This window comes from Rattus norvegicus, chromosome 5, assembly GCF_021556685.1.
Source record: "Rattus norvegicus strain SHRSP/BbbUtx chromosome 5, alternate assembly SHRSP_T2T, whole genome shotgun sequence".
NCBI lineage: Eukaryota > Metazoa > Chordata > Mammalia > Rodentia > Muridae > Rattus > Rattus norvegicus.
The window spans coordinates 11,384,701-11,961,416 of record NC_141538.1 but is presented as its reverse complement, the minus strand read 5'-3'; the positions used below and the strand labels follow the sequence as shown (position 1 = coordinate 11,961,416).

The window sequence follows — 576,716 nt, the reverse complement described above, 5'->3', positions numbered from 1 at the left end:
GGGTGTTTGGGATTTTAGAAGCTAGGGGCTTATCAGGGTTTGAAGGACTGGTTAAGGTGTGACTCTGAGTAAGCTGGGGGAGGTACCCTCCTGCCAAACGGTTTATGAGTCAATCCCGATAACTCGGGCTGGTTCCTGCATTCCTTTTCTTTATCTTTATGGTCTGTTAGTCCGGGCGGGGCTGCCTGGACTTGCTTTTCACAGTGTTTAGCCCTGAGTCTGTGAATTTTGAAACTTACTCTTTTAATTTTATATTTTTAAACCTTAAATCTGTATAATTTCCCTTTCAAGGCAACAGTCTTCCTGAAACCTGTTCTTTGAAAAGGTCAAGCCCTTCTCAGGAATCTGCTCAGGGCAGGGCTCTAGCTTTGCCTACTCCGGCAGTCTGGTCCCTGACACCTTCGGACAGATGGTCTGCTACCCGATAACAATGAACATGTAGGATTGTGTGGGACAGACCTATTATGCCATCTGAAAATTCTCTTTTCTGTGAAGATGTTTCCCCATAGAAACATTGCTATTTTTTATAATTCTAATTCTGTATAACCTTTACTAAAGAAATAAAAATGTCATTTAACATCCATTCATGGATCCTATGTGACAGTTTATACAGTTGTGATTGAATGCTTTGGATCTCATAGACTGTACCATAAAAGAGTTTGTTTAATTGCAATTGTCTCCATGGTAACTGTGCAATGACCCATGAGAACTGACCCTCTAGGTCACAGGGGAAGATGTTATGATGGCATTTTCAATAGAACCACTAAAGTCTTCATAAATTCTGTTTCCAAGTTCTTCCAGAATATGGATGAAGGAATCCATAATGGAAAGAACAACCAAAAAGCAAATCAATTAACACCTATATAAAATAAATATCTGGCTCCTCACAAAACAGAGAAAAGCAAGTGACTTTGTCAATGTTCTATTGCTATGAAGAGACACCATGACCATGGTAAGTAAGCAAGGGTTTAGTACAGCATCCTCTGGGCAGGGAGGATGGTGGCACACAGCCAGAGATGTTAGCTGAGAGATCTACATCTGAATATAAAGGCAGCAAGGCGAAAAGGACACTTCCCCTGACTTGAGCAAATTCCAAAGAGTCCCCCAAAGTGATATACTTCCTCCGTCAAGGTCACATCACACCTCCTGAAGGCCACAATGCTAGTTCTTTCAAATAGTGCCACTCCCTAGTGACAAAACATTTCAATCCATGAGCCTGGGGACGGGCAGGGAAGGGGGGTGGGCAGGGAAGGGGGCATTCTTATATTTTTGGTTGTGAGTCTAGCCTTCAATAGCTGAGGCATCTCTCCAGGCTGGAGAGTCCATCTTATTCAAACCACCATGGAAAAATTAACAGTAAAATGGAATGATTTTCACTTACATATTTTCCCAATAGTTAGCTGTGCAGTATTTATAGGATGCACAGGAGAAGCAAATCTCTAACACTAGGATACCATCATCAAAGGCACATGCTTAGAACTTAGCAAACAGATCTCAAAAAGACTAACACCTTTTAATTCATAAACATATCCTTTAGAAGTCATTCTTACACCAAAACTTAAATGTGGAAAGAAAGAAATTGAGATAAAATATGGTTCATTAATAATGATAGTGTAAAATCTGAAATAATTCAAGGCCCAGCAAGAAGTTGATTAATCTTATTCAGTAAGTCAATAAATTGAGCCAGGAACTGTTCTTAGAACACACAGATAGAGTGATCAGCAATGCAGGCCCTACAGCATAAAATCTGAGGAGGACAAAAAGAACCCTACAAATAATTACACAGACTCACATTCAAAACTTGTAGCACACGATAGAACAAGATAGCCAGCAGATTTGAAAAAGGTGAAAACAAAGTTTTTATGGGAAATAAATTCCAAATGTGTCTTTGAGATGACAATAGTTAAATTAAGACTCGGTGAATATGGACACATCAAAAGGCAAAGAACAAAGAGAACCTTGGGATTGGAAAGATGGCTCAGCAGTTGAGAACACTTGTTCTTACAGATGAAAGGGGTTCCCAGCACCTAATGGCAGCTCCCAATTATCTTTAAGTCCAGTTCCAGGAGATCTGATACCGTTTTATATCTTTACTGGCCCCAGGCATGCATGTGGTTACATAGGCATACATGCTTGCAAAATATCCATACACATTGTTGTGGTTTGAATGGGCTCATTTATTTGAAAGTATGGTTTTTAGTAGAAGTGTTTGCATTAGGATGTGTGGTTTTGTTAGAGGAGGTGTGCTACAGAGGGCAGGTGTTGAGGTTTCCAAAGCCCAAGTCATTCACATTCAGTGTTGTCTGTCTCTGTCTCTGTCTGTCTCTGTCTCTGTGTCTCTCTGTCTCTGTGTCTCTCTGTCTCTGTGTCTGCCTCTCTCTGTCTCTCTCTGCTTCTCTCTCTGTCTCTCTCTGCTTCTCTCTCTCTCTCTCTCTCTCCCCCTCTCCCTCTTCCTCTCTCTCTCTCTCTCTCTCTCTCTCTGCTCTGCTCTGCTCTGCAGCGTCTCAACATATAAACTCTTAGTTACTGCCCTAATGCCATGACTGCTCCCTGCTTTCATGCTCCCCTACATGATGGTCGTAGACTAACCTTCTGAACCTATATGAAAGCCCCAATAAATGCTTTCTTTTTGTAAGTTGCCACTGGTGTCTCAGCCAGGAGTTTGAGTTGGCTATTTAATCATAGATATAATGGCAATTCACCGAAGAGTAACATTTATATGCTTTAAAGAATGATATGGTTGACTTAATTATTCTAACTTCATTCTTATGAGGTCTTTTACGTTTTTCTTTGTTATCATCTTGCCTGAACAAATACCCAGATAATGCCACAGGCTCCGCTAGAGTAGAACAAATTTTATGTTATAAAAAAGTTTCCCTGGGTTCGGTCCCCAGCTCTGAAAAAAAAGAACCAAAAAAAAAAAAAAAAAGGTTTGCTGTCCTCTGGGGGTTCACGGTCTTACGCTTATCAAAACATAAATTATGAAAATATGTAGTGTCAAATGGTAAAGGAGAAGCAAGTATTGTCAATGACAGAGGATGATGGAGGATGTAGAGTGTGGTGGTTTTAACAAGAATGTTCATCCTAAGCTCATACATGTTAATGCTTGGTCATCTGGTAGTGGTACTACTTGACAGGGATTCAGAAGTCTAGCCTTGTTGGAGGAAGTGTGTCAGAGGGGTGGCCTTTTAGCTTCAAATGCTCAACCAAGGCCCAGTTTCTCTCTCTTCCTGCTACCTGTGAATCGAAATGTAGAATTCCCAAGGTGCTTCACCATGTCTGCCCACATATTGCATGCTTCCCTCCATGGTGACCATTTGAACTAAAACCTCTGAAACTGTAAGCAAGTCCCAGTTAACTGTGTTTCTTTATAACAGTTGGCTGTAGTCATGGTGTCTATTCCCAGCAATAGAACAGAGACAGAGGTGGTAGATGGAGCAAAGTATTACTATGATCAGGCTGACCATGCTGCTTATGGGCAGAATGTGGACTATGGGACCTTGAGTTAGGAAAGCAGTTGAATGTTTTAGTTGGGAGATTAATGGGTCATACTAGTGGAAGCATAGAAGACAGTGGGCTGAGGATGACTTGAATTGTAATGGCCTGGCTCACAAAGCTTCCAAGGAGAATAATATCAGTATGTGGCCTAGAAATTATTCTTATTATATTTCAGTGAAGAATGTGGCTGCTTTCTGCCCTTGTCCAAAAAACTATGCCTGAGGCTAAATTGAAGAGTTTTGGCTTCCATTGTTGGCAAGGATTTCGAAAGAGCCTAGTATTCACTATGTCATCTGGTTATTAGTGGCCAATCTTATGAAAATCTATGGAACAAGATGACCAAGAAAAAAATATAAAATGTACTTTTTGAGGAGAAAAGAAGCACCAGAAGTATAGTAGAAATAAGAACTAAGTCCAGTGCTCAAGAAGATAAACAGGGTTTGGATTTGTTTTTTGTTTTATTTTGTTTTGTTTTGTTTTTGTTTTTGTTTTGTTTTGAATTGCTTGTGTTGTGGTTGTTTCTAACTTTTTTAAAAAGCCTGAGCATAAATGGAATAAAGGGAACAGGAACTTCAGGGCAGGACCCCACCCAGCTAAGCTTCAAAGTTGTGAAAATGATTTTAAAAGCTTATGGGTAGGCCTCTTTAAGCCTAGCACTCAGGAAGCAGAGGCAGATGTATCTCTGAGGTCAAGAACAGCTTTAGACACAGAGAAAGTTTCAGGAGAGCCAAGCTTAGCTAATGAAGAAAACAACTGAAAACAGAAAGCTGGTATAAACGTATTTGAATAAGGGGGCCCTGTTCCAGCCCTAGCAAGCAGAAAACCATGGCAGCTTCAGCCACATGATTCTGGCTTTAGAGCAAATACACACACACACACACACACACACACACACACACACACAAATGGGTTATAGAATCTCTTTCTGCAACCAACAAAAGCAACTGAGGCCTTCAGTGTGTGGCGGGAATGTCCCTGCATTGAGTCCCAGAGAGGCCTTTGTGTGAATTTGTAAAGGAGAAGGCTGGATCATCTTAGAGAACTCAAGATGTTGAAGACGCCAGAGTTATAGGACACCTACCGAAGAGAGCTGCTGACAGGGGTGGAATCAGCCCAGGAGAGAGAAGTGTGTTACACTTAGCAGAACTGAAAGGAGTTGGAGATCTGAAGAGCACTTTGGTAGAAGACATGGAGATGCAGAGTTTGGAGTTTGCCCAGCTGATTCACCATCTTGCTTTGGCCCATTATTTCTTCACTATATTCCTTTTCCTCCCTTTTAGAATGGGAATGTATAGTCTATGCCATTTTATATTAGAAGTATGTGATTTGCTTTTTTATTTTTAGTTTACAGGGCAGTACTGTTAAGAGAGCGCCATAAGCCACAGAAGAGACTTTGAACTATGGATTTTTAAACCGTGCTGATACTGTTATAAACTATGGGGACTTTTGAAGTTGGACTGAATGCAGTTTTGCATTCTGATATGGCTAAAGGCCTTTGGGATCCAAGGAGTGAAATGTGGTGGTCTGAACAAAAAATAGGCTCATGGATTTGAATGCTAGGGAATTCAGGATTAGTGCTACTTGACAGGGATTAGGAGAAATGGCCTTGCTGGAATTCTCACTGAAGGTAGGCTTTAGGGTTTCAAATGCTCAAGCCAAACCTAATGTCTTTCTCCTCTTGCTGCCTGCAGATCCACATGTAGAACTCTCAGCTACTTCTCTAGCACCATATCTGCTTATGTGTCAATACGCTTTGGGCCAGGATGATAATGGACTAAGCCTCTGAAACTGTAAGCAATCCCCAATTAAAAGTTTTCCTTTATAAGAGTTGCTTTGGGCATAGAGTCTTTTCACAACAATAAAATATTGACTAAGACATGGAGTTATGAGGTACATGGAAACTGCAAGTTCTAGTAGTCTATGAGACTAGAAATAAGAGGAGCTATCTCAACGAAATAGGGGAGACAAGGGACCTTGCAGGAATACAGCAAATGTAGAAGAAAAAGTTCAGAGCCTTCATGAATGCAATAACACACATGCTTTCGTTTTTATTTCAGAGGCTGCTTCCATTATCATGCTATCAAGATGTGAGTAGCATGGAGCTAGACGGCCTCTACAGGGTGTGCAAGTTAAAGCATGATCTTCAGTCAGGGGTGCTATGAGGAGGAGGGAGGAAGAGGAGAACCTTGAAGATGTGAAGCCTATTAATAAAAATTGAGGTTGTGATAAGCCTGGAGTAAGTACTGAGACCCTGACTGCTTCCTGTCGCAGGATCCTGGTGGTCTGCCAGCCAAAAATAAAGACACTGAGACCCTTTATATTTCAAAGCTTAGGCTTTAGCTGGACAGACGCTCAATTAGTTTGTTTAAGTTACCACGATCACCTAGCTTTGTCCCACCAAGTGGCCAGCTATGACTTCCAACCCTGTGATTACGTCTCTTTCCTTCATGTCTCCTGGAAAAAAGGATCTTCCTCCTTCTTCCAAGAGTTCCTTTCTCTGCTGGACTTCTACTTCCTGCCCTAGCTGCTCTTTATAACAACCAATCAGCAGTGAGATACATCTGATACAACTCTTGGTCTAGGGACAGAGGACAATGGGACCTTCTCTTTAGTGTTTACAAAACTGGAGGCTGGTAATGGGTCGTTGTAATGACTATAGCAGAATCTGCTAGCATTTTAGCTCCCTGTGGTTCAGCAATTAACAATTGGATATACAGAGATATACCACAATTAGGGAGAATGAAGGTAACCTCTACAGCTTTCTCTCTTCCTCTGCCTCCCCTGAGTGGAAGTGAGAAGCTCTGCCGTGTGCTACCAGCACAATCTTCTACGTTTTACAACAGGTCAAAAGCAATAAGCCAAGCAACCCTGGACTGAAACTCTGAAACCACAAACCAAGTAAACATTTTAGCTTTTAAGTTGACTCAAGCTTTTTCTCACAGTGATGGAAAGCACAGACAAAAGGTTCTCTGGGTAAATGATGTGAATGGACTCATTTTTTTTAAAGAATCATTCTGTCTGCTTTCTGTGTCAAGGCAACAAAGAAGTGTATGGTTTCCCTGTGGTGAAAAAACAGTGGGATCAAGACCAAGCCTCACAGGGAACCAGGAAGGGTTTACAGCAAGCATCCAAGACAGAGAAATCAGAGCAAGCATGGCCTTGCCTAGACTGCAACAAGATTCATGGACCAAACTTCTAGTGCTCCAACACTAACAGTTATGACTGGTTGACTGTCACTGATGCTTTTCATACCAGCTCCCCATTAATCACCATTGTCTCTATACGAACTCTCTTCAAAGAATGCCAGTCAGGATCAGGTGCCCAGACTTCACTCAGATCCAATGAAAGGTGGGAGCCTGAGGTAGAAAAAATACAGTCTACTGGATCGGAGAAGCAGCCAGCTTGTCCCTCCAGCACATTTTGGAACCATTGCTTCTAAGCAATATAGGACCACACTCTCCATTATGGATATAGTCATAGTCAGCCTCCTCCCCTTGAGCTGCCATCCAGCTGTCTCTGCGCAGCACTGCAGACTAGCACATGCCACACTCAATGTGTATGTTACTTTCCTACTGCTGGGATAAAATGCTGTGACCGAGGGAGGCTACTAGAGGATTAGAATCCATGACAGCATAGAAAGAACATGACGGCAGAAACAGCTGAGAGTACAAAGAGCAAACAGGAGACAGAGAATACTCTGTGGGTGGCATGAATCATTCCAAGCCTCAAAACCCACCCCCAGTGACACACCTCCTTGAAAAAGGCCATTCACATAAGCCTTCCGAAACAGATCCACCAACTGGGGACCATCTATTCAAACATATGAGCCTACGGGAGCCATCTTATTCAAAGCACCACAGTGTGAAAATACAAACTTAGCCTCAGAAGCTCTAGGTGCCCAAATTCTGCATTTCTATCTAATTTCCCTCCAATGTCCAAGCTGCTGATCCACAAACTGTGGTTAGAGAGCATCAAGGCTCTGACAGCTGTAACATATCAAGCCCAAATTACCTAACAAGCCTCTCTGAACCCGTCCTTCAAGAAAAATCACAATAGCAAAGGAGGCTCTCAAGTTCTTAATCCTAATTCCTCTTTGTGTGTGCCCATGCAAGTGTATACATGTGTTCATATTTGTGCATTTGTGAGGACAAGAATGTATGCAGTGATATGCATGGGTGTTCCCCTGTGTGCATGGGTATCTGTGCACTGTTGTATGTGCACAGATGTGTGTATGTGTGAATGTGCGTGCATGTGAGTGTGTGTATATGTATGCACACATACACACTCATTTGGAGACCAGAGGTCCATGTCAAGTGCTAACAGTTTCCACTTTGTTTTTGTGATGCAGAATGTCTCATTGAAACTGAAGCTCCCTGGTTCAGTTAGACTGGCTTCCCAGTGTTGGAATTACAAGTACACACTATTGTGCCTAACCTTTCCAACATGAGTGCTGGGGATCCAAACTCAGGTCCTCATACTTGTGTCAGACCTTCTTGGGCCCTCCAGTCTTGTTGGATCCTCCTAGACCGTTGGGTTTTGCCCCCTGCTGAGCCTTGCTGATTGATGCATGTGAAAGCCTTTGTTCCTCTGAAGGAACAACCCAGCCTTCCTGAACCCTAGATCTTTTGATCTTAGCCCTAGTTTCAGTTTCCCTGCTGAGAATGTAAATTCATTTCTCCATTGTGCTTCCGCTCAGTGGTTGGGCTATAAATTCTGTGTACTCAGTAAAAGTTTGGGCATTCATTTTCTTCAAACACGAGTGACCTGAGTCTGTGTGTTTCTTTTTAAATCCTGCAGGCCTGCATTCCTTATGCTTGCACTCTTCACATGCTAGTCATCCAAAAATGTTTACTGAATCAATTGAATGTGTTAGTTTTCTGCAGGGTCCAAACATTCCTCTTTTGTTGTTCTTCTTTGGTCACTTTCTAGAGCTAGCCATTTTAAAGAGCACAGAAGCCAGATGTTCCAACATAATGCTGACATGAACAAGCAACATGAAGTCATTGTCACCCCATTGCATTCATCGCAATCCACAACTGTGCTAGTCAATTGTGGGAGACAGAAGAGTGGGATGGCATGACATTGTACTGTCACTGGAGAGCTTCATGTGATGACCCCATAGACACCAAATTGTCACACTTAACCAATGTGGCTTTCTTTCTGTAAATGTCCCCTACGTCTTCTGCCTCCCGGGATGTCTTGAGCTTAAAATAGTTTATTGAAGCTGGATTGATGGGCAGTGAGGGAACCTTCCAGGGCCTGATCTGCAGATCCTTCTTGCTCAGTTCTCCCTTATTTAGCAGTCTGGATGTCGTTTGATTTGTGCCAGGCTCCTGGCACTCCCTCTGTTTTTCCATGTGCGCTGACAAATTTTACAGGGTACGAGCTGCATAATTGCCCTCCGCTTTTATGAGCTCAGTCATAGAATGGCTGGGGCCAGGTGCTTTCCCCTGCTAACGTTCACTATGGATTTTAGACGGAGTTTTGATTTCTTCCCTAAGGCTTTGGAGACAGGCGGGGTTTCTTGAGGTGTATTTAACTGCCCCATAATTGATCATTTTCCTTGGAATATTTAACATCCTTTGCTTGAGTCTGTGTGCTTGAACCATTGTCTCAGATATTTTCTTTTTGTATATAAATGCCCCGTTGCCTTCAGACACAGCACTAGTGTTGGGTAGAATCTGAAAATCCACGTGTCTGGGAGGAAAGCCATCCACTCTGAGAAGGTCTTGCTGAATTCCCTCTGAACTCAGAGAAGCAACCTGAAAGGGACAGTTAGATGAGCTTGGGAAGGTCATTTCATTGCATTTTGGTGGTGGAAGATTTTCTGATTGGTGTGGGTAAGCATATGGGCTTGAAAAATGGGGGAAATAGGTTTTCTTTCAAATAATTATTTCTTCTAAGGACAAAATTATTAAAGAACATCTTCACCACTTTTGAGCTAATCATTTCTCACACCCTTCTCATTGACCTTGAAATAAACACTTTTATGCAGTACATAAGTCAAAACACATGGACAGATGATGAGTAAATTTGGAGTGAAAATCAAGGGCCATCAGAGCTGCTAACGACACTCGTCTTGGTTCATTTTAACAAATTGGTCTGAGGGAAAGGTTTATGGTGAAACTTATAGTGAACATGGAACCACTCTTGAAGAAGGTAGTCTTGTTAATATGCCCTAATTCACTGGGTCAGGGTGAACCCGAAATGCTTCAAATGACTAGTGCAAATGGTTCCTAGTCTGTCCATTCAGGAGCAAGACATTTAAAGCATCTGTTCTAAAGGCAGAATGAACAAGTAGAATTTGTTAGAAAACTTAAAAAAGAAACCCATACCTCCATGGAAATTAATTTAGAATTAGTTGTGTTGGAAAATAGGCAGGAATGTGTTGTTAATCTCCTTGTATGACTCTAATGTATGATCAAGATTAAGAGTCACAGTTTTCTTATATCAGGAAAAAAAGTAACTCAAAACACGTTAAAAGAGGCAAAAATTATCTAAGGAAGTTCCTGAATGACAAGGTGCAAAGTAATGCACCTAAGGAGACACATTCTCTGTCATGTGGTCAATGTGGCAACAAAGACTTAAGAAAACATGTGCCCTTTAAAGCTGCAGTGCATGGATACTTACGTGAATGATAGAAATAAGACATGGGGAGCCCGGCACTGTGATGAAGAACTGGTTTGCAATGAATGAGAAATGGATTGAAAATATATGACATTATTGCAAGCAAAAGACCAGGTAGGACACTTTTGCTGTTGTCTAGAAGAAAATTAGCCATACTACTTGCTGAGGTTGTAAAACTGGACCAATATATTTAATTTTGTAGTTATAGTGCATGCAAACAGCAAACCTTTGACAGTTGTGGAAAAGAAAAGAAGTAATGGGCCAACAGTTTTCATGGCAAAATAAAGCAAAAGAAGTAAAGTCCTTGGAGGAGATGTGATTGGTAATGGAATAAATACAATTCAAAACTGTTGACTCAAACACATGGAATCAAAGCTCTGAGCCTCCCATTTCCTTTGTTGAAAAAACAAGTAACTGTACATTATGGTTGTGTTGTTTACTGTTCTTGTAGGGGTGCCTCTGACTTTCTTGCCTCTTCTTGAGACCCTTTACTCATAGTGTGTCCTCTTGTCCAGTCTTGATGTGAGGCTTTGTGACCAGTCTTACTATATCTTGCTAGACTGTGTTCTGTTAATATCCCTGGAAATCCTGCTCTTCTGTTTGAAAGGAAACAGAGAAGTGGATCTGGGAAAGGGACTAGGAGTAGAGGGAGGGGAAACTGTGGTCAGGATTAATATATGAGACAAGAATAAAGGGGAAAATGGCTTACCAAATAAACAGTTAGGAAAATAAAGTAATTGATAATCGAATAAAATAAAGTATTGCGTTAGCTCATTATGTAACAAGTACTCACTGTCCAGCAGGTAGTGTAGGCTGAGGGCACTCAGTGAAAAGGGCTAAGGTTGCTCTGGGTTTGGGTTTGGGTTAGTTTGGTGTGATGCAGTCTTGAGAGACTGAGGTCACAGAGGAGAGCTTCTCTTAGGTCTCTCTATAGCTCTTTTCCTCCTCAGGATGCTGGATCGTTTTTACACTTTCAATAGTGCTCACTGCAGTATGTCATGTAGTCTGAGGAAGCATCTCAGGCCATCATTCCTCTCAAGCCTGGGCAAGCCATCCCTCTTCCATTCTTTTCCCCAAACGCCTGCTGTCTCTGTATAGCTTCTACACTGTACCACTAGGTCTCTTTTGTGGACACAAACTGGGTTTTGATTACTATTAAATCCTAACTTTCAATGAGACACTTAAAACACAGGAGGCCCAATGGAGAGTTTTAAAATTTCCCCCAAATTTTAATAAATACTTTCTGAGGGTCTCCATGGAGGCAAGCACTGTGATAGATAACTATGCTACAATAAAGAAACCGGACAGCATCCAATCCCAGTGGGGAGATGGCAAAAGGAGGATAAAATCAGCTCAGTAAAGAGGGAAGAAGCCATTGAGTAGCAAAGAACACTGGGCACAGTCATGTGCTAGACTGGGTGACCACATCAAACTGAGTGAGAACTCATGCAAAGAAAAAAACTGAATGATAAGGAAAAACCAGAAACGTGACAATCCCGAGGACTTTGTGTTGGTGTTAACAGACAGAAAGAAGCCCAGTGGTCAGTGAATAAAAGTCAGTGACCTAGAAAGACAGTGCTCAGGGGATATGACAGGCAATGGGGTCAGCTCATAGCTGGTGGGAAGTCAGTGTCTGTGGGACTCTGTAGGCTGCAGTAAGAAGTCTGCATTTTACAGCAAATGCAACAGAACACCATTCGCTGGGTGGCTTGTCTCTGGGAAGGACATCATTAGTTTACAATTCCCATGGTACCACTAGTTATTAGCTTTGCCTAAGATTCTAGAAAATAGTTTCTGAAGGTCTACTCAGAGGCAGGCATGAAGAGAAAAGTGTGTTACTGTGAACAAGGAAGTTTGACGACCCCCACCCCATTGGAACCAAGGCAAAGGAGACAATAAACAGCTCAGTAAACAAGGGCAGAGAATCCAAGCCAGGTAGTATGCTAGAGGGTGATGGGGTACCCCTTAAACTGAGGAAGAGACTGAAGAAAGAGACAATTAGAAGATGCCTACTGTGTAGAGGAGAATAGCATGCTGTTTCCTGAGATATATGAACTGGAGGAATAAACTATGAGAAAACCAAAATCAAGAGCCATGATTTGATTGTTATATAAATTATATATTCCACCATAATATTAGGGTCGAAGTGCATGTTTGCTGACAAACAACAACACCAAGAGAGTTTCATATACAAAGTCTGCTAACCTGGGAATGTGGTAGGCCCAGAGGAAAGTATTTGACAGAAATTAACTGATAGCATTGTAAGTCAGGGCTCAGTACAGTGAGTGCACAGAAGGTATGTATTGATGGGTCAGGGCAATGGGCACAGAGAAAGTATGCATAGAGGTGAGAAGGACAAAGAGAAGAGGTGCAGAAAGGGAAAAGTTACAGGAAGGAAGGACAGGACAGTTCAGGAAAGGACAGAACGAGACAAGACAGAACAGGTCAGGACAGGACAGGAGAGAGAAGACAGGAGAAGACAGGACAGAATGGGTCAGGACAGGACAGGACAAGATAGCACAGGGAAGGACAGGACAGACCTCCAAGCTGAGGGCCTGATGATGAGATTTCCAGGTAGAACATTAGTGGTATGGTCTATGAAAGCAAAACTTGGTGGAGGCTGGAGGGGTGGCACAGCAGTTAAGATAATTTACTTCTTTTTTCCAGAGGATCGCAACTGCTTACAATTCTAGCATCAGGGGGTCTTCTTCTGACCTCCATGAACACACACACACACACACACACACACACACACACGAGTGCATAGCACAGCATACTCAAAAATAAAAATAAACATCTTTTTAAAATGTATCTGCTTTGTTTTATTAAAATTTAGAACTATTGCTCATTGAAAGGCAATTTGGAGAAAATGAGACTAGAAACCACTGGCTAGGGGGCTGGGACACATCTGAAAGAGTACTGCTGCACAAAGCACACAAAGATTTCTGAACATCAGCTCAAAGAGAACACAAAAGGCCAACTAGAAACTGGGCCACAGTCTTTAACACTCAAGGAAGTACACAGATGACAAAGCACATGAAAAGATACTCCACAGCACATGTCACCAGGAAAACAAATTAAAATGGCAGAGTCGTGTTGTAAACACTTACTAGGAAGGACAGCGTCCAAAGCACTGTATGAAGTCACCCCGAAAGCAAGGTCCAGGAAGAGGCTCTTGTTCAGGGCAATGCACAAATGCGCTTGGCCACTTACTAACAGGCGAACTCACCATGTGACCGGCCATCACACTCCATAGTAACTCTAACCTTAGTATCGCACCCACTCAAAAGCAGTCACAGACCAAGCTCCTGCCTTGACTTCCTACCTTGGCTTCCTTCCCTAATGGACTAGAGTCTACAAGTAAACAAACCTGTCCTCCTCGAGTTGCTTTGGATCACAGTGTTTTTTACAGGAGAAGGCAAGTTAGAACAGCCTGCTTATATGCTATGATGTACTGGGCTGGGCGGGCGGAGCTGGGTGGGATGGGGCAGGGCAGGGCTGGCCTGGGCTGGCCTGGGCCTGGGCCTGGGCTGGCCTGAGCTGGGCTAGATGGACAGATTTTCACTGTCTCAGCTCACCCTGACCATTGTTACTATTATTCTCTTTGTTTGCAAATTTTGAATCTTGAGTTGACATGAAAACCCTATATTTTATACCCAATTCTTTCCTGTATGCCTCCAAAGTGTAAACTCACCTGGTTTTTAAGGAGGGAAACTCTTATTACCTAAATTACTTTTCACTTTTCTACACCCCTAAATCATAATTATTTACTATTTTAGCTCATGAAAATAATGTTTTGAATGCTGTGTTTGTGTGCATGTGTGTGTGTATGTGCATGCATGTGTATATATCAGAGGTATTTGTGTGTGTGTATGTATGTGTGTGTGCACGCATGTGTACATGTCAGAGGTATTTGTGTGTGTGTGTATGTGTGTGTGCATGCATGTGTATATATTAGAGGTATATGTGTGTGTGTATGTGTGTGCACGCATGTGTATATATTAGAGGTATTTGTGTGTGTGTATGTGTGTGCACGCATGTGTATATATTAGAGGTATTTGTGTGTGTGAGTGTGGGTGTGTGCATGTGTATATATTAGAGGTATTTGTGTGTGTGTGTGTGTGTGTGATGCATATACATGTGAAGTCCAGAAGAGGGTGTCAGATTTCCTCCTGTATCTCTCCCCAGCTTTTCCTTCTGAGCATTGCCTCTTGTTGAGCGTACAGCTCAGACGGCAGCCGGCAAGCCAAACATACTCATGTCTCTGTGTCTCTCGATATGGGGATAACAGACACGCACAGGACCATGACTGGCTTTTTATGTCAGGACCGGGATTCAAACTCCAGTTTTCCAATGGGCAGTGTATAAGAGACCTTGGGACACTTGGCCCTAAATGGAAGTCTTCATCAAAGCACGTTCCTAGGTGTCAGGAAACTATGTAGAAGAGGCAGAAAGATTGTAAGAGCCCGAGGGGATGGATGATACCAAAGAAAGGTGTCTTCCAGACACTACAGGACTGACACACACATGAGTTCACAGAGACTGTGGCAGCACGCACAGAGCCTGCACAGGCCCAAACCAGACAGGCTCTAAGTGCTGACAGGGTGAGTGAAAACAAGCTTGTTCCTACCCCAGAAGCTGCCTCCACTTAGCAGGTACTCACAAAGGAGTAGGCACACAAACCACACTTAAGGTGAGGCTCCACGGCCTGCTGTAGATGGCCAACGCAAAGCAAACTCAGCGGTATTTGTAGAGATTTTTTTCTCACATTGTTTTCTTTGGGCATTTTTTTTAACCTTACTGGTTTTTTACTTGTATATTATGATTTCTGATTTTGTGTTTTTATGGTATGCATGTGTATCAGTGTATGTGTGTACATGTATGAATGCGTATGTATGCATGCATATGCGTGCATGTGTGTATATGTGTGTATGTGCTTGCATGTGTGTCTGCATGTATGTATATCTGTGTATGTGTGTGTATGTGTGTATGTGTGTGTACATGTGTGTGCCTGTATATGTGTGTATATTTGTGTGTGTGTTGTTTCTCATGCTCTGATTTTTTTCTTTTTTGTTTTTGTTCATTTTATTTTATTCTTATTTATTGTTTTATTTTCCTGTCTGTTTTCTTAAGAGAGAGAAAAAGAAAACACAGAGTTATGAAGGGAAGGGAGATGGTGAGGATCTTGGAAAGGATGAGGGAGGGAAAACTGTGATCAGACTATATTATATGGAAATAGCTTTATTTTCAAATTTCAAATTTAAAAAGCTAGAAAGCTCTCCTCATTCATGCTGGCTCCACAAGTGCCCTTCAGTCCTCAGTGATCACTCCAGGTCTCGGTGGACACTGTGGATTCCCGATGGCTAAATGCAGACATTTAGAAGTCATTGGAATTCTTGAGTTTTATGAGATGATCCACTTATGGCCATACTTCAATATTAATGAAAAGTTCTAGTATCTTTTTTTTAAAAAGTATATTTCAATAATATTTAGGAAATAATTTCATATCTATTGTTGGCTGCTGGTACATTCACCTTTATTATACACACCTGTCATTTCCGATTGTCACTCAACCAGCAAGCATTTAGACTGAAAAATTTTACTAAACTGTTTCGTACAGGTAACTATCTACTAAAAAACAAAAACACCAAACCAAAAAAAAAAAAAAAACTTCTTATGGGTGTTTAAATCTCACCAGATTAAAGAGCTACAATTTTAAAATACCCAAAGTAGATGAAACTTTGTCCATGGTAAATCTAAAACATTTGTCCAAATCTCTCTATGAACATTTGGCTTGAGAACCCTTGTGCGACACCCTGCTCTGTAAGAGTGGTTGGGGCGGGGTGGGGTGGGGGGCGTAAGGAGAGGGACGGGTGCCCGCCCGTGCGCTGTGAAACTGACTGGATTACAGAAAGTCCCCTGATGCCCTTCACATAGCACCTGAAGAATGAACGCTTTCCAAAGGGAAAGTTTTATGATTACCTTAACTCCAGTGGTGTTTGAAAACTTGATGTAAAAGGCGCTGTCTTAAAACGGTCTTCCTTTTGGGACTTTGGCGAAACAGACCGGTAAGAGAGATATTGGATTTGTTTTACTTGGCAGAGAACCACCAGCTGGACTTCTTTCATCTGAAACTCTTCACCATCCTTAGAATGCGAGCAGCAGAGATAATGGCTGACTTGTTCATTCTCCAAGGGACCAAAAGGAAGCTGGAGTCATGCCTGCAGAGACGTTCTGCAAGAAACTCCAAGGGTTAGGGGTGGGAGTGCAGAGGGAGGAGTATCTGGAATATTGTGTGTGGAGAGAAGAGAAAAGTCCCCTTAAAATACATATTGACTTCTAAAGGTGTCCCACATAAAGAATCAACAGGCATGAATTAATACCAATCTGTTGTTAAAATTATGAATTCACAGCTAACCGCAGTACGCCCAACAGGGAGGCAGTTGATATTTTACAGTCTTACGGCAAAATGAGCTGAGCCAGGAGTCGAGTAAATCATATGGGAAATTAAACAAACAATGACCTAGTTGAGATCTTGTAATTTGAGAATCTCATTTTGTCTACCTAATTTACCTAGACATTGATATTCTTACATTTGATTTTTAATAGCGTTTTGCATGATGGCTGGACCGATGGCAGATCTTGAAGAAACCGGGTATTAGATGCAGCCTTTCAGAAGGCTCTTCCATAGAGTGTGAGAGACTGCGTGATCCAGGAAGGAGATTATGAAAATAGACTCTGGGCGAGCAAAACCTCTGCATAGCGTCTTCTGCTCTGTAGTAAGCACACAGCATCTATTCAGTGCAGTGCTGCCCGTGGGCAAAGCAGGAGTTACTATCATTAGTAAATGAAAGCCACTGTGGTGTAAGTATGCTCAAGACTTTCTCAGCTTCTTGGAAACACTACTCACTTTAAATTGGAACTGGTGTGTGTGTGTGTGTGTGTGTGTGTGCGCGCGCGCGCGCGCGCGCGCGCTCGATGGGAAACAATAGAACATATGTCAGCTACTTTACTAACAACCATCTAAAAAGTCTGGGAACTGGCAAGAACAAGAGCATCTTTTGAAATAATAGGAATTACATGAAAAGCTAACCCCAGCCTTCTGACTTCCAGGTTTTGGCAGATGCTAAGGGCCTGGGAGAGCGCACAAGCTAGCACCTGCAGGCTTGCTTCCTGATCCCCCCCCCAACCCCCTTCCACCAGCAGCCATCACAGCTGCTGGGAATAACTTTGGAAGGTCGCAATAAGATGTATGTGAGAGCCTCTTGGACATCATATGTCCTTTGGATGGGACATAAAACAATACAGTTTAGTATTCCATGCCTTGGAGACACTGGAAGATTTTAAATTATCTTCGGCATAGATTTTTGATTTTAAAAAACCTATTCAGATCTCTTGTTTGATAGAGACACATGGCTTAAATATAAAAAAGGACAGGGTGAAGACTGGCTTATTGTTCATTCTCCCTCCTGAATATATTGCTCTATGAGTGATATTCCATGCATTTAGTGGATGTCTTTTGTTGCCTTAGACTCAACTCAAATGTGCTCCCCGAGGCCTTCAGTGGGGACCGAGGGACTGGGTATACTTGACCACACCAAATCTTCAGGATGCTTTATGACACCGAGGAATAGTAGAAAGGGGACAGCAGGTCTAAAGTAAGACCACACATCCTAAGAGACTATTATTAAGTATAACTCATAACCTGCACCAGTTTGGCAGTGTCCGTTACCTTGAAGATTTCATATACTCAAGTCTACAGAAGTGAGAGAGACGCAACCAACCCCAACAGTCAGAGAGACGTGTGTCCACAAGACTGCAGCATGCTCTTACACTTTCGGAAGCTTGGTTCACATGAGGCAACTCAGTATAGTGAAGCAGGAGAAATGGAAAAGTGACAAGCCTAACTCAGTTCTGTCTGTGGCCATCAACCCAAGCTACCCCACATGCTCATTCCCAGCAGCACATGACTGCAAAGTAGAACAATTTCTCATGACCATAGACTCTGATCTGTGTAATTAGACCTCTTTAAGTTTAGTCAAGAATGGCACAATTTTTCCATTTTGCTATTAAAAAAAGATATTTTTTCTCGACATATATTAGAAGTGTTCCTCGATAAATTTTTATAGTCTTGCCTCAAAAGCCTCTCTGTAAACAATGTACAGGCAGGGCAGAATTAGAGATTCCACTGGCTTTTTTTCCCACAAAGTCCTCTCAGCAATTGAGATTTTTATGTCTCTAAACATCTGCATCTCATTCACTCCTTCTCCCAAGTAGGAAATATGAGGCAGGACAAGAGAGCTGTTCTTCATCGGCAAACCAGGGGCAGTGACTCCACGGGCAGCAGCGTGTCTTAGAAAGCCATGCAGTGGAAGGGAAATTTTCAACAACCGTCACTGGTTTAAAGTACTGGGTGCCTCATGCTACCCAGTAAGCTTCCCAGCAACTGCTTACAATTTTCAATTTGGTAATAAACAGTTGCCATCTAGACCATTTCCTTTTGCAGACACACAAACTCTGGAATAGCTGAGTAGCCCCCTTCCTTTGATGGCCTGGCCCAGGGGCTGCGTTAGCACCCCATAAATCCTGTAATTGTAGAGGATCCTCTGGCAGTGTGTGGGTTTTTTCTGTTAAATCACAGTGGGAAGACGATCAGGAGGAAAGTGGAAAATGAAGCTTTCTGAAGCATTAGAGGATTCACCGTGGGAGCCAACAGCACCAGCACAGCCCCAGCCAGACTTCCCTGCTGGCTGGTAGGCACAGGACACTGCCACCACTCGTGTGTTAACAGAGGGGGAGAAGAGTTAGATCTGGGTCTTTCTCCCTCTCTATATTTCTGTCATGAAGGAGCATATGATAAATTCCAAAGGAGGACTTGGACCAAGGATATCAACTAAGTTATGCCCTTTTCTCTATATAGTTGATAGACATATTTATCATATGGAGAGGGGAAAGGCAAACCAAGAATACAGAGAGGTATATAGGGGTGTGTGAGTGTGTGTGTGTGTGTGTGTGAGAGAGAGAATGTGTGTGTGAGAGTGTGTATATGTGTGTATGTGTGTGTATGAGTGTCTGTGAGTGTGTGTGTGTGTGATGTCGGTGAGTGTGTGTGTGAGTGTCTGTGTGTGTGAGTGTGTGTGAGTATGTGTGTATGTGAGTGTGTGTGAATGTGTGTGTGAATGTGTGTGAGTGTGTGTGTGTGTGAGTGTGTGTGAGTATGTGTGTGTGTGTGAGTAAGTGTGTGTGTGTGGAAGTGCGTGTGTTTGTCTCAGCAGGATTTCAGTCATATTGGTGAGGAAGAAAAGCCCTTATAGAATCCTGCCATTTGGGGTCTTACTGTTTTTAAGTCCTGAATTCCTGTGGAGTAAGCCCAAGTCCTTGTATAATCATGGGCTCCACTATTTAGGACCTTAAAGGCACAAATGATTCAATTTCACAGTCATCTGTGAATATTCTCTCTGTGTCTCTCTGTCTCTCTCTCTCTCTCTGCCTGTCTCTGTCTCTCGGTCTCTCGGTCTCTCTTTCTCTCTCTCTCTCTCTCTCTCTCTCTCTCTCTCTCTCTCTCTTTCTGTCTCTCTCACCTTCTCTCCTTCTCTCTTTCTCTCCATGGTTCTGGAACATCACTTTTTTTATAAATTCCATTTCCACATCCCAACAAGATGTCAGCATGCTTGGAAGGGTTGAGTGTACTGGACTGGGCTGGGCTGACTGCAGAGGGGAGGTTGACAGTTGGTTGGAAAGTCAAATTATACCTCATTTAATAAAATCTATGCTGGTGTCTGGATAAGAAACCCTAACTGCTGTGTTTATAATGCCCTGAGAACGGAGAGGCATAAAAAGACACGTGAAACATTTCCCTTAATGCTATCAAATTTAGGTGTTTTCTAGCATGTTGAAACCAGAATAAAACTACAGTAATTAGCAGATTAAGACTTATCGACAGACTTCTCACATCAGAAATTAAAAGGGAAATTATGGGTCTCTTAAAATTCTAAAGCTTCTCAGAGAGCAATGGCAGAAAAAAAAAAGAAAGAAAGAAAAAAAATCACTGCACACCAGTACTGAATTGTATGGGATACAGAATTCCAAACTCTGAAGCTTTGCATTTTTTAAAAAATGATCAGTGGGCATAAGAAATGTGTTGAAAACACCCAGTAACAAACATCAGCACTCTGGGCTTCCCTGAGACTTTCTCTGAAGCCAGCTCCTTTCCATCTGTGTTTGCTCTCCCTGCAGAAGGGGCACTAGAGGATTCACAGTGGAGGCCAACAGCTCTTCATGTCATGAATGTACCAGTGACTTCCAGATTCCCTGTTCCACTTGGAGTCCATACCTAGTTTCCAAACAGCCGTGCTGCATGGCCTGCCTGGCGTCCCGTGTCTACAGTGGCATGCCTCTCAAAATGATGTTCAAAGCCAACATGATTCTCAGCATCACTACATACCAAAAATAAATAAGGAAAAATGGAATTCTTGCCATCTTGGCAGTCCCTATCCCATTAAAACTTATCATTTTCTCCCCAGTTACCTAGACTCAAACGGAGGAATTTCTCATAATTATTCTATGTCTCCTCTCTCATATACAATCCTCTAGCAATGTTCATTGCTTACACCTCTAAATTAACTCAAACACTGCCACTTCCTTTACTGCCCTGTTACCTCATGGCTCCATTGTCTCTCTTTAGTGCCACAGAAGTTCTGCTTCTGCTCTAGAAGTGGGCCTAAGAGGTCAGATAGGGATAACGCCCCCTAGTGATAAGGAGCCAGGGGGATGTGTATGAATATGGGCACAGAAATTAGGCAATCAGTAAAGTGATCTGGCTGAAAAGAAGGATATTGGTACTTGGGGCAATTGAGAAAGGTGTAGGGAGGTGTTAGGGATTTAGCTCAGTGGTAGAGCACTTGCCTGGCAAATGCAAGGCCCTGGGTTCGGTCCCCAGCTCCGAAAAAAAGAAAAAGAAAAAAAAAGAGAGAAAGGTGTAGGGAGATGGGGGCCAATAGGATTGGTGAAATGCTATGCCAAAATAATTTAATTGGTCATTATCAGATATTTTGTCATGGGGTCAAAACAGCCTCCACCTACTTAGATAGAAGTGGAATTTTATTAGGAGCGTGGAGTACAAGGTGAAAGTCATGGCATCTATAGACTACTCTTTTCCAGATATTTCTTAGCACAAGCAAAGAAGCAAGTGTTCAAAAATCACACTAAGAGCTTGTGAATAGTCAAGACCCTCCGTTTGCTGGGCTTACACTATGTTATATGATACATATCAATTTGTGTAAAATACAACCATCCTACTGAATAAGCACTAATATTCTTTGTACCCACCGAACACAGGGAACTGACCGAGGGATCCTTGACGCCCTATTTAGTTTCTGTGGCTGCTGAGGCCATTGCCATTGCCTAGAATGGAGGTGAATTCTGATCAAGAGACAAGAAAAACAGAATCTAAGTACTGATGGGCCACACTGAGCCGAAAAAAATCCTTGTTTGTTCCTTTTGCCCTTTGGCATAGAGTTGTGTCCCTTCAGTTTATGCTTCCAGAATGGTAGAATGTGGACAAATTAGGGGGATAGGTGAAGGGACCTCCATTCAACTACTACTGCTGCCGTCAAGAATCAGAGCTGGCATTCAAGACCAAGCCATGTGACTTTAGGATCTTACAGAGTGAGTTCCAGGAAAGAAATAAAACTGTCTATAGTATAAAATGCTTAGAACAAATAACTTTATGATTGACTTTAAATTTTTTATTTAGAAAGATGTTAGAAGTCATTTTGTCTAGCTAATTGTAGGTTCTTTTTCATTTTTATCCCCCCACCCCACCCCACCCTCTGTAGTGAGGGACAGAGGCCAAGACCTTGGGAAGGCTGGATAGAAGTTCTACCACAGAACTATACCCTCCCCCTCAGAGAAGCATGTAGTCCCTTGCCAACTGCACTACTAAAGAATACAACCTTGAAGGAAATAATTTTGTTTAAGTATTTCTCTTTCCATTGAGGTCTATGCCATTCTACTTCACGTTAGCAATAAACTTCAAAGAAAGAGTCGTCTCCAGAAATCTGCAGACAACTGGAGATAGATTTGGTTATGTTAGTCAGGCTCTACAATGCCAGTTCACTGGAGAAGAATTTCCTCATCCCTTAATTGTCTTAATATTTGCTGGGAAACTCCTAAGGGAATTCATCTTCTAACATTACAAAATAATTAGTAATGGTGAAATTCAGAGCAATAGGTCATTTTCAGAGGTGGGTGCTCACAATTCTGGGAAGTCTGACTGCGTCATTGATAACACAGTTGTAAGTTGCTCGAGCATTTGCATGAAAAGTCACAGATTCCTGGAACTGTTTTTGAAGCAGGACCTCACTGTTTAGCCCTGGTTGGCCTGGAACTCACTGTGTAAGCCTGGCTGGCCAGAAACTCATAGAGATTCCCCTGCTTCTGTCTCCTAAGTGCTTAGATTAAAGGTGTGAGCTGCAACACTCAGCCTTGTAAATATTTAAACTCTTTTAATGGTTCAAATGGCCTTGGTTTTGCCTAGAAATACTATTTTGAAGAAAAACACAACTTGAATGGATGTATATGCTGAAGTATGAAGTTTTCATATCTTAGAGCAGGAATACTGATTTCACTGAAGTCTGATGGCCAGTCTTAGGAAATGGCTTGTTTTCCTTGCCAACACCATTGGAAAAAGATACTTAACGGGATAGTCATGAGTCTCTACCATATTGAACTTAGTCACAGAAACTCAACAACAGCAGTTTTTAAACCTGAAAAGACATATTTAACCTTCAAATGACATAGTGAGACAAAAACAAATCCTTTGCCCATTTCCTCTGGAGTACTCAGAATTTTGAAACTCAGTCTGAGAGAAACAAGGAAAGTACAGGTCAGCAAGACCATGAATATTCCTTCAATCCTAGAAACTACTTCTAAGCAATACCTGCATTCTTAGAGTGGGGGCCTTCACCAGCTAGGCCTGGCAGTGCTCAAATGCCCAGCAGAAGAGAATTCACCCTGAAACATGCTTTATTTCCGAGGAACCAATTCCCTCCTTAGTCCATAGGCAACATCTGTCATTTCAACACCTTCTTATTTTAAACCTTTTATTTTGTTGAGTACGTCACCCAGCTCATCCTGAGAACTTCCTTCCTCTAAAATTAACTTCCAGTAAATCTTTCATCCTTCCCCACTCACCCCTCCCACAAAGGAAAGAGGCAGAGCTTCAACACTCACTTGCTTTCCAGTTTCACTGAAGAGTACCACCCTGTTTACATCTGGAGGGGAAAAAGATCGTGTCACTATTATCTATAGATTAGACCCATAATAAAAACACTATGTATGGTCCTATGTTTCCTTACAGAATATATGTTCCCTGAAATGAGATTTAGCTCTTTATACATAAAGCAGCATCGCAAAAGGAGAGGTTACGTTGCAACACATAGCTTTCTACCTTCGAGACACAACTCTCTTTAAGAGCTAACATGTTTTGAAATGGGTTATGCAGGAGCACAGAAAGAAGAGCTGTGCACAGTGAATTTGATAATGGAAGCTGTCAGGGAGCCATGAAGGCTGCTGTGGTCATGGAAAGAAGAGGAACTGAGATGGCCAAGCCCCGGGTTACGATATGAGCAGCATGCAATCTGCTTGTCTTATCTCTTCCAAATGACCATAATTCTTTGTGCCTCTATTTTATTTTCTGTATTAATTAGGTCTGATAGGATGTATGCCTCGGTGAAGGTATGGGAGGGGTGTTTTCATGTGTGGTGTGTGTGTGTGTGTGTGTGTGTGTGTGTGTGTGTGTGTGTGTTGGGTTGTGGGGGAAGGGTGGTATTTGTGAATACATGTACACAAGTATGAGGATCCAGGGTTCTACTTCAACTGCCATCCTGGCTAATCTCTACCTTGTTTTTAAAAAAAGTCTTTCACTGAAATTGGAGTTCATCAAGAAGCTAGATTAACTGGCCAACAGGTCTCTGGCACCTTCCTGCCTGTCTCCTCACACACATGCACCCTCTCCCAGCACTGGAATTCCAGGGGCTGTCCACCGTATGTGCTGAAGATCCAAACTCAGGTACTCCTGTTGTAGAGCAAGCACTTTACCAACTATGCCACCTCCCCATTTCCAATGCTCATATTTTTAAGCCGAATATTATTCACTCTTCCTGTAACTGTTGTAACTGGTAGATATTAATTCCTCAGAATACTCCTCCGTAATTGGCTTTTGAAATATTACTAATTTATTGATGTCATCCAGATTTTCAGAGAGTTTATTCTCCTACCTTTAAAGATGGGGATTCTTTGAAACACTCTTTTACTCTTTGGTTGGTTGGTAGGTCGGTTGGTTGTTGATTGGTTGATTGGTTTCACTTTGCTTTTTTTTATTCTCAGAATAACATTATCTTTACACACAGTCATCTTTACTCTATAGTCATTATTCCCAACTTCATAACTCTAGCTTAGTCGTCCTCTCTACTCCACCATTCATTCTCTCTCTCTCTCTCTCTCTCTCTCTCTCTCTCTCTCTCTCTCTCTCTCTCTCTCTGTGTGTGTGTGTGTGTGTGTGTGTGTGTGTGTGTGTGTGTGTGTGCGTGTTGATGGAGACTGAAGTCAAATCCTATGCCAGCTAGGCAAATAGTCTACACTGAGATACATCCTCAGCCCTGCTTTGTAAAGCAGTATGTATTTATTGTGTATTGCCTACATATACACATGTGCACCATGTGTATACAGGAGTTCAAGGGCATCAGAAGAGGAGTTGAGGAGTCAGAGCAAGAAGACTGGAGTCGTAGACAGTTGTGAACCACTATGTGGGTGCTGGGGATTAAACCCACTTCCTCTGCAAGAGCATAAGTGCTCTTAACTACTGAGCCATCTCGCCTGTCTCTACTCCTTAACACACGGAGCCTTGATCTTTTGCAGACAGTGTCTCTCTTTCCTCTGGCTGGTCTTGAACTCATGGTCTTCTCACCTTACCCTCTCATATGTGGAGGTTGTGCCTGGCTTTATGCAGACTTATTGAACAATTCCACTGAACCAAGCACACCATTGCACTGCATTCACAACTGCCCTCTTCTCTTCCTGCAAATCCATTTCCCCTCGAATGTTCCTGGACTCCATGAAAGGAATTGCCATCCGCTCAAGTGCTCATTTGTATTCAGGGACCTCAGGAACAAACCCTGTTTCACAGATTCCCACGGAGGATATGCAGAGCTCAGGAAAGCTGTGCTGGTTGCTGCTTAGTTTACTGCAGAGAGTGCCAACGCTCATCTCTCCAGCCTTCTGACTCCATGTCCTTGCTTCCCTGTAGCCTGTCCTGGAGGACAGTATCCCCACCCTTCTCTAAGTTGTTTCTTGCCAAGTATTTGGTCACAGAAAGGACAAAAGTAACTGACACAAAGGCCTTGCTCCTAAATTACAAGAGGAGCCTGGCATTCTAAAGTCAGAAACAATACAAAACATTGCCCCCAATAGTAAGTCACATTGTTAAATAAACCAATCCAAACAAAGCTACAAAAAAGTCCATTTTAAGAGCCTTCCAAAACAGAAAAACATTTGTATTGTTTTTCTCCGGGTTGTGGGGTCTACAGTTGATGCCATGTGTTTTAGTGATGTTAGCAATTTTACTAATAGTAATAAACTTTTGTCATCAAGACAAGAAAATGTATAGATCTGTTTAGTGGGGGTGTGAAAATTTTTATTTGCCTTACAGCCTCTTTAAAAAAACAAAACAAAATAAAGTTTCTGGTTTAGTTTTATTGGCTGTCTGGTAGAACAGTAGTCTAAAAGTCAGAACAAAGAAAAGGAGTGACTTTTTGTTTTCTTAACGTACAGATTAGTATTAATTACCACATAATGAGTTGGAAATTCCTGCCAAGAAAGTCTAGTCCCTGAGTCCTTTAAAGTACATTTTCTTCCTTCTGGGTGAAGTAAAAGTTTGAAAGTGTGAGGGATTTGCGCTTGGGAAATGTCTCAGAGCTATTTGTATAAGCAAGTCAATAGTAACAGCACATTTTCCATCCACAGCCTTTGTGGCCTCAAGCCCTGCTAGCCCTGCTATTTCCTGCAGTATTGTCAAGGATGGTGGTGGTGTGGAGCAGTGGCTATGGGCAGGGACGACAGCTGCCAAGTGCAGCATCCACACTCAGCAGCCCTAAGCTGGAGTCAGCTAACTTTCAAAACTTCAAAAACCCACACAAGAGTGCTAGCTAACACTCGCCTCCAAAACAGACTGGGCTCAGAGCAGGCACCCAGGTATAGGAGAGAAACCCACGACATGATATCACCAGGAGCAGAGCCTGGATGGTCTTGTCCCACATGGTCTTGTCCCACATAAAGTATTCTGGGACACTCTACCATCAGTGACATCTCTAAGAGTGTGTTTGAGGAGATAGCCTCTGACTGCCATGAATGCTGGACCAACGTTCCCAGCATTGAGAACAGGTTCTAACAAATGACCATGGTTTCTGTACACTGAACCCACCAACAAACCCTTGCCTAGGATCCACACTTGGACCTGCTGCAGGCCCAGCCCAGGGACACTAAGGAAGCCATGCCTGCAGACATGGTGACACTGCAGACCCACACTCTACCCGTCCAGACTTCCTTCCTTCCTTCTCTCTACTCCAGGACTGGACTGGAGCACTTCCTCTTCCCCCTATCACTTCCACATGGACTTTCCTCTAATGGCTTATCTGTATGTGTAATCCTGCCTTGATGTCTGTGTCTCTGACAGTTCAAACTCATGTGCCATTGGATAGTATTCCAATCGATGCTGTCATATCCATTGAGAATGTTACCTTGAATATATAGAAAACGCATAATAAACAATCACTGAGATTATGGAATTCCACTGTTCCCTCAAACCCAAAAATAGGATTTTCAGTTCTGGTATAAGGGGTAAGATTTCCTTTTTCATTGCAGCACCATAATGTTATCTTTGGGCTTTGTGGTCTCTTCCTGGTACAAAATAACTGACTGAGATTCAGCCATACCATCTGCATAAGACACCTGGCAAAACCAAAGGGAAAGGACAGCAATAGTGTTTCCTATAATAATCACGCACTTTTTAGGAGTCTTCCTGCCAGCTCCCCTGTTGTTTCAAAAGCGAGGACATAATCCCAGGTTGATGGAGAATACAAAGATGACCAGTAAGCTACAGCCCTAACATCCAGAATTACAACAACAACCTTGTCTGTGACTCCGGAGCTAGACAACAGCCTAAATTATGGGCAGGGTAAATGATCTTTTAAAAAAACAAAATAATTCCCATTGAACTATACAGGAAGCACATGTGGTCAGATTCTCAGTCTCGAATATTCCTACTGTGAACTATAACCTTGCAGTACAGAAAAGTCACTAAAGAGACACACGGGGAAGATGACACACAGGTGTGTACACATCTGCACTTCTAGCCACAGAATCACATGGACATCTACAAAGTACAAATGTTCTTCCAATCAAGCAACTCCCAAATGGAAACATAGAAATGGATTTATTTAGGTTTAACCCCATTCGCTTATTTTTTTTATTCTTCTAGATGTTTCTAAATTTGGGGGCAGGGTTCCCAACATTACACACAAGACAGAGATTTGCTTAGTACAGGATAACCACTATTTTTCAGTCCATCAAATAGGTTTCTTAGTGGAGATTTTCAACAATATTTTACAATAGTCATCCACTAATTCAGAATGCTGTCTTTCCAATTCTGGGGTCTTTGTGCTGACTTCTGACTTGTGCTCACGTTACTAACTAGGCTGCATCACCAGTTCCCAATGGGATTTTTATCCTCTATTAAGTAAACTCATTAGGAAGCAAGACTTCTACTCATCATGAAACTAGAAGAGAAACATGGCTCATTCAGTCTTTTCTTTGGAGATAACACCTGTTTAATGTTTCTCCAACACTCATTGGCCGGTCATCTTTCCAATGTCCAGTACCAAGCTAGACTCTGGAGTGACACAGCTAAAAAGTATGAGAATTTTCATTTTCATGAATCACAAAGTCAGAAGGAAATACAAGCCAACACCATTAGTAAAACACAAGGATTAATATTGGTATAGTGCAATAGGTAGCTACCACCATAACCTCTATAGATGGATACAGGTCCAGCAAATAGGGCGGCAGAAACCTTCAAGGAATTACTCTTGTGTAGACTGGCTTTTCATTTTGCTAGGTGCACAAAGATATTTTTTTAACAAAATTTAACAGGATGCACAGGAAAGAGAAGTCGGGAGGCATGCCTGAGCACAACAAAGAGAGCCTTTTCTGTGGATACAATGGACATTAACCCATTTCTGCACGTTCTCACATTCACAGGCCACAGTGCACAATGTGCTAATGTTGAAGTTTAGAGATGTGGGTGAAATGATTTTTTTTTCAAGTGCACAAAGTTGTGTGGTTACAGAGGAGAGATTTTATACTAAAACCTTGGGCTATGCAAGCGGTATTTATTTGTTCATTCATTCATTCATTCAGTCAGTCAGTCAGTCACTTTGTCCATGCTGGAGCGTACACAGGACTTAGCACGTGTTCAACAGACACTCTACAACAGAGCTACATCATTAAGCCTTTAAAAGAAAAGTTTAATTCTTTGGCTGCCTTGTCCCAACAGCTAATGTAGAGTAGACAATTGCTGGGCCATGTGAAGACAGAGAAAGAACTTCAGAATCTTAGGTTAATTACCAATGGAGGATTGGCTCAGAAAACAGGTCTGAATATATCTACTTATAGTGAAAAAAAATCAGTAAGAGCTCTCTACGGCTACTAGGAAAGAAACATTTTTAAAATTTCTAATGAAAGCTGGGGCTATATCTCAGTTGGTAGATTGTTTGCCTACTAGGTATGAAAAAATGGATTCAGGAACCAGAAACAAACCAACTAGGTATGGTGGCACGTACCTGTAATTCCAACCATCAAGATACAGAAAATAAGATCAGATTAAGGGGCATCTTCAGTTACACAAAGAGTTTTAAGCCAGCATGGACTAAAATTTCACCCTGACTCAAAAGAATAAAAAAGTAACATAAAATAAAGCTCCTAATGAAGAAAGAGTAAATATAATCCCCTGTTAATTAACATACTAATTTGTACTATTATATTTAGGCGTTCATCTTAGTAGCAGTGGATATTATTTAAAAAGAGAAGTCATGTATTAATTTTATTTGATGTTCTTTCTTGTGAAGGAAACTGCCAGTTTCTTCTGTGTTTAGGTGATTACAAATATGTGTGCATGTGTAGTCTTTGTTTCTTCACTGACATATTTATTTACTTAGTTATTTTTTATTTGTATATCTATGTGTATGAGACCATACATGTTTCGTAGGACAGCTTGCAGAAGCTCTTTCTCTCCACCATGTGGATAGGAGGACAGAACGCAGGTCATCAGGCCTGTTATCAAATGCTCTCTTCCACTAAGCCATCTTACTGACCCTCTGCCCTAACTTTTAAAGCCCCCTCTTGCCAATGCCAACTTGAGTAAAATGCCAAGATCTTTCCCAACCTTACGTAGACCATGTCATCTAAAGCCTTTGGGTTTGCAAAATTGATATCGGAGTATGGGATGAGTAGATGAGCATATCGTAAAAGAGCCAAAGTATTCTGGAAGATACAGTAGCTGATTCCACATAACTCGACCATGTAGTTGATTTCTATGGTCTGGACCAAGGTTTGTTGGCAACCTTAGTTGGAAACTAGGAGCCCGAAAATGTTTGCATGGGTGCTATCTAAGGTCAGGAAGAGAAGACTTCATTCCCTCAGAGTGCAATGAACAGGGACATCCCTGATCTCACACCCCACTGGGAGAGGTACATGAGCTGCTGGGTCAGGACCTCAAGGTTGAATCCCACTGCAAGCCTGAGCGTGTGGCTCAGTGTCAGACAGACACACAGGAGTCGGGGTGTATGAGAAGGACCTCTCCTGACATCACCCTTACACTTACTTTCTTGGCTCTTCTGAGGAGAGTGTCCGATAGCTGCTTGATTTTATTTTAAAATTGCTCAGCATATGAAGTAACAGTTTTTCCTGTAGTATTTTCATAGCTACAGAGTTTGTGGATGCTACTCCAAGCTCCCCCTTTCTACATTATCCTGACACTCTCCTCACCATTTCTCAGTCCAGTATTTTCCTTTCTTCTTCAATGTCACGTGTCCTCCATTCACACCCTTAAAGCCTCCCCCACACCTGTCATGGAATTCCTGCTAGTTTCCTGAGCTCTACTTACACTCATTTTCAGGTATGCATTTATATAAAATACATACACACCACATATATATGAAACTAGGACCCTCATGTAACGGAGAGCACATATTATCATCTTTTTCAATTTGAGTTATCTCACTTAATGTATTTTCTAGCTCTACCCACTTCACAATTTAATTTTTTCACGACTGAATAGAATTCAACTCTGTATAAGTACCGCATTCTCATTATCCAGTCCTCTGTTGATGGACATCAAGACTTAATCCATTTCCTAGCCACTGTGAATAAAGCAGCAATATCTATGGGTGTGCACGTACCTCTGAGATAGGACAGACAGTCCTTGGGGTATATGCCCGAGAGTTCTGCAGCAGGGAAGAGGCACTTCTCTGGATCCAGAAATGATGGCTTAAGTTCTCCATTTGTGATTTTCTTTTCTATCCACGGTCATGATCCTTCCTCCAATCCACTGACCCCTTCCCTTTTCATTCCAGTTTAATTAACTTCAACTGCCTCCTTCGGGGTCTCAGCTTTGGCATCAGTTGGGGCTACAAAAGCTAGCAGTGAAGTGTTGCCGAAGACAAGAGGTGGACAGTGGAATGGACCTGTGACCTCCTCATTCCTCACATGTGGTTTACTCTGCTGGTGTCCTGTGCTCCCTATGAAGAAACTAATAGGGATGAGTTGTGCAAACATAGCCATCCCGAGGCCTTTTTGCCCCACCTTATGACAGACATAGCAGGCAAAGATACAGAAAAGAGTCCCACGAGATGCCACTGTAGTCCACAGTGCAGTTTCTGCTCTAGCTCCCCTGTCACTAACCCAAATCATTTACAGCAAAATGACTGAACCCCAGACAGGAGCATGACCAAAGAGACATCAGGAAGCGTTTCCTGACTCTTGTTAAATAGTTCCTTGCTCTCCCCCTCAGCTGGAAGCCACGGTACCTCTTGGCCTCTACACTCCTCAGACATTACCCCTGCTCTTCATGAAACAGCATCAGCTCCCCGCTCAACAAAGAAAATGAATTTCCGATGTGAAAGCAGGAAAACACTTCACATCCAATTTTTAAATAAAATGCATAATTTTAGCCAGGCTTTTTATAAGCAAAAGACACACAAAAACATTCATAATTACATGAACTCACAGATGTTAATGATGCAATAAGTAGAGCATTTGTTCATCAACTCCGTTGAAGTCACTGAGAGAAACAGATACAGTACTGGATTTTGACACTCAGCATATGTCCATGTGTTTTTATGATCGTATGTTCATAAAGCCCAAGTATAAATTACAAACCTATTCACCTTGGAGGGAAATGGTGACTGTTTGAAAATGCTATGTGAGTTGACAGGGCTCTGGACTAAGCACGTTGTCACGTAAAGGACAAGATGGAAATAATTCTATGTCGGAAGGTCTGCTTTGTGTTGAATAGTTACAAGAATTCCTTCTCTGCTTTCTAAATCAGTTGCTTAATTATCATGCTTGGTTCCTGGAACCCAAGCCAGTCTGTCTTTTGTAGATTTTCTGGAGCGAAAATTATATGCTGTACTTTTCCATTTTTCACATATAATATCAAATAATAGGACAAAGTTATTCTGACAGTCCTGAACTTTTTAGACCATCCCAACTTGTTATTCATCGTCTTTTTTTAGTAATGAAGCTTTTTCTCCTCCAGGCTAAAATCCATCTTTCTAAAACTTAAACACTAAATTCTGTTCTAGCAACACACATATATATATGCAAACACACACACACACACACACACACACACACACACACACACACACACAACTTCCTTAGATATTTTTATCCAGAAACATTTCATTTTCCTAACTGGATCAATGCTCATAACATAACATACTCTTAACCATGAAAAAGAAGAAACAGACTCAAAACATTACATCAATTTAGACTAAGAAAGGGATATCTATTTCCCAATGTGCTTGCCAAAACTTCACTTCACATACTTATAGAATGAACCAAATAGGGAAAAAATGTGGAATCTCCTGTGAAAATAAAGAAATCGGTGACAATTGTTTCTCATTTGAAATATTTCAGAAAATGGCAGTTTCTAAAAGAACAGCGTGGTGAGGTCGGTGCCACCCTCCGACCAGGTCAAGGGGATCAAGGGTCTTACACAGCTCAGCACAGCAGCCTGCGCATAGATGAATGTGTAAGGAAGGAGGACACTGCCAGCGCTCAATGCACAACACAGTCTGTGAAGCAGCAGGAAGCTGAGGGTTAAGAACACAGACCAGCGGGGAATGCAGGACTTGTTTTGAAGCTAGTTCTGATTCCCTAGATGTAATTTTCCCCTGCAATCAATGCCAGGCTCCCACTGTACTGTCATAACCTCGGAGTTAAAAACAAGTTGTCACCAATAGGGCTGGCTCCAGCACAGCCCTCCCCGTGACTGACACGGTCAGTCATCTTACCCTATGTCTACCAACTGAAATGCGACTGTGGCCGCATGCCATGCTAGTTAGATACCTGTCAGTTCAGAAATAGATCTTTCTTTGGAATCTGGGGAAGATTTAATTGGTGGAACATGTTAGGTACATAATGGCATAATAATAATAACAACAACAACAAAACCAATAACAACAATAATTTACTCATTAAATCCTTCCTCTCTACCAGCCTTGATGCAATAAATTCTTCTGTTTTTCTGACATCACCATGATGTCTACCCAGTATGCATCACATTCTGTAGCAGGTGAGCAAGGCAATCAATGTCACAAAAGCCTCCTTGTACCAGAAAGGAAACACAGCAGAATTTAGTAGAACAATGGCATGATTCTTTTTTGTGGAGAATACTTAAAATTAAAATATTATCACCACAGTAAAGACAGATGAGCCTAAGGTGATTAAAAGTTTCTTTTTAATGAAAGGAGGTCAATGCAATGAAGTCGTGCATAGGGAACCTTCATAACTTAAATAAAAATAACATAAATGAGTGACTTTTTAAAAAGAAAAGAATGTTTTGGGCTTTAAATTCCTAATACTTTAAGAATCACGTGCTTCATCTGAATCTTCACCCACCTCTCCATAGACTGTCAGCAAAACATTTAGCAGAACTCAAGAGTAAACTAAATTATCTTTGTCAGCTCCCAATTTTAGTCATATTAGTAGAACAATTGGTATATGGATTTTATTTTATAAAATTAAATCATGTTTTTCAAAATAGGAAGCTAGAACACATTTTATTGAACATGTTAAAGTTTGGCTCATAACTTTAAATCTCTAGAACTCTTATATAATTGGATGTTGTTATTTAACATGCTATTTCTAAAATTGCTTTTCAATGACATTGCACATTGTATTTGCTATGCAAAGGGACAAATTACTCTTCTGTATGAAAATATTGTTAATTGTCAAGTTTTGTGACTATAAATACAATCTGATTATTTAAGACGATCCTTATTTTCCCACTATCAAAGGAATAAAACATTATTGCTGACGATCAATATAGTCCTTTAGGTTTTTCCATCAAGACTATTTTCATAGGTAAAACCAGATTAAGGAACTTTGAAGGCAGTTGGCAATGTTTGCACTTTCGTGAGATCTTCAGATTTTCAGCCCTTCTCTCTGGAAGAAAAAATAATTTACCTACATGTTGGATCTTCTTAATAGACCTAAGTTCAAATCAGAACAGTATTAAATAAATTATTTGAACACATCTTCTTCAATCGAAGATATCTGATCCAAAAACTTAAGGAGAGTGGGTCTGTACACACATACAGTGAGTTTGGGTGTCATCGTCTCAGGCATAGCTTACAGCATGCCCTGGGCCTGGATGCTTGCTGAGTTCTGCTAACCACTGTCAGAATCCACGAGCAAGCACCAAGCACATCTGCAGAATCCAGCGTCAACACTGAATCCCACTACTTCCTACATTAAACAATGTCAGCACCTTAAAGGTGCATCTATCCATTCTGCTACATTTGTACTACAGGACGCTGAAGGCGCAAACTCTGTGAGCAGTCTAAGCGTTTACTCTAGGGATGCGATCTGATCTGAAGTCATCCAAAAAGTCTTGTTTTCTGAAAAAAAAAAAACTCTAATTCTACATCTCAAATTCACACTTGGCAAAATTTAATTGAAATTTTTCTCCCATTGGTCTTCTAATATAAAATTAGAAGATCAATCTCTTTGGGAATACAGGGACAATAGGACCAAAGGCTGGTAGTAAGCTAGATGCAAGACAAAGACAATACTGTTTCCCAGTATCTTATCAGAAATTGTTCTATGAGCGTGCAGTTGGTGACAGTAAATAAACTATCTGCCAGAACTTCCAAATTTTGTCACAATGAACTTTTTTTAGACTTATAAATGACAACATTTAATTGGGCTGGCTTACAGTTTCAGTCCAGTATCATCAAGGCAGAAACATGGCAGCATCCAGGAAGGCATGATACAGGACAAACTGAGAGATCTACATCATCATCTGAAGGCTGCTAGTGGAAGACTGACTTCCAGGTAGCTAGGGTGAGGGTCTTAAGCCCACGCCCACAGTGACGCACCCACTCCAACAAAGTCACATCTTCTAATCCTGCCATTCCTTGGCCGAGCATATACAAACCATCACATTCTACTCCCTGGCCCCCATAGGCTGTTCAAACATATGGGGGCCACATCCAGCCATAGCATAATTTTAAAAGTACATTTAGTCCAACTATCAAAGTCTCAATAGTCTATAGCAGTCTCAACAACGTCCAAAGTCCAAAGTTCAAAGTCTTTTCTAAGATCCATCCAATCACTTAATTGTAATCCCTGAATCAAGACAGGAAATTATCTGGGCAAACTCCAAACTGCATCTCCATGTCTGATGTTAAAGCAGGTTTCAGACCTCCAACTCCTTTTTCATCTTCGTTGGCTGCAACAAACTTTTTTCTCCTGGATTGTTTCCACCTACTGTTAGCAGCTTTCCTCACCAGATAGCCCATGGCTCTGGCATCTCAAACATCTTAGGGTCTCCAAGGCAACTTCAGTGTTACAGCTTCCTGTTTCAGTGTCTGGGATCCACATACATCTTGGCTTCTCCACAGAGTTGACTTCACTTCAACAGCTCTGCTCTCTGTAGCACTGAAACCTCAGGTTGATCCACTCCACTGCCACTGCTGTTCTTGGCCAACATCCCATTGGCATCTCCAATATGCTGGAGTCTTCTGATGCAACTAGGCTTTACCAACAGCCTTTCATAGGTTCCCTTCATGGTGCCAAGCCTCAAATCCTTTGCATGACCCCTTCAGTCCTGGGCTTCAACTACAATTGAGACTGCACCTTCACCAATGGCCTTCCATGGCCTCTCACAGTGCCAAGCCTCATCTGTTCTTCATGATGCCCGAATGCCTTCAAAACCAGTACCGCCCGGGTGACTCTTACACATTACCAAGTACAAGTTGCAGCATGAGGTACAACCTTGGCTATCTCTGGAACATAGCTTCTATGTGCTCTCTGAAAACACTTCCCAGAAGATTTCACCTCAGTGATGCTGGTCTCTTCTTAATGACCATTGATTTCCAGCTAAACAACATCAATTGTTCCAGTAGTCTCCTTTTATTCTGAACTCTAAAGCTAGAGTCACATGGTCAAAGCTGTTGAGTTCTGGGGCTGGAACATGGCCCCCTTGTTTTATTATATTTCCACCAGCTTTCTGTTTTTCAACTCCTTTACTGCCTAAGCTTGGCTGTTGTGGAACTTGCTCTGTAGACTGACTTTGAGCTCAGAGATCTGCATGCTTGTCTCCTAAACAACAAGATTAAAGGTGTGGTCCACCAAGCCCGGATTTAAGTTTTTCTTCACCTAGAATTTGCTCTATTCTAGACTGGCCTTGAACATAGAGATCTATTTGGCTTTGTCTTCCGGGATTAAAGATGTATACCACCATGCCTGGATCTAAATTTGGCTGAGTAGGACTTGCCCCAAAATCCCTTAATCTGTTACCTCCTAGAACAATAGGATTCAGTTCCATTTCACTTCTTGGTGCCCCCTTATTACTTGAACCATGTATTTTTTATTTTTCCTTTCTAAGCTTGCTATGCTTGTTCAAAATGTTCTTCATGAGACTTAACCAGAGAACAAAGTCTCTGCTGGGCTTTTTTGAGACTTCCTTTGTCAATGCAATTAATATTAATCTCTTTACCTTAGATTCTAGTAGACTCTTCAGACAAGAGCAAAAAGAAGCCACATTCTTCACCGAAATACCACAAAAGCAGTCTCTAGGCCATATACTAAAGTTCTTCTCCACTAAACCCTCTTGGGCCAGGTCTGCACAGTTCAAATCAATCTCAGCAACAAAGCCTTTCATATTCTTACTAGGAGAGCCCATTGAATCCTATTTAAAGCATTCCACTGCTTTCCAAATCCAAAGTCCCAAAATTCACATTCTTCCAGACAAAAGCATGGTTAGGCCTACCACAGCAATACCCTAGTCCCTGCTACCAATGTCTGTCTTAGGGTTTTACTGCTGTGAACAGACACCATGACCAAGACAAGACTTATAAAGAAGACCATTTAATTGGCTGGCTTACAGGTTCACAGGTTCAGTCCAGTATCATCAAGGCTCCCGCAACATCCAGGCAACATCCAGGAAGGCATAGTGCAGGAGAAGCTGAGAGTTCTATATCTTCATTTGAAGGATACTAGTGGAAAACTCAACTTTAAAAAAATATATTCATTTTTATTTCACATACATTGGTGTTTTGCCTGCATGTATGTCTATATGAGGGTGTCGGAACCCCTAGAGGATGTAGGAACTAGAGTTCCAGACTGCTGAGATCTGCAATGTGGAAGCTGGGATTTGAACTCAGTACCTCTGGAAGAGCAGCCAATGCTCTTAACCACCAAGCCATCTTTCCATCCCTAACAAGGAACTTCTGAAAAACAGATAATAAGCTTTGGACGTCATAGCACCTCAACCCAAGATGAATCTTAAATACTCTGTATTTTTGTTTGTACACTGCCATCATATACTATATGGTCTTTCCTTCCAGATGCAAAGATGTCAAGGGAGTCACTCTTGATCCTCTGCACTATTCTGCACAAATGTGCAGGTTGAATGGGGCGTTGAGAAAATGCAAGATATAGGCTATCTGTTGGAATCTAAACAAAGGCAAAGGTGAGTAGACACTGATCAAATCAGTGAGAAAAAAATGAGAAGGCTCTGTGTCTTGCATGGCCTGGGAGAGTAGGAGTGGATAGCCTGGGAGAGCAGAGAAAAGCAGAGTGTAAAACAGATTATCTCTAGGTATGTAGGTTAAAATATGCATCTATCTCTTTGCTGAATTTGTGGATTAAATCTCATTGGGTTCTACTTTGTCACTAGGTGGTGGAACTGTTTTAGAAGGATTGGGGGGAGTGGCCTCATTGGAGATGTAACTGGGGCAGGCTTTGAGGTTTCAAAAGATTCATGTCAGTTGCAGTATCCATCTCTCAGCCTTGTGATTATAGATAAAGCTGTGACCTCTCCACTGTTCTTGCATCCTGCCATCATAGACTCTAACCTCTGAAACTGTAAAACAGATTAAGTGTTTTCCTTTACACATTGCTTTGATCATGATGTTTTATTATAGCAATCAAAAAATAACCGAGACACAGTCTATCTGCTAATAGTTGTTGCAAATGGAGTTGATCAACTATTTAAGGCAAAGTCATTAGAAACTCTCTAGGCATGTACCACACATAGTGGGTGACAAATGTTTTGGCCAACAATGATCCTAGTGTTACTAGTGGGACTGGAGTTTCTTGTAACAGGACTAAAATGAAAATTCAGATTGAAACTGACTTCTGGTGGAGAAACAGTTACAGCCATCTATAAGGAGGCTGTCCCTTTGATAGCCCACTTATCGATTTCTTAGTTCCTCTTTGATTTGCTTCCTGTTATAGCATAGTTTTTTAGATTGCCTCAAGTCTCCAGAGTGACCAGAGTGATCAGGAACAGAAATGTTGAGATCAGGCTGATTTTTCTCTGTCTCTCTGCTTGCTTCATGGCAGCAAATAATCTGTGAGATTGTATTGTTCCTTAGCATAAAATTCTAGATTACAATTCCAATCACAGATACAAAATCTTCCAAAATCTCAGAGGCCATGAATACACAGTTATACCGGTAAGTTTCCCAGAAACACTCCATGTGCTTGAGAAAAAAACAGGAGTTAGAAAAGGTGATTTGGGCAAGCCGCGTGAATAATGAATGTCATTCAAACCTAGTTTCTGTGTTCTACTCTTCCCACCTTATGTCACATTTGAAAATACAGACCTTCCTTCATGTTAGAGACTCCTGGGAACTTTGTTTCTTGACTTTCTCATTTTAATAACTGACCTTAGACCTGAGGCTTATTCATCCAATAGCAATTAATCTTTACATTTATCACAACTGTGTCATTCCTTATTATTCAGAGGGATTATGAAGTCACAGATGGACTGGGCTAATAAGATCCTGTTTCACAATCAAATAACAGAAAAATTTTAAGAATAGTGTTCCTGAGTGAGAGTCAAGTGTCAACTTGTTGGGGCAAATGGATGCTGGTCAATGTGACGATAGAACAGTGAAAAGGGACTGGACTGACTGAAGAAGGTCTCTCCACTCTAGTGTGAACATCAATCAACCCTTCAAGGACCCAAACAGAACACAAAAGAAAAAAGACAAAGATGAAGGAAGAAAAACTTCTGTGAGACATTTGTCCACTCCTATCTTCCAAAGCCGTTGTCCAGGGATTTCAAGAATTTTATACGGACCATCTCCCCTGGTTCTCAAGTTGACCGGTGTCATATTTTAGGACTTATCAACACCAATTGCTGTTTGCTCATTCCCACAATAAACCTTTTCTTGTATCTCCACAGATTTTTTCCACTTGGGTTCTTCATCATTTAGGGATCCAGGAGAGTAAAAGCCATGTCACCTTCCCCGAGTCTGTCCTGAAGGTTGAATGACTCAAACATGCACAGATGAGGTGCTGCTTCACTTTCCAGATTACACAGGACATTCCTGGTCCCTTATATTTAGGAATAATGTCCCTTTAAAAGAAAGTCTTAAGTCTATAAGTCTAGTGTTCCCTTAGGACAATCCAGAGATGATCACCTTTCCCTTTCACTGTAGCCAGGGACAAGAAGGGTGTCCTTTATTCCTACAATCTCCCTGAAGACGTTCTCTCTCCACTGACCTCAACTAGCCTCCTCACGTAGAAGCTTATTTTTCTTGTGTCCTAAATGACTACAGAAGCTTCTGTAGCCACAGCCAGGAGGGGAAGAGGCTCCTGAGATCCGAAACAGCATGTATGGTAAAGGTCACCTACCTATGACTTTGAAATACATCTAATTATTCTGAATTTATCCTGTCATTTTCACAATGTCTCTGGAGAGACGATCCAAAATACCACTCCACAGAAGCTTGAAGTCCCATGCATATTAATGGCTGTTCTCTGAAAGCTGTTTCTTCATTAAGCTTGAGAAACATCATGGTAAACATCACAAGGGCATCTTGTGTCTTACCGTGTGTTTGTGCCTCTGGAGGTGGATGGGCAGGGTATGCCAAATGTTTACCAAATTCATCTGACCAAGGGGGACAATTTGCAAAACAGCGGCTTAGGCTTAGCATTTGACCGACATAAAGTGAGTTTTACGTGTCTTGCACATTTTAAGAATTAATAAAATTTTAATTCCTAAACAAATACTAGCTTGGTGATAAATGGATTATAGCACACCATTTGGTCAAGTAGCAGACTGTTTGGAACTGAAGGGCAGACTCAATCTTAGCAAACCATACCAGGAGGAGAATTAATCTGCAGTTACCACATGAAGAATTAATTGTCAGGCTTTATACTCAAACAGATGCTACTCACAATTATTCTGCTAACTTTAACTGCTGGTAGGTTAGTAATTTAGCTAAGAGAATTAAAGTGCAATTTTTTACTATCTTACCTTCATATTTGCAAATAAAACCAAGTATCCAAAAAAATGTAATTCACTGGTACTGTTGCCTCTGTGTGGGAGGATCTGCCTATCCACAATCATTGATTCTTGTTACTTCCAATAATTCTGAAATGTATCATGTCTTTGCATCATTTTAACACTTAAAAACCTTACAACTGAGCTGGAGAGATGGTTCAGTGGTTAAGAGCACTGACTGCTCTTCCAGAGGTCCTGAGTTCAAATCCCAGCAACTATATGGTGGCTTACAATCATGAGTAATGAGATCAGATACCCTCATCTGGTATGTATGAAGACATCTGCAGAGTACTTATATGTAGTAAATAAATAAATATTTCTAAAAATTACAACTATGACTTTCATGAGCACATATAATATTCTAATGTTAGTAGTAATATCAGTAAATTTTAGGGCAAGTAAGATTACTAATTCTTATATTTTGGGTTGTGATTTTTCTTTTTTTATTTATATTTATTGGATATTTTATGTATTGACATTTCAAATGTTATCTCCTTTTACCCCTCTCCCATACCTCCTCCCCTCCCCCTGCTTTTAGGAAGATGCTCCCATTTCCACCTCAACACCCTGGCATTCCCCTGCACTGGGGAAACAAGCCTTCACAGGAGCAAGGGCTTCTCCTCCTACTGATGCCAGACAATGCCATCCTCTGTTACATATGCGACTAGAGCCATGGGTTTCTCCATGTGTACTCTGGCTGGTGATTTGGTCCCTGGGAGCTCTGGGGGGGTGGAGGGGCCTGGTTGGTTGACATTGTTGTTCTTTCTATGGGGTTGCAAACCCCTTCAACTCCTTCAGTCCTTTCTCTAACGCCTCCATTTGGGTTCCTGTGCTCAATCCGATGGTTAGCTGCAAGCATCCTCATGTGTATCACTAAGGCCCTGGCTAAATCTTTTTGTCTATTTGCTTGCTTGTTTTGTAAAGATAAAGCCTTCTGGTCATAGTTGATGATGACATAAATCTCTAACATATAAATATTTATGCTCTTTGATATCATTAGTTACTCAATGTCTATATGTTAATGGTTTGGTCCTGACCTTGGATTTAGTGAGATTATGGTAGAAACACTAAGAAGTGCCATGAAAGGGATAGTGAGATTTCACCCCTCCCCCTTAGCTTCTTAGAGGCCAAGTGGTAAGCAGCTTCCTCCACTACGCTGAATGAAAACTAAACCCTCCAGTACTGGGCCAAAACAAGCATCCCCTCTTTATCAGTTGCATCAGTGGAATGCTGACCAATGCTCTTCTTTCTTGTTAGGTAAGTTCTTGTTTTGGGAGTTAAAAAATTCTTCTATTTTACAAACATTTGTGATATTCGTGTTTTGCTGTGGGACCGATTTTGTATCCATTCAGGAAAGCTGACTGTTTTAAACATTAGCACTGCAAGGCTAGGAAAGCTTTGTTTATAGATAGCTGATTGATAAATAGATAGATGATGATGGTGATGAAGAAGATAGATAGATAGATAGACAGACAGACAGACAGAGAAAAAGAGATATGTCTTCAGCATCTGAGTTTTAGTTTTCTATGCAATAATTCAGTGACTCATCCCAAATAAAGTAAAATTCTTCGAATTGGCACTTTGAGTGTATGTCCCTATTTTGCATAATATACTATTTCTATTTTCATCAGTTATTATGTTTAACTGGCTGAACATCAATTTTCTAATTACCACCCCACATTATTTTTAGAATGACGCTAGCTATGAATAGGTCCATAAGTAAACAGAACTGGTACATATTCTTTAATTTTTTCCTGTTAAAACATTTTTCAACCAATCATGCAACTCTCCTTCTCTCTATCTAACCAACGTTTTATGTTTGTTTTTAGAAATCTATAAAAACGTAATTTAAAAAAGCAAACATGAAACACTCCACTGTAGCCTGGCCCAGATATTTTCCAGAGGATGTGTGTGAACTCCTACATGTGGCACTCACTTGTGCTATTAGCATGTGTTTAGTTTCACCAGAAAGGATTACCTCCAGGTCTGACTCCTTGCATTTTATCGTTTTCTTATCCATTTTCTGTTTATGTAAGAACATGCTAATGAGTGTGAGCATTATAATACTTCCATGTGTCCATCATAGCCCCGGTTACACTAGTCACTCTTCCTGTTGCTGTGATAAATACCATGACCCAAAGTAACCCAAGGAAGAAAAGGTTGATTGCAGCACAGCTTTGGGGAGGGGGGGCTGGAGTCCATAATGGCAGGAAAGACATGGAAGCACACCGCAGGAGAAGGAAGTTGGGGGTCACATTGTCATCCACAAACAGGAAGCAGGAAGCAAAAAGGAAATGGAGTGAGGCTGTGAACACTCAAAGCCTACCCGAGTGGTGCACTTCTTCCTGTCAGAATGCACCTCCCAACCCTTCCATAATCTCCCAGAACACCACCAACAACCAGAAACCAAGTGTTCAAATACACGAGCCTACAGGGGAACAGTCCTTGTTTAAACAGCCACATGTGTATTCTTACAATTCTCAAGACAAGTTTATGAGGTAGACAACAAAATTATTTTATTTTATTTTATTTTACTTTACATATAAGGAAAATAAAGCTATAATGAGGCTTTCCTAGAATTACCTAACTTCAAAGTTATGGGACCAGGACTTGAGTCCCTGGTTACAAAGAACACAGGCAGAACCCTAACCCCTAATGAGTCATATTACCACAATGACTGAAGCATCAGTAAAAATACTTTTTACACAATTGCTTATAAAGACTTAAGTTTAATTTTTAATAATTCAAGGATAGGATGCTTGTCTACTGCAGCATTATAAAATTCAGCTAATATCTATAGACTCTGAGGAAAACATTTGTTTTAATTAGAGACCCTTTTACGAAAGAGGGCAAGTTCTCTTACCCATAAAAATAATAATTGCATTGAAAGTTTACCTTCCCATAAAAGATTATGATTAAAATGACTCACAAAACTTTATTAGTACATTATTAAATTGATGGCTAAGATTTCTTTAGTTCCACAGAGAACTATTTAATTTGTCCACCAAACATGAATGCAGGGAGAGCTTGGGCTCTTTCCCTTTGGTGAGGGAATTAAGTTAATTGCAGTAGTCTTAGGATTTGGCAATAAGCAACTCAAGACTATGCCTGTGGTAGGCCCTTTAATTTCATTTAGTAATAGAAGAAAAGGATCCAAGACAGTATGATACAGAAAACTCATCCAAATAAATGTTTATCAAGAAAGTAAATCCCAACTACATAAAACAAAACTCTCTATAACTAAAAGATACTACAGTACATACTTGGTATTACAGCATTTGGGGGTTGAGACAGGAAGACTGGGAGTTCCAGGCCAGCCTGAAGTACATAGAAGAAAGATTAGCCAGGCCCGGTACTATGCATCTCTACTCTCAGTGCTCTGGAGGCAGAGGTAGATATATCTACCTCTGGGATGGTAGTTCACATCCATCTCTGTTCACATACCAAGTTCCAGGCCAACCAAAATTATCTAGTATAGCCCTGGGGGGCAGGGTAGTGAGGAAAGAGCAAAAGTTTCAAATCCTCCGAACCACTAAGTGAAAGTCCTTCACAACTGTGGCCTTCCTTCCCTGTCTTCACATCTCCACAGATGGTGCTGTTTTAGCACTTACAATACCATGTCTGCCACCAGGTATAAAGTCTCATGTCAGAAACCCCAGTGTCAGAGAGGCAGAAGCAAGGGACTGAGGCAAATCTGAAAAGTTTGAGGCGAATATGACTATGTAGTAAGTTTCAGGCCAGCCTGAGATAGAGTGAGCCCTCTCTCAAAACAATGACTATAACAAAATTGTTTCTGTCATTCAGAGACTTGTGCATTTTTAGACTTCAAAAGAAAATAACAGAAATGAAAGTCATTAGACTATAATAGTTTAATAGATTTGTATTCAGTTCCATAGCATTACCAAAATGTAGTTTCCATCACTGATGTCTTGTCAGGGGTTCTGGAGTGTTCTAGAATTTTTAGAAGTTGTGACAGTGACATTTGACAATGTTAACCACTACCTTGCTTTCTAACAGCAGATGCCTTTCCTGGTCTGAAGGAACTAAATGCCCAATTCCTAATTTTATAAGCAAACTTATTCTTATCAGTCTCTGCCTGTCCTCTCTCTCTCTCTTTTTCTTCCACCCCACTGGTGTAACTTTCTCCTTTTTCTTGAGACAAGATCTCACTGAGCTGTTCAGACTGGCCTTGCACCCACTCTGTAGCATAGACTAGCTTTGAACTCACAAACCTCTACCTTCAGGCATCTGCTTCCACATTATCCAGATTCATACAATTCTAGAGGCATACTTTGTCCTACAAGGTCATCCCTCCCAAGCATCTTCAGATAGCACCACCAACTGGAGCACCACTGTTGCAGAAAAAGGAACGTTTCCTATCAGTTCCCTCCAGCCGGATCTGGTCACTCTGGCCCTGCTACTCTATCACAGGGTCGGAAAGCTGCCCCCTCCCAGCTGTCTCCCTTTTAGCCTCCTTCTCCGTGTGGTCCCCTAAGCAGTAGTCTCCATGCTTGGCGCGCGCACACACACACACACACACACACACACACACACCTGGTTCTGGGGGCCCTTGCACACATCCGTACACTCCAACTGCCTTTCAGCCATTTCTTTCACACACTGTCCTCTTTAGCCCAGCAAAATTAAAGTTCCAAAATCTTGCAATTTAACAATTAGATTTATTGTTAAATTCCCAATCCACCATACATCCACACAACAAATTCCCTGCCAATTGATTAAGATATAAACCGCCCACCTAGACAAGGTAAAATTGATCTAGTTCACGTAAATCTGAACCATCTTCCTCCGTAGACTCCATCCTGATCTTTCCCTTCCTCCTCTCTCTTGCCTTACAAAAACTTTGTCCCCGCCCCACTCTCTACTGTCCAATCATGTATCACCTTGACATCAACCTACACACCACAGGCATTCAAATGCCTGAGACTATGAGGGGCATTTCTCATTCAAACCATGACACTAAAAGAACCTATACAAATTAAATAAATTAAATAAAAACAAGGTATGCTCATCAGGCTGAGGATGGCAGGTTAGAAAGACAGGACTTACTGCACTTATCCAGGACCCCAGGTTCCATCCTTAACATTGAAAAAGAAATGTACTCTACACCCAGAGCCCTCCCTAAGTACTGGCTACTGCCATTTTGGGTATCCCAACTTTACCAAAATCCTCAAAGTATGATCATCTCCTTCAAGTGAACAAGATGATTAGAGAAAAAGGCACATCCAAGCACAGATGCTGTAATCTTAAGATGTATTTACAATACTCACACTGGATCCCCGGAAACTGCAGATAGCAGATCTACACAGTTCCTGGAAGGTTATGGAAGACTAGCCTATTTCTGCCATGTAGGTAGGCACCACTGTGCATTTGGGGATTTCCACTCCTATTTATGCAGTAGGTTTATGAGGGCAGTGGAACACAAACTGGACACAGACATCAGTTTATCAATAGAGCTTCCTATTCCCAACTGTGACACACACTCACCAAGCTGGAAAGTCTCTCATCAGCAAAAATAGAAAGATTAGCAACTATAATTATGGTATTTCACAGTTTTGTAATGGTTCAAACAACAAACATGAAAAGTTATAAATTATAAAGCACTACAGAAATTTTAAAAATTAAGATCATTCAAAACTTTTAGGTTTATTTGCAGGAGTGTTCTCTGTGTGTGTGTGTGTGTGTGTGTGTGTGTGTGTGTGTGTGTGTATGAGTGAGTGTGTGTGTGTGTGTGTGTGCGTGCACCATGTGTATGATTAGTACACTCAGAAGCCAGAAGAAGACAGTGGACTCCCTGGAACTGGAGAAACAATTAGTGATGAGCCATCATCTGGGTACTGAGAACGAAATTCACTCCTCTACAAGAATAACAAATTTTCTTCATTGAGCCATCTCTCCAACAGCTTTAATATTTACTTTATAAAGTTCAGACCAAGAAGAATAGAAATTTTAATTGTTGAGCAACTGTTTGACGCCAGTGGATGCAGAAATGAAGCTACATCTGGTCCTTGCTTGGAAGAATACACTGATCAGTAGACAACAGCTCACCGTGGCACAAAACAGGGACAAGGGACACATGCATCCAATATTTATAGATTTTGATTTGTACAATACCATAACTGAAGCAGATAAATTCTTCTGCATACATATAACACAAAAGGAACAGTTTCATTATAGTATTAAAAATTGTACACACACACACACACACACACACACACACACACACAAAGTCAGCTCCATGTTTTGGAAGCCTGTAAAAGCTGCCTGAACACAAGTATACTTCACTGGTTTTTAAAAAAACCAAGCTTTCAAAATCTTTCATTATAAGGACTGAAATTCTTGTTTCCTAGTGTCATAGGATGAACTGTGTTCTCTCTCAATTCACATGTTGAAGAACCAACTCCCAGTGTGGCTATTTGGAAATAAAGTGAAGAGGTGATGATTAACATGACTTGAGATCATAAAGTTGGGGATTGGTTCAATAGGATTAGTGTCCTTATAAGAAGTCATCAGAGACTTTGTTCTCTCCTCTTTGTGAAGAGGTCGGGCCTTGGAAAGGAAAACACCACATCAGCTAGAACCCTTGGTGCTGATTGTAGCTTTTCAGAAGATTGAATTGTGAGAAAACATATCATTTCTGTTGTTTAAGGCACCAGTCTATGGGACTTAGTTATAACAAGCAACTAGAACAGTCAGACATGAGACAATAACATAACAACCAATAGCCAGTGGCAGAACCCTGAACAAATGTGTGTACCCAAAGGAAAAAATGAGGAGACATGAGTGGGCAGTCACCAAGCCCAAGCAGCAAGAATCAGGCTGGAATCTGAGAGTAGATGACTGTGAAATCAGAGAGCCCAGTCTCACGTACTGAAAGTGCTGCTGCACTGGTAGTCTTCTCTGGACCCTGTCTGGGCAAGAGCAACACAGGAAGAGAGACTATGTGCAGAATCGTGGCTAAGCTGGCAAGAAAGCACATTGATGACTTTGGGAACTCATCTGCTTCTGGACCCTGACATCTCAAGATGGGAAGGGAAGAACCTGAGACACAGGGTCAGAGACTTTGCATAGGTAGCTCAGAGTTGTGAAAGCTGAAAAGTGTGCTGGGACTGTGCGCACAGCTGTCAGGTTGCTTTTGCAAAGTCACATGACGTCCACGTTCTGGCAGGGCACAGTGGTCAGCATGCCTTCACTGCTCTTGTTACCATCACCATTTCTGGCACTGTGCTCCTGGGCGACAAGAAGTGATGTTGAACAGCATTCAAAGATATGTCTACTCACATGTCCTGTGGCAGAAAAGGCACCATGGGATAGAATCTATCCAACAACCAAGAGGAGTCATGTGATCTCTGTCTGTGGAGTTCTTCGAACACAGCCTACAGCTATTCCACAGATCAGGTGTGTTCCTGGGAGGGATGGCTTTCCAGTTTCCTCTCATTTTCCCCAAATTATATGCACATAATATTTTCTCCAGAAAAGGTTTGTAGAACTTTTCAGTTTTTTGCCAATCTTTCCGGAGAGTAATTAGAAGTAAAATTTCATTTATTTATTTACATATATATATTATATGCAAATTATATATATGCATGTATGTATGTATCTGTATGTGTCACACACACACACACACACACACACACACACACACTAGTAGTGTTTGTGTTGACCATTCAAGCCCCAAAAAGAATCTTTTTTTTCCCCTTCAAATTTCAAGAGACATCAAGTGAACATTGAAGACATCAGGGGAACTTGGAAGCCTACGGAAAAATGACCTCAATTTACTGCTTCCAGATGTACACAGAATCGGGGCATGAGACAACCGACTGAGAGACTCTTCCATGTAATTACGGTTTCTGAAAAGACAACAGAAACAGCTCAATCTTTATAAGATGCTTAACTATCTATGGAATGTGGGAAAACTAAATGACAGAGTTGCCCAATGAGGAGTTAAATATGGAGTCCTTCCCTTATCTAGGTTATATGAGCTGTGTATTGTGGTAGTAGTAAGAAATTACCATGAATGGCTTAGTTAGGGTTATCATTGCTATGATGACACACCATCACCAAAAGCAAGTTGGAGAGGAAAGGGTCCACTTGGCATATACTTCTACATTGTACACCTTCACAGAAGGAAGTCAGGATAAGAATTCAAACATGGGAAGGAACCTGGAGGCAGGGCTGATGAAGAAGTCATGGAGGGGTGATTCTTGCTGGCTTTCTCCCCATGGCTTGCCCAGACTGATTTTTTTTTATAGAATTCAGCATTAATTACTTAAAGTCCTACCCCCACCTTAGATCATTGAGCTCCCAGATGTAAGAAACACTCAGAGCTTTTATATTTACAATAACCCTTAATCAGCACAAGAGCTGGGCAGCTGCCTATCCTCTGGGCGGATGCAATCTACTTTCCTATCAATATCACAGGCTTATTACTTCCTACTTACTACGTTCCATCTGGCCTGATCTTAGCTCCAATTGGGCAGCCCTCAGAGCCATGCTTTCTTGACTCTTAACCACGCTGGCTCTCCTGCACATCTTCTTCCTCATGGTCCTTCTCTTTGTCCAATCCCACAAAACCTAAACCCTACCTGTCTCTTCTGCCCAGCTATTACCTGTCGGCATCTTTATTTACCAATTAAAAGTTACTTGGAGATAAGATCACTCAGTGTCTTAAATGTGGACTCTCATCTCTAGGGCAACCAGTCTTACAGGCGCCAAATTAGCATTAGAATACAAGCATCATTAGGCCAACCCACTACAATCATCACCACCAGCACCAGGAATGTGGTCACCCAGAAGCACCAGCACACACGCACACACACACACACACACACACACACACACACACACACACACACACACAGTCCCCGTCAATCATTAGTTTTAAAAATGCCTTACAGCTGAATTTATGGAAGCTCTCTTCTCTCTGATGACTCTATCTGGTGTCATGCTGACATAAAACTACCCAGCACAATATACTTAGGGATTTGAAAAAATAAAGACAGGTCCATGGACCGTTTTCTGGGTTTTGATGTTGTTTATTTGTTTGTTTGTTTGTTGTTTTCCAGCTTTAAGAGCCCATTCCCAGTCCTTGGCTTGTGTCCCCTTCCTCCATCTTCAAAGTCAGAATAAACAATGGCTTGAGGCTTTCTCCCACTGCATTACCGTGATTCTCCGACAACAAATATGAAGACTTGGCTGCTCCAAGGTACAGTTGAGGAGAAGGCTTATTGTAGATTTGAGGAAGAGCAAAGCCAGAGGCACCTGAAAGGGTCCAAACTGACCCAGACCAGTAGACTGAACCCAGTCAACAATAAATGAGTTTTGGGGGGTGGAGCACAAAGAGAGAGAGGAGCCAGGAGACGTAGAGGCTGGAACATGTAGTGAAATGGCTGGGTTATATGGAAGTGAGAGAAGCTGAGGGAAGGGAAGCAAGGCTCGGGGACTGGAGACGTTTAAGGTAGTGAGTAGGATATGCCTGCCAGGATGACTCTGTAACACTGAGATGCTGAGAGCCTGGCTGCCAGCACCCACTTCAACAGGTTAAATAGGCACCTTGGATAGCCATTTGTCCACAGTCTTTTGATTCCAGATGCCCTCTCCCAAGACTAGCAGATAGGGATGCCCAATCTTGGGCTTTGCATCTTTAACTGTTAAATGGGTCTTCTTGAGACAGGCATGATGGTGTACACCTAAAATCACAGCCCTTGATAGGCAGGAGGATTTGAGTATAGGGCCAGCTGGACTACACAGAGAAACAAAAGGGGCTGGAGACATAGGCCAGTGGGTAAAATGTTTATCAAACAACCATGAGGACCTGATGTTGGTCCCCAGAACCCACATAAGGAAGCTGAGCATGGTAGCATATGCTAGTAAACCTAGCACAGAAAGGAGAGACCAGCAGGTCCCTAAGATTTGCTGGCCAATGAACCTGGCCTAATTAACATGCACAAGACCAAGGAAAGAACCTGTCTCAAAAACATCCAAGGTGGATGGTAGAGAGATGACCCCTGAGTTCACACACACACACACACACACACACACACACACACACACACACACAAACATACACACCTTGTTGTTTGATTGATTTCCTCAAATACCCAGCCCCAAGTATTCTGTTATGGTAGTAGAAAATTAAGACCTTACTTCAAGTTTTGTAGTAACTTGACTTTTATAGGATATTCCCCTCAGCTACTTGAAAGCTTTTTCATCTCATTTTATAGCAACAGGATAGTTTACCCATCCTCAACAGTTGATTAAACTTTGATGCCAAACTCATTCTTATGACACCATTTCTGACTCGGGTATAGTGGCACATACCTGAAAGGTCAACACTTAGAAGGTAAATGCAAGAAGAGAGGTGTGCATTCAAGGCTAGCCTAGGCTACACAGCAAGTTGAGACCAGCCTGGAAGTCCCTGTCTCAAAAAGAAAAACAAATAAGTGTCTAGATTTAAACATTCTCTATTCCACATACTTGAAGCCCCATTTTAAGATATAATTTAGCAAATAAAATTCGATAGCATTTCTTTGAAAGGCATTATTCAAAGAGAATCTTTAGTTGTTTTTAAAAATCTACCAATAAAACTATGATCTGAATAAAATTTATACACATGTCTTGTAGTTTATGTGTATCTTATAATAAAACTATGAGCAAAAACTTGTAGATCGTTTTCTCAGTTGACTCTCAGTTGAATGATTTAACATATTTTTGGTCATTGTTATATGTTCAGTTACAGGTCTTAGAATTTTTACACTTTTTGTTTTCATTTGTCCTTGCTTTTATTTGCAGCAGTTTACTATGCTGAGCAAACACTTCTTAGTCTTTTTAGAATTTTCTCTATTGAATTAAATACAGACACATAGCTGTACACTTCTCTACATACCAGTTCAATTTTAGAATCCATGTATCAACTATACTTCGCTCCTTTCTTTTCAATGCAGACTAAAAGTGTGATAGACCAAAGTATCATTCTATGCACAGGAACTTTCCAGGGTGAGGCATCTGAGTATTGAGTAAGTCAAAAGGAAACAAAAGACGTTCCATGCTATTGGCATAAAAGCCTAAGAGCACGGAGATCCAGAATGACCGAGGAGATCTCTGCTACAAGACAGACTTTGAAGAAGACACCCGCCCCTGAAGAAGGGTCCAAGGGATAAGAGGTGTTAGAGACAAGAACATTTTCCTGTTGAAGAGAAGAAAATGAAAAGAAGAAAGATGGATGGTGATAATGGAGGTGGTGGTGGTGGTGGGTGGTGGTGGTGGTGATGGTGGTGGGTGGTGGTGGTGGTGATGGTGGTGGTGGGTGGTGGTGGTGGTGGTGGTGGTGGTGGTGGTGGTGGTGGTGATGGTGGTGGTGGTGGTGGTGGTGGTGGTGGTGGTGGTGGGTGGTGGTGGTGGTGGTGGTGGTGGTGATGGTGGTGGTGGTGATGGTGGTGGTGGTGGTGGTGGTGGTGGTGGGTGGTGGGTGATGATGATGGTGGTGGTGGTGGTGGTGGTGGTGGTGATGGTGGTGGTGGTGGTGGGTGATGATGATGGTGGTGGTGGTGATGGTGGGTGGTGATGGTGGTGGTGGTGGTGGTGGTGGGTGATGATGATGGTGGTGGTGGTGGTGGTGGTGGTGGTAGGTGATGATGATGATGGTGGTGGTGGTGGTGGTGGTGGTGGTGGTGGTGGTGGTGACGACAATTGGAGAAGAAGGAAGAGGAGGCAGAACAGCCTCATTACTTCCAAGAAAAATTAAGCCAGAGAAGGAAACGATAAGCCTAAAGTAAGACAGAAAGAGGCTGGAGAAGGCAGGAGGGAGATCGACATTGCACCTAACACTTCATCATCATCAGATTGCTTTGGATTAGAACTCGGAGCTCCTGAAACGACTCCGGGATGACAGGCCTCAGCCAGACTGAATTAAGGGATGGTTCACATCCCAGAGGCCGTAGTCTGGATATGTCAGTGTTGAGTGGGGAGGCCCTCTGGGGTGTAGGTAAAGGTGACATGGCCTGGTTTGTGCTTTTTAAAAGCCATGCTTACTGCTGTGGAAAGGGCAGAAAAGGAGAGAGGGAGAGCAGAAAAGGAAGACCAGATCTGGAACACGTTCAGGCAACCATGAAACTGACTTGGATAAAGTACGACAGCGTGACTGGAAAGAAAAGAGAGTAGCTTCAATGTGGCAAGTGACTGGGAAAGTTTGCCATTGAACGCACTGTCCGTGATATTTCTTCAGTTCACACTCAGAGTTACCCAGCACAGGTGGGTATCAGTCCCAGCTCAGGGGGAACGCTAAACATGGGCACATAAACAACTTCTAGCTGCTGTTCAATATCCTAGCATTGCCAAAAATCATGCAGAGAGAAAAACTAAGCAAACAAGCAAACAAGAGAAGCTGGAGGAGAGAAGGGAGAAAATATTATCCATTACAACAACCAAAAATATGCTAAATCAACCAAGAATCAACTGAAAAGGGATTTGTAAGTTTCTACTTGCATTTTGATTATGAGATACACATAAACTACATGACAGGTATTGATATAATTTTTAATTCAGATCATAATTTCATTGGTAGATATTTTAAAAATTACTAAGAAGTCTCTCTGAATTACGCCTTTCAAAGAAATATTACCGTTAAGTTTTATTTGCTATCAAATTGTATCTTAAAAGCATGGGAGGCTTATGTATGTGGAATAGAGGATGTTTAAATTCAAACACATTTTGTTTATTTGGGGTTTTTTTTGTTTATTTGTTTGGTTTTTTTTTTTTTTTTGAGAAAGGGATTTGCATTATAATCCACGCTGGCCTCAAACTTGCTGTGTATCCTAGGTCATCCTTGCCCTCACACCTCTCTTCCTGCATTTACCTTCTGAGTGTTAGCCTTGGAAGAGATGAATGTAGTTCTCATGGGAACTTGTTTCTCTGGACTCCTGCCAGGACACACGTGTGAGGACTTTCTGAGCATGCTCCTGCCAGTGTTGCCAGACTCCAAACGATAAGCCTCTACACCAGTCTCATATATTGGATCAGAATTTCGACAAATGAATAATAATACACAAATGTTGTCATTTGCATATGCAAATGGCTGTTTCAGAGAACTAGTTGTGTTTCAGTTTGCTACATTGACATAACAAACAGTAGATTAAATGGCTGAAATAAGAGACATTTTCTCCTGGTTCTGGAGGCTGCACAGCTAAGATAAAGGTATTAGTAAGAATGGTTTCTTTGTAGACCAGAAGTTCTCCTGCCTCTGCCTTCCAAGAGCTGAGGTTAAAGGCATGTGCCTCTTCTGTTACTATTGTGTCCACAGCCAGAAGTACTGGCAGCTCAGTATATGGCTTTAGAGAAGCACGATCTAGTCCACAATAGTAAGAAATGATACACCTAGTGTTCCTGGTTGGTCATGCTTTTTTAGAGTGGGTTCTAGCAGCTGATATTTGGTCCCCATGCTCAGCTGTAAACACATCACACTCCTACTCTCCTTGAGTCTCACTAACTCTCACACAGTGTGTTCCTCTGGAGTTCTGTGCTCACAGAGCATTAACGGGGGCTATATATAAGCAAGACTGCATGCTCCTTCTGATCGTACTCAGGTTCTGTGGGTAGCAAGCTTAGAATAGAAGACAGCCAACTGCAGGCATATAGAATATTTATGGCTGAGATAGGAAAACATTAAAACAAATTTGATTTCTTCTGCGAGCAAGGACCTAGATATAAGGTAAACATACTTTGGGGTTCACTGAGCCTAAGTGAAATGTTGTGCAAATGCTACATTCATTTGAATGAGCAAGAGATCCCCACACCACTCATATCACTCGTTTATTTACCATTGGCCTCTCAAGCTGCACTTCGAAAACATAAGCTCAAAAGCAAAATTATTAAGTGTTGCAAGACGGTAATGAGATTGTTCCAGACCAATTGCCCCTCAGCACAAGACTCCATGTATCCACACAAAATTTTCCTCCAGGGAGCATCTCTTGAGACAGAGATGACCACCCACAGAAAATGTTGGCCACATGGATAGGAAGCCTTCTCTAGAAGCCTCCACTCCGAATTGACCCAAACTCATGTCATAATGGAAAAATCTCTTTTCATCTTAAGATTTCCACACATCAGCAAAAATACCAGACACACCTGAAACACGAGTGAAAGCCATAATGCATCTACAGAATATATAGACCAAGAATATTCAACTCAAAGTTCACATAAAGAGCCGCTCCTTATCACATCTCCTGTATAAAATGCTCCATTACAGATTATAAATACACCTTATAGGCAAAGATGTTTGATAAAATGAAGAGTTTATTGCCTGGCGCAAAATGTTAAGTCACGTAGTTATAAGGCTATAAAATGCTCTGAATCTTTGGAAATATTCCTTTTTTATTTCTCATCTTTATTTCATTAGCCTCTTACAGACAGCTTCCAAGTGGGACACCTGGGCGCCCCAACCTTTTCCTGTCTGGTCCTGCTCTTCCGTTTCAGCAGTTTCAAAGCCTGTGTCAGCCACTAATGGCTTGTCGACGCGGCCCCATCTGGGTTGTGGTTAATGAAGTTCTTCTGCATGTCTAGCAGTCTGTTCTGTGACAGTCCTGTGTTTAGTGTTATTGGATCTCTGCACCAATTCTTAGGCCTCCCAAAGTTCTCAGTGGGAGGGGCAGGAAGGACAACCAGTGAACTGCCTTCAGAGCCAACAAATCCACCTGCTTCGCTGCCAGTTAGTGAGGAAAATAGCCTTGTGTTTTCCAAAGCCAAATAAAACAAGTGGCATAGAACAACTTCTGCACGTGGATAGGCACACAAACACACACACACACACAAAAACACATGCACATGACACACATGCTCACATGCGCTAACACGCATGTGCACAGGTGAAGTAAGGAAAATGACTCTGATACAACTAGGATTTCACACCATTGACCTCCCTCTCTAGTCACGTTGGGCTCTGCTCTGTCTCATACGGCAAGAAATAATAATGAACACTTAAATGCATTACCAAGAGATGTTAAGTGTTATTGAGTATAAAAACCGGTATGGGTTAGAGAATTTGGTGAAAGGAGATTAACAAGGGTGCTATTAGATCAGTAATTCACCATGGACGTAATTGCTGATGATGTGACATTTGAGAAGACACCTGCAGGAGGTTAGAACACAATTGCGCAGCTATCTGAGGAACTGTGATTAAAGGCAGAAGCTTCACAAGTTTGACACAGACAAGAAAGCCAGTCTTCTTGGAGTGCGCAGGAAGAAGATGATGCTAAGATTTCCTTTAATGGTAAGATAAGAATCTGCTCTTCCATTTGCAGCAAGGAACGGTCTGAAACCGTCTGTGTGGCTACTGTGTGGTGAATAGTTCTAGAAGATTAAGGGCTGGGGCAAAGAGGTACTTATGAAGGCATTGCAGTTATCCCGCAGACAGGTAATAGAGGCTCGCACCAGGGAGGGAAATCATAGAACAGTGAATTATAGTCAGGGATGAGATGTAATCTGGTGGATTTTCTAGTATTTTAGCTGAAGCAATTAGGAAAACGAAGTTGCCAACTGTAACTGGACAGGGGCCGAGGGGTGCTTGCTTCTAATCCTAGCTACTTGGGAGGTTGAGTAAGTGACAGGGTACGTGTAGTCAATTTAGTGAGACTATGGGTCGAAATAAAAACATTAAAAGTGCTGAGCATGAAGCTCTGTAATAAAGTGCTTGTCTAACATGCATAAGGCAGTAGGTTCGTTTCCTAGCAGTGAAAATTACTAGCTGTAATTCCATAATTAATAAAGAGAGTAGAGTATGATAAAAGAAGTAAATATTTGAAATTACAAAGAACAGCAAATTTGTTTCGTCTTCCTAAACAAAAGAACATTGAACACATTGCTTGTCTTAGCTATAAAATAACTATCTCACAACTAAGAGTTCTAGTATAGGAGGTTGGGGATTTAGCTCAGTGGTAGAGCGCTTGCCTAGGAAGTGCAAGGCCCTGGGTTCGGTCCCCAGCTCCGAAAAAAAGAACCAAAAAAAAAAAAAAAGAGTTCTAGTATAAAACCCTGCATTCGGATTCTCTGCATAACTCTTTTGAAGTCCCCCAAAACAGTGAAACTTCCACAGGTCCCCAGATGCAAGCCCACCTTGAGGCTATTATTTGAACAGGAAATTATACTGGAGAACTCCAAGTATTACCTTCTTTTTCTTTTTCATTTGCTTTTGACACAAAGTCTTGTCTAGCTCAGATTGGCCTTGAACTCCTGATCCTCCTGACTCTCTCTGCCTCCTCAGTTCAAGGATTGCATGTCTGTACCAGTGTGCCCACTTTTGAATGATGCTAAGGACTGAACACAAGAATTCCTGCACATTAGGCAAGTTCTCTACCAAATGATGGGTTCAGTCTCAGGTTCCTACTGGACAGATTGGTTGTCAGGCATGAGTTTGTTTAGATTTTCCATATTAATTACTGGGTTACCTAATCCTCTCCTTATCCTGCCTGGCCCTTTGGGGAACCTGTCTCCAGCACTCTCTACACAAGTGCTTACTTCAGAGCTGTGAGTAAGAGTGAGTAGTGATCATCACCCACCCTGTGCTAGCTGGTTAAGCAGAAAAGCAGTGACAATAGCACAGAAGACAAGTGAGGGGCACGGCAGCAGGAGCTCTTAGGCAGAGGCTGGGGAAACCCTGTGGTTTTAGGAAAGCATCCAGGTTAGTGCAGTACCATGTGGATTGTGGAGAACAGAATTACAATATCAGGGTCTAGCCAAGAAAGCAGAGATTTGGGGCATGGTTGTCATAAGGCAATATTCAAACTCAGAGCCCTCATGACTGTCCTTCAATCCCACGAGGATCCATCCCTCTTGTGGCTTAAGACAACTAACAACTAATTGCTGAATTACTGGGAGTGACAGGATTCTTAGGACTCTAGCCATTCAGTATTGTAGCACTCTATGTGTCCTGCTCCACAAAGGCTCACCCATTTGGACAATTGGTCCCCAGCTGATGGCACTGGTTAAGAACACTGGAACCTTTAGGAGGTAGAGCTGCTCTGGAGGAAGGAATCAGGAAGGGCTGGCCTGAGACTTTGTAGCCTGGTGCTGCTTCTCACTCCTGCCCTGCGTCTTCCTGCCATGATGGAGGCAAAAGAAACTCTTCCTTCCCTAAGGTGACTCTTGTCAGGTATTGACTCACTAGGACAAGAAAAGTAATTAATACACTGTTGCTAATATGAGCCTTGAAGAGTATTGAAGCCCTAAAGAGGATTAATGCCAGAAAAAAAAGACTTCCCTCTATGTAATTTTGCATGAAAGGAAATGACAAAGCATGGGTTTTAAAAAATAATCAAATGCATCAAAGGCTGATAATCAGCTTTGATATCAGAGGCCAGATGAAACTTATATTATGGAGTATTCTCAGAGACACACATAAAGTTAAATACCTGTGTATTTGCCTATTAACGTGACCAAATCCTAATATTCTGTAATTTTGCTTCAAAGCTTTTCATTTTTGGAAATAAAACATTACAGAATGGAACTAATTTGTATTCCCCACCCATTTCATGACCTTTCCTCCATATTCAAAATAGTGTGGTTCTTGTTCTAGCATGGACTCCTTGGTGGTGGTGGTGGTGGTGGTGGTGGTGGTGGTGGTGGTGGTGGTGGTGGTGGTGGTGGTGGTGGTGGTTGCTTTCTCTAGATACAAATTGTTGTACACCACTTTTCCTGTTGGGGACATGAACAAACATCTACTGACCCCAGACAGGGAACTGACCACAAACCAAAGTGTGAAGCGCACCACCGTCCCGCTTAGTGAACCGAGGAGTTTTATTAGGTTACTTAGTGAATGGGAGTGAGGGGTCACTTACCATGACTCAAGATGGAATCACTAAGGGCTCACCCTGGCAGGAGTGACAGCTCATAAAGGGGGTTGGGGGTGGCACACACTGATGACCGGCAGGCAGATCAACAGCTGAAGAGCGCCCTTTCCAGGTAGCTCAGGTGGTTTAGCCCTCTTGGGAGAGGAAGGAGCCTGAAGAATCTTGTCAGTTTCAGGGACTTAAGCTATTTTGCATTATTTCCCGTGGATGAGCTTCCCTGTGGGATGGACTATTCCACCTCTCCTGAGAACATCCTATTGTTTCCAGCTCCTTGTCAACCTTCTGCCTGGAAATAGCCTGCCGTTTCACTTCTCCATTACATCCTATGATCTCAGTTTCTCTACAATCTTGGAGGAAACTCCTGTCCAACACTGATATATGCATTCAAATACATTACAGTTATAAGTTTTTAAATCCTATTTAAATAATGTCATAATGTACTTGATACTCTGCAATGGTTTTGTCTTACCTCATTACATTTACATTTTAGACACACTTTTGGCGCTCGGAATTCAAATTCCTTATTTCAATAGCTGAAATTGGGGCTGGGGATTTAGCTCAGTTGGTAGAGTGCTTACCTGGGAAGCGCAAGGCCCTGGGTTCGGTCCCCAGCTCCGAAAAAAAAAAGAACAAAACAAAATCAATAGCTGAAATTTCATTACACAAACACAGCACTATGTATATATTATAGTATATGGGCATATACAGATATGGAGATAGGTAACAGAGGTAGATAGTATAGTATTCATTGGTTTATTGATTGGTTGTTTAAAGATGTGCATTGATTAAAAAATGTTGTCTAGGTACTTAAATTGCTTCCAATTACATACTATTATAAATTATATCAGCAATAAGTGAGATTTTTGATTGCTCTCCTTGCTTGCGAACTCCTGGATTTTTGCTCTAATATCTATATTAGTCAGGCTCTGCCACAGGAAACCAGATAGAAAGAAAAGCAGCATGTGGTTAGTTGTTCTGTCTCTGGTTCCCAACAGCGCAGACACTGAAATCAATTTCTCATGCTGTGGGACTCTCAGGTTCTGGAAATCTCTGGTTCATGTTCACCCACTTTTCTCCAATGGTTTTGATATATTGCAGATCAAACTGGTTTTTCGCTTTGTGCTTCACTAATGTCCCCCACTCCCTGGAACACCTTGTCACTTTAGTTCTGACACCCTTTTGTCTATTAAAGGATGACAATGTATATTTAGCAAAATAATCAGAGTAAGCTCACCCCTAGGGCCAATCCCCACTCCAACCACAGGTTCTTGGCGAAGGATGAGTTTCGTACTGGGAAGAAGGCCTTAAATCCAATCACAAAGCAACTATTTGCCTCAAAACATCCGTGCTGTGACTGCACCAATGAGCTACTTGCCAGTTACTGTCCCTCAGAATTCACAACTGGCTGAGACTAGAGATGCTAGCCAGCAGAGCCTCCTGGGCGGTACCAGCTTGATTTCTCCATATTGCATGACCAATGTGTGTGATATCTTCAGAAATAGGACCTGTCATCACGTTATGGTGGGCAACCTACAGCAGCAGCAATGGTCTACATTGCTTTGGGTGCTCCGGGTCCTCGGAAGAACCCACACTTGGCACTGCCCTGCCAGTTTGAGCCTCTATGAAAAGCACCCATTCTTTTAACCTTTGTGTGTTTGTCTTCAACTCAGCTGGCATTTCCTGTTGGAGTGGGGATGAGGTTGGAATCTCACTTCAACTGCAGGGTGATGGGAGGTCCTTTATCCTTCCTCCCAGCTCCCCTGACACACGTAGATGGACCTAGTCCTGGAGTTTCTTTTCTGTTTCACCTGTTCCTTTTTCTAGACCAGAACTCACATCGTGCCCTTAGAAGCTTCTTGAGAAGGACAGCGAGTTGGTGGGACAAGATCTCCGGTGTTTTCACTGTGCATCCCTAAAGCTGTCTACACCACGTTTAATCCTTTCTGTTGGTGTTCTACATTAGTTTCAAGGTCATACACTCAAATCTCAGAAGAAAAATATACAGGAACTTTGATCTAAATTGCATAGCATTTGTAGATGAATTTAGGAGAGTTCTTCTACGTTTACTTTAGGGCTTTCCATCTATGCATTTGCATCCTTTTCCCCTTTTAACCAAGGTTTCATTGAAGTGGCTTATTCTGCTATTGTACACCCCAACAAATTCCTTTCTTTCACGGCAACAAACCTGCCTAACTTCTAGTAGGCATTTAGTGAATAGCTGCTATTTAGTCAGTCTCCCTAAGTACCGTAAGGTCCATCTCCCCTCAGTCTCATATTCCCTAATCAAAGTAAAACAATAGCTAATTTAGGAAGTAGCTGACTCACACCCACTTCTTATTATTATAAGGCAAGCTTGTACTGAAGGGTAGCCCTGCTCATGCTTACACACCCATAGCCACTTTAAATAGCCCCAGCAAAGCAAAGCGGCTGTGACAGATACTAGCTATAGATGGCCACCACAGCCTACCTGGCCCCACCAAGGAGAAAGCTGGTCAGCTGGCTGAGACAGAATTTTCTGCCAGATGTTAGATTGTTTGGTTCTATTCCTCTTTGCTAGACGCTTTCTGTTCATTCTTTCTCGACTGAAGCCATCCATGGGGCCCAGGGTTAGCGAAGCACTTGTGGAAAGCTTGTTAAATACTTCATAAAAGCCAAGGCTGTGAAAGAGTAGCATATGGTCGCCAACTCCCCCACTCCTTTCCTGCCTCAGCTACAAGGCTTGATGCCTCAAGTTTAGAGGGGTGTCTTGCAATTTCAGGGTGACTGGTATGGAGGAAGGGCTAGAGGGTAAGCGATAAACTGAGGTGAAGGGCAGAGTCAGCTGTATAATTTACATAGTTCAATTCAAAGAATGAAAATGTTGGACCTGTGCTCAAAAATGTCAGGAACAGGTTTTGTTTAAATGAATAAGATGTAGATGGAGGAGGGGATTAGGAGAAGGGGCAGGGGAGGATGCCATCAGGATGGAAAGTAAATAAAAAAGATTTGAATTAAAAACATAGTAAGGTACAAAACTTTTCATTTTTACTGGGTCCTTTCTTTATATATCATGGTATTTTATTTTCTATTTAAGATCTTCATGAAAGAAAAATTAAGTAGCAAATTGTTAGAATAAATTTCATCAATTTTCCCTCTGATGTACAATGCCAGTTTGTTTGTTTGTTTGTTTGTTTGTTTGTTTGTTTGATTTGTTCTTTAGTCTTTGCAATCCTGCAGACTGAACCCAGGGTTTTGACGTAGGAGGCAAGCATTCTGTCTCTCAACATGGTGCATGAGGATGTGGTGAATATGCAGAATAAAAGTTGCATTTTTCATAGTTCCCAGCTCCTGCATGTGTACCTAATTCACTGTGACCAAATTGTAGAAACATTGACCAACACTGACACCATTTAAAGCTTTGATTTGTACAGATACTGACCACACCCTCTACCTTCAAATCACTGACAAATGGCAAAGGACTGGAACTAAGTTAGCCTAGGACTTCCTTTCTTCCAGGCCATCTCTTTCTCCTGTGGGGCTGTGGGTGAGAGTAGGTGTACGTGCTCTTGTGAGCTCTTATGTGGAGGTCAGAGGAAAGCTTAGGCATTCCTCTGTAAGGCAATCTACCTGCTTGGAGACAGCGTCTCTGCACATAGGCAATTATACGGCTTTCAAATCCCAGGAATTCTGCCTCCATCTCCCTAGGGCTGTGACTACAGAGCCACCACCATGGTCACATTTTTGCATGAGCTCTGGGTGGTCAAACTCAGATCTTTCCCTCCAAGACAAGAGCTTTTACTGACAATGAAAGAAAAGGTGGGGCATGAAAGCTTTCTTGCTTGTTCGTATTTCTTAGAATGGTATTGCCTTCTATCTGAATTCAAAACAAGTTCTGGTCCACAGGGGAAGTGTAGCTTTCCTGAGCTGTCACCTCCAGTCTTGAGAGATGCAACACCCCATTTAACTCCAGCTTGTACTGAGTCTCCATGCCTTCCAGGGCCAACAAACTTCAGTGCTCAGGAGACCACACAATGACCATGCAAATGGAGCAGCAGGGAATGATGGGTACCCACACTACACATGTAGCCTCTGCTCACACACACTTCCTCATCTCTTCAAACCACATGTACCAAATCAGCGTTCAAAAATAAAAAGCCAGCCTCGACATCAAAGTTTCTACACACATCCCAGCCAAACATGCGTTATCCTTGCAATTTAAGTATCTTCATCCTAAGGGCTGAACTCTACACCCCATAGTTCTGATTATATTTATTCCTGGGTAAATATATTGCACTATGTGTCACTACTATAAGATACAACCTTTCACATTATATTCTTCCTATTTTTGTTACAATGTGTGAATAAAATAAACCTTTGTGTAGTAATACTTTGTTTCAATTCTACTAAACTCTCCAAATGGCCCTAATGAATCTCTTGTATTCTCTCGGAATTTCTTGGGTTTTTAAATTTTATCACAAATTTGTATCTTTATTAACATATTGATTATTATTTCTTTTTTAATCCAGATGACTTTTTTCTGGTCTTACCACACCTACCTTTTATCTCCAACATGTTATGATTGCTATTCCTGACGTCAGAAGGAGTTCTTGACACCACCCACTCAGGACTTGCTGTACAGTTGTTCTCAATCACTTTTATCAAGTAAAAGAAGATCAGTGAGGGGCCAGTGAGATGGCTTAGCAGATAAGGGCCAGGACTGATAGCCTGATTTAAATCCCGAACACTCATAAAGTAGAAGAAAAGAATGAAACTCTACAAGTTGTCTTCTGGACTCTACATCTGTATACACACACACACACAGACACACACACTCACATATATACATACAAACATACCACATACTCATAAACACACATACATACAAACATACCACATACTCATAAACACATACATACATACATACATACATACATACATACATATGTAGATGAAATTTAAAGAAAGGAAAAATCATAAATATTCTAATGTTTCTGAGGGCTTTCATAGTGAGAGAATGTAGCATTGATCAGATAAATTTTCTGTCTCTGTGGAGATAATCAAATCTTCAATGATATTTACTGTGTATTTATAGAATTCCATAGGAGTTACAAATGCTAAGCATCTCCATTTTCTAAGCTAAACCACTGTGATTGTAATGCATTACGGTATATAGACATGCGTGCATACTCACCAGGAAAAATACACGTATGTGAATCTAGATCACAATGTTCCTGTGATATTCCTATCTGGTTTTATTTTATTTATTATTTTACTTGGATGCGTATTTTGCTTTTGTGTATGTCTATGCACCAAGTGCACACAATGCCTATAGAAGGCAGAAGACGACACTGAGTTCTCTGGAAAAGGAGTTACAAATACTTTTGGGCCCCCCAATCGCTGCCGAGAATCAAACTTAGGTCCGCTGAAAGATCAGTAATGCTCTAAACTGCTGAGCCTCAGCTCCAGCCTTTCTAGCTCATAAATGAGATGAGACGAACTTTATCTCTGTTTATTCATCTTATTCAATGCCCCATTTATCTAAATAGTATTCATTCGGAGCATGCTGTCAAACTCAGAAATTATCTGTCATATAAATAACGTTATTTATAACATATAAACACATACAGTACATGTATACAACATGCAACGTATATGACAGATAATACAGTGTGTATGCACACGTGTGTATGCCAGAGCATGTGATCACGTGCAGCCGTACATGTTGGTGCTCATGTATCCATCTGCACTTCTGTGTGGAGGCCTGAGTTTCACTTCAAATGTCTTTCTCAATCACTCTCCACCTTACTTTTTAAGGTAAGGTCTCTCCCCGAATCTAAACTTGGTAATTTGGTGACATTAGTAGCCTCTGAGTCCCAGGGATCCCCCATTCTCTCCTCCTTAAGCCAGTGCACTGTGCCCAGCTTCCAAGCCAGGTGTTGGTGATTTAACTCAGATCTCCTGTTTGAGCAAAAGGCTTCTTGTCCCCTGAGCCATTCCCCTCGCTTCTATTGTGTTTTTAACTCACAATGTCATGTGCTTACCTTTTGCTTTTTCTAAGTTCAATATCAGCAAACTATATTTTCCCTAGAAATTGTCCATCGCATTTAAGTTTTTAATTATTGCATATCTGATGTTTGACTTCGTTACAATAAAATTATTTGTTCAATTTTGTACAGTTTTTAAAAGAATAAATAGGATCTAGACGTTAAGGCAGAGTGGCCAGGAATTCAATGCCAGTCTCAGGTCCACGACAAAAAGCAATGTAGCCTGAGTTCCAGATGAGATCCTGACTGCAAAAGAAAAACAAATAAATAAAAAGTGAATATGATGCTTTGATATAAAAGTCTTGTTAGACAGACATATACACCGGCAGGCATGGAGACAGACAGATGGACATAGTTAAGATTTTCAAATGTGCGAAATAATATTTTCTATCCTGTGAAAATATTATAATTCTCCTACTTCTAAGCGTATACATTTGAATTTTCCCAGATTCTTGTCCCCGCCAGCGGGGACCCAGTTATTCAGGGTCCCGAAGAGGCTTTCTACCTGTGGGCCAAAATGGGGGTGAAGAGAAGAAGGAGACCAAGCAAAAGTTCTGTTGTCAAGGTCTCGTTTATTGAGAAAATGTACAGCATTTAAAGCTCTGAGGCAGGAATAGAAGCGGGAACTGAAGCTTAGGGTGGGGGAGTTTGGGAGGTGCCCAAGGATATAAGGTGAATCACTACACTGCAAGATATCCTCCTATAACAAAGAGGCAACAGTTTTCTGGGGACATGTTCTTTGAAAAGGTGGAACCCTTCTTAGGAATCTGCTCAGGGACATCTGGTGTTTTGCTCAGGCTGAAACATCCTGTCATTGCTCCCAGGGTCTTCCTGGGAGAGGCTCTTAGTTCAACAATCTCAAGTCTGTATGGCAGTCATTTCAAGGTTAAACCTCTGTGGCCATGCAGCCCAGAGTCAAGTAGCCACCTTGAGCTATGCAGTCACAAAGCGGCTAGGCCCAAATCCAATACGGCTCACTACAGATTCTAACCCTTATTGATCCACAACTGCACCCTTCCGCCCCCTATGATGGAGACTTCTAGGACTCAAGGAGCAGCAAGCAAATGACAGAAACTTCAGGGCACTGTGCTGGCTCTCCATGGCGTAAGACGTTTGTGTACATGCTCCAACCTTCTTCTTCTATTTCAAGTATTAAAGTATTAATAGTAGAGCATTAAAATTGTCACGTTTAGGAAGCAGACTCATGATGAATCCGTGTCACTCTAAGGAGTGCTCAGATCTCTGTAGAGGGTTGTTTCGTCACTTTTTATTTCATCCTTTGAGTGACTTAATATCCCCAAAGCAAACCTCGCTGCGCTGTGCTCAGAAAGTTTTCTTTCTTTCCTGAAATTTGAACCTTTCTAACCACGTAACAGTTGCTAAGCAATTTGGAATGGAGATTAGCTTAGATCTGGGCAACACAAGCGATCCTTTGTGAGCAATAAACAGTCTACTTTTCATTTAAAAAATTAATATCCGTGTCTGTGATGCTCGCTAAGACTGTTTTGAAAATAAGCTAGATCTAATCCTCCTCTCTTTAATTTCTTGGAGACTGGCACCACTTGATCTGATTATGTAATGTCAGAATCGTAAGTTTTATCAGCTGAGCACACAGCCTGGCAGCGTCCTGCCACTATAGAAGTATTCAGCAATTAATAAAGCATCCCTGTCTCTTGTTCGTTTGTAACATTTGTTTATTTGGTTGTGCATAGGGAGCTGTTGGTATCTGGTCAGAGGCCAATTTTCAGAAGGTCCAGGGTCTAATCCAGGTTGTCAGTTTGACAGCAAGAACCTTCTTACTTATAGGACCATGTCACGCACCCAAGCTTCTACCTCTTGAAAGGTCAAGTAGACCAGGAAACCTTGATGTCGAAATAATTAAGCTGTGTTTCCTGAGACTTTTGAAAGTCAGTCTGATTGGTTTGTTTTCTTATAAATCACCCTCCCATTTTGTTTAACAGAACCTTATATTTATTTCCCATCAAGAACCTTCAGTTAAGACAGTCAGTGCCAGGAAACTTTTCTTTGGACACTTATGTTCACTGTATACGAATCTACTGATGGGCTCTCAGGCTCTGATTTACCAAAGGAAAGTTCCCAATGACCTCAGCTCCATGTCTAGGAGTGGACCAAGGTGGATGGCCCCCAGCATTTTTCCTGAGGTCACCTGCCTAGGGCTCCATGAATTTGTCTGACTGAACTCATCCTGTGAATTCCCAACCTTACCACAAGTTTCCACCTTAGCTTTTCTCTTTAGAAATATTCCTCCAGGCCTGTGCTAGCATGACCACCAGGCATGCCACGTGAGCCGTGGAACTTCAGGAACCACCAAGAAAAACTCCTTCCTTCTAAGATGCAGACCGAGAGCTAAGAACACAGAGGGAAGAAAGGATTATTCAAAAGTGAGTTGTTAGAGACACCATGGCTAGTATTTCACATGAGTACATACCAACATCACTGGAGTGGGTACAGATATTAAAACACCACAGCTGGGCAGTTGGGATGCTGTGGCCACTAATGGCTCTTCCTGCCCGTGCTGGTTACATTTTGTCAACTTGACACAAACCTATCCTGCCTGGGAAAGGGCACCCTAAACTGAGGTCTTCTCTCCAGCTAACTAGCCTATGGGCGTGTCTGCAAAACATTTTACACATTGCTAGTAATGGATGTAAGTGAGTCCGGACCATTGTGGGTGTGGCAAGCTGAGACAGCAGGTGCCTGGAAGATAACTGAGCAAGACACGAGAAGCAAACCAGCATTTCTTCTTGCTTTCTGCCTCCAGACCTCGCCTGGTGCTCCTGCTTTGGTTTTCCTCCTTGGTGGACTGTAAAGTGTGGTGTGTGATGACACAGAACCTTCTCTCACTGGGTTGGCTTTGCCCAGAGTTTCTCATAGCAACAGAAAGGCAAACTGGAACATGGGACGTGCCTGGCAGCCCGAGTTCGATTCCCAGAACCCACAATGGTAGAAGGAGAGAACCAGCTCCTCGAAGCTGTGAGGTGGCCTCCACATATGTGCACAGACACATGCACGCGCCATGCAAAACAGTTCCACACACAATGGTTGATTAATTCATAACTTTAAAATCTGTATCTTTTCAAACTTTGAGATTAAGAAGCTTTGCAGGATTTGTGGAGCGTGGGCTCCATAAATTACATTGGTCTAGTTCTTGGGAAGAATATAAAATTCATATCCCTGATGAGGTCAACATCTATTAAAATGGTACAAGACATTCTATTATCTTATTTTAAAATACAATCTGAGATTAGGAATGTAGCTTAGAAGTAACATACCTTGTAAAGGCCCTGGATCTGACCCTCACTCTCTAATAATTAATTAGAATTATTCTGGAGTCTACTACAAACTTACAACAAAAAGAATTACATACACTTCTGTGCACTTCACCACTCCTAGATTTTAAGCTTCCACCTGGAGGGAGAAGAGGGGATTAAATTTCTCCTAAAATAAACCCCAAGCAAATGAGGCCATAGAAGCATCATGACCAGCTAGGAGCCAAGGGACAAGACACGGGCCCTCTCAGAAGAGACTATAATGGCAGGAGTGGGCCCACTTGTAACGGCAATATGAAGCCACTTGTTCAAACACAGAAGTAAGGGACATTAAGGCACAATTCTGTCTCTTTTCTTCCACATTCTTTATTTTGACTGTTGTTGTTGTTGTTACTGTTGTTGTTGTTGTTGTTGTTACTGTTGTTGTTGTTGTTACTGTTGTTGTTGTTACTGTTGTTGTTGTTGTTACTGTTGTTGTTGTTACTGTTGTTGCTGTTGTTGTTGTTACTGTTGTTGTTGTTGTTTCTGTTGTTGTTGTTGTTACTGTTGTTGTTGTTGTTGTTGCTGTTGTTGTTGTTACTGTTGTTGTTGTTGCTGTTGTTGTTGTTGTTGTTGTTGTTACTGTTGTTGTTGTTACTATTTTGAGACAGAGTCTCATTATGTTGCCCTGACTGACCTGGAACTCATTAGGTAGACCAGGCTGGCCTCAAACTCACAGATATCTGCCTACCTCTGCCTTCCACATGCTTGGACTAAGGTTGTAAAACACCACAATAGGATGGCAATGAAATAGAAGAATTTTTATTTTTCCCACTAGAATTATCAGCATATTGGGAATGAGTCTTTAAACAAGTTTCATTATAATGGAAAACTGGTCCCTGTTAAGTTTCTTACCAAACTTCTAATTACAGCAGTATTGTTTGAGAAGAAAAAGAAGAACTGGGTATAAAGGGGAGGGGAGGGAAGAAAAGGGAAAAGGAGGGGAGAGAACGGAAGGGAAGGGAAAAGGACAGGAGGGGAAGGAAGGGAACTAAAACACCTAGAATTAAACAGAAAAAATATTAAACCAAATGTTATATAATGAGGCAATGAATTATGAAACAGCCATTCCCCAAAACAACCACCAAAGGTCATGGCTATATGGTTTGCTTTCTTCTTATGTAGTGTAAATATGTAGGTCAATCATACAGTCATCTCTTGTGCGTATGTATATTGGCTAAGAAAAATCTGAATAAATATCAATTAAAATGACAACTGTACTTAACTCTAGGATGTAAAAGTAATTATAAGTGTTACGTTTTTGCTTTTCCTGTTTCTATTTAATTTAAATATGATATATTATATGACATATATGACTAGGAATACGATAAGGTAAGTTAGCAGATTTTTATTTATTTAAAGATCACTTAAATTCACAGATTAGTTAGCCATAAATATGTATACTTGCTTTCTCCACCAGAAAAATAGGAATGAAGTTTATAAATGCTTTTCTCTCTTTCTTAGACATAAATAAGGATTTTGTGCTTTGGCCACAGGTTAATATGGTCTATACTGTTACAGGTATTTAGGGTGTGTCTCAACTCTATAGTATTATTAGGTTATGTGCAGTACTATAACCTATAGCTCAAATTAATATGGATTTTCCTGATTCAGTTTCCCGGCAAAAATCACAGTCAGAGAGCCGTGGGTAAGACATAGTCAGAGAGCTTATGATTTACTTTGCTAAAAGCAGGAAGCACCAGTCCCAGGGTCTTAAACAGGACTGATTTCAATCAAGGTCTTGCTATTGTTCCCAAAGATGTCCTTATTCTTTCAGAAAGAGATAAATGGCGGCAATTGTCGCTATTAGGATGGAGAATAGTAAAAAGGAAAGCACTGCCTTGCTAATTCCCATCTCCATGGAAACCGTCCAGCTCCCCAAGCCTCTGGTCCCTCACATCCGTCAACAGAGTTTTCTGATGTTAGGAGGTTGGAGCCAGGCGTCTGCCTTCTCATACTGGGATACCTTGAAGGATGAGTTGAAAGAACAAAAAGACTTGTGCCAAATTTAAAAGGCCCACTGCAACACATTTAAGCCCTTCCCGTTTTGCCTGTCTCGTGTATCCAAGGAACCGTGTTTAACGGGAGTTTCAAAGGCGCATGTGAAACGAGGCTGTTAGCAGAGGGCCCTAGATCCTAGGGACCCTCCCAGTCCTCTCTATTATTCACACTCAAATAGTGCGCCGATAAGGATTTCCTGTCCCTACATTTTACAAACATGCTGGTCCTTACTGAGATCTGAGAGGGCGGCTGTGTCGGGCTGTGCTGTGAGGCGGACCCTTACCTGCTGACTTAATAAGGTGCTTTAATGTAGATGTGGTGGGTGCGGATTAGTCACTCCCCTCCCCCTTTGTTCCAAGTCAGATGGCAGGCTGGGGGATGTTATGGTAAATAGTCTGTTTGAAATGTAATTTAACTCAGTAGCTAATTGGATTTAATAATTACACCACAGGCTAAAAATGCATTGAGAACCATTGGCCTGAAAAAGAATTATCAAGCTGAACATCTAGAGTTTTGCATTGATAGAACTTTAAAGCCTGGATTTTAAAGATAATCTAAATGGACCTCTAAGCCTAGCCTGAGGGGAGGGGGGAGGGAAATGGGGGGAGGGAAGAAGTGATTTGAATATACATGAATGAAACTAAAAATTATTATATTTTAATTATATTTTAGTGAACTGTATTTGGGAGCTAGTTTTCCAGTGACAGACGTGTGGATGTTTGACTCAGAAAATACAGACATGGTGCCTTCAGATGAATGAGAAATAACCCAAAAAGCTGGGCTAGACAAAACAAGCATGGTTGGGACAGTGGCCACTAACACAGCTCATGTTTCTTCAGCGGGCTCAACTCTGACCAAAAATGCTCTGGTAATGTCCAGTCTCATCATGCATTTTGCAGGCAAATGAAGGGAACTAGAAAATACCATCCTGAATGAAGTAACCCAGACCCAAAGAGACATGAATGGTGTGCACTCACTTGTATGTGCATGTTAGCCATAAACTACAGGATACCCACACTATAATCCAAGGAGGGTCCAAGAGAAGAAAGAAGGGGAAATAAAATTGTTGGATGGAGGGAGGGAACCAGGTAGTCGAGGGGATGGGGATAGGAACAGGAAGAGCGGGCAGGAATCCACTGTATTGAGAGCAGAGGAGAACAGGAAATTGTGTGTGGGTGCTGTAGCATCTCTAGGAAGGGCCAGAGACCTAGGCCAGTGGGAGGCCTGAGGGAGTCTATGGGGGTCACTCTAGCGGGGGAGGGGATCTGAAGCCTGAAGTAGCCACCTCCTGTAGCCAGGGAGAACTCTCGGGGATAAGGACAGACATCAACACACAAAACCTTTGACCCAAAGTGTGTCCTGCCTATAAGACAGAGCAGAGACTGAGGGAATGGCCAACATTAACTGACCCAAAATGAAAACCATCCCATGAGCAAAAGCCAGTCCCTGATACTATGAATGATACTTTTCTATGCTTGCAGACAGGATCCTAACATAAATGTCCCCTGCGAGGCTCTCCCGGCAGCCTATAGAGACAGAAACCGAGACCCACAGCTAAACATTAGATGGAGCTCAGGGAGTCTAGTAGAAAAGTTGGGAGAAGGGTTGAGAGGATAGGGACTCCACAGAAAACCAACACAGTCAAACAACCTGGACTCTTGCGGGCTTCCAGAGACTGAACCACCAACTGAAGAGCATACATGGACCTAGGCTCCCTGCACATATGTAGCAGAAGTGCAGTTCGGTCTTCCTGCGTGTCCCCCCGATCACTGAAGCATGGTCTGTCCCTTAATTTGTTGCCTTTCTATAGAACCCACTCCCCTGACTGAGCTGCCTTGTCTGGCCTCAGTGGGATAGGATGTGCCTAGTTCTGCAGAGACTTGATGTCCCAGGGGAGGGGGACTCCACCATCTCAGAGGAGGAGAGGAAGAGGATAGGGGGAGGAGCTATGAAACAGGAGACTGAGAGGAGAAGACTGGTGGATGTTGGGATGTAAAGTGAATAAATAAACTGATTAATTAGCGGAAACATCTAGTCCCAAATCAACTGACTGTCCTCTTTGTAACCTTTCAGAAGTCACTAGAAGTCAGCATCTGAGGGTGCAATTGTCTGGTATTCTAAAAACTACAGGGAAAGCAAGTACAGTAACTAGTGACACTAGTATAGACACTAGTTCCTAGTGTCACCTTCTCATCCCTACAGACATGGCTTCCTATAGGGTCATACAGACAACACAATTCACCATTAGAAAATAATCAGGACTACTTGAGTCTCTAGACACAATGGCTACCTCTATCATCGTTTCTGATGGCTTCAAGCAAAAGCAACATCACACCTGTGGTTTTACCCTCGCCTGGAGCTCTTCTTCACAGTGATTTCCCATAAAACCCTTGACAAGTAAGGTGTCCCAGTAAGAGACATACAGGAACATACGGGAGACTTCTTAGATTTATGCCCTCTACAGCTGATCAACAAAAAAAAAAGAGCCAGCTCAGTGTGCCTTTTCTTTATGCTTGTCATCTAGGAAAGGTAAAAATAGCAACTTTTTCAAGTGTACCTCAGCAATGTTGATATTATGCTTCCGGGAAAATACTTATGTGCATACTCTGAATGGGTTTAACATCTAAAGCAGCAGGAGGCCATTTCCTACCTCTCTGCGTGACCATTGCAACTGACTCTTCCCCCAGCAGGTCTCCAGGCAACAATACCCCCTCCCCTGCCCCATTTTCCCTGCTTCCTGAGGCAACAGAGCCGAGTGGAGAGTCCATGAAAGGGCCACAGGATAACATTATTTTCAGGAGACAAGAAATTCCACACTTCACTTCCTGTGCATTCCCTAACATTCTTCCCCTTAGAAACGCAACCTGGTTCAGGTGCTGACTCCTTGGGGACAACACCCCACCGCTGCGAGAGGACAGCACCCTAGGGTGGATTTGTTTAGCAGGCTGCTTTATCTGAAGCTGGTGAGAACCCACTTGAGTCACCAGAAGAGAATGCTGAGGGAAAGGATCCCAGGGAGCTGGGTCATCTTGGGTCACAGGTTAGTTGAGACTTAAAAGGTTAAAATATTTCAAGCTTCTGATTCTGACAGACAAGATAAGAAAGAGAACAGGACTTCATTTGAGTCCATCCTGTGGAAGAACTAAAATCTGACCCAGCATTGTTGTCCACCATATCAAAGAATTTCCCAAGTCCTAAAATTCGGCTCTTTTTTTTTTAATCTACGTACCCCCTCCTCCCCCAGTCAATCACCTATTCATCAAGAATTGGTAATTACTTTTCAGTCATGTACGTTTAAATTCCCTGACAGCTACCAGAAGTTGGTTTTCAGATCATTAAAAAGATCAGTTATGGTTTTTCCATTAAGATTCAAACCAAAAAAAAAATCCTTAAATTGATTTCCCAAGCGTGCCTAATTCACTTTTTAATTAGTTAATGATTTTTTTTCCCTAAGAAACGTCTCCATATTATTGATACCCAGCAGGAGAATGAAAAGGCTCTCCGCTTTGTTGTTTTAATACCGATAAATGTGGACGCTACGATTCATAAAAAGTAGTTGGCCTCTTTATTTTAGAGAGTCCCTTCTTGTCCTGTGTGCCAGCACAGCCTGGACTAAAACTTCACAGAAATGTTCTCCTGGAAGCTGTGGCCAGTCCTGTTCCGTCTTTTCTTTTGTTAAAATTTTGTCTAAGCTCCGCCCCACAGTTACCTGGCAACAGCCAGGTATGCTCCACCCCAGCTGCCTGGCAATAGCCAGGTATGCCTGACTCACTATAAAGGGGACTCTAGCTTCCCCCCTCCTCTTGCTCTTGCTCTCTTGCTTGTTTTACTCCCGCGCTCTCTCTCTGTTCTCTCCCCCCTCTCCACGTGCCTATGACTGGCCTCTACCTCTCTACTTCTCTTCTCTCCACCCCCCTCGTCCCTCTGTCCCCCTTACTCCCCCCCCCTTTCTCTGCCTTACTACCCTCTTGACTCCCCTCCCCATGCCCTGAATAACCTCTATTCTATACTATACCTTCCTATGGCTGGACCAGGGGCTTGAGAAAGACAGGGAGGGAGGGAAGGAAGGACAGAGACTGAGACAGAGACAGACAGAGACAGACACACAGAGACAGACAGACAGAGAGAGGAGAAGAGGGGAGCGGAAGGGAGGGGAGGGAAAAGGCAGAAAAGTGGATGCGGGTCATGAGCACGTGAAAAGAGAGGGAGAGGGAATTGGGAGAGAGCAGGAGCAAGAAGAGCAAAAGTGAGAGGAGGGGCTAGCAGCCCCTTTTATGGTGAGTCAGGCATACTTGGCTGTTGCCAGGTAACTGTGGGGCGGAGCTTAGACACAATGCTAACTTGTTTGTTGGTTGGTTTTTGGTTTCATTTTGTTTTGGTTTTGCTGAAATAACTACAGACTTGTCTGTTACAGGGAAAACTAATTTGGAAGGGGTGCTTGGTGTGCAGTCATGGACACAAGCCGCACTACGAGCGGCACTCACATGAACAGTAAAGAGCAGGCCTGGCTGTTCATACCCGACATCCTAGGACTGGGAAGCAGAGACAGCTGGATCCTCGAAGCACTCTGGCCTTCTAGCCTTGTGGAATCTGGGAGCTCCAAGCTCACTGAGAGACCCTGTCCCCAAAAATGAGATAGAGAGGAATAGAGGATGAGCCCAGCATTGTCCTATAAGAATATCTCAAAGTTTTTTGTTCATTTTGGAATGATAGAATCAACAACCTGTTCTATCTGAGGGGAAACAGAGTGATAGCTCACTCACCCATGTAAGACTACAGAGAATTCACGAGAGTCAGAGCAAATTGCATGCAAAGGGGAAAAAGAGGACTGGGGTGTAAGCTCCGTTCTAGAGTGCTTGCTTACCATGAACAGCTCACTGGGATCTGTCTACAACCACAAGGAGGAGGGTGTTGGCTCCTGGGACTATATTGAAAATCCACAGGCAATGTAAAAGGTGGGTTAAGATGGCGGTTGGACCCTAAGAAAAAACTGGAGTTCATGGCCCATGACGTTCATGCTAATATATTTGCAATTGCTGAAGAGAATTGGGAGTCTTAGGCAAATGGTGACACCAAACCATATTCTAGAACGTTCTTTCTAGTGCTCAGGCATGAAGGTGAGAGGAGACAGACTGAAGGTTATCTGTCACATTTGTCTACCTCATATTCTTGGTTGTGAGCCTAGCCTTGGTAAAGCCACCTCTCCAGCACAGCATTCGTGTATATTTCACTAAAGATTTCTGAGGAAAGTGAGACTTGCTCAAGATACAAGTCCAGAGGGAATCAAAGCAGATCCTTGAATGTGTGTGTGCTGGTCCCTGGACTCTCCTCAGGGAGCAGTGGCACACAGGGCCACTCAACAACTGGCCTGGCACTGCACCCGTTGCTTTCCATTCATTTACTCTGCAGCTGTAAATCAAATTTGCAAAGTAAAAATATTACAGATAAGATGACTGAGGCCTTAAAAGGGCAAGCAACTGTGCGTGAATGAATTCTTCATCTTCTAAACCTGAGCCTGGAAGCCAGCTCCATGGGACTCTGAAGACCTCTTTTAGTTTACTATGCCAAAATTTTTTGCAACATTTAAGAAAAAGAAAAAAGAAATGCAGCAGCTTGTCAAATGCCTGCCACAGGAGAGGGGCTTATACAGGCTGCTAAAGACTCAGTGGATGCTCATGTCACTTAGCAATTTAGTGGCAGGACTGCACCTAGAAAGAAAGCAGGTCCCCCAGCAACATTCTTCCCATGACTACACTTGGCAACAATGTTCTTAGGACCCGACTTAGACAGATGAAGTTGTCAAACTCTGGCAGAGAAAACTTCCAGAATGTCTCCAGATATGTTACAATTTTTTGTCCCTGGATTCAATCTTTCCACAGTTCCTAGCCAGGGCAGTTGGGTGGCATGGGTAGGGGCTGACCTTTTAAAGGACCTAATAATCAAACAGAAGAGAGTCCAACAGTAGCACTGAGGGCTAGATGAGATGAGAATGGTGACCTGAGACATGGCAGCACGAAGCCTGAGTCACAGAAAACCAAGCTCAGGAAAATAGGCCAGAAAAACATCTGGCAAAAATGGCTCTTGTTCCATAACTTCTAACATTACCTAAAACACAATTTCTCCTGAAGGGGGAAAAAAGTCTAGAAAAATATGATTGCATAAGGAAAATGAAGGTATATAATGAGGAGACATTTGTCTTGTAGGAACTTAACTACAAGATAATTAAATTCAATGGGTTGTGTAATTACACAAAGAACGGAATCCAACTCCCTGGCAATCTCCCCTCTGCTACCTTGGGGGAATGAGCTAGACCCCTGGCTTTTTTCTTGCTGGTGTTTTCCGAATTAATCTTGGCAGTATTTCTAACAAAAGAGCTGTGTTTTAGCCTTCAAGATGGTTTCACATCTTCTGGAGTTTCCATGCAGGGGAAACGCCTAGTCTGTGAGTGGATAGAACTTTCCGGAAACTTCCTGCAACTGGAACTGGAGTTTTTCCCGTAACCCACACTGAGCTAGGAGAGCTACTGACCAAAGGCTTTTCTAGATGAAGCTGTTAAGAATGACCTTTTTAAATAATTCTATAAAGTTCCGATAAATCTCTTCAAAATGCTGTAATGACAAAGGGTGCTTTTGAGAAAGCATTGTTTTGTGAGCAGCTTGTTTCATTAACATTTAGTAGCTTACTAAAATTACAAAACAGTAAGGGAAGGAAGGGTGCCCTTTCAGGTTCTGTCTGAATTTTTTTCTATTCTCTACATTTTATGATCTATATGTTTATATTTTAAAAGTAATTTGGTGTGCTTGGCCTTTCACAATGTTACCAGCACTTTCAGAGAGAGAATCAGTATGTTATGTCAATAATTTTCACGAACCTAGTTCTGAAACCTAGTATCTATAGGTTTATTGTTTAATACTTAGCAATGGTCCAGTTGCTTGTTTTCTGGCTAAACTTTCAATTGTAAGATGTATGTAGCAGCAAGTAAGGACTCTTAGGGACTTTTGTTTTGTTTTTGCTTAAGTATTATTTTTAATTATGTGTAGATGTGTGTGTGTGTGTGTGTGTGCATGCGTGTGCTCACACACACTCATGCATATGGGCATGAGAGACCCTGAAGCTGGAGTTATAGATGGCTGGAAGCCACCCTGTACAGTAGATGCTGGGAACTGAGCCCAGGTCCACTGGAAGATCAGCGAATGCTCATAACCATTCTCCAGCCCCAGGAGCTGTCTTCTGTGAAGGGATAGCAAGGTTTCCAGGAGCAGAGAGACTCAGAGGTGTTGCCTGTGGCCAGTTACTTCCCTTACTATTTCGCAGCACTCTAAAGAGAGAGACCATGAGGGGGGAGGGCGGCAATGGGGGGAGGGTTGGGAGGGGAACACCCATAAGGAAGGGGAGGGGGGAGGGGGATGTTTGCCCGGAAACCGGGAAAGGGAATAACACTCGAAATGTATATAAGAAATACTCAAGTTAATAAAAAAAAAAAAAGAAAAAAGAAAAAAAAAAGAGAGAGAGACCATGAAATACACAGCACAGTGACCATGGCAGCAAACAGCAATGCTCACACCCTGTATCTCCTGTTGTGATCACCAGAACTGTCTTTGGCCAGGAGAAGATGCTGGTGGAGCGTGGGAACAGTTACTGCATGGCTTTGGGATGGGTAGCTTATAGCAATGCAAGGATCCTCTCGGCTGCTGCTCGTAAGCTGACATTGTCTTCCCACACTCCCCTGAACTATGAGTCAAAGGGCTTCTGGGACATTTAGGCTGAACCCAGACTGTGAATTCAGCAAAGCTGAAAATTCCATTCTCGCTCCCTAAGATGAGAAGACAGAACTGAATAGTATGAGTTGAATGGCTACATGCCTTAGATGCTTGTTGAATCCTTAAGATGAAGATGGTGGTGATGGTGGTGAGGGTGGTGGTGATGGTGATGCACTTAAAAGTTTTAAATTTTCTTAAGTAACTAAATAGAAACATGTCAGATTAAGACATGTATCAGAGGGATGTTCAGATTTTTATTGGCATTCATTGAACTAAAGAATTGATTTCAGTAATTAGAGATGTGCTTCTTGGGCAATGACTTTCTGTTCCCCACAGGACGAAGGAAAGCCTGGGTTAGCCTGCCTGGCTGCAGAGCTGTGTGGATGCACTCTGCTTTCTCTCCTCCGTCACGCCTTCTGTCGTCCCTGTCCTGCGCTTTCGCTCAGGCCAAGGGCATGACAGCAAGTCACGGAACCGCCATTTGTGTACCTCATTCATTCACTTTTTTTTTTTACATTTTTTTTATTAACTTGAGTATTTCTTATTTACATTTCGAGTGTTATTCCCTTTCCTGGTTTCCAGGCCAACATCTCCTTAACCCCTCCCCCTCCCCTTCTTTATGGGCGTTCCCCTCCCCATCCTCCCCCCATTGCCGCCCTCCCCCCAACAGTCTAGTTCACTGGGGGTTCAGTCTTAGCAGGACCCAGGGCTTCCCCTTACACTGGTGCTCTTACTAGAATATTCAATGCTACCTATGAGGTCAGAGTCCAGGGTCAGTCCATGTATAGTCTTTAGGTAGTGGCTTAGTCCCTGGAAGCTCTGGTTGCTTGGCATTGTTGTTCATATTGGGGTCTCGAGCCCCTTCAAGCTCTTCCAGTTCTTTCTCTGATTCCTTCAACGGGGGTCCTATTCTCAGTTCAGTGGTTTGCTGCTGGCATTCGCCTCTGTATTTGCTGTATTCTGGCTGTGTCTCTCGGGAGAGATCTACATCCGGTTCCTGTCAGCCTGCACTTCTTTGCTTCATCCATCTTGTCTAATTGGGTGGCTGTATATGTATGGGCCACATGTGGGGCAGACTCTGAATGGGTGTTCCTTCAGTCTCTGTTTTAATCTTTGCCTCCCTATTCCCTGCCAAGGGCATTCTTACTCCCCTTTTAAAGAAGGAGTGAAGCATTCACATTTTGATCATCCGTCTTGAGTTTCATTTGTTCTAGGCATCTAGGGTAATTCAAGCATTTGGGCTATTAGCCACTTATCAATGAGTGCATACCATGTGTGTTTTTCTGTGATTGGGTTACCTCACTTAGGATGATATTTTCCAGTTCCAACCATTTGTCTACAAATTTCATAAAGTCATTGTTTGTGATAGCTGAGTAATATTCCATTGTGTAGATGTACCACATTTTCTGTATCCATTCCTCTGTTGAAGGGCATCTGGGTTCTTTCCAGCTTCTGGCTATTATAAATAAGGCTGCGATGAACATTGTGACCATCACTCTACTTAAATTCTACCAACTCTAGGAAGAGTTTCTGTTTCCTGAATAAAGAAACCACAGTACGGAAAAGTATGGTTATCTGACTTAGGTCACAGTGCAAAGAAATAACAGGATGAAACATTCCTTCCTAAATGCAATGAGCATCGTAATTATGTACATAGCACTGCTGGCTGGTGAAGAAAGGAGGAGGCACTAACAGAGGTGTCTCATACACAGGAGCCAGGGACAACAGCTTGCCCTGAATCTCAGCTCTGGGCCTCTGGAAGATCACTAGTTCAAATCCACTCAGTGCTACAAAAGACTTGTTTTCAACAAAAAGAAATGACAGTAGCGAAACTTTGATCCCTAAAAAAGGAAGAGAAACTGAGAGTTTCCGAAGTCTGAGTTTCCAAAGCCAAAGCAGTATGGACGCTTGACTTTATTGTCACTTTTCGAATCTGCTCAGATTGTACTTTGTCCATGAAAACCTGATGATCACCTGTCGGTGGCACAGTTGGACACCTATCATTGTCAATTTAACTGGTGACTTTCCCATGACTTTCCCAGAATACTGGATCATTGAAAGGCATGATCAGTTCATGTGTTTGCTCCTATTTGTACGTATCACTCACCAAGCATACAACAATGTTCTAACATTTTATATGCTCCATACAGTATACCCTCTTGAAGAATGTTTCAAAACAGTGTATGTCTATGTGCATGAGTGGGTGTGTGTGTTTCTGCATGCAGGGTATTCAACCCAGGCCCTCAGGAATACCACAGAGCTACTCCCAACTCCAAGTAATAGAATGTTATATTAAGCCAGACTCAATGGTCTTGATTAAAGACTTGATGACAAGCCCAACAGTGCACCCCCTACTACTTTGTAATGTCTCAGTTGAGACAAGGAAGGATGTTAATTTCAGAGATATCTAAATATAAAAGTACGGTAAGTAATCAAATCAAATAAAACAAATATACAAAGGTAATATGGTAATCAAAACAAACAAACAAAAACTAAGAAGCCCGTACCAGATCTGATACAGGTCTCGGATCTCAGTACGGATGTGGACACATGGACACACAGACACATAAACAAAGGACAAGTGATGTTTTCAACAAAGGTGTCAAGGGAAATCTTTTTTCATTTGATTACAACTTCTCTGCCTCCCCACCATCCCTCAGTCAAGTGAATTAAATGAAAAAGAAGTCATTATTTCAATAAATGTACAAGGCTAATTAGATATACACAATTTTAAAACAGCATGATGTCTCACAAAATAAATTCCAAATGGCTTACTTAAATCTACAACTAAAAGCCTCTAGAATAAAATAAGGGAATGCTTATGGACAGGGCCAAGTAAAAAGATTGCCTAGAGAATGCAAAGTCTAATTTTCCTGTGTATGGTAACACCAACACTAGGACGCTGAGGCAAGAGGACCAAGAATGCCAGCCTGTGATCTACAGCAAGATCTGCTTTCAGGAAAGGGGACATGGATTCAAACAATGAAAGAAAAGAAAAGACAGATATAACATGATAAAATCTTAAGGCTTCTGTCTACGTAATACAGCTATCAGGGAGGTGGGAGGGGGAGTTGCAGGCCTAGAATCCCAGCATTCAGAGTATTCGAGTCAGGGAGATCATGACTTCAAGGCCAGTTTGAACTACATAAGTTCTAACCTAGCCTGCACTACATAGTAAGATCTTGTCTCACTGAGTAAATAGAGGCATATAGACAGACAGACAGATAGATAGATGATAGAGATAAGCAGACAGATTTGTCTCACTTAATAAACAGAAAATAAACATTGTTGTAGACTGATGTGTATGTGCAGGTGAGGGCTGACACTCTAGGTCAAGGCCATGATTGGACATTAAAAAAATAAAGTGGGGCCAAAGCTTTTGTAAGGAAAGAGAGAAGGAGAAGGAAGGAGAATCAAGATGGAGACGGAGAAGGATGGCCCAGATCCGGGTGGTGTTGAATTGCCAAGATAGTTGGGATGGATTTCTGTAGGCAAATTTACCTTATCTGGGTTGGTGACTTCTATCCCTGTCAATTGGTTATGAATTTATTGTGTGGATGTATTGTGGATTGAGAATGTAACATACAAATCTGATTGTTGGGCTCCAGTTTGTTAAGTCTTTATTTTAACAGGTTGTTGGGAATGTATATGATGGCTATTAGGGGTGGATGTTGGGAATGTAAACAGAGAAGCAGCAGAGTATGACGAGAGGGTAGCTGCCGCTGGGACCAGGGGTTAGATACAGGAAATGTGAACAGAGTCCACAGTAAGAGAGCCTCGAGATAGGTGGTCTCTGTATGAAACTGGCGTGGCAATGACCTGCCTGGGTCAGAGAGTACTTGGGGGCAGTTTGGAGCCACTGAGAGAAATTAACGCTGGTTCCAGTGGCCCGTTGGAGCCAGAACTAGCAAGAGCACAAGGCTACAGGCAGGAACTGTTCCACCCTTTTTATTTTTTATTCCAACATATTGTCAATAAATTGAGCTACAAACATATGAATTGAGATATTTCCAATGCGCAAAAGTAACAGAACTTGTTACTTTGTAACTGTATGCTATAGGGAACTCTTAAAAGAGTAAGAAAGACAGGGAAACCAACAGTAAAAATGGATAAATAATAAAACCAAGAAGCTGGAAGGAAGATACACAGTGGAAACTTCCAGAAAGATAACTTCACTAAGCATCAGGAAGCTGCAAATAAAGTAACTCTGTGACACCATCATGCACCTATGGAATGGCTAGAACTATTAAAAACTCTCTACAAGAGCTGAATGAAAGCAGAATAATACCTGGGGGAAATGAGAAATAATCACTTTGGAAAAGTCCAAGGTTGATTAGTTTGTTTGTTTTACTTTATATGTCTGAGCATTGTGCCTGCATGTGTACCAGCACATACATGCCCGGTGCCTTGGGAGCCAGAAAAAGGTATCAGTTCCTTGAAACTATAGAAGATTATAAGCCATTGTATGGGTGCTGTGGACTGAACCCATGTCCTCCGTAAGAGCAGAACACTACAAAACTAAATAAATAAACAGTAAAGAGCCGCTTATTTCAGGACTACCTAAAAGTTCTTCAGCTACGGAGAGAATGAAAAAAACCATCACCACAATAGCCCCACCATAAAGTCTTGTACTTACGGCGATGACAGATCTCAAAGCAGGGTGCTAAATGGAAGAAGAGAGTCGTGAAGGCTTCATATGGTACTAGTGCATCTCCATGTGACATTCTGCAAGAGAAATGCTTAGCACATGAATCAAATCGGTGCTTGTGAGTAGTCAGGGTGGATGGAGGGACTCACCACAAGAGGCAGGAAACATAACCATGGAATTTATACCTTACTTAACATGAGAGATCTGGTATCCCAAAGGAAGATGTAAGGGTTGAGATTAGCTTAACCTAAGCTACTGGACTACAGCATTATAGCTGTCATATAAGGCATCTGTGAGAATCATTCCTTGGCCTAGTTCAGGCTAACAACAGCCCTATGCTGCCCTCATGCACCAAGACAGTGTGAATGGCTAAAGACATCACTTCCCATAGATCATAGTTATACTTCTCAAACTCCAAAAGCATGTCAGTGCTAACCAAAGGGCATTGGGCAAGTAACTGAACTTTTGGACAAAAATGTTACACTTATCAATGCTATTGTATTATTATTATTATTTGTAGTTGTTGTTACTACTTTGTCTGTGTGTATTTGTGTGCACATGAATGCTACAGAGCACTTGAAAGTCAGACAATGTCTAGCATCTAGCAACTAGTTCTATCATTTTATCTTGTTTATCTCTGGTTGTTTCTGCCATACTGTAGACTCCAGACCAGCAAGCACGATTCTCCTGTCTCCACCCACAACAGATGTGCACTGTCACATCCAACCTATCATGTGGGTTCTGGAAATCAAACTCAGGCTGTTAGACTTACATGGTAAGTGCATTTACCCCAGAAGTCAGATTCCAGCCTCTACACTGCTATCCTTCCTAGACACAGGCTTATGATACATGTAGCAGACACACAGTTTTAATTGTGTCAAGTTCAGTTCTGTGACAAGAGGAAATTATCACTGTTTGTGTTTCCAGCAAGACTGCTTCCTTGTCTCTGTGGTTGTTAATAATTATCTGTAACTCTTATTAATATTATGAAATGATGGTAGTGTTAACAACAATCCAGTTGCAGGTTGGCCAATCAGATCACATGGTAATCAGACTGCCAAGTGTTCGTTATAAATTAAGAATGTTTGTGGCCAACATTGGTTCTCACTTGTGATCCCAACACTTGTAAGTTGAGATGGGCAGCTCAAGAGCTCAAGGCCAGTCTTTGGTATAGATTATATTGCTGTGAATTGCTTCTAATGCTTTGTCTTAATCGAGCTCCCAAAACCAGCTTCCAGACCTCAGGGTCTTTGCCCCCAGCTGGCTTCAATTGGTAATAAAAAATTGAACTTTTAGAGTGTGCTGGAGAGGGACCAGGAGAGAGGAAGAGGGAGAAGGAGAGGGAGGGGAGGGAGAGAGAGAGAGAGAGAGAGAGAGAGAGAGAGAGAGAGAGGAAGAAGAAAAGAATTACCATGTCTCTGAAGCAGAGAGATCAGATTTTAAGAGCTGCAGGAGAGAAAGCATCCAGCAATGTAGGTGGAAAAAGAAAGCAGCCCTGGGACGGGGGGGGGGGGTGGTGGTGGTGGTGGGGTGTTCAGAAGGTAACAGAGCAGCAAAGATAAAATTATAGATTTAGAAGATGTTAAGCCAGGAATACTGGAGGGGTGTGTGCTAGCCACAGGGAGGATTAGAAGTGCCCAACTATTGAGCTAGTCAAGGCATATCAAAATCAGCTGTTGTGTGTGTGTGTCTGTGTGTGTGTGTGTGTGTGTGCATGTGCACACTCATGCATATGCAAGTGTGTGCATGCACACTTGCATATACAAAGTGAAAAATTACTAGGTAACTCACTTCAAATATTCCCTTCTGTTTTAATGCTTTGAGTGTTTAGACTCTAGAATTCATTGCATATTGAGAATCATGTACAAGAAAGAACCCAATTATCTAAAAATAATAAGAAAAATATGGTGGGAAATAAGAGCAGTCATTCCACATAAAATTTTTTAAAATAGGATAAGTTTTGCTGTAAATAAAGTAAGAAATAAGCGATTTGGGGGAGGAACCAGGTCGATTCATAGATCAGTGGAATAATATTCTAAAATCATGCTGGTCTACTATATCAAGGTTCACCATGAAGTCATGATTGAAAAGTGTTCACTACATATCCAATGCCACCACCAGGGTAACATTTACTCAGTCTAATTTTTGATGAAATGTAGAGTTTAAAACAGCATTGCTTTAGAAAAAAATGGTAATTATTGCAATAAACCCTCCCAGAAGAGTAGGGAAAGGACTGAACTGTAGCTAGAGAAAATACCCTGGTGAACAGTTGATTTTCAATATCAACCCTTGAGGAAGCTCCTGAACTTGGGCAACGGGCAAGCAAATAGCAAGAGGTTACAGATACCAAGGGGAGAGAACAAACTGCTTTAAACGAATCGCTTAGAGAAGGTAGACAGATGGGTTGAAATTGAGTCAAAAGCAGATGTTGCACGTGTATATATATACACATACATGCATACATACATACATACATACATACATATATACATACATATATATACATATATACATACAGATGTATACATATATACATACATATATATACATATATATGTATATATGTTATCTCATTTAGACTGGAAACTCCTTGGTGTCAGTTTCTTTACATAACCTACATTTTGGAGTTCCATTTAATTTAACTATCATGTTAAGTTGGTGAACAGGCAGCAGTCAATTAAAGGAGTCCCAGTTACCTGACCAACATTTAGTTACTTTGAGGTCAAACTTAGTAAATTTGAAGTGAATTTAGATAAAAGTCTTCATTTAACCACCTTTCAGAGTGATAGTCACGAATTGTATGGGCTCTGCCTTTCCATCCCCTGAAGGGTAAGCGATGTCAAACATGTCTTACCTTCTGTGGAAACTTTTCAGTGGGCCTTGCATGTGAAGGATGTTTTATTTGTTTCTGAAATCTCCATACCTACTTGCATTTCTACCTGCCTTTACAAAAGAAAGACTGGGGAGACAGAGACAGGCTCAGCATGTTTCAGGCCAGCCCGGGATGCATAGCAAGATCTCTTCTAGAAACAGAGATTAATCCCTAAGCTGAGAATATCGTATCTCATCCTTACAAAATTACGACTCAGAAGAGCAAAAGTGGGTAAGCTGAGCCAAGCCAAAAAGATAGCTTTCTTGCCATTGTCGTTAGTGTCTTTAACATTTTATGTTAAAGTTATAAACAAGTCTTTAACTCACTTGATCTTATCCAAATGTGAACTTTCCCTTTCTAATGGGACTCTCCCAAAGCAAGCAGGTCTTTCCAGTAAACCTTCCTTCCATGCAGGTGCTGTCAACTCAGGAAAAGAAATGCTATGCTCGATCAGAAACAAGGAAAAGAAGCCTTTGAAGTGTTGACACACACCACAGGGGAATGTTTCCATCATCCTTTCTGTTTCCATGATCAGTATCTACCAGCAGCGGCAGCATGGACTCCTGACACGGCCTGGGTTTGACAGCTCTGTGTCTGATGAATGCTGTGCTTATGGTTGACATGGAAAGCAACAAGAGACTGCTTCCTAATGCCACAGGGGATAAATCACATTTGCTCTCTTATTGTCCACTGTTCAGAGGGGTATAAGAAGGAAAGAATCATTTCCTCTTTAAGAAGTCAAAGTAGCTTTGTCCTCCGGTTTCCATTCCAGTTATTAAGAGTGGGTTAGATGACAAGCGTAAGACTGACCTATGACACAGTACTAAGAACTAACACTAATCCTAACATACAAAGTTAATATATGAAAATCAATTGCCTTCTGACTCACCAGAAATCCAGAAAAAGAATTTGCCATTTAAAGTACAACAGCACCCAAATGAAATAATTTTTAAACTTATTTTATCTGTACTAGTGCTTCACCTGCAAGCATTTATGGGCATCACGTGTTTGCTTGATGCCTACATAGGTCAGCAGAGAGTGTCAGATCCCTTGGAATAACAGACATTTGTGAGACACCTTGTAGGTGCTGGGAGCTGGTCCTAGCTTCTCTGCAACAGTCTTAAGTGCTCTTAATTAATAAACTGTTTCTCCAGCCCCAAAATAGATGATAGATTAGATAGATAGATAGATGGATGGATAGATAGATAGATAGATAGATAGATAGATAGATAGATAGATAGATAGACAGACAGACAGACATGCATATGGCAATTTGATGAAAACCAAATTCTGCTGAAAGAAACTAAATAGATTGACAGATGCTCCATTTTCATGGATAGGTAGGCTCAATATTATAAAAAGAAATTTCCAACTTCAGCTACATATCAGATATAATCCCAGTCAAAATTCTACCAGGTTATTTTGTATGTACCAACTCTCTAACTGAAACGTGCATGGAGAATCAAAAATAACAAAATGACCAATTCACTGCTGAAGAAGAGCAAGTTGGGAGAACTAACAGCACCTGACTTCCAGACTTGATGCAAGGCTAAGGGCAGCAAGGAATTTCAGAAAAGAAACAAAAAGATCAAGGAACTTAACAGAACACCAGAAATAGAGCCACCAACATGCAGTCATCTGAGCTGTGACACAAGAGCCCAGACTACACAATGAAGAGAAGATATCTATTCAACAGGTGGTGCTGAGATTGCTGGCCATTCATGTACCCAAAGGAACGGCCAAACACAGAATATCTACACAAAAACCTTAAACCCTCCTCAAAATCATCTCAAATGTTTCACAGACCAAAGTGGTGAAAGGAAAACTGTAAGGCCCACGTAGAGGACAATCTGGACAACGTTGGGTATGATGAAAGCGTGGTTGCTGCCTGTTAATTTATAATAACGGGTGTCAAATCTGGGGTTGTGTGCATGCTGACAAGGGCTGTACAGTAATTCATACCCTCCCTCCTCTCTTTGCTCTCCTCAGTCAAAGTCTCACTAAGTTGTCCCAGGTTGACCTTGAATTCACCTTGTCCCCAGTCTGGCCTTGAATCCGGGATGGCTTGCCCTGCTTTGTTGATAGCTGAGATGACAGTCCTGCCAGCACTCCTGGCTTTCAAAAACTCTTGAAATCCAACACCAATCACAAGATCCACGAAAGAGCCATTGATAAGCTTGAGTTGGGTAAAATTAAAAGTGTGTATTCAGTGAGGAACAAGGAGATAAGCCAAAGACTGGGAGAAAGTGCTGACAAGGCTGACAAAAGACTGTTATCCAAAATTATACAAAGTAGCCTTAAAATCTGTGTTTAAAGTCACAGAATGGACAGCACCACCAGTGAAGTCAAATGTAAGCTATGAGCTCTGAGCGACAGTGATATTTAATATGGGGCCATCAGCTTTAGAACATCACATCCAATCTCTAGTGAGGGATTTTGGTAATAAGGAAACTGATGTAAGTTATGGACACATGGAAGACCTCTGTTCTTCCATTATTCAATAACACTAGTCCTGGGGAGACATGAACAGCAGCTATCTATTCAACCCATGTAGGGAACCAATGATAGCCCAAAGACAGTCTACCGCTAAAACCAAACATGTAAACCAATTACAGGTATGGCCATTCCTTACAAAAATGGGTACAGGAGCAAAAATGATTCAAAGACAGATGCATCACCTAAAGCCCACCCTAACACTGGTGACAGCTCACAAATCGAGGAGCCTAGAGCACACTGCAGGCAGCTCTGGAGACAGGCTGGAGAGTGTCCTAGCCAGGCAGTTCAGTTGGAGCCTCCTACCTGCAGCTTGGCATGGTGGATCTGGGGAGCTTGGCTTGCCTCAGACTGTCCCTCAGCAGCTCTTAATGCTTACAACAAGCTGCCGTATAAGGGTCAAGTTTTTAATTAGAGGTAGTGAAAGTGCTTACCTAATAGATTTGAACAAAAAGAAAGCAAAGGCTTAAAACTAGACAGAATGACCGGAGAAGTAATGAAATCCTGTAGAAAAAGACAAGAGAGAGAGACAGAGACAAAGACAGAGACAGAAAAGGAGGAGTGAGGGAAGAACTAGAAAGATAAGAGGACTACATGCCTGCAGTTTGTACCTTCACCTCACACACACATACACAGTCAGTGGAGAAGCCCATGAGGCGGGAGTAAGGGTCTTAGTAACACCACACTAACTCTAGCCATACTCCATCCCACCATTATTAGAATGCAGTCTTTGCCACTCTCAGACTGGATAAATGGTACATGCGCAGTACTCATCTCATTTAGCCTATGAGCAACATCCCTTTTACATAGTCACATTTTTTTTCCTTAAGACTTTTTTATTTTTAATTATGTGTACATATGTGCATGAGGGAGCTGACTAGTCTTAATGTCAACTTGACACATGCTAGAGTCATTTTGGAAGAAGAAACCTCAATTGAGGAAATGAACCCAGCAGACTGACCTGCAGGCAAGCCTGTGATAGATTTTATCGACTGATGATTAATATGGGTGGGCCTGGCTCACTGTGGGTAGAATTACCCTTAGGCTGATGATCCTGGGTGATATAAGAAAGCAGGCTGAGCACACCATGGAGAGCGAGCCAGTAAGCAGTGTTCTCCGTAGCGTCTGTTTCGGTTCCCGCTCTGAGTTCCTGAGGGAACCTCATTCGATGACGTATGATAATTTAGACATAGAAATGAAACAAACCCTTTCCTCCGTGACCAAGCTGCCTTTAGTCATGGCATTCTCTCACAATGATAGGAACCTCTAAGATGTGCTTGGGGAGGGAGTATGTGCATACATGAGGTGCCCTAGGAGTCCAGAAGAAAGCATTGGCTACCCAGAACTAGAGATGCGGGCAGTTGTGAGCCACCAAATTTGGGTGCTGGGGACTGAACCAATCCTTCGTAAGAGCTGGAATGATTGTTAACCACTGAGCCACCTCTCCAGCCCTGGTCACTCTCTTCTTTTTCTACTTACCTTCTTGTGTCACAATTTTCTCCTCTTGTGTCTATGTGGCAGTTCTCCCTGCTTGTCCCTGGTCTCCAATTATTATAGACCACAGGCTTATTCTTTAATTTCTTCTGTTGCCTTCACATTCTTCTGCTCAGTGACCTCATTTGAATTTTTATCCTCAAATAGGGGGCTTACTTCCTTATCGCCAACCTTCCTGTCTGATTCAGTCAGGCGACACGTTTTAGAGAGCAAAATTTACCTACTTCATTGAAACTTTATTGAAAGATTTATTAATAGTTACCAAATAGCATAAGGAATATTTTCTAATGAAAAAAAAAAGAAGGGAGAATGTAGGTGTATGTTCCTCAAAGTTATACTATCCAAAGCAAGAAATCATTGACGATCTAGGAGCAACCGGCAAGACTAGGAAGCCATGAAGATTGCTCTTCCATGATTCCCAGCTGTGCCTGGGTGTCTAAGCCTACAACCAGGCAGCCCAGCCTCTTTGTGGGCGGGCCCAGGGATCCCCGAGCCAGCTCTGACTGTACTTCCCCACCTATGGAGGGGTGTCTTGGCGGCTTCCCTGCAGCCCCTTACCCGCCCAGCGCTGGGGTAAGCTAGGTCAACTTCCTGAGCGTCCTACCTCTCCGTGCGGCCCATGCCCTGTGGCTTGGCAGAGCAGACAGGGGACCCCACAACCCTATAAGCAGGGCCTCCACCATCTTGGCTGCCACATAAGAGCAGAAATCATGTAGATGGATGCCCTGCCTAATTCCCTGTTTTTTTTTTAATTATCTGACGGACTGGGAAGATGGCTCAGTTGGCAAGTGCTTACCTCGAAAACCTGAGGAGCCAAGTTTGGATTCTCAGCCCCATGTTAAAAGCCAACACATAGTGGCACACACAGGTCTGGAACCCCAGAGTTGGGGTGGCAGATGCAGGAGGATCTGTAGAGCCGTCTCTTGCCAGCCAGTCCAGCAAAATCAGGGTGAGAACCTGACTCAGGGAATAAGGTGGATAGCTACTGAGAACGGTACCTATCGGACTTTTAAAACAGAGTGGATGAAGGTCAGAGCATCTCGAATTGGAAACTGTGTAAAAGACACAATTTGCATATTTATACCTACTACAAAAAAATGTTCATGTGCATGGAGATCTAGAAGCAAAAGCTCAAAACCTTAGGAAAGGGGTGAAATTATTTGATCACCAATTATACTGTTCCTTTACTCCTGGTTTTGTGGAAACAAAATAAGTGGTTATGTTCTCACTTTTGTTCCTGAGTGTTTCTTCCCATAGTTCACCAAAGTACAGTAAAAGCTACAAGGAAGACAACTGTCAGAAAAGAAAACAAATTAGTTTATTCATTATCAGACAAGGAAAAAGACAGAACATTGACTGAGTACATACATTCCATAATACATCCTTTACACCCACAAAAAAATTAGTTAAGTACACAGAGGGAAGCAGGCATAGCCCTGCACATTAGTAAGCCCAGCAGTTAGAGGCAGAGGGAACCCTGCAACTAGGACTACACAGAAAGACCCTGTCCAAAAAAAAATGGAGAGAGTGGGGATAAATGAGGAAAAGATAGGACCATGAGTGACCATTGTATTCTGAATCTTAGTATTTGGTTTACTTGTCTGTACTAGAGCTAATTTGAGTTCAAGCTAAAGCTACCTTCACCAAAGAAGGGATTTACGGTTGCCTTGACTTTGCTATGAACTCTGGCTGCTGGTTTGACCAGAGTCTGAAGAAGGCAGATGCTGCGTCCCTGCTGGCTTAAGCCTCCAGGCTTCTTCCTCATGCATGCGCCTCTGACTCCTGCCGACCTCCAAGACCCAGCACTGTCTTCCTCTTTCACCTTAGCCACCACTGGCTAACCTGTCCTGTGACTAACACCTGGGGCACAGCCAATACTTGCTGATAAATTAGGAGGTGGTTAGAAGGAATACTCAAGCCTCATGGGGGTTTGCGGGTTTTATTGTTGGTTTGGTTTGGTTTTTATTTTCTTGTTTGTTTTATTTTGGTTTTGTTTCTTTGTTTTGGTATTTCACTATTCTCAAAAGTGAAGATGTATCTTTAAGAGATTAATATGTTGCTTTAGGATTGGTACCTGAGGAAGGAGCCCCAGGAGCCAGGATCAGCCACAAAGGTGGCAAGACCCTCTGAAACCAGTCAAGAGGCAGGGCTAACAGATGGATGGGGAAGATAAGGCTTCAAGCAGAAGAAACTCAAAGCAAAAGCAAAGGTCATCAGGAGGTCCCCTGGCCACAGGTGGGACTAAGAAACCCTGCGAAAGTAAGCTGTTGTTCATGTCTGAGATGACAGTCACTTTCTTCTATTCCTTTTAAATATCTGGATTACCAGCTGTCATATCTTTGCTACCTATAGTTAGGACAAAGCGTTGCTCTGGAGCTTGTTATATATTGTGATAAATTTATACTTTTTAAAAATCATAAAAAAATAAAAATCGATGTTTAAAAAGTATGCCTTATTATCATGAAGAAATAAAACTTCTTCAGAATGTCAACGCTGTTGTTGCGCTGCTCTCTAATTTCTGAAACTATTTATTTCTTGTTATATTTTTGTGGTGCTGGAAGTCAAACTCAGGCATTGCCTGTGTCACTAGGTAAGGGCTCTGTCACCGAGCTACATCTCCAGCCCTAATTTCTGAAACATCATTCATCAGCCGGGACGCAAGAAGTCTCAATGGGGTCACACTGCACAGATTCATTTCCGGCCGGCACACAGCCGAACCAACACCGATGTAAGGCTGGAAGGGAGCCTCGAGTTAAAGAAGGCTCATTGATCCCTCCCTCCAGAGTCTTGCCCTGAGCTTCAGATCTCCTCGTACCAACTGACAAGACACTTACCTCACCCTTCACTGACACCAGCAGTGACAGTCACTGGGACAAAATGCCACTCTTCAGCAATGCACACAACGAAACCTCTCATTCTGCAACCTCTCAGGAAGTCATCCTAACTTTTCCCAGTGTAGCCTGAGCATCCTCAGCTTCGGCCTGTGAGAGGAGAGGAGAGAAGGGGAGGGGAGGGGAGGGGAGGGAAGGGGAGAGGAGAGGAGAGGAGAGGAGAGGAGAGGAGAGGAGAGGAGAGGAGAGGAGAGGAGAGGAGAGGAGAGGAGAGGAGAGGAGAGGAGAGGAGAGAGGAGGACAGGTGCCATGCAACCTCAGCATCTAGATTCTAAAAGATGGCTCTGCATCGGCAGGAGCCTCTCTCGTTACTTGCTCTTCAAACTCAGGTTGTGGTACAGAGACCACATGGAGAGGCCAGGAGTGTTTCCGGTGGAAAGCACCTCAGTGAGGTCCCAGCCAACGGCCATTTCCAGTATTATACAGGAAGGCAGATGGCCCAGGCTCTGCTCTTTGAGTCACAGAGCCTTTGAAAAGCTATCCCTTCTGTAGCCTGTCCAAATCCCCAATTCTCACAATCTACGAACCAAATAAAATCACTGCTGTATGCCACTAAGCTGTAGAGAAGTCTGTACCACAGCAATGGTTGTTAGAATAACCAACCATGCGCCTTTGAGTTTCTTGAAGGCATATTGAGTTCCAAAGATGGGAGAGATGTGGATTTTTAGTTTCTATTGATTTTTTCCTACTGAAACCGTCACAAGACTTGCAGCTGCCTCTCACTGGTCTAACTCTCCTTTGGCTCTCCTCAGAAAGCCTTTCCCTTGGCTGGGTCCTCCGCGACTGTGTGTTGTTTGTCTGAAGCACAATAGCTGTGTGGTTGCTAAGGCTGAGTCCACCCTTCAGGGCTGCTGAGTTTCTCCACCTACTGTTCTAGTTAGCTTAAGCCAAGCTCCTATTGCCGTTCGGTCTAGATGGTGAACTCCCCTGCCAGGCGTTCATCTGTCCGGCTTGCTCTCTCCCCAGCAGCTCTGACAGACAGCCCTTCTTCACTACAAGACAGACACAGTTACAACTCTATTATACAGCTATTCTGGCAGATCAGCCCCGAGCACTATGGGTATCAATGCATAATAATCTTCCCCCAATCCTTCCTCTTCATCAGCAAGTCTTGACTTCCCACTGGATAGCCTAATACATTCTTGTTTCTAGTCTGAGAAATGTCCTAAGTTGGAAATCCATTTCCAGAGCCAAAATTATTATCATATGCTGTGGCTAATGTTCAAACGGAGTGATGTTTTAGCTGGGAGGATCCTCAGACAAATTTTCAGGAAACTACACACTCAACAATATTTTCATTGTTTCATTTTCGGCACCACAATGATCCCACAAAGAATGTTTTTTTTTTTCTGTTTTTTTGTTTTGTTTTCCAGTATACATGTGAAATTCTAGAAGGTTTTTAAATTTTTGATTTTAATTTTTCCAGTTGTTATTTCTGCTGTAAGGGTCAAGACTCACTTGTTCTTGAAGGAATTGGTTGTTCTGTGCTTGCTGCTGCTGCTGCCGGTTGTCATTGTGTAGAACGTACTATCTGAATTCATCGGAAACCAAGTTTCAACTCTGTGATTCCACAAGTCCAGGGTATACTTGGACACAGAGGTTCATCGATTTTTAGAGCTGAATCACATGTTGCTTCTGTTGGTTCTCTACAGTCCATGACTCTGTCAAAAGAAAAGCACAAAACAAAATGTGACAATGGAACCTCAGCTTCAGATACCTTGTGCTGTCCTACACTTGACAATAATTCAGATAATCTCCTGTGATATTCCTGGCTTCTTAAGATAGGTGTTCACTTCTCTCTCTCTCTCTCTCTCTCTCTCTCTCTCTCTCTCTCTCTCTCTCTCTGTGTGTGTGTGTGTGTGTGTGTGTCTCTACCCCTCTCTCTCTCTCTCTCTCTCTCTCTCTCTCTCTCTCTCTGTGTGTGTGTGTGTGTGTGTGTGTGTGTGTGTGTGTGTGTGTCACATGTGGGCTGCTGCCTACAACAGCCAGAAGAGGGCGTCAGATCCCCTGGGACTGAAACAGCTGTGGTTGTGAACCTGAATGAATGTTAAAAAGCACTCCTAAAAGCTAAGCCATCTCTCCGGCCCCTCTGGCTTGCTCTTAAACAGAAGGGACCTTGCTTCAGGAAAGTCTACCAACATGCACATCTTTTCAAGAGCCCAAATGTATCATTTTAGTTCACATGAGGCAGAGAGAGAGGTGGGCGATAAGAAGCACATAAAAGTTAGTGGTTCGCTGACATGATAATGAAAACTGTGTGCGTGGGGAAATTTACAGCCATTAAACTGCCAGAGGGTGTGGCTCTGAACTAAAACCTCATCACAAGCTTTCCCAAATAATGGACGCAAGTCCAAAATCTAGTCTAATTTCCTTATTTCAGAAGTGAAATAGAGGAATGTGTGTCAGGAAATACCTTATGAGAGCACTGTCCCTCCATGGCAGACAGAATCACAGACAAAACCTCCCTGCAAAACGCACAGAAGTGATGGCGGCAGACTTTCAGAAATGGTGCTTACTGGGCTGGAGTTGGAGACAAAGGCAGAGTGCTTGCCCAGCATGTGAAAGGCCATGTTTGATCTCCAGCAACACACACACTTACACATGTACATGAACACATGTACATACATGTAGGAAGAGGAGCTGATAACTAAAATCTGGTTCCCTAGTTATTTCTTGATTATGCTAATAAAGACAGCAAAAGGCAATCGCTGGGCGAAGATAGAGAGGTGGGAATTCCCAACCAGACAGGAAAAACAGGGAACAGAGAGGGATGGGACCTGAACTAGGATGCAGAACAGACAGGAAGTAGCAAACGTGTAGCGCTCAGGGACCGATGGTTTGTAGCCTCCCCAGCCAGCTTCGAAGGCTAAGGAGGATGGGGCAGGACATTCTTCACCCAACGGTTGTGTTATCTGGCTGGTTTTAAAATATTAAGGCTGTCTGGTGTTTCCCATCCACGGCGACTCAGGTAGGCAGGAGAAAGGGCATGGCCGCTGGGAGGTCGTTAGAGGTTTGGAGCAGCGGTGGAAGCCACCATTGCCAGCACCAGGCAAGGAACAGCGTGCATTTTAAAATTTTATGCAGCACATACACACTTGCACATGTGCACACACACACACACACACACACACACACACACACACACAGAAGGAGCATCTTAAATGGAACTAATATTCGGTACATCTAGATACTATCTTTAGTTAAAGCGTTGACTTGGATAACTAACCTCTCCAGAAAATGGATATGTATACCCTAGACAGAAATCAAGTAACATCTCTAAAAAAACACACAAAAAGGTAATCAAGGAGCTGAGGAGATGGCTCAGGGCCTGCCTAGCATTCAGCATAAGGACCTGAGTTCTGATCCCAGAATCCTGTAAAAAGCCATGCACCGTGGCACCCTAGCACTGTGGCAAAAAAGAAAGACATGCAAACCCCTGGAGGTCACTAGCTAGCCTACCCATTGAAGTCAATGCGCTGGAAGTTCAGTTAGTGACCCTGTCTTTAAAACGTAAGGTGGAGAGCAACTAAGGACGACACATACATGAATACGTTACATGCATGCATACACACACACACACACACACACACACACACACACACACACACACGTGAACACACATATAGACCACATACCACACACTAAATATTTTTAAACGTACCCATAGTATGCCTAAAAAACAGCTCAGGGCATTTACTGCTGGAGACCCAAGGGGCTGAGCACGTGTGTGGAGGGCTCTGTGATCCCATACTTTGGATTCTGACCCCTGACACAGCTCAGTTTGCCTCTTGGGCAACTCCTTGGGCCAATCTAAATAGTGCCAGTAAATTCCAGGAAGGAGATCAAATGTTTGCCAGAGGAAGGCAGATGACATCGTAAGGCAAATGTAAAAGGGTTCCAGCTTCACTGAAACCATTCCATGAGAGATGAGGAAAACATTCCCTTCCCCTTAGAATCAAACACTGACAACAATAGCCCAGCTCTGAAATAGCATGTCAGTCACCTCTGTCCCTCAGCTGGACAGCATCCATCAGGGTGACGCGCACGCTGAGCATCGACCAGGGTGGCGCGCACGCTGAGCATCGACCAGGGTGACGCGCACGCTGAGCATCGACCAGGGTGACGCGCACGCTGAGCATCGACCAGGGTGACGCGCACGCTGAGCCTATTAACGTCAGTGGGCAAATGCTGCCCTGAGGAGCCCTCCCGGAACTCCTCGTCCGTCTTCTCAAAATCATGGCTAATCAAAAGCATAAATTGCTATTCAGCACGATGACTCTAATGGATATATCACTTGCCTCTTGGCATCAGCTTAATTCATCAGCCAAGCACACACCCTGACGGTCGTTAATAGAAACTGGGGCTTCTGTTGAAGCAGCGTTGGATTTAACCATGATAATACAGGTGGTTAACTTCCAGCACTAGCTCAAGCAGAAAACACATGCCCCTGCCTCTCCGCCAACCCAAACATAGCTTTATTGGATGCACCTGAGTTTAAACCTCGTTTTAGCGTTCCCTTTAAATAGTTTAATAAAAACCAGTTATAACCCAGGCCGTTTATGTGCGTATGTTTAAAACTCAGAAAATGCCACCAGACAAGCTATTCGGTTTACAGAAAAACCAGAGGCAGAGTATCATAATGTGAGGACCCCCCAACCCCCAGCAAAAAAAGTACCCTCGATTGCTTCGTCCTTTATTGTGAATTATGCTCACAATCCACTTAGAACATCTAAGGCCAGGCCTATCAAGGCTTTCTGAAGGGCCTTCATTCAGGCCTGGCTTCTCTGCTCTCAAGCCCAGGCTGCTTGTTACAAGGGCACTGGGATTAGAACTAAAGGAGATCACCTAGCAGTAAGCATTCTTCCCAAACATCTGCAGTCATTGAAGTGGAGACCTGCTCTGAGGGCCCAGACGCAACCCATTGTAGCCTGGCCTCTGCGTCCTGTCTCTCAGCTGCCACTGCACTCAAGTGCCAGGTGCAGAAGCCTCCTCAAGAGGAGACCGAGAAGGGAATGCTCACAGAGATTATGAACTTGTAATTAGAACTCCGTTTCCTTGTTGCAGTCAATGGGTGCTTCCCCGTTCTTTTCTCTATTGCTGAAAATGCTAGCCTGGGGACAGAGGCTGATTATTTAATCTTTCTCTCAAGCAAATTTTTGTTTCAAAATTGTGTAGTTTGTTTGGTTGTGCTTCTTTGCCACAAATAAGGGGAAATTTTTATAGTGGAAAAGTGAAGCGCCAAGATTTTAGACAATGCCCCCTGAGCAGTGCATGCTTCCGCTTGGTGCTTTATTTTTTGACGGAGTGTTGCATGAGTGAGCTCCTAAGTCCTTTTCCGCTGCTCCCCTTATGCTCCCTGACAGACTTACAAAGCTGTGCTTTTTTCTGTGTGCCTCCCTAAGTGCACCACCTTGCTTGCAATCACTAATATGGCACATGTTTCATATAAGACAATGAGATAACTATTTTTACAGGAGCTCGTGATATGACAAGATACTAGTTAAAAGCAGGAGAGCACGTTGATTCCTTTAGCAGAAGTGAAGTCTAAGGTGTTTTAACACAATGGTTTCACTGCTATGCCATAGTTACCGAAGGCTGTCTGGGCAAAGGAGACCCTGCAAGGCACAGAGGCGACTCTGGGATGCTGGTCTCTGGGAGCCACTGTCTTCCAAAACTCAGTGCTGCAAAGGAAAAACAGGACTTAGATGCTTAGGCATGAATAAGCGAACTAATCATAAACCAGGCACAGCGTTTGGCTTCAACTGATCACAAATCATTTCACTTAGCTTCTCAGAATTCACCACTAATGCCAAGTTTTCATTGGTATCGGAAAATGCCAGGTCCTAAGGTTCCACATATGACTACCATCAACACCAGTAACATCTTAAGAAGAGATCTAGCATTTCTGGAAATGTAGAAGCATGAGAGAAAAGTATTTCCATCTCTTTGTTCTCCTTCTCCAAGAGAAGGAAGGAATGAATGAAGGAAGGAAGGGAGGGAGGGAGGGAGGGAGGAAGGAAGGAAGGAAGGAAGGAAGGAAGAAAGAAAGAAAGAAAGAAAGAAAGAAAGAAAGAAAGAAAGAAAGAGAGGAAGGAAGAAAGAGAGAGAAAGAAAGAAATTTAGAGGGCCTACAAAAATCATGCAAAGAGCCAAGCGTATCTTCTAAATCTTTGTTCCCTTATAAATATTAATTACTCTGTGGAGAAATTGGCTTGCTTGTAAAATTATCACATGTATATTACATTTAAATATGAGTTCTGTTTAAACAAACGTTACAGGTTACTTATAAAGTTTCTCTTTTAAAACAATAAACAAGAAACTGATATTATAGAATTTTCTGGATTCCGTGCTTCCTTTCGAAACGTTTCTAAGTTAGGAGAAGCCAACCAAGGCTTAGAAGAATCAATATTTGTGAAAGTCAGGCTGTGTCATGGATTTGGAAAGCACGTTTTACTTAAATATAATGTTGAGGGCGAACTGGGGAGAGACAGAAACCCCACTGACTGTCGGCCATCATATGAGACATCACCTAGCTCTCTGCTTTGGACTGGACTTCCATGGAATGCTCTTTCGAAGTTGCTTTCTTTTTTGCATTGTGGAACTATTCCTCTCTGTCAGAAGAAGGTCTCCTTGACTTTCCGAAGGGAACATAGTTTGCTTTATTTAAGCAGAGTTCTGTGATCACTAAACAAACACCCGGTAGCCGACATCAGCAATAGCAGCAATTGCTCCTACCCCAGAGACAAGGAAACCATCCTGGCTCCCCAATGTTTAGGCCCTTTCTCAGCTAAAACCAGCTTTGGAGATGATTCAGATCATGCCCCTTTGTTAGGGACCACGCCAGGATTTGTGTGTAAGTCATGAAACATCTATTGCCAAATCAAATACCTATGTTGTGACTATCTACTTCACATGAATTAGTTATGGTTCTACAGTTTTCACCCATCTGAGGTCAAGAATGATTTAAAAATGTGCCCAAGGCACATTTTTCTTTTTAAAATTAAAGCCAGTGCATTTTTCAAAGACAATATTTGTTACCAAGACAGAAATAAATGATTTTCCCAATTTCAACATTTGCTCTCTGTATTTTCTTTACTTCAGTTTCTTCACCTTAAGCAAGGGGAGGCAGCAGCGATGTGCACAGAAGTTCAGGCAGCAGGGCAGAGAGTGTCAGAGTCCATGGAGCTAGAGTTACACGTGACTGTGAGTTCCGGGCACCAAACTTGGTTTGCTTCCAGAACAGTACGCGTTCTCCACCGCTGAGCTATCTCTCCAGCTCCTCCATCTCTGCACCATTTGTTCCTTTCTGTCTGTCTGCCTGTCTGTTTGTGGAAAGGTCTCATTTTGCAGCCCTGGCTGACCTCAAACTCACGCAAGGTGTGTGCCACTGCACCAGGGTCAACTTTTCATTTTAAATTTCTATCCTGACCATTTTGAGCAAACAAGACCATGTTTTCAAATTCTAATTTCTACAAGAATATATGCTTTCCATACATCTGTGCCCTAAATTCCTGCTTCCTTTGCACAGGGCTGCGGAGGGTCGCATGTAGGTAATAGACACCTTAATCTCTATTCTTCTGCTGCCACTTATAGAATACCACATTTAATTCTTGGGAACCATGACTTATTTAACAGCAGATTTCCTGTGCACGCCATACTAGGACATTTGAGGTGCTGTAACAAAAATCCTTTTATCAGTAAAGACATAAATAAAGACATTTATTCAACCCTCATTTCTGCAGGTTCACAAACAGGTGTAAAAACCCTGTCAGAAATAGCAGGCCAGCTCTGTACCAGCTAAGAGCTGGACTGAAACCTTCCCATGACTGCCTGGGGTAAGGGCAGATAAGGAAATGGCCTAAACAGGGAACCACCCTGCCTAGGGTGAGGACAGAGAGAGAAGTGACTCCAAAAAAAAAAAAAAAAAAAAAAGACAATGCGAGGAAATACCACAGATTCCTCAAAATGGGCAGCATAGGGCCAAATGTAGGAAACAACCTTCCCATTCGAGTTGACCATTAATTTTAAAAGTTGCTCAGGGTAACCAATCGCAGTCGTTCAACTCAGGTGACTGCTGAATTTCCCGCCAAAATGTTTATAAAAAGTGTGTACTTTGTGAGCTCAGGGTCTCCTCTTGCCTGCGTGCTGGGGACCCCAACGCACGTTGGAACAATAAACCTCTTGCGGAGTGCAGCGATTCCAGTCTCTGTGGCCTTATTAGTGGGGGTCTTCTGACGGACTCGTGTACAGGATGAGGCCCCTCTAGCTAGGATATAACATGGCAGAACAGAGAGAAAATTGCTGAAGTGAGCAAACATTTGAGGTGCGCTTGCTTTTTGGTAACTTGGTGTATCATCTGTTCTCTGCTGCTGTGATATGACAATGTGATCAGAGGCAACTTACACAAGAGTTTGTTTTTGGCTTATGGTCCAGGGGGATGGTCCATGGGGGATGGTCCAGGGGGATGGTCCAGGGGGATGATCCATGGGGTATGGTCCAGGGGGATAGTCCAAGGGAGATGGTCCTGCAGGATGGTCCTGAGGGATGGTCCAGGGGGATAGTCTAAGGGAGATGGTCCTGAGGATGGTCCAGTGGGATGGTCCAGGGGGATAGTCTAAGGGAGATGGTCCTGAGGATGGTCCAGGGGTATGGTCCAGGGGGATGATCCATGGGGTATGGTCCAGGGAGATGGTCCAAGGGAGATGGTCTTGAGGGGTGGTCCAGGGGTATGGTCCAGAGGGGTGATCCATGGGGGATGGTCCAGGGGGATGGTCCAGGAGGATGATCCATGGGGGATGGTCCAGGGGGATAGTCCAGAGGGATGGTCATATTGGTGAGGGAGGCATGGTAGCAGGAGGAGGCCAGAGGAGGAAGCTGGCTGCTGACATTTCTATCTGCTTGCAGAAAGTGGAAAGAGCAATCAGGAAGCAGGGAGAGCTATACACTCATAATCCTGCCTCCAGTGATTCTTCCTGCCCCCACGGCTTCACCTCCTAAAGGCTCCACTATGTCCCCCAAACAGCACACTAACCAGAAGACCATGTGTTCAAATATAAGAGCCTATTGGGGACAGTTCTCATTCAGATTACAATACCTCCTCTCAAGAAACCTAATACACTTTGTGAGAGCACCATTGAAACCTTCTGAGGGATGCCCCGGACTTTGCACACAGCTTTCCCTGTTAAAGGCTTCATCAGCCCCACACTGCTATACAAGGGATCCAGCTTTTAGCATAGGAACCTTAGAAGGGCACATCCCCACGTCCAGTGCTAAGCCTTTCACACATCACTTGTTTTCATCATCTATTCTCACTCCTTTTGTCCAGTTTATGGGGGGGAAGGTATTGTAGCCTTCTTTGTTTTATTGGCACATGTTCCTCTATGCCACCTTAATCTCTCATTGTAAACCACATCTAACAGAATAACAGTGAGTCACTTCACTTTAGGGATCTGGGATATAGCTGAGTATCCCTAGTAAGTACTTAACATGTATGAAGCCCTAGGCTCTCTCATATCAAGACCTCTCTCTCTCTCTCTCTCTCTCTCTCTCTCTCTCTCTCTCTCTCACACACACACACACACACACACACACACACACACACAAAACATGGGACGCTGACTGTAGAAATGGGGTAGAACCACCATCGTGCCCATTTCAGAACAGTTCATATTTGTTAAGTGTCTTCTAAGGAACTCCTGCCAGGAGGGCCTCGTGCCTCTATAAGCAGGAAAAGGGGAATGAAGGGGAAAGAAACACACCCTGTCCTTGAGTGTAGCTAAAAGGTCTACTATTTCCAACAGAGAGTGTTACTGTTAATCTATGGAATAAAACCGTGTGCTGGGAACAGGAAGTGTGAAGCCCATCCATTGATAGACAGTTCGGGCGGGAACTCCAGCTAACCGTCCTAGCATTCGCAGTCCCTGTCTGTAGGATGCTGTCAGCCCCCTGATTTGATGCTATTCTCAATCTTTGATCTCTCAATCAAGCTACCATAGCTGTCTCTACTCCATAGCTGTCTCTACTGGATGGTGTTGCCTTCTGATTGCATGATGTTTTACTCTGTACCTTCTACTACTTTCTATGTATGTATGTATGTATGTATGTATGTATGTATGTATGTATGTATGTAGGTATTATCTGCTCCCTGGCCTTTTTCCTTTTTATAGGCTTACTAAATTCACTCATACACAACTAAATAGCGTAATTATTATCCTCCAGACCACACAGAACATCTCGCAAAAAACAAAAACCGCAAGCACCAATGGTCATCTTAACATCACCCTAAAACACCCATGTTCCTGGTACTTAGCTGTATAAATAGAGGGAACATATATATATATATATATATATATATATATATATATATATATATATATATACATATATATATATATATATATCACTATCTATTTTTTTTATTAACTTGAGTATTTCTTATATACATTTCGAGTGTTATTCCCCTTCCCGGTTTCCGGGCAAACATCCTCCTCCCCTTCCCCTTCCTTATGGGTGTTCCCCTCCCAACCCTCCCCCCATTGCCGCCCTCCCCCCATAGTCTAGTTCACTGGGGGTTCAGTCTTAGCAGGACCCAGGGCTTCCCCTTCCACTGGTGCTCTTACTAGGATATTCATTGCTACCTATGAGGTCAGAGTCCAGGGTCAGTCCATGTATAGTCTTTAGGTAGTGGCTTAGTCCCTGGAAGCTCTGGTTGCTTGGCATTGTTGTACATATGGGGTCTTGAGCCCATTCAAGCTCTTCCAGTCCTTTCTCTGATTCCTTCAACGGGGGTCCTATTCTCAGTTCAGTGGTTTGCTGCTGGCATTCGCCTCTGTATTTGCTGTATTCTGGCTGTGTCTCTCAGGAGCGATCTACATCCGGCTCCTGTCGGTTTGCACTTCTTTGCTTCATCCATCTTGTCTAATTGGGTGGCTGTATATGTATGGGCCACTTGTGGGGCAGGCTCTGAATGGGTGTTCCTTCAGTCTCTGTTTTAATCTTTGCCTCTCTCTTCCCTGCCAAGGATATTCTTGTTCCCCTTTTAAAGAAGGAGTGAAGCATTCACATTTTGATCATCTGTCTTTCTTGAGTTTCATTTGTTCTAGGCATCTAGGGTAATTCAAGCATTTGGGATAATAGCCACTTATCAATGAGTGCATACCATGTATGTCTTTCTGTGATTGGGTTAGCTCACTCAGGATGATATTTTCCAGTTCCAACCATTTGCCTACAAATTTCATAAAGTCATTGTTTGTGATAGCTGAGTAATATTCCATTGTGTAGATGTATCACATTTTCTGTATCCATTCCTCTGTTGAAGGGCATCTGGGTTCTTTCCAGCTTCTGGCTATTATAAATAAGGCTGCGATGAACATAGTGGAGCACGTGACTTTTTTATATGTTGGGGCATCTTTTGGGTATATGCCCAAGAGAGGTATAGCTGGATCCTCAGGCAGTTCAATGTCCAATTTTCTGAGGAACCTCCAGACTGATTTCCAGAATGGTTGTACCAGTCTGCAATCCCACCAACAATGGAGGAGTGTTTCTCTTTCTCTTTCTCCGCATCCTCGCCAGCATCGGCTGTCACCTGAGTTTTTGATCTTAGCCATTCTCACTGGTGTGAGGTGAAATCTCAGGGTTGTTTCGATTTCCATTTCCCTTATGACTAAAGATGTTGAACATTCTTTAGGTGTTTCTCAGCCATTCGGCATTCCTCAGCTGTGAATTCTTTGTTTAGCCCTGAACCCCATTTTTTAATAGGGTTATTTGTCTCCCTGCAGTCTAACTTCTTGAGTTCTTTGTATATTTTGGATATAAGGCCTCTATCTGCTGTAGGATTGGTAAAGATCTTTTCCCAATCTGTTGGTTGCCGTTTTGTCCTAACCACAGTGTCCTTTGCCTTACAGAAGCTTTGCAGTTTTATGAGATCCCATTTTGTGGGAGCTGTATTGGATTTGGGCCTGGTTGCTTTGTCACTGTGTGGCACAAGAAGTTTACATTCACAGAATGTTGTCAGCCTGAGCCAGACCCTTCTGGGTCTCCAGCAAGGTTTGACCCCTGCTGAGCCCTGCCCTTACATGTGGAAGCCTTTTGTCCCCAACTGGGAACAGTCTGGCCAGGTACTTCTCACCTGAGTCAGAATTAGGCTGGCCTTCCTGGTTATTTCCCTAATTTATTCAGGCCACATAGTAGGTCCTTTGTTACCGAAGTCTCAGCCAGGGTTCCCCACTGTGCTTGACAGATACCTGCTAAGTGGTGTTCTTTGGATATATAGTTTGGTCAATAAAAAAACCAGAGGCTCTCTTCCTCTTCTGGCTTGACACGAATAACCTGTGTGTGTGTGCTTCTTTCATCCCGCAGGCTTTCGCCCGATTCTCGGTACCCTGTCGGTGCTGGCACCGACACCATTTGTTGATTCTTGATCTTAGAGCATAAGCCATTGGTGTTTTGTTCAGGAAATTTTTTCCAGTGCCCATGTGTTCCAGATGCTTCCCTAGTTTTTTTTCTATTAGTTTGAATGTGTCTGGTTTGATGTGGAGGTCCTTGATCCACTTGGACTTAAGCTTTGTACAGGGTGATAAGCATGGATCGATCTGCATTCTTCTACATGTTGCCCTCCAGTTGAACCAGCACCATTTGCTGAAAATGCTATCTTTTTTCCATTGGATGGTTTTGGCTTCTTTGTCAAAAATCAAGTGACCATAGGTGTGTGGGTTCATTTCTGGGTCTTCAATTCTATTCCATTGGTCTATCTGTCTGTCTCTGTACCAATACCATGCAGTTTTTATCACTATTGCTCTGTAATACTGCTTGAGTTCAGGGATAGTGATTCCCCCTGAAGTCCTTTTATTGTTGAGGATAGTTTTAGCTATCCTGGGTTTTTTGTTATTCCAGATGAATTTGCAAATTGTTCTGCTAACCCTTTGAAGAATTGGATTGGTATTTTGATGGGGATTGCATTGAATCTGTAGATTGCTTTTGGTAAAATGGCCATTTTTTACTATATTAATCCTGCCAATCCATGAGCATGGGAGATCTTTCCATCTTCTGAGGTCTTCTTCAATTTCTTTCTTCAGTGTCTTGAAGTTCTTATTGTACAGATCTTTTACTTGCTTGGTTAAAGACACACTGAGGTACTTTATATTATTTGGGTCTATTATGAAGGGTGCCGTTTCCCTAATTTCTTTCTCGGCTTGTTTCTCTGTTGTGTAGAGGAAGGCTACTGATTTATTTGAGTTAATTTTATACCCAGCCACTTTGCTGAAGTTGTTTATCAGCTTTAGTAGTTCTCTGGTGGAACTTTTGGGATCACTTAAATATACTATCATATCATCTGCAAATAGTGATATTTTGACTTCTTCTTTTCCGATCTGTATCCCCTTGACCTCCTTTTGTTGTCTCATTGCTCTGGCTAGAACTTCAAGAACTATATTGAATAAGTAGGGAGAGAGTGGGCAGCCTTGTCTAGTCCCTGATTTTAGTGGGATTGCTTCAAGTTTCTCTCCATTTAGTTTAATGTTAGCAACTGGTTTGCTGTATATGGCTTTTACTATGTTTAGGTATGGGCCTTGAATTCCTATTCTTTCCAGGACTTTTATCATGAAGGGGTGTTGAATTTTGTCAAATGCTTTCTCAGCATCTAATGAAATGATCATGTGGTTCTGTTCTTTCAGTTTGTTTATATAATGGATCACGTTGATGGTTTTCCGTATATTAAACCATCCCTGCATGCCTGGGATGAAGCCTACTTGATCATGGTGGATGATAGTTTCGATGTTTGGATTCGGTTTGCCAGAATTTTATTGAGTATTTTTGCATCGATATTCATAAGGGAAATTGGTCTGAAGTTCTCTTTCTTTGTTGGGTCTTTGTGTGGTTTAGGTATAAGAGTAATTGTGGCTTCATAGAAGGAATTCGGTAGTGATCCATCTGTTTCAATTTTGTGGAATAGTTTGGATAATATTGGTATGAGGTCTTCTATGAAGGTGTGATAGAATTCTGCACTAAACCCGTCTGGACCTGGGCTCTTTTTGGTTGGGAGACCCTTAATGACTGCTTCTATTTCCTTAGGAGTTATGGGGTTGTTTAACTGGTTTATCTGTTCCTGATTTAACTTCGGTACCTGGTATCTGTCTAGGAAATTGTCCATTTCCTGTAGATTTTCAAGTTTTGTTGAATATAGGCTTTTATAGTAAGATCTGATGATTTTTTGAATTTCCTCTGAATCTGTAGTTATGTCTCCCTTTTCATTTCTGATTTTGTTAATTTGGACACACTCTCTGTGTCCTCTCGTTAGTCTGGCTAAGGGTTTATCTATCTTGTTGATTTTCTCAAAGAACCAACTTTTGGTTCTGTTGATTCTTTCTATGGTCCTTTTTGTTTCTACTTGGTTGATTTCCCCTCTGAGTTTGATTATTTCCTGCCTTCTACTCCTCCTGGGTGTATTTGCTTCTTTTTGTTCTAGAGCTTTTAGGTGTGCTGTCAAGCTGCTGACATATGCTCTTTCCTGTTTCTTTCTGCAGGCACTCAGCGCTATGAGTTTTCCTCTTAGCACAGCTTTCATTGTGTCCCATAAGTTTGGGTATGTTGTACCTTCATTTTCATTAAATTCTAAAAAGTTTTTAATTTCTTTCTTTATTTCTTCCTTGACCAGGTTATCATTGAGTAGAGCATTGTTCAATTTCCACGTGTATGTGGTCATTCTTCCCTTATTGTTATTGAAGACCAGGTTTAGGCCGTGGTGGTCTGATAGCACGCATGGGATTATTTCTATCTTTCTGTACCTGTTGAGGCCCATTTTTTGACCAATTATATGGTCAATTTTGGAGAAAATACCATGAGGAGCTGAGAAAAAGGTATATCCTTTTGCTTTAGGCTAGAATGTTCTATAAATATCCGTTAAGTCCATTTGGCTCATGACTTCTCTTAGTCTGTCTACGTCTCTGTTTAATTTCTGTTTCCATAATCTGTCCATTGATGAAAGTGAGGTGTTGAAATCTCCTACTATTACTGTGTGAAGTGCAATGTGTGCTTTGAGCTTTAGTAAGGTTTCTTTTACGTATGTAGGTGCCCTTGTATTTGGGGCATAGATATTTAGGATTGAGTGTTCATCTTGGTGGATTTTTCCTTTGATGAATATGAAGTGTCCTTCCTTATCTTTTTTGATGACTTTTAGTTGAAAATTGATTTTATTTGATATTAGAATGGCTACTCCAGCTTGCTTCTTCCGACCATTTCCTTGGAAAGTTGTTTTCCAGCCTTTCACTCTGAGGTAGTGTCTGTCTTTGTCTCTGAGGTGTGTTTCCTGTAGGCAGCAGAATGCAGGGTCCTCGTTGCGTATCCAGTTTGTTAATCTTTGTCTTTTTATTGGGGAGTTGAGGCCATTGATGTTGAGAGATATTAAGGAATAGTGATTATTGCTTCCCGTTATATTCATATTTGGATGTGAGGTTATGTTTGTGTGCTTTCATTCTCTTTGTTTTGTTGTCAGGAGGATTAGTTTCTTGCTTCTTCTAGGGTATAGCTTGCCTCCTTATGTTGGGCTTTACCATTTATTATCCTTTGTAGTGCTGGATTTGTAGGAAGATATTGTGTAAATTTGGTTTTGTCATGGAATATCTTGGTTTCTCCATCTATGTTAATTGAGAGTTTTGCAGGATACAGTAACCTGGGCTGGCATTTGTGTTCTCTTAGGGTCTGTATGACATCAGTCCAGGATCTTCTGGCCTTCATAGTTTCTGGCGAGAAGTCTGGTGTGATTCTGATAGGTCTGCCTTTATATGTTACTTGACCTTTTTCCCTTACTGCTTTTAATATTCTTTCTTTATTTTGTGCGTTTGGTGTTTTGACTATTATGTGACGGGAGGTGTTTCTTTTCTGGTCCAAGCTATTTGGAGTTCTGTAGGCTTCTTGTATGCCTATGGGTGTCTCTTTTTTTAGGTTAGGGAAGTTTTCTTCTATGATTTTGTTGAAGATATTTACTGGTCCTTTGAGCTGGGAGTCTTCACTCTCTTCTATACCTATTATCCTTAGGTTTGATCTGCTCATTGAGTCCTGGATTTCCTGTACGTTTTGGACCAGTAGCTTTTTCTGCTTTACATTATCTTTGACTGTTGAGTCAATGATTTCTATGGAATCTTCTGCTCCTGAGATTCTCTCTTCCATCTCTTGTATTCTGTTGGTGAAGCTTGTATCTACAGCTCCTTGTCTCTTCTTTTGGTTTTCTATATCCAGGGTTGTTTCCATGTGTTCTTTCTTGATTGCTTCTATTTCCATTTTTAATTCCTTCAACTGTTTGTGTTTTCCTGGAATTCTTTCAGGGATTTTTGTGTCTCCTTTCTATGGGCTTCTACTTGTTTATTTATGTTTTTCTGGAATTCTTTCAGGGATTTTTGTGTCTCCTCTCTATGGGCTTCTACTTGTTTATTTATGTTTTCCTGGAATTCTTTCAGGCATTTTTGCGATTCCTCTCTGTAGGTTTCTACTTGTTCTCTAAGGGAGTTCTTCACGTCTTTCTTGAAGTCCTCCAGCATCATGATCAAATAGGATTTTGAAACTAGATCTTGCTTTTCTGGTGTGTTTGGATATTCCATGTTTGTTTTGATGGGAGAATTGGGCTCCTATGGTGCCATGTAGTCTTGGTTTCTGTTGCTTGGGTTCCCGCGCTTGCCTCTCGCCATCAGATTATCTCTAGTCTTACTTTGTTCTGCTATTTCTGACAGTGGCTAGACTGCCCTATAAGCCTGTGTGTCAGGAGTGCTGTAGACCTGTTTTCCTGTTTTCTTTCAGCCAGTTATGGGGACAGAGTGTTCTGCTTTTGGGCGTGTAGTTTTTCCTCTCTACAGGTCTTCAGCTGTTCCTGTGGGCCTGTGTCTTGAGTTCACCAGGCAGGTCACTTGCAGCAGAAAAGTTGGTCTTACCTGTGGTCCCGAGGTTCAAGTTCGCTCGCGGGGTGCTGCCCACGAGCTCTCTGCAGCGGCAGCAACCAGGAAGATCTGCGCCGCCATTTCGGGGAGCTTCAGTGCACCAGGGTTCCAGATGGCATTTGGTGTTTTCCCCTGGCGTCCGAGATGTGTGTGCAGAGTGCATTCTCTTCTGGTTTCCCAGGCGTGTCTGCCTCTCTGAAGGTTTAGCTCTCCCTCCCATGGGATTTGGGTGCAGAGAACTGTTTATCCGGTCTGTTCATTCAGATTATGGTGGTGTCTCAGGCGCAGCGGTCCTCCTGCTCCTGGGCCCTCCCCCACGGGAACCCAGAGGCCTTATACAGTTTCCTCTTGTGCCAGGGATGTGGGCAGGGGTGGGCAGTGTTGGTGGTCTCTTCCGCTCTGCAGCCTCAGGAGTGCCCACCTGACCAGGCGGTGGGGTCTCTCTCCCACGGGGTCTGGGAGCAGAGAGCTGCTGCGGGCCGTGATCCGCGGGTATCGGACTCCTGGTAAACACAGGAGGTGCCCAGTCCTAGAGGAATTCTGCCTCTGTGTGTCCCAAGTTCACCAGGCAGGTCTCTTGCAGCAGAAAAGTTGGTCTTACCTGTGGTCCCGAGGCTCAAGTTTGCTCGCGGGGTGCTGCCCACGAGCTCTCTGCGGCGGCAGCAACCAGGAAGATCTGTGCCCCTCACTATCTATTCTTAACATCCTCCACTCAGACTGAGCAAATTTGGCTCCTTTTGCTACCTGTAATGTGATACCCCAGTAACTGGAAAGTCAACCAGGTATGTTCCTTAAAGCAATATATGTCAGTCCTCACATTGTGAGACATGATTCTTGCTGCTTCTTGTCATCCAACTGACGAGAGAGTTGGAGAGCACTCAGAAGTTTATGGGAAGCTTTAGAAGGGAAATAATTTTTTCCTTTCGTGCTGTGGATGAGTTAACTAGCAAGAATGTCTGGAATTTGGAAAGGATTCCCAATCTTTTTGACAAACTTCTAGGCGTAAGAGAGTTAAAGATATTCAGTTACAGGTGTCCAGTGCAGTTTAAGAACAAACACTGTGGCTGTGGACTTGAGATTGCTGGCCTTTAAAGGGACAGTGTTAGCTGGCAACTCTGTGTAATCTCTCCAAACTTCTTCCTCTGTCTGACTTGCAGTTCTCTTAGTCATAATGATGTCACCACATATTTTTGCTCTAAATTCTCAAACTCACATGTAAAATTAAACCATAGGATTTCCTCATTCCACCCAAGAAGAATCTATGATTCAGCTGACTTGTTTTAAAAAATTATTTTACTCGGGTTTTACACTACTCAGTAACTCAATGTCCCTTTTTTCTACATTTTTCTCTGGAAACACAATTAGTTCCTCAGAGCTGCAAGACTTTTGTTTTTCCACAAAACACTCAAAGACGCACTTGTTTTTACATTCTTAGAGAATTTGGTTTTGTTTTCTCTTTTCTGTGGTTAAACTTAAAATAAGTGTAAAGCCTGAAACTGTGACCTGACAGATACCTACCTACGGCACTTACGGACCAGCACCCTATTCTCCAATTGTTCAACAACTACAACTTCCCGAACCACAAGGAGTATAGATGTAAGGCAGTCAAACCAACATACACTCACAGCTGATTGGTCCAGAAAGAGACCTGACTCCCAAAGCAGCCAATCGGATTCCTTCCTCTGGTCATTTTGAATTGAATCCAACACTGAGGGGTTTTCTTTCTCGAGTAGTAGATGCCACACAGTGATGAGTTCCAGCACACCCTGGTTTTTAGTGAGCTTTTTCCCTGCTCCGTAGAGGACCATCAGAACATAAAACTGAGAGGGAGAGAGAGAGAGAGAGAGAGAGAGAGAGAGAGAGAGAGAGAGAGGTGGGGAAGGGAGGGAGGGAGGGAGGGAGGGAGAGAGAGAGGTGGGGGAAGGGAGAGGGAGAAGAAGGAGAGGGGAGAGAGAGGAGGGGGAGGGGAGGGAGAGGAGGGAGAGGAAAGGGGAGGAGAGAGAAGAGGGGAGGGAGAAAGAGGAGAGGAGAGGGGAGGGGAAGGGAGGAGAGGAGAGGAGTGGAGAGAAGAGGACAGAGGAGAGGAGAAAAGGCTAGAAAGGCAATAAAAGACTCAGCATTTGGGTCTCTAGTTCCCACTGTTCCTAAAGCAAGGTATATCTTCATCCACGTTGAGATTTTAGCCTCTGGTAAATGCTTCTTCCTATACAAATGGCTTGTTACTCACTACTGTACATACTCAGTAATGTTTGGGCCAATTCCTAAATGTATGTTTTAAAATCTGAAAGCTGATCAAAACAGAAGCTCAATTCTCTGCACTAGTGTGCATTTTCATCTACACATTAATGAAGGGAAAGGTTATGGACAAATTCCAGAATTTTCCAGTATTCTAGTTCTCTCTACCCCTACCTTCAAAATTCTGCTTTTCAAAAATAATGATCAACAACTCAGCAATCAGCTGTACTTTCAGTTTTCCCAATGCTCCTAGGCACATGAGAGGAGACTAAATCCGGTCCCAGGCGTATCCCCTCACAGTAGTACAAACTCAGAGGTCACAGCTTCAGTGATGTGGCTAACAGCAGCCTGGTGTTCCGTTGAAACAATTTTAGTGCAGGAAGTTATCTGTTCAAAATTCAGGCTATTAAGTTTGTTTAAACCAGCAGCTATACATTGCCTGTTTCTACCCAAAATATTTCTATTTATTTACCCCTGCCCAACAATTTCTATTGACAGATCTTTTGACCTAAAAAAAGCTGTAAAGAATCAGATAATAGAACTCGGTCTAACCTTCATACCAACCCAGCAATTTTAAGCCTTGTAGGACATTCTGAGAACTGAATGCAGAGAGGGAATTGATGGACATTTCAGAGAGAGCTGCAGAAACCGTGAACCTTTCATCCTGTCTGTGTGAAGACTCAAGCTGGAGCCTTTCAACTCGCTCTTCCTGCCTTGGCCTCAGCAGTGTCCAGGGTCTGGAACACTTGTCTTAGAGGTTGTCCTACGCTTTGTCTGATCTCTTGCTCCTGGGGAAATGCAGGTCGAGCATTTGAAATCATGCTGTCTTGGTGGTCCTGCCTGATGCTGCCCTGCAGTGTCAGGAGGATCTGTTCCATTCTCTATTCCAAACTACAACACTGCCGTATCTGATTCCGTGGTTAATGTAGCTTCTGTCAGCTCTTCCATTTAGAGACCTACTCACTTCTCTGTAATTAATACAGACTTTTAGGCTCAACTGCTTACCATGGTTTGAACCAAGTGATACACTTGTGGCTGTAAACAGCAATTTTCCCCCTTCTGGTCCACATTGAATTAGCTGGGATTTTCCTGAACATTTTTGTATCCTTTCTTTTCCCTCGGATTTCGGTATCGACATATTAGCATTGAGAGACAGATACCCTTTAACTGACTGACTCATTTTGATGTTTGAACGGGTACAGCTTGGGTCAGTGCCTGCTCCTGAAAGCCCAATCTGTGTCCCTTCAACATACCCGTGCTTTTCCTTGAGCTCCACAATAGCATCATCTGGGACCTGGAATCAGCAACTGTTTTGTTCTTGGAGCCTGGGAGAAGCAGGGGGTGGGAGGTGCCTCCTCCTGGAAAGGCATGAGAGACTAAAATACCTTTGCTGAAAGAGCTCATTTCTCCTTGGCCATTCTTGCTTTAAGCCCTTGCAGCACAGCAGGCTATAAAAATTAACTTTTTTGAGTGAAAATTCAATTTACACTTCTTAATATTCCTGTCAGGATTTTCCTTCATTCCACCACACATTTATATGTCTGTTTGTCCTGCTTCACTTATGTTGGGCCACAGTTTCCTCAGAGATGGAAATACTCCACCCTGGAGGGAAGCTCTTTAAACAGGAAGAAGATGAACTACTCAAAATAGCTTCAGGATGTCCCTGAAGCGGACCAGATTCACTAGACCCTGCCAGAGCAAGCAATAAAAGCTAAGAGTCCCTCTCAGACCAGATAAGCTTCAAAGAAAACTCTTGAGACCAGACCAGCTGTCTGGAAAAAGCAGAAACCGGCTAAGCTGCCTGGAGAGGTTTCAGACCCATTGAGTCACTTCAAAAGGATGCTTTCCAACTGGATGAGCTGCCTTTAGGATGTGCGGTGTGCTCCAGGCTTCTAGCTGTTGTGAGTTGTCACCAGTGCTAGGGTGGTCTTTAGCGACACAGCTGTCTTTGAATCAGTTCTGCTCCTGTAAGTAATCCTTCACCCAGATTCCTGTAAGAAACCACAACAAAACTCACTGGCTCACCAAGTTGGACTTTACTGGTATCTGAAAGACTCTAGCCAGCCCAAGTCTGGCAAACGTGGCTTTGACAGGCTTTGCCCTTCTCCCATATTCCCTCTGCCTTGCTTAAAAAAAACCCATTAGCTAACCACCAAGGGCTATTATATTCCCTTATTTGGCCACTTCCTCCTCCTGAGGCTGACTATCAAGGCCCAGCTATCAGAGTACTGAAGTCAACAATCAAAAGCCCACCTAATTAACACACCCAATTACAATCAAACACCTCATCCTTACCCAGGGTTTCCCCTTTTACCTTTATAAACCACCATTTTCCTGTGTGTCTCCTTTCTAAAATCCAGAAGCAGTCCTTTATCCCACTCTGGGACGAATACCCCTGCCTTATCTCCCTTGTTCCCTTCCCCTTCTCTCTCACCCTGTATCTCCTGTCTTAGTCTCTTATTTCCCACCTTCTGTCCCCCTGGGCCAAATAAATCTTCTTTGTGCTGAGAACTTGGTCTTGGAGGTCCTGTGCCATACCCATCTCTTACCTATACTTAAGTCTGTTGTGGGTTTCCTATCTGAAGTGAGTAGACACATGGTTTCACCTCCCAGAAAAAGTTTTGTCACATAACAACTTCCTATTGCTGTAATAAAGGCCATAGCCAAACGTCAGGTGCAGTGGCACACAGCTTTAACCCCAGCATGTGGGAGACTGGTGTATCTCGTGACTTCAAGGTCAGCCTAGTCTATATAGTGAGTTCTAGGGCAGCCAGAACAAGATATTGAAACTCTGTCTCAAAAACAACCAGTAGCTAGGGGAGGAAAGGGTTTATTTGGTTACACTTCCATTATCACTGAGAGACGTCAGGGCAGGAACTCAGGTCAGAATCATGGAGGCAGGAGCTGATGCAGAGGCTTCACAGGAGTGCTGTTTACTGGCTTCTCATGATTTGCTGAGCTTCCTCAGCTTGCTTTTCATAGCACCCTGTGCCCCGCACCATGGGGCAGTCATATCAATTTTTAATCAAGAAAATGTCCAAAAACTTAATCTACTTTTCACTTCTTGTCTTATAATTTTCTGATCTAGAAAGAAAGAGTCGAGGACGGTGTTGTATATTCTAGGTAATCCTGGGACTTAAAGATATAGTTAGTCTCCATTACATACCACAGCTTCCTCCTTCTCTGCTTTTGTTTTTAATCTGTGTGAGGCAAGCACACACAGGCCCATCTGAAGACATCCATCAAAGGTCAATCCTTACCTTGTTCCTCGTTTTGCTGTTTCACCAACAAATGTACCAGGACAGCACACAGGATTCTCCATCTCACCATGGGAAGTTATAAGAGGGCACCACTATGCCCAGTTTGACACAGATTCTGGGCACTCAAATCAGGTCTGAAAACTTCCACAACAAGTACTTATCTCCCTGAACCATCTCTCCAATCACTTAATCTTAAATTCTTCTTTTTTAACCTCTTTAAGGAAACTCTGATTTTTGAGAATGGACCATATCCATGCTTATGTTTGGAGGGAAGAGACATGTTTTATTTCTGAAATTTTAAATGCCATTATCCTCTTACCAAATTTATTCTAAATATCCTATAAATTTATGATTTTGCTAGATAAAATTTCATAACATTACCTTTCAGGCTAAAGTAGATTTCAGCCTATGTATTTTAGAAAGGGCCATTTTGTTAAAGCATCTCATAGTTCAATTGTTTTTCATCTGAAAATACAGAAGCCCCTCTACTTTACAAACAGCTTTATTTTCAAAAGTTAATGTCAATCCCCAAGGCTAGTTCAGACTGACAACACACAAGCAATGCTTGAGCCTCTGGTAAGAATGAACACATGTAGGTTTGGATAACTGAAGTCAGTCAACGTAGACAGAGCAACATAGAGAGAGCTGAATGGATGTGTGTTATACCTATAGAAACAAAGTCAGGTACAAATTCTAGTGAAAAAATAAAATCTCAAAATGAATGCCAGCTAAAATTAGCTGAAGTCAATTATTTAGTAGAAACTGCCATGAGTGGATTTAAGATAGCAAGCAGAATGCAGGGATTGGACCCAGACTCCCCACACATTTCTAGCAACGTGCAGCTTGGTCTTCATATGGGTCCCTAACAATGAGAGTGAGGGATGTCTCTGACTCTGATGCCTTCCGTTGGACCCCATCACCCTACCTGGACTGCCTGGTTGAACCTCAGTGGGAAAGGATATGCCTAGTCCTGCTGGGACTGGATGTCCCAGGGTGGGGAGGTACCCAGGGGGAGCTTCTTCTTCTCTGAGGAGAGTGGAGGGAGTGATGAAGACAGGGATTTGTAAGGGTGGGACTGGGAGGAGAGGAGGGAGGTGGAGCTGCAATCGGGTTGTAAAGTGAATTAAAATAAATAAATGATTGGAAAAATAGCAAGCTGAAAGTGGGCTGAGACTTTCAGGTACCTAGGCATACTCTTGAGATTGGCATTAAAGAAATGCGGATTTGAATCTAGAGCTGATGCTCAGTGGTAGATTGTGTTTAGTAGAAACCCTGAGATAAATTTCCATACACATATGTTGTGCACATGTGTTTATATGTACATTAAGATATACTGAGGTATGTATATATTTAAGCTCCTTCAACCTCCACATAATATCCAAATGCTAATGTAATCCATATTTGGCATATCATAGAGGAATTTGTAATTCTGCTACAGAAAGCCAGCTAAATATGCAGGATGAGTGAAAGCCATGAGGTGGTTAAGCACACATAGTATTTACGAAAGCAACTCCCAAACACGGAGAAAGCGCTCTAGATGGACTAATGGTGCATAATGAGTAGGCAAGCGGCTTCAGAGATCCAGGCACAATACCGCAAGAATTCTTAAACACAGAGCACTTTAGTAACGTCTAAGACACACTGAATATAGTAAAACACATGGAATCTGTGCTGGAGCAAACACAAACAGTGCTTAGATAGAAAGTGATAAAAAAGAGCAAGAGTCAAACCCCAGATCATGTTGACTGGAACCCGAAAGCTACAGTCTTAGCTAACCATTTTAGCAACACCCGCCATGTTCTTGTTCCAGCCCAGATTATGCTTGGCTCAAAAACTTTCAAGGAAGCCTGATGCCATTCTCCAAGCCACTTGGCAGGTCCCAACTTTCAGCAGGCATATTAAATGCAACTCTTGGGTTCAGAAAGTGGGTGCGTTGTCATTAGATAAATTTCTATCTGGTTGGATTTTTTTTTAAATAGCCATATCATCAATCGAAAGGGTTTATTAATCAGAGAGAAAAAATGAGAAATCTGCCCTGTTTGAGCCCATCCCAGGAGCCTCCTGAATCTTATAGCATCTTACTATCTGCTTTTGAAGAGTTTAATGAACCATATGATTTAGCTTGTGACGTTTTTCATGACAAAGAGCACCACTCTCTGTCTGAGCCAGTTTCTATGAACAGTGAGCATACGTTCTAAGCTTGATACCTCTTACTCTACGTTTTAATCTTAGCCAAAAAGTTTGGAGAACTATACCTCTGTTTCAACATAATAATGTCTCTGGGCAGTTAAACCCACTGTGGGTCACACATCTACAATAGGACACTACCCACATCACGCATCACTGTGAATCTAACACAAAGCTCCCTATAGTTGGGTGGAGTGGTGATATTTAAAGAGACAGCAGTCAGAGGACAGGGGTTTTAGAGAGATAGCTCAGCAGTTACAAGCACCTTCTGCCCTTGAAAGGACTCAGGCTGGTTCCCAGGACCAGGGGTGGATGACATCAATCCAGTTTCAGAGGATCTGACACCCACTTCTGATCCCTCCGGGTACCAGCATATAGGTTGTGACCTACATAAACATAGGCTGTCTGAGTTAAGGTTTCTGTTGCAGTAGTCAAACACCACAGGCAAACTCAACATGGGAAGGGAAGAATTTATTTGATGTTCACATACACATGGCACTCCATCATCAAAGGAAGTCTGGGATGGAATTCGGGGCAAGGACCAAGAGATAGGAACTGAAGCAGAAGCCACCAAGAAACACTCCTTAATGGCACGGTCCACATCTCTCTTGCTTTCTTATAGCACTCAGGACTGGTGAGCCTGCAGGTGACACTGACCACAGTGTGTGTCACACTGCCATATTAGCCAACAATCTAGAAGTACCACAGCTTTGCCTACAGGCCAATCTGTGGAGGGTATGAGAGCTGGTCTTGGTTGTTAATTTCACTACATCTAGAATTAACTTGAGTGGCTAGATATGACTGTAAGGGATGGTTTTTTTCTTCGTTAAATTGTATGAAACGGGAAGACACACTTTTAGTCCAGTACTTTTGAAGTGTGACAATCTATCTTTACTCGAGGCCATATCTTCTGCTAGCTGCCTATGGGAAGGACATAAAAGGAAGCCTGCTCTTACTGTCTACTTCCTCTCATTGGCAAGTTCACTCACTCAGTGGCATTAGAGCCTACTTCTGTAGGATTGCACCATACACGGAAGACAAACCGAGACATCCAACCTCACAGAGTGAACAATTACTGCAGTCATGAACTTTTTGTTGGTAGACAGCCATTGTTGGACTAGCTAGACCATAGCCTGTATGTCATTCTTGTGTGTGTGTGTGTGTGTGTGTGTGTGTGTGTGTGTGTGTGTGTATAGTCAGAAATATGTTTTATATAAATATATAATAAATATACAAAATATATTTTATAACAAACACACACATGCACACTCATGTGCACACAAATGAATTTATTCTGCTGGTTCTGTTGCTCCTCAGAGACCTGACTAATACAGAGGGCGCTTTATCAATTGAGGTTTCGTCTTCCCAAAAGTCTTGAGTTTGTGTCAAGTTGACATAAATCTACCCAGCACATACACAAAACACTCATAAATAAAAAAGTAAAAATCAATAAATGTCTTTAAGGAGAGGGTTAAAAAGAAAGAAAGATTGAGATACCAGTGGAAGTTTAGATCATATACTCAACTCTACTGTGCTGGATTTGAGATGATTTCGAGGTAGAAGTGAATGTAGCAGTCATCTGTTCAGTTCTGTCTCATGTATTCTAGCATTCCACTGTCCCAAATGTGGTCCTAATGCTATCCTCATGGGTACCTCAGATTCCATGCATCAAACCCCATACATATACATATAGATATTTCTTGCATTAGGACTCTAGATCGAGATATCTGTGCTTGCTCTTGTTTCAAGGGACCTGAGTTTAGTTCCCAGTACCCACATCAGGCAACTCACAACCATCTACAGCCAAATACTACAGAATGTTGGGGTTTGGGTAAGCTAATTGGTAAGTACACAGGCGTTTACCTTTCTCTCTCCCCCTTCCCCCTCCCCTCCCTTCCCCTCCCTTGCTCGCGCTCTCTCTCTCTCTCTCTCTCTGGGGTGTAGGGTGTGTGTGTGTGTGTGTGTGTCTTCGAAAATACTCCATAGTGTAAATTTCATCTGATATCAGCCTTTGGTGCATTTTATTATTTTTTAAAGCTCATGCTTAGCTTTGCGCAGTGGCAGTATCATAGCCAATGAGGTTTATCCAAGGCGCGATTATTGCTAATTGAAAACTTTTCCTAAAGCTCATGCTTTGTCATTTCCTTTCATTACATAGAGGGAAGTCTTTTTTTCTGGCATTAATCCTCTTTAGGGCTTCAATATTCTCAAGGCTCATATTAGCAACAGTGTATTAATTACTTTTCTTGTCCTGGTGAGTCAATATTCTGACAAGAGTCACCTTAGGGAAGGAAGAGTTTCTTTTGCCTCCATAATGGCAGGAGGACACAGGGCAGGAGTAGGAGGTAGCCAGAAACTCTGCACCTACAGTCAGGAAGCAGAGGGCAGACAGGAAGCAGCACCAGGCTGCAAAGTCTCAGGCCAGCCCCTTCCTGATTCCTTCCTCCAGAGCAGCTCTACCTCCTAAAGGTTCCAGTGTTCTTAACCAGTGCCATCAGCTGGGGACCAATTGTCCAAATGGGTGAGCCTTTGTGGAGCAGGATACATAGAATGCTACAATACTGAATGGCTAGAGTCCTAAGAATCCTGTCACTCCCAGTAATTCAGCAATTAGTTGTTAGTTTTCTTAAGCCACAAGAGGGATGGATCCTCGTGGGACTGAAGGACAGTCATGAGGGCTCTGAGTCTGAATATTGCCTTATGACAACCATGCCCCAAATCTCTGCTTTCTTGGCCAGACCCTGATATTGTAATTCTGTTCTCCACAATCCACATGGTACTGCACTAACCTGGATGCTTTCCTAAAACCACAGGGTTTTCCCAGCCTCTGCCTAAGAGCTCCTGCTGCCGTGCCCCTCACTTGTCTTCTGTGCTATTGTTACTTCTGCTTTTCTGCTTAACCAGCTAGCACAGGATGGGTGATGATCACTACTCACTCTTACTCACAGCTCTGAAGTAAGCACTTGTGTAGAGAGTGCTGGAGACAGGTTTCCCATGGGCCCAGGCAGGATGAGGAGAGAGGGCATTAGTAAACCTAGCACTTAATAAGTAAAATCTAAACAACTTCATGCCTGATAACTGATCTTTTCAATAAGAACTTGAGACTACATAGTTCAGTTGCCTAACATGCATGAATTTGTCACACAAATAATGATTTATTTGTAAATTCTAATATATCTTAAATGATACTGCCTTTTCTTTCTGATTTTTAACTTGTTAAAAATGCAACCATATTTGAAAGCCTATTTAGTTAATAAATAACACTGGTTTATGAATAATAATAACAAACAGAGTGGTATAAATGCATCCTATGACATTACATGCATCAAGTCTAAATAAAGTAGCATTAGGAAACATTACATGTGTTCAAGTGGCACATTTTTAAGTAGTTTAAGCTATTGCTTTATGTATATTAAGTTCTTGGTACTTAGTAAATGTCAAAACATGACAAATTAATGAATGAACAATTATATTGTTTTCAGAAACCATATAATATATTTTGCATCAAAAATGGTGATCGATATTGATTCTTAAAGAGCAGTCTGATGAAAGACCAGACCAATAGAAAAATATTATTTGCTAAACAATGGAACTCTCAGGATTTGGTGAACAGCAAAAAACAATTGATGTTTGCTGACTTACTATTACAACCCAGTAACACTACTGGTTACCAGTCCCAGCTGCTACCTAACCATTCTCACTTCCATTTATTTTTCTCCCATTCCCCTACCAACTGAACAAAACCAAGTTAACCCAATATCAAATCCCAAGGCAGACCCCTAAGAACCTGAGGTACTCAATGTGTGGAATGGCCATGGAAACTATTCTGGAAAAAGAAGGCATGTCAATTAAGGGCAACAGGCTAACCAGAGATTCTGAATCCTCAGTTAGAGAAGCTTTTCTCTTCCTCTCTTTGAGCATGAAGAAAAAAGAGGCCAATTTTTTGACCTTGCTTCCAGCAGAAAGCCAGTCTCATGACTTCCAGGAAACCATCCTTGGTCCAAAGAACTAACAGAGCTACTTGTGGGTCCACGAGGGTGTCAAAGCCAAGAGTTAGAGTCTTCTTCATGATTGCTGACCAGCAAACCTCTGCCACTTCTTGAGCTGAACACAATATGACCCCGCGTTTAGACTCCCTTAAGCAAGGTATTTCTTTCCAAATGGAAGAAAACTAGCATTAATTTCAATTATTTATTAGACACTTACTACTGCAAGATTCCTAGGCAAACTGGAAATTTCTCTCTTTTTTCCTTTTCACTTTTTAAAAACCTTTTATTGATGCTTCATGGACTTCACATCATCTCCCATCCCTTGTATTCACCCTGCACCCTTGCAACCTCCCCACCAAAAGGAAATAAAACAATAAAAATAAAGAATAAAAATCAAACAAATGAAAGTCTTTTTTTTTTTTTGGTTCTTTTTTTTCGGAGCTGGGGACCGAACCCAGGGCCTTGCGCTTCCTAGGTAAGTGCTCTACCACTGAGCTAAATCCCCAGCCCCACAAATGAAAGTCTTATCATGGAAGCTGTGTCACAGTGTGTCACACAACATACCTTTTTGTTCTTACAGCTTACTTTTTACTTGCAAATTGCACATTTTACTTGCAAATGCTCACTGCAATAGCCATTGGTCTAGTCCAGGGTCTCTGGCTTCTGCTATCAACATGGGATCCTACTAGGAATCCTCTGAGATATTCCAAGTTGCTGTCCTATGTCATGAAGATCCTGCAGCTTTCGTCTGCAGGACCTAAGCACTCCAGCAGTTAGTTCATAGATGGCTGGATGTTGGGCTGGGCCAACTCAAAGCCCTGGATCTGAGCCTAGGTGGTAGTTGAGGTGGTCGGCCTGCCAACTCTCCCACATCCACACCATCAGAGCCAGTGAGCTCTACATCACTGCCCCGGGTAACTCATCCAGTGCCACAGCCAGCAAGGGGCAGGCCCAGCTTTCCTGCATTCACCTTGTCAGTGCCCGCTCACCCTCAAGAGCACCATGAGAGTCAGTCCTACTGTGCTGTCTAGGTAATCACAGGGCCCATTCTCCCAAGTGCTGAAACCAGTGAGGGTCAGGGCCAGCTCAGCACAACTGTTGGACACTAACGTGGTCCCTGGCAGCAGCCCACACCAGAGACGTCCACGTGGCCTTTGGTGGTAAAATGAGCCATAGACTCCACACAGACACTAGACATGGCCCTCAGTGGCAGCATAGGCTAGGACTTCACCATGGCCTCTGGTGGCAGGACCGGCTACTCACACCAGGCTGTTCTCTCCAGGCATCTTTCTTTACAATACTCAAACAATACTCAAATACTTTACAATACTCAAATTCTGTTCTCCCATCCCTCCACCACACACTCGCACCCTGAAATGGCTCCCACTGCAGGCAGGTCCAAGCTGGAATCCTCTAACCCTTAGAGATTCTCTGATCTGAAATGCATATAGTCAACAAAAATGAGAATGGTTATTATTCTACTCTGAGTCTCCTTTTGACCAGTGGGTGAGTTCAGATGAGAAGCTGGGATCCTCTTGCTAAGAATCTGTTCTACAAGGAGAACACTGGATGTGATGTGGAGAAAATCCGTTAAGTTGCTGCTTATGTCCACTGCCCTGTCACTGTGTTGTCCCCTCTTGGCATTCTGTTTGCTGTAATTACAAGCAAGCCACTTCATGCTCCCCTCTTACAAACACAGAAAGGAAGCGGAATTGAGTTATGTGCACATGTGTGTGACTAAGCATGTATGTCTGTCTACCAAGAGGATGAAGAAAACAAGTCAACCGCATCTCGAGAGTTATAGTGAACCTCAGCTAAATAGGGGCGTGCAAAGCACATTGGGAAAACCAACCAAACTGAGCCTACAAGAAAAACAAAAAACCAAACCGAGCAAGCAAACAAAAAACACTGGGATGCGCACTCTGAAAGTGTTATGTAGGTACTTGAATTGCTAACAATTAGCATCAGCATTGCATACAGTGATGTCATATTACTGCTTTAATTTGCATTTCCCTGATGGCTTGCAGCAGAGCAACTTTTGCATCTGTGTTGCACGGCTTCTGTAGTGAGGGGTCTGCTCACACCATCTGCTCACTTCTTACTGTTTTATTGTTAAATTTTTACATACTTTGGAGACAAGCTATTTATCATACATGCATACCACCGACTTGGCTCTCCAAAGGGATTCTCAACCTGCAACTTTTCTTCATGTGTGACTTATCCTTTCTACTAATACGCTTCATTTGTAAGAGTCGATTATATGCAGTTTCTACATTAGGTTCTGTATCACTGTGGTAGACAGAACAGCACAGGCCTTCAACAAATGCCCATTAAAGTCGAGGAGCTTAACATCAATAACGGTGTCATTACAAGTTCAGCGATGTAGCAGTCTGCAAGTGTTTATGCAGTATGGTTTCGGAGTGACTAAAAATACTGTTTCACCAGGAAAGGGATACTTGTGGAGGTGTAAGACATGACTGGTACGGGACATTTGTGACTGTGAAACATGTCTTTCCGTGTGTGCAGGTGCATTTGTGCACATGTGGGTAAACCTCTGATGCTATTCCTGGGTTTGTCTGCCTTGTGACTCAAAGCAGGGTTTCTCACTGGCCTGGAGTTCACCAACTAGCTCAGGCCTCCTGGCTAGTGAGCCCAGGCTTCCGCCTGACTCTTCCTCTCCAGGGCTGGGACTGGAAGCCCACAGGACATACCCCACTTCGGGCCCTAAGGACTGAGCCCAGTTCCTTGTGCCTTTTATCCCCGAGTCATCTCTTCAGCCCAACTTCTGCCGCATGATATCCGGCTGCCTGTAGAACATTTGAAAAAAATCAAACTAATGTCTCTCAGCTAGACGCTTGCTTTCATGTTTATCAAAACGCAAACAGGACTAACTTCCTGATTTACTCATTTATCTATAGAAATAATTAATGACTGTCAACACTGAAACAGAACAGCAGTGTTCCCAGCTGGAAACCACTCTAGGGTTCAGAAATGTACTTGCAATTGCAGTGCAAGGTCATTCCAACATTACAAAAATAGGATTTAATTGAGTTTGGGTAGAATTATTCCCAATAAACGAATCCAGTGAATTCAAGATTCACAGTGGGAATAAACAGTAAATGAATGTTTCTTCAAAGGGCTTTTTCCCTCCAGCCTCAGCAGTGACAGCATTCAGTCTGCCTTCTGCAAAGTGGTCCTGGCCAGGAGAGACACTGACTATGGCCAGTACTGGTCTGACGTAGAGATTGTCTTTCCTACTTCACACGGATTTCCTGGTCTGTGCACACATGTGCGGGTGAATAAAGTGCTTTGCTTCTGTCATTAAGACATTGACATAAATACCCCTGAAGTAAGGAAGAAAGACTTCAGAATTCAATTGAACCCCTTTGAAGTTTCCATCCTGGTCTGATGGGGATTCTTCTCTCATCAGCCCCCTCCCTCTTTTAAATGGAGACTTCACACAGCAGGGGACTGACAGACCCTGAAATCAACAGGAAATGAACTCTTTCTGCAACACGACTGTGTGCTGAAGCACTAAGTTCTAGAGCCCTTGTGAAAGAAGGAGGTGTATGAGACCCAAAATGAGGGAGAGGCCATTTAGGGCTGCTGGGCTGGTCCAGTGTTTCCCGCTTGCCTCTACCACGGCTGTAGCTACCATTGTTTTTGGGCTGTTTGGTGATGAAAGCAGTCTCAGTTAAGGGAAGACGTTTTCAACAGATTTCCATTGAACTAGAGAAAACAGGAACATTTTCATTTGTTAGAGTAACTTCTCAAAGAGGAGCTGTCAGTATCTGTGACATGGTGTGTTCATTGTGAAACTCAACAGTGTGACTTGAAACTTTCCGCTTTGTTTTTCTCTGTCTTCTTCTGTTCCAGAGTTTCATGATAAATATGGCTGTTGTTCTTTTTAATTCACTCTTTGAATTGAGTTTGCTGGCAGGTATTGTGATTCACACCTTTAATCCCAGTACCTCTGAGGCAGAGGCAGGAGTTTGAGGCCAACCTGACCTTCATATGACTTCCAGGTCAGCCAAAGCTACATATGAGAGAAGCAAGATCTCAGACAGACATAAAAAATAAATAAATATTTTCTTTTAAATTGAGTGTGGATAGATTTTTGTATGCAAATGTATAATAATACTTTAATAAACACATTTAAGTGCTGGAGAGATGGCTCAGTGGTTAAGAGCACTGTCTTCTCTCCCAAAGGCCAAGAGTTCAAATTCCAGCAACCACATGGTGGTTCACAACCGTCTGTAATGAGATCTGATGCCCTCCTCTGGCGTGTCTGAAGACAGCTACAGTGTTCTTATATATAATAAACAAATAAATCTTTTAAAATATAAACACATTTAAGCTTAAAAACCCCAAACAAGGGGTTGGGGATTTAGCTCAGTGGTAGAGCGCTTGCCTAGCAAACGCAAGGCCCTGGGTTCGGTCCCCAGCTCAGAAAAAAAAAAAAAAAAGAAAAGAAAAAAAAAAACAAACAAACCTGGCATGGTGATGCACACCTTTAACCCAGATACTCCAAGTAGAGGCAGAGGCAGAGGCAGGGTGATCTCTGTGAGTCCAAGACCAGCCTGGATTACTCAGTGATTTCCAATCCAGCCAGGACTATATAATGAATCCTATCTAAAACAAAACAAAACAAAACAAAACAAAACACTACAGGGATTTCTATAAGGAGATTTGAAGCAGTTGCTTTTAGGGGAAAAGAAAGTCGTTAAGTTGTTTCATTTTGTTTCTTTGTTTTGCCAATTGCTCTTTTTAACTTGAAAATGTTATGGATATTTATAAATTTCAATTAGGGATTCTTTTAACTTTCCATTGCCAAAACTTTCAAATATGTACAAAAGTGTAGAAGGTTGCCCAGTAAATAATAACAATATGCCCAGAATCAGCCGAGAAGTAGCCACTGAAGGATAGTATGTGGGGAGTGGAGGGGACAAGCTCAGCGAGCATAGTGCTTGCTATATAAGCATTAGGACCTGAATCAGTTCTCGAACCCACAGCCTATAATCTCAGGTTTGGGGAGCAGGAGAACCCCCAGAGCTGACTGGGGGAAGGGAGAGAGAGAGAGAGAGAGAGAGAGAGAGAGAGAGAGAGAGGAAAGAGCAAGGGAGGGAGGGAAGAAGGGAGGAAAGAAGGAAGGAAGGAAAGTAGGAAGGAAGGAAAGAAGGAAGGAAGATTCAAAACATTGCAAACAGTGATAATTCACAATGTTACCACCTTTGCCATTATCCGCAGGCCTTAGAGGCTAGGAAATACCTTTTTAAACAAATTTTCAAAAAGATATATTTCAAATGTCTTATGGCTGCATAGACTCATTTTAATACAATACTTTTATTAGTTCTTTGATGATATTATACATGTATGTGATGTATTTTGAATTCGTTGCTGCACATACTTATGGATCCGTAACCATCTACTACCTGATCTACCAGAGGTCAATCTTTAAAGCAGTGCTTCTCAACCTTCCTGGTGCTGAAACCTTTAATACAGTACGTCATGTCATGTTAACCCCAACCATGGCTACTTATAACTCTAGTTTTGCTATTGTTATAAGTCATAATGTATGTGTCTGATTTGTGGCCTCAACCTACAGGTTGAGAACCACCGCCTTAAAAGACACAAGCTAACTCTCTCTTCCCCACAAATTGTCAACTCTCAGTAACACCTCTTTGGGAGGTGGGTCTTACAAGCCTCTTCATGCTGGAATGTGGACTTGCTTTACTCAGGTCACAGCAGCTGCTTTGAGTTTGAGTGTAACAGTCTGTTGATATTCAGAAGACATTGCTTTGCTCTGGTCCTGTGGGCCCCTCAATCATGGGTTCATAGACATATTTACAGTACTAATATCTGTAGAATAGGTCTTAAGTGCAATAAGAAAACAGTTAGTTGTTGCATGTAATTTTAAATGCACACTTGCTCCTTGCTTGGTGCCTCGGTCCAACCTGTGGCTGATCAGCGGTTCACCCAAGCCCTATGACTAGCTTCACCAACACACTTCGGTCTCGCTCAGCTCCACCAAACCGCCAGCTCTGATGCTTTCCCGAGAATGCCGATTAGTGTTAGACTGCCAACAGCCATCCTTCCCGAAAATGCTGGGACCTGTTGTTTGAGTCCTACAGGCTAACCGCCCCTGTGCCCCACTCTCTTCTCCTGCCCTCTTTAACCCCAAGGAAGGAAAACACTAAAGACTTCATTATTTTTAAACTGACCAGATAACTCAATGGCTGGGTGAAGAATGTATAGCCCTAAACTCATCAGTTAGCCTATATTAGAATTCTGCTGGAGGTAGAGGCCTCCACCAGCTCTAGTAGATCCCAGATCTTCCATGGTTCATGCTGCTCTCTCCAAAGCGTGACTGAAAAGCCCTTTAACTCTTCCCTCCTCTTCTTCCTGGACCCGGAATTCCTACCTCTTTACCTTCACCCAACAATTGGCTTCTGACATCTTAATTGACATAATCAAGAAACAATTAGGGAACCAGATTTCAGTATCAGCCCCTCCCTCTACATTTAGTTACCTCCATAACAACCGTGCCACTATTGCACCCATTGGTATATCTTGGCATGCCAGTTGTTACTATAGTTCACAAGGTTCATGGCTGTGTGAGGCTGTTGATGACTCTTGCCCCAGCAGCCTGCCTTCTAGCATTATGAAAGCCAACACAGAGGAAGCTTCCTGGTCAATACCAATGATTCTTTCACATCCTGTGACCAATGTGTGTAGCGTCTTCAGCAATAGGCTCTTACCATCAGGTTCTGGTGGGAACGCGCAGCCACATATCCTGGACGTCTACCCCTCTGCTGGTTGATATTTTGTGAAGCCGTGAAACTTTGTACTAACTGGTCAACTGGCAGAAATTAATATACACTAATGTTGTATATTAAAGATTGCAGGCCAACCCAGGCTTCATCCAAGCTCTCTGCTTCCAGTCTGCCTTGATCTGAACAGTTCTCTTTCACACACAGCTCCTGGCACCGAAAGGACTGCCTCTGTACACTTGCCTCGGCACAGTAAACTGAACTCTCTGAAATCAGGAGCAAAAATAAACCTTTCTTTTTAAGCAGATTTCCCCAGCGCGTGAGGTCAATGACATGAAGATAATACAATATGTGGAGTATAACTTAAAATGAAGACAAAGTCTTTATTACATTAGCCTTTTATTACACCATTGCACATCGAGCCTCTGTTCTTAATATTAGTCAGTTTTCCACACTCCACCCCACAGTGTGTGCAGGGGGGTGGAATGGAGACAAAGACAATCACCAATGATAACTGTTAGAATATAACACCAAGGTCATACTTGTTCTGTGTGTGTGTGTGTGTGTGTGTGTGTGTGTGTGTGTGTGTGTGTATGTGTGTAGTACAGGACTTAAACCAGGATCCTGCAAAGGGCAGGCTAACGAATAGTGAACTGCACTTCGGGCCCTTGTTCTCTGTCTTTTAAGTGACTCCCACTCTTCATAAAAGTAAGGGTTTCCATGTTCGTTTGTTTTAAATATATTTAAGTTGTTATTTATTTAAATATACTTACATATGTGTGTATATAACCTATATTTATATGTATATTTATATGTATATGAGGGCAATAGAGCATGTATGTGTGCCAGAATGTTCATATGAAGATGAGAGGACAACTTCAAGAGCCAGTTCTCTCCTCCCACTGTGGCTCCTGTCAGGTGTATCACAAGGACTTTTGTCATGAATTAACTCAATGGACTAAGTTTCTGAGCTTTAAAAGATGTCGTGTAGGCTGAGTGCAGCAATGGATACACAACACTTCAGAGGCAGAGGCAGGAGGACGGTCAGGAGTTTGAAGCCATCCTTGGCTACATAACAAGTTTGAGTCAAATGAGATGGAGTCTTGTCAAAAAAAAAGAACAGAACAAAACAATCACCACCACCGAAATTATTATTTCCACACTGTTTTAGTCATTTCAACAATCAGTCATTTGTTCCACTTGGGCTTGAGTGTTTGATCTTTAGGAATTCTTTAACATTGAATTTTTTTCTATAATTATATAAAATGTTAACAGATTTTGAAATGTAACAGGAGATCTTCAGAGAATTTTATCCCAGACTTCTCTGAAATAGTTTAGTTTTAATTCTATTAACTGCTGAAAAGAATAGCTCTAAATGTAAGTCTACATTATCTGAAGACTTCTCATTCGTTCTTGGGACAGATACTGTTTCCTTGCATAACAACCAACCTCTCTTCTATGCCAGCTATAGGTCTCTCATTCTCCGTGAGCATAATTGATGTAAGGTCAAGAGTAAAATCCAACCCTGGCCAATAAAACCAGGGTAATTAATAAAAACTGGATCTCATCTGAAAAACCAGACATATAACTTTCCTAAATGTTAGCTCTTTCTTCTACAAACGATACCATGAACAGTAATAAAAAGCAAGGCGAGTATAAGAACTAGAAATGAAACTCAGAGATAAAGCCCTGATGTCGCATGTAGTTTCTACTACCCGGCTTTAAGCTCTGGGTGGATGGTGCTAGAAGCCCTGCCCAGGTTCCCTTGGAACCACGGATGAAAGACACACACATTAGCTCATTTTTAACCTCCCTTCTGAGCCTTCCTCGGCTAGTGTGCCCTTCTCTTTACTCCTTGCTAAACACCTCAGAATCTGCCCTCAACTTAGTTGCCCTGTTACCTTCTCCTAGCTCAATACTGCGAAATCTGCCCTAGTTTAGCTATGTTTCCAATCTCCCACCTGCTACCTCGGGCCCAATCAGGGAAGCAGCCAATGGCCCGCTACCTGAGATCTCAAGTGTCGGGTGGCTCTATCTTCCTGCTAAGCACAGCAAATCCATTTCCTCCTAGCCTGCCTGCGGGAACATGAAGTGCCAATTCTGCCCAGCCATTGCCGCTGGTATCTTTATTGATTGACCAAGAACTAATTGGAGAACAGAACCTTCAGCGTTCACATGCAGATTCCCGATCAAAGCATCAGAAGCACCCCCTACAACTTCACACAGTATATGCAAATTGAAGCTGCTTAGATGCTGAACACCGTTTATTAAGTATATAGAGAAGACAAAGTCAGGCCTGGGCGTGGTAGTGTGGCACAGGCCTGCAGTCCCAGCAATGACTGCAAGTTTGAGCTTCCTCTGCACTGCACAGGAAAACCTGTATCAAAAATTAAAAAAAGTATTAACTCCTTAAGCATAAGTTGGGATATACAATGTAAATAGAAGAGCTTTACCTCTACCCTCCTTTGTCCTTCTCTTCTTAGGCATGGTATAAGTGCCATTCTTACAGTAGTATTCATTCTTACCTGTATGAATGAAGGAAAGACACTTTACTAACCAATGTCTCACTTTGCTCATCTATAAAATGGAATCATTGTAGCACTTACTTCACAGAGCTTTTGAGAATACATAAACAAGTGCAAAAAGCTTGGAGAACCATCTGGAATGTAATAAACATTGAGTGCTAAGTAGTACTGTTAACTGCAACATGGTCTTCCCACTTTCTTATTCTTGTGCTTTTCCTCCAACGATAGAATTCTCCTTTACTCACTTTATTGAAAATAGACTTTTTCCCTCCCATATGATATCCTGATCACAGGGTCCCCTCCCTCTAACCCTCCAAGTTCCTCCCCACTTCCCTCTCATCCAGACCTACTCTCTTTCTGTCATTAGACAACAGGTTTCTAGGGGATAATAATTAATATAATACAATGTAAGACAATATAATATGAGAAAAACTAAAGAATTGAACAAAACAGACCAACAGGAGAAAGAATTCAAGAGAAGGCATAGAACCAGAGGCTCACTTGTTTGTACACTTAGAAGACCCATAAAAACGCTAACCTGAACACCTTAATCTGTAAGCAGTGGATCTGATGCATCACTGTGCAGACCCTGCATGTGCTGCCCCAGTCTCTGTGAGTTTATATGAGCTATGGTTTAGTGGACCTTGTTTTTTTGGAGTCCTCCCATCCCTGGTTTTGAGTGTCTGCATTGTTCCCAACTGGCTGAGGAAGGTGCCAACCTATGAATATAGCAGAAGGCCATTTTATTGCTACATTTTTTTTTCTTAGAACGGTGCTATTTGGTTTTGCTCTAGGTCCCTGGATTACTAGTCTTGAGATTTCAGTGTCAGGAATGGGTTCCATCTCATGGAGTAGATCTTAACTAAAAACAGATATAGGTTGGTTACTTCCACAAGCTTTCTGTCACCATTGCCCTACCATATCTTGCAGACAGAACAGCACTGAAGATCCGAGGGGTAATGGCTGTTCACACTTCTCTTTTGGTGGCCTGCATACTACCTTCATAAGTCAAAGACTCTAGAAAGTAGGGGAAAGGGCTATATGAAGGCACCAGTTCAACTTCTCCATGTTCAGTGAGTCATGTAGGTCTGTTGATGTGAACTTGATGTCTGTGGAGAGCAACCTATACTCGTGGCCACAGCTTGATTGGGAATTCCCATGAGACCTCTTTGGAGACCAATTCAATTAGATGAAACCTAATCACAGAACTGGAAGGTTCATTTGGTCACAAGACATGGCCAGTTGGGACTCTGACCCCATTATTTGGCAGTTTCATTTGATTGCCTTCATAAATGTATTGTGAAGCTTCTGTATTAAGTTTCTGCACTACACCTTAAATGGTGCTAAGTTTAAGGTGTCTCTCTTGATATTCCCTGGCCCCACTTCCCTTTCCTCCTCCTGTTCCAGCAACTCCATCCATCCATAATTATCAATTTGCTTCTCCTTTGCTGACAAGATCTCTATTTATTTCTAGGCCATTACTTTATATCTATCTAACCTCTATGATACTGTAAATTGTAGCTCGGTTATCAATGACTTAACAGCTGATAACCACCTGTGAGTAAATGCAAACCACATTTGTCTGTGTCAGGGATATCTCACGCAGGTTGACTTTTCCTCTAGTTGCATCCATTTACTTGAAAATATTACAATGTCATTCTTTAACACATAAATATATGCCACTGTGTTCGTGTACCACCTTTACACATCCATTTGTGAACTTTTAGGATGCTTCCAAATTGTGGCTATTATGAATAGATCAGCATTGGACATAGTTGAGCAAAGGTCTCCAGGATAGCCTGAAGCAGTATTTAAGTCTATGCCCCAGGAGGAGTCAACTGGATCTTGAGGTAGATCAATTCCCATCTCCCTAAGAAACTGTTGCACTGATTTCCACAGTGGTGAACAAGCTTGGGTTCCCACCAGCAATGGAGGAGAGTTGAACTTCCCCCATACTCTGACCAGCGTGAACTGTCACGTTTTATGATTTAACCATCGTGACAGGTATAAGATGGCACCCAACATAGTTTTGCTTTGCACTCTCTGGTTGCAAGGATGTTGAACATCTCTTTAACCATTTGAGTCTCCTTTTTGAAAATGATTGTTTAGCCCTGTACCCCATTTTTGCTTGGGTTATTTGTTTATATTATATACAGTTTTTTGAGTTATCCATATTTTTGGGATTACCCCTCTACCACATACATAGTTGGTAAAAAAAAATCTTTTCCCATTCTTTTTTTTAATTGGATATTTTTATTTACATTTCAATGTGATCCCCTTTCCCATAATCATGTCCATAAACCCCCAATCCCATCTGCCATCCCCCCTCTTCTACGAGGGTGTTCCCCCACCCAAACACCAATCCCTTCCTGCCTCCCAGCCCTGACATTTCCATACACTGGGTTATCTAGGTTTGGCAGGACCAAGGGCTTCTCCTCCCATTGGTGCCCAACAAGGCCATCCTCTGCTACACATGCAACTGGAGCCATGGGTCTGTCCATGTGTAGTCTTTGGATGGTGGTTTAGTCCCTGGGAGCTCTAGTTGGTTGGTAGCATTGTTCTTAGGGGGTTGCAAACTCCTTCATCTCCTTCAATCCTTTTTCTAACTCCCCCAATGGGGACCCGGTTCTCAGTTCAATGGTTGGCAGCAAGTTTCTACCTCTATATTTGTCATGCTGTGCGAGAGCCTCTCAGGAGACAGCTAAATTAGGCTCCTGTCAGCAGCACTTCTTGGCATCCACAATATTGTCTTGGTTTGGTGACAGTATATGGAATAGATCCCCAGGTGGGGCTGTCTCTGGATGACCTTTCCCTCAGCCTCTGTTCTATACTTTGTCTCTGTATTTTCTCCTGTGAATATTTTGTTATCCCTTGTAAGAAGGATTGAAGCATCCACTCTTTGGTCTTCCAACTTCTTGAGCTTCATGTGGTCTGTGGATTGTATCTTGGGTATTCCCAGCTTTTGGGCTAATATCCACTTATCAATGAGTGCATACCATATATGTTTTTCTGTGATTGGGTTACCTCACTCAGGATGATAGTTTCTAGTTCCATTCATTTGCCTAAGAATTCCATGTAGTCATTGTTTTTAATAGTTGACTAGTACTCCGTTGTGTAATTATACCATATTTTCTGTATCCATTCCTTTGTTGTAGGGCAACTGGGTTCTTTCCAGCTGCTGGCTATTATGAATGAGGTTGCTATGAATATAAGGGAGCATGTGTCCTTGTTATATATTGGAGCATCTTTTGGGTATATGCCTAGGAGTAGTATAGCTGGGTCCTCAGGTAGTACTGTGTCCAATTTTCTGAGGAGCCTCCAGACTTATTTCCAGAGTGGTTGTACCAGATTGGAATCCCATCAACAATGGAAGAGGGTTCCTCTTTCTCTACATCCTCACCAGCATCTGTTGTCACCTGGACTTTTTATCTTAGCCATTCTGACTGGCGTGAGGTGGAATCTCAGGGTTGTTCTGATTTGCATTTCCCTGATGATCTAAGGATGTTGAACATTTCTTTTGGTGCTTCTCAGCCATTAGATACTCCTTAGTTAGGAATTCTTTGTTTAGCTTTGTACCCCATTTTTTAATAGAGTTATTTGGTTCTCTGGAGTCTACCTTCTTGAGTTCTTGTACACATTGGATATTAGCCCTCTATCAGATGTAGGATTGGTAAACATCTTTCCCCAATCTGTTGGTTGTCATTTTGTCCTAATGACAGTGTCTTTGCCTTACAGAAGCTTTGCAATTTTATGAGGTGCCAATTTTCGATTCTTGATCCTAGAGCATATGCCATTGGTGTTTTCTGTTCAGAAAAGTTTCCCCAATGCCCATGTTTCAAGGTTCTCTCCCACTTTTTTTTCTATTAGTTTGAGTATGTCTGGTTTTATGTGGTGGTCTTTGATCCACTTAGACTTGAGCTTTGTACAGGGCAATAAGAATGGATCAATTTGCATTCTTCTACATGCTGACTGACACCTTTGTCAAAGATCAAGTGATCATAGGTATATGGGTTCATTTCTGGGTCTTTAATTCTATCCCATTGATCTGCCTGCCTGTCTCTGTACCATACAGATTTTATCACTATTGTTATGTAGTACAAATTGAGGTCAGGGATGGTGATTTTCCCCCAGAAGTTCTTTTATTGTTGAGGATTATTTTTGCTATACTGGGTTATTTTGTTATTCCAAATGAATTGTAAATTGCTCTTTCTAACTCTATGAAGAATCGAGTTGGAATTTTGATGGGGATTGTATTGAATCTGGAGATTGCTTTGGCAAAATGGCAATTTTACAATATTAATCCTGCCAATCCATGAGAATGGGAGATCATTTCATCTTCTGAGATCTTCAATTTCTTTCTTCAGAGACTTGAAGTTCTTATTTTACAGATCTTTTGCTTTCTTGATTAGAGTCAAACCAAGGTATTTTTTATTATTTGTGACTATTTTGAAGGGTTAGTTTCCCTAATTTCTTTCTCAACCTGTTTATCCTTTGAGTAGAGGAAGGCTACTGATTTGTTTGAGTTAATTTTATGCCCAACCACTTTGCTGAAGTTATCAGGCTTAGTAATTCTCTAGCAGAACTTTTGTGGTCCCTTAAGTAATACAAAATAGTGATATTTTCACTTCTTCCTCTCCAATTTATATCCGTTTGACCTCGTTTTGTTGTCTGATTGCCCTGGCTAGGACTTCAAGTACTATATGGAATAAGTAGGCAGAGAGTGGACAGCACCCTGATTTTAGTGGGATTGCTTCAAGTTTCTCTCCATTTAGTTTGATGTTGGCTACTGGTTTGCTGTATATTGCTTTTACTATGTTTAGTTATGGGCCTTGAATTCCTGACCTTTCCAAGACTTGTAACATGAAATGGGGGTTGAATTTTGTCAAATGCTTTCTCAGCGTCTAATGAAATGATCATGTTTTTTTTTCTTTGAGTTTGTTTATATAGTGGATTATGTTGATAGATTTCCTTGTGTTGAACCATCTCTGTATCTCTGGGATGAAACCTACTTGATCATGATGGGTGATCCTTTTTATGTGTTCTTGGATTTGGTTTGCAAGAATTTTATTGAGTAATTTTGCATTGATATTCATAAGGGAAATTGGTCTGAAGTTCTCTTTCTTTGTTGTGTCGTTGTGTGGTTTAGCCATAAGCATAATTGTGGCTTCATAGAAGGAATTGTATAGTATTCGCTCTGTTTCTATTTTGTGAAATAGTTTGGACAGTATTGGTATTAGGTCGTCTATGAAGGACTGATATGATAGGATTCTCCACTAAACACACCTGGTCCTGGGCTATTTTTGATTTGGAGATTTTAATAATTGCTTCTATTTCTTTAGGAGTTGTGGGACTGTTTAGATGGTTTATGGGATCCTGATTTAACTTTGATACCAGGTATTGGTCTAGAAAATTATTCATTTCCTCCAGATTTTCTAGTTTTGTTGAATATAGGCTTCTGTAGTAGGATCTGATAAATTTTTTAATTTCCTCAGATTCTGTTGTTATGCCTCCCTTTTCATTTCTGATTTTGTTAATTTGGATATACTCTCTGTGCCCCCTGGTTAGTCTGGCTAAGAGTTTATCTATCTTGTTGAATTTCTCAAAGAACCAGCTCCTGGTTTTGTCAATTCTTTGTATAGTCCTTTTTGTTCCTACTGGATTGAATTCAGCTGGGAGTTTGTTTATTTCCTGTCATGTGCTCCTCTTGAGTGTATTTGCTTCTTTTTGTTCTAGTGCTTTTAGGTGTGCTGTCAAGCTGCCAATGTATGCTTTCTCCAATTTCTTTTTGAAGCCACTCAGAGATATGTATTTTCCTCTTAGCACTGCTTTCATTGTGTCTCATGTGTATGGGTATATTGTGCCTTAACTTTCATTAAATTCTAAAAAGTCTTGATTTCTTTCTTTATTTCTTCCTTGACCAAGTTATCATTGAGTACAGCATTGTTCAGCTTCCATATGTATGTGGACTTTCTGTTGTTTTTGTTGTTATTGAAGACCAGCCTTAGTCCGTGGTGATCTGAATCTCATAGGATGCATGGCATTATTTCAATTTTCTTGTATCTATTGAGGTCTGCTTTGTGAAAGATTATATGGTAAATTTTGGAGAAGTTCCAGGAGGTGCTCAGAAAAAGGTATATTCTTTTGTTTTAGCAGGAAATGTTCTATAACTATTTGTTAAGTCCACTTGGTTCATAACTTCTGCTAGTTTCTCTCTGTCTCTGTTTCGTTTCTGTTTGTATGATCTGTCGACTGATGAGAGTGGGTGTTTCAATCTCCCACTACTATTGTGTGAGGTACGAGGTATACTTTGAGCTTTAGGAAGGTTTCTTTTATGAATGCAGTGCCCTTGCATTTGGAGCACAGAGATTCAGAATTGAGAGCACATCATGCTGGGTTTTCCCTTTGCTGAATATGCAGTGTGCTTCCCTAACTTTTTTGATAACTTTTGGTTGAAAGTTGATTTTATTTGATATTGGAATGGCTACTCCAGCTTATTTCTTGGGACCATTGCTTGCAAAATTGTTCTCCAGCCTTTTACTCTGAGGTAGTTTCTGTCTTTGTAGCTGAGGTGTGTTTCCTTTATACAGTAAAATGCTGGGTCTGGATGCATTCTTTTATGTACAAACATCCAGTTTGACCAGCACCATTTTTTGAGGATGCCATATTTTTTCTACAGTATATTTATACCTTCTGTATACAAAAATTATGGAATTATGTCTCAGTCTTCCATCAGGGTTCACTGATCAATCTGTCAGGTTTTTTGTTTCTTTTGGTTTTGGTTTTGTTTGGTTTTCAAAGAGGTTCTCTTTGTAGCCCTGGCTGTCCTAGAACTCACAGTGAAACTCAGGCTGATCTTGAACTCAGTGATCCAATTGCCTCTGCCTCCCGAGTGCTAGGATTAAAAACATGCACCACCACCACCCAACTGCTCTGTCAGTTTTTGAGCCAATAGAATGCTATTTTTATTATTACTATTGTTGTGTAACATACATAAAAATCTGGGATGGTGAATATCTTCATCAGTCAGTTCTTTTATTAGTTCCATATGAAGTCGAAAATTTCCCTTTCAAGTTCTGAGAATTGTATTGGAACCTTAGTGGGAATTGCTTTGAAATAGATTACTTTTGATAGCATGGCCATTTTTACTATATTAATCCTACAGATCCATGAGCCTGGGGGATCTTCCCATTTTCTGAGATCTTCTGCAGCTTTTTCTTCATTATCTTAAAAGTTTTTGATCATACAATATTTTCATTTGCTCTATTAGGGTAATCCCCATAATATTAAATATTATTTGAAGCTATTCTGAAATTTTCCCCGATTTCTTTCACACTCTGTTTGCCATTTCTATATAGGAAGGCTACTGATTTTTGTGGATTAATTTTTATACCCTGCCAGTTTGCTGAAAGTGTTTATTAGCTGTTCAAGTTTCCTGGTGAAGTTTTTAGGGTCATTTAATACATACAATCATATCATCTGCAAATAAAAATACCTTAATGTCTTCCTTTCCAATTTATATCCCCTTATTCTCCTTCAGTTGTCTTATTGCTCAAGCTGACACTTCAAGTAATCTATGGAATAGAGAGTAGACCACCTTGTATTATTTCTGATTTCAGTAGAAATGTTTCAAGATGCATTTAAGAAGATTTTGGCTATAGCCTTTCTATTAGTTGTCTTTATTATATTGAGGTATGTCCCTTACATTCCTAGCTTCTCTTGAAGTTTTATCATGAAGGGGTGTTGAGTTATGAAAAGGCCTTTTCTGCATCTAATGAGGTGATAATGTATTTTTTTCTTTGTTTTTGTGGTGGATTACACTTATCAATTTTCATAAACTGAGCTATCCCTGCATCTCGAATGAAGCCTATTTGATCATGGAGGATGATCATTTGTATGTGTTCCTAGATTCAATTTGCAAGTTTTTTGTTGCTTGTTTGTTTTGCAGTATAATTCTGGTTTTATTGGTATGACTTGTTCACAGTACCTCCTTCTGCTGCTCAGGGAACCAGAACCAAGACCCAGTTAGCCCAGGGAGGGGAGAAGGAAAGAAGTGACAACTGTAGAGTGTGGAGTGGGCTCTGTTCTTCACAGCAAGAGATGTAAGAGTAACCTAAAGTTCTTTATTACAGGCCTACAAAAAATGAGAGACTTATACGTTACTCTCTTTTGTTATGCTTCTGGTCTTCTTTTCAATCAGAGGTAGTAGAGGAAATGTGCACAAGACAAATTTGTGCAAGTTCAGATCAGAGGACCACAGAGATGGGAACTGGGCAACCGCCTGTAAGGCAGGCTACAGGCTGGCCCAGGCTTTTTCAGCATCTAGGGGGAAAGTGACAGGCCCTAAAAGGAGCACAGAGTAGGAGGTGCACAGAATGCCCCCCAATACCAGTGGCAACATTGCTCCTCTGCTGGCCACCCTGGCTGAGAGCTGGCTCAGAGCACTGGTGGCTTCTACACTTGGAGGTCTGTGGCCAAAGCTCAGACCCACAGGGACAGGGCAGGAAGGAGGACAACTGAGGGCAAAAGGTTCTACGAGGCTCCTCCTGAAACAGGCTACCAGCCTGAAAGGCAGCCAGGCCTCTTCTCTGCTTGTCAGTCAATCAGCCTCTTTAGGAAGGCTTTTATCCGAGCTTTGTCTTTGATGCCCTAGAAATTGTTTACCGTGTCCCCATTCTTGATGGCCAGCACAGTAGGCACAGCTAACACCTCGTACTCAATGTCAAGGTCTGTGTGGTCGTCAATGTACAATTTGGCCATTACCACCTTTCTATGCTATTGGGCCACCATCTTCTCTATTCACGATCTTAGGGTCTTGCAGGGGCCACACCACTGCATGGAAGTCCACAATGGTATCTCACTGTTGACAACTCTGTCTTGAAAGTCAGGTCCATCCTGTATGTTAAAGGTTAATGGACAGACTCTGGCATTGTGTACCATGTGGGCTAGACTAAATGTTCCTATCAAACCACCAGCCTTGTACTGCAGCATCCTAGAAGTGAGAGAAACCCACCAACCTTGAGAGAGCTTCCTAGAGATGACTGAGTTCATGGAACTCCTCAGGAGAAGCTGCTGAGCTATCTACCAACATCACAAGCAGAGGGATGAAGAACCAAGCAAGCCCGTCTGCCTTTCAAGGCCATTCTTGTACCAATTTGCAGGTATTTTAACAAGAATTTTTACATCAATTTTCATAAGAGAAATAGGTCTGTAATTCTCTTTCTTCATTGGGTCTTTATATGTTTTGGATATTGGGGTGACTGTATAATCAATTGAGCAATGTTCCCTCAGTTTGTATTTTGTGAAATAATTCAAGGAGTATTGGCATTAACTCTTCTTTAAAAGTCTGGTAGGATTTTTTTTAATGTAGGCACTTAATACTATGAACTGCCTCTTATGAGAGCATTCATTGTGTCCCATAATTTTGGTAATATCATGTATTCATTTTCATTAAATTCTAGAAAGTCTGATTTCTTACTAATTTCTGTCTTGGCCTATGTTTTGTTCAGTAGTGAGTTGTTTAGTTTCCATGAGTCATAGGCTTTCTGTTATTTCTGTTGTTGAAATCCAACTTTAATTCCTAATGGTCTGATAGGATACAGAGTTTGTTTTTCCTTTATTTGTTTGTTTGTTCTTCTATTTTTTTTTTATCCATTGAGCTTACTTTGTGTCCAAGTATGTTGTGACCAGTATATGGTCAGTTTTGGAGAAAGTTCTATGAGGTGATAAAAGGAAGGTACTTGGGTGAAATGTTCTGTAAATATCGGTTAGGTTCTTTTTGTTCGTAATATCAGTTAGCTTCAGTATTTCTGTTTGGTTTTTATCTTGATGACTTGTTCATTGGTGAGAGTGAGTTATTAAAGTCTTCCACAGTCACTGCATGAGGAGTAATGTGTGATTTAAGCTGCAGTGGTGTTCCTTTTAAGAAATTGATTGCCCTTGTATTTGGGACAAAGATGTTAAGAATTGCAATATCCTCTTGGCAGATATTTTCTATGATAAATATGTAGTGCCCTTTCCTATCTCTTCTGATTGGGTTTGGTTTGAAATTTATTTTGTGAGATATTAAAATGACTATACTGCCTTGTTTCCTACTGTTCATTTGCTTAGAATATCTTTTTCCATTTTTTCCCTGAGGTGATATCTATCTTTGATGACAAGGTATGCTTCTGGATGGAGCACAAGAAAGATCCAGCTTTTAAAGTCATTCTGTTAGTCTGTGTCTTTTTATTGCGTAATTAAGACCACTAATGTTGAAAGTATTATTGAACAGAATTCATGCATTCTTGTTATTTTGTTATGTCGGTATGGGTTTTTTGTTTATTCTTTTGCTTTGCTGGTCTAATAATATTTATTCCTTGTGTTTTCTTGCATATGGTTAATGTCTTAAGTTATGTTTTTCTTTTTGCTTCTAGCATCTTTTATAAGGGTAGCCCTATAAATAAATATCCCTTGTATTTGGTTTTTATCATGAAATGTCATTTATTCTCCATCTATTGTGATTGAAAGCTTATTTGAATATATGTACTGTCTGTTTTATGTCAACTTCACACAAACTAGAATTATCACAGAGAAAGGACCCTCAGTTGAGGAAATGCCTCCATAAAATCTACCTGTAAGACATTTTCTCAATTAGTAATCAATAGGGTAGGACCCTGTTCATGTAGTACCATCTCTGGGTTGGTAGTCTTGATTTCTAAAATAAATCAGGCTGGAAAAACTATGTGAAGGAGATCAGTGAGCAGTACCCCTCCATGGGCTCTATTCTGCATCACCTCCTGCCTCCAGGTTCAAACCCCGCTTGAGTTCCTGTCCTGACTTCCTCCAGTGTTGGACTAGGATCTGGGCGTATAAGCCAAATTAGTTCTTGATCATGGTAGGTTGTTTTTGGTTTTTTGTTTGTTTGGTTGGTTGGTTGGTTTGGGTTTTTTTGTTGTTGTTGTTGTTGTTGTTTTGTTTTTTGGTTAGTTTAGTTTGGACTTTTTTTGGTTTATTTGTTTGGTTTTTTAAGATTTATTTTATTATTTTATGTATCTGAATACTGTCGCTGCCTTCAGACACACCAGAAGAGGGCATCAACTCTCATTACAGATGGCTCTGAGCCACCATGTGGTTGCTGGGAATTGAACTTGTCACCTCTGAAAGAGCATCCAAATTTGGGTATTTTGTAGAATATCCAAAAAGCATGCAATAAAAAAGATGGCAATGAAATATCTGAGTCTTCTTTGGTCCTTCCCAAAATTATCCTTTAATAAGAATAAGAAATCTTCTTTAACATACAAACCAGAAAAATTGTACAAGGACGGGAAAGGAAACAAGAATAGCAGAGGTTTAAACCTGGAGAATAGACAGGTGAGAGAGCTGCAGCCTTATCAGGGAACACAATGATGCTGGAGCCAGTGGAGGGCAAGGTGGAAAGAGAAGCCACATTACCCAAGAAGATTCTCCTAAAGCCTCTGATGTGTTGATATGGGAGACTTTTGGAAGTGGGATGGATGGAGATAAATGCAACATAAGTAGAAACAGTTGAAATCCCAGAAAGAAGCTGAGTCACATGTTCTCCCACACCCCACAACTGATGGCTCCACTCCATTGCAGCTGGAGACCAGAACTGGGTTCTTCAGAAGGCCCCAGACAAGGGGCTGAAGAGCAGCAGGCCCAGATGGTTGGAGAGGAACCTAGGAGCCCAGATTTCCTATCTTCTACCCACTTCTGCCCCCAAACCAGAGCAAGGATCTGGAAGCTATCTCCTAGATTCTAAGTAGCACAAGAGGATGGGGATTTTATATCACAACTACTCATACACATAAAAGAACCTGGCCAGGACACTAAAGGTGACAACGGTTGGCAAATCGCTCCAGACTCTACACTTGCACCACTCACCATTCAATATATGATAGACAACTCAAACATGTGAGATTTCAACACCAGTGATGCCACAAGACCTAACAGACAAACAGAACAACTCGAAAACAGACACCTAGAAAGGGAAGGTTTTTTAAAAAAAATTATACTTGATACTTTCTTTCATTTTTTCCAGTTGGTAGTAGAGCATGCCCCTAATCTCAGCATTTTGGAGGCAGGTGGATTTCAGTGAGTTTGAGGTCAACCTGGTCTACAGAGCTACTACATTCAGAATGCCCGAGGCTGAACAAAGAAACCCTGTCTCGAGAAATCAACCAACCAAACAAATAAATAATAAATAATTTTGAGACAGTGAATCACTGTGTAGCCTTAACTAACAAGAAACATATTGAACAGATCAGACTGGCCTTGAACTCACAGAGATCTGCCTGCCTCTGCCTCCCATGTATACACCATCTTCATACTTGATGTTCTCAATGAAATCGCATAAAATTTCCTAACTGTATAATAAGAACAGCATGTTTTTTTGTTCTCCCCTCCTTCTCTGTTTTTTGTTTTGTTTTGTTTTGTTTAGTTTCAGGGTCTTTTTAAAAGGGATTCCAGTAACACACAAATTATGTCCTCGGTCTTTTATAAATTAAAATGTCTGTAAATATAAAGAACATATTTTCAGAAGAAAAGAAGACAGTTCTCAAATAAGGGAAAGTTGAATGAGGTGGAAAACATGTACTAGAATAGATAAATACAGGTATATATGGAATATATATAGGTATAGGTATAAAGAACTGTATATAGTTATAAGTATATATGAAATATATACAATTATGTGTATATATTTATGAGAAAAAACGTGGATATCTGGATGATGTACAGTTATGGGTATATATGTACTAGTCTAAGAGATCCAGAAAGCAAAACTAATTAGCAGCATAAAGAGCTTCAGTATAAAAAGATTTCAAGAAAAATGGAGGTGTTGCTTAGTTAACAGTATGCTCTAGGCTTGAGTTTGGTATATAGGATTATATAAACTGGGTATGATGGTGTAATGCTATAACCCCAGCACTCTGGAAGTAGAGATAGAACAATCAGAAGTACAAGATCAACCTCAATAAAACAGCAAGCTGGTAAATGCTTCAGAGGAATGGCCGCAGGCCAATGACACTGAAGCAATTCTTCAGCTAAAGCTTCCTCTGCTACTGTGACAGGTAGCAAAAGAAGATTACTTCTAAACTGGGAAGTCGGAAGGCTTAACTGACAGTACCACCCCCATGACTCTTTTTCTCCCAGTAGCCCTACAATTACTAAATTGATGCCTGCTTGTAGGTAACACTTGGAAAAAACATTCAAATTCAATGTTTTAAAATAACATAGGCAGCAGGAGGAACTGGCCTCATGCATGGCCAAGGGTAGAAAAGAAACTTCCCAGTGTCGGCCAGAGGGCCCTTGTATGACAGACATCTCATCTCTCTTTTTAATGGTAGAAATGCAATAGCTCACAGCTTAGTGGTTCCATTGTGTTGTAGAATGTATTGGGACCTCATTGTCTTTGCAACTGAGTAATATACCCTTTCATAGGTATACGACATTTTATTGACATGCAGGTTGACCCCACCCTTGGTAGACCATGTAAACAATGCTGCTGTGTCTGAGGTTCCTTGAGACAGAGGCTGAATACAGCTTGCCAGGGCTGAGGTTGAGAAATACAGGTCATTGAGTACTTGCTGGGTGTGAGGAATCCTTTGGGGATGATGAAAGTTTTTTGAAAGTAAAGGAACTGCACAACATTGTGAGTGGCTTAGTATAATTTACTTGTGTACTTAAAAATGATTAAAATTGTTTCAGGACAATGTGAGCTGGATCTTATCTGAACGTCTCCTTCTTGCAATCTATCTTAGTATTAGAAAGTACTAAGCAAGCTGCCAAGGGAGGGAAGCAATTAATAGTCCTACCCAGTTGTGATGCTCATGAACCACCATGACCAGCAAAATAGGATCCCCCTAAAGACACAGTAACTGGTGCTCACGCATTGGTAGTAATAACACCTGTCTAGTTGGACTTGAAGCGCACTCAACAGGAAGGAATCTTTCCTTTACTAGAGACCGAGCCAACTAAGGATTCTGTGCTGATGAGGTCAGATCTCAGAAGAGAATCTACTATCTTCTCTTTGCTAGACCAGCATAATTTCTAACTATAGTCTAAATCTTTTGCTTATACCTACAGATAAACATAATTTTAATCCTCAGCAAAGAGGCTTCTCTTTTCAGCAAATGGAGAAAATCACAGAAAACCATAGCTGGATACCATGTGAAGGTCAAATCGTGGGGACTCCACTCCTAGTGGATACATCTACTTCATGGCTCCTGCATCTCTGACTTTGGACATTATTGCAAAAGAGGGGCAGAAAGATTGTAAGAGACAGGATAACAAGTTCTAAAGAAGGACAATATCAATATACATGCTAATAGAGAAAAGGAAAATCTCACAGGACCCCACTCCTTGATAATGAATATTTTCAGAGAAAGAAATAATCTCTCCCAATGCACACCAAAGCATACATGCATGCAAAGCCCCTGCTTTGTTAGCAATGCAAACTTGTCAGCTTTGAAAAAGCATAGACACCCCATTTAATGTTAGGGGGATCTCATTCCTTGAATATTAAATGGGGTGATGTTGGTCCTGAGTATGTCGTGGAGTCTACTGGTGTCTTCAGCACCATGGAGAAGGCCGGGGCCTACTTGAAGGGTAGAGCCAAAAGGGTCATCATCTCTGCCCCTTCTGCTGATGCCCCCCCATGATTGTGATGGGTGTGAACCACAAGAAGTATGACAGCTCACTCAAGATTGTCAGCAGTGCTTCCTGTACCACCAACTGCTTAGCCCTTCTGGCCAAGGTCATCCATGACAACTTTGGCATTGTAGAAGGTCTCATGACCACAGTTCATGCCATGACTGACACTCAGAAGACTGTGGATGACCCCCTGGAAAGCTGTGGTGTGATGGCCATAGGGGTGCCCAAAACATCATCCCTTCATCCACTGGTGTTGCCAAGACTGTGGCCAAGGTCATCCCAGAGCTGAACGGGAAGCTCACTGGCATGGCCTTCCATGTTCCTACCCTCAGTGTATCCATTGTGAATCAGACATGCTGCCTGGAGAAACCTGCCAAGTACAATGACATTAAGAAGGTGGTGAAGCAGGCATCTGAGGGCCCACTAAAGGGCATCCTGGGCTACACTGAGGACCAGGTTGTCTCCTGCAACGTCAACAGCAACTCCCACTCTTCCACCTTTGATGCTGGGCCTGGCATTGCTCTCAATGACAACTTTGTAAAGCTCATTTCCTGGTATGACAATGAATATGGTTACTGCAAAAGGGTTGTGGAACTCATGGCCTATATGGCCTCCAAGGAGTAAAACCCTGGCTCACCCACCGCAGCCGAGCAAGGATACTGAGAGCAAGAGAGAGGCCCTCAATTGCTGAGGAATCCCCATCCCAACTTGGCCCCTAACACTGAGCATCTCCCCCACAATTTCCATCCCAGACCCCCATAATAGCAGGAGGGGTCTAGGGACCCTACACTCTTGAATGCTATCAATAAATTTGCTGTACTCCCCCCTCCAAAAAAACAATAAGGAAAAAGAAAAAATAAACACATAAACAACAAAAATGGAATCTGTAGGATAAAATTTATATATTTCTGAACATATGTGTGTGTGACAATAATAAAGAAAATGACAGGAGTTTGAGAGTCAGGTTAGGAGGGCAGGGGAGGATTGGGAGGAGAGAATGTAGGAGAAAACTGGAGGGAGATGGCTCTGGGACTTGATCACTGGCTCTTCCAAAAGACCTGTGTTCAATTCCTAGCACCCATTAAGTGGCTCACAACAACCTGTAACTCTAGTTCTAAGTTCTCCAAGGCCTTCTTCTGGTCTCTGTCAGCTCTTCTTCTGGTCTCTGTGAGCTCTGTATGCATTTGGTGCATGTACGTGCAAGGAGAAAGAAGAACCAAACACATACAACACTTTTTTTGTACTTTGCCAGAATAGACAAAAGCAAACAGCTCACTTTTGTATCTCTGTCAAGGGTCCATTTTCGTTTTGTGCCCACTTTCTCTCTGCTGCCCCGGCACAAGTTTATAGTAAGCACCTCTGTGGAGCCTCAGCTCTGAGCGTACTAACATTCTAGCAGAAACTATGAAAAGAACATGCCTAAAACAGTTGAACAGACATTAAAGTTCACGGCATCTGAATCCTCTGCACAGGATCCCAGCCCCATCCACGCCTGTGTAGATCCCGGCCCTATCCGCGCCTGTGTAGATCCCGGCCCTATCCGCGCCTGTGTAGATCCTGGCCCTATCCACGCCTGTGTAGATCCCAGCCCCATCCACGCCTGTGTAGATCCCAGCCCCATCCACGCCTGTGTAGATCCCAGACCCATCCGCGCCTGTGTAGATCCCGGCCCTATCCGCGCCTGTGTAGATCCCAGCCCCATCCACGCCTGTGTAGATCCCAGCCCCATCCACGCCTGTGTAGATCCCGGCCCCATCTGCGCCTGTGTATTGCTCCTTATTTTTCACTCCTGAAACTTTCAGTCTCTATTAAAATGGCTCCCCAAATATAAAGACCCCTGTCCTTAGTGTCAGTCTCTGACACGTGTGTGCTGTGTGTGTGGAACAAAGATAGAGAATTCTTGAAATGGATTTTCTTTCAGCCCTAATAATACCTGTTATAAATAATATCTCATAAACACCTGTTCAGCTATGCTTCCTGACTGTTACAGGGGAAAATTTAATTTGCCCCCTATTACCAAACTTTCATTTTATTCCCTCCTAAATAATTTCTTTTGTCCTTCATAGAACATTCCAGAAATATATTCCCTGAGTCACTGTTGACTTACAGACATTTTTAGATGTGTTTGTTTTATATGACACATTCTTTGGAGACTCACCTAGAAGCTGAATGAGTCACAATTCTGTTCTCTGTGTCTTTCAAAATAGATTTGTAAAGTAACTGCTGTACTGAGATACAGTCCACAAACCACGGACATTCCCATTTGAAATGTGCACCATAAAAGGGTCTAGTATATTCACAGAGCTGTGCAAACATCATCTCAATCAGTTCTAGACCGTCTTCATCAACCCCAAGAGAAAGCCATGTCCATTAACAGTCAGTCTCAGCCAGCTCATTGCAACTCCTAATCTACTTCCTGTCTCCAAGGAGTAGCCCATTCTGGATATTTTGTATAAATGGAACCCTACCATATTCGCCCATTTGTGTCTGTCTACCCACTCTCAGAGATGTTATAGTATGTGTCAGTTTTCCCTTCCCTTTATAGCTAATTAAAATTTCATTGTATGGGTATGCTATTTTTTATCCCTGTTAATGGACATTTGAGTTGTTTTTATCTTTTGGATATTTTATGATCCGTATTTCCATTACTGTGACAAAATACTAAAGATAATCGAGGGTGTTGTGGTACACACCTTTAATCCTAGTACTCAGGAGATATAGTCAGGTGGGTCTCTGTGAGTCTGAGACCGTTGAAGCCAGTTGGTCTACACCCTGAGTTCCAAGCCAGTCAGGGTACATAGTGAGTGAGACCTTTCTACTCCCTGTGCAGGTGCCTTGGACTATATAGCATATGTTTTGGGTAAGCAAGCCGCATTCCTCCCTGGCTTCTGCCTTCAATTCCTACTTGAGTTCCTGTCCTGACTTCCCTTAGTGGTAGAATGAAATGTATCAGCAAAATAAACCCTTTTGTCCCCTAAATTGTGTTTGGTCATAGTGTTTGATCAACTGAGAGCCCAAAGGAAAAAATTGCTTAATAAATTGTTAAAAATTAGGAACTTAGAACCAAAACTTTTTTAATTAATTTATTTATTATATATGAGTACACTGTAGCTGTCTTCAGACACACCAATAGAGGGCCTCAGATCTCATTACAGATGGTCGTGAGCTACCATGTGGATGCTGGGATTTGAACTCAGGATCTCTGGAAGAGCAGCCAGTGCTCTTAACCACTGAGCCATCTCTCTAGCCCCAGAACCAAAACTTTTAATTTAAAGTATACATCCCCACTAATCAGCATTGAATACCATATTCAGATGCATATATTTAGAAAAAAATAAAATGTTAATAATCCTTTTTTCTTTTATTAAAAATGTGGTTTTTTCATACAAAATATTGTGGCCCCCTTCCCTTCTCCTCCCACTTTCTCATCATTCCCCTCCCATCCAGACCCAGACCCTTTTTGTCTCTCATTAAAAAACAAACACATGGGCTAGAGATATGGCTCAGTGGTTAAAAGCACTCATTACTCTTCCAGAGGCCCTGAGTTCAATTCCCAGCAACTATATGGTGTCTCAAAAGCATTTATAATGGGACTGATACACTTCTGGTGTGTCAGAAGACAGTGACAGGGTACTCACATACAATAAATCTTTAAAAGACAAGCACAGACATCAGAGGAATGGCAATGAAGTAAAATAACATACAGTAAGATAAGAGAAAAAAAATCAAGTTAGAGTAGCACAAAACAACCATACAGGTAAATAAAATACAGAAAAACACAAGAAACTTATATGGACACACGTGTTCACAGACACGTGGACCCATGTAAACTCAAAGCCAGAAGCCATAACATAAAAGCAAAACGCCTCAGCACTGATGGTGTCTCCTTATTCCACATCCTGGCCAGCACGAGCTGCTGTTTGTGTTACTGATCCTAGCCATTTGGAAAGGTACAAGATGAAATCCTAAAGCAGCTTTGATTCACAATCCTCCCCCCCCCCCCATGTCTAAGGGTGTTGAACATTTACTTCTCAGCTACTAAGTTTTCTCTTTTAAGAATAATCTATTTCCCTGAGGCTCTACTGACAGCTAACTGACACAGATGCAAATACTCACAGCCAACCACTGGTTTGAGGTTGGGGACTCCAATGGAAGAGTTAGGGGAAGGACTGAAGGAGTTGAAGAGGATCGCAACCCCCATAGGGAGAGCAGCAGTGTCGGGGATGGCAGGATACGCATCTGATCTCTTATTATTTTGTGTTGTCTTTCCTATCCTACGTTCTTTTGTGATTCTGTATAACTCTGAAAACCCTTTTCCACGTCTGTGAAGAATTGTGTTGGAATTTTAAGGGAATTGCTTTGAATCTGTAGAACAGTTTTGGCAGGATGATCTTTTTTACTATACTAATCCTGTTGGCTCATGAGCATGGGAGATCTTTCCATCCTCTGATGTCTTCTTCAACTTCTTTTTCCAGTTTCGTAAAGTTTTGTCACACAAGTCTTTCACTTGCTTTGTTCAAGTTACCTCAAGATATATAATGTATCATATATTATATTATATATCTTATATATAATATATATTAATATCAAGATATATAATATATGAGGTATCCTTAAAGTATTGTTTTCCTGATTTCTTTCTCAGTCCATTTGTCGTTTGTACATAGAGCAGCTGATTTTTGTGAGTTAATTTTGGCTTCAGCTATGTTGTCGGAAGGATTTATCGGTTGTAAGACTTTCCACGTGGATTTTTTAGGGTCCCTTATGTATACTACCATATCATCTACAAATAAGGTTACTTTGGTTTCTTCATTTCCTATTTGGATCCCCTTGGTCTCTTCAGTTGTCTTATTGTTCTAGAAAGGATTTCAAATACTATATTAAATAGGTATGGGGAGAGTGGACAACCTTGTGTTGTTCCTGAGTTTAATGAAATTGCTCTGAGAATCTCTCCATCTAAGATGATGGTGTTTTCTTTATTGATTTTATCTCTACTTTCATATCTTAAACTGTTTTTCTCATTTCGTTCCCATTTGCGTTTTTACAGATTTCTTTAATGGATTTATTTAATTCCTCTTTAAGGACCTCTAACGTGTGCTTCAGCGGCATCACCTTTCTCAGGGCCCGCTGTGATAGAATTACAGAGCTTTAAAATGGAGACGTGTTGCCCTGGCTTCTTTGATTGTGTTTTTACACTGACAACTAGGCATCTGGGTTTGTGATGATTGTAATTCTAGGCACTAGAATCTGGTATTGTCTTTGTTAGGTGGTTGTTTCGTTCTTTGGTTTCTGTTGCCTTTGGGGGTTCTTAGAAGAATATGGTAGCTGTGGGTCATCTGGTAGGGAGTCCTTCTTAGATCCTGCTGGGTGTGGCTTCTGGGTGCTCTGGATGGAATGATTTCCTTGGTGTTGGGAGCCGACACGTAGGGATGGAGATAAATTAGAAGGAATCTGTAGCACAGAAGACAGAAGGATGTCCCACCAGGATCTGCTTAGCTCCCTGGGAATGGGAAGGAAGGAGTGGGAGCTATGGCAGGTGCTCTGCTCCAGAGCTGAGGAGGAGACTGGAGAAGTGGGTTTGAAGGAGAGGAGGGAGAGTGGGGGTTTACAGATCCTCTACCTGCTTCTCCTCTTGTTTATTCGTTTAAGTTTGGGATGAGCTAAGATTTTATTTCCCCATGAGCACAAATAGCTCCTCCTGTTTATCCAAACCTCCTCTCTTTCTCCATGTGCTAAGTGGAATTTGTTACCTAAGTATCGTATTTACTTTTTAAAATAATCTCACTTTACAAATTCGGAAACAAGGTTTTTTTTTAAAGAATTACATCATTTTATACATAATGAACACTGAAGCCAGAAAGGTGTGAGTGTGCCCGGTGCTTCTCGAGTGTTTGTTGATGGAAGTTGGAAACGCCCCTTTGCCCATTTCTCCCGTCCCCCCCACACCCCAACTGCTGTTTCAACGGAGTCTGAGTCTTTAACAGTCTCCCAGTGCAATGATTGTAAACTAGGAACATCTTCTGTAATGACACTCAATAAAAATTTGAAATCAATCCATTTCTAAATAAAATAGTATATGTCTTTCTCCATATGTATCAGACCAAGTGACAAATTATTTCCTTTTAAACCCAGATAGAGGAGCGCATTCTAAAGTCTAAAGTAAATTACTGGCAAATGTTAGTGGTTAAGGTGCGCCATGTTAAGAATGTGGAAGGCTGGACCAAGCTCACAAGACTGTATTTTGTATTTCTGGAATAGGGGCATGAGACATGTGTCTGTCTTCCCTACATTTTTTTTTCCAAAATCCCCTTATCAAATTGAGGGCAGTAGAAACTGGTTACCTGTGCGCTCCCTCTAAAAGCTATTTCTCCATCCATATGACCCCTTTTGTGTGCATAGAACTAAGATCAACGTCGAGTTGATCAAATGCTCTCCACCTTACATTTTGAAAGAGCTTCTCCCTGAGCCTGAAACACAGCAATCACAGCTAGTCACAGGCTAGCCTGGCTGACCAGCCAGCCCTGGGGACTCTCTTCTCTGTCTTCCCAGTGATGAGATTACATGTTGTACCTCCCCCTGTCTCTCTGTCTCTGTCTCTCTCTCTCTCTCTCTCTCTCTTTCTCCTGCCTCTCTCTTTCCTTTGTTTTATTGCATGCCAAGAATCCTAACCCATGCCCTCATGCTTGAGCAGCAGCAAGGGCTGGCCTCACTGAGACATTGCCCCTTCCCCAGAATCACTCTCATTTTCCTTTTACTAGAAAAAAGTCTTTATCATCTCATTTAGTGTATATTATAGTTAAATAAAGAGAGACAACAGAAAATCAAGGGCTGAAACTACTTTGTATCAGATAAGAGTGATGTCAATAGCACACTTGAATTCAATGGTGACCAATTAAATTAGTTCTGCAGAGGGAGGCTTCTCTGGGCACAGCTGGGTGGCCAAACGAAGTTCATGAACTAGTAGTATATTGACCATATTTTACAGGCTAAAATCACAACACGTAATAATAATTTAAAGGAATGACTGGATTTATTGGTATTTTGCAAAAATATTAAAATTAAGGAGCATTCCAGGAATTTTAAAATGAATCACCTTTGCTTAAAAACTATATACAATTATAGTAGATTGCATCTGGGAACGAGCCCAGAAAATGGAGGACTGCTGGTTTAAAGAGCAGGGGAAAAAGTGTGCAGTTGCTACTCTGTGATTTCTCCACAGGAAAGTCCTTACAGCTCTGCCAGAGCTGAGGAGCTCCTGGGACTGTGCCCCTCCCTTAGCCTCTGGCTGAAATTCAGAGGTAGGAGACTGGACTGTTCAAGCCAAAAACAAACATACATTTTACTCCAGAATGAGAGAGTTTTCAGAGCAAACTGTTTCTAGAAGCAAGAAGAAATCACTCCTCGAATTAGCTTTAATTTCAGGGTCATTCCCATGGCGATTCTAGGCTTTTGCCCTCGCAGCTGAGATTGCCGTCCTCCAATCACTTGCTCGCGCTTCAGTGGAGGGCTTACTTCCGGTTTAGTGTCTTCTGTGAGTTAGGCAACCTGCTATTTTCATGAGTGTCTGGGAATTCTTCAGCGGAGTATGAATTCTTCCAAATTCCAGGTCTATTGTCCTTGCCTATGACCTTTAGCCCCGGTTTAAGACTTTTCAGTCTCCTGTGTTTAGCTTCGGGACATTCTGCCAGAGCTAATGCTTCAAAGCCTTTTGAGCGTTGGCATGAGTAGTCAGCCTTACCCCTGGAGGGCCGTTTGCTCTTTTTGCTATAACTAGTAGAGATGAGAGTAAACGTGCTCCTTTACCAAGGCAGAGTGTTTACCAAGGTAACCCGCTACTTACTCCAGTGCCCCTCGGGAATGTGATATTTGTGCTTAAGGGTTAATCGACCTTCCTGGCTCCTTCATTTGTTCTTTCAGACTACATCGAAAATCATAATGCTGGATTTGTGACGTCACCCTCAATTGTTTCCAGATGGCTTCTCCGGCTGATCAAAAAGAAGACGAGGCCAGTGTATGCGCATGGGGAAGTAGATCTTCAAACAGAAAGAGGGTTCAGGAATAAAAACTGTAATAATAATATGGAGATCACAAAATAACCGTAGGTAAAGTAAATTGCCTTTTCCCTCTGTCTCAAAACAGGGTCTTTGATCAATTGTGTGAGTGTATAAAAATTTGAACTCTAAAGAAGCCAGGCAGGCTTCTAAAACCCAAACATCAAAAGCTTTGCTTCCATTAGAGAAATTTAAAGCCATGATACTCTGAATGGGTTTGAAATTCTCTAAAATGAGTTCTAATAATAACCTTCATGGACAGAAAGAAAAAGAACAGTAGGTGACGTGGCTTCATGCTACCATTTTTCTCTGGTACATTAGTTTTCCAAAGATGGCATTTTGGTTTGTACCAAATAAGAGGGCAAAGGTTACCAAATGCAAGCACGGGGAAGCCAGAAACCAGAACAGCCCTCACAATGGAAGGGGAAATCCAAGCTGTCAGCTCTGAATAGAGAGAAATTGTATGTGTGAAATTGACAACCAGCAGCGGCCTGGCACCATCAGAGAGGCCAGGAAATTAGCTCAACCGGGTTCCTACTCACTGTCTTAGGGCTGGGGTTGTGCTGTGATGTGCTCAAGATACACACCCAGGCCCTTGATCACATTGGCAATGTCAGGTTTTAGTCGGAAAGCATTCTAAACAAATAAAATATTGAGAACAGACTTCCTTAATCGGACAGAACAAACATAAAGAAATGCAAGCTACCCCTTGAGAGCTGTTAACAATGGGTGCATCTGTCTTTGGTCCTGAGCCCACTAAAGGACCTCTTTACATTCTTTTGCCTTTTAAAAACCGTTGGATGCTTTATATTTTCTTAAGTTATATAAGTTTTCTCGGTTATATAAAGGCGATTTCACCGGATTGTGCTGTGCACTTCGAGCGTATCTCCTCATTCCCCATCCTTAGCCAGTCTAGATGGTCTTTGTGCCCATCCACACCTTTCCATCCTCAGTGCCAACCACTGGATTCAGGTTTTCAGGACCTGAAACACTCAGTGCTTGTGACGGCTGCTCTCTCTAGACCAGCTTGTACAATGTGCTCGCCCCACCTTACCTGAAGCCATAGCTCACATCTATTCAGAAAGGATTTGGGGGGTTGGGGATTTAGCTCAGTGGTAGAGCGCTTGCCTAGGAAGTGCAAGGCCCTGGGTTCGGTCCCCAGCTCCGGGGGCGGGGGGGGGGGGGGAAGAAAGAAAGGATTTGGGAGGGAGGTCATCAACTCTGTTGCCCTGAATAGAGAGGATGTGAGACCCCCAGAATCCTCTGCCTGCTGCCCCTGCAGTTCCCTTGATTGTCACGAGTGGGAAACAGGGCTGCAGAGATGATTGAACAGCTAAGAGCACCGGCTGCTCTTCCAGGGAACCTGGGTTCGACTCCCAGAATCCACAAATGTAATTTCAGTTCCAGGAAATCTGTTGTCTTCAGGCATTTGTGAGCAGACATAAGGCATATGGTGCACCAACACACATACAGTTAGATACTCATATACATAAATTAAAATTTAAATTAAAGCATTGAAAATAAGTCCGGTGATGGTGGTGCACATCTTTAGTCTCGGCACTTAGGAGGCAAAGGCAGGCAACTCTCGGTGAGTTGGAAACAGCTTGGTCTACATTGGTCTTGATCCAAGACAGCCAAAACGGCACAGCGAAGTTCTGTCTCAAACAAAACAACAACAACAACAAAAACAATATGATAAAGTCAGGGGTAAATTTGTATATAATCATAATTACCCTCACAGGTGACTGAAAGACCCCTGGAGCGGGGAGACCCTCACTCAAGTCTCGGGATGATGCGACCCCCCAAGAACTCACGTGAGACTGTCCTTGCTGTAATAAACATGAGGTTTATTGATAGGAACCAGTGCACTGGGGTCGAGACTCATATCCCACGCAGGGGCAGTGGAGTTCGACCCCCAGTAACTAAGACAAGGGGAATTTAAAGGAAGAAACCTCAACCCCAGTGGGTAGGGAGGGCGTCATTGGAAAATGTCGAGAATGCCAGTGAAAAATCACAAGGAGGAGCTTCCCGCTTCTCAAGATTATTCTCTAAGATTTTAATCTAACTTTATGATCAGTTAGTACAGGTAGAGGGCAGGGTCTGGAATTTGAGGTATTTAGGGCTTTTTTAAACTTCTGACTTCTTAGCTGCATTTTTTATTCTTTCAGTGACCAACCATAAATATAATCCACCAACATCTCAACATCACAACAGGAAACTCAGTATAATTCACAGCTGGAGCACCAAACATCTCTATATATCCCATCACTCTACGTAGCCTAGGGTGATCCTGAGCTTGCTTCAGCCTCCTGGGTGCCTGCTCAAGCATATACCACCACACCTAGCTAGAGTCTGAGTTTTAAGAGCCAAACCTCCTTACTCTACTCTGTGAGACATCAAACTAAAGAATGGATTCCCCTCAAACCGGAGGCTTCCAGGCTGATTTCTGGTGATCTGGAAGATAAGTTTGATTGTAAGTGGAGGTTGGGTCGGGGTGGGGGCTTCGAGAGCTGTGAGAAACAGCCAGGGTGTGAAGTGAATGGTGCTGTGCCAAGCTACTGACTCAGGATCAGTTAACCACTAAGAGCAGAAATAACACTAAGGTGACCTGTTTCTCAGAGGAAAGCACTCTGTTTCCCCACAGGTCTTACAGCCATCTCTCTAGGTGTGATGCTTTCAGGAGAGTAACGTTTGAAACCCACTAAAGGAGCAGAATCATCCTCGAATCCTGCCACTCTCAGGGACTCAAGAACAGTCCTCAGGCTTCTGAGCTCGTGATCCTCCAACTCCCCACATGTGGAAGCCAAGGTGGCCGTTGACATACAAACTACTCAACCTAAACCAGTAGTACCTGATGTGGCCTCGATAGTGTGTGTCCCAGACCTTGACCATTATGCTCTTACCAGTTAAATAACTGAGGTTTGAAGGAAGTAGGAGCATAGCTAAAGGAACCGTGACTATCTCTACATGAGCAGAGAGCAGCGTTCTTGTGGGTGACACCTGAGCAGAGATGTAGGGGACCAAAGAAAGCTCTGTAGACAGGATGTGTGCCATTATCTGAATGCTGGGCATCGGAGGGCACCTGGAATCCACGTGCAGTAACTGGCCTTCCCAGGAGAAAAGGATACATTCTTTTTTTTTTCATAATATTTTTATTGATTATTTGGGAATTTGATATTATGAACCCCAGTCACACTCACTTCCCAGTGGGGGAAAAAAACTATAAAGAGGCATGTGTCCCTCTCTTTGGCTCTCAAACTATTAAAACAATGACCCCCAAGAAATTAGATCTTCCTTAAGAATCACCTACTGGAGAAGAAAGGTCTGAAGCTGAGGGATGGGGGATGGGGATGTCAGCCAGAAGAGGGTCGGGGATGGGCTGTCAAGAAGAGGAGGGTGGGGGTTGGGGGTCTCAGCCAGAGGAAAATGGGGGATGGAATGTCAACCAGAGGAGGGTGGGGGATGGGGTGTCAGTCAGAGAAGGGTAGGGGATAGGGTGTCAGTCAGAGGAAGATGGGGGATGGGATGTCAACAAGAGGAGAGTGGGGGATGGGGTGTCAGCATGAGGGTTGGGGGATGGGGTGTCAGCCAGAAGAAAAATTTTTCTCCTGCAGGAAGATCTTCAGCTTGTCGATGACCTAGGAGACTCTTGGATGAACCATGATGAGCGGGACACACTCTTGCAGGTTGCTGAGTATTGCCTGCCGCTTAAAGCTTACCCTCAAATCAAAACAAAAAGTGGACTAGGGGAGGGGCACAACGGATCTCTTTATCCCTCTTCACAACATGAACACACTGAAAAAAATGTCCTTGCTCTAACTTTTCACTGTTAGTATCATTGACTGGGCCAGTTGAGGACAGGTGACTGAACCTGGGTGAGCACAGGCTGAGGCCTAGTTACAATAGTAGAGAATGGCTCTCGCTGCCCTATTGTGAGGCCCATCAGACAGAATTCCCGAGCCTTTGAGTGCTTATGGCCACTTCTAGGAACCTGTTTTAAAGCAGAACAGAAAAAAGAGCCTGTCTTGACGATTTTCACAAGGCCTGCACGTCTGCTCCAATCTGTGGTGTTTGTTTGCTTGCTTGTGTAAGGCTTGAAGTGAGTCTTAACTACCAGAAAACCCCCCAAGTGAGACACAGGAATGGAGTTCGATGCAAACGAAAGAGGTTTATTGTTCTGGTGCGTCCACGTGGACCTTCATCAGCCCCTTATGGCATTTCGAGTGACTATACGGTGACCCCAATGGCTATAACAAGCAGTTTTTATACTTTTTAGGGGTACAGGTTACATCAGCAAGGTTACAGTTTAAACTTATTGGCTAGCATATGACATGCATTTGAACTCTATCTGGGACCAGAGGGTCAGGTGACTATCAGTCAGTACATTCTGCAGTTTTTCAAGAATATCCCTGCTTCTCCGAGAACTGTGGGTGGAGAACGGAACTTGGCCTAGCCTTGACTCAAGGCCGGAAGCTGGTACTTGGCCTAATCTTGACCTGAGGCAGTGTGTGTAGGGGCAAAAGCCCCTAGGGCCCTTCACAGGAACCCCGTAGCCTTCCTACTTTCTACCAGGCCAAGCTTCTTAATAGCTCTTAGACTTCAGATAGAACTAGGGTCCTTCGCTTGCTTGCTTGCTTCTCCAATAATCATGATTGAGCCCTGCATCATGATGGTATCTGGCCTCTCCCAGTCCAATTGAACTCTAAATCATTTCTAGTTAATGGTACCTCCCTACCTCCCATCCTGCCTATGTCTAGAGGCCTGATGAATCAATTGCCTATCTTCTCATCCTGACCTCCCCCACAGGTCCTTTTCCATGACTGTAAGCCATCTGTTCTGCATCAGACCCAGACTTCTCCAACCACAAAAAGACCTATATTTGGATTTTTGTAGAACACTGATCCTTTGTGGATAGATTCTCTATCTGTATGTTCAATTAACTACAAAACAGAAATATCCCGGAGACAAGTCGGTAGATTTTGTTAAATGTCACTCTCTAAACAATGTAGCACACACATCAGTTAAGTTGTTCTAGATATGGTGGTGTGAACGAAAACTCCCCACAAGATCAGATGTTTGGATACTTGGCCCCCAGTTGGTAGATGTGACCTTGCTAGACAAAGTTGAGGGCTGGCTTTGAGGTTTCAGAAGGCTCATGCCATTCCCAGAGTGCTTGCTCTGCCTGCTGCGTGTGACTCTCAGCTTGTTGCTCAAGCCACCATGTCTGCCCGATGCCGTGTTACCTCACTGTAACAATGTTGGACACATCTCTCTGGAGCCACGTATCCCAAATAAACCCTTGCTTCTGTAAGTTGCCTTGGTTCTGGTGTCTCGTCACAGCCATAGACAAGTAACCAAGACACTGGGTGTACAGGAAGTCCAGAAATAAAGTAATGTTGGTCAGTATTTATAGGTCATCTGCAAATGTTATAGCATTTGATTGGCACGTGCGAGTTTAGTGTCTACGGGTATCCTGGAAACAGTTCCAGTGGCTACTGAATATGAATGTACCTTCGAATTTGATTCCATTAACTGACCCAAAATCCTCCAAAAGAATTGAAAACTGGTATTTCTCATTCTTCTTAAATATTTGCTGTTTGCAGACCATGGTTGTGGTATGTGCCAAAAATAAAAAGGTTTGATAGACTTTTTAATTTTAGTGTGAGTGACAGGTCTGTCAGGGTAACAAAGAAACTTAGGACAAATGACCCTGTTATCTATTAGCGCACCAAAGTGTCTGCTTGTCCCCTAGGCTCTCCTGTGGCTCCTGTCCACTTTTCTCACCTTTTCCCCCAGTGGGTCCTGGAACTCACTCTACAGACCAGGCTGGATTAGAACACACAGAACCACCTGCCTCTGCCTCCCACCTGCTGGGATTAAAGGCCTGCACCACCACCACTGAGAGCAAGTCACCTCACCCTGTTTCCTAAGCCTCTCTAGCCTGGGCTTTGTTTCCCTTCCCCCATATCCTCTTCCCTACAAGTCTGTTCGCCCACGCCCACGCCCACGCCCACGCCCACGCCCTGGGTTCTCTTGGCTCCTCTCTTGACTCGATAATGGACTCTTTGACCTCTTGGCTCCTCCTCTCTTGCTCGCCCCTCCTCTCTCTCGTGGCCTGGTTCAATCTGGACTCTTTGTGACTATTTCATCCTATAATATGCCAGAAATTCTGCATGTCTATCTTCTCCTTGGTAGTATTACCACTAGCAGAGATGTCCAAGAACTTGGTATCCAAATACCACTTCAGAGATGAGTGTGAAAAAGAAATTTAAGAGAAATGTCTGCATATTTCTTTTAAGTTTATATAGGAGGATGTAGGGACTGATAAGTTTTTTAAAAAAATTAAATGCATAGCCAACTTATCATTAGGTTAATTCGTGTTTAAAAGTCATCTATCAGTAATAATAGAAACATGCTGGGCTTGGTTCTTTTTGGGCTCCTAGTGTCCAGACACAAGAAGCCTACTCCCAGTGCTTCTAGGACAGTGCTGTCCTTACTGTTGAGACAAGGGTGGGAGGCCTAATTGACCTAAACAACAGCAAAATCAAACACATAACCTCCTAAGTCAGATGAATTCCAACAGAGAAACTACAAGCGACCAGCTCCCTACACGAGCTCAGGGCTTCCAGCAGGATACGGTTCCTTAAATCTCCACTTTAGAGCGTTCAAAGTAGGTGTAACTCCAAAGTTTTCCCGTTGATTTTTACGTCCATTTCAAATCAGGAGTCGTGCAGTTTAAACGAGGACAAGAGTCAGGTGTGCTTTGGACACTGAATGTTCCTGAATTGATCACTCTTCCTGTCCCTGGCGTCTGGACTGCCTGTTTTATTTTATTTTATTTTATTTTATTTTATTTTATTTTATTTTATTTTATTGAGTTATCACTCACTTGGCAGTAATGGCTGAAACCTGGGTCTTGTCGGAGCTGGGCATGTGTTCTTCCCACTGCACAAACCTGAGCTGCACCTCCAAACCTGAGCTGCACCCCAAACCTGAACTGTGCCCCCAAACCTGAGCTGCACCCCAAACCTGAACTGCGCCCCCAAACCTGAGCTGCACCCCAAACCTGAGCTGCACCTCCAATGCTGAGCTGCACCCCAAACCTGAGCTGCACCCCCAAACATGAGCTGCACCCCAAACATGAGCTGCACCCCAAACATGAGCTGCACCCCAAACATGAGCTGCACCCCCAAACATGAGCTGCACCTCCAAACCTGAGCTGTACCCCCAAACATGAGCTGCACCCCAAACATGAGCTACACCCCAAACATGAGCTGCACCCCCAAACCTGAACTGTGCCCCCAAACCTGAGCTGCACCCCCAAACATGAGCTTCACCCCAAACCTGAACTGCACCCCCAAACTTGAGCTGCACCCCAAACACGTGCTGCACCCCCAAACCTCCACTTCTGTTTTGACTTTGCTATGATCCTGAATTCATTTCTAGTGAGGTTCAAACAGCCTAAATGGCGCCGTTTGCATTTTCCTGCTTATTTCTTTCCACTGCCATCTGGCAGCTATGGCTTCTTACATGGGCTTGGTTTCCGATGTTTGCAGATAATGGTAGCATCTCAAGGAACGATGCAGGACTTTGCGCTTTAACAGAGTTTGTTTCCAGAACAAAATGCAAACACTTGCTTGTGACTTGTTGGCTTGCGATCTGGGGAACTTTCTACTAGCTGACCCGTTGGAGACCCATCCCCCCAAACAAAGTTCCCCTGGATTCAGATCATTGACATTAGTTGATTTTAACTAATGTCATCCCCCAGTCCCAGTTCTGAATTTAAGCAGAGTCCATTTTAACCAATTTAACTCTTCAGAAAAATCTTCATAACTTCATGGTCAATTGCAGACTTTCTTAGATTCAGTGGATACTTCGAAAATAATTTCCCATGTATATTTTCTCTTGAGATTTTTTATATGATTACCCAAATATTTTCCTTAGGAGAGCTTAGTTACCAATAAATAAATGTAACCCATTTCCTAAGAAATGCAGACAGTCAGGCAATAAAAGTGGTGGCACAGCACACATCAAACTTTCTTTAACTTATTTTGGAAAACCATTCAAAAAATATTTCAGGGGGAAAATTAAAAACCCATAACGTTTTTTAATGCTGAAACACTTTCTATTTCCCCCTTGGCATCCTTTAAATCTAATTCCTAATCCAATAATTGGGTTCTCAGTGGTTTATAATGTTATCAGACATGTCTTAGATATTAGAACTCAATCCTGGTTCAAATGAAGCATCAGGAAAGTATGCTTGGCATTGTTCTGAGAAAATAAGGCATGTCAACTTAAACTCCCCGGGGGCCAATTAAGGAAGTTGGAAATGACTGATTAGGAATGCTATTTAAGGACTGCCATGGGGATATTTGCCTTATTTTTAAAAATCAAAAATACATGTAGCTATTAGGCCCCACAGAAGATATAGAGGCCGAGAAAAAGGAAAGGCACTGAGGTCACTCCCTAGGCAACTGTCGGTAATAGGCAGACATGCTGGTTTCCCTGCCATTCAATGCTTCTGTTAGCTGATGAGGGGACTTGATCTTAGTCCTGAATGCAAAACACAGATCACAGGGACCATTTCGTTCTCCTCTTCCCCCCCCCTCCTCCCCCTTTTCTATCCCTCCCTCTCCCTCCCCCTCACCCTCCTCCTCTCTCTTTCTCTGTCTCTGTCTCTCCCCCCACCCTGTTTATTTTTGGAGTTTTGTTATTGCTGTTGTTGCTCTTGCTTGTTTATTTGATTGCTTGGTTTTTCGCTTTGTTTTGTTTTTAAACAGGATCTCACTGTGCAAATGTGACTGGCTTGTGACTCTCTAGGTTACCAGGTTAACCTCGAACTCACAGAGTTCTGTGTATTACAGACCATTCCTTGAGGTCTCACTGTAGTCTCATCTCAGTGCAAAAAGCAGAAATCACTTCTACAATTACAGAAAACTTCTCTATATATCATGAGGGCAGGGAGGCCAGAGGACTGTGAAGGAGACTTGGGATGAATGACCCTAAGCCCTTAAAATCCTCACGAATAGAATGCAAAGCTCTGGGAAAAGGAGAAACTCATTAGTGATATAAATTCTGGAGGTAGGAATTTAAGTCTAGACCCTCCATCTTTCTAGATGTTTGAATTTTTCCACGGCTCTTAATATTTCTTGTCTATAAACCAGAGCTAAAATTAGGACCTTCCTCCTCATGGTTTTTTGTGATGCTTAAAATACTAAGCTGAGTAAATACAACAAAACCTGTACTTCCAAAAGTATTACCTATTACAATGCTGAGGATAGTAAGAACTTGGAAAAACAAGCTTTCCTTTTCGGTGATTGACCAGGTGGGAAAATGGTTGAAATCGAATAATGTTATCTTTATCATTCATTAAAATATGTCAGCCTTTGCAGGGCCTTCCTAAACAGGAGAACGTTAAATGAAATTTTTAACAAGTTACATAGTCTTTTGGAAGGAAGATTGTAGTAACTAATTTTGTTTTCAAAACAAATAAGATGGGAGGTAATGATCCTTGAAGAATGTTGTCTTAGGACCTCTGGCTTCAGTATTGTAGTGGATGATATTGGAAGTAATTAAACCACTAATTAGAGATCCGTCTTGGTGCAAAACAAGGAGAAGGAAGCTGCTTCCATGGTAGCTTCTGACATATTCCCTTGAAAGCAAAGCTTTTGTTAAGTTGAACCAGAAAGCAGTGCTTAGCATAAGAAAGGGTTAACAGCTTAGGGGTGTCCTCATTCTTTTTTAAAGAGAGATTTGTCGGAAAATACTTGACAAATTTGCCTTTAAATGCAAAAATATTGTGACTGTCCTTTCTGCAGATTCACCAGGGAACTTAGCCGATGGGGAGAAAAAGCTGTGGCTGTCAAAAGAATAAGCCAAGACATTGAATAACTATCGAGAGGAAAGAATCCGTTTTTTATTATTTTACAGAGGGTTCTTTTTTCATGGCCTATTGTGAATGACTAAGGATAACTTTCCTATGAGTAAGTCAACAACAGATTTGTTGAATATCTTTTCAAATGAATCTAATAGAAATCTAAATTTTTATTTAGCCTATGGATTCACAAAACAGCCAAACACTGTCACTTGTTGAAAAGAACAACTAAAAAATAAAATAAAATAACAACAATAAAGAAAATTTAGAACCACTAAATAGTCATAGTCAGGGGCAATTTTTTGCGTCTGTAAGCTCTGTGTTCATCGTGAAGACCATCATAATTAGCAAGTTTGTGTGGGCAGCGGTTTTCCATCCGCTTCTCACAAACTTCTGGAATGTTCACTTTCCAATACTGGTGAGTGCAAGACACATTATTTTCCTTTTATATGTATTTTTAAGTTTCAGGTTTTTAAAAACAGGCTCTGTTCTAGACAGCGGCAAACACTCCACCAACTGAATCCTACGTCCTAATTCCCAAACTTCCACTCTTGGGGTGAGAAGAGCAGGTAGGCCAAACTACCAAGTCCACTGTCCAAGGGCTGTGTTCTCAGCAGGTAAGTGATTTCCAATGCTATCTAATCTCAGGCAGATGGGGCCCTGCTGTGGTGCTAGAAATAGAGTCTACATGTTCTATAAGATAGGTACTGAAAATTCTTATATGACTTAATTTGTTGCCCCAGTGGTAGCACCTTGTAGTCATTCCAGCACTTGGGATGTAGAGGATGAGTTCAAGGCTATCCTCTGGTACATAGAGACTTGCAGGTTACAGGAGATACTGCCTCAAACTCCCTCAAAACTCTCTCTCTCTCTTTCCTACCCTCCCTCCATTCTCCCCTCCTTCCCCACCCCTCTCTCTTCCTCCCTCTCTCCCTCTCCCTACACCCCCCTCTCTTCCTTCTGCCTCCTCCCTCCCCTGCCCCCCCACACACAATGACTTACCACGTAACACATGTGTGCTGTGTCTGAAAAAAAGAGATGCAGAGGACAAATTAGTGTCTCTTCTGCACACTGATACGACCTGGACGTTAATTGGTTTGGAGGCCTATGAAAAGGGCATTTCATAGTCAGTTCTCAAATTCCAGACCCTCCTGTCTCCACTTCCCCTGTGGTCGGATCACAGGCATGTCCTGTTTTACTCTTCTTGCCCTGTGTGTCCAGTTCTCTGTCCTCTCGGCTGTATTGCTTGAACGGTTATTGGCTGGACTATCGTTTTCTATTTTTCTCCTCATATGAAGCTCAGCTCCATATTTTAAATCTTTCAGGCAAGCCGTGAACTCTTCATTTTTGTATATGTGTCCCTGGATGAAAAGCTGCAAACCTTCTTAAATTTCTCAGCCATTAAGCAAGAAACTGGGGCATATTCTTGCCCTACATTCGAGTTGCCGTGTGACCCAGAGAAGGAATCGTTGTAGCCCAGGATCAGATGCCTATTGCTTCAAAACCGTCTGTGTAACATCTATCTCCCTGATATAGCCCCAAACCTCTAAACCCATATATGAAAAGTGCACATGAAAGTAAGGCAAGATGAGGTCTCTTAGGCTCTGCCCCACTTTTTATGGTAAAGCATGGCTGGCCATAAGAAAATACCACTTTGCCCAGTAATCGTGAAACAAAGCTCTCTTGTCCTCACCTACATAACCCATACATCTGAATCACTCCGACACGCTGATAGCTTACAGAAGAAATACCACATAACTGAAAATACTCTGTGCATTTGAATTCACATTGACTCCTTCAGTAATGTAATACAGCCACAGTAAAACATAATTATTGCAAGGGAATATTTGCAGTTTTGAATTTTGTGCCTTGCTTTTTAGAGAGAAATGTGTGAGTTAATAGATTAATTCTTGAAGATCATTAGTGTTCTATCCATGGCTCAGAGACTGCCTTTATGCCGTTGTGGGGTGTGTTTTTGTCTACTGTCCCTTCCCTTCCAAAAAGCTCCTACTACGTATTCCAGACATCGACCAATGCCCACGGCTGCACCCAGGTTTCTCCCTGTCCCAGTCTGCTGAGATGGAATCTGGCAGCTCACAATGGTTGGCCTCTGATACTAGGTCAAACCCATGGCCCATTTGTCTGCTTTCATCCACATTACTGGCATTGATTAGGAAATAAATATATTATAAAGCAAAGATGACAACCCGACTTTCCAGACTTAGCGTATGTTTTGTTCCGTTTACCCACAACTATACCTGCAAGTCAGTGCAATCAAACCTCGGGATCCTATTGCTAAAGTCCCATTTGTTTCCTCTCACACATCTAATACTCTGCTTTAATGGGAACTGAAGCCCAGGGCCCCAACACTACTGTGGCGGTTTGTATATGCTTGGCCCAGGGAGTAGCGCTATTAAGAGGTGTGGCCTTTTGGTAGCGGGTGTGTCACAGTGGAATTGGGCTTAAATACTCTCATCCTAGCTGCCCATAAGGCAGTTTTCTGCTAGCAGCCTTCAGATGAAGACGTAGACCTCTCAACTCCTCCTGCACCATGCCTGCCTGGATGCTCCCATGTTCCCACCTTGATGGATACTGGACTGATCCTCTGAACTGATAAGCCATCCCCAATTAAATGTCCTTTATAAGACTTGCCTTGGTCATAGTGTCTGTTCAAAATAGTAAAACCCGAAGATAACCACTTTCTGTGAAATGGATTTTGAATTGATTTCTAAGACATTTAGGGTTGTATTGTCATAATTCTATGAAATCCACCATTTTGGACTAAATTATCCCATATGTGGGTCACTCTTCCCTAAGTTGTTCTCCACTTCCACCTCACCCTCGTCCAATAATTTAAAGTTTATCTACACACACTTTTCAGTCTATTTAAGGTTGTGCTGGCGGAGAAGCTTTGCTTCATTGATAAAACCCTTCTCTGTATCCAGACATGGTAGTATACGCCTTTAATCCCAGCAGAGGCAGAGGGATCTGTGAGTTCTAGACCAGCTTGCTCTACAGAACAAGTTCCAAGCCAGTCAAGGCTACATAGAAAGATCCTGACTTGGAAAACAAAGACAGAAACCTCACCGTTTGATGTGACAACTCCCCCTGGCTTGAGGATGATCTAGCAAGAGGAAACCTTACAGCCGCTGCAAATCTGAGTCCAATGCTGGTCTCGCAGCACATGTATTCATATGGTAAGCAACCATGTCCTCTCCTCATACTGTGGAAAGGGCAGTAAAGTTAAGCTGAGGTGGATGCAGGAAGTCCCAGGGTTGTGCAGTCTTGCGTGATTTAGAACTGTAGGCTAATCTAGTTGCAAGACGTAAAGTGTGTCTGTGGACACATTATGATATCAATGGGCTAGTTGTTATACATGTTTCTAGTGGCATGAGACTTTACGTGTCTCTGCCATTTGCTTAACACACACATTTTCAGGAGTGCTTTCAGCAAAGCAAAGATTTCCTCAGTGTAAGGTACGCACTGTGTTTCTGCTTCTGACACTCAAATTACAGGGGCTCTTAGGAGCCAACCCCATGCTCTGTTTGGTTCTTATTTTGAAACAGGATATATCCCAGACTGCCCTGATATTTGTATGTATTCCAGGCTAGCCTCCACTCACACTTACCTTGTCCCGGTTCCCAGATGCCATATTTGGGGTGTAGCTCACTGTTAGACCATGCTCCCAGAATGCTGAAGCCTGGATTTGATGTCCAGAAATACAGAAGTAGGGGGAGGGTGTAGAAGAGAAAGAGAAGAGATTACTTTAGATTTGGGAACATTTTATTTCTGATTATTCTTGTGTATTTATGTACATATGGAGGCCAGACATTGACCCTGGATATCTTCCGCAGATGTTTTTCTCTTTCTTTCTTCCTTCTTTCTTTCTTTCTTTCTTTCTCTCTTTCTTTCTTTCTCTCTTCCTTCCTTCCTTCCTTCCTTCCTCCCTTTCTTCCTTTCTCTCATTCTTTTTTAAAGATAGGACTCTCGCTGCAACCAAAGCTCACTAATTTTGCTAGACTGACAGACCAGGGAACCCCAGAGAGTCCCCTGCAGTCCCTTCCCAGTGCTGGGATTACAAGTGTTTTCTACAGGGTCCAACAGTTTTTATATGGGTTCTGGAAGATCAAACCCAGGTGTTTTAGTTACTTTTCTAGTACTGTGATAAAACACCATAACCAAGGCAAAAAGATGGGTGTAATTCGTGTAATTCGTGGCTTAGGGTTTCAGAGAGTTAGAAGCAATGACGGCAGAGCATAGTCAAGGCAGGAACAACTGCGAGCTTTCATCTTGACCCACAAGTGGGAGGCAGAGAGAAACACTAGGAGTGGCATGAGTCTTTTGAAACCTCATAGATGGCCCCTAGCAACACACCAATCTTTGACAAGGCCACACCTCCTAATCCTTCCCAAACAGTTCTAGCAAATATTCAAAGATATGAGCGTTTGGGGGCCATGTCATTTAAACTACCATACCAGGTTCCCATGTTTGCATACCAAGCACTTTGCTCACTAAGACATCTCCCCACTTCACATTCCTAATTATTCTCTTTTTTTTATATTTTTTTCTAATTATTCTTTTTATGTCAAAACCAGTGTCAGAAAAAATGTTGGGACAGGGAGAAATATAAAACTTCCACTCTGGTCGTCACAATATTAAACATGGCCAGTACAAAAGCCAGGCTGCTAAACTGTTTCTCTAACTCTAGAAAAATGATTATCCATAGAAAAACACTAAGTTAAAATTGACCTTGAAGCTGGCAAGAACAAGTAAGGTACTCGCTATGTAAGCTGATGACCTGAGTCTGACTCCTGGAAAAGGAAGTATAGAATGTACTCTACAAAGTTGTCCTCTGACTTTCATACTCTTAGGCACTCAAGCACAAATACTCTCTCTCTCTCTCTCTCTCTCTCTCTCTCTCACACACACACACATACACACAGAAAGACAAATCATAAAATAATGTTTTTAAAAATTATTTTTTAGTCTACTAATTATTTTATTCATATAATTTTATGTCCATGAATGATTTGCCTGTGTCTATGTAAGTGTGCCACATATGTGTCTGGTGCTGGTGGGGGTCAGAAGGAGGAATCATAGTCCCTGAAACTAGAGCTTTGTGAGGTTGAAAACCACTGTAGGGGTACTGCGAGAGCAGCAAGTGCTCCTAACTGCTGAGCCATCTCTCCATATCCCTTAATACAAAGTTAAGTTCATTTTTAACTGAGCTGTGTCTAAAGAAGATAAGCAAGCATAAACTAGGAATGTTGTGGCTTGCTGAGTTCTCACAATCGGAAGCACTGTTGGGAGGTCTTTTCCTTCTCCTTGTCTGACACCAACCTGCCCAGGTCCATCGCACATCCGGATCTTTTAGCTGCATAGCTCACTTGTAGCACTCTCTCAGAGCTGAGCTGCTCTGCAGATGTCACCTTCCTCCACACCTGGGACATCTCTCTCAGCCTCCCTGATCACTGGGTCAGTGTTCTTGGCCAAGTGGCATCATCAGGGGAAAAGACACAGGATGCTCTGTGTGACCCAAATCCTCATACCAGGCTCTGCCCCCTCCCCTCTCTCCCCTTCTTCCCCTCCTCTCCCCTCCCCTCTCCAGTCCCTCTCCTCCTTCCCCTCCTCTCCCCTCCCCTCTCCAGTCCCCTCCCCTCCCATTGGTAAACTTTGATGCTGGCTTTGTTCTCTTTTTCTCAAGCAGGACAAACAAGTGGTTTTTCTTGTTCACTTTAATGGTTCTTTCAATAAAACGGGGTGGCGTAGGGCTTTCTGATAGGTGTTTCTGTTTAATGAGGTTTTTATTTTACTGTATTGGCTTCTCTGAAAGGAAATTATGAGCAGCAAACAGCTGATAATGGAACAAGAAGGGGAAGAAACAATAACCAAGAGAGGCCAACATTAATGCAGCAGCAGATGCGCTCGCTGGAGCTGGGGGATTAAAAGCCACTTCCCTTCTCCCTTGGCCACCATTGTGTTAGCAAAAACGTGAGTGTGGGCCCTCATGTGCCAGTTGCGTGTGTGTGTGTGTGTGTGTGTGTGTGTGTGTGTGTGTGTGTGTGTGTGTGTGTGTGTGTGTGATATGGCTATAGATACAGACTCGTCTAAACTACCATCTGTGGAGGAAGAAGGGTGGAGAGCCCGGTCTAGACAAAGATGAGTGAAGCTTGGAGTGCCGGGTTTACAAGGGCTGGTCGGTTACCATGGAAACTAATTGGAGCTAATAAGTAAAGGGACGTTTTAACTGTGGGAACAGAATAGGAGAGGCTGTTCCTCAATATCACCGTTACCTATTAATCTTCCATTTTAGGAGCGTCCTGCCTCAGTTTCCAGGATGAAGCAATTCGTTCTGCACGGAGCTCCCCCATCCTCTTCCTTCTGACTTTACAGTGCTCGATATCATCTTAAAACACAATGTATTTTAAGTTTAGATCTTTCAAGGCAGAATCAATTTCACTTTTTATTCCCCTTAAAAAAAATAAACTGTTTGCAGACGGCAAGGAGAAAGCGAGGGAAGTAATGGAAAATTCTTCTAAACAGGCACTGCGCCGGGCAGGCAGGCAGGCTGCAGAGACAAGGGAGCCAGGACCTCAGCCTGCAGCCCCAGACTCAGGGTTGGGGTTGAGCTGATTTCCCCTAACAAAAACATTTCAAAACAAGAAAAAAACGCATCCTTGTGATTAGTTTTACTGTCCACCTGAAAGGTATCACAGCCCGCCACTACAAAGGGACACAGAACAAGCATGGGCCAGCATCTACAGCAGCCTTGAACTTTTTACTTAAAACAAGTATTAAATGGGATAAATAGCTGGAAAAAAAATCAAGAAAAGAGACGGAATCGCCAAAATCTAATGAAAAGCTCTATAGTGGAATGTAGAATGAAAAGTTCGCGTTGAAAAGCGTCTCAAACAATAACGTAAGTCAGAGACAGGACCCCTTGGGAAATGTCTCCTGGAAGGGAGGTTGCAAGCCCAGGATGGATGAAACATATTGATTTAACACCTTGACGGTTTCTTAAGTTTTACTTTTGTAACTCAACTTACAGTTTAAGAGATTGCAAACTGACTTAATAATGTCTCCCGGGTCTTTGCTTCTATGCCGTTGAGGCAGTCCAGATTTCCAGCCTGAGGTCTGGCTGAATTAACTATCACCCACTCCTCCAAAAACAAGACGGAATAAAATTGCCCGACAGTAATTGGCACTATTAAAATTTTACGGTGCCCCAGGGAAGCGTTGGGCCTGTCCTGCCAATTGCACTGTTGACAATGTCTGTGTTGCTTATGTATGTGGATGTGGGTGCCTGGAGTCCTGGGTAGCTTAGTGAGTTTGTGATACATTGTAAAGCGGACACCTTATAATCACTCTGGGAAGATAATAAGCAAATGAAGTCAGAACTCCCACCTCCCCACCCGCCTCCCCTTCCTTTTTCCTGAGGACACAGTAGGGGAGATATCACTCCAGCAAGCTCTCCTTTCCTCCTCTCTGTGCTTTGTAAACTTGCATCGGGAGAAAGTGATATATAACATCACAGAAACAGGTGAAGCAGAGAGAGCCAATCAGCCAATGTGGCTTCTTACTGAAAAAAAAATCTTTTTATGACATGGATACGCCAAATATCAGCTACCTATTTGTAATCTGGACTTCTAAACCTTCCTCCCATCCCCTCCCCCACTCCCATAAGTGATCGGTTTTCTCACCACAAAGCTCAAAAGGTGTAATATTTAAATGTTAGCCTCCAACAGGCACAGCTAGGCAGTAGGTGGTATTTAAAATTCCTCTTTACTCTTTAAGATTATCCAAATTCCTTGAATGTCTGATGGAATTTTTGAAAGGATAAGATTTTTTTTAAGTAAGGAATTTATTTCTCAAAATCGTCTTATCTGTAACAAATGTAATACTTTTCTGAGTCAGGTTATCAATGTAATTACTTTTATAAGAACAATTTTCAGAGAAACTACCTTTTGAGAAAAAAAAGTACACAAGAAGGATGTATTAAACACCCCCAAATTGAAAACACTTCAAGGCAAAATAGTTAATGAGATGCTCGGGCTACGTGGATGTTATAAGCACAATTAACTAGAAACCAATAAAAATAATTGCTGGCAGAGTGTAGCCTTCTAGTTCCAGGAGCTGTGGTCCAGAGACGGCTGTGGATGTAGGAAGTGATTAAAAGCCAGCTTTATCTGGGAAAGCGTGAGCTGCTTTGGAGAAGTAGAGCGAAATGGTTTTCATTGGCCATCTCTGCTTAGCCGGAGAGACACGTGAAGAGCCCAGGGAGAAAAAGAAGTTTCGGCTCAAAGCTGCGACACCACCCCCCAAGCCCTTCCAGGAATGTTGGAGGCTGCCGCCCCCAATCAAAGGGAGGTAGGAGTTTAGATTTCAAAATGTAGATGTCACATTTCAGTGCAAACTACTCCCACATTTAACACTTTATCAGCATGACAAGAAGAATCTTTTATCTCCCGTGGAGTGATGGGGGGAGCGGCTGGCTGAGGACATTGCCCTCAATAGACGGGCTGTAAAAGATTTTTAGTGTTCCTGGGCATCCCACCGAGAACCCCCTCCACCCACCGAGGAGCACAGAGACTTGTGAAAAGTAAGGCACAACTGGCCACCAGAATAATTCATCCGCTCTACCTTCCCCGCCGCACCTCCCACTCCTCTTTTTGTAGCAGTCCTTTCTCTCCGAAAATCTCAGGTTACTTGGCTGGGGAGTTCTCCGACCTCCCCGTCCCTGCCCAGCCCTCCGCCTCCAATCGGTGCGAGACTCTCAGTCCCAGCAATTGGATTGGGCAGCCTGTCTTGACACAGCACTGTGCTGAGTGCTTGAGGACGTGTTTCAACAGATGGTTGGGGTTAGCGTGTGTCATCACATTCGAGTGGGGATTAAGAGAAGGAAGGCTGCCCTGCTGGAGCTGTGTGGTCTTCTCCAAGTGAGAGTTGCAGGCAAAATCCAAGTACTTGGCTTTGGGGAAGAGGAGGAGGAATTCATTTGCAGCAGCCACAAGAAACGCTGTGTTTTCAGGTAAAGTAAAAGACACCAAATCAATTCTCTCTCTCTCTCTCTCTCTCTCTCTCTCTCTCTCTCTCTCTCTCTCTCTCTCTCTCTCTCTCTCTCTCCCCCCTTCCTCCTCTCTCCCTCTCTCCTCTCCTATCCCCTCCCTCTCCCTCTCTCTCTTTCTCGCTCTCTCCCTCTCTCTCGCCGTAGTTTGGAATGTAATGCTAGCCCAGCACACTTGTCAAAGCCGGTCCTCGCCGTTCCATCAATGCTGCTATTGTACGGCTGACAGATAACAGTGCTCATAGCTCCGGCTCGGCTATCTTTGTAGCGCTAACGCTTCTCGGACGTTGCTTTGGAAGGTGTAACGAAGAAACTGTCTTTGGGAGCCTGGGTGCCATGAGGTCCCCGTTATAGTCGCAAAAAAGTAGGTGCGGATTGCTCATCAAGGATGGGCAAGGCCAAGAAAGCGTTTGTTTTAGCTCTCACCATTAAAGAGTTCACTTTGAAGCTGTTGCGTTCCCCTTCTCAAAAAGGAAAGATTCTTAGGGTCTATGGTCAGCCGACAGAGTCGGAAACGCTTTGTTAACCGAATTTGTGCAAGGTAGATTGGGTCGATTTGGGATGGAGCCCAAATGGGTTTTTAATCATTTTTGGAAACTAAGTCTGGTTGGGGCTGGCTACCGTCGGTGCAGCCTTTGGGTCGGCTCTGAAACCCAAATGCTCAGAACTGGAAGCAAAGCAAATAGGGAGGTAGGAGGAAGTCGCTCTCTAACGTAGCCCAGTGCCGCTGCAGAGGGAGCAGATGGATGTAATTCACTTGCAGATCTGTGTGTGAGTTTTACAAGTGAGGAAAAACTGAAGGAGCCTATCTGGGATGGACCATTGAAGTCGATGCGTTTATAGGCTTTAAACAATGTTAATTAAATGTAAATAGATGTTCAGCTCTGCCTATAAACAAATAAACAAAAAGATTTTAATTACAAATTAGTCATTGGAAATTAATGGTCATCCGGGTGCCCAGCAACAGTAAGTGAGTTGTCATCTGATGTGCGGCTAACTGCTCTGCCAAAATCACCCACCAGGATTTAATTGAATGGAATATAACAAGGGACATTACATGCTACATCTTGTGTCATTAAAAAAAAAAGAGCCTTTCAAATTGGTGCCTTATTTTCTGAGGGACTGAAAGGGTATTTTTATTTTTTCAAGTGTTTGAGCAGGATGGGTGAGTCTGGGCTACTATTTTCACTGCACTCAGAGACTGACTTGCTCCCTGAGAAACCTACTCTTGTCCTACAGGGATTGGGAAATTGGGTAGAGCAATGCAACCTGGTCCTTACACTTGCAGGTGACAGATTTTTGTACAGAGCACTGCAGGTAGGAGCTATGTGATAGGCAGAGACGCCAGGGACGCTGTGATTTGACTTGAGGTCTCTAACGTTTGGTTTCAGTCTCATATTTTTGTAATCATAGAACTGATTTTTAAAAAAACCATCTTAAAAACAAAAGTTAAGACAAAACCAGTATCCCAGTACAGTGCTGAGGTGTCTGTTGTCCGGATGTCCTGCAGTCAAGGTCTGAACATCTTCAGTGAAGAGCATTGCCCCACAGTGATTCTGAGCGCTATCTGAGCCCCAATATTACATAACCAAAGGGTAATAGGACCTAGTTCATGAGCTGAAGCCGTTTGGAATTCCATTCATTCCTTATTAGTTTTGCTATGGAACTGAGGTTTCAAATGTGAATAGGGAAAGGGAGACAAATACCTCCCATCGTATCAGCATCAGTGCTCCTTACAGCAAGGAGCAGGTTCAGAGCTTACTGACCAGGCCATTTTGGTACCCGTGTAGCATTATTTCATGACAAGGTAGAGCCCCGTTGTTGGGCTGGCTTTCACCCAAGGAGAGGTCCCACAATGGTATTCTAACAAGGGCAAGGACGAGCTTCTGCTTATGAATACAAAGTCTCAGGGGCCCCATGAGCCTCTGCCTGGAGACTGAGCATCAAGCTGGCTGGTCGGGAAGCAGATAATATGGAAGACTTCTCTTTTCCCACCCCAAAGAACCACCTGTCCAAGGCAGCAGGGCGTTAACCAGACACAGTGCTGGAACATAGGAGTTCATACCTGGAAGACACACGCTTCGGTTCCGGCTCCCTAACAAAGCAATGTAAAATAACTCACTGAACAGAAAGTGCTAACTTAAAGGACAATGCCCTGTGCGCAATCTCCATTTCTTGTCAAAATCTGGATCTACCCAGTCCAGATGGCGAACATTGACTTATTTGTGGTGACTTCTACATCCCTCAGTGTGACATTTGGTCTCTTCCTGACAGCACTATGTGCTAACACGAGGAATTCCTATTAGTATTATCACAGCTGTAGGACACACAGGAGTCCCTTAGGGCAATAACCTGAGTGGGGTGAGGTTCTGCGTGTTGTGTAGTTGTGCCCTTCTACCCAGATTTGAATTAAGTTGAAATTTCTGAGAGATGGATGGAAAGCTTGATTCATGAAAGTTACAGAATTCACTTTTTATGATGGAGGGGCTTGCTGGAATTCATTAATTAGGGTCTTTGTGGATTGGATGGGGACCTCCATCGAGATACTAAAATGAGTGTCTGTATTCTGTTTCCGTCTGGAGAACTTAATGGGCCATGAGACAGATTGTTGTAGCCTTTCTATTGTCACGGTTCAGCCAAGTGGTAAGTGTGACACTTCTCTTTTCCTAACTCCCTGTGCATAGAATAAGGTTTGGGATTTGAACGTTCTGCTCTTTCCCGTCCAAAGGAGAATTTCCTGTGCTGAGTCCTGTATAGTATTGGATAGCCCCAACCTTCGCCATGTGAATCAGGCCACCTAATGGGTCCAGTCAGGACATCTGGTCTTTTTTTTTTCTGCATGCGAAACCATGCATAGCCAGAATGAATTTAAGGGGATTTCAGCTTTATAAACTGCTCTAAATATTCCTATTTTTGTCATTATTGACATTGGGACAAAGAGGCTCTTGTCTGAAATGAAGTATGAGACCATACGATTAACTCACCTTTATGTAAGATCCATGGGAAAAAAAGTGGAAAGAAGGTATCTTGCAGGAAATAGTGCCGGAAAATGATTCCTGTTTAAAACTATTTTCAATTCATGCTCACAGTGTTGGGGAGGAAGGGGAAAGCCTGTGAACTTCCCTCTCAGCCTCTTCCCTCCTCCCTCCTCCCTACAGCCAATCTGTCATCAAATCCTAAGAGTCCTTCCTTTAATATATCTTCCACATCTGGCCTGCAGCTACTGCCCCAATGCAATGATTCTCTCACAAGTGAGCTGTCGCAACAGTCTCCTAACCGGTCCTCTTTGTCTCCATTTCTCTCTGTGAATATGCTGGCAACTGAGGCCTCAGGCACAGAGAGCTACGTATTCCTCCACTGAATTGTACCTTCATATGCTGGCCCCACTGATTTTTTTTCAGTCATATTCCCACCCATCCCACAAGGGCAAAAGCTGTGTTTTGCTTGCAAGGACAGCGACCAGGTCAGTGTCCACACCTTCTGAATTTCTTCATCCTGATCCTTTGCAACTTGCTTGAGTGGTGAGCTCATTTCATGTATGTTGCTCATCTAGGGGCCTAGGAATGGAACCCAGAGCCTCTGTGCTGAGCAAGTGTTCTCCACTGAGCTATACACTAAGGCCACGTGGTTCTTTCTGGCTCTACATTCACAAGCCTATGTATGAAAAGGATCATTTCAGTCACCCACATCTACTTAGCATTCAGAGTTTGAACTTGATCTTACATTCTCCCAAAGGCCACCAACCACTCCCACTGATGGCAGCCTTCCGTCTCTTGATGCTGGCCCTTAGCGAGTTAGTACCCACTGTACCTAGCACACTTGCTTTATTTTATATCCTGCTTTGGTGGTTTGCTTATTTTATCTTGATGCTCCTCAGGTAAGGTGACAGGGACTAGCCTGTTTTACATTCTTCTCCACAGAGGACACAATGTGTGTTCACCAACTCACAGACACGCTCAGACGCTTAAGGCACTTTCTAGTAATCCCCTTCAGAGCCATGAGCCAACGTTTAGTGCTTCCTCCTCATCCATTCATTATAAAGGAGGAACAGGCACGAAACTCAATTGGTTTTATTTTAGGAGCCCTTAGGGGAGGCATCACTTTTAGTCAAAATGTGAAATTATTGTCCCAAGTCAAGATTGTTAGGCAAAAAAAAATCCCCATTTATTTCAACATCCCTTGATTACTCTGCCCCGATCACTTAAAATAGCAACTGTGGCTGTAGATCTGGGTAGTCCAAGCCCGTGTTCTAATCCAGAGATGATATTGCTTGTCTATGCAGCCTTGAACAGGGAACGAACAGCGGTTAAGTGTCTATAAGATGGACACACAGGTATTCACTTTAGAATGTTGTGAACAAAACATCTCGTCTACAGAATACATCACAGTAGATCTACTGTTGGATGATTAGTAACCATGGGAGGTGGACGGGTGCACTCAAGGTCTACACCCACCATGTAGGAAGGAGCCGCCTCTGTCTCCTCACTGGTCCTTCGGTCTCGTCCTGCTCTGCTCAGTGAGCATTTCCAAAGGCAAGAGAAGTGGAGACGGGAGGGGACGTTAAGGGAAAAGGTAGTTTGGGCTGGGAGGGATTTGAAGTAACTGCGTTGATGAATCTCTGAGGTCCGCACTGAGCCAGTGCATGCTGCTTGGAGGAGCCAGGTCCTGAGTTCAGCACTAAGGATAAGAAAGAGCAGGGACAGCCAAAGTGGACCATCCTCCAAGATCCCTTCTCCTCCTCCGGCACACAATCTAGAAAGGAACCAAGAGGGTTTAAGAAACGGTTCAGGAGTTAAAAGCACTAGCTGCTGTCAGAGGATCCAGATTCAACTTTTCTGTATGTACACGGTGGCTCATACCATCTATAGCTCCAGTTTTAGGGAATCCAGGGCTATACTCTGACTTCTGCAGGCATTCAAGCAAGCAAGTGATTTACAAACATACAGGCAGACCACGCACGCACACACACACACACACACACACACAGAGTCACATATACACACACTCACATTCACACAAACACACACACAAAATATACACTCATACACACACACTCTTACACACACACACAAAATATACACTCATACACTCATACACTCATACACTCATACACTCATACACACACACACACACACACACACACACACACATATCAAACCAGACCAAAGAAACAAAGGATTTAGGTCAGACTTCCAGAAGTAATTGGTTAAGAAACACAACATATAGCTAGGCAAGAGAGAGAAGGGATCATTACCTCTAAAACAAGTTTAGCACAAAACTAATGCAGTCGGCCTGAGTCCCTCGCTTGCTGCCAAACTCCATATCTACCAGGGAACTGGAATCTTCCATTGGTACCTCTTTTCAGGAAGTACAACTGAACGAGACGTTCTCTCACATAACCTTTGTGGAAGGACACTGGCCGTTTCACCCATTTTCAGGAGCTGGAAAGGTCAAAGGGTCTTCTTCCCACTCTGATCACCTGGGCTGCCATGCAGTGGACCAGGAAAAAGGGAGAATCAAAAAACGTCGCCCCCAACACATCCCGCCCCACTAAAAACTAGAGACTCTGCCCTGCAGACCCCTTCCCCTTCAGACTTTAGAACTTTGAAAAAGCATGGACTCTTAATTGCCTGGCTACATTTTCAATTGCAGCAGCCAAGCCCTTAAAATATGTGGCTTCTGAACTCCCAATTAATAATGTACCAAGGTCTTACTAATTTATAAAAGGTTCTATTTTCAAAGTGAAAACCTCGCCTGGTTTTGGTTTCCCTTGAGACGATTTTATCGTGTAGCCCAGGTTGCCCCGAAACTCAGGATCTTCTGGTTTCCACCTCTCAGGCTCTGGGATAAGAGAGATATGGGCTCCCACTGTCAACATCCACTGTAATATCTTTTCTGTTTCTGTTTTTGTTTGTTTTTAACAACGCAAGTGCCAACATAGGAAACAATTTCCATGTTTCTAAAATGCGGATCTAAGGGACAGAGCAACACACCTCTGTCTCGCTGCAGTGGGTTCAGAAATTGGTTGGTTGAGACAGGTCCGTTCAGACATCATGTGTCTGGGTGAGGAGTCTTCATTGTCAAAGGTAGAGTCTCCCGAAAATGTGTCTGTAGATTCATGTTGTACAAATTCCAACATGAGGTTAATAGTCAGAACCAGGAGGAACCTGGGAACCGCCAAGAGCCAGGTGGCTCTTGTTTAAATAAAGAAGGCTGTCCTGAGGTGGCTCAGTGGGTAAAGCATTTGCCACACCAGCCCACGTAAAAGTAGGAGAAAACCAATTCTCAAAGACTGTTCTATGACAGCACACTCGTGCACATGCCAGCGCATGCACAATAATAAATTTAAAGGAAAGATTCTCCCTGAGCACACCCTTGGGAGGCTGAAGCACTTAGATTACTACACGTTCCAAAGGCTAGCCTAGGCTACATACTGAGTTTTCTGAGGTTGCAGTGACCTTGGGGTTTTAAGGAGCTTTCTAAAGAGAACTGTGTATTTTAAGATTGAGACTCAACAGCTAAGGGCCTAATTATAGATAATTTGAAGGTTCTAGAGATAATCCAGTGAGTAAAAGCCCTTCCTGCTCTGACAGAGTGCCTGGGTCCCAACCCCTAGACAGCGGTTGCAGCTCCCTTTAACTCCAGTTCCGGGGACTTAATGCCCTCTTCTGGCCTCTCTGGGCATTGCATGCCCAGACTAAGAGACATCCTCTTACACTATAAACAGAAATAAAACTAATAGTATATATTTTGAAATCAGAGAGATCAGCCCTGATATTTTCCTCACCTTATGAGTAGCTTTACTTTTGTTTTATTTCTTGTGCTTTAAGCTTTAGCCAATTCTTACGTTACCATGGGCCCAATCTTCCCCTGATATACAAACTGTAGTTGTGAGATCCTGAGGTGTGAGCTTCAGAAGAATCCCACGAGCTAGAGGAAGGGTTATTTGGATTCAGACTGTGTCCATTTTGATGATCCTTTACAAGTGTGACCCTGTGACTATTGTCTTCAAAATGTGTCCCACAAATATGGCTTAGCACTCCTTTACCTTTCTACGACACAGCATGTTTCTTAAACAGGCTTCCTGCCTGTGTAGCATACCTTAACCTTCACCTGCCAACAAGCAGTCATCTAGTGAGCACAAAGAGCGTCCCGGAGGACAGAAGGACTAGGCAGCATCCCAAAATTTGGGTAAATTCAGCATTCATTTTACAGGAAGCACATCCCAGAAGGAGAGACCCCACAAATCCTGTTCTGCATTTCCCTCCTGAGAGCTTTATACTAGCCAAAGGAAAGGAGGTGTTTGCAAAATGACAGATGTAGTAAAGGACATGTACTATTTTCTATTTGGCACATCCCAGGATTCCCACAAATTACCAATTCTTTTCTCTGTATCTCTGCATTTATTACGGGAATTTAGGAGTGAGTTCACCAGGAACCAGAGCAGAGTCCACTTTCTAGTTGAGGCTTCTGTGTTGTAACGAAGAGCTGTGCTGAACCTCCTAAATGAACAGGAACCAAAAGGGACATTAGCAAGAAAGCAAAGCTTTGGCTCACACACAAACGCGCGCGCGCACGCACACACACATGCACACATACACATGCACATACACAAACACACACGCGCAGACACACACATACACACATGCACACACGCACACGCACATACACACACACACGCAGACACACACATACACAATCACACACACACACGTACACACGCACACACGCACATACACAAACACACACACGCAGACACACACATACACACATGCACACACACACACGCACACACACATGCACACACACATACACACATGCACACATACACATGCACATACACAAACACACACACGCAGACACACACATACACATATGCACACACACACACGCACACACACATGCACACACACACATGCACACACACATACACACACATGCACACATACACATGCACATACACAAACACACACGCAGACACACACATACACACATGCACACACACACACGCACACACACATGCACACACACACACACGCACGCACACACACATGCACACATACACATGCACATACACAAACACACACACGCAGACACACACATACACACATGCACACACACACGCACACACACACATACACACACACACACACACAGACACACACACACCATAGCAGTGCAGAGAATTTTGTGGGAAAGTATCTGTTATTACTGCTAATTAAATAAAAGGGGTGCCAATAGGGCCCTCTGTTGGAGAGCTAATATGAAGTTGGCTGAATATAGACATGTGCAGATGGATCAGAATATGATTCAGGTCCAAGATTTCGGAACTGCCATCTAGGGGAAAATTTACCCACCTTCTCTTTTCCTCAGTTTCCCTGTCTTTAACATGTGAAATGACCATCGCACATCGTGATATACTGTAGCTGCACAAAGGTCTGTGTTTCCCTCTCACTGGGTGTGGAAGAGAATTGTTCGTCAAACACCTGCCCTTCTTCAGTACTTGTATTTGCCTATTTGCACCATAAATGGACTCTCCGTCAAAGTGAAAGGGAAGGAAAACAGAAGCAGTGATGGAGAAAAGGAAGAGAGGAAAGAGAAGAGGCAGTTATGGCTGGCCCTCAGAGCACTCTGAGCACATCTACAAATGTGTCAGGTCCTATTAAAATCACCAGATCGCCAGATTCCAGACTCTTGATACATAGGGCAGAGATGCTGGTGTTGCCGTTTAAACCAACACTTTAAAAAGGAGAGATGGGTCAGGGGAGATGGCTCACTAGGCAAAGGCAATTTGTGTTCTGTCCTGAGAGCCCACGTGGTGGAAGGAGAGAACCACTTGGGCGGCTTTCCTCACCCTCTGCAGAGCGTTGTGACGCACAAGCACAAGCACACACACACTCCTAATAAAATGCATTTGAAAGGGGTTGGGGGAGATATGGCTTGGTGGTTAAGAGCACTTTCTGATCTTCAAGAGACTGGGGGTGGAGTCCCAGTACCCGCAACCACATGTAACTCCAGATCTAGCAGATTCATGCCTCTTCTGTTTTCCGTGATGCCAGGCATGAACATATACATACATACATACATGCAGGTGGAACTCCTATAACACATAAAACAATTAAAAGTTTAAAAAGAAGGGGGCTGGAGAGATGGTTCAGAGATTAAGAGCATTGACTGCTCTTCCAGATGTCCTGAGTTCAATTCCCAGCAACCACATGGTGGCTCACAACCATCCATCATGGAATCTGATGCCCTCTTCTGGTGTGTCTGAAGCAACAGTGTTTTTAGAGGTTATTATGTGGTAGAGGTTTGTTTCATCCAAACCACATTTGAAATAACTTCACAGTGGAAATATGGGTAAAATCTGTAAACACAGAATTATGAGATGGCTCGGCAATTGATCACTTATGGATGCCTCCCTGCAGCCACCACACACACACACACACACACACAGATACACACACACACACACAGATACACACACAGACACACAGATACACACACACAGATACACATACACACAGATACACAGACACAGACACACAGACACACACAGATACACACACAGATACATACACACAGATACACACACAGAGATACACACAGATACACACACAGACACACACACAGATACACAGATACACACAGATATACACACACAGAGATACACACACAGATACACATACACACAGATATACACACATACACACAGATACACACACACACACACACAGATACACAGATACACAGAAACACACAGATACACACACAGATATACACATACACACAGATACACACATACACACAGATACACACACAAATACACACACAGATACACACATACACACACAGAGATACACATACACAGACACACACACAGATACACATACACACAGATAACACACACAGACACACACAGACACACACACAGACACACAGATACACACACACACACAGATACACATGCACACAGATACACACACAGATACACACACACAGATACACACACAGACACACAGATACACACACAGAGATACACAGATACACACACAGATACACACAGATACACACACACAGAGATACACATACACACAGATACACATACACACAGATATACAGACACACACACAGATACACAGATACACACACAGAGATATACACACACAGATACACACAGATACACATACACACAGATACACACAGATACACATACACACACAGATACACACACAGATACACACATACACACACAGAGATACACATACACAGACACACACACACAGATACACACAGATACATACACACACAGATACACACACATACACAGATACACACACAGATACACACCCACATACACACCCCGAACACAGACAGACAGACATAGAGAGAAAGGGCCAGAGGGAGGGAAGGAGGGTGAGGGGGGGGCAGCCTTCTCTTCCAAAGGTCCCAGGTTCAGTTCCTAGCACCTACATGGCAGTTTACAACTGTCTACAACTCCAGGTTCCAGGGAGCCGATGCCCTATCTAGCCTCCCTGGGCACTGCATACATGCGGTCTACTTATGTTCATGAAGACAAAATTTTATACTTACAAAAATAAATACTTAAACTATGTGAATGTAAATTAATTCCAGTAGAGTTCAAACTGACAAAATCTAACTCTGATCATTGATAGATATGAAACAGGAATCCAACTCATGTTTTCAGAACTAAGACATTTCCTCTTAGACTCAAAAGAATCTTTTCTAAGATTAGAAAGAAGAGGGGCAAGGAGCAAAAGGGGAGACGGGAGACGGGAGAGGAGGGGAGGGGAGGAGAGGGGGAGGAAGGAAAGGGCATTATTGATTGGCCAAGTAGAATTCTGGTATTTCTGAGTTTGGGAACGTAATGAAGTTTCAAGTCAGAACACCAAACTACTTCTGCAAAACATCCATAATTCTCTTCTTTCAACTAAGATAATGCTGGTGGAAAGGAATGTAAAATTTAAAGAGAGTCTAGAGGCAAAAGAGATGAAATATTTAAGTTGCTTCTGCTCATAAACCTTCAGATTTTCCGTGGAAGAGCTTGATTGATAGCCTCTTACAGAATGTATAAATGACATGTTGTACAAATGATATACTCTCACAGACTCCTTTCTTCCCTACCAAAAAATGTTAATTGGTGCATGGTAATTGGACAAATTTGTGGAGTCGAGTGTGACATTTGACACATATTTACACTATGCAATGATGCAATCAAGGTAATTAACATTCGGCATAGTTCTGGATTTTAAGATTTGGGAAAGGTTCCGGGATGGGCTGGAAGTTTCTTTGCACCGAAGCCTGGCCCTGAATTCTTCCATCTCCCATTTCTAGGTCCTCAGAAGTATGGCTACCTCATTTTATTAATTTTATTTCAATCCTGTAATTGCCTCTCTACAACAGAGGAAGCGGTCCTTAGGGGAGCAGCAGCCTAATGCAGTAGGTGGTTTCCAGGCGTAGGTATTGTTTCCTTTAAAGAGGATGAGCATGTCAGTCATTTCAGCCCCTCGAACTTTATCCTGGGGGGGCACTGTCACCAAAGGAACATGGAGCTTGAACCGGCATGATTCGCAATCAAAATATATTTCTCTAAAAACTTATTTTCTTTGTAATTATGTGTGCTCGCATAAGTGTGCAGGCTTGTACAGGCATTTGCAGGTGCCCATTGGAGGACAGAGGGGGCACCAGATTTCCTGGCGCTGGGGTTACAGGTGACTGTCAGCCCGTAATGGTGCGCTGAACTGAAGGGTGGCCATCTGAAAGAGCGGTATGTACTCTTAACAGCCAAGCCATTCTCCAGCCCTTAAAATGCATTTTCTAGTCCATGAAAATGTGTGGAAATAGCAATGACCATGAAGACTAGACAGCATTTTGGTTCCTCCACAGGGACCTGGGTTCCAGTCAAGTTATTAATGAGGACTTTGGCTCGGATTATAATATGCAGCTGAGTACTCTGAAGCAGCTACTTTGGTTCCTCCGGGAGGTCAGCCAACTAGAGTCTCAGAACCTGTAATCTATTTCTCACTCGGAGTTGCCGGGCATGAGGGAATGATTGACACGAGCCAGTTTATATTTGAAAACCATTAATGGCTGATAACTGGGCTGATGAGACATCAGCACAAGGAAGGAAGACCTAATACCCAGACTCTGAAGTCGGATTGAGAGCGATCACATGCAACAAAGCATGGGGCTGGGCTGCATAGCTTCCAGTTTCCTCCCGCACCCACCTAGCTCAGTAGGATAATGTCCGTGAAGGAAGGTTCTTCAGTGAGGTCAAGGAACAGGAGCTACTATTCAGGAACTTACATTGAAACAGGATCTTACGTAACTCAGGGTGGCCACGACCTCACTGTACAGCCAGGGATGATCCTGAACTTTAGACGCTCCTGCCTTCTTCCCAGAAGGGCCAGGATGACAGGTGTGCAGAGCCTCATCCAATTCTCTCCAAAGCTCCATGTCAAATTCCAATTCTCAGATGTGTTTCCGCAGGTTAAGTGTCCAGGCCTGTCTTGGCATCACAAAGGCTTCATGAATTGGAGAAGTTCAGAGTTCTTAATAAAAGAAAGGGAAGCAATGAAGTAGAAGGAAAAAGAATACCCATGCAGTCAAAACACATTTTGTCATAGACTCACTTTCTTGACACAGATACAAGGACAGAAAACAGAGAAAAAATAAACAGGAAAGCTTTAATGTTGGGCCGGGGAGGTAGCTCAACTGTAAGTGTTTGCTTTGCCAAGTATAAAGTTCAGCCCCCAGAATCCACATTAAAATAAATAAAGAAAAAAAGAAAGAAAGAAAGAAGGAAGGAAGGAAGGAAGGAAAGAAAGAAAGAAAGAAAGAAAGAAAGAAAGAAAGAAAGAAAGAAAGAAAGAAAGAAAGAAAGAAAGAAAGAAAGAAAGAAAGAAAGAAAGAGGGAAGGAAACCTCAGGTGGCTGCCTGTGCTTGTAAACCGGAGAGGCAGAAACAGCTATGTCCCTGGATTTCATTGGCTGAACCAACTAGCTCGGCCTACTCACTGAACTCCAGGCCAATGAGAGGGCCTGTCCCCAAAACCAAGGTGGATGGTACCTGAGGAAGGACACTCAAGACTGTAATCTGGACTTTACATGCATTTGCGAGTGCGTGCGCGCGTGTGCGCGCGCGCGCGCGCGCGCGCGCGCACACACACACACACACACACACACACACACACACACACACACACGAGTACCAAAAAACATGTTTAACAACTGTTTTTGCTCCAGGAATATCTATTAATATTCCACTACCAGTCTAGTTCAGTCTACAAGTGAATCAGGAGCAGAAGCATGGGACGGTAGAATAGCTGAACCCTGGCTGCCTCTTTGGTTCCTGTGAATTATATTTCCCAGCGAGCAAATAGTAAACTAAAATGCACGTTTTGTTGTTTCCTTGATAACTTCTCAAGACAACGCGCTGATAACTGCAGTGGTCACCGCACAGAAAAAGAAGCAGGCGGTGCTGTGGGAAACCTCAGAAACAGTGGGAACCCGGGGCTGCAGCCAATAGCGAGATTAGGAGCAAACTGATAGTCTTTAAGGAACTCGCTGTTTCTTTGCCTTTGTTTCCATTCTCCATCTAGATCAGTTTCTTTTCTCTTTCATTGACAAGCCCTTCTCTCTCCTTAAGCCTGCAGGGATAAACTGTTGAGCGGACAGAATGGCCCATGTCGGCAATCTCACACTTGGGAGGTAGGGACTGGAAAGTTCAAGGCTGCCTGGTCTGCACAGTAAGTTCCAGGCCAGATAGGACCTATGTGGCGAGACTGTCTCAAATCAAACAAAATAAAGATAACCTTGCAACTAACTCGGTAGACGATAGAGGGACGGGAACAGTCTGCAGCGTTTAAGTTTCTGAATTGAGTTCCAAACCCTCTCTGGTCTCCACTAAGCTTGCGACCTCTCTTGGATGGGTCTTTCTTTCATGTCATCTACTTGAGGTCAGCTCATTAGCAGTTTTTACAGCTTCCCTTATGGACATCCACACCCCTTCACGTCTCCCTACCCCACCCTCCCTCCATGAACTTTTAGCCTCTTGATGAAACTGGTCTCAGGCATCCTGAGCTTACACCTTACCTCAGTGATAAACCAGTTGCTCACACTGCATTCTGGACTGAGCCTGACTCCCGAAAGGATTCCACAGACCATAGCTCGCCCACCCATCTTGGTTTGATGAGAAAGATTCCTGCACCCCAACCCTGGTACTCACCCCTATACCTCAATGAAACTTTCTTAACCAACCCGTTCCAGCCATCAATCTTCTTTCCTGTGTGCTCTCTTTCCCCTTAAAAGGTTGTCATCATTTCAGCCCTTGGTTATGCACAAATCTGCATTATTGCCATTCCTCACAGATTTTGCTTCCTTATCCTTGGGTGATTAGACTCTGTGACTGGGGTGAGGTTTAAGCCTGTGTTGTTAAGCATGGCTTGGAGATCATATGTCCTTCCGTGCTCCAGACCCTCATTACAGTTAGAGTGGTCAGAGGAAACTGGGCTAGAAATTACACTTGGTCATTAAGACTTTCAGGACACTAATCAGCGCAAATCCGCTGCTACCCCGGGCATCTTCTGACAACATAGAAGATACTCTCACAGACACTGATTGTCTACCTCAAACAGTTTTCCATCTTCTGCCCACATCACTCTCCAGGGCAGCTCAGAGCCAGCTGGATTCCAGCCAGAAACAGATTCAGAGAGACAATAGGCCAACTCTGATCCCCATCTTTCTTGATTAGATGTGAAATTGTATAGCTCGGTGTCTTTCACATGCCAGCCACTTGGAGCTCTACGCTGTCAATTAATTTCTCTTGAGAGTTGAACTGAGGAGGCCGTGACAATTACGGTTTTGAAGACCTGTAAAATTAAAGCCAGACCAGATTCTTAAGGAAGGCGCTAGGGGACAGACCCATCTATCTGCTGCTCGAAGTGAGTGGAAATACCTATAAACTCCATGGAGAATCTCCCTCCCTTTCTCTCTCTCTCTCTCTCTCTCTGTGTGTGTGTGTGTGCGTGTGTGTGTGTGTGTGTGTGTGTGTGTGTGTGTGTGTGTCTTTCTCTACACACACACACACACACACACACACCAAAATTGTGGTTTGATTATAAGAGTTACTTGTCTAGGCATGGAAATCTTTGTAGGACATTTAGAAAGCACATGAGAAGATATGGCTGATATATTCTGTAAAGAGAGTGAATCTTGTGTGCTGAATTATCCCCAAATAATTTAAAATCGGAGGTTCTAGGAAGTTACTGAAATAGAGAATGTTAGTAGAACGAATATCTTGGAGCATATCTAAGGAGCTTTAACCTCTGAAGAGAGATGATGGAACTTGTGGAGAGAACTGCCAGAAGCCGGAGACTCTTTCCTTCCCTTTGCTTGCTTGCTTGCTTTGGTTCTCGTTTCCCAAGACAGGTCTTCTCTGTGTGGTCCTGGCTGTTCTGGAACTCACCTTGTAGACCAGGCTGGTCTCAAACCCAAGATCTACCCGCTTCTGCCTCCTGAGTGCTGGGATTAAGGGTGTGCGCCCTACTTTCCTTCTTGTAATGAGATAAACCAAGGACCTTTTGTATTAGGAAAGTACTCTGCCACAGTTATATTCCTAGTTCCCAGAGAGAGAGAGAGAGTTTCTACAGTGAGAACTCCACAATGCAGGTATTATATTAGGGTTGGGGTTAGGGTTAATGTTAAGTCCAAATTAAAGCTGGAGAGGTACCTCAGTGGTTAAAAGCACTGGCTGTTCCTGCAGAGGACGGAGCACCAACTCACAACCAGCTGTTACTCCAGTCCCAGAGTGATCGGACACCCTCTTCTGGCTCTCAAGGGCACTGCAGTGCACGCACTCATTCACACATAGAACAAAATAAATAAAATGTTTAAAAACTCCAAATCTCCTGGTTACCACTGGGACTGATGTGAGTTCATGTTCAGATCCACAGGAAGACCTAAGGGCATGAAATTCTTTCTTCCTCGACCATGGACTCTCTGGCTAAGTTTCTAATTGAAAAACTGAACAGTACGAAGAATTATAGAGAAAAATGTCTTTTTTGGGTATATTTATGGCGAAAAACCTATGCCAAAACAAACAATTAGCATTGTTGCTCTGAAGAATGTGTGAACCTCTGTGCTAAAGAACTTTGCTTTTCTGTTCATTTGTTTCTCGTAGTGTGTGTGTGTGTGTGTGTGTGTGTGTGTGTGTGTGTGTGTGTATGAGTGTGTGTGTGTGTGTGTGTGTGTGTGTGTGTGTGTGGTTTTGGTGGGGTTCTTTTAGAGACAGTCTGGATACAAAGCCTAGTCTAGACTCAAACTTGCTAGAGTCCTCCTGCCTCCTGGCTACTTCCCAAGTGCTCAGACAACAGGAGTGCACCCCCACACTCTTTATAATGGCATTTGGAAAACACCCACTGAACGCTATTCATCCTCCTTCTAAAGATCTTCATTGAGCTAAGCCATGGGAAGTTAGCTATATTTGAGGAAGCAAAGAAGAGCTGCCACTGCTGAGCACTAGAAAGGCAAAGTTGAGGGAACACAGCATTTCTCTGATCCTGAGGCTGGAGGAGGAGCAGCCAGTGTGAGAACCCAGGACTTTTGGTGGGACTGATGGACATTCATTACCACAGCCCCCATTAGAAAGCGACTGAAGCCTCTCCCTACCCATAGAACTCCTGATGCCTACTGTTTCGCTCTTCCGTTTAAAATTTTTCTTTTTTTTCGGAGCTGGGGACCGAACCCAGGGCCTTACGCTTGCTAGGCAAGTGCTCTACCACTGAGCTAAATCCCCAACCCCTAAAATTGTTTTTCAAAATATAGCATACTTTGTCAGTAGTGGGCAAGCTTATTGAATTGAGCAGCTGAACTGTCACCCAGCAACAAAATGTCATTTGTAAGATTTCCTTGTAATGGGGCTTTTCCAAAAGAAACAGAAGAGCTACGTTTTCTGTACTACAGTGAAATTCAGGAATGTAGATAGAATTATGCATCCACATAAGTTATGCTTAAAGCTGATCTATATGCAAGGAAAACACAATTACAATTGGTTAACAAGCGTATATATGCGCCTTATTTTATGCTTCTCCTTTTGCACCATAAGAAAACAACTTAATAATCTGAAATTAAAAAGATCTCTTGTCAAGGAGCAAGTATGGTTTTTTGGTGTTTTTTTTTAACTTTTTGAAAATTGCCTTTTTGTTTAGGTTCCATATTTCTTCTTTGTTGTTGTATCTAAAGGAAACCATTATGATTTTCAGAGCGGTGAAAGATATATGTCGTAGGACAAAGAGTGGGTTTGGTGTATTTTGTTCATGTTCTAATTCGCTAGAAAATGTGATGACAAATCTGGCTAGGACTATGCAAATGTTGGGCTTACCTAGATTACAGCTTCTGATGGGTTATTTTGTTGGCAGTGTGAAGATAACGTAGCAGAGTAACCCATTTCTGTGCGCAGGAAGTGCGTTACACAGTGAGTGCTAGAAAGAGTCTGCGGTCGGCCATGCCTTCCGTGTCCACAAGAGTTGTCCTCACGCCATCTATCACCAAGTAAGCCCTGCACCTCATCAGTCTGCGGGTGCAGACTGCTCACATCACAGTAGTCCATGGGTGGGAGTGAAGGGAGAGCACACACTGTTGTCTTTGATGGAAAAACCAACGTGCGTGACGGAAAAACCGTGCGTGACGGCAGCGGCGGCGGCTGCAGAGAAGCTCTCCTGTTCTGCTAAGTCAGTTCCGTCCTTTCTCCTGTCTTTTCTCAAATATGTTCAATTACCACCACTGCAAAACACACATGAAATGACAAAGGCGCCAGGCTTATAGAAGGACAACTCAAAACGATGAGCAGGAAACTTCCTTTTGTTCTCCCACCACCGAGACACATTGGGCCCAACCATCAGCTAGTTGCACAGCGAGTGGGCTTCTTGTCTGCACTGTGCTACAAGTTGTGAGCCCTCTGGGCATAGTTTAATTTTTCTCCATAGTCAGCTACCTACTGTGAAATTGACTTTCGGTGGGTGGAGACCAATGTGAGTATTCTGAGATTGTTACACGTGTCTAGGTAATGATGTTTGAAAGGGTACACGGACCAAATGTATCTTCAATTCATGGTGTTTGTCGTTTTCAACATCCCGATCTGGCTGTAACCCCACCATAAGTTGAGGGATATGTGTCCCTGAGAATGTTCTTTATAAGGCTAGCCAATTAAGACGATTCATCAACCACAGATTCATCTGAGTAACTGACTTCTTGACTAACCATTTTCCATTAAATTTGCAACTCTTTTTAGCTATGCGGGTTTTAGTAAAGAAAGACAAGCACAGGAAGGTTGAGCACACACAGCAGAGCTGACAAGCCACAGGGTGAGGACACAGATCCATTTCACTAGCTTTCTGTAATCCATCTGTGCAAACTGAAAAGTTAACGTCCACTTAAATGTCCTTAGAAACCGTCTTCCAGTCAGTCGCACATGCCTGGGCCACCGGTCAAGGACAATTCATAATTTAAGTTTGGATTTCTTTGTTTTTTCTTTTTGAGATGAGAATATCATTATGTTGTCTAGGACACGCCTTAAATCTGACTGAAATAATCCTGCCTCTGCCTCACACACTATGTAATGTTTTGTATTCTTAGGTAAAACATTAAAATTAAGTCTTGTATCATGTAATATTTTTATTCTTGAGTAAAACATATTGAGATATTAATACTTACTGATATAGTACCATGATGTGTACAGGTGAATTCCAGTGCATTTAGAAGGGATATATTTTCCTTTTCTCAGCACTCCTCTCTCTCTTTGGTTTCTCCCCAACTTCCGAGGAGAAGAAGCTGAGATCTAGAGTTGGACCCCTCCAACAATATGCCAACTATACACCAAAGCAGGATGGGCTGCCAGGAAACTAGATACTACACTCCCTCCCGCCCTTTCAGTCGTGCCTTTATTCATTTGTTTATTGAAGTTGTTATTACATTTATTCGCTTGTACACGCCATCACAGATATGTGGAAGTCGGAGGACATCACTCAGGAGTTGCTTCTCTTCTTCCACCACGTGGGTCCCCGGGATCAAACTCGGGTTGTCAGGCTTGGTAGCAAGTGCCTCTACCCACTGAGCCGGAGCCCTGGCCTGCAGTCCCTCTTCACTCTTTGCACTTCCCTTTCAGTCTCGTTGAGAGTTTAACCACGTTCTTTTCCTTCTATATGGTAATTATTTTAACCCTGCAAAATTCTATTCCAGAACATAGTTTGTAAGAACATATATTTTCATTAAAAGGCGGGTTGAAAAATCTTATCTGAATCCACAGCAGTCCCTGGCCCTCCCTAACTTTTCAACAATTGCTCATTTAATGAATGGGTGCTGTTTAGAGTTCTCTATTAAAAAGCTTTTAAGACATTATGGTCTAAATACTTAAACACAAGACCTAAAATTTAAGTTGGCTCAATTCACCAAACCTCAGCTTTATAGCAAAACGTAGTTTCAGAGAGAGAGAGAGAGAGAGAGAGAGAGAGAGAGAGAGAGACAGAGACAGAGACAGAGACAGAGACAGAGACAGAGAGAGAAGAGACAAATTATACCTTTAAATGATTATGTCAGCCCTTGGAAAGTTGAACTGCGCTCCTGGTAATTTGACAGATGCAGCCTTTGACTGGATAACTTTATTAGATTACAGTCACTTGTCTGTATGACAAAAAGAAAGGGGGGAAGAAAAATGATTTTTCCTTCCTTTTGCTCTAAGAAATAAAGAATTCAAACCTTTGGCAAAGGCCAGAGCAGGATCACAGCCTACTGTAGGAGACAGAGCACTTTCCTACCAAGCAATGAGTCGTGGACGGACTGTGGTGATAAACACCTTTCACTTTGCCTCCTCCTCTTCTCCCTCCTCCTCCTTCCCTAAAACCCAACCCAAAACAGAACAAGAAAACAGGGTCTCATAATGCAGCCCAGACTGGCCAGGAACTTGCTAAGTAAACCAGGCTGTCTTGATGTCACAGATCTGCCTCGCCCTTTGAAGGCACACTTCCAGTGGCCCCTTCTATGGTGTCTTCTCACTCTGAGCTTTCACGTGACAATCATCCTGATACTTTTTGCCCGAGAAAGACAGGTGAACACAGAGGCCCACGTTCACCCAGCTCCAGTTGCTTCTGAAAAGCCACCATAGCTTTAGTCCGGATGTTCCTGTTCAACACAAACACCTCAGGACTTTACGGCTGTGTGAGTGAATTGTGGGTAAAGTCTGCTTCGCCTGGAGTCAGGCAGCCTCTCTCAGGTTACTCAGCTTGGCCTTGCCTGCCCGTCGTCACTTCCATTCCTGCCCTGGCTCACACCTCAGCCTCTGCTTCATAGCAACATTGGCAGTTTTCAGCCCCAGACAGGGGGCTCTTGCAGGTTATGCCTGCTGAGGCCTTTTCTCTCTGTGTCACTGCACATCCTTATCAGTATCTCTCGGTCTGCGACCTCTGCAGTGGATCGCACCCCAGGTCCCATCTCTCACAAAGCCGGCTTCCTCTTTGGCCTCCAGCCTGTCTGTTCTCCTTGCCTCTGCCCAGCACCTCATCCTCGGCACCACATTAGCATCTACACCTCTATTTGCACACAGGGCCAGGTGGCAAACCTCATTAGTTTGTACTCAGTGTCTCCTCTGTCAGTTTTCCTTCCCCTAGTGCACCTTCGATTAAATCTTAACATTCTAACAGTACATGAAATTGGGAGCTCAGGCCATAGTTCAGTCAGGGAAGTACTAGAGACCTTGAATCCAACCCCAGAATCCATATGATGAGGTAGAAAGTGGTAGATCCCAGAGGCTAGATGGAAGGCCAGGCCAGTAAGAGACACTGTTTCAAAAGTCCAAGCAGAGAGCATTTGAGGTGTGTCAGAGGAAGTCAATCTCTGGCATCTACATGCGTGCACACACAAACACACATATATACTCATGTGAAAAATTTCATCTGCTAGGCCATCAAAGGACTCTTTATTCCTTGGTCTAAAGTCAGAGTAGCAGTGATGTTATTATCCTTCTCCATCTCTTTAACAAGGTTCTTACTGGTTTCCTATATACATACGTATGTATGTATGTATGTATATGTATGTATGTATGTATGTATGTATATGTATGTATGTATGCATGAATGCATATATGTATCACAGTTGTGTTTGGGGGGTTATCAAGGCTTGGCTCATGGTTCTGTCATAGAGGTATACCATCAACCCATGCCTTCTATGAGCATGTTTAAATATGAAAACCCAAGTGACTACCAGAATCACCTCTCAGCCAACACTCCATGGAAAGATAAAAAGTTTCCCATTCCCTAGAAAAGGTCTCATGGAGCGAGTGCCTACAGGACACACAGACTGTAAGATTTCCTGGGGAGGAGCATCTACAAGTGAAGTGTTGGCATCAACTACAAGGGTTCAGTTTACATTTTCCGACAATTTACACCTTTTTCCAGACCAATTATACTTCCTGGACGGCTAGAGCGCTTTTTCTATAATTCCCTAGGTTTTCTGAATAAGTAGGTTTTAAAAAAGAGTTTTCTGTGAAACTTTGGAGGAAAAGAACAGTGAGATTCTGGTAAAAGCTTGTTAGCTACGGTGCAACTCCATTGCAAGTGGAGGGGGTGCTCCTGCCGGACACAGACCCAACACTCACTGGTCCTTCAAAGGCAGCCCTGAGAGGACTAGACCAGTGCCCAGCGGATACTATAGACTGTTTAGAACCAGGCCCTTCAGGGAAGGAGGTGGTTTTGTGATGTCCTACTGCTGTTGTGAGTAGGGGAGTCATCTGCCTGCTTACTCGGCATGTTCTCTTGATTTCAGAGTCTTCCTCGAACCACTTCCAGGTCTTAGTAGGTACAACCAGAATTTGTCTAGTGAATGTGTTGTGTTCCTCCTACAGGATGTCAGTTCTTTTCCAGATCCTTCTGCATCTCATGATGACGTTCAACCAACTTGAATCTACGTGTCCTCAGGAAGCTATCGGAAGCCAATTTACTCAGTTAATTCATATCATTCTAAACGATTTCTCCTGACAGACTACTTCCGTTCTAAGCCCCAAGTACATTTTAATCCTAGGCAGGTTATTGGCTGAGGATAAATGATCTCGAATTTCTCATAAAGATGCCAGTCATTAAAGATATTAACACGCATTCTTTCCCCTTGGGTGGAAGGGAGCTGTGGCTTTAGCAGTGTTGGGCGCGCCGGCCTTCTATTGTCAAAGGCAGCGAATGATGAGAAAATCAATTTACTCCTCAGAATTAGTGAGGAAGTGAGGAAGCCTTTGAAGTGAGGGGATAGGCAGGGTCTCGCCTGGCTTCAGGAATAACATAAAAGCTCAATGTATACGTTGATAAAACGTTATGAAATTTCACAAGAGCTAGTCCCTACCCCCTTAGTAGAGGTTTGATGAAGAACAGATAGGGTTTAAATGAGTTCTTGTTCTAATATCGTGTGTTCACATGTAGGGCACAGCACCTGCAAGACAAGGCAGTGTGGTAAGGCAGAGCCCCAGTGTTAAAGTCGGTTGGGAGGTCTTAAGATATCTGCTTATTTTGTATGACAGAATCCAAGCGAACTTCATTACTGAGGTTTCCTTTTTTGAAACAAAGACTGGCCGTGTAACCCAAGTTGGCCTTGAACTATGTATAATGGGAAAGGGAAAAAAGGCACACATTGCTATTGCATTTTCCCTCTGACTTCCACAGCAGGAGAGCATCGTGCATGCTGCTCAGAGAACACTTCACATCTTTATTTTATAGACAGAGATGTGGAAGCAAGCATTTCAGGTCTCCTCATAGCCCTCCAAGTAATCCATGCCCTGCCAATGGTTTCCTGGATCCCTTTCTCCACCCACAAAGGGAAGATTAGGTCGTTGTTCAAGAATGACAAGCATTTCATATTTGGAAATAACTAAATAATAAAGTGCCTGGATTCTATAGAAATACGGGAAGAGAAGATTAATTTCAAACCAAAGTCTAGTGCAAACATGACCTTTCCATTGTAAATCTCACGGACAGGAAAGAAATTACATCAGAAGGTTTGTTTCTGGGGCTGAGAATTTGGAAATGTATTAATAATAGGATGTCTCAGATGAAAAAAACCTGTTTATTATAGTCTGCCATCCATGGAGATGAGAAGAATTCCTTCTGTTGCTTTTCCTGGAGGAGTGTAGTTAGTGACTTTAAATGACAGCCATGAAAGGGTCACCTTCTTATCCTTTGCCTGTAAGCAGTGCTGAAGTTAAAGCTCTCTAAGAAACGGACCATGCTACCGACGTCCCAGACCTCTAGGTGAGCAAAATAAAAATTAAAAACAGCAGATGGCAAAGCTCAGGGGTATAGAAATTAATAAAGGTTAGGCCTGGTTGACATTATTTGGGCTAAAATTTATTTCTACTTGTGAATAGCATGACGCTTAGCAAAGGTCCTAAGATGGCCTGTTTGGCAATAGGTCTGTGTAATAAATTCCTTTTAGTATTAGTATTAATATCTGCTCATTGTTTTGTTCTCTCAGTTCCACCCTAGAGCTCTGGGGACATTAGAGCTCACAGCACCTGGTGCTGAGCAGGGAAGATCTACTTAGTCACGTACTCATCGCCTGGGGGAGGAGGCTCAAGGCCGCTGTACTCTGGGACTGGGCCCACAGTGAACTGCAGACCCGGGGAGGCTGGCTTTTTGTATCCAAGATGGAGTTGTCTCTGTCTAGCTGGGAGGGCTTACAAGGGAGAGCAGGATTGGCTCCGTTGACAAATTCCCTGGCAGGACTGAGCTGAAGCCCAGGAAGCTGAGTTGGGTTGATGATGAGGTGTGCTGATCTGACTGACAGGGGACCAAGCCAAGTAGAGAGTCTTTCCTACTGGCAGGGCTGCAAACTGGGGGAAAAAACAGAGGAACTTATGGGTTTGGCCCTTAGAATGGTGCAATGAGGCCCCAAGATATCAGGCAGTATGTCAGACCTAAGTCACCTGTACCAGTCATACCATGGAATGATGCCCATTCAGAACCAAGTCAGCGTGGGCAGAAGTCTGTGGAACCAGGATCCGTAATGACTCTTCCCTCCTTCATGATTGCTTCCCTCCAGGATTGTGTTCTACAGATGAAAGATGGGTTACCACAGCCAGATTTGATTTTCCTATTGCTAAAATAAAGATAAGATGCCTATATTTCAGGGTACTGGCAGGTTAAGAATGCTCATTAGGGCGTGGGGTGGTAGCTCTTTCCCAGAGCTGGATTCTAGCCCCAGCACCCATATGGTGGCTCACAACCATCAGGTCCCAGAGGATCTAATGCCCTCTTCTGCCTTCTACGCACACTGCACACATGTGGTGCACAGACACATTATGCGGGCGAAACATCTATAGATACAAAATAACCAAAACAATAATAAGAACATCTTTGTAAAGGACACTCACTAGGGCTGGGGCTATGTAGAGGTCCTGGGTCTCTAGCCTCACCCTCTAAAATATAAAACAAACGTATATGAGCATAGCTAGCCCTGAGGTCTAAACCCCCAAACACTCGAGTTAAGGCTGAAATTCTCTAGAACCCGAATTGTATTTGATTGTTCCGAATTAGAGGGGGTGGGAAAATTATTCTAATTCACTGAGCATTCTGTATTCGATGGAGAGAGTTTGCTGTGTAGAAACAGCTCAAGTCTTTTAGATGACAGGATGAAGGTTCCAGACACCGGGTGTGGAATTTAAAGCATGCTGCTTTAGTCAAAGAACAGCAGAGGAAATGTCACCTAATACATGTTAATAAAAGCCTCAGGAAGACAGTGGTCACCCCGTGTGGTAACCCAGAGCACAGTTGCTTTTTTCTGAAGGCCCATACAGTTTCCATAAACTGTAGCCTCTAGCCTGTTAGTGCTGAAAATGCCACTGTCGGGGGATTATATGAAATGAGCTGTACTGTACTTCTTTTTAATTACACTGACTTATTTATACACGTTAGGCGTAATGCAGAGGTCAGAGGGCAGCTTGCTGGAGTCATTTCTCTCCTTCCTCAATGTGGGTCCCCGAGATCGAACTCAGGTTGCCAGGTTTAGCAGCAAGCCCTTTTACCAACTGAGCCCTCTCACTGGCCCATAGGCCATCCTTAAAGGACACCTTCTGTGGGTAATGGGGGCTTTCATAGGTGTTAGAAGTCCTGCTTCTCTGCAAACTTAGAGTTATGTTTGAAAAAAGACCACCCAAACTTAGCATCCCATAAAGGCTGTGCCTCAGCTTTTCCAGGTTCAAGGATGGATCCCAGGGTCTCGAGCACGCTAGGAAGCATGCAGCCTACCAGCACGGAGCATTCTCAATCACTCAAACATGGGAGGAGTACTGCAAACCCCTTACAGGTCTACTACATATCTACAACAACCAACTTCTCTGTTCATACGCAGGCTCTTCCTTCACTCAGAAGACACAAGTGAGGTCCAGTCAAACTGTAAGGTATTTCAGTGCCATCCAGACTTGGCGGCACACACCATTAATACTAGCAATGGCGAGGCAGCGCAAAGACAGGTAGATCTCTGTGAGTTCCAGGACAGCCATGGCTACAAAGTGAGACCTGATCTCAGAGTTCAGCAAGCTTACTAAGCTTCTGCTGTTCGGAGGCTAACACAACGGTTCCCAAGCACTCGAGGAGGGAGGCTTGGGTCATAGTAGCGAAATACAGTAAGATAAGAAAGAATTGGAGTGAGCTTTGCAGGGGAGCAGAGTTTTGAAATGAGCCTGAACACGGGTGTGAGTAAGGTCCTAAATGCAAGGACTGTTAAATCCACCTTTTGAGAGTGATTCGCTCTCTAAGATGCTGCCAGGAAGGTGATACTAGAGGGTGGGGCTGGAAGTACTAGGGTAGGAGTCATCATACCAGGAGGGGAATGCTAAGAGCAGGCAATAATAATAATAATAATAATAATAATAGTAATAATAATAACCTTAAAGAAGATACAGCAGCAAGCTAAGAGATGAGGACCATGACAGTTAACTTTCTCAGATGACCCTGTCTTGGGGGTGGGGGAGGGGACCTGTTGCTCTCACAAAGGAAAAAGCAGAGACCCAGTCAAGTTTCAAACAGAACTCCACAGAGCACAGGAGATTCCCTGCAAACTACCATTAGGAAAAGAAGACCAGGAATAAAGAGAACAGAGCACTGGGTCCGGGTGTAAGAACGATCTGTGTTTACTAAGTACTTGGCCCGATCGCCTGACTTTCCAAAGCCCACATCTTCCTCATCCATTCCATCCTGCCACAGACAGCTACTGTACTGAGCTCCAGGCGCCAGAACCGCATGCCTGGAAACCTTGACTCCCTTCCCGCCCCCTCCCCTCCCAGCTGGCCAGCTGCGACGCAGTTTGTTTGCCGAGGTTTGCATACTCCTATTGGGTTGCCTTTTTTTTCCAGTCAGTTCAGCAGTGTCCCGAAATTCACCCCCAGTGGAACTTGTGCCTCTGCTCCTCCTCTTCTTGGAACTGCCTTTTGTTTGTCTGGCAGAGCTGGGTCTATGGGGGTGTGTGATGATAATAATACGCCGGGCTTATATAACTGTGTCTTGCAAGCACTTCGCAGACAGTCCCTAATGAATCTTGGAGCTGGTGTCAGGCCGGGCAGCTTTATCTGCGAGTTGGAAATCCGAGGCCCAGAGGCCAGGAGAGAGGGCAGCTGGGATCAGAGGCCAGGCCTCCCTGGCTCCTGGAGCCTCTCAGAGGTCAGAGCGATAAGGAACAATGACTCTCCCATTGTGGAGGCAGAAGGAAGTCCCGCTGCCACCTAGTCTCTGCTCCTCTGCCCCTTCTATGCTCCCCGAGCCTTTTCTCTGGAGAAGACTTCCAAGGCGTCTTTTGTAAGTATGATAGTCTACTTTTGCTAGAAATAAGGCAAGTTTCCCTTCCTGCCTCTTGTGCACTTTGTGTTTTTATGATCCTACTCCTATTTGAGATGCTTAGATGATGGAAAACGAGTCTCTGGCCAAAGTTCTCCACCCTCCCAGTTTGGTCTCCCTTTAGGATACTAGAAGAGAAAAAAGGTTTCAGATGATAATTCACTTGACAAAATAACGCTCGGAGGAGGTGCTTAGCTTGACTAGTCTCAGTGCATGCTAGTCTAGCCTCGCCTGGCTCCATGCAGGCTGGCTTGCAGCCCTCTCAGGAAAGAGCCTGGTTACTCACTTGGTTTGCTGGGCAATGCAGAAATTGTAACTGTCTTCCTCTTCAGTGTCTCTGTCTTGGCTACTCACAATCTCAGGTAAATATAATCGCTGGACGTTTCTTTTTACACTATGAAATAAATTCCAACTTCCATGGGAGGCTTGAAACTTTCGCCGGCTTCTGTAAGCTGTGACAAACAGGGTGGCTTCAGTGGGCATGTTCGCTTTCATTAGTTTATTTTCACTGTAGGACCAAAGGGTTTAATATTAAAGAGGCATGGACAAAAGCTACTTAAGTGCTGGCAAAGCCCAGAGCCAAATTATTAAGCTTGCTCTCCATAAAGAATGCAGCGTTTGTGAAAGATTCAGCTTGGGGGTGTGGTGTTTGGCCTTTAGATGTCACCTCTCTACAAGTCAGTGGAGCAACAGAAGCAGGATGCAAGCTCTGAACAGGTAAAACTACTGCGGTTAATTGAAAGCCACAGAAATGAAGTTCTGTTGGAGGTAATGGTATAAATTGCATTTGTAAAACCATGACTGTATCTCCTCGTATCCTGAGAAATGGAAAATTATTATGGCTCGATACTGTTTTGAGAAAGAAAACTTAGAAATATACAGGGATGCCTGAGGTTGAATGCTCTAAGCACTGCGATTAGTCCACTGATTACATTAGTGAGTGATCAATTAGTTTGCTATATTAGACAGACTTGTGTCCTGTATGACAGTTTTGTGTGTGTGTGTGTGTGTGTGTGTGTGTGCGCGCGCGCGCGCACGCGCGTGCCTATCTAGATATCCACCCCCTCTGTTTTACATGCAATATGGACCAAATGGAGAAATTTTTTATCAAGTTTTAAAGATTTTCTTTAAGTCAGATGTGGTGGCCCATGCCTGCCTGTAATTCCAGCATTGAGAAAACTGAGCCAGGAAGATGGTGAGTTCAAGACCAGCCAAAGATACATAGGAAGCTCTTGCCACAGAAAAAACAAATAAGTAAATTGTTTAAATTAAATTTAAAAATCATATTTAAATTATATTTCTACTTAAATTATCTGTGACTATCAAGAAATTTTAAGATATAATTGCAGCTAAGCCCTAGTTATTTTACCTCTAAATTTGAATGGGATTTATCAACACTGTATGTCAGTGTCTACAAAGACCAGCCCTGTTATCTCAACCTTAGCCTCAGTGACAGCAGAGGGGACACAGACAGATAAGATCCAGATTGGAGTTTGTGTCACTGTCACCTGAGGACCAGCAGCAAGATTGAGCATTTCTCTATGAAATGAGTCAAAGCTCCACATCTCCAGGAGAATAGTGTTGGTAAAACAGGAAGGAAGTAAAAGAGCAAAGTAACAGGAAGTAATGTAGTATAGAAGAGTATCCAGCACAGGAAGTAATGTAGTATAGAAAAGCATCCAGCACAGGAAGTAATGTAGTATGGAAAAGTATCCAGCACAGGAAGTAATGTAGTATAGAAAAGTATCTAGCACAGGAAGTAATGTAGTATGGAAAAGCATCCAGCACACAGTCTGAACCCAGCACTATTTTAGTACATATGAGACTTTCCCATTTCTCTTGCTTTCATCTTTTTTAAGATTTTATTTATATGTGTGCCTGCCATGGGTTTGTGGGTGCCCATGGAGTACAAAAGAGGTGTTGACCTCCTGGAGCTAGAGCTGCAAGTGATTATGAACCACCTAATGTGGATGCTGGGATTTGAACTTGGGTCCTTTGGAAGAGCGAGCAGTATGTGCTTCTGCCTAAGCGTTGAGCCATCTCTCTAGCCTCTGTTTTGGCTCTTACTTCGCTAGTGAGCATCTACTGTGGATAGATGGCATGCTGTGTTAAGCAGTAGCAATACTCAGGTGGGTAAAATGTCTTGTCTTTAAGAGTTGTTCTGAGGAACAGACCAAAACAACAAATAGTTCTGTAATAGTTAGATTTTATACCTGAAAAAGAAGCGGGTTCAGGATTGAAAGAAGGGGCCCAACTCAGAGTGTTACTTCTGCCTCAGGAAGCCAGGAACTTTTCACAAGGTGATGGTGATGGGCTGGGTTTCAAAGAATAAGCAGCCGACAGGAAGAGCACAGAAGGGAAAAGCACTGCTGAACAGGACAGGAGGGATAGACAAGGCTATGAAAAGGGACTAGGAATTGAATCCAAGAGAGTTACATCAGTACAATGGTGAAACGCGTTAATTTTGGTGAGACGCTCACCCACAGCCCAGCTTCTCATCCACAGTTTATAGCTCCACCAGAGTGTGTTATTGGGGTTTTCATTTATTTGTATTTTATGTGCACTGGTGTTTTGCCTACATGTATGTCAGTAAAGGTGCCAGATACCCAGGTACTGACCGTTGTCAGCTGCCATGTGGGTGCTGGGAATTGAACTTGGGTCTTCTGGAAGAGCAGCCAGTGTTCTTAACTGACTGAGCCACCTCCCCAGCCTCTGATAGTGATAATTCTTCTGTCTGCTGTTTTTTGCAGCAAATGCAAGTCAGTGATGAAAGCATCTGTGGGCCAGAGCCCCTATTCCTCCATGTCCACTATTTTGGGGTCTGCTTTTCACTCAAAAAGAGACAAAAGAATTTTTGTAGAGCTGAGAAATGGAAAGCAGATGTGACTCATATTTCAGAAATATTCTTGCTTATTTGTATTCTCAATACGGGGCATCAATGAAGTCTATGACCTTCTACATGCTAGGCAAGGCCTCAACCCCAGAACTATACTTCGACACGAGTCCTAGAAAGATTTTATCCGTGTCTCCTTGACCATATGAAGTGTGGGCTGTGCAAAAGCAGTAAGTAGAACTCTGCAGACTAGGAGAACCGAGAAGAGACCATTGTGTCCAAATGTGAGATGCTGAGGCCTGGGCTGTGCAGGTAGACAACAGACTAAGATTCTAGACGTGTTCAGAAGGTCTCACATTCGTAACGTGGGCCTGGATGAACAGAATGAATGGACAGGAAATTTCTAATGTAGGTTCAGATGCAGGCAACTAAGTAGTTAGCTAGAGGAGGACACAGGGGAGCAAAAGGAGGTGCAAACAGAGAAGAATAGAATCCGCTGACGTTGGCAGTGTCGGTAGTAAGGAATTGTATCACTGAATAAAGATTAAAAAGGTGTTCGTATGTATATGTTTTAAGATGTGTATTTACATGTGTAAGTGCATGTATTTAAGTGTGTGTAAGTGAGGAGTATGTGAATAAGTATTGTGTAAGTGTATGATGTGTGTGTGTGTGTGTGTGTGTGTGTGTGTGTGTGTGTGTGTGTGTGCTAGATTACAGCCTGGGTTGTTTGTCATTCTTAGGCCCTGACTGTTTTGTTTTGTTTTTGAGACACTGGGACCTGAGACTCACCAGTTAGGCTAAGCTGGCTACCCAATCAGCTCCTGGGATCCTCCCAGCACTGGTATTCCAAACTCACACTCCTGCCATGCTTTATTCTGAAACCTGGGGCAGGGGTGGTGTGTGTGTGTGGGGGGGGGTAATCCCAGGTGCTCACACCCAAATGGCAATGCACTTTCCTGACTGAGCTACTCCCCCGCCCCACCTCAAGAACAGATTTTTACGAGTGTAAAACTGACAGATTTTCCTCTCTGTGATTTTGAAATGTAAAGACTAAGCCATCTTATGTCTTAACGTATCCTGGCTCACTGAACTTACTGCTTGACTCTTGGTCCCTGCTGTCTTCAGTCTTGGGTCCCTGCTGTCTGCCTGGCAGATTGTGATCTCTTTAGCTTCACCAGAGGAAGGCCATGTCTAGGTGACCTTAGTTTAGCCTTACAGTGAGCAATGCTTGCCATGAGCACTGAGCAGAGTGGAGCACTTTCTGGAGCATCATATATTCAAAGTTAGTCCTATTTGCCCAAAAAAGAGAAGGCCTCCCCCTTAGGCAGTTTGCATTTCACTTTGGGGGAGGCACCCCAAGACCAGAGCTTGTCTTTCCTTACCTGGCCCTGAAGAGGACTGCAACCCTTTCTTCTAAATTCCACCAGCCAGTCCCTGTCGCTCCTCAGTAGAGTGTGAGAGTACAGAGGAGGGCTGGGCAAACAGAGAAGCCTGCTTAACAGACAGGAAGCTGAGATTTTCCCAATCTTGGGGGTCTGATTACTTGATAACCTTGGGTTTCTCAAACCCTTTCACTGTTTCTAGGCTCAGCACTTAATCTTCTGTGGCAGAGCGTCTCGGATTTCCTGGATTTCTGAGCTCTCCCCCCCCCAGGTGAACATGGCAAAGTAAATGCCATTGGTTATGAAAGAGACTTAGCCCCAGACGTTGTTGCTCGGCTTGTGAAGATGTGTAATGTTTCCTCTCAGGAGGTAAACTGTATTTAAGCACCTATTTTAAAATGATTTCTACCTCTGACATAAAAATTTTAAAAACCATTTCTTAGATTGAATTTGACTATAAAATCAAATTTCTGATGGGTCATTCCCACCCACCAGTGACTAAAACTTATCTTTGACTTTGAGGAAAGTCAGGGGCTGGGGTTGATGTATCTCAACTTGTCTGGGTTTTGATTTGATGAAAATGTTCCTGCTTTTGCCAAAATGACTTGTCACTGCATGGTGGGAAGACTCAAGTCTAGTGGGAAGACTCAAGACACAGGCTAGACGTGTGGCTGTGGAAGAGACTTGTCTAGTTTGAGTGAAGCTAATCCTTTGACAGCGTGTCGTATGCATATAGGCACATGAGTATACATGGGTACACAGACATACACAGAATAAAAAAATCTACTTAAAAATTTAAAAAGAAATGAACAAATGTGAGGCAGGTGATATATACCTTTAATTCCAGTGCTTGGGAGGCTAAGGTAGAAGTATCGTGGACTCCAGGTGTATTCTGGTCTCATGTCATCGTATCTGAAGCAATCCTCTCATGCCTCACAGGCCAAGACTTCAGAAGTCTTTCTGTCCCACCTATAACCCCATTCTAGGAACAGAACAACAGATTAATGAACACAGGTGCATACATACACACACACATGCATACCTCATACAACACTTGAGTCTTGGGCCAAGAGATTGCTTACAGAAATTGTCTAATTTGGTAAAGGGAAAGGAACAAATGTCTCAGATCGAGACTACCCACTTTCTGGTCTAGTTTTCCAATGGGCTAAGAATTAATTCTTAATTTTACATCTTTTCAAAAAAATGCATTTGTTTATATTTTATGTGTCTGAGGTTTCTGCCTGTGTAGATTTTCATGAACCATCTGTGAGCAGTGATGACCAAGGCCAAAAGAGAACACTGGATGCCCTAGCACTGTCGTTACAGACAATTTGTGAGCCAGCATGTAGATGCTAGGAATTGAATCCAGGCCCTCTGCAAAAGCAGCCAGTAACCATAACTGCTGAGCCATCTCTGCAGCCACTAATTTTTAGTTTTTAATACCATTAAATTTATATTTTTAACCAAATATGAACAAACTCTAAGCTAAAGCAAGGATCACTTGCAGTTCAGAACCTGACCGCCTAAGTTTATGGTAATGATCAGTTACTGGGGTTACCCTGTGACGAGAGGGTAAGATGGAGATACAGGAATATGACCTGTGCTCCATGAACAATCTTCAAAGCTGACAGGAGAGACAAGATGATAACAGTGCTATATTACATCTCGGGTTACATGTGCTGACAGCAACAAGTGAAAATAGGGGTTGGCAAGAGGGAATCTGTGCTGGTGCAAGGGATGTGGAGTATGCTAGAGTGTGGAGTAGAGAAAGGAAGACATTTTAGGCCAGGAACAGTCAGCATGAAACCTGGGAGAAGAAAAATGATGTGGTGGTTTGAATGAATGAGTGAATGAATGAATGAATGAATGAATGAATGAATGAATGAATGGCACCAATAGGAACATACTTGAATACTTGGTCTCCAGTTTATAAAACTGTTTTGGATGTATAGGCTTATTAGAGGAGGTCTAACATAGCCTTGGGGACAATGTTGAGGTCTCAGAAGCCTTATTTTCTAGTATCTCTCTCTGCCCCCTTCTTGTGGATCAGGATGTGAATTCTTAGCTGTTGCCATTACAATGCCTTTGCTCTGTTGTCATGGACTCCAACTCTCTGAAACCATAAGCCGAATGAAATGTTTTCTCTAATGACTTGTCTTGATCACGGTGTCCTATCATAGTGTATTAGTTAGGGTCTTATTGCTGTGAACAGACACCATGACCAATGCACGTTTTATAAAGGACACCATTTAATTGGGGCTGGCTTAGAGGTTCAGAGGTTCAGTCCATTATCATTAAGGCAGGAGCATGGCAGCATCCAGACAGGTATGGTCCAGGAGGAGCTGAGTTCTACATCTTCACCCAAAGGAAGCCAGGAACAGACTGAGCACCCTCAGGCAGCTAGTAGGAAGATCTCCAAGCCCACCCCCACAGTGACACACTTCCTCCAACAAGGCCATACCTTCTAATAGTGCCACTCCCTGGGCCAAGCATATGCAAACCATCACACATAGCAATAGAAAATTACTAAGACAACAACAAGCTGAGGAACTGGTGCCAAGGAGATCTTTAGTCATCTTGGTTCATGTTAACAGACAAAATTATCAAAACTAGGATACAGGTGTCTATTAACTCAGCGTTTAGGCACCTAAGAAGAGACAGCAGAAAAGAGCTCAAGGCCACCTATAGTTGGCATAGCAAGTGAACTACAGAACGATACCCTCCTGTGGGTCTCCATTTCCTTAGGGGCCATTGGCCACCAGCCTGTGGTTCTGTATTTCCACCTCACTCCTGGGACTTCAGAACACTGCTCAGGTTGATGAAACACAGAGGTAGTAGGCTACGTTCATTTCTCTCCACTGGGGTGCTGGGCTTGTGTGATGCCACCATGCTGCTCAGGGCAGACGAAATGCAGTGTAAGGTACAGTCATTACCTGGGTATCTATGCCTGGTGTTTGGTTCTGAAGATCAGTCTGAATCCTCAAGACTTATATAAAACAGCATGCATGGTATTAAAATGTAATGCATACATATGTTTCTGGACACTTAACATTACTTGTAGATTAATTGTAACAGAAATCTAATGTAGATGCTATGTAGATAACTGTTATCCTATCTAATTTAATGTATCTAATAATTATCTAGAATCAATGAAAATGGAGACAGTCGATATATGTTGCTTACACTGGAAATTTATTTTTCAAACATTCTGATTCTTGGCTGGTTAAATCTGAGGGTGCAGGCTCTACCAGCTCACTGCATATAAATATCATTGAAATAAAAAATACTAACTAAATATGAATAACTATAAGCCAGCATTCTAACCAATAATATCAGCTCCACTTTTTACAGGTGGTACTTACTAGTTTAATGACTATGGAATAAATTTGGTTTTTGTCAGGAACTCATTAGCAAACTTTAAAAAAATAATTTCATTATTTATTTTACTTTATGTGTTTGAATGTTTTGCCTGCATCCTTGTCTGTGCCACATGCGTGCTGGAGCCCAAAGAAATCAGAAGGGGGCATCAGAGGCCCTGAAATTGGAGTTACAGATGGTTGTGAGCTGCCATATGTGTGTGAGAAATTGAACCTGAGTCATCTGGATAGACAGTCAGTTCTCCAAGCCCCTAAGCCATCTCTCCATACCAAAAAAAAATATTTTTAATATATTTCTATTGTAGATGTAGTGCTGGGTGTGCCTATAGTCCCAGCTGTGAACTGGCAAACCAGGAAAAGGGTCTGTGGCATATACTTCCTGGCGAAGTTCTCACAGCCTGGGTACTGTGACAGTCACAGCCTGGGTACTGTGACAGTCACAGCCTGGGTACTGTGACAGTCAGGTTATCCTATCACCTTTCTCAGTTCTGCAAGTAAACAGGTCTCACTACAGGGTGGGGGCAGGCATTTGACTCTGCATGTGTGTGGCACAGGCGTAGGTCCAGGTTGTCTTATTTTTTTTTTATTTTCAGCTGCCTGTAATAAATTACTAAGTTGACACTTTAGGCATTAAAAAAAATCAAGGCCTATATCGATGATAATGCTTTTAAAAACACTTGCACATATTTTTGCTCAATCAAGAGCGAAGGTATGCAGAAGTCAGGTTTATAGAGTAAAGAAAGTTGAATCTCCCTGGGTTTTTTTTTATTTTTTTTTTTATTAACTTGAGTATTTTTTTATTAACTTGAGTATTTCTTATATACATTTTGAGTGTTATTCCCTTTCCCGGTTTCCGGGCAAACATCCCCTTCCACCCTCCCCTTTCTTATCGGTGTTCCCCTCCCCATCCTCCCCCAATGGCCGCCCTCCCCCCAACAATCTAGTTCACTGTGGGTTCAGTCTTAGCAGGACCCAGGGCTTCCCCTTCCACTGGTGTTCTTACTAGGATACACTGCTACCTATGAGGTCAGAGTCCAGGGTCAGTCCATGTATAGTCTTTAGGTAGTGGCTTAGTCCCTGGAAGCTCTGGTTGCTTGGCATTGTTGTTCATAAGGGGTCTCGAGCCCCTTCAAGCTCTTCCAGTTCTTTGTCTGATTCCTTCAACAGGGGTCCTATTCTCAGTTCAGTGGTTTGCTGCTGGCATTCGCCTCTGTGTTTGCTGTATTCTGGCTGTGCCTCTCAGGAGCGATCTACATCCAGCTCCTGTCAGCCTGTACTTCTTTGCTTCATCCATCTTGTCTAATTGGATGGCTGTATATGTATGGGCCACATGTGGGGCAGGCTCTGAATGGGTGTTCCTTCTGTGTCTGTTTTAATCTTTGCCTTTCTATTCCCTGCCAAGGGTATTCTTGTTCCCCTTTTAAAGAAGGAGTGAAGCATTCACATTTTGATCATCCGTCTTGAGTTTCATTTGTTCTAGGCATCTAGGGTAATTCAAGCATTTGGGATAATAGCCACTTATCAGTGAGTGCATACCATGTGTGTTTTTCTGTGATTGGGTTACCTCACTCAGGATGATATTTTCCAGTTCCATCCATTCGCCTACGAATTTCATAAAGCCATTATTTTTGATAGCTGAGTAATATTCCATTGTGTAGATGTACCACATTTTCTGTATCCATTCCTCTTTTGAAGGGCATCTGGGTTCTTTCCAGCTTCTGGCTATTATAAATAAGGCTGCAATGAACATAGTGGAGCACGTGTCTTTGTTATATGTTGGGGCATCTTGTGGGTACATGCCCAAGGGAGGTATAGCTGGATCCTCAGGCAGTTCAATGTCCAATTTTCTGAGGAACCTCCAGACTGATTTCCAGAATTCTCCCTGGGTTTTTGTGTTGAGTTTGCTCCTCTGCCACTTAGAGCCCAGATTCGAGGCTTTTCCCTGGCTGAGCTTTGCCTTTGACCATGGCACTCAGTGATGGAGATGTGCAGAAACAGATTAAGCACTCAGTGGCTCTCATCGAACAAGAAGCCAATGAGAAAGCTGAAGAAATAAATGCAAAGGCAGAAGAAGAGTTCAACATTGAGAAAGGTTGTCCTGTGCAAACCCAGAGATGGAAAATTCTGGAATACTATGAGAAGAAGGAAAACCAGATTGAGCAGCTGAAGAAAATTCAAATGCCCAACTTGATGTATCAAGCAAGGTTCAAAGTTCTCAGCAAGAGATGACCTCATCACTGATCTGCTAAATGAGGCAAAACAGAGACTTAGCAAAGTGGTAAAAGATATGACCAGGTACCAAGTGTTGCTGGTAGACTGGTCCTCCAGGGCTTGGAGCAGCTGTTGGAGCCTCAAATGATTGTGTGCTGCATAAGACAAGATTTCCCTTTGATGAAGGCTGCAGTGTGAAACGCAATTCCTAGGTATAAAATTGCCACCAAAAAAGATGCTGACGTCCAAATTCACTAACAGGCCTATCTGTCTGAGGAGATAGATGGTGGAGTTGAAATCTATCATGGGGATCGAAAGATAAAGGTTTCCAACACTCTGGAAACCTAATAGCCCATCAGACAATGCCAGAAGTCCACAGAGCCTTGTTTGGTGCAAACGGCTGTACTCCTGGAGAAGCAGGAGTGTGACTTCCTCTTTCTGTTCTAACACTGGTAACCAATGGATACCTCTACCTCTAATGCTCTTGGTTCAGTGTCAACAGAATGGTCTCTTGGTGTGGGCGAGAACTCAGAGACAGCTCGTCTGACATCACAGCTGTGCACTGGTTTGGAGCAGGATGAATGGAATCAGATGTGGTGTGCAACCCTCACCAGGGACCCATCCTCTCCCTGTTCCTGCTCTAGTCTAGAGCGAGTTGTGCATGCTGTCCCCTGCTCTTTGGGACAAAGAGCAAATGTGGGGTGCAAATTCCTCCAGGAACACTAGCGTCACTGTGTCTATTTAGTCTTCCTTGTCTGCAAATGTAATTTAAAATCTATACCACGAATATTCTTTATTTATTAAAACAAAAGGTTTATGTGAGGGAAAAGGTATATGTAAATAAAGTGCAAAAAAATCCACTTTGCAATAAGAATTCATTGTTCAAATTACCCAAGTAATAATAGCTTGTGGGAGAAACTCTTCATGGCCTTTTAAAGGGCGTCCTCATGTAACCTTCACATTGGACCTAGGGAGTTCCCACACTTTTAAACCCTTGATCTTCAAAAGGATATGCTGAGGTGGAGGCTAAATAACTCACTCCAGGTCACATAGCCAGTAAGTGCTGTCATCTGGAATCCCACCATCCTCCCACAGAAGTATGGCCAGATCAGTGTCAGAAGACACGTAGGTTATCCCGATGCTATACTATGCTAGCCTGACTACAGCCATCATCCTGCGTCATAGCAGAGAGTGGATGCTCAATGCTCTGAGGGTGGAGCCTGGAACTGCCCATACTTAACCTGAACCCACAAAGCCAGTCCAGAGCAAGAGTCTATGGAGGTAAATAATCTACACCCATGGCCTCTGAGCGTCCCTTTGTTTAGATCAACATACAATTGCACTGAGCTGTGGGAAGGTAAGAAAGCTTCAAGTGCTACATAAAAATCTCTCTTAAACACTTGTTTTCATGAGAAAGAGGAAGACTTTAAAAGCACAGGATGTATTGAATTGTTAAATTGCGTGACATTTTCCTATTCTATCCTATTATTTCCTCATCTTAAACATTGTTCATACGGACCATGTACATGTTAAAGTGTGATGAGATGTGTTTCATGGAAGGCATGGAGATTTCTTCTTGGGTGAAGTGTCTGCATTTATTGTAGACACATTTCCACCGGTTGCAAGTACACAATGGAAACAAGCTGAACCTCTTGTAAAGGCTCGATTTGCTGCTCACCAAATAACAGCTTTGGAAAGATTCTATGATTCAGCGCATTTTCCTTTAAAATAAATCCCACAACCTGAAATTAGACGTCCCTCAACTTTTAAGTGTGAGACACACTGTAAGTCTTTAAAAAAGAAACTCTCCTTTATTAGATGCATGAAACCCAAGCAAAGAACATCATGAAATGGTACAAATGGAAGCCGTTCCCTTAAAGAGAAGGCAAGGTGGAAGCTTCTAGAACAGGGCTGAATTACCCGGTATGTTTCAGAGAATTAATGTGTGGTTGTCAGAAGATTATACCTAATGATACTCTCCTTTGGAGACTGTGAAAGGGTGATATCTGAGAGATGAGAGAAATTGCTGGCAAAGACACAACTGACAGAACCTTTGTTCTCCATCACAGGTGCTGAGGGCCAGCCGCCAGCTGCTGGAGAAGGTGAATTTGGCAAATGACGTGAAGATTCGTCAAGGCAGAATCATTGCAGGGAAGCGTCAAAGGTATTCACCAAAGCTTTGTCTTAACGCACTGAACGAGGGACCACTGCGGTACTGTGTGCCACTTTGGCTAGTGGATGGGGAAGCTTAAGAGCTGATGAGAACCAAAGTCCATCATCCAACCCATTCCTATGCCCTTCCCCATCTTGGTGAAGAGAGTCAAGACAGGCCTCAAAGGTGGCAGTCATGTCTTGATATCGGCCCTCAGCAATGCCACAAACAGTACATGATAAATAGGACTCCAAAGAGACACATGACTTAACGTCATATGGTATTCAAAAACTAGGTGGATTTCTGCCTCGCAAGAGTCAGGAAATGAACCAAAGGCCAGCCAGCCACCTCAGCCAGCCACCTCAGCCAGCCACCTCAGCCAGCCACCTCAGCCAGCCACCTCAGCCATCCCAGTACGCTGCCATGTCAGGAGTACACAGATGTCACTCGTCCTGTCCATGGCTCATCTTCACACTTTCTTATTTAGAGGGATAAGATTAGCACCTAGAATGGTGTGGGTGCAGAAAGAACTGAGGAGGCCAGCCAGAGCATTGGTCCCAAAAACACACTGAGGAGTTGGATTTCCAGGAGTCTACACCCCAACGAATTGTTCCTCAGATGTCCAATTCAAGACTGGCCCTTGCTTACGCGGTATAAACTGCTGAGTTCTGTTGGTCTCGGATTTCTCTTTAGCTCCCTTCATCCATTCTTTGGTTTTCCTTCAAAGACTTGCATTAGCCAGGTTGTCTTGGAAACAGTCCTCTAATCACTAGAAAGTTCATGACTCTCACACAGGAAGAGAAAACAAAACAAAATCTTCCATTCTGTCTGGATTTCAAGTCTGTCTTCTGAGGGACATTTTTTATTTCTTTTCCCTATACATGACGAGTGAAGAGGGAACGCTGGAAAGGTTCTTGGCACCCAGGGTGACTTGAGTGTCTCAGTATTCAATCTCAGACACTTCCCACCAGTTTCTCTGTCTGGGACATCACTATGACAGTCAGGCTACTCCGCCTGTCAACTGCAAGTGGAGTCATAGAAAGTAGAGTTGTTGGAAAGGAGCCTTCCGTGTGTCAAAGTTGGGAACAGCTGGGAAAGGTGGCTCACGCCTGCAATCCCCGGATCCAGAAGATGAGGAAACATTGTATCCATAGCACAGGCAGGGCTACCCGGCAACGCCTGGTCTCAAGAAAAGCAGATGCCCCTGCGTGGGGGGAGGAGGGGGATCGAACAGAAAAACACATGCTTCCTCCTAAGGCATGTGCTTAGGAGAAAGTTCTCTCCTTCATCTCTTTGTGAACCTCGAAGCCAATGTGTCTGCATTTCTCTGAGACCAAGGTTGGATCGGGTATGATGGCACTGCAAATTAACTACAGAGGAGATGGAAACCTCAGCCTTAAGCATTGCTCTCCAGAGGGACTGCTGAAGCCCGCTCTCCAAAGCATCTTAGGTTGGCCCGTATTGCAAAATGGCCACACTTTTGGAATTCTATTGCTTTTTATCTGAGCAGTGACTTCTCATTTCACAGTTTCCTCTCTGATGAGAAATTCTCCCCTTTATGTCTCATACCCTTTTTGGTTTTCAGCAAATTCTTTTTATGAGGAAGTCGATTGTTTTCTTCCCTGCTAGAGCAGAGTTGTTTGCTCAACTTTAATGTGCAGGACATACATTTCTCAGCCACCTGCCGGCTCCCTGTAGAGCTGGTTCCAATCTCCTTTTTCTATCTTTGGGCAGAAAAATTCAAACATCGGACTGGCTCTCCCTCCTGAGCCATATCTGCATTCACATACCCGATCCTCCTGGGCATGGAGTTTTGTAGAAAGAAATAGGTCCTGTTAGAGTAGATCTGGAAAACTGGGAATGTTTTACTGACAAATGTGGCCTGTGCCATTTTCTTTGCTTCTCTATTCATCCCATCCTTGGATAATGTCCCTTTGCTTACTGTCGCTGAGCGTTAAGAGCTACTTGTTCAGAATAGGGAGGTGCCTCAGCCTGCAGAAGTGTTTGCCTCTGAAGCCCGATGCATGAGTTTGGTCCCAAAAACCGTGAAAAGGTGAAAGAGGCCATTCTACAAAGTTGTCCTCACACCTGAAGCATATTCTTGCTCTTCCTACTAATAAGGTTAAATACATGTGTACATACAAACACACACATATGCACACACATGTGAGTGCTTATGCATATGTGTGGGTGTGGGTGTGTGTGAGTGGGCCCCTTCATGCATAGCTAGAACACACTCCTAGGGTGAACCAGGCCTCTGTTCATTCTCCAGCATCACAAAGTAAATCTGCTTCTCTAGTTTAGGAGTTCTCGTTACCGCCAAAATACATAACTCAACCAACAGAACCAGGAACTGCTGTAGGCAACTTCAGGTACCTCGCAACTTGCTGTATTAGTTACTTGGCTAGCCATGGTGGTGGCATTCTTGACAGCAACAACCTATGGGAGGGCAGGGACTCGACTCACAGTTTCTGGGCTGCAACGACCAGGTATAGTGGCAGCAGGGGCTTGGTCTGTGGCAGCGAGAACTCAGAGAATAACTCATTCACGTGGTGGCAGTTCAGGAAGAATGTTTGGGTGACAGTAGAAGCAAATACCATCATCAAGGGTCTGTCCCTAGTGGCTGTATCAACTGTTAGGATGTACGTTCTAAGTGTTTACAAGCCAGACAGCGTCAGCAATTTGGACCAAGTGTTCAAACCCAGGGGCCCGGGAAGGACTTTTCACACTTAAAACTCTTCGTCCGGGTTGCTAGAAGACTTAAAAAAACAATTTTCATTTTTATTTTATGGATGTGGGTATTTTGTATTGAATACAGGCCCTCTGCAAGAGCAGCAACTGCTCTTAAATGTGGAGTCATCCTGAAAAAAACATTTAAATTTGTTTTTCAAATTGTTTAGTAGTAGCTGTGTGTGTTTGCGTGCTTGCATGTGTGTGTGTGTGTGTGTGTGTGTGTGTGTGAGTGTGTGTGTAAGAGAGAGAGAGAAATAGCCAGAGACAGAAAGAAACAGAGGGTTTTTGTGGTACTACATAGATGTATCTTTCTAGCCCCTAGAAAGCTGGCTCTTGCTCTAAGGACAGATACATTGTGATGTGAAGTCACCAAAAGAACACTGAGAACTGTCTCAGGACACTTGGGAACTTCAGGATTAACATAGAAAGTACTGTTCCCACGTGGGAACAGATAGGTAACTTTCGTTGAGCACAGTTTCCTGATTGTCAGAATAGAAACAATAGAATATTGTCCCTTCTGGGCTCTGCCAAAGCACTGTTGGACAAGGTTGGGTGTACCTAGGCCGGTTAGCTTTTGAAAATGGCTATGTTGTCTGTAAGGAAATGAAGGCCTGTGTAACCCTGTTGGTGGCTGCTTGCTTTTGTTTTGAGCCAGGGTCTCTCATAATGCAGGTATTGAATGCACTATATAGCCTTGCATTTCTGACCTTGTACTTACCCCTCCCAAGTATTGAGATTTTAAGGCCATTGAGCCCAGTTTTAAAGATTTGAGGATTGAACCCAGGGCTTTGTGCATGTTGGAAAGCGCTATATCCACAGTCTTGAAGATACCTAACTGGAATTGAAATGTAAAAATATATTTTGTTCTATTTACTTTGTGAGTGTGTGGGGTGTGTGTGTGTGTGTGTGTGTGTGTGTGTGTGTGTGTGGTGTGTGTGCATATACATGTGGGAGTCAGTTCTTTCCTTTTACCATGTGGGGCTTGGGGCTTGGAGAGCAAAATCCTGGCTGTGAGGCTTGGCAGCAAGGGCCTTAATCCCGTTGAACCACTTTGTCACCAAGGTAGAAATTTTTTTCCAAATTATTTAATATTTCTGTGTGTATGTATGTTTGTGTGTGTATATGTTGGTGAGAGAGAGAGAAAGAGAAAAAGAGAGACTGACAGACATACAGAGACAAGACAAAGACAAGAAACAGAGAGAGAGAGAGACAGAGCCAGAGGCAGAGAGAGACAGAGGGTATTTACAGATACCACATGGTGCATGGAGGCCAGAGGGTGTTCTTAGCTCCCTTGGAATTTGGGTCACAGAGAGGTCTTAGTTAGGGTTTCCATTGCTGTGAAGAGTCACCGTAACCAGGGCAACTCTGACAACATTTAATTTGGACTGGCTGATAGGTTCAGTCCATTAACGACATGGCGGGAAACATGGCATCATCCAGGCAGACACTGTCAGAGCAGAAGCTGAGAGTTCTGCATCTTGATCTTAAGGCCACTAGAAGAAGATTGAATTCCAGGCAGTTAAGAGGAAGCCGTCCCTACAGTGACACGCTTCCTCCAAAAAGGCCACACCTATTCCAAAAGAGGCCACACCTCCTAAACCACCACTGACAGTTTTGAGCCATCGTGTGGATGCTGAGAACCAAACCTATGTCTGTGGAAGGAGCAGTACCCACTTAACCTCGGAGTCATTTCCTGTCTTCCAGCCAGGATGCAAATTTTATCCTCATAAACATGCCTCTGTGCTTTGACACTTTAGTCTATTTGATATTTAAAGTCAAATATAATGTTAATTTATATTCGAGTGAGTTTAAAATTGTTCATCAACTGCACTACTAAAACCACATCTTTTCTAGAAGGCTGTATTTAAGGCAGACCCTCAACACTGTTAAGATCTTTGTATCCAGTGAGCATTTAATGCTTTTCCCAAATTCATGGCGATACACACTGTGGGCTCTTGTCTTATGAGGACTCTTTCTCTGAGCAACTGAGTGCTACTATTAAAGTGTGTATTAATTGTTGGCATAATAGCTGACTACTGTGAAAAGCTTTAAAAGAAAACAAATATTGCACAAACCTCGAATGCATCAGCCTTTTCTGTGTGTGTGCACATTTAGTAAATAATAGAAAATTGGCGCTGTGTGGCTGCTTTTTAGTTTGATGTTTTTGTTTTTAGTTGTTACCATGCTGGGGATTGAATTCTGCCCAGGCACTCTACCTTCCTCCATGCAGCAATTCTGCATGGTCGTGTTCAGTATCTCCTAGAACTGCACACGTGAAAGACGGAGGATTTTATTCTAATTGGCCTTCTCTTGCTAACAAACACCTTAGAATTCTCTTCTTAGTACTTCCTGACTTGTGCATAATGCTCTCTTACATGGGCTAGGATACGTGAGTGGCTTTTGCTTTTTCCCTACAAGAAACAACATGGCAGACGCACAGTAGGTAGGAAGTCTGTGTGACTGTATTCCAATGCTGTTTTTTATTTAAACACATTTTATTCATTGTCCTTTCACCCTTTTGAGGCTAAAAGACTTTGTCATGTGTCTCCAATAAAAGCCTATGCAGTGAACAAGGGCCAGTAAGGGAAAGTCACACATCCTTGTACATAGTTAAACAGGTCCCTTTAGATAGCACATCATCAAGTCTAGTGAGTTTGAGAGGTTTACTCGGTTTTGTTTGTGGTGCTGAGGATGCAACTTGAAGGCAGATCTCTCTACTCTGGACTCCACTTCCAGTCTGGTGAGTTTGCATTCAAAGAATATAGCAGATACCAATGGGATGAGAGACACAGGTTCGTCAGCTTGTACCATCTCTTGATGGCACAACCTCTATTCTCATTCAGTCCTGGCCTGTCCCAGCACTAAAGAAGGCAACAGCTCGGCAGCTCTGGCTGCCAATAGAACAGTGTTGTGTTGTACAGGAGGAAAAAGCCAACTCCAGGGACCTCGATGATTAAGGAAAGCCTCTCTCTCTGCCCTCGACATAATGATACGATCAGATGGAAGTTAGCAGGAAGCAAGCTATTTCCCTGTTGAGAGAATGTAGTCCAATTATGTTGAGGGTTGGGACTGTGAGACTTTCACAAGTGACCATCAAGGAAAAAAGAATGGGATGATGTCATTCTTCAGCCAGGACAATCACTGAAACGAAATCAGGTCACACAACAATGGTCTTATTCTGTGCTTGGAGCCAAAAGTTGAACAGATTCCTGTGCTGTGGTATTTCTCAGAAAGGATCTCAGAGCTGCTATTCACGTGATCCTGTCACCCCCTCAACCCTGGAGGCATGCAAAAAAGCAGAATCTTTTCATCCAGTGCAGAGACAACCTACACTGATCACTTGTTTAAGTCCACTGTGTCCCAATTCAATATAAAAGTGTCTTGATTCTTTCTTACAACGCATATTCTATTTAAAAACAAACAAACAATATAGTAGTACAGCTTGGTACCTGATCTGATGTGTTCAATCAGTATTCCAAGTCAAGAAGGAATTTATTCCTCTGTGTACCTTTCAGGGAGTTACTTTCTCAAAGGGAGCCCTGCCCTATGCCCTGAACAATTTGATTTGTGTTGGCTGATCCTGTGTTTCTAGTTCCAGCGACAAGTATGCTGAATGCTGAATGTCTTCTCTCTGAATCCTATATTTCTTCTCTTAGGAATGGTCCAATTTGACCTCTTTTATCTGCTTAAATTTCACAAGAGTGCGTGAGGATTACAAGAGAAGGGTACACTTTCGAAGAAGCTGTCCTCAGAATAATCAGGCAGAAAGGTCAAATCTGCTGTCACTGCTTTAATAGAGCTTCAAAGAGATTTGCCATTGGCCAAGCCTTTTTCTCCAGGGTTTTACTAAGAAACTGAAAGACCATTTCAGGCTCTTTACGGAAACATCTGTAGCTTGCAGACTTGTAGGAAATGCTCATTTTCGGTAAATCAGTTGTCTTCAAGGACGGGCATGCATCCAGAGTCCATGTATTTCTCTTAGACTATGTGACAATGAGAGCAAAGGTATTGTCTTGGGAATTCTCGTGAATCTCGTTATTCTTGAATCACTAGGAAGTCTGGTCTTCTGTCTAAGGTATGCCACACGTGGGTCTGAAAGCCCTTTTGGCTACTGCTACCAAAATACAAAGGAGAGCATTTAGATAGAATCCTGCAGGGGTGGCGTCTAAAGGAAACCACGACGTCTACCACCCTTATTTAGAAATGAAAGGTAGATTCCATAAAGGGCGTTTGAGAAAGGATAATTAATTTTTAAAAGATTAATTTTATTCTTATTTGTGTGTATTGTGTTCAAATGCCCAGAAAGGCCACAAAGGGAACAGATTTCCTAGAGCTGGAGTCACAGGTGGCTGTGAGCCCTCTGATGCTGGTGCTGGGAACTAAACTCAAGTCTTCCGCAAGAGCATCTAATACTTTAATTGCTAAGCTTTCGTTCCAGGCCCAGGGTAATTATTTCATACTTAAAAGGAAAGAAGTATTTCTGCACAAAATGCCAGCACCATCATAAGCTCCCAGGTTTTCATTTTCCTTCCTATTTGTTTGTAAGGGATACCTAAGTCCTTTGTCTAGTGTCAGTGGACACCAGCATTTAAAATCCAGTCGACTTTTAAAAGCAAATCCATTCACAAACCAGGTGACTCAGTCCTGGCATATTACAATGAGATCCAAAACAAAATTAATTTCCAGAGCTATTAGCTTTTGCATGTTTTACCAATAAGGGAGTTAAGTGAGTTGATGGGTTTTTGTATACTACAGAGAGAGGGGGAGAAGCAAAAGTCCAAATGCCCCAGGCATTTAATTAATTAGATCTGTCCACATCCTACAATTCATAGCAACCTAGTCCAGCCAGGGGTGCATATGTGATGGCACTTAACACTTGGAATGACTGTCATTCCAAATAGCCAGTGCTGTGTGCTATAGGTTCCAGGGGCTTTGTCTCCTGATAAGAACTTGGGGCTGAGAACCAAGAGCTAAATGCTGGCTCTGGTGTTAGGCACTCAGCCTGTAACTTTCTAGGGAATTAGAATGTACTTGTCTCATTTTTCCCTCACTGGGATGTTGTAAATCAAGAATGCAAAAGCACTTTGTGGGGGGCGGCCAGCTAGGAAGATACTCAAATATAACCTCTTCCTATTGTTGTAATACGGAAAGACCAAGGCATTGTGTGGGATCATTGTTTCCCATCAGACCGTACTATTCCCAGCACCTTCTTCTCCCTCATTATTCTTTTAGCTTGATGTGTATCTGCCAGTAAACGAATCCCAGTGTGTGTTTTTGATGGTTGGCGCGTAGTCAAAACGGTTTTGCAAAGAGGAGAAGCTGTAGAATCCCCAGGGTTTCAACTCCACGTACAGTGCTAGAAAACCGTGCGTCGATCTAAAACACAGTGAAGACCGTTTATGAGCTAAAGCACTGGAAGCGAAGAGAATTAGTGAGAACATATTGTGGTCATAGTTGACGTTCAGCTCTGGGCTGGCTCTAAAACCCAGACAATTAGAAAGAAGACCATGGCCAGACCAGCTCCCAGGGGAGGGGTATTGCTGCTTTTAATGTTGATTGGCTCCTGCCATGCCAAAATAGATGAGAGAGTATCTTTATTGAGATCCTTCAGGCAGAAGGCAGGGACACACTGCAACTCAAAAATGGCATCCACTGCTTGCTGTCTGTGTGTGTCATGGATTGCTTTGTCTCCAGGGAGATGTTCAGTCTTCCTGTCAGCCTTTTCCCACCCTCAAGCCTTAATTTATAGAACTTATCTCAAGTATGGAGTCTCAGCTTAGCAGTGCTGAAATACCCCTTCTGGGTGAAAAGACAGGAATGTGGTTTACATTTCTCTTTTGGGAAGTCCATCTGGTTCAAAGAATTTTCTCCCCAGGTGTGGAAATAGTAAGGCAGAGATCATTTGGCATGACTTGTGAATACATGCATGAGTGTCCATTCTCTCTGTGACTAACCCCTCGAGGTGACAGACAATAGTTCTGACTATCAAAACATAGGGCTTTTGTTGAGCAGCAGCTGAAAGCAGGCGGGCCATTGCAGTCGGCCTGCTGGTAACTAACTACACTGGCATGTTGGCTTTTGTGGATGTCTGGAAATGCTGCCCACTGAGGTGATCTTTGAAGGACCTTTCCTACATTGGGAGACTTTGGGAAGAATGGAGGGGTTACCAGCAGCAGAGGTGTCTGCCTTGAAATGCAATTCCTTCCCATTGTCGCTTATTTATTTGGTCTGTGAGCAAGATGAACAGAGATTGGGAATACAGATGTCTGCCTGTGTTCGGATACCGTGCTGTTTTCTAATTGTGACTTCATTTCTGTGTTATGGGTCAGTTGGGAATGTCTTCCCAAAATGTATTTGCTGAAAGTCTGTTACATCCTCAGTGTAGTGCTCAGAGGTGGGAATCACGAGAAATCTATTAAGACTAGCCTATTAGTGGAATAGTAATCTGAATGATAACATTGAGAAACTAGGTCACTAGGGGTAAGCCCTTGAAGGAACTAGGTCACTAGGAACTAGGTCACTAGGGGTATGTCCTTGAAGGGCAGACATCATCCCTGGCCCTTCCCTTTCTCTCTCCTCATCTCCCCACTCAATCTCTTCTCTTGCCCTGCTCCCTGGTGGCCTTCACTGAGAGGTTTCCTCCATCACTGTGTTCCTGCCTTGTCAGGGCCTAAAAGAGAGAGAGAGACAGAGAGAGAGGTAGAGAGGCAGAAGCAGGCTGATCTCTGAATTTGAGGCCAGCCTGGTCTACAGAGTGAGTTTCAGGACAGCCAGGGCTACACAGAGAAACCCTGTCTGGAAAAACAAAACAAAACCAAACAAACACAAAGAGCCTCTACTTCTGCTCTGTTTTATCCCTGTCAACTTCTGTTTCTTCCTTCCTTACAATGGTCAGCTCAGTCATCTTGATTCTGGTAGGAGAGAAGGCTTCAAGGTTGTTTAATAATGTAGGAGTGTGCATAGGGCAAATACACACACACACACACACACACACACACACACTCCATGTTCGACATGCAGTAATTATCCAAAATCTTTGTGTGTAAATATTTCAGGTTTTAGGTTCTTTTGTTGTCTTTTAGATTTTTGAATAGTTACTTACGTTTATCATGAAATCTTAGAGATGAGACTCAAGCTGAGTTTACATCTCATGCGACCCTTGAACATGGCCTGATGGCGCTTTTATGCAGTCTCTTCAATGACTCTGTCCAGGAGACGATGGGTTGAGTTTCTGCTTGTCATGCAGTGTGGGCACTGAAAGTGGACGATTCTGAACTTTAAGTCTATCAAAGGCCTATGGCATGTCAGTTTTGCTTACGGCATTCACTACACTGCCCTCGTCATGTTGGTGGTTACTTGAGCCTTTGAAGTCCTTTCCCAGTCATTCTTCCTTCCAATATGTAGCCATTTCTACTACTTTCTCGCCGACTGCCACTATGTGTGTCACCGTCGCTAGTGTCAAAATCACCTCCCACCCCCAGTTACTGAGACAGAATCCACACTTTCAGCCTTCAGTAGTGAAGACTGGCTTCACCATTGTGGTTTTCCTCTTAGTATTTCTCTTTGGTTGTCTTTGGTTTTCTTTTCGTTTTTCTGCTAGTTGCCATCACTTTCTTATGGTCTAATTTTTCTTAAAATTTGTTGTTTGACACAGGGCCTCACTATGTATTCCTGGCTGGTCTGGAACTCACTCTGTAGATCTGGCTGACTTGTCTGTACCTCCCTAGTGTCAAGATTAAAGGCCATGACCAACCTTCTTGAAATTTCTTTTTCTTTTCTTTTTTTAAATTGGATATTTTATTTATTTACATTTCAAATGTTATCCCCTTTCCCAGTTTCTCGTCCACAAACCCCCTATCCCATTCCCTTATCCCTTCTGTGAGGGTGCTCCCCCTCCCACCTGCTCACTCCCCCCTCACTGCCCTGGTGTTCCCCTACTCTGGGGAAATCAAGCCTTTACAGGACCAAGGGCTTCTCCTCCTATTGATGCCAGACAAGGCCATCCTCTGCTACATATGTGGCTGGAGCCATGGGTCCCTCTATGTGTACTCTTTGAATGGTGGTTTAGTCCCTGGGAGCTCCTGGTGGGGGGTCGGTTGATATTGTTGTTCTTCTTATGGGGTTGCAAACCCCTTCAGCTCCTTCAGTCCTTTCCCTAACTCCTCCACTGGGGTCCCATGCTCAGTCCAATGGATGGCTGTGAGCATCTACTTCTGTATTTGTCAGATTCTGGCAGATCCTTTCAGAAAGACATCCATATCAGGTTCCTGTCAGCAAGCACTTCTTGGCATCAGCAATAGTGACTGGGTTTGGTGGCTGCATATGGGGTGGCTAAGGCTGGAAACATGACTCAGCAGTGAAGAGCACTGGATACTCTTCCAGAGGTCCTGAGTTCAATTCCCAGCAACCACATGGTGGCTCACAACCATCTGTAATGGGATCCGGCATGCAGGTATACGTGCAGATAGAGTACTCATATACATATAATAAATAATTTTTTAAAAGTTCTGAACAGATACCCAATTTGTATAACATGGAAAAGCCTTCCTAGGCTAATTCTATCTTTCCTATTCATTCCACTCGCACTACATCTTTTCAGCCAGCAAGCATCCTGCCCCTGAGTTAAGTTCTAAGTCTTGTTTCTTTCTTTTCTTTTTTCTTTCTTTTCCTCGAGTGCTGGAAATGAAAGCCAGGCCCTCACAATTTGTAATACTTCATCCGAGCTACATACTCAGCTTTTCCAACCCTTTCAAATTTCGGTTTAAAGCAATGCTCACTGCACACATTAGGCTGGCCATGCGATTTGGAATCTCCAGCTCCCCAAACCTGAGTGGCCGGGGTTAAAGGCCGGTACAGCATGTTTCATGTTCACATCTCTGCTGACTTCCCCAACTGACATTCAGCCAGAGCCATCATCTTCTGTTTGTCCCCACTGGGCACTGAGGTCCTTACAGGTCCTGATGGGCTCTCACTGAGCTCTGTTTTGCCAATGGGAAGTGAGGCTTCAGCATGTGTCACACACTGTAGGAAAGATCGGATGCAGGACCGAGAAACTGTTATTTTAGCCGTCTGCCATGGTTAAGGTCTGAGCACGGAGAGGAGACTGATGTAAATGCCTCTGATTTTTGTAGCATTTGCTCACTTTCAGCAACGGAGAAGTCAATTGAGAAACCAGATGCACGTAAGCAAGATCTCGGTGCTGGAGATGAACTGGTTCTGTGCTGAGCTTGCTTGGTCCTCTTCACGCTTTAGGATTGCGTCCAAAGGGACAAAAAAACATGTTCCAGAGGCTATAGGGTAAGGATGACACGAAGCTTGTAAGTGGAGTGTCTACCTTCACGGGTTTCTGTCTCTGGGCACGAATAGCAGGATTAGAACTCCTAGAGTCTTCCCAAGTACTCGGGTGGCTTTTAAATTTAGCCTGAGATGTCCTTCGGACTGTGTGACCTGCTCCCTTCCTATGTAGAAGAGTTAACTCAAAAAAAGACAGTCAAAGTGCCGTGAAAGACAGGAAATGGGAGGAAAAATCCTCCATTTTCATGTTTAAGATTTTTTTCTCCTAAAATCTCTTTTCTTTTGTGTGTAGGAGTGTTTGACTGCATGCATGCATATGCACCGCATATGTATCTTGTGTCTTGCAAAGCCAGAATAGGGCATCAGATGTCCTGGATCTAAGAGGAGCTGAGAACTGAACCCAGGTCCTAGAAGAGCAGCCAATGTTCTTATCCCCTGAGGCATTTCTCCTGCCCCTCTAAAATCTGAATTCAATATCTTGAAAGCAGATATAATATGAAATAATATTCATAAATAAAAACTGTAGGACTTGTAGAAGTCTCTTAAACCGTGGATGTTAAATCTATTCGTTGGCTACATCTTTCTTACCTAGCGTAGCTTCAGTTCATTACTAACAGACTAAATGGTCCCTAAAATTTAGAAGTAGTGCAACTGTATAACACGGAAACACACCACGCCTACTTTGTAGTTCAACTCTGGTTCTCACAATATTGTTATTATCAATATTACACAGTCTTCTAGTCCTTTAATATTTAACCTTTCTTTACATCTATAACAGTAGTTCTCAGCCTTCCTAATTTTGCAACCCTTTAATACAGCTCCTCATGTTGTGTTGACCCCCCAACCATAAAATTATTTTGTTACTACTTCATAACTAATTTTGCAACTATTATGAATCATAATATAAAAATCTTGTCTGCAATTCAAAGAGTCAACAGGTTGAGAATCACTGATCTACAGGATTCTCAAACTCATTCGTCCCTTTCCTTCTGCATTTCTTGCCTCTTTAGTTAACAGCAGTATTTTAGGTAAAGAAGCCCTGAGTATGATGTCCAGTCTCTTGGTTTGTTCTTTAGTTGGCTTTGGCGAGTCACCCTTTAACAATGTCCTTTGATTACCCAACTAGTCAGGTGGAAATGATACCTTGACCTCTGCATGCGTGATGAGGACCCCAGTAGAACAAAAGCCTAGTGTGTTATTGGGGCAAATATGTCAGTGAAGTGACTGTTCTGTCTCTTGTCAGATAAGATGATGTTAGAAGAGCAGAGATTCAAGTTGGTGGTTGAAAACCTGTTTAAAAGTATGGGTTCAGTTTCACTTTGTTTTTTGGTTGTTTTTTTTTTTCCCCAAACATTCTCCCCTTGGTTTACATTGCACAGCTAAGAATTTAAATGGAAGCCTTTGCCAAAGCCTCAGGTTCCACCTGGTTTGGTTAAAACCACATAAAGCCACTGCATTTTGCATACTTTCCATTTGAAAAGATCTACCAGCCAGGGTTCTCTTTCAGGGTGGGCCAGGCATCCAGGAAACTTGGCCAACCCTTTAGATAACCTGCTGGAGGTTGTGATTTTTATATCCAACCCTCAAATGAGGCCACTCATCCAGTTCCACCTTTCAAAAGCTGCCATTGTAATGTCCCCAGAGTGCGTATAGCCATTCCTAAAGGGTGAGGTGGATTGACACCTTGCAGTGTAATATGGGGGAGATTTTTCAACCACTTGGCATTTGTTCACTCTAATTGGGAAACCAGACAGGCTGGGGAATAGGGGCTCTGGTGTCAGGCAAAGTATTTGAGGAAGGAATTTCTTTTGATGTCTCAACAAAAGGATTTTCAAGTAAATAGCTTGGAGACCTATTTGATTCATTTTTTTGGCTTTGTTTCTTCTTTTACTTAAGCATTCATCAATGCAACCGATATTCACTGAGCATTCCTACCTGCCAGGTGTGTTTTAAATGCCCATCACTGTGACAGAGTACCTAAGCAAATCAACTCAGGAAAAAGCTTTGTTTGAGCTAATGGACCTGTCTCAGGAGAATGCTACGAGACCGAAGTGTGTGGCAGAGAAGACTGCTCACTTCATGCATGAGACGAGTATCTCAATATTCCCTTCTTAGGCAAGCCACCAATGGTCTAACTTTCTTCCACTAGACTTGACCGCCTAAAGGTTTCACTCACTACCTCCTGTGAACACCTGGAGATGGTGAACAAAACCTCCAATGAAAGACCTTTGGGGCACATCTAAGAATCAAACTATGGAGCCAATCAGGATGCCATGTGCCCATAATTTTAGCCTTCAAGAGGTCAGTACAGAAGAGTCACAAGTTCAAAAGTGAGCCTGGGCCACACAATAAGACTCACTATAAAATACAAAACAAACAATTAAAAACAAAAAAATAATCAAACTATAGAATATGCCAAGCTTCATTCTAAGAATTTGAAATGTGTCAGTGAGCAAAATATTTAGAGATCTATAATTCTGTGGCTATCACATTCTAGTAAGAGGAGAAAGATTTACATTTACTCATATCTACCAAGCTTCTATAGTCTACTAGAGCAGAGAGCAACAAACAATCAGGGTACACTGAAATGCTAAAAAGGACTCAGCAGGGAAGGTTTGCTGAGAAATGGTTTGAACTTGAAGGAAGTAGAGAAGTTAGAGCTGGGAATCTTATAGAAGACCCGTCTAGAAAATTGAGGGATGGTTCAGTGGTCAAGGGCACCCACTGCTCTCAAAGAAGAACCAATTTCAGTTCCCAGCACCTGAGTTGGTACTGACAACCACTTGTGACTCCATCTCCAGGGGAACTGTATTCACATGCGTATACATCCCCCATACACACGCAATAGTTAAGAATAATGAAAAACAGTTTTTAAGAAAGAAAGTACCCCAGGGAGGGAAAAACTAACATGAAAAGCCCACCATAAGAAGTGGTCTGATGCAATATAGGGACCTTGGAGAGTCTGTGATGGCTAAGTAAAATCAGTGCACAGCAGTGTCAGGAAATGACATCAGAGTCACCACTGGCCAATATATGACCTATAGGCTACAGAAGATTAGGGCTATTTCTCTGGATAAAAGGGAAACTGCTATTGATGTTCAGACAAAGGAGCAGTGCTTTCTGACTTCTGCTCCCAAAGGTTTTCTTTGCCATGCTGGCAGCAGATGGCAGATGAACAAGAGCACCAAGAAGAGACGCACTAAGAAGCTATTACCGATAGGAAGAGAGGCTGCAGGAACAGACACAGACTATCTATACAGGAAGAGCTGACGGTATTGCCAAATCAGTTGGATATCAATTTAAAAGCATTTGAAGAAGGCAGGAGGAGTAGAGGGAGAAGGGAGGGAAACAGGGATGGGGTACTTACCTCAGGAGTTCAGTGGTTTCAGTAATTGAGTTGGGGATGTCTATTCGTCCTCCAAGTGGAAATATCATTAGGCATTTATATCTGCACTATTGGAAAGGATGGTTGCACTTGGAAATCATTAGCGTGGTGTCTTCTGTAATGGGTTTATATAGAGAGGTGTCATCCTCTCCCTATAGCATCCGGCATTCAGAGGTGGAAGAGAAGAGAGATGGAGCCTGAGGTGGTGAAGAAACAAGCCAGCAGAGCCAGCGCTGAGGAGACTGAGGCAGGAAACCATGAGTTCAAGGATAGCCTGGTCTCAAAGCACTGTAAACATGGCCCAGTGAGGAGGGGAACCTGATAAAAGCGTGAGGTGAGGAAAAGCACAGAAGCAGAGACAAAAGTGTGGTGGCATTCACGAGAATTTCATTGTCAGTAAACGGGAAGCGGGACAGGAGGGTTAGTGTTTAAGAGGAGGAATTAGAGCAGCAGATCAGCAGTTAAGAGCTCCTGCTGCTCCTCCGCAGGACACAAGTTCAGAGCCCACAATAGAAAATAAATCTTAAAAAAAAAATGCAACAATTAGAGAACTCACAGCATGTTTAGCATGTTTATACAGGGATGGAAATGGCATTGTTTTGAGGCGAAAATATGGCAGTTTAGACAAAAGAAGAGAGTGTTACTGGTGCTGAGGTTTCGAATATGTCAAAGAGGTGGCACCTAAGCCAAAGATAGAAGAATCCATTTCAAAGCATGAGAGCTGTGAGAGCTGGAGAGATGGCTCAGTGGTTAAGAGCACCGGCTGCTCTTCCAGAGGACCCAGGTTCTAGGCTGTAGGGCTCTCCTTCAATATTCTTACTCAATAAAGTGTGAGGCAAAGTTGTGTTGAAGGTCAGATAACAATATGGGGGGAAAGAAGCTAGAGTGAGGTAGATGGCTGAGGGGATGAAAGAATAATCAGGAGAAATGAGAACAATTACCTGGCATTGGAAGGGGTCATGTCTTTCTAATGCGACCTGAGAACATTCAGCATGGATTTGTGATTTTTCTCCAGGTGTGCACCATACCAATGCATGAACAGACTAAGGAAGATGATAAAATGACTCTGGTTAGGCTGTGCCAAGTAAGAATAATAAAGTAGTTGGCCGAGTACCAACCAAGAAGAGCAGGTGACAGAGCAGGAAGGGAGCTGAGAGTGTGTGATAGGCCTGTGTGTAATTTCTGACTGGAGTTGAACCTCACAAGGGAGAGTGAAAATATCAAGGAGCCAGGGCAAGGCAGATGACAGTGGTTTGATGAAAGGACTAAATAGGCAGTCGTGTGAAAGACTTGGAATTGACTCTGAGAAGGAATGACCAGAAGAGGCTTGGAGACCTGAGTTATGATCCTCAGCAGATAAGCAAAAAGCTCACCATGGCGGTGTGCAGCTATAACCACAGTGCGGGCGGAGATGAGAGAGCCCTGAAGTTCTTCAGCCAGGCAGTGTAGTGGAATCAAAGAGGTCTTGGTCTACTGAGAAATGGTGTCCCACAAGGGAAAGAGCCACTGAGAATGATACCGGCCTCCAACCTTAGCCTCTAGCCCCCCATAAGTGCACACACACACAAACACACACACACACACACACAGATACACACACACACACCATACACACACACACACAGACACAGATATACACACACACGCACACACAGAGAGAGAGAGAGACACACGAACATGAGAGAGAGAGAGAGAGAGAGAGAGGGAGAGAGAGAGAGAGAGAGGATCTGAGAACGGAGTGTGTGAAGTTCTGACAATAAGAGTCAGCTATTGTGATCCAGAGAAGGACGAGGGGCCTCTGGTAGAAGCTGGGAAGAGAAGTGGTCTCAAAGAGTCAGGCAAGGGTGCTGTTGCTCTCACAGCCAGTTTAGCATCTGCAGGCACTCAGGCATGAGTGACAGTGAAAGTGAGGCTGGGACAAGGCCAGCTTAGCCCTCAAGAGCCCGTCCTGGGGTCAGCTGACCACTTGAAGTCCTAGGCTGCAGAACCTGATGATAGGAATTAATTTTGTGTAAGATGAGAACTAGAGTAATAGAGTTAAAGAGAGTGAGGGCTGAAGAGGCTAGGCTGGCAACTGTGGGGAAGAGTTAGTTTGCATGTTAGTTATGGGCGCACCCAACTTCGCATCCAACGTTCTAGGTTATTTAAAGATGGTAGAGTACAGCAAAGACCTAGATAAGTCAGTGCACTGTCTATAAAGTCACAGTTGGCTAAAGTGAAGTGCCCAGTAACTATTTCTTCTAGTTATACAGGGAAACAAACAGGAAAAGCCTTTGAAAGATGCCAAGTGTCCGCACATGAGTCCAGCACAGACATGGGACGGGTAGGCTTATGGCAAAACAAAGCAACCACCTTCCCTGGGAGAAAGCAAAGCTCGCTGAGAGGTGCTGGAGACGGTAATTTCTATACAGAACAGTGGCTTGGTTCCTCTTAGTAGCTTTACATTGTCTCTTTGCTTTGACAAAAGATCATACAGGACGGGCTTCGTCAATGAATCCCACGCAGGCTTTATCCTCACAAAAGCCATTCATATTATTTATCCTGTAACTGCATAGAGGATAAAATCGATTTTTTTTGTATTTTTGTAGTTGTGCCATGCTCCACTCTTGATGCCAGAGAACTTTTATTTAATTGTCTGGAAACTGTGGGCAGGCTCTGCATAGGTCTGAAGCTGTATTTACCCAGAAAATACTCAGTGGGACTCAGCCCTCAGTTCAGTTTCTTAGTGGCACAGAACTGTGTTTCCATTTAGAGCAAAATGGAGAAAGGTGGCCAGGTAGGATTTCCTTGGAGTAAGTTTTCTTTTCATGTTTATCTGTTATGTCCTCGCCTGTGGTGCGCAGAGACCAAATGACAGCAGGAAGCTCCTTTAAAAAAATCAATAAGACAGAGGAAGCCATTCTTGTTCTAGGAAAGCAAGGTAGGGAGGGGGAAAGATATTCAGATGCGGAAAGGACGTTAAGCTGCTAATTTACTAAAGTAGAATCTTGCTGTGTGCTTCCTTATAAATGGCAATATTATAAAAGCTGCAGTGGACTTTACTGGTAGGCGACACGCAAAGCAGCGTTGGTGGACTTCGTGTCCCATAAGGGCTCATTCAGTCAACACACATTTTGTCTAGTGGCCCATGGAATGGGGCTGCCCACAGTTAACATGGGAATTCCTATCTCGCCTAACTTAAGGTAGATAATCCCTCACACAGATGCCTAGAGACGGCCACTTGGTGATTCTCAAGCCTGCCGACTTGACAACATTAACCGACACACAATGCATGCTTCCTTTTGTTCTTGTTGCTTTGGGGTGTTTTGAGATAGGATCTCGTCACATAGCCTAGTAGGGCTTGGGCTCCCATCAATTCTCTTTTCTCAGCTTTTAAAGTGCTGCCATTACAGACGTGCACCACGCTTAGCCTTCTGTCTGTGCTTCCAGGGCACTGGGCATTGTTCTGGTGCTGAGACCTGGAGTAAAGCATATTCTATGGGCTCTGAAGCTGACATACTAAAATACTGTGTGGCTACCATGACGTGACCTAGTGTTGTCACTGCACAGGACAGGCATGGAGACCCTTGGTATTACTGCTAGAGACTGTGAATGATTTAAGGAAGGTGTTGTGAAAATGAGGAGCTGTGCACACTTGTCCTGAGTTTCCTTATGCTCCCCACTACAAGACAAGCAAGAATCCTCTCGTTCATTTGCATATACCTCAGAAAGATGATTAGTTATTAGTGTGAGAATTAGTACAGTTTCCTCCCACAACCGGAAGCTTGAAAGGACAATTGGTACGGAAGTGCTTGGCTTCTGCAGTTGCCTCTAGCTTTTGATATTTGAACAGTAGCAGTCAGTCCTGTGAACCTTGTCCCCAAAGGCTTGTAAATACAGTACTCTTGAATCTGTGAGGGTGACCCTAGCTAAGACTCCTAGCAATGGGGGATAGGGAGCTAGAACGGGCCATCTTCTGCCACCAGACAAGACTTCCAGTGAAGGGATTGGAAGACCTTCAACCTACAGTTTGTCCTGCCTACAAGATGTGCTGGGGTTTCTCACCCTCCCTAAATCATTCATAGTCTCCTGTAGTCACACCAAGGGCTTCCATGCCTATCTTGTGCAGTGGAAGAGAAACTGAGGACATGGACAATGAAGAACCGGCCCAGCTTGAGACCTGTGCCATGAGAGGGAGCCCACCCCGACACTGTTAATGATATGCTGTTATACTCTCAGACAGGAGCCTACCATAATCTTCATCAGAGAGCTTTCACAGATGCAGAGACCCACAGCCAAACATTAGGTCTGACTTGGGGAATCTGCCAGAAGAGGGAAAGGAAGGATTGAAGGAGCCAGAGGGGTCAAGGGCGCTATGAGAAAACCCACAGGATCAACTAACTTGGGTCCATAGGGGCTCACAGAGACTGAACTGCCTACCAGAGAGCATGCATGGGACTGACCTAGGCCCTCTACACATATGTTCTAGTTGTGTAGCTTGGTCTTCATGTGGAACTTCTAACTGTGGTAGCAGGAGCTGTCTCTGACCCTGTTGCCTGCCTTGGAGACCCTTTCCTTCTACCTGGCTGCCTCATTTAGCCTTAGTAGGAGAGGCTATGCCTAGTCTTACTGCAGCTTGATGTATTGGTGCTGATTGATATCCAAGAGAGGCCTCCTCTTTTCTGAAGAGAAAAGGTAGAGAAGAAGTAGATGGGGGAGTGGAAACTGTGGCCAGATGAAAATTTAATTAATTAATTTAAAAATGTATTCTTTGACAATTTCAAAAATAATAAAAAATAAACACTGCAATCCATGGGTGGCTGAGTTCAGGATATAGAAAATTCAATCTTAAAAGAAAGAGAACGTCTTTCCAAAGGCTAGTGACCATGCTCAGCTATAAAGGAATGTTTAAATCTGTGCACTTTGAGCCAGTTGCCTATAATCCCATTTCCTATAGGGACTGAGGCAGGATGATCCAGAGTTTGAAACCAGCCTGAACTACATAGCAAGACACATCTCTAAAAGCCTATTAGACTTGTGGACTACTGCTCACAAAGATTAATTCATCATTAATTGGTTTTTGCTTGTCTTCATTGACTGGTCTGCTGGTTGCTATTTCACTTGATAACCATTTCTCGACTAGTTGAATTTGTTGTGTAACAGTTTCTTGTGTGTATATAGTGCATTCGGGATAGCCCCTAACCCTCACTGTCTCTTACCTCCTGATTCCTGCTAATGTCCTTTCCCATATCCACGTCTTCTCGCTCTGTGACACACCGAGTTTAACAAGGACTATTCGTGTGTCTGTACACTTGGAATCATCCAATAGAACCTTGTGGGCTCACCAGCGGGTCCACAACTAAAGGCGGTGACTGCCTTTTCTAGACGTTCAGCAAGAAGCAAGTAGGTCCCCGTGAGCTCTTCCGTCCATGTCTGACTACTAAGGCCCAGTCTTGCCCAAGTGTGAGTATGGACAACCACAGCAGCTGTGGCTTCATGATTGCTAGAGTTGTGTCTTGTCTAGAAAATAACATTTAACAGCTTTTTCCTTATCTTCCTGCCCTTACAGTCCTGAGATGTGAGTCCATGGGTGCCTCAATTCATGTGCGGAAGCCAAAAAACAACTACCATCATGTGGCTCCCCGGGGGTCAAACCCAGGTTGTCAGGCTTAGGTTCAAGCACCTTAATAACTGAGCCGCAAGCATCTCCCGGCTTGCTCTATCGGCTCACCTAAACAAGAGTTCTGTATCACTCCCTAGGCGTTATTACCTCCCAGCCATGGGTCTTTATCAGATTTACAGTAGCAGGCATGGTTTCTTTCCTGTGGAGTGGGAATCAAATCCAGCCCATAGCAATATTGCTACTGTTGCCCCAGTGAGCACTGCTTGCTTGGCAGGTTGGTATTTAGCTCATAGAGTTCAGAGCTGACAAACTTTTTATGTTTCCATTTCAACACATCCGTTCCAAGTAGCCCATTGAGAGCCTACCTGAGTTTTACACCAGCTATTAGGTTCGCTTCACAAGAAAGCTAGTGAAAAAAAAAAGTAATAACAGACTTGTGTGTCTGTAGACTAGTTCAAAACAGTTTTAAGCAGTGATAGACTTGTGCCAATAATCCCTGTTCATCTTCTGCTAGTGTCTCCATGCCCTGGCCTCCTCCTCGTGTTTGCTGACAGCTGTCTTCTTTATTGAGGTTGCTTCAGCATAGGCATCGTAAACCCCAAAGTGCAGAGCTTGATTTTTGAGCTTTGTCATTGTATTATCATCATGTAATTGTGTCTAAAAAATTGCAAAGAGAATATTACAATAGGAAAACAAAAATTCTAGCTAAGTGATTGTCCCATCAAAAGCCTTCAGGCAGAAACCAAAAGAATACAACAAAACTCTTACCGTCTCGTGTCATTGAGAGACAAGTGAAATGGATAAGACAAGTGTCCAGTGCAGCCAGAGGGAAGATGCAGAGGTCAGCAAGTACCAAGGTTCTGCAGAGGGGATGAAATTCCACCTCTACACTCAAAGATACAGGCTGGCCAGTGTGATGGAGTCAGCAGGGACTTCTGGGCAGCTTAGGGGCTAAGCAAGCGTGAGCTTTAATTTCCTTCAAATATCACTTCTGCAGAACCCAGGGCTGCAGCTGTCTTCACAGCCAGCATTTCTCCCCATGGTGCTTTATAGTAAATAAAGATTATGTGGAAAGATGGACACACAGACAGACAGAAGACAGACAGAGTCAGTGGAAATTAAGCAGCCATCATTTATACTATATTACAGGTTTAACAATAAATGAGGATTGTGCTGTGTGATTTCTGTGTGTGAGCACACGTGTGGCAGAGTGTGTGTGTGTGTGTGTGTGTGCGTGTGTGTGTGTGTGTGTTCACATGTATACATACACTTTAGATTCCTTTCTCCTTTAGAATTTCAGAGGAAATGATGCTTAAATAACAAAATCCTGGATTATGGATGTTACTTGGTGGAAGGGCACTTGCTTTGCATATGAAGGGCTGTGGGTTCTCTCCAAAGCACAGCAATAATAAGGAAACAAGGAAATAAGCTGGTTAATTAACAAGTTTCCCCAGAGGAAGGACAAAGCAGAAAACGATGCGGTGATAGGTAACTTGATGGGACATTAAAATTTTCTCCTACACTTTCCTCAATACCTTGCCTCAAACTGAAGGAAATCTATCTTTTCAAGGATTTTATTTTAAGGTTAAGAATTTTAAGTGTGTTGTATCTGGCCTGTTTCTTGCTTTCCCAGCAACTCCTTTATGCCTGCAGCCTCTGCCATTCTCTAACCCTTTTCAACCCTCTTGACCTCTGCCCCTACATGACCTTTATAGTACACTGCCTCCTGACCTTAGAAGTGCAGAGTTCAGAATTTTTCAGGGAGTTTTTTGACAAAACCACCAGCTGTTTGATTCTGGTTTTGCTCACCAGACAGAACAAAGTGGATGTAAGTGTGCTAAGACTACCCCTCCCCCTAGCTCAGCCATTCCTGTGACATGGGACAGTCCCTCCTCTGACCACATAGGGATGGAAATGAGAGATAGTGAGTGGATTCTGATTTTTTTTCTCTCACAAGGGAAGAGGGAAATGAAGGCAAATTCCTAAAATCTCAGTACTAAGCTTTTCAGCTGGAATGACTCTCGATTTACTGCCACAGAAGTAAATTTTTCTTAATCCTAGACTTGTAAGCCCTGAGAAGACAACCAGAATATCTGATGATACAAAATTTGACTAAAACAAACAAACAAACAAACAACTTGGGGATATAACTCATAGAATAAAGACTTAGCTAGTCATGTGACTCAAACAAAGCAGGGTGGTGTGCAGTCATGGGAAGGAAGGGAGGTCATCAGTGTGTGGCTTCTGAGCTCTTCACCCTGGTGTGACATAATCACAGCTGGAGAAACAGAAACAATAAGACAGCTGAGGAACCACAAGTTATCCAACTAGTTCCTTCTTGTCTGTTTCAAGTTTCAGAGTCAAGCTGGACGCTGGGTGAGTTGTTAGATGAAGGGGACATGCATTCAGAGGTCTTCAAAACACAGAAACCACCATGGTGTTAAAATAGTTGAGGCTGTCAAAATAAAGAATAAAAATAATACTCAGCTGGGACATCCCATGAGCCAGCTGGACACCTAACACTTTGCATATGCTGGTCATTTAGAACCAACAAATCCCAGGAGCTAGGCACTATCACCTAACTTACTAATAATGAAACTGGGATTCAGAAAGGTTAACTCATCCAAAGTCTCACAGCTGCTAGCAAGTGGCCAAGCCAACACCGGACCCCAGGTTTTCAGACCTCCCAAATCCTGTGGGTCAACAAACCACCATGCTCCTTGCTAATGTAAGAAGAGAAGCATGGAACTTCTTTCTTCTGAGAGAACCATTAAGAAGTTTCTTTGCACTCATGAGATTGATGTTTGTCAAAGGTTTATTGTATGATCTACATAACCACTAAGTCCAAAGATAGCAATAAACATTGATCATCTGGTACCCCTTACAAAGGTTGTCCAAAAACTTACAAAGTCAAAAAATTGTGAATAGCTCATAATTAGATGGTTCTAGTTCAGAGTCTTTGAGAATATAGTCCAAGGTGTAGAGCAGTGTTAGAGGGTTGGCTGAGCAGGAGGACCCTCTGAGGTCATTTACCCCAAGCTGGGTTTGATGGCATACAGTTGTCATCTCAGTACACAGGGGATTTCAAGTTGGAGGCTGGCCTGGCCTACATAACAAGACCCTATCTCAAAGAAACAGAAATCCAGAACCCCCAAAATGGATCACTCCAAGAGTTGATGAGGTGGTGCTGGCTGTTCACAGGATGCCTCATTTCCTTGCTGTATAACTTCTCCACTTGGTCTCCTCATGGCAGCATTTCCTCCAGAGTGGGTGACCCAAGAGAATAAGACAGAGACCATAAAGTTTGTTAGGACTTCCCTTCCAAAACTAAGTTGTATCACGTCTTCCACAGTACAGCCATTGTCTGTATCCGATGATACTCTGCAAAGCTATAGAAACATGGAGGTATTGTTCCCTGGGAACCACACTGGGGGCTGCCTACGGTACCTTCAGTTTACCAGTGGTTTTATTTCATGAGTTGGAATGATAGCTCTGCTTTGGTACAAGCTCAAGAGAGATGAAACGTCTGCTATATTATATTCAGTAACAGTGGTCACTGGCTGTGGGCATCAGTGTCTGTCCCAAGGAAGCTCTAGCTGAAAAACTGTGATAGATTCCCAGATTCAGTTGTCCACTTGCTCTTCTGTGACTGTGATGTTGAACGGCGGGTCAGCCTGTAGGTGTTATGCAGACACTGTCACCATATTCGTTTATTTGATAAATACTTCTCAAATACATATTAATGAGCATATTATCTGCACAAAATCTAATTCACAATAGACGGTCCCTTCTATTCACTGAGCCTTATAGATAATTAAAATTATCTAGAAAATTCTTAGATTTATTTTACATGTTTTTCCTGTGCACACTCATGGTGTATGTGTGCGTGTGTGTGCGTGTGTGTGTGTGTGTGTGTGTAGGGGGGGTGTGTGTCTGTGTGTGTGTCTGTATGTCTACCATGTGGATGCCTGGTATCCATAGAGGACAGATAAGAGCATTAGATCCCCAGGCACTAGAGTTATGAACGGTTGTGAGCTGTCATGTGTGTGCTGAGGAACCAAACCCAGGTCCTCTCCAAGAACAGGTGCTTATGTGTTACCCACTGAGGCAGGTCTCCAGCCCCAAGGCTCAGTCTTGTCAATGACGAAACGGAAATCTCCAGAAACTTTAAACTTGCTTATCAGTGTATGGTAATGTCTGTCCTGCCATCACTTTTCGCCGGTAACCTCACACACAAGAACTATCCAATGCCGTTTCCAGTTGCTCTCGATGAATCAAGAAGCCAAGTGCCCTGTTTGACAGCTTGAACCTTTGCCCGGGAGTCAGCACAGCCAACTCTGCTCAACCCCTCTGTGAGCACATAAGCTAGTGCTCGTGACTTAGAAGACAGAATTTAGTTAAACCATATCGTGCTCATTGCTCTCCCCCAAACATCCATCTCTGCGACTACACGTGCATCTTTTACTTCAGATGGCAGTGATTAAAGTGGGAACTGAGAAGCTGGTGCTGTGCTGAATGAAAGAGACCTGCACAGGGGCATCATGGCTACATTCTCATTTGATCATAGAGGAATATTTATGCTTTTTGTTTTTGTCTTGGAATCGCTTTACAAATGTGCACCCCTTATAATCACAACCCTCTCTCTTTGTCTTTCTCATAATTGCCACTTAGACCATTTCCCTCTTCACTTCTGTTTATGTAATGGTTCCATAGCTGGGCACCATAACAGGAAAGAGAGCCTGCTCTAAGCTGATTAAATGTATTGCCACCCTTAAATCACTGGGGCCAGTTGAGAGAGAGTTCACATCCTTGCCAGAAGTGTTCTCCAGAAGTGTCAGGCTCTAGCTGATGGCTTTGATTGGTTCACTCACAGCTTTGATGCGATTCCAGGGACAGAGGGTGAGGCTAGTATAGGAAAAAAGAACGTATTTCTCTGAGTCGAAAACATTGAGGACCAACCCCGTTACAGTCAGTTTTCCATTAAATTTGCATTTTCTTTTACTTTTACTTTTAATTATATATCTTTTATTTATTTTTAGTGTATGAGTGTTTTGCACGCACTATGTCTGTCCTCCATGTATGTCTGGTCCCTGTGGAGGTCAGAAGAGGGCATCAGATCTCATAGAACAGTAATTACAGATGGCCGTGAGCCACTGTGCTGGGAATCAAATACAGGCCTTCTGCAAGAGCATCCAGAGCTCTTAACCTCTGAGCCATCTCTCCGTCCCCTCCTTTCAATTAAGAATTACCCTCAAAGTCTTTCATATAACCACATACTTTATATCACTTCAATGAAACATGTTTATATGTTGCGTGAGCATCTCTTAGATACTTGCTTCTAAACAAATAGGCACATGCAAAAAGTTTAATCCTTCCTGGGTCTTAAAAGAATTTTCAATATTTTGAGGGGAAAATTCTTCAATTCTTTAGGACAGTCATGTGTATTAGCATTCTGGTCAGTGACAGGCAAACAATAGCTCCATTAGCATTGCAAAGAATAGGTCAGTGGCCCCTCCTAAAACAACCAATTCCTCTCTGCTTCTATTAACTCTTGGGAAAATTTGCTCTTAAAACCAGAAGGAACAGATGTCTCCAGCTCTCTCTAAAAGAAGACAATGCACAGTGTGAGCCTTAGATGCATTCTGCAGTTATAGAAAGGGAGGGAGAGGGAGAGGAAAGAAAAGGGAGTATAAAAGCAAACTAATACAGTCTAGGAATATGACTTAGTGGTAAGGCTCTTGACTAGTATATGTAAGACCTTAGGTTCAATCCCCAGCACCACAAACCAGTCAATAGATGGAAGGGAAACAAATCCAAACAGCTAACCACACCTTTGTCCTTTGACCACCCTAAGTTTATTTCTAATTAGAATAGCTTTGAATGTATATAAAATTTACAGATGTGTAGAGAGCGTTTTGGGGACACTTGCTTCACTTCTAGACACTTGGTAGGAATTTGACATTACCAGCACAAAAGAAAGAAGCCCAGGGCAGAAATCTGGCTTTGGGCTTTGGGCTCAGGAAATGGGCCCTGATTAAGAACATTTGTATTTAATGCAAAGCTCAGAGCAGGCTCAGGGGAAGCATGTGTGACAGTCCTTTTGTCTTGCTCATCCTGAACAACCCCTAGAAAGGTGTCTACAGGATTTGGTTTATCACCTTGCTTCTTTCTCAACTCAAAACTGATCCTATCATTCTGCATGCAATTAAAGTGGTATAAAAGCAGATTGGAAAATAAAACATCAGCTTCTGCCTCAGAAATGGCTAGAGTCAGGTTATGGTTTGTCTAACTGTCTTTTTTCTTTTCAATCCTCACTCCTGCCCTGGAGGACCTGTTGACTGACTGAGCTGGCTTGGCCACAGATGCAAACTGATGACTCAGGATCTAATAGTAATAACATGGTTATGAATTAGAACCTAGGTTGGAGTGATTAAGAACATTTGCTCGCCCCTTATTTTCCATACTCCAGTCTTCTGTGTGTACCATTGTTTACAAAAACTCTTGAAATATTGGTCTCTGGACCCTCAGTCCTAGCCTGGCCAGAGGCTGTAGACAAATGCAGAATGGTAGTGTCCAGCTCCTAAGACATTTGGGTTACTCTTTCCAAAATCGAACAAGTTGGAAAGAATGTGTTTATTTATTTCTTCAGTTTGTCTCTACTGTAACATTAAAGATTTCTTAGGAACAGACCCAACCTCCACTCCCACAAAAGGAAGGAAGGAAGGAAGGAGGGAAAGAAGGAAGGGAGGGAGGGAGGGAGGGAGGGAGGGAGGGAGGGAGGGAGGGAGGGAGGGAGGAAGGAAAAGAAAGAAACAAAGAAACAAAAAAAAAGAAAACAAAAGGTTTAAATTAAAGGCAAACAACAGGCTCAGAGAAAGTATTTGCAAGAGTGGTTTTCAAAGTCAACCATTTTGTGTGGTTTGAAGGAGTTTTATTCCAAGTGGTTATAATATTGACAGAAACCCTGGCCTGGAGGAGAATGAGGCAGGCGCTGTGGATGGGTGGGGCAATGTGTGTTGGCGCCATTACTGAGTCTTTCGTGATGGAAGATCACGTGGAGGCCAAGCACTTCCACTATTACATCTTCAGTTGTTACTGAGCTCTGAGGTCTGCTTGCTTGCGATTCTGGCAGGAAGCAGCTGCTAATTAAATAGACAGTCTCTAAAGACCAGACGAAACCAGGAAAATTCGGGAACATTTAAGTGATGTGTTTAAATGTCTTTAGAGCCAAACCACTGTTTGAGATAGTCTTTTAAAAGTGTTAAATGGTTCTGAGGCAAGGTTTCTTTTTCTGGATGATCTTGATTAGCTTCATCTTCGAGAAATGTGTGTGTGTGTGTGTGTGTGTGTGTGTGTGTGTGTGTGTGTGTGTGTGTGTGTGTAAAAAGAAATGCATCTTGGTCCACTTGATGCCAACAAGAATGGGGATGTGTCTCTGGAGACCTAACCAGGCATACAGTTTTATAATATCTAGTATTTCTTCCAAGGAAGGCAGGGATGTTATATCCTGTTCCTTTCCCCAGTTTCTTACCAATTCAGAAGAAATACTGATGGAGTTCTTTGATCTTCTATGTGTCATAAAATGCACCTCCTTGACAAACGAGTGACTTGTGTGTAGCTGCATTTCCCCATTCACCTGAGGCTTAAGAAAATGAGTCAAGAGAGTAGCATACCGAGGCAATTTGCAAAGTTCATTAGACCACATATTTCTCAGGCCTGTTACGTTGATAAAATCAAGGCCACACATATTTTTAAAAGAATTGCATTTTAAAATAGCCCTAAGAAAAGTCATCAGTCCATAGTTACACGAGTGAGAATTTTTAAATCATTCATTTGAAGGGCATGAAGATTAGAAATACACAGCTCCCTTCAACCACACAACAAAAATTAAAACTAAATTAATGTGGCCAATATAGTCCATTGCTATGTAGAAATAAGTGAATAATATATATTTAGAATTTATTTGGATGAAAAAAATTTCAGTCCAAATCACCCTAGGCCACAGAGAACCCATGTTTGGGTTTAGTGGTGAAAATACCAAGGAATAGGACATACTGCCCTTAGGGCCCATGCTGGAGCTCAGCAAAGGCACCTGTTCTGTGTTCTCTGAATCTCCTGGATGGCAGCCACGGGAAGCCCCAAGTCTGTGTTCCTGTGTTTACCTGTGGCTACTGCATCTCCAGTCTCACTTCCTCCCAGCTTTAGATCAATCGAGAAGAGAGAATTGGCATGCTCCACCACACAGACACCAAAGCCTCGGGAGTAAATCTCACTGGTCCGGAGTGATCCAGCTGTGGGCATTTATCAGCCTTTGAAGCTGTCACTTCTGCTGGGAAATAAGAGGCAAATTTACCATGAGTCATGTTTCAATATGAAGTGGGAGTTGGGGAGAGACGTGGGGATTTCAAGAACATTGAATACCAAAAGGAAACAAATGGTCCTCACAAAACAAAATCTGAAAGCCAGGTAAGGGGCACACATCCCTGGAGAGCCAGCTTGGGCAACATAGCTACATGCATGCCCTCCTACTACAAACAAAAGTAAGTAAATAAAAATCAGCAACAGCTACAAAGGAGTATGACCAATGCACAGGCAAAAGGCAGATGCTAGCATTTTCCTCTCCTGCATTATCATCTCTAAGGTGCTAGCCTCATAGTCCTACAAACACAATAGAAATACAAATACAGCAGAAATAGCTGGTTGGCTTAGATATGATGAGGATTCTAACTGAAAAGCCAAAGGGGAACAGATACTAAGACACACATGCAACTGCCAGGGAACTGCTCTCATCCCGTGACAGCAGGTCCCTGCTCTCACTACCAGCTCCTCCTAACCATTCCTTCTTACTAAAAACATTGACTAGCTTAACATCCATGTCTCATAACATCTAAACCCTCCTAGCATCAGTGCCCATGTGCTTTGTACACAGCGTGTCACCAGTTAGGGACTCACTGTACCTATTTCCTATATGGTACAGTCTCCGTGTGTGTGTGTGTGTGTGTGGCTAACCTGGCCTCTACACTGAGATTCTGCCTCTAAAACATTTTTTTAAACACAGGACGGAGCTACAAAACATAGACTTCCACAGATGTTTTTCTAGGAGTCCATTCACCATTCACCAACTTCTCTTCGTAAAGCAAAACACATTTAAACCAGAATGCCAGACTCACAAGCCACAGAAACAACACAGAGAAGGTGGGGCTGAAAACCCTGGTGTGATGGTGGAAAGCCCCTCCTACCCAGCCTGGTACTCCAGGGATGTTGGGAGGCTTCTTGGGGAGGGGCCCAGCATGTGACTGTCTGAACTGCCTGGCTAGTCCTGCACCTACTTACCAAGTGTGTCACCTTGGGAAGAAAAGACCTTTAGTTCCTCTGGGTAAAACATGGAGGAAACAGTCCTACACTTTCAGTTAATGCTCTGTGCCAGGTCACATCAGGTTTTGTCATTAGAGGCTGTGCTTCATACTGCCCTGTGCCCGTCTTTAAGAGCACTTGAGAAAGGAGGGGATGAACGTACTTCTCAAGCTCATCTTCTCTGTTTCTCTGGAGAAGGAAGGCTATTAGCTCCCAAAGCAGGTGCAGACACTTGATGTCTGTGCATTCCTCACAACCTTTGGCATACACAGTAAGGCTCCTGAGAGGTTTGTTGAATGAATGTTAGTTAATACCCTAGCTGAAAGCTGCTTCTTATCCCCAGGGTATCCATAGCTACGTGCATCAAAGGCTTCTCTTAATGGCTCATCCTAGGAGCCTATGGAATGAAGCACTATTGAGAGAAAGTGTCATTAGCTATGTGTGACTCCCTATACACCTTCTGGGAATCCCTGTTAAGTGGAGATACAAATACCCAGCTTTTCCCTCTCTCGGGATGAATGTGGGCGTCAGAGGGGTACTTCAAGAGTGAGTCATTCCAGAAGCTTCTACCTTGAGGTTAATCTAACCCTTGATGTTAAAGGTAACATAATCTCTCTCTCTCTCTCTCTCTCTCTCTCTCTCTCTCTCTCTCTCTCCCTCCTTTCCCTCCCCTCTCTCCCTCTCCAAACACAGGATTTCTGTGTGTAGTCCTGGCTGTCCTGGAACTTGTTCTGCAGACCAGGCTGACCTTGACCTCAGATATCTGATACCTCTGCCTCCCAAATGCTGGGATTAAAGCATGTGCCACTAATATGCTCAGCATACGGGTGTTTGGGATTGAATTTAAGTCCTCAAACTTGAATGGGGTACTCTTGAAGCACTTACTGAGTTATTTCTCCAGCCTCCTCTTTTCCTCCTCCTCCTCTTCCTCCTCCTCCTCTTCTTCTTCTGTAAATGCCTGTTCAGCTTGCTCTTGTATGGTTTCCCCTTGCTTTCTTTCTTCTTTTAACCCTCCAACTGTTGGCAAAGGCCTATGCTTCTCGTTCATCTTCTAACAAGATGTCAGGCAACAAAACCCTCCAGCAGGTTTGTGAACTAGTGCTCTCCATGACTCTAAAGGTTAAAGAATTCTAGCTTCAGGCTGCTAATACACTCAGGCCAGAGCCCCAATCCAAAGATGTCGCTCAAGAGTCCACCCCAGCTCGACACAGGGTGTTGCATGAGTTCTGCAAGTACCCGTCTAGGAGGGAAGGGTGGGACGCTGAGGCGTGTGTCTTTGGAGAGGAGCTTGGAAACAAGAGATAGAGCATGAGACCAGAAGAACAAATCTGTTTCTCTGTGAGCTTGAATTTGTCTCCAAAACAGCAGCAGCCAGCTTTAACCCTGCAGCTGGATACCTCACGACATCCGGGCAGGCTTTGGAAAGACGACAATGGAAGTGAGGTCCTCCTTCTGCCCTGGCACCTCAGCCGACACCCTACATTCTGGAAGGCCGAGAGACTGCTTCTGAATCAAATACCTTAGCAATTGCTCAGGGAGAGGACAGTTTAAAAGTTAAGAAATGGCTTTCAGTATGATTGATAATAAAATTCGACTTGCTCATTTTCTCTCCTTCCTTCCTTCTCTCCTTCCTTCCTTCCTCTCTCTCTTTCTTTCTTCCTTCCTTCCTTCCTTCCTTCCTTTCTTCCTTCCTTTCTTTCTCTTTTTCTTTCTACTGAATGCAATCGTCTTGAATTTGAGGCTCAGTGAGAAAAGAAAAAGACTTCTAAAGATGAAAGATCTCATACTATTTGAAAAAGTATTTAAATGTCCCAATCTTCTCACAGCCTACAATGATATGCAAATAAGAAAAGATCTTGTCTTCAGGAGCTTAAAAACCGACAAGCATGAAAGGCTGACGTAGTCAATTCATTTTGTTCCTTGTGATGCTGGTACCGGACCTCGCGCATGCTGAGCGAGTGCTCTCCTGCTGAGTCCTACCCTCTCTGAGCAGTCAACTTACTTTTCAAAACACATTACAATTAGGACAAGGAACTAACCCTAAAAGATGGTATATCGCCACCTAAGCCAGGGTTTTACTGCGGTAGAGTTCACGAAGCTTGCTTCCAGATTCCAAGTGACCTTCAGAGAGGAACAGGTTGTCCATTGGCGGAGGACTGCACAGGCAGTCCCAAGAGTCCAGAGAAGGAACACAGAGTTTCTACGGAGTTGAGATAGATACTTAAGAGACAGAAAGAAGTTAAAGAAACGTTTACTGAAGTCTAAACTTTTTTGGCACACCATAAAGAACCCATCATTTTAGTGGAGGTGAAATTCGTTGGCCAAATATCAGGAAATTCTTCCAACCATAAGTGTTTTAACACGAGAGCCAAAGGTGAGAAGGCATTGGAGTTTGAGCAGAGAAAAACACGGTTACGTCAGCATGGAAGAGTGCCTTAGTGCCTGGATGAATGAAATATTATTTGTTTTCTTTGCCTGTTTTTTAAGGCTGTGGATTGAAGCCAGGTACTCTCCCGTGCTGAGTTCCTCCCTCTGAGCTGCACCCAGAGCCTTCGGGAAGAAAGATCCTTAGTCTCCTGATTTCAGAGGTTCATGATCTGCCTACTGCATGGGACATGCGTGGCGACGGTTTGTCAGGGCAAGACTGTGTTGAAAAAGGAGTGTTCGCCTCTTGGCAGCAGAAAGTAAAGGGTTGGGATCCCAACTCGATTCAGAGGTCACGGCTCCAATGACCTACCGTCCTCTCACCATAGATTCCATAACTTCCCAGAGCATGACAGCTAGTGATCAAAGTTCCAACGCCTGTGGGAGACACGTAAGGCATATACCGACACCTTCCTAAGAGTCATGTGCTTGTCTGCCTATCAGTCTGTCTGATTGTCCGTTTGATTTGAGACACGGTCTCACTCACTATGAGGACTTTGCTAGTCTTAGATTCACAGAGCTCTGCCTGCAACTGCCTCCTGAATTCTGGGATGAAAGATTTGTGTCATCATGCCCAGCATAGTCCCTCTTAATTTAGCCAGATTAGTAGGGACTGAAAGTGTGTGTTGACTCACATAAACATTTAGCCTTTTCTACATGACACCACTAAAGATTTCATGGGAGGGTGAAAGGAAGAAGCAAGTAAGTATGTGTCTCTGGAAAAGAGAAACAGAAAACAATTGAGCAGGATGTTGGGAGGGGTAGAGTCAGTAGGGAAGAAATGAGAAAGGTTGCAGGTTTGTACATTTTTACTGGCTTTGTCAATGTCAACATCTGTCATCTATGTACACGCAAGTAGAAAGGTAAAATTCACCATCGATCCATGGGAGGAGAGCTAAGCTAGTCTCGGGGAAGAATGACCTGACATTTCCATTGAAAAGCAGGATAGATGACTAGATCTATCTCTTCCCCAGAGAAACCAAAGCAGTACAAGTAACAGAAGTGTTTTTGCCTTCTGTAACACTAGATTATGTTAGCACACTGATCCAAGACTGGCTATTACTTCTCTCATGAGAAAATGGAAATACAGACTTGGCCTTAGTGAGGTAATTTTTTCAATCAGCTATCATGACTGTGTCACACACAGGAAGGAAGGAAGGAAGGAAGGAAGGAAGGAAGGAAGGAAGGAAGGAAAAGAATGTAGAAAGGGAAGATAACATTTTAACTGTTGCCTCAGTAAAGCAAGGGTACCTATCACCAAACATGTATTTGAAAACAAAACTCCGAAGTTCTCCCAGGGAGGCAAACTTACAAAGAATGCCTTCAAGAGAGTAATGAACGAATTTGCTTCAAATTATTTGTGAAGAAGAACAAGCTATTTGATTAAATATACAAGAATGGTGAGGATGTTTGTGCGGATATCAGTAATGATGTCAGAATTGTACATGAGAGTACCTACTTTTAAGGGGGTTTTATTTTAAAATGTGTGTGTGTGTGTGTGTGTGTGTGTGTGTGTGTGTGTGTGTGTGGTACCACCTATGTATAGAACAAGTTTATTCTACTTTTGTGGGTTCTGGGGATCAAACTTGAGTTGTCAGGTTTGCATAGCAAGGGCTTTTATTCTCTGAGACATCCCATCAGCTCTGACCTTTACTTTTTTAATTAAATGTAAAAGCAAAGAAACAAAATACTTTATGATTAAAGCTTTGGGCCCACCAGTTTGTAGAGGAGAGATGTCAGAAGTAGAGAGAGCCTGAGGAGGAAGCATCCCTTCTTATAGGGCTGAGGCACCCAGGGCTGGACACTCTCGTGACTCTGGCTATTCACTGGATAGGATGACGGCCTGACACGACTGTGGACACCATTTCTCCTCAGCTGAGACCCGCAGGCAAAGCCTTCCTCTCTCCCTCCTAGTTCATTTATGTCCTGTCTCCCTCCCGAAGCCTCTACTTGTAGAGGTCAAAGGTTCTATACATACTGGAGAAGGTTGAAAAGGGCGTCTCAAAGTTAAGTTCTGTGTGCTACATTTCCTCACAGGAGAAATGCACTTTGTTTATTTGGCGAAGTTTCTCAGTTGGAAACAGAGCAGGCATTAGTGAAAAATAAAATGCAGTAAAGAAATAAGCGTGGAAGGACATTGCTCTGAATTACGTGTGATACATATCACCGTTGTCATCACACCATGCATTCTGGGTAAAGTCCCAGGCAAGGGGCTGGCAATGCCCTTAGTATGTACATGGTTCTACTCAAGGCCTCAAGGGTTCAGTTCTAAAATGAGGCAGGAAAACTATATTTAGTCTCTTCTAGCTTTTACTCTAGCTTTTTCTCTTGGTCTTTGGTTCTATGAGGCAGAGATTTCAGTGATCAACCTGTTGATCCTTGGTGTTGCCCAGTCAGAATATTTCTGTTTTATTGAGAAAAAAACACACTGACTGAGTGAAGATGTAGCTTAGTGGCAGATTATTTGTCTTATCTGAAAGCCCTATGTTATATGTCTAGCACCAGAAAGAAAAAGAAAATAGAACAATTAAGGCCTTGAAGAAAATCTACCTCTAATACCTTAGTCTTATATTTGCACATTAATTGTCAGAGTACTTAAAAATCAATGCGGCCCATCTGATTCTGGACCATAGCATCCCAGCAGGTGCTCTACTGACGGTGAACTTTAAATAGGTGGAAGTGTGTCAAGCCATACACACATCACAGGTGGGTCAAGATCTGTCCTTTCTCTGCCTCTCTGGAGGACTTCGTATGGGTACAATGGCCATTGGTAGTCATGTCTGCATAGTCCAAGGACTTGTGTCACCACTATCCTTCTTTTCTGTGACACCGTATGAAATGGTTTGAGAATCATAGTCTAGACGAGGTAGAATTACCAAATGACTTAAATTTCACAGTGGTTAAACATAAATCCAATTAAATGAGCTATTTTGGCTTGTGGATTCATATGTTTTTTTCTTCTAAATTTTTCTAGCTTATCAATGATTACTTTAGATTTTAGTAAGTGACAATGGATTTTGTTTCACAGGTCTAAGAATAGAATGCCAACTACTTATTCATTTGAGTTTATAAAATCTTAGTTGAAGGCAAAATAGAGACATGCAAAACAAATTCTTTTTCAAATTTCTATAGAGCATAGAAATTTTGATGCCCCTCCTTGAGATTAAATTTTTAAAAATGCAATTTAAGCAAAGGCAGTGTTCCTATTTGCAACTGAAAATTAAATCAAATAAGATTTACAATAGTCAAAAGGGAAAACAAAAAAATACCCACAGATGTAATGATACATTTTAAATATTTTATTTATTATTATTATTTGTTTTTATTTGAGACAGGCCCTTACTCTGCAATGCATGTTGGCTTAGAACTCATAGTCCTTCTGCCTCAACCTTGTGAGTACTGATAAGTTTTTCTAACCAGTAAAAAAAATATAAGGCAAGAAAATAAAAAAAAAAGAAAATGTATCAAAATTCATGAGTAGGTGTTACTGTCTTCCTGCTCAACATTAGGTAAAACAATGGTATCAGTATTTTCTGGAAATGCTGGTATTTTTCAGAATCCTCATGTGGACAGAGTTTTCCTATCTTTGGCTGTAGACCATGACCATCACCCCTGGAAGGAAAACTCGAGAAGAGTTGACCCTGCCTGAGCCTATTGTTCTGTCATGGTAGACTAGGATAAAAGTTCCCTTGAATCTGGGGTTATAAGGAGTCCATTTTTGCTTTTCATTCCCATGGTTCATGAATGATGGCTAACATTCTTTGACTGATTCAGAAACCTTAAACAACCTTAAATGTTAGTTAAAGGTAGTTGAGAACTTATCATACGAAAAGAGAGGTTCAGATCCCACTGGTCCCTAAGTTGTAATTACCCATTATCCCTGCATTTCTCTATACATTTATTTTATTTTGTATTGGTATTTTGTCTACATATATGTGTGTGTACCACATACATGCCTGATGCCCGCAGAGGCTAGAAAAGAGTGTTAGATCTCCTAGAACTAGGATTGCATGATTGTGAGCTATCGTGTGGGTACTGAAAACTGAACCCAGGACCCTCTGGAAGAGGAGCCATTGCTCTTAACTGCTGAACCAGTGTGGGGCTCCAATTCTTTATTTCTCCAAATCTCTCACTAAACACAGGCTGTTGTTTGTCCTGTTCCAAATATAAACCAAATGCCTCTGTTTGGGTTTGAAAAACAAATGTTTTCCTAACATTTTAGAACTATAATGGTTGTTAAGTGAGGGAAAGAAAAACATCTTTTAGTTAAGAAATGTCATTGAGATTTTGACTGCACATAAAAGAGATCAAAATAGGGCCTACAGAAAGGAGGCAGGAGTCTAACATAGGACGCTGAAAGCAAAGTTTGGAACAGTAGTCGCTGTGGAGCCAGTCCTCCTTTCTCTCTGTCAATATCATGGCACAGTCCACCTGTGACAGCGCTTGGACCCAAGATGGCTGCCGACGCTAAAGCTGTGGTCCTTGCCAAACAGCCACTATGCTCTCACAGAGCCAGTAATCCCAATTCAACCTTCCTTCACTATACCTCACTGGAAAGCACTCAGGCATGCAAGCTATCACTCCTAGGGAAACAGAAATGCCACCGAAAACTGGGCCTGTAACCACTAACTGAAACTGCGTTTGTGTCGTGAATGGGAACTATATAAATGACAGGTTAGGCCATCAACAGTTGGTGCTATGTCATTTACAACTCGTCTAGGTTATCTTCAAAATGTGTTTTCTTCAGCAAACAGGAACAGAAATGGAAAGAGGTCCAGATGTGGAGGAAAGTAGGTGTCACCATTATAGAAAGCACGGGAAGCCACTCAGGGAACTCTGCCTGGTTCTGCTTTGTGTCCTGTGGCCTTGCTCCCGGGTCAGACAAAACAGTGATATGTGGTCAGATTAATTTCCAGGAAAAAAAAGCGATTCTTACCTCCCTCTCCTCTATGCTTTCAACCTAGAAAAATTACGTTTTCCAATTTCTGTCCAATGGGAGAATGCTTCCCCCTAAGTCAGTCCTTATCTCTTTAAAATTTTGAGTGTGTGTGTGTGTGTGTGTGTGTGTGTGTGTGTGTGTGTGTGTGTGTGTTTATGCACTGTTCTGTGGGCTGATCAAGCTTCCCTGCTTATTTTTGTCAAAATACTGTCTTAAATGGTAAAAATCAGCATACTCTTGAAGCTTCCTCCTGTCATTATCTCTCATTCATTTTGGGTGCATTTCCCCTGGAAGTTGTTGTTCATGATTCAGTTAAAGGGTTCATCAGAAGCAGAACTTCACCATAATTCACCAGATTGCCACGTCAAGGACAGTCACTGTTTCTGTGTGTTTTCCCTGAATTGTTCATGCAGACGAGTAAGGAAGTCTGAAACTAGCATTTCGTTGAACTATAGTGAACAGAGCCAATGACAAGGTTGAAAATTAGGCCAAGGTGTGTCTCCTCTTTGCTTCTTTGTGTGTTAAATTCATTTGTGCACTTTTAACATCTGCGTTTGAATGCTTGCTCTGGTAACCCTTTACAAAAGAGCATACTAAAGTGGAAAGGATCTACTTTGTCAGGAGAAATTGCCACCGACTTCGGGAGACTCTAATGTGAATTTCAGCTTTGGCTTTCTCTGGTATCCTACAGGGGCAAGGGGAGGCAGAGCATTCCCTATATTGAGTTGAAGACATACAGTTGATTATCTGTGCCAGGGACCTGTGATAAGTTGTGAACATGAAAGATGCTTCATCTGTGGGAAGAATAAATTATCTTTACCAGAATATAAGTATATCTTATAATATCTTATAAATGTATCTCTACTACTGTATAAAGTATAACGAATCATTTGACAATCTGGCTAGGTTATTATCAGCATAGAGTAAGCTTTCAGAAACTTGCTGGATGAACAGCGCAGGGGAGCGCTAGCTAAGATATGGCTGCCAAGTGACCACGTTGGACTCTTCTTTGACTTGACTGTCAAGTATAGTTTTTACCTTTAAAAGACAGACATCCGACTCCACTGTGGTGCCCAGTGTACTAGAGTAAAGGACATATTCCAGGGCACCATGCTGCTGCTCAAAGTGAGTGTGCCCACCCTTCAGGATGAGAGCAGCTGCCTGACACTTTGAAACTGTGCTACATCCAGTGTTCTCCGTAAGTGTCCACTCAAAGGGAGCACTTGTCCTGTCATCCACCATCTCCCTAGGGCCTAATGATTACCTCATGCAGGTGCTCAATGAACCGAAGGCCGCTCAACTACGTTTATGGAAATTAGAAGAAGTGGAAGTGAGCAAGAAATAGCCAATAGTGAGACGGCTTAGTCCAGTGTCTGGGGCGGGATTGGGGCTTCTGCTAGGTGTGAAAAATGGCAAAGCAGGAACGTAGCAATGCCTCCCTGGAGCATAAGCCAACAGGCTTTCCTGACTTCAGTATTCACTATCTGGCAAAAGTAGGCACACACGAGAAACCCAGTATGGATTCTCTAAAACCCAAGAAGGATGCACATCCAAACATCTGTCCAGACGATGCACTGTTGACCTTCCTAATGCTGGCTTGAAATGTCTCTTCCTGGTCTGAAGCACCGTCCCACAATGCCTTGTCTGTCATCGGTCTGTATCTCCCGAGCATGTTAGAAGAGATGTGCAGAGGCATGTTGAGAAGCAAGTGTGCCAACAGTAAGAAGTGATCATAGACAGCAAAGTCCACAGAAGAGCAGTGCCCAGAGACCCCGCAGAGCATCTCAGTCCATCCACACCTGCCCTCTGACTCCCAGTGTCCTACGAGAGCTTGAGGAACTTCGTTAGTGATGACAGTGAGGAAGACCTACATCCTCAGGATAGGGATTCCATCTGCAATGTTCTGTGAAGATTCGGAAATGTGTAATCAATTAATTTCAAGGAGGGCATGGCCAAGTTATATCCCTGTATGCATTGGTCCCTATCCTCTTCTGCCAGAACAATATGTCCACCCAAAGAAAGAAAACTTCTCCTCAACCAACTTGGGTGCTGGACCAGTGCAGGTGAGCAGGGGTGGGTGCTGGATGCGCAGCCCGGCAGATACATGTACTGCATTTGCAGTTTCTATCAGCAACGACATTTTGTCGCACAGTATAAATCGAGAGTGACACTTTCCACCTGTGGTCTGCTGCCTCCTCTGGAGTCATTCAGTGAGAAGACACAGTGGAAGTAACACAGCCTAGATCAAGGCCGTCACCACACACAATGGTTTCTATAACAAAATAAGAGATCATTCTCTGTTGAACAAATTCTGCTTGGAAAAAAAAAAGGTTCCTTTCTAAAGATGGTTCCTTTTTTTGTTTGTTCTGAGTTGGAGCCCTTAAATAGTTAACAGAAGGAATCATGGGAACTCGTGTGTTTGAAGCTCCTCCTTCCTGCTGTTGTGATAAGACAATCAAGGCATTTCTGAAAACAGCCTCAGTGAAAAACCTCACTAGAGATGGTGGAGAACGGAGGCAAGCAGCCAAGTACAATATCCTAACTAGACTTAGCCTCCTCCACCCTGCACTAGGAAGCCAAGCCTTAGGAGGGCTCCCATGGGTGTCCCTGCTTGGGTTAGAGGAACAGGATCTACTGAGAGCTGTTGGAACGGGGTGTGTCAGTAGATGGGATTTCCATAGACTGGAGATACTGCAGATGATGTCATTAGGGTATGAAGTAAGGACAGCTGGTAGCCACCTGCCTCATTTTGACAGTGTCAGGGACTGTGGGGTGAGGCGGGTAGATCACTAGACTCAGCCTCAAAAGGAAAAGTCAGGTTCTGTCTTCTCTCAGTCTCTGGGTAGGGAAGTGCCCTGACACTAACACAGAGCCTGAGAATGACTGAGTCTGTGGCTGTGCACAAATTATTTCACCTTCTGCCTGGGCACCAAGGATTAATTAATCATGGCAAGTTGTCTCGAGGCTCCACAATGCTAAATACAAATACAGGAGACCCTCTGATTCATGGAGTTGTGACTCGTGGTCCTGAATATTCATGTTTAACCATGCCAGTCCACTCCCTTTCCCAACCACCCTGCTTTATTTTACTGAGCTCAGAGTAGTCCCCTTCTGCTTACGAGGCGGGCTCGTCTTGTTGAGTGACTGCCATGTGGATGCCCAGTTTTGCTGCCTTGAGACCTATTGGACAGCTCCGTGCAGATGCCGAAAATACCCCTAACACCTGCGGCTCACACCCAAGTCTCTTCCCATCAACTTTACATGTTTAGATACACAGGATCTTGAAAGTAACAATGTACTTCAAGAGAAAACACACACACACAGAAAAAAAAGAACATTGACAGACACTCTACTGTGGGGTCATCCAGTTTCTTCTGTCTCTGTAATTTTGGACAAGAACCCTCTCCTTACTCAAGGAGAGATTACTAATGTCTACTACAGGTGTGTAATGTGGCATGGCCCACGTCCTGACTGGGAAAGGCATTTCCTTTCTCACCACGCATTAGTGACGAAGTAGCAGCACAGTGCTGGAGAGATGGAACTCTAGAGAGTCAAGGGCAAGGGGAAAGGCGCTTAGATAAGTCAAAGGTCAGGGTCAGAGCCGTGGAGGTGAGGAATGAAGGAGAGACAAATGTCAACTGTTAGCTGGGGGTTCAGTGAACAGAGGAGAAAAGGCAGCTGTTCACTGTAGCTATGCACAATCCTCACCCTCGCCCACCTAGTGCTAGAAGCTCCTCCCTGAGTCAAGTACCTGGAAAATCCAGGCTTCAAATTATATCTTCTTCAATGAGATCCAGTGGGTCCTGCGTCTGACAAGCAGCCCTAGAAGTCACCACTGCCACAGGAGTTGGGCTAGACAATGCAGCTTGTGAACCTGCAAGCCTGACTATAGCTTGCACCATTGAACTTGGACGTACCTGCTCAGCTCCCTCTGTCTGCCCCCTTTGCCCTACTCAGAGGGCTCTGAGGTTACTAATGGTGCTTTGCAGACCACGACAAGTTGCTTTATTCAACTGATTTCAAGAGTATGTTTTCTAAGGCAACCGTATTCATCTGATAGCCTCTCACAGTGGAAGTTGCGGGTGAAGGAAAGAACCCAGGAGTGAATGACAGAGACAACTGTACAGGGTTGGAAAACGGAGCAGGGAGCTGTGCAGTGAGTGGCATTCTCAAGGCCGAGGCAGGAAGGTGGCTGCAACCGTACAGCCAGTCTAGGTTCCACAGTGAACTCCGGGTTAGCGGAGTTGGATTGTGGAATGCTATCTAAATAAAAAGGGCATGGGAGAGAAAGCTGAGAAGGAAATGCCATTAAGACGCAAGTCACCTATTCTGCCTCTAACCTCTAATAGTACTTAACCCAAAGGCATCGTGGTGTACAGCAGTCATTTAATAAACATAGCCAATTTCTACATCATTCTGGGCCACCGCCAGATTCCATTAGTCCACTTAAATCAAGTACTTGAGGAAGAATATGGAGAAGAGGTGTCAGACAATGTTGAAACACGTTCAGAAGACGGGTTGATATTTTCTGGAGCAAATTTAGTGTTTTCCAGGAGTCGCTACGTTATTTCTTGCTGTGAAGAGGGAATGTGCCCAAATGCTTGCCCTCTCAAAAAAGTCGTCTTCCAAAACAGCCCTGTCAGTGTGGCATCAGGTCAGTTGCAAGCCTCCTTGTGATCCCCCAACTACCTTAGCTAGCGTTCCAGTCTGAGAAACCCGATCTCATGAAAAAGAGCAGGGACGTTTCCATCACCTGCTCCCCCATGCAGCAATGTCGACTTGATGGCTATGCTGTAGACTAACATCCCTTTGGAATGTTCTAGGTCCGTAGGTAGTACAACCAGTCAAACTAAAATAATTATCCAAATTTCCACGTGAGCTTCCCGAGTTACGCACTCGGCCTCGTGGCCCTTGTTTTATGGTGGAATAGTTGATCTCCTGAACAGCTCCACTGTAGCATCCAGTGCTTTGAAACTAAGAGCCAAGCACGGTGGAGTGATTTCTTCCAGGGACGAAAGCTTCGCTCCACACAGCCTAGGAGCTGGAGAGAAGTCAATAGCTTAGTTACCAGGAAGTGAAAATGAAAGCCAGTACTTGGACTATGAGTCCAGTCTGACTCGTCAGCTTTTCTCTCTGGCTCTACTCACCAAGAAAATGAGTTAGCTATGTAAGTCTGCAAATTCTGGAAGGTTTCTGATTTGGATCAACAGGAAAATAAAGGCACATGCAGCAGTTTTCCTCCACGATTTTGGAAATATCTGATTTACAGTAGCTTGGCCTCCCATCCAGAAACCTATCAAATGTGATCCTGGATACTTTTATCCAATCAAGAAACAGAAGGCTCACAGGAAACACGCAAACATCCTGAGCTTCAGCAGAACTGGAAACGCTGGTAAATGCTGGGGCCCTGGGAAACTCGGTAGCCAGACTCAGTGGCTAAGACTCCACTTTGGCTCCTGGTGACTGTGAGCTTGTCAGATGTCACTTGGCACATTTGCTTCTGTGGTAGTGGGCCAGAGGAATGGTGTGCCTGTGATTCAAACTTCACAAAGACTTCCTTCTTAATGGCTCAAGTTCCTCACGATTCATAGCTATTAGGTTTCCAGTTTTTCTCATTTACCCATCAGTGAGCACTGTTTTACTTTCTTCTCACTTTTACATACAAATTTATGTGGAGACCCAATCCAAACTTGCGGGAGCTTTGTTTAATTTTGTTCTCCTCAAATAGCAATTCTGTGTGTCTCGAAGCTTACACATATCACTGGAAGTTGTTGTGTGCTTTCAAAGCGTGGACGCTCCAATCAGTCCAACCCCAATGTATTATAATCTCTGATCTCAACATCACATCAGGTTTTAATAGCACCTCCCTTTCGTGGAACCAAGTCGGTAGAAAGAAGAGAGTTGGGACTGCTTTGAAATGCACATTGTTTGGAACGGCTCCTGGTGACCAGCTTTCGTGAATGTCTGGTTTTACTTTTGGAGCACATCAGCTGGTTTAATTAATTACATCAGTTCTTTCTGTGTGTGTGTGTGACAAGAACTGCTCGTGTGTGTGCTGAGAACTGAATGTTGGAAAACAAAGTAGAAGCCTTAGTGAGAAACCAAGTTTTAGGACTGGAACACTACTGGGTGTGGGGCGCTGAGGAGTCCAGGCGAATGTTAAAGACTATTATCACTCCAGTAAGTGTGCATTTGTAAATACTCCAGGGATGATAAATAGACACTAACTTAATCAAACATCCACGAGCAGAGATCATAGTCTGTGCCAGAAGCCCAGGAAGGCTTGTCTTATGCACAAGACAAGTATCAACTTTAGGGGATAATGTGAATAATATATTTCTACTTCCTAAAATGTTCCCCATCTTCTGTTCAGGCAGTAAATCAAGACATTCATGGGGTAAACTTCAAGTTACTACAGGTCCTAGAGTCAAGCAACATCCTTTGAACCTGTAAATGCCAGTGAGTTGATGGCTATAAACTCCTGCCCTGGTGGAGTTCCTCAGTACTAATCTATTCCTGTTGTGTATTGAGATTATCTTTTTTTTTTTTGGTTCTTTTTTTCGGAGCTGGGGACCGAACCCAGGGCCTTGCGCCTCCTAGGTAAGCGCTCTACCACTGAGCTAAATCCCCAGCCCCCGTGTTGAGATTATCTAAGTAGATCGATGAATTAGATGGGAAAAAAGTGCTGTAAGTCAGACAAGCGTCGATAAGAATAGGCAGATAATTTGCATTCTTTCTGTGCTTTATGGAGAAGATGAATGAGTTGACTCTCCTACTGGCCTTCCACTCACTTCTCATTGGGTCTACCATGACCATGTTGTGACTTCAGGGCATGCTTGAACTCTCCTTGGCATGTATAGCTATACTTAGCAGTCATCGGGGTAAGTACATGGCCACAACGTGGCAAGCATGGGGGTCTAGCCATGAAAGGACTTCGAATGATGATACATTGAACCAGTGGGATAAAAGATGAAAATAACATTTCAAATATTTCTAACTCGTGAGGAAGACTTTTTGAACTAGCTGTATACAACTAAGAATTTTAAGCATACTTGAAAAATGTCTCAGAGCAAAATCTCTGACTTTAATACTTTAATATGGGCACTGGTTTATTTTTTTACATTTTCCTATGAATTATAAGTATTTATATCCTGTAAATAATAAGTGCTTTCCTGTAAATAATAAGTAAGAGAAATGAAGCTAACTTCCATGATCTTCCCTGGGCTAGGAGCTAGAGTTTTCTGACGAGAGTGGGGATGGGGGTGGGGCAGCCTAGATTCCTTCTGCCTCTTTTGAAATGTTAGCCAATCTTTGAGACCTCTGTCTTGGTGACCACCCAGTGTTACCTAAGTGAGCCTTTATTTCCACTTTGCCCTTTTTTAGCCCCTGAGAGCAGCTACCCCTGTGAGGATCTTGATGCCTCAGAAAGTAGGTCAAAAGAGTTCACTCAGCTGTGGCCTAATATCTTATAGGGAGGTGAGATGTTTCTTGCTCCTGTGGACTTTGACTGTGGGATAAGGATGTGGAGAAATGCTCTTGAAATAGAGGCGCACCATCGTATTCTTTTGAAAATAAGTGTTTCTTTCCACAAGTAGATCATAAGAAACAAGAATAGCAATCTGTGTTGTGCTACATTTATGTACATTACAGAATCCAACCCAGGTGCAACATGCCTAATGAAATAATTCCCTACGTCTGAGCCGAGTGATGGTGCATACGGTAATCTCAGGGGCTGAGCTGAGGCTAGCCTTGGCTACATAGTATGTTTCAAGGCAATAATCTCTACCACATAGCAAGGCTTTGTCTCAACCAAAGAATCCTATATTGCTTGTCTGTAGGACTAGGATTTGATCTCTGAACCTTAAAGCATGCCCTCTATAACTGAGCTACAAGTCTTTGAAAGGCATGTTTTTAGTGCTCAAGATTAGTTAATTGTTAACCAGCGATAATAGTTTTACATTACTTGGTATCGTGAATCTATGTGTGAGTACATTTCTTCATTACTTAAGATGCTGTGTTCTGGGTATACATAGATTTATACATAGGTCTTAAGAATGCACATGTCAGTGTATGCACACACAATGATTAAGCATGAAGTATTCGTGGACCTAGCCACATGTGGAACAGACCCTGCAAAAGCCCCTTCCTCACCAGCGCCCCTGCAATTCCGTGTGGCCATACCTCTCCTTGCATAGAACCACTGAAGTGTTTAAAGTGTCCTGGGTACCTTGAAAGCTCCGTGCAAAATTCTCTAGTTTTTTCCTTCCTTGCTGCTCTGTCCAGTTTGTAAAGCAGTAAGAGAACACTGCTTAGTTAGCACACATCCGTGGGCAGAGCACAGCTACCCACAGAGAGGCTGGTGAGATGGCTCAGCAGTGCTCACAGCCCTTTCCAGCACCCTACTGGGTGGTTCACAATCTCCTGTAACTCCAGCTCCATGAACTCTAATGTCTCTTCTGGCCCTCAGGTACCAGCACATGCGTGCACACGTACACATGCATGCGCAAATATTTTAAATAAACAAATTGACTGCATAAGTATATTTTAAAAACAGACAAAATTTAATAGGTACATTATAATTTTTGAACCTAGCTAAGATACCCAATACTCTTTTATGTCTTTTTATCAAAATCACTGCCTCTGTTAAAACTACTTTAATTGAATTCCTTCTCCCTCCCTCTCTTCCTCTCTTTCTCTCTTTTTTTATTCTTCTCACATACATTACATCCCAGCCACCGTTCCTTTTCCTTCCACACCTCCCAGTTCCCCACTCTCTCTTTCCCCCAGATCTACCTCTCCTTCTTTTCCCTTCAGAAAAGAGCAGGCCTCTCGAGGCTGTCAACCAAACATAGCATAACAACCTACAATATGAGTAGGCACCGTCCCTCACGGCAGGGCTGGCAAGGCAACCCAGTCGGAGGAAAAGGGTCCCAAGACACATCCTCCCACCCGAGGCCTGTCCTGGGATCTCTCTGCCACCTCTGTCTACAGTGATGCCAGTTCCTTAAGATACTTTGTAACACCCACTTCAGAAATTTTAAGTTACTTTTGGTTCTTTCCATAATATTTAGGTGTCCTTGCTTTTCAAATTCTTAATCCAAGGTAATTGGACAAACAGTGTTGATCCCAAATTTTTGCATTCTCTAAACTGCCCATAGTTAACTCCCTTATTTTTGTTTGTGTGTATCTTGGGAATTAGGCCCAGTTCTTCGCGCGGGCAGGCAAGCATTCTTCCACCAAGCTGTAGCCTACCTCCCATTAAAACTGTTTCTGTTGATTTTCGTTTTTATATTATAAAATTAAGGTTCAAAGTGTGTTTGTTATGCTCTGTGCGTGCTTGCTTTTGTGTGTGTGTGTGTGTGTGTGTGTGTGTGTGTGTGTGTGTGTGTGTGTGTGTTGGGGATCAAGCCCAGTGTCTTGTGCATTCTGTGCATACCTCTAAAGTACGTTTTTTTGGTTATGATCTCTCCTCTAAATTCCTTTCTAATCTTTTAGTCCACGGATAGACAAAAAGCAAAGTCTAAAAAACTTACATTGATGGGTTTCACACATGCAGCAGACTGCTGAGAACACCCTATACAGCTTGAATAAAGTGAAAATGGCCCCGGGCCGCTGGCTCACCGCACTGCAGGAGTACCGAATGATACATGTATTGTAAATTTTGGCACATATTATGTATCAAAGTATATTATCTTTTGTTTTTACTAAAATAATTATTGCGATTGTCATCACCAACAAGATTGAAAATAAGCTTTGCATTCTGCTTTGCATTCTGCTTTGTATTCTGAGCTTCCGGTCTTAGGTTGAGAGATAATAAGCCTTAGTTCTGTCATCACTGACAAATAATGCCTCGTTGGGTCCTTGAAATTGTAGGCCCATTTCACTATTTGGGAAAATGTCTGCAAAATGCCCACATACTAATGATTGTGTTAAGTAAACATTGCTACTCCGTGGATAAATGAACAGCGAGTCTACCCTGGGGCTCAGAAACCCAAGTGTTTTTCCCTGGAAGAGTAGATGTGTAGGAACAGGGGCTTCTGTGTGCCTCTCAACTTACCCTCAGAGTAGTAATAGGAAAACGTGTGTGCTTAAGTTCAAAGGTTAATAAAATTAATCCATTTACTGCTTCAAGCGAAGCTGGCACGTTTCAACTGGACAGAGACACTCGTTCACTCATACTGAGGCAAATACAACTTTCCTGCCATTGTTCCTACAGCCTGGGGAAAAAATCTCACCAAGGCAGAGAAGAAAAATAATAATGTCTCAGTATTCTTATCAACACAGTTCTGACCTTGTAGACCTCTGACAAATACTCAGGGTCCTCCCCCAAAACTCACAGACGCCATAGAAAATTGCTTTTGTGAGCATTAGCAAAGCTCTGTAAGCATTTTGGCTCCATTCCTCTTTAATTTAATTTTGTGGTAATCCCGCTTTAATCTGGAAATCAAACTTGGGGCCTAGTGCATTTGAGACAGATGCTCTACCACTGAACCTTTAAAGACCAGGGTAAACGCTCTACCCAGCCTCTTAAGTCCCCAGCACTAATTGTCCACACTAAGGGCTTTGGGATGCCAGAACCCCTTAAACCTCCCGGGAAGACGGGGGATTCAGTTCAGTTTGAGGTTCTGTTGTGCATACCCCACAAAACCAAACTCTCTCTCATTGGCTTAAACACCCCTTTTATTTTATAGCCAACTTCAAACAAAATGCCACATGCATAGTTTCGGTTGATTGCCCTAAACAAATCCCTGTAAACTCCAAGCACCAAATAATGGCACCCGCACTTGTGGTTTTCAATCTTACGGTTCGGAGAAAAGGCAGCGTGTATCTGGTCTTAATTTGAGAGTGCAGCAGCAGCAGCATCCCTCAAGGACACTTGTCATGTGTGAGAGAAAGAGGCAAAGCCTCCTCTACACGCCTTGTTTTCAAGACAAATCGTTAGTCTCTAAGGACACTTGTTATGCACTGCAAAGCATCTAATTTAAGCATGGTGTCCCGTCTCTGTTAACAAGTCCTGCATTGTTTTTTCTTGTGTTTTTGTTTGTTTTGTTTTGTTTTTTCCAATCTGGATTCTTTCTTTTTCCCTCCTCACTTTATTTCCTCTAGAGCTGGAAGACGGAGAGGAGAGGAAGACAGGCTCTGAGAGATTGTCTTTGAATAAAAAACTGTCTGTGGGTAATGTTGACTTTGCCTGTTAAAACTACTTCAGACCGGGCATGGTACTCAAGTCTCACACTTGCTGGCCAGTGCTCCACTGAGGAGCCCCCGTCTTGACGATAGGCTTGGTATTTTTAAAGATTTATTGGGTGTGGGGGGGTGGGTAACTCATGCACCTGCACAGGTGCCTCCCGAGTCCTGGAGCCTCCACTGGCTCCCCTGGAAAAAACTCAGGCGCTCTGAACCACTCAGCTGTCTTTCCAGCTTCCCCATTTTTATTTTAATATCACGAAGCTTTGCTATTTCTCCAACCCTGTCATGTTCTTAGGGTGTGGGTTGTTTTTTTTTGTGTGTGTGTGTTTCTGGACATTGACAAAGGACCCAAGGAGTTAGCTGTAGGTAGATGTGTTTCAACATTCAGTATCTCTTAACTACTCTGCTTGTGTGCTTAGGCGTGGATTTCCTGAATCTGTAATATCCCGGGAGTGGGGTGGGTGCTGACAAGCACAGAGTTAGTTACACAGAAAGAGTGCAGATTCTAGTTCTACCTCAGCAAGCAGACCACTCACTGCTAACAGAGCATTGTGAGCTGGGCGTGGAGGCCTTCATACCTGTTATCCCAGCACTAGACAGTCTAAGGCCAGCGGGGGCTGCACAGCAAGATCCAGTTTCAAGAAAACATACCAATAACAGCAGTAATTGTAGGACTCAGAGGAAGACCCGAGTGAATGTGTGCTATTGTCATGGGCGCAGCTAAGTTAAGGATCCCAAAATCTTAGACCCTGGGGAGAATGGCAAAGCCACCATAGTGAGGCTCAGAGAAATGTCCAGCTTAGCTCAGGGCCTGAGTGCGGCTGCTGATAATGAATGCAGAAAGTGTCCCCTAGAGTGTCTTCTCGTCACCTCTGGATATTGATGGCCTGAAGACAGTCCCCGCCAGAGATGTCTACTACTGACATTAGCAAAGCCAGCTGTATACCGTAAACCCTGCCTCCCTGTTGATCTGTATATGATAGACACACATCCTGAGCTTCTGTGATGCTGACATTTCTCCATCCGAGAGCCCAGACCACCCAACCCCAGGTTTCTGTCCGTGGGTCTGCCTCCCTGTCTTTTCCTCATCCTTCTACCACCTGAGTCAGGTCCATCCCTGAAACTGGGCTAGCTGTGGCAAATACCCATAATGAGTGACTAATGGTGAATTTCAGAAATCGCTGAGATGCCATTCTTCCCTAGAGCTGGATTCCGAAGCTTGCAGGTGCTGAACATAACTGATTGATAATGCACACATATGCCCAGGCATCACGTCACGTACCCCGCATGGATGTGAAAATTAGGATTCAATTAAAATATCAACTAAAGATAACACTTTCTCATTCTATTCATTTATTTGGGGGGCAGACATGCACGTGCCACAGTGAGTATGTAGGTCACTAGACAGCTTGTTCAAGTCACTTCCCTTTCCGTCGTGTGGGTTCCAGAAATCAAGTCCCCTTGTTCACCGAGCCGTCTCAAGGAATCTTACAGGATAGGTAGGAATTACATTGCTGTGCCCTCCCTGTTCTTCATGAGACCATGGTTTCCGATGCAGCTCTTACAAGGTGTTGATTTTCTGTTTCCCGAAGGAAGAGGTAAAGGAAGTAAGATAAGGGAAAGAATAGCTAGCCGTCTTGCCTGGGTTCCAGGAGGGTTATCGGCATCTTAATTGTCAAGAGTCTTCCGCTCCCTGGGAGCTAACCTCCATCACAGCCAGAGTTGTTTCTACCTCACCCCTGTTAGTAGAGGGTGGGTTACACTGTAGCCAAAGCAAAAAAAGCCAAAACCTGGCTGGCTTTCTTCACACACCCTTGCAGCCTCTGGGAGGTAAGAAAAGTCATGGAATAGGACCAACCCTGTAGGCTTGAAGGTCTATATTGAACAGTGAAGCCTGACCCCACAGTTCATGTAGACTGCTCCTTGCTGTCTAGTTTCTGTTGCCGCCCCTCTCTTTCTTTCATGCTCACACCGGGCTTCTTGTGATTTAAAGCAAGTGCACAGAAACCAGGCAGCCAGTGCAAAATAATTGCAGGTCGGAAGTTGTTAGCATGCACTGCGATTGCCAGAATTACCCCGAGTTAAGGGGGAAAGCAAGAGATGCTGCTCATCGACTTCCCAGAACACAGGATCAGTTGGAAGCACCTTACCATTGCCCTGCAGACAGTTAGCTACCTAGGACAGGCTCGTTTGCAGACAGCAGGTTCTTATTCAAAAATCTATTTGTTTCTGTTGAGACACATACACACAGAGGACTCATAGGCTGCAGAGTGAGAGACATTGAAAGTGTATACAAAACAGTTTTGTAAAATAATAGGGGCACAAGCGTGCATATGTTTGCACAAAACAAGCCACCTGGGTGATGGGATGAGCGCATTCATTCTCTGGCTGCCTCTTGTCCATCTCTAGACTTTGGAACACGGCTGCATGAGGACACCCCCCCCCCGCTTTGTGATGCTTGCGCCTAAGCACTCCTGCCCGTTTATCTTGTGCCAGTTTATTGTTACACATCAAAATACAGATCCTCAGGTGTGGAGTGGAGTGGCTGATGAAGCGGGCCGCCATCTAATTAGTTTCATGAAAAGCTTTTGTGGCATAACAGAGGAGGGGAGAAGAAAAGAGCCCCTCGCTGTCTTTCAGAAGTCTGAGAGATGAGCTTTCTGCAGATTAGCGTTCCGAAGTGGAGGGACGCTTTCCCAACCCTTTCTGAAGTCTCTTCCCCGTGCAGCTTTGAAAAGATTTCTGCTATGCCTACCTCAGGTTTCATTTATTTATTTCCATTTGCTTCCAGTCTCAGAGCCAATCAGGCATCTCGTTCTGCAGCTTAGTTAGCCTGTGCTAGCTGCTCTAAAGCCTGTCCTGACAACAGTCAGACTGGCGACTGACAGCAGGAGGGGACTCTGTCATCCAAGGTGCCACTGGGAGAGCTCAGGACTGAAGAGGATCAACCTGGCTGTGCCTTTGATCCTTTGGTGACGGATGGGGCAGTTAGGAGCTTCTCTGGGGCTTGGCAAGGTGCCTCTTACTGGGTAAGAAGTCTTTGTGAGCAGAGATGACTCCCCTGGCTAGTGAGTGACAAGAAACACCTTTGCATTTTACTCTCCTTGGTAGAGAGTGAGGGATGTGGCGATCAAGGCTCCTCTCGAATGTCCCTCACCAGCCACTCCGTGCAGGGGACCTTCCCAGAGGCTGATTCCCCTCCTCCATTAGTGTTCCTGGGGATTTTTAAAGATGCCCTGACCACTGTTTGTGCAGCGCTTAGGAAGTAGAGATGCTTATCTGAGTCCAATCAGCAGTTCTGTGTGTCATCCACTCTGCCCTTTGCAGAAGAGAAGGGAAAAATATCCACATGTTTCAAGACTTTACGTTAGATCAAAAGCCTGTTTTGAAACCCTTAACTGATGCTGTCTCCGTATTTTTCCTCTCTCCTTTCTAGGACAGCATCTGCAGACGTTCTGAAAAACCTCTGTGCCTAGAAATTGATTATTCGCCCAGGACACCTAATTCAAGGTATTAGCTCGTGTCAGAAAGCATTTACGTTTGGATCTCGGTGCTGCAAATTACACTTTGGCAATGGGTGGAAATGGGAAAGTTGGATGGAGAATAAAGGACAAAAGTGATTTTGCAAAATAATCAAGCACTTAAAATCTCCCGGTGGTAGTGAAGGCTGCTACCTGTGCCTCACACAGCTCTGTCCCACCAGCTGCCTGTCAGCTCTGGCTTTATTTGCAGACCTTTTGCTAGAACCGTGTTTGTGTTTGTATTTCATTCTCATCCCCCCTTTCCCTTTTTCTCTTGACACCTCCCCCCATTCCCTACACCCCAACTCCCAGAACTCAGCGACCAAGGCATTTTTTGCAACTTTGCAACCTTGGACCCAGTACAATGAAGAATTCCTGCTGGGCTCTGCTGCTGGCTGTGCTGGGCGCAGAACTTCTGGGAGGCTTCTGCTCCACAATGCGGTCCCAGAGGTTCCGAGGACGGGTGCAGCAGGAACGAAAAAACATCAGACCCAATATTATCCTTGTGCTCACCGACGACCAGGACGTGGAGTTGGGTGAGAACCTGACTTTTTGACTTTCCAGTCTCTTTGGATTCCAATCTTTCCAGAGCCTCACCCATAGCACAGGCATCAGTGGTTCTTTAGAGGACGGGTGCTTTGCTAGCTACTGCTAACAGTCATCTGGGTTACTCACTGAACTTGGTTCAATACTGCTTCTCTGTGTGTATATGTGTATACACACATATACATATACATATACATATACATATATATATATATATATATATATATATATATACTGGCATGGTATTAAAGAACACTTTCAAACATTTTTTTAAAAAGGAACCAGGAGAAGACAATGGAAGCCTAGGATAAGCCTAGGAAAGCACAGAGGTCGAGGGCTTGATCTTGTTCTTTAACTCTGGACCAAGGGAATGGTGTCTCGCTCCTGTAATCTAACTTGGAAGTAGATAAGAGAATCAGCAGTGTAAGGTCATCCGTAACTAACTGCATAGTGAGTTGGAGCCAGCCCAAGACATACAGCCCTGTCTGTATCAAAAGGGGGAAAGTGGAAAGAATGAAGTTAATTTGTGAAATCATGAATGAAGTGTATCAAAGTTCATGGGAGTGCGACTTTCTGAATGTATGTAAAAGATTGAGTCAAGGAGTTTTCAGTGGTTACGTAGAGAGTGATTTGCCCATTCATAGCTTGCTGAAGTAACTGTAGAACTGTAGGTGACTGGGCTCAAATATTCATTCATTCATTCACTCATTCATTCGTTTGAGACAGAGTCACAGGGTATAGCCCTGACTGGCATGGGACTCCCTATGTTGACCAAGTTGGGCTCAAACTCAGAGAGGTGTCTCTACACCTGCCTTCTGAATGCTGGGACTAAAGATGTGGACCACCATGTGCAGACCTGATACACATAGTTGAAATGTAGCTGTGCTCCACATATCCTTGCGGTAACTCACATGCTTGGGCTTGCACTTTCGGAGCTGTGTCTCCTGAGTTTATTCAAGAGCAAACAAATGAAGTGATCCAAGGGTTAGTGGTTTCAGCTTACCTCTAACCTCTTGCTCCTACGGCCTAGCCCTGGGCCCTTAGCTTGTAATCCCATAGCCATGATCTCCCTGGGTACCCTAAGATGGACACAAAGTTCATCCTGCAGTCTGTCACCGCCTCTACCCAGCTCCACTGCTGTACCCCCATTCTTGGCTCCAGAACATTGATCAGATGAGTCGACCTGTGCTGCTTAGTCTGTCGTGGGGAGGATTTTGTGGGGAGCTCCCAAGGTTTGGTCTTGAGGATCAGACCCTGGAGTCACAGCAAAGTTAATTCTTGCCATTCGGCTGGGAGTTAATGTGCTAAAGGCCGACAGGCCGGAGGCACAGGGAACCATCGTTGAGTCTGCCTCTCGTTTCATATTTAAAAAATGCAAATGTATATTGATTTTTCTGGGTATTGGCCAGAATGAGAGGTTTTAGGATGGATGCTCCTGGCTGTTCGTTCATATTCAAAACCTGTTTGTTCACTTCCAGGAAAAGAAAATGTAGGGCTCAGGTCTCATGCCGCCTTCCCTAACCCCTAGACCACTCTTGTTTCCGTGGCATCCATTCTCTACTCAACGGCTGCAGTTGCCTTTGAGTGACTGTGGTATAGTCCATTCCAGTATACCACATGAATCTGTGAAACCCCAGTGCTTACTGTTGGGAATTTGACTTGTTTCCTTCTCTCATAGAAGTGACTAATACTACTATGACCACGTGTGTGCAAGGATCTGCAAGAATCTTTCAATTCTTTTGCAAAGGAAAACATTATACCGGGAAGTGAGATTAATGGCTGGGTTTTTTAATTTTTAATATTTTATATTATTTTAATATATAATTATATCGTATTTTAATTTCATCTTCTGTATGGTGGGAAATAACAGCACCTTCCATAGCAACCACCCTGTGTTTACATTCCTTACAGCTGTGTGCAAGTGTGAAAGTCCATCCAGGTCCTTACTGACACGTGCCGTTTCTCTGTCAATTTACTTCTGTGTGTGTTGTCTGTCCATTGTGCGAGACACTATCTCACTGTGATGTCCATAAATTGGGGGTTATTTTGGTTCTTACTTTTATGTGTAGTTTGTCAAGTCAACTGCTTTAGTACGCCATTGCTTCGGTAACATTCTTTCCCTGGAAGGCTGCAGGCAGTTGGCTGCTGAGCCTCCAGAAAAGCTGCTCCACACTTAGAAAAATGCTTTAAGAATTATGAAGTTTTCAATAGACTATTTGTCTTATTGGGAAAGAATGAGACCATCCTGCGCCTGTCTGGAAAGACAAAGGCTGAGCTGGGCTCTAATTACGTTCTAAGAGCAAAGCTCAGAGGCAGAGGCACTCATTCACTTTGTCCTCAACTGTAAGGGCAAATAAATAAACTAGCCCTTCGTCAAGGGCGGGAGACACATGAGGAATCCATTAAGGAAAGTGCTAGAACCTTACATGTGGTTCCAGAGAGCACTGGTCTACACTGCTGTGAATGAATCTTGTCATCCCACCCACGGAGACAGGACAGACAGCAGTCAGCACCCCAGGAGGAAAGGACCTGAGGGGAAGGTGCACATGACTCAATTCACACCCCCTGACCTGGCATCTGCTTCCTCCAGAATTTAAGAAACCCCTGATTTTACTTTTAACAGGACAGGTCCTCTGCTTAAGATAAGGACTAAAAGACATTTATAAAAACGGCAAACTGTGCTGTCTGACAGCTTCTTGCAGTGTTTTCTGCCTGCTCTGCCTCCATCCTCTCTCATCCTCTTGCCACCACCACTGACGACACACCCCTCCACCACCAACACATTCCCTGGAATATTTTACACATCAAAAGAAAGACATTTTGAAATACCTGAGAAACTCTTTGCTTTCTTCAACTTGAATTAACAAGATGGAGAATGGATGGTCACCCTCTCCTGAATAGTCCCTTGGCCCCACTTTGAGAAGTAAACCACCGTGGGCCAGTCCACACAGATCTCAGTCTGGCATTTCTGACATTCTTAGGACTTAAGGTGACCCTACTGTACTGGTTCCTACTTTCTCTTAGGTCACAAACAGAATTAAGCCATGAGTGTGTAGTGAGGCTTTGCCTATTTAAAGCAGAGAGCTGTGGGGTTAGTCTGTGGGTCTGTTTTATTTGTCCATTGCAGTAAAAAAGGTAGCCAAGCCAGCCAAGATGCCACATGGATTTAATTCCACCATTCAGAGGCAGAGGGAAAGTAGATCTCTGTGAACCTGAGGCTAGCCTAGACTATGATAAGTCCCAGGCTAGACATCGCTACATAGTCAAGTGTCAAGTACTGACCTTATTCAAGACCAAGTCTTTAAAATACTGGTCATTTCTTTCCCTTCCTTTTCTGTTCTCTTCTTAAATTCTAGAAGAAGCTGATATCAAGTCAGAGGGTGCTGAGTTGAGTCAGGAGTACGCTCCTCACAGGTCATTTTCTCTCTTTTAATTCTGAAGAGTGAGAACTGCACTCCTCTGAGGTAGTCCCAGGCTACCTCCCAAGAGGCACTTCAGTCACCCCCTTAGGTGAGATTTGAGTCCCCAGGACAGCTAGCTCCCCTCACCTGTACCAAGAGCCCTCCACTCTCAGTATTCTCACACTGTGGCCTTGTGCGGTTAGTAGAGAACTCTATAAACCCAGGTCTCTAGTGAGTGTAAAATCTGAAAAGACAAAGGCCAGGCGCTCTACATGTGAGTCAGTGTAGCCCTGCAGGCATACCTCGAGTCCCACAGGTCTCAGTGTCTGAGGGTCTTTTGCTCTTCTATGCTGGGGGAAGGGAGCTTTGGTGACCTGGAAACATTCCAGACAGATTTATTATCTTTCTTTTTCCCTCCTTCCCAACTTGTTTTTCCTTTTAGGTTTTAGCTGAAAACATCCCGGTTTTCTTCTCCCTCCCCACCCCACTGAATAGTTTTGGCAGAAAAAAAAATCTGCTTTATGATTTTTCTTCCAATCTAATGTTTTTAGATTCAAATAGTCACTGTACCAATACATTCTTATTTGATATGGGAGTGATTAGTTTTGAGTATCCCTTTCTTTGCCACAGAGGTAATAATGGTTAGTATGAGAAATCATGTTGCACTAGAGAGACTACACACACACACACACACACACACACACACACACACACACATACACATACATATACACACTACATACACACACACATACATATACACATACACATACATATACACACTACATATCTATATGTTTAGTACGAACTTTCCCTAATCAAAAAACTATGACACTGGCAAGCATGTGTGCTTGGGTTGAAGTTTGCAGAGGGCAGTTGCTATCTGCGGGACACTGAATATGAGCCCTCCACACCCTGCTCCAGCCGCCATGCCTTCTGCTTCTCCACCACACTAGGCTCTTCTCCCTCTGGAAGCCTAAAAGGAAATAAGCCATTCCTTCCGCAAGTGCCTTGGCCGTATGCTTTACCTCAGCAACAGAAAAGTAACTCATAGGACTCCAACAAATAGCAAACATAGAGGGTACTCAAATCCCGCATATAAAATGGGGTGCATATTCTGGCATTTACTTTAGATTACCCATAATCCCCAATACCATGCAAATATTTTGTTAATACTTGTTATTTGTTACTTGTTATTCTGTATATAGTTTGGGGAATTAAAGCATCTTTATATGTTCAGGATACAATTATTTTTTTGGTCTACTCAAATTTTTGGAACCTTTTAATATCTTTGAGTGCTTTCAATCTGCAATTGGTTTGAAAGCCCCAATGGGGAACCCACAGATAGGGAGTGCCAACCGTGCAGCCATAGCAACGACTTCCCTGCATCTAGGGAGCCCATCATAGCAGCAAAACATTTGGTTCCTGACAGCCCTGGGAATGAGTGGGGAGCTCTCCTCTTCACAGAGGAGAAAGACAAACCCAGAGAGGTTAAGTGAGTTGCTCGGACCAATCTGTGGCAACATCTGGATGTTGTTGAGTTGCTCAGGCCAATCTGCAGCAACATCTGGATGTTGTTTGTCTGTTTTTGAGGTAAGAGTCTTGTTATGTAGGCCAAACAGTCCTTGAATTCACAGCCCTCATACCTCTGAGATCAACAGCGGGAACTCCCAGCTTTGTTACAGGGAGTGATAGATAGGCTTTGGTAAAAATTGCGAACAACACTCATTGGGACGATCCGCAGAGGTAGATAACAGTGTAAGTCTGTGTGATTGGTGATCATTAATCTATGCACAGCTAAAAGCAAGAGGAAAATGCTTGGCGCTTCCCTCGAGGAGTGTGCTAGCTGACAGAAGGAGCTTAAACCCCTGTTTCTATCATCTACATATTCCCAGAATCCACCCTATAAGAGGCAGCCATTTCTGGGCACATGCCTGTCAGCTATGGAAGACCAATCTACAAGGTTCCCCCTAACCCTCAAACCTCTGCTGCCCCAGTACTAATGACTCTGGAGAGGTAGGATACAGGTGCTGGGATCTGCTGCTTTTCCCTCCAAGGCCAGATGAAGCAGAAAATAAGAATGTAGGTAGGATTTTGCGTTTCAAGATCTTGAAAGAATCCATGCCGTAGCCAATATTCAGGTCAGCTGGAAATTAAGAGCATGGCTTCTGGGGCTGAGTGCTTGGGACTGGGTAGCCCTGGGTATGTGGCCTAACCCTGTATGCCTCAGCAGTGTCTGGGTCATCACTGACAGCCACAGCACAAATGGTTCCTGCTAGGATCAAATGGGCATGAAGTGCCTAGAAGGAAGATGGCTGAGCTGACCTACCATTTTTAGTCCATCTTGTAAGTCTTGGAGTTGAAATGGCTTAACTCTTGGGTCACCATAAGGAGGATGCCTTCCAGCTCTCCAAGTCTCTTCCAGCTCCTGGTTTCTTTGGTTCCCTGTCTAGCCCGGGCCAGCACCAAGTAGCATACAGGAACTCTTAGGTGTGAGTTCTAGTCCCCGGATCTGCTAGCCACTTGCTGGAGGAATTGGTTAGGATGGCAACACAGCTCAGATGATTAACAAGACAATAGAGCTGAGAGAAGAGTGCTGGCTGAGAAATCCCACTAACTACAACCAGGCTAATGAAAATTTAACCCCAGTTTTTATAATATTTGGACTTCCAATCAGATTCCCATGCCTGCCTCACATTTGCAGTCCAAATGCATCTTTAAGCGGGAGGTGGCCACTGGGGGTTCAGGACCTTGGGGGAATGGCCTCCAGCTGTGGTCTGATTTTTGTTTTTTGGGTTTTCTTTTCAAATTTAACAAAGGCTTATAAAGGAAACTTTGAGAGCTGGTTCTTTGAAATAGACTATTAGGCAACATTTACTGTTTTTCTTACCTGAGAATGAGTACCACATACCCCTAAAGAGTCTGAGAAGAGGAGGCTGGGGTGCATCTTTAGAAGTCTTTCAACTTTCTCATCTCTATTCATAAATTCGCGTTGGAGACATTTCCCATCTATGATCACCCAACACGAACGCAAAAGGCAACCCTTCTGCCGTGGATTTCTCTTTGATCTTTTGTGAGGCGCATTCTTTTCCGTTACTTCTGCATCATCAGTGAAACCAGTCCCTTTCCAGATTCCTTCTTAGTGCTGGAAGTCTGAGCCATTAGTCAACTCACAGCCTTCTCCGATGAATGACAGCCTCCCTTGACTCTGCTTCTGGAACCCTGAATGCTGAGCCTGGCAGGGCAGGATGGTGTCAGCAGTGCTTTGGCTGCGGTCTCCATCGCGCACACCATCGCTGTTGCTCAGACCTCTCAAAGCTTTGCTCCTCACATTCCTCGTGCCTGTAACTAAGACCCGACTCTGCCTTTATTGTGTGGCTGTGATCAGACCCCAGGATGTCTGCCTTGCATCCCAGCTGCTCTCACTGCTTCTCTGGTCACACTTCCTCAAGCAAATGTTCTATGTTCCCTTCCATGATGTTAACAGAGCTCTTACCACCATCAGAGCCATGCTGCCCTCCCCATGTCCCCAACAACACATTGCTCCTGCCTATCAGAGCTTCAGCCATGCTGTCCTCCCTGTGTCCCCAACAATGCACTGCTCCCGCCTACCTGACAGTCCTTCCTCTTTTCATGTCATGTCATCGTCTCAGACTTCCTCTTAAGCATACACTCAGGGAAATGATCAGAGAGAGGTGAGACTTCTAAAATGTTCAGCCACGTACTGACTACGAAAAGGTGCTTGACATCCAGAAGATAACCAGAAAGGAGTAGCAGTCAGAAGCACTCTGCACAGAAGCATATTTAAGTTCTAATGAGACAATGCAAAGCTCCCCACTAGCTGTGTGAAGAGAAAACACTGGGGTGAAGGACTCCAGCAAACCTCAGCCTCTCTTTAGTTACCTCTGTTCCGTTCCAGTTTCTCTCCTTGCTGGAAACCAAGGACTCCCCCTTTCTTTGAAGGGGTGCCACCTGTTAGAAATCTGAGGCTCCAGGATTCAGATGCAATGGGCTTGGCTGTAGCACACTGCAGTACTTTTCTTGATGCGTCCCAAAAAGACTACGGCATTTGACCTGTGACTTTCTGTGGGAGGTGGCCATGTTTCATCGGCAGTCAACTCTCGAGTGGGGCAGATTATTTTTCTTCCTTAGAAATCTCGTTGCACCATTTCACCTCACCCTTAAAGCTAGAAGAAACTATTTTGCGTTCATGAACACACTTTTGAGCAAGAAGACAACCTCACCTTAAAAACTGGTGTGTAAACCGTCCAAGCGGTTACACAACGGTCCTATCCAGATAGAAATGCAGGCAGACGTTGGTTAGCCTGCTAGAGGACACCAAGTTTACCCTCTCTCCCTCCTTACGATCCTGTTGCTGCTTACAGATATTTTGGAGGATTTTTACTTTATAGCGTTATTTTTTTCTGCATTAGGACTAAAACTAAATGCTGTATCTGCTAAACTCTGGTTTCATTAAGTTTCCCTGTGTGTGGCCAAGTTGTTTCACTGTACCAAGCTATTGTCCTCTTGTGATCTTCAAAGGCTCCTGACATTGGACTCTTCCTCATATCTAAAAGTCTGGCTTTAATTACATGATTATCCTGCATGCTCTTTCCTTTGTGGTTAAAGAGGAGAGAGATTGAAATACGCTTACTATTTATTCTACAGAATGCCTGAGATGTTCGGATCCCAAGTGACTTGTTTTGTTCTAGAAATGAGAACTGATTGAATGATAGACTCCTTCACACTGAGGAGGGAAACTAATACATGAGGGGACAGAGATACCTGACTGACACGTGGAAGTGAGTCCCCACAGGGTGAGTTTTGCTGACCAGTGCCAGAACTGTGCCTTTCAGGTTCCCTGCAAGTCATGAACAAGACGAGAAAGATCATGGAACACGGTGGGGCCACCTTCACCAATGCCTTTGTGACCACGCCCATGTGCTGCCCGTCACGCTCCTCCATGCTCACTGGGAAGTACGTGCATAACCACAACGTCTACACCAACAATGAGAACTGCTCTTCTCCCTCGTGGCAGGCTCTGCATGAGCCTCGGACCTTTGCTGTGTATCTCAACAATACTGGCTACAGAACAGGTAAAGCATGATGCTCCTCCCCCACAGTCTCAGATGAGGGAAATTGGGCTAGGGATGAAATGTATGAGAAGTCCCAAAAGACTCAACCATAAAGAGGCTAGCTTCTCTCATCTCTGCCTTGGGCCGTGTTCTGTTGCTGTAACAGAATGCATGAGGCAGGGTAACTTACTGAGGAAAAAGGTCTAAGGAGCACACAGTCAGGGGGTCAAAAATATAAGAACGTGCTGGCAGCTTCTAGGAAAAGATGTTTATTCTCTAACATTAATGGCAAGGAGTGAGAAAACAAATGGCCTGGGAATGCAAGGGTACCCTCACTTCCTAATAACGTTCTCGGCAGGCGACAGCCACTCCTGGTAAAAGCACTGAGTTCCTCTTAGCAACCTAATTAGGTCTAAAACACTCAAACTTTAAAGAACCTAACCCACCAGAGCAAAATGTGATTCTACTCAGGAGAATGTACAAATGTGATGTTTCTTACTAGGACTTGGGCTGGAGAAACTACATAGTGGTTAAGAGCACTGGCTGCTCTTCCAGAGGTTCCGAGTTCAGTTCCCAACAACTACATGGTGGCTCACAACCATCTGTAATGGAATCTGATGCCCTCTGTTGGTGTGCCTGAAGACAGTGACAATGTACCCACATAAATAAAATGAGTAAATATTTTTTTAAAAAGTAGAAAAGAAAATCCAGAATTCTCAGTGGAATTCTCAGTATGAAAATAATCCCAAGAGGAGGGCCCCTAGTGGGTGGAATATTCCAAGGTAGCATTGCCATGAATGAGGTTGTATTCCATTCACAAATCTCAGGGAGCATGAGAAAACTTGGGGGTTTTCTTAGATGTGGGTAATTCCTCCTGATTTTTCAGGGGAAATTACCAAGTGTTGTTTTGAACTGCTCAGTGCCTACCCCAGAGCCCCAGATCCAGAAGGTGAGCCAAATGACTTCCAGAATGGATAAGTAAGCCAGTCTTTGTGGACACTCCTGAGATGTTCATTTATTCACACGTAGTTAATGGGGCTTGAATAGTGACTGAAGCTGAAGTCAGGGGCACCAACCATTCACCCTTCCCTACGGGAGAGAGGCTTTCTTTGTCTTCCCAGCTCCCAACCCTGAACCCGCACAGAGCAAAATGAGGTTTATGATTAGCTGGGATTTTGAAAACTGGGCTCTTGAGAAGGATTCTGAGTGTCCCATTGTGGGCAGGAATGAAGAAGAATGGCTTCCTGGGAACATTGTCCTCAAAGGCCTTATTCTCCAGCACTGGGTACTGCTTCCAGTTTACTTGGCATTTCTTCCTGGATGCACATGGAGGGTTTGCCAAGGAAAAGGTAGGGTGAAGATCTCCGCCTCAAGACCCACTTAGATTCAATCATGAGAATTGAAGATGTCATCAAAAAGGCTTATAGGAAATAGTTTTCAGGCCTCCAGAGTATCTGTTCTCAAAGCTTAAAACTAAAGGATTTCAGAAAAATACTCTCTTGAATCTTTCTTTTAATCTCTCCCAATAGACTCGGGAAATACGGAGTAATTTGCCTTTTTACAGCGAACCCCATGGGCACTTAATTCCTATTATTAATGGATGGGAGCTCCACCACATAGGCATTAGAGGATCCCTATTCACAGAGGAAACCCCCTCTGTTATCTCAAGGGTGTTTGCTTCTGGTTAGTAGGAGTTTACAGAGGGCACCTTCTCCTGGTGTGTCTTCTCGCATTAATGGTTTAAATTTATGGCATCTTTCTTCTGAGGGCTCTCAAGCAATTTGCAAGTCCACCAAGCATCTGTGCCGGGATCCAGGATGGCAGATGTGCTTGGCTGTGCTTTCTGACTGGAGTAGGGGCTTCTCATGCTGTGTATGGTTAAACCTCTAACACGTGGTTCCTAAGTAACCACCAAATGTGTTTTGCTCGTGGGAAGCGTGTGAAATCAGTGCCCCTGCCTTTCCCGGGGTCCCTGTAGTTTAGGCTCTAGTGGAGAATGTGGGGCTGGGGAGGAAGACTGGAACTGTCAGCGCATCCAGAGCATGTGGATGGTGTGTGCAAAGGAGTGGAGCCTAGCACTTAGAGCAGAACCTAAGGCGTGTTGATTTGTTTCAGGGACAACCTAGGAAAATGAGGAAGAAGTGAATGGGCCTCTATGGCTTGCCCACTCTGTCTTGGGCACTTTAGTTATGTCACCTGGTCCTTACAAGAAACCTTGGAGGGAGGCTATAGTACCAAGGGAGAAACCAAGATTATAGAGTACTGGTTGTCAAAGAACAACCATCCATTCCCCGATGGTACAAGCAGTTTCTGGATCTGGATGCAGTTTCCAGGAGCCCTTTGTTTGTCTATTAAGACAGAGTCTCCTATAGTCTAGGATCAGCTCAATGAACTCTTTTTTTTTCTTGTCTCAAGTTTATTTGTAAAACCAGCATAGGACACTGGTCAACTGTAAGTAGTGTGTAGGTGGATGTGTCACAGCAGTCCATCTGTCTTCACATTGGCAAGAGCCTTGTCTATGGGGCCTTCACAGGGGCCCAGGCACCTTTAGGAGTCTGAGCTGGAGCTGGAACCTGGGCCTTAGCTGGACCTTTGGCCTCTGCCTTGGTTTGAACCTGGGGCTTTGGTTGGCAGAGCCTCCGACCCTTGGCCATGTAGCTTCAAATCCTCTACCCAAGATTGGGGTGAGCGATGAAAGCCAGACGGCTGAGTTTGCGGCTGGAGCCCTTTGGCATCTTGGGCTTGATGGCCTAAGGCTTCACGAGGGCCTTGATGGCCTCGGCTCGTGCACTCACTGCCTTGGCATTGTTGGCCTGCATTTTCTTCAGGCCTTTCTTGTTCTGCTTCTTGGCAAAGCACATGTTCCTCAGGAACTTTGGGTCAACCCCCTTAAGACACTCGTATCTTTGTGACCCGGATTTCTTGATGCCATTGGCTGGACTGGTTGTGTGTGGTTCATGGACTTGGCCGTGTCTGCACAGTAACCCGCAGCTCCCGAAGTGCCTGGGACTGGAAAAGCTACTTTGCACTTTCGATCGTCCTCTACCTCCTGAGTGCTGGGATTACAGGCATGTGCCGCTACGTCTGGCTTTCCCCGGGATCACAATTTTGTGCATGTTATTCTCTCCTGCCTTGTTCCAAAGTGCCTTACAGACACAGAGCCCAGTAGGATGCATACCAGAGAGTCCCCCAGCAGGCGGAAACAAACAGTAACTCCCACTTAACCGCAAGGCAAAGGTTGGCTCACAAAGTACTCATGCTGTGGATTCATACGGAATAGCTGTGAGGAAGAACCAAACTTTCTAAGAGCAGAAGCAAAAATGTAAAGAATCCCTTGTAAAGTTCACTGCGTCCCCAGCATTAGAACCAGCCGTTTGCTTGTAGGTATCCCAGCGTCTTCCAGTACGGTTGTATTGTGTTGGGTGGGCTAAAACTAGAGAGCTTTTCATCTAAGACTTTTTCCTGTTTGTTCTAAGGCACAGGTTGACCTGTAACCCCTCAGCCTCTAAATGCTAACATTACAGGCACGTGCCGCCTTATCTGCTCGTCAGTGAGTCTAGTCCCTTATTTTCCCAGCAGTAAATTTACTTGGAGAATTGAGCAGTCAGCAATGTGTAGGAGGGCAGGGCTCAGTTTGGATAGTGCCCCGAATGCAGAGGTGCGTCTGTGATAAAGCTTTGAGAATCACCCACACGGTACCCCAATTAAGACTGTGTGATAATCTCTGTAGCCCTGATGTCCTGCTTTGCCTCGGGATGATTTTTCTCCTGGAAACAAAGGTTGAGTCTAAAGCCAACATCTTTCCAAAGCTGAGACACATAGGTAATGACAGAACTCACAACGAGCGGTCACCCTCTCATGCGTACAGAATTCTTTCAGGGCAGCCAGGGCCCATCCAAATTCATAAAGTAGCGAACACACAATATTCACTCAGGAGCTGGGATTTAGGTCAGTAGGCAAGTGTTTGTCTAGCATGCATGAGATCCTAGGTTTGAGCTCAGCATCACAAACGGGGCTAGAGAGCTGGGTAATTTAAAGTTCTATCTGATGAGGAAGATCTAGGTATCTCGGAAAATTGGGAAACAAGGCTGTTATTGTGACAATAGTCACTGATGTAAGCATGAATCATGGCTGCAGAATGAAGGGGGTAGGGGAGAAGATTGTAAAGTGGAGTAATTATTTACAAGACACTAAACTAGTGAGGGAAAATAACGTAAAATCGGCTGCTGCTTTCCTAATTGTGAACATACTATTTGGAATATTTAACTGTAGACTTAAGAATAATAGGGGAAACTGAAAAAATATAACCCATAAATCTCCATCTAGAGCAAAACGCAAAGCAGCCATAAGTCTTAGGAAAAACAACTCCAAGAAGACAAATTACTAAGAGGCTTATTTTGGGAGGCATCCAGAATACATGGATTTAAATGAAATGAATTGATCCAGTATTATATTTACCCTTGTATGACATGGCTTTCCTCTTCAGAACTTAGGCATATTTTTGGACTGGCTGTAGCCTAAATGTTTCTAACTTTACTCATGGAAAATATGAGTTCACGAGAGCTTAAACGTCCAAGAGGGAAAAAACACAGCACCGCATCTATTGGGCCCTGTCCTGGGGAATGAAGTGAGAAAGGCCACGGCCTGTCTGTCACAAAAACGCAAGTGTTCTGCCTGAAGTCTGCTAAAAATTATGACGGGATAGATGTTAGTATAAAACTGAGCCCAAAATCATAAGGTTAAAAAGAAAAATCCTCCGTGGTGGAGAGGCTGCTCTGAATGGAAGGGAAAGAAGCCAAAGCACAGATGAAGGCCGTAGCCATGGCTCGCTCTGCCCTTCATCTGTGTGAAGAACTCAGGCCAGTTTTCCGACACACGGCTTTCTTTCCTGTCCAAAATTACACTGCAGGTCTGCTACGCTTGCTGAAATTACCTTGATCCTCTCAATTGTGTTGTTAAAAATGCAGTTATAAACAATAGGAAATCACACGAGCTAAACTTTGGACAAATCTGTTGTTTCATGCTATAGGTGGAAGATACGTGCAATGGAAACTTTCATAATTAACTGTGCGCTGGTATCTCACTGTGCTCCGTAGGCCGGTCTTTAACTCCCATTCTCAGGCTGTCCTCCCGTCAGCCTCCACGACAGACACTGGAGCTAGCTCTGAAGGCAATAGCAAGAACTAGGAACACACTTGAAGGCGCCGTTTCTAACATGCCTTGGCTTTGCTGTACATCTCTTTCCTGTGATAAATTAATTTACATGAAGTTACCTATTTTCTCATCCTGTCTTTACAGATTTGTTTTGCTTGTAGCGAGCTTGTTTATTTACTCTCTAGTAAAGGAATGAATTATTTTAGAGTTTTCTAAGGTAAGACAAGCTAATGTTCCCATTTGTATGGGTGGTGATGTTATAGATTTTTGATAGGTGCAGAAAAGTAAAATGTTACATACGTTGATTGGACCACGGCATCCTGGGAACACACTAGAGCCTGGGGTGTAAAAAGGCAAGAGTCCCTTCTTCAGAATGCTTCTGAGTAAAGCAAATTCATAAATATAGATGTGTACACCACAATTTAACACAGTTCTCAACTATGTCATAGTCACTACAATGAAACACCGCCACAGGCATTGTGTCCAAGTGACACCGTTCACTAAATAAGAATCAATTTTTCTAAGCACCGTATCTGTCATAGTTTCTATGATGTAACAAGGGGAAGGATTTTCTTCAGACAGTGAATGCATTTTTTCTAATGCAATAGGTTATCCTAGGCAGAGGTTGTATCACACACACAGTTAGAGCCTAAGCTTTCTTACCTCTCTCCCCATCTTTCAGCTTCAGCCACCACTGTAAACAGCTGTGAGGACCAGTGGTGATGTCTAAAGGGAAAGAATGGTTCAGAAAGTCAGGTCGCCGCACGGTGACTGATAGCATTAGTTGAGCTGAACTGCCATCGCTGAAGGAGGAAGAAAATTCAGTACTCATACCCAAGCCATTGCCTAAAAAGCAAGTTCACTTGAGACAGACAGGTAGACAGACAGACATAGGTGAATCGTACGCAGGAAACTGAATGATCGGGAGCCTAGACTGGCGATTGTAGAGCACTGCCAAGAAATGCAGTCTCCAATGCAGGGGATGGTTAGAGACGAGTCTTGATGGTTGCAGGCTCCAGTGTGAGGAGAATAAGTGGTGCTGCCAGTTCCATATGCTGCATCCTGGGCCTGGGCTCGCTTGCAGTGAATGTGGTGGGCGACAGCACATCTGGAATCCTGAGTACATTTTTCACACTCCATTAGCACAAAGACACCGAAAACCTGGAGGCAGTTCTGAAGGCCATAGCAAAAGCTATTAACCGCCTTAAAGGACTCGTTTATAAGGGCAGGATTAAGGCGAAGGGCAATCGCCATGGTGATGCTAGAAATGGTACAAAGTAACCCGAAGAGTCCAGCCGTGAGGGAAGGGCAGGCACGACTGGGCATGGCTATCCGGAAGGTGGGGGCACAGAAAGTAGCAGGAGAGGTTTGAAAATCAATTAAGGAAAATGCAAACCACAGGAGACTTGGTTTCTACAAAGTAAGTTATAAAGCAAGGTGTCCTTCAACCACAAGACGGTAAAGTTTTAAAGTGTGGGGTTGTGTGAGAAGTCCCAGTATCTGTCAAACATTGTTTCAAGTGCTTTACCTCTGGATCGGCCTCTTTGGCCCACACAACACGCCACGACTATGCTTCTCCCAAGCAGGTTCTTCAGAGCAGTATAGGAAGGAGGATATGGGAGCCAGCCCGCAGATGCCTGGGAAGCCTGCTCTCAACTGCCGGTCCAATTGCTATGCTCTTTTACGAAACTCTTTGAAAGCCAAGGAGAGCAGGGCAGGTTTAGGCACAAGCTCCGAGAGCAGTCCCTTCCTGGACTCAGAGCTGGCAGGAATGGGGCTCTGGTCTGCTTCTCATGTGGAGTTATACTCTATCTTTTTAGAAAAGGAAAATCATCTTGTAATTCTAGCCTGGGGAGGAATCCAGAAGTGTCATACCAGCAAAGACCAGACATTTTGTCCTGCACTCAACAACCTGCTTGGGAACTGGGCAGGATCATCAAACCATTCCCTTGCTTACAAGTCTACAAGAAAGCATTACCCCAGCAATGAAACTAGCGTACTCTGCGGTTTTCTTCCTTCCTTGATGATTTGTTTATCTATTTTATTTTATGTGCATTGGTGTTTTGCCTGCATATATTTCTGTGTGAAGGTGTCAGATTCCCTGGAACTGGAGTTACAGGCAGTTGTGAGCTGCTATGTGGGTACTGGGAATTGAACCTGAGTCTTCTGGAAGAGTGCTCTTAACCACTAGGCCATCTCTCCAGCCCCTGAGTGGTGTTTTTCTCAGACTCAAGTCCAGATTGTTTTCAAACAAAGTGAGGCTTTATAAGGAGTCACGTAAACTAAAGACGCCTTAAGGAGTTCTATAGACACACGTTAAAAGGACAAGTCAGCTTTTAAATTTTGAATTAAAGTGCAAACTTTTTTTTTATTAAACCCAGAACTTATAAACTCTTTGGGATACACTCGGTTCATGAGGCTCAGGGTAGGAAACTGTGGTGGAGCCCTGTATTGAACAGCATAAGGCAAAGGTGAACGTGGAGGTTCATGGCTGTAATCTTGTATTTTAGCGCTTCAGAGACAGAAGCTGGGAAAATGACAGTTCAAAGCCAGCCTGGGTCATATAGCCAGACATTGCCTCATAGATAGATAGATAGATAGATAGATAGATAGATAGATAGATAGATACATACATACATACATACATACATGCATACATGCATACACACACACACACACACACACACACACACACACACACACACACACATGAATATGTGGATAAATAGATGACCAAGTAGAAAGATTCTATCAAGAGGGACAAAGCTTCCTCATGAACCAGACTACATCTCCAAGAAAAGGGAACGTGCATTAGAACTACAGGGTACAGAACTCTGGGTTCAAAACAAGTATTTGAGGGAAGCAGAGTCTACCCTGGCCTTGATTCAAGACCAGACTCGGATGACAAGCCAGTGGCAATGGAGCACCTTGCTGAGGTGCTCCAGTCGGTGAGGGAGGACTTGGAAGCCTAGGACAATGTTTACTCTGTGGATATGTGAAAAGCAAGGTGAACTTCTCTGAGGAGTTTTGTGACTCATTGCTCAAATAAAAGGCAAGAAAATGTAATTTTGTCACAAACAATGTCTTTCCGTGCCTGGTCCTCACACAGCCACGCCAGATCTCACGTGGCGTGCCAGACCTCAGTCTGACTTTTTCCCAGTTGACAGAACAACGGGATACATTCTGCTTTTACTCCAGGATGGCCCCAAGAAGCAGATCCCCAAGAACACTCTGATCAATACGATTTACGTATTTCAGTTCTACCTACATTTATTGAAAAACCGAGGGTGCGGTGTCACGCTGACCAAGCCTGAGGAACTGTGCGCAGCGGAGTGCAGGCAGCACTGTCATTTGATGAACTTCTATCTCCGTCACCCTTCAAGTCCCAACTCCCCATCTCTGGGTATCTTTATGATCTATCCTCTCACAGGAGAAACTAATCTTCCATTTCCCATTGCAGCCTTTTTTGGAAAATACCTCAATGAGTATAACGGTAGCTACATCCCTCCTGGATGGCGAGAATGGCTCGGATTAATCAAGAATTCGCGTTTCTATAATTACACTGTTTGTCGCAATGGCATCAAAGAGAAGCACGGCTTTGATTATGCAAAGGTAATTTTCCAGCGTAACCTGCGCCTGTGCATAATGGGGGGAAAGACACTTCCAGGGAGGTAAGCTGCTGCAAGATGGGCTTTCTGTGTCCTCGAAATGTCCCAGTGAGAAACGAGAAGGCAATTTCCAACTCCAGACAGGAAGGCTAGAAAGGACCTGTGTGTTTGTCTACCGAGGCTTTCTCCCTCCCCCTCATTAGGACGAAAAGCAATCAGTCTTTAATGAAAGTGCCATCAGGAAAATCATACCTCCTCCTCCCTCATAATTTTTGTCTGTCCCCCTCTCTCCCTCTTGAAAGCTTGTTCACATAATCAAATGCACATTTTGTGCCATTTCCACATGAAACTAAGAGCAGTGCGGTGCACCGGAGAAGTCTGGGATGCTGTGTTACTCGCTTTCACTCCCATCTGACGAAGCATAGTAGTTGTGACAAGGACATCTGCCCCAGGCAGTGAGACTTCACAACAGTCTAAGGCTGTCAGTCTTAGGGGTATCCAAACCACCCTAGAGAAACTGCCCATGGTTCCCAAACACTTCGGTCCTAGATTTTAAAATTTACACAAGTAAGCCAGATGCAGTTTTGTGTCTTAGGATGCCATCGGCTCTTGAGAGGCTAGGACAGATGGGTGGACAGTTTGAACCAGCTCCATAGTGAGTTGCAGCCAACCAGGAGTGCTTGGTGAGACCCCAGGAAAAGAATAGCAACGCACAAAGACGTTCATCTGATTACAAACTTGATGTTTTTTTAAAATGAGATTCTAAAAGCAAAGGGAGGAATGGCTCTAAATTCAGCTTAGAGATTTTTCTAAAATATTTTTTCCTTCTGGACATGTCCATCTCATTCCCCAGATATGCCAAAAGCTGCAAGATCTAGCACCTGATTGACAGGTCCAGCTATTGAGTAGAAAGACAAGGGGCCTAGACTGCTGTGACTGGCATGCCGGTGTCTTTGTGCCTGGTCTGATGCCAGCCCAGTGCACCAGAGTGAGATAAGGTGTAGGTTTGGTCTTTTCTAACCTCCTGAAGACAAACAGATTCACCCACACTACTGATGGGCATCTCAGCATCAGGCTTCACAATCCAGTCAGCAGGGAACTCGAAGGCGGAGTTGAGGGATGTCCACATTGTAAAAGCTAAGAAGGCTCAGCTTGGACTGAGCGCACAACCACTCATGTATTGCCTGGCTTGGAACAAAATCACTGCAGCCAAACGATGCGAGCCACGCACACAGGCAGTCGCTGCTATCACTTTCGATCTGTGAGGATGCTTTCCTGCTCCTCGTTCAAGCCATTAACCTTTTATTCCCTGTTGTCCGAAGGAGAGCAAAGTAATCACGATTCTCTCCAAATACTAAATCAGTGTGGCCTCCTCATTATCACGGCTGATTAGGTGCCAAAGACCAGTGTGTCGTAAGGGAGTGTGTGTGTGTGTGTGTGTGTGTGTGTGTGTGAGAGAGAGAGAGAGAGAGAGAGAGAGAGAGAGAGAGAGAGAGAGAGAGAGAGCACGTGTAAAGGAATTAAACAGACTCCCACATGGAAAGGCAGCCTTTGGACTTGTCCTAACAAGGACATGTGACATAGATTTCTTCCCCCAGCTTCTCTTGCAGCTGTTCTGCTCCTTAAACCCACAACATGTGACCAGCTGTGCCTGCAAGTCTTTGACATTGTGACCATTGCCTAGGAGTTTCTGACAAAAGTTTGCACTAGAGTTTTGGGCCAGTGATACACACAGAGGAAACAGGTGGCTTAATGAAAGTTTTCATCCTCTCTCTCCTCTTCATTCTGTTTCCTCCCTGTCCACTTCCAAACTTGTATCACGCCCCGCTCTCTGAACTCCGGCTGAAGTCATTTTATTAGCAAGCCAAACTCAAATCGGAGCAGCTTCTTCACTTTCTTTGTATGATTAACACAGAGTAAGCTGCAAAAAATCAAATGCCCCCATATTTAAGTCTTCGTGGTGAAAGACTCGCTAAAATGTTGCAATTTGTCCGTGTGCCTGCAATTTTGACAATGTGAAGGCATTTGATGGCGGTAGATGAGGCAGTTCAAAGAAAAGAGCCTTTCCTGGGCTTGCACATTTGTATGTGTGCCCCGTGTGTGTGTGTGTGTGTGTGTGTGTGTTCTGAGGCTGTGAATCTGGAGTGGGTGTGGGTGTTTTCTGCCCTTGCAGTAATTAAATGTTTTGCCAACGAATTACATCAATGAAATCTGAGAGTAAGATACGTATCCGGTGTTTCATATGCTGTTGAATTTGTATTGCCAGCTTTAATCATTATCTTGGGCAAACAGGACTTGCCTCTTTTCCTCCTTAATTGCTAAATGGTACATGTCTCCCCACACCCTTGTTGTTAAGCCAGCTGCCCTAGAAATGAGCAGCTACCTATTTTCTCTCTTCTTGGAGGGAGGTGGTTGGTTCTGGGGGGCTCCTCTAGCTCACCTTAGCCCTTACCTCTTGACTCAATGGGTAGATTGGAGGGGAGCGGTGTTCAAATGTGATCTTGAATGTTACCGTTTGTAACTTTTGTTTTGTGTCAAATGTATGTTTCAGGATTACTTCACAGACTTAATCACTAACGAGAGCATTAATTACTTCAAAATGTCTAAGAGAATGTATCCCCATAGGCCTGTTATGATGGTGATCAGCCACGCAGCGCCACACGGCCCTGAAGACTCTGCCCCACAGTTTTCAAAACTGTACCCTAATGCCTCCCAACACATGTGAGTAACACATTAACAACGCACCCTGCCGGACTCGGCCCTCGCCTGTGCTCCCCAGCTTACCCTCCTCGTCACCCTCTTCCTTTGCACTCTGTGTAGCCCCAAGGGAGAACTGCCAGCCTCTGTGTGTCAAAATGTGAGAACTGAGGTAGGGAGCACTGGACAGGCAGAGCTGCCAAGCAGGCTTGCAGTAAGAGAGAGAGTGCTGGGGCTTCTGATTGGGTATCACATCCTGCGTCTGCATGTCAGGGAAACGGCGGCAGTTTCCACCTATCGTTCCTTTCATATTGTTCGTGATATTCTGGACTATGACTTAATAGCACTAATAATGTAGGAGCGCTTTGCTTTTCCTAGCTGCAGTTCAGCCCGGCCCCTATCTGCTCTGGCTATAGAAACGGGGCTTTATTTTCTCTCCCGGGGAACCCAGGGGCAGCTTGGCTGCAGATGTTCAATTAGGCTTGTGCAAACTGCATCGAGAGTAGCTGGCCTGAGAGGCCCTCTCAGGTCACAGCTTTAAAATAACCTAATGTTTCATCTTGAGAGGAGGAGAGAAGGGGGTGGGGAGGTACAGGGGGCCCTCAGAGGAGCTGAGGGAGAGAAGAGAGCTGCAGTGTGCTGATATTCCTCCTTGGCCCAGGATGGAAAAGACTAGGTGCCTTGGCAGCAAAGAACATGATTTTGTTGTTGACTCTGTCAACACAGTTGCTCCCGACCTTCATGCCCAATATGCAGTCTTCCACACAGAGCAGCCGGTACTGGGTCTGCTAAAAACACTCCCATTCAAAAGGCCTCTTTATCATAAACCTCTGAAATTGGTTCTTGCTCTAGCTGTGCTTAAATACCACCCCTGTCTGTCTCTCCCCCCCCCCCCCAGTTTCTAAGATCTCAGACAGAAGGAACCTTGGGGAAATTGGGAAGTAACTACTAATAAAATTGCCAGGTGTTAGGCATCCCCTATACAAGTTTGAGTTATAGTCTTACTTAGTATCTTTCCGTAACTGTCCATCCGGAGTCACATGACCAAGGCTAACAGGAAAGAGGTCAGAGTGACTTAGAACAGGAAGCAAAGTGGGTCACCTACCAGATGTGCCCAGGAGAATGCAAGTATGCCGGAGACATCCAAGACAGTTGCTCCGGCAATGGTGGAATCTGGTGTCCAGGAGGGACCATTTTGGACTCTACTATAGGGACAGAATCCTTCCCTTATTACTGACTCTGCAGATGGATTTATGAACGAGTCTTCTTAGCAGGTGTCTCCATGGTGTGGGTCAGTTACAGATTCAGTGAGCAGCCGTCCAGTGGGAGGAGCTGCTCTCACTTCCTTAGTGAGGTCTGGAACTCACTTTTTCCCCTCTCTTTCGAATCATAAGTCACTTGGTGTAGCTTCCTCTGTTGACTTAGTGTGAGCATCATCCTATCCTACGATGACTTCTGCAGCCTTATACCTAAGGGACTTATCCGTTTGCAAAGAAGGGTTGATAAGATACGGCAGTTCATGTTTCTTTAGAGGTCAGCCTGCCTTTGAAGCTTCAAGGCTAGGTCCTAAACCTCTATACACACCAGCCACACAAGACGTCCTGACAGCTAGGTTGAGCGTACAGGCAACACTTGCACATGGAGAGGAGTCCAGTTGGGGATTGGGGGCAAGGGGCTCTCAACAGTAGTTTGGAAGAGTGAATCTTGGACTCTGAAAATTATACTTTATAAGGTTATCATACAACGGAAACTGGTTAAGGAATAACCAATGGGTACCCCTTAAAAACTAATAAATTATGACAGGGGTCCAAATCCAGCTTGCATTAATAAGGTTTCGCTGAAACCCAGCCATGCTTATTTGAGATCCACCAGCCAAGTGGAGCTGTGACACGGTCTGTAAAACTTAAAAGATTCATAGTAAATTCACTCAGACCCAAGTTTCACGGGGAAGACAGGAAAGTGTGCAGAGAGAGTCATCACACTAGCAGGGCCAGGGTGTCTAGCACAGAGCAGTAATCGCAGCAGCACAGAGCTTTAGGGAGAAGCATTTTCATCCTTTGGAGGAAAGGACTAACAGATGTTCAGAGTGAACAGGGAAGGGCAGGGGGACATGTTTATTACAGAAGACGCTATAGCCAGGAAGGTAGATGATTTTGGGGACAGAATATAGCACATGTAAGAGAATCTAAAACAGTGGTTCTTAACCTGTGGGTCGTGACCCCTTCGGCCAACTTCTATTTCCAAAAAATGTTAAATTACTGTTCCTAATAGTAGCAAGATTACAGTTATGAAGAAGCAACTAAAATGATTTTGGGGTTGGGGATCACCACAGCATGAGGAACCACAGTAAAAATTTGCAGCATTTGGAGGGTTGAGAACCATTGCTCTAAGACATGGACCAGGCCCTGAAGAATGGGGTCCACAGAAAGTAATAAGAAATAACGCTTAAAGGGAAATGATTGCAAAATACTGAGGACCTCATTGAGTTTTACATAAGTAGGGTAATAAGAACACAGGAGCTGACTCATCCCTTCCACATGGGAAAGGGTAGGGCTATTCCTTTCTACGTCTAACGAGCCAAGTGGTGCCCTTCCCATTGATCCAACACAGCAACACCTCTGCCAGGCTTGTCTCGCCTGTCCTTCTTAAGGCTACAGGCAGTGTATTTAGCCTTAGAGCCTCCAGGGGTAAATGGGATTAAACAAGGCACATTGAAGTGATGTGAAAAAACCAAGCCTCAGAGAGGTGGCTGAGGTCACGTTCCAGGCGAATACATAGAAGCCACACTGCTGGTGATCATCCTTACAGACCTTTTCTAGTAAGATCAGCCTTGTGCAAATGTCAATATGATTGACCCACAAATAGTACAATTGCATGCTGCCTAACTTACAGTTTAAAGAGAGCCCGCAGAGAAATAGGTCGCGCTTGTCCCGCTTGTCCTTGACAAGCTAAGAGCTCACTGCAGCGGACCTCACACACCTAGCCATTCTAAAAAGAACAGATCCAGACTGTCGTTTTTTTTTTTTTTCTAGTTGTACATTTTTGCTCTGGGCCAATGCCAGGCCGGAGAACATTACTAGCCATAGAACAGGAGCGTGTGTGCAGTCAGTGAATGATTCTGCTTCTCTGCTTCTCTTGGGTTTTTGTGTGCCCAGCACATAGAGGTCCCCATGCCTCCAACAGGCCTTGGGTTCCTGCATGCCTTGCTGCAAAGGTCTCCCTGGCTGCTGACTAGAAAGGGAGGGAATGGGTGCACAGGTTCAGAGTTCACTCCTCCAACAAAAGGAGGGAGACAAACTGAAGACAGGCCGCAGATTGTGGAGTGTAGAGCCACTGAATAGCTGGCTTCCTTAGTGAAAACATTAGCAGTGCAGTCAAGCAAAGGGGAGCAAGGAGTGAAGTGCTCTGCAGAAAGATTTGGCAGGCCCTGCGGACACTGCATAGAGCTGAAGACTCTCTGCTCGTGGGGGAAGCTAGTTACGGGGACGTTTTGCTTTAGGTCTTCCTAGGTGGCCAAACATCACCCATTCCCTTTCATCCAGCCCTGGGCTGTGGCTATCTGACCCTCTTAGACTGGAGAGAGTGAATCAAGTTTCCATGGTTTTTGCTTCTTTGACAAAGAGAGAGGCCCATTCAGTATCGGCACGCTGGCTTTACAAACCGAGAGAAGAGGTTATGCCTCCCAACTAAGAATAGGAAAGGATTATGGCTCCCTTGTTCACATGGGGGTCCTGTTTAATCAGACAGTAGCTCAGGCTGTCTTGGCCTCTAAGAAATACAAGAAAGGCTCCAACATGGAAATCCACATGAAAGTCTTATGAAACCCTTCACCATGGCAGAGCCCTACTAAGCTTTCAGGAAGTAAGTCTGGCCTCACACTCCCCAGTGCATCCCGGCCACCCACTGGACCCCATCAACTCTGGTGGTTGATTTTCAATTGCTTTGTTTCAATAGTTGTTTCTTCCATACTTCATAAACACACACGCAATTCTCCTATCAGCATCCTTTTGCTTGGTGTTTGCAACCAAAAAATAAATGAAGAAAACAGACGTCCAATGCATCAACAAAAGAAATATACTTTCACTGGAATGACAGCAAAGGCCATCAATATTCCAAAGGAACCATAGAGTTCATGATTCCCCAAAATGAATTTAATAAACAACACATTTCTTGAAGCTATTTCTTGGCTACTAAGAATCATTCTTTAAAAAAAAAAAAAACCTACCCACCAAAGAGAAAGGTGGGGTTGATTTTTCAGAATCCTTTGTCCTACTTTTGTCAAAAAGTAACACCAGAAAGAGACTCAAACCCCCAAAGAAAGTTAGCATCCCGTGGAAGACTGAACTTTAATGGGCGATCAGGTGTGTGGGTGTGGTGGAGTGCTGAGCAAGACACCCACAAAAGCCAGTCTAGGGGAGAGCAGCATGCAAGGAAGTCTCATGAGGTTTTCAGCCCAGGAGTAGTCAGCGGAAAGCAGCAGTCGAGCTTCTGAGATCTGCAGCTGTCTGAAACCGTACTTTCACAGGCAGAAGTTGTTACCAAGCCGGAGACAATGATACTTCTGGGGTCATTTTTGGCTTTGTTTTTTTGTATTGAAGGAAAAGAAACTCAAAAGAACCATGATCTGATCCTTTGTCCTCAATTTTAAAGTAACAATCAGTGACGCCTGCTTTTCTGTGATGGATCAAATGAGCCAGACTCTGTGTGGCAGCATAGACTGACCTACAGGGATCCCTCAGTAGGGAGGAAAATCCGTTAAAGATGGGAGGATTCCCTTTCCACAGGGAAACAGCTCACCTGCTCTTGTAACAGCTCAGGTGAGGGGACCTCTGTGCCTGGGAGCTTGGGTCAGTGTGATACCACAGAGGAAGCAGTGGCCTGGAGCTACTAGCCTGAGCACTTTGCCAAAGGAGAGCAGGATACCCAAGTGAGCTCTTGGCTACCAGTAATCGAGAGTAGAACGCAACCCCGAAGCTGTGTTCAAGAGTCACAGAAATCTCTCAGCCCTCACAAGAACCTCTGCAAAGTCATTATCCCCATCATACAGATGAAGAAACTGAGGCATCACCCCAGACTCCTCCCCAAAGACCTGCCCAGAATCACGTCTTAGCATATCAAACTGGGAGAACAAATGAGATCTGACTCCCAAGCATTTTGGACAGCTGAAGACAGTTTCCCTGTCCTAAGGAGTGTTCTTTCAGTGGAGCTGTCCCTAAGACCGTTCCCAGCCCTCTTTGAGGAGGCTAAAGGCAGGCAAGCCTTAATTATCACTGGGGGACAGAAGGCTACATCTTCAAGGAATTTGGCAGATCTCAGCAGGAGGCACCCACGGTCTTTGGCAAAGGATCACTTTTCAACAATGTTGTCAATTCCAGCAACCCGGACCTTCCACCTGGGGGTCTCTGAACAGCTGCTGTTCTGGGAGGTGGGGGGAGCAGCGGCTGCCTGTCTTCCTTTAAAAAGCAAATGTGTGCCCCGGGAGCCCTGCTCCCCGCTGGGATCCCACCTGGAATGTCCTCTTCTAAGCTAGAGGTCATCTCCCATATTGAGGAAGTTAGAAAACTACAGGGGGAGGGTGGACAGCTTTGACAACAGGCCCTGAACTCTCCCTTTTAATATAAGCCAGATTTAACATATGTCATTTGGTAAATCCAGGAGTCCAATTTGAGGCTTGTAATTTGCTGCAAGCTTCCCGGCTCCTCAAAGTGAGGTGGGGCTGCGCCAAGCACATCAAGGTAACTGGTGGAAGATGTAATTTCCCCGCGTGAGCCTGCATGTCGGTTGCCTATTGTAATTTTTATTTGCGCTGAGGTTTTGTGGTTTTAAAAAAGTCAACTAGATTTATTTTTAAATTAAGCCGACCTAACTTCAAAGGCAGTGAGGGAAGGATGGGTATTATGCAGAAACCCTGTGTAATCTCTTACAGCTGTATTCCCTTTGGGGCCACAATTGGTAAAAGGCTAGGAGACCTTTCATGACCACTGTGCTGTCTTGCTCTGACCTCATAGTCCCCCCCACGTGCTCCCCCTCCCCCGGCCCCCAGCACATGAGTGCAAAACCTTTGCTTGGAGATTTTCAAGCCTCTCTGTCCTTCTCGGCTTCTTAATCTAATCCTGTTTGTACCGAGGCATGCTGTGCAGACAATGGGAGAGGCAGACTCCAGCCTTCCCCCCCCCACCTCCATACCCACTTCCCACCACAGCCCATTTCTGGAAAGGAAGAATTCTTCCAAGTCAAAACTTGGGACCACTTGGCTCCAGAATCATTTCTCTGGCAGGCAGCAAACACTGATGTTGAAGGTTTCTTTTTGACGGAGTCTTTTCAAGAAAAAGAAAATTGGGAAGGGATGGTTCACTCGAAAAGAACAGCAGACGGTTCTCAGAGACTCTGTATTTAGTGTCACAGGACTGCTTCGACCTATAAATGTATATGAAAAGAATTTGCTTATTGAGTTGTAGAAGTCCTAGAGGAACCCTCTGCACTCCACTCATCCATGTGCAAACTCAGGGTGGCCTTTTCCTCTTCAGTTGTCCCTTTAGTGGGAACTCATGTTCTCTACCAAGCAGCACTGTACCTTCAGCAATGGCGTCTCCAGAGCTTAGCTTACCTAGGTCATGAGGGTAACCAGGTAGCAAGATGACGTCTGCCTCCACCTATGATTATCTACTATCTGAATGGATCCTCTGACAGGAGAAAATGTGAGCATCAGGTGCCATTTCTGTGGCTCAGTGTGCATGCCCACATCCCCATGTACAACCATGCAAGCATTGTGTACGGAGTTCAGTGTTACAGAATTGGTATGGTACCCCAAGAGGTCTCCTGAAATTACCTGGTTCATAGGGTTGCAGGCTCCCTGTCAGACTTCCCACAATCCTTCAACTGTACAATTCTACCTACAAACAGGGACAGATAAACGGATCCCTCAGTCAACAGAAATGGTGGCTTGCTCTGGGAGACTGGCTATTTGTAAAGCTGTGGTTTACATTAAAGGCGCTCTCAGACAGAGGAAGCATCCTCTGTGCATCCCTTTGTTCATGTTAACACTTGTGAGCTTCAAGACCCAGCCTTGATTCCACTACCTTTGTTCAGCTATGTGACTTGTCTGCCTGCCTTGGTTTCTGCACATGTAAAATGGGTATAATAAACCTGTTAACCGAAAGAGCTGAGACAGTCAAACTGGTCAGAACGTACAGAATAAGCCAGTGCTGCTTTACAGGGAATACTCCCTCTGTGAGCTCTTAATAGCATGTGAGCAGAAGGCTTCAGTGAATGCATAATAGTGTCCTGGTAACATAGGTCTACACTTCAGGAGCATCTGATGGTGTCATCTAATGGAAATTAGGGAAGACTTTAATGAGAAGGTAGCCATTTTGAGTTTCCAGGGCTGTGTAGCTGATCTCTGTGTACCATTGATCTCTGGAACCCTTGACTGTAGGTGTGAAAGAGTCTGTTCCACAGTGAAACCCACTTCTCTACAGTTAGCAAAACCCTTGTCCTCTACCCCTATCAATTTCTCTACCAGGCGAGTATTTTACTGGTAAATTTATAAATGGCAGATGCAGTCTTGGTTAGAATCCCAGCAAATATAGTTGAATTAATGTTTTTAACCTACAACATGAACCAAGGACAAACCCCATGACAGTGTGAAAGTAAACGAACAGATTATTTAAGAGAGTCAAGAGAAAGAAGTGTTGAAAATTGTGGTCACCATCGTCCCACGTAATGTCCTGGTGGCCTTACCAGGGCAATTAGCAGTAAACACCTCAGGAGTTGATGTCACCCCAAGAACATTCCTTTCTCTATGTCTGTGTGTAAATCTGAAATAACCATCTTCATCTTCATATCTGTATTATGCATTTTATTCATAGTGCCCAAATGAACTTGAATTAATTCCATGCTCAGTCTGAGTATTATCTGAGTGCGCATGTCTGCAGAGGATGCCCACTGTTTGGAACAGTGAAAACGGCAGACAGTTTCACAAACTCAAAGAGTTCTCAAGACGTTTGAGAGAAAAACACTTCAGCAGCGACTAAATTATCTTTCAGAAGTGACTATTTTACAACCTTTAACTTGAAATGCTTCCCAAATGACTTAAGTTTTTCTTTTGAAAAAAATGTATATATGATTATTTTCTGCACGTTTTCAGAACTCCGAGCTATAACTATGCACCGAACATGGACAAACACTGGATCATGCAGTACACAGGTCCCATGCTGCCTATCCACATGGAGTTCACCAACGTCCTCCAGCGCAAACGACTACAGACTCTGATGTCGGTTGATGACTCTGTCGAGAGGGTAAGGCCATCCATCCCCCATCTTGGTGGCACTTTTTACATCAAAAAAATGACTATAGACACATTCCTGTCCACCCATCTATTGTCTCCTAATACTGTGTTAAGAGAGGCAAGTGTGTTCAATGACATCCTCATCCCTGTCCCCTTATCCTGTTTCTTCAAGTATGGTTTTTACAGAGCCAGTGACAAAGGACAGAAAATTAAAAATATCACAAATCAGAGTCTGTACTCTCAAATGCCTTCGGAAATTAAATTATGTCAGTGACTAGAGAGGGTTTTATACAATGAAATGGAGTAGTGGTGATTGTGACAAAATAAAACAAAGGACCCTACCTAAAGCAGCAACTCCACTCCAGTTGATCTCAGCAGGTCAAAAATAAAAGTCAAATACAATTGCATTTTCTGGCTTTTAAACAAAGACTGGCTCTGCCCAGATGGGTTCTTTCTTACTTTACAGTTAAGTAGGAGAGTGAAGCCATTAAAATCTGATTTAATCCTAGATTTTCAAAGTGAAAAAATCTACTGAGTTTGTTGGGAGAAGTAGTTTCATGACTTGTTTTGTTGTCTGGGTTTTTTTGTTTGTTTATTTTGTTTTTGTTTTTGCTTTTGCTTTTTAGCAAACAATAATTCTGTGAGCAGAATGTTCTAAATAAAGAAAAAAAAGGACAATTTGACTGTAGTGCTGGATATTCCCCACCAGAATCATATGCATTTCAAAACTGTGGATAATGTCTTTATTTGCCAGCCTTACTGAGGCAACGATTGGCTTTTGGAAAATCATGAGAGTCAGGCATGGTGATGTGATAGGGAGTTTTAGGCAGACCAGCCTGGTCTACATGGGAAGTTTTAAGCCAGCCAGGGCTTTGTCTTTAAGAAAGAGAAAGAGATTTGGGGGAAGTTGTGGCTGTGCCATAGCAGACCACCTCGCCCTTACTGTCATCGCTCTTGATCTGTTTCAGCTCTACAACATGCTTGTGGAGACCGGGGAACTGGGCAACACGTACATCATCTACACTGCGGACCACGGCTACCACATTGGACAGTTTGGACTGGTCAAGGGGAAATCCATGCCCTACGACTTTGACATCCGCGTGCCTTTCTTCATCCGTGGTCCGAGCATAGAACCAGGGTCGATGTAAGTATTTCCCTGTAGTATGGAGCTGTCCCAGCTCCCGTACATGGAAAATAATCTAGGTCTTAAAGCATCCAGAACTAAAACCTAGGATGCATGGGGCAGTGATTTACTGTCGGTGCCACCTAGTAACTAAAGTATATTGCTTAAGAGAAGGGAATGATAACAGTTACAATGAACGATTCCCTCAAAATGAGATGAGTCTGTGTCCTTTGCCCTTGGTATGCGGATAGCATGAACTCTTGGAGAACACCATCCTGAATCAGGAGTGCAATGTCACCTCTTACAAAGTCCAATGTTACCTCCTTAACTTTTAATTTTTGAAAAGAAAATTAAGGGTTAAAATATCTCATATTTTTAAGGTGTATTTGTTTTATGTATATGAGTACACTGTAGCTCTCTTCAGACACACCAGAAGAGGACATCAGACCCCATTACAGATGGTTGTGATCAACCATGTGGTTGCTGGGAATTGAGCAAGATCTCTAGAAGAGCAGACAGTGTTTTTAACCGCTGAGCCATCTCTCCAGCCCCGGAAGAGATTGGAGCTTCAATCCAGTGCCTTAGACCACTTGACCACACTTTTGTTTAAAAGAAAAGAGACTTAGATGTTCCTGTCCCTCTCTCTCTGCCGATCGCCTCATCAGAGACGCAGGTGTCCATGCCCTCCCTCTACAACTTCAACTTGCTTTGTAGGAAATGGACAAAATGTGTATAGTGAGCTATGGAAATGGTAGAAGACAGAATTGGGAGTGAATTTTCAACCAGCATCCTCCATGGACTTAGGCAAATCAAGAAGCCAGACAGGTAGAATTAGGTTGTGTCTGAGAATCCTCAATGCTGGAGGTGGTATCCATGGAGCCCAGAGCCCAGGATTCTGAATCTCATATCTAGGCTCTCCTGCTGCTGTGCTGAGCTTATTCTGGGATGAGCTGAGGAAAGGAAGAGGTTCTTTGAAGAAGCTTCATGTCCATTACAATCACTAGAGGGACAGTGATTGGAATATGTTGCACAAAAGCAGACAGGAGATTATTCAATCACCAGTGAGAAAGGAGAAGGGGGGTTAGGATGGGAAATCAGAAAAACAATATGAAAAGGTCATAAGGAGACCTATTTCTTTGTATGCTAACTTAAGAGTTGATTTAAAAATTCATTACTAACTGAGAATAGTTCTGTCTGTAGTTAGCTTTTTACATTAAAGGTCTTAGTCATGAGACAAACTAAAAACTGTAAAACTGTGGTTTCTCACAATGTTGACTTCATAGCTTTAATGCAAGTGGAGTTCTGAACTATCGACTTTTAGAAAACATGTATCACACACACACACACACACACACACACACACACACACACACACACACGATGGGCCTGGAGAAAGGGCTCCATGGCTAACAGCATTTCCTGCTCTTGTAGAGAAGCCCACTTCAGTTTCCAGTGTGCATATTAGATAGCTCATAACTGCCTGTAATTCCAGCACCATGTACCTCATATGCATGCACCCATATACAAACACACACCCCACACACATGCACTTGTGTACATACATATACACACACCACATATATACATATACATTATTAAAAATAATAATGAAAACATTAAAAGTATCATGTTCTGATACACATCCTCCCTTGCTCTGTTTTTGAGACACAACACTTAGGGCCATCTCTCCAGCCCTCACCCCTTTGAAAGCCAGCAGTGTTACTACCATCTACTACTCACCCCTCCCTAGAGCAGATGAGAGGGAAGGGAGGTTTGAAGGCCAATGAACCATGGCTGTGGGGGGTAGGGGAGCAGCTCTGTAGTCATATGCTCCCTGCTTTGGGTCTAGCCTGGAACCGTCTGTCTCCTTCCAGAGTCCCACAGATTGTTCTGAACATTGACCTGGCCCCTACCATTCTGGATATTGCCGGTCTTGACACTCCTTCTGATGTGGATGGCAAGTCTGTCCTGAAACTTCTAGACCTGGAAAAGCCAGGTAACAGGTATGCCAACACGTCTTCTGTCAGCCAGCCCCCAAGCTCCAGCTGGTGCCCAAGGTCAGCCAGTACTGAAAACCACGGAGGTAAAATAAGTTTTCCCCACGAGGATTCCTGCAAGCTGAGCCTTTTCTGGCTGCTTGTGAATTGCACGTTGATGGATGCAGCCGTGGTCAGTGGGAAGTGGGAGGTGTTTCTTTAAATAAACTTGTGAGCGCGAATCCACTTGGGAAGACATTCAGATGCTAACAGTAAATATTATTATTCTGCTTTCAGGTTTCGAACAAACAAGAAGGCCAAAATCTGGCGTGACACATTCCTAGTGGAAAGAGGGTAATTATTGGATCCTGGGGCGCTTCTGGGAACCAGTCCTAGTGGGCAGTTTTTTGCATTTCCTATTTTGGTTTAGTAAGCCCAGTTGTGAGTTTAATTTTATTATTTTATCTGATTTTATGTATAAGTTGTGTGTATGTGTGTTCACAGAGCACATATATGAAGGTCAAAGGGCACGGTTCATGAGTCAGTTCTCTCCTCTTCGCATAGGTTCTGGAGATCAGACTCAGCTATCAGTCATGCCTGGCAAGCACTTTCATTCACTGAGCCATCTCTCTGGCCCCATAGTTTGAATCACTGATTGTCTCTTCGCTGCCAGTCAACAATGATGGCTACAGTAGAACTATAATAAATGTTGTCATAGATGGGGGTGGAGCCTGTCTCTGTGGGTATAGATTCCCCTTGGCACTTCTCAGCCTGAGCTCTTAACAAGTCACCTGATTTTCTCAGCCATCCCTCCCCAGGCCTGTGAGCCACCTTGCTGATGCCCTGTCATTGTCTTTTTCCTGTGTTCTTCTCATACTATTAAATTACATACACTAATGGCATTGTGATTGTTTCCATGATCACTTCATTGCTTTGCTTTTCTCTTTGTGTAAATTGAGAGAAGAAAGGCATTAATACAATTATTAATTTATAAAGAGAACCTTGAGTGGTGTTTTGTTTTAATTATGGTTTTACAAAGCAAGGTTTATTTGTGTAACCCTGGCTTTCCTGGATCTCCCTCTGTAGTTTAGGCTGTTCTTAAACTTACAGATCTATTTGCCTCTGCCTCTGCCCCTGCCCCTGCCCCTGCCTCTGCCCCTGCCCCTGCCCCTGCCCCTGCCCCTGCCCCTGCCCCTGCCCCTGCTTCTGCCCCTGCCCCTGCCCCTGCCCCTGCCCCTGCCCCTGCCCCTGCTTCTGCCCCTGCCCCTGCCCCTGCCCCTGCCCCTGCCCCTGCCCCTGCCCCTGCCCCTGCCCCTGCCCCTGCCCCTGCCCCTGCTTCTGCCTCTGTATCTCTGCTTCTCAAAGTGCTGGGACTGAAGGTATGTGTCACCACCGAACGGCAAACCTCGAGTATTTTAATCACTTTCTGGGAAGAGTGATGGCTCTCTGCTGACTTTCACGTCTTCACAGCGCCCATCCTGTAATGCTCACAAAGGACTTAGCCTGTGTTGGTCTCCTTATAGACAGCAACAGAGTCTGTAGGCTGTGTGGGAATTGAGAAGGCAGTCAGGTGACTCTTCAATAAGATGTTTTCCCCTTTCTGTCAAAGGAAATTTTTACGAAAGAAAGAGGAATCCAGCAAGAATATCCAACAATCAAACCACTTGCCCAAATATGAGAGGGTCAAGGAACTGTGCCAGCAGGCCAGATACCAGACAGCCTGTGAGCAGCCTGGGCAGGTAAGTGCAAGAGGTGTTCTCTGTTGTCCTCCCGTGTTCCCCACTGAATTAAACAACACTCAGACATTCGTGAGCCCCTAAGGATTCCACACGGTTGTGAGGACAAACTCAGGGACATTTCCGCACTGCAGGTCTGTCTAGCTGTCCAGGAAGCCTTGATCTTCTCACCACTACCCAGGCTTCCTCTGGTTAACAAAGATGGCTCTCAGAGGGACAGCTATGCCAAGGGCACTGGCTCCATCAAAGCAGGTGGCTGCGGAGCCTCTGAGCAGGGAGCCACTAGTGGTGACATGGGAGGCCCTTCCATCCTAAGCAGAAGCAGGAGGCCATCTTACCCACGTGCATGGTCGGATGTACACCAGAGCTGACAAAGAAAAACAGCCTGAATGTTCACTTTTAGCTCACAAAGCTTTTGGTATCAGCTGTAGTTGTGAAATCTAGGCTTGGCCAACCCGTCAGCTGTTGTCACTGAGAGTGGAAAACGCAATACAACGGATTAACAGCCCTTAAAGGAAAGCTGGGCTGGGTGTGGTGACGTCCACCTTTAATTTCACTGTGAAGGCCGGAGCAAGTGGATCTCTGTGAGTCCCAAGCCAGCCAGGGCTACATTGTAAGACCTTGTCTCAAAAAACAAAACAAAACAAAGCAAAGCAAAACCACAAAGAAAAGACAGGCGTGGGAGGATGGGGGTGGAAAGAGAAACAACAGAGAGGAAAGACATGTGGCCACTAAAGACTCTTTAATTGGAATGTGTGCCAACCAAAAGGAAATCTGCACAGACTAAAGGGAAACTCCGTGTCCCACTGAAAAGATAAATAGCAAAATCAGCAAAACATGGCAAAAATAAATAAATAAATAAATAAATAAATAAATAAATAAATAAATAAATAAATGAGGGAGGGAGGGAGGGAGGGAGGGAGGGAGGGAGGGAGGTCAGGCCCAGCTGCCACTGGTCTTGGTTCAACGTGGAGGCTTTGTATACCTACTGACTGTAACCCGTGAGATTTCTAGTGTGTAGCCATGGGAATCTCCATTCTACATCAGACGGCTTGTCTCTTAGAAATCAAGTATGTAAGCAGGAATTGTCTAATTAAAAAACACGGGCCCAAGGGCTGGAGGGAGGGCTCAGTAGTGAACAGTGCATACTGATCCTTCAAAAGCCCCGAGTTCAGTTCCTAGCACCCGTGTTGGGCAGCTCTTAGTGGATCTGAAGCCCCTGACCCCCTAAAACACCTACACTCAGGTGCACACTCCCAAACACAGACTCATACATATGCACATAAGTACAGAACAAAAATTAAACCAAAAAAACTACTACTGCTGAATGATGAAGATGATGATGATGAATAAGAAGAAGAAGAAGATGATGATGATGATGATGATATACACTTACCTTGCCTTCCATGCTATGTTATTGTAGCTAAATAAAGACTTTTAGTCCTGTGGGGAATTTTTCCTATTAGTAACCTGGGGCTCAGCCAGAGAGCATGCGTGAGATGGACCTAGGCCCTCTACACATATGTAACAGTTGAGTAGCTGGGTCTTCGTGTGGGACTCCTCACATGGGAGCAGGGCCGTCTCTGACTACATTGCCTGCCTTTGGACCCCTTCCCCCTAACTGGACTGCCTTGTCTCAACAGGAAAAGATGCGCCTAGTCTTACAGTGACTTGATATGCCAAGACTGGTTAGCATCCATGGGAGGCTCCTCTTTTCTGAGGAGAAGGGGAGAGCAGAGTGGAGGGAGGAGAAGCTGCAATCAGGATATAAAGTAAATAAATAGCTTAATACAAAAAAACAAGAACAAAACCAAACAACAAAACCCAAACTTCTCTGACCCTTAGCTCTCCATGCACTTATCCAGTGTTATTTAAAGGCTTTAAGCTTGAGAAGTGGGCCACCTGGGCTGTTGTCTAATGCCACATCCTTATGCTTCTGTTATAAAAGGTCCCCACATATGAAATACAGAGTTGTAACTGACAGTGTGATTCCTCGCCTCTCTTCTCTCTCACTTTCTTGTTTGTAGAGGTAAAGTATGAAAGGTCAGGGAGACAGAGGGCTTCAAGGAATAAAGTCAGACATGTAGTGTTCTAGCGCCTTTGCTTTAAGTGTTTCACAGAAAGACTTCGACCATTTAGCACATATTAACTCAATGTCTTTAAATCTCTCCCCTGGACACTCCTAAATACTATTATGAAGAAGCCTGAGGATCCTTTGGTAGTTGGCAGACAGTTTGTAGAAGCAGCCTCAACAGGGCAGTGTACTTATTTGGGAGTTGGAAACGGAGGGTACTGTTTGCCTTCTGCAAATTGCTAAGCTTGTTAGGATTTGAGCCCTCTAAGTGGTGCACAAGATGTCGATTTGCAAATAAAGCACACTGCTTGCCTACCTTCCAGTCCACCATTCTGCAAATTTCTCCATGTGGCTGGCACCGAAACTCAGTCTGTGCCCTGGAGGACCACGGAGCCTAATACAATCAGATTATATTGCCGTAAGCCCCAAGCTTGCCCACTGCGTGGCAACTACATTAAAAATCTAATTCTGCTTTTGTCACAGTTTTCCAAACTTGATTTGCTCCCATGAAATATGTTTATGGCTGTCTCCCTAGAAGACCCTTCCGATGCTTTCTTTCTGTGTAGAATAATCTGAACTTAGATTTTTTCACGTGGACATCTGAGAAGGTTTTAGAAACACCCCCAATTAATGGGACAAAGAATTAGGCTCTGCCTGGACGATGAGCTTTTTCCTGTAGAAATTCTTTACACTGGACAGAAGTAGGCTCTTGAAGATGGGATGTGAGGGGATATTTGGCTGCCCCAAGCATTGCTGTCCCCGTGGTACCAGTGACTACTTCCTGGCATCTCATGGTTCCTCCAGTGCGGTCTGTGAGTCAGCAAGGTCAGCCTCACGTAGGAACTAGTCAAAATGAAAACCCTCTGCCCTTTACCCTCTGACTAGGTCCCAGTGGTGGAGCCTGGTAGTCTGTGTATACAAGTCTCAGGCCCCACTGCTACTGCTCAGTCTTTAAGAGCCTGAGTGTTAAAAAAGTTCTAGAAACTGAGGTCAGCTCTGGTGTTCTATGGCTGTCTTAACCGCCTCCCATTTCGTTTCCCTTTTTGTCCAGTTACACAGATTACCTTCCTCAGAGACAGTATCACTGACTTCAAAGAGAAAGAAGAGAGGTTGTGTTGCTTGGGACCTGAGTGACAACTCAGGTGTAAGCTCAGGCTAGAGCTGACGTGTTTGGATCTGTTCTTCTATATTTAGGATGGAGTATTGAGCCAAAAGCTTCACACCTGCCAGGCACATGCACTACCAAAAGCTTCACACCTACCACACACATGCACTACCAAAAGCTTCACACCTGCCAGGCACATGCACTACCAAAAACTTCACACATGCCAGGCATATGCACTACCAAAAACTTCACACCTGCCAGGCACATGCACTACCAAAAGCTTCACACCTACCACACACATGCACTACCAAAAGCTTCACACCTGCCACTCACATGCACTACCAAAAGCTTCACACCTGCCACTCACATGCACTACCAAAAGCTTCACACCTGCCAGGCACATGCACTACCAAAAGCTTCACACCTGCCAGGCACATGCACTACCAAAAGCTTCACACCTACCACACACATGCACTACCAACTGAGTTCTTTCTGCAGCCTTGACATCCACACTGGGCCTGTGCCCTCTTCCTGCAAATTAACAGCCTTCATCCTCATGTGGGTGCTGAGGAAAACTCAGCACCGTTAGCTCTATTCTCTTCATTCACGGCCCAGGGAGAGTGTGTACCCCAGAGCCACACCCCCACCCTTACGTGGTCACCTGGGTAATTACAGTGAACTCACGAAGCCGCATAATTAAAGGAAAAGTTTTGGGTTGGTTACCGTACCTGCTACTTCCTGGTTGTGTGTCCCGATCAGTTTAACTTCTCCAGGCTTCAACTCTCTGTCTCTAGAATGGAGAGTGTTCCCCTCTGCCTGGTGAAGAACAGAGCTTCATATGCATAAGTGTGACAGTGTCGGGGAGTGATTTCTTCAGGGTGTCACTGTTGTTCCGGGGACTCTCACCTGTTGTTTGGGTTTCTACGAAGTCAACAGGGGATAAAACCCAGGGGATAAAACTGGCTGGAACCCCAGACACTTGGCATGACTCCTTGACTGCACAGAGCCACCAGCAGGGATTAATTATGACAGCATGGACATATGTGTTTGCACTGCTCCCATGTTTCTGCATTAATCCAAGACAAAGTGTGAATTCCCACCACCCTCTCAGCTAGGAATTCTACCCCAAGCACACTCCTCCTCATAAACACATGTGTGCTCCTGTGTAAACTCTGAAGGTGAGCTCTGAAAGCTATCAATGTATGTCTTCCCAGAGAGTAGCCAGGTGAAAGGTGTGTGGGTGACACCGAGGCATCTGGGCGATTTCTCATTCTCTCATTGTTCAGAGCTCTTTTGCTTTGTTTCTGTTTGTTCCACAGGACAAGGTCTCCACATGTATGTAGCCCTGGCTAACCTAAACTCTGTCCTCTTACCTCAACATCCCAAGGGTTCGAGTTATGAACCCCACCCCCATACACCGCCTCACTCCCCATGCACTGCCTCACCCCCACTCGAGTCTGCCACACCCCCAGGGGCCTCCACCTTTGTGCTTTAGTTTTCTTTTTGTTCTCAGTTGTTCACAAACCTTGGGATTGCGTTGCTGTCTACACACCCTTGGGCAAGTCACTTTTCTCTCTCAGTGCTTTTGCTGTGCAGACATGGCTGAGCCACCCACAGCAAAGGTTATGTGGATTTAGGTGTAAGCTGGCGCCTGAATTTGATGCCTTGGCCCATGCTAGCCCTGCACGAATGCTTTGGTCTGTTCAGTCTTCTGCTTGACCTAAGTGCTAGAGCTTTCCCCACTCTCAGCATTGCCTCAGACAGATGATTGTCTATGTGGAAATTGCCCTTCTCTGTTTCTCCTTCCTTTCTACCTCTCCCCTTCCTCCACCCATCCCACCTCATCTCAAGACAGTGGCAGCTAACTCTTCTTGGTAAATGACTCTAGTTCATGTTCCTGAGAAATGTTGTCATTGACTTGAGCTAAGTCGTGATTTGGAAAGAAATATGTATAGGATCTTTCTCTTCCCAACATTCAGTTTGAAACTTTCGGTGCACTGCCACCAACAGGTAATTAAGTTATCACAAAACTACTACATTGTCACTGTATCTCAGAGTACATGATTTGACCTGTATTGTGATACGTATTAAGACACACTTTAGAAAATTAGCTTGTGTATATAAAGCCAAGCTTTTTATCTAGTCAGGCAAGCATATGCTGGGGTGTAAATCAAGGCAATCTGAGGGATATATGAGGTCCAGGACGTAGAAACCAGGATGATTACCTAGTGATTACTCCAGCAAAAAGTAACCAGAGTCACAACATTGCTAAATATTGGGCTAGGTGTTCAATGCCTAATTTACATACAGCGAGACTGAGGCAAAGAAGGAAAAGTCAGTTGACCAAAACAGAACTGGAAATCTAAGTTCAACCCAGATCTGTGTGAATTAAGGCCATACACCTCTCTGGCCTGATAGCCCAGCCCACCAGTGCCAGCCTCCGGGAGCCTGAGATAGGAAGGTGACTGAGTCCAGGAATTCAGGAGTATTGGGGGGTACACGTTAAAGCCTTGCCTTTTCATACATATGTGGGCCAGTGAGCTGGGTCAATGAGTGAAAAGAGCCACCACCCTTCCCAACATCCCCAGTTCAGTATCATGGAAGGGGTGCTTTAATTCCTGCAAGTTATCCTCTGACCTCCACACAAGTTCTATGACACATACATGCGCACAGGCGCGTACACAAACACACACACACACACACACACACACACAATCAATTAAAAATTGCTTTCCCCACAAAATAATAATTGATATATTCCAGAGTTTTAGCCAGAATATAAGTTAGCCAGTGACTAGATCAGCTCGTTTTGAAATCGATTCTGCCAACATTGGCCTGGCTCCAGGTACCACATCTTCTCTTTAGAACCCAAAGCACTCAGTAATTTTTATAACAAATCATCTCACTAGGAGAATCAGATATTATTTTACCAGATATAGACTTTGGAAGGAAACGGAGGTGCTGTCATTTGCTTAAAGACATAGAGTTAGGAGCAAAAGACAACTAAAATTGATTTTTCAGACACCCAACCTGATAGTTAACTCTATTAAAAGTGGCTCCCACTCCTCGAGTGCATGTTACTTCCAACTGTGATAAGAATGACACATCAGTCACAAGATGTAGCAGCAGCCTTAGCTGAACTGAGCACCCTTCCCGTCCTTCCCGGGTGAGCGGTTCCTGGGCTCTGTGTTTCCACTCAGCTCCTGAACCAACCCAGCTCCCTCACACTCACAGGACAGCAGGGCAATGGCATCCCGGCTTCTCTAACTTAGAACTTTCTGTCCAGCTACTCTGATGTAAAGAAAACGGTCCCTAGTCCAGCACAGACCATAGGTAACTGAGCAGAGGCAGCCCACTGCGTACTTGTAAGGATTGCGTGACTCCGTTCATGGGAGCAGCTCCTAGCCTCCCAGAAGCATTTGGCAGCGTAGACGGTAGAGATGATGAATGAAAATGTTTTCAAAATGTCTGTGATGTCTTTTGAATTTGATTCGATTCTTCCAATCTAGCTGCACACAGTGCCCTTGTGCCAAAATAACCAGGCCATCTTCTTCACTGAGCATTTACACACAGGCAGATGCAAACAACCCTCAACCTGAATTTGTGATTACCAAACCCTGTGGTGCTCCACTGGGATAAGTGTAGAGGACAATTCCAGAGCGTGACACGTGGTCCTTGCCCTTAATTTCCAAGTTGATAGAATTGGCGAGGCTAAAATAACAATGAAAAGAGGGATTTAACAATAATTTTACCCAGTACATTGCTGAGTATAAGTATCAAGAACCCTTGGGGAGGGGCAATGATAAATTATTGACACAAACTTACCAGTCAGAAAATAGAATGAGGATTGAAATGGTCTTACTCCAGAAAGCAGGGGTGATGTCTGAATAGCCGGTATAGTGCTGAACTGATTTACCCAGAAGCCTCAGGAGTAGGTCAAAGCTGGCCAGAAACAACCAAGTGTCTGTGGGGATGCTTGACGAACACAGCAGACACCATGTTCCCTCGGCCAGTGCCTCTGCCAGGTTCGAGCTGGGGAAGGGCCATGGGGCAAACACCTTCTTCTTCTGACCATTACACAGCTTGCAGTCCTCATTCCAGAATAAGTCTCTTAAGTTCCCTTTCTCCGATTTCACCTATAAACTCTCCAGGTGAAGCCCCAATTTTATTGGCAGCTGTTTCAAGGTTTTATTGCAGTCATAAAAATTATCATGATAAGGAACACAGAAGTGGTAATTTTGTTTCATTAAAATTCCTGGTATGCTTGCCCTGGGATGCTTCCCTAAGCCTCTAGCTCATTACTCTACATAGCAGGGTCTGTGACTTCTTCAGACAGTCCGTGGGAGAAAAGACAATTGAATTTTTGTCAATAGATATTGCCTTATCCAAATGTATGTATAGATGTATGTATGTCTATAGCTGTGGTGTATAGAAGTTCAAGAGTGTGGTGTGTGTGTGTGTGTGTGTGTGTGTGTGTGTGTGAGAGAGAGAGAGAGAGAGAGAGAGAGAGAGAGAGAGAGAGAGAACATTCAATACATGCAGATATATATGTGTATGTGTGTGTTTGGCTTTGTATGATATATTTTGTCTGATCCAGAAACAGTACCAGACAGTAAAATTCTTCAATTCACTCCTCAGGAAGGAATTCTATTCCTTTTTCACTGGAAATCCATGAGGAATTTGGCTGATGGCAAAATGGGCTAGATTCCAAATCTACGCGGTCACTAGAAATTCTACACTCACCTTTGTGCTCTACAAGAAGCTGCTTGTACCATCAGCTCCTCTCAGTCAGAAAGAAAAACGAAGGCAGAAAGCCTGTAATGTGTTGTGGCTGAGAAACCTTGAGGAAGTTCGTACCACAGTCCTGGGGTTCAGTTGTTACTATCTGACCAGGTGTGGCGGCATACACAGGCAGCCCCAGTTGCAGGAGGCCGAGGCAGGAGGATCACTTCAAAACAGGAGCCGAGACCAACCAAGTCTCGGAAATGATTGCTGTTTGAGCAGAGATGGTGTGAATTGGAATCCCAGACAGACCTTGCCTTTTAGGAATAAACCCAGCCGTGTTTTTCAGTGTCAGATGCTGGAGCATTCCTCTGGCTGGTCCTTGGCTGTGAACAGAGCCACTGCCCACTCCTTCTGCTCCTCCAGGCCTTAGGCATTTGCAAACGCTGGGTGTGGAGACCGTCCAGATGGATTTAAGACAGAAACAGACACACTGAATCACTATCCTCAAATTTTCAAAGTATGAAAAGTTATCTCTTTTGGCTGTACTTACCAATGATAAGAACTCTATATAGTGTGCAGTCATTTCATGGTGAACGTGTCTTTCAGCTTTGGAAAACTTCTTTGTGCTCCCTATTCACGCTCCATGATCCACCCTCAGAGTGCCACCAAGCCCTGCCTACAAATCACTGAACTCTGCTTTACATGTGGAGTTCTGGAGCAGACTCGGTCATCTGTCCACTAACCGAAAAGGCAGGCAAAATGATTCCCTATAAACAGAGCACACATCCTGACCTGCAGACGTGTCCTGCCAGAATCGTTTTTGAACCAATTGCATCTGCACATTTTTAGACACATCCTTCCATGCTTATACATCAAACCCCAAATGTCTGTGTCCTCTTCACAGACTTAAATAGTTCCCTTTTGCTGATTCCCCCAGCAAAGACTCCAGGGGCAACGAGGTCCGTGAAAGGCATTAGAATCGTCTAGGATTCGAATTACAAGTACCAGTATTGTCTAGTCAAAGTTGCCACTCACAGCTTGGTGGCATAGTTGAATTGGGCCTAAACAAATTTATCTCATATTTTTGTTTGTTTGTTTGTTTGAGGCAGAGTCTTACAGTTCAAGCTGCCTCCAGACTTAAAATCCTCCTGCCTCAGCTTCTTGAGTGCTGAGAATACAGGCACCAGCCACCAGACTTGCTGGTTTTGTGTGTGTGTGTGTGTGTGTGTGTGTGTGTGTGTGTGTGTGTCTGTGTGTGTGTCTGTGTCTGTGTGTGTGTCTGTGTCTGTGTGTGTGTCTGTCTGTGTGTGTCTGTCTGTGTGTGTGTCTGTGTCTGTCTGTGTGTGTGTCTGTGTGTGTGTGAGTCTGTGTGTGTGTGAGAGAGTCTGTGTGTGTGTCTGTGTGTGTGAGTCTGTGTGTCTGTGTCTGTGTGTCTGTGTGTCTGTGTCTGTGTGTGTGTGAGAGAGTCTGTGTGTGTGTCTGTGTGTGTGAGTCTGTGTGTCTGTGTCTGTGTGTATGTGTGTCTGTGTCTGTGTGTGTGTGAGAGAGTCTGTGTGTGTGTCTGTGTCTGTGTGTGTATGAGTCTGTGTGTGTGTCTGTGTGTGTGTGTCTGTGTGTGTGTCTGTGTGTGTGTCTGTCTGTGTGTGTGAGAGAGTCTGTGTGTGTGTCTGTGTCTGTGTGTGTGAGTCTGTGTGTGTGTGTCTGTGTGTGTGTGTCTGTGTGTGAGTCTGTGTGTGTGTGTCTGTGTGTGTGAGAGAGTGTGTGTGTGTGTGAGTCTGTGTGTGTGTGAGTCTGTGTGTGTGTGTGTCTGTGTATGTCTGTGTGTGTGTGTCTGTGTGTGTGTGTGTGTGTCTGTGTTGTGGCTCTATGAGTTTGTGTACAACACCTGTGTGCCTGGTGTCTAGAGAGGACAGAGTGTGGGATCCCCTGAGACTGGAGTTCTGTGGTGGATGTGAGCTGCCTGGTCCAGGTGGATGCTGGGAACTGAACTGGATGTTCTAGAAGAGCAGAAAGTGCTCTTAGTCCCTGAGCCCTCCTCCAGCCTCAACTCCATCTTCTGCAACTTGGTCCTCGCATTGCCGTGGCTCGTGTTGCCCTTTCCTGACTTGCTTGGGTCTTGGCTACCATTGCTTCAGCAGCCTGCTCTTCTCTGTGAAGACCTTGAAGGTTCAACGCACTCCAGGCAAAGCCTGAAAAGAGACGAAGCTGACAGGGCTCGAAATAACTACTCGGAAACACCAGAGGTGTGGCGGGCTCACTGGGAACATAGCATGAGTCTAGATCCTGGGGCGTGGGTGTAGAAGGCCCGGTGTGGCTCAAGTATTAAACATGTAGCACAGACATGCAACTTGCCCCATGAAAATGGATGGTTACGCAGAGCCCTTGTCCACAGTGAAGGCTTGTGTGTGATTTACGACCCATTTCACTTATCTGCTGACAGGGCCATCATGTTCCTTGGTCAAACTTTTTTACATCAGAGATCTATGCTTCTGAGACACCTCCTAGTGGTATTGGCTTAGCAGAGGGAGTGGGAGATATGAGATCCTCATAGACGGTACTACAGTGGGAATCCTTTTTACACATGACTTTTTTTGGGTTTTGAGACAGGGTTTCGCTATCTGTTCTGGTTGTTCTGAAACTTACTCTGTAGACTGGTCTGGCGTTGAACTCAGATCCACCGACCTCTACTTCCCAAGAGCTAGGATTAAAGGTGTGTACCACCATTAAAGACGGGACTTATTTTAAGACATCTGAAAGCATGGGTGGCACAAGCAGCATGGATCTTTAGAATGCAAGCATATTGCGCTGGCCTCAACTTAAAAACCTATGCCTTGAAATCCAAATACTATCCCACAGCCTGCATGCCGGAGGGAGAAAAGGATTCATTTAACAGTGCTAGTCCTTATCAGTGCTCACTCTGTTGTCCTGCTAATACAGCTTCAAATGAAGGCTGGATTCTTCCTACTGACCAATGAGTACTTTAGGGCTTGTGAGAGAGAAATGCAAAGACGTTATTGGTGCTTTAGAATGGAGAGGGCCTTCTGAGAGGCCTCCTGGGGTGAAGAGACATTGTTGGAACCAGAACTGTGAACTTGCTGCTTTCCCACAACTCAGTACAAAACAGGAGCTAGGAAGCCCAGTGCGACCCCCCACCCCTACCCCCACCCCCTCCAACCTCCAACCTGCGGGTCGCATTTTTGGGAAGGTGGACTCCGTCTCCCTGGGGTGCACCGCATGCTGTGGGCCGGCAGAGTTTGTAGGAGAAGAAGGAAAATCAAAAGAAAGCCGGATGAGTTTACCAACGTCTGGGGTACCCAGAGCTGGCTCTGCCCAAATGGCCCCAAATTAAATTCCTCTCTGTCTTGCTCCTCTGCCTCTCTGCCCAGGCTCACGTTAGAAACCCAGAGGCAGAGAACAAAGCAGGCAAGTTTGTTTTTCCAGAACAAATGGGGCGGTTCCGGGTCCTGGTGGAAGCAGCGCTGACAGCTGGCTCCGTGTCAGGACACTAAGGGCTTTAACACGGTTCATTCAAGACTGTTTAGTCTGGGGGCCGAGGATCCATTTATCAGCTCCCGTGTCATCAAGGCAGTTCTGATTCCCAGTGATGTCATTGTCATCTGTATGTGCCTGCCACAAACGAAATAGAACTGAGAGCAGGGTCACTTAAAAGCCGTCTCATTTATGCTCCTTAATGGTATTACCAGCGAGGGACAGGACCGGGTGGGTGTGGGGGATGGGGAGGAGAGGGTGGGGGAACAGACAGACGGACACCTAGTTAGTGCTAGGGTGCTTAATAACACCTGGCTCTGGACTGCCAACTGCTCTTACAGAACTGGCAGTGCATCGAGGACACATCCGGCAAGCTTCGAATCCACAAGTGTAAGGGACCCAGCGACCTGCTCACCGTCCGACAGAACGCACGCAACCTCTACTCTCGAGGATTGCAGGACAAAGACAAAGAGTGCCATTGTAGGGAGTCTGGTTATCGCCCGAGCAGAAGCCAGAGAAAGAAAGAAAGGCAGTTCCTGAGGAACCAGGGAACACCAAGTAAGCCGAACCTCTCGACCTCCCACAGCGGCAGGCGGATCCCTTTTCAAGACAAGCTCCCCTACTATACACACACACAAATTAGATGCTATAGGTGCTTGGAGTTCAGGATAAAAGCAAAAATCACTGCTCAAAGTAAGATAGAAAAGATCGGCTAGAAATTCTACTTTGCAAGCATTTTCACTTAGCATAGGATAAAATTACACTTTGTGACGTCACAGGGCCCGGAGCAGCCACACACATGAAAGGGCTTCAGGGGGTATTTCATAGGCCAATGGCGGAGGTTTAGATCCATTTGACTTTACCTTCATGGTGATGTTCTGATATGCCTGCCTTACGTTGCCTTAAAAGTTAAATTTGAGGTATCAGATCGTGTGTGTTTAAACTTAGAGGGAAGACGAGAGCAGTTATTAAATGCATACTGTTCATGTTTTAGACTACACGTATCTTTAAAGGTTGTCACACGGTTGTATCTTGCTGAGTGGCAGTACCAAATTTGTTGAACCCAGTACAGCATATACTTAACTGCCTAAAATTTCTTTAGTAAAAATCCTCGTGTAATTGTGATTGACACATGAGGTTATAGACTTCAGAAAACAGGAGGACCGTCTACTGAAGGATGAGTGTCTGCTGCCACCTAGTGGTAAGCTTTAGAAGTGGCTCAAATCTGTGCCTTTTCTGTGTTAGGAAACAAGTTGAGTTCTGTTTAAACTTGTGTCCAAAAAGTGAACCCAAATCACTTAAGGGAATCAGAGTTCCTTAGAGAAGAATTTTTGTGCTGAACAGAATGGACTTTGGGATCATGAATCCCTTATCTGTAACCACAAATTCTTAAAGTGGTTCATAGCCAGTGCCACAGAATTATAGGATTGTTTTTCCTCCTGGAAGGATATTTCACATTTAAACTAGACAAAATAATCAAAGATAAAATTAATAAGGGACAAGGTCCCCTGATACAAACATCCCACTTAGCAGCAGGAATAGTCTCCCCTGCCAGAAAGTTTTCAAACTGTGTCCTAGAACGGGAGCAGGTTTCCTCCTTTCCTGACGTGATGTCATGCCAGCCACTCCCTCACCTGGAAACCAAGGGGTCCTGTAGGGAGCAGGCTGACAGTCGCTATGCCCCCATCTCCGAGACTCTTCTTCCTGACTCGGGAAGCTGGAGAGACAGGACGAGGAGTGTACCTGACAAAGCCCAGGCCGTAAACAGGGGTCAGAGCGTGCACCCTTACGCAGGACCTAGTGAGCATTAGGCAACATCCCGTAGTCACGGGTGAGTGTTTAAAATGTTACATGGCTGAGGCAGACTATCACAAATTTAATAGTTTTAAAGCGCTGCCCTGTACTTGTGTGAACATGAAGTGTTTAGAGGGGTTGTCTTTTTGAAAAAACAGCTCAAAGCAGTGATGAAGCTGTAAGGTGAGACAGTGACTCCAGGCTCTAGGACCCAGAGCATCCAGGCTCTAGGGAAGGGCTCGCAAAACTCAAGGCTTCAGTTCCCTCACGAAGAGAGGATGACAGAACCAATTCATGTTTCATAGCTCATCCTTTTTTTTTTCCAGTGCAAAGATTACTATGACAATACTTGCATTTCAAGATTATGGATTCAAGATAGATATACGGTATACAAAGGACAACTGAAGCTAAGGAAAAATGACCATTATAAATAGTGACAGGCACTCTGTAGTTCTATGCTATCTGCCTTAGCCATTCATACTGAAACCTAAATGTGGCAGCTTATAGCCTGCTAGCGCCCCTGACAAAGGAAGGGCCTGAGACCAGAGAAGTGTGGCATCTATCACAGGACACAACCAGGACCAAGGTGCCTGATGGCCATGCAGCCTGCACTGCATGTCCCTTTGTAAGATTCCATGGTGACCGGTGATGCTGTTCCCTCCCACCCACATCTGCTCCTCTGTGGTAATGGCCTTCCCTCTCATTCCAGAGTATAAGCCCAGATTTGTGCACACCAGGCAGACTCGGTCCCTGTCGGTTGAATTCGAAGGTGAAATATATGACATAAATCTGGAGGAAGAAGAATTGCAAGTGTTACCGCCAAGGAGCGTTGCTAAGCGCCATGATGAGGGCCACCAGGGCTTCGGAGGCCACCAGGCTGCTGCTGGTGACTTCAGGAATGAGATGCTGGCAGACAGCAACAGTGCTGTGGGGTTACCCACCACTGTCCGGGTGACACACAAGTGAGTCTCCTCTTGGAGTTCGCAGGGTGGAGGGCGCTACGACTTCACACCCTGTACAGTCACCATTGCACTTTGAAAAACAACACAGTATCACTCGGAAATGCAGTGCTCAAAGGCTTGCGTGCACAAGGGGCGCACGAAGGCAAGGAGGAGCTGGAACCCTCAGAGACCTGCACTATTGCAGAGCGATTCTGTCAGATCTCCACTTAGCAAGCATAGGTGGAATTTCCACCCCCAAGTCATTGCCTACAGAAGACTCTGCAAATAGCAGGAAACAATTTTGAGGACTTCTGTGGGGTTCTTCGCTGCACTGTGGTCCTCCTGATTTAGAGCATTACAGAATCAGGCCTCAGAATTGAAGCACACCTTAAAGTAGATCAGTGGATGCCAATGAATCTTCTAGAAAATGATTGTGGACCCAGATTAGACATGTAAGATACAGAACAATCTGACCTGCTTCAGGCAGAAACAGGGGCTTTTGGAAATCGGACAGACAGAAAACAAACACCAATATCATAGGTCAGAACACTCACATGGCTCTTCAGTGCCTCCTCAAACGTATCTACTCTTTTTTTTTAAAGATCTTTTTTATTAGATCTCTATTTTGTCCCCAGTGGTATCAGCATGGGGTGCCATGGAGTGGAGTGAGTGCTCCCAGATCTAGGTTTGTCAGAGTTACATGCCCATACCCACCCCTATGTATCCATTGGGCTGTTATTTTGTTGCAAAGCTTAATGGTGGGAGGAAAAGCAGCTGGGTTTTCAGAACCTTTACCTCGTTTGCAAGAAGCCAAGAGTAGGGGCTGGGAAGTTGGCTCGGAGATTAGGAACACTAGCTACTCTTCTAGAAGAGCCAGGTTTGGTTCCCGGCACCCACGTAGAGGTTCACAACTGTCTGCAACCCATATCAGGGGCGCCAACACCCACATCTGAATTCCACAGATACCACATGTACCTGAGGCACAGACATACATGCAGATAAAACATGCATGCACATAAGTAAAACTTCATAAGCAAGTAAATAAGCCCTGGAATCTGGAGTTGTTCCCAGCACCATTTAAACTAGACATCGTGGAGCAGATCTATGATCCCGGTGCCCAGTGTTCAGCAGGGTCGGAAGTTCAAGTCCTGCCTGAGATACATGAAAAGAAAAAGGTGGAGAATCCAAAGGTCTAGTGCAGCCCAGTGTAAAGCGCTTGTCTAGCCAGAGCCCGGGTTAGAGCCTCAGCCCAGCAAACAGAAGCGAAGCACCAGAGTGTTAGTGCACTCTTTGAGGTTTTTCTTTCTTTAAAGCGAATGATGGACTGATATATTACTTCTGAGATGCCATTTTGAATTTGAAAATCTATATACACATACACACACATGATAACGCACACAAACACGCATGTGCATAAACATGCACATTTTATTTTTCCTGTGTGCACTTGCTGGCACTTTAAAAGCTGGTTTGGGGAGTGGATCCTGTTCAAGGGAGGATGAATGTGAAAAGGTGTGGCAAGGTCCAGCCAGTGGCCAGGACCCATTCTCATTTATCCTTGAGCTCAGTGCTTGTATCTACAGGAAGAGGGTGAAGGGTACTGAGTGGCTCGCTACTCTCTTGTATTTATTTGCTTGTTGATATTTAAGCATAACCCTGTTTCTCTGGGTACTCTTTGATTTTGCAGATGCTTTATTCTTCCAAATGACACAATCCATTGTGAGAGGGAGCTGTACCAGTCGGCCAGAGCGTGGAAGGACCACAAGGCCTACATCGATAAAGAGGTCAGCCTTGGGGCTGGGTAGAGCTTGGCAATTGTAAGCAAGGGGGTTCCATGCCATAACATATACCATAAACATACAGACAAACGGCATGCTATCCACACGGCTGTGTGCTCAGTTCCTTATCCCTCTGTGACTGAAGGGACAGGCCATTTTTGTAATTGCCTAAATACTTAAAAGTCCCCCCAAGAGATTGAATCTTCCTCCAGTGACGTATTGGCAGCCCTACCAAAAGCAAGAGTGGGGAGTGGGAGGATGAATCTGACGTCTTTCGCATGTTTTAAGAAAATTATTTAATTATAAAGAGGTATCTGTTAATGTCTCCGAGGCACACTTGTTGGAATCTAGAAATCTGTTCCGAGACTCGTTGTTCCCAGCTCTTCCAGAAACAGTCATAATTACCGAGTACAGCCAACAAGGTGAAAGGCATTCTGTTAACAAAAGTCCTGATCTTAGAAGGTCGTATGATTATATGTTTTCCAGATTGAAGTTCTACAGGATAAAATTAAGAATTTAAGGGAAGTGAGGGGACACCTAAAGAAAAGGAAGCCTGAGGAGTGTAGCTGTGGTAAGCAGAGGTGAGCATGCTCCCCAGGGCGCCTCCTGACGCAAATGAGCTGGACACAGGAGCTCAGGGCCGCCTGTTTCATTAAGCTGTGTGTGAAGGCACTGCCTTGAGGCATACTGGCCTCACCCACTTAAGTCAAATTAAACATGGCGCCCACTGAAGTAACAGCAAAAGAATAACTTCCTGTCGTGCATGTGAGTGTTTCTGTGAGTGTGTGTGTTGGCGTGTGTGTATTTGTGAGTGAGTGTGCGTGTATGTGTGTGTATATATTTTTGTGTGAGTGTGTGGGTGAGTACATGTGAGTATGTGTGTGAGTGTGTGTGTATGTGTGAGTGTGTGAGTGTTTCTGTGTGTGTGTGTGCATGTGTGATGAACCATTTAATACAATGAGAGGTTACATATATTAGATTCATGTTCTAACCCTCTGACTTGCAGCTATTACAACAAAGAGAAAGGTGTCAAACGACAGGAGAAGCTGAAGAGCCACCTTCACCCCTTCAAGTGAGTGACTTCCTGTTTGTCTGTGTACTGGGCCCGGGGCTGTCCCTGGGGATGGGAGGGATGACTACATTCCACATAGGATGGTCTGTGGTGGGACTTGGCCGAGGGTAACAGACCCCTGACTAAATTAGGGAGTTCAGCAGAATGACTTGTGGTGGTGCTGGCCTCTCAAGATGTAAGGAAGCCCGCGGACATTTAATCAATGGCAAAAGCTGTTTGTGTGAGAAACTTTGTACTTGAACATCCACATTTAAACTCTGTGGAAAAACAGACCCACCTGCCAAGGCTCAGGGAATGGGAAGGAAGGGGAGAGAGTCTGAGGGTGGAGGATGAGGAGAATCCTTTGAACATGACATTGCTGTATGCTCAGGAGGTGATTGTGGGCATAAGATCGAGCCAGCCACAAAACACTGGTGAGGGTGGAGTTCACAGGGCCCACCCTAACCAAGTTGCTGCTGCAGTTGGCGGCTGTGGGAGGTTGGAGAGTCTCTCTTCTTCAGGGCTGCCCACGCTGCAGCACCAGACTCGGTGGGTTATTAAGGAGAAAAGGAAGGATGTGGAGTTGGAAGCAGCATGTGCAAAGGGAGCTCTGGGGTGGGGGGATGGTGTGAAGGGGCATGTAGTGTGGGAGTGGGGTGTAAAGGGGGCAGATGAGGGTGGGGTGGGTGTGGGGGTGTGGAAGGGGCATGAGGGGTGGCTATGATCATATCTCATTGTACATACAAATGGAATCCTCAGAAAATAAATATCTTAAAGAAACATGATAAAAATCTTTATTTTAAAATGTTATCATGTATAATTTGCCAAAGGATATTTGAACGCACACATTGCAAGCCGTCCAGTCCAACCAACCGTTCACTGACTCTGTGGCCGCCTGATGTGTACCGAGCTATCGGGAGAGCACATCGTTTGTCCAAGGGTTGTGGCTGGCAAGATGGCCTGACTCCTGTGACAACCTTTCTTTCGATGCTTTAGGAACAAGTCACGGTTAGGCTTAATGAAGTTCTAGAGAGCTGTCACCGGGCCAGTTCGCCTCCATGACACGGGCTCTGTTTGAAGCCCTCTGTGAGAAGCAGAGGTCACCCGTGCTCATGTGTCAGTGCAAGGCTCAGAACAACAATCCCTCTTCTCATAAAGTACTTTCTGGTCATCAAGAACATTCCTCGTCTTGGTCTAGGGAGGCTGCGGCCCAGGAGGTGGACAGCAAACTGCAGCTGTTCAAGGAGCATCGTCGGAGGAAGAAGGAGAGGAAGGAGAAGAAACGTCAGAGAAAAGGAGAAGAGTGCAGCCTGCCTGGCCTCACCTGCTTCACCCACGACAACAACCACTGGCAGACCGCCCCGTTCTGGAACTGTGAGTCTCCAGGGGTACAGTCACAGGAGTGCAGTGGGAGCACTGTTCTAACGTAGGCTGAGAGCCCCACAGATAAACCAGTGAGTCCAGGAGGACCCAGATGGGAAATGTCGCATTCTGTGCCCCAATTCTGTGCTAGAAGAAAAAATTACTTGTCTTTAGAAACTTGTGGGGGGGAAGGGGGGGTGTTTGTTTCTTTGTTTTGGTTTGGTTTTTTGTTTTGTTTGGGTTTGTTTTCATTTTTGCTCTGATTTTTTAAAAATTTATTTTATGTGTATGAGTAAATGGTAGCTGTCTTCAGACACACCAGAAGAGGGCATTGATCCCATTACAGATGGTTGTGAGCCACCATGTGGTTGCTGGGATTTGAACTCTTAACCACTGAGCCATCTCTCCAGCCCTTTGCACTGATTTTTAAAGATGTGGTCTCTGTCTGTATTCCAAGCTGGCTTCCTTTTTGCAGTCCTTTAGCCTCAGCTTCCCAAATGCTAGGACTACAGTTTTCTGGCTTTTATTCCTAGAAACGTTGGTATTTTTGTTTAAAGATACCAAATCTCTCCTTGAGGTTTCACAGAGGCTTCCTGAGGCAGATTGTGTTAGGTCGGTAGCAATAAATGCCTGGGACACTTCGTTCCAAAAAAGATTGAATTCTGCTTTAATTCTTTCTTTCTTTTTAACTTTTTCTTGTCTCATATATTACATTCTGATTCTCTTCCCCACCCCCATATCTCTCCTTCATCTACCTTTCCCCAGATCCATCTTCTGCTTTAATTCTAATACGGCTATCTTCAAAGGAATAAAAACACAGTAAGGATTCAGTAAGCCCAGGGCCCATGCCCTCCTTATCCTGGTCCCCATTGATGGAAGACCATTGGGTCCACACAAGTGTTCTGTTTTGTTTTGAACAGCACAGGATAGGGACTAGTTGTGCCTTTTGAAAAGAGTTCGTTTGCTTTCCCTGGTCTCTGCATGCTGTTCCTTCCCTAAGCAGTGGAGGAAGCATGTATGCACTAAGCATGTGCACTAAACAGGGCACACCACCCAACTGAAGGCTTACTGGGAGCACAGATAAACCCCCAGCCTTGTGAGGGTCAGTGGAGGGGACCCAGGTAGCTTCTCAAACTGGCCTATGGAGCTTCCCCCAGAGCATTCAGGAGAATATGGAGGGCCAGTCCTGGGCAGCTTGTGCCTCTCAGTCCTGCCACTGTGTGAGTTGTGTCTGTGTTTGCATGTGTGTTCACAATCACAGTGAGGCCAAGTGGGTCTTAGCCACAGCATGCAGCTTTTAATGTGGCTCCTGAAATGGAGTTTGGAAATCTCTGAGGCCTTCTATATTTCAGGGAGGAGGGAGTCTCTCCTTATCACACTTTAATTCTAGTGAGAAGGGGGAAGCAAGCAAGAACACAGTTATACTTTGTTGCTCTGGAGTGAAATTAAGTTTCTGTAGGGACTCTAGAGATAAGGAAGGTGTGTGTGTGTGTGTGTGTGTGTGTGTGTGTGTGTGTGTGAGATCTTCCCACCACTGTGACAAAAATACATGATGTCATCAACCTAAAAGAGCAAAACACTCATTTCTGCCCAGAAATTTAGTTTCTGTTTGGCCAACTATGGACCCTCTTACTTTTGAGCGTGTGGTGAGGTGTCGAGGTAGAAACACATGGTAGAGAGGAATCTATCCACTTCACGGTGCCTCGGAAGCAGAGAGACGAAAGGAAGGCAGAGCCCTACAATCCTCATAGAGCTTACGCACCAGGGACATAAGCCCTCCTCTAGGTCACGCTCAGAAAGGTTTGATGCTTCCCAATAACACTGCTGCGGGGCCTTGAGGGACACTCATCCCGACTGCAGCAATGGGTCTCTCTGAAAGGGTGACAGTTAAGCTGAGAACTACAGTCATAGGAACATCGTCCAAATGGAAGCGATCAGCGTTGCAGCAGCGTGAGCCCGTGAGCAGGGGTCAGAGGTGGGAATGAAGTTGGTGGCGATGTCACGAGGAAGGAAGCCCTGTGATGCACGGGGGACTGGGAAGCCCCTGAGAACAGGGCAGGATGACTTACAGCCTGTCTATTTTAGGAGGTCAGCTGCCATAGGCCTGCCTAAGCCAACGCCCCAGCCACTGCCAAACCTCCTGTGTGGTCTCCCACATCCTCTCCTCATCTCTGCAAACCATCCTTCAGAGTCAGAGTGACCTCCTAATGACATCTTGTTTCCTCTTAAAAAGCAACACACTAGCACAGATAGGAAAGACCCACACAGTATGCTCGGTCCTGTTCTGCCGTTTCCTCCTTCTCAGTTAAAAAATTTAAATTATATTTATATGTGCGTGTGTGTGTGTGTCTGCATGTTTCTGTTGCTCTATGGGTCTGTCTGTCTAAATGTACATATGTATGGGGACAGAATAGGGTGCTGGGTACGTGGGACTGCAGTTAGACCATTCAAGAGACGCCCACTTTTTTACATGGGTGCTGAGATCCAAACTTCTGTCCTTTTTTTATCATGTGCCCACAAGTTACACAAATGAACACATTGACCATATTTAATTAGGCTCTTCTTACATTATTACACTAACTTGATCTGTGTATTATAAAAAACTTAACTCATAATATCAAAGCCATCTTAAGGGTAGTTTTCATTTTAACCTTTGGAGGTCACAAAAAAAAATGTGGTTCCTTTTTATAAGTCTCAGTCCCACAGCCTGTCATACCAGGCACCAAAGGACACAGGGTGTCATAGTTATGTAAGGAAGGTAGACTCGGTCAGCTGCGGATGGACCGGCTGCATCGTAAGCATGCTGAGGCAGTGACGATCTTCAGTGTTTAATACCTTCATTAACTAAACGGTCATTTATTGAAATTAACCGTCAAATTTCTAACACCCTTGAGATTTATCAATTATTTGTGCAGAGCCAAAAGAAGTTATTATACTCAAATGGTTTATGAAGCAAGCTCAAAACCCACTTAGATTGTTGATTTGGTAAATTTCTACATAAGTTAAAAGTGTTCAGCTGCCTGGATTTCAATAGGTAGACATGAACTAATGTTCACATAGAAAGAATATAAATTATGAATGACATACTGAGAGCGCTTTCTATGCACAAAAAAAAAAATCAAACAAACGACAGTATTCCCCATTTCCCAGATAGCCTTTTGTAAAAATGTTTCTGGACTGGAGGAGAGGTGTACATGCAGAACCCAGAACACAGGGGACTTTGGATCAGCATGACCACTGTCTGTGTGCTTTCGTAGCTGACGCATCACTGTCCAGACTCTTCTGGCACTCAGGGGGATCTGAGGCTAGCCTAGGCTCCATGGTCCAAGCCCCTATGCTGGGCAGCCGAAAGCTCAGAGTGCAGATTCACCAGCTGAAACCAGTAAGCCCTGTTGAGGGGGTCGGCACGGGAAGTTGCAGCCCTCGGTGGTGGGTAAAGATCTGGTCTGTTAAACTATTTGAAACTGTGATCCTCTTCTCTGTTGGAAAGATCCGTTGATCCCCTTTTAGCTTGGGGACCAGATCTCGTGTGTCTAATATGGCAAAGGGCAGTAGTCCATCTTGACGTTAACCTCGCTTCCAGCCAGATTCCCTTGCCACCAGTTATCATCTACTTGACGCTGGCCCTTAGGTTTCCCATCTGTCTACATGTGGACATGGGTGCAGTAAGGTGTCTAACAGTCCCCAGAGATCTAAATGAGGTGAGATATGCAAACATCTTACATCAGAAGTCCATCCCATTTACTGTACACGTACCCTAAATGTTTTAAGAAATATTTGCTAAAAAGCACATCATTAACCCCCTACACACACACACTTTTACAAAAAGAACAAATGGCTTGTTTTAAATTTTGATGTATCTTTCTTTGATGTAACTTTCTACAAGCTACCTAGGGAGCCTATGTGCAAAAGATGTTGACAGTCAAATCTCGTTGCATATTAGAATACTGTAGCGAGAGGTCTTGGGGAAATTTAAGAAGTTAAGTGTTTGCCATGTAGATATGAAGACCTGAAATCATGCCCAGGACTCATAAAATGCTAGGCCAGGAAACATGGTTGCAATCTCACTGCTGGCGAGAGGGAAACAGGCAGCTCCCTGGGGCTTGTGGCCCACCAGTGTAGACTGCTTTAGGGAGTTCCAGACCAAAGAGAGATCCTGTTTCAAAAACCTGAAATGACACCGAAAGTTGTCCTCAGTCCTCTCCATGTATACACATGTGTACCTACACACACACACACACACACACACACACAGACACACACACACACACACACACACACTCACACACACACACACTCACACACACACACACAGACACACACACACACACTCACACACACACACACACTCACACACACACACAGACACACACACACACACACTCACACACACACACTCACACACACACACAGACACACACACACTCACACACACACACACTCACACACACACACTCACACACACACACTCACACACTCACACACACACTCACACACACACACACTCACACACACACTCACACACACACACTCACACACACACACTCACACACACACTCACACACACACACACACTCACACACACACACTCACACACACACACACACACACACACGAGAATACATATGTAGAATCTCTTGAGTCATATATGGAAGCAGCATTTGTCCATAAAAAGCTGATATCTGGTAAGCTGAGGCAGGATTAGAGGGTGAAACGTGTAGCCAGAGAAAGGAATGCTGGGAGGTAGTCAGGTGGGAAGGCTTGTCACCCTGACTCTGAGAGGACAGACGAAACTGAGTGGAGGTAACCAGTCACAGGCCACACAGGGAATAGGATAAATGGGCTGTATCAGTTATGAGCTAATCAGGGAACAAGCCCAAGCTCACAGCCCAGGCACTACTAATAAATGCTAAGTCTCAGAGTTGTTATTCGGGAACTGCAGTGAGGGCAGAGAAGATCATGACTACACACACACGCTCACACGCGTGCTTCTGTACACACAAGAGCAGTGCAGTCTTCTGTAATTACAAATGACATTATCTCCAAGTCCATCAAGATGGCTCCACCCCATCTAAGGCTGTCTGTCCCTCCATATGTGCTGTGACCCTGAGTCAGGGCAAAGGCATTCCTTCTGTTGCTTTATGAAACAACCATCTTGTACTCTTCCCCCAATACTCTAGCCACTTGTCCCATTTTAGAGGCCACTGCCTTTGAGAGTTATGGAGGGTCACTTAGTCAGCAGCCTGAGACTTGACCATGTTTCAGCCTGAGTGAGGTTTCAGATTTCACAGGCAGGTTGCGTGAAGGAAAGGCTGTAGTTGTTTTTGACAGACAACCCCAGTACTTAGAAGACAGAAACCAGAAGCTTGTAGAGAAATATTGGCATAGCCAGCCTGTGAAGCCTTTCACTCTCCCCTTTGTGCTTTCTTTTTTTTTTGCTCTTCTCCAACAGTGGGATCTTTCTGTGCATGCACGAGTTCTAACAACAATACCTACTGGTGTTTGCGTACGGTCAATGAGACGCACAATTTTCTCTTCTGTGAGTTTGCTACTGGCTTTCTGGAGTATTTTGACATGAACACAGATCCTTACCAGGTAAGACAATATGTTTCATTCCATGAGGGTGGCTGGGAATGAGATAAGCAGACACGAGCTGAAGTCCTCTGTCCTGTCCTCTTCGTCTACAGCTTACAAACACGGTGCACACGGTAGAACGGGGCATCTTGAATCAGCTACACATACAGCTGATGGAGCTCCGAAGCTGCCAAGGGTATAAACAGTGCAACCCAAGACCCAAGAGCCTTGACGTTGGTAAGAAGAAAAATCCCTTCCATTTAGAGTATCGTTTTGTATTATCAGTATTTCTCCATTTGAAGCATTTCAGGGTATAAGCATATTGTTTAGGCTACTTGGACTGTATGTTATGAGAAACTCTGCAAACAGTTCCAAATGTAATTTGATCTCTAAGTCTCTCCCTCTGGGTACCGTTCCGAGGAACTGAAATTACTGAAAGACTGAGTAAGTGCGTCCCTCCAATGTCTTGCATGTGTCTGTCTGTTCTATCAGAAAGTCTTTATTTTGACAGAAGCATCTGTGGAAAGGTGAGGCTGAGGCTTTCGAGAGTCCTTACCATTGCCCTGAACAGTGGGGACAGCAGAAGCTCTTCTTGTTACAGTCACGTGGTAGACATACAGTGTCCTGCTCCAGCCTGTCATTCGTACCGCCCCACCCTCATCAGCCCCATACCTGGGATGGCTACCTTTTTTGCCGCTGTTTCCAATTTGAAAATAGAAAGTATTTAGGAAGCTCATTAAATTAGAGTCTGAATTGGCTCTGGGAAGATGTCTGGCCCTGTCCTGCTGTGTGTGCCTGATGCCTTTCTCCTTGAGCTTATACAGATGTGGCTCTTTGAACTGCCCATCCAGCCTGTGCCTGGCTAAGGAAAAGAGTCATAGTCTGTATCATTGCTATAAAAATGTAAATGTCAGCTCACCGCAAAAGGGAGAAAGGAAAAGAACTGCAGATGGCCCTGACATCCCTACAGGATGACAAACCGAAGTCACTGGCATTGGAAAACCATTTCCAGGAGCCCCATATTGTTAGTGACAATTCTTACTGTGCATAGCTGAGGCTGACCTCCATCTTACTGTGTATGGCCAATCTCTCAAAGACTATGGGTGTGAGTCCCAAGACCTGGCATACATGCAAGAACCTGCCCTCCCCGTCCCACTCTGGTTTTGATTATGTGCACAGGTCTGAGTCTGTATTTGGGTTTGTGCACATGAGTGCCAGACCAGAAGAGGCCTGGGTTATCATCCCCTAGAGCCAGAGTTACAGGCAACTGCAAGCCACCTGATGTGGTGCAACAAGCCAAATGCTTGTCCCCTGGGAGAGCACTATGCACTCTTAACCGGTGAACCATTTTTTCCCATCCCAGATGAAAACCACATTAATGCAGCCATGTCTCATCCCGTGCTCTGAGGATCCTGGTGTAGAGCCAGTGTCTCATCCTGTGCTCTGAGGATCCTGGTGTAGAGCCTTGTGTACAGCATCCTGTGCTCTGAGGATCCTGGTGTAGAGCCTTGTGTACAGCATCCTGTGCTCTGAGGATCCTGGTGTAGAGCCTTGTGTACAGCATCCCGTCCTCTGAGGATCCTGGTGTAGAGCCTTGTGTACAGCATTCCGTGCTCTGAGGATCCTGGTGTAGAGCCTTGTGTACAGCATCCCGTGCTCTGAGGATCCTGGTGTAGAGCCTTGTGTACAGCATCCCGTGCTCTGAGGATTCTGGTGTAGAGCCTTGTGTACAGCATCCCTAGAGATCAAACCAACAGCCTTTTGGTTATGGCACTTTTTGCTGGTTACTTTTTTTGTTGCTGTGATAAAACACCATGACCAAAAGCCACTCATGGAAAAGTTCGTTTCCATTCACAGTTCCAAGTGGGTAAGAGTCCATCATTGTAGGGAAACGTAGTAGTGAGTGGTAGGCAAGGTGGATGAAGCAGGAAACTGAACCGCACGCAAAAATCAGAGAACAGCATGTGAGGTGAGACTGTAAATGCTCAGAACACCCCCAGCGACACCCCCAAAGCTTCCGTACCTCCCCAGATTGCTTCTCCAAATGGAGACCAAGTGTTGAAACATCTCAATTGACGCGGGAGGGGGCTGTCACAGACTTGAAGGGAGAAACGAGGTTCTTCTCCCAAAAGGATCAACCTGCTCACTGGTCATTCCCACGTCTGTGGGATCCCAGATCAAGCAATGAGAATCCCACGAGGATCACACCTCAATTCCCCATTAACTAACACCTCAGGAAAATCAGCCTGCAAAGTAGGTATTTTGGCCGCTTACTTTGTTCGGTCTAAAGCTTTGGAAATATCGTACTTTTATATTGACCTTTCCCAGAAATCAAAGAAAGAAAACCAGAGATGAATGGGGGGAAAGCCACCTTGTGTAGACCTGGGATCTATGCCAAATATTACACGCTGCTTTCACTCCCAGAAAGAGTGGCTCCTTAAGAGCTCCACTGTGAGAACCTGACAGGATCCTCAATGGGCAAGTGACAGTCCCGGTCAGGCCTTCCTACTGACTGTTCCTACAGGAGATCATTGTTGGCCTGGTTTTTCAAGCACCCCTCTCCCCTCAAATTTAAAATTTACTCAGAATTACATGAACACTTGTCTCTCCGCTTTCTCTTCGTAATCCAATTTTTTTTCTTTTTTACATTTTTTTTTGCCTTAAACCTTTTTATTCTCAGAACTCAGTCTTTCTGAAAATAATAAATAAGACTATCTCCGATGGATTTCAATGCTGCCTGTATTTAACACAGCCTGTTTCTTTCTAGGATTTATTGTATTCGAGGAAACTGCATACTGAAAGTTCTATTAGTTCTAAAGCTAACCAATTCCTCTTGTATTTCCTTATGTCAGGAACTAAAGAAGGAGGAAACTATGACCCACACAGGTATTCACACGTTTTTGGTTTTGTTTTAATTTTCAGCAGCTTTTTTCCCATAATTGCATGATCCATCATTTCAGCTAGTTTGTTTCTTACTAGCTTGCACAGAGCATAGGTCATGGTGCATGTGTGTTCTAACAATGTCCTTCTTCCCACCGAGTCCCTGGTTCATGGCCCATCATTCTGCTGTCAGTAAATGCATCTGCCCCCCACAAGATGCCTCTCTGAGCATGGACTCTCTCTTGTGCATGCCATGCCTGTTTGCTTGTCTGTCAAATGATGCTTTGAAGCAAGGAATGCCATGACCAGAAAGGGGAGGTGGCCTCGGGGACATCCAGGGATTTCCCTTCGTTCTGTTGGGCAGAGAGGCTACATAGGACTAAGTGGGAAATATTTTTTCCATTTAAGAATATTGCTAATACTTTTACAAGGGACAGAGGGAAATTTGAGACCACTCTGAAGTCGAAGTCAGAGGAGAACAAAGAATTTCCTTGTGAACAGTCATTAATCAACTTTGTTGGCAAAAGCAATGGTCATAGGGAGAACTCTGAGGAATGAGGGGGACTGAGAGAGGGTGCCAGGGGTTAGGCACAGGGTGTTCTGGGTCAGATCGGAAGTTTCCAGAAATCACCAGAACAAGTCCAGACACATGAAATCTCATACATAGCCCTCATCTTGAGATCTTTACCCCTTTAACCCTCATCCTTCTCTCCCACATGGAGGAGACCATATACCTAGTAAGTTGCCCACTGATTGTCCAGAAATGTCAGAATGTCACCCAGTGCTGTTTTCCTACCCTGAGCCTCTGCTTCAGGGAATTGACCTGGAATGTGTCGTGTGTGTGTGTGTGTGTGTGTGTGTGTGTGTGTGTGTGTGTGTGTGTGTGTGTGTACTATCTTCACCATCAGTGATGCTTTGGTGTGTCCAAACTCTGATCTCATTTAAGTTGCCACTTCCTACCAAAGCAGTTGAATTACTTGGCACTATCCACACTGATACCTTCTCAGAGAAGCAAAACAATGAAAACAGGAATATGGCAAGGTGTAGGGGCAGATGGAGGATTGAGGAATGGCGGTAAAAAGGCCCCAGTATCCCGGCTTTGTTTTCTTTCTCTCTGCCACCTTTTCTGATACCATTTAGCATCTCTGAAGCAAAGGGCTGCTTCTAAAGGGAAGTGTGGGACATGCTGGCCCCGGAGGTTGGTGGAGGAGCTGAGAGGTGTGATCAGGGTGCCTTTCGATGTCAATATTCTCGTCAAAAGCATAAGCTCTGACTGTGACGCGGTGTGAGGTAAGGATCGGTAGCTCTGGCAGGACGTTTCTTTTTCCCTTCGTGCATGAACATCACTTCCGCTGCCATGCTGTGATGTTCACGCAGAGGACTTGGCCACGTGGCCAAGAGGCCAGTGACTACGGGGCTGCTGAGAAGTTCATGGAGGCTTTATAGTGCAGGTCGGCTGCCTGGTTCTCTTCACTGAATCCTCTAGGCCACAGACTACAGTAAGAGCCACCCTTGGCCTCTGTTCTCTGTCCACAGTGGGCCTGATTCCTCTTCCTGCAGAGCAATAGCTAGTGGGATGGTTGTGGGTGGCATAGCTATTCATCTCCATGGTAATACCAAGCTGCCTACAGTTCTAGTCTAGGCTGTGTGCACGCTGGCTGGGTGTGTGCACGTTTGCTGTGTGACAAACTCCACAGACTGAGAGCATTTGTTAGTAAACAGAATGCAGGATGTAAAGCAACTTGTGTGAATGAAGCAACCTGTGAGAGGGAACAGTGTGTGGTATTCAATCTTAAACATAAGCTAAAATATTTTACAAATATCGTCTGGAAAAGCTGTATTGTGGAAATTCTCCTAGTGGTTTTATGACCTCCTTGTTTCCAAGGTGGGGTGAGACTTATCTGTAACTTAAATCCTTTACATTTATTCTAAAGATTTGCTTTTCAGAACAAAGCCAGCCACATGTTTGCTCTCTAAATAGATGGTCCAATAGAGAAGTCTGGTTCTGTGTGCTGAGAAGTGTCAGAGGCCAGACCAGGACACAGGTGATGAGCATCCACACTGGCCTTGAACTCATTAATCAGTGCCCAGAGGACTACCTTGCATTTACGATCCTCCTATTTCTTCTAAGTGCTAAGATTCTGGGCATACGCCACCATACCCTGTTTATATGATACTAGAGATTGAACCTGGGCGTCTATGTCTGCTAGGCACACACTCCATCAACCAGGATACATCACCCGCCACCCTAATGTCTAGTAATTTTTAATGTTCTGTCTTCATATGATTTAGCATTTGCAGAAAGGCTATTGGAGTAGCTCCAAGACCTTTCACCCTGTTTGCTTCTTGTCTCTCATTTCCTCTTTCTCATACAAACACAGCTTCTCCTTCATTTCTGAGTCATTTTCAGTCATCGAATCCCTCTGTGTAGAAATGTTTTACTATGTACTTCCCAAGAACACTTTTGCACATAACTGTTGTAAACTACCTAACATCAGGCCATCAATATCAGTCAGTGTCTTTCTAATCCACATTCGGCAGCCACATGTTGCCAACTCTTCTAATAAGGTCATGCTTATAGCATTTTGTTTCTGGCCCAGGATTCAATCCAGAATCATACATCATATAAATTGTCACCTTTCTTCAATGTCATCTCTACCAGAACAGTTTCTCAACTTTCCATTGTTGGTCATGACATTCTATAGGCCACCAGCCAGTTGATTAATAAAATGCTTCTCGACTTGAAATGCCTCTCGGCTAGTCCTGAGTTCTCACAACAAGACGAGAGTTGTCTATTTGGAACAGGTCTATTATAAAAACATGCTGTCTGTGCCTAGGGCTATCGTCTCTGGAACCTTGCTTTTTGGCTAATGTGTTGTTTGCCAGGCTAGCCCACTATACAGCATCAGTAATGCAGGTAGCCTCCTAGGTTTTGCTGGCAGTTGTGAGTTTTTGCCTGATTGCTCATTGTGCTTGTCTGGTGTTGGAGTGAGTACGCCATCCCTGAGTCCCACGCCAGCCTTTAGTTATTCATTACTAACGTGATGGCTGCACATGGAGGTTCCCCAGCTCCATCATTTCTCCTGTGTTTCTCAAGTCATGTTCTACCATGAAGAACTCCTTGCCCTCCTCACCTACATAGCCATTTGTGTGAGGACAGAGCAAAGCTTCTCCTTTTTCCTCTAGATATTCTTTTGCTGTTACTAATGAAGTGGCCGTGGATCGGTCACTAGTGTCTCTTTAAGATCTCTCTGTTGTTTTTCTGGAAAGTTTCCCATTGTTCCTGAATACCTCGCTGCTGGATGCCCTAAAATATGTCCAGTGTCGTCTTATATTTTTGACACCCAACATTCAGAAGCAGCCATATCTGGGTACCAGGGTTTTTTGTTTGGGTTCGTTTGTTTGTTTTGTTTTTGAGAGGTCTGGAAAGAAGCCACAGATCTGGACTTGAAATGTTCACAATAGCTACAGAGCTGTCTGGGCATCAGGTCCATTCTTTTACCTGTGAAAAGGTGCCTCCCAAGGGGATTAATTCTTCAGTGTGATTTCACTTTGTCCTTGATCCTAACAAGGCTCTTTTAGGGCGCCCCATTGGGAGATACACTTTGAAACCAAGTTGTATAAACCATCTTTATGCTAAGGAACAGTCAGCGGCTACTTTGTTAGTACTGTTGCCATTCGTGAGAATTGAAATTGTCAAACTCCATCTATGAGATACTCGGACAGTTGTTCTCTGTAGATATACGAGTAAGTTACATTAATAGATCTGCTTTAAAAAAATAGATAATGGAGAAAAATTTATTTAAACTTATCCCCATCTGGCTTACAGAACAATGACACTCGGACTGTGGTTTATTTATGTGCCTTTAGCAATCACTAGGGGGACCCCAATCTGTTTTTCTAACTGCTGAGCTGGCTACTTCTCCAGCTGTGTACCCCCAAAACTTGCTGTCTGACTCCTCCTGGGTTGTTTCTGTTCCAGCAGTCTGGCGTCCTGGGAGAGTATTTCACTTGGGTGCGTGCCGCTGGTTCACATCTTCTCTAAGCTCCTCCTCCTCTCCTCCTTTTTCCCTTCCTTGTCATCCCTACTCTCTACAGACAGCGGGGTAACTGAGAACCTGCCTACCTTAATCCCACCAGTAATTGGCCGTAGCCATTTTTATTTAACCAATAGTTTTTAAATTCAGTCATATAACCAATAGGTTTTTTAAAAAGCTGGCATATGAAGGAATTCGTTTGTCTCAGGACAACTAGACCTTGAAACAGAATTTAGCATTTCAATACACAGACCAAATCCAACAAGACAAACCTTTGATTCCCAGACTAAATTCCTTTGGGCTGCCTTCATGCTTTTCTAACATAGCATGGAGCTCTTTATAGTAGTTATAAGGGGCTCACATTTACCAGCAATGGCTGCCTATCGGCTTCCTTCTGTTGGTGCTAGCACGACTCTTCAAACATGGTTTTAGGCTCTTAGGGTTGCCGTAGCAACTTACTGACGTATCTCTAGCATGCACTTATTCTCTTGAGTTTCTAGAGACAAGACGTCTAACATGACTCTTCCTGGCCTCAGACCAGCGTGTCCATAGGCTTGCATTTATTCAGGGCTTCAGAGACCTCTTTTTCTTTGTCCTCTCTGGTTTAAGTGGCTTCATTTGTTCCTTATCCACTGCCTCATCTTGGAAGCCAGTAACATAATCATCTATTCTTTCTGCCTCCTCTCCTGTGCACTCCAGAGTCCTATCTCCTGCTCTTACTACCCTACCTCCATCTCCTTCCCAAAGGACCCCAGTGGTTATCTTGGCTTTACCTGGTCATTGCGCTGTCGAGACACATGACTTGGCCACACTTGTAAGACTCCTTTTGCTTCCTAAAGAGGCAATCCCAGAGCTTCTGTGGACTTGGATGTGGACATTTCTGAGGGTGAGGGGAGACACTGTTCTGCCTTACTGTACTCTGAGTTATACTTGCTTCATCAAATGTTTTCTCTTCCTTGTGGTTTCCTAGAACAATTTGCAGAGCTCACAGCTATAGGTGGGCAACATCTTCCGGAGAAACCACATGGGCCAGATACTTTCTTACTGAGTGGTTTTCAGTAACGTCTTTGGCAGAAATGGCTCTGTTTCAGCTTTCTATGCCCGCTGGATCAGCTTCAGTTGCTTCCAGAGCAGTTGTTAAGCATTTGCGTGTAAAGGGCTGGATGAAGAGAAGCCTGAGGTGACCTGAGGAATCGCACAGTTGCCCCAGCATCTTTCCCTGCTCAGTCTTCTTTATACAGCTTGAAAGCCGCCCAGTGGGGACCCTCTTTTAGCCTCCCTTGCTGGAGGTGACACTGTGACCAGTTTCTCAGGTCATTGCCTTCTCCCACTGCCTCATACAGCAGCGACATGAACTTCTCAAGCCAATTCCCTGTGGAACCAGGACTCTGAATGTGCGATGCAGTGGACTGTGTCCATTTAATACAATGTATCCATTTAAAAGGTGAAATGGCCGCTGGATGGTATGACGCAAGCCTTTAATCCCAGCTCTCGGGAAGCAGAGGCAGGTGGATCTCTTTGAGTTGGAGGCTGCCTGGACTACAGAGAACCAGTTTCAGGACAGCCAGGGCTGCACAGAGAAACCCTGTCTTGAAAAACGGGATTTTGTTTTGTTCTTGAAATAAAACAAACAAACAAAAAAGAAATCACTGCTTGTCCCCAGAAGCAGAAAGTTTCCCTGGTTTCAATTCTGTAACTCAATAGCATGGTGTTTTCTGTTTCAAACCTTTGATATTTTGAACATTTCGTGTACCTGTAGGGCTAGAAGCTCAGTCCGGAGGGCTCTGCTTCTGTCCAGACCCATGAGACACCTTGATCCCTGTGTGGTCCACCTGCTAGCTGTGTACAAAGCCTTCTTGCCCTGGGGACATCTTCCCCATGACCATCTGGACTCTTACCTCTCTGGTTGTCCTACAGGACAGCTCTTACATGACTGAAGAGTTGTAACTTTAGATTTGGGCCATCTCCAGTGGTCTAACCCTGGCCTTGTCCACTCATGTCATGCACATAGCTCGTGCCTCAAGAGGCACACCTAAAGGTCCAAGTAGTATCCTTGTTTCTGACATCTGAGCTGTCTGGGGTGAAGGGCTTCTTCTGTTACCTGTCCATGAACTTCACCTTGCATCTTCTGTGCTGACTTCTGTACGAAGAGAATTGTTCCCCTCCCCATCTCTGATGCCTGGCAAGGGGTTCATTCCTTCAAATAGTTGCCTTGTTTTCTCCTGGTTTCAAACTGTTTTCCTACAGCCTTGGGGACCTGAAGAAGAGCTGGACTGGCTGTAGGACTCTTGCTACCAACTTGATTTTCTTACTGCAAATGGTTTCACACCCCTACCGAGCATGGCCACACTGTGGGTTTTGCCAGTTAATGGGTCAAGATTTTTGGCAGGGACATTTTTCATGAGAATACTTTTTTAAAATTCTTGTTTCGTATTTTCTTTCAGTAATTTTGTGTAGGTTCTAGTTTGCTTTTGTTTCACTAATTTGGGGATTTTACAAAGATTTCTGGGCTGGGGGGTGTGTTTCCTGTGAGTATAGCCCAATATAATGTAATCTTACCATTGAATTACTAAGGGCTAGAGTTGGAAGTCCTGGGTCCTCCCATGGACCTGAAATGCCTTCCCTTTACTTCCCTCTTCCTCTCCCACCCACTTCCTGGAAGTGTCCTCCTTTCCTTGTTTCCTTTCTCCCTAGAGCATCTTTCCAGCGACTGCCAGCCTGAATCCCTTGCAGTACCCTCCCGTGCTGTCAGGGCCATGACTCACCAGGATTCTGGACAGTGTCTCGTGCACGGGGTGACATTTTCTCCCAGGCCACTTCAAGTCGGCCTTAGCTTTGTCTCCACATCTCTTCCCTACATTTTCCCCAAGGCTTGTACCAAAGCGTGGTTCACAACTCTGCCGGGGTCCGGAATCTATAGTCTTTTTTTTTTTTCTAGCTTCCAGGTGACCTGAAAACTACAGATCCCTCTCTTACAGTTTCATCAAAGGTGTGGATTTTTGTATTGGTCTTACTGATTTCCTTTATGAGGAATTCATCTCACTAATCTAGGGTCCCCTTTTCTAAATCTCCTCTGAGCCCAGTGTTGTACTGTCAGAAAGGAAGCTGGTGTGCTCTGTGCATGTAAAACCTGCTCACATAGACGCTTCCTGGAAGTTGTGCCCACGCAGGACCGTGCCCATGAAGAAAGGTTTCTGAGCAGCTCACTTGCAAAGCTTAAGATTTGTTTTTGAACTGTGCCCATGAAGAAAGGTTTCTGAGCAGCTCACTTGCAAAGCTTAAGATTTGTTTTTGAACTGCGTGCCGAGAAATGCAAAATAAAGACACTGCACTGAGAATTTTCCAATTAAATTAGAACATCTTGCAGTCTGTGCATTGCCTGGTATAAATGGCTCTGTCTTGTGACTGTTATCACACTGAGCACTAAGCAAGCCCGGTAAGCAAACTGTCCCTGCAGTGGGCAGAGCAGTACCACTCCCATCTCCACACCAGCGGAGCCAAAGGCGGTCTTGAGTTTCTCATTCCCCTGCCTCGACCCCCTGAGTATCGTGATTACAGGAGTGTCACTGGCTTTACATGTGCGAGGCATCAAACCCAGGCTTTTGTACATGCCGTGCACCACTTCCCCAACTGACCTCCATCCCCAGTCTCCCCTGTCTCTGGTTTTTATTGTCCTCCTGTCACCTTCGTATGCAAAGGTCACTCTTGAACAGTCAGCTCCTGGGGGAGATTACTTTCCATTTCTACAGTTCAGATTAACCTATATAATAGTTACAGTGCTTGTCTGGCTAAGTCAAAAATGTTTTGTTGCACTAACGAGGTCCCTTGGTTTCTCTTCTCACAGAGGACAGTTATGGGATGGATGGGAAGGTTAGTTGGTCCAGTGTCGCTTCAGACACCAACTGGCAAGGCCTGGAGGAGTTATCCGGTGCAAACGACATCAAAGAGGACAGATCTAACCCTAGACTGAGGCCGGAGGCCTGGACCAATTACCTGAGGGATGTCCACAGAGCCTTTGCACTGCTGAACAGTCACCCTGATCCAAACCAAGTAAATGGGACTCCAACTGCACCAAGCGGTGGCCTCCCAGTCACCTCTGCTGAGCTCTTGGTGCCGGCAGAGATGGCTTCTGCAGAGTCAGGTGAAGACCCAAGTCATGTGGTTGGGGAAACGCCTCCTTTGACCTTGCCAGCCAACCTCCAAACCCTGCATCCGAACAGACCAACGTTGAGTCCAGAGAGAAAACTTGAATGGAATAACGACATTCCAGAAGTGAATCGTTTGAATTCTGAACACTGGAGAAAAACTGAGGAGCAGCCAGGACGGGGGGAGGTGCTTCTCCCCGAAGGTGACGTCAGTGGCAACGGTATGACAGAGCTGTTGCCCATCGGTCGGCACCAACAAAAGCGTCCCCACGATGCGGGGCCAGAGGACCATGCTTTTGAAGATCAATTGCATCCTCTCGTCCACTCTGACAGAACTCCCGTTCATCGGGTGTTCGATGTGTCCCACTTGGAGCAGCCTGTTCACTCCAGCCACGTGGAAGGAATGTTGGCCAAGATGGAGGGGATGGCACAAAGGAGTGGGCACCAAGTCTCGAAGGCAGCGCCTCCTCTCCAGTCACTTCTGCTTAGATTACATGTTGCCTAACAATGTTTCTTTCCATGTTTTGATTAGTAAACTAACTCGTGGTGGCAATCATGACTCCCAACCTTCTGAGCTCCCCCGGGTACGCTTGCACCGTAGACGCTCATGTGCGCACGTGCGGGTGATGCTCACACACAGACTCATTGTAATTCACCGTTTTACCGAGAAGGGGGGGGGTGCGAATTTTCTGTGTTGATGCTTTGTTTTTGGTACTAAGACAGTATTATCTTTTGAATATTGTAGGGACATGAGTATATAAAGTCTATCCAGTCAAAATGGCTAGAATTGTGCCTTTGTAAGTTTTAAAAACTTGATGCCCAGATGAGTCTGTGAGCACATCTTCCCCGCCTGCCTAACGGAGTTGGAATTTGTTTCTAACCACTGTAATTCTTCAACATCATCACCTTTGGTTCAGTGATTTTGCACTTTGAGTTTGGATACTGTGTCTGCTTGGTTGGTAGTGTTAGTATTTTTCTTTTAAACAGGCTTATCAGAGTTGCACACTTTGTCCTAGGCAGGGCAAAGGAATAGACGCCCAGCAAGGACACACAGTATAGGTAACATACTGCTTATCGTACGCTTTTCCCACAAAGCATTGCATGTGTTTTTACCTCGACGTGCTAAAGTTGATTAGCAGAAAGGCATGACTCACAATTTTGGTGGTAAAAAATAAACCCTGAGGGAGCAAGCAATAACTAAAACAAGATTGAGCTGCTCTCTCTGTGCTTACTAAATAGATGCTCGCCCTGCTAATGCTTGCCCTCTTGAAAGAAGAAACAGGATGCACACTGCTTTATTTCAATCTTCCTCTTTTTTTCTTGGTTTCACCAGTGAGCGTAAGCATTGGAAAAATATGTGTAGTCTTATCTTTCTATAAGACGATTTTAATAAACTAAAATCACAAATGCTGTAAAGTTTGAGTGCACCAGAATGGAGGCTAACTTCATAAACATTGTGCTGTGCGAATATTCCTAAAATGATCCCCAAGCTGTGGTTTTCTAGAAGACATAGTTCAGAACCGCTTTTGAAAAATCTGTCCTCGTGAGCTCACTCAGTTTCTGTCGGACTTTTAGAGACAGTGGAAGGATTACCTCATTGAGACGTTTCCGTGTCCTCTTCAACTCCACAGGGTCTTGACGGTGGCTTTGTTTTTCCTTCTAGACTATTCAAACATGTAGATAAGTTATATTTTTCTTTAAGTGTTTAAAGTAAACACTTTTCAAGAAAACTTGATGTGGTCGAGTTGAGTCCTTGCTAACTTTCCGTCTGTATACAAGAGTCTGTACATGTGTTAAGCCTAACCAGCTGTCAGATGCGGATGTCATCTGCTGAGTGACAGAGTTAACATATTTATGGTCCTGAATGTTGTGCTTTGTAAAGAGATTGAGATACTAGGAAGCATACTATGCTCCATTTTTTTTTAATCCTATGTAATACTCTGTGATACTTTTTATAAAACAATTCTGGCTTCAGGAAAGTCTAGAAGCAACATTTTCTGGAAATAAAAGGTGTTGAAACTTTTTACCCGTTTCAGAGAAATGAACTTAAGCCAGCTTTTGGGGTCACACATCACTTTGAAGTTAGCTGAGTCTAAGTCTCACCTTGCATGACTGAGTGGTAAGCACACTTGTCAAACTGCCCGCAGAATCCACATGCTGTCAGTCACTCCCTGGTTAGTACCTTTCTGATTTTGCCTCATAACGGCCCAGAGGAAGAGGCAGAATGTCTCCTTACACAACCCGAGAAGGCTGCAGAGGGTCCAAACTTTCAGTTTCACCACGAACAGCACCTCGAGTTCACAGGGAACTCTGAGCTTTGAGGCAAGTCTAGCTGCCCAAGACCTCACATATTTGATAATGACAAATCCCAAATGCTTTTGTGAAAAAAAACTCTTGAAATGGCCTAAGGATAAGAAATTAAGAGTGTGTGAAATGTCTAGATTAGAGGCTGAAAGAAAGAAAGGAGGAGGAAACAGCAAAGGGTTCAAAGACTTGCCCATTGGTCCTGGAGGAATCCACACAGAGCATCGTCCACAGCAAGCAAGCTCTGGGGGGCATCTTGTTCAGAAATGTATCTTCAGTCCATGCTTCTTTCTTTAAATAGTGCAAGTGAGTTGTGTATATGAGAGAGAGTCTCTGTGTGGTTCCACATGTGTGTGCCCTAGCCAGATATCCCTCTGCCTCCACATTTCTTCAGCGACCTTTCAGGCTTCCGTGCTCATTGCCCTACCTTCCCATAGACATTTTTTTAAAATTTCCACGTGTGACAGAGACCCTGCGGTATCTTCTTCTTCCTTTCCTGTAAGATATTTCTGAGGCCACATGTCTATTCTACTGCAGTGCAGTTCAGTCAATAGTTGTGCAGTCTCCCCCATGCAAAGAGGGCGTATGTCCGCAGAACTGCTTCAAACCTGCTTCAAGAGGTGGAAGGACCCTTAGAGACTACCTGCCCCGGGGTAGCGTTTGATCTGTGACCTCATGAAGGACTAAGCTGACCTCTGTGTTCCAGTCCCTGCTTACCCTGGACTTAAAAGATGAAGAGGACCTGCTGCTCTATGCTTCTCCCATTTAAACACAACGTGTGCATCATATAAGCATTCACACAACACACACACACACACACACACATACACACACACACAGAGTCAGGGAAGAGAAAATGAGTAGTCTACAGGGCCCCACTAGATAAAGCCATGTTTGGCAAGAAAAACAGTGAGCATGACATTAAAGGAGACCTACACATCCTGGGGGTGTAGTTCAGGGGCCAGGGTGCGTGGCTAGCATACACAAAATTTGGGGTGAGTGTCTAGTGCTGTGCAAGTGACGTGGTGCCGAGAACCCACAATGCAAGCACTTGGAGGTGGAAGCAGAAAGAGCAGGCGTTCAAGGTCCTTCCTCAACTTCATAGTGAGACTGAGGGATCCTGCTAGAAAGAGACAAGCAAGCTACCCCAAGTTCATTTTGAACTCTAACGTTTATAATTACTGTGACCTTAGAAAAGCTCTCTAAGCCCATAAACCTGTGACAATCGTTTACAGAAACTAACAAGGACTTTGGATTAACAATGACAAGTGCTCAGCAGATGCACTTTCTTATCCCAGACTGTCCTGGGAGATATCAGGACTCTGCTGAGCGTTTGTGGCCTTCAAAGGCCCATCCTAGATGGTTTCTGCCAGCTACCAACACAGTTGAGCAGATGTTTGGCATCTGAGTCAAAAACACCACCACCAATCTCAAACTACACCTGAGACCTTCTTGGTCTTCTCTGGAACGGGGAATGGGCAGGGCTGGAGGGTGTGGCCTCTTCAATTTCCCAATGGAGTCAAATTTTGTTGGGTGTTTACAAAGTCTAGGTTTGTAGACAATGCATTCTTTTTTTTTTTTTTACATTTTTTTTTATTAACTTGAGTATTTCTTATATACATTTCGAGTGTTATTCCCTTTCCCGGTTTCCGGGCAAGACAATGCATTCTTGTATATCGAGTAAGATCCCCTAACAAAGCATGCCCCACCCTGGGTCTCTGGGGCCCCTGTGACCCACAAAGCTGCTGTTGGGAACTGTAATAGTCCCCTAAGGCCCTCTTGAGACTTCTCCAAGTTCCCAGTCCCATCCCATACTCAAGAACCATCCTACTGTGACCTCACTCAGTGGGCCATCAAGACACCCATGACACTGTGCACTCAAGTAAAGAGAACGACCTTTAAAAATTAGACTCTTATAATTAGGGAGTAGAGACATCACACAAAGACTTCAAGCTGCTATGGGAACTATGACCAAAAATACCACTTTCTACTGGATCTCCTAGCCCTCATACCAGAAAACTTTTCAAACCCTCAGCTTGGAATCTGTACCTTCCTTCCCCTCCACTCCCCCACATCCATGTTTGTTAACCCGGTTCAAGGATTGAGGAGAACTAGTCAATTCTAATAGCTTTCCCCAGAAGGAAAAAGGTCCAAGACTTTCCATCTAAAGTCAGGAGCATAGTAGAGCATGTGCTTTTCATAATGAACACTAGGTGGCGATCGAGTACAGCTAAAGACATTTTCGTGTCCAGACCCTGCAGCTTGCTTGTGCTTGCTCTCGTGCATTGCGTGTGACGGGAACATATCTTGACCCGCGGGTCAAGCGTGCCCTTTCCTCAGTACCTGAGATCTCAGTCATAGCAGACCCAAGTGCTGTTTCAGATCGCTACCGTTTGCGTTGCTATCATACATTGGAACTGTGTCAAACACTGGCTCTTAAAATCAAAGGTGAGCAGGGAATCTCACGGCTCTGCTGACTTCGTGCAGTTAAAAGCGTGTCTTCAGCTCATATGTGCTGAAGCCTTGGAGACCATCTTCGCTGGCAACTTTACAAAGAAAAAAAAGAACCTAGATGCTTTTTCAATAACACTTAAAACTCCAAAGCTGGAGTTAAAACAAGAAAATGAAGTAGCCAAGGTCTATAACCCTTCTTACTGCTCATTTCTCAAGGTCATTCGTGTGTGTGTGTGTGTGTGTGTGTGTGTGTGTGTGTGTGTGTGTGTGTGTGTGTGTTCAGGTTACAGAAAATGCAAGAACTCCTGTTGCCGTACTCTGCACACACCATCGCCATTTTGAACAGCTGCTAAAATCTTCTAGAATCAAAGTGGTTCCTTGAACCATCGTCGTTGGGCCTGTGGGTTGGAGAAGGAAGATTCCAAACCTGGGAGTTTGGGAAGTTCCCCTGTATGAGGGCTAGGAAACCCAGTAGACAGTAATGTTTTTGGTCCTAGTTCACAGTCACTAGCTTCAGAGTGAGGCAGCATCCCTCACTTCTGTGTGAATGGTTTTCCTGGTGACTGTGGTGCAGAGGATCTCCCAGTTGCACATGCACACTCATATGCCAGCCAAGGTACTTGGGACCGTTGTGACCCCTTCAGCATGCCATGAGGTGTGTAGGGGGAGCACGGAATGGAACAATCATCCTTCCAGCGAGAGTGCTCAAAGCAGACTAAATATATCTACTCAGGGCTTCAGCCCGTGACTCATGCTGCTGTTTCCGTCTCTTTCACCTCCCGCATCTCACCCAGAAATTTCAGATGCCAGCACATTCGGGGAAACTCCTGTGAGTCGGGAGAGGCATCGAAACCCAGTGTTGGTTGGACCTGGAGGACCGTGTTAAGTGGAACCGTTTGGTGGACACAGAGAGACAGCTAACACATGCTCTCACTCCTGTGGGAGAGTTCGGAGTTTTAGTCTGATTAAAATAGAGCACCCACTGAGGATGAGCGGAGGCTGGGAGGGGTGTGTGGGGGGGGGGGAGGCGAGGTGGTGAGACTTACGAGACACAACCTCTGACCTGCAGTAAGGTAGGGCAACTATTTGACACCTGACTGTATATCTCGAATGCCTGGTAGGAAAGAGTTTGGATATCCTCAATACAACGAAATCATGTCTGAGCTGAAGGACAAACCAATGACCTCAAAATACATTGGCTGTCCTCTGGGCGCCATAACTCTGACGCAGGGGTTATGTGGGGTTGGACAGTTTTAGGCACATGTACATTCTGGCGCCTTTTCTACCCAGGTGAAGTTCGAGCACAAAATCCGTTTCAGAGACTGAGTCCAGACTGTCTGGAAGCAGGGCGGGGGCAGGGCTTCTGACTCATTCATTGGCAGAGGTTTGCTCATCTCACCTTAGGAACTTCTTTGCTTGAAGCCTTCTCAGTATTTGCAACTCTGTGGAAGAGTGAGCGGGGCGCCTTTGCAGACTTCTCAGCAGAGCCAGCTCTGCTAACAACAGGCAGAACATGCTAACCTTAGCCCCCACCTTCTTCTCTGGAGCCCAGGAAGTTAGGCAAACCTGGACTAACTCCATCTAGTGGCACAGGTTGGTGGTTTACTTCCGGGACTCTTCTTGCCTTAACCCAGAAACTGGGAACAGCAATAAAAGTTCCTCATGGTGCGGATTCAAACTGGGGCCTCTGGCCTTCCATCCCTGAGGGACATGTGCACACAAGCATTAAAATTATATCTGAGTGTTGTGAAGCCAGAGAGGAAGAGGTAAGCACCCTCTGTCAAGTCACACAGGATAGGATAGAGTTCCGCAGTCTAAAAGTCTGCTGAATTTGAGTAAATGATAAACTACCTAAAAGAAATCTCTTAGGAAGTTCATAAGGAAAAAAAATGCTTTAATGGGCTCCTTAAACTGTGGTCATAATAATTTCTGCACAGAACATTCTGCCTGTAGATACAGTCAACATCGGGCTGATGTATGGGCCACTCTGGTGCCTCGAGTCACGTCAAACAACAACAAAATTTAGAGACAACCAAGTTTCAATCCAACACACTTTATTTTTTTTGAACTTTTCCCCCCCTTAATTTTCAATAATCAAGTATTCATGATGTTGTAAACCCAGGTTTATTAGTCCTTTGACAATCAGTTTCATTAGACATAAAGAAGTAAGTCATACGGCCCTTACCATAGCAGATCTCCAAATAAATATTTGTTCTAAAAACCACAAAAATGAAACTCTACATTATGACTCAAAGCAGCCTTTCATCACAAACATGCCTCTACAGAGAAGCACATAGACACACAGCCAGAAAGATACACACACGCACACACACACACACACACACACGCACATACGCACACTCCACAGATATCCTAATACCAGTTTGACACAGTTTCACATTTCCTTACACTACAAAGTAAAGGCTGGCCTTGGACTTCATTCTCTAGATCATCATTTAAGTTTGGGGTAGAGGTATATACTGAAGACAAATGCCCACTGGGGAGTCTTACTCCTCGGTTTACTTTAGAACAGCCTTACCATTACTTTTGTTTTCAATAACATTAGTTTCTTTACTTTCCATATATAGAGTAAACTACCAGTCAGAGACAACAGCATCCAACCCAGAGCTGAAGAGCAGCTCCCAGGGCTTGAAACTTTCCGTAGAAGATAGAAGATTATCTAAATGTGTTTTTATCTCTCTGAAATTATTTTTTAGCATCTGATCATTCTCCCACTGACCTTTGTGTAGAAGAGGACTCCCCAGTACACTTCCCAGTTTTGCATTAGAGTTTCTGGACTGTGGAAATGAAGTCAGCGGGGTTTGTCCTCTCGGGGGAACCCCCAGATTTCCAAACGCAAAGCACTGAAACACTGACTTCAGAGAGGAACATGCGTCTGCAAACACTTTAGCACCGAGGCATTTTATATTTAATGTTGCCAAAGCCAACAGCAGTAAGGTGAGTTTCTGGTCACATTTGACCCTCCATAAGGCTGAGGACAAATGAACTGCTTAAATTAAACCTCTTCAGACAAACACAAATCTGGTTGAAGCAGCACAACAGGAAGTCTGGGACAGACAATGCCAGCAGTATCTTCTTGGCCTTCGACAGTCAGGTAGACCACAAACTACCAGTAAAGGTGAGTTGACAGAAGAGGGAAAAGGCAAAGTACACGAGGCCACTAGCCTCACCTGCCAGCCATCCCTCCTGACCGCGGAAGGCTACTCACAAGTCTGCAGAACAGAATTAGCGAATCTGGCTTTTCAGGGACTTACAACATTCTGGTTTCTATCTGCTACGTAGAATACTCAGCATGTACCTATGTAGCAACAGATACCTTCACACTCTGCACCTCTAGACACACACACACACACACACACACACACACACACACGTACTGTCACAAGTTATTATCAGCTAGCACCTTAGGCAAGTGCTTGCCTTGCTACAGAGCTCATGGGAGAGTTCCCATGGGGGCTTTGGGTCCCTCCACACTGTAGTGATGTTCCTTGGTGCACACAGGGTTCTACGAAGCAGCCTCAAAAACAAAACAAAGAAGACACTTCCTGGCTAGAAGTTCATCAAAGACTGTGAGCTAGAACTGTGGACCGAACAGAAGTTTTGGATGGTTGGTGAGACAGGATTTCTGAGACCTCTGGGAGCCCCACTCTAGCAACTCCTGTGGGTGCTGGCTTCCCTGAGTGCAAAGATATAGTTTACCATCACAGTCACCTGAGGTGACAGACGGAGTCTGTGGTTTGTAGTCCATTTTCTATGTTCTTTTTAAATCTTCACTAAGACTCTGAAAACCCACGGCTGTCTATGAGTTAGCAGAAATGTTAATCTACTGACAAGAGAAAGAAATAAATAATACACCTGAAACACCCAAAGCTCAGATTCAACCAGCCAGAATTAACCCTTTCTTCATAACATTTCACTTTAGGAAATTCTGCTAAGATCCTAATTAATAACCAAACTGGGTGTGTTCTCAATTAAACTCAACCCATAAATAAACATTTGAAGTAAGTTATAATGAATGATTTTAGTATTATACTTGGCTACATAAATAACATTTACTTTGAGAATCTAGTTAAACATGAAGTGTGGGTGGTTCACACGGGCGTGTGCTATGTTTCCTCTATTCATACAAGGAAATAAATGTCTCTAAAGAATGTCTCTATAACTTCAAAAACAATAGTACATCAAACAGTGATAGGTGCTAACCTATTTTACAGTGGACATATCACTCATCCCCTGTCACTGCTACTCTGAGCCACCCGAAGAACTGGCTTCAACTTTCTGAGCCTAGGGTTTCAAATCTGCTTTTTAAAAAAACAAATAAAAAATGCTCTCCAGAGAAGACTGGGGTGCTGCTCAGGGAACATGGGCCTGAGGTCATATGCAAGGTCCTGAGCTCAGGCCTGCGCCACTGAAGGAAACCGTGTTTCCTCGCCCGCTCTTAAACTGGAAAATGCAGTGGGTGTTGAATGCTGGGAAACCATCCTGCAAATATTCACCCCAACAAATGCTCTCTTTCTCCCCATCCTCATGGTGTTCCAAATGACTTTTAACTCTCTTCAACCTGTGAGGGCACCTCCACAACACAAGAACCTCATACTAGGAAGAAAATCAAAAGAAGGTTCCTCCACCTCCTTCCTCCCTCTGCCCTTGGGAGTTTCTAAGTCCATAAGCTTCGTATTAGATTGGCATACTGAAGCCAAACAAGACAATTTAATTTATAGAGATGATACAAGAACAACTTGCCTTTTGTCAAAACAACCCAAAAGCCTATGCTCAGAAAGCAGTTAGTTTCTGTTACGAGCTGCGGCCACAAGGAAAGCAACCAGTTTGCCAGAAACGGAAGACCTCTTCTATCAGCACAATTGAATGGCACTGCCTATGAAATACTCACTCCGTGGCTATGCAATATTCAGATGATGCTACTGGAGCTAAGACATCTGGGGAGCAATCTTTAACTGATATAGAATGCAGAACTTCATTCCCTCATGACTTTCAGGACCTAGTGTACAATCACCACTAGTACATTAATGATACACCTGCTACTTAATATCAATATTTAATATTTGCATGCTGTAGTGCACTTCCAAGGTCTTCGAGTTCTGACCTCTGCATCCCATAGGATCTCAAGGAGCAATGAATGGCATCAACACATAACCAGTGCTCAGTCAGAAACTGCTGAACTGAATTCAAGGTAGAGGAAGGGACCAGAAGCGTTCTAATCACCCTTGGTGAGCCCATCAATCTTAGTACCAAAACAGGACCAATTCCACCAGAAGTTTCTTAATAAAATATCTTAATATCACAGAAAAAAATTAAGAAAGCACCACCTCTCTACAACCTAATCAGCTTAGCATCAACACCAAAGGACACTTATTATCCCTTCTAAAGAATGACAGTCACCCACAGAGGCCAGTGAGGGACACCAACTCCCAAGAGTACACCGTGGGCTGACCTGCAAGACTTTATGAAAACCTCTCATGTTTGTTACTCTGGTCAAAAATCTGACACCCAGCATTCACAATCTATCCTAGCTAAGCATCCCACCTCCATGGCAGCCAAGCCCAGGAGTCAAAGAAGATTCTTTTCACCTAGGCACTAGCTCTGCCTCTTATAGACATTACCCAGAAAACCACTTGACTTGTGGGCTTCCTACACGGGCAGGAAGTCAATTCTATACCAGGAACTGTAATAAGAATATTCATAATTCTACCTGTGTGCCCTGCCAAGATTGAATGGATCATGGCCCTTCTGTCAGCCACCTCTCTTCCAGACGAGGAAACATTTCCTGAGGTCACCTTACATGACATGAGTTCTTTGACAGAGAGGCTATAATTTTATGGTGCATTGGACATCTTGGTCCAGTGTAGCCAGATCCCATGAGTTACCAACTGTCGGATGCACAAAGGTTTGCCAAGAGGCCTCTGACGTAAGAACACCATACAGAAAGCATCCTGAGCAGCCTAAAGCCGAGAGACAAAGATAAACAGCTGTCAGTGGACCTGAGGTGCCTTTAGGAAGGGAATTATCCTGTCTCAGAGCCACTTGAGGAAAGACAGAAGAACGGCCATGCAAAGGGCACCGTGAAACGATGAATCCTGCCATACAGGATTCAGTATGGCAGACTGGCTCGCCTTACATTCCAACTCGTTATTTAAGTATGATCATATTCTGTGTTCAGCTGACAAACCTCCCGTCTGCTGGGCAGTGATTTTCATATCCACGGTACAGCTTTCATGACTGAATCATTCATTCTCCAAGGCAACCATGACCACCTTCCACACAGAGAAAACAATCAGTAGAGATTTGCCAGTATGTTAAGAGAGAAGTGAAGTTCCCTAGTTGGGACTCCATCTTACCTCAGGATTTTCTTTATCAACTACTTTGTATGTCAAAGTAGCAGTAACTCTTAGCGAGTTTCAGTGGGCCCTTAGAGCTGCGAGAGTTCCTCGGAAGAGAAGATCATCATTTCCTCCCCATCGAGCATCTCAGATTAGTTTTCAGCGGTACTGTTTAGCACACTAGTTTTAAAGCCCCTTAGGAAAGAATACTGTAGTTTATATATTCAAGCCAGCAGACGTGCGACTCAGCAGCCTCTTGGTCTACCTTAAGATGGAGTGAATGGACTTAGAGAAAATACTTCTCAAGAAACCCTTCCATTGCACAATAATACAGTTCTTTGAAGCATTGAAGCATTTGAAGGTTTTTTTTTTTTACCTGATTGATAAGTCTGTTATGGCTTAAATTGCGATTAACAGTGCTTTAGGGAACATTCAGCTTCCACTAAGGAAAAACGTTTCTGCTTTGCTCTCTGAAAGCCAAAGGGACATGCCACACTTTTCTATTTCCAATCAAATTGCATAGTTGAGGCAAATTCAGTTGTGCTTTGCTGCAGAGCTCACAGTAGGTGCTCAAATCTAAAAACTCTTGACTTGCAAATGCAAAGTCCTGGTGAAGCTCACCTTTGTCTGGAGTGTATGCTAATGATATGTATGGTCATAGCCTTTCCCGCGGTTAACCGTGGACCTCGGGCTTCTACCCAAAGGGACTGTGAACATTAAGTGAACCTAGCAGACATGGCGGCAGATCCAGCTAAACTCCTCCCTGGAGGGGGAAGCTGTCCGTCCCGTTGAGGTACCGAGCCCTCAGCAACAGTGGCTGTGTGTACTGAGTGTTGTTGGTTTGAGGATTGTGTCTGTGGAGGTTTACAAAAGGAAAGAAGGCACAGGTGTTTCTCAACTTGCCGTGTTCAACTCAACCAACAACACAAGTCTTCCTTCTCCAGGCTCCAGCAGGGATGCTACAGAGCGGCATCGAGGCTCTCGTCCAGCCCTCGGTCTGCAGAGGAACTTTCTGCTTCTGAGAAAGGTCCAGGATATGTCTGTGTGGTGCCCGGGAATCCCTTCTGCAGAGCAGTTTCCTCGTGGGATTCCCCCTGGGTGCTGAAGGCTGGGCACGATGTAGTCCGGGAGTATTTCTCGGCTTTGCTGGGCCGGCCCACATGCTCGCTCACAGTGCTCAGCGGGAAGTCTCTGCACCGCCGCCTCTGCAGCTCGTCCTCTTTGTACTTGATAGAGTACCAGGCCAGGAAAATGAAAATAAAGCCAACAAACTTGAGGCCAGCCGCCAGGCCAAAGTAGACGAAACGAAATGACGTCACGTTGTACTCCCAGCAGGAGCCCTGCACTCCGCACTCCTGCTGCCAGAGCATACAGGTGGTGTCAATCACGGCTCCAAAGTAAATCGGAGTAGGAATGTATGCTGCCATCATGGGGAGAAAGGAAAACACAGAGATATAGCACAGCTCGTAAGAGAAAACCATCTGTAATGAGCAAGATGCTTGTTTGTCAATGCCAAGAGAATGATTTTCATTTAATTGAATTTTCTTAAAGACGTTTTCCTCTAATTGCAATTTGCTTATGGAAATAAGCACCAGAGACTTAGCGTCTTTCACTTTACAACTCAGAGTGCCCTTGTGCTTTTTAGGTTGATATTAGTAGCTTCCGCTTTCTCTGGGTGCCAGGTCCTTACACTGGACCCTTGATAAAAGTTTTCACGATGAGACTTGAGTTGAAAGAACTGCCTAGTGCCCGGAATGCCAGCACAAAATCCTCTCAAACTTAACGCTGGACCTTGACACCCTTAAGTCAGACTGGAGCAGGATAGAAAGACAGAGAATGTGAAGGGCATCCGGGAATAGAAAGAAGTCGGCCCTAAGTCTTTTGAAGTTGAAAGTCAAAAATTTTACAATGAACGGCTGGGGAGGTGGCTCGGTGGGTAAAGCGCCTGCTCTGTGTCCGTGAGGATCAGAATGCAAATTTCCAGAACCCACATGGAAAAAGCTGTTCATAGCCAGCACATGTCTAACTCCAGAGCAGCCCGAGGGCTCCCGAGCCAGCCAACCTAGGAAAACATTCAGACTAGCTCAGGGTCAGGGAGAAAGATAAAGATGAGCCAGCTATGGAGGTACGAATGTTTAATCACAGGACTCTGAAGGTAAAGGTAAGAGCTCTGTGAGCTCGAAGTCAGTCTGGTCTACATAGTGAGTTTCAGATCAGTCAGAAGTAGATAGTGAGATCCAGGAACTATAAATATATAATTAAATAATGAGTTAGAGAAGCCCAGATGTCAACCTCTGGCCTCAACAAAAGTCTCACACTACCAGCAGCTAACACACACACACACACACACACACACACACACACACACACACAGAATCTCAATATAATTAACAAAATTCACTATGATTGCCCACATCAAAACAATATTTCTTTTTTAAAGAGGTGTTTTAAAAAAGGATGTTGGAAGAACAGGAATAAAGTATGCAGGAGGCCCGCATCGAAGCCCCTCCCCCTTCTCAGCAGCACCCTGCTATTGCTTGTCACTGCCACTATCACGGACAAGATAATCAAAGCACCTCTGAACTCCATGGTGATCTAGGCCAGTGAGGTTTGTTCAACCCTGTGATGTGTGGTTTTATGAGTCTATCACCCCATCCACTAAACTTCAAAACCACCCTCTGATCTCATTTGCTGAAAAAGCCATTAATGTTTCTTAGAATCCCTTTAAACCAAGTTCGGAGGCTACTAAAATTGAATATATGGCTGCTGTAAGACACTAGTTAAAACTCTCTCTGAGATGGCCAGGACCACACATCGGTGTGCACTGCCTCTGTCCAAAGGGCCTCCCAGCACGCTCAAGTCTAATCAGTGTCTTAGTAAACGCCTCTGAACTTCTTCCTGTTCACGCTGACATTCTTTCCTGTGGCCCAGTGAGCAGACTCACCTCTCCAAAGCAGAGGTCCCTGACGGAGCCCGCAGTCCACCAAACGACCCCGCTGAGGGCTGTGGCTTCCATTCTGACCCCACTGCAGCTAACAAGACACTTTGAATTTTAACCTCACAAAGGTACTTGGTGCGTGGAGATAACCAGGGCCTCTAATCCATCTATGAAGCTTCTGAAAATCCTAGGAGAAGTTGAAGGTCCCTTGTCTGGGCTCTGTATAACAGACGTCTCTTCCAACTCCACGGGAAAGCAAGCTGACTGCATCAAACTCCAGCACACACTCTTTGCCAAAAACATGCCCCCATACCTAACTCATTCACTTGCCTAAGACCCGTTTCTGTCACTCCCTGAATCTCTTGGACACCACTCTGCCAACATTGTGTCTTGCGTGTTCCTCTACTTTATCTACTACCAACGAGCACTCAAAGCCTTGGCCATTTTGTCACCGCATAAACGCCTTGATACAGAGCCTATTCCTTTTTATGCTCTGCGTCCTGAGAACCTTCATAACAGTCCGTGAGTGCTCAGTGCACAGAGGTAAGAGCCAGCTACGTTAAAGCAACAAGGAAGGAGGGAAGGGAGAGGGATAAAATGAACGCCTGTGAACGGGACTTTGTGAGTAATCTGTACTTGTTGAAAATAAGGTCTAGGGGCTGCAGTGACGGCTCAGCGGCTGAGAGAGTTGGGTGATTTTCCCAGTCCTGAGTCAGGGTCCCAGTACCCACGTAGGCAGCTCACAGCCACCCTCGCTCGAACTCCAGAGTGTCCAGTGCCCACACCTACACACAGACACACATACACACACATAATCAAAAACAATAAAAGCAAATCTTTAACATGAAACCTATAGTAAGATTAAATGGTAGGTTGCTTAAAAACCTGAGAAGTCTTTTTTTCCCCTAGTCTGGTGAAATTCAAATGTGGATGGTTAGCAAAACTATACTTCCGAGCACACGACATAAATGAAGACCACACTGAGCTGAGTATCGTTCCCCATGTGCTGCTCTCTCCTGGAGCATCAGCGATTCCACAGATTCCTGGAATTCTGTTTGCAGTGGCTGTGGGTTGATGACCCTGAGGTCAAAGCTGGCTACTTTCAATAATCAACACCAGGAAAAAAAAATCCTGGTGTGGTTCGTTTGGTGTCAGTAAGACCTGGAAGTGTTTTGAAGATGCTTTTGTTAAAATGTGCTGGTTAAGGAGGGTTTCAGATACATTGTACACAGTGAAGAATCATGATTTCTGCTTTTTGCCATGAACTGAAAGGTGCTACTTTTGTTGTTGTTTAGGACGCTTATTTTATTTATTTATTTATTTATTTATTTATTTATTTATTTATTTATTTAGACTGGGTATTGCAGTGGGCATGGCCCTTGCAGGCCTGGAATGTCTTAAGTACACACTTTCGGCGATGCCCTGCCTCCTCCTCACAAATGTGGAGATTACAGGCGTGCTCACCATATTGCTTGGCTAAAAAAGATGTTCTCAAAAACAGGAGTTTGTCAACTTGATGATTGAGTTGAAAAGGGGAAAAAAATACTTATTAGGGCTCTACTCTCTCAAGGGAGCTGGGTTATTTGATATGAATTTGGGGTAAAGACGAACCAGGAATCTGTAGAATCGCTGATGCACCAAGAGAGAGCAACGCCTGGGGAACGCTTCAGAAAAGAGGACATTTAAAGGCATTTCACCTTTCAAAACTGAACTGTGAGTGAAAAATAAACCAGTTTCCCCACCTTGTCCCATGAACAATGGCTTTGATTAGTCAAGGGAAACAACAGTTGAGGAAAATGAGAGACTGCCACTTAAGAGAAAATGAGCTGGAGGAAGTCAACTGATGGGCATCAAACTCAAATAAATCAGTAGCCTTTCTCTACACAAAAGAGAAACAAGCCGAGAAAGAAATTAGGGAAATGACACCCTTCATAATAGTCCCAAATAATATAAAATACCTCGGGGTGACTTTAACCAAGCAAGTGAAAGATCTGTACGATAAGAACTTCAAGAACTTCAAGCCTCTGAAGAAAGAAATTGAAGAAGACCTCAGAAGATGGAAAGATCTCTCACGCTCAAGGATTGGCAGGATTAATATAGTAAAAATGGCCATTTTACCAACAGCGATCTACAGATTCAATGCAATCCCCATCAAAATACCAATCCAATTCTTCAGAGAGTTAGACAGAACAATTTGCAAATTCATCTGGAATAACAAAAAACCCAGGATAGCTAAAACTATTCTCAACAATGAACTCTAGCAGTATTACAGAGCAATAGTGATAAAAACTGCATGGTATTGGTACAGAAACAGACAGATAGACCAGTGGAATAGAATTGAAGACCCAGAAATGAACCCACACACCTATGGTCACTTGTTTTTGACAAAGGAGCTAAAACCATCCTATGGAAAAAAGATAGCATTTTCAGCAAATGGTGCTGGTTCAACTGGAGGTCAACATGTAGAAGAATGCAGATCGATCCATGCTTATCACCCTGTACAAAGCTTAAGTCCAAGTGGATCAAGGACCTCCATATAAAACCAGATACACTCAAACTAATAGAAGAAAACGTGGGGAAGAATCTCGAACACATGGGCATTGGAGAAAATTTCCTGAACAAAACACCAATGGCTTATGCTCTAAGATCAAGAATCGACAAATGGGAATCTCATGAAACTGCAAAGCTTCTATAGGGCAAAGGACACTGTTGTTAGGATAAAACGGCAACCAACAGATTGGGAAAAGATCTTTGCCAATCCTACAACTGATAGAGAGCTTATATCCAAAATATATAAAGAACTCACGAAGTTAGACTACAGGGAGACAAATAACCCTATTAAAAAATGGAGTTCAGAGCTAAACAAAGAATTCACAGCTGAGGAATGCCGAATGGCTGAGAAACACCTAAAGAAGTGTTCAACATCTTTAGTCTTAAGGGAAATGCAAATCAAAACAACCCTGAGATTCCACCTCACACCAGTGAGAATGGCTAAGATAAAAAACCTCAGGTGACAGCAGATGCTGGCGAGGATGTGGAGAAAGAGGAACACTCCTCCATTGTTGGTGGGATTGCAGACTTGTACAACCATTCTGGAAATCAGTCTGGAGGTTCCTCAGAAAATTGAACATTGAACTACCTGAGGACCCAGATATACCACTCCTATGCATATACCCAAAAGATGTCCCAACATATAACAAAGACACATGGTCCACTATGTTCATAGCAGCCTTATTTATAATAGCTAGAAACTGGAAAGAACCCAGATGCCCTTCAACAGAGGAATGGATAGAGAAAATGTGGTACATCTACACAATGGAATATTACTCAGCTATCAAAAACAATGACTTTATGAAATTCGTAGACAAATGGTTGGAACTGGAAAATATCATCCTGAGTGAGGTAATCTAATCACAGAAAAACACACATGGTGCGCTCTCATTGATAAGTGGATATTAACCCAAATGCTTGAATTACCCTAGATGTATAGAACACATGAATCTCAAGAAGGATGACCAAAATGCGAATGCTTCACTCCTTCTTTAAAAGGAGAACAAGAATACCCTTGGGAGGGAATAGGGAGGCAAAGTTTAGAACAGAGGCAGAAGGAACACCAATTCAGAGCCTGCCCCACATGTGGTCCATACATATACAGCCACCAAACTAGATAAGATGGATGAAGCAAAGAAGTGCAGGCTGACAGGAACCGGATATAGATCTCTCCTGAGAGACACAGCCAGAATACAGCAAATACATAGGCGAATGCCAGCAGCAAACCACTGAACTGAGAACGGGACCCCCGTTGAAGGAATCAGAGAAAGAACTGGAAGAGCTGAAGGGGCTTGAGACCCCATATGAACAACAATGCCAAGCAACCAGAGCTTCCAGGGACTAAGCCACTACCCAAAGACTATACATGGACTGACCCTGGACTCTGACCTCATAGGTAGCAATGAATATCCTAGTAAGATCACCAGTGGAAGGGGAAGCCCTTGGTCCTGCCAAGACTGAACCCCCAGTGAATGTGATTGTTGGGGGGAGGTTGGGGAGGGGAACGCCCATGTAGACAGGGAGGGTTAGGGGGATGTTGGCCCTGAAACCGGGAAAGGGAATAACAATTGAAATGTAAATAAGAAATACTCAAGTTAATAAAGATGGAGAAAAAGGGGGGGTGAGGCTGTGCGTGGACAGGAGGGGAGGGGGTGGGGCAGACGGGGGCAGGAAGCCACAAAGCTTGAAGGAGTGATGAGTTTCCTAAGGGTTACCCTCTTCTGGGTTCACCCCGAAACCCAGAACTTTTCTTGTTGGTGTGCAGTGCCTCTGTGAACTTTTGTGACCTCTCTATTTTTGCTTTTTAAGATCTTTGCCTCAGAAAACTGTACAAGATGAAGCCAATAAAATTACCCCAAAACAGTAAGAACCTGAAGGTACCCAAGTAAAACGCACCCGGTTTCTCTCACATTCCTGTCAAGAGACCTAAAAGTCAAGATAACAAACTCCTGACTTCGATTTCTTAAAATTCAAAACTCTGGGGGAATTTTGTACACCTTCGTATTCAGAGTCAAAAGGAAACTAACCATCTTTTGTTTTGTCCCAGGAGCTGGTCAGCTTTTAGTTGAAATAAAAAAGAAAAAGAAAAATAGGGAAGTGTCCTCTGAACTTGTCAGATTCTTTGGCAAACATCACCAAGCAACTTCTGTTTTTAAAGTACCATAGCATTTGCCTGCTGTAAAGAGGAATTAAGGGCACACTGGAAATTCAGGGACGTACCAAGTGTTCGCAGCAGAACAAACTGCATCCCCAATGCGAAGGGCCTTTCCTCATCTTCCACGGACCTACGGGGAAGAAGGAAAAATGGTTTAGAACTGTGGCTCCAAGGAAACGCCTGTCAGACCAAGCCCGCCCTAGGCAGAACCATAAGCTAAGCAGGTACGTTCCCAGAATATTCGTCCTGGAGAATTTACTAACAGTGACCAACCAAGATTCCCTTCATAAATCACCATCAGAGACTGGCTAACTGTGTCTGTGGGAATAATGGGAGACGGGTAAGGCTCTTGACTGAAGGGGGAGCTCCTCTAAATGAGCAGCCCAAATCCCTTCACTAAGAAAAAAATGTAAAAATTGATCCTAACCATTGCAGTCTCATTTTCTCTGTCTGGCAGAATGTTCCAGACTGGAAGGTGTATCCAACGAAAACCACTCTCATAATTCTTTCGAGATTGGGGGAAAGTATGTGCTGGCTAGTTTTATGTCCACTTGACACAGCAAGAATTATCTGAAAGGAGGCAACTTCAATAAAGAAAACGCTTCCATAAGATTTGACTGTAGATTGTTTTCTTAGTTGGTGATTGATGGGGAAGGGCCCGTCCAATCATGGGTGGGGCCGTCATGGACTAGAGATCCTGAGTTCTATAAGAAAGGAGGCCTAGCAAGCTAACAGAAGCAAGCCAGTCAGCAGCACCCCTCTAGATCTCTGCTTCAGCTCCTGCCTGCAGGTTCCTGCCCTGTGTGAGTTCCTGTCCTGACCTCCTCCAGTGATGGACTGTGATGTAGAAGTGTCAGCCAGATAAAACCTTTCCTCTGCAACTGCTTTTGGCCATGATGTTTCATCTCAATAGAAATCTTAATTAAGACCCGAGGATCCCGGCCCGCAGCAGCTCTCTGCTCCCAAACCCCGTGGGAGAGAGACCTCACCGCCTGATCAGGTGGGTACTCCTGAGGCTGCAGAGCAGAAGAGACCACCAACACTGCCCACCCCTGCCCACATCCCTGGCCCAAGAAGCAACTGTATAAGGCCTCTGGGTTCCCGTAAGGGAGGGCCCAGGAGCGGCAGGACCCCTGCGCCTGAGACACCGCCGGAACCTGAAAGAAACAGACCGGATAAACAGTTCTCTGCACCCAAATCCCGTGGGAGGGAGAGCTGAACCTTCAGAGAGGCAGACACGCCTGGGAAACCAGAAGAGACTGCACTCTGTGCACATCCAGACGCCAGAGGAAAACACCAAACGTCATCTGGAACCCTGGTGCACGGAGGCTCCCGGAAAGAGCGGCGCAGATCTTCCTGGTTGCTGCCGCCGTGGAGAGGACTTAGGCAGTACCCCACGAGCAAACTTGAGCCTTGGGACCACAGGTAGGACCAACTTTTCCCCTGCAAGAAACCTGCCTGGTGAACTCAAGACACAGGCCCACAGGAACAGCTGAAGACCTGTAGAGAGGAAAAACTACACGCCCGAAAGCAGAACACTCTGTCCCCATAACTGGCTGAAAGAAAACAGGAAAACAGGTCTACAGCACTCCTGACACACAGGCTTATAGGACAGTCTAGCCACGGTCAGAAATAGCAGAACAAAGTAACACTAGAGATAATCTGATGGCGAGAGGCAAGCGCAGGAACCCAAGCAACAGAAACCAAGACTACATGGCATCATCGGAGCCCAATTCTCCCACCAAAGCAAACACGGAATATCCAAACACACCAGAAAAGCAAGATCTAGTTTCAAAATCATATTTGATCATGATGCTGGAGGACTTCAAGAAAGACATAAAGAACTCCCTTAGAGAACAAGTAGAAGCCTACAGAGAGGAATCGCAAAAATCCCTGAAAGAATTCCAGGAAAACACAATCAAACAGTTGAAGGAATTAAAAATGGAAATAGAAGCAATCAAGAAAGAACACATGGAAACAACCCTGGACATAGAAAATCAAAAGAAAAGACAAGGAGCTGTAGATACAAGCTTCACCAACAGAATACAAGAGATGGAAGAGAGAATCTCGGGAGCAGAAGATTCCATAGAAATCATTGACTCAACTGTCAAAGATAATGTAAAGCAGAAAAAGCTACTGGTCCAAAACATACAGGAAATCCAGGACTCAATGAGAAGATCAAACCTAAGGATAATAGGTATAGAAGAGAGTGAAGACTCCCAGCTCAAAGGACCAGTAAATATCTTCAACAAAATCATAGAAGAAAACTTCCCTAACCTAAAAAAAGAGATACCCGTAGGCATACAAGAAGCCTACAGAACTCCAAATACATTGGACCAGAAAAGAAACACCTCCCGTCACATAATTGTCAAAACACCAAACGCACAAAATAAAGAAAGAATATTAAAAGCAGTAAGGGAAAAAGGTCAAGTAACATATAAAGGCAGACCTATCAGAATCACACCAGACTTTTCGCCAGAAACTATGAAGGCCAGAAGATCCTGGACAGATGTCATAGTCATACAGACCCTAAGAGAACACAAATGCCAGCCCAGGTTACTGTATCCTGCAAAACTCTCAATTAACATAGATAGAGAAACCAAGATATTCCATGACAAAACTAAATTTACACAATATCTTTCTACAAATCCAGCACTACAAAGGATAATAAAGGGTAAAGCCCAACATAAGGAGGCAAGCTATACCCTAGAAGAAGCAAGAAACTAATCATCTTGGCAACAAAACAAAGAGAAGAAAAGCACACAAACATAACCTCACATCCAAATATGAATATAACAGGAAGCAATAATCACTATTCCTTAATATCTCTCAACATCAATGGCCTCAACTCCCCAATAAAAAGACATAGATTAACAAACTGGATACACAATGAGGACCCTGCATTCTGCTGCCTACAGGAAACACACCTCAGAGACAAAGACAGACACTACCTCAGAGTGAAAGGCTGGAAAACAACTTTCCAAGCAAATGGTCAGAAGAAGCAAGCTGGAGTAGCCATTCTAATATCAAATAAAATCAATTTTCAATTAAAAGTCATCAAAAAAGATAAGGAAGGACACTTCATATCCATCAAAGGAAAAATCCACCAAGATGAACTCTCAATCCTCATCTTCGGTTGGTTTATATACAAGTGTGCAATTTCTAGGCTTGAAAGTAAAATGATGCTATCTGGTGCTGGATAGAGGAGCCTTATTTTTTATTATGGCAGCTTGCTATTTTTGTAACATGGTGATTTGGTTGAACACAATAAAGTACAGTAGTAACTGAAAAAAAATTATTGATTCAAGAGTGCCCAGCCTACTGTGGTATAAGAAAGCAGGCTGAGGGGTTGGGGATTTAGCTCAGTGGTAGAGCACTTGCCTAGCAAGCGCAAGGCCCTGGGTTCGGTCCCCAGCTCCGAAAAAAAGAAAAAAAGAAAAAAAAAAAGAAAGCAGGCTGAGCAAACCACAAGGATCAAGACGATAAACGGTGTCCATCATGGTCTCCGCATCAGCTCCTGCCCCTGGGTTCCTGCTTTGAGCTCTTGCCCTGGCTTCCCTTCTTGGTGGTCTATAAGCTATCCAATAAAATAAACCTTTCCTTCCTCAAAAAAAAAATACTATTTAATGAGTTTTGTTATAATTGTATGTGCTATAATATCACAAGGCATTTATAATGTAATGCTATTTATACAAATAAAATGCACATGACTTGTAACTGAAAAAAAAAGAAATCTTAATTAAGTCAAAGTAAAGGCAGACATTACAAACATACGCACACACGTGCATACACACATGCACATGCATACATATGCACACACAACAGACACATGCACACACACAAAAAGCCAGAGAAAAAATAAGCTTCACCAAGCCACGCTCTCCTCTGAAAACTGATGTCCTAGGTAAGTCCCATGTGGTGGAAAGACTGGAACTTATGGATTTTGCAATTAGCAGAGATTAAATGACCCCTCTTCAGAGATTTGGTGTTGTTGACTCACAAATTTTCTTTTTTTTTGACCCCGCCCTTGCCCCAACTCATAAATTTTCATGCTCAAACCGAACATCGGTACAGTGAGGTGGCCTTTCTAGAGTCTACCTCACTCCTTACAGAGTTACAGTGGGAACAGAATGAGATGTTTCAGGTAGGTAAATTTACTAACAGGTCACAGAGTGTTCACACGATGAAGTACTTTATGCTTTTTATCTCATGCACACTAGTTCTAGACATGGAGTGGAACATTTTCCGAGCCTGGGACCCTTACTTTCACCCTCATATTATCTGCGCCTCCTACCCATTTGCTGGCTCTGCCTACATGACGACTCCACCAGGACCTGCTGACAGTGAGTAAACCCATGAGCCCTGCATGCCTTGCTTCCTCCCATTCAGGAATGTCTATCTCAGGGTCCAGTGAGGAAGAAGTCAGCATGTGATACAGGCTGACACTCTCAGCGAGCATGTTTCTCACCCCTTGCCCAGCATTGTGGGGTTAGAAGAACTGAGGGGAAAGGAGCAAGGGTGGACTCCCTCAGGCTTCTGCTGTACCACATCCCTGTTCCCTGCAACCCACAGTGTGTCCTTCAGGCTTCCCAAGTGTCCTTTCCTAGCTGGTCACGTGTGCACAGCCTTCAATGCAAGTAATAGCAAATTGAGCTGAATGCAACAGAACAAAAGGAGCTTCCAAGTCCTCTCCTAGGAGAAAAACCAAACCAAACCAAAACAAAACAAAACAAAAACCCAACCAGGATCTGCAATACAGCATGAAAGCACAACCTGACCGACCGAAAGCTCAGATTCCAAGTCTATCCTTCCCTTGATTCGGAGCCAAGACTTTATACAATGGTAAAATTAAGGAGCTCAGCAGTTTGAAATGCAAGCTCAGCATAGTTCCTCGCTGATCCCAAAGGTGCAGTATTAAGTATCCACGATGCCAGAGATGATACCCTTTGCAATGTTCACAATCCACTCACTTTGCCAAAGTATTTCTGCCCTCCTCAAGGGTCTGGCTTCTTGACATTAGCATAGAGATGGCTCTCTCTCTCTCTCTCTCTCTCTCTCTCTCTTTCTCTCTCTCTCTCTGCATCTTTTGCATGCCTGCTGCCTTTGACGGGGACAGGAAGGTGTCAGATGTAACTGGAGTTACAGAAGGTTATGTGCGTAGGTACTGGGAATCAAACCCAGGTCCTCTGGAAGAGCATCTAGCGCTCTTAACCACAAGCCATTGCACCAGTCCCGTAAATCTGGCTTTCAACTCATGATGTCTGACCTCATAGCACAAAGGCTTCAGACACTAAAATCACTGGGAAGAAAGTTTAATAAATAATCAGAATAGCGCCCCGCTGGAAAAAATCTAGAATAAACAATGTTTCAGCCATCTTGCATGCAACCTTAATATCCCCTGTGTTGTTTGGCTTCTGTCCTCCTGCAATACGCTCTCTTGAGTACTGCCTGGTACTGTTCTTACCTGAGTGTCACTATAATGGCTGACGGTTGAGCACACGCTGTGATGAAGGTAACTATGAAAAGGAAGACCAAGAAGGGGATGAGGGTATTGCAGGCTCGCTTGCATTTCCCAGACACAGCGTAGCCGTTCTCATTGAGATAGGTCTTCACGATGACCACTCGAAGTTGGCTGCGCTGCCCCACTGTGGGCGGGGTGATCACTTGTCGGCTTTGGACACAAGTGCACTCTGTGTAATTTCGGACCTGAGTAGCAAATAAAGATAAGTCATATACTGGTCAAAAATAAAGCCTGTCACTGGAATATTGACAAAGTAAGAATGCTTGAAAATAACTATAGGATTTTAAACAACGTGAGATCTTTCACACAAAGCACTTTCTTAACAGCACTACTGCACTAAAGGGTCAACGTTTCCCTTGATAATATCAAAACCTGCTAGTCGGACTGTTTAACCAGAAACTTCCCTAAGAAGTGTCAAACCTCAATTGTATGACATGCCACATGCTCGGTGCGACTCACAAACACACTTGTTAAACTTGTAGACTCCCAGTTAGTGGAGCCTTTAAAACAGAAACTGGCTTGATTCCTATGTGTGCTCACCAGAGCGCCTAGCACACACCTGAGCACACAGCGAATCCTGAAACAAGCATCTGCCAAACTCCTAACAAACATGATGGCTTCCGCTGTGGCCTAGGGTTGCCGGCTTCAGTACCGGTGATGAGAAACTTCCCATTGGCTACTCCCATTTACCATCCTTTCAATCCCCTCAACAGGCTGGTGACCTCCACATGGAAGGATGAAGTTGTCAGTGCGTCCGTCTGTACTGTAGCCTTGGCCCCGGTTCTGGTCTCTGACAGACTCCAGCCATCTGAAAACCCTACTGTGCTCAACAGCCCTTGTTCATTTTCTCCAGCACATATCTAAGCCCTACTGAGTAGGACATCCTGTTAGAGGGCACTGAAGAGGGGTGAGGGAGGCCAAGTCTTCTCCAGTAACCACCGCTTGTATCTACTGAGCAGACACGATGATCAAAACAGAACTCTTCTGGGTGTTACTCAATGTTACCAAAACAAGGTAAGAAACGCTAAACTGAACAATTAGTCCTATGCCTATAGTGTTACTTCTTACTAGATGGAAATTGACCAGACTAGTTCTCATGGTAACTGCTTAAAACAGTACAGGTTAGGTGGAGGAGTTTGACCATTTAGACCATTAAGGATGTCCAGTCTTCAACAGGGGGATCACTGCAAAGAAACTATTTCGTGCCTTCAATACAGTCACACTCCAGAGCTTGTCAGCAATGTCATTGGGAACCAGCAATAGTAATTTCCATGTTGCCCTCTGGTGTCAAATTCAGAAAAAAAAGTGACACCCCTAAACTCTAGGTCAATGGTATAGTCTCTAGATTTGCACAGAAGAAGCAAATGCATTTTAACCTTTAAATTAGGGCAATCACCTCCCATCTGTTCTCATGCTAACATCCAAATTGGGCTCAGTAACGAATAGAGTAGAATATAAAAACCTTCTCCCACAGTATTAAAGTCTATTTATAATTCACAGGGAAGAGAAGTCTCAGAATAGACTATTCTTCAGCTGACAGAAATATCTTTACTCTGGATGTTAAGGGGTGGGGGAGAAAGTTAAGTGACAGGCTTATGAAAAACGGTCACCGCCCATCTTCACATCCACCACTTAGCCTCTAGTCTCTTTTCAACGCCAAGTGTGGTAACCTTGACCTTCAGATCCATTACAAAGAGCCTGGCAGAGGGACGAATGGACCGAAAGCCTTATCAGGTTTCCCTGAGTTGGCCTGAATGTAAAGTAGAAGCCAGCTCTTGAGGACCAGAACACCACACCCACATCCTCGCAGGAGGTGTTTTTCCGAGATGCCTGCAGGGCTATTTTGGAGCCTCATGAACAAGGGGAACCGAAGTCATTGTGGATCCCTGGGGTCCCATCACCTATCTCGTGATGCCAGTCTCACAATAGAAGAGCTGCTTCTGGTGTCTACTCACCCCCGTGGTAAGATTGCCACTGTTAATGCAGCCAGCCAGACAAGGGTTGAAGTACGTGATCCCATCTGATCCACAGACTGGTTCATATTCATGTATTTTACAACCACAATTAACATTACAACTTCCTGTCAGATTCCTATGGGGCATGGTCAGAGACGGTCTGAGAGAGAGAGAGAAAGAGAGAGAGAGAGAGAGAAAGAGAGAGAGAGAGAGAGAGAGAGAGAGAGAGAGAGAGAATTTAAAAAAAAATGAGTAAGACCGAGAATGGAATTATAAGGAAACAATCTTGACAGCAAGCGAATTGTCTATTTTAGAGACAATATTCCCATGAATCAGATGTATGACACCATGAAGTAGCCACCTTCTGTTGTTATTTCTACAAATTTACAACAAAGCCTAAGAAAAATGTTTTCATTAGATGAAATTTATTCAAATTATCTGTGCTGTCTCAACCCCAATGTCCACCTTCATCAACAAAACGAACTCATGTCTGAGTCCAGTGACTTGAACCCTCATAGAACTCTTTGCTGGGAAAACACTTGGCTCTGTGTCTTAATGAGTCTAGATCATGACTTATTCCATTGGACTTGATTTGGGGCCCACTGGGGATTAAACCCAGCAATCAGTGCACACAAGGCATGAATTCCAGCACTGAGACACACACCCTACCTTAGTTCATTTATAATTTCTATATAATACTCCTATACATTTGTGGAGTGTGTGTGTTATTTCAATATATATTACATGATAAACCAATCAGATTAATTACCATGACTTTTACCTCAAACATTGCGTTTTTGAACTATGAAATAGAGAAAGCACATTTCATTACTGAATCTTTAAAATTATTGTGAGCACACAGACATGGAATCTACCCATCAGCCACCGTTACCAGAGTAGGTTCTATTTATCAAAACTTTGAACTGTTCTAGAGTAACTTATTAAAGGAACAGAGTAAACTTAGAAAATCAAGGGTAAGTGATTTGCAATGGTGGCCAGTTAGGAATCCTATCACTAGCTTGACAGAAATAACTAAACAAGAAAGATTAAGCAGAAATCACTAGAAATGCCCAAATGCAAGTCAAAGTCAAACAAGGTCGGCCTTGTTTCCCAATGGAGTCACAGTGCCAGACGCAAAGAAGTGACATAACATGTAAGTCCAAGAAACTCCACCCAAGGCAAATCCATTCAAACCATAGCTATAAAGATGATATGATGATATGAGAGATGATATGTAAAGGCACAAGATGGGGAGGAGGCGTAAAATGGCAGCGAAGGAGGGGAAGGCAGGGACTTTTGGCAGTGGTGGGAGACAGCTTTGGTTGTCCTAACGGAGAGGTGCTGTGGACATCTGTTAGGGGTTACGCAAGCAAACACAGCACAACACTCAGGAGAGCTCTGCCTTCGACAGGGAGCAACAGGTACCTAGCCCAAGTGTCAACAGTGCCTGAAGATGAGATGCCCAGCCAATAAACTCATTCTGAAGACGGTAAAGTGGGGCTTTCCAAGCCTGGTGCCATGATCACTACAGGCATGTGGAAGTGTGCAGTGTGATACAGAGCCACCTCACTAACACTTCAAGAACCAACCTGCGAGCCATGACAAGTGAGAGGAGCTTTTATTAGTCTCTGTGCTTAGTCACTAAGATTGACAGAATTTAATTCCGGGCCAACAGTTGGTATCGCTGCTATTTAGAAGCTGCTCGGCATTTCCTTCTGACAGCCTGCTCCACCTTTGTGTGCAACAGCCTCACATGGCTGGTGCCTGCCAGTTATGAGACTGTCCACTCAAAAGGCACGACCTGAACCCAACATCAAGACACGCTCCAATCACACAGTCAGGAGTGTCCCTCTCAGGGCTGTCTTGTTGGTCTTGATTTCAGAAAAGCATTACAGTAGTGAAAACTCAGTGAAAAGTGAACTTAGGGGCCTGGAGGGTCGGCTGGGAAGTGCACGTGCTGCTCTTCCAAAGGAAGAGTTCTGACAGGTCCACGTCAGACGGCTCACAACCCCCTCAAATTCCTACCAAGGAAGATGTCTACTGTCCTCTGCAGGGACCACACCCATGTTACACACACACACACACACACACACACACACACACGTGAAAATAAATATTAGTTCTAGCACTCAGAAGACTTGGGTGGTGAGTTCAAGGCAAACCTGGTCTACATAATAATTTCTAGACTGCCGGGACTGTAATCCTTTCTCAAATAACGACAACAATAATAGCAGCGGTGGCAGCAGTGATACTGTTAAAAAGGAAAAAGCAATTAGATGAAGGCAGCAGGTAGAATTGTCAGGAAAGGAGGTAGGTGTTCATAAAAAGGTCGTTAAGAGGAAAGGTCATCACAGAATGCAGTAGGAGGCACCCAGCATGGTTCACCTCTGCAATGGGGTGATTTGCAAACAATCTTTTTTTTTCTTTATTGTAAACAGAATTTTTTTTCTCACATAATAGCCTGATTATGGTTTTCCTTCGTCTATTTCTCTCAGTATCTCCCCACATTTCCTCCCATCAGGATCTGTCTTTCATTAGAAAATAAGCAGGCTTCTTAGGGACAATTTAAAAGTGAAATAAAATAATAAAACAAAGTCAGCACATCTGAATAGGAAAAAAAACACACAAGCAGAGGGGGGAAAGCTTAAGAAAAGGCACAAGAAACAGGTGGAGGTGCGGGACCCACTCGTTCGCACATTCAGTTATTCCATAAAAACATTAAACTGGAAGCCAGAATATACCCAAAGGACCTGTATGGTAAAGAGAGAGAAAATAAGATAAAATGTTCAGCGTGGTACAGCCATAAGCCACACTGAACTCTCGCAGCGGTGCAAAGGCACATCTCAAAGCACTAAGAAATCTCTCATTTGCCAGAAGCGAAGCCATGATAGGAAGGAGAGATATACAGGGACATATTACTTACCAGCACGAAGATACCAGCTACCATCTTTCAAAACTGAAAAGAATTCCAGGCAAGGCAGACTTCTACACGAGCTGCCCCTGTTATTCATGAAGCAGGTAGGCGAATCTTGTTTTGTTGGGGTTTTTTTTGAGCTTGTATCTCACATAGCCTTGGTTTCAAACTCACTATGGAGCTGAGGATGACACCCTGACCTCCTTTCTCCACCTCCCAAGTGCTAGAAGTAGAGGTACACCGTCTCTGTGCCCAGTGAGTCAATATGACGTAATTTCAAGTGGAGCTCAGGACCTTATGATCAAATATTTTACAACTGAGGCTCCAAATGGCTGGCATGAGCTACAAAAATGGAAGAGGGCTCTGAGATTGTCTAGCAATGTTGCTCAATGTAAAAACTAAGAAACTGTGAGATACAATGATCTGCCCAGCATTACCAAGACTCTCTTTAGGAAAACCAGCCCTAAAGAGTCAAGAACAAAATAAGTAAAAATATGTGTAACTGCATTGGCTAATCTTTATCAATCAATGCACAATGAACAGCGTTTATTTAAAGTGATATATAGCAACAAGGCACATCATTGTATGATATGAGTTGGAAACAAAACCCTGCCCCCTCCGGGTGTGTAGGAAGACAGTGATACATTCCACTCTCATGGGCACTTTGTAGCACAGCAAGCTACCTCAAGCTCTGAAGACCACTAGTAGGCCTTCCATTGTCACTGCCACAAACAGAAACCTGTCCTTTCTCAGACATCTGGGAGCTCAGGAAGTCGCCTCTGGAAACAGCTTCATCCAGACACTGAAGTCACAAGAAGGTGGCATAGTAGATGGCAAGCACAAAGAGATGACATCCGGTAGACGAAAGAGCTATCATCTTTCATGCTGGAGCTATTAAATGATATGTCAAGAGACAGTAGTTGTTGGAAGTGCAGTTGGCCATCATTTAAATCAACCTTTAGAGAGTATTTGAAGGTAGAGGGAGCAGGGAGGTGGTCGGTCTCGTTATGCAACGTGTTTACTTAGAGTCTTAAGTCATGACTTTCATAATGGATGCCAACTTGACTACGAGACGGTTAAGATACACCTGTGCTGAGTAGAAGTCGCTAGCCACAGAGGGGGATCCAAACACACTAATTAATTAAACTGTATGGAAAATCCAGGTATCGGGATGGAATTGCTTTAAGTGGAAATGGATCAGGCTATCAACTACAGTTCCTAGAATCTTCATGCTGAAAACACATCAACTTCTCAAATCTAAAGTTCCCTTTACATCCTATTGCTACTTTATTGTCGTTGGAACACTTTAACAGATCTATGTGCTGAACCTGAAGGGTGCTGGTTATTGGACATTAATATGTATGCCACTGGGCTATAGCCTCAGCAGATCCTTTACAATGTTAAGGTCCCTCTCCCTTATTTATCTCTTTACTGACGTCATAGAATAAAACACTAGAATGTGTGCTGGGCCCAATGGCATATCCCTTTAAACCTAGCACTGGGTAGAGGAGAACAGATCTCTGTGAGTTCACAGTCAGCCTGGTCTACAGAGCAAGTTCCAGACCAGTCAGGGAACCCCCATCTTTGAAAAGAGAAGAAGTATAATTTAATAATAGGTAGAAAACTAAAGTTACTAAGGTAAGCATCCACATGCCACTGAGGAGCTTGTACACTGAGGAAGAAAACCGAGCCAAGGCAGTAAGGATCTCACTGTACCTACACTCTGAAAGCGGCATGCCAGAAAGGCCCGTTCTAATCCATTCGTGGAGTAGCTTCCTAAAACCAGGAGGAAAGCCAGGGAAGTTATCAATGAAAACTGATGATTTCTTTTGCTAATCCACAAATGTCACTGAAATCAGTTTGCAAAGCGCCAGGACACCTGGTTCCCTGCTGCAGTAGCCGGTGTTCTGAGATAGAATGATCCTTCTCAAGTGATTCCAGTCAGATGAAGTGTCCCGAAGATGCATTTTTGTTTGGCTGGGTTTTGGCTTCTGCTTTTCAAGACAACATTTCTCTGGGTAGCTCTGGTTGTCCTAGAACTGACTCTGTAGACCAGGCTAACCTTGAACTCAGAAATCCACCTGCTTCTGCCTCTGCCTCTGCCTCTGCCTCTGCCTCTGCCTCTGCCTCTGCCTCTGCCTCTGCCTCTGCCTCTGCCTCTGCCTCTGCCTCTGCCTCTGCCTCTGCCTCTGCCTCTGCCCCTGTCTCTGCCTCTCTGCCCCTGCCCCTGCCCCTGCCCCTTCCTCTGCCTCTGCCTCTGCCTCTGCCTCTGCCTCTGCCTCTGCCTCTGCCTCTGCCTCTGCCTCTGCCTCTCTGCCCCTGCCCCTGCCCCTGCCCCTGCCCCTGCCCCTGCCTCTACCTCTGCCTCCTCAGTGCAAGGATTTAAGGTGTGTGCCACCGCCTCTCACTTCTAAGCTGTGTGTTAACATGGAGCTCTAGAGAGGTTCAGCAACACTGAGTAACTTTCCTGTGCACAGGCAGAGGCCTGGCATCCACTTGCATTCTAGAACGAATTGAGTTGCTTTGCATGATCTTGAGGAAAGAGAAGAGGGACAAGAAAGAAATGTAAGGAAACATGAGTCCTAAATAATCTTCATAAGAAAAACAACTATCATTTGCTTAACAATAGCTAGATGCTCTACACTGGACATGGGAGGAGGTAGCACCTCCCTTTCTTCCCTCTGAGTTATTTTAACTTCTCAGCACGCTGAGACTGATGTCTTCACCAACTATACACAAAAAATAGCCAAGATTGTTAGTGTGTGTGGTGGGTAGTGGGAAGGTCACCCAGCTAGAAAACAATAAAGTTAACACTTGCCTTTGAGAATAATACTGTTTTAGACAAGATGGCTTGGGTGGAAAGAGGGGTAGAAACCTCACTTTCTCACTGACATGGAGCTGATTGCCTACTAAGAAAAACAAAACTAAAGATTTAAAAGACTTGAGGAAATGGATTACAAAGCACAAAAAGGAAGCATCATTGTGAGTTTGGGGAAGAAAGCTGACCTTGGCTAGGAAAATGGGTTGTTTACAAAGATGAGGGCCTGCAAAGGTTGGAACGCATGAATCTGTTATGGAGTCAATGAGCACAATGACATAATCTCCCCTGGCAATGCTAGGGGACTACAAAGCAATTGATTGGGGTTGGCAGGACACAGTGGTATTAAGCGAGTCTCTAGGAGACTTGAGGGAACCTATAGTTCTGATGCAGGTAAGATACAGACTCTGGCTTTCAGGTTTTCTAAAAATATATTTGAAATAAATATAGATTAGATGTAAAAGGAATAAAATCATGTACTATTGAAGAAATTAAAAAAAAACTGGCAGCAAACACCATGACAGTTGCAAGCAGACAACCATGAGCTCATTGATCTGTGGAGGAGAACACAATGGGCCCCACTGAGGGAGATAGGCCATGAATGGTTCCTTCCACTCCTCTTACCACCAGCTCCAATTCGGAGCCCAGAAAAGCATCAGAAAGCTGTGAGGGAAGCTGTAAGGAATTTAAGAAACTAAACTTCTCTAGATGTTGACAACCTCGACTAACCCGTTCGTTCTTGTACTGAGGATGGCATGGGGAGCAGGCATACCCAGAGAGAGGCTGGCCCGAGGGCTGTCAGTCTGGAAAGATGATTGTCAGTAAATAGAGAAAGAAAAAACCTTTAAAACTAAATGATAAGATGCAAGGCACAGAAGTAGAGGAAAAAGTCCTAATCGTAAGAGATCCAAGGAGACCTTACTTTCTAAAATATCAGGATGCTAAGAAAGGGGCGGGGGGAGGGCAATCAAGAGTCAACAAGAAAAAATAATCCTCAAATCTTTAGAAACTATATGAAGAATTTAGAACAAGTCCTTTGGAAAAAAGCTCTCAGAGCAAAATGTACAAAATTATGAAATATGGCGGAGTAAGTTAACAAAGAGAAACCCATTTCGTAAGTTCTAACAGAAGAATAACAATTGCCTTGGAAATCACAGGACAAAAAGAAAGAGGCTGTGGAGGTTTGAATAAGATTGGCCACCATAGCCTCATTAATTTGAATGCAGTTACCAGAAAGAGATACCATTTGAAAGGATTAGAAGGATTAAGAAGTATGTCACTTGGGGTTGGCTTTGAGGCTTCAACCCCATGCCAAGAGCAGAGTCTCTCTCAATCTACTTATAGATCAAGATGGAGCTCTCAGCTACTGCTCGAGGGTCTGCCTGCAGGCCACCACCACCATGATGATAATAAACTAAAACCTTGAACCTGTAAGCAATCCCCCAATGAAGTATTCTCCCTTATAACAGCAAGTTGGTCATAGTGTAGTAGTAGAACAAAACTAAGACAGAAGTTGGTACCATGAAGTGGGGAATTGCCATGGCTTACCTACCATATTTGTTGTTGGAATATGGAAGCTTTATGAAATTAGACCAAAAAAAAAAAAGCAATTGAACATTTTAAGTAGGATTTTTGCGCCATCCTAGTAGGATCATTATTGTTGTAAATATATATATATATATATAATATATATATATATTATATATATAGTCTTTTACCCACTCTAGGTCCAGCACTGGGGTGCCCCAAGATATCTTTTAGCTATCTTGACAGAAACACATCTCGACTCCGAGGCAGCAGACCAGTGTCTCCAGCCACTGCACTTTCCTACACTCAAACTGTCAATAAAAGAACACACAACACAATAAATAACCTTTGACCCAACTGATAAGATAGAATTGCCCACCTAACCATACAAAGCCCTGTACACATCCGTCCCCTAACAACATTTATAACAACCTGTAAAGGCACAGCGTGGAATCCTAACATCAGCAGCCATCTTGTCCTTCCCGGGCTTCTCCCTCTGTCCCTCCTGTCTCTTTCTCTTTCCATTCCAGTCTCCCCCTCTTCCTTCAAACCTTTCTCCCGCCCATCCTTCCCTCTCATCCAATGACATCCTGTACCTGCCCTCACCTGCATTTTACAAATTAAATGGGGAGAAGGTTCTGGTGAGTCATGTGAGTCCTGAGTACTCCTCCCCAGTTCCTGGCTGCTGGCATCTTTATTCACCAGTCAGAACCAACTGGAGGCAGGCTCCCCAAAGCTACATGTGCAGACATTCTCGTGTAAGCAGGTTTTTTTGGAACATAATTAGCATTCACAATACAAGCAGCTACAATGGCCTAGGATCATTCTTGTGACATTTTGGAGAAAACTGGCTGCTTTTTGCCCTTGTTCCTCTTCTCCTCCTCCCCCGAAAAAAGAAATCTGTCTTGGACTAAATTGAAGAGTGTTGGATTAATGACATTGGCAGAGATTTCAAGACAGCCGAGTATTGATTCTCGTCCTGTGGTTATTAGTAGTCACTCTTATGCAGATCTATAATGAAAAGGAACAAACTGAACAAGGAAAATTGCAAAGTGTACAGTTTGGGTAGAAAAAGAGCATCAGGAAATATAATGTGGAAGACAAAAAGCTCCAGTACTCAAGGAGATAAAAAGAAAAGCTTGATGCTAAATGGAGTAAAGGGAACTGTGTCCTCAGAGCAAGACCCCACCCACCTATGCTTCCAGCTTGTGAAAGCAAATGAAAGTTTGAGTGGTGAAGAAAACCACCAATAATAGAAAACGGATACAAATCTAATTGAACAAAGGTGCCAAGTTCTAGTCCCAGCAAGCAGCAGGAATGGCAGCTTCAGCCATGGCTCTGGCTTTAGAGTCAAGGGTATAAGAAAGGGGTTGTAGAATCTCCCTTCATGGCTAAGGAAAGCTGCTGAGGCCAGACATGTGTCAGGGTGTGTGTGCATGGAGGCTCAGAGAGCATTCCATGGAGCTATGAAGGTGAAGCCTAGATTGTGTTAGAGACCCCAAGATGTGGGAGATGCCAGAATTGTGTGGTCCTTGCCAAGGAAAGCGGCAGACTGGATATAGACACGGCCCAAGAGAGATGTACGCTACAGGCAACAAAGTGGAAAGAGGTGGAGATCTAAACAATTCTTTGAAATCAATCATGGAGATATAGAATTGGGAGTTTGCCCTGCTGATTTTCAGCTTTGCTTTGGTCTAGTATTTCCTCACTATGCTTCTTTCCCTTCCTTTTAAAGTGATAATGTATATCCTGTGCCACTGTGTGTTGGAAGTATGTGTTCTGCTTTTTTTTTATTTTGATTTTACAGTGATTATAGTTGATAGATCACCATGAGTCCCAGAAGACACTCTGAATTGTGGACTTTTAAACAAGGTTGATACTGCAACTATGGGTACTTTTGATGTTAGGTTGAATACATTTTTACATTATGATATTGTGATAAGCCTGTGGGGGACAGGCAATGAAATGGGGAGGTTTGAATAAGAATGGGACCCATAAAGATCATATATATATATATATATATATATATATATATATATATATATATATATAAATGTTTAGTCACCAGAAAGTGGAACTATTTGAAAAGATTAGAAGGACTAAAAAGTATGGTCCTGTTGGAGAAAGTGTCACTTTGAGGTTTCAAAAGCCCATGCCAAGCCCAGAGTCTGTCTCTGCCTATCAGTTAGGATGTAGTTCTTGTCTCCTGCTCCAGTGCCTGCTGAAAATAGCCATGCTTCCTGCCACAATGATAATGGACTAAATATCTGAAGCTGTAAGTAAGCCCCAATTGAATGCTTTCTCTTATAATCAGTGATTGATCATGTTATCTCTTCACAGCAATAGAGCAGTGACTAAGATAGAGGCCAAAAAGGGTACAAGTATAGTAGGAGAAACATTTCTTAAGTTAAAGGGGGAAAAGATGTTTTTAATTAAAAGAGTTCATTAAGTGGGCAGCATAACAAATGAACAAAATCTTTTGGAGATATCCAGCTATTCACCCCTACCTTTCAACCTTCCAGCTACCCATCCACTCATCCATCCACCCATCCACTCATCCATCCACCCATCCACTCATCCACTCATCCATTCACCCATCCATCTATCCACTCATCCATCTATCCGCTCATCCACCCATCCACTCATCCATCCACCCACTCATCCATCCACTCATCCACTCATCCATCCATCCGCTCATCCATCCGCTCATCCATCTATCCACTCATCCATCCATTCATCCATCCACTCATCCACTCATCCATCCACTCATCCATCTGCTCATCCACTCATCCATCCACTCATCCACTCATCCACTCATCCATCCATCCACTCATCCATCCATCCACTCATCCACTCATCCATCCACTCATCCATCCATCCGCTCATCCACTCATCCATCCACTCATCCACTCATCCATCCACTCATCCACTCATCCATCCACTCATCCATCCATCCGCTCATCCGTTCATCCATCCGCTCATCCACTCATCCATCCGCTCATCCACTCATCCATCCGCTCATCCACTCATCCATCCACTCATCCACTCATCTGCTCATCCATCCACTCATCCATCCATCCGCTCATCCATCTGCTCATCCATCCATCCACTCATCCATCCGCTCATCCACTCATCCACTCATCCATCCACTCATCCATCCATCCGCTCCTCCATCCATCCGCTCATCCATCCATCCGCTCATCCATCCATCCGCTCATCCATCCGCTCATCCATCCATGCATCCATGCAACAAATCTTCATGCATTGCTTTAGACATGAGAGACACCACTATTGTGTACAACAAAAGAATTTATCTCAAGGACCTAGGTCAAGAAGGTTATCAAAAAGGAACTAATTAAACAAAGTAGCTTCAGGGGTGTTGAATGCTGTGGAGAAATGAGGAGGAGTAATATACCCAAAGTGAAGAGGGAAAGTCTTGGTGAGAAAGTAACATGGCTAAAACTGAACAAACGACCGATCACCTATAAATTTGTGGTAATAGTATCTATATAACAATATTGTAGGTTCTCACAAGTTAATAAAACATGTAAGCCACATAGAAGAATGTTTGACGTTCTGGGTTGAGAGCTCACTCACTATGTTCCATAATTTTTTCTAATAGTATAGAAATATCCGAACACATTGGTACATAATAACAAAGCTCAGAAAAACAATTGTCAAATGCTAAAGCTAAAGTGTAAAACAGTAAAAAAAAAAATCAAAGCAGATGTTCTTAGTATTTGACATATAAAGAAATTTTGGAAAGGTACACAAAACTGAATGAAACTACTAGCCAGGTGTGATTACACACACCTATAATCCAACAATTAGGAGCAGAAGAAAATAGAGTGTCTCTGTGAGTTTGAGGCCACCCTCATTTATGTCATATAGTGAAAACATTATCTCAAGAAGGAGTAGGAGAAGGAAGAAAGGAAGGAAGGAAGGAAGGAAGGAAGGAAGGAAGGAAGGAAGGAAGGAGAAAACAATATAGATTACTAAAAGATAAGGAAGAAACTGAACTAGGTAGTTTAAATAATGAGGGAGTGGAGGACAAGTTAAAGAGGAAATATAGGGAGGATAATTAACACAAAAGTTCTTTTGAAAAAAACTCCAGAAGCCAACTACTGTAGAAGCGCCCTAAAACCTGTACATAATGTAAGAATTTAAATGAAATCACCATATAATGAGGTAAACAATGCCCCAACTGATCACCTTACGCCACCCAGGAAAATCTCCAGTTACACAGTCATTCCTCCATCAAACTTCACAGGCTATTTTCAATGCTATTGGTCTCCACGACCTGAAGACAGCATGTACTTATATATTGAGTGTAGAAGGACCTAGGTGGTGCCCACCTACAAGCTTCACTCTTATTGACTAGTGTTCATGATACTGGAAGGCACACTGCATGCTACCAGAGAGGAAAAGTAACCACTAATAAGTCTATGACCTAAAACAGCCATCTGCCTGCAACATCCACTGGTGCAATAGTGGCACGGATGTCATGGCAGTAATCAACCACTTTTCAAAATTAGGTAGAGAGATGGCTCAGCGGCTAAGACCACTGACTGTTCTTCTGGAGGCCCTGAGTTCAAATCACAGCAAACACATGGCAGCTCTTCACTTTGGTTATATGATAATGAGACCCGATACCCTCTTCTGGCATGCAGGCATACATGCAGGCAGAGCTCTCATACAAAAAACAAAAAAAAGGTCAATTTTTAAAAATTTAAAACAAATAAAATAATATTGGATTTTAAGGCCCACTCTATGAGATGGAACCCATTCCTGACACTGCTAAACTGCCCAAGAACCTGACACTAGATAGATCATGGGCCTGAGGGAAACTTAAGACTATTATTCTGATAAAGGAAAATCGCAATGAAATTATTCCAAATGAAATATTGCTATACCCATTGGTCAGTATTTCTGTAAACCCTCAGCAGAGAAGTTTCTTCTTGCAGTAGATGGCAATTAACAGAGACCCTCAAATGGACACTGTGCAGAGTGAGCATTCAATCCTAAGTGAGGTGTCTTCACCAAACCCTCCCCTCAAGGCTCTGGGATCTGTGTAAAAAGGGGGCAAAAAAGACTTTAAGAGTCAAAAGTTGATGGGTTGCTTGAAGTACCCTGCATCTTCCCTTTACAGCAGGGCTGACCACCTATAACCTCACCGAAACTTTCAGCACACACAGAACCTTACAGGTTCAAACAGACAAAATCTCAGCACCAAGAAGAGGAAGTGGACACAAAGTCCCATCCCTAACCAAGAAGCTACGTGCAGTTGCCTGCTGGGAGAGGGAGCTCAGTTCTCCTCGGTGATGGCTCTCTAGGTCTATGAGGCACAGTCCAGGGCAGCCCCATGCTCAGGAGCAGTTGGACACCATAAATCGAACTCCATAGTTTTTGGTTTGTATGAGATTTTTGTTTTGTTCTGGAATTTTTGTCTTACTGTTTCATTTAGTTTTTAATAGCAACTACATGAAATTGGCTGAGTAGGAAAGTGAGAGGATCTGGGAGGGGTTGGGGGAGGGAAAACATAAAGAAAATGTACTCTGAAAAAACATTAAATGAAAGAAAAGTATTATCTAGTTTGCAAAAAGTATTATATTAGTTTGCAAAGGCGGGAAGAAGTAGGCGAATGGGGGGACTCAAGACTTTCCACAGTGGATTGAATTTCATAAATTTGATGGGTTTGGGTGTAGGTTCATGTGGGTGCATGCATGAACATATGCATGGGCACATGACTACATGTATGTACACACTCATGAGCACACACGCTCAGGTGCTTCTGCTCGTCAGGAACTTTGCATTCTGATTTTTGAAATGGTCCAGCATTAGCCTAGGGCCCACAGATTAGACCAGACTTGCTGGCCAGCCGCAGGCACCTTCTCCCATCCAGCTCCCCAGCACAGGGGTTACAAGTGTGTACCCCTGCATCTGGCACTTTTACATGGGTTCTGGGGATCCAACTTAGTTACTGGTGTACTGACCTCGTTCCTGGTGGTGAGCTACCTCTCCACCCATTATGAACAGTGCACTTTAAAAACATTTTAATCAGTACAATAAGTGTCTCCTCCTCGTCTCCTATAATTAAAAGGCCATGGAGGTGACTTTGTGAGGACCCAAGGGGACGCAGACAGAGATGACACCCTCTGACCTCCACCCTCTAGGAGCATGAGCTCCAGAGACACACACAGAGGAGGGAGGAGAGACAGTCCGGCCCACGTGTGGGATCACACAGTGCTCGCACTTCACTCCCACTGACGCAGGGGGGATGGTGGACAGTGCTCCAGAAAGGTACTCACCCCGTTGTGTAAGGGATGTTTATGCCTCCCAGGTTAATGCTTTCACATCCAACAATGAACAGGGTTGAGAAGCACAGCAAAGACACCCCACTGCAGATCATTGCGAGTTTTGCAGATTCCCTGGCACCGAGCTTCAGTTTTTTTATGATGTAGCCTCCCAGGACAATGCCAACACCAGCGCTGGGGACAATGATGACACCTGGGGAGAGGAGGAGGAAAGGGTTCATTTGTACTAGCCTCGACTGCTATTGCCTCCTCTAATTGTTCTATCTTTGTTTGCTCATCAGCACTAAGGTAAAGAATCAGAATTCCTCTAATTCATAAATACCGCGTGTATAATTTTACAGTATACTACTCAAAAAACATTGACGAAGGAGTCGAATCCAAAAGGTACAACAAATACTTTTACAAAGCAGTAAAATAAGAAGGAAGAATTTGTTAAAAAGGTGAACAATTCATGAAAAATTTAAATCGGCCCTTCACCAAAAAGAAGATCCAAATGTCCTATGCACATGAAAAGATGCGCTTTCATTACTGAGCTAGAAGCATGGGTTAAAACCACGGTGTTGTTCCACCACGGACCATTTTAAACATTTTCAAGTTTGGTAATGTCACATGTTGAACAAGATAAAACTACTGGAAACTCTCGGCAGTGGAGGACTAGAAACAGTAGGACCAACTTTGAAAAGCAGTTTGTCATTACCTGGTACAACAGAAGGTAGACACACCCCGTGACAGGCAGTTCCATCCCAGATTTATACCCCAAAGAAACTGATGGTGTCTACTAACCATCCTGGTAGTTCCTAACTGAAAATAAGCCAAATATCCCATCACAGACAGTGTATGAGGAATATTCCTAACACAAGGGAAGACCTGTAACCACACGTAATGTGGACAGCTCTCATAAAGACGTCACAAGGAAACGAGTGCAATAAAATGTGCACATGTTCACACGTGTGTCAGGATCAAGACCCAGGAGAACCGAGCTGTAATGTTCTAGGATGCACATGTGGTAACGTGAGTGTAAAGGAAGGGTAGTTACCATAAAAGCCAAGATAACTTGTCAATGAGCAGCTCAGGACACAGGGGTCCTGCAGTACTGAACATGCTCTATTCCATAAAGTGGGCCTCAGTTACTGCCATTGCCCTAATGCTCATGTCTCCCTGAATTCATTTGTTAACCTCCTAACTCCTGAAGTGTGGCTATTAGGGAAGTGGACACCACACGAACAAGATAAGGAGACCTGAGCCTTCCCTTTTCTCTCCACCACATAATGGGCATATTGAAAATGACCCATCTATGAGAAGCAGACCTTCACCAGACACCAAATCTTCCAATACCTTGATCTTGGAGTCCTTCCTTCTGGGATTGTGAGAAACCAAATCCTCACACTCACGAACCACTCCGTGCATGGTAATCTTGCCACATGAGCCTGAGTAAACTAAGCGAGTCTTGTGTTTATTACTCATTTCTAAATTCTGACCAGTGCCCTCCTGGAGGTGTTCCATGACACTGTAGAAAAAGACATGGAGTTGGAGGTACGGCTCAGCAGTTAAGACAGGGACTCTTGCAGAGGACCCAAGTTCAACTCCCATGACTCACAACGGGCAGCTTACAACCATTTGTAACTCTAGCTCCAAGGAGACCTGGCCCTCCAGACTTCCATAGGCATCTGCGTTCATATGCATGCACGAATAAACATAATTAAAAACTAATAATAAAATAAATCTTTGTTTAAAAAATGAAGAACAGCTAGGCAGTGGTGGCACATGCCTTTAATTCCAGCACTCCTGAGACAGGCCGGTGAATTTCAGAGTGTTCAAGGCCAGCCTGGTTAAAAGAGTGAGTTCCAGGACAGTCAGGGATACACAGAGAAAGCATGTCTTAAAAAAGAAGAGAAAAAGGAGGAGAAGGCTTGGGAGGAAGAAAGGAGGAGGATGGGGAAAAGAGGGGCGGGATCAGGTATGGGAGGAGATGGGGGAGAAGTACAGAGGGTTAGAAAATTGATCAGAGGTGTGTAGCAATGGGGGATGGGGAGATGGGGCTAACAACCAGAAAGTCCCAGGTGCCAGGAAATCAAGAGGCTCCCAGGGTCCCTCGGGGATGACATTAGCTGAAATACCCCACAAAGGGGAGGGAGATCCTGTTGAAACCAGATCCAGAAGTTAGGCATGGCCTGCCGGTTGAGGGATGAGCCGCCCCCCCCCCCCCCGCACCCCATCTTCAAAATTTTAACCCAGAATTGCTCCTGTCTAAAGGAAATAGAGGGATAAAGGGTGGAGCAGAGACTGAAGGAAAGGCCATCCAGAGACTGCCTCACCTGGGGATCCAGCCCATCTGCAGGTACCAAACACAGACAATATTGCTGATGCTAAGAAGTACATGCTGACAGGAGCCTGATACAGCTGTCTCCTGAGAGACTTCGCCAGAGCATGACAAATACAGATGTGGATGCTAGAAGCCAACCATCAGACTGATCACAGGGACCCCAGTGGAGGAGTTAGGGGAAGGACTGAAGAAGCTGAAGGGGCCTTATCTGGCATCAATGGGAGGGGAGGCCCTTGGTCCTGTGAAGGCTCGATACCCCAGTGTAGAGGAATGCTAGAGTGGCGAGGTGAGAGTTGGGGGGAGCACCCTCATAGAAGCAGGGTAAGGGGGCATGAGATGGGGGTTTGCAGAGGGGAAACTGGGAAAGGGGATAGCATTTGAAATGTAAATAAATAAAATATCCATTTTTTGAAGGAGAAGGAGCAAGAGGAGGAAGAGAAGGAGAAGGAGGAAAAACATAGAATACCTGCCCCCCCCCCACCCTGTGTACCTTACAAACTAAAAGACAGACATACAAGCTAGCAGAGAATTTCAATAAAACAATCCTATAAGTTGCTGGAAAAACACGGGGAAAGGGGAAGCTGAGTGCTCCCTGGAAGAGATCTCACAGTGGCTATTTTCAGCTGACATTCAATGGACGAGGAAGAATGTATCGAACGGCCCGGCACAGAGACCATGCTGAACAAAGGAAATGCACGTGAAGACATGAGGTCATGGTACCGGGTGTTCACAGAGCTTCAAAATACCCAGGCTGCTCAGTGTACGATGATGGGAGGTGCCAGGGTGCAGGAGGAGGGGTAAGAGGGCAGGGAAAGAAACTCAGATTGCATCTCTGAGCAGGGAGAGGCCGCTGGAGACTTCTGAGCTGGCTCAGATGAGAGTTACACCTTATGAAGAGCATTCCGAAGTGCATTATAGGCAGTAGCGTAGATGGAGGGATAACGTGAGTCTGAAGTGGTCAGAAGAAGTGAATTGCAAGGGTCCCGGTGAGCTGCAGGAAGTCACCACACTGACAGCACAGTAAGTTACATAAGGAAAGCCAGTGTGTGGCACTCACTGAATGGGGATCTGAATAGGAGGACAACGTACGGACAGCACAGACAGCAGTGTCACCATCTCCACTACAGCCCGGAGTGTAAGGAGCCTGAAGAACCTCACACTGGGGCCTGTGAGCTCTCAAAAGAGTCATGCTGAGAGATTTGAAAGTTACACTTGAATCTGAGGGATGGGATGTTCTCTGAGAGCACAGTGAGAAAAAGAGGAAGCCCTCTGAAGAGAATGAGTGTTAATGACAAAGCCAGGGACGAACAGTGTTAAAAACAGATTGAACTCGGGCTTTGAGCTCAGCTAGCAGCCGAGTCATTAATTACGCACACGCAGGTGGTCACATTACGTGTGAGAATGGTCCCACCGACTTCTAAGTAGATCTGGCTCCGGATTGTCTTGGGGCTGATGGCCCAGTTTCCCCAGCACCAACACACTACCATCTTGGTCTCTAATGGTGCCACTCCCTTATGAAGGGGATATAAAAGAGGGTCCTCCAGGCTGAAGTTACTGCTACCAGCTCTGTCTTCGTGTTCTTTCCTGGCACCGCCCTTCCCCTTCCTGAGACCCCAGACCCGAAAGAGCCAAGACCCTATCCCATAGTGCCCCAGGTTTATCCTCTGATGACACCACCTCTCATCTAACCCTCGAGGAGACAATTCTGTGGTCCCTAATCTCCTGATCCAATCACTCCCCGGGCCCATGATACCTAAAACTCAGGGTACCACAGGATGTGGGAGAATGCATCAGTATACACCAAGGAATGCATCTGACATTACTGAGGAGAGGGGGAAAGGACGAAATGGACGGGGGCGGAATGGAAACGCCACTTGCTCATAGCCCAGGACCCGAAGGCCTAAGGGTCGGATTGGTGAGGGAAGACGTGTCATTTCCTGGCTCCTGAAAAGTGCAAGGAAGACAAACCCTTCCCTGCCACCTGCAGTGTGTTCTTGATAAGTTTCTGAGCTTTCCAGGACTCCTGTGCACAGTGGTGAGACTTGTAAGAAGCCAGTGAGGGAAGACATTGGAAGAAGTTAGAACGGAGTCTGCCCACCATACGCATTCAGTAAACACTGGCTGTCACTAGCATCACCATTTCTTAAGATATGTTATTGTATTTGTGTGTGTGTGTGTGTGTGTGTGTACACGTGTATATGCGCATGTATGCACACACACATGCATGAGCATCACAGTGTATATGTGGAGGTCTAAGGACAACTTGTGGATGTTGCTTCTCTCTTTCTACTATATGGGTTACAAGGATCAAACTCAGGTCCTTAGCCTTGGTGACAAGCATCTTTGCCCATACAACCATTTCACTGGCCCATCATCATCATCATCACCACCACCACCATCATCATCACTACCACCACCACCATCATCATCATTATCACTACACCACCACCACCACCACCATTATCACCATCACCACCACCACCATCATCACTACCACCAACACCATTATCATCATCACCATCACCACCACCATCATCACCACCACCACCATTATCATCATCACCACCACCACCATTATCATCATCACCATCACCACCACCATCATCACCACCACCACCATTATCATCATCACCATCACCACCATCATCACCACCACCACCATTATCATCATCACCATCACCACCACCATCATCACCACCACCACCATTATCATCATCACCACCACCACCACCATTATCATCACCATCACCACCACCATCATCACCACCACCACCATTATCATCATCACCACCACCACCATTATCATCATCACCACTACCACCACCATCATCATCATCACCACCACCATCATCATCACTACCACCACCACCATCATCATCATCACTACCACCAACACCATCATCATCATCACCATCACCACCAACACCACCACCATCCCCACCACCATCATCATCATCACTTTAACTGTTTTGAATATCTCTGTGATATGCCTAATATTAATGAATTGGATACATTTGTACAAACAACCTAGGATTAAAACAGCGAATTTTAAGGAGGATTGAATTTAAACAACCTATATGCGGCCCCAACATAAACTTGTATGTGTTCTTTAATAAATAAGTCTTTGATACTTAGCCATTGTGTGCTCTTAACTGTAACACTCACAAACTTAGTGATACATTTATATTAAATTAATAGAGCCTGAATATAAGGCACTCACTAAAGTGTTCAATATTGGCAAAAGGTTCTGCTTCCAGCAGAAGAGTTCTAGAAATTCTCTGCCATCTTTAGGTGGAAATCTTGGGATTCTCGTTTTTCTTAGGAAACTGATGTATTAATTGTCCTGCTTCCTTTTTCCCTCAGACGTATCCACAAAGAGACCTTGAAGATTCTCCTCAGGTTACGATCTTGCTGACCCTTTTGTGAAGAATGGTGGTTAGTTAATCATCAGGTATTTTAGGAACAAGATGAACTTTTTCTCTTGTCCCCACTTTGAGGCATTGCCTGTGTTGTAAACAGACGTAAGATGTATGTCTAAACTGACTGACAGCATGCTTAGCATCTCAGAAACTGAAGGGCAGGGAGAGAAAAGGAGGCCAACACTCATCACTAAGAATGTCCCAGATGCAGAGACCTTCAATGCACTGTCACTGTTGTTAGTATTAAGAATGATGGACTCAGCGGCTAGAGAGATGGCTCAGTGGTTAAGAGCACTGGCTGCTCTTTCAGAGGCACTTAGTTCAATTCCCAGCAACTCGTGGTGGCTCACAATCATCTGTAATGAGATCAGATGCCCCCTTCTGGTGTGTCTGAAGACAGCGACCATGTACTCACATACATGAAATAAATCTTAAAAAAAAAAATGATGGGCTTTTATAGCACCTGGTGCTAGCCCTGACTTGCTTGCCCCTGGCCTCTGTGTCTATTTCTGTCTTTCCAGCAGGACACACACACACCACACACACACACACACACACACACACACACACACACACGCACGCACAACCTGTTGGGTATTACAATAGCTGCCTTTTCCCACAGCGATTCATTTCCCTCTCAGCTTTATGAATTTAACAGTCTAGAATTAGAGCGGCTCTTATAAAAAGCACAAAGCCCTCACGTTTAGGGCTTAGCTTGTCTAGAAGCATTTCTTCCTCCCCACAGGGATCTACGCAGTTTGAATGAGACGTCCCCCACAGTCTGAGGCATCTGACGCGGGATCTCCGGTTGGCGGTGCTCTTTGGGGTGTAGGAGGTGTAGTGCGTGGGAGGAAGTATGTCACCAGAGGCGAGCACTGAGAGTTGAGAGCCTCACACCGGTCCCTGTGCCCTCTCTGCCTCATGCCCCTACCACAAGTCCTTGGTGCTTGTTGCCATGGTTACACTCTGACACCATGGACTCATCCCCTTGGAATGATAAGCCAAAATAAACTCGCTCTTCCGTAAGCTTTGCTTGAAGTGTTTTAGCACAGCAACCGGAAAGCAAGCAATGCATCAAGTACCCCATCACCCACGGTCTCTTAGATGGGAAGGGCAGGGTGTTGTCTCCATGCCACACCTGCCTGTGGCAAAGCAGACAACTGGGCTAAGTTAGCTCTATAAAAGCCCGTACTCCCGACTCTGTGATGCTCCTTTCTCTTGCCGGGATGAATTATCCTATCATCTCTTGCAAGCCTCTTCTTTCAGAGAGTAGGTACCCCTACCATCAGAGTAGAACTAAAGACCCAAGGATAAAGGACACGGTAAGTTCATCTTCGCCCAGACTGCACATCAGACTACAAATAATAGTGGTACCTCTCATTTTTTTAATGTCTTTCCCTCACTGTTGGGAAAATTTTCAGGAGCCCCTTCAAAGGCAATTCAGCACATGTAGCATCTGAATTGCTTGACGGAATCCTTCCCTGAGAATCCTGTGGCTGTTTGAAGACAGAGAACAAAACATTGCTTTGCATACCTCATATTCCATGATATGACCTCAAACCTCTTTGGACCTCAGACAAAGAGAGGCTGTGTGCGTGTGTGTGCGTGCGTGCGTGTGTGTGTGTGTGTGTGGCTGACTTAGTTTCCCGTCTTGATCTCCAGTCTGAGAAGACAGCGTTTGAAGGAGTCTTCATGGGCCTCCATTTTCTGCTATGACAGCTACTGCATGACTCAAACAGGACCACCCAATCAAAGCGACAGAGAAGGCTCTTGAATTCTGGCATGGCCTCGCTGGAATGATTTAAAAAGGCTCAGAAAGCTCGGCTCCGCACTGCCTTCAGGTTGAAGATTCCTGTAGGCAGCTCATACGTTACTCCTCGTAGGCCCAACAGATCTCATTACCCATCACACATTTCGGCCATGCTAAGACTGCACCGTAGGAGAGAAATATGAGAAGCCTAATCTCAGGGACTCAAAGACTTAGACACCGGAGGAGAGGTGACACGGAGGAACATTCCGAGAGAAAGGAACCCTGTTTTCACTGCAGAGTTGACAAATTCAGCTGAAACGTCACAAGGGTTTGCATGCTCAGCTGTGTCACATGGTGTCACATGGTGTCACATGTGTCGTGATAGGGACTCCAAAATCAAACTGAATAAATACGGTTTGACCTTCTATACCTTACGCAGCTAGAGCAGCTTTCTGCATCCGTGCAGTGAAACCACAGAGCAGCTGCACTTGCAATGGGAAAACGCTTAGGTATCTCCTTCATCTCTGGCTCTGGGAAACGGGAGGGAATGAACCTTCAGCGAATGACCGCAGAGGTGGGGGCTGACCTGGGCCTTTTGTAGAGGAAATTTCACAGACAGTAATGGGAGCTCAATAACGTTTTCAGTCATCAAAACTAAGCTGCAAGCAAAGACATTAGCATCAGGTTATCGCACTCAGTTCCTGTTCAGGGCACAGGTTTGGGCCTGTGCCAAATGGAAAGCTCTCTGTGGAGGCTCTTCAGGCAAGATCTACTTTCGGTCAGCAATTTCCCGCCGTTCTCCACATCCGTGTTTGTCCAAGTCCTGTGTCTCTCAGAGCTTTCTCTTCCAGAAAACTGACCACCTCCCCGCCCACCAGGAGCTCAGCTGAAAGACCTGACAAAGCCTTCCTTCTCCCCGGAGGACCAGAGTCCTCAAACTCTGCCCATCAAGGGCAGCAGAGTGGAGGTTTAAAAAAAAAGTTGACACACCTAAACCACGCCCACTTAAATGCCCCATCTCTCACAAAGACTAATAAAAATATTTTTTGTTCAAAAATATATTATTGTATTTAATCTGTCGGATCCATGTGGGAGACCAGAGTTGTCATTTTGGGCTAAAGTCTCAATTAGTGATTACTAATTGAATGTATTTTAATTTTTCTTTCTTTTTTTTTACTATCTTTTACTTTATGTGTATGAACGTTTTGCCTTCAGATATATTCTGTCTGCCTATTTACTTCCCTTTACCCCCTGGCTTCAGGAAACAGTAGGGAGGAGTCTTAAGCAAGTTATTGCACATGTGGGGCATTGTCGGTGGTCAGTGGCGTTACAAGCAGACGTGAGCCACCATACAGGTGCTGGGACACAAACCTGGATCTTCTGCAAGAGCAGCCAGTGCAGTTGCCAAACCATCTCTCCAACTCCTCGTTTTTTTTTTTTAAGACAATTTAGCACACTATAGATTTGCCTATGGAACATGCAGTTCCACATGGGGATGGTGGGACTTGAACACAAGGCCTCACATATGCTAGGCCAGCTCTTGACCACTGAGCTCCAGCTACACAGTCCCCAGCCCGGCGCATGCACAATACACCCCAGAGATGCAACGCCACCATTTTGTAACATTTTCATGTCACTCCATCAACTGTCCCGTCCACTCCAGTGTCCTGCCACTTTGCTGGTTTTCAGGGCTTTGTTCTTCATTTCTCCTTGGGGCCAAGCAGTCTGTTCGTACCTTGCTCTTTATTCTCACATCACGTGACGGACTCCTGTGGCTATGTCCACACTGGGGGTATTATGAATAACACTGTTGCGAGAGTTCACATATGTATCTTGTTTAATGTGGCGGTAAGCTTCATTCCTTTGGAAGCAGGCCTAGAAACGGAGTTTCCAGGTCATGTGTTTGAAGATGCATTGAACCGTTGTTTTCCAGAGGGCTAGATCTCTTGACGCGCCTGCCAACAGTGCCTTCCACATTTGTACCAACAGTTCTAGATGGTAATATTTGATGTAGCCCAACACACAGGTGTGCTATAGGATCTCATAGTAACTCACTGTGGCTTTGGTCTGTTTCTCTGGTAACTAACTGGATCAGGTGTCTGTCCCTGGGCTTGTTTTGGTCATTGGTGCCCTTGGCCATTCTCTGGACAAATGTCTATTCATAGCTTCTCCTCATTTCCTAAAGTTGCCTTATTTTTCTGGAAGTTTTGAATTATTGTAAACACAGCTGATAGACGTTTTAAAAATATTTCCCTGGCCCTATGTGGCATCTGTTTTTAATTTCTTGATGGTGCCCTTTGATACAAAAGTTCTTAACACTAATAAAACCCAGTTTCTTTGTCCCCCGCCCCCCATGGCCTAGACTGCTTAGCCTAAGACCCAAGTGATTTGTGTGCATGCTTATTTCTAGGAATATTATAAGCCTTTTATGTTATACTTTGAGCCATCTTGTATTTATTTAATATGATATGGGGGTAAATTTAATTCTTTCCCATTAAGCTACCTGCTTGTTCCAGATTCGGTTGTAAAAGAAAAAAAAAAAAAAAGCTATTCACTTTTTCCATTGAATATTGTTGGTGCCCTGATCACCTACATCATGGTTGAGCAAATAGTTCAGTGGATAAATTACTTGTCACACAAAACTAAGGGCTGGAGTTCAGATTCCCCCACCTCCATATATTGGGTAGACAGGCATGGCAGCCCTCCTCTAGTCCCTCAGGAGACATGGGATCTCCAGGGGAAGGTGACATCTGGTTCTCAACCTGTGGGTCGTGACCCTTCTGGCACACCTTTAGCTCCAAAATATATTTACATTACAATTCGTAACAGTAGCAAAATTGTAATTCTGTAGTAGCAATGATAATAATTGTGTGTTGGGGCTCACCGTGACACAAGGAACTGTATTAAAGGGTTGCAGCATTACGAAAGTTGAGAGCCTCTCAAACCAGACTGTCCAATCCTCAAGCTCTAGGTCCAGTGAGAGACCCTTAGTAAACAAAGTGGAGAATGATCAAGGTGGACACACAGAAAAACCAACTTCCAGCCAACAGGCAATGTATATGCATGTGAACCCACACACATGAACACACATGGTGAACACACAACACATGGTCTATTGATCATGTGTGTAAATTTGTTTCGGGTTCTCAATTCTATTCCTTACTATTTCTGTCTTCTTTAAGCCAGTACCATACCATTTTGATGATTAGGAAGTTTTGATGGGGTCTGCACTGAATCTAGAGGTCACTTTGAGGAGTATTAACACCTAAACAATACCAAGTCCTTCAGTCTTTGAGTATAAAGTGGATTTCTCCTGCGATGTACTCTTTTTAACTTTTAAACAGTCATTAATTGTCTAGATTACTAAGTTGTATACATTTGCTATATATAGCATCTTGTCTCAAAATATGCATATGCTGTTCAATGGCTAAATTAAGCCAAATAACATACAGTGTGTGACATGTGTTCTGTGGCGAGAACACAAATTCTACCTCCTAACTTCCAGAATCTGGTGTGTTGTAACTATGGTCAGTTTCCGTTTGGCAAGAAAATCTTTTTCAGCTCTGCCCAGGTGACATCCTTTCTCCGACGAATGCTTTCTTAATATTCTATACTTTCAAAATGCAAGCTTTGCATACATTTGTTGAGCACTATTCCTAAGAACTTCACTCCTGCTGGTGTTTGTTTTAGGATCTCTTTCTCCTCTGTCTTGCTACCCTACTTAGAAGCACAGTAAGAGTAGCTTTGCTAATGGATGCCTTGGGATTTTCTCCATTAAAAAAGCATGAAACCTGTAAACAGAGGTCCTTTTCCTTCTTCATTCCCAACCTGAATGGTCTTTATTTCCTTTTCCTTCCCCATGACCTGACAAGAATCCCTAGCAGAATAAGGTAGCAAATGCAGATATATTTGTCACTGTCTGGTCTTAGGGGGAAGGTGTCCTTAGCCGGCTAGCTATGGCCTCCATACATCTCCTTCAGCACAGTGTGTCTCTAATCTCTAAACTAAAGCAGAGCTTTACGAAAACATTATTTGTGCATTATTTGCAGGAATATTGTTAAGTGAACTTTTAGAGAACTTGCAATATTATAACTTTTAATTTAGTCACTTCATAAACTTAATAAATTGTTTGCTATTTAAATGTTTACTAGAAACCCTTTCTTGAACACCAACTGTGCACTATTCTAAACTGGAGATGCATGGTGAATAGATCTAGCACGAATTCTCGCCCATACTGATTTTACAGTCTAATGTGGCAAAGTAATAAGTTAATAACTAAGTAGATTGTCCCAGATGGTAGAAGGAGAAAGGAACTCAGTGAAATTGATTCTCAGCCCAGGAAGAGAAATGAGTGTGTGGAGAGCAGAGGCACACTTAACAGGCTGAAGTCCTACTGACAAAGGGTCATCCCAGCCAAAGCAAAGGAGGAAGGGGAGAGTAATTCTCATGAGGATTAAGTCACGCCCCACTTAGACCTCCATCTTACCTATCCCTGAACAGAACCCAGAGGTGCCGCAACTCAGAAAAATTCATAACTGAAAGGAACCTCAGGGGCTGGGGATTTAGCTCAGTGGTAGAGCGCTTGCCTAGCAAGCTCAAGGCCCTGAGTTCGGTCCTCAGCTCTGGAAAAAGCAAAAAACAAAAAAAAAGTAAAAGGAACCTCAAAAATCACTCATCTTTCTTTGCTCTAATGAAACCAGAACACATAAGAAAAAAAAGAAAGAAAGAAAGGAAGGAGGAAAGAAAGAAAGAAAGAAAGAAAGAAAGAAAGAAAGAAAGAAAGAAAGAAAGAAAGAAAGAAAGGAAGAAAGGAAGGAAGGAAGGAAGGAAGGAAGAAAGGAAGAAAGAAAGGAAGAAAGGAAGAAAAGAAAAGACTAGGCAAGGCAGAAACAGAAGGGGAAAACCAGACCCGATGGGTATCCATTGAACTGTAGTTTGTTTGCCCTGCATAATTGCACCAGATAATGGAAGCTTCACTCTAAGGTTTCTAATAACAAAGCTGATTCGGAACAAAGACGTATTCTAGAAACCCCATGGTCTGAGCATCCATCCATAACCACGTGAGAACATAGCTTGCAGGTCTTAATGAATTCGTCAGTCTTACAGAGTAGCCATTGAACAGAAAGCATCAGAACCCGTCTGCCATTTCTCAGCTGATGGCCTTCTCTTCTCCCCTTTCTCTCTCTCCTCCCCTGTCCTCTCTCCTCCTCTCCCCTCTCCTCCCCTCCATTTCCCTTCTCTTTCCTTCCCTTCCCTTCCCTTTCCTTCCCTTCTCTTCCCTTCCCTTCTTTCCTCTCCTCTCCTCTTCTCTCCTCTCCTCTCCTCTCCTCTCCTCTCCTCTCCTCTCTTCTCCTCTCCTCTTCTCTTTCCTCTTCTCTTCTCCTTGGTTCCATTATTGCTCTGACCTTGTCTATCCTTAGTTTTGGGGCAGACAAGCCAGAGCCTCATCTTTAATGTTAGACCTTTGTAAAAATCATTCCTTTATCAGGTAACTGGCTCAGGATTTTGTTATTTATTTGATTTGTTGACTATTGGTTTTTATTGTTCATATATTATTTACTTATTTATATTTTCTTTTAAAAATTATGCCTGGGAGTGGTATTGCCCACATGCATATCTGAGAAACACTATGTTGCCCTCAGAGGCCAGAAGAGGGCATTGGATCCTCTGCAACTGGAGTTACAGACAGATGTGAGCTGCTCTGTAGGTACCGAGAATCACACCCAGGTCCTCTGGAAGAGCAGCCAGAGTTCTTAACTTCTGAGCATCTCTCCATCCTCTCTTGTTTGTTTTTTGTTTGTTTTTTTAATCATAGAATTTGGAAAGAAGTTATGACAAAGATCATATCTAGATCTCTGATGACTACTCTTCTTTCTTCTAGAGCAGGACTCAGGAAGCCAGGTGTGGACTTGGCTATCTACCTCAGCAGCTGTAGAACTAAAGCACTGATGGGCATGTGTACACAGGGGCATAACTACATTCTTGTAAAGTTTGGCTCACAAAAACAGGACTAGGCTGAGTATGGCACTAGACTCCTTATGGAGGAGTAGCTTGACTTATGCTCGCCTGCAATGCTAGCTCTATCTCCCAGCCTCCCTTACAACTCGATGAGTTTTTAAGTTCTGATCAGTATGATAGAAAGGAAAGTATATATCCATGTATGTTCGTTAGTTTGATTGTCTGTTGTTCAAGGCAGGGTTTTTCTATGTGTCCCTGGCTGTCCTGGAACTCACTCTGTAAGACAGGCCGGCTCCAAACTCATAGAGGTTCATCTGCCTCTGCCTCCCGAATGCTGAGATTAAATGTCTGTGCTGCCACCACCACTGCCACCCAGCTCCATAGCTTTCTTCAATTCCCCCGTTCTGCTACTGAGAATGCAAACACACTCCCGGAAGCACTAGTTTATGAGATCAACAGTCCACACGGGGACAGGGACTGGGAGCAGTTTGAGTCAGCATGGAACTCAGTTGAAATCTCTCCTGTTCCATTTTTCTGATGCCCAAGAATAAGCAAACGAACAAAGGAACCTATGATCCTAACACAGGACCAACTCCCCAATATGTTCAGTTTACAGAGCATGAAACAGAAACTCTGAAGTGTTGTAGTTCTGACTGGAAAGTGACAGTGACAGACTTGCCTGTGTAGCTCAAACTGGCCTAGGACCTGGCAGCCTCCTGCCTCAGCTCCCAGGAGCTAAGATACAAGCACCTGACTTCACACCGGCTTCCCACAATTGAGAGTCTAAATCAGTATGTTTTCTGCAACATACTGGATGTTACTACTGTTCTATATAAAACAAATATATACGAAGTATCCTACAAGAGAAATTTATACCTATAGTGTTTCGAAAAGTCACTTAAGTCAAAACACAAACAAATCACATCATCTTTCTGCAAATAGAGTTCTGAGAGGACTTTCAGTACAAAAACTTGAAGAATCTATAAGTAACATAGCTACTGACTTCTGTGCTTTGCCCCTGGCTGATGGAATAAACAAACAAACAAAAACAACAACAACAAAAAAAAAAAAAAACCCAGCATGCTCAGAAACGGAGCCTGCCAGCAAAGTGGTTTTCCTGTGGTCCAGCCTGCCCTGGTTCAGGTTACAGCAGAGCATTGCTTCACTTTCTAAAAATGGCTTGCCGTGTTTTATTATTTATATAAAGAGGACGGGTACTTCCTGCCTGTGGGGTAACAAGCATTTCTTGTCTACTCTTAAGAGCCAATGTATTTGTTAGCCATGGACATGGTCTTTATGTGTCAACAGATATCACTTCTGAATGAGAGATGTCTGGACGAGATGGAAGTGAGGACAATTTGCCCTTAGTCCTGTAAGGCCAGCACTGTAGACCAGATGCTTGCTGAACACCTGCTTCTTTATTGACTTGTCTATAACTGCGATATTACATTCTATCCTCTACAACCTCCTTTTCTCTAATCTGTGTGTTTGATGAAGGCAGAAAGGGGACCGTGAGAAGACAGAAAGAGACCCTAAGGGAAGAGAAAAAAATAGAAGCAGAAGGGGAGGACATTGGGGGATCAGCAAGAGGGGGATAGAAAAATGGGAAAAGAGAGTGGGGGCAGGGTGGGTAAGGACAAGGTGAAGAGTGCATGGAAATGCCATCCTGAAGCCCAGCACTCGGTTACCTCAAGTATCAAAAAATAGTCTACGTTCAAGCTCCCAAAGGAGGAAAGCCAGCAACTGTCCTACCCAGCTCTGACCCTGTGAACCACGATGATGGCCAGGGTGATACAATCCTAAGGGTGCAGCAATGACATGCATGCTCTGGCAGTAACCAACAACTCTCTAACTGGACTTACGACCTGCTCCACGAGGAGAAAAACATTCCTGGTTCTAGAAGCCTAACCACTTACCCAGAGCTAATGAAGCAATGGTCTCAGAGGAGAACCTACATCACTAAAACAGCATCACTCCTAACTACCTTCTAAAGACTTGTTCTTATAACCCCTTGTCAAGGAAACTCCTCTTTACAATAGATGGAGACTACTACATAAAATCATAACCAATCAAAATGCAGAGTCAAAATGCCCCGTCCCACCGAAACACCTACAAAACAATTCCTAGACTTCAGGCAACATTGCAGAAGAGGCGGATAGATCTTAAGAGCCAAAAGACCAGGGAGTTAGAGATGAGCTTGTAAAATCAGAAGTAACACCCTTTGCCACACCCACAAAGTCTCACCAGCACAACTGCTTAGCAAGGGTGACACCAACAGGAATGCCAACGTGGACAGGGAAAGCTCGTGAGGCCTCAACTCTGCACAACTTAGGGATAATGCAGGCAGCTAGGGAATGCTGGGAAAAAGTTGTGGAAAAAATAGTCTCCCTCAGGGAAGAGCACAACAGCTGGTTATCCAGTACCAAATGACTAGGCCTACGAACATGCATATGAGTGACATTATACCGAATGATCATTTATACTTAGGAATACTATATATTCCTAGTGAAAAAAGAGGCCATGAGTTTGAAAGAGAGCAAGGAGAGGAACCTTGGGAGTCCAAAAGCTTCTTCTGGTTTTACTTGCTTATTGTACTGAGAGTTGGCACTCGACCTGCTACATACATGTGCACACGTGGGTGTCAGTACACACTTGGGCAAAGTGACTGTGTTAAATTCATTAGGGAATGTGATTTCCACTATGGAGGAAAGACAGTGCAATGTAATACTGTATTAATTAAAACAGTTATTATTAGTTATTATATACAATAGTGTACTGTCTCACTGCTATGTTGAATAACTGATGATATCAACTTAAGGAAGAGGTTATTCTGGGTCATAATCTGAGAGTACAGAAGTCACATGGCAGGTGCTCGAGACTACGTTATTTCTACAACCGAGAGATGAAGGCTCACGGGTGGCTTACTTTCTCATTTAGTTGGTCCAGGATTGCAGGCCAAGGAACGGTGCTACCCAAATTAAAGTGGGCACTCCTTCCACAATTAATCTAACTTAGAGAGCCCCTTGCAAGCATGCCCAGAGGTTAATCCTACCTGACTCTGAGTTGACAGCATTAATCACCACGAATATCAAGGAAATGAGGTAATTCACTATGCATAACCTCAAACTAGATAGGCAAATGTCATGGATTAGTTATTGTTTTGAGATAAGGTCTCATATGTCCCAAGCCAACCTTAAACTTCAGATCACTTCGCTTTTGTTGCAAAATCACAGGCATACTATGGCAAGCATGGGCTGTCACACTCAGTTTATACAATATGGGGACTGAATCCATGAGGAGCACTCTAAAATCTGAGCCACACCATATATATATACATATATATATGTATGTATTGATATATATATATATGTGTAAATATCACCATAATATATATATATATATATATATATATATATATATATCACTGTGCCTGTGATTTTGCATATATAGGCAACCTCACAGCAATGAGCAGACTTCCTGTTCAGATAGATGGCGGTTTCCAAATACCACGTTCTTTTTTTTTTTTTTTCTTATTTTTTTTTAATTAACTTGAGTATTTCTTATATACATTTCAAGTGTTATTCCCTTTCCCGGTTTCCAGGCAAACATCCCCCTCCCCCCTCCCCTTCCTTATGGGTGTTCCCCTCCCAACCCTCCCCCCATTGCCGCCCTCCCCCCATAGTCTAGTTCACTGGGGGTTCAGTCTTAGCAGGACCCAGGGCTTCCCCTTCCACTGGTGCTCTTACTAGGATATTCATTGCTACCTATGGGGTCAGAGTCCAGGGTCAGTCCATGTATAGTATTTAGGTAGTGGCTTAGTCCCTGGAAGCTCTGGTTGCTTGGCATTGTTGTACTTTTGGGGTCTCGAGCCCCTTCAAGCTCTTCCAGTTCTTTCTCTGATTCCTTCAACGGGGGACCTATTCTCAGTTCAGTGGTTTGCTGCTGGCATTCGCCTCTGTATTTGCTGAAATACCACATTCTTTAAGAGGCACTAGCATTCCCTGAAGACATCTAACAGGTCTAACCCCAGGTTGGGCTGGAAATACACAAAACAAAAGTCATCATTGTAATGCCAGAAACCATGAAGATTGCTGGGGTCATGCAAAAGGGACACTCGGCGCCCAAAGACGAGGCGATGGGAGACTCAGAAGGAGGGGCAGCTGCAAGCTGAGCAGAGAGAACGCATCAAGCATAAAAGCCAAGAGCTTCTATAGCAGTACCGTTTTAACTTCCCGGTCAGTGTGTGAATTTGCTAGCATGTACGCTTTGATTCCAAGATCTAGTAATGAAGGGAGAGGAGTGTATACACAGACCGACAATTAATTAATTAATTGGTAATTTGGTAGCCTGACCACCCAGAGACTACAGCAGGTGACCTGAGGAGGAGCCATCAAAGAGACACACGGAGAGAACCATAACCCACTGTAAGCAGGTGCGTCTGTCCACAGACTCCTTGTCTCCCACCACCAATGGCATCTGCTGCTCTACTCTAACGGTCAAGTTTTGTTTGTTTGTTTTTTAAGCTGGAAGGATGGCTCAGTGGTTTAAAGCACCAGCTGCTCTCCCAGAGGACCTGGTTGAGTTCCCAGCACTCATTGGCTGGTTCACAATCATGTCTAACACCAGTTTCAGAGGAGGACACTTGTCTGGCATCCATGGGCACCAGGTACACATGGTGCATAGACACACATGCAGGCAAAGCACCAATACACATAAAACAAAATTTAAAAACTTATCTTCAGGCATGCCCGGAGACCTAGATCCCTTCCCAGGCACACAGGTGAGGATTAAAGCACTCCCTTTTTACAGTTTAATTTGCAAGCGCTGCTTTCCTACTTGGCTGGCAATGCGGTTTTTTAAAACATCTACTAGAGCCAGCGCTGTGTCACTGAGGAGGTGAGGCAAGAGGATTGCCAGCAGCTTGAGACCAGCTTGGGCCATGAAAGTGCCAAGGGTTACACGGTGAGACTCTGTCTCGAAAACTTTGAATTCACTATGTTATAGAAGTACAACTGTTTAAAGTTAGCAAACCCGAAAACACCTTCTCCTGGGAATTTAAATATAACAAAAGTGACAGACTAGAAATAGAAGACAAAGCAAGTTTTCCTGAGAGTGTACTATACGCCAACTGTGTCAGGATGAGGTCATCTTTTTTGCTTGTTTATAGAAACCCTGGGGAACGGAACTCACAGTTTTACAATTGGAGGGTTTATCAGCATCCGGAAGGGTCTGTCTACGGATGGCACAGGACTGCCCCCGACAAACAAAAGCTGGTCACAGTCACAGTGTGCAGGTATTTGCATTGCCATCAAGGCCAGAGTGATGAATCAGTTAATAAACCCACTTGTGTAGTAGCAATAGACTGTTCTGAGAAATGGGTGAGCAGGTGTCTAAATAGTACACAAATTGTTAACCTGGCGGCCTTAGAAAAATTATCACATCTACATTTTTACAGCAGAAAGAATTAAAGAGACCGTTCCAGCTCGCGCCGTTGTCTTCTATGTTACAAAATAAACCCCGAGGTAGAGGTCTCCTAGTCCGAGCAGATCAACGCGTCTGCAGTGGTTTGGATCTCGAATATTACCCGGATTTTCACATGTTGAAGGTGAGGTTCCCAGTCTGTGGTACTGGTGGGAGGTGGAAGAATATTTAAAACACAAAGTCTGGTATTAAGCTGGGAACAGTGTGTCCCTTAGGGGACCTTGGGGCCTGATTCTGCTCCTGTTTTTCTGTTTGCTGTCTGGCCTTCACAGGCAAGCACAGTTAGCTCACCACATGTGTACTCCCTCACCACACATAAGCCATGAGCCACACCAGAGCTGAGACCTTTGAAAGCAGGAGCCTGGACAAACCCTTCCTCCTTAAAAGGCAATCAGTTCTCTCCAGGATTTCCAGAGACACGACACTGCCTCCCCTGGGCCGGCTGCACGGTCATGCAGCCAATGAATGCTACGTATGCTAGTTTGCCAGCACTCCATACGGGCACCTCCTAAGATGCACGGACAGCCCTGTTGTTGAGGCTTAATGTATAGAAGGGATTTAGGGGAGCAACAAAATATAGAAAAAGTAAAATATTTCACCACTTAACAAGTATTTTAAAAATATAAAATATTTCAGTCAGGACACCTCTTTTTGGACACAGTGGTTGCCAGATGTTGCACGCAGGACAGCAATGGTGCTTCAAGTGGGGACAGTTGGGACAGTGGGGACAGTTCAAGTGGGGACAGTTGGGAACAGTCTTTTACTAGGCAGTAGGAGAGGCTGCTGGGCACACATAGATTATAGCTATCACCATTCTTTCCTCCACTCAACATGACCATGTCTGCATGCCACTCCGGCCTCCTCAGTCATGTTTAGCAAACAACATATATTGAGCTGTCATCATTTGTGCACCAGCTAAGTACCTGTCATGTGATCTGCCGTGTGGTAAGCAAGCCTTCCCTCATTTAAGCAGAAAGTAAAGAAAATGAATATCCTAGTATTTCCTACTATAATCTTTTACAAAAGCCCTCCTGATGCCCGTGAGACGGCTCAGCAGGTAAACGTGCTTCCCACACATGCCTAATTCAGGATGGACCTGAGTTTGACCCCTGAGATTCTCATGAAGAGGGAAAGAAAGAACCAGCTCCAAAGCGTTGTTCTCTAACCTCCACACATGTGGATCATGACATTCGTGCTTCCATAATCACACATGCACAGAGACACACACACATTAGTGCATGCATGCACACCCACAGACATATACATACTCCCCCACACATAGACACATATACACACACAGACACACACATCCACACACATATATACATGTATACAATTACATTCACAGAACACAGAGACACATGCATGCATGCATACACACACATGCACATGCACACAATTACATGCACAGGAACACAGAGACATATGTGTGCATGCATATACATACATGCATACAATCACATACACAGGCACACGCAGAGACACAAACACAAATATACATACAAACACACAGAAAGACACGTGTGCATGCATACACACACAAATATACAGACACACAGACACACAAATACACATACATACACACCAAACACACATGCACTCAATTACAGAGATACACACACACAAACACATGCACATATGCACACACACATACACACAAGAACAATAATATTTAAATTTATAAAGCTTTCTTGAGCATTAAAGATGAGTTTATCTCGGTGTCATGAATGTCTCATAACTGTCGTTTATAGTTCCCGGCAGCACACACTCCTCACAACAGGACTAGAGTGGCATTAGCGATCAGACGTGAGTGGCTGCTACAAGATGCAGGTTTGTGAGCACTGTCCCTTCCCTCTCTCTGCATGCAGCGCTCTCTCTGCATGCAGTGCTCTCTCTGGCATGCAGCGCTCTCTCTGTGGTGCCAACAAAGATCTCTGAGTCAACGCCGCCGTTGCTTAGCCTTGGAAATGGGAAGGCGTCTGGAGCCATCCGCATCAATGTCAGAAAGAAAATATATGCCGATGTTTATAAAAATTGCAACAAAACTGAATTTTCGGCTGTCTTTATAACATGAAAGAACTGGTTTTACAGAGGCTACAAATGCACACAGAAACGTGACATGAGTCCGTGCAGGTGCATGCTGCCCTGCATCTAAGATGCATAGCAAAGTTAAAACAAACAAACAAACAAACAAAACCATCGGCACCTAGTCCTCTTCCCACAGAAGAGAATTTGATTAATCTAGACTGGAGAGACAAAACAATTTCCATGGCTGTTGTAACATGCCTTTGTGTCTTAACTGTTTGTCACTATTTGCACCTAAGGGTAGGATCCCCGGTGACACAGAAAGGTCACAGAGCTTTGAAGACAAATGCCTCTGACCCAGTTCAGCAGCACAGGCTCCTGCAGAATGGGACAGGTGTAGGGTACCATCGGGACATGTCAGACTAGTGAAGAACCGAGTGGTCAGAATGGATGACAGTCGCACGTGCCTCTTCACTGCTTCAGTTAACACAGCGGATGATAATCACAGTCTCCGAGAAACACACAGCTCTCGCATCTACTCCCCTTTGAGCGAACTAGTTAAACCTCCCGGATGCTCTTTCCTTCATTGGAAAAATGGCCATAGTTAACAGTGCCCACAGCACAGGCTTCGATCACATGGATTAAACAACGCCGTCCACTGAAAATGATTAGCACTTTGTACACAGCAGGTGCCACATGTGGGTCATGAGAGTAGAGGGGGGCATAACAGAGAAGGAAGAGCTCTCAGGGCAGGGGCAGGAAGCGGTGGATGTGTGTGATGTGGAAACAGAAGGGGAGAGACTATTAAAAGGTCACAGCATCCAACTGGTGATTCTTCCCATCAAAATATCAACTTCACCATATTTTATTTAAGTAATGTGACACTGGCTGGGTTAGCAAAGAGGCTGAGTACCTAGGAAGCAGGCCCTGGGGCATCATCCTGCATCTGGACAGAGGCCCACAGGAGAGACTGCTGTAAAGTTGAGTGCCCTGCCCTGATGATGACATCCTCACCAGGGACTGACGTCATCACCTCTGCCAGAGTGACCATAGTGAACTTAAGTACTGCTGACGCTCCCTGAGAAAAAGGTCAGGCCCCATGCCTATGTGCCTGGCTGGCTGGCTCCTCTGTTTCCAACCTTCCCTGGAACTACTCTCCTTTCCTCCTCGTTTTTTTCCTACTAGAACCAGCCTTATCTCATTCCTCCCAACTGCCCCCAACCTTATCTCATCCCTCCCCAACCCCCTCCAGCCTTATCTCATCCCTCCCCAACCCCCTCCAGCCTTATCTCATCCCTCCCCAACCCCCCCTCCAGCCTTATCTCATCCCTCCCCAACCCCCCTCCAGCCTTATCTCATCCCTCCCCAACCCCCTCCAGCCTTATCTCATCCCTCCCAACCCCCCTCCAGCCTTATCTCATCCCTCCCCAACCCCCCTCCAGCCTTATCTCATCCCTCCCAACCCCCCTCCAGTCTTATCTCATCCCCTCTCAACACCCCCCCAGCCTGCCTTGCTCACTTTACTCCTCTGACTCCACATAGACAACTTTGACTGTTAGATAAATGATCAATAGATGATAATAAATAAATTAGATGGATAGAAAGATAGAGGATACATGATAAAAATAGATGCTAGATTGATAGGTGATAGGTAGATACATACACACATAACGCATACATACATGCATACATGCATACATACATACATGCATACATACATACATAGCCTAATTGCATTTTGCCATGAAAACAACTCGAGCACCATTATCTTGCCAGCCAAAATAATCTCTGGAGCCAAAATCTTTTATCGAAGCAGCCTGTGGAGGTTGAGTGGGGTGTCTGCTTTTAATTCTTTAATTTTAATCAACAAAAATTATATATGGGGTACAATGTAATATGCCCAAATATGTATATACTATGTACATTTATTAAGTGAAATATAATACCCATCACCCTACAGTGTTCTTTCTGTAGTATGAACATAGAAAGTTTACTTTGAGCAAGGGGATGCCCTGTTTAGGTCTTTATGTTTCTGTGTCCTGTCCAAGGCAGAAAGCCCTGTCCAAAGCTGACGTAGAGGGACAATATAAATGAGTCACTGTTCACAGACTTGTCTCCAGGACCTGTCTGGGACATTTTTTAACCCTATGACACATCACAAGAAATCGTGTTGAAATAGTTATCCAATATTTTCAAAAATAAGTGTTAAGTCTGGCGTGTAGCTCAGTGGTGGAGGACATTTCGCCACACGTGATGCCCTGGGTCCAATCAATCAACTATGAAAGGATAACTTAATTTTGAAAAATTTGTTAGTTAAGAAGTTAACACTTGAACTGGAGAGATGGTTTAGAGCATGGTCTGCTCTTCCAGAGGTCCTGAGTTCAATTCCCAGCTACCACGTGGTGGCTCACAGCTAATAATGTATGGGATCTGGTGCCCTCTTCCAGTGTTCATGAAGACAACTACAGTGTGCATCCATATAGATAAAATAAATAAATACATTTAAAAAAAAGAAGTTAACACTAAGGCTAGGGAGGTGGCTTACAGATTAAGAGCACTGGCTGCTCTCCCAAAGGTCCTGAGTTCAATTCCCAGCAACCACGTGGTGGCTCACAGCCATCTGTAATGGGATCTGGTGCCCTCTTCTGGCCTGAAGGCATACATGAAGGCAGTACACTGGAGACATGATAAATAAGTCTCAAAAAGAGAAAAAGAAGAAAAGAAACAGAAAAGAAAAGAAAAAGAAAGAAATTAACACTATTGTAAAACAATTTTTTTCCAGGAAAATTTCATGATTTTTCCATTTCACTTTACATTTATAGGAAGGGCTTCAGAGAGCAACAACATCGAGGAATCCTCAGTCTTCCAAAAAATTAAAGTCTGTGTCCACAGGGTAAGAGGAAAGTGATCCTTAGCAAGGCAAAGGCCTGGGAAGAGCTTTAGAGAAATACTCTGCTTTTCAATCTCACTGGGACTTAGTAAAGTACCTCTGCTCTCGGCCAACCGGAGTATTTCTGGAATTTGCTCCTGGTCTATGAGTCAAATGAAGATGATCAAGAGAAAGTACCTTCTCTTTCCAAAGCCACGGGGAACATGGGAGACTGTGAACACTGTGAAACGCACAAGCTGTATTTAAAACAGATGAGAAAGGGCGGACACTGGTGGGCGCTGTGACCAGAATGGAGCTGCACTTAGTCACGTGGCTTCCCTCGTCCCTCGTTGTGTCGTGGAGGAGGTGTAAACAGCCTCTGTGAGCTGGCCTCATTCAGACAAGTGTCTCAACCCTGCTGCTGGGGCTCCATACCCAACCCTCTAGACCACACTGTAACTTTTCTCCTCCATTTTACCTCACCGAATTGTCTAGCTAGCCTCTTCTCTACCCTCACTGAAGAGATGGCCCCATCGGTCCAAATTCAATTCTCTACAGCTGCAGACTGCCCTGGAGCCCTGGTGTGAAAACCGATCACAGGAGGGCCACGGGATGACCCAGACAGCTCTGCCCTTTCCAGTGTGCCTGAAATGCAGACACACATGACTGAATCCCCACATTTTATGAAAGAAAAAACAGAAAGACAAGTTTCTGTGAGATGTAACGGCTCCCATACATATACATAATCTCTACACATAGAGGCCGAGGCAGGAGGATCATGAGTTGCAGGCTATCCTGGGCTGTGCAGTGAGATCAGATTCAGAATAAGTGGAGTGAAATGCTGACACAGTGTCATGTACACAAACAATAAATACATAAACAACAACGGTGTCCTATCACAATGAGTGATAAACAGGGTTGATTTTCGTAGTCAAATCAACCTGGAGATAAAGCCTTGAGTCTTCCTCTGGGGGTTTTAGAGCTGACTTAGTAAGGGTGTTTGAGGAAGGAGGGCTGTGGTAACTAGGCCCACAGCACTTTGCTCAACACAGCAAGCACCAGATTCGCTTGGTTATGAACCTCCTTCCTAGTCACACCTCTCTATATTGAAACTTAGTCTGGGCGATGAGTGCAGTGTTCTTCAGCTTCGAATCCAGTCCCAGAAGCTCTTGGTTCCGTGAATCACTGGTCAACAAAGTAAGAATTAAACCAGAAACAAGGGCCTTTGATTTCTGTTAGCCAAGCTGAAACACGATCTGGGGATGTCACATCGAGAGAGGAAAGCACTTTCAAAAGCAAGAAGAACGAAACAGATGTTAACTCACAACTTACAGCAGTCACAGCCATACAGCATTTATTAAACAGTTTATAACCAGGAGCACAGGACCAATTTGGATGCCTTTCTACACACAAGATAAAGCAAACCTATTTTAGATCACCTTCTCTTCTTACAGGATTTATTTTTTTCTGTTTCTTTTTAGATAATTCAAGCATGCAGGGTTTAAGTGCAGGAATAGGAAACCAAGCTATATGAAAACTTACTACTTATTCAAAACTTACTATTATTCAAAAATGTTTAATCGTCTGCTATCGATAAATTAAGCTCTCTGTGGATGGAGTCCTTGGCCATTTCTATCACCACTAAGGGAGTAGTCGTGATATTACACAACATTGCAATTCTCCCAGAATGGAGAATTGGTTATCCCACATTACTAAGTATCATACTTACTATCAAATAAGGTTTGAGCATGAAGTTCTACAAGTACACACATCAAAGACTTCTAAAAAGTCAGCTTGACTGGACACAAAACAACTGAAATAAAGTTCACAAGGCATCTCCTTAAATGTCATACATCTTCAGGAACTCAACTGAAATCTACTCAGGTTTACAGGTGGAAACCCTGAAACCATGGGACTGCTCCGGATTTTGAATCACCAACTTACTCACTTAGCACTTTAAGATGCTAATCCACAAGCAGACCAATCCAGATCTAAATCTGAACCTCACCACTTACTCCATTCTGTGTAACCAAGACCCACAAAACCCCATAAACATCCAATATTCTCCCTTTTCCAAACATAGATAACGGATATATCAGATGAATACAATCAGAATGAAGGAAAGCACATCCCATCACAAGCTCCGTCGAGGGCAGCAGGAGCTGGCAGCGCACTCTAGACCATCACCACTCCCTCCATTCCGACCTAGGGACACAACGGCCATGCTTACGAGCAGCCCTAGCGGCAGTGCCTTACCAGTGTAGATGCTGGCATTGGAAGCTGGGATACCAAACTGTGACTCGATGAACTTGGGGATGAAGGTAATGAAAGCGGTGACAATGGCACTCTCGGCTGTGTATGACAGACTCACAAAAAGGAATGTCATGTTGCTTAAGATCCTGACAGCTGCTCTCGGTAGGTCTACAAAATGACAGAAGTGATACATGAGTGTTACAAACGAGGGATGGAAAACAAAAGAAAACTGAGGCTCTTAGTGCTTTAATGAACTGAAAATAGTTCTCTGGTGACCTTCTCTGCAACAAAGTAAAAACAGAAAGCGATGATGACTGGGTTTGGCTTTGGCTGGGTTTGCTTTTTGTGGGGGTGGGTCGGCTTGAGACATGGTTTCTCTGTGTAACCTTGGCCATCCAGGAATTCACTCTGTAGACCAGGCTGGCCTCAAACTCAGACATCCACCACCTTTGCCTACCAAGTGTTGGGACTAAAGGTGTGCACCACCACCACCCCACTTCTGAAGATGCCTAAAACTATCCTGGTTCTTCTAACTCCAAACCAAATATTGAAGGAAATAGCATCTAAAAGCATACTCAGATACAAACATCTTCATAAACATTATACAGCATATGATTCCTACATTTTAAAAAAGTTTCAATTAATTATTTGCTTTTTTCATTAATTAAAACACATTTTGTTAAGACCCCAAAGTTTCTTTAATATACAAAGTAATTGTGAGTTAGTCCTACATTATAGTTTCCAATTCTCCCAGCTACCTCTTTCCTGAAAAGAGACATTTTTCTTTTTTAAAATTCAATTTATTATTTATGTTTGTGTGTGTGTGTGTGTGTGTGTGTGTGTGTGTGTGTGTGTGTGTGTGTAGCGGGGAGTTTTTAGGTATGCATAGGTGTGTATCTAGGTGCTCTAGGAATTCAGAAAAGTACAATAGATCCCCTGGAGCTGGAGTTACTAGGGTTGGGAATCACTCAAAATGAAAGCAGGAAACTGAACTTGGGTCCTCAGAAAAAGCAACAAGCAGCCTTAAGAGCCGAGTCATCTCTTAAGCCCACGATGCATTTCAGAGTTGGCACGTCTTTGGTCCCACACTGCAGATGCCCAAAGCAGACAGGTAGATGATGTTGGGCATCTGGTCTTTGAGCCTTGCTTATGAAATGAAATATTCATAGTTAAAGGTGTGGCAAGGCATGAGAACACCAGGTCAGGCACCCCCAAGTACCTTGGATTGAAAAACTAAAGGCCATGAGGGAATGAGAGCCCAGAGATGAGGTTCAGTACACACTAGGCAGCATCTCAAGAAAAATCTCATTCTTAGGTCTAGGTATTTACTTAATAGAATGTGCTACACATATGACATCATTTATAATACTAAAATGTGGGATATCTAAATAGCCATCAGTGGGAAATGCTCAAACAAATTATGGTATAGCCATATAATTGAATATAAGGTGATCATTAAAAATGAAACAGCTATATATGCTAGCACAAAAGAATTTTAAAGAAAATGTATTATATTGATAAGTAAAGCAAGCTACACTATGCGCATATGGTCATATTAAGTAAAAATTAAACAAGCCAAAAGAATGCATCTGAGGATCAAATGAGAACGTCTTAATACATTAATACCAAATTCCCAAGGGCTTAAGTTGTGGAACCCTGATGAAGGCTGCGAGGGGAATAAAAGAACATTCCATGTCTTATAAACTTCTGTATTTCTCATTTTTACAGAATGAAAGATACACATTTGAATAATTGTTGTATCTCCATGGAAAATATCACCTTGGAAAACACTTATCTCTTATATTACAACATAATAAAGTCACTCCGTTAGGATTGGTCCACTTTTATTGATACTCTAATTCATAGCCTCCCACTCACCACAATCTGAAACTTTAGAAGTAGAGAGCATTAGCAAACATCATTTCAAAATGTAGTTAAATGGAATGTCTAGGTCTTAGCTAAGCTTATGAGCTTTGAGACTTTAGGGGGAAAATTAAAATGCATACTTGACCTTTAACATAAACACACCAAAGAAAAACAACTAAACCTTTCACAAGTCTTCCCTATAAACCTTAAAACATCATATTGTAAGTTGGTACGTTAAGATTACCAGCACTCAAAGATTCTAGTTCAGTTTAGCTGGCATGTTAAAAGGAAATACTGAATCTAAACCATTTAGGAGGGAGGTTTAAAACACAGGTTGATAATATTTGTATCACAAGGATAGTTTACATCATATTTGTGATCTCAAATTTGTTTTTCATCTTATATGTTTGTTTTTGATTGTGTGTATTATGTATGTCTTTGTGTGAGTTTATGCTCATGAGTGCAGGTGCCCTTGGAGACCAGCAGTAGCAAGATCCCCTGGACCTGGAGCTACAGGCGTGAGTTTTCACAGGGGCTGAATGTTAGTCCTCTGTGTGAGCCATGTACGTTTGCAACCCACTGAGCCATCTTTCCATCTTTAGATGCTTGCAACCCACTGAGCCATGTCTGCATCTAAATGTCTTTTAGAAACATTTGGTTTGAAAAATGGTCCTTTAGCTTCAAAGGTAAGAAAGAAAGAAAAAATTATATATATATATGGGCATTATATATATATATATATATACATATATAGGCATTATGTATATATAAAATTATATATATATGGGCATTCTCTCATATCATTAAAAATTTACTGGATAAATAAATAAAACCAAAGTTGGTTGTTACTTAAGAAGAACTGACAAGGTTTAGACTTTCAATAAGTAAGTCTTCCTTTCACCCTTCACCCTCCATATCCACTGCCTGGGGCTTAGTGTTTTGCCCAAATGCCCTGAAGGAGCCAGAAGATTTAGGGCTATTCTTGGGCTGGTACCACTGAGTATTTTTTACATATAGAAACCAAGCTAATACTTACATTAAGAAGGATGGAAATCAGAACACTAACTGCCGGAAAGGAAGTTAGAAATGTAGAAAGAAGGAACAGATAAGTACTAGATTAGAACTAAGGTACTCATATGATCCAATTAGATGAGCAGATATATACGAAAATGAGAGATACATTAGATGATAATAGATGGATGGTGAATAGATATGATAGATAGATGATTGATCGATCGATTGACAGGCAGATATGATAGAACAGATTGATTGATAGGTGATTTATAACAGATAAATAAAAGATATAATAGGTTGACTGACAGGTCTCAGACAGATGCACACACACAGGTGCAAGAACGTGTTTGGATGTATCCATGTTATTTGCAACATTATTGCACACAAGACTGACATGAGGATACTGCAGTAAGAATGGGTCCACCCATCACGCGGTTCTTGGTTTCTAAAAGTCATTTTCTACTATAAGGAACAGAGAAATGTCTGACTTCAGAGTAGGGAGTCAGAGTATACAAAATATAATCAGGAAATACTGGCAAAGAAATCACTTCAATGGACTGGGATTTTCTGAGCTCGATGGATGCCAAAAGAATTTTGTGAAAATCCAACAAGAACAATGTGCATCCAATCCTCATTATTTGTGGATTGTACTGGCTTTTCGCGAAAATTTACTTGTAAGCCTGAAATTAACACATGACGCACTTTCACAACCACACTCAAAGCTGCAAGCTGTCCACACTCCCCTTTCCTGGCAGAAGAAGAAAACATGTCCACTCTGAAGTAGTAAGGGTGGGTCTTTGTCACAATAGTTTGTCACAGTTTTCTCATTATGTGTTTTGTTGGTGATCTTGCTTATTTAAAATATCCCTAATATCAGGCAGGATGAAGGCATTATGTAACCTATAAAACAAGTACCCAGGAGGCTAAGACACAGGAACCATTAGTTGAGGGCCAACCTCGTCTATACAACAAAGCTTTGCCTCCAAAGCATAAAGGGTCAAATAAGAAGCTGCCAAGGAGGTCTCCCATGGTTCCCTAACTGCATGTGGCTGGGATGAATGAGCATAGGAGAAAATGCATACGGCCATGATGCTTCCCCCAGACATGAGTTACAGGCCTTTGGCATGATGTCCAAGTTAATGAGTCAACAGCAGCCAGTATGTGCAGACATTCAAACATGAAGTCACACACAGACCACATTGGGACAAAACCTACCCCATGGATCTTGTAGAAACTATTTCTGTGTTTGCTCACGTTACATTGTGATGTCACAAAGCATGATGACTATGAAGAATGGGAGTTCACTGATCTTATGTGGCCTCAAAAGATTCCCCTATGAGGCATTCATAAATTATGTACTGATTTATCCTACTCTACTAACTTTTGCATGGAGAAACCTAGCAAATGCAACCTTATCCAGAGAGCAAAGGGTTAATTAACCAGATTAATGGGCAAATTAATACTATGTGCCCAGTTAGGGTATACTTAGCATAACATGGTTTTTGTGCTAAGCCTTTAAAAGTACATAAATGAGAAGACAACATCGAACCCCAACTAAGGGATATCCTACAAAGATAACAGCCTATGCTTTTGAGAAAAGGTTACGATCATAAAGAACAGAAAGATGAGAATCTGACCAAGACAGAAGGAGACCCAAAAACTGAATATATGTGTTCCTAGGTTAGACCTCGAATATAAAGGGCTTCACTGAGAAGACAAGCCCGTGGTATAGATGGTGAAAACAGTTCACTGCGTATTTCTGAGTTTTGATGGCTGCCCAGCGGTCCTGCCAGAGAACGTCCTTGCTCTTAGGAAAGCTGCATGACAATGTGAGGTTCCAGCAAGCATGTGTCTGCGACTTCCAAGGAATTTTAATTATTGAAGACTTATCACTGGTCACCAAGTCACCAGGACTCTGTGTGCCTGCCTGAAGCACATAAATGTATATTATGTATGTCCAAAACTATTTCAAAAGCATAGATTGAATAAACAAATTGGACAAGAAGTTGCTAAATCTATAGGTTTACAACCCAGTGTCTGTTGTTTAATGCTATGGAATATATTCTAGATTCATTCCTTGGTGCCATGTATAATGTGTCACAATACAATCAAAGACGCAGTGAAGATCAGACAGATGCATTGAATGATGATAACGATGATCAGGGTTTTAATCATTTGATACTAAAAATAAATTTCAATTTCAGGGCTGACAAGGCAACCTAGCAGATCAGGAAATGTGATGGCCACCAAGCCAAATTCAATGTTAAGAAGACACCAACGTAAGCCGAGAGACGCCGTCTACATTACAAAGAAGTCATGTGGGAAGAAGTGTGCAATGTGAAGTATCCAAACTCAAGAGAACGTAACGTAAGGTGAATGACACTCAGAAAACACCTGTTGCCGGGCCTGGGGTGTACACCTTCAATCCCAGCACTCAGGGGACAGAGCGGATCTGTGTGAATTCAGGATCAGCCTGGTCTACATACTGAGTTCCAAGTCAGCCAGGGATGTATAGTGAGATGTTGGTTTGGTTTGGTTTTAAAAAAAAAAAGGAAGGAAGGAAGGAAGGAAGGAAGGAAGGAAGGAAGGAAGGAAGGAAGGACAAAAGAAGGAAGGAAAAGAAAGAAAGAAAGAAAGAAAGAAAGAAAGAAAGAAAGAAAGAAAGAAAGAAAGAAAGAGAAGGAAGAAAGAAAGGAAAACACGTGTAAAAGACCTGTTAATAGTGTTGGCAGGTCCTTTGCTTCAGACCGTGCCAATGGCAGACCTGCTGGCCCTGGACCACACACCTCCGGATAAGGAAATCAATGGCATTCAATTCACAAAAGGGATATGCTGCAATGGATCTGTCGTCTGCTTCTCAAAGGCCATGCAACTCTTTAGTTAAAGTTTTAGAAAGTCTGAGCTATGGAATGGTAGTGTTCTTCTGGAAATTGGCAAGGGATGTATATTTATGAAAGGCTGATCAGTCTCAGTGCAGGTGGGACCACAGCTGGTTCTGACCAGCCCAAGAACAGGTGGGACCACAGCTGGTTCTGAGCAGTCCCAGGGCAGGTGGGACCACAGGTGGTTCTGAGCAGTCCCAGGGCAGGTGCGACCACAGCTGGTTCTGAGCAGCCCCAGTGTGAGAAGGGCTACAACTGGTTCTGACTAGTCGTGGTGCAGCCAGGACTACTGCTGGCTCTTCTCTGAAGCCTTGTAGACAGCAGATATTGTCATGTTTGTCGTGACCCAACCATTAGGCAAGCAAGCTCCAACACATGAATGCTTTAAGTAAGACTGTGGCCTGAAGAAACGGTCAAACTAGCACGTTAGAAAGCAGCAAGCATTAAATTACAGTCGTCCCCAGCAAAGACAAAGGCACAGCATCTTTTCGAGGGGAAGAGAAGTACCTACTAAGAACTTACTTTCAGTGAGAAATACATGCCGTCAACAGAACTATATGCACATGCCACACTAAAGTCCCTCAGTGTGGCTGCTCCTGCTGAGGCTGCAGCAGCTCCTATCACGCGCCTACAGAGGCACTAAAACGTCCTCAGAATGTATCTGTTCACTGGCAGTCTTTACTACATCACAACAGCAATGGATACTGAAAACCGTATCTGTGTGTGAGAAAACACAATGAATGGCATGGATACTCCATTTCCTTATGGGACCAGCTAAGCTCACAGAGCACGAGACCCAAGGTGAAGGGGTCCACGGTGCAGACGCACAGACCACACGGAGAGCTAAGGAGGGCTGGTCCATACTCATCCGAAGGACAGCTCTTTGAAGCTGAAGAAACCCGCCACTCTCTACGCTAGCCTACCAAATTAATTTTAAAAAGTCAGGAAGAAATAAATGTAAAACAATTCCTAGCAGATTTAGATAAGATTACAAATTAAAAGCCCATTAAGGAATAATTAAGATGTTGTTAAGAGAATACAGTATTCACGAACACAGTGTTTTGTTGCTACAGCACATAAATGGGGAGGGGTCTCTGTAAGCTTCAGTTGTAAGTAGCTGAGGAGCAGCTCTTTAAGCAGCAGCGCAAGGACTTTGATATGCCAGCTCCTATTGCCAGACCATACATGATTTAATTTGACATTTTCCTCAAGATTCCAACTCCTTTGTGTGAATGCTAATCACTTCATGCAGCTTTCAGCGTATTTTAACCTTCCACTTAGATCCTGATTTTTTTTCTCTTTTAGTTGCAAGAAAATTTCTCCCGTGTGTGTGTGTGTGTGTGTGTGTGTGTGTGTTTCCTCCTGTTGACATTCAGCTTCCAAGTCGATGTTCCTCTCACATTTTTCTAAAACTAAGTATAACCCATCAATTTTATTTTTTCAGTATCTTTTTAAATTTTCACTTTCCCAAAGAAATCCCAGTGACAGCTCTGATCTAACTTCTGGCCTTAATTGTATTTCTGCACCTTGGTCAAGCCTTCCCTGCCCAAGGGCTCTGCAAGGTCCGACATTGGCCTCTCTGTCGTCATTCAATATCTCTAAACACTAAAATCAAGTTAGAGCAGCTTTGTTGAGCATTCCTTCATGAAAACTCCTGGATTCCTCTTTGGAATCGAGTGCTGCACCCATGACCATTTCCCCTGATTTCATTTGGACGTTTGGACAGTGAGCTAAAAGAGAAGGAACAACGGGCCTGGCATTGCTGTAATTCTAAATCCATGGGTGAGTCAAAAACATGGTAGAGACACCAACCAGCATGACACCTTGCACTATGAGACAAATACTAGCCCTACTTCCTGTGCATTATCCTAGAAACCAATGACCCCAGGGGCTGCCCAAAGATGAGATCCCCACAAAAATACTCTAAGTCCTGAAGCCCCACCCTCCCCCAGGCACTGTGCACGGCACCCCCTGCTTCATTGCAGCGACCTTTCAGCCCAGCCGCAGAATCTCTGAGCCACTCAGGCCCAGACACGTGGACAGAAATGGAAATGGCACTACCGAAAGGGGTCAGGAAGAATCAGCAGGTCATGCTCCCCTCCCCGTGCACCCCCCTGTAAGGCATCAGGAAAAATCAGCAGATCATGGCGCTCCCAAAAGGCGCCAGTAAGAGTCAGCAGGTCATGGCACGCCCTTGCTTGCTTGGATTTAGCACTCGAGTGCATGGCCATCCAACTTTCTGAATGGAGATTCTTCATGCGAGTAACGCCACAGCCAGTTTTCACTGGGTATAAAATGTAGAGCTCTCTCTCATCCCTAGGACTCTCTGTCAGCCCCATTGTTACTTGTTATTGTTACTTGACCATCCCGATGCCCCGATAAAAAAGGGTAGCCTGCCACAAGAAAACAAAGAAAGGCTCGAGGAAATGAAGGCGAATCAGAAATGAAACAAATCATCAGAAATGAAGAGAACTTACACAGAGCATGAAAAGCAAGGGAGACAAACATGACCATAGAGTGAGTCTCCTGATCAGCAAGGTAAAAAAGTCCTCCTCTTTCTCCATCATCATCACCACTACCACCACCACCACCATCACCACCATCACCATCACCATCACCATCACGACATCACCATCACCATCACCACCACCATCATCACCATCACCACCACCATCACCACCACCATCACCATCACCACCATCATCACCACCACCACCACCACCACCATCACCACCACCACCATCACCACCACCACCATCATCACCACTACCACCACCACCATCACCACCACCACCACCATCATCACCATCACCATCACCACTATCACTAACACCATCACCACCACCACCATCACCACCATCACCACTATCACCACCACCACCACCACCATCATCACCATCACCATCACCACCATCACTAACACCATCACCACCACCACCATCACCACCATCACCACTATCACCACCACCACCATCACCACCACCATCACCACCACCACCATCACCATCACCACCATCACCACCATCATCATCATCATTATCATCATCATCATAAACACTCTAATTTCTGTGTAGAAGGCAAAGCCTTTCTCATTATTGTATGCTGTAAGAAGCAATGGGTGTTTTGTGCGGTCCCTCAACCCATAACATCAGTGAGACCTGGATGGTGGTTTGAAATGCTGAGAGCCAGATCCCCTGAAGTGGGAATCCTGGAGCTTCCTAGTGATGCTGATGGAGGATACATTTGAGTCTCATTGTGCTGAAGGAGGCTTAGAAAAAGGGCCTTGGGAAGGCATCCTTGAGCAAGTCCTGGGAACCCAACCACAGCCTTCAATGAAAGGTACAAAACAGAAGACTACAGTGCATCCCAGCAAAGCTCGCACACAAGAGGGCCAAGGCAGTGTGGTTCACAACTACAGCTTTTGGGACCCACATTGCTGAGTCAAAACCTTGTCTTGATATTCTAATGCTTTACTTTCTTGGCAACACATAGCAAAGGCCACATACACTGAGGCTGGGTAGTTTTTGGAAATTCCAAGTTGATTCTGTCCTTGTGCCTTTCTCTGCTAATTCCTGGGTCTGTTATCTGAGCTTCAGACCCAAGTACATCTTTGATGGTCAATCATCACTGCCAGCATGACCGGATTTAGACTTAAACTGAAAGACAAAAGACATATCCCAAGCGGATCGTGATGCTGTTTCCAGAGAGGCTTGGCTGAGTTGAGAAGACCCATCCTGAATGAGATTCACTTTGAAGAGTGTGGATACTTTCAGACTGTAAAATAAACGCTAGGTTGAGCAATCATCCATTAAATATTTACTGAGTTCCACTCGGTGGGGTTAGCTCAGCGATGTACATGGTGAGCAGGGTGGGTGAGGGACCCTTACCTCAGTGGGGCTGCGCTAGGGAGACAACAAAGATTTAAGGACATTCCAGTCAGCCCTGAATCACCCTGGGCTCTGCATCTGTGATCTCAACCAACCACAGAGCAAAAATAACAGAAAAAAATGCCGTCTGCCCTGAGCATGTGGGGACTTTTCCTGCCATTAATCAAAAACAAAACCATATAGCCTATTCGTCTGGTCTTGATGTTGTAAAGAGTGTAATCAGAAATGTAGACATGACCCAAAGCCTAAAAGAGGGTGTCAAAGGGTATCTGCAAACACTGTGTCTCTTTATATAAGCACCTTGAGTCTTCTTGAAGGTACCAAGGGACAACTGTGTATCATAGGTGTGTGAAGAGAGCTGAGGGGGGATAGGGGAAGGTAAGAGCTCAGCGTTAGAAGGTGAACTGGAGGTGTTTTTCAGTAGGCTGAGGAAGGCCTCAGTGGGCAGCATGCTGAAGCAAATGAGGAGCTTTGGGAAGGAACATCTTTAGCATAGGAATGGCAGCAGCAAAGGCCTTGGGGTCAGCATATGTCTGGACCAGCAATGAGTCCGATGTGACTGAAGCATGGTTTGTAGATGAGACTGTAAGAAGATAGGATAACAATACAGCCGTGGATTAGATCCAGGAAGTCCTGTGGGAGAGGATGGAGATGCATTTACCAGACTCCTCTGGCAGCTGAGTGAAGAGTACCCACGCAGGCTGGGAAGATGAGAGCTCACAGAGCAGGCTGGCTTTTCCTTGTGTTCCAGGCAAACCTCACCTAGGCTCTGTCCACAACTTTCTCGGTGGGTTCCTCCCTCCATCCCACTCCTTCCCCTACTTAACCTCAGAAAGTTTTTGGCAGCTCCCTGGGAGGGAAGAGTTCCAATAAAGGTTGGGGCGCCTGCAGCCAGGTGCTCCACAATACGACCCAGTCCATGCACACCTGCAAGCACGCATGCGCACACACACACACACACACACACACACACACACGCATGCACACATGCATGCACACACCCCTCCAAACCTTACCATTCAGGAGTCTACCACCTATGCTCAACAATGTGTCAAGCACAAGAAACCTATTCAGTGTTCCTGAACCCATCTACCATTTGTACTCGATTCTCCTGGGATTATTGGCTACCCTGACCTCTACAGAGATCAGGTGAGCTGCCATGTATCACCTTTCCTGATTCTTCCATTAAGTGCTGAGTCTCCCGCCCTCAGTCAGTCCCATCCTCTTTATGGCTCTTTTGTGGTGCTGGGGATCAAATCCAGAGTCTTGTATATGTCAAGCAGATGTTCCACGGCTGGGGCGCATCCTAGCCTTCTTGTGATTCACGACGTACTCTCTTTGTACTGCTCCAGTCTCCCTCAGAGAATTCTCCAAATCACACCTCACTCGTTTCATAATAGCTACAACCAAGTTTGAAACCTTCTATGAGATCCGCCCCATCTTTAACCCAACCCCACCACAGCCTGCCCCACGGCCAGCACTGGGTTGAGTGTGAACTGCGTCGCTTGAGTTTAACAGATTCTGGGGGTCCAAACCTAGATCCTCCTACTCACTCAGAAGGCCCTTTACTGGCTGAGCTGTCTTCTCAGACCCTGACATTATCCTTTAATGACAACGACAACAACAACAATTATAAAATTACTTTGCTATTTGGTTATTATTATAAACATATTGTACACTGGCACAGACAAAATGCTAGCTAGAAGAAATTTTATTCTGTGTTAAATTAATAATAGGAAACAATTAAGATTAAAAGTAGGCACAAAGGAAAGTCAGCTGCCATCCTTTTTTTTTTTCTATGCAGAAAGATACTCCGTTAAATGGGAAAGGTCTTAGAATTGTAGGCTCCAAACCACACGAACATTGATCCACTTAAATATTTTACGTGTTTATTTTTGTTTAGTTTTGGAAGGAATCAATGTTAATCTCTTTGTTGAAAGGCAACACAGACACACTTAAGTTTTGACTTTCTTCCTTGTGGTGTTTTGCATCAACCTCATTCTACATAATTTATGAGAATCTAGAATCCCGAGTCAGATTTTCCCAACGTCTGCATCAAAATGGGGAAGCAAAAAGTAGAGAGTGAAATGGGTTTTCTTCTAGCAGCCTCAGCAAGAAAGCCTCTAAAGGAGGAGCCCTCTAACCAGGTGTGGTGGCATGCCTTGCTAGGCCCAGTCATGTGGAAGGCTTAGCAAGGGGCCACTTAAACCCAGAGGTTCACAGCCAGCTTGGGTGACATAGCAAGACCCTGTCTACAAATAAAACAAACCAAAAAGGCACCACTCTGTAAAACCCAGATCCTTTTCTTTTCTTTAAGGAAATTCAAAGGAGCTGGTATTGATGGTTACACTCGGGACTCAAACTCCCATTTATCTCTGAATGAAATCTAAACCCTTCCCCAGGAGCCTCGGTTTTGTGATGCAGAACGCATCAAGCCTGAACTCCTACCCAGAGGCTCCAATTGACCTTCTGCGAGCTGGGTTAATATTAGAATGTCACTCCCGATGGCTGCTGTGCCGTGAGTACTGTAAGGAGCAACGGTGTGTGCAAGATGAATGATGTAAATACCTCAGTTAAGCAAGAGATTTTCAGTATTTGTTTTCCATACTGCGTTCAAGAGTGTTTCTGCCGAACAAGTAAACCAGGTTGGGTGTGGTGGAATAAGCCCATAACCTGAACATTCAAAGACTAAGGCAAGAAGACCAGAGTTCCAAGGACAGCTTCAGCTACACGGTGAGTTCAAGGCCAGCGGAGGCTACCCAAGATTCTGTCTTCAACTTCCAGTCTTCAACCAGCTAGAGAGTCCATGCATGACTAGAGTTAAGAATTAACAGTGTCCCAGCTAGGAGGTTTATAATCATAATCCAAAAGGAGAGTAAACATGAGAATTTACCAGAAATATGAGCAAGAAAAGTCAGACTGGAAACTGATTTCATAAAACAACTACCCAACATGTTCAGAGTCCTCTCATTCACACACACACACACACACACACACACACACACACACACTAGATGATCCACACCTGTGCAGAAAAGTCGGAAACCCACAAGGATTCATAAGAAAACTAATGAATTAGCATGTAAAATTCCACAAACAAGTCTTAAATTCAGAAGAGATTCTTCTCATTCTGACATGATGATAGAACTCCACTCCCACCCCCAAAAGCTCTGGAAGCTTGGAGAAGCATGGGGAAGAGAACATGGCAGAGGCCATAAAAAGAAAGGGCAGCTCAGAAAAAAAAGTATCCAGAAAAGCCTTGGGGCCTGGAGAACTGGATCAGCAGGGAAAGGCACTTTCAGCTCTCGAAAGGGACCTGGGTTTGTTTCTCAGCACCCAAGTAGCAGGCAAGTAACAACCTGTTATTTCCATTCCAGGGGGTGTGGCGCCCTCCTCTGGCTTCTGAGGCGGCGAGCATGCAAGTGCTATACAGATAAGCATGCAGTCAAACACTCACACACATAAAATGTGATACCTCTTTAGAAAGAACTTCAGCAGTCGTATGGACCTTAGCACTTGATATTAACATTTCCTTCTACTGCTGATACATTTCACAGTGAAGTCCTGATTTATAAAATATAAATACTTCTAACCATGCCTTTATCTCTTTCCTTGAGTCTACTTTGTTTTCAGTTTACTTAGTACCAACTTTATCTCGATTAAGTTGTAAAACCAATTGTGGGGGCTGGAGAGATGGCCCAGTGGCTAAGTGGTACTGATGTTGTAGAGGTCCCCAGCACCAGCATCAAGCATTTCACAGCCCCTTGTAATGGGAACTCCAGGAGACCCAGCGCCCTCTCCTGGACGCCAAAGGTACCTGTATCTGTACAGGAGCATGCGCATACATAGATAAGTAAAAGGGAAAGAAATCAGTTTGTGTGATCATCATGGTGGTCGAGAATGAAACTGTGAAAGTGGTGGGCGGGTCTACAGGAGAAGAGCTGGGCCAGAGAAACCCTCTGTACCACAATAGTGTCAGAACTCATTATAGTAGTTACAAAAGAATACATTGTCACAATGTCATAGGGAGGAAGGAGATCACATCTACAACTTAAATGGAAAGAAACAGCTTTTTCCCAAGCACTGATGATTGCTTTTAACCAGTAGTCTCTGGCAATGTTCTTGCTCATCATCCTTCTTAGGTTGTAGGGACAACTCCAGGACATATTAGTGACTTTCTCACACCCGTCTGTCTCACTGGGTGCATAGTTAAAATGCCGGAGTCCTTTCATCCTGAGCATTTGATAAGCACCATCCTGTACAATTTATATAAAAGTTAATTCAAAGAACTCAGGAAGTAAAACTGAAAACACTCATACGCTCCTTAAACAAAGGTGGCTAACTGCCGTTCTATCAGTCCAAGACTGCCTACTTAGAAGCCATTTAAGTTGTCCAGGTTTTACATCGTTTAATCTAACTTTAATGAACTAGTTATCATTGTGTATTGCTACCACCACCACCATCACTTTCTGAAACACTGTCTAGATCTGGCTGGCTTAGAACTTAGAAACCCAGCTGGCCTCAAATTCACAGAAATCTCCCTGCCCTGGACCCAACCCTGGAACCACCCCTGGATCCACCCCTGGGCCCACCCTAGGATTAAAGGTGTGCTAAACTCATTGTTTTTAAGAGAAATAAAAATGAAAAAAAAAAAAAAAGACCAAGATAGTCCCTTCTACAAACATCTTTCTACCAGCACCCAGGGACAACTGATGGAGTCACCAAAGAGTAGTTAGTATTCCTTTCCAGTGAATTTTCATACTTACACAAGGATCGCCCTATACTACTGCTCTACTGCTTCCCTAGAACAAACTCTCCATTACACAGTGTAATTGTGGTGTTAGAATCAGACATCAGAATCTACAGCAAATGCCACATCCAGTTGCATGTGTCTTTGTGACCTAGAGCAGTAACCCTCAAACTTCCCAAAGGGTGGCCATTTCTTACATTATTTAATCTTGTTATCTCCTAGTAATTTTTGCAAAACACACTTGAGATGAATTGTTAGGGTTTTTGTCTGTTTTGGGGCTTTGTTTTTATTTTTCACTCTGTGTGTGTGTTTGTGTGTGTGTGTGTGTGTGTGTGTGTGTGTGTGTGTGTGTGTGTGCGCGCGCGCGCACATGAGTGTCATGTGCCTCAAGGTAGGAGGACAGTCCTTGAGAATGTTTCTCTTCTTTCACCATGGGATCCAGAAATGGCTCTCTGGTCCTCAGACTATCCCTCCTTTTAAAGACTTGCAAAATATAAGCTTAACTTTGTCTTACTGTTGTCAAATTCAACAGCTAAAACCACTAACTTAAGTTTCTTTCTCAAAACCAGCTCACAGCACAATGAGTTTCGTGGCAGCTGGTCCAACATATCTGTCATTTTGTTTCGTTCTTATTTGTCCTTCTTCTCAACTGTCACTCTGTGTCACTGCCTCACCCTGCACTTGCTGTCCCACACCATCCCTCAAAGAGGTCATTCTCTCAAGTTTCTAAAGGGACATTTGCAGCCCTTCCTCTCAAATGCAGTCCTTATCTGGCCATCGAGCACCAAACACCTGTGGGGGACACTGGTGTGGAGTCACAGGGTTTGTGTTTTGGGGCCCGCTGAGAGTCAAACTCAAGACCTCAGCCCTCTATCGCTGAACCACACCTCCTTGGGCCCACACTTGGTGAGCACTGGCCTGAAGAACCATGCATACACTCACTCACACAAGAGAAATACTTTACCTCTGACATTCTTTCCAAAGCCCATTGAGGAAACTTTTTTGTTCACTTGCTCGCTTGTGTTTGATTTCTCCTTGATGATGTCATCGTCGCTAACAACATCGGCAGAAAATTTTTTCTTTTTCTTGTGTCGAGGTGGAAGCTTTTTTGGAAAAGTAAACATTGGGAATATCACAAGAAACATTGCAATGGCACAAAGAAGGAATCCACTCCACCTAAAAAATTGGGAAATGTCAGTTGTATTTATGGTTTCAGTTTGGGAGTTAAGAACAAATCAGAGAACGAGGGTTGTCAGGATAAAGTGCAGAGAGGTCATTTTAGCTTCATCAATTATAGGCAGAAGGAAACTGAAAAAACTGAGGAAGCAATGGTCACTTGCATTTCTGCGGTATGAATGGAAAAATTCATAATTATACTAGGACTATAGTGGCTGATATACCCAACAGCTTGATTAGGATGTCACACAAGAAATCTGAACAGCTATGGATCTGCTAACATGGTTATTTCTGCTATAGCATGCATTTCATACAGTTGGTTTTTTTTTTATTTTATTTTGCTTTCCTTTGTTTAAGCCTGAGTCTCGTGTAGCCCAAACTGGTCTCAGTTGGTTATTATTTCAGGGTGATGTTGACTACACTCTCTGCCTTCCTCTGCCTCCCTAGTGCTAAGATGACAGGCTTGAGCCACCACACCTGGTTACAAGAAATTTACCAGAACAGCAATGGACTGCCTCACACAACGCAATAGGCACCAGCACCCATTTTCTGAGACAGGCTTTCTCTGGGTAGCCTCGGCTGTCCTAGAATACATTCTGTAGACCAGGCTGGCCTCAGACTCACAGAGATCTGCCTGGCTCTGCCTCCCAAGTGCTGGGTTGGCACGTGCCCAGTTCACCTCTTTTTTTTCCTTAAAAGAAAACAAATAACTCATAACAAAGGTGGTTTGTTTTTCCGTCTTTTTGATGCTGGCAATTGAAGCTATAACCCCCAACTGTACGTCCAGTGTGCATTTTTTATTGCTGATGGGGTTCAAATACTTTGCAAGTGCTTAAGCATGCATTGCTTATCCCCATGTATGCGGTCCTCACAGTCTTTAACAAGCATGTTGGACATCAAGACTTTCAGAGTTCATCATTTTACATGAAGGACTTAAAACCCGTAAGCCAGAGATGTAAGAAACAACCTTCCAGGAGTACAACAAGGTATACAGCCGAACTTGGATCTCATTTTGTGCTTTGTGTGCCAGACAGTTATCTAAGGGGTGTATAATCGCCAATCTGGTGCTTGGGTCAGGGTAGGGAGTCAGAATTTTGCTCAATACATAAAATGAAAGAAATGGGTTTAAAATGGGTGGTGGGTATCAGTGTTGGGGAGCATAGCTAGGTCAACATGGCTGCGTCAGAGTCTGGCTGCTTGCAGGCCCTCATCAGTCACTGCCCACAGCACGCTCCATTCACCCTCTAGCCTTGAGTTCCCCAAGCCTCTCACATGGTCCCTCAGGGCAGTCATGAGTTGTGGCTTAGACACATGTGGATTGGACCGTTTTCACCACATATTAACTAAGGAATCTCAACTGGGGAACGCCTCCATCAGACTGATGTGTGGGCAAGTCTGTGGCCATTTTCTTGATAAATGATGAATGTGGAGGACCAAGCCAACTGCCGATGGTTCCTCCCCTGAACATGTGGACCTGAGTTAATGAGGGGATGATTTTTCTTTTCAGTTGAATTTCTCATCTGAAAACAAGGCTTCAAAATGCTTCTGGGAGTCATCAAATATAAACAAGATGGTGCTTCTAACAGACCTAGTGAAACACCCACTCCAATCCAGCAGATGTGTGCAGTGGCCGATTTGGTTTTGTTCGTCATGTAGCTATGCTCCCAGACTAGATTCCCAGCCTTCCCTTAGGCTTGAATGGTGTGAGATTTCATGCAACCATTCAAGGAGCCCTTGTTTTTAACTCTTGAGAGGTTTATTTAATACTAATGTGCTGTGATACGGCATGGGTGCACATGCGTGGAGAGGGCGGAAAACAACTTTGTGGCAAGAGCTCTCACCTTCCACCTTTCTATAGGGAGTGAATTCAGGGAGCTAGGCTCGCTCACCGAGCATCTTTACCCACTGAGCATGTCAGCCAGAATCATCCCTCCATGGTTTCCGCTTCAAGCTCCCACTTAAGAGTCTCTGCCTTGGCTCCCCTAAATGACAAACTATATACTCTGCAAACTGACATAAATCCTTCGTTCCTCCAATCCTTTGGTCAGTGTTTTATCACAGCCACAAGAGAGAACAGAAGATATTTTCTGGGTCACAGGTGCCCTCATCCTGCACTCTGCTTTGGACACGGTGACCCAGACGCCTCTGTGTTAGGTTCCTGTTGCTGCTCTGACGAGCTGTCACACATGGAGTGACTCACTCCAACAACACGCTGAGTCAGCTCCTGGTTCCGAGCCGTGGGTATCTACTGCACATCCCATATGCAAGCTGAAGGAGAAGCTCTCTTCCCTCCCTGACTTTCAGAGGCCCTGCCTGCATTCTTTTGTCCACAGCCCTTTGTCCATCTTCAAAATGAAATGCCAGGATTTCCTCTTAAATCAGCAGACCTCCTGAATCTGGCCGCCTCCCTCCCCCTTCACCTAAGATACCCTCTCCCACAAAATCCTCAACTTTAACCCTCTCTACAAAGTCCTCTCATCACATACGGCCCCATGTTCATAAGCTCTGGGGAAACTATTCTCCCTACTATCTATCACAGGTAATGCCCAGCAAGCTTCTGTTTCCCTTTTTGCTGGGGAAATTGTAACTGTGGAGTAGTAGTGACTGGCCATCTCTAGTAAGACGTGAAATAGAAAATGTGGGAAACACTCACCAGTTTCCGATGAAACGAGGGTCATTCTGATCAAGGAGAATGGGATTTCTGGGATCCACATAAAAGCCAATGAGTAGCCCACCTAGTAAGTATCCCACTGCAGGGCCAAGTGCACCCATGACGTACATGATGGCTGAGGAGACAGAAGGGGAAATGGGACAGATAGCAACGTTCCACAAACCTTACATGTCACCGCCGTACTCAGTGGCTATCTTCTGAGATCTCATGCTGACAATTGTCTTCAGACCTTGCCCTTACTGCAGGGCCCCCCTTGCCTTCCTTCTGCATCAGGGCCACTTGAACAAGCTCGAAGTTGCTTCCGCTTTGGATTTCAAAATACGAGTATCCAAGCCACACCACTAAGTTAAAGCTTCTCTTTCTATCAGCATACGTTGATTGTATATAAGAATGTGTTTCATTGTGGCACTGTCACCCACATGTATGATATGTTTATATCATATCCGTAGCCTTAACTCGCTTCCTTTTATGACATCCCCCTCCTCTTCCCACGTAGTCCCTCCTCTGCCTTCTTGTCTTTCATTTTTTTATGATTTAGCAAGTTTCATCATGGTTGCTGCGTGAAAAATTTAAATCCAATTTTTGGAAAACCTAGGCTAGTTACTGAGGCCATAGTGACTAATCAAAAGAAAGGAAAGGAGAGGGGAAAGGAGGCAGAGGAAAGGAAGGATTCTCCAAGAAGAAAAACAGTGGGTGTCATTTGTCACAGCTGGGACATTCTAGCAAGATGACAAATCTGGGGAGAGGGGGCAGAGTTATCCTGAAGGCTTGATTCAGTTGAACTAGCAGGCAACGGGCAGCCATTGTTCAAGTGTCCACCACCAATGTTACTAACTACCATTCCAGAATCAAATGAGGTTTCAGAATGCATTTGGTTCGTTGCTAATTGAGGAAACTTACTTTAAAAAGGGTAAATATCTGTAAATGACATTATTCGGAAGGTCTATGTGGAAGCCGTCAACCACAGAAAAGAGTTTGTTAAAACCCGTCTACAGAGCTGGGTGAGGATGTCTCACTGTACACAGATCAAAAAGGCAGTTTCTGGATTCAAAAAAATGTTTGCCATTAGAATGGATTTGTGGCACAACAACAAAAAAGAACAAGGTTATTAGCATTATTTTGCTAGGGTTGTGAGACAGGGAGGTACCCCAGGCTAGCCCTGACCTGGTGCTCTTCTTGCACCAGCCTCCAGGCTCTGATGGCACCAGAGCATGCCTCCGTTTCTGCCTCTGCTCCATCTACCCACATTGCTCTTTTCACTTCTAAAATCTAAAATTGTGAAATGCCAAATTGGAAGTCTTGAAGTGGGATATGGAATTCCTTGAAAGTCACTGAAAACCCCGGACCCATTTTCGCCTGCTAAACTTCATCTTTGATGACAGATACATTGACATTTTCAAGTCACTGCTGCGTGAACAGACACCGGTGTTAACCATTTCTCACTTTACCTCTGTCATCCATGTGTAACCACCAGAGAGATGGGATGTTTAAGCACCTAACCTTCAAACAGCGTGTCAGATAATTATCAGTGGCTTTCTTGACTCCATGTCGACACCTGAAGGCATTTTGATCCCATCACTACTCTTAAAGCACGGGCACGACCAAGGCTGCAATTTAATCCTTTCCCTCACCTTCCACACCGTTACAAATGTACGTCATGGTGCTTGTTTTACAGAGTCGTCCACTATTACACACAGGACAGCTGTGCCTCCGTTGCCCACGCAAGTCCAGAATAGAGGCAAGCCTCGTGTAAGTGATACCTTCCCAGAAGCATGTTTCTCGTGTATAAAATTAGGACTTTGACAAACACTTGATAACCTCCCTGCCTACAATCTCCTGTGTCAAGCAAAGATGCAAAGCCCTTCTTTGAGGTATGGGTACTCCAGTATGCACAGGAAGGGAAAAGGTTTACAGTGCTGAGCAAGCCACACCCACATAGAACTTAACCCTGTAATGAGGCCGAACTGGACATGAGCCATCATCCCCAAACAGATCTTCTGGCGTGAAAGAGACTATCTTTTTCACACAGACCTGGAAGGGGTACTGTGGTTCCGAGGTTTACACCTGGGCACAGTGGCATGTGTGTACAGCAACCCCACACAGTCACCCAGCAGATGGAGCACTCATCAGACAACACTCACCAGAAAACCTCAGCTACTTTATAAACTAGAAATGAAACTTTCAAAATTCAGTGATATAATGTCTCTCTGCCCCTCTTCCACAATGGTTCCTGAGTCCTAGAGAAGGGGTGATGCCCCTTCACATTCGTTGGTGGCTGAGCACTCTGAGACCTTGGAGTAAGCTTCCCTAACCCTGTAACTCTTGCAGTCTACATGACTTCAACCAAGTGCTCCATGGGAGATGAGGCCAAGTTCTCCTATCAACACAGGATGGAACCTGGTCCCTTTCACAATTGTTGTGGCCTTTGAGTGTCAGGGTTGATGAACCTGGGAAGGCACTGCTGTAGGTGTGGTCTTGTTGGGACATGGAGGCCCTGAACTCCCTACTTAGGCCTCTGCTTTTCAAGCCCTTTCTTCCTAAAGGAAGGAATTCCAAACGAGTTCCTGTTTTCCAGACTGAGGTTTTTCAGGAGAGAGGTCTTGGCCTCCAGGTACGTCTCCTACTGCCCCAGTACAAAAGGCAAGGTTTGTCTTCATTGTGCAAAGCTCTTTAATAATTACCTTGACTTTGTCCTCAGCTACCTCCAACTTCTGATTGGCTCATGCTGCTTTCTTTGCCAAAGTACACACTTTTCACAACTCTCTGTTCTACCCCCTGTACGTTTGGATTGAAACAGTTTTACCTCAACAGATTCCAAAGTTGTATTGTCTTAAAACTTCCTTTGTGGGAGGTAGAACAAAGTCTCAGCAATTAACTGCTCCCATGGTGGAGGGGTTAAGTAGAATGGTGCTTCTCTCCCATGTTGCCCACTAGGGGAACAGCTAACTTCTAAATCTAAGGTCTCTAAAGAGGACTGATCATCCAGACACTGGTTCACCTGCTCTTGCGTGGCCTTGGAGACCTCAGGAGAGACTAGGGAAAGAAGCACCATCACCTGTGGCCACACCCTCCTGAACTTCCTCAACCCCTGTCCAGTTGTCATTCCCATTTCAAGAAGAATTAAAAAAAAATCCCTCCTTCATCACAAAACCCCTGGTCTGCATTGAAGGAGTCGCAGACAAGGTCGTTCAGGTGAGTTGATTCCAAATCTGTGGTGTAGCTCTTGAATTCTACAGCTCCTGTCAGATTCTTCCGCCCACCTCTATACCCAGTCCTGAATCACAGGAAGTGATTCCAGAGTTCCCGGCAGCAGTTAGCTATCTAGCCATACACCTTGTGGGGTATGGGAAACTGAGTCGTCCAAGCACAATCAAAAAGATTCCAGCACCATGTCGGCCTTCAGAGGAAGGCCCATGGAAGGAAGATTTTCTGGCTTCATACCTTAGTACTGAATAAGTCACTCCTTCGGCTGCTTCCTCTTTGAGAAGGCACTGGGGCAAGCCAGAGCCATTTGACAAAGGGTCTCCCAGTGAAGAAACACATAGAACTGATTCAAGGTGCATTAAATAGACGGGACATCAACAATATGTTGAGGACTGGAGAGGAGGAAGGATTTGTTGTAATAAGTCAAGAGAGGAGACTTTTTGAAAGGGTGACTTTTGGCCTAAGCCTCTCAGGATGTAGGCAGGACCATGCATGGTTAAAGGCACAGAAGTCCGGAAGTGTGCTTGGGAAACTGCAAGTACTCGTGGTACTTTGTCTGTGGCAGATAAAACTGGAAACACCCAGAAGACCTGAGAATAAGACTGAAAACTGTGGTAAGTTCATACACTAGAATACTGCTCATCAGTCTTAAAGAATACATTACATGCCGAAACACGGAGACATTTCAAAATCTCAAATGCAAGATGGTGAATACTACTACCTATCCCAGGCCTCATCCTTAGACACAGGCAACAGTGAGAGGAAACTGACAGATCCTCTCCCCTGAGGGCAGTGAGAGCTACCCGTGCCAGCAGCAGCTTCTTCAGCTGTGCAGTGTCCTGTGGAAATACGATTTCCATTTGACTCTGGAGGAGTAAGTCTCTTTCTCTGGGCAATGGAGAGCAGATGTCAACACCTAGGTAGGGGACTCAGACATAGTCCATGGCATCTCCATCTTTCCCTGCTTTGCTATGTGAAGTCTGTGGAATTCTGAGAATCCGGAGTACCATGTGGCTGCCAGAGATCTCTCTGTCCAACTCGTTCCTGCAGCGTCCAGAGCCTGAGCACTCAAGGACACTTTCCCTTTCCCTCACACTCGGCTTGTTTATGGGCAGAATTCATCAAGAGAACCATTACCCTCAGCGAGGACATCCTTTTCTCCTGCCTACTGAGTCTCTACAGCCTCTTCTTCTGGTCAAAGCAAACCCATTTCCTTCCAGCACACACACCCTACTCATCCATCTGATCATCCCAGCCTGTCCTACACTAGACCATGTCCTGCATGATTCACTGGTGGCAGGTGACCAAACCAGGCCAGTCAGATGCTGTCTTCAGCCCAAAGATTCCCTCCATGTCCATATGACTCAGTCCCAGACTTCTCCAGAACGCCATTTAAACACCACTCTACAAGGCAGCCACGGCTCCCAGTAGGGTCTGCAGAGTCTGATGGCAGCCCGAGCTATTGCCCTGCCTTTCAGAATTTCCTTCAACACACATACATGTGGCATGTACTTGTTGATCTCTTGGCATCTGCCTCTCTCTCAGGAATGTTCTATGGGACCAGGGTCTATATTCTTCATTTCCAATGGATGAGGAGTACCAACCATAAACCAATAAAGATGAGTTGAATGGAGACAAGAGGGACACTTGAATCTTGAGTGAGTAAATATAAGCAGTTGGACGCTCACCCTTACGACAGAGTCTGTTTTCTGGGGACCCCTGTCTGTCCTTGAACACCTTCTAGTTCTCCTCTCATCCCAGAGTCTGTGACTTACAAAGTTGGTCCCTGTTATTTACAGCCACAAAGCCCTCAGTTTTGCCTTTGCCTGGCACGAGTCATCACCCCCGTAGCTGGAGTTTCTTGGGACCTCACAGCCTCCTTGTAACTGGACTGGATTGCCACACAAACACCTGAACTTGATCTTTTATTTATCAGTGTTCACATCTAAGCTGACCCCTGCCCCCAATATCCCTCTACCCTCTGCATACGTCTCCCTACAATCCCACGAACCAGAACTTACTTTCTTAGCTGCCCCCTAGGACCATCGCTAACCTCAGGAACTGAGACAGACAGTGGATTAGCTATAAATGTGAGTTGGGTCCAGGCTCAGAATCTAGAACCATGCCATGGACTTGTGTTCTATATGCATGCCTAAGGTCCCCAAATGCCTATTGATCCTGGCATGGGACACAGTGATGGGAGAACACATGTCATATGTACTTAGTGGCACAGCTACTGAAGGTAGGACACAGGAAAAGTAATCCACACTCTACTCCAATATCACAGTATAACAGCTCTCGTTCCGATTACATTCAAGTTCCTGGAAGACTGCCAACATACTTCATTGTACCAGAGTGCCAGATTTAAAGAGAATATCCCTTCCCTCATCCCTTCCCCTCACCAGTACAGGGATAAGGGCCCTTTATTCTCAGTTATTTTGAGAAGTGATTTTTTTTCCTTTTAGAAGATTCAATTACTTTGACACAGGCCTGACAGCAGAAGACCAGCTGCCACAGCAGCCGGCAACAGTCTGTCACCTGCTAAGGCATCCAGGGAGCATCTCAGGTCATGAAGGAGAGGGGCATGGGCCTTAAATAGATTCCTTGCTTTTTCTCCTAGCAGCAACCACTGATTTGCATTAAGAATCAATCATTCCATACCCATTTCTCCTACTGGGTCGCCCTTGTCCAGCCTTGATACGAGGGGAGGTGCCAAGTCTTATTGTAATTTGCTATGCCATGGTTGGTTGATATCCCTGGAAGGCCTGCCCTTTTCTAAAGGGAAACAGAGGAGTGGATGGTGGGGGGTGGGGAGGCTGGGGGAAAAGGACTGGGAGGAGAGGAGGGAGGGGGAACTGTGGTCAGGATGTAATATATGAGACAGACAGACAGACAGGAAGAAAGGAGGAAAGGAAGGAAGGAAGGAAGGAAGGAAGGAAGGAAGGAAGGAAGGAAGGAAGGAAGGAAGGAAGAAAGGACCATCCTATAGAAATATTTTCAAAGAAATCTGAAAATTACTTAGGGTATAACTTGTCCTCTCAGAAAGAATGTACAAGTGCATACAGGGAGATCCATTTGCCTTTAATTAGTCCTGGGGCCTAGAAGGAGGCTATTTCACGCACTGTGACTTTAAAGTATTAATGTGGCCACCTGCGAGTGTGCACAATTAGTGTCCTAGGACAGCCCCCAAGGATGGCTGTCAGGAAGGTTGAGAATTGTTAGCCCACACGGAACTAATCAAAACACTAGTGAGAAACATGACCACACATTACCAAAAGAAGAGAAAAATCAATAAAGTGTGAGGCTTGTCAGTGGCCTGCAAAGAGTAGGATATGTCAGCATTGAGGCACGTTAGAAACATCAGTGGACTGGTGATTCTCACAGGTTACTGGTGCAGGGTCAAGCTTTTAATGTTACTCACATAGGTAACGATAGATAGATAGATAGATAGATAGATAGATAGATAGATAGATAGATAGATAGATGATAGATAGATGAGTGGGAGGCTGGGTGGGTGGATAGATGGATGGACAGACGGATTTTGAGATAGGTCTCATGCATCCCAAGCTGTCTCAGTTCGCTGGAGAATTGAAGATAGCTTTGCAGTTCTGATGTTTGTGCTTGATTCACGCTGTGCTGAGGACTGAACCCAGGAATCCATACATGCCAGACTAGCACTGTACCGACTGAGATCCTTTCCCAGCCCAAAGACAATGTTTATCGGTGCATTCTGCATTTAGAAAGACAGATGACAGTAATAACAGAGAGACTGACAAAACACAGAGACATTGTGTGGCTACTAATTTTAATACTTATGAAAAAAGCTCTACACCTTGGGAAAATGCCTCCTTCTAAAGTGGGAATGAAAACAAAAAATACTTTGACAATGGGATCATAATTTTGCCAAAAACATACATTTAAATAGGAAAAATTGCACTTTTTAAAAAAAAAAAGCTCATAGAACTAATGAGCAAGTTTGGAAAGTGTGAAAGACATAAGATGGATATTAAAAACAACTATAGTCAGCCCTGCCCCCTCCACTCGGCCTGGGAGCCATAGACAGAGCCTTATCTCCTGCTACATAGCACAGCATGGAAGGAGAAAGACAGACAGAGACCTGCCAAGCCCCAGACACCACAGACCTGCCCTCCGCAGCTCAGCACAGCACAGCACAGAGGACACACAGAGCCCCACCTGTCCCCATGCAAAGCTGCGTGCTGTGTGGGAGAGGAAGGAGGTCCACAGACTCGCCACCTGCCATGCCACAGCACTGTCATGCCACACCAGCAGGCAGTAGATACCTAGAGGGCCACTGGACACCATGGCGTGAAGCCCAGACAGAGGAGATTGGGTCCACCAGACGCATGGCCCGCCTGTACTGGGAGCCGCTGAAATGTGCAAGCATGTGGTGGGCAGATGGCAGACAAAGAGAAGTAGAGCAGCTCAAGCTTGTGGAGAGAGATGGAACTGGAGAGGAGAGGGTGGAGGAGAACAGCCTGCTGTGAGTAGCGCTGCCACCCGAGGCCACGGCGAAGTCCCAACCCTCTGAGGGTCATGTCTAGGTTCAGGGTTGTGTTAGTGTCCATGGCTCCTATTAGAACATACAGAACATGGCATGTCCCTGGTCTAGGCAGCTACCAGGGACCATGTGGATGTCTAGGCGCAGTGCAGAACTGTCTCTACCCCTCACTGGAAGGCAGCACTCAGGAGACCACACCCTGCACCTCGCCTTGGCAGCAGAGAACTGTCTCTAGTGTCAGGGGTGTGATGAGTCAGCCCCAAGGAGCCCACCGCTTTACCATCTGCCACAGTCAGTAGAAATGGCCACAGGGTCTAGAGAGCAGGAGAGCTGTCCCTGCTCCTCCATGGCTGTAGCACTCAGGAGAGCTGTCCCTGCTCCTCCATGGCTGTAGCACTCGGGAGAGCGGGCCCTGGCCCTGGAGCTGGACAGTGGAACTGGCCGATGGCAAAGGTGCTAGGGAGGCTGTGAGAGCAGGAGACCTTGCCCAGCTCCTTACCAGCTGCACTTGGAAAAGCAGACCCTACACCTTGACTCTGTGGGTTCAGGGGAGACAGCCACACGGGCATAAGAGCACGGGAGCTGACCCTGCCCTGATGGCATTGGGTGGCCTGGCAGGGACAGTGCTGAAGAACTCACCCTGGTGTTGCAAATACGGAAGAGCCGGTGGGCTGAGCCGCTCAGCTCCCACTCAGGCACACATCCAGGGCTTTGAGTTGGCCCACTCCAAAATCTACATCACCTGTGAACTGTTGGGACACATGAAAGGGCTGTCCTACCCCTCCAAAGCTGCAGGATCCCCATGACACAGGGCGACACAGGATAATCAGGAGGAATCCTAGCAAGGATCCAATACTGATGGTGTCACAGAATCCAGAGACCTCTGATTCTCGAATCACACCAGTGACTCACTCAATGAAACTGTGCAAGGCAAGATGTGTGGGCAGAGGGGTGAACAGTGGGACAGAGTGTGACCATAGTACAGCTTCCACAATGAAATATTTTGTATGCTCTGTTTTGTTTGTTGTGTGTGTGTGTGTCTCTGTGTCTGTGTGTGTGTGTGTCTCTGTGTCTGTGTGTGTGTGTCCGTGTGTCTGTGTGTCTGTGTTATATGTGTTTATTTTGGAGAGCGAGTAGCAAGGGCAAAGGGCAGACAAAAGGGGCTGGGGAGATGAGTGAGACTGGGGCACATGATGTGAAACTCACAAAGAATCAATTAAAAGTTTAAAAAGACACCAACTGTATTTCTATATATACACAATGGTTCGGAGTTCAAAACAATACTGTGAACAAAAGCATCAAAGATATAAACATTCAAAGCATATTGGCAAATGTGTGCATACATACATACATACATATGTATAAAATGATATATACACACATATATATGTATACACAGCCATACACATGGGGGTGAAGAGATGATCGATGGGTAGAATTGCATTCCGCACAAGCCTGAAGACCTGAATTCGAATTCCTGGAACCTGATGAAAAGGTCAGAGGCAGTAGCATGCTTTTATACTCCCAGCACTCTACAGTCAGGTGGGAAACGGAGACTCGTGATCTGGCCTGAATTACCTAGCAAGAAGAAACCAGAGGTATCCTGCTCAAAACCAAGGTGGAAGGGGAGAAACAACTTCTGAAATCTGACCTCTGGCCTCCATGTACCTACACTGCCACACACACACACCATGTATACACATAATAATAACATTATAGTAATAGGAAATCTATAAACACAGACATACATATAATGTAGAGATAAAACATTTGCAACATCTTTTTGTTGAAATGTACAAACACTTGAGAGAATTTAAAGAAAATTCAAGCAAGTGGAAAAGTCGTACACCTTATTCGTGGCTTGGAAAGTCCAGTGTTGTTAAGCCATAGATTCTCACAAACTTGCTATCTTGGTTATGATGAAGACGCAGTTCTCACCTCAAGGGAAATAAGAGATGTTATTTGGAAGCCAAATGTAAGCATCATGGACTTAGCTTACCCCAAGTTCTATGCTCCAACATTAACTTACGGTAACGAACAATAAACTCATAAATCAAGACCCTTTCAAATATACTGGTTATACATATAGGGGGCCTATAGCAAGAAGGGGAGAACTCTGCTATAGGCCTTGGGTGCTGTCTGACAGAACTCCATCCCTTTGATTAGTGGGAAACTAAGGTTTTGTTAATACACCCCAAAGGGTTTCTTTTGTTTTGTTTTTAAATGTTAGCCATAATGCTCAGCAGGATTTTAGGTCCAACACAGAGTGGGAAAAATAATGGCTAGGTTAAAGATGGCCCCAAATCCATTGTAATTAGGCTCTGGAGCTGCAACATTCAACCTCCCCACATCACTGCACTCTGACCAGTCAAACAACCTTGCGGACAGCTCCTCTTCGGGATTCCCACTCACAGGAAGAACAACCTTCACTGGATTTCTGGTGTGTCCTTTATTATTTCTCACAGTTTTAGTTTTTCAATTAAAAAAACCAAAGACCCTGAAACTGTTGCCTATTTTCAGCCATGTGAAATGCGGCCTCTTCTCTGTGCATATGAAGCCTGTCAACCTAGTGGCCTCATTTAACCTGTAGCTCGGCAGAAGCCCGTGGCACACAGTGGGCGTGCGCTTGCTCACTGGGAAGCGAGCAGACAGTATTTGGAAAGCAATCCTCCAAGTTTCCGTATCCACCGAACAATCATGGGGACGTCTCTCGGGCCAAGCCATTACCCTAAAGCAGGAGCTGGCAAACTACCAAACAGATCCAGCAAGTGGAGTTGTACTGAGATGCAGCCATACAAATCCATTTGCATACTGAGGTCCCTTTTCCATATCACAACAGCGGAACTGGGTAGTTGTGACAGAAATAGGGTAGCCCACAAAGCCTTAAATAGTTGCTGTCTGTCCCATTATAGAAAGCGCACGCTGTCCTTTACAGGGAAGAAGAGCATCCAATGAGCGTCTGCGGTGCTCTCAGTATCAGCTGTGTTTGCACTCACTGCTTCTTCTCAATTTGGCCTCCAATACACTTGTAAGTTGTGGTTATAACTCACGGGGGTTTGAGCAAACGTTCTCTACATGCATTACTTAAAACACCCCCCCCCACACACACACACATGTACTTTTCTATTTTCGAAAACGTTTTAAGACATAGTCTTACTACATACAGCCCTAGCTAGCCTGGAGTTCAATATGTAGATGAGGTGGCCTTGAATCACAGAGAGATCCACTTGCTTCTGCCACCAGAGTACTGGGATTGAAGGGTTATTCCTCCACACGTAGCTTACTTGTTATATGTTTAATAGGCAAACTCATGTAGGAGGAGAATGTCTACATGTGGCCAGCCATGGTGGTGTAAGCCTAAAAGCCCAGCACTCACTCGGGAAAGGGAACCACACAGAGGACATGGCCAGCCTAGGCTGCACTGTAGGAGCCTGCCTCCAAAAAGAACTATAATTGTAAAATGAAAGGCAATTTGCATAAAAAGAAAACTCATTGGTTAATTCAATATTTACAGGGGTAGCAATTTCTCTAACGTTCAAACTTATACTCCACACGATACCTTCGAGCTGATCTAAACAGCAGTTGATAACGTATCATTTCTATAGGAGTGATATGATAACCACTGCTCAGAGATCGTCTTCAGAAGCTTCACTAAACACAGCCCCATCCCAGCCAACACCTATAACTTTTATGGAAAGGGATTATTTTTCCCAATTTAAAAATTTTAAAGATCAATTCCTGTCTGAGGAATAATAATAATAATAACAACAACAACAACAACTGATAGTAACCAGTTACCACAGCTAGAGGGCTTGCCCAGCACCCGTGAAGTCCTGGGTTCCCTGCCCAGTACCCCATAAAACTGGGCATGGTGATGTATGCTTGCAACCCCCGCACGGCACGGAAGAGGTAGGGCTGAGTGATCAGACGTCCAGAAGATCAGATCATGGCACCAAGCCCTAGGGAAGTTGAGACAGCATATAGCGAGTGGTACAGCCTTAGAACTTGGACAACTCCTCTCCAGACTCCATTTAGGACCCAGTGCCTTCGAACTGTACAGAAAGTGACAGAACCTTAATGCAAAGCAGGCTTCATGTCTGTTTGACTGAGGAAAGTATGAGAGATGGAATTTTCTAAATATTTTTGGAACTGCGAGCAGAAGAACTAATACGAGCATTCTCAAGGGAAAGGAAGCTCATTCAGGTTGCTATCTCCCATTCCATCACTAATTGGCTGCCATGGGAGGGCAGGAAAAGACACATTAACTGAAAAATGCATTCTAAGTATGTTGTGTGACATTTTCTCTGGTAATTACAGGGAAGTTGCAGCAGCAGCTCGCACCGGCTGTTTAATTTATCTCTTGGGAAGAGTAAGCCACTGCCAGGAAGCTCCTTCTAGGTAAACAGGCACAGAGTGGCCCAGCAGTCCCCTTGGGCATCTGAAGAAGCACCATCTCCATGGCAACACCTAAGCACTAGTGGCATGAGGTCATATGCAGGTGTTGCTACCTAAGGCAGGTAGTCAAAGTCTGCAGCTATTGCAGGGATGCAGTGTGATTCTAAAAGGGAATGTTGGGCTTTATAACTTAATAAAGATAATCAGACTTTAGATGTATCTTCTCAGTTAATCTTCAGAACAGCACATGTGAACGGTGCTTTAACTATTCCAAACTGAAGCACTTTCCTGTGTGAGCACTTCTCCGTGTTAGGATCTAACAGTAAGAGTGATTTTTTTTTTTTTTTGGTTCTTTTTTTCGGAGCTGGGGACCGAACCCAGGGCCTTGCGCTTGCTAGGCAAGCGCTCTACCACTGAGCTAAATCCCCAACCCCAAGAGTGATTACTTTTATATACAAATTTGCCTAAGCTAACACTCCCAATTTTTTAGCATTTCCTAGTGATGGAGTAAAGCAAATATGGCAAATGACCGAACTAATACCTGGGATTTTATTTTAAAGTAAAAGATAAGGGTAGGAAGGTAGCTCTGCTGGGCGAATGCTTGCCTAACATGTGCAAAGCTCTGATTCAATCCCCAAGTTCATTCTTGTACACACAGTAAGTCCCCAGTCAGCCTGGGATACATGTCTCAAAGATGCGTGATTAAAATATCGTTCAGTATTCTAGGGTCAATGACCACTCAATCCCATATTTAGGTGGCTCATAAGAACGCAGATGTCCATGTAAGTCTAAGATGATCGTGTCGGTCTCTTTGGGAGACTAGCTCTGTGATCCCAGAGAAGTTACTCAATCTCACCGATGTCCCTCCTGGTCTATTAATGCTGGGTTATGATTTATCTGCTTCTGTTAGAAGCAAAGCACAAAAGAACACACAAAGTGACAGTGATGTGGTAAGGCCATTCTTTTCGTAAAAAGGGTGTGCCAAAACTCACACGAGGCCTTCCACACTGTCAGCCAACATGGTCCCCATCTTTTATTCCTGATCTTGGTGGTGAACTTGCTCACATCCTATTGGTGGAATGGTTGACTTCACAGTCTAACATGATTGGCTAATCGGTGTGAGGGAAAGTTGAGGAAATACGAGTTAGTTGGACCAACTATCTTAAATTTAAAAAGCAAGTTCATTCCTCACACTTGCAACAGGTACAGATGCAAGAAAGTGGCGTAATGGAGAGGGGGTCCTGAACATTCACTATGTGCTCAGTCAGTATCATAATGATTGTTTCTGTTGCGGCTTCAATTATCACCCCAACTCCACAGTTACTGTCTGGGTCTGTAAACAACCTTAGAGTATGTTCAGGGCCATCAAAGAATGATGACAATTGTGGCGGTTTGAATGGTTAGCCCATAGGAAGTGGCACTGTCAGGAGGTGTGGCCTTGTTGGAAGAAGTGTGCCACTGCGGGGGTGGGCGTTGAGGTCTCATATGCTCAAGCTGTGTCCAGTGTGGCTCATTTTTGCCCCCTGCAGATCAAGATATAGAACAATGGGCTCCTCCAGCACCATGCCGCCTGCACACTGCCATGCTTCCCACCATGATGATGATGGACTACGCCCCAATTAAATGTTTTCCTTTATAAGAGTTGCTATTGTCATGGTGTCTCTTCACAACAATAGAAACCCTAAGACAATAAACAATGGCATCTACACATTTCAGGGTCAAGTGTATTTCATCATTACCAAAGTCTGTGGATGTGGAAATTACATATCTGATTGTGTAGAGGGAGCATTTTGCTCTGGTCATAACGAGATGCCATTCTCAGACCATGCTCCTGTTGCCATAGCAACTAGACTGGGCTAATAGAATAGTAGCCAGGTCTTTGATAATGGTAATAGGGCTATAGACTCTCCCTAGGGGAAGTCAGGAGACCCTGCCTGGGATTCCAGCCTCTCCTCCCCCGACCCCACTGCAAATGATCCAGGAAATACAAGTAGAAGACTGATTAAAAGCTGGATTCCTTGAAGCAGTTTCTATGCAACCACAGTCTCAAAGGGCTGAGACTTTACCATAACATGCTTCTGTAAGTAATCCCTCACCCATATGTAAGAAAAACTCACCAAGAAATTTGGTTAAAAAAACGTTTTTGGTCTGTTGTTGAAGCCCATCTGTGGTGACATTTTCTTGTGTTGACTTAGGAAAAGTTAATGCAGCATCTGTGTGATAAAGTAAGTCATGCTTTTTTGGAGAGAGAGAGAGAGAGAGAGAGAGAGAGAGAGAGAGAGAGAGAGGAGAGAGAGAGAGAGAGAGAGAGAGAGAGAGCGCTTGTGGTCTATGTACATACTCAAAATGAATGTCAGTCGAGTCTGGGGAAATGACTCAGTCTGTAAAGAGCTTGCCATGCAGGTGCGAGGATCTGAGTTCAGATCTCCATGACACACACACACAAATTAAATATAGTGGGTTGTGCTTATATGCCCAGCACTGGAAAAGCTGAGACAGAAGGAGCTCACTGGCCACTCAGGAGAGCTAATTGGTGAGTCGAATATCCTGCCTCAAACAAGTAAGTTGGAGAAGCAATTGGAGACTGAAGATCAACCGCTACACGCGCGTGTGCACACACACATACAAACACACACTCACACACACACTCACACACACTCACACATGTACACTCACACACACACTTGTACTCATACATCAGGGAATAATCTTATAAGCTGTGTACTCTGAATGATGATCATACCTCTGGGTGTGACCCCGGTGCCTAAGTCAAGCCACGTCTCTCTACAGCTCTCTGATACAGAAAGGCAGCAAGCAGTCTGTGCTGTGACTTACCATGTCTCAGTATTTGTTACCTGACCACTCCATGTTCCTTGTCACATGCATTATGCTAAGCTAAATCACATGTTGTGAAACTTTTTTACATCCCTAAAAGGTTATAAAAAATAAATTAAACTATAGAAAGAACCCTAGATACTCTTTTGTTTTAGAGATCAGTCTTCAATTCCTCAGGGAGACCATTTGGAGATTTGATTCAGCAATGAAGGCTGTTCATTGAAAAGGCTCCTCTGGTTGAGCCTCCCCCCTCTCTCTTTGCAGCCAGCTATCTATCTATCTGCCTTTCTCTCCCCTCCCCCCCACTCAAACTTTCTCATTCTCACTCTTTATTAATTTTTCCTTATATTACGGTTAGAAGTTTCTCATGTACATGCATGCTTGTGTCCCATATACATGCCTGCTGCCTGTAGGGGCCAGAAGAGAGCCTGGATCTCCCAGACTGAAAACCTGTCATATTGGTGCTGAGAATTGAATCTGAGTTCTCTGAAATGACAGCCAGTGGTCTGACCATTGAGCTTCCTCTCCAGTTCCTCATCACTCTTAATAAAGTTTCTCTCCAGGCTTTAAAGGAATGCATGCCTTTGCTGTTGCTGCTGCTGCTGCTTCCTCCTCCTCCTCCTCCTCCTCCTCCTCCTCCTCCTCCTCCTCCTCCTCCTCCTCCCCCTCTTCCTCTTCTTCTTCTTTAGACAGGTTTTCTCTGTGTAGCCTTGGCTGTCCTGGAACTCACTCCATAGACCAGGCTGGCCTCAAATTCAGAGACTGCCTGCCTCTGCCTCCCGAGTGCTGCACCCCTGCCCCTGGCATGCTCCTTTTCTTGAGGACCCCATCTTTGTTGTGTTGTTTCCTCAAATGCACTCCTCCCACCTGTGAGGTCCAGTCATGGCTGAGAGACACTCTCATTCTCTTGGGGAATTTATGTCTCACACGGCTGTCACGTGCCCTCCAGACACACCGCTGCTGTTATTTTCTCTTCTAATTAACAGTGCTGAGGTTATAATATACGGGTTAGCCAGGGATAACAAACCTCCCATTCTGATGGAAGGGGATGCTGGGGAAGCTGTGTTTGGGAACAGCCCTTCTCCCAACTTTGTAGGAACCCAAAATTCTTCTTAAAAATTCTTTTTTTTAATTGGATTTTTTATTTGCATTTCAAATGTTATCCCCTTTCCCGATTTCCTGTCCATAAACCCTCTATCTCCCCCCCCCCATTCTTCTATGAGGGTATTCCCCGAAACATCCACCCACCCCCTTCGAGCCTTGGGCTTCTCCTCCCATTGGTGCCCAACAGGGCCATCCTCTGCTACATATGCAGCTGGAGCCATGGGTCTGTCCATGTGTACACTCTTTGGATGGTGATTTAGTCCCTGGGAGCTCTAGTTCATTGTTGTTCTTATTGGGTTGCAAACCCCCTCAGCTCCTTCAATCCCTCCTTTAACTTCTGCAATGGGGCCCCATTCTCAGTTCAAGGTTGGCTGTGAGCGTCCGCCTCTGTACTTGTCATGCTCTGGCAAAGCCTCTCAGGAGACAGCTATATCAGGCTCCTGTCAGCATGTATTTCTTGGTATCAGCAATATTGTCTGGGTTTAGTGACTGTATGTATATGGGATGGATCCCCAGGATAGACAGTCTCTGGATGACCTTTCCTTCAGTCTCTGCTTCAAACTTTCTCTTCTTATTTCCTCCTATGAATATTTTTGTTCCCCCTTCTAAGAAGGACTGAAGCATCCACATTTTGGTCATCCTTCTTCTAGAGCTAAAAAAGAATTCTCAACTGAGGAATATCAAATGGCTGAGAAGCACCTAAAGAAATTTTCAACATCCTTAGCAATCAGGGAAATGCAAATTCATTTGGAATAACAAAAAACTCAGGATAGCAAAAAATACCTCAACAATGAAAGAACTTCTGGGGGAATCAACATCCCTGACTTCAAGATGTATTACAGAGCAATAGTGATAAAAACTGTATGGTATTGGTACAGAGACAGGCAGGTAGATCAGTGGAATAGAATTGAAGACCCAGAAATAAACCCACACACCTATGGTCACTTTATCTTTGATAAAGGAGCTAAAACCATCCAGTGGAAGAAAAATAGCATTTTCAATAAATGGTGCTGGTTCAACTGGAGGTCAGCATGTAGAAGTATGCAAATTGATCCATTCTTTTTTTTTTTTTTTCGGAGCTGGGGACCGAACCCAGGGCCTTGCGCTTGCTAGGCAAGCACTCTACCACTGAGCCAAATCCCCAACCCCAAATTGATCCATTCTTATCACCATGTACAAAGCTTAAGTCCAAGTGGATCAAGGACCTCCATATAAAACCAGATACACTCAAACTAATAGAAGAAAAAGTGGGGAAGAGTCTTGAACACATGGGCACTGGGGAAAATTTCCTGAACAAAACACCAATGGCTTATGCTCTAAGATCAAGAATGGACAAATGAGACCTCATAAAACTGCAAACCTTCTGTAAGGCAAAGGACACTGTCATTAGGACAAAACAGCAACCAAGAGATTGGGAAAAGATCTTTACCAATCCTACATCTGATGTACAAAGAATTCAAGAAGTTAGACTCCAGAGAGCCAAATAACCATATTTTTAAAATGGGTTACAGTGATAAACAAAGAATTCTGAGCTGAGGAATATCGAATGGCTGAGAAGCACCTAAAGAAATGTTCAACATCCTAGTCATCAGGGAAATGCAAATCAAAACAACCCTGAGATTCCACCTCACACCAGTCAGAATGGCTAAGATCAAAAACTCAGGTGACAGCAAATGCTGGCAAGGATGCGGAGAAAGAGGAACACTCCTCTATTGTTGGTGGGATTGTAAACTGGTACAATCATTCTGGGAATCAGTTTGGAGGTTCCTCAGAAAATTGGACATTGAACTGCCTGAGGATCCAGCTATACCTCTCTTGGGCATATACCCAAAAGATGCTCCAACATACAACAAAGACACATGCTCCACTATGTTCATAGCAGCCTTATTTATAATAGTCAGACGCTGGAAAGAACCCAGATGCCCTTCAACAGAGAAATGGATACAGAAAATGTGGTACATCTACACAATGAAGTGATACTCAGCTATCAAAAACAATGACTTCATGAAATTCATACGCAAATGGATAGAACTAGAAAATATCATTCTGAGTGAGGTAACCCAATCACAAAATATCAAACATGGTATGCACTCACTGATAAGTAGATATTAGCTCAAGAGCTTGAATTACTCAAGATAAAATCCACAGACCACATGTAGCTCAAGAAGAAGGACGACCAAAGTGCGAATGCTTCAGTCCTACTTAAAAGGGGGAACAAAAATATTCATAGGAGGGGATATGGAGGCAAAGTTTGGAGCAGAGACTGAAGGAATGGCCATTCAGAGCCTGCCCCACCTGAGTATCCAACATATATACACCGCCACCAAAACTAGATAATACTGAGGAAGCCAAGAAGTGTATGCTGACAGAAGCCTTATATAGCCATCTCCTGAGAGGCTCAGCCAGAACATGTCAAATACAGAGGTGAATGCTAGCAGCAAACCACTGAACTAAGAATGGGGTCCCTGTTAGAGGTATTAAAGAAAGGATTGAAGGAGCTAAAGGGGCTTGAAATTGGAATAACAGGTGATTCCGAATGACCATCCTTGTGCTAGGAATTGAACCTGCATCTTCTGGAAGAACAGCCAGTACTCTTAACCACTAAGCCATCTCTCCAGCCTCTCCAGTTGATTTTTGATGGTCAATCTTCATCGTCAGTTTGACAGGATTCAGAATCACCTGGGCCATGCCTCTGGGAATGTTTCCAGAGGAGTTTAACTGAGGAGGGAAGTCTTGTTGTAAGACCCCATAGTGGCCTTACCTCAAGAGCGCAACCCACAGAGCACAGATTAACAAAGTGACCGCTACAATAGCATGAGGTTTTTTATTCCACATACATGGGGTTGCTCATCCACTCAGGGAGAGGCAACCTTGAACCCAAAAACTTTTATTTAACACACAACTTTTATTCATTACAAAGGGCAGACTTCAGCAACAGGGTTAGCTGGCCATTCTCATTGGTAGGTAGTACACAGGACAAAGGATCTGGTCAGGTATTGGCTGGCCTGCTCAAGGGGCTGTTCTTGGCTCAATTAGTCACTTTTCTTGTCCAGCCCTACACCTGGCCTTGGAGAATCACTGGGAAAGGGCTAAGTTGGCACATCCCTTAGAGGGGGGTGGTGAACTGGGTGGTCAGGCAGGGTCAGGATGACAACTTGCGGTTGTTCTCGGAATTTACCACAGGGAGGGGTAGGGGAGCTCTTTCCGAGAACAGTTGTTATTGTTTTGTCTTAGTCAACTTAGTCAGAATCTTGATCACCAAAACTTATTTCATATCGCTGGACATCTTGACCACCAGATGTATTTCTCAAAACCTTGTTTACAACTTTGTTTCTCATATCTATGAAACTATATTTCTTCAGTCTCACCCTGAACATCATCCCCAGGATAAGATCCCAACCTAATAACAAGGGGGAAAGGAGACTGCAGGCTGAGTCCAGTGCTCACCTCTCTTTGCTTCCTAACCAAAGTGTAGTATGGCCTCATGGTCTGACCACCATACTTTCCCCACCACCCTCAGACTGTGAACCAAAATAAACTGCTACTTTTCTTTTCCTCACGGCAACAAGAAAAGCAAATGTCGTACTGGATAACTGACAGCCTAAGGTGTCCTGTGGTCACTGCCAAATACTGGTTCTAATAATACCTAAAGGCAGACTTGGAGGCAGAGCAAAAGGCAAGGCATTAGTGAGCACTTATGAAGTGCCTTCACCACCATTCGCATTTTCTTAATTTATGTTATGTTTTTATTTTTTATGTCACATTTATCTATTCAATGTGTGTATGTGCGTGTGTATGCATGTGTGTATTGAGTGTGTAGGTGCACAGGTACCATCATGCACATATGGAAGACAGAAGTTCTTTCACTCTGTCAGTCTTGGGGAAATCAATCATTTTTACCCCAAGGCATTATACTGATATATTATAAATGTAAGTATTCACACTTCACCATGTTGCCTTCTGTGTGGTCTGAATACATCCATGAATGAGCTAATACCTTAAACCCAACAAATACCAAAATCAAATGATAAAAAAACAATCAGCCAACCTCCCAACAGGAAGAAACAATCTGTACAATGGGCAAATCGCACATGAGGGACGTTAACCCTAAGCCATTGTCTTCTGTACAGAAAATCCTAAATTATCACAGAAGCAGTTATAATCGTCATAGCAAAATTATCTTAGGGGTGCTTTTGTGAATTTGTGGTGTTAACATTTTCCAGTTCGCTCACAGGCTTTCTCAAGCTCTTGGGGACATTTCCAGAATAGACTGAGCGCAAAGCATTAATTCTGAGAGCTGGTTAGAGAGAATAGAGCTGTCATGTAATATTTAACAGTTCAAAATGGGACATTAACAGTTCTAAAGGTGCCTAAAGAGCGTATAAAAATGTCAACCGTGAGCACCAGGGTTTGCTCCTGGGAAGAAGCGCCAAGAATGGCCTGAATCAGGCGACATCACTGACCAAGGTAGCACCTCTATCCATCTTAAACATTTGTAACACAGAGATGCTCTCTGTTTCATTAACTCCTCAACCCAGACAATCCCCTTCAGCTACTTTCAACAAACCTCATCAGCGGCAAATATGGCGCCAAAGGGTGGGGGAACACTTACTACAGGGACTTAAAAATAAGTCTAAGCCGAACATGATAGGAGGCGGAGGCAAGCAGAGGTCTGTGAGTTCGAGGCCAGGCTGGTCTACATAGTGAGTTCCAGGACAGGCAGGGCTATATAATGAGGCCCTGTCTCAGGAAAAAAATAATAATAATTCTAAAATGTACCTGGCAGACTTCAGTACTTAAAGGCAACATTGAACTCACATCCGAACCGGCTCTTTCTAGCTGTCATGTGTCATCACAGCTCAGTGAAAGGAGTTTTAGCAATGTGCTCTTCAGCAAGAAATTCTGGAAACAACCAATTATTCATGCCCCCTCCGCAAAGTAGCCTTGGGACAGCAAGATTACTCAGCAGTGAAGGTACTTGCTGCTATGCCCGACAGTCTGAGTTGAGGAGTCTGGTCTCCACCCGCCGTCTTCTCATTTCCCCACTCGTACACGGTGGCATACAGAAACCCACACACCCACCAAATAAATAAATGTACAAGAACCAAAGAAGTAAAGAAAGAAGAGGGGTCAATAAGACGTCTCAACTGAGAAAAGCACCTCATCAAGCCTAACGACCGTAGATATTCCCTAAGCTTACATGGAGGGAGAGAGCACCAACTCCCTCAGGGTGTGCTCTGACATCCACACATGTGCACTACAATACATAAATCTGCATACAAATAGCTAAATAAATGCAACAAAATATGTTTAGAGCAAGTGACCTTTTCATAAATTTTCAAGTTTTCACACAGATACACAACAGTAAGAAAAACAAGAGTAGAAAAGAGGAGAGGGGGTCCTTGTGTGTGGTTGGTGGGAATTGAAATTAATATAGCTATTATGGAAAGCAGTACAGAGATTGCTCAGCAAATGCAGAGAGAGTAAGTATATGACTTGGTGATCACGACACTGGATATTTAACCAAAGGATTTATGATCACTATGACAGGCGAATTTTTACGCTCATTGCAACATCGTTCATAAGAAACGAGAACTGGATTCAACCCGAGTATCCATCGGTGACTTAGAGAGGACAGTTATCTTTCCTCACAACATCAGAGATTTCAGCTTAAGGTCGGTGGGCTCCACTGCTTTTGAGGATGTCATGAAGCAGAATGTCACGGAGGGGAGTTTGTGGAAAGAAAAGCTGCTCAATCTGACAGCTGGGAAGCAGGCGAGGAGAAGGAGAGAGGAGGAGGAGTCCCCAAATATCACAACTGTGATGAACTGACTTCCTCTGCTCAACTCAGCCTCTTAAAAGGTCCATCACCTGCCCCCAGTGCCACGGGCCGATGGCCAAGCCTTCACACAAGGCCTTGGGAAGACGCCAGCATCACATTTTGACTGAGTTGTGCCCAGCCCCTGACCCTTAGCTTCTCAGACAGCCTTCAGTATGACATGTGCTTCGATGCCAGCAGAGCTGACTTTGTAGTTGTCTACACTACCTAATAACATGAAGTCATGTCTACAGTCCCTTAGCCTAGACACTGGGAGCCAAATGTGTCCTGGAATTCATGCTTTCTCCCATTTTCAAGTGTAATGATTTAGTGAGCCACCCCGGAATGAGCTTGGAAGACACGAATGTTGAAAGAAATGCAGACAATGGCAGCCGAGTTCCTGAGATTTCAGACGGGAAAAAACTCTACCAGGAACGTGACCTGAGGTATTTTATCCAAGAATCTGGCTTTATTTTGCCCATGTCCTGGGAATTTAACGGAAGTGGAATTTGAAGAAAATGGAGTAATTTGTTTGACAGAAGAAATTTCAAGGCGAGGGGGAATTCCGGCTGGTGCTGAGAAAAAAAACTGTAATTGTTAAAGAGATCAGAACCACGGAAGGCCCAAACTCACTAGAAGGGAGGGAGCCCAGATCGTCAGGATAAACAACTGTAAAAATAGAAAAGTCAAAGAGAAAGTCAAGAAGGAAAGCATCCAGAGCAAGGTCCTCTCTTCTCGTTTCTTTTTAAACAAAACAGAGGTTTTGTTGGATTATTTTTTATCAAAAACCCCACCTATTGCCTCTCTCAAGCACTTGGGTGTTTGAACAGGTAAGCCTCATCAGAAACACTGTAATTTAGTTAAGGAAAGGAGGCAGGAATGAAAAGCATGGATTAGTATCATTTAGATCCCAGAAAATCACAAGCTTGCCTGTGCTCGCTGGCCAACTGAAACAGACTAATGTTTCTGCAATTTGCCAAGAAAGAAAAACCATGAAGATTTCAACAAGCATGCTCCTAAGCGAGATCTTGAAGGATGAGTAATGTTTGAATTCAAAGTGTTAGGAAAGCAAAGAGACTCATACAAAAAAAATAGTAGGAAAAGACAGAATAAAGAGTAGACTGCTTAGGAGAGCGGAGAAAGAATAAAAATATGGGAGCCTTCAAAGCAAGACAGGAAGCTGAGTTTTACCCACAGTGATGCGGAGCCCAAAGATCCCCAGAAAAGGCTTAAATACACAGAGATAGAGCTAGAGCTAGAGCTAGAGCTAGAGCTAGAGAGAGAGAGAGAGAGAGAGAGAGAGAGAGAGAGAGAGAGAGAGAGGGAGAGAGAGAGGGAGAGGGAGAGGGAGAGGGAGAGAGAGAGAGCGAGAGCGAGAGCTCGCAGGATGTAGTGATATGAAGGGGAAATGGAGAAAACAAGGAGAGGGTTAGCTGGGAGGAAAGGGTTAGCTGAGAGGAGAAGGTTAGCTGGGAGGAGAGGGTTAACTGAGAGGAGAAGATTAGCTGGGAGGAGAGGGTTAGCTGGGAGGAGGGGGAAGAAAAGAAAGTCACACACTGGATATTTGAAAACTCACAAGAAATTATATTATTCTTCTTTTTATATAGTATATATAGGCTTATATGTACACATATGTATATGTGTATATATAATGAATTTATGCCATTTGGGCCAACAGTGCTCGCTACAAGAGCCATTGACTATCTAAGAAAAGCCCCAGTACTAAGCATAGGAGGAAAAAAGACTTTTGAATGATTGATCAGTGAAACAAAAGGATTCCCAAAACAACATAGGCTATTGCTACTGCCCTTTGTTGTTGTCTTAATTGGCATTTTACTGCTGTGAACAGACACTGTGACCAGTGCAACTCTTGGAATGGACAACATTTAATTGAAGTTGGCTTACAAGTCAGAGGTTCAGTCCATTATCATCAAGGCGAGAGCATGGCAGCATCCAGGCAGGCATGGTGCAGGCAGAGCTGAGAGTTCTACATCTTCATCTGAAGGCTGCCAGCCAAATACTAGCTTCCGGCAGCTAGGAAGAGGGTCTTACAGCCCACACCCACAGAAACACACCTACTCCAGCAGGCTATGTCTTCCCATAGTGCCACTCCCTGGGCCACACAATACAAACCATCACAGTTGACTTCCAGAGATCAAAGGTAACGCTCTATTGTTGAAGATAAACACGCACTAAGACATGGGACTTGGACCACTAGAGAGAGATCTGACCTGAAAGTCTAGCTTTCATACTACGAAAAGATACTAGAAAACACTGCACGAGCTGCCCATGAGGGAAGCAGCAACAGTCCTATTCCTAACTGGATTCTTAATACTTATCCTTATACCAACCGATAAGTATAGCTCTCACCCCTCAGCCAAGAAGCTCCTGTTAACAACAGATGAAGAGCTTCACAATCCCACCGCTGGTCAAAATGCAAAGAGCCACTGACTCTGGCCTTCCAAGACCCAGGGGAGGCACCTAAAACATAACTCTTGCACCTAAAGCTCAGGAAAGGCAGAGTGGAAGACTCTGAGAGCCAGAAAACCAGGAAGTCTGCTCTGAGAGTGTATCTCCTAGAAATAAAAGAAAGTTGTACCCATGATCCTTCAACAACGTGTCTGCCTAAACAGCATCTGAACAATGACATCAGCAGTCAATGACTCTCTGGTGCTGAAGAGGGAAATCTCCTGGAACCACAGCCCTAAACAAAGAACTACAGGCAACAACACTAAAAGACAGAGATTGGTCCTCCCCAGGATGAGCCCCCTAACTGGTTATCCAGTACAGAACAGAGAGCCCTGAAATCATACACAGAGAAGCAACACTAAATGGACTCGACAGGTTGTATTTACAGACCTACGCATGTATACATGTATACAATGTAATGAAGAAAGGGAAGCCATGAATCTGAGAGGAAGCTAGGAGAGGGTGCACAGAAGGAGCGGGAGGGAGAAAGAAAAGGGAAGGAGTAGCAATGTAATTTATTTTCTTTTTTCTTTTTTCTTTTTTCTTTTTTTTGTTTTTTTTTTTTTGTTTTTTTGTTTTGTTTTGTTTTGTTTTGTTTTGTTTTGTTTTTGGAGCTGGGGACCAAACCCAGGGCCTTGCGCTTGCTAGGCAAGCGCTCTACCACTGAGCCAAATAATTACCCAACCCGTAATTTATTTTTGTTTAAAAATAAAACATATATACGCACATATAAAAAAGGAAAACAGCAGGCAAGATAGCCCAACAGCCTAGGTAAGATTGATCGGCTAAACAGGGGGTGGTGATGAGCATGCAAGAGGAATTTAGAAGAAAGTGTAAAACTTTATGTTATGAGACCAAGAAGTCACACGACCTATCTTTATTATCTTTTTGTTTATTCTTTATCTAGAGTAATCTACACACAAAATCCCCAATATATTTACCATTTTTTTCTACCTCCACTTTAAACTTTGTTTTTGTCTGTGTGTGTGTGTGCATGTGTGTGTGTGTGTGTACACATGTGGAGGTCAGAGGACAGTTTCAGGTGTCTTGGGGTCCATTCATTCACTCTGTGTGTGTGTATGTGTGTGTGTGCGTGTGTGTTTGTGTGTCTGTGTGTGTGCGTGTGTGTTTGTGTGTCTGTGTGTGTGTGTGTGTGTGTGTGTACACATGTGGAGGTCAGAGGACAGTTTCAGGTGTCTTGGGGTCCATTCATTCACTCTGTGTGTGTGTGTGTGTGTGTGTGTGTGTGTGTGTGTGTGTGTACGCGCGCGCGCTTATGTGCTTATGGAGAACTGAAGTTCACTTTGAGCATCTTTCTTGTAACTTTTCATGTTAGATTTTGAGACAGAGAACCCAGAGCTGTCATCTACTAGATTCGCTCCTTCTCAGGTTGTCTCCAGCCCTGATGGTGGGGAGGACAGAGCTGTGCAAATCGGCAAACAAGAAGTAGAGAGGCTTTCTCTTTTCCCCTCTCTGGAATGGTGCTCCTTCTGGTCAGATCTCTCCTGCTTAGAGAACCCTCGTGGGTGGTTTTTACTTAACCTGCCAGGCACGTCTCAAGCTAATCAAAGCAGTGGAGATAGAACGCAGACCTGTGAGCCATTCTGACTCGGGTTATCTGTGTGAGCCGTCCCTCCCACCTCAGTCCACACTTTGACTGAGATTCTATCACCAACCTCCCTTACGGTGTAGACTGCCAACAACCTCCCTTACGGTGTAGACTGTCAACAACAGCCGCCTTACACTGAAATCGTTAGCAAGAGTCCCTGTGTCCTCCTCCTCCCACATCTACAGTAGGAGCAAATGAGACCAGAAAATACCAATTTAAAGTAACTCGACTGGTAAAACACTGACATCCGAGAGTTTTATTATTTTTTATTTTATCTAATACCAGGGGTTCTTTTGTTCTGTTTTGTTTTCAAAAAAATTCCTCAGGGATCGACCACTGGGTGTGGTCCCAATGCCGGTGAGGTGGATGTAGGAAGATAAGTATTCAGTGTTGTCCTTAGCTACATAATGAGGCCAGCTTTGGCTACATGAGACCCTAAGGCAACCCCTCCCTCAAGAAAAGGAAAGGAAAAGGAAAAAAGAAAGTGTGCAGGAAGCACAGAGGAAAATAATAAAGGCTGTGAGCATTACTGTTTATATTCAAGTCGGCTATGAGTTTCATGAGAATAGAAGTCTACCTTGCGACATTTCCCCACACGGTCTCACTACCATGGAACTCACTCTTTATGTTTCTTGTTTTCTTTACCAGCAATCTTATGACGTAGAGTTCCATGCCCGCTGACCGATTTTATTTCAATTACTTGTCTGGGAAGTATTCATTTGCCAGCCACAAGTAATCTCCATGGAGACATCTGGTGTGTGTGCTTTCACGCGCCTCTCCCAGTGTTTCCTCGTAGCCTGAGGGTCTCGAAGGAGCAGGGCATACATGAAGCCCAAGTCCACAGCAGCAAAGCCTCAGAGCACAGGCCCAAGCCTAGCCTAGCCCTGCAATCCCAGGGCCTTGCTATTCACTGTCTCCCAGGTCTCTTAAATGGCACACCCCTTAATATAGATCAAAATTCCCCATGTGGATTTTAAAGAACATGGGTCTCTGAACTGGTTGTGGGACTAAAAATGTCATGGTCATACAAATTTGAGAAAAGTAAATATCTTAGTGTCCTCTAGTAGCTTGAAGTGATATAGGTAAAACAATGATGCTACAGTTCAGATAAAGGGTGTCCCACAGTCCCCAGTGCGGTGATCTTAAGAAATGTTGGGGACTAGAGAGGTGGCTCAGAGGTTAAGAGCAGTGGCTCCTCCTCCAGAGGTCCTGGGTTCAATTCCCGCAACCATATGGTGGCTCACAGCCATCTATAAGGAGATGACTCTTCTGACATACAAGCATCCATGCAGACAGAGCGCTCATACATAAAATATATAAATAAATAAGTCTTTAAAAATTATTGACACAGTTCTGAGGGAGGAGTGGAAGGATTTTAAGTCATGCAGGACATGGTCCTCAGAGGATATCCACACAGCTCTGTGGGACTTCGGGCTTTGTGACTCACCATGCGCTCTCTTCCTCACACACACACTCCCACAGTGACTCTGTCCACCAACGGGTGGCAAGCCAAAGACACCAGAGCCATGCTGTGTGGATTTGCACCTGCTAAAACTATCAAGTTAAATTGAAAAACTGTCATATATAAATTATCCAGCTTTGGGTATTTTATGATAGACTTAATACAACAGGTTGAGTAAAACTTTTAATAGACTTAATACACTGGCTGAACAAAAGCTGGTGATAGTGAAACCAGCATTCCATTAGCCTTTTGGCCAGGGGACTGTTTCCAGGAGTAAGTCTTCTGTTGCTTTCTCCGTCCCCTCTCCTGCCCGTCCCCTACTTCAAGATTAGGCTCCATTCCATTCTGCAGAGCTCAGGCACCCCCATCAGGCTGATGCCCCCAGACAAGCCATAGACAAGAGGGCTTACTTCCCCCCAGGAGCTCTTCCCTGGCCTCTGCTCTCTCTACAGAGTGTCCCCTTTTCTTTCTTTCCTTCACATCCCTTCCCTTGCTGCTGAATGCTGCTCCATGAGCCTATTCTCATGTTGTGAGTTTGAGAAGAGAAAATGGTGCAAGCAAAATAAAAAGGAACCCCGCTTCCTGGAAAGCTTAAAATTCAGCACACTTTAAAGTTTGAGAAATAGTCTCCATAACCTCATATATGCTACAATTAAATTAGGGTTCCTGGAGACAGGACCTCTGCCTTGGTGTCACCGTATTCTGGTAATCTGGGCTATTTAACCCTGTCTGCAGTCAGCAGGACTGACTTGGTAATTGCTGGGAAAATGAAGACTGAATACTGCACACCCTCATGCTCAGATCTCCTGCCTCTGGCTTCTCATTAGAAATGCAGCCCCTCAGGTCCCACCCTTGATCTGCTGTCAGAATTCCCAGGGATCTCCGTGCTGGCTAATGTCGGAGCTCTTGTCCTGAGACAACTGCGTTGTGTATGAGCAATTCTCTTCTGCTACTCTGAACATCTGACAGAGGAAGGGGCAAATTTCCAGTTTCATTAGTCCTAGGATTATCATATTTAGCAACACGCTGCTTCCCTGCCCATAGAAATAACGCTTTAATTAGCACAAAATGTCCCACTGAGAATTAATCACCTGCTCGGCTACCCCCAAACACTCGAGGGCCAGTTTCCCATCTGCTATAACAACAACAACAAAAATGTATTACCTGAGAACAATTAAAGTCTAGCAAGGGTTATGTTCCTCCAAAATAAGAAACATTCACAACGTGCACGCGTGCGCACGCACACACACACACACACACACACACACACTCACACACACACACCTCAAAAACATGGACACAATCTTTCTCATCATAACCAATCATTTGGTTATTTTTCCACTGATTACACAGAAAACTAAGAGAAACAGGAGAACAATGCAGTCACTTTTCCTTATTTTTATTTTCTATCAACTGCAAGTCAGCAATCAGTCAATCTTTTATTCTCTATCTTACTAGAAGACGTACATGTTAGAACAAATCCTAATGTCCTCTAGAGCATTCTGTATCTTGACAGGAATACAGGCAGAGCGTGCCCGGTAAGTCATGCTTTCGGTGCCTTCTCCCAAGTCCCATCATAGGACTCTCTCTTCCTTCTGGCTCAGCTCCACTCTTCAATCTAGATGGACCTTAGGAGCAACAACCGCTATTCCAGGCTACAAGGCTCCTTCCCTCTTGGAAGTTCCACAGCATCCAGCAGCAGGCCTGGCCACTAGCCACAGAAGCAGCCCTGCACTGCATGGTCCTCCTACCCTGTGCTCTTCATGTCCACGAGTAACCCCTAATTGCAAAAAGGGATAGTAGGACCCAGATCCTTCCTCATCCTGTCCCTGCACACTCCAAAACAGGAAACGCATCTCTGGAAGACTGTGAGGGTGTCTAGAAAGGGTTAACAGAAGAATGGGCAAGCTCACCATGAACATGTCTGATGCCAGCCTGTGGGATGGGGTCCTGATCTCAATAAAAGTGAGAAAGCTAGCAGATTGCCAGCATTCATCTCTTTCTGCTTCCTTATTCTGGACACCACGTGACCAGGCACCTCACACTCTAGCTGCCATGCTTCCCCGCCATGATTGTCTGTACCCTCAAACTGTGAGGCCATAAACACCTTCCTCCTTAAGTTACTTCTTGTCAAGTATCCCGCCACAGTGAAAAGAAAGCAGCTAAGACGGGGTAATAAGTCTATCTGTTTGTGTCTGTGTGTGCAGAAGAGACACACATGCACACATGTGAGGGTGCACATGCATACGTGTGTGCATGCACACATGCACACATACACACACACGCACATAGAGACACAGACACACAGGTGCACATACATTATACAGCTCAGGTTAGCCTCATCTTGCTCCTCCTGTCTCAGCTTCCCAAGTGCTGAGGTTACAGGTTGTGTAACACACTTAGCTGGAGAAGAAGGAATCTGAGTGAGTGTTGTGAAGGGAATCAGAAGTCAAGGACGAGGAGGGATGTGGTGAGAAGATACACTAGCACCTACCTTGGGGAAGCAGGTCACATACTGGGTAGTATTTAAGATTGCCCAGGTTTTCATGTGCTTTTTGGGGTTCTCTGGGTTGCTGAGTTTAGAGATTAAAATTCCCAAGAAAGCACACAATACAACCAGGCCAAGGAGCAAGCCATCTTTTGATAGGCTCTAAGATCTATACCTTAAGAATCGACAAGTAGAGGATTTCCTTGTATCTTCTGAATGTGTTTCCTAACGTCTTCTCTGAGTATCTATGAATGACTTTCTCCAGGCACAAGCTGCTCAGTGTGGGACAAAAGGGTAACATGTTTCATAGCTGTTAGCACCCTAGGGCAGGAGGCTACTCTCAACGTCAGGGAGGAGCAAGGTGACCAGGCTGTGATAAAAGTAAAGCATCGCCCCCAAACGGGGAGTGAGCCCCTACCAGAGCCTTAGTCCTAAGTTCTTCACACACCCACACCAGAACACCATGCTTCTAGACTCTACTGCATGAGGTGGCAAGTCCTTAATCATGCATAGCTTCCAAGAATAAATGTAGCCAGTGGGCTCGGAGCTCAGCTCAGTTGGTGAAGTGTATGCCACACGAGTATGAAGATCTGTTTGATCCATAGCATCCACATTAATAATAATAATAGTAATAATGGTAATAATAGTAATAATGGTAATAATAATGGTAATAATAATAGTAATAATGGTAATAATAATAATAATATAATAATAAAACCCACAGTGGCACATGATAATAATCCCAGCATCGTGAGGGACGTGTTGGTCTCTGGGACTCACTGGCCAGCCAGCTTTATTTGACAAATCCATAGACCCAGTGGGAGGACTTGTCTCAAAACACAAAGTAGATGGCTCCTCACTGTAACACCTGAGGTTGACCTCTGACCTCCTGTGGTGGTTTGAATATGCTTGGCCCATGGGTAGTGGCTCTGTTAGGAGGTGTGGCCTTGTTGAAGGAAGTGTGTCACTGTGGGGGTGGGCTTTGAGATTTCAGTACTTAAGCTTCACCCAGTGTGGAAGAGACCCTCCTCCTGGCTGCCTGCAGAAATAGGATCGAGATGCTGACTCTCAGTCCCGTCTCCAGCACCGTGTCTGCCTGCATACTGCCATGCTTCCTGCTGCGTCGGTGATGGGCTGAATCCAGGAAACTGTGAGCAGTGCCAATTAAATGTCTGCCTTGGTCATGGTGCCTTTTCACAGCAATGAAACCATAACTAAGACACCTCCATATGAGTGCACACATGTGCCCAGACACAAACATGCAGACAGACATACACATGTAAGTAATTAGAAAAGGATAGACATAGATAGACAATAGAAAGATAGATGATACATAGAGAGATGGTAGATGATTGATAGATAGAAGATAGATGATTGATAGAAGATAGATGGTAGATGATTGATAGATAGAAGATAGATAGATAGATAGATAGATAGATAGATAGATAGATAGATAGACAGACAGACAGATAGATGTCAGGAAGCAGGTGTTAACTGATTCTCATTCCGGTCAGCCTTTGCAGCAGTCTTTGGGCATAAAAGGTGCTTTGAGATTAAAACAGAGACAGAGGGGGCACCCATTCAGAGCCTGCCCCACATGTGGCCCATACATATACAGCCACCCAATTAGACAAGATGGATGAAGCAAAGAAGTGCAGGCCGACAGGAACTGGATGTAGATCTCTCCTGAGAGACACAGCCAGAATACAGCAAACACAGAGGCGAATGCCAGCAGCAAACCACTGAACTGAGAACAGGACCCCCGTTGAAGGAATCAGAGAAAGAACTGGAAGAGCTTGAAGGGGCTCGAGACCCCATATGTACAACAATGCCAAGCAACCAGAGCTTCCAGGGACTAAGCCACTACCTAAAGACTATACATGGACTGACCCTGGACTCTGACCTCATAGATAGCAATTAATATCCTAGTAAGAGCACCAGTGGAAGGGGAAGCCCTGGGTCCTGCTAAGACTGAACCCCCAGTGAACGGGATTGCTGGGAGGAGGGCGGCAATGGGGGGAGGATGGGGTGGGGGACACCCATAAGGAAGGGGAGGGGGAGGGGTTAAGGAGATGTTTGCCTGGAAACCGGGAAAGGGAATAACACTCGAAATGTAAATAAGAAATACTCAAGTTAATAAAATAAAAAGTGCTTTGAGTAGCTGGCAATGCAGGTCAGCGGTAGAACGCTTGCCTGCTATATGAGTGACCTTCATTTGCACCCCAAGGTTTGCCCAAATAAGAGAAGAGGTGGCTGTGAGTGCCTGAGAATACCAAACAATTGCTCAGAATCCTCCACAGATACTAAGCTTGGTGACGGGATTTCCACACGGGGATGTGAGCTGAGCCTGACCCCCAAAGTCCCTGTTAGTGCGTCAGTCCATTACCCAGCTCACATGGAAAGGGGAGAAAGAGACCCACACAGACCATTGTCCCCTGAAGCACACACTGAACTTCAAAAGATTATTCCTGTCCGGCCACACCTTCTCACTACTAAACTAGCAACCATCTTTTTAAAGTGCAGCTTGAAGCAAGGGAGAATTGCTGAAATACGCACAGGAGCACAAAAAGCCTCGCATGGGCACATCCCAGCCTGTGTTAGCAAAGGCACTGTTCCCAGCTTCCTAGACCCCCCAGGAGGAAGAGACAACATGAAGCTGTCCCCAGGGCTCACACTGGGCTTCCTAGACCCTGAGATTCCAAGAGGAAAGTTTTTGCTGTTATCATAGCACATTTTAAAGCACTAAGTCTACTAAATATGTGCAAAGTAGATTAAAACATGAAAGACAAGCTCAATAGCCATAAAGTTCCAAACCTGGAGCTCGCACGACGAGTAAGAGCACTTGCTGTGCAAGCATGAGGGCCTGAGTTCAAATCTCCAGCACCTACAGAAAAAACAGGCATGACCACCTGCACACCTGGAACCCCAATGCTGTGGACGGTAGACAGGTAGACCAGTAGGCTCTGCTGGCCAACAAACCAGCTCTAGGTTCAGTGAGAGACATGGCCTCAAGGAAACAAGGCAGGGAGAGGTGCAGCCAGATGCCAGACATCATCCTCTGGATTACACACACGCGCACGCGCGCATGCACGCACAAATGCTCGCACACACACACACACACACAAGTACAACTGTAAAGATACATTCAGCTTCCCAGCCAGCTCACGGTGCTCATGGTAGCAGCAGTCCAAGCCCCAAACCCCAACGCCTACACCAGAGATAAAGTGCCCTCCCATGATCCAACAGTCCACAGCACCTTCCCATCATGCAGCACGCTTGTTGAGGAGTAAAGCCTGGTCCACAGCAAGAGTTGAAGACTAGGGCTCCACATCACGACTGTCAGAAATGTGGAAGCTGGGGTGCGAACCTCTGTGACCAGTGAACACAGAATTAGAGACAAAGCCGTACACATTCCTTCAAAAGCAATTTTTTTCTGCCTTGGTTTTATAGGGTGGTAGTCTCTATCATCTGGAATGATATCATAGGTGACCCATTATATTTTCGGTGGGAGAGTACCCATACTAAATTAGTTTGACAGGGGCAGAGGGCAAAAGTCTACATTTTAAAGGATAATTTGTCAACTAATTTTGATTCACACACATTTAGGAATCCTCCTATGGCTGGCAATGCTACTCACTTGGTAACAGGCTTGCCTAGCATATGCAAATTATTGGATTTGATACCGGTGCCACATAAATGAGGTATGTTAATCCATGATTTTAATCCCAGCACTCGGGTGGCAGAGGCAGGAGGATCAGAAACTCAAGGTCATGCTCAGTTATATAGAGAATTTGAGGCCAGCCTGGTTATTGGAACTGTTAGGGAAGGATTAGGAGATGTGGCCTTGTTGGAGGAGGTGTGCCTCTGAGGGTGAGTGGGCTTTGAGGTTTCAAAGGCCCACTCCATTCCCAATTACTCTTGTGTTGCTCTCTCTGTCTCGTCTGTGTGTCTTTCTGTCTCTCTGTCTTTCTCTGCGTCTGTCTCTGTCTCCCTCTCTCTCTTTGTGTGTGTGTGTGTGTGTGTGTGTGTGTGTGTGTGTGTGTGTGTGTGTGTGTGTGTGTTTCCTACTTCCAGATGAGGATGAGAGCTCTCAGCTGCTGTACCAGCACCAGGCCTGCCTGTCTGTTCCCTGCCCGATGTGACCTGATCTCACCCTCTGGAGCACCAAGCCCCCTTAAACATTTTCTTCTATAAGTTTTCTTGCTTGTAGTGTCTCTTCATAGCAATAAAAAGTACCTAAGACAGCAAGCCAGCCAGCTTGACTCCTAAAGCAGGCAAGACTCCATCTTTAAAAAAAATTCAACTCTGATTTTAACAGCAGTAAGATTCAAATTTTGTCCATAGAGGAGAAGTGATACTTGGTGGACTGAGCCTTTGACATGACTGTTCTCTGTGTGGAGAAAATATATCTAATCGAAGCACCATGCACAAGTTGCCCATAAATACAAGTCATTACTAAGCCCAACAGCACCCTGCCAACTCATTTGTTTTTGGTTTTTCCAGACAGGGTTGGTTTCCCCGTGTTGCTCTAGCTGTCCTGGAACTCACTCGGTAGACCAGTCTAGTCTTGAACTGAGAGGTCCGCCTCTGGCCTGCAGCCTGCCTTACCCTCCCATGAGCTGGGATTAAAGGCGTGTGCCACCACCACGTGCTCAATTAAATTTCTAAAGAACCTAATTGAGCTTTGAAATGATACCAACTCTAAAACATATAACTAAAGAAAATTCCCAATGAAAGGATAGTATGTGGGAGACAGAAGATTGGGTGGTAGTGTGTTGACAAAGTATTTAGCCGTTTTAGGGGGAAATGTGTTTTATTGAGTCCATAAGCAAACAGTCACCTAAGAGAGCAGTTGACAGTGGCCTCTGGGGTGTGCTCTGGAACAGTAATTCAGATTGACTCACATCAGAAGACTAAATCAGAAGGAGTAAACTAAAGCAAGGATAGAATCAACCGACAATGTCCGAGGAGGTAAAGGAGGTCCCGCGGGAGCCCCCAGAGTCAGCAGAAGCACTACACCGTGGCTTGGATAAAAGGATTAACATCCCACAAATCTAAGTCCCAGATGATGAAGAAAAGGAGGAAAACCAAAAACAAAAGAGCCAGACATTGCCAGATTTTGTGATTGGCAAGAAATAAAGCCCTAGGCGGAACATACGCTTCAGTGAACAGACTCACGCCTAGGAGCTGTGCGTAGTGCGACTGTGGACCGTCTTAGCTGCAGGAATCCATACCAAAGCAGAGAACCTAACTCACACCCCATGTACAGCTACTAATGTTCGTGTCTGCTTATATTTACAAGAAGTTCCCCTTTCTATCTCAAAAGATGTAGCCTCAGTTTTCATTTTTGCCCAGCAGTTTCTATCAAAACAGGGCGAATGTGTAGAAATTCAAAAAAGAGCAAGCATGCCCTAAAACCAAGTGTTTAAAGAAAATATGCCTTGTACGTTTTAATAATGTGGGTGGGCTGACAAGCCATCATTTAAAAGTGTCTGAAAGTACATCAGCACCGGAGAGAAATGGAACACTTACACTCTGTAACCACCGAAGACAGGGTGACGGAGTTTGGGGTTGTTTGCATCTCTCTGAGACAGTGCCTTGCTATGGACCCCAGACTGGGCCTTGCCCTCGAGACCTTCCTGCCCCAGCTTCCTGAGAAGCAAAGGCGTGTGACACCATGCCCAGGTCACGTGTAAACTAACGTGTGAAGAGCAGCAAGCAAGCTAGCCAAGTGCAGCAAGCAAGCTAGCCAAGTGTAGACAACTTCACCAAACTAAATGTGAAGAGGTCATAGAATCACCTGAGCTATTTAAAACCATCTCAGCCAGAATGTTGAAAAGCCCTGCTCCCCCAGGGGCCGCTTACAAGATGACAGTGTAATTGCAGTAGCATTGGTATAATATAAGCTGATTATTGTGATTATTACTATTATGCTATCTTCCGCGTACCGAGATAACAGCCACTGACCCAGGCTGGGTGCAGGGGGAGTGCAGTACGGTCTTGTGTCTGCATTTGGGTTTTATCTTTGCAGCTGGATAGGTAGGTGAGCCTTGGCCCCTCTTTCCTACCTCCTGGGGGCGGGGGAAGCAGAGCCATTTATAAGTTGAGGACAAAGGCAGAACCGTGCAGGGGAGAACTGGCTCACAAGGTACTCATGCTCTGCTTGATCCAGTGAGTTCACCGGCGCTGGCACAAGGTGGCCCCCGCTGAGCACCACAGTAGCCTAGGCTGAAGCACCTGCATGTGCTTTTCTGATCTGAAATCCAGACCAGGCAAGGGTACACCAGTGTCCTAGATGCGGTGAATCTCAGAGAGCTCAAAGAGGTCACACAGTGGTACTGGCCTAGCTGTGGGTGACGGCAATACAAGCTAAGGTCAGCAGTCTGGAAGTCACTGATTAGATCTGAGGGAATCGTCCTCTGGGATCCACAGGAACCCAGCTGGAAGCAGGAGCTGAAGTCCTTGGGCAACGAGCATAGGTGAGGGGCACCCACCAGGGTTTGTTGGTAGAAAACTTGTGGTAGGAAAGGTAGATTAGAAAGACAGCGTGGCAAACAGCTGAAAGGTGTTGCTGCAGTCAGACGTGGACAGAATAGAAACTGGTGGCGTCTGTACCAGGAAAGAAAACAAAAAAATGTCTCTGGAGTTGTATCTGTAGCGGAATGGCCAGAAGTTGTCCCAGGGCAGGTCATTTGGATCACTGATGAACGTCATCTTGAATATCACTTTCAACATTCCTGGTATGCCTTAGGAGAGGACTTTAACAGAAAAAGCAAGTAATCTGACCTAGACGATTTACCATGCAAACCCTGTGAGCACCAGGACATGGTGAGCTCAATAATGTTAGACACAGGAGGCATGAGAGGACTTGACAATAATCCATAAACTATAAACTGATCCCGGAGAAAGATGGTTTGAAGCCTCCAGAAAGTGTTCCCTGGACATCTCCTCCTCTGGTTTTATTTTGCCTGGAATCCCTCAGCTCTCAGACACTCGGATGCTTACACACAGAGACATGTGCCCTTGTGAGTAAGGGCAGTGAAACAAGAAGGCTCAAGCCTGTCCCCAGGGCTCTTTATGTCACTTTGTATTGTCTGCCCCACCTTCCCATTTAAGACAAAGCTCCTGAGTTAATTATCATCCCGTGGACTACCCGTGAGATGAAAGGCCCATTCCAGAAACCACAGAAATCAACCAGAGACCCAATCATAGATATTTAAACGTTGTCTATGATAGAAAAGGGATAAGAACAGCCTGTGAGTTTTTGTATTTAGGAATGCCTCCCTGTAATCCTTAGCAATTAAATTTGATTATAGGCAACAGCTCACATCATAATTATCAGAAGCCCATAGCAAGAACATCTCTCCTCAGGAAGCTATTTATAATCTGTCTTTATAGAAGGATAGCAGCAATCACCCCTAGCATAGGGTAGCAGATCCCAGGCATCACCGGGCGGTGTGATAGATCACTATAGAAGGGCACCTGCTCCTTGAGAAAATACTTTGATGGACAAAACCCTCACGCTCTGTCCCTTCTGGCCCAGGGTCAGTCCAAAGCACAGGAACCCAAATGGGTTAGGTCAACACCGACGCACTGTGAGGCAAGCACCCAATTCAAAGAAACCAGTTGCTCCCTGCCAGTTACAACCCAGCTCACGCTGCTCTCCTCCCAAGCAGCAGTGCATTGTGGTCTTACATTCCAGGCCTTGGTAAGGTTTACTTACGTGTCTGTTTGCACATACATGTGAGGGAGGAGAACGGGGATACGCATGTGGAGATCAGAACACAACTTGCAGAAATTCCTTCCCTCCTTCTCAATATGGATCCCAGAGATCGGATTCAGGTCATCGGGCTTGGCCTTTTCTGCTGACATCTTGCTGGCTCTGACTGTTTTCTCTGAGTCTTCAATTGCTTGCCAGGCCTAGCCTTGTCTTAAGTGATTCAGGTATCTTAACATCCGGGGGCAGATTTACATGCATTTACAGAGGTAAGAGAGATTACCCCCATCTCTCCCCAGTTAAACCACTGGCCAAGTCACTCAAACACAAGTGACAAGTATCTTATACCTGCCTCACTCAGATCTATAGCACAGTAGGTGCGGGAGAAATGGAGCATCAAGTTCTGACTCTAATTTAGTTCTACCCACTACAAATGTGCAGACTGAAACCCAGCGTATCATGTGACCTGCTGGAGTCCGCACGGCCGACACCCACTTCAATCATTCCTCACAGATCAGGAACCCACCCCAGGGTTAATTTTAGAAGTGACCTAGCACTTCCCACTGTCCCCACTCAGACCTTACACAGATTAGATTGGAAGGTGACTGAGAAAAGAACCAAACTGCCAAAAGGTTACATAATTTGCTCAGTCATGGAACTGAGTACAGTTGAGTTTCTGTCAAATTACAAGCCATCCACCTATGCTCAGCTGACCATTGCTACTGAACTGAATGACAGACAAAGGTCACGTCCTGAATATTCCCAAGGTGCCTGAGGCACTTTCGTGTGTGTGTGTGTGTGTGTGTGTGTGTGTGTGTGTGTGTGTGTGTGTGGTGTGTGTGTGTGTGACCAGAATCCGTTTGGGGATCTCTAGCAATGGTCACTCTAAGGCTACCAGGAAAGAACATTCCATACCCAGAACCCTGAGCCAGTGACTCAGAAAAGTGCTGTCATGGGCGTTTATGTGCACTTGTGTGCACGTGCGGACACAGACTTACGTCGGGTGTTATTTCCCATGTCTCTCATTGGCCTGGAATGCACCACTTAGGCTGAGGTTGCTGGACACCATGCAGCAGGGATGAGGTGTCCCTGCCTCAGTGGCAGTTGCCATGCGCTCCGTATTTTTGTCTTTCATTTTTTTTTTTAACAAAGCTCCAGGGCCTGTGCTCATGCTCGCAGGGTAAGCACTCTGGGGCTGTGCTCATGCTCGCAGGGCAACGCTTCGCCTACAGTGTTTTCATCACAGACCTGCCACTACTGAATCCTGCATTTGGTGGCTGCTGCTTTTCCCCAGTCCTGATTAAAGAAATCAAAATGCATTTCTCTTTGAATGCTTTGCAAGATGGGAAAAAAGAATGCTAGAGGAAAAACATTCCTTCTCTTCTTTTTCTTTCAAGTTTGTTTTTCTTTTCTTCTTCTTTAACTTTAGACTTTCCCACAGGTAATTTATCAGATGTCGCTCTAAAATTTTTTATATCAGCTTAAAAGTTTCTTTCCTCTTTCAACATAAGGAAAACCATTAAAATGCAGTTCAAATTAGGACACGAGAAATTAAAGATATGCAGTGTAAGCATATTTCTAGGCAAATATCTTTTGCCTAATAATAAAAGATACTTCCAGATCAGGACTCTTGCTCTGTGGATGCACAAAATTAATTATCAATTGGTTAACAACCAGGACATTCAGGATCTGGGATTCATTCCACTCAATCTTGCTCATTGAAACCGCTTCCCTTTTTCACTCAAATAAAGACATCTGAAAACATCTCTGACCTTCATCAGAATTCAAGTTTGGAAAATACCTAGTAAGACCCAAACCTACCACAATCGTCATCAAAGCATCAAAGCTAAAATGTCTCCAATCCAAGAATACCAGGGACAGTACAATTCTATTTCAAGCCCTTTCGGATTATTTAATTTCATCCTGCTATAATATATTAATTATGTGAGCACGTTCTTTACATTTAACAGAGAATAACCTGCACCTGCCTTTCAAAGTTATACTTGGTAACAGGGATTGGTGTTTATGCAGGGTGAGAGTTTCACAAGGAATCACAACTCCCAGGAGGGGAAATTGTCTGAATTTACCATCAGGTGATACACAGCTGCTGGAAAAAGAGCCAAAAGGAATGTCTGAGTCCCCGAGGACAGCTGCCAGTCAGCAGCTGCGAGGAGACTCAAGCCACGGATGGGGCTTGGAAAGTACTCAGAGGATGTGAGACTGCAGCAGGCCAGCTCCGAGTCCTTCAGACCAAGAAGTTCCAAGAGGTGGGATGAGGGCGGGGTTTGGTTTGGTTTGGTTTGGTTTGGTTTGGTTTGGTTTGGTTTGGCTAGATTAGGTTTGGTTTGGTTAGGTTAGGTTAGGCTAGGTTTGCTTTGGTTAGATTTGGTTTGGTTTAGTTTGGTTTGGTTAGGTTAGGTTAGGTTTGCTTTGGTTTGGCTTGGTTTGGTTTGGTTTGGTTTGGCTTGGCTTGGCTTGGTTAGGTTAGGTTAGGTTTGTTTTGGTTAGGTTTGGTTTGGTTTGGTTTGGTTTGGTTTGGTTTGGTTTGGCTTGGCTTGGTTTGGTTTGGTTTGGTTTGGCTTGGCTTGGCTTGGTTTGGTTTGGTTTGGTTTGGCTTGGCTTGGTTTGGTTTGGTTTGGTTTGGTTTGGTTTGGTTTGGTTTGAAGGCACTAGAGAATTTAAGGGGTAACAGCAAAGTTATTTTAGCTTCCTCCCTTGCAAAGGTTGAAAAGCCAGTCATCTGGTGTTCACGGATCCTCTCTCAGGTCAGAGATCACAGCCTCTGCAGCTGCATATGAAATCCCGATTTTGTTAATTTTTGGGTGACTTAGAACACGTGATCTAACCTTGATTTCTTCAACTATTAAATGGGCTATGGGTTGGGTAGCTGTGATCCAGAGTTCTTTTATAAATAAATGTACTGGTTACACATAGGCAATGATGCCATGTATTAAATACCAGAAATGTTTGCTGTGAAAACAGCCCTTGCTAAACATCCCCATTGGAGACTACACCAGTTATGTTGTTGTTGTTGTTGTTGCTCATTTGAGGTTTTGTTGTTTTGTTTTTCCATAAACTATGCATTCAGCTATTTTAAGAGAAATTAGGTCTATTACCCCTCACTAAATCCATCCGTCATCCTTCATCCCCTCTGAGGGTCCGACTATTTAGAGAGTGAGCTCACTTTAGATGCCGATCAGCTGCCCTATGGTTTTGCAGAATCCCTTGCCTGAATGTTTTCTTCAGGTGAGCCACCATCTCTCAAAGAGAGCTTGGAAATGGGGGATGCTTCCCCCTTCTTTATTAAACAGTCACACGTACACACGCATGTATGCACACACACGCATACACGCACACACACACTCACATACACACACTCACACACTCACACACTCTCACACACACTCTCTCACACACACACACTCACACACACTCTCTCACACACACACACACTCTCTGTCACACACACACACACACACACACACACACACACACACAAGTATAGTATTCTCTACTCCAAGAATATGGTCCAGAAAGTCTAACGTCACCATAGAAATCATGAAAGACTCAATATCTTGGTTTCCACTAACTGTAATCCACTACAGGGACTGGAGAGATGGCTCAGCAGTGAAGAGCTCATACTACCCTTGCAGAGGACCTGAGTTCAGTTCCCAGCACCCACACCAGGTAGCTCACAATGTCCTTGTTGGAGGCCAACCTGTTCTACGTGCCAGCCAGGGATATGAAGTGAGAGAAACCTTGCCTATAACAACAACAACAACAACACAATAATAAATAGTGAGGAAAAGAAAATGACTACAAAAGCTTTTAGCCTTTGAAAAGTTCTGTGCTTCAGCTCTGTGGGTCTCATTCAGGACACCCACAGAGGTTCTAAGGAACCAGGGGGAGGAGGGGGTCTTCCAAGAAAGGGAAAATAGAGTACAGTGTTATAAAGAAATAAAGGGGGAGTTAAAATAGGAGATTTAAAGGGGCTGGGGTGGGGGATAGGGTAGAGGAGAAAACATGGGGGAGGGTAACTAATGCTAAAGTCCTTCTAAAAAGCCATATGGAAATGTACTACTACAGGAGCTTCCTGAAATACATACGTGTATAAAATGAACTTAAACGGAGTCACCAAATAGTGGGAGGTGGTGTGGACAGTACCCCCAATAACATCATATGCTATCAGATACAACCCCGAGTTGCTAGTTGAGTTTTTCTTTTCTTTTAGTTGTTTTAAGAGAGAAAAGGGACCATGAAATTGTGTGGGTAGAGAAGAGAGGAAGGTCTGGGTGGAGCTGGAAGATGGGAAAGAATGTGATAGGAAAAATAAAGACTTTAAAATGTCCCTCTGTCGCACACCGTCTCTCGGCAGTGTAGACCTTCATGGAGCAGTGAATACGGCAAACAGTTTCCACTTCCTCTCTCTCTTGTGAGAACACCTTCCTGTTTGCATACTTCCTCTTCCTGATGTGTTTTCAGCAAGCAAGTTCATCCTTTTATGAGCCTGTGACCTTTTCTATGACTGTGACACAGAGGTCTGAGGACCCCAGGGAACCAGAGATAACCTGAAAGGTTTTATTAAAATGTATCACTGTTGACAATTCTCTGCCGGCTAATCACTGAAGTGAGTCCTTTTGGGCCATTGTACCACATTTAGCAGCATCTATCTGTGGCCTAAAAATCACTAAATGCCCGTGGGCCTCCTCCATGTTGTCACATGTCCCTAGAAGATGGTGAAGTCACCTCGATTGAGAACCAATGGTTTGAAATGAGCTAAAACCCCTGTAGTTTTCCCTGGGGAAAGAACTTCAGAACTGGTAATTGTTGGTAGTTACAAAATTGCCTGTACCAGGCAGGTGTGCAATCCCCGTATTTTGACTGTTCAAGCCCTGCCTGGATTTTTCTGGCAACAAGAAACTGAAAACACCAAGTCCCAGCACAAGCTATGACTGCAGGAGCAAGGGACACAGCAGCACCTACTGACATCAGCTTCACGGTCCCAGAAAGACCCATTGGAACCACCCTAGGCCCTCATGTTCCTCACATGCTCTCTCCCCGAGCGTTTCCCTAAAATACCTAGTCTACATCCACTTGTCGTTGTCATCATCGTCATAGTGCTCCTCCTCCTCCACCTCTTCCTCTTCCTCCTCCTCTTCCTTCTCTTTCTCCTCCTCCTCTTTCTTCTCCTCTTCCTCTTCCTCCTCCTCCTCCTTTTTTTTTCTCTCCTTCTCCTCTTTTTAAAATTACACTCAGAAGGAATGCAAAACTTCCACACACTTCAAAAAACGATCCTCGGAGTTGAACTGGAGACATCTGTTAGCCGACAGTTGTGAGGAGATGGCATGTGATTCTCACCTCCCAGGACTTGAACTCTTCCAAATCTCTATACAAACAGTAACGATGACAAGCCATCTGGGTTTATAATCCATACATCATGTCATTCTGTTTCTAGAAATTAACTACTTTAGGCAGAGTAACAATTGAACCATGCAGTTTTAGGCTTTGTGTGAATGGCTAATCTCACTCATCATAAAGACTTTGAGGGGGCTGGGGACTTAGCTCAGTGGTAGAGCGCTTGCCTAGCAAGCGCAAGGCCCTGGGTTCGATCCCCAGCTCCGAAAAGAAAAAAGAAACAAACAAACAAAGACTTTGAGGCTATCTGTATCATGCTAGGTGTCTGAATTCCCTTTCTTTTTATGGTTGGATGATATCTCATTGTCTGTTTGCAAGACATTTTTTTAGTTTCTCTATTCCTGGTAGACATTGACTTCAGACTCTAGGCTACTCTAAATAGTAGTGCTGTAAGCAAGAGTGTGTAAATATTTCAAAACATTGCTTTCAATTTTTTTTTGTTTTAAATAAATACCAGAAATGGGGTTGTGGATGGTGTTGAGGAAACACCACACTATTGAAAGCTTGGTCTCTTTGCCCATTTAATAATAATTTTTACAACTTGGGACCAAATGGGCTGAACGCTATGTCACATCTTGGCTTGAATCTCTGCATGGGGCCAACATGTCTCCTTTTCTGTCTGATCACTCTATTCTGTCTGTCCCTTGTCCAAAACCCCATGCAATACAGACCTCACATGTGTCTGCCCCACAGCCTGCTGCTATCGTTTCTAGATTACCAACAAAGAGAGAAGCGGCCCAGTCAGACAGACAACATCTGTAACCCGGCACTTGGCAGGTGCAGCAGGAGGACCAGGGATTTAAGGCCAGCCTTAACCCCTGCCGCAAAAAATTAAAACAAGCAAAAGACAGGAAAGAAGCAGGAAGGAGTTGTGGGTGAGTTGGTGTTCCCCACCTGCAGCTGCAGGGCTTCTCACACGGTGAGCCCCACCCACAGAGGGAAATGCAACTGCACACAAGCCCCGGGAGAAGGGAGAGGAAGTGCCACTTGCTTTGCTTCTGACAGGCAAACAGGGCTGTATGAGCTGAGCAGGTTGTGTTTATGTATTTAGGAACGCACGCGTGTGAAAATAGCAGTTAAAAAGCTCCGGGAATCTGAAAGAGCAGGAATACTGAATCTAAAAGGAATGCTCTCTTTACCAGCAGATGGGCTGAAAGAAAACCAGCAGACACCCAACCACCCACTTCTCCCCTCAGGTCAGAAACGCATGCACATCAACTGGACCCTGAGGTCATTGGCTTCTCAGCCTCATGCTCTGGTCACTTGTCTTAGAGCCCCAAACCAATAAACACACCAGCACACCAGCACAACAGACAAGTCCAGCCTCTGCTAGACATGCAGAAGACACACGTGATCTAACACGCTTAGCTGTCCCAGGTGTGTGGGGAGCTTTTACACAGCCTCCAGGGGAGCTCTAAGGACTGCCCCCCATCCCTGGCTGCCCCACTGTTCCAGTGCATTTTCTCCATGAGTCTGAATTTGTTTCCTGAAATTCCCTAATATTCTCTCTCACATTCATTTTTAGTGGAGATTATTTTTCCATTTACTCAAGCTTTACACAAAGCCTACTTCCAAAAGGATTTTAGATGGCTTACAAAAATAAACACACTGTAAAGAGGACACACAAATTTAAAGCAGAATTTTAAAATGACTCAAAAGTCTACAGGGAAGATCTTCCCTTCTTGACTTCTGCCCCTGCTTCTTCTGTCCCTCTTCAAGATATACACGGCATTGATGCACCTCCTCTTGCTTTTGGGGGTGGGGGGGTGAGGACACAGTCAGAAGTAAACTCTCAGCCTGGTTCCTTCCTAGATCCCAAGTTGCTGCAAGCTGCCTGGGGCTAGGGGAATAAGTCTGTTGAATTAATTCTGTCACTATTAGAATGTCTTTAGCTCAAAGAGTAGTCTCAAGAGTAATTAAAAACAAAAAAAGAGGCAGAGTGGTGAAATGGGGCCACCACAAACTCTTCACACTTTAAGAGCGTGTGATACATTGCACAAGCCATAAGAACATTTACATTAAAGAGGGACAGTCACCCAAGGTTGACATACAGAATCTTCTAATGGCAAGCCATGGAGGCCTCATAAAATGTAATTAGGAAATAGCATTGCTGAAATGCTGACCAAGACTTTCCTGTGTCCTGTTTTGAGGGAGTGATTCCCTGCACAACCCTTTGATTTCTTGCACAATATTTCTTTCCTTTTTCTGATTATTAAAGAAGACACACACAGGGGTAAACCATCATTTACTCCCCTCCTCCCATGTCTACGATGAGCTCTGCTTTGACAGTGAAGTATCACCCATGCCGTTCACAGAACTCTTACACACGTAGTCTGCAAAACACTGAGGGAAAGCCAGCATCATTCCCATTGAAACTGGGCGAAGCGAAGGAGTTTGTGAAAATGCCCCAGAGCAGGCATCGGGGTGGAATATGGGCCATCGCCTCCTCCTCTGCTGCTCTGTCTATGGTTTGGGCCGATCCCAATCCTTCCTGAGATGTGAGTCAGGACTGATGAGTAAGTGGTAGCCCCAGGATGCAGCAAGGCTGGTGCCTGCACTGCTTGACAGACAGACAGCCTATACCAATCCTTATTCATCATGAATGTCCTCCAAGTGGACAAGTAGCTTTTAAAAGGGTTTATTGAACCTCATTTACTTTGGTGAGGGAGGAAGTGGAGGACACAACATGTGTGTGTAAGGCAGATGACAGCTTTTAGCAGTAACCCTTCTCCTTCCAGAGTCCCAGGAATCACACGCAGGTGATCAGACTCGGCAGCAGTGCCTTTAACCACTGAACCATCTCGCCAGCCCCTCCAGTGACCCTTTATTCTGAAAATGCATCTATTCTTTCTAACTCCATTGGGTGTCCATTTTTTCTCCTTTCCCTGTGGTCCAGAAAAAAAAAATTGCTTTGCCAACATAGTATCACACACACACACACACACACACACACACACACACACACACACTCCTCTGACATATATTTACAAATCATGGGCTAATTTCCCACCCAAACTTGTTACAGATACGGACAAAGCTTTCTCTATACTAAAGCCAACACCAAGCAGAATCGGAGATATTAGTTGGTAGAAGCCCCGTTATCAGATCTCTATTGGTTTCTTCTTCAGTTAAACCCACCAGGATGCTAGCAGAGAGCTTTGTCCAGATGAAGATGGACAGCTGTATCCCCATCCATTATACTGGTAGTTCTAATGCTACTTCAGAGATGGGCTCCGCCCCCGCTTGAGGTTGTTGCTGTTTGCTGGGAAGGCTGACTGACTAGGAAGGTCAGCAAAGAGGAGGGGAATGGATAATACAGAACATCAGCTTTGTGAAGAAACAACATGAGGTGTTTTACCGCCATTGCTCACTAGAAAGGAATTCCCACATTCTGACTGGTTAGCGTCACTTGTGTTCTGGGGAAACAGTAGTCTCCTGATCTTAATTCGTTCAGGAGCCCATAAAGCCCATTTTAAAGATTTCGGTCAAGCATGTTGGTATGTGGCTGTTCCCTTAGCAACCAAGAAGTTGAGGCAGAAGGATTGAAAGTTTAAAGCCAGCCAGGACAACATACTAAATGAATCCTGGCCAGCCTGGACTGGACTGTGAGCCTCTTTCTAAGAAAAAAAATCTTGTTTGATTACTAAAATTCATTTAATGTAAGTCAGAATTATAGTGGGGTTTCCTTAAAAAAATGTATTCTAAGTCAGTCACTAATTTATAATTACTTCAAAAAAAGTCAAAAGGTCTACTTCACAGAGAGAGAGAGAGAGAGAGAGAGAGAGAGAGAGAGAGACTGTTGCATTACGAAAGCTACAATGGCAAATGGTCATCTCCAATTGTTATTAAGAAGTGACCCTTGAGGAATTCACAATTTTAACATTAGTAATTATAAAGAGCTCGGCTCCATTGCAATCCCAGAATGCCCTTATTTCTAGAAGAGGCACGGTGAACCTTAGTGGTGCCTACACACTCAGCATAGCTCTCCATGTCAAATATACACACATATTGGGGCGATGCTGGTAAGCTCCCCACACCACACACACACACACACCCAAGGATACTTGAAGCATGACAGTGAAGTTTTTGTTGTTGTTTGAGACAGTGTCTCACCATGTAGCCCTGGTTGGCCTAGTACTTACCATGTAGCCCAGGACAACCTTAAACTCATAGCGATCCTCTTACCTCACCAAGTGCTGGAATTATAGGTGGGGGCCACCATACACAGCTGATAAAATGCGGAATTATTAAGTCTAGTGAGTGGGTATATTGATATTTATTTTACTATGTTTAAGCTTTCCACATTAAGTGTTAGAAGACATGGAGGTGTGGTAACTAGTCTCCTCCACCCACAGAAAAAATATCTTGTGGGTATATTTAATATTGAAGTTAACTTAGAAACTCTCCGAGGACAGTGGGTTAACTGAAGACGAACTATATGAAACATAGCCCTCCTACACTGGCCATCTTCTCCACTTTCTTAGAAAATCCCATCTGACATCAAGGAACCTACCAACACATAGCTAAAAAGTCACTAAATCAAAGTAAGAACTTTATGCTGGCTGGCAAGACAAGCCCCTTGGTGAGTTCTAAGCCAGGAACTCAGTCTTGGCGGAGAAAGGAGGAGAGAGAGAGAGAGAGAGAGAGAGAGAGAGAGAGAGAGAGAGAGAGAGAGAGACCAATAAACAACACCCAAGGTTTTGCTGTGGTGTACACACACACACACACACACACACACACACTGCCCTTAGGTGTTTTAAGTGTTTAAGTGGACTCCAGGAAAACAGAGCACAGAATTAGCTGGTGGAGCACTGAACCTTTCCAGGACTTCAAATCCATCTTTCAGTGCACTTCCAGGAAGACAGCCCTGTCCCAACTCGCTGGCCTCCCATAGATACCCTGAACTTATCCCAGAGGACAGTAATGAACTCTCGAAAACTCCAGTGAGTGAGGTCTCCCCAGCCTATGTCTGCTTCCTGGCGGGCAGACATAACTTGCTCATCTGCCGTTTTTAAGGCTTTGTTGGTGCTGGGTGATGCCGACATGTTCAGATTATAGCTATGGAAATAACACAGCCTAGGTGGTCTGGCTACCCCGTCATCTGCTTTTGGAGAGGAGAAACAAAGGTAGCAACGGAAAGCGATGACTCAAAACTGCTGGATCTCGCCTCCTTTCTCGTCATTTCTAGGAAGAAAAGCTTAGAAGATAAACTTGGCGAATAGAGAGTTCCCAAGAGGAAAAGGCCCTATCCTACCCTACTGTTCAGCCTATTAAGTAGGAAAAGGCGACTGTGAACTTTATCTGAAGATTAGTCCAAAGAACTCTTTATCCCAAACTGAAAACATACCACGCCAAAAACAGAACTCAAAAGGAGTGAACCATAATGCTTAATATATTTGAAAATACAAAGGATTGTGTTTCTTTGTATTTGAGGAAGGAAAGGAACGTTGCTGTGAGTCAACTGCATGCCTGAGAACTACAAGTCTTACCTAGGTACAAGGACGCATTGTCTTTCTTGACGTTGTCATCTAAATAGGTTGGTCCCAGGGTGTAAATCGGCGTGGAGCCCATTCCAATGAGAACCTGTGCACAGACAAATAAAGCCACGTAGATCCAGTGACTGTTTCCTCCCGAGTCCTTGGGACAGGGAGGAGGCTCCAAGATGGCTGTGGAGTTGCCATTCTGACAAAGGCCATCATTGGAGGCCGAAGCATTCAACTCTTGGATTTGATAGGGAGGCGAGATGAAGTGAGGTAAGGCGAAGAGCGCAGCCCCGATGGCGATAAGAAGTCCACCCACGGCCAGCCACAGGGGCCTTCTCCCACGGCCACCAAAGTAGCTGACGAACACCACCACCACTAGGTTTCCTATATCAAAGCAGCTGACCAGCAGCCCTGACTCCGAACTCTTCAGGCTATAGCGCCTTTCGATGGTGGTGATGACGCTGCTCAGATAGCCCGAGACCATTAACGCCTGGATGAAAGTCAGAAAACACATGCACACTAGGAAGCAGCGAGAATCCGTAAGGACCACGTAAAGACACCTTCTCTCCTGGAGTGTGGCCAAAGTGGAAGATACTGACACAGTTTTGCTGGGGTCCCTCCTGTGGTTACAGTCCATGAGTTCCGTTGTAGTGCCTGCAGAAGTAGATGGAGCAGAAGGGCTAGGGACTATCAAGTTCCGTCCAGGATGTGTCTCCTGGTGACCTGAAGCTTCAATGCTGCCCAAGGCCAGTTTGCCATCTGCATTCCCAGCACTGAGATTCTGCCGGCAGGAGGCGCTGTGCAGGACCGGTAAACTCTTGGACCTGAAGGACTCCGACTCGAAGTTCTCTTGGACAGCTCCTACCAGGGAAGGTGCCTCTAGCTGTTCTTGGGCCCGGGACTGCGCAGCCCCTTCGTCCATGGCTCTTAAAATGTGATTGCTGATCCCATACAAGGCCTCCGGCAATTTTCATCCACCTGCAGGATGGGCTGATGTCGGACCCACTCAGTCGTCCCCTCCAGAGACCCGGGCTGAGGATGGCAGAACCTGAAAGCAGAACATCTCAGCAGTAGGGAGGTGCCCAGAGCATCTATCCCCGAGGCACAACAGGAAGTTTTCTCCACCTTGTACCGGGGGAGGTAAAGGTCCGCGCGGTCCTTCGAGGAGCCCTCCTAGGTGTCCACCTCCCGGGGATAGCTCGCGGTAGGCGCTTTGCGCGTCCGGTGCTCATCCCCTCCGCCACCGTCTCTCAGACGGTGGCCAGAAGCTGGAGCGACCTGGGCCCAGTACCGGGTCACTTAAGGCGATTGTCCGAACAACATCCCACTTTGTGGTCCCAGGGGTGTTCGGTGCCCACTGCAAGGCTTGAGACACATGGGGTCGTAAAGCTGCCGACCTGTAAAGCAGAGGATGGATGGTCAGAGAAGGATGGCTGCACGTGGGGCTGGCATCCCGGCGGCCGGGGGCTAGTGCTAAGTAACCCCGTGGTCCCCGGAGGGACCGAAGTGCTAGCCAGGAGCTGAACGGTGCAGGAAGAACCCGCAGAGACTGCAGCCTCAAGTCCCCGAACAATGAGCAGCCGGCGGTCCGCCAAGTCTCTCGCTCATTGTCTGCGGCGGGCCTGCCCCCGCCCCGCCCCTTTTGCCTTAAACAGTGCGTTTGCTTTTATATGTTAATAATTATCAACCCGGCAGCTCTGACTCAGAAAGCAGTGTCTTTTATTCGAGTGAACTAATTGCAACCTTCCTACTCCATGACTCAAAATAGAAGATTTACAAAAGAACAAAGGAAAGTTTTTTTCTCCTTTTACAAGCACACAATACATTCCTGATCTCAAATTTTAAAATACATTTTCTTAAGCAGTAGAGAGAAAACTACGTGTAGAAATGTGTGTGCACACTTGTGCGCCGGCACGTGTGCGCGACGAGATATGAATGCGTCTGCTCCACCAAACACCTACTTATTCAAAGCCAAAGGCAGCGGGGCGGGGGGGGGGAGGGGTCAACATGCTCGCATGGTTATTCTCTACACTAAAAATAGCCCCTTGCCGGAAAGAACTATATTCAATTACAAGTAACGAGGGCATTCGAGGCTGTGGCCCACGTTAAGTCCCAGGGCGCAGTGTTGAGCGAAACCGAAAATCAATTTGCTTTGGGTGAAGCCACAACCAAACAAAGAGAGGCTGGCAAACTGGCATAGCGTGTGCGAGAAGCCCACCGAAAAGGCTCGACACAGGCGCGCCGGCTGGGAGGTGTGCTATTTACCAATCACACCCCAAGAACGTGAGGTGTACGAAGGCCTGAAATAAAACACACACACACACACACACACACACACACACACACACACACACACACACACACACGAGTTCACGTTTGGAACTGCTTGTACGATCCAGCACTTGGTTTGAATTCAGCGAGCGCTAACACAGGTGCGCCCCCGCTGTAAACCCCATCCCTAATCTCGGGGAACCCTGTACTCCTCCCGCCCCCGCGGCGAAGTGCACCAGTTGGGGGCAATGGGGTTCCGCTGCGTTGGGTTTCGTTCTGAGCTTTTGTGGTGCTGCTGCGAAAAGAACAAGGATGAGAGAGGCGGCGGGGCTGACCGAGGGGTGGCGGCCACCGCATCTCCCAGGATTGTTCCGGACCCGACTCGCTCGCAGATCCCCCGCCTGCCAGTGGCTTGCAAGCCGGGTCTTGGGCTCCGCCCGCTCACCCCTGCGCCTTCCCGGGGAACTCCACCCGTGGCTGCACGCCGAGCTGGGGAATCCCAGCGTCGGAGCCCCTGGCTGGGGGAGCAGCCGCATCGCGGCGCAGACTCGGATGGGATGGACACGCGGATCCCCGCCCCGAGCGCTAGGAAACAACGCGGAATCCCAGGGACAACCCCTGCGCGCACACGCACTCTCACACACACGCAGCCCGTGGGAGGACAGAACCACCGGAGACGGCTCGCCACTCTGCTGGGCGCACAAGCTTTCGCAACTCACTAGCGAGGGTGACGACCAATCTGCCTGGCTGGGAGAGGAGCGGCCTCAGGAGGACGACGGCGGTGCGGGAAGATGGGCCAGCCTCCTGCAGAGGCGGTCTCGGTCCCGCCGCCGAGAAATCAGGGAGTGAGACTGCGAATCCAGCTGGCTAACTCTTCTCCCAACCTCTGGTCTGTCACCCAAGCCTCTTTTCCCCAGACAGACACACGGGCACAGAGACGCGCCAGGACCGGAGCAGCAGAGGGCGCAGGCGCACGGGCAGCCACCCAGCCCAGCCCTCAGGCAACCAGCCACCCCGCTGCCCTTCATCTGCACAGTGGGAAGATGACCCGCACTAAAACCCCAAGGGTGCAGGTGTCTTAAAAAGTCACCAACTTGGACAGAGAGGCCATTTCATGTAAAGTACTTCTATTCGTTTCAACCATATTCAATACGCACCATGTCTTTTCTGCCATAGCAGATTCTGGGGACCAAAGTGGAACAAGATCCCTGATGTTAGCGAAACTTGTCTTGCCCCCCCCCCCAAATTATCCACGTAAAAAGGATTCTATACAGTGCGTTCTATACAGCGTGTACTGCAGAACCAGACATCCAGAACCTTCCTGTCCAGATCAGGAAGGGCGCTTGCTTGAAAAGGCACAGAGGTGCGGCACTACAAGTAAATCAGTTCTCCCATTGCTGAGAAATTGGAGACATGGGGCAGAGGACCTGACTGCAAGAGTGGCGGAGAACAGGACACAAGGGTTTCCTGACTTGTGTATTGTCAGTCCCGAGGGGCCATGACATTCTGCCTTTTTTTTTTTAACCAGAAATAGTGTCGTCAATGGTGGTAGACTGTTGTGAGTACAGACAAGATAGGTGGGAATATAGATGTGTGATAGATGAGGCAGGGAGACAGAAAACAAGTTGAGAAGGCAGAAGTGGCTAGTCTAGCTAGGCCGATGCAGGGGGCAGGGCCGAGGGCTCCGGATCTCACACTTTAGTGACATACAGAAGCTGATCAAAACATGAGAGGAGAAGGTACTGCTTGGTCTCAATTTAGAAGGTTGCGTTTGAAATGCCATTAGACTTTCCAAGGGTGCACGCCCCAAAAGCTACTGCCTGTAGAATGTTCAGGAGGTTTGGAGAGCATGTAGATTAATACGGAGTAGTTCTTAGCCACTAAGATGGTGTGAGAAAGGATTGATGAATAGGGCAGATTCCACACGGATAACAGATGAAAGCTAAAGTTGGGGCCCTGAATACAGTAAGATCTGAGGAGGAGGAGGAGGAGGAGGAGGAGGAGGAGGAGGAGGAGGAGGAGGAGGAGGAGGAGGAGGAGGAGGAGGAGGAGGAGAGAAAAAAGGAAGGAAGGAAGGAAAAAGAAGACTAGAAGCAGGAACCAGAGAAGTACAGAAAAGTAGAGAAAAAATGGGTATTGCTGAGGCCAAAGACATAGACAGATGAAAGAAGGGAACAGAAGGGGAAGGTCCTGCTACAGTACTAGCAGACTGGCTGTACCAATGAGACTTTATCTCAACAAAAATGAGAAGAGGCGAGGAGAGGAGAGGAGAGGAGAGGAGAGGAGAGGAGAGGAGAGGAGAGGAGAGGAGAGGAGAGGAGAGGAGAGGAGAGGAGAGGAGAGGAGAGGAGAGGAGAGGAGGAGGAGAGATCTGGAGACTCACTTCAGAGGATCTAGGTCTGATTCCCAGAACCCACGCGGCAGGTTACAATCATCTCTAACTCCAGTCCCAGAGGACCCAAAGCCATCGGCCCTCCATGGGTACTGCATGGGTACAACCTATGCTTGTGGCTTCTTCCTCTCACCACATGGTGACGCAGACTTGCGGCTCTTGAAGATCCCACAAACAACTGCCAAGTCTACAGATGACCTTTAAGGAGGAAGGGAGGGCGGCCCAGGTGTGCCCTCAGCCACATGTGGCAGTGGTCAGGCTGACTAATCATCATTTCCTCCTTCCCTGTCGTTGTCTATTCAAACCCCAGTCATTTATCCCCAACAGACTGTGTGACCCCCCCAACCACCACCTTTATTAGACTCTAATTCCCTCTGCTGATGATGTAATAAAACTATGTGGTTGCTTCCTGTACATGACTGGTTTTCAGAGTTCATTCTGGATCCAAACAGAATCGATCTACATCGTCCATTCTGCCTCTAAGCTCCTTGTCCCATTTTCTCATTTCAGCCTTGACTCCAGACATCAGCTGCTCTGGAGCAAATTTAATCTCTTGCATCAGGTGCCAGGGCTCCCCTACTGAAAGCTAAGCAGTCATGCTCCTGGAACCCGCTGCGTTTAGTCATGGTCAATTACCAGACTCAAACAAGAAATGATCCTAAGAGCCTACAGGGTTGTGTTATTGTTTAGCCACTCACATAAAGCCATAACTGTAGACAGGATTTTTAAAGGTTCAATTAGCTGCTCACATAACAAGCGTTCCGGATGGAAGGTTCCCTTTACTGTTTCTCTGATAGTTCATATGCGTTAGACATTTCAGTGGGGGCCAGCGTGAATGAACAACAAAACTAACCTCACGGACTGGAAGAGAGAAAGAGGGAGGGAAAACGAGAGAGAGGAGAGCCTTTTCCTGTACCACCTCACAAGGGCTGGACCTACTAGCTGGGGAAAAGTCTTTAACACGTGAGCCTCTTATGAGAACACTTCAGACACCAAGTCTGCCTTCATTGACCCCAACCTTCAGCTTAGCAGAAAGAACCAGAGTCTGTTTATAGAGCTCTGCGACACTCTGGCTTCCTTCATGCGGTGTGTGGCTGCTTTGTTTGATACCTTGGAAGAGTAGGCTTGTGACCAGAAACTCTTCAACATTTCAAGTTTATTTAGTTTCTCCTAAGTCACTTGGGAACTGTAACAGGCTCTCCCAGACCTTCGCACAACTGAGCCCATGATGGAGATACCATTCAGGCTCTAAAACTCAGCATGTAGATAACAGCGGGTGTGCCGCACACGCCCTCCAAAAAGAAAGCCTAATCCATCAAGTCCGAATGGTTCTAACCTTTTAGCTTCTGCAGTTCCTCTTCTGGCTAGGTGTTCTTGTTAACTGAAGTACGTCAAACCAGAACATGGCTAAAAGCACACCCTGAAAAAGACTCTGTGCTACACCAGGATCCCTAACACCCAGTGCAGTCTATTAACTTAAGCCCATTTCTGAGCAGTCCTCTCTGGTGAACACCCCACAGAAGACAACCACGTTGATAACCTAGCCATTTGCCACAGGGCCGAGCATGAAGAAAAAAAGGAGGAGGGAGGCCTCTCCCTTTCCTTCCAGTCATTCAGTTCTGCTTTTGTGGGGGGGGGGGGGGGACTTCCTGGACAGGAGAACTAAGTTTTACTGAAGAATAGTTTGGGAGCATGAAGTAGAACTTGAACGTGATAGTTAATCTTCATGGTTAATTTAATTAGACCCACAGACGCCCAGGATGCAGACCTCTCAGCGTGTCCATGGGGGCATTTCCAGAGATTCTTAACTGAAGAGGAAGACTATCAAAGCCTGCACCATTCCATGGTCTGGAAGCATGGATTGAATGAAAAGCATTCATCTCTCTGCTCCCTGGCAGTAGATGAAACGTGACCAGCTGCTTCAGTTGTCTTTTGCCATGATGGACAGCAATAAGCCCTTAAGTCACTTCTCGTCACTTTTGCTGACAACAACTACAGCAAGAGAGCAGCTGATACACTTGATGTTATCATCAAGTACTGACTGTTACATATACATATCTACAATACATACATATATACATGAATACATATGTACATGGAATCATAGGTGCACCAGCATTGGAAAGCAGAGGCAGGAGGATCAATCCTTCACACTCATCCTCAGCTGCATAGCAAATGTACTGACTGGTTTTGAGTCACCAGAGAGGAAGGGGTTTCAGTTGAGGAAATGCCTCCATGAGGTCCAGCTGTAAGGCATTTTCTCAGTTAGTGATCAGTGGGGGAGGGCCCAGCCCATGGTGGATGGTGCCATCCCTGAGCTGGAGGTCCTGGGTTCTATAAGAAAGTAGACTGAACGAGCCATGGCAAGCAAGCCAGTGAGCGGCACCCCTCCATTACGTCTGCATCAGCTCATGCTCTGAAATGCTTTGAGTTCCCGACTTCCTCCAATGATGGACTATGACCTGGAAGTGTAAGCCCAATAAACTCTTTTCTCCCCAACTTGCTTTCCGCTCATGGTGTTTTTGTCAAAGCAATAGAAACCCTAACTAAGACAGAAAGATAGAAGCCAGCCTAGGCTGCATGAGACTCTGACTTTAAATGAAAAACACAGTATTTCCTAGTTACCCACCCTAGGCTGGGAAGTCCAGAGAGGCAGAGCAGACCAGGTTAGGGAAGAGGTTGGAAGAGGGAGGTTGGGATATGCACACAGTATATATCCTGAGTGTCCTCTGCCCAGGCCACTCCTCAAGCACATATGATGCCAACAATCTTGAGGGCTGACACTCTTGCTAGTCCATTGTCAAACAGCAGCCTTCCTCTGTAGAGACAGTATCTTGGTATTGTATGGATGCATCACCTGTCAATTAAAAAACCTATGGCCTATAGGAAAGGGTACAATAGAAGGTGGGACATCCAGGAAGCAGAAAGAATTCATGGCAGAATGTAGGTTAAAGCAAATGGGTTATAGTAAGTTAGGATCAGTCAGAGAAGAGCCTAGCTATATGGCCAAGGTATTTATACATATATTTTGAGAGCATGGAGCTGGAGCCAGGAGAAGACCAACTTCTACACTCTCACTCTATTGGACATAGAGTAGTTCAGGTGCGCTCTCTCTCTCTCTCTCTCTCTCTCTCTCTCTCTCGTTTATTTTATGTATATGAGTACACCTTAGTTGTTTTCAGACACACCAGAAGAGGGCATCAGATGCTGATGGCTATAAGTCACTGTGTAGTTGCTGGGATTTGAACTCAGTACCTCTCAAGAGCAGTCAGTGCTCTTAACCCCTGGGCCATCTCTCCAGCCTGGTATAGGGTCTCTTGATGCTGTAATCTTCTCCCCAGTAACAGGAATCAGTTGTAGCCAGACTTACCCGACTGTCCCTGGGGTCACGTTCCAGACCCTAGGCCATTCTTTTTTTTTTTTTAAGATTTATTTATTTATTTATTATATATAAGTACACTGTAGCTGTCTTCAGATACACCAGAAGAGGGCATCGGATCTCTTTACAGATGGTTGTGAGCCACCATGTGGTTGCTGGGAATTGAACTCATGACCTCTGGAAGAGCAGTCGGGTGCTCTTAACCGCTGAGCCATCTCTCCAGCCCCCCAGGCCATTCTTAAAAGACACTGTCCAACAGAACACACTCGACCCACATAGTTATTTCCTTTATACTGGGCAGTGTAGTTAGCTCAAGACCTGGGATTTGAAACAGATCTTTCCTGGATTGACCTTCAATGTGCATTCCCTGTTTTCTTTCTTAAACTACAAAGTATGAAAAGGCAGCTTTAAGACAAAAAAGCAATCAAACAAACAAAAGCCATCGCACCTTTGGACCTTCCTGTGGATGAGTCTTTGTCTAAGAGCTGAGGCACACGGTGAGTGTTGCAAGGTGAGATGAGCCCCTGTCACCCTTTCTGATTCTCAAGATGACAAACACCCCATGGAGACATGGTTCTTTTCTGCTTCAACATCCTTTAGCTGGCTTCTCGTGTGAAGAGGCCAGCCATTAACCACTTCTGATCTCTATTCTCTGGTCACAGCAAAAAGTCCTATGAGATCCGTAGTTCCCATCCTCCAGGCTGTAGAGAGGTACCAGCTCTCCCTGAAGGGTGTGCCCATGTATTCTTTTCTTTTTTTTTAAGGATTTATTTATTATATATAAGTACACTGTAGCTGTACTTTAGACCAGAAGAGGGCATCAGATCTCTTTACAGATGGTTGTGAGCCACCATGTGGTTGCTGGGATTTGAACTCAGGACCTCCCCAGACCGTGTCTGTGTATTTTAACAGTCCTTCTTAGATGCTGTTTGTCAGGCCCGTCTGGACATTTTGTGATTCTCTTTCTACCTAAAAATACAGGGTGGTTTCTATAACCAGCACAGGCAAGCACACTGGACAAAGGCAAGTAAATGCTGTCTCTCCTGCAGTTTGAGGACTCTCTCTGCCCAGTTCTTAGCTTCCCTGTCTATAGCACAAGCATTTTGAGTCTTTATTAGGACCAACATCAGAGCAATCAGGACCTCCAGGTCAATTGAGATTCCTCTGCCCAGCCTCTCACAACTTCCCACTACCAGAGCTCATGCTGCTCCCCCCCTAGATGACAAGGAAGAAGTCACATTTCAGCGTGAACTAACAGTCATGACCTTAACCCAAGGCACAGAATGATGAACTAAAGGTGCTGAAAAAATGACACCATCTGAATAATGCACGCTAGTGGACCCTGTCAGAGTAGGCGGGGCGCCTGAAAGCTCCTGTTTCCTAATACATCTTCAAAGGAAAGATGCCCCGGCCATCCACAGCACTCTTCTGTGATCCTGTGATTACCAACCATGTCCTGGCTTTAGTCCAGAAGTTCCGTTTCACTCGTGGGCCAAAATAGAGTGCTTAGGAATTAGGGTTCTGGGACAAACCATCTAGTACCATCTAATATGTAGGGAGGGCATGTGTGCCACCTACAGCATTGTCCCTAAGAGGAACCCCAGTGCTAATGTGAACAGATAGCACCAGCTCCCCAAGGAGGAAAAGTGAGCCTGGTTTCACTGGAGCATCCCATAGTGGTTAAGGAGATAAAGAAGGCCCAGCTTCCAAACTTCCTGCACTGAACCCCAGTGTTGTCATTTAAGTTGTGTGGCTGTGAACAACTCATTAAGCCTTGCTGCCTCAGTTTCCAGTGTTGTAATACTGTTGAAAACATCAGATGAGTTACCGGATATAGAATGTATATCACAGTCATATAGCGATAGCCACACAGTATGCATGGCATATACAGAGCGGGATCTGAACCAAGTCAGAAGGTTTGGATATTAGTTCAAATCCTAGCTGGGGACGTATTTTGTGTCCCTCTCAGTCTTCTATCTTGTCCCTGATTTGGAGGACAGGAGGCCCATATGTTTTAGGTGGGCCATCACTTCTCTAGAACAAGCTCTCGGCAAAAGGACTGTCAGATTGATAGAGTCCCTTCTGGGCCCAGAGTCTACTTGTTTGTGCATTGTTTTTAGTTGTCAGCCACAGGAACCTTTCTTGTCAGTAATGCACCACCACTCAAACCAAGCAGAAAGTGCCTCTCCCGTTTATCAGACCATCCACTCAGACTTCACACACATCAACCCTCTAACACCCTGGTAGATACGTCCCCCGCTCCCTCTGTGCCTGCTCCTCCTCCTTTCCTTTAGTTTCCCCTCCTCCTCCTCCTGCTCCTCCTCCTCCTGCTCCTCCTCCTCCTGCTCCTCCTCCTCCTGCTCCTCCTCCTCCTGCTCCTCCTGCTCCTCCTCCTGCTCCTCCTCCTGCTCCTGCTCCTCCTCCTCCTCCTCCTGCTCCTCCTCCTCCTCCTGCTCCTGCTCCTCCTTCTCCTCCTCCTCCTCCTCCTGTTCCTCCTCCTCCTCCTGCTCCTCCTCCTCCTCCTCCTCCTCCTCCTGCTCCTCCTCCTGCTCCTCCTCCTGCTCCTGCTCCTGCTCCTGCTCCTCCTCCTCCTCCTGCTCCTGCTCCTCCTCCTCCTCCTCCTGCTCCTCCTCCTCCTCCTCCTGCTCCTCCTCCTCCTCCTCCTCCTCCTCCCCCTCCTCCTCCTGCTCACCTTCTATCTTTCGTTGGTTTCGTTTGTTTTCATTGCACTTTGGCTGCTGTTTGAATCGGACAGGCTCTCACATAGGCCAGGCTGGTCTCTGCCTCACTGTGTAACTAAGGATGACTGTGAGCAACTGATTTTCCTGTATCTCCTTCCCACGTCCTTGGACCACAGGCTTGCCCACTTTGCATCCTGCTGTTGGGCTTTCGACAAAGTGACTCCCTCTGTAACCTCAGGGCCCACCTGGCTCGGCTTCCCGAATACTGAAATAACAGAGCCATCACCCCAGGTTGGCTCAATCCCTTTTGCAAAGGACTGAGCATCCAGGGTAAGAGGTAACTGAGTCACACAGTACAAAAAGCATAGAGACAGATCCAAACGGAGACTCACCCACTGCAAAACCCATGGCCCTGGCTACCTCCTTCTAAATCCTCTCAGCCTCACTGTAATCTTAGAAAAGCCCATTGGTCAAGACAAAGCAAGTCTCTAGGTGTGGTATCTGTCCTATAGGCCCCAAGCCTCCTTGCGTTACTGGGCAGCCAGAGACTGCCAGAGCCTTCTAGAACAAATATGTAATGAAAGCCACCCTTCTCCCCGCCCCCAGAGCCCTGCTACCCCAGCCAGCACCGCCCTCTACCCCATAAACTGAGAAATTGCTAGTCATCCAGAGGATGCTTGTCCCCTGAGAGCCAGTCTTTTAAAAGAGAACTGAGATCAATCACGGCTTCCTGAGGTTTTGAATCACAAACAATTGAATCACAAAAAAATAAGACAACTCTTTCAACAGCAATAAGGCCAGGAAAAGGCAGGGAACGGTGCGCGGCCATCAGAATCCTCCTGCCTCAGCCTCACCATGCCCAGCATACTTCTTCACTCTTTAAGGAAAAAAAAATAGTGCTAGAAAGAAAGATCTGGAGCTCAGATAACTGTGTTTGCCACTCCTAAAAAATATCTTTTGAAATATTAATTAATGACTTTAAGGTGCCCAACAACAACGATGACAAAAACAGCAGCAGCAGCAACAACGGCAACAACAACAACGGCAACAACAACAACAACGGCAACAACAAGCAAGGAAACCCAATCTTTGAAAACCTAACAAAATTAGCTCCCGCATAGGCTGTAATCAGCCCCTTGCACACTCTAGGACACAAGCCTGGCGTGTGCCCGATATAGAAAGAAGATGCGGGGACGTGTACAAGGGAAGAGGAGTACCTGCCAATCAGCCATCATCCATGGGCTGAGGAGCCGAAATAAACCTCCTGTCACGATCGTTAGTTACCTGATTATCTGTCACAGGCTACGAAAGCTGACTAGCACAGATAGCCCAGCACCTGATAAAGGCGTCTGGAATGGAAACAGACACTCTGAGGCAGGAAGTCTCCCGGACAGCTAACCGGCTGGGAATGCTGGAACTTTACCGAGGAAATTCCTACGATAAGGAAGCTGGTCCAATCATGAGTAGCTGGGCGTGGTGTCGCACACCCTAAGTCCCAGCACTCCTCGGGAGGCAGAAACGGGTGGATCTCTGCGTTTGAAACAGAGTTTCAGAACAGTCAGAGCTACACATAGAAACCCTGTCTCAAAAAACAAAAAGGAGTGTCATCTTTAAGCGACAGAAACCCATCCAGGCTTTCTATCCATAGACAAGACAGAAAGTTATGATTATAGAGGAATGAAAGCTAGTCCACTTTCTGTGCAAGCGACAAATGCTCAAGGTAACTAACTAATATAGCCGGAGGTTTGTTTTTGGCTCTTTAGCCGTGTGGATGTTAAGAACTGAACTCAGATCCTCCAGAAGAGCATCCAGTTCTTTGATCCACTGACTCAGCCCTCCAGCCCCAGTGTTTCGGTATTTTAGAGCCACAGTTTCCTCGAACCTCCAAAAACAACTAAAAGTGGGTTCGATTTGATACTTAAATTTGAATTCCTACAGAATACAAATCTACACCAAATTCTGATTATTTCACTCTCCGATTACACGTTTTAAAAATCGTGTCATAAAGCCTAAACCTCTATTAAAAGATTCCCAGTACACTTTTGGGAAATAGTGGTAGTATTAGAAGTGACATTTAACATTTCAAATGTTCTAAGGGGCTGCCCACCTTTGGTTGAAGACATTTTAAAATGGCTGCTTTTAATTAATCCTCTTGGTGTCACATACCTGATAGGGGCTTTGTTTGGTTACCCTGCTGTTTTGGTTTGTTTGTTTGTTTGTTTGTTTGTTTGTTTGTTTTGATGTTTGTTTCCCATTCCTGTTGAAATGGAGACTCATTACCTAGCCCAGAATGGTCTTGAACTTAGACTCCTCCCTTCCCGCATGCTGAGGTTACAGGCATAGCCTACCCTTTCCTGCTTGACAAGTGGCATTAAAGTCAGTCCCCAGCTTCCTCCCAGGAAAAGCCAGGACACTTAATGAGCAAAACACACAACCTCACAGCAACTTTGGATTCTACTGTAGTTCTTGTAAACCGGCTACTTTCCAGAGGCCTCTGGGTGATGGATCTTGCTAACCCCAATGGCTCACTGCCTAGAAGAAGGACCTCTCATAAAACACATGAGCTTTGAATAGACCTTCTCCCCAGTACTCAGGAGGAAGAGGCAAGCAGATCTCTATGAGTCTGAGGCCAGTTTAGTCTGTACAGAGTTCCAGATCAGCCGGGGGGGGGGGGGGGAGATCATATAACCAGAACCATTTGCCACGCACCCCCTTTGGTTTGGTTGGCTTGTTTCTGAGATGCTAATGACCTAAAAATTAAGTTTTAATTTATAAACTGCATTGCATGTTTTTAGACAATGTTTAGAGCTTGTATACCTTTTCTTCCAAGACAAAACTGGACAAAAGCCACAACATAAGTCACAGTTCAGACAGAGCACTGATTTCAGAATATGGAACTCTCCCTACAGATGAGAAAGAATTAACCAATGTTCCCATAGTGAATACTTTTTTCCCAGCACCAAAGATTGCACCGGGGGCCTCGAGCTGGATAAACGCTCCAACCATGAGGTACATCCTTTCTGCCCCATTTATCCATGCTCACAGGAAGTATTATATTTATATTTAGGAAGAAATTGGAAAGAATGAAGGTCATTTTAGTCGCACTGCCTTAAGTAGTTTGGAGGCCATTTTTGCAAAAGTGAGCTTGCTGTTAAGTAACAGAGTGAAGTCTAGATGATAAATCATCTTCCTAGCTCAGAAAAGAATCCCTGATGGTCCGTTGCTCACTGAAGCTTGGGGATAGATGCTTGAAATACAGTGTGAGGGGTGAGCTTCAAAGTGACGCCAGCTGCATCATCACCTAAGAGACACGCCTCTGGCGGTTCCAGAGGGCTGTAACGGAGGAAGGAAGGCCTACCCTGACGTGAATGGCCCGGTCATGTGGTAGGGGTCCTGGACTAAGGAAAAGAGGGGAAAGATGGAGCTATGCATGTACCAGTTATTAGAGCACAGGCTGCTGTTCCAGCGGACCCAGGTTCGCAAGCATCTGCAACTGCACTTCCTCAAGTCTGATACCTTCTTCTGGCTCCTGCAAGCACCAGGCACACAAACCGGGCACAGACAGACGTACATGCAGGCGAAACGCGCATGCGTGTAAAATAAAAAGTAAGTTTAAAATGAAAAACATAAAAAAGCCAAGCATGGGGACACAGTGACAACAAACCTTTCCTTCCTCAAGTTGCTTTCGTCTGGTATTTTTTCTGCAGCAACGAGAAGAGAAAGTAATGTACACGGTAATTACTAGTCAGGCACACTCAGTGGGTGGCTGGCCAAAGGCGAATGCTTTAGATCCTAACGTGTAAAGTGCACTATTTATATTCAATTTTCCTTCTGCTGTAGAGAGCAGTTAAGCCCATGGAGTGGTTTTGAACGAAAAGGGAGAACACGAGGGGTTGCGATCAGTCTGAAAGACAACTGTGTTGATATAAATGCCAAGGTCAAGCTACACTAAAAGCTTCTAAATATAGCTGTTCTATTTTAGGTAAAATGGTCCGTTCTGTTTCCATAGCTTTATGTAAAGTGTGTCCCACATTTATTCTTAAAGCTTGACTATTTAAGTGAACACGAGTCATTAGCACATCTTAAAACTTCACTTTCTGCTTACTGGCTCGAATAAGACGTCCTCATATCTCCTCTTTCTTTCAATTTCCATGGTTGGGAGTTATCTGGAAGAAAGTGTGTGTGTGTGTGTGTGTGTGTGTGTGTGTGTGTGTGTGTGTGTGTTGTATATTTGTGTGCTGTATGTGTGGTGTGTGTGCATGCTGTGTGTGTGGTGTGTGTTTGTGTGTTGTGTGCTGTGTATGTGCTGTGTGTTTGTGTGCTGTGTGTATGTTGTGTGTGGTGTGTTTGTGTGTTGTGTATGTGTGTGTATGGTGTGTGTGTGTTGTGTATTTGTGTGTTGTATGTGTGTTTGTGTGTTGTGTGCTGTGTGTGTGTGGTATGTGTTTGTGTGCTGTGTGCTGTGTGTGTGCTGTGTGTTTGTGTGGTGTGTGTATATTGTGTGTGGTGTGTTTGTGTGTTGTGTATGTGTGTATGGTGTGTGTGTGTTGTGTATTTGTGTGTTGTATGTGTGGTGTGTGTGTGGTGTGCGTGTGCATTGTGTGTGTATGTTGTCTGTGGTGTATTTGTGTGCTGTATGTGTGGTGTGTGTGCGTGCTGTGTGTGTGTTGTGTGTTTGTGTGTTGTGTGCTGTGTATGTGCTGTGTGTTTGTGTGCTGTGTGTATGTTGTGTGTGGTGTGTTTGTGTGTGTGTGTGTGTGTGTTGTATATTTGTGTGCTGTATGTGTGGTGTGTGTGCGTGCTGTGTGTGTGTTGTGTGTTTGTGTGTTGTATGTGTGGTGTGTGTGTGGTGTGCGTGTGCATTGTGTGTGTATGTTGTCTGTGGTGTATTTGTGTGCTGTATGTGTGGTGTGTGTGCGTGCTGTGTGTGTGTTGTGTGTTTGTGTGTTGTGTGCTGTGTATGTGCTGTGTGTTTGTGTGCTGTGTGTATGTTGTGTGTGGTGTGTTTGTGTGTGTGTGTGTGTGTGTTGTATATTTGTGTGCTGTATGTGTGGTGTGTGTGCGTGCTGTGTGTGTGTTGTGTGTTTGTGTGTTGTGTGCTGTGTATGTGCTGTGTGTTTGTGTGCTGTGTGTATGTTGTGTGTGGTGTGTTTGTGTGTTGTGTATGTGTGTGTATGGTGTGTGTGTGTTGTGTATTTGTGTGTTGTATGTGTGTTTGTGTGTTGTGTGCTGTGTGTGTGTTGTGTGTTTGTGTGTTGTGTGCTGTGTGTGTGCTGTGTGTTTGTGTGGTGTGTGTATGTTGTGTGTGGTATGTTTGTGTGGTGTGTGTATGTTGTGTGTCATGTGTTTGTGTTTGTGTGTTGTGTTTGTGTGTGTGGTGTGTATGTGTGTGTGTATGGTGTGTGTGTGTGTGTGTGTGTGTGTGTGTGTGTGTGTCCAAACCCAAGGTCTTCTACATGCCAAGCAAATGCTTTATTGCTCTATCCCTGAGCTATGGTATCAGTCTCTTAAGATTTCTTTTTCTAATTTAATTTTTTTTAATTTTCTGGAGAAAGAGAGATGTGGTGGATACAGTCACACACACATGTCACAGTGCATATGTGGCAGTCAGAAAACAACTTCTGAGGTCAGGCCACACCTTTCAGCCTGCTGAGGCAGGGACCCTCCTCTTGTCCCTGTGGCTGTACTGTGGCCTCCTCGGGGCCAGTGAGCTTCTGAGCAGTTCTCTCATCTCTACCTCCCTCCTCACCAAAGGAGTGCTGGATTCCAGACGCACGCTACCACATGTGGGCTCCAGAGTAGGTTCCAGGGATCAGAGCCTACATGGGTCATCGGGTATACACAGCATGCTGCTTACCCTCTCGGCCGTCTCCCAGCCCACAAGGTCCTTTTTTTTATGAGTCCTTTGCTATGCAGCTGCCCCTTGGTATTCACAGAAGACTGGTTCCAGATACGCAAGGGAAGCATTGGTCCCCACCCGCAGTTAGTGGATCTATTCAGTGAGAGGTGTTTGAATCTTGCAGGCTCTGACCTAATCAATTGATTAGTCATAATTGATGATGAACTCATAATTTGGTGACTTGTTTGGAGGTTGTGGAAGGAGCTTACTGGGGTCTGTCCTTGAATTGTCATTGCTCACCGCTTCCTGGACAGTGTGACGCGAGCATCTTTTGTGCTTCAGGTCCTTCCCATAAAGTGATTTTGTTCATTCACAGATTAAAAAGCAGTGGATCCAGCTGATGGTGGACCAAATCTCTGAAACTGAGGCCAAAAGAAAGGACTCCCTCAATTCGATTCTCTGCTGTTTTTCATCATAGCGAAGGAAAACTAATACTCACAGATGGTTACGCCCCAGGATGTAGATGCTGAGGGCACGCAGTTTGCCGGTCTGATTGCACGGTGCAGTTTGAGAGTGTTTTGAGACAGTCTTGGGTAGGTCTAGCTGGCCTTGAATTCCATATGTAACAGAAAATGACTTTGATTCCCTAACCCTCCTGCTTCAATCTCCCAAATGCCGGGATTGCAGGCATCTACCGTCCTGCATGCCTGGTCCTTTACCCTCTCATTTCATGTCTTAGAAATCTTATATATGCATGTTTCCACAGCGAGATTATAAATCTTTTTTTAAAGATTTATTTATTTATTATATATATACACCAGAAGAGGGCATCTGATCTCATTACAGATGGTTGTGAGCCACCATGTGGTTACTGGGATTTGAACTCAGGACCTTTAGAAGAGCAGTCAGTGCTCTTAACCACTGAGCCATCTCTCCAGCCTGAGATTATAAATCTTAAACTTGAGGTTCTGTATGTGTCAGGTCGAATGAAAACAAGCTATATATTTCTACCAAAAATATCCATCTATGAAGTTCTTTCTGCAGGCTACTGTTTAAGGCCCTTCCCATAGAGTAGTCATGGGCATGAATGGTGCCATCAGCACATGTGAGTTGAGGTTCACTTGAGGTTAGGTTCACCTTAATTCTTTGAGCCCTATTCCCCATGTTCACAGCAATATATATTCTATATCTCTTTTCTCCATTGCTTTGTTCTGTTTCCCATTCGTGCTCTCTCTCTCTCTCTCTCTCTCTCTCTCTCTCTCTCTCTCTCTCTCTCTCATAACAGTTGCTTCCTAAACCTCCCTTCTTCTTGGATTGACCTCCAACCATCCTTCAGGCTACTAAAAAATTCTCCTTGAAGCTCTTCCTACTCATTACTCTTCCTAAACCTTCATATTTCCCCAGCATGGTCCTTAGTAGGACAACCCTATTTTCTCTTCTCACTAGTTTGTCCATTTCCTCTTCCTGGAAAGAAGGTTGTTTGAGCACAAAAATTGAGCCTTACCGTTCCTCTGTGACCTGACTTAGCACACATGACATGGTTAAACCTCAAAAAAAAAAAAAAAAAAAAAAAAGCAAGGTCCCAAGGCAATTATACAGAATGAGAAGAAAGACTTTAACTTGAGAAGGGAAATGTTGGGCATGAAGAGGAGCCAGTTCTGGATGGGCAGCCACAGCTCAAAGCCAGGACAACAAGTAACTAGCAGGGAGGTCTCGGGTGAGACCAGGTGAGCTCTACCCCAAAAGTGAGGCTCAAAAAAGTCGAAGATAAAAGCAGACAAGCAGGTTCAGTTACTGTAGACCGCCCTTAATCTACAGTAATAGATCCTCTTGTCCAAACCCCTGAAGAATAGCAAGGAGATGAAGGAGCCCCTGGGATTATCGACTACAAGGTGCTGACCAAGGAGACTCTGATTACAAATAGACGATGTAGCCGCCAGAAGTATAAAATGGAAATTAGTTTTTTTAATAAATCCTAAAGGTTCAGAACAGAGGAGGAAGGGGGAAAAAACTTCTGGAAGAAACACACCATATTTTAAATGAGATGGAGAGAACATGGAAAAAGATGTTTGAATTTGTCTGGGGTGAGGGCTAGGACAATGAAAGCGTTTGAACTGTGCTTCATTGAGCATGCACCATTCTTGTGAATAGTTCAGCGGAGACTGAGGGGCACAAAGGCTGGACTGGCTGCCTAACTGGACCCTGGGGAATCTCGGTTAATGTTCATTAGCATGGAAACTCCTCAGCCTGGGGACGAGGCACAATGAGCAGTGAAGTCGTGTACTGTCTTGAACCTTTTCCTGTAGCAGGTAGACGGTCCATGCAGCTGTTAAGATCTGCCTTAGAGTCTGGTGAGGAGAGAATGGCAAGACCTCACAGTAACAAGGAAGCGGCAACGAAAGGCGATCCAGCTTCTCCCCTGGTTTTGGAAGGCTGAGTGCCCTTCGGCCGGGTCTAGCTCCAGACATTACCCACTCCGATAACTGCTAGGCAGCCTCAAACAAAGGAGACCTGTGTTTTCCATTCTTCATCCACTCCTACTCCAATCCTCCGGGGCAGTATTGATGCTGTTGTAACACTGGTCATAACCAGGAAGGGAATACCTCGGGCAGACACATGAATGGGAAACGCGTTCCTTCAGATTAGCAAAGCCACAGTCGCAGCTTGCCCAGCATTAACAGAAATAAAATGTCAACTACAAACTGACAGGCAGGCCTAATCACCATCAGTATTGACATAAAGCGTCTCATCACTTGCTCTTCAAATTAAAAGTCTTCCCTGATGTTTTTCTTTTAGTATGATGATGTGGGTGTGGAGGGTGGGCTTGTGAGTGTGCCCACAAACAGCTCGGCACACATGTACAGGTCAGAGGACAACTTGCTGGAGTCTGTTGTCTCCTTATACTATGTGGCCCCATGGATCAAACGCAGGTCATCAGGCTTCATAGCAGGCGTTTTTACCCTCAGAGCCACCTTGCCCCTCCCGTGTCTTCACTAATTCATCAGGACAATGATTGTGGCTGTCATTATCATCTCCTAAGTAAAAGTTTAAACAGTGGTTAAGAGTGCTTGCTGCTCTCCCAGCAGATCTAAGTCGATTGCCAGAACCAAAAGGCTTACAGCAACCTATAGCTTCAGGGATCCAACATCTCATCTAAACTGACACACATCACATGAATAAAAATAAAATGTTTTTAAAAGAAAACTATCAAAAAGAAAGAAACCGAGGCAGGCATTTAAAAAAAGCAGCCTTTGAAAATGGATTTATTAACTGTTTATTCCTTTTTATTTCATGTGCTTTGGTGTTTTGCATACATGTGTGCCTGTGTGAGGATGTCAGACCCACTGGAACTGGAGTTACAGACAGTTGTAAACTGCCATGTGGTTGCTGGAAACTGGGTCCTCCAGGAGAACAGTCAGAGCTCATAACTGCTGAGCCATCTCTCTAGAACCTAAGAAAACAGTTTTTAAACCATGGGGGGTGGGGGGGAGATGGCGTATACCTGGAATCCCAGCATGTGAGAAGTGAGGCAAGAGTTCACAGCCAACATCAGCTGTGTCAAGAGTTAGGGAATAGTCTGGGCTACATTGAAACATTGTCCAAAACAAAGGAACTAAAAGCCCAGGGCTAGAGAGATGGCTCCGTGCTTTAGAGTGCTGGACGCTCCTGCAGAGGAAGTGGTGGCTCAACAGTCTGTAACGCCAGGGCCAGGGAATCTGCCGCCCTCTTCTGATCATTGTGGGTATTGCAAACATGTGATAATGTATGTATGTATATGTGCATGTGAGTGTGCATATACACGTATATGCATATACATATATGTGATGTGTGTATATGCGCATGTATATATGTATATATACACATATATGTACTCATACGTCCATACACATAAAAAATAAACAAATATCTTTAAAGGTTAAAAAATCACAAGCAGTTGTCAGTAAAAGGCTGTGTGCTTAATAATTATGTGAAAAGAATGTTTATCTTCAATTTATAATAGCAGAAATGCACACTAAATGTACTGAGATATAATTTCAAAGATAGGCAAAACCCCAGAGCTTGTCAGTTCACTGGAATAGTGGGGCTACGATGCCTGGTTCCCTCCTCTACAGCCTGATGAGAATAAATGACACGGTTTTACTGTGAGCCTCTGTGATCTTACTTCCAGGAATCCACCCTGCATCTAGGCAAATTCCAAACAGTATACAAGATCAGCCACGCAGGATGGTTTGTAATAGCACACGTGTGGAAACAACCCACATGTCCACCAGAAAGAAACCGAGTGACCGGAAAACTCATTTAAGAGTCTTCAAAAAAACCTAAGTTTCCAGGTTTAACTTTTTCTGGGAAATGAATATATTGTATACAATTTGAATTCCCAATGTTTAACAAGTAGATAGATAATAGACAGATGATTGATTGACAGATAAATAGGTAGATAGATAAATAGTTGTTAGAGACTTCCTCCCACGAGTCTCTTTCTTCCGTAGCACTAGATTTTAAAGTTAAAGAGAGCAATTCACAGAGTCGAGATCACATTGCCCAAGCCCACGTCACTAGATGCAACCACATTAGGAAGTTCTGGCTGGTGGCACAGAACAGAAATCTCATCCTCCAATTCCTTCACCGTTTCCTTCATCTTAGTAGCTAGGATGAAAACAGAAAGGCTGGGCTCCGAGAGCGTCTTGTACAAGGAGCAGTTACCAGGAATGAAAGCAGCCTCTGGTGGAGACGTGGGGAGGGAGAGCCTGAATTCCTGATAGTATCCAAGGGAGACGAGCTTCCACATTCTTACATGTAAGGAGTCTGTTTCCTTAAGTTACCAATACATGTGGCCGTGGGACTCTATTTATAGCTGAACCTAACCCTCAGTGTTATTACTTCCTCCTCTGCGCTCACCTGACTTCTGTCAGCCTCCTCAGGTAGTAGGTCTGTGAACTTACTACCTTAAGTTTCCTGCATTTCAAAAGAAATCAAGGCCCAGCATGGTGACACACATCTTTAATCCTAGCCCTTGGGATGCAGAGGCAGGCAGATCCATAAGAGTTCCAGGTTACCCTGATTCACGTGGAAAGTTCTAGGCCAGCCAAGCATAGCGAGATCTATAAAAGGAGAACGGTGCCGATGCACAGAAGACACCCGGAGGCCTTACCTGGGTCAGGAGCTACTATAATGCGTGAGTATGTAAGGGAGATAGAGGAGAGAGAGGAGCAGATTGGTTTAAGCATATAGAGAAATGCAGAACTGGAGGTGGAGAGGACTAACCTGATATATGAGTAGCCTGCCTCGCCACCTGAGGCCATGGTGACGTCCTGGCCTGTGCTGCCACTGAGGGCCATGTCTGGGTCCGTGTCAGTGCAGGAGCAGGGGTCTGTGTTAATGTCAGTGGTCATATTACCACCGAAGGCCATGCCGATGTCCCTGGTCTGTGCTGCCTCCAGGAACCATGCAGCTGTTCAAGGACTGTACAGAGCTGGCCCTGCCCCACAACTGGTGGCAGCACTCAACAGAGCTGGCCCCAACCCTCGCTGGCTGCAGCACTTGAGAGAGCAAGCCCTGGTGGTGTTGGGTGCGAGAGAGCTGACAGTCTGACCAGCTCAGCTGCCAACCACCCCAGGACCAGATCCGGGGCTTTGAGTTGGCCCCCTCCAACACCCACCCATCTATGAACTGCTGGAGCGCATGAAGGTTCTCCATGACATAGAGCAAGGACAGGGAATCTAACAGGAGTCCCAGTGAGGATCCAGTATTGATAGAGTAGCAGAAGCCAGAGGTCTTGAACCAGAACTCATTGCAATGAACATTTGCAAGTGAAGATGTGTGGACCAAAGGGTAGACTGGGACACCCTGGGACACACTGCAGCTTCTATGATGAGCTTTTTGTTTGTTTGCTTGTCTGTTTTGGTTGCTTAGTTTTATTCCTTTTTATCTGTATTTTCTTTTGTGGAGAGGTTGCCAGGGTGGAGCGTGGATACAAAGGGCCAGGGGGATGATTAGCCAGAAGCGGAGTCACATGTCCTCCCTGAGGATCCAGGAGGCAGACATTTCCTTTAGTGATGTACTCATTGAGGTTGTATTTTATAAAAAGAGCCAAGGATATGCTTTGTGGAGCACTGTGTGGTGAGGTGAGAGGGGTGCCTCGGCAGGCCCATGCTGAGGCATCCCTTCCCTCTGAGGTACCAGCCTTGAACGGATATAGTATGGAATAGAGTTTATTTAGTACATGGGAAGGAGAATGGAAAAGGGAGTAGAGAAAAGAAAGACAGGAAACTGTTGGGCGGAACCTAGACAGAATGCTAACAACTGATACAGTTCCAGTTCCCTATACATAAGCCCTCAACCTGTAGACAAAGCTAGTGAAACTCAGTGGGTCACAGAAAAGAAAAGAGGAGAGGAGAGAAGGGGAGAGAAGGGGAGGGGGGAGGAGAGGGGAGGGGAGGGGAGACCGGGAAACACATAAAAGTGGAAGGTGGGGCCAGCAGTTGGGAAACGGAAGGGAATTAGCAAGAACTGAAGAGGACAAGGGGGTTATGATAGAAATATATTATTTATAGAAATGAAAGCATAGCTGTGAAACTCAGTACTATGCACATACCTTATTGTTATCGGTGTGTGTATGATTCTGAGCATGTGCATGCATGGGTGCACTGTGGAGGGAGGAAGGCAGTTATCAGGAGCTGGTTACCTCCTTCCTCCGTGGGTCTCAGGGATTGACCGGGGTGGTCAGGCTTACCCAGCAAGTGCCTTTATTTGCTAAGCCATCTGGAAGGCTCTATCATGTCAATTAATGTATGCTAATGAAAAGCATTTTTTAAAAAAATTTCTAGTTTCTATCATTCCCATACCAGTATTATGGTTTTATAGAAGAGATAGAACAAAATCCAGGAAGTGAACATATATTCTTTTAAGATTTGAGGGAAAATGTCAGAATTCCAAGGTAACTCTTCCTAGGAGTCTACTTGCCCCTCAAGTATCAGGGCGCCAGCTTTGCTCTGCCCGACACAGGGTTTCTAGTGGAATTTTATGTCCTTGAAGTTTTAGGGTCCCTACTGCAATCCCTGATCTTGTTCATTCTTCAAACCCAAGTGATTTCAGAGATAATGTGGCATTTATGGAAATGTGGGAAATCTCCCAGATGTGTCTGAGCCTGAATGTCCTGAGTAGACAACAGACAGGAGCCCCAGTTAGAAGATGCTCTGTTAATGTCAGGTGGCCCGGGGTCCTTCCCCCTGTGGCCTCTCCATTTTCCTCACCTTTAAAAGCAAAGACTGGTGAGGTGAGCAGTTCCAGCCACACTGACAGCTTCCTCCTTTGTCTCCAAACAATTTTCCCTGAAGGTGGTACTAATTAACCATCCCGCACTCTGTGTCAACTGTTCTTCATGCCAGGATGACATGACACTTCTTCCTGGTTGGTCCAATCCTACAGTAGGAGGGAAATGGCAGGCAGGCAGCCATACTTATGTCCCTTTCCTTGGCCAGATAAGCAGCTGGGAAGTCTAAAAAGAAAGGCTGTTTTCCTGGAGTCTGTTCCATTTTTAAGAATAGAGTGAGCTCAGCAGAAAGGGTCCTGTTCTTTCTGCACTGGGCTGAGTCCCTTGTTTCTGTGTCTATTTACTTTTTCTTTGACAGGTGATTGGGAAGATGGCAGAACCTTACCTTTCTCTCTGAATAACAGCTTTAGTTCAGACTCCTGGGCTACAGGTCAAAAGCATTAACTTCTGGTGAGGTCTTTGTTTTCCTTGTCAGAGAAAAATATCGGCAAACAACAGCTACGAAGGTGTGTAAGGAAAGGACAAAGCAAACCCAGCAGGCTTTAGCAACTTACAGAATGGCTTGATTAGTTTACTTCGATCTTTCCGGCCCTTACAGCAGTACTGCTCTGAATACAACATGCTTGTGCACACAGGACCGAAACAATGATCTGCATAGGGAGCATGCGTCTGTCACAGATGTTTGTCACGGTTAATAATTTTAGTTAGTATGACACCAGCCTCGAAAAGCATTGTAAAGTTTTGCGTGGTAGCAAAATTATCTCCGGGAGCATCGTAGACATAAAAAGAAGTCGGCATCATAGTTGTAGATAGTTTTATTTTTAAAGAAGAATTTAGGATATCTAGAGTTTTTAGACCTCTTACAGTGTATTTAAGTGGTGTCAGTGACCATGAATGCACCTCACATGTGTGATAGATTTCGTCAATGAGAGCTATGACATGATTATTAAAAAAAAAAAAAAAAAAAAAAACTCCAGGGCATAGTGGTGGCTCATGCCTTTAATCCCAGCACTCCAGAGACAGAGGCAGGCCGATCTCTGGGCTCAAGGCTAGCCTGGTCTACAGGGAAAAGTCTAGGACGGGCAAGACTGCACAAACAACCCTGCCTCAATAAAACAAAACCCTTTAGGGTGTGGAGAGGTGGCTCAGCAGTTAGTGTCCTTTGCTGCTCTTGCAAAGGGCTTTCCCAGCCCCCACATGGCCACTCATAACAGCCTATAATAACTCCAGTTCCCAGGGCTCCAGTGCATCTCTGGGCACAGTCGAACACTCACAAGGACTGACTCTGACACGGAGTCATCTGACCATCACATGCTTCTTACCACACGTATGCAACCATGCACATGCACTCACATATGTACATAGACACTAACTAAATAAGATTTCATCCTGCTTTCAGAAATTTAAACAAGACTAACAAAATTAGCAAGAAACATATACCATTATCTTTCTCTTTTTCTTTTTTTTTCTTTTTTTCTTTTTGTTTTGTTTTGTTTTTTGTTTTGGGGGAGGGGTAGTTATTGGTTTTGGAGACAGGGAGAATTTCTCTATGTAGCCCTGACTATTCTGGAACTCACTCTGTAGCCCAGGCTGGCCTTGAACTTAGAGATCTGCTGGCCTCTGCTTCCCAAGTGCTGGTGTTAAAGATGTTTTTTTAACAGGCTTTCACTATGTAACCCTGACTGACTTGGAACTTGCTATGTAGATCAGGCTAGCCTGGAACTCACAGATATTTTCAGCTGCAACTTTCATTAATGTAAACTAATCTTCTGAAGAAGTTGGGAAGACTCAAATGAGAAATGTCCCATAGACTCATATATGTAGTCACTTGGTACCCTAGATGATGGTGCTGTTTGGGCAGTGCTCAGAACTCTCTGGAGGAAGTGTGTCACTGGGGGGGCGGGACTTATCAGTGTACATCCTTGCCCTACCTTCAATTCTCTTTTCCTGCTTCCTGTTTCCAATTGAGATGCGCTCTCTCTCTCTCTCTCTCTCTCTCTCTCTCTCTCTCTCTCTCTCTTTTAATGTTTCTCTTTAAAAAAAAAGATTTCTTTATTTATTTATGAGTACACTGTGGCTGTCTTCAGACACACCAGAAGAGGGCATCAGATCCCATTACAGGTGGTTGTGAGCCACCATGTGGTTGCTGGGAATTGAACTCAGGACCTTTGGAAGAGCAGCCCTTGAAGACACTTCTAATTTTTAAAGCACCTTTTCATCTATCACAAATGATCCGTCCCTTAATTGTATTCTTTTATCAGACTTTTTTTTCTTTTGTTGAGGCATGGCCTCATGTAGCCCAGGGTAACGTCAAAATGCCTGTAGCCAGGGTTGACCTTGAGCTCCTGAACCTCCCAAGGGCTGGGATGTGGACGTGCTCCACCAGGCCCCGTTCTCTCAGCCAATCCATCCCTTCAGCCTTCACTTCTCTCTGTCCTGTTCACACTTTATCTTCCTTCTTCACTCCTTTCTTCCTGTATACGGTTGACTTTCCTTAACTGTTCCAGGAAGTGTGTGCTCCAGGAAGTGTGTGCTCCAGGAAGTGTGTGTCCCAGGAAGTGTGTGTACCAGGAAGTGTGTGTCCCAGGAAGTGTGTGTACCAGGAAGTGTGTGTCCCAGGAAGTGTGTGTCCCAGGAAGTGTGTGTCCCAGGAAGTGTGTGTCCCAGGAAGTGTGTGTACCAGGAAGTGTGTGTCCCAGGAAGTGTGTGCTCCAGGAAGTGTGTGTCCCAGGAAGTGTGTGTACCAGGATGTGTGTGTCCCAGGAAGTGTGTGTCCCAGGAAGTGTGTGTACCAGGATGTGTGTGTCCCAGGAAGTGTGTGTACCAGGAAGTGTGTGCTCCAGGAAGTGTGTGTCCCAGGAAGTGTGTGTCCCAGGAAGTGTGTGTCCCAGGAAGTGTGTGTACCAGGAAGTGTGTGTACCAGGAAGTGTGTGTCCCAGGAAGTGTGTGTCCCAGGAAGTGTGTGTCCCAGGAAGTGTGTGTACCAGGATGTGTGTGTCCCAGGAAGTGTGTGTACCAGGAAGTGTGTGCTCCAGGAAGTGTGTGCTCCAGGATGTGTGTGTCCCAGGAAGTGTGTGCTCCAGGAAGTGTGTGCTCCAGGAAGTGTGTGTCCCAGGAAGTGTGTGTCCCAGGAAGTGTGTGTCCCAGGAAGTGTGTGTCCCAGGAAGTGTGTGTCCCAGGAAGTGTGTGTACCAGGAAGTGTGTGCTCCAGGAAGTGTGTGTACCAGGATGTGTGTGTCCCAGGAAGTGTGTGTCCCAGGAAGTGTGTGTCCCAGGAAGTGTGTGTACCAGGAAGTGTGTGTCCCAGGAAGTGTGTGTCCCAGGAAGTGTGTGTCCCAGGAAGTGTGTGTCCCAGGAAGTGTGTGCTCCAGGAAGTGTGTGTCCCAGGAAGTGTGTGTCCCAGGAAGTGTGTGTACCAGGAAGTGTGTGCTCCAGGATGTGTGTGTCCCAGGAAGTGTGTGTACCAGGATGTGTGTGTCCCAGGAAGTGTGTGTCCCAGGAAGTGTGTGCTCCAGGAAGTGTGTGTCCCAGGAAGTGTGTGCTCCAGGATGTGTGTGTCCCAGGAAGTGTGTGTACCAGGATGTGTGTGTCCCAGGAAGTGTGTGTCCCAGGAAGTGTGTGCTCCAGGAAGTGTGTGTCCCAGGAAGTGTGTGTACCAGGATGTGTGTGTCCCAGGAAGTGTGTGTCCCAGGAAGTGTGTGTACCAGGAAGTGTGTGTCCCAGGATGTGTGTGTCCCAGGAAGTGTGTGTACCAGGAAGTGTGTGTACCAGGAAGTGTGCGGTGCTTCTGCCTATAATCCCAACATCTGGGCAGCAGAGAAGGCAAACTGAACATTAGAGGCCAGCCTGGGCTCCATCACGGGAGCCTGTCTTAACTTTTTTCAAGGTACTACAGTCAACTCACTTTAAAATTAAAATACCTTAAAATTCCTCGACACTTGCTGTCTGTCAGACACAGGGAAGCTGCTAACTTGAAACGGTTCACAGTTTCAACATTAACAGCTACACGCCTTTTTGAAAGTGTCGTGTCTTTGCAAACCTGGGTTTTTTTGGCAGTTTCTTTGGTAAAAAGCAAAACTTCAGAGAAATGAGCACAGAATAGGGAGTCGAGGGCATCAGAGGCCATCTGTTCTAGAGCAGAACTGAAGACTCATGCATCCTGGTTTTCTTGAAGGTGTTTTTATTACATTTATTTGTTGGGGGTGGAGTTCCTCACATGCTACAGCACTCATACGGAGGTTCTCTTTCCACTGTGTGGCTTCCAGAACTCAAACTCAGGCTGTCAACCTTAGTGCCAAAGGCTGGTCAAGGTGATGACCTATCCCACCAGCCCAGTGCACAAATCTTAATTAGAGCTATTCTATATAGTATAATTCTTTCTTTCTTCCTTTCTTTTTCCATTTTTATTAAATTGTGTATTTCTTATTTACATTTCAAAGGTTATTCCTTTTCCAGGTTTCCTGTCCATCAGCTCCCCTAATCCCTCCCCTCCCCTTCTATATGGGTGTTCCCCTCCCCATCCTGCCCCCATTACCGCCCTCCCCTCAACAATCACATTCACTGATGGTTCAGTCTTGGCAGGACCAAGGGCTTCCCCTTCCACTGGTGCTCTTACTAGGCTATTCATTGCTACCTATGAGGTCAGAGTCCAGGGTCAGTCCATGTATAGTCTTTGGGTAGTGGCTTAGTCCCTGGAAGCTCTAGTTGCTTGGCATTGTTGTTCATATAGGATCTCGAGCCCCTTCAAGCTCTTCCAGTTCTTTCTCTGATTCCTTCAACGGGGGTCCCGTTCTCAGTTCAGTGGTTTGCTGCTGGCATTCGCCTCTGTGTCTCTCAGGAGAGATCTATATCTGGTTCCTGTCAGTATGCACTTCCTAAAAATATGGAACGCTTCATGAACTTGCGTGTCTTCCTTGCGCAGGGGGCATGCTAAGCTTCTCTGTATCGTTCTGATGTTAGTACATGGCTGATGAAGCGAGCACTAATTCTTTCTTTCAACTTATCCACATAAATACTCTGAAAGAACGTCAAGTATCATCACAGGGTAACTGGGAAATTGCTCCTGCCGTGAATTTCTCCTGAAATAGAATGTCAGTTTTGTGTGACAATGCATATGTTATTAATATTCCTAAGACATAAGTCATGTTATATATGTGTAGATACAAGATCCACATCTCTCATTCTTAAGGAAAACATGAACTACTTTATTCTGGGGCCATGTTGTATGACCGTAGCCTGAAAATACAGGTTTAAGTTACCCCTAATTCCATGTTCCAATGTGGAAGCAATTTCATAAAGTTTTATAGTTTTACAGAACAACAAAGTCTTGAGTTAAGTCACATTTAAAATACACTAATGGGGACATCACAGGCACAGGGACAGAAAGATGGGGAGGCTTTTCTACAGGCCCAAGATGCCATCTGATGACATTCTTAGCTTTCAGCTTGGTGGAAACTAATGATCTGCTAAGTTAGCACATTCCAAAAGGCTTTCATCTGGTAGCCACAAGATGTTAGTTCAGACGCAGAGGTGGGCCAACAATGGCTGCTCCAGCAGGCTAGAACTGGACAAAGAGAAGGTAATTAGCTCTGGACTTCCAACATTCCAACACAGTTCTGAAATTCTCATTAAGTCGATACATCTTTGCAGTGCAGACAAAGCTTCTTTCTAAGAATCATTCCCATATGCAAATCGTGACACATAATTAGACGTGAAGCTTCTCAAGTTGCCTTAGAAGTTTATTGATATCAAACCAATTGTGAGGAGTTGAGTGTGGACCGAATGTTTCACTATTGACTCTTTGCTGTTCAGCCCCAGTAGTATTTAAAGATAAGGCCTTTGAGGGTAATCGGGTTTGAGACAGGCCATAGGGGCAGAGCCCATGATGAGATTAACACCTTTCCTGTCTTCTTCTTTCTGATCAATAGCAACTCTGGAGAAGAAAAAGTGGTTTTCACTTATACTTCCAGATCACAGATCAACATTGGCGGGAGCCAAGGCAAGAATTAAAGCAGAAACCACGGAGGAGCTCTGCTTGCTGGCTCTCTTTCAGGGGCCTAGCTCCCTACGCAGCCCACCAAACAGTGGGCTGGGCCCTCTTTCATCAGTTAACTAGACAGTTCCACACAGACATGCCTGGAGTCTAATATGAGAACTCCTCCCTGTTCTCATGTGACTCTAGGTTGTGCAAAGTTAACCGCTAAAGCCAACTATGGCAGCAGCCTTACTCAGAAAAACCCCAGAGCATTCTCGCTTTCTTCCCGCCTCCTCTAACGTCTCTCTCCCTTTCCTTCTCTCCAGTATTCTATAAGCTATGAAGTGGATCCTCCTCAGAAACCAAACCCTGCAAGACCTTGGTCTTGAACTTAGAAGTACCTGGCCTGTGGTCCTTTGTTAGGGTACCCTGAGCTAACATAGAGCCTTTCAAAAGACTACAAGGACAGAAATAGAGGTTACTCTGAGGTCGAGGTTGATTAAAATAAAAGGGCTCTCTGCAGCCAAAGTGAGTTATCACTCTGTTTCCTCAAATGCTGTTAGAGCAGACCTGGTTAGACCGCTCCAAACTCCATCTGTGATGCCTGATCCTGGTTGTCAAGAGAGGACCACATTTGAGGAATTGCCACCAATCAGAATAGCCTGTGGACTTGTCTGAGGGGGGTTTTCTTCTTTGGTAATTGATGGAAGAGGGTCCAGCCCACCTCGGGCAATGCTGTCCCTAAGTAGGCGGGACTAAGCTGTACAAGAAAGGTTGCAAAGCACCCCAGGGGAAGCAAGCCACTGAGAGTCTTCTGTGGCCTCAGCTTCAGGCCTTGCCCTCAGGTTCCTGCCCTGACAGAATGGAGCCTGCAAGTCAAATAGACCTTCTCCCCGCAGCCCCCACCCCAAGCTGGTTCTGGTCAGTGTTTAGTCATCGCAACAACAACAACAACAATCCAAGCCCCCACTTCTAGCACAGCACCCAAGCAGAGATCCAGGCCAGCAGATAGTGCCAGCCCAACACTGCGGGGAGAAGCACCAGCATTTTGTCATTCACTGGCACACTACCCACCCCACCCCCAACTGTGCAAGGAATACCTCAAAGGGAGAGATTTGGGGGAGCAGTAAGATGCATACTTCAGGGGTCAGTTTAAACAGACGATGTTACTAGACATCATGTGGAAGCCGGTTTGTGATCGCCTGTGGCCCTTACCTGAGGTTTTACTGCCAGTAACTCTCCATCGATCTTTGTACTTCAGGACTGGGTCTCTTTATGTAACCTGACTGTCCTGAAACCCACTCTGTAGACCAGGCTGGCCATGAACCCAGAGATCCACCTGCTTTTGCCCCCTGAGTGCTGGATTAAAGGCTTACGCCACCACACCTGGCTACTTCAATCAACCTTGATCCAAAAATGTTAACTAGAAAATTAAAAAGATAAACAATTTATATGTTTTAGATAAATGAACACAATGATGCGCAGCTTTAATTCCAGCAAACGGGAATCAAAAGTTCAGGGCTAGCCTGGACTACATGGGGAAACCCTGTCTCAAACAAGCAAGCAAACAAAAGGCTACAAACAACTTTATTCTAACATGGCGTTCTGATTATTCTATTGCTATTAACCACTCACTGTGTCCGATTTATAAATATTCTCCATCTCATATTTATGAGGAGACATTATAGTCGCATGGCTAGCATGTATCTCCATAATGAAGAATATGTCTCACATGCAACCACTCCTGGAGGGTCTGTCATCAAAACAATTGTGCATGTGTGACTGGCCCGAGACCCTATGTTCAAGCCAAAGGACTAAGAGTGACACACGTGCCCAGATGGTCCCAACTTAGAAAGATTTCACTTACAATGCATAAATCTGATGATGGGAGTACTCAATTCATTTTCTTTTACTTAACAGAGTGCTATTAGACGGTAATCCCATGGCCAGTCATGTTCTGTTTCCCTTGTTTCAGACTGACACTGAGACACTACTTTGTGTGTCTGCTATTGGCTTTGTCCATGTACAGTGTTGTGGTTTACAGATGCTGTCCATAAAAACTCCCCAATGTCATCTTGGCTTCCGGTACCTTGATGACCTCTCCAGTCAGAACTGGGCCCAGCTCCAGAGTCCTCAAACTGCCAAGCACATGGTTCTGCTCTCTAAACAGTTTATGTTCCGTTTAAACAGTTTAGACATGTCGTCCAGGTTTTCTGTAAACCAAGTGTTTCTAGTTCACACAAATCATTGATACATTGGTGTCTGGCACGGTGTCAGTATACCTGGAAAATCTTTTAAAACTCCTTTATTACCCTCGAGTATATGTTTCGTAATAGAAAGGGAAACTAAGAAGCAATCAAAAGGCAAAACCATGCAACAGTTGCTGTTACTAACTCAGAGCAGCCCAGGACGCCTGCAATAGACCCTGGGAGGCCAACTGCTCAGTACTGAACTGTTGGCTGCAGATAGATTCAGATGAGGGGGAATCGCTGTCCTCGGGTTGGTGCCCACTGATGCCTCCACTGGGCTCTGAAGGATGCTCCCAGCCCGGTGTTCACACAGCTGGTCAAAAAAAAAAGGATCACAAATTAAATTAAATTAAATTAAAAATCAAAAGTTATGAATCTGGCTGGGTGCGGGACTGCAAGCCTTCAATCCCAGACCTTGAGAGACAGAAACAGACAGGTTGATGTCTATGAGTTTGAGGCCAATCTGGTGTATAAATCAAATTCAAGACTACTCAGGGCTACACAGGGAGAATCAGTCAAAAAAAAAAAAAAAAGAAAAAAGAAAAGAAAAAGAAGAAATGTAAACTATAGAGAGCTGAACATGGTAGCACTCGTTCTAATCTCAGTATTTAGGGGACTGAGGTAGAATTACAGAGGGAAAGCCTGTCTCAGGGGAGGAGCGTGTGGGGGAGAATAATGTACGAAGGTCAGATGCAATAGTAAACCATCTTACATAAAAGACTGGGCCGTGGCATCCCTACAATTTCCCAGACACCACGAATCAGCCACCACGGCAAATTCATTAAGGACGGCCGTGGGTCTGGCATTGAAGGAGTCACCAGAGAGAACATTCAAGTTCAAAGAGTGTTCTGATCCCATGTGTCTGAGCCCATGTGCCTTATACAAGTCCATCGTCAAGGAACTGGAAACTCTTGAGCAGGAGACATGATGTCCAGAGTTAAATGTATTCACTCACAAAGTACCCGGGGATAGTGACAATTCAACAAAGGGCGTTCAGTGGCTGTAGGGGAAACTGAGTCACAGACAGGAAAGCTTTCCTAGAAACATGGTCTGAGGGGTTGGTCCCTGTGCCTAGCCCAAAGCCACCTCCTCTCCATTATCCATCCGAACAATTAATAGTACCATCCTCCAAGGTCAGCAGAAGGATTGGGAAATCTCCCAGAAAGCTGTAGGTGTCACTCAGTGAGTAGAGTTTGCTGAACATGGGCAATGCTCTCAATTCAATCCCCAACACCACACACAGAGATGGGACAAGGTGGGGAGGGAGAGAGAGAGAGAGAGACAGAGACAGACAGAGACAGAGAGACAGAGACAGAGAGACAGAGACAGAGAGACAGAGACAGAGAGACAGAGACAGAGAGACAGAGACAGAGAGACAGAGACAGAGAGACAGAGACAGAGAGACAGAGAGAGAAATGGAAAGGAATGCTAAGACAGACCCTTCTGCCTTAGGAGAGCTAACCATGTCTCATGCTTAGCAAGCTTTTAATTGGTAAAACTATACTAAGGATTCCTGATGTCCAATATATGCAAAACCTAGAAAATAGCATTCCTAAAGGACCAGCCTCTTCACAGGCTATATTTTTGTTTTTAAGTACATGAAGGCCAATTGACGCTCACCTCAAATCCCATTACTCTGAAGGCAGAGATCCTGGGATTGCCAGTTTGAAGTCCACTGAGGCCACAGACTGAAGCTTTCTCTCAAAATGAGCACTGACGTTAGTATTACACTGTGCACCACAGAGTTTGGGAGAAGGGCCTGGAAGTGCCAGTAGCTTGGTACAGTGTGCCTCTGAATTGTCCCCATAGACCCTGAAGGGCTTGGGAGATGGGTCATGGTTAAGGGCACTGGCTGCTCTTACAGAGAATTTCCAACCTCTGTTTCCAGTACCCATGCCAGGAGCTAACTATAGCTACAGAGGATCCAGCACCTTCTTCTACCCTGCATGGACACCTGTGCTCATGCACACATGCACACATATGTGCAAATAATTTAGAACAAAATAAATCTTTTAAAACTATCCTTTCTCAAGAGACCAAAACCACACAGAGTACATAGATCCAAGGGGAGTTCAGTTGGAAGCGGCCCCTACCAGTTCTGCTTGAGCTTTGGTGTGGGTACAACTCGACAATACTCCACTGCAAAATTCACATAGGAAGAGTTAGGAAGAAGTGAGGCATGAAGGGTAAAGGGTCAAACGAGGAGAAAGATAAGAAATTGGGAACAGCCGTGTGCTGCATCAGGCTCTTCCACAAATATTATTTCTAAATTACATCACCAGAAAGCATCACACTGAGCAGGGACAGCTTTTTAAAAAGCCCTTTTAAAGCTTTGAGCATGAATTAATTTTGTTCTCTGAATCCAGGTCTCTCTTAAACAAATGATTTTAATGCGTGTGAGGGTTATGGGATCCAGAGCTGGGGAGTACATTTAAATTCTTAGTCCTGCTTCCATTCCAAAATAGATGTTCAGTAGCTAGCCTTTAAATCTGCTTAAGGGACGTACGTGTGTGTGTGTGTGTGTGTGTGTGTGTGTGTGTGTGTGTGTGTGTGTATTTGGATGGTTGGAGACTAGAGAGATGGGTCAGTGAATATGTTGTTTTCGTTTGCAGAAGACCATCACCCATGTAGAAAGGCTAACAACCACCTGTAACTCCAGTTCCAGGAGTTGATGCTCTCTTCTGGCTTCTAGGGACCTCCACAAGCAAGAGTGCACACTTCCACAAGCATCTACAGCCTCACCCCCTCTCTCTTTTTAAATTGAGTACTTCATGTGCTTGCCATAATTGTTGAAATCTGACTACCACAGAGGTCATCTGTCAGTTAGAACTCTTCCACCATGGGGTAGGCTCCCTGGTGAGGTGATATGCATCCCTCTATGAGCTGACAGTGGTCAGGAATATATGCCTGACATTTCTACTTAAACAGGAGGGGTAAGATAAGCATTGGTTCCAGTCACTGTCTCGTCTAATAATGTTACTGCCGACTCAGGACAAACCAATAAATAAATCGGGGTAGGGAAATAGTTCACAGGGAGAGTGCTTCTGTAGTACCCATGAGGCCCTGGGTTCTAGTCTGAACCCAGTGTAAACCAGGCAGGGTGATTGCGCCTGCAACCCAGCACTTGGAAGCCAAAGGCAGGATGATCAAAAGTTCCGGGTCGTCCTCAGCTACACAAGGAGTCAGAAGACAACCTGAACTCTATGACCCACTGCCCTAGAAAAAATAAAAGGAAGAACCAGGCCAGGGTTTCCCCTGGAGCTCGCTTTGTTGAATTTAAAGGCTTGTTCTCAGTTCTGAGATGGCTCAGAACTGACCCTTCCAAACCTGCCATTGTCAGTGTCTCCTCTGTGAAGGGGCAGTGGCGGGATAATGGTGGTTGTTCTTCTGAAGCAGAGTGACTTGGCAGGAGAAAAACCACCATTATTACGACTACTGCTCCAGGGTTCTTCTGTGTTGTTGAATCAAAGGAATAAATCTGAAAGCCGCTACATAAGATGAATGCTTCTAGCTGAGGCTGGGGAGAGCACCTGCTGCTCTCAAATTCACACGGTGGCTCACACACACCTACAACTCCAGTTCCACGACATACGTGGCCTGTCTGGATTTCTCCAGCACCATGCTTGAGTCTTCCTTCCCCCGATGCTCACGCTCACCCGCCATCACTCCATGCTCACTCTGTGACCACACTTGTCCCCTTCTCTCCTGCACAGTGTGTCCAGCACGAGCCCTCACTGTCTCCCTGACAGCACCACAACAGGTTCCTAGCAGCGTCCTGACTCCACAGTTCAACCTTTGCTTCTGTTCACTCCTGTTCAGCAGCTAAAGCAAGGGGAAATGCCAGTTAGGTCATGGCCTCCCCTTTACAGCCTCCAAATGTCTCCACAAGCCACGTAGGATGAAAGCTAATTCCTTATGGGAAACCTGTAAGACTGGGTCAGTCTCCCTCTGCAGCTTCAGTCTATGCTGTCCTTCTGGCCGTTACAGCACATCATCTGCTACACTGTAGGACTTGGATCCTGTCGTTCCCTCTAATATATTTTTTAAGTTTTTGGAAAGGGTCTCAACTCTGTGGCCAAGAATGGCATTGAACTCTCCTATTTCTTCCTCCCATGTTCTAAGACGATAAGCATTTGCCTCCATACTTTGAACACCCTCACCAACACCTTCCCTTGCTGAGTCCCCTTCTCATCCTCCAATGTTATCTTTTCAGAGAAGTCTTCCAAGACCAAACATCCTGGAGAAACCCTCTTCCCCCGCCTGTCTTGATTATTTCTTTTTTAATTGCTATGAAGACAGACCATGACTAAGGCAACTTAAAGAAGAAACAGTTTATTGAGGCTTCAGTTCAAAGGATTAGTCCAAGAGCAAGAGGGAGCTAACTGGGAAGGTCAAGGGCTTTCAAAATCGCAAAGCCCACCGACAGTGACACACTTCCTCCAACAAGGTCACACTTTCTAAAGTTTCCCAAAAAGTTTCAACAACTAGGGATCAAGTAAGGAGAGAGCGGGGTGGGTGGGGAGAGAGATATGAGGAGAGGAGGAGGGAGGGAGGGAGAAGGGGGAGGGAGGGGGAGGGAGAGAGAGGGAGAGGGAGGGAGAGGGAGGGAGAGAGAGAGAGAGAGAGAGAGAGAGAGAGAGAGAGAGAGAGAGAGAGAGAGAGAGAGAGAGAGTCATTCTGTAAATTCTGTTACCCTAGAGAACCCTGATTGCACAGCAGGCCATCAAGGATCTCAGGTTGTTTCTGGCCTTTCTTCAGATCAGCACTCTGATGTCTTCCCAACCTCTCAACATGGTGGAGACAGAAGAGAGAAGGCCATCTTCGTTTCTTTCTCATGCAATGATTAATTCCAGTAGTGCAGATAATCTGCAATGCCCTATAATCTTCCATAATGCGTGTCAATTTTTCATTTTTGTGAAACAAAACATAGCCTAGAAGGATGCAAAAATAGCTACAATAGAGACAGAAAAGCAGGAGAACAAGTCTCCTCCATTGCTGCAAGCAACTGCTGCACAGCGACCCTACCAATGGGCAGAAGAGTCGGGAATTCTCTTAGGGAACAACTACACAGTCGTTCAGTCTCTGGTGAGCGCCTGTCTTAGGATTTCTGTTGCTACGAGGAGATACCATGACCACAGCAACTCATAATAAGAAAAACATTTAATTGAGGATTTCAGAGGTTTAGACCATTATCAGCATGGCTAGAAGCATAGTGACCCAGTGACATGTAAGCATACATGGTGCTGGAGAAAGATCTGAGGGTTCTAGATCAGCAGGCAGCAGGAAGAGAGAGAGACGCAGGGCCTGGCTTGAGCATTTAAAACCCCAAAGTGTACCACCAGTGACATGCTTCCCCCTGCAAGGCCACACCTCCTAATGCCACCCCCTAAGCATTCAAATAGAGTCTGAGGGAGCCATTCTTATTCAAACCAACATAGCACCATGGCCTGCCTATAATCTCTGGAAAAGAGTCAGAGTAGTCATGAAGCAACCGGCTAGCCAGACTACTCCAGATTCAGTGAGAGATCTTGGCTCATTGCATAAAGTGAAGAGCATTTAGCCTCAGCCTCTATATTCACGCAGACACATATGCACATATGTGTGCACACAACACACACATACATACACACAAAAAGTGTTTCTAGATTGTGATGCATTTGTATTTTCTTTACTACTACTACTACTACTACTACTACTACTATTACCACTACTACTACTACTACTATTACCACTACTACTACTACTACTATTACTACCACTACTATTTTACATTTGTGTAGTAATTTGAATGCAAAATGACCCTTAGGTTCATAGGGAGTAGCACTGTTAGAAGCTATGGCCTTGCTGGAGTAGGTGTGGCCTTGTTGGAGGAAGTGGGCGGGGGCAGGCTTTAAGGTCTCAAATGCTCGTCGGGTCTAGTGTGACATTGGCTTCCTACTGCCTGCCAGTCTAGGTGTAGAACTCTGTTCTTTCTCCAGCACCATGTCTGCCTGCACGCTGCCGTGCTTCCCACCATGATGATAATGGATGGAACCTCTGAGCTGTAAGCCAGCCCCAATTAAATGTTCGATTGTGTGAGTTGCACGATGGTGCTAGAGAGCTGCCCCCACTCTGGGTGTGTGTGGAAGAGTTCGTCCTGCCCTCACTGGCTGCAGCACTAGGGAGAACTGCCCTGCCCCTCACCGGCTGCAGCCACAGTGCTGGAGACCTGGCCCTGGTAGTGTGAGTGCAAGAAAGACCGACCAACTCACCGACCACCGAGGCCCAGATCCAAGGCTTTGAATTGTCCCACCCCTGCATCTACCCCATCTATGAGCTGCCAGAATGTGTAGCAGCAGCCAGAGATCTCAAACCTAACCAATGAATGACTCATTGCAATGAACATTTGCAAATAAAGATGTTTGGACAAAAGGGTATAGTGTGGGACACACTGCAGCTTCCACAGTATTATATTTTCTTTCTGTCTGTCTTTCTTTTTATTTTATTTATTTGGTTGGTTGGTTTGGTTTTTTGAGCAAAGGTTTCACTGGCCTTGGCTATCCTAGAACTTGCTCTGCACACCAGGCTGGCCTCAAACTCACAAAGATCTCCCTGCTTCTGCCTCCAGAAGGCTGAGATTAAAGCCATGAGCTGGCTCTCTTGCCTTATTGTTTCTGCTCTGTCCTTTCCTCCTTACCCCTCTCTCCCCATTATTCCCCAGCCCCCTCTCTCTCCACATGATCATGGTGGCCTCTACTCTACTTCTTGTCTCTTCTCTTCTCCTCTCTTCTCTTCTCTTCCTCTCAATCTCTCTCTCTCCCTCTCTCTCTCTCTCTCTCTCTCTCTCTCTCTGACTTTCTCTGTCTCTACTACCCTCTCAACTCCCCTCCCCATGCCCTAAATAATTTTTAAAGAGGCATGAGCTGTCACCACTGTCATTCATATATATATATATGAATGACTATATATTTATATATAAATATGTATTTATATATTTTTTTCCTTCTGTGAGGTTGCAAGGGTGGAGGGCAGATATGGAAGGACAGGAAGATGGATGGGATTGGGGTGCATGGTGTGGAATTCCGCACATACAGTAGTTATGTCAGAATTAAGACCTGAAGAGTTCTCCATTGACATTGGTTTCCCTTAGAAATAGACATAACATCTATTGAAAGCACTTATTCATTAGATGAACTAGATATGAATAATATCTAAAGAATAAACTTTCATTTATGTGTTAGCCAGGGTTCCTAGTCCTTCACAAACATCAGGACCAAGAAGCAAGTTGGGGAGGAAAGGGTTTATCCAGCTTACATTGCTGTTCATCACCAAAGGAAGTCAGGACTGGAACTCAAGCAGGTCAGGAAGCAGGAGCTGATGCAGAGGCCATGGAGGGGTGCTGCTTACTGGCTTGCTTCTCCTGGCTTGCTCAGCTTGCTCTCTTACAGAACCCAGGACCACCAGCCCAGGGACGGCACTACTCACAAAGGGCTGGGTCCTCCCCCCTTGATCACTAATTGAGAAAATGCCTTACAGCTGGATCTCATGGAGGCATTTCCTCAACTGAGGCTTCTTTCTCCGTGATAACTCCAGTTTGTGTCAAGGTGACACACAAAACCAGTCAATACAATTTACTTAACCAAAATATAAAGATAACAAACACTGTGGATAAATAAGAGAGTGGGAAGTGCGAAGACTGGCAGAGCACTCACCCAGCATGCCTAAGGCCCTGGATTTCATCCTCTCTCTCTCTCTCTCTCTCTCTCTCTCTCTCTCTCTCTCTCTCTCTCTCTTCTCTCTTACACACACACACACACACACACACACACACACACACTGTGTGAAGTAGGCATTCTCCATTGATTTAAGGAGCATCCATAGACCCTCATTCACAAGGCCACCGCCACTGAGCACAGGACAACTGCTCCATCATTCTAACAATGTGCAATGTGGAGGAGCAGAGGCCATCCATGGTCTGCTCTGATCTCTAAGCACACGCTGAACCTGCCAGGTTTGGGATCAATTTCATAATAGCCAGCGTTAATGTATTGGTACGGAACGCCAAGAAACAAACTCCTCTTATAGAACAGGCTCTTGCTCCCGGTGATGATGCAGGGTGGCTTCGAATTTCCGCCTGGCGTTTGCTTCTTGCAGACTTGATAAGCAATTTTTAAGCCTTTCTGCTTTTTTCAAAATTAGCTGCAAATTTGCATAAACGGCTAGCGGTGATGTCTGCACTGGAATGTGGACTTGCATGCTGCCATGAAACTGTGCACAATTAAAAGCGGAGGAAATAATATTGATGTCCTTTTTAAGAGAGTTGGTGCTAGAGGGACGGCTCAGTGGTAAAGAACACTCTCTGCTCTTGACACTCTCGACCCACATGGTCGCTGGATTGCAAGAGTCTGTCACTGAAGGTCAGCCCCGAAAGACTTAGGCCAATTCTAAGTCGACAATGAGATCTCCTAATTTCTTACATTTCCTTTCTGTGTATGTGTGAGGATGTGTATATATGTATGGGCACCTTGTGTGCCTGATGCCAGCAGAACCCAGAAGAGGGTGCCAGATCCTCTGGGGCTGGGATTCCAGCTGGCTACACCCCTGTAATCCCAGCCCTCCATCACAGAAACATCGTGAGACCTGGTCACACAAACCTGGATTCCCAAGTACTCAAGAGGCAGAGGCAGGAGCGGCACTGCAAATTTAAGATCCGCCTGGTCCACAGAGCAAGTTCTGGGACTGACAGGGCTGCAAAACAAAGCCTTCTTTCAAGAGATAACAAGCCTGGGGTGGCGTATACCTTTAATCCCGGAACTTGGGAGACAGAGGCAGGTGGATCTCCGTGACGTCTAGGCCAGCCGGGTCTACATAGGTCTATCACATCCAGGGTTACGTAAAATGATCCTCTCTCAGTATCTTCTCTCGATAATAAAAATGACAGCTGGAATGGTTCCAGAGGAGTTGTATGCATGTTTAAAATTCTCAGAACATCAATTTAAAGTTGTATTTAAATATTTTCGATTGTATCTTTCAAATATATGGAGGTATATCTCAGAATGTGTGCTGCTACTGTGAAGACCTATGTATTTTTTTTCTTTTGGTGGCCCTGGGGGTTGAGCCTCCCACCCGCTAGACGAGCTCTGACCACAGACCTACACCACCAGCGACTGATCTTTTTCACATTGAAATGGGGTCTGACAAATTTCCAAAGGCTGGCCTTAAATTTACTAGTCCAGGCAGGCCTTATATTTGTAATTTTTATTATTTTTTTTATTTCATGTGTGCGTGCGTGAATAGAACAGCCTGAGCACAGGTGTTCATCTCTGCCTGTCTGCCTGTGACGGAGGACGCAGCGTTGCCAGCTCCTCTTGCCACTACACCTCCCCGCTGTTGGGGTCTGTACCCCAAACTGTGAGTCAGATGTAACATTTCCATCCGCCAGTGCCTGTAATCAAGTGTTCTGCCATAGCAGTTAGATGAGGAACTAATGAGACTCAGGTTTTTTAAGGGAAAATGCAAATAAAACGAATGTCCGGTGTGCCAGTGTCACGGTGAGTTTGGGCTACACCGCTTTGGCTACTGGTGGGTCACATGCGCACTCACCCAGGAGCTATCTGGATTCACGAATGGAAGACACACACAGGCACACGCACGCGCACACACGCACATGTGCACGCATGTGCACAGTTAATTTTTAAATGCCCTGGCTACCTCAAAGGCTGGGCACTCCTAAACCATCCCTGCTACCCCGGGCCCAATCAGTGAAGTAGCCAGTAGCCATCCAGCCAAATTAAAAGAACAAAGACGAACGGAGAAAAGTATGTGTTATCCTCAGGAAAGAACACCCGGATTGTTCTCCAGTGGCAAATGGTCAGCCTCAAAAATATACATACAAGTACCATTAAAAGGGCTGAGTAGTAAGTTTAGGACTATACATGTATGTGCGTAGGTGTATATGCACACAATAACAACAAATGAAAAGAGAGACTGTGAATGGGTTAGAGACCTGGGAGGGGCATATGGGAGGTTATGAAGGGAGGGAAGGAAAGGAGGAGTCTTGTGATTATATTACTATCATCTCAATAACAGATGAAAAGTGGTAGATGTGTACATTCACACTTGGACTTTACCCAGTTGTAAGGAAGAATAAGAATCTGACATTTGCAGTAAAGTGGATAGAACCAGAGAGGATTATGTCCAACAAAAGACTACGAGACTCAGAAAGTGACAGAAATACAGAGTGGAAACCATTTGAGAGGAAGAAGGGTAGCAACAAGAGAGGGGGAAAGGGGCAAGGGAGGACAGTGTGAGAGCGTACTTTTAAAAGTATAATGAGATATATGTATGTGAAAATGTCATAATGAAGTCCATTTCTTTATATGTCAACCAAAAATTAAGATTAAAAAGCCACAGGTCTAATTCCCTCTATTGAATTTGCCATTGTCTAGTTGGGTGGGGTGGCAGGATCTTACTTCATAGACCATAGAAGGCCCACATTCTACCTTGGGTTTTTATCCTTCTGCATGCTGGCATGAAGACCAGCATTGCCGGACCTGGTTTTACAGAGTACAATTCAATGTCAGCAGTGCACAGTCAGCAATGATCAGAATTCTTTATCTTGAAAGATAGGCTGTGTGGCAAGAAGCAAACAGCCTTTCCAAGTTGGCCATTAAGGATATTAATTTTGCTTTATTGTTTACAGGAAATATTTACTGCTAAGGCCATCCTGGCATCTCTAAGCAAAGTAATAGGAAACCAGAGATCCAGTTAGATCCACTGAGAAAGACCGTACGTCCCCTTCATCTCTATCTGCTGCCTAGAGGTGGTACAGGCATCAGATGGCCAGAGGATTTGCCCTTGAGAGGATGTGCCGGCTAGTTTCATGTCAATGTGACACAAGCTAGAGTCACTGAGAGCAGGAACTTCACTTGAGAAAATGACCACATAAGATCAGGCTATAGGCTGGCCTGTGGGCCATTTTCCAAATTAATGATTGATGGTCAAGGCCCAGCCCAGTGTGGGTGGGGCCACTCCTGGGTTCTCTAAGAAAGCAGGTTGAGCAAGCCATAATGAACAAGCCAGTAAGCAGTAGTCCTCCCTGGCCTCCTCTTCAGCTCCTGCCTCCAGGGTCCTACCCAACCTCCTTCATGATCTGTGACTCAGAATATGTAAACCAAATAAACCCTTTCCACACCAAGCTACTTTTGGTTATAGAGTTTCATCACAGGGACAGTAACCCTAAGACAGAGCAACAGAAAGCACCAAACGTTTCACACCCAAGAAAAGGAAGTATTCAAAATATTTGCTTAGGTAAAATCTTGCTGTGGAAGCTGCAGTGTCCACACATCTTTACTTGCAAATGTTCATTGCTATGGTCTGGTTCTAGGTCTCTGACCTCTGCTACACCATTAATAGTAGATCCTCCCCAGGACTCCTTTTGGATATCCTGTTGTTGCTCTGTGTCAGGGAGATCCTGCAGCTTTGGATCTGTAGGACCAGCCCCTTCATGACTCAAGCAGTTCACAGATGGGGTGGATGTTAAAGTGGGCCAACTCAGAGCCCTGGAGCTGGCGTCAGGTCAAGGCTGAGTTGGTCAGTCCACCAGCTCTCCAGCACTGTGGTGGGAGTAGGGGTGTGGCTCATCCAATGCTGCAGCCAGCGAGGGCAGCCAGCGAGGGGCAGGGCCAGCTCTCCCACCCGACGTAAGTGATAAGGTGGGAGTTAAATTTCTATTCTTTTTAAATGTGGCAAACAATTTAAAAATGAATTCACCTTTTCCAAAAGATTTATTCTATTTATCTATGTACAGGTATGTTTGCCTGTGTGTATGTGCACACACAAAGTTCATGTGGAGGCCTCTAAAACTGGAGTTAGAGTTGCGAGCTGCCATGGGAAACCTGAACCATGGTCCTCTAACAAGAACAAATGGTAATGGTAGTCCCTGAGCCTTCTCTCTTGCCCAGAAGTTCTCAGCCTGTGGGTCACAACCCCTTTGGAGGTTAGATATCAGATATTTGCATTACAATTCATAATAGTAGCTAACTTACAGTTATGAAGTAGCAACAAAATAATTTTCTGGTTGAGGGTTCCCATAACACAAGGAAATGTATTAAAGGGTCCCAGCATTGCTACACCCCTTTTGGTAACAAGATGAGAAGAGGTTTCCAGGCTTAGGCCATAATTTCAAACAATAACCTCACTGTACACTCTTCATGTTCAATGCTATTGATTAATACCCCAGAAATAGAAAACACAAAAATAAGTAACAGCAGAATGCAGAGCCACCTCAAAACGTTGAATTGCTTTGCCAAAATTATTTCTAAAAATAAAAATCAAAAATCCTATTAAGGCTAAGCATGGTAGCACATAAATCCACTCCCATCATTTAGAAAGTAGAGACATGGACTGGAGAGATGGCTCAGTGGTTAAGACTGCTCTTCCAGGGGCTGGGGATTTAGCTCAGTGGTAGAGCGCTTACCTAGGAAGCACAAGGCCCTGGGTTCGGTCCCCAGCTCCGAAAAAAAAGAACCAAAAAAAAAAAAAAAAAAAAGACTGCTCTTCCAGAGGTCCTGAGTTCAAATCCCAGCAACCACATGGTGGCTCACAACCATCTGTAATGAGATCTGATGCCCTCTTCTGGTGTGTCTGAAGACAGCAACAGTGTATGTATGTGAATACAGAAACTAATTAAACAATTCTCTAAAAAAAAAGTTGAGACAAGATTGAAATTTAGAAGCTATCCTGGGCTACATAGTGAAGCCTAGACTCTAAAACTCTATGCTTTTGTGCTTTGACCTAGATTTCTGCTTTGTCATAAGAACAGCCAACAAGATTGGGCGTGGTGGTGCACACCTTTAATCCAGAACTCAGGAGCCAGAAGCAGGCAGGTCACTGGGTCTGAGGCCAGCCTGAGCGAGTCTCAGGACAGGCAGGGCTGCACGGGGGAAAGAACCCTGTCTAAAAACAGAAGAGAGAGAGAGAGAGAGAGAGAGAGAGAGAGAGAGAGAGAGAGAGAGAGAGAGAGAGAGAGATTTCTGGAGATGAGAGCCATATGGAGCAATATCAGGTTATCCTAGCCAAGGCCTGAGCAGAGATTAGCCAAGAATGATGCAGATTCATATGAATTTTTCATAGCAGTATATGATCTTTCATTTGTCACACTCTCTCCAGCAGCAGACAGAATGACAAAGTTTTGCCAACTCATGAGCAAAATGATAATTCATAGTTAAGCCATTGTAGAGTATAGGAGGGTAAGTCAGGAAGATCAAGAGTTCAAGGTTAGGCCGACAGGAGACAGTCCAGCAGTTCAGAGTACTTGCTCCTCCTGCAGAAGAGGGGAGTTCAGTTCCCAGCACCCACATGCTAACTCTCAGTTGTCTATGACATCAGTTCTAGGGCATTCCAAATGCCTTCTTCTGACCCCTGTGGGCCCTGTTTGCAAATGCCATGCATACTCATACGTGAGCAAAGCAGACAAGCAGTCGTTGGTGAGTGTGCTGTGGACCGGAGGTTGGGGGTTGGGGGGGAGGGGGTGCCCCTGACCAGTCAGTCCAGCCCAGGGTGCAGCAACCAGATGCTCCTTTATTTATACAGGCTCCTATTTACACAGGACAAAGACAGACTAATGGAAAAGTAACTTTTATTCCCCTGTGTAATTGTCGTCTCCGAGGCTTACTGCCTCAGTCTGAATAACCTAGGGCTAGAAGCTTCTAACCTCCTTACAATCTTTTCCAGTCCTAGACAGTTTTCAGCCTCTGAAACTTGCTACAATTCAATCTGACTGGTTCAATCTGGTTTTTCTATTGGCCTCTGACTGAATTGCCCTCTCAGCCTCACACTAACTCTGGCAGTCTGTTCTAATCTTCTGGCTTCTTCTCATTCTCTGTCTCCTCTGTCTTCTGTCACCTGTGTCTAGCTTGTTCTCTCTTCAACCTGTCTCTGTAAAATTCTCCTGGTAAAATGGCCTGCTCTCCTACGCTGCCTCGCTTTCCTCTCTCCTCCCATTAATAGTTGGGCGGATCCTATTCTATCAAACCTTTCTCTGATTTGTCACCTTGTCACCCAGTTAGACATCACTTTCAAACATAGCTGCTTCCTTCTGCAGACTAACTTTGCCTTCATTGTTTGGGATTAAGGGTGTGTGTTAAGGCTGAGCCAATCACAACCAGAAACAGGTTTCTCCAGGAAACAACACAATCTTGGGGATCAAAATGTGATCAAATATCCTGCAACAGGCTAATGGTTATCCTAGAAGTACAGGTGACGTGTTTGATTTTTTTATTACATACCCAGAGTTACACGTTCAGTCACAATTAGAAAATATAAACAGAACAGATTTTATTTTTAGTATCAGCCCTGTAACTCCAATTTAAAGAACCTAAAGAAAGTGTCCTCCAAAGCAAACACAATTATTATATGACAGCCTGCCTGTAGGCTGGCAGTGTTTGCAGTTTGAAAAGTCCTCCAGACAAGCAGAAAATATCTGAACCAGTCTTTTTATAAATAGCAAATGCTAACACATAACTTCTTTTACTATATGTTTTATCATCCGCAATACAAAGTAAGAAAACTTTATTTTAGCTAACCTATCTGATTTACTAATTCATCCCTCCAGGGTTCTACCCTGTATGAGTCCCTATCTTTAAAGTACATTTTCAGAGAGCTCTGAGTCTATTGTAGGGAGGCCTTGAATCTGCGACCTACCCTCCTGGCCAGTCGGAGTTTGTCAATTGTCTCCGTTTACCCTGCCCCAATTATACTGCTTGTGCGTGTTCCACAGCAGATGACCCAAGAAGATCCCTGGAGTAATGGCCTCATCTAGCTCTGTGCTTATCCGTGCTTAGTGATCTCCAGGGCATGAGGAAGACTTCCAAATAGTGGCCAGGTAAAGTCATGTTTAGAGCTGTCCTTAAAAACACTCCGACATAATTCTCTTGGGAAAAGATATAAAATGAATCCTAGTGCCGGAAGTGCCTAAGAGTGCAACACACTGAGACCAAAACCCAGAGGTTAGAGACAGAAGGACTTCAGCGCTCACCTCAGCTTTGCTGAGGTGTCTGACTGTGTCAGACAGCTGTGCTGGCTTCATGACTCTCGCCATTTCCACATTACAGCTGTGCCAAGTCATACTCATAAAATAAGATAAGTAAGTATGGAAAAGAAGAGCTGGCTTATCAGGAGAGGGTGCTCGCTGACAAGCATACCAACCTGAGCTCCATCGCTGGAACGTGCATGGTGGGGCAGTAGAAGCAATTCCTAAGTGATCTCAACACACAAGCCCCATGCACAGACGACCACACCATTAATTTTTAAGAGTTGGACCTAGGTCTCTGCATCTGTTATGGGCGTGTACTTGGTGTTCTTGTGGGACTCCTGACAGTGAGAGCAGGGCTGTCTCTGACTCTTGGCTTTGGGGACCCCTCCCTCTTCCTGGGTTGCCTTGTCCAGCCCTGATATGAGGGGATGTCCCAGTCTTAATGTGCCTTGATGTGCCATAGTTGGTTGATGTCCCTGGGAGGCCTGCCCTTTTCTGAAATAAATTAGAGGAAAAGTGGGTCTGGGGGAGAGGGGAAGCAGTGAGGAGAGACTGGAAGGAGAAGAAGAAAGAAAAACAGCTGTTGAGGTATCATATATGAGAGATTAATTAATTAATTAAAGTTTAAAAAGAGTGTGCAGGTGTCTTAGTTACTTTTCTATTGCTGGGAAGAGACACTACAAAAAGGCAGCTCATAGAAGAAAGCATGTAACGGGGGCTTGCTCACAGTTTGAGAAGGTGAGTCCGTGGCCATCGAGGCAGCAAGCACGATGGTGGGCAGGCGTGGCCGGTGCTGAAACTGTACCTGAGAGCTAGAGACTCTCAAGATGGAGGTGGACAGAGAAACTGGACACGGGCTTCTGAAACCTCCAAGCCCACCTCAGTGACAACCTCGTCCAACAAGGCCACACCTCCTAATCCTCCAAACGGTTCCAATAACTAAGGAACGAGATATATGACCCTACTGGGGCCCTTGTCATTCAAACAACCACAGCATATGCTTCAATACAAATCAATATTCAGCAAATATTTCACCAAGGGCTGAAAAGTAAGACCGGCGCTGGGAACAAATTTGAGGATTCCATATGAGTTCCTAGTTAGCAGGAGTGTTCGGAAAACACAATTTTTTATAATTGATTGTTCCATCTATGTTTATAAGACTGATATTGAAAAGGACTTCCTCTTAATTACAGAGGTCTGCCTCCTCCCAACTGTGAAGGATGCCAGGGTTCAGCCCAGCAGGATCCTTTTCTACCTAGCAACCCATAAACAAAGGAAAAAGGTTTTCGCCATTGGCAGGGCTCTGTTTAGCTGTTTGGCATGAAGACGCTGGACTTAATTTTAGCTACTGACTCTGCATTTTAGCACAGAGGGTTTTTTTTTTTTTTTTTTGAGATAGGTCTCATGTAGCCCCGGCAGGTTCTGAATTGGCTATATACTTGAGGGTGACCTTGAATTTCTGACCCTTGCCTCTATCCCTCAAGTGTTAGGATTGTAGGTGTACGGCAGCACAGCCCACAAGTTTGCAGTGCCAGCCCCACGGTTTGAGCTGGATCCCCTTTTGGACCTGTCCCTGGACCTCCCTCAGGCTCTTCTCCATTTTTGACCCTGCAGTTCTTTCAGACAGGAACAATTATGGGTCACAGTTTTGACTGTGGGATGGCAACCCCATCCCTTACTTGATGTCCTGTCTTTCTGCTGCAGGGGGTGGGGAGGCTCTACAAGTTCCCTCTCCCCACTGTAGGGCATTTCATCTAGGGTCTCCTCCCTTTGAGTCCTGAGGGTCACTCACCTCCCAGGTCTCTGGTGCAGTCTGAAGGATCTCCCCCACCCCACCTCCCAAGCTCACCTATTTTCATTCCTTCTGCTGGCCTTCAGTCCTTTTCCCCCACCCAATACCAGATCATGTTTCCCTCTCCCCCTCTCCCCGCCATCTTCTTTCCCTCCGCAGGCCCCTCCCCTTCACTTTGTGGTTGCTTTCTTCTCCCTCCGAAGTGAGACTGAGGCATCCTAACTTGGGCCCTTCAACTTGTTGACCTTTTTTGAGTTCTGTGGAGTGTATCTTGGGTATTCTGTCCTTTTTTTTTTTTTTTTGTCTAATATCCACTTATTAGGGAGTACATACCATGCACGTCCTTTGGGTCTGAGTTACCTCATTCAGGATGCTATTTTCTGGTTCCTTCCATTTGCCTGCAAAACTCAGCATGTCTTCATTCTTAATGGCTGAGTAGTATTCCATTGTGTAAATGAACCACATTTTCTGTATCCATTCTTCTGTTGTGGGACATCTGGGTTGTTTCCAGTTTCTGGCTGTCACAAGCAAGGCCACTATGAACATAGTGGAACACGTGCCCCTGTGGCATGGTGGGGCATATACCTCCCACTTTTGGCTTTATTGCCAAGAGTGGTATTGCTGGGTCTTTAGGTAGATCTATTTCCAATTTTCTGAGGAACCTCCAGATTGATTTCTAGAGTGGTTGTACCAGTTTGCAATCCCATCAACAATGGAGGAGTGTTCCTCTTTCTCCTCATCCTTACCAACATGTGTTGTCATGTAAGGTGTAATGTCAGGGTCATTTTGATTTGCATTTCTCTGATCATTGAGGACTTTGAACATTTCTTTAGGTGCTTCTCAGCCATTCGAGAATGGCTATTCCTCTGTTGTGAATTCTCTGTTTAGTTCTATATCCCTTTTTTTTTATTGGATTGTTTGGTTTTTTGGTGGTAAGCTTCTTGAGTTCCTTATATATTTTGAATATTAGCCCTCTATCAGATGTGGGGCTGGTGAAGTTTTTTTTTCCCAATCTGTAGGTTGCTGATTTGTCTTATTGACTATGTCCTTTGCCTTACAGAAGCTTTTCAGTTTCATGAGGTCCCATTTATCTATTCTTGTTCTTAGAGTGTGAGTCTTGGAGTTCTGTTGAGGAAATTCCCCCTGTGCCAATGAGTTCAAGGCTCTTTCCCACTTTGTCTTCTATTAGATTGAGTGTATCTGGTTTTATGTTGAGGTCCTTGATCCACTTGAACTTGAGTTTTGTGCAAGGTGACAAGTATGAGTCTATTTTCATTTTTCTACATACAGACAGCCAGTTAGACCAGCACCATTTACCGAAGATGCTTTCTTTTTTCCATTGTATGTTTTTGACATCTTTGTCAAAAGTGAAGTGTGTGTAAGTGTGTGGTTTTGTCTCTGGGTCTTCAATGCTATTCCATTGATCAACCTGTCTGTCTCTGTACCAGGACCATGTGGAGTTTTTGGGGTTTTTTTGTTTGTTTGTTTTTTATCACTATTGCTCTGTAATAGAGCTTGAGGTCAGGGATGGTGATTCCCCCAGCTGTTCTTTTATTGTTAGGAATTGTTTTCACTATTCTGGGTTTTTTGCCTTTCCAGATGAATTTGAGAATTGCTCTTTCCATGTCTTTGAAGAATTGTGTTGGGATTTTGATGGGGATTGCATTGAATCCGTAGATTGCCTTTGGTAGAATGGCCATTTCTACTATGTTAATTCTGCCAATTTATGAGCATGGGCGGTCTCTGCGTTTTCTGAGATCTTCTTTGATTTCTTTCTTGAGAGACTTGAGGTTATTGTCATATATATTTCACTTGTTTGGTTACAGTTACCCCAAGATATTTTATATTATTTGTGGCTATTGTGAAGGGAGTTGTTTCCCTACTTCCTTTCTCAGCCTGTTTATCATTTGTATAAAGGAAGGCTACTGATTTATTCAAGTTAATTTTATATCCAGCTACTTTGTTGAAGTTGTTTATCAGCTGGAGTTCTCTGGTAGAATTTTTGGGGTCACTTATGTATACTATCATACCATCTGCAAATAGTGATATGTTTATTTCTTCTTTGCCAATTTGTATCCACTTGACCTTTTTTTGTTGTCTTATTGTTCTAGCTAGAACTTCAAGTACTATATTGAATAAATATGGGGAAAGTGGGCATCCTTGTCTTGTTCCAGACTTTAATGGGATTGCTTCAAATATCTCTCCATTTAATTTGATATTGGCTGTTGGTTTGCAGTAAATTGCTTTTATTATGTTTAGGTATGGACCTTGAATTCCTGATCTCTCCAATACTTTTAACTTGAAGAGGTATTGTATTTTGTCAAATGGTTTTTCTGCATTGAAGGAGATGATCCTGTGATTTTTTTTTCTTTTTTTCGGAGCTGGGGACCGAACCCAGGGCCTTGCGCTTGCTAGTCAAGCGCTCTACCACTGAGCTAAATCCCCAACCCCGATCCTGTGATTTTTTTCTTTGAGTTTATTTATATAGTGGATTACATTAATGGATTTTTGTATATTGAACCAGCCTTGCATCCCTGGGATAAAGCCTACTTGATCATGGTGAATGATGGGTTTGATGTGTTCTTGGATTTGGTTTGTAAGAATTTTATTGAGTATTTTTGCAGCAATATTCATATGTGAAGTTCTCTTTTTTGGTTGGGTCCCTGTGTGGTTTAGGTATCAAAGTAATTGTGGCTTCATAGAATGAATTAGGTAGTGTTCCTTCTGTTTCTATTTTATGGAATAGTTTGACAAATATTGGTATCAGGTCTTCTTTGAAGGTCTTGTCGAATTCTGAACTAAATCCATCTAGTCCTGGAATTTTTTTGGTTGGGAAGTTTTTAATGACTTAGTCTATTTCCTTATGGGATATGGGTCTGTTTAGAAAGTTTACCTGCTCTTGACTTAACTTTAGTATGCAGTGGTGAAAACCATCCATTTCATCTAGATTTTCCAGTTTTGTTGAGTATATAGGCTTTTGTGATAGGATCTGATGGTGTTTTTTTTTTTTAATTTCCTCCATTTCTGTTGTTATGTCTCCCTTTTCATTTCTGACTTTGTGAATTTGGATACTGCCTCTGGGCCCTTTAGCTAGTTTGGCTAGGGGTTTATCTATCCTGTTGATTCTCTCTCTCAAAAAAAAAAAAGCTTTTGGTTTTGTTGATTCTTTGTATTGTCCTCTTTGTTTCTATTTGGTTGATTTCAGCCCTAAGTTTCACTATTTCCTGCTTTTTACTCCTCTTGGATGTGTTTGCTTCTTTTTGTTCTAGAACTCTCAGGTGTACTGTTAACTTGCTAGTGTAAGATATCTCCAGTTTCTTTATAAGGGCACTTAGTGCTATGAATTTTCCTCTTAGCACTGCTTTTATTGTGTCCCATAAAATTGGGTACAATGTGTCAACATTTTTATTAAATTCCAGGAAGTCTTTGATTTCTTTCTTTATTTCTTCCCTGACCAAATTATCATTGAATAGAGAGTTGTATGTGGGCTTTCTGTTGGTTTTGCTGTTATTGAAGACCAACCTTTGGCCAAGGTGATTTAATAGAATGCACGGGATTATTTTTAATCTTATTATATCACGTGAGGGTTGTTTTGTGGCCAATTATATGGGTCAATTTTGGAGAAGATACTATGAGGTGTTGAAAAGAAGGTGTATTCTTTTGATCTAGGGTGAATTGTTCTGTGTTGTGGTTTGCCCTGGAGTTATCTGTATTTTGATGCTAATTCCACTGCCCCAAGCACAGCTGCCTAGTCATGTACTCAGGAATCAGGTGACTTCACCAGAAAGTTCCCTATTGAATTTGTAAAATACAGGTGAGGGGCAGGTACAGGATAGAAGGAGGCCTGTCACTGGAGGAGAAGGAAGGATGGGTGAGAGAGAAGTTTGAAGGAAGAGAAGGAGACTGGAATGGAAAGGAAGAGAGGAGAGGGAAAGAGAGAAGCCATGGCAGGACAATATGGCGGGTGATGTTAAGATTCCACGCTGTACCTTTACAGGTTGTTATCAATGTTCTTAAGGCATGGATGGTACTGGGCTTTGTATGATTAGGTGGGCAATTATATCTTACCAATTAGGTCAAAGACTATTGTGTTGTGTGTTCTTTTATGTGACAATTTGAGTGTAGCAAAGTGTGCGGCAGCAGGAGACACTAGGCCACCGAGGAGTTGGGATGTGTTTCCGCCACGATATCTAGCAGATATCTTGGGGCACCGAGGTGGCAGACCTAGCGAGGTAAAAGACCACAATACTTTTTTTATTTTTTATATTTTTATAACAACAGTTCTGTAGATACCTGTTAAATCTATTTGGCTCATAACCTCTATTAGTTTCACTATGTCTCTGATTAGTTTCTGTTTCAATGACCTGTCCAGTGTTGAGAGTGGGGTGTTGAAGTCTCCCACTATTATTTTGTGGGGTTTAATATATGTTTTGAACTTTAGTAAAATTTCTTTTATGAATGCGGGTGCCCTTGCATTTGGGGAATAGATGTTCGGAATTGAGACTTTCTCTTGGTAGATTTTTCCCTCTAATAAATATGAAGTGTCCTTTCTCACACATTTGATAACTTTTGGTTGAAAGTCTATTTTATTGGATATTAGGATGGCAACTTCAGCTTGTTTCTTGGGACCATTTGTTTGGAAGATCTTTTCACATCCTTTTACTCTGAGAAAGTGTCTGTCTTTGTTATTGAGGTGTGTTTCTTGTATGCAACAAAATGCTGGATCTCTTTTGCATATCCAGTCTGTTAGCTTATGTGTTTTTATAGGTGAGTTACGTTGATTAATATTGAGAGATATCAAAGCCAGATGACTGTTGGTTCCTGTTATATTTGCTTTTGTAGGTAGCTTTATGTGCTTGTGGTTTTCTCCTTTTGGCTTCTTTGTAAAATGCTTATTATCTTGTCTTTTCTTTGGTGTTGGTACCTTCCTTGTGTTGGAGTTTTTGTTCTAGGATCCTCTGTAGGGCTGGATTGATAGATAGATACTGTTTAAATTTAGTTTTGTCCTGGAATATTTTGGTTTCTCCATCTATGTTGATTGAGAGTTTTGCTGGGTATAGTAGCCTGGGCTGGCATTGTGTTCTCTTAGAGTCCACATGACATCTGAGCAGTCTCTTCTGGCTTTCATAGTCTCTGTTGAGAAGTCTGATGTAATTCTGATAGGTCTACCTTTGTATGTTACTTGGCTCTTTTCCCTTGCAGCTTTTTTTTTTTTTTTTTTTTTTGGTTCTTTTTTTCAGAGCTGGGGACCGAACCCAGGGCCTTGCGCTTCCTAGGCAAGCGCTCTACCACTGAGCTAAATCCCCAACCCCCCCCCTTGCAGCTTTTAATATTCTTTCTTCTGTGATTTTAGTGTTTTGATTATTATGTGATGAGAGTACTTTCTTTTCTGGTCCCATTTGTTTGGTGTTCTGTAGGCTTCTTGTACCTTTTTGGCCATCTCTTTCTTTTTTTTTTTAATATACAACAAATTTTTAATTATGTACTGAAAATAAATTACAGGAAATAACTTTAAAATGCAACAGAGGACAAGTCACAATAAAACATTCCCATTGAATTCTCTTGGGGGTGAGATTGCAGTGCTCAAGGAAGATAAATATCACAAATATATCAAAACTTCAAACTGTCTATGCATTCACACACTGACATGAGCCACAGACATTCCTTTCACAGGACTGTACTTATTAGCCTACCACAGAACCAGATTTTGCCATAAACTACAAAACTTTTAATACAAAATTGTATTTATATATTTATAATTCATATACATGCCCTACCTGTAATTTTTAGAAAATAAAAGCTACACACTGTACAGACACTCTTAACTCACAGCTGTAGGCAACATTTTTGGATGGAATTTCTCCCCCAATAAAATTAATGGCGTATTTTATGTACATGAAAGGCTAAACTGCAAAGACAGCTCAGTTTCCCAGATAATGCATCTCCGTTCAGGGCAGGTTTACAAATTTAAAAAGGCAAGACAATGTACACCTCAGAATTACCTTCTCAGCTACGAGTTGTCATGTGATTTCTGTGAAGTTTCTGATACATGCATTTATGTAATACTGGCATTGAAGGCAGTAAAGCAATATACACTTTTAATGTAGTGGCTCAATAAAGGCTTCATTGTCATTCCGATCTGATTCTTGATACAGTGATTCGTAAATTCTCTAAAAATTAAAATTTCAATGGGACACTATATTAAAGAGACTCTAAATAGATTTCTTAAAATATTTCCCTGAAATATCCTTTTACATAAGACAAATTTCACTAACATTAAATTCAGTAAAAAGAAAGAAAAGAATTAAACGTGGCACAAATGTGCATGATAAACTAACGATCCTCAGCCAATCGCCGGTCTGAGGAGACATCAAAAGAAGGCTGAAAACCAACAAACAATGTTCACACTCTGTGGCAGCCATCTGTGAGGCCAGTTACACTAAGCTACTTCTACAGTTGATTGTAAACTTTGGTTTATTTATCTGAGTTCTCATTGTACAGCAAGCATGAACAAGGGAGTCCGTGAGGAGATGAGCTGTCAGTCTGTCTTTAATCGGGCATGATGAGACACCTGGTCAGTCAGGCCTGCTTTGATAGAGTTTGTTACAGACTGCCTTATGTTTTCCTCCATCAAATTATCACCCAGGGGCTTCAATACCTTCAGAGAGGCGGACACGCCTGGGAAACCAGAAGAGACTGCACTCTGTGCACATCCAGACGCCAGAGGAAAACACCAAACGCCATCTGGAACCCTGGTGCACGGAGGCTCCCGGAAAGAGCGGCGCAGATCTTCCCGGTTGCTGACGCCGCGGAGAGGACTTAGGCAGTACCCCACGAGCAAACTTGAGCCTTGGAACCGCAGGTAGGACCAACTTTTCCCCTGCAAGAAACCTGCCTGGAGAACTCAGGACACACAGAGGCAAAACTCCTCGGCCATCTCTTTCTTTAGGTTGAGGAAGTTTTCTTCTATGAGTTTGTTGAAGATGTTTTCAGGTCCTTTGAGCTAGAACTCTTCATTCTTCTCTATTCCAGGATTTGGTCTTTTCATTTTGTACTGAATTTCCTGGATATTTTGGGTTAAGAGGTTTTATGTTTTGAATTTTTTTGACAGTTGTGTTAATATCTTCTAAGGTATCTTCTATTCCTGATATTCTCTCTTATATCTCTTGTATTCTCTTGTATTCTCTTGTATTCTGTTGGTGATATTTACATCTGTAATTCCTGTTCTCTTTCCTAGGTTTTCCTTTTCCAGGTTTGCCTCCATTTGTGTTTCTTTATTGTTTCTACTTCAACTTTTAGGTTTTAGACAACTTTATTCCGTTCCTTCACCTGTTTAATTGTGTATTTCCTCTTAAAGAAATTTATGTTTCCCCCTTAAGTGTTTCTACCTGTTTACCTGTGTTTTTCTGTGTTTCTTTCAGTGAGTTATTTATATCCTCCTTAAAGGACTTTATTATCTTCATAAGATAGGATTTTAGGTCAGCTTCCTGATTTTCAGGTGTGTTGGTGTAATTCAGGGCTTGCTGTGGTGGGAGAACTGGGTTCTGATGTTGCCCACATATATTGGCTTCTGTTGCTTATGGTCTTGTGCTTGCCTCTCTCTATCTGGTTATCCCTGGTGCTTGCTGGTCTGGGTGACTCTATCTGGAGCCTGCCTCTTTTGTCCCTGAGTTGCAACAAGTCTGTGGCCCTGGCTGTAGCAGACATCCTGTGGGGTCTTCCAACTGGAGGGTCTTCAGAGGGACAGAGAAGCTGCTGATTTGTTGCCCTGCATGTTGGTGTTCTGTCTAAGCTCCACCCCCCACAGCTACCTGGCAACAGCCAGGTATACCTGACTATAGAAGGGGCTGTTTGCCCCTCCTCTTTCTCTTTGCTCTTTGTTTTTCTCCTCTCTGTTCTCTTGCACTCTTTCTTGTCCCTTCTCTCTACCCTTCCCTTTCCTCCACGTACCCATGGCTGGCCTCCTTTGTTTCTCCTCTCTTCTACTCTTCTCTCTTTAAACCTCTCCATGTGGAACCATGTTGGTTTGGTGTGCTCTGTCTGATCAATCCAACAGGCTTCCCCATCACTGTGATGCCCTGTGTGCAGCTGCCCACTAAGGAGAGATCCTTCTTCAAGAACATGCTGGTGAGCGGTGACCTACTCGACCTCTGTGTGCTTTCTTTACCTCAGAGTTTGACTTTCCATGATGTCCATATGGTCTCAGGGGAGCATTCTTGAGCTTGGAGCTACCCCCCTGTGCTGCCCCTGGGGATGGATCCTTTCACTGACCCTCCTTCTAGGACCTTTTCCCTTGGGTGAGATTTGTTCCTCCCTCTTTTTGAGGCTGTTTAAAATGCCAGGGTGGGCCTGGATAAGCTGCTTTCTACCTCAGGAGCACAGCTCTGAGTGTAGTCCCAGCACTGGTAGGGGTAATTAATAATCCCTATTCTCACCCACCGGTCTATCAGTCTTTGCCGCCTTGTGAAAAGCAGGTCTGGCCCCATTCCTTGCGTCCACCAGGGACTCTGTGAGACCTGCTTTCCCACGTGCATGTAACCCCTACACTTGGCACACTCTCGTGCAGGGCTTCAGTACTCTGCCTGCCGCTGCAACCCCTGATTTGCAGCAGCAGGAAAAGCAAATCTGGCCCCACCCCTTGTGTCCTGCCAGGGATTCTTCTTACTAAGACCCATGTGCAAGAGAGCTCTCTCTTTCTGTCTGGGACTTTGCTCCTGTGCTCAGACCTCCACAGCCTTGAGAAAAACAGCTTTCACACTGTCTTTTCCAGTGTGCTCACACCGCCACCCATGCGCCAGTGCCTCAGCTGCACACACTCGCGCCTCTCCCTTGCTCTGCAGATTTTTCATTCCTACCCTGTCTTGACACATGATCCTTACTAATAATTTACTTCCTGAGGAACGCCGGCGAGTTTGGAAGCAGGAGAGAATACATGCAGAAGAACATACCCAGTTGTATCTGAGGCAGTTCCTGACCAAGATCCCTGATGGAATTATAATTCCACAGCTGGTATTTTAGCCAGAGATAGATTCATGACCTGTCTCCTGGCCTGTCTCCACAGGACAGTCTTAAAACCAGTGAATCTTGAAAAACTACAAGAAGTCATTTAGGAAAAACAGGAAAACCCATCCCAATTTTTAGAACCCCCTTCAAAGACTTTATTACAATACACTAATCTAGACCCTGAAACTCAGAAGGTAAACAATTTCTGATGAGCTATTTCTTTTGCCAGAGCTACCCTGACTTAAAGACAAACTTAAAAGGCTAGAGAGGGGGCCCCTAACTCCACAAACAGAAGTTTTGGCACTGGCCTTTAAAATATACCTTGGAAGGGATGAGAAGGCTCGCAGACTAAAGTACCACATGCTGGCAAAGGCTGTCCGACTAGCCTCAGCTACTGTCCCAGACTCCTGGTCTTCTAGGACTAGGAGACTACCAGGCTCCTGCTACAAATGTGGTCAAAAAGGTCACTGGGCGAGAGCTTGCCCTAACTGCTGCAAGCCAAGGGGCTATATTCTAGGTGTCATCAAGAGGGACACTGGGCTGTCAATTGCCCTCATGTTGTGCAGGACAGAGGGACATCACATCCAGGTAACCAGTGGATCTCCTAGGCTTGGCTATGGATGACTGAAGGGGCCTGAGTTCCCTGGACCTGACCCCTGCCATCACCAGCAGAGCCGTGGGTAACCATCATGGTATGTGGGCAGCCCATCTCCTTCCTTTTGGACACTGGGGCCACTTACCCACTTCTAATGGAGTTTTAGGGACCCACTTCTCTCTCCTGTTTCCCCATTGTTGGGGTAGGGGGACAACCTTACCTTCCTCACCAAACCCCACTGTTCAGCTACATTTTTAGGGGTGCACCTCTCACCCATTTCTATTTGGTAGTGCCAACATGCCCTGTCCCCTTATTGGGAAAGATCTTCTAGCTAAGTTGGGAGCCTCTATTTTGCTCCACCCATTTGTCCAAACTCAATCTCACCCGCAGCCCTTCTGCTTCTTCTAGCCAGCCAACCTAACATGGACATGTTGCTTCCTTTACCAGCTTCTCAGGTAGACTCCCAAGTCTGGGAGATCCAGAACCCCTCTGTTGCTAAACAAACAGGCTTTCCAAATAGGATCTGAAAACTGATTTTTCTACGTGTCTTTTTGTCATGGCAAACTGTTTTTTTTTTTAAAGATTTATTTTACATATGTGAGTACACTGTAGCTGTCTTCAGACACACCAAAAGAGGGCATCAGATCCCATTACAGATGGTTGTGAGCCACCATGTGGTTGCTGGGGATTGAACTCAGGACCTCTGGAAGAGCAGTCAGTGCTCTTAACCGCTGAGCCATCTCTCCAGCCCCGGCAAACTGTTTTAAGACATCCAGGACACGTTCTGTAGGACAAATTCTTCCTTCTGCTCCACAAAAAGCTTATCTTAAAGAATGTTCATGTTGTTAACTTACGTTATCTCTTTTTTAAACTTATAAGCTATGGAAATCCACTCAGACCTACCTCCCCTGGACCAAATAGACTTCACCCAGATAAGTACATCTGCCTAAGTGGGTTTCAAATGTACATCTGAGAAAAAATTTTCTCTTTCCCAAACGCGTTTAACATATGTGTGTGTGTGTGTGTGTGTGTGTGTGTGTGTGTGTGTGTGTGTTTCAACATCTTGTCAAGTAAGTCCAGGTGCTTACTACACCACCCAGGACAGCTCCAGAGAAGCTGCCTCCAGATGTTCAATCTCCTCGCACAGATACAGACGCTTCTATTGGACCTGTTCTTTCTGATCTATCCTCAGATGGTTCCACAGACCCTGGACAACAAGGAAACAGCCAACGCTAAAACTGGACAAACATCCTATACCCATTTTTCTAGGTTCCCTAGAGACATGTTGCCCAAAAGCAAGTAGGAAGTAGTCAGAGATCAAGATGACCTTATTCCTGCTCCACCATTGCCTAATTTTTCTTTTTAATTAAACCAAAATGGGGGAATGTTGGTATTCTGTCTAAACTCCACCCCTACAGCTACCTATAAAGGGTGCCAGGAACCAAGCATGCTCAGTCTCAGGAATTCTTCTCAGGAATACTCTGCTCATTATATGGCCCCTATCTCCAGGAAAATTAACCAGTTACAGCCTCAGGCCTTGGGACACCTAGCCCGTTGTTTGTTCTTATCACTTTTACAGCATCTGTCTCCAGCCCTCAATCTTATCAGTCTATACCTGCAATTTATGGTTTAGGGATATAGGGAGGGGGCAATGATGTCTTGTCCTAAGTAGCTTTCTTGCCTGCTTGTCTTTGTAAGCCGTTGTTTACAAAGAGCTTGATCAGACCATAGACTTGCTCTCCTTCTTTACGCCTCCTGTCCCCCGTTCTTTTGCCCCCTCCCAGGTCTCCTCTGAACCCCCACAGGCCGGGGCAGTTGGCGCCCAACATGGGACTTTCAACTCTGTCAGGGAGGGGTAAATTTTGAGAGTAGGAATCAGTGCTGTGGATGCCTGCTGGGAGGCATGCTGAAGATTGGCTGGTGGTCCTGGAGGTTCTGGGTCTGGCATGACAATAGAAACAGAATCACAAACTGAAAGGGGTTGGGAAAAACTCTGTAAGGCCTTTTCTCCTTCTATAACTACCTTTTGAACATCTGGCCAGACTTTGTAAGCCTTAAGTATTTCATTGATCAGGTTCCAATAGGAAAAGGCTTGGACAGGGACTTCTGAGCCAAATGTCTTATAAAAGTCTTTCAGACAGTCTCCCAATGAATATATCCTCAGTGACTATAAAGAATTTTGCAAGATCTTTTTTCTTAACCCGAGTTCCTTGCGCCTTGAGGGACTCCTTAAGACCCTGTAAGAATAAGTCATGCTTATTCAATGCCTGGCCCATTACTGCATTGCTCAATTACTTACCTTTCTCAGATCTGACTCACGGTGGGTAGCTATGGTGATCACAATCCGGATCTTCCCTCGAGTCCTCAGGGAAGCGGCGATCCTATGAGTGGGGGACATCCATGGGAGAGAGCAACGTTCTGTCGGATCCCCATACCCAAGGCCTCATGTCTGGGCGCCAACTGCCCCGGCCTGGGAAGGTTCAGAGGAGACCTGGGGGGGGGGGGAAGAATGGGGGACAGGAGGCCCAAAGAAGGAGAGCAAGTCTGTGTTCTGATCAAGCTCTCAAACTTTATTTTAAAAAAACAGCGACTTATAAAGACAAGCAGGCAAGAAGACATCATTGCCATCCCCCTCCCTATAGCCCTAAACCATAAATTGCAGGTATAGACTGATAAGATCAGGTATAAGTGATAAGACCAAACAACTGGCTAGGTGTCCCAAGGCCTGAGGCTGTAAATGGCTTAATTTTCCTGGAGATAGGGGCCATATAATGAGCATTCCTAAGAAGAATTTCTGAGACTGAGCATGCTTGGCTCCCGGCAAAAGGGGGCTGCTTGTCCCTCCTCTTTCTCTTGCTCTCTCTGTTGTTCTCTGCTCTGCTCTCTTCCCCTCCTCCCTGTCCCTTCTCTCTATCCCCCTCCCCCTTCCCTCCACATTCCCATGTCCGGCCTCCTTTGTTCCTCCCCCCTTCTACTCTTCTTCTCTCATTAAACCTCTCCACGTGAGGGGTTGGGGATTTAGCTCAGTGGTAGAGCGCTTGCCTAGGAAGCGCAAGGCCCTGGGTTCGGTCCCCGGCTCTGGAAAAAAAAAAAAGTTTCATTGAGGGCTGGAGAGATGGCTCAGTGGTTAAGAGCACTGACTGCTCTTCCAGAGGTCCTGAGTTCAAATCCCAGTAACCACATGGTGGCTCACAACCATCTGTAATGAGATCTGATGCCCTCTTCTGGCACACAGCCACATATGCAGGCAGAATACTGTATACATAATAAATAAATCTTAAAAAAAAAAAAAACCTCTCCACGTGGAACCACGTTGGTTTGGTTTGTTCTGTCTGGACGAGAGCCGAAATTTAAAATATTTATTTATTTATTTATTTATTTATTTAATTTATTTAATTTATTATGTAACTATGTAGAAGTATACTGTAGCTGTCTTCAGACACACCAGAAGAGGGCATCAGATCTCATTACAGGTGGTCTGTGAGCCACCATGTGGTCGCTGGGATTTGAACTCAGAACCTCTGGAAGAGCAGTCAGTGCTCTTAACCACTGAGCCATCTCTCCAGCCCGCGAGTCGAAATTTAAACCTCAACACTGGCCGCAGCAGATCTCCCGGGAGGACTTCAGACTGCTGGGTCTTCAGAGGAGCAGTTAAGCTGCTGTCCTGCGTGAAGCTGTTCTCTGGGGGGTGGAGGTGGTCAATGGACTGTGATTTCTGTTTCCTTGTGTGCAGCCACACTCCAGGGAGGCTTTCAGTCTGTTGGGTCAGTTGCCCTGTGTGTCACAGAGCCCCCTGGGAGGTCTTCAGACTGTGGTGTCCATTGCCCATTTGCTCTGTGTACAGAGGAACTCCTGGGATACCTTCAAGCTGTGGTGTTCTGGGTGCAACAGATCTCTTGGGATGCCTCAGGATATGGTGTCTTCTGGGGAGCAGATTAGCTGGCAGTCAAATGCTCTGAGTACAGAAGATCCTCTGGTAAGCCTCAGGAGATAGCCTCTAACAGGGATCAGACTAGCTAGCAGTCTGTCTCAGCAGAGAGGACCAGGCAAAAAGGTGTGTGGTACACATTTGATTCTGGGGTCACTACTACATTAACCCCAGTGGGACCTGTAATCCAGGAATTCGGAAGTTTGAGGCCTTCCAGGGCTAATAAGACCTGATCTCAAAACAACAACAACAACAATAACCAACAATAACAGCAACAAACTGTTCTCTCTCTCTCTCTCTCTCTCTCTCTCTCTCTCTCTCTCTCTCTCTCTCTCTCTCTCTCTCTCTCTCTCTCTCTCTCTCTCTCTCTCTCTCTCTCTCTCTCCTCCCCGCCAGTCTATACTTGAGGCCAATTCTGAACAGTGACTCTGGTCCCTGGCAAACTTCATCTGTGCATTTCCAACAGTTCACAGAAGACAGTTGACCTGCTTTACTGCTCAGCCAAAGCAGGGTGTGACATCAAGCTAACCTGTGTGATGGCCCTGAGCTTCTAAAATGATTGAGTCAAAGTTCCTGAACACATCTTTTTGTGAACGAGGGCGTGAGTCTCCAGGCGCTTGCGTTGCCCTGAAACACCAGAGCGCCTAAAGGACGTTCTCAGCAACAGGACAGAACCGAACCACATGGGCACAGAGCCACCCACGACCACAAATACCAGCTTCACGAAAGAACTTCGTCTCCACGTGAGAGGGATGCGTCTCAACAGAAGAAGTGAGAATGATTATCTTTCCCGCCTCACTGAGGAAAGGAGGCTATCTTTGCTGCTAAAGAGAAAGTGCTATTTCCTAGAGTCTTCTTTTTCTCCCTTTTGAATTTCATTATGTTTCCTGAACTGTCAGAAATTCTAGACTTAATCGATGCTTGTGCTTCAGCCTCTCAATTATCTGAGATTTCAGCGGCTGCCCACAGCGTCCAGCTTCGAAAATCAAATTGCGGTCACTATTTCTAGACATTTCCAGCAGAGGGCGCTCCGGTGCAGGTAGCCAGAACAGCGAAGCCATCCAGTCTCTGGAGGGCAAACTCAGATTGCCAACAGGGATTCCAGAACGTGTATAAAAGAGCCCGAAGTGGCAGTCCCCGCGAAGACCAAAAAAGAAGAAAAAAGTTAAGGGCGTTTCGTATTGAAGTGAAAGGAGAGTGAGGTTGTGTGGGCGGACCGTAGTCGTCGTCTAGAACAAGCCTGAAACAGAACAATTTAGATAATCCCAGCACTCAAGAGGATATCTGGAGCTTTGTCCAGCCTGGGCTACAAAGGAGACCCTGCCTGGATGGAGGGCAGGGAAGGACGGCAACCTGTGCTGTTCTCAGGACTCCTACTCTCTAATGAAGTACATCGTACGTCCTAGGAATTTCATTTTTATGAAGACAATGCTGGAATCCTCTTTCTTCCTTTCCGCCTGTGGTCCGGTTTTATGTCGATCAGCAGGTTGGCATCACGCTTGTAAACAATCCTTCTGCCTCTGCCCACCGAGTCGTGGAACGATAACATTTCAAAGGGGAAAACTGTTTAGGATTGGTGCCGGTTAGGTTTTAGTCAACTCCACACAGCGGGTCATCCGGGGAGAGGGAACCTGAATTGGGGGTTTGCCTGCATCGGACTGCTTGTGAGCATGTCTGTAGGGAATTTCTTAATTAGTGATTAATATGGGAGAGCCCAGACCATTATAGGCGGTGCTGCCTCAGGGCTGGTGGTCCTGGGTGATACAAGAAAGCAGGCTTAGCAATCCAGTAAACAGCACTCCTCTGTGGGTTCTGCTCCACTTTCTCCTCCCTTCTGCCTTGAGTTACTGCCTTGGCCGCTTCCCTCGGCGATGAGCTGTACCCAGAAGCCAGGTAAATTGTCCTCCCCAGTTTACTTTTGGTCATGGTGGACTTATTATTATTATTGTTGCTTTGTTTTACTTTATGTGTATGAGTGTTTAGCTTGCAAGTATATCTGGGCACCATATTCATGTGCTATTGTTTCCAGAAAGGGGCTAAGGATTCCCCAGAACTAGAGTTACAGACAGTTGGGGGGTGCCAAGTGTGTGCAGTGAATCAAACTCTGGCCTTCTAGAAGAGAAGCCAGTGCTCTGAACTGCTGAGCCATCTCTCCAGCCCCCTTGATCACGGTGTTTATCACAGCAATAGAAAGCAAACTAGGACAGGACCCAAAGGAGTCAAAAGCTTGATCAAAAGATCAAGATGGATGGAAAAAGGAGCTTTTTAAACGTTGGTCCTGACATGCTCTCCCAGAAGCATGGTGCCATCTCTGTGCTTCCTGGTATTTTCCTTTGCAAAGCAAGTAACTATCATCCGCTTTGGGGTTTTAAGAACTAGTAACATCTCAACGTCCTCAAGAATTAAATGGAGCTCGGTTGGGGGAAACCTGCGGGAAAAGGAAAATGCTGTGTTTCTTCTCAGAAAATCCTCTAGGTGGCGCACGCACGCCGGTTTCAAACGAGGGATCCCGGCGTTGACCTTTTTAGCCAAGTCTGGTCCAGAACTCTTAGTCCTTCTGCCTCTACCTCCCTGCCAGGATAAGAGGACCGTTCTTGGCTCTGAGTCATTCTTGTAAGTGAGAAAGCAAGCAACACAAGCAGCACCTGTGGTGTCACCTAGCAGCTCCCTTCTAAGAAGGCTGCGTTCCTCCGGAGAGCACATAGTGGAGTCACTGAAGGGCGAGGGGTTCCCTCTAAGCGCCTCTCTAAGGTTAAATAGCAGCATGACCTTGAGCCATCACCAACCTTAAGGTCTGCTGTCCCTGCTACCTATAAATGAGTAAAATGTTCCAAATTTTAGATGAGTTCTAGACTTAGTTAAATGAATAAATCTACCTAAAGTGTGAAAGACAGAACAGTCAACTTCCTTATTCCAAATTGTCTTTACTATTTGACATCATGGCCAGCTCCCTCACTATAGAATCCTAGATGGCTCCTTCCAACTACAGACTCTTTGACTACACATTTTATTGAATTTAACTTACGGAAAATCAAATGCTCATTCAAGTCAGGGGGACTATTTTAAGAATATTTTAAACGGCTTAGATATCTGAATCTGTTTTTTTTAAAGTGGTTTTATAGGTTTTTTTTTAAGATTTATTTATTATATATAAGTACACTGTAGCTGTCTTCAGACACACCAGAAGAGGGCATCAGATCTCAATACAGATGGTTGTGAGCCACCATGTGGTTGCTGGGAATTGAACTCAGGACCTCTAGAAGAGTAGTCGATGTTCTTAACCACTGAACCGTCTCTCCAGACCTTGGAAAAAAATCTATAGATGAAAAAGTAGACAACTGCAGTGTACTTATTATAATAAATAAATAAATCTTTTTTAAAAATTCTTTTTCAAAAGTCTGAATGTAGACCAATGATTTCAAATGAAAATGTACCTTCTGGCCAGGCACGGTGGGCCGAACCTGACCTCAGTGCTTGGAAGACAGAAACTGGAAGGACACCAGAAATCCAAAGCCAGCTGTGCTGCACAAAGCGTTCATTGCCCACCAGGGCTATGTGGTGACACTCTGTCTCTTAAAAACAAAGGTCCAGTGAGGTTGAGGTGGCCTGGAGGGTAAAGGTGCTTAATGCTAGGCCCAGAGACCGGACCTGTCCCATGCTTGGAACTACAGCCCACCTGATGGACATGGATGGACCAACTCTCATGAAGAGGCATCCTCTGACTGCCAAACACATACAGGTATACACAGATGATCATAGGTGGGGGAGGGGGGGTAGTAAACATGCAGGACCTGAGTTACGATGTACTATATAAAACACCCCTCAGGGGCTGGGGATTTAGCTCAGTGGTAGAGCGCTTACCTAGGAAGCGCAAAGCCCTGGGTTCGGTCCCCAGCTCAAAAAAAAAAAAAAAAAACTCTACAAAACACCCCTCAATTTGATGTACATCATTAACAAATGTCAGGAACACAGCATGGCCCATGCTTGTAGCATGCAGCCATGAGAGCGCACGGTTGCCACGTACCTGAGGCCAACCTGGGCCACTCGTGAGTTCCAGACTACCTTAGGCTACATAGCAAGACCAATCTCAAAATAAACACAGTAAATATCTCAGTAAGTTTATAGCAACTGCATGTTGAAATGATACTGTATTAGATCAGTGAAAATGTGTTTGTCAGAGTCAACTCCATCCGCCTCTCTTCCACGGGGCTCTGCTGTGAAATGCAGAACTACACTCGAGGCTCACTGCACATTTTGTTATTTGTTTTGTCGCCCCCTGATTTGCAGTCATCTACCCGTATTATTCTACTCCAGTGGGATCAGCCAGTTTTGAATTATACAGAATTAACCAATCTGTGCGCCTTTCTCTCACACACTATCCACCTGGCTTTTCAGTCTCTACTGTGGAATCTCTGGACTTGATTTGGTCTATGTAGCCAATGTGACCATTTGAAAAGCTATGTCATAGCTGGAAACGCCCTTCAACCTCATGCCATTCACAACTTGGAGAAGCAAACTGAATCTATACTCATTCAAGTCTTTGATTGAAATGTTGACAAGAGCCAAGACTGAAGGCATTAGTAATAATCCCTTCCTATGTTAGGAATGGCCCAATAATTAATAAGCATTACTTTGGATGGATCTCTCTGCAAGCTAAATGGTTACGATACTACGCAGTCTTCATTTTCTTTCTTTTGCATTCTCATGAGCTGCTGATCTACTGCAGGAGTGCTAGTTAGGCTGACGTTGCCAACTTGATATGAACTGTAGTCGCCCAGAAAGAAGGAGCATCAACTGAAGAATTAACTCCATCAAATTGTCTGGGAGATATTTTCTTGGTTAATGATTGATGTGGGAGGGCCCAGACCAATGGGGACAGTGCCACTCTTATGTCGGTGGCCCAGGGCTGTACAAGAAGGCAGGCTGAGCAAGCCATGGGAAGCAAGCCAGTAACCAGCTCCTCCATGGTCTCTGCTTCAGCTCCTGCCTCAGGTCTCTGCCTTGAGCTCCTGCCCTGGTTTCCTGTGATGATGACCTATAAGCCAATATCCCCATGTTGCTTTCAGTCCCACAGCAACAGAAACGCAAACCAAAACACCGTCCTAACAGATAACAAACAGTGGGGGTTGAGGGCAGTGGGAATGGGTATGAACAAGATCTCAGAGTTGTAAGTTACACAGTTGGAACATCTAATGGGATGGAAAGCAAACATCAGCTGAGAAAACTGGACTGTGGCCTGGAAAGGGATGTTCAGACAATGGTGTGAGAGTACAGGGACCACAGAAGCCCCGAAGGTGAGCCTGCACCATGGGGTTGGGTGGCCTAGATGAGCCTGTATTTCCCTTTTGCTCCCAGGTTCTGTAACCTGTATCATTTAACATCATGGATACCTAAATTCAGAGGAACCTTGGACATCTCTTCATCCTCACTTCTAGACTATTCTGCACTGCCTAGGTAAATTCAATAATTCTACTAGCTAGTATTGGCTAAGACACACCAGCAGAGGGCTCAATGTGTCCTGAGAACATGCCACATTTGCAAAACACCAGGCCATTAAGGACCTCCTTCCATGTAAGAAGCAGAAATCTGCCGAGGGGAGAGGAAAACGGTTTTTGTTGAGTCAGAGTCTTTTACTCCACAGCCAAAGGTGTCCTGTAGAGTCCAAAGTGACCTTGAACTCACAGCAATGTGCCTGCCTCCATCACCCCACCCACCTACCCATCCCTTCCCATCTTTACACACATGCACATGCACACGCGTACTCAGAGACACACACAGACACACACACACGCATGCACGCAAGTGCACACACACACACTCACTCCCAAGCTACAGGCATGAGCCACCACATCTTACTTAAGTTTGCTTCCTTGCAACCACTGTTGGATACCTATCCTCTAAGTAACCCTAATTATCTAACTCTTCCCTTCCTTTCTTTTATTCCTTCTTTTCGCTTACATATTTTTAAATAAATTTTTATTCTTTGACAATTTGTTTCCTAAGACAGGCTTTCTCTGTGTGGCCCTGGCTCTCCTGGAACTCACTTTGCATTCAAATATTCTATCACTGAGCTATACCCCCTTGGAACTCACTCTGTAGACCAGGATGTCCTCAAACTCAGAGATCCGCCACCCTCTGCCTCCTGAGTACTAGGATTAATGGCGTGCTCCACAACCCCATGCAGCATTCTCTGGCAATTTCATACGTATATATGATTTGATCATTCTCATATACATACTCTATTCCCCAATATATGCCTTCCTACTTCCCTGTCTTTTTACACAGCCCACTGAGTTTACTTAGGGTTCCTTGCCTGGACATGGGTTTTTATTCACTGGCTCATGGACAACTTACCAGTGGCTATGTTGTGCCCATTTCACAAGCCACAAAAGATGACCAAGGAGCCAATTCCAATGCAATCAAACTAAGGTCTTATTCAAGCTCGAGCTTGGGCACACCATCACCACTGACACAGGAGGATATACAGTGAAGCCCAGTTTCAAGCAAGCACTTATAGAGTAAGGCAAACCAGCAAGGGGGTACCCAGCTTGGCATACATCTGATTGGGGGGCTATTATAGAATCTGTTGCCTTTTAAAATGATTGGCTGGTGCTGGGAGCCAAACCATAAAGTTTCACAAGTAAATATCTTCAGGTACAACTGTAACTTCTACTTTCCTCCTGATTGGTGTTTGTTAGGAAGGGACCCGAAGACCAGCATTAGGTGCAGACCTGGCTTATGTGCCCTTCCTCCATCCCTGCTGTAGAGTTGACTGGCTTGAGCCTGTGTGGTTCACTACAGCTGCAGTGAGTTCACGAGTCAACGGTCATCTCATATCCACAGGACAGTGAGTTCATGAGTCAAGTCATCTCATGTCCACAGGACAGTGAGTTCATGAGTCAAGTCATCTCATGTCCACAGGACAGTGAGTTCACGAGTCAACGGTCATCTCATGTCCACACGACAATGAGTTCACGAGTCAACGGTCATATCATGTCCACACGACAGTGAGTTCACGAGTCAACGGTCATATCATGTCCACAGGACAGTGAGTTCACGAGTCAACGGTCATATCATGTCCACACGACAGTGAGTTCACGAGTCAACGGTCATATCATGTCCACACGACAGTGTTTCACAGCACTCCTTCTAATCATCTGGCCCTTCCTCCATGTTCTCTGAGCCTTTAGGGCTGGAGGGGTTATGATCCCATTCATGGCTAAGCATTCAACAGTGTTAGGGCTCCAATCAAACCCAGGGCTCCATGTCTGCCCTCTACCTGGAAAGCACTCTACTGATACACATCTGCTTACTTCTTTGGGTGATATTTTTCTTTAGTCAGCTGGGTTTGATATTTTAGGGACAGGGTTTCATGAAGGACAGTCTGACCTTGAGATTACTGTGTCCTATGTTCCAACTCCTCACTCAAACCCTCTCCACCTCCTCTGTTCCGGGATTACCACACTTATATCTTAGTTTGTTTCAAACCAGCAAGCTCTCCTTTTCTACTCCTATCCAGGCCATCACTGGTAACAGCAGTGTTCGACACTGAGCATGAGCGTGTCACCAAATCCTAAACAGTCTGTTCTCTGCTATGCATGCACAGCTGCCCCAGTCTGTTCTCTGCTATGCATGCACAGCTGCCCCAGTCTGTTCTCTTCTATGCATGCACAGCTGCCCCAGTCTGTTCTCTTCTATGCATGCACAGCTGCCCCAGTCTGTTCTCTGCTATGCATGCACAGCTGCCCCAGTCTGTTCTCTTCTATGCATGCACAGCTGCCCCAGTCTGTTCTCTTCTATGCATGCACAGCTGCCCCAGTCTGTTCTCTGCTATGCATGCACAGCTGCCCCAGTCTGTTCTCTTCTATGCATGCACAGTGTCCCCGCCAGCGGGGACCCAGTTATTCAGGGTCCCGAAGAGGCTTTCTACCTGTGGGCCAAAATGGGGGTGAAGAGAAGAAGGAGACCAAGCAAAAGTTCTGTTGTCAAGGTCTCGTTTATTGGGATGAACAATGCAGCTTTTAAGGCTTTCAGGTAGGGGGAGTGGCCTTTGTGAAATATGAAGGAGGGGGGAGATGAGGGTATAGGCAGTGATAGCTGGAGGCAAAGAAGTCAGGCGATGAGGTCAGGTGGTGGAGACACTGGGTGATGACTGAGGAGATAACTGGTATCTGCTCGAGCTGAGGCATCCCTTGAATGTTATACTCCTGTGCCGTAAATTCATGGGAGAGGCTTTATCCAACAATCTTAAGATTTATGGCAGTCATCTTCGGGGTGAGTCTCTGTGGCCAAACAGCCCAGAGTCACTTTGAACCATGCAGTCAAAAAGCGGCTAGCCCCAAATCCAATATGGCTCCGTGCATCTCCCCCATTTTTCTTTAAAAAAAAAAAAAACCATTAGGTGGAAGTAGTGGTCTGAGAGAGATCAGACATGCCTCACAGAGTGCCCAGCTTGGCCATGGTGAGCCACTCTTGCAGTTAGGACTGCACCCCAAAGGCTAGGAATGAACTTATGCTGTAACACACCGTTCTGGGCTATATGTGTGTGTTATTGGGGGAGAAACTGGGCAGAGGAGCATTTGACCGGCCCGCACGTTTAAACGGGGTGTAGCCACCTCTGTCTTAGGATCGACCTCTCAAACCCCAGCCTTATCTGTCATAGGATCACCTTGTCGCCCCCAAGGTTCCTGTCTTAGATTGGTCAAGGGTCAGAGGAAGTTGCCCGTCCCTGAGGATAGCTACATCAGGTCATCTTCTCATTCCTCTCACTTGAGCCCAGGGGCGAAAGAGCAAGGGCCAGATGGCATTAATATAAGAGATTGTGGAAATTGAGCCTCTCCCGATAAGTTGTAGGCACCTCATCTTGTTCGTTGTCTCTCTGATTCTCCTCAGCTGTTCCGGTCTCCAAGCGATGATAATGTACTGAAACAGAATTTCTAGGCAAAGCAGAATCTATTTGTGATTTAATAAAGCGTGTAAGTCGTTGGAAGGCCCAAGGACCAAAGGAAATCAACAAAAGTAGGCCCACAAGGGGTCCCAAAATTGAGGGCAACAAGGTAGAGAGCCATGGGGATGTAGAAAACCAGTTTTGGTACCAAGACTCTTGTTGTTCTCTCTCTCTCCTTCGTTTTTCTAGGCTATCTCTCACCTTTTTTAGACTGTCTTCTACAAGTCCAGTCTTATCTACATAAACACAGCATTCCTCTTTTAAGGCTGCACAAAGTCCTCCTTGTTGTAGGAAGATTAAGTCTAGGCCTCTTCTATTTTGTAAGACTACTTCAGACAACGAGGCAACTGAGTCTTTTAAGTTAGCTGATCCATCTCTTAATTCAGCAATATCCTTATCTATGGCTTCACTAAGCTGGTTATAGTATTGATGGGAAGTAACGAGGGAAGCGATGCCAGTGCCTGCACCCGCGGCCCCTAGACCTAGGAGAACGGCAAGAGTGATGGCAGTTACTGGTTCTCTTTTTACCTTGTGAGGCATATCCGAGCCCTTTTCCCAGGATTTAAGAAAAGTCTCTGGCTCATGTATGCTGAGTCTGGGAAATAATTGAACCAGCACACAGTAATCTTTAGTCTTTAAAAATTGAGATGTTATAACATATGTGGTTAGACCAGTGGAACATGCTAGATAAGTATACTTGGGAGCTTGTAAATATGTATTTTGATTGTCAACGATTATGGTATGATTACATATTTCTAATAATTGTTTAGGGAGGAGCATGTTCTTCCCGAGGAGGCAGCTTCCTATCCCTGAGACTTCTGTGATAGTGAGTTCTATGGTGTTCCAAGAAAGACCACCAGTGTTATTAGTATATGTGATGTTGCCAAAAGTGGCTATCCCCTCATAGAAAGGAGGGTTAGCTGAAAAACACATCCAGCATTCCTCATAAATAGAGGTATTTGTTTCCTTTTCATGATATACCAAGGCAAGAGCTGAGGTGTTAAGAACAGATAAAATCAGGCTTGTGGGGGACATTGGCCCAACAGGTATGGTGGGCTGAAAAAGGGTAGTTGGAGGACTAGAAGTGTTAAAGGGGGGCTGAGTCACCACTCTGGGCGGCAAGGAACCCTGGCTATGCAATTGAGGGTTAGGCCCAATGGAGGCCTTATGTAAGTTGGGGGTGGTTTTAAATAATCTAATTTTGAAGGTTACTCCGGGGTCTCTATTGGCAACATACATCCGGAGACCCCACTCAAACCCCCTATGCCAGTTTTCTGGGGTGATCTTTTTCCCAGCATCAGTAAAAGTTATTGTAAGAGGGTTGCACCAGCCCTTGGAAGGCTCAGTGTTCCGGCATTCCTGGGTTAGAGTACTGCTTCTGTTAGAATTGTGCCACCCCTTTTTTACTGTGATATAATCCCAAGAGGAGGTAGGTTTCCAGTTTGCGTCTCCTGTGGTTTCACACCCCCAGGAGGCACAATAGAATTGATCCCTGTATCCACACTTATAGTTTAGGGAGCGATCTCTGTGGGATCCGGGACAGACATATTGGGAGCAAAATTGTTTAAATTTATGACTAACATAGCCAGGCCCATTATCCGTTTTTAGCATTTTGGGTTGTCCCATAACAGAAAATGTGTAGAGCATATGAGCAATAACATCTTTTGTGGCCTCTCCTGTGTGTGCAGAGGCACATATGAACCCACTAAAGGTATCAATGGTAACATGTACAAATTTTAGTTTTCCAAAAGATGGGACATGGGTGACATCCATTTGCCATATTTCTCCCAGGATAAGGCCCCTGGGATTAACCCCAATGTGTTCTGGCCTTACAAAAAAGGGGTTTCACCATTGCCCCTGAAAAAATTCAGACGCAATATCCCTTTTTGTTTCTTGGATTCCAATTAGAACCTACATCCATTTATTCTCAAAAGCTAACAATTAGAAGATCGCAGCTACATACCTTAAATGATTTTCAAAAACTTTTGGGTGATATTAATTGGCTTAGACCTTACCTTAAGCTAACCACCGGTGATTTAAAACCTCTATTTGCAATTCTGAAGGGTAGCCCTGATCCTAATTCCATTAGGGTTCTGACTCCCGAGGCTGAAAAGTCCCTACTAAAGGTTGAACAGGCTACAGCCAACAATTCATAGGTTATTTCAGCCCCTCCAAGACACTGTATCTGATCCTTTTCGCTACAAGGTTTACACCCATAGGCCTCCTATGGCAAGATAATCATCCACTAATGTGGATCCACCTGCCCGCAACCCCCCCTAAAATACTTCCTACTTATCCCTCCTTAATTTGCCAGACCATTTTCTTGGGGCTTAAGCTGGCTACTCGCCATTTTGGCCGCGATCCCGATATTATTATTTCTCCATATTCACAGGAGCAGCTTGCTTGGCTGCAGCACAGACATGATGACTGGACAGTCCTGCTGTCTATTTATCAGGGAACATTTGATACTCATTTACCAGGAGATAAATTATTACAGTTCCTCCATGTTACCCCCTTTGTCTTCCCAAAGGTTATACAGCTGAAACCTATACCAAATGCCTTAACTATCTTCATAGATGGATCTAAGAATGGAAAGGCCTCCTTTGTTGTTAAAGATCAAGTTTTTTTTTTGTCCATACCCCATATGCTTCTGCCCAATTAGTAGAACTTTATAGTGCTTTAGAAATATTTAAATTAATAAATCAATCATTTAACCTTTTTTCTGATAGCTATTATGTAGTCAGAGCTCTCCGAGTCTTGGAGACTGTCTCTACTATACAACCCTCAACACCTACCTTTAAACTATTTTCAGAAATACAAAAACACATAAGGGCCCGGCCAAACCCATTCTTTGTGGGCCATATCAGAGCCCACTCGAATCTGCCCGGTCCTTTAACCAAAGGTAATGATTTAGTTGACAGGGCCACTAGACTGACAATGATTGCTTCTCTTAGTGATTCCTTACAAGAAGCACAGATGGCACATTCACTCCATCACCTTAATGCTCAAACATTGTGGCTTAAGTACAAAATTACTAGAGAACAAGCCAGACAAATTGTTAAAAATTGTAAAAACTGCCTGACCCTACTTCCTGAGCCACAGAAGACTCAGATCTTCTTCACTCAGAGGTCTGGGCCTGTCTGCCTCCCACCTTATCTACCCCCTATATCGTCAGCCCCACCTGCACCTCTACCGGTCGCAGTAGTGGAGGAACTGACTCAGACTAAGACTGCACTTCAAGCACAAATTACTGGGCTTAAACAGATCTTACACCTACAGCAGGAATTGGGGGATCTTACACTAGAAATCCAGGATTTACAAGAGACCATGACTAAGGGACAGTATGCCCAAAAAGGGCTAGCTAAGGCCAGTAGAAAACCCCAACCAAAACTAACTTTCCCAGTTATGACTAGGGCACGCGCCAGACAAGCCAGGGATGAGTCTGAGTTAAACAGTACTAGAACACTAAATAGGTCGGCCAGAGACGAGCTTGAGCCAGACAGTACTAATCATAACCGTAATGAGGAACAAGAAAGTGAAGAAGAAAATGACTATGAGGAGGGACCCTCAGATTCGGAAGAGGAAAGCCCTGATCAGGATGAGGGTGGGACCTTGTGTCCTGTATACAAGAAACTTAAACTCAAACACATAAAGGAATTACATTCAGCTGTTAAAAATTATGGTATGAATGCCCCCTTTACCTTGGCTAACCTAGAAGGACTTTCGGGGTCTGGGTATTTGACCCCTAGTGAATGGACCAAGGTAGTACAATCTGTCCTCACTAGAGGACAATATTTGACTTGGAAATCTGAATTTATTGATAAAGCGGAGAGCCTTGCTGCTAGAAACAGAAACAATCCCTTAAGTAAATCTGCTTCCTCGACGGCAGATAAGCTATGTGGGAGGGGCTCATTTGCCTCTGAGGAAAAACAGCTGGGGCTGTCTCCCGGTGTACTCGGTGTACTCGCACAAACGGAGCAGGCGGCTTTGTCCGCTTGGAGAGCAGTCCCCGCTACAGGGGCGCTCACCACCCCCTTAACTAAAATAATCCAGGGGTCACAAGAGCCCTATGCTCAATTTGTAGGGAGACTACAAGAGGCAGCTGAAAGAATCCTAGGTCAAAATGAAAGTGAAGGGCTTCTCGTTAGACAGCTTGCTCTCGAAAATGCTAACTCAGCGTGTAGAGCCGCACTTCGAGGCAAGACCAAAGACCTTGATATCCCAGGCATGATTAAACTTTGCAAGGATGTCGACTCTTTTTCTCACCAAGTATCTAAATCTATCAGCCTGGCAATTGGGGCTGTGTTCCAAAGAGCTGGAGATTTTGGTCACCCTAGAGGCAGAACATGTTTCAAATGTGGACAACCCAGTCATTTTGCTAGAGAATGCAACATCCTAAAACCTAGCCAGTCCCCCAGCCCTGCTGGATGGCCCACTGCCCCGAGGGTTTGTCCCTGCTGCAGGAAAGGCCATCACTGGGCCAGGGAATGTCAGTCTAAGACTGACATTAGTGGACAAACCCTCCCTGCGGTCCAGGGAAACGAGCGGGGGGCCCCACAATGGGGCCCCTATCCACGGGTGACCACCCGCCCCCAAGTGCAGCATCAAGCTCCTGCAACGCCAACTTATCCCGGGCAACAGCAGGGAGCACAGGAGTGGACCTGTGTTCCTCCACCACCAGGATTATAACCCCTGAGGAAGGGACTGTTATCATAGAATCTGGAAAGTTTGGGCCCCCGCCGCCTGGCATGTTTTTCTTAATAACTGGACGAGCCTCGAGTGCTCTTCAAGGACTTGTCATCCTTCCCTCTGTAATAGATGCTGATTGTTCTGGAGAAATAAAATTTCTAGCCACTGCCACGCAGGGCCCCTTAACGCTTAGAGCCAGACAACGCATTGCACAGGCCTTACCGCTTCCCTTCATGGGGCAGTTCCCTCATAAAGTAAAGGGGCGTGGTTCTTCCTCCCCTGGCTCTTCAGATGTTTATTGGGTGCAAAAATTAACTGATGAAAGACCCATGATGTCTCTTTGGCTTGATGGCAAACAATTTCAGGGCCTTTTAGATACAGGGGCGGATACAACAGTGCTCTCCTCTAGACACTGGCCCTCAACCTGGCCCCTTAAGGCTACTGCCACACATTTAAAAGGGATAGGTCAAACACAGGATACACTCCAAAGTTCAAAGCTCCTGACCTGGAAAGATAAAGAGAATAATACAGGCACAGTTAGGCCATTTGTAGTTTCTGGACTCCCTGTTAACCTCTGGGGAAGGGATATTCTTTCCCAGATGGGGGTGATGATGTGTAGTCCCAATGAGGTCATTACTAACCAAATGTTAAGCACAGGATTCCTCCCTGGAAAAGGATTAGGTAGAAATGAACAGGGAATCACAGAACCCTTGACTCCCACGCCCAAAACAGATAGAGGAGGTTTAGGAGCAGACCTTTTTTCATAGAGACCGCTGTTCCTCCTGCACTCCAGGCTGATAAAATATCTTGGAAGTCAAATGATCCAGTCTGGATCGATCAGTGGTCCATGCCTCAAGAAAAGGTTCAAGCGGCCCTACAGTTGGTGCAGGAACAATTATTACAAGGGCACCTTGAACAGTCCACTTCGCCTTGGAACACCCCTATTTTTGTCATAAAAAAGAAAAATGGTTCTTGGAGATTGTTACAAGACCTTAGAGCGGTTAATAAAACTATGGTCCCTATGGGGGCCCTACAACCTGGCTTGCCTTCTCCAATAGCTATTCCTAGAGACTTTTATAAAATAGTCATTGATATAAAAGATTGTTTCTTTTCTATTCCCCTTCATCCGGAGGATTGTGCCCGCTTTGCCTTTTCTATCCCTGTCATTAACCATGTGGGCCCTAATCCCCGCTTTCAGTGGCGAGTGTTACCACAGGGGATGGCTAATAGCCCCACCCTATGTCAAAGGTATGTGGCCCAAACTATAGATCCAATAAGGCTGCATTTTCCCCTCTGCTTACATCATTCATTACATAGATGATATCTTGGTTTCCTCTGCTTGTTTACAGGAAACTCAAAAACTAGCCCAAATCCAATATGGCTCCGTGCAGCACAGCTGCCCCAGTCTGTTCTCTTCTATGCATGCACAGCTGCCCCAGTCTGTTCTTTTATATGCATGCACAGCTGCCCCAGTCTGTTCTCTTCTATGCATGCACAGCTGCCCCAGTCTGTTCTCTGCTATGCATGCACAGCTGCCCCAGTCTGTTCTCTTCTATGCATGCACAGCTGCCCCAGTGTGTTCTCTGCTATGCATGCACAGCTGCCCCAGTCTGTTCTCTGCTATGCATGCACAGCTGCCCCAGTCTGTTCTCTGCTATGCATGCACAGCTGCCCCAGTGGGTTTTTCTCCCCACCCATCCCCTGCAGAATACGGACCTAGGTACCCTGCACCATCCCACTTGTTACCATCTAGGGCTCTTAATGGGCTTTGTTTTCTCTGCCAATTAAAAATCCTACAAAGCACTCAAGAGGCAGGCAGGGAGATCTCTGAGTTGGAGGTCTGCCCAATCTATGTAGTGAGTTCTAAGCCAAAACTACATATTCTCAAAAAAAAGTTGTTTTTATTTTTGCTTTGCTTTGTTTTTTTTTGTTTAAGGCGCACACAGCTAAGATTGATCTTGAACTCTTGGTCCTTCTGCCCCACCTCCCAAGTGCTGTGATGGCAGGGAGCTATACCAGCTCTCAGCAGTAAATTTTTATTGAGGGTCTGTAGCCCACAAAGCAGTAACCATCAGTATGATCTGAAAAAATGTAAGACTTTCTGCTATTCGATGGGTGTCAATGTTCTCTTGCCCTGAAGAAACACCATGACTGAGGAGACAACTCTTACAAAGGAAAGCATTTCATTGGGGCCCACTTTCAAAGGTTTAGTTCATTGTTAGCTTGGCAGGGAGCAGGCAGCACACAGGAGAAGGAACTAAGAGTTCTACATCTGGATTCACAGGCAGCAGGAGAGAAAAAAAGACTCTGGAGTTGGCGTGACCTTCTGAAACCTCAGAGACAAAACTCATTGTCCAAAAAGACCACAACTCCCTAATCCTTTCAAATAGTGACACTGCCCTGCTGACCAAGCATTCAAATCTATGTGCCTATGAAAGCCATTCTTTTTAAGATTTATTGATTTATATTATGTATATGAGTACACCATCTCTGTTTTCAGATACACCAGAAGAGGGTATCAGATCCCATTATAGATGGTTGTGGTTGCTGGGAATTGAACTCAGGACCTCTGGAAGAGCAGTCAGTGCTCTTAAACAGCTGAGCCATCTCTCCACCCCCCTATGAAAGCCATTCTTATTCAAACTATCAAAGAGAGTTAAATTATATACAGTCATCTTAAGTACTCTTGACTCATCTCAAACTATCACATTCTGGACTCCTTTTCTTCTCTTTCCTCTCCTCCTTCCTGTCCCCCACTCCTCCTCCTTCTCCTCCTCCTCCTCCTCCTCAGTTTTCTTCTTATTTTTGAGACAGGGGTATGTTTAATCCATGCAGGTCTTGAGCTTGACATGCAACAATGACAATTTTGAACTCCTGATCTTCTTGCCTCTGTAAGAATGGTTTTCTGTGGTGCTGAGGACCAAGTTCAAGACATTGTACTTGTAGACTGGAATACATCCAAGCCTTCTTGGTGCATGTCCACTGTCACGAAAGACAACACTAGATTGTATACTGAAAATGTGTTAAGAAATGAGCAGTGGGACTGGAGAGATGGCTCAGTGGTTAAGAGTGCTTTTCCAGAGGTCCTGAGTTCAAATCCCAGCAACCACATGGTGGCTCACAACCATCTGTAATAGGATCTGATGCCCTCTTCTGGTGTGTCTGAAGCTACAGCGTACTCATATATAATAATAAATAAATCTTAGAAAAAGAAAAAGTAGCAGAGATGGAGCACGCCTTTGACCCCAGCACTTTGATCAAGAAGCAGAAGCCTCTGGATTTGAGGTTGGTTGTTCTATTGAGTGAGTTTCAAGATGACTACACAAAGAAGCCATCTTGAAAAACCAAAGGAGAGGGGTTTCTTCAGTGTTCTTGTTACAGGAGGAATAGTGGGTCTTTAATAAAAACCCAAATCTATTTCCTTCTGGTCAAAAGAATGGAATCTCTGTCCTGGATGGAGACATACATAGCATTCCAGTTGGGCCAGTCAGTCAGCTGCCTACCGGACTACACCTTAGGAAAATGGGTCCTTCAGATGTCTCCTCCCCAGAATTCCTGCTGCTGGTGCACCTGGTCCAGCTCTAATGAGACTGAGCCTTTCTAAATCCTGACTCAAAAGGACACAGCTTCTCCTCTTTCTTCTCCTCCATCTCTTCCTTTCAGAGGCTGGACAGAGCCAACGATGTCTCCTCTGGTACCTGGTCCTACTTCTGTCTTTCTTTGCAGTTTCCTGAGCGCCAGGCTGGATGAACAGTGTTTTCTCTTCCTCATCTCCTCCTCCTCTAGGCTGCCTACACCTTGCCTGCACGAGGGACTCGCTTCCTTTTTTTAAGTCTAAATCTTTTGTGCTGTGTTATATTGTGTTAATGAGTACACTATAGCTGTCTTCAGACACACCAGAAGAGGGCATCAGATCCCATTACAGATGGTTGTGAGCCACCAGGAATTGAACTCAGGACCTCTGGAAGTCAGTGCTCTTCACCGCTGAGCCACCTCTCCAGCCCTCAGTTATATGCCTTTGTGTTTCAGTGAATCAAGAAAGAGGGAGGCAGGGGTTGTGGCTCACACCTGCAATCCCAATCCCAGCACTCAGGAGGCAGAGGGAGAAGATCACTGCAAATATGAGGCCTACCTAAGCTAAGTAATGAGTTCCAGGGTTAGCTCAGGCTAAACAGACCTGAGTCTCGGAAGGAAATTGGGCTGTACCTCAGCAGGAGAGCACTTGGCCAGTATTACTGGAAGAAGGGGGGGTGTGTGTATTTGGGGGGTGTTGTCTATTACCTCAAAAAAGAGAGGGGCAAGGACATGGCTTGACTTTTAAAAGCACTGGCTGCTCCTGCAAAGGACCTGAGTTCAGGTCTCAGCACTGACATCAGGCAGTTTACAACCAGGTATAACTCCAGACTGTGGTGCTCAGACACCTTCTGTAGTCCTTGGGTACCTCCAGAACATACCCAGACACAGATATATGCATAATTAAAAGTAAAATAAATTCTTTTTTTGTTTGTTTGTTTCAAAAGAGGACAGACAGAGGACCTAAAGGAGGAGGAAGAGGAGGGGGCAATGGCTGGGTGTGGTGGTGCATGCATGTAGCCCCAGTGACCTCTGACAAGGTGAAGCTGTAAGACTCTGTGTGCTCGAGGCTGCCCTGGGTGACATAGTGAGAGCAGGTGTGGGAGAGGGGAATGTGGGAGTGAGCTTAGAGGGTTAGGCAGGAGCAGGAGATCTGAATCTTCAGGCACACGAACAACTGAAAAGTTGTAGTTTTCTCCCATGCCTTGGATGCAAGGGCCATGCCTTGGATCTCAACGCAGCCACTGGGATGGTCTCAGGGAGTCTTGAGTCTAAGAATGAGAGTTTCCAAATGCCCAGCCTAAGTCTGGAATTTACTGAGAGGTCAGAGTTCATTCACACAGAATGGGTCCCGGAGAAGCCAAGCTTACATGGAGGCATTGTGCCAAAAAACATAGGTGGAAAAAGAAAAAGCCATCCTTTGACCTTTCTGAGCCACCACATCACTGGGGGCTGTGAGGCGGCCTGGCAGTCTATTTTCTAATTGAAATTACCCAAAGACAGCAGGGTGATGAAGTGGTTCAGCACCAAAGCTGCAGAGACAGAGAGATCCATTTTCCAATCCAACTAGGAGGCTAATGATTTTGTGTCACTTGGAAAACCATCACCTCTTTGTTGAAATGAAAATGAAGTTCAAATTGTGTTGTGTTGTGTGGTGCTGTTGGGTCAGACCTACTAACTCTCAGGAGGAGAATCAATTCCCCACCCTGTTGTCCTCCCAGTCTACAGAAGAGCAGAACCCTGCACACCAGCTAGTTAGTAACGTCTCTGCTGTGTAGAACATTCTGTGTGAGCAGAGGAGGCCGTAGATGGCCGGTGTAGTGACCACAGAGAAGAAAGGGGCCTTCAGGACCCACCAGGTGAAGAGTCTTTACTTCTAATGGGCCCCGAACACTTTTCCCCTAAATACAATATTTGCTTTTGTGATTCTTTAAACATAGAACCAAGAGCCCAAGTGGGCACAGGAATGTGAAAATTCAGGTACTTGTTTAACAAAATGGCTATGTTCTTAAATGAGGTAAAGCAAGGATTGCTGCAGCTTGACGTGTGTGTGTGTGTGTGAGTGAGTGTGTGTGAGTGTGTGTGAGTGTGTGTGAGTGTGAGTATGTGTGTGAGTGTGAGTGCGTGTGTGAGTGTGTGGTGTGTGTGTGTGAGTGTGTTCATGCATGTGTGTGTGTTCATGCATGTGTGTGTGTGTGTGAGTGTGTGGTGTGTGTGTGGTGTATGTGTGGTGTGTATGTGTTCATGCATGTGTGTGTGTTCATGCATGTGTGTGTGTTCATGCATGTGTGTGTGTTCATGCATGTGTGTGTGAGTGTGTGGTGTGTGTGTGTGTTCATGCATGTATGTGTGAGTGTGTGGTGTGTGTGGTATATGTGTGGTGTGTATGTGTTCATGCATGTGTGTGTGTTCATGCATGTGTGTGTGTGTGTGTGTGTGTTCATGCATGTGTGCCTGCCTGCCTGAGGAAGGGGGAAACTTTGATCCTCAGCTCCCTCATCTACAAAACAAGACAATAACGTGCAGCTCAGAGTAGCCAAGATGAAGATCTGAGGTACAGAGAAAGCGTTACCACCCTGAGGAAGCTTTCCCCCAATCCACTTCTGTGGGAAGCAAACAGGCACTTGGTTAACATAAATACCCACATGGAACTTTAGACAAAGAACACCCCAGGTCTGTGTGCAAACAACATTTAATAATCCTCCTGGGTGAGGACATGCCCCTTCAGTAGCAGCAAGTCAGAAGTAGAAACAAATGAATAGTAAGTGTTGGGGATAGGAAAGCAAAGGCTTCGTAGAAAAAGGGCTAGAGAGATGGCTCAGTAGTTAAGAGCACTTCCAGAGGTCCTGAGTTCAAATCCCAGCACCCACATGGTGGCTCACAACCACCTGTAATGGGATCCGATGCCCTCTTCTGGTGTGTGTGAAGACAGTGACTGTGTGCTCACGTACATAAAGTAAATAAATCTTGAGGGAGAGGGGGAGAGGAGAAGGGGGTTCAGCAGGCAAGAGGACTGCTAGCTACACGACGACCTGAGTTCCACACCAGGAAGAAGAGGAAACACAAATTTATTTTGTTAAATATTGTGCAAGAGCCCTGATCCCACAGTTCTTATGTAACAGTGGAGAAGGATGGGGATGAGACAGGGTGAAACCAGAGAAACGTCACACGAAGGTTCACTATGAAGTCATGTGATAAACTGAAGCCCGCAAGGGCAGGGTAAATGAGGAAGATCAGATTCCGAAGCCCTCAGGAGGAGAACTAAATGAAGAAGCTCAGTGTTTGTCTAGGAGCAAGGATTGCAACGGCCCCAAGGCAGAGAGAGCTCAGGAGTTAGTATCGGGAAGCCGCTGGTGGGGATATAAGCAGGTAGGGCCCGATCTGGGCGGCTCTGCTAGCTACTGCTTCGTCTTTTCATAGTGTGGGTCACCTTTTACAAACTTGTAATTTACATTTGTGTCCTATCTACTTTTCCTCTCCCCCCTGAGAAAATGCACAGGGCTTTCATGTATTTGCTTCTGTGATCTACCCCAAGCATCTAAAACTGGTCCTGCGCAGGGCACGGAGCATACAATAAGCAGCCAAGCCTCCTTAGGGAAGGACGGTTTTTCAGACGTGTTTCAAACTGGAAGCCGGTGCTGGGCTCCGTCTGAAGGTTGTGCCGTATTCCCACTCTTAAGCTTTCGATGGATCCCAATGAGAGGGGCACAGAAGGTAGAACGGAGGTGGGCAGCTATCCTCCTGAGACCAGATGAGTGCTTCCAAAACCAACAAACATCAACTCTTCAGACCTGAACAACTGCAGAGCGCCTGGCTCTGTGGCTTCTAACGCGAATCATCGTGGAGCCGCAGAGAGGAACCAGAAAAGAGTCAATGCAGCCATGGGGACCTGGAACGGAGATGTTTGTGTCTGGTGCCCAGATAAGAGCCATGCCACCCTGAGGAACTGGAGCTCCATGCCAAAGTCACACTCTAGGTTACGTGGTTCATCCTCTTACGCTTCAGGCAAGACAGGCCTGCAACATGGGAGAGCTATTCTCATTAACCTTGTTGATATTATTACAAAGCTCTTAATTAAGAGCTTCCTTGGCCAGAGTGGCACACACCAAATATCTCAGAACTCAGAAACTGAAAGCAGGAGAAGCTGCATGTTCAGGGTCAACGTTAGCTACAAGCCTAGTTAACGCATTAGCCTAGGCTACATAAGACGTTCCCTCATGGGCTGGGGATTTAGCTCAGTGGTAGAGCGCTTGCCTAGGAAGCACAAGGCCCTGGGTTCGGTCCCCAGCTCAAAAAAAAAAAAAAAAAAAAGAGACGTTCCCTCAAAAACAAATAGAGTAAAAGAACCTTTCCATGGGCTAGAGAGATGGCTTAGAGGATAAGAGCACTGACTGCTCTTCCAGAGGTTCTGAGTTCAATTCCCAGGAATCACATGGTGGCTCACAACCATGTACAATGAGATCTGGTGCCCTCTTCTGGCCTGTAGGCATACATGCAGGCAGAATGCTGTATACATAATAAATAAATAAATCTTTAAAAAGAAAAAAGAAGGGGTTGGGGATTTAGCTCAGTGGTAGAGCGCTTGCCTAGGAAGCGCAAGGCCCTGGGTTCGGTCCCCAGCTCCGAAAAAAAAAAACACAAAAAAAAATAATAATAATCTTTTCAGGTATTGATAAAACTGTCACGGGCTATAGGTTATTGAAATTTACTTTTTTTTTTTTTCCAAAAGGGTCTCACATTGCAGCTCAGGCCAACCCAAACTTAACCTATTAGCAGCCCTCCTGCTTCGGTTCCAGGGTTCCAGGTATGAGCATAAGTGTATCTTGGGGAGAAAGGAATATAGGGCATTGAAGGCATGAGGAAGGCTCTTGTGGGGTTCAAGTCTGGGCCTGGGTTGCCTGGAGGGGAGATACGGGGAGAGAGGTGTTCCTGGCAGGATGAGCTGCCCAACATTCCTTTTCTCTGTTGGATCCACATCTATGGCCACTGGAGTCCCCAGTACCCTCCATCTGCCTGTTAGCTGTGACCTCAGACCCTCAGTTGTTGACAATTTATACAGACTGATGTTGAAAATAAATGTCGCCCTAGAATGGCGTCCTCCTACAGTCTAGGCACTTAAGGGCCAACACATTCTCCCTGCCATGTGACTGTGTTAAGACCCTGGGACAAGGAGCTGAGACGCCTGTTTTTCCAGCATCTCTTAGTCTCTACCTGGCATAGCCCGTCCTCTACCGTGAAGTCCCCAGCCCCGGGGATGGGGTAGCCTTCCCCGAGAAGTTCTTCCATATATAATCCAGTCATTTTGGTCACTGGCCCTTTTTGTGCCTTTGACCTGGCTGCTGCACCTGGCTCCTCTATTTCTTCGCTCTCCCTCCCCTCCCCTCCCCCACGTGGCCCAGCTCAGCCTGCTCGCGCCCACTGTGGACCCCCGAGACGTCTGTCTCTGCCTTGGCTGTGCTCTCCCCTGGGTCCACAAAACTCACTCTTCCACCATAGCTAGAAGCAGTCACTGCCTTCCCTTTTGTTCCCTTTTTCATTCATTCTGCACATCAAGCAGGCCTGAAACTCAGGTCCAGAGAGCCTCAAAGCACTGTCAACGTTTCTACCTCAGCCTTCCTGGGGCTAGGGTAACAGTCTTGTTAAGTTTTCAATCTCTCACTCTGTGTCAACGTTTGGTGTAATTAAATGAATGCTATGTCTGCAGAATTGTGCAAAGCAGGTGCAGTCACGAATCCAAAGATGGGGGGGTGGGGGGGCTCGCTGCTCTGCCTGCCGGCCAGATCATTCTTGCTCCTACTTTCCTCTGTGGAACCTTGCACCAGGGCTACTTCACATCTGCTAAGACCTCTTAGAATAAATTAGTATCATCTTTCTCCTCTGGAAGGAGAAATTGCAGCCTTGTCTTTTTATGGGCCATTAATTGAATGGATGTTTCTAAGCAAAGGTTGAAGGGTCATTTACCATTCCAACTTGACAACTCACAGGATCAGGACAGAGTGACCTGGACAGCCAGTGACACCAAGCTGTTGCTAAGGGCCCAGTGTTGGTATTCTGCCTAAGCTCCACCCCCACAGCTACCTGGCAACAGCCAGGTATGCTCCGCCCCACAGTTGCCAGGCAACAGCCCGGCTGTGCCTGACTATATAAGAGGGCTGCTTGGCCCCTCCTCTCCCTCTTGGTCTTTGTTCTTCTTCTCTCTGCTCTTGTTCCTTTCCCTGTCCCTTCTCTCTATCCCCTCCCTTCCCTCCATGTGCCCATGGCCGGCCTCTTTTGTTTCTCCCCTCTTCCACTCTTCTTCTCTCACTAAACTTCTCCACGTGGAATCTTGTTGCCTTGGTGTGCTTTGGCCCTAACACCCAGAGCTCACTAGAATTAGAAAGTACCACATTTCTTCACTCAAATGAGTCTGTGTTTCAGTTGGAAATTCTCAATACAAAGGAATATTCTGGAAAACAGAGGGTGTGTTCTGTTTTGTTTTTTTTTTTTTTTCCGGAGCTGGGGACCGAACCCGGGGCCTTGTGCTTGCTAGGCAAGCATTCTACCACTGAGCTAAATCCCCAACCCCGTGTTCTGCTTTTTAAGACTCAAGAAACAGAACCAACAAAAGTTGTCCTGTGATTTCCACAAAAGTGCTGTGACATGCTAGTGTCCCCCTCCCCATCTCTCTCTCTCTCTCTCTCTCTCTCTCTCTCTCTCACACACACACACACACACACACACACATACATACATATACGCATGTGCACACACATATGCACACACATATATGCATATACACATGTGCACACACAAGCACACATACAGAAACACACATGCACACTGAAACAAAAGAAGGCTAGGGCAATGTTTAGGGGTGGCTTTAAAAAACATTCAAGAAGTAAATAAAATCCCCCAAGCTCACTTTTCCAATGGCCACCCCTCTGCAAAGGTCTTACTGTTTTAGGGCTAAGGAAGTGATGGTGTGGTGGTCTGTATGTGCTTGGCTCAGGGAGTGGCACTATTAGAGGGTGTGGCCCTGTTGGAGCTTATGTGGCCTTGTTGGAGTAGGTGTGTTACTGTAGGTGTGGGCTCTAAGACCTTACTCCTAGCTGCCTGGAATTGAGTCTTGCACTAGCAGCCTTCAGATGAAGATGTAGAACTCTCAGCTCCTCCTGCACCATGCCTGTCTGGATGCTGCCATGCTCTCACCTTGATGATAATGGACTGAACCTCTGAACCTGTAAGCCAGCCCCAATTAAATGTTGCCCTTTATAAGACTTGGTCATGGTGTCTGTTCACAGCAATAAAACCCTAAGACAGTTGGCAAAGAACCTCTATAGAGAACGATCTGGAAGCTTCTCGAAAAGCTATGAATGATCTGGGCAATGATAGCACACGCCTTTACGGAGGCAGAGGCAGATGGGTCTCTGTGAGTTCCAAGCCAGCCTGGTCTACAGAACTAGTTCCTGTACAGCCAAGGCTACACAAAGAAAGCCTATCTCAAAAGACTAAAGGACTCTGTAGTGGGGGGTACCTGAAAAGGAAACTCCCTGGAGGCCTAAATAAGTCACTGGAGTCTTTATTCAACACTGAACCAGCCTATCACAGAAACTTGTACATCGGTGTTTACTGCAACACCATTCCCAAGAGCTGAGACACAGACCAGCTTAGTCCATCCACAGAGGGTGGGTGGAGACAATGCAGTGTGTGTGCACAAGGGATTTTTCCAAACATAAAGGAATGAAGTTATGAAGTTAGTACAAGAAAATGGACATAACTGGGAATAATGACAAGAGAGCTGAGCCTCAAATATAGCATTTTGTCTTACTGGTTCCTAGATTTTATATGGTACATAAAAGGATGTATGTTTACATTAAATGTAAGTAGAAGCGAAGTTGTCTGGGGAAACAGGAAATTAATGGAAAGGGGGAGGGGCAAGAGCAAGTGGGGGGGCAGGAAAAGTAAGGGGGAGGGGAAATAGTAGAATGCACTCAACGTTTAACAGATACTTGTAAGAAAAGTTTTTATTATTTCTGACTTATGTGTGTGTATCTGTGTGTGAATGTGTGTGGGTATCCACAGAAACCTGAAGTGGATATGGGATTCCCAGGAGATGGAGTTTTAGGTGATTGTGAGCTGCCCGGTGGGAAACAAAGCAGAGTTCTCTGGAAGAGCAGTAAGTACTCTTAACTACTGAACAATCGCAACAGCCCATGATGCCAAGCGTTCATATGTCCTGGGCAAGCATTCTCCCAACAGAGTTCAATCCTAGCCCTAGTCTGTTTGGGGAAGGAGTATGTTAGTTTAAAGGAGGTGTCCCCCACAGTCTCAGGCATTTGAATACCTGCTCCAGTTGGTGGCACTGTGCAGCGTGGCCCCACTGGAAGAGGTGAGTTGGGTCCCTGGGACTGGCTTTGAAGATTCAAAGACTCTCATCTCCCAGTTCATTCTCCCCCCCACCCCCAACCGTCTCTTCCCTCTCTGACCCTATCCCTCTCCCTCTCCCACCTCTTCTCCCTCTTTCTCTCTCCCCCTCTCCTTCTCCCTCTCCCCGATCCTCTCTCTCTCTCTCTCTCTCTCTCTCTCTCTCTCTCTCTCTCTCTCTCTCTCTCTCCCCCCTCCCTCCCACTCGCTCTCTCCTTCCCCCATCTTCCCTCTCCCTCTCCCTCCTGTGGTTTAAGATGTGTGTGCTCAGCTTGCTGCTCCCCTGCATCCCCACAGTGGTCCTGATGGTTTCTTATCCCCTCTGGAACCATGAGCCCCCAAACACCCCTTCCTTCTAGAAGCTACTTTGGCCTTGCTTTCTGATCATAGGAATAAGAAAGTAATTAATCCGGGGAACAGAGGGTGCTGGCTAGTCTTATGTCAACTCAACACATACAAACTAGAGTTATCTGAAAGGAGGGAACCTCAACTGAGAAAATGTTGCCCTAAGATCTGACTGTAAGGCATTTTCTTAGTGGGTAGAGGAGGCCCAGTGCATTATGGGTGGTGCCATCCCTGGGCACTCGGTCCTGAGTTCCATGAGAAAGCAGGCTGAACAAGTCATGGGGAGCAAGCCAGGAAGCAGCACTCCATGGCCTCAGCTCCTGCCTCTAGGATTGTGCGTGCCCTGTTTGATCGAGCTCCTGTCCTGACTTCCTCCAGTGATGCACTACGATGTGGAAATGTAAGCCCAATAAACCCTCTCCTCCTCAACTTGACTTTGGTCATGGTGTTCATCTCAGTAGAAACCCAAAGATGGAGAGGTGAGGCCGCTTTTTCCTTGTGTTTTATTTTATGAGCTTATTCACCTGCAGCAGCACACGTGGGAAGGCCAAGGGCAGTGTACAAGACTAAGACTCAGTTTCCCCTACTGTATGTGGGTGCCAGAGATCAAACTCAGGTCAGGTGGCTGGGCAGTGAGCACTGTTACCCACATCAAAAAAAAAAAAGTTACAAATACATTGTTCTACCTCTTAGAAAAATACCATCAGGGCTTCATGATGTGGTTTCTGTGTTTTTTAAAAGATCAGGATGTTTCATGGAGCGTGATATGGTGAGGTGGGAGGGGCACCTCAGCAGGCCCATGCAGAGGCATCCCTTCCCCCAGGTACCAGTCACACAGGTGTAGTATAGAATAAAGTCTGTCTGGGGGCATAGGGAGCGGGGTTGAGAATGGAGTAGAGGCAGAGAAAGAGAGAGGACAGGGAAGGAGAGAGAGAGAGAGAGAGAGAGAGAGAGAGAGAGAGAGAGAGAGAGAGAGAGAAAGAGAGAGAGAGAGAAGGAATCAGCCAGAACGCATGGAGTCAGAGAGTCAGAGAGGAAGGAGACAGAGAGAAAGCCAGACCCAACCTAGCTGTTGCCAGGTAACTGTTGGGCGGAGCAAAAGAAGGAATATTAACACTGGAGGGGTGGGTCAGTGGTTAGAGCACTGACTGCTCTTCCAGAGGTCCTGAGTTCAATTCCCAGCAACCACATGGTGGCTCACAACTATCGTAATGGGATCTGATGCCCTCTTCTGGTGTGTCTGAAGACAGCTATAGTGTAATTATGTGTAATTAATAAGTAAATCTTTTTTTTAAAAAAGCAAATAAACAAACCATGTCTTACCATGTCCAGCTCTCTACAGTTTAGTTTATTTGTAATTTTTTGTGTGGTATGAAGAATGGTAGTTGTTAATCTTTTTTTTTTTTAAGATTTATTTATTTATTATATATAAGTACACTGTAGCTGTCTTCAGACACACCAGAAGAGGGCATCGGATCTCTTTACAGATGGTTGTGAGCCACCATGTGGTTGCTGGGAATTGAACTCATAACCTCTGGAAGAGCAATCGGGTGCTCTTAACCACTGAGCCATCTCTCCAGCCCGGTAGTTGTTAGTCTTGAAATTCACAGAAGTCAGTTCTACAATTTTGAGCCAAACTTGAAGTAAGCTTTAATTAAATGCTGACCAGTATGGACTTTGGTCAGGACCACTCTCAAAAATTCCCAGGAAGAGGAGATACATGTGTTTTAGGGGCTTTTTAAGGCCAAACCATATGACCACCATATTTGCCCGTGTGGTGTTGTATAACTAATTCCCAGCATTCCAGGAAGTCACTTGGTCCTTGGGGAGGTGGGGCTTACAGGTTAACACTGTCTTGTTTCTCTTTCTCCTTTATTACGAAAGAAAGGCTGAGTGTGACAATCCCAGAATCCAGGAGGTAAAGGCAGGAAGGTCCTGAGTTTTTTTTTTTTTTGGAGCTGGGGACCGAACCCAGGGCCTTGCGCTTGCTAGGCAAGCGCTCTACCACTGAGCTAAATCCCCAACCCCAGGTCCTGAGTTCTAAGCCAACCTGGGCTACAGAGCAAGACCCTGTCTCAAAGAAATACTAATTGCAATTACTAATAATACAATGACTACTAGTTACTATGCACTTGGTTTGTATTTTATGAGTAATGATGTGGCCATACCCTAAGCTACATGCGTATGCATAGTTTACCTAAGTGCCATCAGTCACCGGTCACTGGAGAGGGAAAGCCAGTGAGGAGTTCTTCCCTTGGCAGCTGTCCCAAGAACTCACAGTGTTAGCTGCAGATGTTACCACAGGCCCAGGACAGCCGAGGGAAGTGGCTTTCCTGGAGGACTGGGAAATCACTTCTGTTGGTGGTTGAGAAGGTTGGGGCCCATGTACACGGCAGGGGAGTGCGGATGTCCTTGGCAGAATCCTTACCTACCAGATAAAGAGTAGGGAGCAGAGTGAAGAAGATGCTCCTATCTGTGTTCCTTTAGGCTGCAGGGTGGCTGAGCCTCACCTGCTCCGGCTAATCGAGAACTAACTGCCTTGCACCACACTTTAACCCAGCCACCTTCACTCTGGGGAGCAGCTGAGCTCACAGAAGATGCCCGCCCCACCCCCACCCCCCCCCACCCCACCCCACCCCGGGCCACGGCTTGCTCTTGCTCACTCGGTCTCAAGTCGCTCGCACATATACATGCGCGCACACACACACACACATCACACACACACACACACAAACACATCACACACACATACACACACATACACACACACAAACACATCACACACATCAAACACACATACACACACACATCACACACACACACACAAACACATCACACACACATACACACACAAACACATCACACACACACATCACACACACATACACACACATACACATACACATCACACACACAAACACATCACACACAAACACATCACACACACATCACATACACAAACACATCACACACACATACACACACATCACACACACATACACACACATACAAACACATCACACACACACATACACACACCACACACACATACACACACACATGCACACAGCACTTGAAAGTTTTCAGTGTCCTCTTTTGACAATCAGGCCTCCTCTTCTTGTGCACTCTGAGGTCGTGGGGGAAGAAGGAGTCACTAAGGTATGACAGACCGGGGAAAGGGCTGAGGATCAGGTCCTCACCCAGCAAGCTTGTACGAAGTCATGGCGCCAGGTAGAACTGCCAACCCATCCCAGCACTGCCATGATGTTACTACCTCTGTTGAAAAAGAGCCTCCAAAGTCACAGGAGTTCTCCAATACTTAGTGTGGCCTTCATACAGAAGATCTACTGCATCCCAGCAATCATGCACCACCTCTATTTAGCGCACTAGACAGAGCGCGCAGCTGAATATTTTTTTCTCAGTCTCTTCAGTCTGCTGTTTCTCCCAGTGAAAGACCCCCTCCCAGAAAGGGAATTGTACAAACCCAAGGCCCTCAACTATAGAAGTAAAAAATAAGTTTTTAGATATGTGGGACAAGCTGACCCATCATTTAGACGAAACAGACCAGAAAAGAAAACAAAATGCAGAAACTAGACTAAAATATGGGCATTGCTCCATGGGCCACCTGGCGGGGGAAAAAGAAACAGTCCCTGACCCCCCGGGAAGCCCTGACCACCATGTACTTTTTGCTAACTCAACTGTTATGATTATAGCCAAAATAGGTAACATACACGTATGCCTCATTTACTCCACCAATCACATCCCTGTAACCATGCATCTGCTTCTGTAAGCCTGCTTCTGCTCACCAATGCCCTATAAAAACCCGTCCCTGGTTCTGCTAGGCGCACCAGTCTTCCAAATTGACTGGGACGCCCACAGGTACCTGTGCTCCCTGATCAATAAAAAATCCTCTTGCAGATTGCAGCCGGTGGACTCGGACTGGTCATTGGGGCTTGAGGATCTCCCTCCTGAGGGAAGATTCTCTCTGAGAGTCTTACACCCAGTCCGGCTCTGCTGGCCATCTCTGCTCCACAGAGCTGAAGCTGGCTGACTAATTGAGAAACTCCCCCAAAGTCTCACACTCATTGAGAGAAAGACAGGCGCAAAGCTAACACAGGAATGCCAGAGGCTGCTTTTCACACCTGCCCTCTAGACAACACCAACAGAGCCAGAAGTCTTTGAAGTCGAGTTGAGCCAGCAGAGTCGTCTGCAGCCCCTAATCCCAACAGCGAAGACCAGTTGCAAGCAGAGCTTGAAATGTCCCTTGGGAGCTTGATGCTTCATCTCACCTCTTTATACAAAAATATCAAAGTGGTAAGCTGCAGGACAGACTACTTCTGACACAGTTCAGTCATAGCCAAGAAGTAAGAAAAAGGAGCCCCTTCCGAATGGGTCTCTAACTCCAGGGCTGCAGCAGTAGCCTTAGGGTCTGGCCCTAGCCCCAACACTGCATTAACCTGGAAGAATAACGCATGCCTGAATTGTAGCAAGTTCAAGGCCAGCAGGAAGGACTTACCTGAAAAAACAAACCAACAAAACTCCCAAAAGAAAACAAAACAAAACCAGCTAAAAGACAAACAAGGCCGGTGGAGGTGGGGAGAGGCAGTGGCTCAGGCCTTGATTCCAGCACAAGGGAGGCAGAGTCAGGTGGATCTCAGTGAGTTCGAGGTCAGCCTGGTCTACAAACAGTTCTAGGACAGCCTACACAGTGAGAGCCCGGCTTGAAAAACCAAGCAGCAAACAGCCGCTTACTGTGTGGAGATGACACTGCATTCAGACTCTGGTCTCCTGCGTCCTCCGCCTCTGTAACCAACAAACATGGACTCACTTGAGGAGCTAGACAGACCTGCCAGCCCGTCCTTGGGCAGCTTTATCTCTAGGAATTAAAGACAGAAGTAATTCTCATCTCTACTTATTAGGATGACAGCCTGGCATTAACAACCCCAAAAGTGCTTCTGTGCTTGACTGGATTAGTCTGCTACAAGACTGGCTAGCGATATTAAATTTATAATGTTTTAAAGGTCTCTTTTTCCAGGTCAGGTGAGTTCTAAGCTACCTTAGGCTACTCAATCTTAAAAGGAAAAAAAAAAGACAAACACACAAACAGAACAAAAATCTAGAAGCTACAGCAAAGGTCCCCAACGTCGCCCTGCCCCACACACAGTAATTTGCACATTTACTTAACAAAAAAACTGTTTAGTGGAGAATTCAGTCCTGAGTGCAAAGCCTGGGGAGTGAATTTGCAAGCAGACAATAGCTCAAAGGGATGGAACTGTTAGAAGGTCGAGCTTGTCTTTGTTTCAAAGGTGGGCTGAGTGCTTCATTTTAAACTAAATAGACCTCCCAGAGCACAAAGTGCTGGTCACCAGGGTCCCAGCAGCGCCGTCAAGCTAAGACCTCTGAAAACCCCTAAAGGTTTTCAAAACTTGCCCCCTCCCCAGACCCTCCGACGAGCTAATCTAATGTTAATCACTATTCAGAAACTACAGGTATTTTAACACCACCTAATTAGGTCTGCTAGTTCTCCAGGCCGAGGCCGGCCTTTCCTAAAGTTTGATCTGTGGGTTATTAGCTAAGTGGCCTATAGGCTCCCAAAAGCGCATCTGACTTTTTCCCTCTTCCGTGACACGGAGTCGATGGATGGATTGATAAGACCACAAAGGAGACGAGAGGCATTTGTGCGCTGTAATTTCTCCTTTAAAGAAATGATTAACTGACAGAGTCTATTGAATGTCAAAATCTAACTTCAGATTTTATTCTTAAACTGATGCAGCTTAATGCAGTAATTACAAAATAAACATTTTATTAGTCCGCGAAGAATTCCTGTGGAAACTTGGCATAAGCTCAAGATCTAAAGTTCATGATTTTCAATTAATTTCTCTGTCTCTGTCTCTGTCTCTGCCTCTCCTTCCCTCTCCTTGCCCCTTCCTTGACCCATCTTTCCTCCTCTTCCTCTTCTCTCTCCATCCATCTCTGAGAGGAGGAACAACTTTGCAAACTGAGCTGGGTTTTTGCTTTTGTATATTTTTTTTGGTCCTGACCATGACCATTAGGGCTCTTGGGTACTAAAAACACTGCCACCTAGCTATACTACCCTCCGGGACCTCCATTTTATTGGACTTTTCCCCCTCTGAGTCTGATTTCCTTCGATTTGTTTTTTGTTTGCTTTTTGAGACAGTGTCTCCCTCTGTAGACCCAGCTGGCCTTGAGGTTTCAAGGGTCCAACCTTGCCTCAGCCCACCTAGGGCAGGGTCTACAGGCTGAGAGCTCCAATCTTGCCTCTCTGCTTAACTCTTACAGGCCCAATTCGCATCCCCATTTTCTTTTGTGTGTATCGTTCTGTATATTTGACTGAAGATCCGCTAGAAAGTACTAGAAGCAACCAGACATTCGGCATGGCAACTCGAGGCCAGCCTCAGCTACATAGCGACTTGGAGGCTAACCTAGTCTACATGAAGAGTTTTAAAAAAGAAAAGCAAAAGAGTACTTAAAATGAGAGCCTCCAAACCTGAACAAGCGCACATTCCTATGGTAACGGCAGTGTGGGAGCAGGGGTTGAGGCAGGGGAATTGCTCAGCTGAGGAGTAAGGCGCAAGTACTGAGCTTTGTGCTCCCAATCTCCTATAAGTTAAATCTCCAATATTTATTTTTCTCTTTATTTATGAATTTGACTTTTCTTCCTAAAATGTGGTCCTAAATGAGCGTGTGTCTTTCTTTTTTTGCTAAGTCATTTTCTTTTTTCAAAGGTTTGCAACCTTTATTTCACACAATTAGCAGTACCATTAATACTCCTGTCTCCCCGTGGGCACCTGCTGGGCATTCAAATAAAATATTACTCCTACACCTGCTTATCCCCACACTGAGTTTGTATGAATTCTGTGTTTTATTTTCCTGTGCTCCACATTGAGTTTATATGAATCGTGTCCGTGTGTTATTTTCTTGTGCTTTCGAAACGAAACCTCTCTGTGTAGCTCTGGCTGTGTAGAGCTCACCAACAGAGACCAGGCCAGGTTCAGACTTTCAGCCATCCCCCTGCCTCTGCCTCCTAAGTGCTGGGGTTACAGCTGTGTGCCATCACGCCTAGCTACTGTAAGTTCTCTTGGTGATATTTATAGTTCAAAAATCGGAGGTCTAAGAAATTATCAACTGACACTACACAATTTCACAGATAACTACTTTCAACCGTTACACACCACCATTTTCTTCACAAGCTACTTTAATTGTGCACATGTGCACGTTCAACGTGCACACACATGCCCAGGATTATGCCAGACTAAATTGTCCCTGGCCAGAAAGAAACTAAGCACCGGTAATGAGTACAGTAACTCAGGAAGTTGGGCAGGCATCTGTATAGGATCCCTCTTAGTCACTCCACAGGGGGCTGCTCACAGGAGCCTGGCCCATTCGTGCATAATGGGTCAGCCTCAGGCAGAAGCTCTCTGCTTCCAGTCAGAGGCTAGTTTCCCAGTCTGGGAGGAATCCAGCAAGTTCATGGGGTACTATCCTGGGATGAGCAAGACCTCTTTCAAAACTTTACAAAGAGCATCTAGGTAAAATTAGAGTAATTTTGCTTTTTAACAGTAAAATGGTCTTGCTGGGGCTGAGCAATGTAGGGCAATGGCAGAGCTCACGAGTGAGGTCAGGAAATGGGCTTAATCCCTAGCAGGGGAAATTGTACTCACTGGCTGTTTAAGAAAAGCAGATTTAGGGCTGGAGAGATGGCTCAGCGGTTAAGAGCACCCGACTGCTCTTTCAGAGGTCCTGAGTTCAATTCCCAGCAACCACATGGTGGCTCACAACCATCTGTAAAGAGATCCGATGCCCTCTTCTGATGTGTCTGAAGACAGCTACAGTGTACTTATATATAATAAATGAATAAAAATAAAAAAAAAAAGAAAAGTGTGAGAGTAAGGTCTGTTGTTCCCCCAGGTACCCATTTAAAAAAAAAAAAAAAAGAAAAGAAAAGCAGATTTAGGGCTGGAGAGATGACTCAGTGGTTAAGAGCACTGGCTGCTCTTTCAGAGACCTGGGTTCAATTTTGATGACGCGAGCGCACACGCACACACAGGAGTGACTAACAACTCTAGTCCCAGGAGGTCTAGCACCCTCTCCTGGCTTTCTCAGGCACATACGCACAGGTTAAAACACTCAAACACATACAATAAAAGTAACGAAAATTAAACAAAGAAAGCAAACCCTGAGCTGTGGTCTGCCTTAGTCAAAGGTGGCATGGGAAACTCAAACCACCCCTGCCTGCCTAAACCACCCAGTGCGAGAATTACAGAAAGTTTTTTAATTGTGGAGTCTGGCTCAATTGACACAAGTGTGGCAGCTTATCTGTCTTTTCTGTCACCTTCTGCATGACAGATAACTTTCCCAAGACACCACAAATCACCAGAAGTGACTCTGTAGGGTACTCAAGGTAGCAACCTAGAATCTGGCTAAAAATGCAAATTTGGGGGCCTAACTCAGGCTGAATTAAACTTCAAGGGTGGCCCCACTAATTTAGAGTTTCGTTTCTAGAACTCTCTAGGTGGTTAAAAAAAAAAAGTAAACCTGGGGTCTTGATAAAAACTTAAGATTCAGGGAACTGGGGGTTGGGGATTTGGCTCAGCGGTAGAGTGCTTGCCTAGGAAGCGCAAGGTCCTGGGTTCAGTCCCCAGCCCCGAAAAAGAAAAAAAAAAAAAAAGATTCAGGGAACTGGAGAGATGGCTCAGTGGTGAAGAGCACTGACTGCTCTTCCAGAAGTCCTGAGTTCAAATCCCAGCAACCACATGGTGGCTCACAACCATCTGTAATGGGATCTGATGCCCTCTTCTGGTGTGTCTGAAGACAGCCACAGTGTACTCATAAAATAACTAAATCTTTTTTTTTAAAACTTCGAGATTCAACGGAAGGGTAATCACAGAAGCAGCCTCAAGCGCCAGTCGCCTCGACCTTTCACCTGGACAGAATCTTCAATCACAAGGCACCACGTCCCAGCCACTGTTACCTCAAAGATGCGACCGAGCTCAAGCAGAAAACATTGCCTCCCAAACTAGATCTCTTTCCTGGGATTCAGGGTGTGTGCCACCACACCCGGCTTTTTCCCCCCTAAATATCACAGTCTAAAGATACTTGCGTATCATTCACACTATTATGTGTCATAAGTAATCTGGTGATGAGTTCATGTATGCTGGAGACCCCACGTAGTAAAACAGAGAGTCTTGCAGCCAACTGGGGCTATTGAGACCCTGGCGCACGACTAAATAAAACATCCAGGAGGTGGTGGGAAGGCACACCTTTGATCCCAGCATAAAGAAGCTAGAGGCAGGTGGATCTCTGAGTCTGGGGCCAGCCTGGTCTACACAGTGAGTTCTAGGACAGCCAGGGCTACAGGGAGAAATCCTGGAGGTGGGGGTGTGGGAGGCGGGACCAAATAAATGTACTTAATTAATTAGCCTAAATACACAGAGGACGCATGCAGACACTGGGACATGCTATGGAAGAGATGGGCGGCAGAGGAGTTTGTCTGTGCAGGGGCCTTGGGACCCTACACGCCATGGGATACTGACTTTAATTTCCACCCAGAGGCGCTGCCAGTGTTTGTTGTTGGCTGGTTTGCTTTGTATGTTTATTATTTTGTGTGGGTGTGGGGAAGGTGGGGACGCTGTGTATACCTGTGGGTTCTCCCCCTCCACCATACAGGTTCTGGGAACCAAATGCAGCTCACCGGGCTTCGCCATAAGCACCTTTGCCGGCTGAGACATCTCTCCGGACCTGCTTTGTTTTTTAAGACTGGGTCTTATGTATCCCAAGCTGCCCTTGAACTCCTAATCCTCCTCCATGTGCCTGGATCACAGGCAGTAGGCAGTTGCTGGGGACTAGGGACGAGGTACAGGTGGTAACTAGAGAAAAGCCTGAGATTCGATCCCCTGCACTCTGTGACTCAGGTTGGTGCTCCATGCCTGTAATCCAGAGAGCTAGGTAGGTGCAGGCAGGAGGGCCAGGGGTTCGCGGTCATTCTCAGCTATATGTGAGTTCCAGGCAACCTGTGATACCTTGAGACAGTGTGAAAAAGAGAAGGAAGGGATGGGGGTGGAGAGGGACAGGAATGGGGAAAAGGAAGGGAGGAGGGGAAACTGGTTCCTAAACAAAGGTTAGTTTATCTAGAGGTTCTGCTGCTGAACCTGCGATGTCCGAGCCTCGTTTTGTTTGGCCAAGCCTGGGTTAGAGCATCCACATGCGGGACAAAGCCTGGGTTAGAGCATCCACATGCGGGACAAATACCTTGCCATGACAACAGCCCACTCCACACCCACCGATGCAAGGGGCAGACCCACAGATGTGGCTAAGCAGACATCTGCTACCAGCAGGGACTAAGAGAGCTTTGAGTGCTGTCTTGTTTGTTTAAATGGATAGAGAACCAGGTTAGAGGGGATGAGGATAAATAATAAATGAGTGGCGGTTCAAAACCACAATTAGACCAAGGTTAATAAGCGTCAGTCCCAGAGGGTAAATCTTTTCCCTTCAGAAAGGGAGCAACATCATTCATCCTACTGACACACCTGATAGAGTGCTTAGCACTTAAAAAGCAAAAAAAGTAAGTAAAATATATATTCTATGATACTCAATTTATTTTTGTCAATTTATTTGGGAAAGGAACAGAGATAGTTTTAACTTTTTAAAATCATATATATATATATACATGTATATATATATATATATATATATATATATATATATATATATATATATATATATATTTCATGTATATGAGCACACTGTAGCTGTCTTCAGACACCAGAAGAGGGCATCAGATTCCATTACAGACGGTTGTGAGCCACCATGTGGTTGCTGGGAATTGAACTCAGGACCTCTGGAAGAGCAGCCAGTGCTCTTAACCACTGAGCCACCTCTCCAGCCCTAGTTTTAACTTTCTGATAATTTATCAACACCAGAATGGCAGTTTATTCATTCATTAATTCATTTTTATTTTATTTTTGAGGCAGTTTCTCACTCTGTGTTTAAAGTTAGCCTGGGCTCTATGGCAAATTGTTGTCTCAAAGAACAAAGCAAAAAAAAAAGGTATCGAGATAGCTCACTCAGTGAATGACGACGGCATCTGCTGACTAGACTGACAGCCCGAGTGTAGTCCCCAGGACCACATGGGAAATGAGAAAAATGTCTCTTGCGAATTGTTCTCGCATGTTCTCCTGGGTCCAGATCCTAGAGCCCAAGGACACAGTGGGCCATTGTCCAACCAGTATGAGGACTGGGGTTCAGACCCTGGATCACAAGTACAGAATGACCCATTGCCCTTTGTGCTTACAAACCCGGCATTGAGGAGCCAAAGACAGACTGAAGTCACTGGCCAGCCATTGTAGCCCTATCAGTAAGCAGCTCCCAGTGAAAGGCAGACACCATATCAAAAACAAAGTAGATGACTCCTGAAGAAACTTAGGTATGAGCGCATGGGCGGGCACACACACACACACACACACACACACACACACACACACACAGAGAGAGAGAGAGAGAGAGAGAGATGCATGCACACAAAATAAGTCAATATATCACTGTGTCACAAGTATTATAAATATTAAAAATTTTTTATGCGTCTAGTTGTTCCGCCTGCATATTTGTGCACCACCTATGCGCCTGGTGCCCTCGATTGACAAGAGTCTAGGCTCAGCTGGAACTGAAGTTACAGATGGTTGCAGGCTGGCAGGTGAGCGCTGAGCATGCTTGGGGGAGGAGCCAGCGCTTGCAGGCTCACTCAGCCACTGACAGCCTGAGTGAGGAAACCCTGCTCTTTAATTTTTAGTTTACGTGTATGCATGGGCCCGAGTGTGTGTTATGTCCTGCGCCTTTGGAGACACAGGTCATTCAGAAGTAGAGTCAAGGGCGTTGGGGATTTAGCTCAGTGGTAGAGCGCGTGCCTAGCAATCGCAAGGCCGTGGGTTCGGTCCCCAGCTCCAAAAAAAAAAAAAAAAAAAAAAAAAGGCCGTGCTGTGGGCCATCCAGTGTGGGCGCTGGAAACTGAGCGTGGGTCCTCTGCAAAAGCAGCAAACGCTTCTCAACTGCAGACCATCACTCCAGCCTGCTGTGTGTATCCTAGTAACCGAGTCAACACAGCCAGCTTCTCTCTAGAGCATATAATTGGCTAACGTTAGCAAGACATACAAACTGTTGCTTACCTCCATGAATGTATGCTGTGTGTGTAGGCACAAGTGTGTACCCACTTACCATGGAGTCAGAAGAAACTGGAAATTGGTTCTGTTCTTCCACTGTGTGGGTTTCGGGATTACAGTCAGCTTTCTGAGGCACGGCGGCCATGTTTGGACCCACTGTGTCCCTTGACTACTATGCTGACACGAGCTCCAGCATCCTAAAAATCAAAACCTGACACACGTGTGATGCCACTCATCAGACGCCAGTCCATCGAGATGCCTGGTTTAAGGGGAACCATGGGTAGTAACGCACTTAATGGGCCCCAGTAAGTACCACATGCCAAGGAAAGATGCAGGCGAGGAACCCCAAGTCAAAGTGGACTGAAGAGAGGCGCGTAGTGGACAGGTTCTTGGTTTCATGGAGGATGGTGGACGAACAGCCCAGCAGTAGAAGAACATCGTCATCCGGAAGAGGAGTTGTTTGGCTAAACTTGTGTAGTGCTTGCCAACACAGATATGAGTGAATTATTGGTCAAAATAAATGACTTGTATGCATGATTATGTTGTGATATGTATATAAGACCTAAATAAATGATAGAGTGTACATGCATACGTATTAGGGAGAAATGGTTTCATGTACAAGTATACATAGATGTATTATCCACTATATGTATTTAATGTACCTTTCCTGAACTTTACATGAATGGAATCATCTAGTATATAGACTTCCTTGTACATGTCACATATATGTGCTATTGTACATATTTAGGATTATATTCAGGGTATACATGTGTGTGTGTATATACATATTTCCCAAGTCCTAATATTATAGGCATGTGCTACCAACTAGACTTCTATATATATCCATTGTTATTATTAGCTAAGGGTGAAAGGGAAGAGCACTGTGTGTGCGTGTGCATGTGCATGTGTGTGTGCGTGTGTCAGAAGACACCTTGCCTGAGTTAGTTGTTTTCCTCCACAGGACTGAGGCCATCATAAAGTTTGCCTTTACTCAAGGGGCCATCCCGCCAACCCAAATAGACTCTTTCTTCATATATATTCTTTGTTTTGTTTTGTTTAACACAGGGTTTCTCTGTGTAGCTCTGTTTGTCCTGGAACTTACTCTGTAGCTCAGGTTGGCCTCAAATTCGTAGGTCCCACCTCCCCAGTGCCAGGATTGAAGGCATGAGCCATCACTACCTAGCTTCCTAAATATTCTTCTACATATGGTTTCTTTCTGATGCTCATTCTTGAGAATTCTCTCTCCTCTTTTTATTTATTTTTATGCACATAGGTGTTTGTTTGCCCGAATGCATGACTATGTGCTCCCTCAGGGGCCAGAACACAGAATTCCCTGCAGTCAGTGTTACCGCTGTGTGTGTCCCGTCCCACTATGGCCTGCTCTCTGACCCTCTGTGCACTGCTGCTTTCTGGAGAAGACTGGACTCCAGCTGTTACCCCTGTCCCCCTCATTCCCCTGGTGACTCTTGCTGCCTTAACTGGTGTTGTCATCTTACAGGCTATAGCTTCACAAGAATGCCATCTGCGTGAAGCTGCTATAGACTGGGGAACTCTGCCCTGGTTGTACAGATCTCAGACATGGTTCCCTTGCCTGCTGGTTGTTCCAGGGAAGAATGGCTGATCCTGAACTGTCCTGGCTATACCTTATTTTCGCTGCTATTGTAGCAGCCATTTACTGCTGCAGACATTGTGTCTGCAGTGTCTGGGGTTACCCTCCCCCCATTCTATTGTTAGGCAAGCACAGTGGGTGAACTTTCTGGAGTAGTTGTTTACAATTGGGAATTCTAAATTTTATTCCAGGAGCTGCTCAACAACAGTCCTTGTGCTTCTTTTCACATGCTGAGGAGAACCAGTAAGACAATGTACTTGATTAGGTGCCCACTACTTATCGGGAGAGGCTCGACTTCCACAATCTACTAAATTATTATCATCTGGCTCCTACTCTTTCGCCCCTGGGCTCAAGTAAGAGGAATGAGAAGATGACCTGATGTAGTTTTCCTCAGCGACGGGCAACTTCCTCTGACCCTTGACCAATCTAGACACGGACCCTTGAGTGCGACAAGGTGGTCCTATGACAGAGAGGCTGGGGTTCGAGAGGTCGATCCTAAGACAGAGGTGACTACGCCCCGTTTAAACGTACGGGCCGGTCAAATGCTCCTCTGCCCAGTTTCTCCCTCCTTAACCACACACACGGTTAGCCCAGAACGGCGTGTTACAACATAATTTCATTCCTAGCCATTGGGGTGCAGTCCTAACTGCAAGAGTGGCTCGCCATGGCCGAGCTGGGCACTCTGTGAGGCATGTCTGATCCCTCTCAGACCACTACTTCCACCTAATGGTCTTTTATAAAAGAAAAATGGGGGTTGGGGATTTGGCTCAGTGGTAGAGCGCTCGCCTAGGAAGCGCAAGGCCCTGGGTTCGGTCCCCAGCTCCGAAAAAAAGAAATTTAAAATAAATAAATAAATAAATAAATAAATAAAAGAAAAATGGGGGGCTGGGGATTTAGCTCAGTGGTAGAGCGCTTACCTAGGAAGCGCAAGGCCCTGGGTTCGGTCCCCAGCTCCGAAAAAAAGAACCAAAAAAAAAAAAAAAAAAAGAAAAATGGGGGAGATGCACGGAGCCATATTGGATTTGGGCCTAGCCGTTTTTTTGATGACTACCTTAAGTCTTAAGATTGTTGAATGAAAGCCTCCTGTTAACTCCTGAATCAACACCCAGTGTCTCCACTGCCTGACCTCATCTACCTCCTGACCTCTTTGCCTCCTGCTATCACTACCTACATCCGCACCTCCTCCTCCTCTGTGTTTCACAAAGGACACTCCCCCTACCTGAAAGCCTTAAAAGCTGTAACGTTCACCCCAATAAACGAGACCTTGACAACAGAATCTTGCTTGGTCTCCTTCTTCTCTCGCCCCCCATTTAGGCCCAAGGGTAGCGCCCCTTCAGGACCCTGAATAACTGGGTCCCCGCTGGCGGGGACAGGACAGGAGTTAAATATGGTTGTAATGGCCATGTTTGAGCTGTGAATTGAACCTGGGTCCTCTGGAAAGTAGCCAGCGATCTTAACAAACACTATCTCTCCAGCCCCACATTCAAGGAAATCCTGCAACTATTTCTTTGAAGGTGGAGACTTGTGCTGACTCTAGATCCAGACCACTCTTAGGAGCTGCGGTGAACACTATGGTATGGGTCTTTCTGTGGGTGTAAGTTAACTTACCAATGAATATTGTTTTTTATAATTAGATTTAGAATAAATATTAGATTTATTTATTTATTAATATGTAAGTACACTGTAGCTGTCTTCAAGACACACCAGAAGAGGGCATCAGATCTCATTACAGATGGTTGTGAGCCACCATGTGGTTACTGGGATTTGAACTCAGGACCTCTGGAAGAGCAGTCAGTGCTTTTAACCTCTGAGCCATCTCTCCAGCCCAGTGAATATGATATTAATGCATAACTTATTGATGAACAAGTGGTATAAACCTAGGAAGAGCACTGCTGGCAGTAAAGTAGGTAAAAGTTGAACTTCCTTAGGACCTGCTGGTTTTCAAAAACGCTGTGGTGACCACCACCATCCAGCTTGCATGAGCATCCCTGCCTCTCTCCTGGCACTCTTGGCTTGTGTGTGTGTGTGTGTGTGTGTGTGTGTGTGTGTGTGTGTGTGTGTGTGTGTATATGTATGTATGTATTTATAATACACCATACAGCTTTCTGCCTGCAGGTCAGAAGATGGCACCAGATCTTCTTTATACATGGTTGTGAGCCACCATGTAGTTGCTGGGAATTGAACTCAGGACCTCTGGAAGAATAATCAGTGCTCTTAACCACTGAGCCATCTCTCCAGCCCTGGCTTGTGTCTTTTTTTTTTTTTTTTTGGTTCTTTTTTTCGGAGCTGGGGACCGAACCCAGGGCCTTGCGCTTCCTAGGTAAGCGCTCTACCACTGAGCTAAATCCCCAGCCCCGTGTCTTTTTTATTCTTAGTTATTATAGTAGACGTGTAGTGGGTGGCACTTGCCTGTGAGACACCCACACATATATCCATGATACGCATTTTGTGCATTTTTATTTTACATTGTTATCATCAACATCATTATTATTATATTTTGGTTTTTTGAGACAGAATTTCTCTATATAACCCTGGCTGTCCTAAAACTTGTCCTGTAGACCAGATTGGCCTCTAACTCAGAGGTCCTCCTCACTGCCTCTGGAATGCTGAGATTAAAGGCGCGTGCCGCCACCCGGCTACTATTTTATTTTACAGATGGTTTACATAGTCCGGGCTGTCTTTGAACTCAAGATGTAACAGAAAGTGCTCTTAAGCTCCCAATCCTTCTTGCTATCCTGTGCTGGGATTACTGGTATACACCACCATGCCCAGTTTGTGTGTTGTTGTGGCTTGAAGCCAGGGCTTTGAGCATGCTAGGAATGTGTTTTACTGAGCTGCATGCCTAGGCCCTCATTCCCGTCCTTAAGTCAAAAACAATACAAAGAAACGTATGACTGGCAGCTGTTGAAGAAAGACTATTTTGTTGTCCTGAGAAGATGTTCCAAACCTACGTTATCACTCCACTAAAATAGAAAAATAGCATCTCAGGCAAGAACGAGTGACCCTTCACCTACCCCAGAGTCTCCATGGTAATTACCTTGCTGGTGTCCATCCGCTGGGATAAAAGTCATCTTCAGGAGCTTTGTGCTTTCTGACACTGGGATACAACATTAAGGCGTTGTCTTGCTAATGAGTCACCTTGGGTATCACCTGTGCCTGTCCTACTCAGTTCAGTGGTCCAGGAATAAAAGACAAAGTGGCGAGGGACAGAAGAGGATTGTGTAAAACTGCTGGCAAGACTCAGTACACTGGGGCTCTGAGGGAGGCAACTGCAATGTCATTTCGTCAGTAGCACTGTGAGTAAATCCTGTTAACGAGATCTTACAAACACTGAGGCTCAGCTGCACTGTCCCTGCGAGAGGGTACAATGATCACTTCCTGGTGCTGCCCTTTCTGAGTCCCACAAGCCGAATGACTTCAAGGAACAGACACTCGAGCTTTATGGTTCTTGAAGCCAACAGTCTGAAAGCAAGGCCTGGGGAACTAGTCCAAGCAGACTCTCAGAGAGGGGCCTCTGCTCTGCCCTCTCTTCATGGCTCCTGAGGCTTCTCACCCTGGAGTTTCACAATTCCAGTCTGTCTGAGCCAGGGTGGTAACACTATAATCTCAGGAGCTGGAGGCAGGACGATCAGGAGCTCCAGGACAGCCTCAGCTACATACTGAGTTCTGAGGCTAGCCTGAGCTATGAGAGAGACTGTCTCAAAAAGGAAAAAAAAGGAAAAGAAATTCTGACTCTGTCTTTTTAAAAAATATATTTCTCAGTGTATATGCTGATATAAGGATAATTTCACAGAGGACTAAGCTGTGAGGGCTGGCGAGATGACGCAGTGGATAAAGGGTTCTGCCCCAAAGCTGATGATTTACCTCTGCTCCCAGGACCCACACAGAGGAAGGAGACACCAACTTCATAACTTGTCTTCTGACCTCCACAACATGCACCCCCACCCCAAACCTGCATATGCATGCATGCGCGTGCACACACACAGACATACACACATACACAGACACACACACATACATTCACACAGACACACATACACAGACACACAGACACACAGACACACAGACATACACACAGACACACACAGACATACACACAGACACACACACATACACATACATACACACACACATACATACACACACAGATACACACACATACATACACACAGATACATACACACTCACAATACACATACACACACATGGACACACACATACATACACATACAGATACATATATACATACATACATACATACATACATACATACAAACATACATACATGTAATGCAATTCACTTCTAAAGAGGGACCCGGTGCAGACTGGGAAGTCTCTGCATCTCCCTCCTCTCCCATTACTCCTCCCGGCAGTACTAGAATTTCTTTTCTTTTTCTTTCTTTCTGTTTTGTTTTTGTTCCAGACAGGGTCACTCTGTGTAGCCCTGGCTGTCCTGAAATTTGCTGTACAGACCAGGCTGGCCTTGAACTCATAGAGAACTGCCTGCCTCTGCCTCCTGAGTGGTAAGATTAAAAGTGTGTGCTACTAACTCTACTGGGTGACTAACCCTCCCTCCCTCCCGTGTCTGCCAGCATCTTCAGCATCTCCTCTGGTCTTTCCCTCTCTTGTGGCTATTCTCAAGGCCCAGGTGGATAACCCACGAGTGTCATCAGAACACTCTTCCCTTGAGAACATGCAAACATGTACTCAAGGTTTTGGTTTGTCTGTTGACATTGAAACAGGAGACTGCAGTTTGTTATGTCGCCCAGCCGGGTTTTGAACAAGAACACTCCTGCTTCAGTCCCCCTCATGACGGGATTGCATCATCGCCATCAACAGCGAAGATCTTCTCCAACAAGGCAAAGCTCTCGGGGTTCAGGAGTTAAGGAAGATATTATACACATTTTAGGGGCCACTGCTTAACCAATAAACTATTGACTGTTTATTCCCGTGAATTAGAAATATTTTTACTCTCTTAGACGAAGAATAAAAACAAAAGGAGTAACAGAACACAACAGTGGACGAGCTCACACCATCTGTAGACAGAGGCAGAAACCAGGGGCCATGCTAATCTCTGTTCTTCTCTGTTTCAGCATGCCTGCTGCTGGCATCGAAGTCAAAGCCCCTTTTCTTTTTCTTTCTTCCCTTATTTTTGCTTTTTTTTTTTTTTTGTCAAGAGGTTGGCTCGTGTGGTCCCGACTGGTGAAACAGCATGTAAGCAAAGATGACAGGGAGGTGGTACAGGTCTACACCCTCAGGGCTTGAGCCTGGTAGGGCTGCCAGCATGCGGCACAAGCACCCTATCAACTGAGCTACATCCACAGCCCCAAAGCATCTTTTTTTGTTTTGTTTTGTTTTGTTTTGTTTTACTTTTCTGACATTTTCCTTCTATCCTTATACTGTGGCTGGAGTCCATGGTGTCACACATGCTAGGCGTGTAGTCTCCCACTGAGCTGCTCAGGCCTCTAGCACGTTTGTTGAGATCAAGCTGTGCGTGGCTCTAAGTCCCTCCACAGTATGTACAGTACTGTTTTTTCAGACCGTGCCTTGTCATTTTGCAAGCTTGTCACTGTTGTGGGTTCTCCACCAGCGAAAGCTGCTCAGACATGGGTATAAGCAGACAGAAAGTCTTCATTAGCCAATCGGGGACAACACTGGGCGTTGGGGATCCTAATGTAGCCTGGAACCTTTCTCAGGGTGAGATTTTAAGCACAAAAACCATGTCCTAGTTTGACATACTTCAGTTAACAACAGGGAACCAGAAGCGGAACTCCAGAAGCCAGGTTGCTACAGGTAGAGGCTTTCCCAGAGCCATGGACTCCGGTGGATTAGGACTGTTTTCACTTTGGCCAGTGGTGCTGTTTTACAGCCTGAGTGGCACTTCCATAACGGCGCCAGCTGCGCTAAGGCCTGGGGGTCTGTTACAGGCTTCCATTTTGGAGATGGAAGGTGACTGTGTGTCAGTGGACACAGAGCGGTACACCTTGCAGTGCTGGCTGATGTATGACTGGAGCGAGCTGGGGCTGCCGGATGAATATGCGTATCAAAATCACACATATTCATACTGAGAGAACTCATCAGACACACCAGAGTCTCTTCTATAAAGCTTTTACTCAACCCTATCCTCGGTGTTACGTCAGTTTTCCTGTCTAATTTCTGTCCCCGTTACAGTACCCTGACGAGAGCAACGCAGAGGAGGGCAGTTTACCCTGGCTCGAGGTTCAGGGTAAACTCTTCCATCACCACAGAAAGTCAGCAGCAGGAGCTCGGCACGGCTGATGACGTCACGGCCACCATCCGGAAGCAGGGAATACGCATGCCACTCGATTCAGGTTCCTTTCTCCATGTTTGCAGTCCAGAATCGCAGCCAGGCTCTGGGGCTACAGACGTCAGGCTTTGTGCTGTCTTTTCTATACATTCAATATACACATTCCAGAGATAGGTATGAAAGAGTAACAGCCTCAGCATGACCCAGCTACATAATTTACTGGGCCCAGTGCAAAACGAAGTTGAACCAGACAAATAGTCGTACTTCCTTTAATGTTGAGAAGGGCTTCTCACGTACATAGCCATTCGGGGTGTAAGAGAACCTTGTAAGCTGTGGTGACAGCTTTCACAGCAAAGTATCTTTCTTTGCTTTTTTTTTTTTTCGGAGCTGGGGACAGAACCCAGGGCCTTGCACTTGCTAGGCAAGCGCTCTACCACTGAGCAAAATCCCCAACCCCAGTATCTTTCTTTGCAATCATTTCACACGCGAACATTGTAGTATATGCATATCTGAGACTCTCACCAGATACTTTTTTCTATAAAAATATAATTCAGGATGTTGCATCCTGAGAAACGGTGCCAAGGCTTCTTTTACCAGAAAGCAGTTTATTGTGTCACCCACCAATAGGCCTGGCAGAATATTCTTCAAATCCACACCCTCAACAGAATATTCTGCCAGGCCTATTGGTGTAACCAGCACTTTTTATCTTTTAAATTAATAATAATAATAATAATAATAATAATGACAATAGTAATAATAATAGTAATAACCTTTTTCAAGATAGGGTTTCTCTACAGTGCCCCGGCTGTCCTGGAACTTGCTCTGCAGATCCCACTGGTCCCAAACACACAGAGGTCGACTTGCCTCTGCCTCCCGAGTGCTGGGATATAAAGGTGTACGCCGCCACCACCTGATGTAGCCATCGCTTTTATAGATTCTGGCTTCTTTGTCTCTGCTATATGGTGACATACCATGTACTTGGGCACTTCCAACTACTAGGCAGTGATGCTAAAAATGTGGAAAGGAAAAACAGGGCTGCAGGAGAGGCGTGGCAGGTGCACACATACACACAGGACACTGGTCCTCGTGGCTGTGGCTGCTTTCTGTTTTTCTTCCTCTGAGTTCTTGGGGACCCTAACACAAGGACAGGTGAGATAGCTCATGAGAAAGGCCTTGCCTCAAAAAAGGCTGACCAGACTTTCTATGCCTAGAGACCCAAAAAGGAGGAAGAAGAGGATAGACCCCATAATCTTGCCCTCTGACGTACGTTTCTCTGACGTACAGGTATGCTGTGTCACACACACAAACATCATGTACCCAAGAACAAAAGTAAAGAAGGGGACTGGAAAAATGGCTCTTCAGTTCAGACCATTGGGGTTGGATTCCCACGGCTCTCGGCCGTGTCTGCACCCATTTGAAGGCTCTTGGGCCTCTGCCTCCACTGTATTGGACATGAAACACCCAAACATGCAAAAAAAAAAAGTTTTTAAATTTAAAAAAAATCAGTAAGAGAACAATTTAAAAGCTAACACAGAGTAGTCGTGCTTTAGTCTTTAGCACTTGGATGGTGGAGGTAGGAGACTCAGTAGGAGAATGCAAGGCTGTCTTTCGCCATAGCTACATAGCAAGTTGGAGGCCAACATGGTCTCAAAATCAGTCAACAAAGATAGACTTAACTCAGCCACCCAGTAAGGCCAGCAGCATTCAGGAGGCTGAGAAGGAAGGGGCTCCCAAGGTCCAGGGAAACTCTACTTATCAAGAGTGTCTCTAAGACCTCAGTCCGGCACAAGGTGGTCACAATTTAGAAAGCACAGGGTGGTCTTTGGCTGCTTCCCAGTGTTTTGTGTGCTGATTCAGTGGAGGCTCTGGCAGGAGACCAAGCAGCATTTTCATCCTCAATTTGTTTATGCACCCCGTGGTCAAATGGGCTGGTGGAGGTCAGTTTATTATGCACATACCTGACTCCCACCCTAATAACGCACTTAGGCCATTTCCTCTACCTGAAAGTACTCTAGCTTACCTCTTTCTTTGAACAAAACACCTAGCAACCTCGGATCCATTTGCACAGGGTTCCTCCGGGGCTCCACAGACACACACTCCTCTCTGAACAAAGGGTAGGTTTCTCCTCCCCTGGGTGACCATCAAACTTTAGATGTGTCTATTCAAATGTCTTCTCAATTACACCCTAGTGTGAGAGCAGAGCATAGGCAGACCAATCAGGTCTGAACTGGTCCGGAGTGGATGAACAAGAGAAACTGTGTCCTCCAGGAAGTTTGTCGGTAGAGTCCTCCTCCCGTTGCCTTCTTTTTCTTTGTTTGCTTTTTGTTTTCCAAGGCAGGGTCTGTCTATGTAGTCTTGGCTACCCTATCACCTCCCACAGGCTAGGATCAAAGCCCTGTCTCGTCACTACCTAGCTTCTACTTACTACCTTACACCCCTAATTAGGTGTGCAAAAATAATCATAGGTATTATGGAATAGAACGTGGCAGCAGAGAAATGATTATGGAGTCCAGTCAACCAGCACACAGAACCACCCTCCTTGTCTCTTACTAACTCAACTCCTGCTCTTGAGCCCCACACCAGCAAGCCTACACACTAATCATGCTCTCAATACTGTCAGCCATCTTGGCCATGTGCACCTCTACTCTGTCCTATCAATGTGCATTGAGTAATGCATTCTGGGTAATTTTGAGGTCTGTCTGTGCCTGGAAACAGCTGACTTGTATCCTGACTACTTGTAATAAGCAGAATCTTCAATCACAGGAGGAAACCCTTTTTAAAATGGTTTTTCTTACTCATCCAAAATTAAAATTAAATTCCACATGCGTGTGCCATGTGGAATGCAAGGCTGCTCCCCATTGTACGTGACACTCTTTAGTCTCTAAGCCTTTCTAGCCTGAGGAGAGTAGATTTGTAAAAAAACAAAAAACAAAAAAAAAAAGATGATAGTTTTCAAACTCAGAAAGAAAGGGAAAAAATGAAGACAAAGTCTTGCTATGGAATTTACTATGTCGACCAGGCTGGCCTCAAGCTCATAGAAATCTGCCTACCTCTGCCTTAGTGCTGCAATTAAAGATGAAGATACTACCAAACCCCACTTACAATCAGAAATTTATCTTATTTTCTACGTCCTTCCTTCCTCCCTTTCTTCCTTTCCTAAGACAGATCTCACTATGTGCCTTTGGTGGCCTAAACCCCACACTGTAGACCAAGCTGGCCTTGAACTGGTAAGAGCCTTCTGCATCAGTGCTGGGATCACAGGCATGTGCTATTACAGACTGGTCCAAAACAATAAACTCTAAACTCATTGCAGGGTGGGGGGGGAGGGAGAGAGGGAGAGAGGGAGAGAGGGGGAGAGGGAGAGAGGGAGAGAGGGAGAGAGGGAGAGAGAGAGAGAGAGAGAGAGAGAGAGAGAGAGAGATGGGTTTCCTGTGTACTGTGTAGCCCTGGCTGTCTTGGAACTCACTCTGTAGACCATGCTGGCCTTGAACTCACCGAGATCCACCTGCTTCTGCCTCCTGAGTGCTGGAATTATAGGAGAGTGTTTGCCGCCTCCGCCCAGCTCACTTTGATGACTTTGCACAGGGACTGAAGCCACTGGCATCCTCCTCTGTCACTCTGCCTCACTCCTTTGAAATGGGGTATCTTTGCACCTACAACTCTTCTCTTCCAGCTAGACTTGTAGCCAGCTGCCCCTAACAATCTTCTTGTCTCTGCCCTTTCTTGGTGTTTATGGTGTGACAGCTAGTTTTATGTCAACTTGACACAAGATATAGAAATCTGAGCAGAGGGAGCCTCAATTGAGAAAATGCCTCCATAATATTGGGCAATCAGCAAGTCTGTAGAGTATTTTCCTAATTAATGATTGATGGGGGAGGACCCAGCCCATTGTTGGGGAGGACATCTCTTGGTTGGTGGTCCTGGGTTATGTAAGGAAGCAGACTGAGCAAGCTATGGGGAGCAAGCCAGGAAGCAGCACCCCTCAATGGCCTCTGCATCAGCTCCTACCTCCAGATTCCTGCCCTGTTTGAGTTCCTGTCCAGACTGCCTTCAGTGATGGACTATGAAGTGAAAGTATAAGCCAGAAAACCCTTTCCTCCCAAAGTTGCTTTGGTTAGGATGTTTCATCACAGCATAACTAAGATCTATGGTTATAGGTATGAGGCAGACCAAGCCTAGTCTTCCAGAAGGCTTCAGGGGAATTTAGAACCTTATGCTTGCATAGTAAGTACTTTTTCCTAATAAGCCATATTTCTCTCTCTCTCTTTTTTTTTTTTTTTGGTTCTTTTTTTCGGAGCTGGGGACCGAACCCAGGGCCTTGCGCACGCTAGGCAAGCGCTCTACCGCTGAGCTAAATCCCCAACCCCTCACTCTATAATCTTAAATACCTATTGTCAATTCTCCTGCTTTAGCCTTCCCAGAGAACAGGCTTTGCCAAATGGTTGCTTTAAACAATTAACTTATGATTAAAATGTTTAAAATGTTTTGGGGTGTTTTTTTTTTTTTTTGGTTTTGCTTTGTTTTGTTTTCTGAAACAGGGTTTCTCTGTATAGGCCTGGCCATTCTGGAGCTTGCTCTGTAATCCAGGCTGGCCTCAAACTCAGAGACCTGCCTGCCTCTGCCTCCAAAGCACTGGAATTAAAGTCATGTTTGCTATTCCCAGTGTAACTAAATCTT

The 576,716-nt window shown here is 44.3% G+C and overlaps 2 protein-coding genes, 5 long non-coding RNA genes, 2 other non-coding genes and 2 pseudogenes across 21 annotated transcripts; 4 read left to right on the top strand and 7 right to left on the bottom strand.

Moving 5' to 3' along the window:
• Positions 1 to 5,517: 5,517 nt before the first annotated feature.
• Positions 5,518 to 13,537, bottom strand: LOC148005628 (uncharacterized). The gene is made up of 2 exons (XR_015621396.1): positions 13,236 to 13,537; positions 5,518 to 9,260 (listed from the first exon to the last, which is right to left on the bottom strand). It is a non-coding gene; the product is annotated as an uncharacterized LOC148005628 (long non-coding RNA).
• Positions 13,538 to 118,283: 104,746 nt separating this feature from the next.
• On the top strand, positions 118,284 to 118,430 carry LOC120103370 (U4 spliceosomal RNA). Its single transcript, XR_015621521.1, has one exon. It is a non-coding gene; the product is annotated as a U4 spliceosomal RNA (small nuclear RNA).
• A 19,683-nt stretch (positions 118,431 to 138,113) lies between these two features.
• On the bottom strand, positions 138,114 to 142,653 carry LOC148005627 (thioredoxin, mitochondrial pseudogene; annotated as a pseudogene).
• A 9,250-nt stretch (positions 142,654 to 151,903) lies between these two features.
• On the top strand, positions 151,904 to 156,040 carry LOC102548247 (uncharacterized). Its single transcript, XR_015620613.1, has 6 exons — positions 151,904 to 151,994; positions 152,088 to 152,272; positions 153,963 to 154,035; positions 154,390 to 154,694; positions 154,866 to 155,029; positions 155,836 to 156,040. It is a non-coding gene; the product is annotated as an uncharacterized LOC102548247 (long non-coding RNA).
• A 14,902-nt stretch (positions 156,041 to 170,942) lies between these two features.
• On the top strand, positions 170,943 to 333,018 carry Sulf1 (sulfatase 1). 11 transcript variants are annotated; one of them, NM_134378.3, is given in 22 exon segments: positions 170,954 to 171,123; positions 209,910 to 210,004; positions 262,350 to 262,423; positions 262,747 to 262,970; positions 271,238 to 271,477; positions 280,071 to 280,222; positions 282,770 to 282,939; positions 291,062 to 291,212; positions 292,171 to 292,346; positions 294,200 to 294,328; positions 294,599 to 294,655; positions 295,911 to 296,040; positions 307,772 to 307,988; positions 309,934 to 310,186; positions 311,853 to 311,949; positions 312,430 to 312,524; positions 312,950 to 313,015; positions 314,193 to 314,368; positions 319,809 to 319,951; positions 320,044 to 320,167; positions 322,783 to 322,816; positions 330,692 to 333,018. In NM_134378.3, coding segments are annotated over 19 exon segments (2,613 nt in total). In that variant the 5' UTR covers positions 170,954 to 171,123; positions 209,910 to 210,004; positions 262,350 to 262,423; positions 262,747 to 262,798; the 3' UTR covers positions 330,723 to 333,018.
• On the bottom strand, positions 178,544 to 185,730 carry LOC148005626 (uncharacterized). Its single transcript, XR_015620615.1, has 3 exons — positions 185,404 to 185,730; positions 183,484 to 183,728; positions 178,544 to 178,661 (listed from the first exon to the last, which is right to left on the bottom strand). It is a non-coding gene; the product is annotated as an uncharacterized LOC148005626 (long non-coding RNA).
• LOC148005625 (V-type proton ATPase subunit E 1 pseudogene) lies at positions 207,553 to 208,325 on the top strand (annotated as a pseudogene).
• LOC120102810 (uncharacterized) lies at positions 233,806 to 241,596 on the bottom strand. The gene is made up of 4 exons (XR_015620614.1): positions 241,246 to 241,596; positions 239,169 to 239,332; positions 238,538 to 238,648; positions 233,806 to 234,680 (listed from the first exon to the last, which is right to left on the bottom strand). It is a non-coding gene; the product is annotated as an uncharacterized LOC120102810 (long non-coding RNA).
• A 4,769-nt stretch (positions 333,019 to 337,787) lies between the features above and the next one.
• Positions 337,788 to 466,847, bottom strand: Slco5a1 (solute carrier organic anion transporter family, member 5A1). Of its 3 annotated transcripts, NM_001436738.1 has the most exon segments (10): positions 337,788 to 343,529; positions 349,818 to 349,882; positions 355,217 to 355,458; positions 357,229 to 357,388; positions 370,796 to 370,994; positions 396,883 to 397,047; positions 412,243 to 412,454; positions 415,108 to 415,240; positions 463,650 to 465,040; positions 466,634 to 466,847. In NM_001436738.1, coding segments are annotated over 9 exon segments (2,553 nt in total). In that variant the 5' UTR covers positions 464,566 to 465,040; positions 466,634 to 466,847; the 3' UTR covers positions 337,788 to 343,068.
• A 25,507-nt stretch (positions 466,848 to 492,354) lies between these two features.
• On the bottom strand, positions 492,355 to 492,459 carry LOC120103198 (U6 spliceosomal RNA). Its single transcript, XR_015621641.1, has one exon. It is a non-coding gene; the product is annotated as a U6 spliceosomal RNA (small nuclear RNA).
• Positions 492,460 to 539,948: 47,489 nt separating this feature from the next.
• LOC148005624 (uncharacterized) lies at positions 539,949 to 549,281 on the bottom strand. The gene is made up of 3 exons (XR_015620102.1): positions 549,203 to 549,281; positions 540,424 to 540,609; positions 539,949 to 540,173 (listed from the first exon to the last, which is right to left on the bottom strand). It is a non-coding gene; the product is annotated as an uncharacterized LOC148005624 (long non-coding RNA).
• Positions 549,282 to 576,716: the final 27,435 nt, after the last annotated feature.

Excerpts from the sequence above, each read along its gene's own strand:
- Sulf1 (XM_087660223.1), top strand. The coding sequence starts at position 262,799 with ATGAAGAATTCCTGCTGGGCTCTGCTGCTGGCTGTGCTGGGCGCAGAA. Across the intron at positions 310,187-311,852 it reads ACTGTCCGGGTGACACACAA|ATGCTTTATTCTTCCAAATG; the intron begins GTGAGTCTCCTC and ends TTGATTTTGCAG. Across the intron at positions 314,369-319,808 it reads GACCGCCCCGTTCTGGAACT|TGGGATCTTTCTGTGCATGC; the intron begins GTGAGTCTCCAG and ends CTTCTCCAACAG.
- Slco5a1 (XM_087548615.1), bottom strand. The coding sequence starts at position 464,565 with ATGGACGAAGGGGCTGCGCAGTCCCGGGCCCAAGAACAGCTAGAGGCA. Across the intron at positions 412,455-415,107 it reads CCTCGTTTCATCGGAAACTG|GTGGAGTGGATTCCTTCTTT; the intron begins GTGAGTGTTTCC and ends CCAATTTTTTAG. Across the intron at positions 355,459-357,228 it reads GTGGCAATCTTACCACGGGG|GTCCGAAATTACACAGAGTG; the intron begins GTGAGTAGACAC and ends TTTGCTACTCAG.